We start from the raw sequence: 460,373 nt of genomic DNA on the forward strand, positions 1-460,373 counted from the left end.
CAGCAAATTCCAAAGACATGGAGCCTAGGCCAGTTGTCAGTCATGGGTATAATTTTAGATGTTTTCAGGCTCTGAAGCTTTGCATTTAAATTTAAACTTTGGAACAAAGATCTATGTCTCTGCATTGACCAAATAGAATGTATGTGAATTCCATGGTCTTGATTGTTTTAAAAGATTTTTTTCTGTTTGGGGTCTTATAATTAATTTAGGATTCCATTTTCTTAGTTTGGAAGTTATTAATCTAAACTATACTTTAGAGTGCTTCAGAACTAACAAAGTAGTGTTGTAGGCTTCTTTTTGTTTGTTTTCTGAGAGAAGGTTTTACTGTCACAGAGGCTGGAGTGCAGTAGCGCAGTCATGGCTCACTGTAACCTTGAACTCCCAGATTCAAGCGATCCTCCTGAGTAGCTGGGACTACAGGCCAGTGCCCCATGTCCAGCTTATTTCTTTTTTACTCTTAGTAGAGTTTGAGTCTCGCTCTGTTACCCAGGCTGGTCTTGAACTCCTGGCCTCAAGTGATCCACCACCTTGGCCTCCCAAAGTGCTGGGATTACAGGTGTGTGCCACTGTGACTGGCTGTAGGCTTGTTTTATGAGTCTGGGAGTAAAATACTTCTTAAAATTGTCCAGTTACAATGAGAGTTTGTTTTAATGTTTTTATGCAGTTTGGCTTAGGTGGAATAAACTTCATGGAAACATTAAACCTTTTCCATGGGTCAGACATCCATTGTACTAAGATTCATGAACCGTTTCATTTCCCATTCACAAGTTAATAAACAAGGAACTGCCCCTTTGAGGGAAATCTACAAAGGTAAGAGACTGAACTTTGGAGACGTCAGATTATGCCAGGTGAAAAGCAGATATTCTAGGCTCCTAAAATAATGTGGGAACAGGCCCAGAGCAATTTTGGACATGGTGTGTTTGGGTGTATTGGATGCTTTTCTTTTGAGAAGGAAGGTTGATGTGTTGAAGTCATGGAAAGCAAGATTGTCCAGAAAAGGAAGATGGTTGAAAGTCTTGAATTTGAGAATGGAACATTTCTATTTGTTGTGTTTGTTGATAAGAAGGCCTTAGGCAGGGAAACGTGCTGATAACACTGTTTTAGAAAGATATGTTGAATTCTGTTTGGGATGTGCTGACTAATACTTAGGTGGAGAAGTTTTGTGGATGGGAACATGACTGAGGTTAAAGACACAGGAGGAAATACAGGCCAAAAGCATTTGTGAGCACTGTGGGGAAAACAAGCGTAGGATGGAAGATCAGAGCTGAAAGGTGCACACAGGGAGAAGGGAGCTCCATGAAGTACAGAGTCATGGGCAGAGTTTGAGAGGAGGTAGTCAGTAATCTGGTCTAGAAATCGGGTAATTAGCCAACTTAGGGGGAAAATTTGAGATAAATATAAAGTACTCCTTTAGAGATTATGGCAATTGAAGTAGAAAAATAACATAATTGAAAAAAGTTAGGGTTTAAACAATTCTGCATATATTTGTATATATGTAAGAACAGATACTATGGGAAAAGAGGGGGCAGAATGATGTGAATAAAGATTTTGTTCTTCCGGGTATTATTCAAATTCTTTTAAAAGTATTCTTAGTTTTTGAGATAGGGTCGCTGTCACCCAGGCTGGAGTGCAGTGGCATGATCATAGCTTACTGCAGCCTCAAACTCCTGGGCCCAAACGATCCTTCTATTTCAGCCTCCTGAGCACCTGAGATCAAATGCTTTTTTTAACTTATATTTAAGTTGTTAACATCAATAGATGCTTCCTACATAAAACCATAAACCTGGAAATTAGGGGAAGTACCAAATCTCTCCAGAGATAATAACTAAAATTAATTGAAATTAACATTTCAATATGAGTTCTTCTGGTCTTTTTCTGTGCTTATTTCAGCATAATTAAAATTCTTTCTATTCTTTTGTGTATTCCATTTTTCATTTCAAAGTTTTTCAATACAGGAGAAATTATGCTGTATTGGTATTTCAGTGGCCTCTTAATATTTCATGGACTTGAGTTAACTGTTTTGCTATTTTTGCACATGCAGATTTTGTGTTTGTTTTTGTGGTTGCAAGGTTGGAATAGATATCCTTATGCCTAAATTTGTGCTTACATCTTAGACTAGTTTCTTCTAATACAATTCTAGAAGTCGAGTTTCTGGAACAAACTATGAACAGTTAAGGTTCTTGACACCTGCTGCCAAACTGTTTCAAAGGTTTCTCTTAAGAGGAGATTTAAAAGATGGCTTGGCCGGGCGTGGTGTTTCATGCCAGTAATCCCAGCACTTTGGGAGGCTGAGGTGGGCAGATCACTTGATGTCAGAAGTTTGAGACCAACCTGGCCAACATGGTGAAACCCTGTCTCTCCTCAAAATACAAAGGAATTAGCTGGGCATGGTGGTGTACGTCTGTAATCCCAGCTACCCAGGAGACTGAGGCATGAGAATCACTTGAACCTGGGAGGCAGAGGTTACAGTGAGCAGAGATTGCCCCACTATACTCCTGCCTGAGTGACAGAGTGAGACTCTATCCTCAAAAAAATAAAAGAAGATAAGTTAAATAAAGAAGTAAATAAATTAATGATGGTCTATTTCATACTAGTTGTGACTTTGTAAAGCTTTTAAATCTGCTTTACCCAGAGTCTAGCTTTTAAAGAAAATACAGGATATAAAATGTGGGACCCCTTGAATGGAATGTGGGGCTTTTTGTCTCTCACCGTAGGATAGATATATTCTGTTTCTTGTTCCCCATTGAGTCAGGAATAATTGAACTTTCGGCATAAGAAACTGTTGAAGAAAAGTCGGTTGAATAACCTAACATTTCTCTTCTTTTTGCAGGATATAGAAGACTTAGATCACTATGAGATGAAAGAAGAGCCTATGAGTGGGAAACAGTTGGAGGATGAAGGAACTGAAAAAGAAAATTGGGCAATATTAGAGAAAATTAAGAAGACTGAAAGGTAAGACCATTTAAATGTGGAAGCGTGTATAAATATCTGGAGCCTGGATTTTATGGTTAAGTAATTATAGTTAATACCAGGCAATTCATGAACATGACAATCTCAACTGCTCTCCCCTTCCATTCCTGCCTTAGTGGTGGATTCAGTTATATGCTTATTGTTTTTGAGACAGGGTCTTGCTCTGTCACCTGGGCTAGAGTGCAGTGGCACGATCATAGTTCACTTTAACTAGCCTTTATCTCCAAGGCTCCAGTGGTCCTCCTGCCTCAGCTTCCCAAGTGTCTCAGACTACAGGTATGTGCCACTACACCAAGCTAAATTTTTTTATTTTTAGTTGAGATGAGGTCTCACTGTGTTGACCATGCTGGTCTTGAACACCTGAGTTCAAGCACTCCTGCTACCTTACCCTGCCCAAGTGCTGGGATTACAGACATGAGCCACCATGCCCAGCCACACTCATATGCCTTGTTGCCCAAGGTTATCTTTCTCATCTATGAATAGCCACTTTTTACCCTGTTCATCTGCTCTTCACATCCTGGAACCACCTGCTGATCCCTGTATATGCCCCTTTCCAGCTTGTCTATGCTATTTTCTCTGCTGACCTTCCTTCTGTAGCATCTGTACATTCAAATTCATTCTCTCCTACAAAACACAGCTCAAATTATTTCTCCTTCATGAAGCTGACTTTGATCCATCCTGCTCTCACCAGACCAAAAGTAATGTTTCTCTTTTGACTTAACGTCTCTTTTGTGTGAAGAAGCAGGATGGGAAAGGAACACTGAGTTTGGTGACAAACACACTTTGTATGGTTTCACTTTTCTCAACTCTAAAATATGGATAGACAGTACATATCTTTTGGATAGTTGCTATGAAAAATAAATTAAAATGGTGCATATATACACATAAAATGCTTAGACAGTGTAGGGAAATATCAGATGTTTCTCTGAACACTTACTGCTTCCTGCCTTGTATTAGAGCTATTTACCAACTCCACATTATCCAAGAACCAGTTATGTTGTCTTGGTCACAGGTTCTCCAAAACAGGAAATGAATTGTTAGGCAAGTAAATGCCAAATGTTGAAATCAGATAGCTAACTCTCCCTCCTTCAATCTTCTTTATATATTAATTTAATAGGTAGTTTTTCATACAGCAAAGAAATGTAGTTACTTCCCCATATCTTGATTATTTACAAAACTAAGATTGTAGCATTTGAATTAATGTCACTGTACTTTCTGTGTCTTGTGATCAATTCCAGTTTGAGTTATCTTCAAAAGAAGTATAAATTATTGAACATTTTTGCATGACTGATACTATGCTAAATACTTTATGGATCTTTTCATTTAGTCATCATACCAACTGTGTGAAATAGGTACTCTTGATATTTTAGAGATAGGAAAAACTTCTCATATTTTATAGATATGAAATAAGTTCATGGTTACATAGCTAGGAAGTAATATTTTTATCAACTTGATTTTTTTGCCCTTCGAAGTCTAGTGCAGTCTTTAAAACCTTTAGTTTCACATGACCAAAAAGTAGTTCCATTTCTATTTAGTCTTAGAATAACATATTGATCTGTTTTCATCATTACAGGAGTCCCTGCACTGAAAAACTGAAACCAGTTGCATTTGGCGCACATGGTTCTCAGTGTCTAATGTGTGAACTAGACCATCTGTGTAATATTCTTACTTGTAGTCTTTTTAATGGAAGCCTATTTTAGTTAATAATGTCACCCTGAGTGTCTTCTAGTATTTTCAAAAATTGCTGGGGTTTGAAATAGACTCATACTGAATTCTAGGCTATCATGGAGTCCATGGTGGTATGAACATGTTGGCTAGAGGTTTTTAGGTGATAAGAAAAAGGAAATGAACCATTTGTGTCTAGTTTTATACTCTCTTGAAACTTCATAGTGCTTCATTTAATTGTACTTTTTTTTTTCACTTCTTAGATTGTTGAGTAGTGATCAATTTTTATTGTAATCTTTTTCTTTTTTCTTTTCTTTTTTTTTTTTCTTTTGAGATGGTGCCTTGCTCTGTGGCCCAGGCCAGGGTGCAGTGGCACCATCTCAGCTCACTACCACCTCCACCTTGCAGGTTCAGCTGATTATCTTGCCTCAGCTTCCTGGGCACCTGGGACTACAGGCATGTGCAACCACACCTGACTGACTTTTTTAATTTTTTAGTAGAGATGTGGTTTCATCCTGATGGCCAGGTTGATTTCAAACTCTTGGCCTCAAGTGATCCACCTGCCTCAGCCTCCCAAAGTGCTGAGATTACAGGTGTGAGCCACCGTGCCTGGCTACTGTAATCTTTTAGAGCAGGTTGAAATACCTCAAATCTTTACATTAGTTGATTCAGTTGACCCTAGTAAACAGTGGCCTTTCTGTTTCAGCCTGCAGTGTCTGGGTTAGTGCAAGCTTCAGATAGACTTATGAAAGGGCTCAGGGACATATACAGATCACAGAGTTATAAAACAGGTAAGGATCTCTAAATCCCTGCTCTTCTTACTGTTCTTTTGTTCTTTTCTGTTGTCTGATTATAAATGTCATTTCTTAAAACTGGGCAGAAATGGAAATGATTACTAGCTTTATTTTGTGAAACTCAAATGTGGAAGATACCCATACCCTATGGTTCAGGAATCTTGTGGATATATACTCCACAAGAAATGAGTACATAGGTGCCAGGAGACACAGGAATGTTCAGAGCAGCATCATTTATAATAGCCCCAAACAGAAAAGAACCCAAATGTTCATTCCAATAAACTGGATGATTGTGGTATTCATAAAATGGCTTACAGTTATGTGGGATGAGATGGACAGATCTTGAACACTATGTTGAGCAAAAGAGACCAGACCTTCAAAACTTATTTTGTACAATTTCCTCTATACAGACTTCAAAAATAGGCAAAACTAATGTTGGTTAGGGCATACATTCTTAGTGGAGGCAATATCACCTGCAGTGGAGTGAAAATCGGTCCTTAGAGTGAAAGAAAGTCTTACCTATTGTAATGGTCTGCTGCCCTCCAAGGAGCCATAGAACATAAATGAAAAGAAAACTGAGAAACACTTATTTATGGATTCATAGTTGGGCAGTAAAACTATCAAGAAAAAAGAGGGGCCGGGCGCGGTGGCTCACGCCTGTAATCCCAGCACTTTGGGAGGCCGAGGCGGGCGGATCACAAGGTCAGGAGATCGAGACCACGGTGAAACCCCGTCTCTACTAAAAATACAAAAAATTAGCCGGGCGCGGTTGTGGGCGCCTGTAGTCCCAGCTACTCGGGAGGCTGAGGCAGGAGAATGGCGTGAACCCGGGAGGCGGAGCTTGCAGTGAGCCGAGATCGCGCCACTGCACTCCAGCCTGGGAGACAGAGCGAGACTCCGTCTCAAAAAAAAAAAAAAGAAAAAAGAAAAAAAGAAAAAAGACGTGATTACACACAGGGTAGGGTAAGGAGTCCATCTAGGTGGGAGGTAGAGAGGTGTGAACTGAAAGGTACATCTGTGGGCTTCTTGGATACTGGCTGTAATATATTTCTGGACCAGGGTTGGTGGTTACATGGACAAATAATTTAGAATAACTTGTTAAGGTCTACTTTAAGCTATATTTTGTGTACTTTTCTGAACGTGTTATATTTAATAAAGTGTTTTTAAGATACTAAAAATAAAGGTTACAAAAGAATAACAAGAAAATCTAGAAAAATGTTAATGATCTAATATGGAATCTGGATAAGACGTAATGGTTTAAAATCTATGGCTATATGAAGTATTTTGATGAAAAATACTGAAATTTGTATAGCTTCTTTTTTGTGATTGGAAGTCTTACAGAAGTGGGGTAAAGGTCACAGTATGCTAGGTTAGTTATGAAATGTTCTGTAGACCCTCAAAATATGAGTAATTTAAAGTAACTTGAGGATTTTCAAACATTCAGCTGACTAATTCCATTAAATGACATAATCCACATTATGGTGATTAAAATCTAAATATCTCCAGCCCTTACTTTGATCATTTCTATGGTTGAGATAGTAATAGTTGCATTTAGGGTAAAAATATGTGTGACTACTTCAGACTTCAGAACTCTCTCCAGAAGAGTTTTGTTGCTATAGTTATTTTTTCAGTTGTATTTCCTTTACATGCTTATGTATGTGTTTTGGGAGCTAACATCCTGTTAAGAATCATTCTGTATAATCAGAATACATATTAACTGTGGTGTTGATACTACAGAATAGTTTTCTGGACATGATATCCATCTGTAAAAGCTCAGAGAAACAAAAGCGTGGGGAGGGAAAAAAGCTTAGCATTACATATGGATGTGCTGAGCTCATTTTGAGTCTCCCCACACAGTAAAGAAATATTGGTTTTATTATTTACTTAATTAATTGTATTGAGACAGGATCTTGCTCTGTTGCCCCAATGGAGTGGGTGGTACAATCACTGCTCACTGCAATCTCTGCCTCCTTTTTTTTTTTTTTTTTTTTTTTGGTAGCTCTTACTTTCAAGAATGAAAAAGGTATCCCAGCACTTTGGGAGGCCCGGGCCGGCAGATCACAAGGTCAGGAGATCGAGACCATCCTGACCAACATGGCGAAACCCCATCTCTACTAAAAAAAATACGAAATTTAGCTAGGCATGATGGCGGGCGCCTGTAGTCCCAGCGTCTCGGGAGGCTTAGGCAGGAGAATGGCATGAACCCAGGAGGTGGAGCTTGCAGAGAGCCAAGATGGCGCCACTGCACTGCAGTCTGGGAGACAGAGCTACCTGCTGGGATACACATTAACAGTAACCTTTATGTAAGGTTCTAATTTGGTCATGTTGGGCACTTAGAACATTGGTTTGTTGTTTTTTGTGAGATTCTGGAAATGTTCCAATTTTACTTTTTCTCCTTTACTCCAGACTTTTTAACACTGATCTGCTGCTGTTAAGTTATATGCTATTTTGTTAGGCCTTCTCAAGTGGGAATCAGGAATGCTGCGGTGTTCTAGAGATGTTTTGTTCCTCCCGTAGGGCTGAAGCAGTGCCTACTCGATAGAATCAATCATCATGCAAATAAATGCCACCTGAGTCAAAGGCAAAGCCAACGTGCAGCTTGGAGCAAAGAAGGTACTTTTATTAAGAATTTGACAGAAACCCTAAGACTTATTTTGTATTACTTTGTGAGCCTTCTTTCTGTCTTAATTATTTTTATTCATTTCATTTTCATTCGGTTTGTTTTCTTTCTGTCACAAACGTGATCTATAGAAAATATAGAAGTATAAGAAAATTAAACATACTGACTGATAATCACTTAATGATTTAGTATCTGATTGGTCTTTGTAATATTTAGTGTAGACAAACATGTCTACAGTTGTAAATTTATTATCCGTATGTATACCATAGTAAAAGTTGTATGTACTTTGAAGTTTTGCAAAATTGTGTTCATGTTATAGAATTAATTCCTGATGAATTTTTATGTACTAGACACTAGCCTTTTCAATTACTTATTTTTACTTTTTTTCCCCTCTGTGCCTATGCTTACCAAGTCTTTTTATTTCTTACATTTCATTAGCTCTTGTTTTTTACTTTTTATTAGCTCTACCAATCCTCTTAATAACTTAAAAAGAGAGTATTATTAATATCTGCATCATATGGATGAGGCAACTAAAGGTAGGTAACTTGTCCAAGGTCACAGGTAACAGAGCGAGGATTGGAACCAGACAGCCTGGCTGCCCTAGGCCCAACCAAGAGGAGCTGAGAGCAAGCCATGGGGCAGAAGGATGTTGGTCAGGCTGGTTTTCTATTTAGTTAACATGAAGTGCAGCCTGTAACCTGAATTCTAGGACATTACTGAGAAAGCCTTCCAAAGCCAGAGGTGTTTTGTTTTGCTTTTTGAACCATGACCATGACTTTTAGCAAAAATTTGATTTTGTTTAAAGACAACATGGTGCTCTAAGAAGCTTCCATTCACACTCTTGTGGAGGGAATGGTAGTTGAGCTAAAGAGTGAAATGCTGCAGCACACAGCCTTTAGGGCAGCTTCTGACCTATTTCTATGGTCAGGAAAGGCACCCATCTTTCCCTGCAGCCCACAGCCTCCAGTTATTCACCTTCAGAATTTCCTAGTCTGTGATCACATTCAGATGAAAGATCTGTTTTGTTTCTTCCAGGGTAGGAGGAAGAGAGTCACCACTTATACTAAGCAGTCTAGTCTTCTGTGTATAAATGAGCAAGGTTGGGGAGCCAAATTTGAGAACCTTGTGTAATGCTGAGATTCTCCAAGAGAATCCAAGAGAATGTCAGGATTATGCATGGTGGTAAAGTGGTCTCATGTTAGTTGTGCCGACAGCTCTCATCAGAAGCAGACACAGATACTTTTTGTAGGAAAGCATCTCTACCTTAAGCCTGTAGGATTCCCAAAGATTAAAAGCAGGCAAGTATGAATTCAGTCAAATCATAGCATTCAAGTAGTCTCAACCCAACATATTTGAGAATTGTTAGAAATAATTAATAATATGTTTCCCAAAGACTATAGGTTTTGGAATTATCAGATACAGAGCACAGGCTTCAAATATTAGAATTGTGAGAAAATAGTTACACATAAAACATAATTTAAAAAAAGATGGACCCATAAAATTGAGCAAGCAGTAAGACTGCCAGGAATGATGAGGAGGACCTGAAAAGAAAATGGATGAAATAGAACTTACAGAAACAAAACATATAGCTCGATATGGTGGCTCACACCTGTAATCCCAGCACTCTTTGGGAGGCTGAGGTGAGAGGATGGTATGAGACCAGAAGCTGGAGACAAGCCTGGGCAACATCGTGAGAACTCATTTCTATAAAAAATACCCCAACACCACCAAAAAAAAAAAAAAAAAAAAAAAAAAGAATAGCTGGGTGTGGAGCATGTGCCTATAGTCCTAGCTAGTCAGGAGGCTGAGGTGGGAGGATCGCTTGAGCTTATGAGGCCAAGGCTCCAGGTGCGTGCCACTGCAGTCCAGCCTGGGTGACAGAGTAAGACTCTGTCTCAAAATAAAATGAAATAAAGAAATAGAAAATGCAATTGTTGAAATAAGAAACTCAGAGGATGGATTAGACATCAGAAGAAAGAATCAATTGGTTAGACAATTATCTCCCAAAAGTAAGTCAGCATGTTGCACAGAGAGACATGAGGATAGATGATAGGGCAGAAGTTGGTGGGGTTGTGGGAGGAGGAAGTCCAGAATGAGGTCTAAAATATGTCTTAGTGGAATCCTAGGAGGAGATATTAAAATTATATTAGAAAGTGAGAGAAATAGAAGTTCTAAAGATGAGAGAAGGAAGTCCACATAAATCAGTCACAACAAATGTAAATGGCCGAAAGTTACTAGTTAGCCAGATGGAACCAAAAAAAAAAATCCAGCTGTTTTAATCCATCATATTTAAACTATGAAGATATGAGAAGATTGAAAGTTTTTATAAAGGAGAGAGAGTGATAAAGATATGCCAGTGTACATTAACCAAAAGCAAGTGATGGAGCTTCAGTATCAAACAAAAAGGGATTTTGGAACAGAAAGCATTAGTAAGAACTTGATGCTAAATGACTGTTAATTAGGAGGATGTAGCAATTTTCATATTTTAGGTACCTGTAAAAATAACCTCAAAATACAGAAGAAAAACTGAATAAACCACAGGGAGAAACTGACAAGTCTGCCATCATATTTGGAGACCTCAGCATACCCTGCTTACCATAAGTAAGTTACACAGAATGCCCATATGTAGATTTGAATAACCAGTGAAAGAACATGGTATAACAGACAAATATAGACCTTTGTACCCAATAATTAGATACTCTATTTTCTTCTCAAGCATATGTGGACTGTGGGAGAAACATTAATTATATATTAATTCATAAAGCAAGTCAGAAGATTTAACAACAACTGGTACCACCCACACCATATAATTTATAATTTAAATGTGAAGCAGTTAAAGTTAGAAGGCAATAATGAAGAGATTAACAAAAAGCTATGTGAATTTGGAAATCAAACACCCTTGTTATTCGTGGTTTAAGAAACTCAATGCAATTTCAGAATGCTTAGAATTGAACCATAGTTAAAATACAAAACTTCTATCTATTCCTCTCTCTTCCTCTCCCTCTGTCTTCCTATCTGGAACATTCAAGAAGCTAATCTTTTTCAATGACGATCACCCCAAATACTGAAAGGTAGAAAAAGGACAGATGTCATTCTCTGATCTTAGTTGAATCTATAAGTTAGTAACAAAACCAGAAAACAAATGTTGTTTGTGGAATTTTAAAATTAATGCCAACAGCCCTTAGGTCAAAATGGGACTTGAAATTAAAGCTGCCACGTATGTAGAGAATAGCAATAATGCAATCATTACTGATTAGAGACTAGAGGAGAGCTCAGAGAAATATTCATTGCCTTAAAATCCTTATGTCATTAAGAAAAGAATGAAAATGAATGAAGCCTCTAACTCATTCTTAGAAAGGACAATCAGAAAACCTGATGGAAAGCAGAATGGGGAAATTATTAAAGATATATCAGTAGAGGCTGGGTGCGGTGGCTCACGCCTGTAATCCCAGCACTTTGGGAGACTGAGGCGGACAGATCACGAGGTCAGGAGATCGAGACTATTCTGGCTAACACAGTGAAACCCCATCTCTATTAAAAATACACAAAATTAGCCAGGCGTGGTGGTGGGCACCTGTAGTCCCAGCTACTCGGGAGGCTGAGGCAGGAGAATGGCATGAACCCAGGAAGGCGGAGCTTGCAGCAAACCAAAATTGCACCACTGTACTCCAGACTGGAGACAGTGAGACTAGGTCTCAAAAACAATGACAAATTAAAAATTAACAAAAAAAGATATACAAGTAGGAATCAGTGAGTTAGAAGAATAGAAAGGGCTAAATCTCCAGTACAATAGAGAATCTGTAGAAGCATTCCTTTAAACTGGGCTTTGAGTACCTTGCTACTGATGATTGAGTATGGAAGAGGATAACATTCTTATTTTCTCCTTGTGTTTTGGGTGGTGGGCAGTAGGTTTTGAAAGTGACTCCTTCACACTCACTTGGGAGTTTCAGGGAATATGTACTTTCTATGTACAGTTTGTTTCTAAATCTTTTATTTTTGTCCTTTTTATGAAAACATGGACTGATTAGAAAACACTTTTTTTATTTGTGTTAAGAAAAGCATGTTACTGCATATTTTATATCTTAGGCTTTTAACAGCGTTATGGCAGGGCTTTACTATTTTAAAGAGCTCTTAGAAGTTCAAAAAGACTACCCTGTAAAAAATGGGAGAATTGGCGAGGTGTGGGGGCTCACACTTAAAATCCCAGCACTTTGGGAGGCTGAGTTGGGTGGATCATCTGAGGTCAGGAGTTTGAGACCAGCTTGGGCAACATGGTGAAGCCCCATCTCTACTAAAAAAATAAAATAATAGCTGGGTGTGGTGGAAGGCACCTGTAATCCCAGCTTCTAGGGAGGCTGAGGCATTCGAATTGCTTGAACCAGGGAAGTGGAGGTGGCAGTGAGCCGAGATCACACCATCCCACTCCAGCCTGGGTAACAGAGCAAGACTCCATCTCAAAGAAATAAAACCTCAATGAGCTTGTTAAGCAAACAGAAACCAACACTTACCTGCAATTAGAAGTTAACCAGAAGCTTTCAAAAACATATTACCTGACAAGGAAGTCAAGAAAAAGAGGAAAATTATGTATGTGATCCCTAATAGTAAAATATATCAAAATCAAGGTAAAATTAGAAATAGCAGCATTTTCTAAATTAAATTCAAGGCTGCCAGATTAGAAGGACAATATCAATATAATACAATCTCTTTTCCATTAATGTTTACAACTTGTCCTATACTGACCTTTAAATTTGTCCCACTGATGAAATGGAATCTGAAAATCGGGATACAGATACTGTGGGAAGAATGATAAAAATTGAACTTAACTGTAGCAACAGTCTAGTCTCTGGACCAGGCCCAAGAAAACAAAACAGAAGCATACTCAAGTAGGATTAACAATTCATTTAGCAAGGGGTGAGAAGGCCTATTGTAATTGAGTGGTTTTCAGTCTCTGGAGTACATGGAATCACGCAGAAGTTTATCCACACCCATACTTTTCAGATATTCTGATTTGTTAGGCCTGAGCCAAGGCCCAATTCTGATATTTTTGCTTGTTAATTTGCTGATATATGCAAAGACCAAAGACTAAGAATAATTCCTTGAACATAGTGACAACCTCTACCTGGAATAGGCCAAATCCTAATTATCCTGATTCCTATACCAACAGTTCCCAAACTGGTGTACTACAGAGTCTTGCGAAAGCTCCTTGAAAAAAAAAAACAAAAAACAAAAAAACACAATCATGGCCATATAAATTCATTGTTCTGAGAAGTCCTGTTGAATTTACCAAGCATTTCTCAAACTTATTTATTAATTTGTTACCTCTATTACATGTATTTATTACATTTTTAACCTAGTAACTGTTAATAACCGCAAACTTATAGAAACAATGCCCCAAGGATGTCCTGTGATGTTACTGTTATCCTGTTGGAAATGTACAGAACAGTCAAAACATGTACTCTACTTATTTATTTATTTATTTATTATTTATTTTATTTATTTTTTTTCAGATGGAGTCTTGTTCTGTCACCCAGGCTGGAATGCAGTGGCACAATCTCAGCTCATGCAACCTCCAACTCCCAGGTTCGGGTGATTCTCCTGCCTCAGCCTCCTGAGTAGCTAGGGACTATAGGTATGTGCCACCACGCCTGGCTAATTTTTTGTATTTTTAGGAGAGACAAACTTTTACATTGTAGGCTGGTCTCAAACTCTTGACCTCAAATGATCCAGCCACCTCAGTTCCCAAAGTGCTGGGATTACAGGCATGAGCCATCATGCCCAGCCTTCTAGAAGGCATTTAAAGGCACTTTCAAAGGCACAATCAACAGACTTGCCAAAAGTCAGTGGCAAGATCTGTAGACTCAGACCCGCCTTCAAATTCCAACTCCCCGAAACCCAAAGCCCATCAATTGTCCTACCAGAATAACATCAAATAGCAATTAGCACGTGGTCCTCGAATTCTCCAGATCAGCTCCGAAAAGATATATACTATTAACAGTGGAAATATTGAGAACTGAAATATTTAACAGATAACATTAATCAAAAGCATTCCCATGGGTAAATGATTATATATAAAGTATGTTTCACACCAACAAAAGTCTATAAATTTCAGACTGATCTGATGACAAATTTACTTATTTTTAAATGCATAATTATGTCAAATAAATGCCATTACAAAGACCTGAATACAGTCTCTGAGTCTAAGGTCCTCCCCATCTTCTCCTCCATTTCACATTTGATTATATACATATATGAGAGAACATCACTCATTATTTGTTTTAGGAGTATTATCAGATATTATCCAATACTTTGAATAGTATCAAAAGTAATTGATTGGAAGTCAATGGCACTATTTATACTAAAAGAGTAGGATCCTCATCAGTAGATAGAGGCATATAAGTGTAGTCATATTATGTCTATGAAGTGTCAATATCAGGAGGCAGCTCCAAAGCCAAAGTGGTGGTTGGATGGAAAGAAGAATTTTAATTGGCAAAGGAGGCAGATAGAGAGAAATAGAGATTCAATAATAACATGAAGACCATGAAAGCCTGTGGCTATAAAGAATGTTGAACCATAGAGTCCATCAGAGATAGTAAAGGGGTACTGGAAATACTCAGAGACTTGTAGAAGGGTAAAGTAAATACCTAAGGTAGTTGAGATGGATAGTCCTTGAAGTATTTGCTTTTTGACTACCTTCTATCAGGCTGTATACAACCTTGAAAGTTTCTTGAGGGCAAGAATCAAGACTTTTACAGCTTCTAGCATGCCTCTGTGTACCCAACAGGTCCTCAATAAATAATTTGTTACCCTACTTTGTCATAAAATACAAGACATACTTAGCTGTACAGCACGATGTCATTTGATCACACCCAATCTATGAGGGGAGAATGATAGCACCGAATCTGTTTAAAAACAACACTCCCCATCCCCTTTTCACCTTCACAATATTTTCATTTGGTTTCTAGTAACGTTGGTTCTATCCATATGTTTTTAGATAATAGCACCAACTGTGTCATGCCTAAGCAAAATTATACCAAGAATTGTATGGGGGAAAAGCTAATGCACTGCTTTTAGTTTTCATTAAGATTTTAGATGTTTGGAAATATAAATTCAGATATTGGACAGTGAGGGTTTCATTTTGGAGGTTGGAGATTGAACCTCCTTTGTTGGAGTAACACTGATAGACTCCTTTGGCTACTTGTGTATCAGGGTGGGGAGAATATACAAGTTTACTAAATCTTGCAAATTCTCACAGTGCTTAGTTTTGTGACTGTACAAAAACTGGCATTGTTTTTCCTAGGTCTCAGTGGAGAAATGTAAGCTGTGAGTTTAGCATCCTGTTTACTGTGTTTTGGCCAGGGTTTTGCAAGCTTTTGTGGAGACAATTATATTACTTTCCTTATCCTGTTTGTAACATATATGTACATCAATATGCTTCCTTGTGTTTTACTATGGTAAAATTCTATCTTGCATATAGAGAAATAAGTCTATTAGAGTGAATTAAAAGAAATCTTTAGTGTGAGGTGGCAGCATTGTCTAATGGATCATATGTTTAAGCCTCGTTAATACATCACATTAGAGCCCAGCGTAGTGGTGTGTGCCTGTAATTCCAGCCACTTGGGAGGCTGAGTCAGGAGGATTGCTTGAACCTGAGTTTCAGACCAGCCTGGGCTACATAATGAGACCCCATCTCAGTCAATCAACCAATCAATCATTTACACTAAAAAGACCAAGATCTTTCTGGCTCTTTTAGAATGTTTTTCCCAGACATTCTAACAAATGTCTGGGTGTCCAAAACAATGAAAAGGGTTTATGACAGAGTTACAGCAGTTGTCAGAGAAAAATCATGGACAAATTGCAAATCTATACCAGTTGTGAACTGCTATGACTGCAGTTGAAATCCGACGTTATTTTTGTAGCCTTTTTGGGTGTATCTGTGTTTAATAATGACTTGTTTGCAAATTTAGAGGGCTGTACCTATCATTTCTTAGAGACCTTGACCTTGAGGGGCTTAGAGATTAATGGAAGAGAGAACTAGAAACCAAGAATTCAATGCAAAGAGTGAGGTTCTGCAGTACAGGGTGTATACAGGGTGCAGAGAAGTGCTGTGGCACCATGTTCTGGCCTCATCTTCTACTGCTCTAGACTTCCTAAGTACCATTTCCTGAACCTACCTGTTTTTTTCCGCCATCTAGACTTCTCTCTGTAGGCACCATTCTCTCTCCTTGCAAGCCTTTTCCACACCTTATGTGTATGGTGAAGTTGTTTCTTCAAAAGCTTCTTGAAGCCTGCCTCTAGCTCATCCAAATAATTGTTTTGTCTACATCTCTGCTCTTTCTTTATAAATGATTACAGTCAATTCTTATTATTTGCAGTAGTAATATTCTATAAAGTTGCCTGGAACACTGAATTAATCAAATACTAAGCCCTTGTTTCCAAGGTAAATATGTACATATGTACATATCTCACTTAGGTTATAATCTTAATCCTAAAAACCACTCATCCTGATAGATTGAATTTTTTCTTTCCAAAGAGTAAGGGAGGTGCAGAAGTGTTAAGTGATTTACCTGAGGTCGCTCCACTAACAGGTGCCAGTGTTAAGATTCAGACCCCGTCCAACTGGCCCCAGAGCCACAGCATCTTGCACCACACTACACTACCCACTACGGTCTCTGTCCTCGAGTCATCTTTGAATGAGAGCTGAACAAGAAGACCCAGGGTCACCTTATTTGACCTTATCTTGGGACGTGTGCAAGGAGTGACACAATTTTCACTACTATGTGTATTTCCATGAATCACCTCGAAAGCTCCACAAGTATTAATTTGGGGATTACAAAGACATTTCAGCAAGTAAGCAAATTTGCAAATGTGGGATCCACAAATAATGAGGGTCAACTGTATTTGTAAGTGACTGCTAGGGTCTGTTTCATGGTAATCCCTTCCCCCAAGAGTGTGGAATGTTTCTTTAGCTTCTTTGATAGTTCATGTATTTATTAAGTACTTACTATAAACCAGACTCTGCTTTAATTTGTGGTGAACAACCTAGAGATTACGTTCTGCCCTGTGGATTTTATATTAGAGTAAGAAAAACAGATAACTAAGACTGGAGCTCAGGGGTGAGGCCCAGGTTGGAATTATAGATTCACTTGACCAAGGTGAAACCTGGTGTGCCTCCTCCTACTTCACATCCCCAGAGATACTTCTCAAACATTTCTGTTCTATTCTTGTGTATAAACTCTTCCTTTACAGCCTCTCTCCATTGAAGCATGTCAATCTATACTTGTCCTTTGTTGATTTTGAGGCCACTTGACCAGGTAACTGGCAGGATATTGAAGAAGAATCATACCGACCTGGTTCTGCTACCTAACAGCTGAGTTACTTTGGTCAAGCTCTTGGACTTCTAGGCCTGTTTCCTAATTTCAACAGTGGTGATATGATGTGTTAGGCCCTGGTGGGTTGCAAGGAAGAGGCACACACATATCACCTTGGATGATGAGGGCCCAATGTTCACTTGGATGGAAATTCATCCCAACAGTGATATTGTCTCTGGCCCTAGTACTTTCAAAACCTCACAGAATATTAATTTAGCAGTATTTAGAATAGGGTTTGAGCTCTGAGGACCTGTAGTGTGGTTATTTGTTCATATGGCTGTTTTCCATGCTAGACCATGAGTTCCATAAACGCAGGGTCTACATTTCCTTCTTTCTATCCTAAGGACTCAGTTCAGTGACTGACACATAGTAATAGAGGCACAAATGTTTCAAAAGTTGTGGAATTTTCAACTCTTACTGAAAGAATAGGAAGATATAAAGGCTTCTCAGAGAAGGTATTATTTAAGTTGGTTTTTGTTTTTTTTTTTTTTTTTTTTTTTTGAGATGAAGTCTCACTCTGTTGCCAAAGTTGGAGTGCAGTGGTGTGATCTCAGCTCACTGCAACCTCTGCTTCCCAGGTTTGAACAATTCTTCTGCCTCACTCTACTGAGTAGCTGGGATTACAGACATCTGCCACCATGACCAGCTATTTCTTGTAATTTTATTAAAGATGAGGTTTCACCATGTTGGCAAGGCTAGTCTCAAACTACTGACCTCAGGTGATCCACCCACCTTGGCCTCCCAAAGTGCTGGGATTACAGGCATGAGCCACCATGCCTGGCCTAATTAAGCTGACTCTTTAAGGATGAGTAGAAACTTTTTCCAGGTGAATAAAACCTTGAGATATTATTCCAAGCAGAGACGAGTAGGAGCAAAGACACAGGGATATAGTGATGTTGAAGTTACCAAACACTGCTAGATTAAAAAAACAAAAAGGAAACTATCAAACTCAAAAATTAGAATTAAAAATCACCTAAACTAAAAACTATGAATGGGCTTGGCCAGAGGTCACATCGCAATTGAGTTAACTATGACTGTAGACACTCAGTAATGGATGGAAGCTTTAGGGAAAAAGCATAACATTCTCAGGTTGTTGGCAGAGTATCTAGAACAATTTACAAATACAGGCATTGAATTCTGGGAATGATAACATTATAGTGATATCATTTCCTTCTCTGCGTATGAAGCATGTATGTATTGCACGTTTTTCAAGGTGCTGAAAATCAGACTCTTCTCGAGGAGCTCATGAGCAATCAAGGGAGATGGATGGGTGAGCAACTGATTATCATGTGACAAGTGAGGTAATAGAGACATGACTAAGATGCTATCTAAACAAGAAGAAAGGAATTATTCATAATATATCGAATACCGGGGAAAGATTTCTCAAATGAAGTTGACTGGGTATGATGGCTCCCACTTGTAATGTCGACACTTTGGGAGGTGGAAGTGGGAGGATCTGGGAGGATCTAGGAGTTCAAGACAAGCCTGGTCAACAGAGCAAGACTCTGCCTGTCTCTAGATAAAAAAATAAATAAATAAAAAATAAAAAAAAATTAAATGAAGTGATATTTGAGCAGTCTGGAGCACTATACAAATATAGGACAGACTGAAGGAATGTATCCAGCTTAATTTGAGTTAACATTTTTTGAAATTTTATGTTGCAAAAATAGTACATATTCACATTTTGAAACTAAAAAGAATTGATAGGCAAGGAGGGCTGTCTACAAAGCACTCCATAGATCCACCATACTGAGACAATGCTTAATGCTTTGATGGATTTATTGTATACTTTCTATGTATATGCGTGTATTATACACATACATGTGCATGGTTAAATAGAAAGATTTCTCCTTGGTGTTCTGTTTATCCATTTATTGTTTGAAGTAAATCCCCAAGGAGCACATTTGCTTTGCCCAGGGGAGTCTTTTGCTGCATACTGCTGTACATAATGAAAACTAAAAATGGGGCTAACTATTCAGCCTTGTGACCTTGTGGTGATTCAAATAGAGGCTTCATCAAAGGCAGATCCAGAAATGAACTTGGCATGTGTAGGTGGTTTTCCTTGGCATTATTGTTTGTAAGAGTATGATAGTGATGACTTCAGTGTCCACCAACAGGAAACTGGTTAAGTAAACTGTGGAACATTCTAACGATGAATACTGTGCAGTTGTAAAGAAGAATAAGAAAGACCTCTGTAGAAAAACTCACATATATTGTGTGTGTGTTTTAAAAGGAACAAGGAATGGCATCGTATGAATGGTATGCTACATTTTGTGTTGAGAGAGAAGAGTAGAATAAGAATATACATGTGCATTTGCAAAGATAAATTCTGAAATGATATATAAGAAACCAATTAAAATTGTTCGGCTGTGGAAGGAGAATAAGACTGTGAATGGGATTTTGTCACATACATTCATAGTTATATTTAAAAATTTTCTGAACGATGTATTTGTACACATGACCCTTTTAAAAATAAGTGAATGAGGAAATGAAGTAGGATTATGAGAAAGAGATAGGAACAAAGGATCTAAGGGGCTGCCCATCTTTTTAGTACCCAGTGAATATTAATACATAACAATAGCAGCAAAAATTGGAAGAGTAGCCCCAGGAGGGTAGGGAGTCAGCCTTTCCTTTGTCTTTTCCTCAATTTCATATGTTAAAAAATAACTGAGAACAAGAAAACAATTTGAAATAAAAATGTCTCCAGATCTCTTAAAAGGAAGATGGGGCAGTGTTATGTAGTGCACTTCCCAAAAATGGGCTGATCTACATCAAGAGGCAGGGATTCTGACCTACACGGGAAACATACAGGAGAAAAAAATAAGAAAAAGAAAAGAGATTTAAATACAAATACATGAAAATAGCAATTCTCCCTGATTGTATAGGAAATGATCCCTTTTGTAATTGTTTGGATGACAAGTATTAAGAAAAATCTTTAATTTGCCACTCAAAACATTCTGGTTTGTTACTTTTTATATGTTTTTATGCATATAAACCTTTTAAAAAGTAGAATCATAATACTTTTGTCACGTAGTATATTTTGGGCATATTTCTGTGGCAGTCGATATATCCTGGCATCATCATTTTTAACAGCTGGATGTATATTAAGTTAATCATTGCCACCCCAGAGGTGAATTTTCTTATATATACATTTTAATGGAGTTGACCAAACATTTTTGGACTGGATTCATAGAAGTAGAATTTCTGGAGGAAAATAATTTTTAGGGTTTTTAATCAAAATTTTCAAATTATCCTCCAGGAAAAGTGACTCAGGTTATACTCCCACTAACAAGGACAGAGCTCCAGGTACCCCCTTCCATTTGTCATCTTTTGTGCCTTTATACAGAAAATCTCACCGTTTTCATGATTTTTTTTTATTTTTAGTGCTTTTGAATCTTTCTATATGCCATTGGCCATTTTTATTCTTGTGAGAAGTGCCAGTTTCTCCATTGCCCATTATTAGTTGAAATTCATTTGTTTTTCTTTTCTTAATAATTTTAAAGATTTCTTTATAGACTAAGGATACAAACCTTTTATCTGTCATTGAGGTTACAAAAACTCTCTCCCATTAAGTAACTTGTCATTTCATTTTTTCTTCCTTTATTTCCCTTCCCTTCCCTTTCCTCTCCTTTTCTTTTCCTTCTTTCTTTCTTTCTGCATTCTTTCTTTCTCCTTCTTCCTTCCTTGCCATTCTTACTTTGGTTTTTTCTCCCTTTTTCCCTCTTTCTCTCCCTTTCTTTCTTTCTTTTTCTTTTTCTTTCCTCTGTCTTTCTCTCTTTCTTTCTCTTTTTCTTTCTTTCCCTCTCTCTCTCTTTCATCCCTTCCTTTCTTTCTCTTTCTTTGTTCCCTCCCTCCCTCCCTTCCTCCTTGCTTCGTTACTTCCTTCTTTCTTCTATCTGTCATTTCTGTCTTTCTTTCTTTCACTAGCCAAGCTCCAAAGTCACATTTCACTTAATTTTTATCCTACCAAATTTGAAAGCCTTTTAACTGAGTGATTTTAGTGTAAACAGGGAGCAGGAGAAAATGTAATTATCTAAGTTTCGCTCTGACACCCAGGCTGGAGTACAGTGCCGTAATCATAGCTACTGCAGCCTCGAACTCCTGGGCTCAAGCAATTTTCCCACCTCAGCCTGCCAAGTAGCTAGGACTACAGCTGTGTGCCACCACGGCCAGATAATTTTTAAATTTTTTTGTGGAGACGTCAATTCGCTATGCTGCCCAGGCTAATCTTGAATTCCTGACTTCAAGTAATCCTCCCACCTTGGTTTGCCAAAATGCTGGGATTACAGGCATGAACTACTGCTCCTGGTGGAGAGTTTAGTTTTGATTGGTAGTGGTGTTCTTGGTATCTTTTCATATTTGAGGCTTTGGGGCTAATGCTGAAGTATTGCACTCACCATTCGAGGTTTACAGGACTTTTGTTTCAATGTTGAACAGATGGAACTTTTTGGTTCTGCATCTTTGCAGGTATACAAAATGTGCCTACCAGGAATCTGCTTTATATTCATGGAAAGCAAGAAATAATACAATAAAACTTTGCCTGGCTAGAGGCTTTGAAAGAATGGTGTATTCTGGTTTAATTCTATTAAATTGGAAGTATGAAGGTGAAAAAAACTCAAATTTCCTGTTGAATGCAATTTGGAAATATAGCCAGTGATTCCACTCTTCTTCTCTAGTAAGGTTGGACATTCCAATCTACTTGATGTTTTATGATAGAACTGCTAGTGTGCCTGAGTCTCACATTGTGAAGATACATTTTTCAAACTTGAGGTGTAAGAGGATGTAAATGGTTTTGTATGAGATCAGGCTGGATGAGAACTGACACTTGTAAATATATATTTTAGACTAAATCTCTGATTGCCACTTGTTTTCTAATTAACTCATAAAAATAAAACACGTTGGATGGAGGGTGGGAGTAGGAAGGAGATTTATGACTTTTAATTGCATGTCATTGTTGCATAACAAGGCAAAACATACGGTATCCCTGGCTTGGACCTACAGAAGGAAACATATTTTTCTACCTGCTGTATGCCAGAGGTTCTTGAACACCTGGAGGGACTACTGCAGCACAGACTGCTGAGCCCTACTCCAGAGTTTCCGATTCACCAGGCCCAGGATGGGACCTGAGAATTTGCACTTATAAAAAGATTTCAGGTGTTGCTGGTGCTGCTAGTCTATAGACTACATTTTGAAAACCACTCTTGTCTATTAACTGTAAACTGTAGAATTCTAGAAAAAAACTTAGTTTGGTCTGGGATAAGAGGCACACAGGTTATGGAGAAAATCATGAAAGATTCAACCCTTGATCCCAGCCTAGTGTGGAATTCAGGTAACAAGCAGTACACAGTGACATAACATAATTCTCGGTTTTCATGATTGCAAATCATAGCCAAGTATCAAGTGAGAAATTCAGTTTCATTTGCAAGGCTTAGAGAGGTCAGGTGATTCTAGAATACTGGGACTTATATTTCTCTTAAACAAGTAGAGAGTTTTAAGTGCTTATTAAATTGAAAGCTTTGTGTTCTTACTTATTTTGTGTTTTATTTTATTTCTTTTGAGATGGAGTCTTACTCTGTTGCCCAGGCTGAAGCGCAGGGGCGTGAGCTTGGCTCACTGCAACCTCCGTCTCCTGGGTTCAGGTAATTCTCCTGCTTCAGCCGACCAAATAGCTGGGATTACAGGCACCCACCACCACGCCTGGCTAGTTTTTGTATTTTTGGTACAGACAGGGTTTCATCATGTTGGCCAGGTTGATCTTGAACTCCTGACCTCAAGGCGATCCACCCACCTCGGCCTCCCAAAGTGATGGCATTACAGGCGTGAACCACCACACCCGGCCCAAAAGCTTTGTGTTTTTAAATATATTAGACATGTTTATCATTTAAAAAAAAAAAACTTCGTAATGTAGGAGAATAAGAGAAACGTTCTTCCAAAAAAGAGAAATCATTGTGATTATTTTGTCTTATTGGAATGTTGGATACTATAGTCTACTTCATTAATCATCAAGCATGCTATGAATTTTCCATTTTTATAGGACCTGTATCTCAGTGAAGGTGATACTGGTAATTCTTGTACTCCATTTGAAGATGAAAAATATAGGCCAACCTCATAGACTTTGCATAGAAGCTGGATAATGAAGACAGCTCTGGAGGAACGCATAGATACACACACACGGACACACATATATATAAAGTATACACATGTATACATTTTTAAGTTTATTTTTTACAGTTTTTTTTTTTTTTTTTTTTTTTTTTTTTTTTTTTTTTTTTTTGAGACGGAGTCTCACTCTGTCCCCCTTGCTGGAGTGCAGTGGCCGGATCTCAGCTCACTGCAAGCTCCGCCTCCCGGGTTCAGGCCATTCTCCTGCCTCAGCCTCCCGAGTAGCTGGGACTACAGGCGCCCGCCACCTCGCCCGGCTAGTTTTTTTGTATTTTTTAGTAGAGACGGGGTTTCACTGTGTTAGCCAGGATGGTCTCGATCTCCTGACCTCGTGATCCACCCGTCTCGGCCTCCCAAAGTGCTGGGATTACAGGCTTGAGCCACCGCGCCCGGCCTATTTTTTACAGTTTTAAAGCTTTTAAAGCAAAAGGCAGACCCTTTCCTCTCCCAGAGTGGGCGGCCCCTCCCTTCCTTCTGAGTAGAGCGGAGAGAGCGGTTGCATGGGCAGCTTTCCTTGTGATGCCACAGGTCCCTCTGGACATGCTGCCACCTGGCCATGCTTCCTTTCCCTTTCATCTTTCTCACTGACCAATGGGCTTGGAGCATTAAGGCCACGCCCCTCTTCTGAGTTCTAGTGGGGCCCTGGTTACGCCTCCTCTGGCTCAGTTGCACAGCGGCCTGGTAGGTGACTGGAGGCATTCAGCCGTGCTCACTGGGATTTTGCTGATGTGACCCCAACCCCGCCTCCCTCCGCACCCCATGATGTCAAAAAAAACACGACAGAGAAAATTCACCACAGCCAAGAAAAAGGTAAAATGCACCAGGTCATAGCCCCCAACCCATCCACAGATCCTCTCCGACGACAAGACCATGGCCAGAGCCCATACTATTCCTCAGGCATAGCGGAATGGGACCCCCAACACCAGCGACTCTGGGTTCCCCCCACCAAATTCTTGTCAGTCAGCCCCACCCCTTCAGCAAGCAGCCGAATCCCTGCCCTTGCCGATCTTTACCCCAGGGTGACTTTGGGTTGGTGACTCCTGGGGCTCCCCGCTCCATACTCGGCCCTCACCTCCTGCTGCCCCAAGCCTGACCTTCCTGGACTCTTTGTGCTTGTGTCTCCCAGGACCTGGGTACCCCAGCCCCAGACCCCACCGTCGCCAGTCGTCCTTGGGTGACTTTTGGCTGGTGATTCCTGGGGCTCCCTACTGCGGACTCTGCCCTCCCCTCCTGCTGCCCCAAGCTCGACCTCCCTGGGATCCTTCGGCTGGTGTCTCCAAGGACCTGGGTCCGAACCCTGTGTTTCCCTCCCCCATCATGGATTGGTGACTTGGGCATCACGCTGATGTGGTCCCCTCCACTGGGAGGAATGGAATGTGGTGATGTCACAGTCCCCCTAGGAACTGTCATTACTGCTGCAAGACCAGCCTTTCATCTTACAACCCAGTCCCCTAAGTTTTCTCACCCCATTTCCGGATCCTCTGGTCACAGCACAAATTTCCAGTTGAAAGGGGAATGGGGACTATGGGACCCAGGAGCAAGAGGTTTCAGGCTGCCTTACTCCCTTCACATAGACATTGACAGTAGGAAAAGCCTGCACTTCCCCTGTGTGCTCAAAACGTTGACAGTATCTCTGGGTGGCCATGGGAGAACGGGTTTGGTTTGGTTTTCTCCCAGGCTTCTACTTTGCAGAGAGACTTTAACATTCTTTTCTGAGTTCTCCATGGTTCTGGGACCAGACCGCCCTTCAGTCAGTGGTCTCTGAAGTCAGATTTGCTCATCTTCAGTGGAGTAGATCTTGGGAAGCTGAACTAGATAGCTTGAATCTTCCTCATATCATCTCAACCTGGGGTACTTTGAGTGCCACAGGATGAATGTGGGACATCTTTCTGAAGCATCATTTTCCCTTGATTCTCTTCAGATCAAACATTAATGTCCTTAGGGATGACAGTCACGTAGGTTTCCAAGCATATACCAGACTTCTCTCTGAAATCAGGCTTGAGTTGTCCTCTTTCTGAAAAATTCCCAGATTTAACAGAAAAGCTGCCTTCTGCCCAGGCGACAGAGCGAGACTCCGTCTCAAAAAAAAAAAAAAAAAAAAAAAAAAGAAAAAGAAAAGCTGCCTTCTGCCATGAGGACACATTGACATGAAAGTGTGAGAGGTACTGGTGCACTTCTTCACACTAACAGACATGTGAGGATGTATGACTCTAAACCACACGGCATACAGTTCCTGCCTGCTTCATGTTTACTGTTCTAACTCCGCCCCTGATTTTGGTCCCTGGAAGCTGCTGATTCATGGCAAAACCCCAGAGCTTGGAGTCAGAAGACTGAGCTTAAGTTCCAGTATTAACTATTTCTTTTTTTTTCTATCCATGATATCAATTCCTCTCAGTCACTAAAGGATTGTGACAACACCTTGTACAGTTGGTGGTGGCATTAAATCAGATGGTGTATAAGAGTATTTTGTGAAAACTGTAAAGGAGGATGTGGCTGTAGGGGCTGATAGTTCTCATGAGTGTTACTGCTCTTTTTTCCCACAGTTAAAAGAATATTGGCAGAGGAAGAGCCCTGGCGTTCCAGCAGGAGCTAACAGGAAAAATAAAATCAATGGCAGTAGCCCTGACACAGCCACTTCTGGTGGTCACCGCTCACCTGTGGATGTGAGTCTTGGCTGGCCAGGCTCCTGGGGACAGGGGACCCAAGGGGCAGTAGAGGATAATTGTAAAGATTGTGGATGGACTGTTGGGTACTGGTTAAGAATTCTGGGTTTGAATCCTGCCTCTCCATCTGCTAATGATTGATTAGGGATTAATTAGGATATGATTTAGGGCAAGTTGCTTGAGGTCTTCGGGTCTCTCTTTTCACATCTGTATAATAGAGGTGGGATTTTTTTACATCTATTTGTGAAGTTTAAATGAGATTTGTTATTGTTGTTTTTATGAGAATCCTTAGTACATGGCCTGCTGTAAACACCCAGGACACCCACAAAATGGTCACTGCAGTTTGATTTTTCTCATTCCCAGTCTCAAGGGGAAGCCAGACCAATGAGAAGAGTCACTTGCCATCAGGCTGTCCCTTTAGGAGTCACTGAAAGGGCCCCAGGGTGGGATGGTGGGGTGATAAAAACCATGAGAGAAGTTGGCACAAAGGAGTTATGGGACAACTGGTCCAAGATAGGTAGAAAAGAAATGTTTGTCAGTTGATGGGGAAGAAAGGAAGTCAGAGGGCTTAGACACTGAGGGGCGACAGAACATCTCCATGTGCCCTCTCATCTCCTGTAGTCAGCAACAGGTGTCTACAGGGAGGGCCCTGTGTCATCTACTACCCTGAAAGATCTAGAGGTAAGAGGCCCTGGGCCAAGGTTCAGTGACCCTGCAGGCCAGCTCTCCAAGCTCCTCCCACAGTAGGGGCTGGTTGCCTCTCTGCCAGCTGAGACAGCCCAGACACACCCCTCCCCAGCCCCAATGATTGTTCTCTCTACTGCTCCCCGCAATCCTCCTCCAACTCCTCCTCTCTGCATGCACCTCAGAGCCAGTATCAAGAACTAGCAGGAGCCCCGGACTCAAAGCTCCACAATAATCAGTCAACCCAGTGAAAACATCCATTCACTGGGAAGAGTCCAGTGGCGTCCTCTGATTCCACGCTGCCAATCCTGTATTCGTTTCCCCTTGGGGCCCTGAGTAAAGGGGCTGGGGCCCCTGGTGCCATGGGAAAATGGGGAGCTGGGGCACCCAGGCCTCACCTGGATGGACCCCAGAGCACAGACCGTGCAGCATGGCTCTTCTGCACTGCTCTCTCTGCTGACTCTCTCTTCTCCAGACACCCCTGCTCGAGTCCTTGCCACACACGCCCTGGGGTTGTTGCCTCTCAGGGAGGCACTAGCCTGACTGTTTGTCAGGGGCCCGTATTTCTGCCCTGACTCAGTCCCTAATTCGCTTTTTGAGTCTGGACAAGCCTTCTCTCCTCCTTGGGCTCGTGTTTCTGGAGGAGGTAGAGAGTATCAGGGTCTCTGTTAGCTCTGGGAGTCCGAGATTTAAAGGCCCCTAGAATGGAAACCTCAGGGCCAAGGGCTCCTGTCTGTCCTTTTCTGTCTTCTATCTCCGCTGTGAAGAACCATACCTGGCCTGTAGGTGCTCAGTAGATGTTTGTTATATGAACGCACCTTTCTAAATCACAACCTGGCAGGACGGGGGGGCCTTCCTCAAACTCTGTCTCTAGAGGTTCAGCCCCTATCACCAGGGCCCTTTCGCCCTGTGCTTTGGGCAGGTTCGCACATTGAAGGAGGAGAAGAAGCGTGAGACACATCGGGTACAGAAGCTTGGGAGGAGCTTGTTCAAACTCAAACACCAGAGGGGTAAGATGGGGCTGGCATGACCTGGGAGCAGGACTGGCATCAGAGGACTGTGGGGGTGGCTTAGAATGCCCCAGGGAGGTGGGTGGATGGAAGGGCTTTGAGGCAGAGGGAGAGAGGTCTGTGCCAGGAGACTGCAAGCCTTGTCATCTGCTTGAGCCTTGGTGTCCCCATCAGCAAAGAGGGAGGAGTGCCCGTTTTCAGCCACCCACAGTGCTCTCCATTGAAAGTGGCTTGGAAGATTGGCTACCACCTGGGTGCGAGGAATCCTTAGCAGTGAGGTCAAGTTTGGGAAGCCTGAGAGGAGGAGCTCTGCACCAACGGGAGAATTTTTTGTTGTTGTTGTTGTTGTTGTTGTTGTTGTTGTTGAGAATCCAGAGACCCTTATTGTCTGCTTCCTTTCTCAGCTGAACCCCGGGCCTCAGATCCCCCAGCAGGGCCCTCTGAGGTGGAGCAGCTACAAGATGAGACCAAACACCTAAGGAAGGAGCTGGAAAGTCTAGGAAGACAGCTCCAGGCTGAGGTGGAAAACAATCAGATGTTGAATCTCCTGAACAGGAGACAGGAGGAGAGGATACGTGAGCAGGAGGAGAGGATACGTGAGCAGGAGGAGAGGATACGTGAGCAGGAGGAGAGGATACATGAGCAGGAGGAGAAGCTACATGAGCAGGAGGAGAGGATACGTGAGCAGGAGGAGAAAATACATGAGCAGGAGGAGAGGCTATCTGGGCAGAAGGAGAGGATACATGAGCAGGATGAGAGGATACAGGAGCAGGAGTGGCTGCCAGAGCAGGAGAGGCTGCTGGAGGAGGTGAAGAAGCTATTGGAACGGGAGAGACGGGAGGAGGAGGAGGAGAAGCTGCTAGAGCATGAGAGGCTGCTGAACCAGGTAGAGAAGCTGCTGGAAGAGGAGAGGCTGCGGGAGCAGGATGAGAGGCTGCGGGAGGAGGAGAGGCTGCCAGAGCAGGAGAGGCTGTTGGAGCAGGTGGAGAAGCTATTGGAACAGGAGAGGTGGCAGGAGGAACAGGAGAGGCTGCTAGACCATGGGAGGCTGCTGGACCAGGTGGAGGAACTGTTGGAAAAGGAGAGGTTGCGGGAGCAGGATGAGAGACTGCTGGAGCAGGTGGAGAAGCTTTTGGAACGGGAGAGGCGACAGGAGGAGCAGAAGAGGCTGCTGGAGGAGGAGCAGCTGCTGGACCAAGTGGAGGAGATGCTGGAACAGGAGAGGCTGCGGGAGCAGGATCAGAGGCTGTGGGAGCAGGAGACACTGCGGGAGCTGGAGAGGCTGCGGGAGCTGGAGAGGATGCTGGAGCTGGGGTGGGAAGCCCTCTACGAGCAGCAGGCGGAGCCACACAGCAGCTTCGAGGAGCTGGTGGGTTGCCCCACCTGGGGAGCCTGCCCTCTTCCCTAGCCCTCCAGGCCTTTGTTTCCCCACCTGTAAAATGGGGCATTGTAGCCCTCACATGAAATGGTACTTCTAAAGTCACCTGTGAGCCAGAGCCCTGCTCTGATGGCTGTGGGAGAGAGGGGATGATTTTTCTAACCTGCCTCTACCCTTCCCGGTGCTATGGGAGGCAGACACCAAGTTCTGGGGTCTCCAGCTATAGTGGGTGGCCAATGATTGCTTCTCTCTGTCCAGAACAACGAGAACAAGAGTGCACTGCAGTTGGAGCCGCAAGTAAAGGAGCTGAAGAAGCTGGGCGAGCTGAAAGACACGGTAACCTCTGACCCATCCAAGAAGGGCTGAGAGGTGGGAGGTGCCAGGCCAGAGGCAGCTGCAGCCTGGGAGCTGGTGACCCCAGCACTCTCCAGGGCAGTCCTATGACTGTTTCTTGCTTCCTGCCCTCTGAGTTTTAGAGGTGGGGAGCGCTGGGCTCCCCCCAGGTCTGGAAATCATCATCCCAGCTACAGGCATGGAGCCCTCGAGTCACAGGGGAAGAGACAGTGGTATAAGAGGTTGGCCGGGTGCGGTGGCTCAAGCCTGTAATTCCAGCACTTTGGGAGGCCGAGATGGGTGGATCACAAGGTCAGGAGTCGAGACCATCCCGGCTAACACAGTGAGACCCCGTCTCTACTAAAAAATACAAAAAACTAGCTGGGCGAGGTGGCAGGCGCCTGTACTCCCAGCTACTGGGGAAGCCGAGGCAGGAGAATGGTGTAAACCCAGGAGGCGGAGTTTTCAGTGAGCTGAGATCCGGCCACTGTACTCCAGCCTGGGCAACAGAGCGAGACTGCCTCAAAAAAAAAAAAAGAGGCTCCTTATGTCGGGTGTGGTGGCTCATGCCTGTAATCCCAGCACTTTGGGAGGCTGAGGCAAGAGAAACACTTGAGGTCAGGAGTTTGGGACCAGCCTGGCCAACATGGCAAAACCTCATCTCTACTACAATTTCAAAAAACAAAAAATAATTAGCCAGGCCTGGTGGTGCATGCCTGTAATCCCAGTTACTCAGGAGGCTGAGACATGAGAATCATTTGAGCCCAGGAGGTGGAGGTTGCAGTGAGCTGAGATCACACCACTGCACTCCAGCCTGGGACACAGAGTGACACTGTCTCAAAACAAAACCAAACGGAAAAACCAAAAAGACTCCTTAGATTCGAACTGGATTTCGGCCTCAGTTCCACTGGTTATCATTCAAGTACCTTGCATCTCTACATCTCTGTTTCCTTAACTTCAAAAGGAAGTTAGCGTTTTCCTTGCAGAGGTGCTGAGGATTAAATGAGATAACACATGGAAACAGTAGGCATGTAGTACACTTAGCAGATGGTGGTTGGCTCTCCTTGCTATTCCACCAGTCCGTGGCCTACAGTTTAAATGGCGGGGAAAAGGATGTGAGATTTGAGGCTGGGGAAGGACGCATGGGGTTCTAGGCAAGGGAGGCAGTCTCTTAGGCCTGGAGCAAGGGACCAGGGGCCTAGGGAGGCCACAGAGCCCCACAGTGCCCTTGCTACCCTATTAATGGGCCAAGAATCCGGAAGCCAGCTAGTAAATACCCTCATGCCCAGGGTCTTCCTGCAGGTGGAGCTGAAGAGCCAAGAGGCTCAGAGTCTGCAGCAGCAGGGAGACCAGTACCTGTGTCACCTGCAGCAGTATGTGGTCGTTTAGCAGCAGGTGGCCACTTATCAGCAGCTGACCTCTGAGAAGGAGGTGCTGCACAGGCAGTTACTGCTGCAGACCCAGCTCCTGGACCAGCTGCAGCAGCAGGAAGCTCAGGGCAAAGCAGTGGCTAAGATGGCCCGCCAAAAGTTGCAGGAGACCCTGGGGAGGGAGTTGCTGAGGACAGGGCCCCGAGAGGGACAACCTGGCAACCTCCGTGCCTTCTCACCCTCTTTCCTGGCCTCTTAGGAGCACCTGGAAGCTACCAGCCAGCAGAAACAGCAGCTAAAGCCCAACTGAGCCTCATGGCTCTCCCTGGGGAAGGTACGGGAGACCACGCGGAGGAAGAGGCGAGAGCCCCGGGAGGAAAGGGCGACTGTTAGCAGCATAGGATTGAGGAGTTGGAAGAGACCTTTAAGACAGCTGGTCATTATGCCGAACGGGTGTCTGCGCTAAGTTCGGTATCAATATGGTGACCTCCTGGGAGCAGGAGGCCATCAGGTTGCCTAAGGACAGGAGAACTGGCCCAGGTCAGAAAGGGAGCAGGTCAGGTCTCCCGCACCAATCGGTAGTGGGACTGTGCCTGGGCAATATAGCAAGATCTTGGTTCTTAAAAGTAAAAATAAAGAACAGCTCATTCCCCTCTGGGAATGGGCTGATTCAGGGTTACACAGTGAGGGTGGGGGCAGAGGTGGGCCCCCAGTACTTCCCTTGTTGGGTTGTCTGAGGACCCCTCTGGCCAATCCCTGGAGGAGATGGAGGAGGACATCTGGACAGTGAGGAGGAGGAGGCACCTCAGCCCATGCAGAACATCCCAGAGGACCAGGAGAGCCGGGAGGTCAGGTGAGCCTGACTTTCCCTGCCCCTACTTTGTCACCTTCCTCGGTGGTCCCTCCCAGATCCCCTTATGTTCTTGGTTTCCCTGCCTTCTGATTTCTGTGGACTTTCACTCCTTCCGGGAGCCAGTGGTCAAACATCATTTCACCTGTGACCAACAGGTGCACACTCTGAGCCCCAAGGGAAGGGGCTGCGCTCCACCTCCCTGCCCCGGTTGTTCTGTGTGTGTCCCTACAAGAATACTCACCTCTTGCCTTCAGGTGGCATTTTTCAACTTCGCTGGAGCCAATGCCCAGGAAGAGCAAATGGTATGCTGGCAGCCCCTGGTTCACCCAGTGGCTTCATCCCAGAGGACCCCAGGGACTAGGGGTGAGTCTGTGTGTGGGGAGACCCACTGAGCCCTGCAGGGGGCCATGGAGAAGGTGCAGCTGAGTAGGTCCTGGCATGGGCCAAGAACGGTGTGGGTGGGGCAAGGCAGCTGGTTCTTGAGATGTGACCCCATTATTTTGGCTCCAGAGCGACTTTATGGAGGACAAGGTGGACCTGAAGGAACCAGTGGAGTAACTGGAGCTTCGATTCATCCACCTCTCGGGACAGACCCCATAAGTGAGCGGGAAGCCAGGGTATGGCAGGGGGAGCTGCTGGGCCGTCAGAGGGGCCCCAGCCTCTGAGTGTGTCCTCCCGCAGGAAACTACATCAGCCAGGGGGCAGTGCCAAAATGCGTCACTGGGAGAGGAGGACATCATCAGGCTGGCCCAGGACCAAGAGATGCAAGTAGGGTGTGCAACATCTCTGTGGGGGTGGGAGTGGGGGTGAACTTGGGCACTGGCACCAGCATGGCAGCTAAGCACCCCTCCCTCCAGATGAACCTGCTGGAGCTGCAGGGACAGGTGTTGCGGCTTGTGGGCGACCACAATGAGGGGCACGACAAATTCCTGACCACTGCCCAGAGTCCTGGTGATCAGCCCGCTCTAGGAGCCCCAATCCCCCTGGAGCTTGGGTGTGCTGACAAGCAGGGTGGTGGGTAGAGCGCTCAGGCGGGGTGGGCGGGCAGGAGCAGGGGAGGCTCGCACTGACCTCAGATCCCCTCCTCCCTCTGTCTGAAGATCTTCGTGGCTGAGCCTCACTGACAGCGTGGAGCCTGCACCAGGAGAAGCCAGAGAAGGTTCTCCCCACGACAACCCCACTGCACAGCAGGTCGTGCAGCTGCTTCCTCTAACGCAGGACTCCCCAGGAGCACCAAGGCTTGCGCAGCAACCCCTGCATGCTATTCTTTTCGGGCTGCCAAGAACAGGGAGATAAACCATCACTTTCATCTAAGAGCTGGTCAAGAAAAAAAAAATAAAAAAACTTAAGGGGTTAATCTCCTACACAATTCATTTACTTCATTTGAATGTTAGAGCCACTCACATTTATTTGTGTTTTTCTAATTTATAGTTTAAATTTATTTGTAAAAAGTTAAAGGAGAGTGGGTCTTTCCCTCATGTTCACTGTGACATCCTTTAGCACCTTTTTTTTATTTGATAACTGTAGGTTATTAGCATGCATATCGAGTTCGCCCTTAGGTGGTGGGAGTTCAAACACGCAAAGACCCACTATTTGCACAAAACTGTTCTTGCAGGTTTGGAATAGGCTGCCATGTTTTTTTAATGTTATTGCAGCATGTATATTCATTACGGAATTCAGATAAAATTTGCCTATGTTCTGCTAGTATGCTTGATCCACTCCTAATCACAGTGAGCTCTTCATTAGCTCAATATGTGGTTTGCCCTCAAGTACGCTGTTTATTAGTTTGTAATGTGCCACTGTGAGTAGTGACATTTACAGTTGTTTAAAGCTGGAGCACTGGATAGAGCCTTTCCCCCTTTTTCTGTGCATTGGGAATGGGAGGAGTAACACTTTGGGGAGCTTTTTTTTTTTTTTTTTTTTGAGATTGAGTCTCACTCTGTTGCCCAGGCTGGAGTGCAGTGGCGCGATCTCAGCTCACTGCAAGCTCCACCTCCTGGGTTCACGCTATTCTCCTGCCTCAGCCTCCCGAGTAGCTGGGACTACAGGCACCCACCACCGCACCTGGCTAATTTTTTTGTCTTTTTTTAGTAGAGATGGGGTTTCACCGTGTTAGCCAGGATGGTCTCGATCTCCTGACCTCGTGATCCGCCCGCCTCGGCCTCCCAAAGTGCTGGGATTACAGGCGTGAGCCACCACGCCCGGCCTGGGGAGCTTTTTAAATCTCCCAAAAGAGGAAAGTGGCCTGCTCTGGCAGGTGTGTACAGGATAGAATATGTTTCACTTGTTCTGGTACCAACAATGAGTGTGGTACTATGGTAATTCCCTTAGGATTTGTATGTGCTCTGGGCTCATGAAGATATTACATCATGAGCTGGGGCAGTTGTACTCTTTTTTGATGACCTAAAAAGGGGTTATTTCTGAGGAATGAAAGACTTAAAGTCCTGTTCTTGCTTTTTTTTTCTGAACTTGCCGCTTTTGCATTCCTTGAGTTCAGTTTAAAGGCAGTTACTTTAAGTCCATTTTAAACTCTCGGGCTAGAAATCGTACCACTGTTAATTAGCCACATTATTTGGTCTAACATTTTTTCTTTACAATTCTGAAACTGGGTTTATCTAACACATTGATAAATTATTTCAAAGGTATTTTTGTAGTTCAAATCACTTCACTTTTACCCTGACACATATAAATGACTAGGAATGACCTTCAGATCGCGTTTAGCATCTGTAACCAATCTGACAATAATGTGTTCATCAGGTACCTATGGATTAAATCACATACTGGCATATTTAAGCTGAATGTCAGTCTGGAAATAAATTTACCATATTAACTGAAATACCACTGTTTGTGTAGGTATTTTTGTCATATATTTAAGAAAAAGCTAACAAGGATGGAAATCATATTACAATAACTTAAGTCTTTCTTCAAAGTGTGTGCAGTCTTTTGCAATACCTCATTCGGCCAAGTATTTGTTCTCTTTCTCATTCAGTATAAGGCAGCTTTCAATTTGCTTAGCAGGCAACATTAGAAGGTTAGAGTTCAGCAGAAACATAGAATTTTAAAATGTGAGTTCAACCGAATAAATTTGAATTTTTGTAGGAGGTAAAGAATCAAAATACTTGTATATTTAAAGATTGCAGTATATGATAATCATTTTGAAGTATTTGATTAAAACTAATAGGTTTTCCAGAAATTAAAAAAAAAAATTTTAAAACCAAAGCAGATTTCTAGAAAATATGAAAATGTAAATCAGCCCTATCCGGAATATAGTTTCTGTAAAACTTAGTCATTTTACAATAGTATAACTATTAAAAAATGTAACTGCTATTTTAATGTTTTGAAATAAAACATTTTAAAATATGAATACTGTAGCTTAAAAGAAAGAAATTGGAGAAGGAAAAGTAGAGAAAGAAATGCCAATTCCAGTCCAAAACTTTATTTGCCAGGTTTTCTTATGATGACTTTTACCAATTTATGAATTATTGTAAACAGAATCTATATGGAAATACTGAAAGACTTTTGCCTAAAGTGGCTTATTGAATACTGCTATGATGCTACTGTAATGTCATAAATTATTGTTACAAAGTGCTGTTTTTGCCTTAAGTTTTTATTTTGTGTGTCTTGAAAACTATAGTATTAAAGGTATTAAGATTGTGCAAATGCTGGGCACACTTGGCATTAAATAATGTTTTTATTTTTACAAAATTGTAGTATGACCATGCAAGTATTTAAAAAATTAAAAAAAAAAAAACCTTAATTAAAAAAAGAAAGCAGGACCCTGTCAGCAAAGCTTGGAGAAGTGGGGCCGGAGGCTCCATCCCCACCATGTCCCTATCACCCCTTCCCAGTCACTCCTTTACCATTTGAGTAGCAAGACAAGACCCCTGTCTAATGGGGAGAAACAAACAGACCCTTTGCCACCTTGGCCAGGGCTGAGTCCTTAAATTTCTGGTGATGATGATTGTGATTTAAGAGGCAGAGGCTGATGGAGTTGGTTTGTTTAGAGGAGGCCTGATGGCCTCCTTACTCTCACCAAAGCAATTTTTCCCTCAGCGAAGCTCGTGTCTTCTTACTCGGAGAGGCAGATGAGGCAGGACAGTGGGACTAACTGTAGACCAGGCGAGGGCACGGACTGCTGGGGGTGGCCCCCCTTCCCCCATGTACATATTGTTTCTGTGTAACGTTTTGTATATTCCGGGGGGTAGGGCTGCCCCTGTATTGTTCCTAGTGGAGATTGGAGCTGGCACGGGGGAGTGGGGGATGGAAGCGGGGGAAGGTTCTAATAATTATTCGCAGCTGGGGAACTTATTTGATAGCATAGGACAGAGGAAGGAGGCGGGGTTGGGTTCGTGGCTTCCTGGCGATGCGACTCCTGTTTATTTTGCTTTTTATTTGGGAATAAATGGATTTAACCATACTGCTAGCCCGGCATGTTTCTGTTTCCCTCACTGGGTCCTGGAGTTTGCGCCACTGAACGAGGAGCCCCAGAGTGTCTGAGCATGTCCAACTGGGCTGTTGGGGACCTCCCAGGCCTGTTACCTGTATGCTGCCTGATGACGCCTGGGGGATTCCACGGCACCTATGGGGTACAGTCCGGCCCTGACGGCCAACAGGCTCAGAAGCCTCATCTAGCGGTGGCTGGGAAGGCAGGATGCCAGCACCCAAGGGCACTGACTTCCATGCACATGAGGCGGCTTCCTTTCGGCCACCCTGCCTCCCTCGCCTGTCTGCACCTAGTGGCTTATTCTCTGTCCCTCCGGAGTGCCGACGCCGCTCACCCTCCCTCCAGGCTGAGTTCATGGCCCTGCCCCCTAGTGGCCAGAACCGGCTTCACAGGATGAGAGCCGCTAAGCTCCAGGGGCTTTCCAGGAAAAGTGTCCCTTGGAAAGGATGTGGCCTCTTCACTGCTCCCAATACCCTAGTAATGGCTTGGCCTTTCCCCTCCGCTCAACTCCACAGACAACACAGCCAGGAGAGGACACATTCCCTGTCATCCAGAAATGGGTTTGCTTGTCAGCCAAGGGACAGCAGGCCACATGGCAACCCTCATTCTTGGCAGGGGGTGGGAGGGATGGCAGGGCTGGTTGTCCACAGGCCAGGCATGACAGGAAGGCCCATTGGATGTGGCGCACTTTGGAGAGGTATGTCGGGGGACAGATATGGGTCTCAGTAAAGAGATCTGCTCTTTTACAATTTCTGCACCAATTTGCCATACTTGGAGATGACACAGCAGCTTATTTTTTACTTTTTCAAGAAAGGATATCATGGAAAGAAATCGAGCTGCCTTTCTATGAATAGAACTCAATTGCCTTCCAGCCGTAGGCTGCATGCTTCAAAATGTTTATCAGAAATAAGAAATGGGTTGAGCAGCACCATCCATAGCCTTACACTGAGCGTTCCCACCATGACCTCTACCATGTATGAAGTGCCTTGGTTAATTATGAAACCAGTGAAAATGAGATGAAAAGTCCTATTCCCATGCAGACCAGTTGGGTTATGCAGAGATGCAGTCGCCAGGACACAGCCCTAACCACAATGTGCCCTCTGGAAAACGTGTGTCTCTGTTCACATGGAAATGACACAAGTCTAGTTCTTGTCCAAAAGTCATGCAGCAAAACAAAAATGTCTGCAAAACTGGGAAGAACTTTTTACCATGACTTTAATTTTGAGGGTGCTCTTTAGCAGAGGCTGTTGATGAAGGAAGAATTCTATCAACCAGAACCACTGAGCAGGAATGAATCTATAACCCCCCTTTTTTTTTTTTTTTTTTTTTGAGACGGAGTCTCGCTGTGTCTCCCAGGCTGGAGTGCAGTGGCAGTGATCTCGGCTCACTGCAAGCTCCGCCTCCCGGGTTCACGCCATTCTCCCGCCTCAGCCTCCCAAGTAGCTGAGACTACAGGCGCCCGCCACCACGCCCGGCTAGTTTTTTGTATTTTTAGTAGAGACGGGGTTTCACCATGTTAGCCAGGATAGTCTCGATCTCCTGACCTCGTGATCCACCCGCCTCGGCCTCCCAAAGTGCTGGGATTACAGGCTTGAGCCACCGCGCCCGGCCTATAACCCCCTTTTTTAAGGCCAGAAAGGACCTTAAGTTCCTTCTATTTCCAGAGCAGGGAACTAAAGCCCAGAGATGACAAAAGATTTGGCCTCTTTAAAGGCTCCATCCAGCCCCTCCATGAAAAGGAAATGGGCCAACGTTGGCTTCAGTATTCTAAACTTTTGGAAAGTGGTAAAAATGAAGGACATTGAACAAAAATACTAGGGTTTATTTCCATCTTGTTCAGTGAGTGTCAACACACTACATGTTTTTCATAATGGTTAATTTTTATGATAAAAAGATATTATCATTGTATAAAATTTGGGAAATTAAAAAACCTATGAAGAAGAACATTTAAATTATCCATAACCCCACAATTTATTCATTTGCTTATTCAAGCAACAAATAAAAGTGCATGCCTTACCAAGAGCAGGGCGTGTTCCAATACTGACTATCCAGAAATGATAGCTTTGAATTGATTCCCTTCCAACCCTTTTCTCAATGCACTACTACTAATAATTTAAAAATCAAGTTATTTAGTTTTGGAATCTCCTTTTCACTTAATATATCACAAACTTTTTCCCAGGTTATCAAATAATATTCCAAGCTATGATTTTAACAGCTGCATCACATCATATCAGTTTACATTATTAAACCATTCTACTTGAGACATAAGAGATGATCAATTTTTCAACATTATAAATAATGTTGCATGTAATATTCTTTGGTCACATGCCTGATTATCTTTGGAAAACTTCCCTAGAATTCAGATTGTTAGATCAAAAGTCTTAAAGATTTTTAAGGTTCTAAATACACAATGCTCAATTGCTTTCTTGAAAGAGTGTAATAGTTTTACTTCTACCAGCTACAAGAGTGTCTTTCATTCACACAGCAAGGCCTGCCTCTCAAAGCAATGGGTTTTTAAAAAATCACTGTCACTGAGTCAAAATGGTTTTTCTTTTAATTTGTATTTTTTACTTGACACCGTAAATCAAATTTTAAAAATTCTGTTTCTTCATAAATTACCTATGCATGCTTTTTGCCATTTTCCTATGGAATTGTTAATATTTCTTTCTTTTCTTTTTTTTTTTTTTTTTTTTTTTTTTTTTTTTGAGACGGAGTCTCGCTTTGTCGCCCAGGCTGGAGTGCAGTGGCCGGATCTCAGCTCACTGCAAGCTCCGCCTCCCGGGTTCACGCCATTCTCCTTCCTCAGCCTCCCGAGTAGCTGGGACTACAGGCGCCCGCCACCTCGCCGGGCTAGTTTTTTGTATTTTTTAGTAGAGACGGGGTTTCACCATGTTAGCCAGGATGGTCTTGATCTTGTGACCTCGTGATCCGCCCGTCTCGGCCTCCCAAAGTGCTGGGATTACAGGCTTGAGCCACCGCGCCCGGCCTCTTTCTTTTCTTTTCTTTTTTTTTTTTTTTTTTTTTTTTTTTTTTGAGACGAAGTCTTGCTGTTTTGCCCAGGCTGGAATTCTATGGCACGATCTTGGCTCACCGCAACCTCTGCCTCCCGGGTTCAAGCAATTCTCCTGTCTCAGCCTCCCGAGTAGCTGGGATTACAGGCATGTGCCACCATACCTGGCTAATTTTGTATTTTTAGTAGAGACAGGGTTTCCCCATGTTGATCAGGCTGGTCTCAAACTCCTGATCTCAGGCGATCCACCAGCCTTGGCCTCCCAAAGTGCTGGGATTACAGACGCGAGACACCACGCCCAGCTGGAACTGTTAATATTTCTTCTTAGCATTCTAGTCTTGATATTTCTTAGTGAAGGATTTTTCTGACTGCATTGTGAGATCTAGCCTCCTGGCTGGGGCAGCAGGAGATGGAGTGGAGAAACAGTGGGAGTCAGAGCCAGGCTTTTTCTCTTAGTCCTTCCACAATCACCAAGGTGTGACCTGGGCCAACTCTTTGGGTATCTCTGGGCTTCAGTTCCCTTCTCTGTAAATAGAAGGGTCTTAAGGTCACTTCCAGTCCTATAAAAGGGAGTTTCAAAGCTTCTTTCACTGTCATAATTGTGATCGGCTTTGAAGGAGGTAGTGCTAATGGGTAAACATCAAATTATAAGCTTGCTTCCCCAGTTCTAACCTACTAGTACCACCTACACTGAGAAAATCACTTCAACACTCTTAGTTTCTTGATCTGTAAATGGAAAACTTGTTTTACAGATTTGTTGTAAAAGTTATGTGAAATAATAAAAATCAAAGTGTATAGATTATAATATACCACAGACAGACAGGCTGGGCATGGTGGCTCACACCTGTAATCCCAGCATTTTGGGGGGCTGAGGCAGGCAGATGACTTGAGGTCAGGAGTTCGAGACCAGCCTGGCCAATATGATGAAACCCCAGCTCTACTAAAAATACAAAAATTAGCTGGGCGTGGTGGCTTATGCCTGTAATCCCAGCTACTCCAGAGGCTGAGGTGGGAGAATCACTTGAACCCTGGAGACAGAGGTTGCAATGAGCCAAGATCACACCACTGCACCCCATCCTGGGCAACAGAGCCAAACTCCATCTCAAAACAAAACAAAACAACAATATATATATTTATATTTATATATACATAATATACTCTGTATATATTATATACACCACAGACATACACACACACTGTGAAGTTGCATTTTTAAAGAATTTAATTTTCATAATCTTAGTGCACAAAAAAGTAAAGAAAAAATTTTTTAACTTGTTGCATGTAACCTCCCTTTCAAACTAGACTCTAGCCTCCAGTGCTCCAAAAAGAATGAGACAACAGAGTGAATGTAAATAGAAACAAAAGAAGCTAAATCTTAGTGTTTGAGCTTCTAAGCATGGAGCCTCAAGTGATATGCAATTTTGTGAAGCACTTCTGTACATGATTTCTCCTTGTGTGTGCTGACTTGACAGCTTAATTCACACACATAATATGCACACACATACCTCACACACATAAACCTACCTTATATATATACCTTACATAAGTGCTTCACACCCACTATATATCTAATCCCTTTTATAGGCATTTGGCAATAAAAGCAGAAAATGTGATTCAAAAAATAGAAACCACTCTCATTTTAACTCTTTCCTTTAATTTTTGTCATTTAAAACTTATAAATTTGACAGGCTGTATTTTTAAAACAGACTATTTTTAAAACCTTTAATACTAGTCTCATATACAGTCTATTTCTATTGGTTATAGTTTGTCAGCAAATTGCATTTTCTAACCACAGATAAGTGTAGCACTGTTCTGACCACCAAGACATAGGTAGGGAACAGACACTACCTTAGGATCAAGAGGAGACAAGACATGTAAACACGTCATTAGCTAAGTGTGTCCATAAATCCAGTTCTGTCATTAAAGAGTAAATACGAGAGCAGGGAGATTTTTCTGGTGGGTGAGTGATGATTGCTTTTTTCTTCCCCACGCTATCCTGGCATTTTTCTCCCCTTCCTTGGTACTGGATTATAGAATGCAGGGGCAGGCCGGGAACAGTGGCTCACCCCTGTACTCCCAGCACTTCAGGAGGCCGAGGCTGGCGGATCACGAGGTCATGAGTTTGAGACCAGCCTGGCCAACATCACAAAACCCCGTCTCTACTAAAAATACAAACATTAGCCAGGCCTATATATCAGGCGCCTATAATCCCAGCTACTCAGGAGGCTGAGGCAGGAGAATCTCTTGAACCCAGGAGGCGGAGGCTGCAGTGAACCGAGATCGCACCATTGCACTCCAGCCTGGGCGACACAGCAAGACTCCATCTCAAAAAAAAAAAAAAAAAAGTAGGGATAGTTGTTCAGCTTATACATCATGGGTATAAATAATGGCCATTAATTTAAATGCTAGTTTAAAGTTAGCCAGAAATAGCTCTTCACAAAAGAGACCAAGTTTTTTACTCTGCAAAAAGAGAGTGGTAGCTGAGAAAATATTTCTGAAACTAAATTGACCTTACACAAAGAACACATCCAGAGTTCTAGATATATGGATATACTAGAGGAAGAAATACAGATGCAGCCAAACACCTCTCCTCAATCAAAGAGGCAGAGGGTGGACTATGATCTCTGTTCTATGGCTGTTTTCACTTTCTGTTCATTCTTACACACTCGTGATGTGTTATTGTGGTTGTGGTTTCCCAGCAAACGCTCTTATGTCTGTTACATAACCTTGCTAAGCACTTTACATATATGAACTGATTTGACTCACATAATAACCTTATGGGATAAGAACTATTAGTATCATTCCCATTTTACAGATATAGAAACCAAGGCCCCAAGAGATTCCATAACTCTCCCTGGCAAGTGGGATTGAGCTCCAGGAAGTCTGGCTTCTTGGCCTACATTCTTGACTATAAAAGTTGCACTGTCTCTTTAGCTGAAGGGTGAACGTAGGCATTTGAAGAGCCAAGGGGATATGGATAGAGTGAGAAAAGAAAGGAAAAGCTTTGAAAGTTATCCTGTTGTTTGAGAACACAAAAAGAGAAGAGAAAGAGAAGGAGAGAGCCTGGGATAGGTGTGAGAAGGCAATATAAGAAGTGCAAAGACTTGGAATCAACCCAAATGTCCATCAGTGACAGACTGGATTAAGAAAAGGTGGCACATATACACCATGGAATACTATGCAGCCATAAAAAATGATGCGTTTGTGTCCTTTGTAGGGACATGGATGCAGCTGGAAACCATCATTCTCAGCAAACTATCGCAAGAACAGAAAACCAAACACCGCATGTTCTCACTCATAGGTGGGAACTGAACAATGAGATCACTTGGACTTGGGAAGGAGAACATCATACACCAGGGCCTATCATGGGGAGGGGGGAAAGGGGAGGGATTGCATTGGGAGTTATACCTGATGTAAATGACGAGTTGATGGGTGCTGACGAGTTGATGGGTGCAGCACGCCAACATGGCACAAGTATACATATGTAACAAACCTGCACGTTATCCACATGTACCCTAGAACTTAAAGTATAATAAAATAAATAAATAAATAAGATTTAAAAAACAAACAAACAAACAAACAAAAAAAGAAGTGGAAGAACAGGAAGTGGAAGACAAAAAGCAAAGAGAAATTAACCTTGGCCCTGCTAGGCTCCTTGGCGACCAAATCTAATGGCTTAGGCTGGAGGGGCTAGAAGCAGGTGTCTCTTCTTTCAAGCAGCACATTTAACTTCACCGGTTTTCCCCAGGCGCTCTCTGCAGCAACCCCCATGAGGACCTCTTTTCACAGCAATTATGAAAGTGATGGTGGGAGGAAGTACTGCTCACTTACTGAAATTAAAAAGCCACCCAAGCAAAAGCATTAACCCAGTAGTAAGATTAAATTCCTGGCCCCAAAGGGAAATTGTCAGGAGGTGTCCTTTCCCATGTGTGAAATGGAAACACTTCCCTCTCTTAGGCAAGATAACCAACTGCTATGGGAGGTGGAAACCAGTGCAGTGTTTGGGGAAAACTTGGGTTTCTCTGATGGGTTCTGTGAAACGCTAATGTCTAACAGGGCTTGTTCAGTCTATCCGGTAACATTATTTTCCCGTGACCTTGGATCTTAACATTGGCTCTGCTCTTAAATTACTGTGGAATGGGAATGAGAGAGTAAGCTCTTGACAGCTACAGGGAAATGCCCTTCTAAAGAACTTGGTGTCAAGAGGGAAAATGAGGTGGTCCTCCAAGAGCTAAACAACAAAATCAATACATATTGTATGGAGCAGAGATGTGCAAAGTCATCATGTTGAACATAGTAATCTGATTGAGGATAATAACACAGCTAAAGGAGTAATAGTCAATTTAAGGTAGGGTTTGATTCCATGAAAGAAGAAAAAGGAGAGAGAGGTAAATGCATGTATTCCATATATAAATTGAGAGTCTGCTAAGCACTGTGCTAAGGGCATGAACAAATTCTACTCCTGCCTTTATGGGGTTCCAGAACAGGCTGACAGGGTCCATCTAAGAACATCTCAGAAGAAAAAAATGCATCTTCGTCAAAGATATCCAGTATCCTGGCCAAGAGCAGTGCCTGCCCTTTTTGTAGACACTGTTATTCTTTTTCCCATATTCCCATCTCAGGCTCGTAGATGAGGGAACTTCCCCCCATCTGACTTGCAGACCATTTTAGGGAACATGGACGGACATATACTCTCTCTCTTTCCCTCCTTTCATTCTTCTCTCCCCAGGATAAGAGTAGTGAATCTGACTCAAGACAGCATACCACCCATGTGGCCTCATATATCAGAAGGGGGCAGTTATGGAGTTGGGGCACTGCTTGTGCATGGGACACTTTTTTGCCTTCTTTGATTGGCCTGCCCAGTCTCAGGGCCCTTGCGCCCCAGCTCCTCAGCAGGCTTCCTTTTGCTTTCCTTCTGCTCCAGCTTCTCACAGTGCATCCAGGCAGGATGTCACGTTGGCCCTGCCCTCTCTCCAGTCTGCGTGAGGTATCAAAGGCCAGCACTTCGGCTCAACCCCAAGTTGAAGTCTCTAGCTCTGAGCACTGGGGTTTGGGGGACACAGCCTACTACTCTCATCTCCGGAAAGTCCCCTGGGTCTGTCTCCTTCTCATCAAGAAACTACCTAGGTAAAAGGTAAAGATTGGTAAGCCTCACTTCAAGCCATTCTTACTGGATAACATTAAACTTTTATAGTCACCTCCCATCCCCCTTTCTACATCAACATTCCCCAGGCAAACTTCTAACTGGGTTATGAGTTCGCTTGGGCTGATCAGGCTGGCTCCAGTAGTCCAGGCTGTGTCACAGTTATTGTCATCATAGGTTAATCAGGAGGCATTCTGGTTGTCCACACCTCCACTGAATGACATGACCCGTATCCGAGATACCAACTCTCAGCTCGTTGACAAATGTGTGTGTCTGAACCTGCAGAGCTAAAGAGGGTTAAAGTCACCAAGTTCATGGAATCCCATGAGCCTTGTGCTTGGACAACCCGCTTATCTTTCCCTTTAACTCCCCAAAACCAATGCCTGCTGTCCTTTGATGTGTAAAACTTCCACAAGAACAACCTTGTAAGATTTTTGGGAAGATGAAAGATAATGCAGGAGAGCCCGTAATAGGGTGCCTGACAGTCAGTAGACAATAACCATGGAAATTACTGCTGCTGCTATTTATTAATATTTTAGAGATAAGTATATATATTTATATGATATAGGTATATCTATACATATATATTTATCTATCTTAAAAGGAGTAATTATTATATTTATTGATTATAATTATTATATAAAATTATATATTATTAGTATTATTAATATATTAATAATATATAATTGTGTTTACTTATTATATTATTATATTTATTATTGTAATTATTATATTTATTATTTATTATATTATTTAATTCTAGATAATTATATTATTATGTATAATTAAATATATAAAATTATCATTATTACTCCTTTTAAGATAGATAAGATAAATATATATATTTATACATATATGTATTTACACACATATATATAAACAATATATATATGTGTGTGTGTCTTAAATTATTCTTTTTTTTTTTTTTTTTTTTTTTTTTTTTTTTTTTTGAGACACAGTCTCAATCCGCCGCCCAGGCTGGAGTGCAGTGGCGCGATCTCGGCTCACTGTAAGCTCCACCTCCTGGGTTGACGCCATTCTCCTGGCTCAGCCTCCCGAGTAGCTGGGACTACAGGCGCCCGCCACTACGCCCGGCTAATTTTTTTGTATTTTTAGTAGAGACGGGGTTTCACTGTGTTAGCCAAGATGGTCTGGATCTCCTGACCTTGTGATCCGCCCGCCTCGGCCTCCCAAAGTGCTGGGATTACAGGCATGAGCCACCGCGCCCGGCTTAAATTATTCTTAAAAGGAGTAATAAATAATTACTATCCATAAGAAGTAGGAGAAATTATTTCCCAATGTATCTAAAGACACTGAGGTAGCAGTTAGGCCACAATAGTTCTAGGGCCTGCCATTTCCTACTTTCTTATAACTCTTGCAATTACTTGGTCTGAATGGCTCTGTCTAGCCCAACTCCCTAACTGACTGTTCATCTTCCAAATTATACCCAGGTATCATCTGCTTTAAAGTGGCATGCATTCGTGATCTGACTCAATATCTAATTCTAGCCCTGTGAAGCACAGGCCCTGATTGTAAATCCTGCACGTGCAGGCATTCGTGGTCCCTGTGGATGCACAAGATCAGGGGACATTCCCAGCTACCTTTTCATTAACTCCTCACAGGCATTCATTAATGCTCTCAACAGCAGGGCCGTTAAGCCTTTCTGATAACCACAGCAAGAAGTGTACACCCAATACACACACGTGCACATGCACACACATACACACACACACATACACCTATAGGACTGAAACAAAAGCCTTACTCTTAAAATGTAGATTAATTCAAAAGTCTATTTTTTTAATACTAGCTAAGATTCACTAAGTTGATTTCAAAGCCTACTAAGGGCTCAAGCCCGGCTATTTTAAAAGACACTGTAATAAATACTCTACACGGAGATCACCAGATCTTGTGTTACGGTCTCAGCCTAGTTTTTCACCACATTTTCTTCTTGCGAGTCCTGAGAGTGCAGTATATCTATTGTGAAGCTTTGCTGTTATTTTTGTTGTTGTTTTTGATGTTGCGGCTAACAGATGATGATGAGACATGGTTTAACAATAGCTTTACATTAGGAAAAGTATTTTTATTACCCAAAACAAAGAGTTCTGAGAACCTTGGTGTCTTGAGCCTGTGCACAATATGGAGGGAAGATGATGATGATGATGATGATGGTGATGACAATTGTGCTTTTAGTGTATTAAAGAATCAATGTAAAAATACAAATACTGCCCACACACCTGGCACCAAGGAGGGACCCATGGGAGAGGAGTGATGGGACTCCTGCCCACCCAACACTCACTCTCCACAGGTCCACTGACCTATCATGTGACTGAATGGAGGGCGACCTCAGGCTTTGGGAGGCAGACCCAGGTTATGAACCTGATGACACTGTTTTCCAGCGCTGCAACCTTAGGCACATCATCTGATATCCCTGAGCTTTGGTCCTCTCATCTCTGAAATGGGCATGATACCAAATCCACAGACTCTTTGAGAGGCTTGAGTGAGGCTGCATCGTATGCACAAAGGGAAGTCCGCCAGTCCTACATGGCTGGAGCAGGAGGAAGAGAGAGCCAAGGGCAAGGTACCCCACATTTTACAACAGCCAGCTCTGTGAGAACTCTATCATGAGAACAGCAAGGGGGAAGCCTGCTTCCATGATTCAGTCACCTTCCACCCGGCCCCTCCTCCAACACCAGCTCAATCTTCGCTCACTGCAACAATCTCCGCCTCCTGGGTTCAAGCGATTCTCCTGCCTCAGCCTCCCCAGTAGTTGGGACTACAGGCATGAACCACCATGCCCAGCTAATTTTTGTACTTTTAGTAGAGACGGGGTTTCCATGTTGGCCAGGCTGGTCTCAAACTCCTGGCCTCAAGTGATCCACTCGCCTCGGCCTCCCAAAATGCTAGGACTTACAGGCGTGAGCCACTGTGCCTGGCCTGTCTTTTGAATAAAAGCTATTTTAACTGAAGTGAAATGATGTCTCATTGTCATTTTGATTTGCATTTCTGTGATAATCAGTGATGTCGAGCACCTTCTCATGTATCTGTTTGCCATTTGTATGTCTTCTTTTGAGAAGTCTCTATCAGATCTTTTGCCCATTTTTCAGTTGGATTATTAGATCTTTGCTATTGAATTGTTTGAGGTTGTTATCTATTCTGTTATTAATTCCTTGTCAGATAGGTAGTTTACAAATATTTTCTCCCATTCTATGGGGTGTCTCTTTAGTTTATTGATTGTCGCCTTTGCTGCACAGAAGCTTTTTAATTTGATATGATCCCATTTGTCCATTTTTGCTTTGGTTGCCTGTGCTTGTGGGGTATTGCTCAACAAATCTTTGCCCACTCCAAAGTCCTGGAGAGTTTCCCTAATGTTTTCTTTCAGTAGTTTCATAGATTGGAGTCTTATAATTAAGTCTATAATCCATTCTGATTTGTTGTTTGTATGTGGCGAGAGAGAAGGGTTTGGTTTCATTCTTCTGCATATGGATATCCAATTTTCCCAGCACCATTTATTGAAGAGACTGTCCTTTCCCCAGTGAGTATTCTTGGCACCTTTGTCAAAAATGAGTTCACTGTAGATGTATGGATTTATTTATGGGTTCTCTATTCTGTTCCATTGGTCTATGTGTCTGTTTTTATGCCAGTACCATGTCACTTTGGCTACTTAGCTCTCTGGTATAATTTGAAGTCAGGGAATGTGATTACTCTAGTTTTGTTCTTTTTATTTAGGATAGCTTTGGCTATGGTGGGTCTTTTGTAGTTCCATATACATTTTAGGATTTTTTTTTTTCTATTTCTGTGAAGAATGTCATCAATATTTTGATACGGATTGCACTGAGTCTGTAGATTGCTTTGGGTAGTATGGACGTTTGAACAATATTGATTCTTCCAATCCATGAACATGGAATATCTTTTCATTTGTGTCCTCTTCAATTTCTTGTATCAGTGTATAGTTTTCATTGTAGAGAACTTTGGCTTCTTTGGTTAATTTCTAAGTATTTTATTTTATTTGTAGCTATTGTAAATGGAATTGCTTTCTTGATTTCTTTTTCAGACTGTTTGCTGTTGACATATAGAAATGTCATTTGATTTTTGTATGTTGATTTTGCATCCTGCAACTTTACTGAATTGATTTGTCAGTTCTAATAGTTTTGTGTGTGTGTGTGTGTGTGTGTGTGTGTGTGTGTGTGTGTGGTCTTTAGGGTTTTCTAAAAATAAGATTATATCATCTGCAAATAAGAATAATTTGACTTCTTCCTTTCCAGTTTGGATGCCCTTTATTTATTTCCCTTGTCTGATTGGTCTAGCTAGAATTTCCTGAACTGTGTTGATTAACAGTGGTTAAAGTGGGCATCCTTGTTATGTTCTAGATCTTAGAGAAGAGGCTCTCAGTTTTCCCCCATTCAGTATGAAACTAGCTGTGGGTCTGTTGTATATGACTTTTATTATGTTGATGTATGTGCCTTCAGTTTTTAAGGGGCTTTCATCATGAAGGGATGTTGAGTTTTATCAAATGCTTTTTCAGCATTCATTGAAATTATCATGTTTTTGTTCTTCATTCTGTTGATATGATGTATCACGTTGATTGATTTGGGTATGTTGAATTATCCTTGCATCCCTGGGATAAATCCCACTTGGTCATGATGAATGATCTTTTTAATGTGTTGTCGAATTCAATTTACTAATATTTTGTTGAGGATTTTTGCATCAATATTCCTCAGTGATATTGGCCTGTAGTTTTATTTTTTGGATGTATCTTTCATTTTGGTATCAGGGTAATACTAGCCTTGTAGAATGAGTTTGGAAGTATTCCCTCTGCCACTATTTTTGGAGTAGTTTGGGTAAGGTTGGTATTAGTTCTCTTTAAATGTTTGGTAAAATTCAGCAGTGAAGCCATCAGGTCCCAGGCTTTTCTTTGCTGGGAGACTTTTTATTACAGCTTTGATCTCATTATTTGTTGTTGGTCTGTTCAGGTTTTGCATTTCATCATTGTTCAATCTTGGTAGGCTGAATGTGTTTAGGAATTCATCCATTTTTTCTAGGTTTTCCTATTTTTTGCATGTACTTGCTTATTGACTGACTGATGATCCTTTGAATTTTTGTGGTATCAATGGTCATGTTTCCTTTTTCATCTCTGATTTTGTATATTTGGGTCTTCTCTCTTTTTTTCTTAGTCTTAGGCTAAAAGTTTGTCAAATTTGCTTATCTTTTCAAAAAACCAACTTTTCATTTCATTGATTTTTTTATTGTTTTCTTCATTTCAATTTCACTTATTCCTGCTCTGATCTTTATTCTTTTTTTCTACTAATTTTGGGTTTGGATTGCTCTTGTTTTTCTATTTCTTTAAGATGCATTGCTACATTGTTTATTTGATGTTTTTCTACTTATTTTTTGTTTTTGTTTTTGTTTTAAGATGGAGTTTCACTCTTGTTGTCCAGGCTGGAATGCAATGGTGTGATCTCGGCTCACTACAAACTCTGCCTCCTGTGTTCAAGTGATTCTCCTGCCTCAGCCTCCCAAGTAACTGGGACGACAGGCATACGCCACCATGCCTGGCTAATTTTGTATTTTTAGTAGAGACAGGGTTTCTCCATGTTGGTCAGACTGGTCTCAAACTCCTGACCTCAGGTGATCTGCCCACCTCAGCCTCCCAAAGTGTTGGGATTATAGGCATGAGCCACCACACTGGGCCTGTTTTTCTACTTTTTTAAGGTAAGGGTTTATTGCCATAAATTTCCCTCTTAGTACTGTTTTTGCTGTATCCCATAGGTTTTGATATGTTGTGTTTCCATTATCATTTGTTTCAAGAAATGTTTCCATTTCCTTCTTAATTTCTTAATCAACCCACTGGTCATTCCAGAGGACATTATTTAATCTCTGTGTGTTTGTATGTTTCCAAAATTTCTCTTGTTATTAATTTCTAGTTTTATTCCATTGTGGTCAGAGAAGATGTATATTACTTCAATTTTTTAAAATGTATTAAGATTTGTTGTGTGATCTAAGATATGGTGTATCCTTGAGAATGATCCATGTGCCGAGGAAAAGAATGTGTATTCTGTAGCCATTGGATGCAACATTCTGTAAATATCTATTAGCTCCATTTGGTCAACAATACAGATTAAGTCCAACGTTTCTTTGTTGATTTTCTATCCAGAAGATCTGTCCAATGCTGAAAGTAGGCTGTTGAGGTCTCCAGTTACTATCGTATTGGGGTCTATCTCTCTCTTTAGCTGTAATAGTGTTTGCTTTATATATCTGGGTGCTCTAGTGTTGGGTGTATATCTATTTAAAATTGTTATATCCCCTTGCTGAATGACCCCTTTATCATTATATAATGATCTTCTTTGTCTCTTCTTATAGTTTTTGTCTTGAAATCTATTTAGTCTAATGTAAGTATAGCCACTCCTGCTCTTTATCAGTTTACATTGGCGTGGAGCATCTTTTTCCATCCTTTTATTCTCAGTCTATGTGGGTCTTTGTAGGTGAAGTGTTTCTTGTAGGCAACATATCATCGGGTCTTGTTTTTTTGTTTGTTTGTTTTTTCCATTCAGCTACTCTGCATAACAACCGGTTATGATTAGGGCCAATGACTCCCCCTCCACTTCCCGGCAGATAAGTCTCAGGTATTGAACAGAGAGTCCCTTTGGGCCCTGAGGATGCAGGAAGTACCTGCTCCCACCTAAGACCTCCATCATTGCTTCATCCAAACTACTTCCTAATGTCAGAATAAGAAACAAGTCTCTTCTGGGCCCACATAGGGTATGTGTCTCATTTTTGCTGGTTGTGTCATGGACTCAGGGCCACTAAATGTGATTGGGAAAAGACCATCAGGCAGTGTTGTAGAATACTGTAAGACTGGTCTAAGGAGAAGGAAAAGGCTAAAGGGGTGCTCATCTTAAGAATACCAGGCCAGGCGCAGTGGCTCATGCCTGTAATCCTAGCATTTTGGGAGGCTGAGGCGGGTGGATCACCTGAAGTCAGGTGTTTGAGACCAGCCTGAACAACATAGTGAGACCTCATCTCTAATTTAAAAAAAAAAAAAAAAAAAAAAAAAAAAAAAAAGGCCAGGCACGATGGCTCATGCCTGTAATCCCAGCACTTTGGGAGGCCGAGGTTGGCAGATCACAAGGTCAGGAGTTCAACACCAGCCTGGCCAACACAGTGAAACCCCGTCTCTACTAAAAATACAAAAAAATTGGCTGGGCACAATGGCTCACCCCTATAATCCCAGCACTTTGGGAGGCCAAGGTGGGTGGATCACAAGATCAGGAGATCGAGACCATCCTGGCTAACATGGTGAAACCTTGCCTCTACTAAAAATACAAAAAAATTAGCCAGGCATGGTGGTGGGCGCCTATAGTCCTAGCTACTTGGGAGGCTGAGGCAGGAGAATGGCATGAACCTGGGAGGCGGAGCTTGCAATGAGCCAAGATTGAGCCACTGCACTCCAGTCTGGGAGACAGAGCGAGACTGTCTCAAATAAACAAAAACAAACAAAAAATTAGCCGGGCATAGTGGTGCACACCTGTAATCCCAGTTACTTGGGAGGCTGAGGCAGGGGAATTGCTTGAACCTGGGAGGCAGAGGTTGCAGTGAACTGAGATCACGCCACTGCACTCCAGCCTGGATGACAGAGCAACACTCCATCTCAAAAAAAAAAAAAAAAAAAAAAAAAAAAAAAAAAATGCCCAGACAGAGACATTGAGGAGTAGGATCAGGGAAGTGTTGACTTAAAAGAGGGAGGAGTGAAATTCAGTCCAAGAAAATGTCAGTGAATAATTGTGAAATCAAGTATTGCATGACGCATGCCCATGTAAAAAGAAAAGCTACAGCAGGAAATTTTTTTTTTTTAGAATTTTTTTTTCATCCCCCAAGGCCAGTATTGCTTGCATTTTGTATTAATGGTTTGCATTAAGTGTGACAGAGGGAGACCCTTTAGCTTTAGGCTTTGGACCTTGTGGTCCTCCTTGGAGGACACTGGTTTTTCTCTTAGTTCTCCTGTGCTGGCCTGAACTTGTCCAGGACTGGATTCCCTAGGCCCTGTTCCAGCCCCTTCTAGCCAAGAGGAGGAAGGAGAATGGATTTACAACCTCTAGCCAGTTCCCACGCCCTATTCTGAACTGCGCTATTCAAGGATACTTGTGGGAGGACACGGGGGTGCTTCGGGCTGCAAAAATGACTCAGAGGCAGCCCCATGTGGGGCGGTCCTTGCCAAGACACAGAGACAAGAGTGGTGCTGGAGTGACTTGGGACAGAGTATGTTTTAGAGGGGACTTATCTCCGTAATCTTTAATGCCCCCAAGCTATTACAAGTAAAGACTAATTATAAAGACTGGAAGGAAAAACAAGGGAGGGAAAAAATTTAAATACATACACACGTATACATGCATATATATTTGTAGCCCCCCGGCTGTTTGGTTTATAGGAAGAAAATTATCCCTAAAATAATTAGTTGGCCATTGGAAAGAAAAAAAAATCTTGTAAACTTCAGTAAAAGCAGTGACTCTTGGCAAGCAAAAGTGGCTTTAAGATAAGTTCCCTAACCAGCTTGTCAAACCAGACTGCTGCTCCCAAACTACACCTATTACAAATATTAAAGCCACTAACTATGAGATTTACCGAACCACATGACCTGGAGATGGAAACATCCTCAGGGAATGGTCTGGTGCCAAAGACTGTTCCCTTAATGGCTTTACTGTTCCCTTAGTGGGCTTTTACTACTGTGTGTTTGATTCACTTCATATACACACAAGCAACTTGAATTTTTTTTTTTTCTCCAAGATGGAGTCTTGCTCTGTCACCCAGGCTGGAGTGCAGTGGCGCCATCTCAGCTCACTGCAACCTCAAATTCCTGGCACAAGTGATCTTCCCACCTCAGCCTCTCAAGTAGCTGGGACTACAGGTGCATGCCCTACATCCAGCTAATATTTTTATTTTTTTTGTAGAGACAAGTTCTTGCTATGTTGCCCAGGCTGGTCTTGAACTCCTGGCCTCAAGCGATCCTCCCACCTCAGCCTCCCAAAATGTTAGGATTACAGGTGTGAGCCACCACATGCCAAGCCATTTTTTTTTTTTTTTTTTTTTTTTTTTTTTTTTTTTTTTTTTTTTTTTTTTTTTGAGGCAGAGTCTCTCTCTGTGGCCCAGGCTGGAGTGCAGTGGCCGGATCTCAGCTCACTGCAAGCTCCGCCTCCCGGGTTTACGCCATTCTCCTGCTTCAGCCTCCCGAGTAGCTGGGACTACAAGCGCCCGCCACCTTGCCTGGCTAGTTTTTTGTATTTTTTAGTAGAGACGGGGTTTCACCGTGTTAGCCAGGACGGTCTCGATCTCCTAACCTCGTGATCCGCCCGTCTCGGCCTCCCAAAGTGCTGGGATTACAGGCTTGAGCCACCGTGCCCGGCCTTTTTTTTTTTTTTTTTTAGACAGAGCCTCACTCTATCACCCAGGCTGGAGTGCAGTGGCATGATCTCGGCTCACCGCAACCTCCAGCTCATGGGTTCAAGCAATCCTCATGCCTGGCTAATTTTTTGTTTTTTTTTAGTAGAGACAGGGTTTCACCATGTTGGCCAGGCTGGTCTCAAACACCTGACCTCAAGTGATCCACCCCCATCGACCTCCTAAAATGTTAGGATTACAGGCGTGAGCCACCGCGCCCAGCCCATTAATAATCTTTAAAATGCAAATGAAAGCATATATACACACACATGCGTGCACACACACACACACACACATATTTATCCTATAGTGTTGGGTATGGGCAAATTTTTTAAGTGTAATAATACACAATGGTGTTGGTAAGAAAATAATTCACTTTCACACTGTTGGTTATAGTATAAATTGGAATATATCGTATAGATGTAATCACAAAAATATGCCAATATATGTACAAGAATGTTTATTACAGCAATATTTATAACCAAAAGCAGAAAAACAACTAAATTATTTAAATGTTTGTGGACAGAGGCCTAGCTTTAAAACATATGGGACATCTATACCTTGGAATTCTATTCAGCCATTTAAAAAAAAATGAGGGCCGGGCGCGGTGGCTCAAGCCTGTAATCCCAGCACTTTGGGAGGCCGAGACGGGCGGATCACGAGGTCAGGAGATCGAGACCATCCTGGCTAACACGGTGAAAACCCGTCTCTATTAAAAAATACAAAAAAAAACTAGCCGGGCGAGGTGGCGGCGCCTGTAGTCCCAGCTACTCGGGAGGCTGAGGCAGGAGAATGGCGGGAACCCGGGAGGCGGAGCTTGCAGTGAGCTGAGATCCGGCCACTGCACTCCAGCCTGGGCGACAGAGCGAGACTCCGTCTCAAAAAAAAAAAAAAAAGAGGTTGATTTTTACATACTTTAATTAATTTATTTATTTATTGGAGACATGGTCTCACTCTGTCACCCAGGCTAGAGTCCAGTGGCACGATCTCAGCTCACTGTAACCTCCACCTCCCCAGTTCAAGCGATTCTCCTGCCTCAGCCTCCCGAGTAGCAGGGATTACAGATGCACACCACCATGCCCAGCTAATTTTTGTATTTTTAATAGAGACGGGGTTTTGCCATGTTGGCCAGGCTGGTCTTGAAATCCTGACCTCAGGTGATCCCCCTGCCTTAGCCTCCCAAAGTGCTGGGATTACAACTATGTGCCACTGCACCTGGCCATTTTTTTTTTTTTTTTAATGTATATGCTTATGGTGTAGAGGCCAAGAGGATAAGTTCTTCTTGGCCTTCTGAAGTTTCCCTGAAAAATCAACTTGGAAAAGGCAGGTTAATAGGAGAAAAAGCACACAGATTTATTTAGCAAGTATACAATTAATGAAGACTCAAAGATACAGATGGAATTGTCTATTTTTATGCTTAGGTTTAACAAAGTATGGAGAGCCATGTAAAAACATGATTGGGCCAGGCGCGGTGGCTCACACTTGTAAGCCCAATGCTTTGGGAGGCTGAAGGGGGGGGGGGTTGATCGCCTGAGGTCAGGAGTTCGAGACCAGCCTGGCCAACATGGAGAAACCCCGTCTCTACTAAAAATACAAAAAAATTAGCTGGGTGTGGTAGTGGGCACCTGTAATCCCAGCTACTCAGGAGGCTCAGGCAGGAGAATCACTTGAACCCCGAAGGCGAAGGTTGCAGTGAGCTGAGATCATGCCATTGCACTCCAGCCTGGGTGACAGAGCAAGACCCCATCTCGGAAAAAATAAAAAATAAAAAATAAGACATACAAATGGCCAACACGTTATGAAAAAATCCTTCATCTCATTACTCATAATGGAAATGCATAGCAAAACTACAATGAGATATATATCACCCCAGTTAAAATAGCTCTATCCATGACGAAACTCCATCTCTACTAAAAATACAAAAATTAGCTGGGAGTGGTGGCACATACCTGTAATTCCAGCTGTTAGGGAGACAGAGGCAGGAGAATCGCTTGAACCTGGAAGGCAGAGGTTGCAGTGAGCTGAGATTGCACCACTGCACTCCAGCCTGGGCAACAGAGCAAGACTCCGTCTCAAATATATATATATATATATATGTATGTATATTACTGGACAGAAAGGGTATGGTCTACTGCGAATAGACTGAGTGGGGAAACCCAGCCAGGCCTGTCTCTCCAGATTCTTGGCCTTTCTCTGCAGCATTCCTTCCTTCTGGATAAGGGGCAGGGGCCTCCCGGGAATGAAGGTCTTATGATCTACAGTCAAACAAGGTAAGTCAGATAATTTTTTTTTCTTGAGACTGGGTCTTGCTCTGTCACCAGGCTAGAGTACAGTGGCATGATCATGGCATACTGCAGCCTCAGCCTTCTGGGCTATAGTAATCCTCCCACCTCAGCCTCCCAAGTACTGGAACCACTAGAGTGCACTGCCACAGCAGGCTAATTTTTTGATTTCTATTTTTGTAAAGACAGGGAGTCTCCCTATATTGTCCAGGCTGGGTCTTGAACTCCCGGCTCAATCAAACCTTCGCCTCTGCCTCCCAAAGTGCTGGGATTACAAACATGAGCCACTACACCCATCCAGATAATTTCTTTCTTTTTTTTTTTTTTTTTTGAGACAGAGTCTCACTCTGTCACCCAGGCTAGAGTGCAGTGGCATGATCTCGGCTCATTGCAACCTCCACCTCCTAGATTCAAGTCATTCTCCCACCTCAGCCTCCCGAGTAGCTGGGACTATAGGCACACGCCACCATAGCTGGCTAATTTTTGTATTTTTTAGTAGAGATGGGGTTTCACCACGTTGGCCAGGCTGGTCTCGAACTCCTGACCTCATGTCGTCTGCCTGCCTCAGCCTCCCAAAGTGCTGGTATTATAGGCCTGAGCCACCGCACCCCACCCAGTTAGTTTCTTTATGGGCAGTTTGACACAGAAAGGTGGAGGAAAAATTCGAGTAGTTTTTTTGTTTTGTTTTGCTTTTTTGAGATGGAGTCTCACTCCGTCACCCAGGCTGGAGTGCAGTGGTGTGATCTCGGTTCACTGCAACCTCTGTCTCCTGGGTTCAAGCGATTCTCCTGCCTCAGCTTCCCAAGTAGCTGGGACTACGGGCATGCACCACCACACTCAGCTAATTTTTGTATTTTTAGTAAAGATGGGGCTTCTTCATGTTGGCCAGGCTGGTCTTGAACGCCTGACCTCGTGATCTGCCCTCCTTGGCCTCCCAAAGTGTTGGGAATACAGGTGTGAGCCACTACACCCGGCCTAGAGTAGTAGTTTTAAGTTTTATGGCTGACTATAGGGAAAAGGGACTCTCATTTTTATGGCTAACCTCGGGGGAGAACGGTACTGAGAGAAAGGAATGGAAGAGAAAGTCAGAGGAAAACGTTTGCTTACGAAGCTGCTGCTGAGGTTCTCATTTTAGGCTATTGTTTTCTGAACCCCAACAGTGGCCAGTTGTACCATAACAATCAGGATGCACTTAAAACTTTTTTAAAAACTAGTTCTATCCTTTAACTACTGAATTAGCCAATTACCTCCTTCTTAGAGCTACTCCTTCTCTGGGATTGCCCAGGAACCTGAGGCATATGTAATGCACAAAGGAGTCCTGTGGACATTCATACCCCTTGTAGCTGAGCCCAGGCGTCCCTAGCGCTGGTCTGTGGCTGTTTCTGCCCTTGCTCTTGACCACCACAAGGTGTCACTCTTTGCTGCTCCTGCGCGTTCCCACCAAGGCGGTAACTGCTGTCAAGAGAGTAAGAATTCCGCTGTCCCAGCACCAGGTAATCGAGTCCTTACCAGTTCCCAGGGCTTCATTCATAGTGCCCAGCCCTTTCAGGCCCCCCCAGGCCTCGCCCCACAAGCCCCCCGCCAGCCCCAGCACTATGTCAGGACTGGCTCAGAGGAAAACCCATTCCAGACAGTAACAACATTTTCTTTCTTGCCCAGGTGTTTTCCTTTTTTTTTTTTTTTTTTTTTGAGACGGAGTCTCGCTCTGTCGCCCAGGCTGGAGTGCAGTGGCGCGATCTCGGCTCACTGCAAGCTCCGCCTCCCGGGTTCACGCCATTCTCCTGCCTCAACTGTCTCCGAGTAGCTGGGACTACAGGCGCCCGCCACCACGCCCGGCTAATTTTTTGTATTTTTAGTAGAGACGGGGTTTCACTGTGGTCTCGATCTCCTGACCTCGTGATCCGCCCGCCTCGGCCTCCCAAAATGCTGGGATTACAAGCATGAGCCACCGCGCCCGGCCTTGCCCAGGTGTTTCCAACCGTTAAACCAGACTGGACTTGTTCTATTTTTACTTCTTAAAATTTCAACTCCTCTAACTATCATTCCCAAATGGGCTTGTTCTAATTCCTTCCCGGACCATGGAGCTACAAAATTCCCCCAAGAGTGACTTCCAATAGGTTTTTGGGCATCCTTGGTGTGCCCTTTCATACGTAAAGGTAGGTCAAGGGTCCCCCACCTTCCCTGACAATAGAGCCTGATTGTCTCCACTTGGGAGACCAGCTCTTTCAAACAGGTAAATTCCTTTTACTTTCCCTAGAGGAAGGGGAGCTCTGTGGGGAGTCAGCTACTCAGGGGCAGACTTTCTGGCATTCTTTGGAAAAGCAGTGAAAATAAAACTCACAAGTTACATCTTCAGCAGAGTATCTGCTACATATGAATATATTGTACACATATTTTATATGGTTGCAAACATAATAAATATAGGTCCATGTCCTCATTTTTCATGCACTGCAATGTATGTTGAGTATTTTCCATGTCATTGTAAATTCTTCATAATCATTATTTGCAGTGGTTGAATGATCTTTTTCATGATAGGGTTCTATTGTAATTTTGTAATAATTTACTTATTTTTAGACACTGATCATTTTGTTTTTTGCTGTATTGACTATTCTTATCATATATTTTTGTATGTATTTCTGATTATTTCCTTATAAGAGACCTAGTATTGAAATTACTGAGTCAAAAACATTTGCAAATCTTTTTGTTTACGCTGCAAAAAACTTCCTAGAAAGCTTGCATCATTGTGTACTATCAACAGCAAGTACCATAAGGAATGTGCACCTAACTGCACCCTAATCAAAAGTAATGAAAACAACTTTATAAATCTCTCTTATCAGTGCGCTGGTTAAAAAAAAAAAAAAAAGATGTTTTAATTTGCAATTAGGCTGGACGTGGTGGATCATGCCTGTAAATCCAGCACTTTGGGAGGCCAAGGCAGGAGGATCACCTGAGGTCAGGAGTTCGAGACCAGCCTGACCAACATGGTGAAACCCCATCTCTACTAAAAATACAAAAAAATTAGCCAGGCGTGACGGCATGTGCCTGTACTCCCACCTACTTGGGAGGCGGAGGCAGGAGAATCGCTTGAACCCGGGAGGTGGGGGCTGCAGTGAGCTGAGATCGTACCATTGCACTCCAGCCTGGGCAGCAAGAGCAAAACTACCATCTTAAAAAAAAAAAAAAATTCAATTAATTACTAGTATAAATGAACATTTTAAAATGTATATTTCTGTTTCTATAAATTGTTAGCAGTTTTTACTTATTTATTTACTTAGAGACAGGGTCTTGCTCTGTTCCTAGGCTGGAACACAGTGGCAAAATCGTAACTCACTGCAGCCTCAAACTCCTGGGCTCAAGGGGTCCTCCTGTCTTGGCGTCCCAAAGTACTGAGATTACAGGCATGAGCCATGATGCCTGGCCTTTTTACTTAGTTATTTATTTATTGGGATCTTAATTTTAAAATCCATTTGTATGACCCCTTTATTTATTGAAGATACCAATCTGTTGTCTGCTATATTGTTATAAATGTTTTCTCAATTAAGTGTATTGCTTAATTTATAGTTTTATGAATATTTTTGTCACAGGCTGAACCCCCAATTTTGGGGTTCAGTCAGCCTGGGAGGCCATATGGGTTCTTGGCTTTGCACAAGAAGGAATTCAAGAGCAAGCCAACAGAATGAAGAGAAAGCACATTTAATAAGAAAGTAAAGGACTGCTGGGCGCCGTGGCTCACACCTGTAATCCCAGCACTTTGGGAGGCCGAGGCGGGTGGATCACCTGAGGTCAGAAGTTCAAGACCAGCCTGGCCAATACGGCAAAACCCCATTTCTAGTAAAAATACACAAATTAGCCGGGCATGGTGGCACACACCTGTAGTACAACTACTTGGGAGGCTGAGGCAGGAGAATTGCCTGAACCCGGGAGGCAGAGGGTGTAGTGAGCCGAGATTGTGCCACTACACTCTAGCCTGGGTGACAAAGTGAGACTCCATCTCAAAAAAAAAAAAAGAAGAAAGTAAAGGATTTTGGGAGGCTGGGATGAGTGAATAACTTGAGCCCAGGAGTTCGACACCAGCCTGAGCAACATACGGGGACCCAGTCTCTACAAAAAATTTAAAAATTAGCCAGGCTTGGTGTTCTGCACCTGTAGTCTCAGCTACTTGGGAGGCTGGGGCAGTAGGATTGCTTGAGCCCAGGAGGTAGAGGCTGCAGTGAACTATGATCATGCCACTGCACTCCAGCCTGGGCAACAGAGCAAGACACTGTCAATAAATAAATAAATAAATAAACTGAGCAAAATCCCCTGGTGACCATCCAGCAGGCCCCAGAGACAAAAACTCCTTGTCTGAGGAATTTGGAAGTTATTAGACTTCCCTGTTATCTAAAGACACTTGGTTCCAGGCCTCTTTTCAACTTAAACTGTATACGTAACTAGGATTTCTGTACATCTCCGGAATGCATGCATGCCAAAACTGGTTGTTCAACCCTTGCTAACATTAAGACACCAAAATGTCTAAAAATGTAATCATTTATCATGCAGGTTACCCTTCAGCTCCTGCTTTAGGTTCATAAATATCCCTAAGGAAAAGACCACCTCAGTGGCTCAGTGCTCTCGCTGACGCACCCCACTGCACTTTTCTGCAATGTTCCTTCTTTCTATAATAATAAAACTTTCCTTTTTCACACCTGTACTGTTGTCAGTAAATTCTTCTTACCCATCCTCAAGTCGACTGTTACCAGAAAGGGGTCCCAGTCCAGACCCCAAGAGAGGGTTCTTCGACCTCTCCCAAGAATGAATTCAGGGTGAGTCTATAAAGCAAAAGCAAGTTTATTAAGAAAGTAAAGGAATGGGTGGGGTGCAGTGGCTCACTCCTGTAATCCCAGCACTTTGGGAGGGTGAGGCGGGCAGATCACGAGGTCAGGAATTCGAGACCAACCCGGTCAACATGGTGCAATCCTGTCTCTACTAAAAATACGAAAATTAGTTGGGTGTGGTGGTGGGCGCCTGTAATCCCAGCTGTTTGGGAGGCTGAGGCAGGAGAATCATTTGAACCCAGGAGGTGGAGGGGGCAGGGAGCCGAGATCATGCCATTGCACTCCAGCCTGGGCAACAGGACGAGACTGTCTCAAAAAAAAAAAAAAGAAAGAAAGAAATATATTCATGTACATTTCCACATTTCAGATAAAACAACGTGGAGTCCATACACTATAGTCTATTTGTGGTTTTTTCCACCTCATTGTAGCCCCTTCTCAAGGCCCTAAAACTAGTGGAGCCAGTGAGCTATTGGGGAGTTCCTGAAGGGTGAGCACTCTTTCCACTCATTTCTAAAATAATAAGTTATGAAAAAAATAATTTTTATCTGACTAACGCTAGTCCTTTTTTTTTTCTTTTCTTTTCTTTTTTCTTTTTTTTTTTTTAAAAAAAGGTCTTGCTTTGTTACCCAGGCTGGAGTGCAGTGGCATGATCACAGCCCACTGCAGCCTCGACCTCCTGGGCTCAAGCAATCCTCCCACCTCAGCCTCCCCAGTAGCTGGGACTACAGATGGGCATCACCACACCTGGCTAATTTTTTTTTTTTTTTTTTTTTTTTGTAGAAAAGGGGTTTCTTGGCTGTGTGCAGTGGCTTACGCCGTAATCCCAGCACTTTGGAAGACAAAGGGGGGTGGATCACTTGAGTTCAGGAATTCGAGACCAGGGTCACCAACATGGTGAAACCCCCATCTCTACTGAAAAGACAAAATTAGCAGGGGGTGGTGGTGCATGCCTGTAATTCCAGCTGCTTGGGAAGCTATTATTTTTAGTAATAATAATAAGTTAGTAATTTTTGTATTTTGTATTTTCACCATGTTGGTCAGGCTGGTCTTGAACTCCTGACCTCAGGTGATCCACCCACCTCGGCCTCCCAAAGCGCTGGGATTACAGGCATGAGTCACCACACCTGGCCACTGAAAACAGCTTTATTGAGGCAGCAGTGTTACAGCTCTGTAACTGCTCCTGCAGGACAGAGCTACCCAGTAGTCAGTGTGTTGAGAGTAGCAGCTAAGGGGCAGTTCCACAGTCATATTTATACCCACTTTTAATTACATGCAAATTAAGGGATGGGTTTTTCAGAAATTTCTAGGAAAAGGGTCTAACTCCCAGGTTGTTGCCATGGAAAGGGGGAGTAACTTCTGGGTGTTGCCATGGCAACGGTAAACTGACATGGCATTGGTGGACTGGTGGACACATCTTATGTAGAGGCGCTTTCCTCTCTTCCCTGTTTCAGCTAGTCTTCGGTCTGGTCTGGAGTAAAGGCCTGCCTCCTACCTCACAACTGCTGCTACTCAGGGTGTATACTAACGGCAACTTGACTCTATGCTCCCAGTTTGCAATATCTAGCTTGACCCAAATAGAACCTCTCTCTTACTATTGTTATTTTTTTAGAGAAAAGGTCTTGCTCTTGTTGCCCAAACTGGAATGCAGTGGCAGGATCTTAGCTCACCATAACCTCAAATTCCTGGGCTCAAGCAATCCCCCTGATTCAGCCTCCTGAGTAGCTGGGACTACAGGCATGAGCCACCATGCCTGGCTAATTTTTAAACTTTTTGTACAGATGGGGTCTCGCCATGTTGCCCGGGCTGTTCTCAAACTCCTGGCAAGCAATCCTCCCACCTCGGCCTCCCAGAATCCTGGATTACAGGAGTGCGCCACTATGCCCAGCCCCAAATAAATTCTGTACTTATTTTAATTTTGCTTCCTTTTAGGTTGACAGTTCCCAGTTGACTCTCAAAATGTTTATGAAATTAAGCCATTTCAGTGGGGCGTGGTGGCTCACGCCTGTAATCCCAGCACTTTGGGAGACCCAGGCGGGCAGATCACTTGAGGTCAGGAGTTTGAGACCAGACTGGCCAACATGGTAAAACCCTGTCTCTACTAAAAATACCAAAAAAAAAAAAAAAAAAAAAAAAAGTCAACCAGGCATGGTAGTGCATGCCTGTAATCCCAGCTACTCGGGAGGTTGAGGTGGGAGAATCACTTGAACCTGGGAGGTGGAGGTTGCAGTGAGCCGAGATCATGCCACTGTACTTCAGCCTGGGCAACAGAGAGAGACTTCATTTCCAAAAACAAAAAATAAAGGCTATTTATTTAGTGATGTAAAAGTTTTCATGGATATATAAGGGAATCAGGCAGTCCTCAAGGAGGAAGAAGATGAAGCAACAGAGCAGGGGAGGAAGAGGAGGGAGGAGAAGCTCCCCCCAGGCTGAGCAGCCCAGGGCACTGAGCTCTAGATGTTTGCACCCCTCCTTTGTTTTCCCCACCTCTTCCCTACTCCCCAGGCCAGTCACATGGCAAGGCCTGGACAACTGGAAGGAAAGAGAGTGAAGGATGGAACTGGGACAGCAGCTGTGATGGCCGAACAGGTCCTTCTGACTGGGCAGCATGGAGGCCACTTTTGTCAGCCTGAGAGTTGCAGAAGTAGACGGTAGGGAATCCCCTGCTTGGGGAATGGCACAGTAGGTAGATTAGAAAGTTGGAGAACGGGAACTGTAAGCCACTAGCAGGAACATGGTTGAAGAGACGACTGTAGAGTCCAGACTGAGGGAGCAGGTAGAAAAGGAACAATAAGCGAGGAAGCAGAGGAGGCTGTGGCAAGGACAAGGGGCAGCCCCAGTTATTCTAAGGGAAAAGGAGAGATGGAGTTGAGAGGCTGAAATGGAAGGAGCTCTCGCATGTGGCCAGCCTTTCGAGGTTACTGGAGCAGAGAAGGTAAAGGGACCATGCGCACCAGTGGTGGAGCTGTGATAAATAAGTATGAGGCCGGGCGCGGTGGCGCATGCCTGTAATCCCAGCACCTCGGGAGACCAAAGTAGGTGGATCACTTGAGGTCAGGAGTTCGAGACCAGCCTGGCCAACATGGTGAAACCCCATCTCTACTAAAAATACAAAAAATTAGCTGGGTGTGGTGGCAGGCGCCTGTAATCCCAACTACTCAGGAGGCTGAGGCAGGAGAATCACTTGAACCCGGGACACGGAGGCTGCAGCAAGCTGAGATCGTGCCATTGGACATGACAGCCTGGGCGACAATAGCGAAATTCTGCCCCCCCCAACAAAATAAATAAATAAATAAATAAATAAGTATGCTGAAGCCACTGAGGATGAGGGCAAGACACTGGGATAAGGGGAGCCTGGTAACCAGGTCCCAAAGCCATTCCAGAGGGCTGCGGAATGGCCCAGAGAAGAAGTTCTCAGCTAAGGCAATGACATTAATGACTAATTGATGGTTGTAATCATTTCTTCCTCTTTTTTCTTTTTTTTTTTTTTTTTTTGAAACAAGGTCTTGCTCTGTCACCCAGGCTGGAGTGCAGTGGCCCAATCTTGGCTCACTACAGCCCTGAACTCCTGGGTTCAAGCGATCCCCCTTCCTCAGCTTCCCAAAGTAGCATTACAATCAGCACCAGGAATTGAGCCCAGCTGAACTGTGCCACCATATGCGTAGCAACTACAACTGAAATCTAGATGGGAGTGCCGTGTGTGAGGCAGGTGTTGGTAGGTGACAGTGGAGAGGACATGCAGATATCCTGCGCATATGTAACTACTGTTGGAGTTTGGAGTTTGCCCCTCTTTTCTTCACCCAAGTTTAGAATTAATGGAGAGATGGACTCAGATGGAATCCATTCAGATGAATCGCTCACTCATTCAACAAAATTTATTGAGCATTATTTATATGTGCCAGGATGTACCAATGATTCAGAGAGAATAAAACAGCAAAATCCCTACTCTTGTTGAGCTTACATTCTGGTTGGAAGAGATGGACAGTAAATTAAACAATTAAATAAAGCATAGGCTGGGCGTGATGGCTCATGCCTGTAATCCTAGCACTTTGGGAGGCTGAGGCGGGAGGATCACTTGAGGTCAGGAGTTCAAAACCAGCCTGGCCAACATAGTGAAACCCCGTCTCTACTAAAAATAAAAAAATTAGCTGGGTGTGGTGGCAGGCGCCTGTAATCCCAGCTACTTGGGAGTCTGAGGCAGAATAATTGCTTGAACCCGGAAGGCGGAGGTTGCATTGAGCTGAGATTGCGCCACTAAACTCCAGCCTGGGTGACACAGCGAGGCTCCATCTCAAAAAAAAAAAAAAAAAAAAAAAAAAACGGAAAAAAAAATTAAGTAAAGCATATGGTATGTTAGAATGAAGCAGAGAAGAGGAGTGGAGAGTACCGGGGTGTGACTGTGAGCAAGATGGTCAGGAAAGGCCTTGCTGATAAGCTTATGAGGGGGAAAGACTGGAAGAAGATGATGGTTCACACCTTGCTGCTATCAGAAGGAAGAACATTTCAGGCAGGAAACTGCAAGGGCAAGGCCCCTGCCACAAGACTGGCTTGAAAGCATGATGTATGCTGATATAATAACAACAACAGCAACAACAACGACAACAAACGACTGTGTAGCCTATCTGAGAACTCTAAGCTAATCATGCTAATACTATTTTCCTTCCCAGTGACTGGTGTAAGGGGTGAACAATTCTGACACATGAGGTGATGTCACCTACCTAGGGGCTCGTGAGAATTGTTTCCACACTCTGACGAGAGGCCCACATTCTGTCTATGGACTTTTCCACAGTTGATGTGATGTCTGAAACTGTTGTAGCCATGTTGTGGCGAGAGGGGACCCAGACTGAGATGGCAGAGCCAGAAAGACAGAAGGAACTTGGGTTTTTCATGACATCAGTGAGCCACTGATAATGCCAAGGCTTCAGCTGCACGAAGACCAATTCAGTATCATGTCAACCCTGGGCAAGTTGGTGTGTATGGTTCAATGAATGTGTAGGTTGATGACAATGTGTATAAGTTCAGAAAATTATATGAGGATCCAGCTATTATACTTTTTCATTAAAACCTTATAAAAACAAAATATCATTATATGACAATCATATTGGCAAAAATAAAAAATGTCAGAGAGGGCTAGGTGCAGTGGCTCACACCTGTAATCCCAGCACTTTGGGAGTCTGTGACAGGAGGATTGCTTGAGCCCAGGATTTCAAGATCACGCTGGGCAACATGGTGAGACCTTGTCAGTATAAAAAATTTAAAAATTGGCCGGGTGTAGTGGCTCACGCCTGTAATCCCAGCACTTTGGGAGGCTGAGGCAGGTGAATCACCTGAGGCCAGGAGTTCAAGACCAGCATGGCCATTATGGTGAAATCCAGTCTCTGCTAAAAATGCAAAAACTTAGCCAGGCGTTGTGATGGTAGCCTGTAATCCCAGCTACTCGGGAGGCTGAGGCAGGAGAATCACTTGAATCCAGGAGGCAGAGGCTGTAGTGAGCCAAGATGGCAACACTGCAGTCCATCCTGGGAGACAGAGTGAGACTTTGTCTCAAAAATAAAAATAAAAAATAAAATAAAAAACTATTTAGCATGGTGGTTCACGCCTGTAGTCCCAGCTACTAGGGAGGTTGAGGTGGGAGGATCACTTAAGCACAGGAGTTCAAAGCTGCAGTGAATTATGACCATACCACTGCCCTCCAGCCTGGGCAACAGAGAGAGACACTGCCTCTTTAAAAAAAAAAAAAAGTTAGCTCTTAGTACACAACAGCTACCCATTCCCCACCCTACAGAAGGCAGCTGTGCACCAGTTCCTGGATCAGCATGTAAACAGCTTGCATGAGCCAGGGTATGCAAAAAAAACATGCCTGATGTCCAAATATTGAGGATCTGTGCTCAGATCCCTGATTGCTGCTTTTCATCAGAGAGGTGCAGAGAAAGAGAGAGGTGGCCATTGTTTTCTGGACATCTCCCGTTGCTGCAAGCCCCTTCCACTCTGACTAACGTAATTCCCAGGACATTTAAAAGGCCAGTGCCCTTTTTCTTCCTCTTTCATTTTTCTCTTTTTTCCCTTTTGAGGGCCACACATTAAAGACCAGGACATTAAAAAGGCACTACATATATGGGGGATATTAGAAGGTGAGTGTTCATGTTCAGGGAAAGGCTCAGGCTCAGAAAAGCCCTGAAAACATAAGATTACTTGTCAGGATTATCATTCTTGGTACAGAGACAGCCTACAATAATTTTTTAAAATAGAAAAAAACAATAACAACAACAACAAAAAACCCCAGCAAATCCTAGTGGAAGGAGAGAATCTGATTTCCAGAGTCATCCCATTATTAGATTCAAATGTCCAGTTTTCATGAAAAACTCACAAGATATACAAAGAAACAGGAAATGACTCATTCAAAAATAATAATGTCACCAGAAACCATCCTGTAAAAGACCCGATGGCAGATCTACTAAAGACTTCAAAACAACTGTCTTAAAGATGCTCAAAGAATTAAAGGAAGATATGCAGAAAGTCAAGAAAATTATGTATAGCCAGGTACAGTGGCATATGCCTATAGTCCCAGCTACTCTGAAGGCTGAAGCAGGAGGACCACTTGAGCCCAAGAGTTCAAGGATATGATGCACTATGATAGTATCTGTGAATAAGTGCTGCAATCCAGCATGGGCAACATAGCAAGACTCTTGTCTCAAGAAAAAAAGAAAGGGAGAAGAGAAGAGAAGAGAAAAGAAGAGAAGAGAAGAGGAAAGGAGAGCAGAGGAGAGAAGAGGAGAGGAGAGGGAAGAGGGTAGAGAAAAAAGAAAAGAGAAAACAAAACAATGTATGAACAATATATCTATTGTTCAATTTATTCAACAATAAATTTCTATTTATGATAGAAATATCAATAAAGGCATAGAAAACCTAGAAAGAAACCAGAAAGAACTTCTGGAGCTGAAAAGTACAATAACTGAAATGAAAAATTTACTAGAGGGATTCAAAAGTAGATTTGAACAGGCAGAAGAAAGAATTGTTGAATATAAAGATAGGACAATAGAAATTATCAAATCTGAGGGACAGAAAGAACAAAGATTGAAGAAAAGTGAACAGCTCAGGAAATGCTGTGGGATGCCATCAAGCAGACCAGTATAGTCATTGTGGAAGTTCCAGAGGAAGAGAAAGAGGCAGAGAGAACATTTGAAGAAATAATGGTTGAAAACCTGCTAAATTTGATGAAAGACATGAATATAAATATCTAAGAAGCTCAACAAACTCCAACTAGGATGAATTTAAGGAGACTCACACCAAGACACATTATAAATAAACTTTTGAAGGCCAAAGACAGACAGAGAATCTTGAAAACAGCAAAAAAGAGTGATTTATCACATACTAGGAACCCTCAAAAGGATTATCAGCAGATTTCTTATCAGAAATTTTGGAGACCAGAAGGCAGTGAATTGATATACAGTCATGCATCACTTAATGACAAGAGTATATCTGAGAAATGCACTGTGATTTCATCCTTGTGCAGACATCATAGAGTGCACTTACACAAGCCTAGATGGTGTAGCCTACTATATATCTAGGTATATGGCATAGCCTATTACTACTAGGCTACAAATATGTATGGCGTGTGTGTGTGTGTGTGTGTGTGTGTGTGTGTGTGTGTGTGTGTGTGTGTGTGTGTGTGTTTAGACAGAGTCTTGCTCTGTCACCCAGGCTGGAGTGCAGTGGCGCGATCTCAGCTCACTGCAACCTCCAACTCCCGGGTTCAAGTGATTCTTCTGCCTCAGCCTCCCAAGTAGCTGGGATTACAGGCACACACCACCATCCCTGCCTAATTTTTGTATTTTTAGTAGAGACAGGATTTCACCATGTTGGCCAGGATGGTCTCGATCTCCTGACCTTTTGATCCGCCTGCCTCAGGCTCCCAAAGTGTTGGGATTAGAGGTGTGAGCCACTGCGCGCTGACCAGCATGTTTGTTTTTTGGGGTTTTTTTTTTTTTTTGGAGACGGAGTTGCACTCTGTCGCCCAGGAGGGAGTGCCGGGGCGTGATTTCGGCTCACTGCAACCTCTGCCTCCCTGATTCAAGCAATTCTCCTGCCTCAGCCTCCCGAGTAGCTGGGACTACAGGCGCATGCTGCCATGCCTGGCTAATTTTTTGTATTTTAGTAAAGAGGGGGTTTCACCATGTTGCCCAGGCAGGTCTTGAAATCTTGAGCTCAGGCAATCCTCCCACCTTGGCCTCCCAAACTGCTAGGATTACAGGCATGAGCCACTGTGCCCAGCCTGTTTTGTTTTGTTTTGTTTTGTTTTGTTTTTTAGATGGGGTTTAGCTATTGTCTCCCAGTCTGGAGTGCAATGACGCAATCTCGGCGCACTGCAACCTCTGCCTCCCAGGTTTTTGCGATTCTCCTGCCTCAGCCTTTCAAGTAGCTAGGATTACAGGTGACCGCCACCATGCCCAGCTAATTTTTATATTTTTAGTACAGACAGTGTTTTGCCATGGTGGCCAGGCTGGTCTCAAACTTCTGACCTCAGGTGATCCACCCCCCTCTGCCTCCCAAACTGCTGGGATTACAGGCATGAGCCACCGCGCCCAGCATAGCATGTTACTGTACTGAATACCATAGGCAATTATAACACAATGGTAGGTATTTGTATATCTAAATATACGAAAAGTACAGTAAGAATTCAGTATTATAATCTTATGGGACCACCGTCATATATGTGGTTCATTGTTGACTGAAACATTGTTATGTGGCACATGACTGCATATGCTGTTTATGGGAAGCTGTCTTTAGATCCAAAGACACAAACAGATTGAGAGTGAAAGGTTAAGGCCGGGCGTAGTGGCTGACACCGGTAATCCCCGCACTTTGGGAGGCCGAGGTGGGTGAATCACCTGAGGTCAGGAGTTTGAGACCAGCCTGGCAAACATGGTGAAACCCCGTCTCTACTAAAATTAGCTGGGCATGGTGGTGCACACCTGTAATTCCAGCTACTTGGGAGGCTGGGGCGGGAGGATTGCTTGAACCTCAGAGACGGAGGTTGCAGTGAGCTGAGATCGTGCCACTGAAGCCTGGGCAACAGAGTGAGACTCTGTCTCAAAAAAAAAAAAAAAAAAAAAGAGAGAGAGTGAAAGGGTAGATGAATTCCATTCAAATAGTAACCAAAAGAGAGTATGTGTGGCTATACTAATATCAGACAAAATAGACTTTAAATCAAAACAGTTTACAAAACACAAAGAACATTACGTATTACAAAAACATTCCAAGCAACAAGATATAACAATTATAAATATTGTGCACCTAAGTTCAGACTACCAAAAATATGAAGCAAAAAACTAACAGAATTAAACAATTGTACTATTCTCCAATAATAGTTGGAGACTTTAATATTTCCCTCTCAGTGATGGTTAGAACAACCTCCCTAAACTCCTAAAGTTAGACTTTAATACCTCCCCCTCAGTGATGGTTAGACAGAAGATATGTAAGGAAACAGAAGATTCTAAAACCACAATGAACCAACTGGATCTAAGAGACATATACAGAACAGTCTACGCAATAACAATAGCATATACATTCTTCTCAAGTGTACATGGGATGCTTTCCAGGATAGGCCATATGTCAGGCTACAAATTAAGTCTCAATCAATATTATTTTATTTTATTTTTTGAGACGGGTGAAACCTGAGAACATTATAAGTTAAATAAGCCAGTCAGACAAAGACAAATACTGTATGAGTCAGCTTATATGAGGTACTTAGAGTAGTTAAAATCTTACAGGCCAGGCACAGTGGCTCACACCTGTAATCCCAGCACTTTGGGAGGCTGAGGTGGGAGGATCGCTTGAGCCAAGGAGTTTGATGCTAGCCTGAGCAACGTAGTGAGACCCTCTCTCTAAAAAATAAAATAAAATAAAATAAAATAAAATAAAATAAAATAAAATAGGCATGGTGGCACACGCCTGTAATCTCAGTTATTCCAGAAACTGAGGTGGGAGGATTAACTTTGAACCTGGGAGGTCGAGGCTGCAGTGAGCTATGATCACACCATTGTATTCCAGTCTGAGGAACAGGGCGAGACCCTGTTTCAAAAGAATAAAAAATTAAAAAATTATAGAGACAGAAAATATGATGATAATTGCCAGGGGCTGGGGACAGGGGAAAGTGGGGAGTTATTGCTTAATGTATGGTATAGAGTTTCAGTTTCACTAGATGAAAAGAGTTCTGCAGATGTGTGGTGGCGATGGTTGTGGAACATTATGAATGTACTTAATGTCACTGAACTGTACACTTCAAAACAGTTAAGGTGGTAAATTTTATGTTATGTGTATTTTGCCAAAATTTTATAAAAAATTAAAAATAAAAATAAAATAATGGGAGGCTGAGGTGCGAGGATTACTGGAGCCCAGAAGTTTGTGAGTAGCCTGGGCAACACATCGAGACCTCATCTCTATGAAAAGTTAACGATTAGCTGGGTGTGGTGGCACACACCTGTAGTCCTTCCTACTTAGGAGGCTGAGATGGAAGGGTCGCTTGAGCCCAGGAGTTAATGACCAGTCTGGGCAATACAGCAAGACCCGGTCTCAAAAGGAAATAAAATATAATAAGTAAAATATATTGGTAATATCCAGTTTGATAAAGATGCAGAAAAAGAGGCACTTTCATAAACTGTTAGTAGAAGCATAAATTGAAGGAGCCTTTGAGAATGTGATTTAGCAATACCTATCAATACTTTAAATGAGTACGTTCTTTGAATTAACTTTGTACTTTTGGGTATCTATTCTGAGAAATATTTGCATAGGTGTGTATAGAGACATGCACACATTGGCTGTAATGTAAAAAGGTTGGAATCAACAATGAGTGGTTACACTGATTATGGTAGAGTCATATTATTTAATTGTAAGTACAGTTGATGCTCATTATCTGAGGGAGTTGTTCTCTAATATCGCACTACAAACACTGAATCCACGAATATGGAACCATTGCTCCTAGAGGAAATACAGGGTTGGTTCCTGTAAGCCTCTGGTCACAATATTTACATTCATCAATCATGTGTGCTTCTGTTTGAAATACATTATTCAGTATATTTTTCTTACAAATGATTGATTGCGTAGTCCTTCAAAGATTTAAAGCCTGGGATTTGGAGACTATTTGCATTATATAGGCTAATTTGCCAATGTCCTTGTAAAACAAGCCAGTCTCATCAGAGTTGAAAAACTGCTTTCCTATCTAACCCTTACCCTTTTTCCATATTACACTTAGCTTGTATAGCTTTATTTTATTTATTTATTTATTTATGAGACAGGGTCTCACTCTGTCACCCAGGCTAGAGTGCAGTGGCATGATCTCAGCTCATTGCAACCTCTACCTCTCAGGTTCAAGCAATTCTCCCACCTCAGCCTCCTGAGTAGCTGGGACTACAGGCACGTACTGCCACATCCAGTTAATTTTTGTATTTTTTTGGTAGAGGTGGCTGGTCTTGAACTCCTGACTTCAAGTAGTGATCTGCTTGCTTAGGCCTCCCAGAGTGTTGGCATTACAGGTGTAAGCCACCATGCCTGGCCTTGTATAACTTGTTTTCTTTTTTTGAGACAGGGTCTCTCTGTTGCCCAGGCTGGAGCGCAGTGACTCAATCACAGCTCACAGTAGTGTCGACCTCCCGGGCTCAAACGGTCCTCCCACCTCAGCCTCCCGAGTAGCTGGGACTACAGGTTCAAGAAACCATGCCCAGCTAATTTTTTATTTGTAGAGACAGGGTCTCCCTATGTTGTCCAGGCTGGTCTATGAACTCCTGGACTCAAGCAATCCGCCCACCTCGGCCTCCCAAAGTGCTAAGATTACAGGTGTCAGCCACCATGCCCGGCCTTTAGCTTGTATTTTTAAAATTCTTCTGCAGCCTCCCTACTGTAGAACTTGCCTATAAAAGTAACATTTTTAAGGTTATAACACATTTTGAAACATTTGAGGCAGCAATACTAGCTAAGCCAATTTAACATTTTCCTGACCCAATGTGACTGTAAATTTCTTTGGCTTTTCAGCCTCACAACAGCTGTTAAATACCCCCCTTTTTTTTTTCGGTCATCATCTCCTGAATCCACAAATTTGGCCGCTTTCGTATCTTTTCCACAGCTTCACCATGCACTACACACATTACTCTATGTAGCACTTTCTGGAGCAGCCTCATGTACAGGTTGGCCAATTTCCTCTTCGTTTTTTTAGGTATGCTGTGTCGTTGATTCATTGAGGGACTCACAGCACTATGACTCATGTCTGAACGAAGCTTATCTAACTATGTCTGTCAGGCACATCCCATCACAGGCTTCTTGATCATATAAACACTGGATAACATTTCAGCACTGCACTACACTTCAGCTTTTTTGCATTTAAAAAGCAAAATCAGCCAGGCACGGTGGCTCACGCCTCTAATTCCAGCACTTTGGGAGGCTGAGGTGGGCGGATAATTTGAGGTCAGGAGTTCAAGACCAGCCTGGCCAACATGGTGAAGCCCATCTCTACTAAAAATACAAAAATTAGCTGGGCGTGGTGTCATACATCTAGTCCCAGCTACTAGGGAGGCTGAGGCAGGAGAGTCACTTGAACCCAGGAGATGGAGGTTGCAGTGAGCCAAGATCTCACCACTGTACTCCAGCCTAGGTGACAGAGCAAGATTCCGTCTCAAAAAAAAAAAAAAAAAAAAAAAAAAAAAAAAAAACAAAATCAACAGCAAAAAGCATAAAAATTCAAAAAACAGTGGCACCAAACGGACCACAGGAAGAACACTTGTATGACAGCTGAAACAAGAAGATAGTGTCGCCCTGTTCAGCCTCATTTAGGAATGTGTGCGTCAAGCAACTCAGATTTATCACTGCTTTGCGCAAGTCTACAAATAATCCCCAAAGCTATATGAATATTGATTTTTGGGTTACAAATAAATGCAATGAGTAGGCAAATTCACACATATGGAATCCACAAATAATGAGGACAGACCATACCTATTAAAAATAATACAATAGGCCTGGCACGGTGGCTCAAGCCTGTAATTCTAGCACTTTGGGAGGCCGAGGCAGGTGGATCACTTGAGGTCAGGAGTTCGAGAACAGCCTTGCCAACATGGTGAAATCTCATCTCTAGTGAAAATACAAAATTAGCCAGGCATGGTGGTGTGTGCCTGTAATCCCAGCTACTTGGGAGGCTGAGGCAGGAGAATTGCTTGAACCTGGGAGGCAGAGGTTGCAGGAAGCTGAGATCACACCATTGCACTCCAGCCTGGGCAAAAAGAGCAAAACTTCATCTCAAAAAAAAAAAAAAAAAAAAAGAATACAGTAGATCGGTATGTATTTGCATGGAAGGATGCCTGTGATATGTTTTCAATCAAAAAAAGAAGCTAGGCCGGGCGCTGTGGCTCAAGCCTGTAATCCCAGCACTTTGGGAGGCCGAGACGGGCAGATCACGAGGTCAGGAGATCGAGACCATCCTGGCTAACACGGTGAAACCCCGTCTCTACTAAAAAATACAAAAAACTAGCCGGGCGAGGTGGCGGGCGCCTGTAGTCCCAGCTTCTCGGGAGGCTGAGGCAGGAGAATGGCGTGAACCTGGGAGGCGGAGCTTGAAGTGAGCTGAGATCCGGCCACTGCACTCCAGCCTGGGCAACAGAGCGAGACTCCGTCTCAAAAAAAAAAAAAAAGAAGCTGAGGCTGGGAGCGGTGGCTCACATCTATAATCCCAGCACTTTGGGAGGCTAAGGTGGGCAGATCGCTTGAGGCCAGCAGTTCAAGACCAATTTGGGCAACACCTGGTTGCCCAAAACCCTATCTCTACAAAAAATACAAAAATTAGCCAGGTGTGGTGGCCTATACCTGTAGTCTCAGAGACTCATGAGGCTGAAGTGGGAGGATCACTTGATCCCAGGAGGCGGAGGGGTCTCAGTGAGCCAAGATCATGCCACTGCACTTTAGCCTGGGTGACAGAGCAAGAACCTGTCTCAAAAAAATAAATAAATAAAATAAAAGAAGCTGGTCATGATGGCATGTGCCTGTGGTATCAGCTACTCGAGAGGCTATGGGAGGATTGCTTGAGCCCAGGAGTTTGAGACCAGCATGGGCAACATAAAGAGAACTTGTCTCTACAAAGAAAGAGAGAAAGAAAGTCACAGAACAACACGTACAAAGGTGTTTTTTTTTAAAAAAAAAAAAAAAAAAAGCAAACACTTGTAAAAGTCAGGCAGGCAACATAAAATGGTAAGGCAGTCCAGTGTAAGACACCTGGGAATGGTGGGGGCTGGAGAGGAGGAGATCTCGCTCTTCTACCAAGGGCAGCCCACTACTCAGTGTCAGTCAATTATTCCCAGGCAGCAGGGCAAGCCCAGTGATGCCTTATTTTTCAGGTTTTCGAGACTCCCGTGAAATATCCCAATTTTAAAAGCTGGCTACTAATTCAGAATACAAGAAGAAAATACTGCCAGGCATGGTGGCTCACGCCTGTAATCCCAAGCACTTTGGGAGGCTGAGGCGGACAGATCACCTGAGGTCGGGAGTTTGAGACCGGCCTGACCAACATGGAGAAACCCTGTCTCTACTAAAAATACAAAATTAGTCGAGTGTGGTGGCACGTGCCTATAATTCCAGCTACTCAGGAGGCTGAGGCAGGAGAATCACTTGAACCCGGGAGGCAGAGGTTGCAGAGAGCGCCATTGCACTCCAGCCTGGGCAACAAGAGTGAAACTCCGTCTCAAAAAAAAAAAAAAAAAAGAAAATACTATACGAGTCAAACAAAACCCATTATGGAGCCAGGCTTGGTGGCTGCTATAGCTGGGACTATATACTATGTATGATGGTTGAGGCGAGGGCTCAGGAGTTGGAGGCGGCAGTGAGCTGTGATTGTACCACTGCACTCCGGCCTGGGTGACAGAGTGAATCCTCATCTCGAAAAATAAAATAAGAATAAATAAAAATCCAAAACCCATTATGGGCTACATTTGGACTACATGCTGGCAGACTGGGGCCTGCAGTGTGTGGTAGAATTTATGAGAAAAATATACACATGAATAGAAAGGTACAGAAAATGATCTATACCCCATTAGACCAGTAATAATGCGTACCTTGGGGTAGAGAAGAACGAGGTCACTGAAGGTATGGAATAGGTCTTTATCTTTTCTGTATTGTTTGTGACCTTGAATGTGAAAATGTAGTTACCTATTACCTATGTACTTTCTTTCTTTAACTTTTTTTTTTTGAGATGGAGTCTCGCTCTGTTGCCCAAGCTGGAGTACAGTGGCACAGTCTCGACTCACCGCAACCTCTGCCTCCCAGGTTCAAGTGATTCTCCTGCCTCAGCCTCCCGAGTAGCTGGAATTACAGGAGCCTGCCACGACACCCAGCTAATTTTTTTATTTTTATTTTTAGTAGAGCTGGGGTTTCACCATGTTGGCCACGCTGGTCTTGAACTCCTGACCTCAGGTGATCCACCTGCCTCAGCCTCCCAAAGTATGGGGATTACAGGCGTGAGCCATCGCGCCCGGCCTACCTATGTACTTTAAAAAGAAGAAAAGTGCCCCCTGAATTAGAATACCAAACATTATTAGTCCTGTGGCCCTCTAGGTTGGGCAATGTTAGAATTCTCTGCTTTGGATTGCAAGCCTTCAAAAACAAAGCTTATATTTCAAACTTGCTTTTTTAAAAAAGTCATAGTAATGTTTTCCTTATTTGGGGAATGCTGATTTTCAAAGAATGAAAACTCACTCAGAATAGCACCAGAACAAAAGAGGGATTTGGTGGGAAGGCATAGGGTGGTTTTGTAGCATCCAGGGCATGAATTGAAACCAGGCGCACAAGGAACAAGAACCCCAAGGCTGGAAGCCACGTGGCCCCAGAGCCAGTCTTCTTGTCTTCTCCTGTCAGCTTTCTGCTGTTTGTTTCTGCTGTTTATTCTTCTGCTTGTTTGCCCACTAGCTAGTTCGTTACACATGGCCCTATGGCACCGTCAATCACAGGGTTGCCATGACTTCACAAGTCCTGCACACTTGGGTAGGAGTCTCCAAAGTCCCACGTCCATATTCCTGGGACAGAGAATCTGACTGTGGCCACTGAGTTTATGACCTAGATCAAATGTCCTCTCCCATCCAACCACTGGACAAGAGGAAAGTGGGATCCTATGGTTGGTGCAAACTGGCCCCAGGGACCTTCTCCGGCAGGAAAGGGCATTTCTGAGAGATGGAGGATGCAGCCTGGAGACGGGCCTCAAAAGGAATCCACAGATGCAGCTATTGTACAAGTTCCATGTTTATAGGCACTTGTGAATGCTGAATTGGATAGAACACATTTGTTCATAAGGGAGGTAGCAGAGCAAAGTGGCCGAGATCTGGGACTTCAGTAGGATGACTAACCATCCCAGTTTGCCTAGGACTGAAATAGGTTGTAAAATTGAAAGGACACAGCTTTTCATGTAAAATTGAAAGGACGCAGGCTTTCAATTTTAAAATTGGGACAGTTTTTAAAGATTTCCCAGCATGTGAGACTTTCATTGCCAAAACCAGGAAAGTCTCATGCAAACCACGATGAGTTGGTCCCCTTAGATTTTGGAGCTGGATCTAGTTATGAATCCTGGCTCAGCCGCTGCAGCTGTGTGACCCTGAGCAAGTCACTTTGCCTCTTATACCTCAGTTTTCTCCTTGCAAAATGAGAATAATAATAGTTCCCACAGTAAGATAAGCACCTATGAGTACTCAGTAGAATTAGGCAATTAGGTAATGTCGACGAAAAGAGTCAAACTCTATAACATATTTGAAGAAACTTATTCTGAGCCAAATATAAGTGACCATGGCCCATGACATAGCCCTCAGGAGGTCCTGAGAACATGTACCCAAGGTGGTCAAGGTGCAGCTTGGTTTTATACATTTTAGGGAGACGTGAGACTTCAATCAAATACATTTAAGAAATACATTGGTTTGGTTCATTCAGAAAGATGGGACAACTAGAAGCGGGGCATGGGTTCCAGGTTATAGGTGGGTTTAAAAATTCTCTGGTTGACAATTGGTTGAGTTTATCTAAAGATCTGGGATCAATAGAAAGGAAAAGCCTGGATTTCCTTTCTGGAAACCAGAAAGGATTGCAGAGACCAAAGTTCTTATTTTCAGGGGAAGCCTTCAGAGAGAATACATTATAAAATGTTTCTTATCAGACTTAATGCCTGTGTTGATGTAAATGACAGCAAGGTATAATGAGGCATGTCCGAACCCCACTTCCCTTCATGGCTGAACCAGTTTCTCAGGTTAATTTTTTTTTTTTTTTTTTTTTTTGAGATGAAGTCTTGCTCTGTCGCCCAGGCTGCAGTGCAGTGGTGTGATCTCAGCTCACTGCAGCCTCCGCCTCCCAGGTTCAAGCGACTGTCCTGCCTCAGCCTCCCAAGTGGCTGGGACTACAGGCACCCACCATAATGCCTGGCTAATTTTTTGTATTTTTAGTAGACATGGGGTTTCACCATGTTGGCCAAGCTGGTCTCGAACTCCTGGCCTCGGGTGATCCACTGTGTTGGGCTCCCAAAGTGCTGGGATTTCAGGCAGGAGCCAACTTGCCCAGCCTCAGGTTAAATTTTAAAAGGGCCCTGCCCAAGAAAGTACATGGTTGGTGGGGGCCTTAGAATTTTATTTTTGGTTTACAGTAATAATATATATGGTTAAAAAAATGTCTACAATCAATAATAATTTAATTGTACATTTAAAAATAACTAAAAGAGGGCTGGGTGCAGTGACTCACGCCTGTAATCCCTGCACTTTGGGAGGCCAAGGCAGGAGTATCACTTGAGCCCAGGAGTTTGAGACCAGCCTGGGCAACATAGTGACAGCCTGTCTCAGTTTTGGAAAATAATAATAAATAACTGAAAGAGTATATAATTGGATTGTCTGTAACACAGCGGCTTTTGAGGGGATGGATAACCAATCTTCCATGATGTGATTATTACGCATTGCATGCCTGTATCAAAACATCTCAGGTACCCCATAAATATATAAACCTACTATGAACCCACAAAAATTAAAAATAAAAGTAAAATTTCAGGCCAGGCACGGTGGCTCACGCCTGTGATCCTAGCACTTTGGAAGGCTGAGGTGGGTGGATCGCCTGAGGTCAGGAGTTTGAGACTAGCCTGACCAACATGGCGAAACCCCGGCTCTATAAAATTACAAAAATTAGCTGGCCGTGGTGGCGCACGCCTGTAATCCCAGCTAACTCAGGAGGCTGAGGAAGGAGAATTGCTTGAATCTGGGAGGTGGAGGTTGCAGTGAGCCGAGATTGCGCCACTGCACTCCAGTCTGCGTGACAGGAATGAGACTCCATCTCAAAAAATAAAATAAAATAAAATAAAATAAAATTTCAAAATTGAAAGCAAAACAAACAGTGAAAAGTAAGACTCACTCCCACCTCTGTCGCTCAGGCCACAGGTCCCCAGTTCTCTTCTCCAGAGTAACCACTTAGCAGTTTCTTATGTATCCTTCCAGATAGTCTGTGAATTATAGAAAGGTATATACAGATCTTTTTTTTCTTTCTTTCTTTTTTTTTTTTTTTTTTATATGGAATTTTGCTCTCATTGCCCAGGCTAAAGTGCAATGGCACAATCTTGGCTCACTGCAACCTCCACCTCCCAGGTTCAAGTGATTCTCCTGCCTCAGCCTCCCAAATAGCTGGGATTACAGGCACCCAACACCACACCTGGCTAATTTTTTGTATTTTTAGTAGAAACGGCTTCATCATGTTGGCCAGGCTGGTCTCGAACTCCTGACCTCAGGCGATCTACCCACCTTGGCCTCCCAACATGCTGGGATTACAGGCGTGAGCCCCAACACTCAGCCCAGATCCTTTTCTTAATTTTTTTTTTCTTTTGAGATGGAGTTTCACTCTTTTGCCCAGGCTGGAGTGAAGTGGCGCAATCTCAGCTTGCTGCAACCTTCAACTCACCAGTTCAAGCAATTCTCCTGCCTAAACCTCTCGAGTAGCTGGGATTATAGGCGCCCACCACCATGCCCAGCTAATTATTGTATTTTTAGTAGAGACGGGGTTTCAACATGTTAGCCAGGCTGGTCTCAAACTCCTGACCTCAGGTGATCCGCCTGCCTCAGCTTCCCAAAGTGCTAGGATTATAGGTGTGAGCCACCACACCTGGCCCCAGATCCTTTTCTTATACAAATATTAGTAGACCACACATTCTGTTCTGTTGAAAGTTTTTTTCATGTAATACTACATCTTGGAAGCATTCCATATCAGAATGTTTAGGTCTATCTTTATTATTATTATTATCATTATTATAATTATTATTGAGACAGAGTCTTGCTCTGTCACCCAGGCTAGAGTGCGGTGGTGTGATCTCGGCTCATTGCAATCTCCGCCTCCCAGGTTCAAGTGATTCTCCTGCCTCAACCTCCTGAGTAGCTGGGATTACAGGAAACCACCACAACACCCAGCTAATTTTTTATGTTTTTAGTAGAGATGGAGTTTCACCATGTGGGCCAGGCTGGTCTTGAACTCCTGGCCTAAAGTGATCTGCCCACCTCAGCCTTCCTAGGTGCTGGGATTACAGGCATGAGCCACCGCACCCAGCCAACCTCATTATTTTTAATGGCTACATACTGTTTCATGGCCTTGGAATCATAATTCATTTAGACTTTCTCCTATTGATTGAGATTTGGGTTGTTTTCATTTATTATTATTATTATTTTTAGAGATGGAGCCTCACTATGTTACTCAGGCTGGAGTGCAGTGGCTATGCCCAGGTGACATAATAGTGTACTGTAGCCTTGAACTCCTGGGCTCAAGGGACTCTTCAATCTCAGCCTTCTGAATAGCTGGGGCTACAGGTATGTGCCACCATGCCTGGCTGTTCTACTCTTTTGTTACTACAAACATTATGACAAACAACGTAATATTGTCTTGTATACACAACTTTGTTTGCATTCATAAGTATCTCTAGGATAAATTCTTAGAAGTGGAAATGCTCGGTCAAAGGAGCTATTATTACCATTCATTGTTATTATTATAATTAATCTCTAAGAAGTCAGATGTTGGATCTACTCCTTCCTTCTAAAGGCAAATAGTAGCTGTTATATCTAAGCATAAAGAGATCTTCTATATTTACTGCCTTTTGTGAGTAAAAAAATTTTTTTTTTTTTTTTTTTTTTTTTTTTTTGAGACTGAGTCTGGCTCTGTCGCCCAGGCTGGAGTGCAGTGGCCGGATCTCAGCTCACTGCAAGCTCCGCCTCCCGGGTTTACGCCATTCTCCTGCCTCAGCCTCCGGAGTAGGTGGGACCACAGGCGCCCGCCACCTCGCCCGGCTAGTTTTTTGTATTTTTTAGTAGAGACGGGGTTTCACCGTGTTAGCCAGGATGGTCTCGATCTCCTGACCTTGTGATCCGCCCGTCTCAGCCTCCCAAAGTGCTGGGATTACAGGCTTGAGCCACCGCGCCCGGCAAGTAAAAAATTTTTAAGTCCTGATACTGACATCTTGGAAAATTCCAGAATGCTTCTGCTATCTCTCCTATGTTTTCACACCCATTCTCTTTTCCCTATTTACATTGGTACATGACCACATTCCCACAAAATGTGTCGGTTGAGTTGGTGTCTTAGCCTGGGTTCCTTAGAAAACAGAGCCTGAGGCAAAGCTTTACGAGAGTGTAGAATCCCAGGAAGGCATGAGTAAAGGGAAAAGGGGAACAAGTCAAACAACGAGGACGAGTCAACATAACAGCGTGCATGATGGTCCTGACCACAACTTAGGCAACACAATTGCCTCCTCACTCTTAGAAGAAGCAATTGAGCTTGCATAGGGGAAATAAGTCTCTGAGAAGCCAGAGTAAGCCACTGCATCTCTGCACAGTCTGTGGAGTCACAGGAAGAGGCCCGGGTGGGGAGGGGGTAAGGAAGGGAATACATTTATCTACAGGCTGCCATCTCCTATTGGTCAAAGTTTGCCCCTCAGGGTGTCAACTCCTTTTAGCTTATGAGCTGAGCCGCCTGACTCCTCCAGCAGCCATGGAGAAAGCCAGAACCCAAGACAGCAGTGTCAGCCTCTATGGCCAAGCATCAACCTGGAGGGTAAGCCACTGCACATCCATGAGGTTTGAGATGGTCCACAGGGTCTCTCATATCAATAGCAACAGGAAACCCACATGGCAAGAGGATAGGAGCAGAGATGCTGGTACAAGGCCAGGTGCTACTGTATCATGCCCTCATGTGACATGAGGAACCTGGAGTAGCCACCAAAGAGCAAGTCGTTGCTAGAGTTCTGGCCAGCAAGGCAAGCGCAGGATTTGTAATGGCATGTAAAGTGAATCTGGTACAGGGCCAGGCTTGGTGGCTCATGCCCATAATCCCAGCACTTTGAGAAGCCGAGGCAGAAGGATCACTTGAGCCCAGGAGTTCGAGACCAGTCTGGACAACATAGAGAGACCTCCGTCTTTATAAAAAAGATTTTTTAAATTAGCTGGGTGTGGTGGTGCACATCTGTAGCCCCAGCCACTCTAGGGGCTGAGGTGGGAGGATCATTTGAGCCCCAAACATTGAGGCTGCAGTGAGCCATAATCATGCCTTTGCACTTCAGCCTGGGTGACAGGGCAAGACTCTGTCTCAAAAAAAAAAAAAAACAGAAAACAACAAAAAAACCAGTCTGGTACAGGTGGGAACACTGGCACATTGCACTCATTCTGAGATGGACATTTTATTACCGTTTTTTTTCTTTGAGTTGGAGTCTTGCTCTGTCGCGGAGCCTAGAATACAGTCGCATGATCTCGTCTCACTGCAACCTCCGCCTCCCTGGTTCAAGTGATTCTCCCACCTCAGCCTCCCGAGTAGCTGGGATTACAGGTGCCCGACACTATGCCCGGCTAATTTTTGTATTTTTAGTAGAGACAGGGTTTCACCATGTTAGCCAAGCTGGTTTCGAACTCCTGACCTCAGGTGATCCACCCATCTCGGCCTCCCAAAGTGCTGGGATCACAGGCGTGAGCCACCGCACCCAGCCATGTTATTACCTTTTAACATCATCGAAATCAGGATTTATCTCACAATTGACAGAATGTCAGAGTTTAATTGGCAGTTTCGTTCCCTTTCTTAGTGGTATATAAGTGGCCTTCTAGATGAAATAAGGTAATGTATTTAGACTGATGTGTACCAACAAACATGTCTCTTGATATCCTTGGCCCAGAAATGTTCTCACAAAAGAGGCGCTGCCCATCTCCTATGAGAAAGACCCACAATGGGGAAGAGCAATTGGCAAATTCGTAAGCCAGGGATGTTGCATTCCCATTGTCTATAACAAGCATTCATTACAATTACCATTAATATGACCAATTGTTGCTTATAGGTAGCGGTGTTGAAATGTTTGCTAATGTCAAGCCCAGGCGGTGAAACAAAAGTTCATTCATGTGTTCATGATGAGTAATGGCTTTGGTTAAGTCAGAACTCAATGCTAAAAATCGATACCTCATTAGCCTTGATAAAGGAAGTGTAATGGGGTGTTTCAGCAGAGCCCAGGCTGGGAATCAGTTTGGTTGTATTTCGATCTGATGGGTCATGATGCTTTTGTGGATTTGTTTGCATGAATCATTATGTTCATAAATATGGTTAAGTTAAAGAAGCAAGTTACTAAATAATATCAACACTATGAGTTCATTATTGCTTGTTTGAAAAAAAAAAAGTGTGTATATGTATCAGTGTGTTTAACCAGTGTGTCCAGGTTCATGTCTACATTGATATCTTAAATCACTGTGCTCTAAAATGTAGACTTTGGTGTCTAAATCTTCACTACTCAAAAGCGTTGTCCTTGAACCAGCAGTATCCCAAGCAACACCTGGGAAGTTGCTAGAAATGCACAATCTCAAGCCCCATCCTAGACTGGCTGAATCAGAATATGTATTTAAAATGCAAGCTCCCACATTAACTGATGAATGGATAAACAAAAATGATACATTCAGTTGGGTGCAGTGGCTCATGCCTGTGGTCCCAGCTACTCCAGAGACTGAGGCAGGAGGATCACCTGAGCCCAGGAGTTTGAGACCAGTCTGGGCAACATGGTGAGGCCTCACCTCTACTAAAAAAATACAAAAATTAGCCAGGTGTGGTGGTACGTGCCTCTGTAGTCCCAGCTACTTGGGAGATTGAGGTGGGAGGATCACTTGAGCCCTGGAGGTTGAAACTGTACACGCTACAATATGGAGAAACCTTGAAACATTACACTAAGTGAAACAAACCAGACACAAAAGGCCACCTGTGTGATTTCATTAGTGTAAAATGTCCAGAATAGGCAAAACCATAGAGACAGAAAGTAGAGTAGTGTTTGCCAAGGGCTGGGAGAAGGGGTAATTGGGAAGCACTGCCAATGGGTACAGAGTTTCCTTTTGGGGTGATGGAAATGTTGTGGAATTAGATGCTGGTGATGATTGCGCAACATTAGGAATAAATTTAAAAACACTGGGCCGGGTGCGGTGACTTACGCTTGTAATCCCAGCACTTTGGGAGGCCAAGGCAGGTGGATCACTTGAGGTCACAAGTTTGAGACCAGCCTGGCCAACATGGTGAAACTCTGTTTCTATCAAAAATACAAAAATTAGCCAGGCATCGTGGCACCTGCCTGTAATCCCAGCTACTCCGGAGGCTGAGACAGAAGAATTGCTTGAACCCAGGAGGCAGATGTTGCAGTGAACTGAGATCATGCCATTGCACTCCAGCCTGGGTGATGGAGTGACACTCCATCTCAAACAAACAGACAAACAAACAAACAGAAAAAACAAAAAATAACATACTGAACTGTACACTTCAAAAATTTGAATTTTATCTTGTGAATTTTTTTTCTCAAAAAAATTAAAAAACAAAACCAACTTAGCATATTGCCTGGAAACTTTTAAAAATAGCATATTGCTTTCTTTTGTTCCCACAAAGGAGGAAAAGAAAATGCTGTGAAAGTCATCATATTCCAAAAAATTGCCATATGATATTTAATGTTCCCTGAGTACTCAAAAATACTGCGGATTTATTTTGGATCATCTATGTAAGTGTAACGTACAAGGTTCCTTGAAAATATAATGCTGCTGCTACCGTCATGAAAAGTAAAAATGATCAAATTAATAAAAGGTGTTTAAAAGTTTTTTTTTTTTTAAATGCAAGCTCCCCAGGTGTTTGAGATGCAATTTGAGAAACACCATCTCCTTAACTACATGGCCTCAGTGTTCTTTCTCACCGTCATTCAGAAAATCCTTCCCTTTTCATTTGGGAATCTCCACAGGTGGCACATTTCGCATATGAAGCATATCCCCTGCCCTAGTCTGCAGCCTCCTCCACCTCCCCGCTGCCTGCACTGCAGCAGTCCTGCTTAGCAGCGTAGCGCTACCATGGGGAGCCACCGTCGGCAACTGATTAAGGACATGGCATTGCCTGGAACCAAGGTCTCACTCCTCTGTTCTCAGTTGCTGTCATGGGCTGGCAGAAGAAACCAGCTGACATCAGACTGTTCACCAGTGTCCTCTCTGCCTCCCTAGGCACCTCTGTACCAAAAATCTCCCCTCTCTTTAAACATAAAAGTGTTTACATTACAGGTTCATGCCTGTAATTCCTGTGATATGGGAGGCCGAGGCAGGAGGATCGCTTGAGCTCGGGAGTTGAAGGTTGCAACGAGCCGTGATCAATATAAAAATTTTTAAAAAGAGAAAAAAAACACCAGATGTCAACACACATAGAGGATTCAAATGGAGTAGGGAAAGAAAGGAAGGAATCTCTCCCTCTCCCCAGAGATGTCTGAACTCTAGCTTCTGCTCAGAGACAATTTTCTATTGCACAGACTTGAAAGATATGTAACAATTTTTTTTTTTTCTTGAGATGGAGTCTCACTCTGTCCCCGGGGCTGGAGTGCAGTGGCAAGGTCTCGGCTCACTGCAAACCTCCATCTCCCAGGTTCAAGCAATTCTCTTGCCTCAGACTCCTGAGTAGCTGGGATCACAGGTGCATGCCACTACACTAGGCTAATTTTTGTATTTTTATTTATTTATTTATTTATTTATTTTCTTGAGACAGAGTCTCACTCTGTCTCCCAGGCTGGAGTGCAGTAGTGTGATCTCGGCCACTGCAACCTCCGCCTCCCGGGTTCAAGTGATTCTCTAGCCTCAGCCTTCTGAGTAGCTGGGATTACAGGCACCCACCACCACACCTGGCTAAGTTTTTTGTATTTTTAGTGGAGATGGGGTTTCACCATGTTGGCCAGGCTGGAGGTTTTGTATTTTTAGTAGAGACAGGGTTTCACCATGTCGGCCAGGCTGGTCTCGAACTCCTCAACTCGTGATTGCCCTGCCTCGGCCTCCCAAAATTCTGGGATTACAAGCATGAGCCACCACACCTGTCCTAATTTTTGTATTTTAGTTGAGACGGGGTTTTACCATGTTGGTCAGGCTGGTCTCAAACTTCCGATCTCAAATGATCCGACTGCCTCGGCCTCCCAAAGTGCTGGGATTACAGGCATGAGGCATAGCGCCTTCAACAAGCATCTTTAAATAGAGAATTTCTGTCTTGCAAAAATTAGTGTACGAAGGTCACAAAGCCTTCCTCATACGGTTCACAGCACACAGAACAGTCTTTTTATAAAGGATGTGGGGTTGCAGAGACAGGAAACGAAGTTGGTTCCCAGATCTTGGCAGGCATAGATGGGGAGGCCCTCCAGAAATCTACTCAGGCCTCCCTCCTGCAAATGTGGGCATGCTGACCCCTGTTATCTGTAAAGAGGGAGCTCTTAAGATAACTGTCCATTATCAGACCAATTGGTGATAATCCCTGCCTGAGCCTTTTAAATCACTTAGACCTAGACATTAAATACTTTGTTTTGAATTTCTACCAAGAAGTTGAATTGGTTAATTATCCTGGAAGTGGTTCAGCTTAAAAGGGTTTGAGATAATTTTGCTATTTTGTTATTATTAGCAAGGATGAAAACCTCTCATTTTGTTTCTAATTTTATTCACTTTTGTGTGAATTATCTGGACTCTTTACAATGAATAATTTTAAATGGGTAATTCTAAAAACTGGTATTAAAAATTAATGTGTTCTTTAAGGTAGATTTAAAATACAGATGAGCAAAATGTATTCCTGTACTATATTTATGTACATGTATGTGTATATGTGTATACATATGCATGGATTCTTTTTTCAAACAGAAATGATGATGCATTAGTGGGAAATGTTTGAATTGCAAGTGCCTGGACTTTACCACTCAAACTATCTTAGGCAAGAAGGGAATATTTATTGACTCATAAAACAAACTTAAGGAAAATTCAGAGTTATTTCTGGCTTCAGTGACCCAGGACTCAAAATGCTCTTAAAAGTTTTCTAGCTTCTGCCCTCTGCTTCCCTCTCTCTGCCTTCGTCTCATTCTCTCGGAATGCGGTTCAGCTGGCAGGAAATACGGCTGCCATGGCCTACAGACTCACATCTTCCCATCTTTACTTCCAGAAAGGAACAGGTCCTTTTCCTTTGGTTCCAGCTTACAAAGTCCCAGGAAAGGTCCCTGATAGACTCAGCATGAGTCATCTGTGCTCTTCTTGACAAATCATTTTGGGCCAGATAGCACAGTTCTGCCGTCAGCTTGGTTTGGGTTGAGTGTTCACCTCCAAACCAGACCCTGTGATAGAGAGGAAGGATCAGGTAAGCAGATGGCAGCTCCCATCTGAACTATGCATGGGGTGCTGTTCTGTAAAGAAAAATCCGGTGCTATTTCCCCTAGAAAGATAGTGTGCTGGTAGACAAGTGACAGATATTCACCAGATGCGAATGGAATCATATTTCACATGTGTTTTGCCACACACTTTTTTACATCTTTCATTTGTCTATGTTCTATGACATAATTTCAGTGATAATAACATTTAATGACAGAGCAATATTCTATTCTGGAATACAGCCATGATGACTGGAAGCGACCATGAGGACAAGAGCCACCCACCAAGGTTGACAGAGCAGGAAGACAGAGAACACCCAGGTCCTTGACAGCATCCTGGAGTTGCTTTACTAGACATGTATTACTAATCTCTAGATTTTTTTTTTTTTTTTTTTTTTTTTTTTGAGACAGAGTCTCTCTCTGTCATCCAGGCTGAAGTGCAGTGGCGTAATCTCGGCTCACTGCAACCTCTAACTCCCAGGTTCAAGCGATTCTCGTGCCTCAGCCTCCTGAGTAGCTGGGATTACAGGCATGCGCCACCATGGCCAGCTAACTTTTTTGTATTTTTAGTAGAGACAGGGTTTTGCCATGTTGGCCAGGCTGGTCTCAATCTCCTGGCCTCAAGTGACCCACAACTTTGGCCTCCCAGATTGCTGGGATTACAGGTGCGAGCCACTGCAACCAGCCTTTCTTGACTTCTTGATACGTGAGAAAAATCCCTGATTTGGATAAACCACAGTAGTCAAGTTTCTCTTGCATATGGACAAGTGCAGTTCCCAATAAATACACTTCTTGACAGCCTTGCATGATTAAAGGTAGGCCAGGGAAATTAACATCAATGGGAAAGGTAGGGAAGGGTAATGATAGGAACCCCGGAGAGGTTGAAGGGAAGCGGAAATAAAGGACCTTGTAGCCTACTCCTTTTTTGAAGTGTTGAAGGAAACTGGCCCATAGAGCATCCTGGAGCCAACATTCGGTGGTTGCAACAGAGTAGAACTGGCATTCATAGCTGAATTGAGTAGCAAGAAGGTAAGAGGTAGTACCCAAGACTTTGATCCTATGTAGCATGAAGGGTTGCAGAAGTCTCTAAGGCTCCTAGTTTGAGTAATGGGATCATCTCCCCCATTCCCCATACATAGAGATCTTTACTGTAAGTTTCCTTAAAGAGCTGTCATAGGAGCATGACAGAGTACATCAAGGACAATGTCCTAAAGTCCTCTGTAGTCCCTGTGGTAGTCAGCCTCCAAGGTGGCCCACTATGATGGTTAATTTTAGGTGTCGGTTGGGTGTGGTGGTTCAAGCCTGTAATGCCAGCACTTCGGGGAACTGAGGCAGGAGGCTCACTTGAGCCCAGGAGTTCAAGACCAGCCTCAGCAACATAGCAAGACCTCCTCTCTACAAAAAATTTTAAAATTTGCCAGGTGCAGTAGCACATGCCTGTAGTCCTAGCTGCTTGGGAGGCTGAGGTGGGAGGATCACTTGAACTTGGGAGTTTGAGGCTGCAGTGAACTATTATCACACCACTGCATGGAAGCCTGGGTAACAGAGTGAGACCCTGTCTCTAAAAAAAAGTTTTAGGTGTCAACTTGACTAGATTAAGGAATACCCAGATAGCTGAGAAAGCATTATTTATAGTTATGTCTGTAAGTGTGTTTGGCATTTAAATCAGTAGACTGATAAGGAAGATCTGCCCTCACCCAGGGTAGATGGTACCATCCAGTCAGCTTAGAGCCCAGATAGTGCAAAAGGACAGATGAAAGGCGAATTTTCTCTCTCTTTCTTCTGAGCTGGGACACCCTTCTCTTGATCTCAGACATTAGAACTCCAGGTTCTTCAGCTTTCAGACTTCAGGACTTGCACCAGCAGCCCCTCAAGTTCTTGGGCCTTTGAACTTAAACGGACTCACACTACTGGCTTCCCTGGTTCTCTATATCTATATATCCTATTGGTTCTGTCTCTCTGGAGAACCCTGACTAATATACCCACTATGATCCTTGCCTCTAAGTATTCACACCTTTGTGTAGTCCCCTCCCACACTGTACCAGGGTTGGTCTGTGTGACCAAAAGAGTATGGCAGAAATGATGGTCTATCACTTCCAAGGTTAGATTGCAGCTTCTGCTTCTTTCTATCTTAATCACTCACCCTGGGGAAGCCAGCTGACACATTGGGAGGAGAAGCTACAGGTGAGGAAACAGTCACATGAGGGAGATTGGGAGCAAGCAGATCGTCTGGCCCCAGTCAAGCCTTCAGATGACTGTAGTCCCAGCCAGTGTCTAGACTGCAACCGTGTGAGATACCTTCAGAGATACTCACCTAGGCTGTTCCAGATTCCTAATCAACAGAAATAAAATAATTTTTTTTTGAGACAGAGTTTCACTCTGTCTTCCAGGCTAGAGTGCAGTGGTGCCATCCTGGCTTACTGCAGCCTCAGTCTCCCCAGGCTCAAGTGATCCTCTTACCTCAGTCTCCCAGGTAGCCAAGACTACAGGTACGCATCACCAAGCCTGGCTGATTTTTTGATTTTTAGTAGAGACGAGGCCTTGCCATGTTGCCCGGGCTGGTCTTGAACTCCTGGGCTCAAGCAATCCTCCTGCCTCAGCTTCCCAAATTGCTGGGATTATAGGCATAATCCACTGCACCTGGCACATGTTTTGTTTTGTTTTTTAAGGTAAGCAATTATTTTATTTCCTTGGCCTGATGGCATTGACTTCATTACACAAGAACTTGCAGCTGACAGAACTGACACACAGATTTCCCCCAAGAGGAAGAACCCTTTTCATTTGCAGAGATGAATTGAAATGTCATGTCTGAGTGCAATTCCTGCTCCCCACTCCCACCCCAAAAACCCTAAAAGTGATAACAAATCAATAAATCAGTAAAATTCCCATGATTTACTAAAAGTCATCCCTGCAAACCTTTCTAACTAGCAGCTGCAGTGGATAACCAAGAAGGGAAGCAGTTGGCCATCACATAGTATTTCTGTGTGAGACTGAAGGGACAGTGGCATGGGAGCAAGAATCCTGAATGAGTGAGAGGTGTAGATAATCTACCTTACTTCATACCTGCCCCTTCCCTACATAAGACATCTCTGTCCTGATACATGGAAAATACTAGAGAAGATGCTAGGAGTGGTTTTATTCCGCAATTGGAAATGCCTGAAGCTTATTAAATTCCAAGGTAGGGGTGATAGAAGGAGCACCAGAGAGAAAGAACAGTTTAGACAGAGATGCTCAACACTCTGTCAATTCCAGTTTAATGCCATTTAATAACAAAACTGTCTTCTTAATCATAACCACCCTCATGCCTAACCCCTATTTTCCAAAAATAAGAGATCCCTGTCTAAATTTCTGGGTTGATGTCTACTGCCTCCCCTGGGGTGGCACTGTGATGTTTGTGAGATTGTAACTGGGATAGGAGAAAAGTAGTGTGGGACAGGGAAGATCAGGGGCCACGATGCATCGATTACAGTGGGTCTCTTTTCGTTCCCAGGTATGGTCCACTACCACAAGTCCCCTTTCCCTACCTGTCTTGTGCAACTGTCAAAAATAGAATATGTGCCTAAAGAGAAGGGAGTACACGGAGTTGCTGCTGGACTGCCATCATCTCTGACCCCAACTTGTCCACCTCCTGACCCTTCTATGAAATTGCACAAAAATTAAATCTCAGGAATGCCGTAAAATTACATCATCCCCATTCCTCTATCAAAGCCAATGCAACAGCTCCGTCCTGATAAGCTTTCTCCCTGAGCTGAGGAAGCAGCAAAAAATATCAATTGAGCATGTGAAAATGTGATGACGGTGTGTGCGGTGTAGTTTCTAGATGTCTTCACCTTCTGTCTCCTCGCGGTGGGAGCCGCCCTCTCTTTCCCCAAGTCGCGCATACACCCCTCCCCTACCCCCAAGTCCAGATGCTTCCATCTGCTGGGCTTCCAACCATTCATTTCCCATAGACACTCTCATTACTGTAGGCCACATACAGAAAATCATCTTCCTCATGACTGTCCTCATACAGTTGGCCCACGGTAGCACTAGTGGGAGGGATTGTGTTGTTGACAAAGAAGAATAAGGCGTCCTCAGGTCTCAGGTGGATTCTCTTCCGGATTAAGAAGTAGAACTGGCCATTGGTAAGGTCGGAGGGCACTAGGTACTTCCTCTTGTCCAGATCAGGCACCCTGGCTTTTGGAGCCTTCTCTACAATCACAGGGACCCTGTCCGGATATTTCTTCCGGATATTTTCTGCTTCCCTTTTCCGCTACTCAAAGGGATGGTCCTCCTTGTACTGGAACTTCATGATGAATCACATGGCTTCCGAGATTCCCGCGCAGGGCCTGCCTTCTTCGCCGCTGACCGCAGGCCGCGTCCCGCTCCCTCCGCTGACGTGTGCTCAGAATAGGGGCAGAAATATCAACAGCGGTGGTCCGAGTGTGCGGGCGGGCGGAATGTGGGGTGGGAGGGGGACCTCAGGTGCTCCTGCCTGGTGGTAGAGGAAAGCCAGGTGGAGAAATACTGGCGGCTTTTCCGAACAGCTGGGAGCACAAAACCAAATATTTGGTTTTTCAACCAATAAATTTGGGGGTAATTTGTTACACAGCAACAGATGATAGACTCTCTCTTTAAAAAAAATCAGTTCTGGCCGGGTGCGATGGCTCACGCCTGTAACCGCAGCACTTTGGGAGGCCGAGGCAGGCGGATCACCTGAGGTCAGGAGTTCGAGACCAGCTTTGCCAACATGGTGAAAACCGGTCTCTACTAAAGATATAAAAAATTAGCCGGCGTGGTGGTGCACGCCTGTAATCCTAGCTACTTGGGAGGCTGAGGCAGGAGAATTGCTTGAACCCAGGAGGCGGAGGTTGCAGTGAGCTGCAGTCGCGCCACTGTACTCCAGCCTGGGCAACAGGGCAAGACTCAGTCTCAAAAAATAAAATAAAATAAATAAAACAAAATAAATTCAGTTCTATTAACTGCTGAAGTCTTTCTCTGTTTTCATGCTCCTTGAAGTCCTTTCACAGTTTTTCCTCGCTCCTCTATGCCTCCTCTCGGCCACGCCCTTTAGCACCCAACCCCCAACAGGTCATGATCCTCTCTTCAGGTGGCCATTGCGGGTACACGATTGGTTTCCTGCACTGACTGCTCTTGTCATAAGACCAAACTTCCTTTCCATCACTCCCCACACACCTGATCATTGTGAACAAACCGCTGAGAGAACAAGGTAAGGCAGAAGGAACAGAAGCTGGAGAGAGTGACAGGGATAGCCACCAGCCAGATTCTGTGACTCTTCATTCATCTCCCCACTCCAGTCCCAGATTGAAGAGTAATCTTCATGATCTCCCTGATGGCAAAATGCTAGAAAGACTTACCGAGGGGCCTGAAGATGCCTTCAGTTCTCCAGGTCCTGAACTCTGTTCCAGTTACAGAAGGCCTGGCAATCCCTAGGTTTCCTGGGCATTCCTTTGTTACTGAGCTCCTCTGGGATTTCCATTTTCCTCATTTTCATCTGACTAAATCTAACTACATCTAACTACCTCTGCTAACCAGATATTTGTTCACAGTCGACAGAGTTTCTGAAAATGCAATGTAGTTATCTTGCAGATGACTACAATTGTAGCAAAATAACTAAGATGCAACTGGCTATATGAAAAAAAAAAAAGACAAAATATTACTTAGGATTTTGATACCTTTTATGGTTTATCTCCCCTTTTGGCCTGTAAACTTCATGAAGGTAATGGTTATGTATGATTCCCGAGTAACCACAGTTCCCAGAACGATCTTGAGTATAGAATGTTCCCAATAAATATCCACTGGAAAATGCACCCTATTTTTGTTGAAGGAATGGTGGAATTAGCATCAAAGGGATCTTCAACATTAACTCTATGGCTAGCAATTCTAAGCGTTTTATAGTACATCACAAAATGTTCTTTCTTTTTCTAAATTGCACTGAATCAACAAACGGAATAGACAGGCACATTTTCTTCACTTTAAGGAAAGACATTATTTTTTAGCTAGGGGCCGACCCAAAGTGACCACTGGCTTTCACATGAGACCCAGGAGCCTCCCCAGTTTGAAGCCCAATATCACATTTCCCAGAATACTTGATGCCCTCGCCCGCCTCCTCTGGCTATCAACCAGACGGAAAGGGGATGCGCCTGGGAGTTTGATGCCAAGGGAAGGATACGGAATGTCTGTTTTCTCCTAAGGGCGTCTGCTGGGCCTTTCTTATGTCCAGTTTGAGTTGGTCTGGGACCCGGCCTCCGCAAACACTCTGCAGGCTCCGGCCGCCGGGTGTGAGGTGGAAGACTGGGCAGAAGAGAGGCTGCAAAGGCCAGAGGGCTGAGCTGCTCTGCGCTGGGGAGGGGCGAGGTTCCAGAGCGCGGGAGACCTCACGTTGGGCACCAGGCTGCTCCGCGGTAGGTGGGTGAGGCCAGGAGATTCACATCAGCAGATGCCACACTGAGGGTACGGCATTTAGATCCCTAGGCTCCAAACAGGCGGTTCCTGGGGGCCGGTAGCTGGGGAATTGGGTTTAGCACTTTTCAACGCTTGGAACTGGATATCCAAGGCTCCGAGTCCTTTGAGGTCTTGCTCGGGACTACGTTTCCCAGAAGGCTAGGCGGTAATTGATAGCTCTGTCAGCCTATGGACAGAGAAACATTCTAGCCATGGAAACTAAAAAGCCAATAGCAAGAGGACAGGGGCGGTACTTTCCGGCTGCGAGCTGTCGAAGCCTGAGTCCCACCTGTGTCCCCACAGCCCTGTCACGAATCCCGGTCGGGTTCTGGGAGGGACCGCCTCGGGGTTGCGGGCCGGGTGCGGCTCGGCGGTGGAGGACTCACTTCCTGCTCCATCCCCAGCTGGGCCCTGGGGCGGTGAGTGATCCAAGGAGGGAGACTGCGGCGGCAGCGGCGCGCTGCTGAGAGGCGTGGAGGGGGCTCGCCCGCCACCCAGACGTTTTCTCAGAGGGGTTCCCACGCTGGCCTTTGGGAGCCCCCGGGTCTTGCTGGGGTGTGGGAGAGGTAGCTGTGGTCTCTATACCGTCGTCGAGATAAGTCATTCTCTTAATCAGTTTTCTTGCTTCTCGATGGTGGTCCCCGGGTTGCAGCTGATCTGCCACCCTCTGACCGCCGCACCCTGGTTAGGGCCCCAGCACCGAGAAGAAGAACGGGGTTCAGCCCCACGCGTGCAGTCATGTTCCTATTAATAAACCCGGTGAACGCACTGGAGATTCTCACAATGGCACTTAGTCACAGCCCCTCAGAGCTGTAGGGCCTTTGAGGTCATCTGCGCATGGGGAAAGGGACGGGCTGGGAAACAGGGTTTCTATAACCGTGGCTAAGAAGTCTCCAGCAAGGGGGCCCTGCAGCTGTGTTTTGTAATGAATGTAGAAATAAAAATTATACTAAAAGCTCTTTTTTTTTTTTTTTTCCTTTTTCTTCTTCTACTTTTTTTTTTTTTTTTTTTTTTTTTTTTTTTTTTTAGAGGGGATTTCGCTCTTGTTGCCCAGGCTGGAATGCAACGGTGCTATCTCCGTTCACTGTAGTCTCTGCCTCCCGGGTTCAAGCGATTCTCCTGCCGCAGCCTCCCGAGTAGTTGGGATTACAGGTGTGCGCCACCACACCCGGCTAATTTTGTATTCTTAGTAGAGACAGGGTTTCACCATGTTGGCCAGGTTGATCTCGAACTCCTGACCCCAGGTGATCTGCCCATCTCGTTCTCCCAAAGTGCTGGGATTACAGTCATGAGCCACAGCGCCCGACCAATACTGAAAACTGTTATTACCATTTTTACTTTCTAATTACATTATTGTTGTTTGTTAAAGTTTTAAACCAGAGCAATGGTTTTTAGATCCTTAAAAGCTCAATACTTTATAAATGACCAATAATAATGTCTGTAAATACATAAATATTTCCCCCAAAAGTGTGTCTGTGTGTGTGTGTGTGTGTGTGTGTGTGTGTGTGTGTGTCTGTGTCTGTATCTGTGTTCCAGTAGTAAATAGGTGCTTTGTAGTGGGACAAAAGATGTGAAAGAGTAAAACTTCTTCACCCTAGTCTGGTCCTTCCTCCCGTGAAATGCAATATTCTTTGTAGTGGGTGGTCATGCTGGCTGAAATTTTTTTTTTTTTTTTTTTTTTTTTTAAGGGAGAGACAGGGGCTCACTCTGTTGCTAGGCTGGAGTGCATGGAGTGCAGTGGCGCCATCATAGCTCACTGCAGCCTTGAACTCCTGGGCTGAAGTGATCCTCCCACCTCAGCCTCCTGAGTAGCTGGGAGCACAAGTGCATGCCACCATGCCTGGCTGATTTTTAAAAGTTCTTTGTAGAGAAAAGGGTCTCAATATGTTGCTGAGGCTGGTGTATTGGAAAGTTTTTAAGGGAAAAAACATTATCTTAATTTCTTTGTGACTCCTATGCCTGGCAACATATTGATTGTTGAATAAATTACTGATCCATCCAGTAGTTGACTCTGACTATCCTCCAAAAAGTAATGTTTTTCATGATATTGCTGTCAATTTATTAATATATTAATGATTGGTTTCAGCCTCTAAGAGTTGTGTTTTGTGCTTATCCCCATTGACTTTCACTTATTTTTACAACCTATCCATGTCTTTTTTTAAAAAAAAAAACATGTCTTTTTCAGTCTTATTTCTGACTCCATTAAGATCTTGAAATAGAGTGGTATCCAACACAGTTCTCTTTGGGGTTCTGCATAATCTGTCCCTTGAGGTTGACCCCAAATCTGCAAGCCAAGAAGTCAGCTGTTCTCATAACTAATATGAGTATAGTTAAGTCCACAATTTCCTTGGTTGCTGAGGAAAATGAAGTTGGGGAGAATCAAAAGCTTTCCAGAAATCAAATTGTACCTACCAACTCTCTCCTTTGTTTACCTTGTTCATCGTGGACAATTTTTTCCTCAAAAAGTTAATGTATCTAAAAGACTGGGTTCTGTCCATGTGTTTGGGAGGCCTAGGCCTCTCTTAGTAATGGGAAAGTTGGCCAGGAGAAGATGTATGTAAAAACAGACTAAGAAAAGCAACCCTCTGTGGTTGACAGAATTTACCTCAGGACCATTCTGATCAGGTGTGGGGGGTTGTTTGTGTACACTGATGGCCATTTTTTGGCTTTCAGACAATGGTGAGAATACCTAGGGAGCTACTGATGCATATCGAGGTCTCTTGCTTTAGGAACTGATGACCCTTGATAATGTGGCTGAGGACTTCAGGGAAGAGTGGGTTACCTGGACACTGCTTAGAGAATCCTCTTCAGGAATGCCACCCAGCACAGTTAGAAGAATGGGCTATCAAAGGGTAAGAATGCTACTCTCCTTTATTTTATTTATTTATCTTGTTTTTTTGAGATGGGGTCTCGCTCTGTCATCCAGGCTGGAGTGCAGTGGCGTGATCTCGATTCACTGCAACCCTTGCCTCCTGGGCTCAAGCAATTCTCCCACCTCAACCTCCTGAGTAGCTGGGATCACAGGCATGTGCCACCATGCCCAGCTAGTTTTTGGTGTTTTTAGTAGAGACAGGATTTTGCTATGTTGGCCAGGCTGGTCTCAAACTCCTGAGCTCAAGCAATCCACTGCTTCCACCTTCCAAAGTGCTGGGATTATGGGTGCCACCATGCCTGGCCACTACTCTCCTTTAATTTGAGACTTAGATAAAGGGCCCAGGTCTGAGTAGTCTCTGGTGTGTTGGTGTCTTAGAGCTCCAGACCTCTGTAAGATTAATTGTTGCCTCCTTGGCAGAAAAAGAATTACGTCTTTATGCATTTTATGGTTTGTAAATATCTTTGCTATTTATTGTCTTTTTAATATCTCATCATAACTTTTTGATATATGTATTACTGTCCCCCTTTTCCAGCCTGGGTTGAACTCTCACCTCTGCCACTTAACTTTTGAGACTTCTGAGGTCTTTGTGGAAAAGGAGGTAATTTTTTCTGTCACTTAAAAACAGGCTGGGTGCAGTGGCTCACGCCTGTAATCCCAGCACTTTGATAGGCCGAGGTGGGTGGATCACAAGGTCAGGAGTTCAAGACCAGCCTGGCCAACATGATGAAACCCCATCTCTACTAAAAATATAAAAATCAGCTGCGTGTGGTAGCAGGCGCCTGTAATCCCAGTTACTCTGGAGACTGAGCAGGAGAATCGCTTGAACCTGGGAGGCGGAGGTTGCAGTCAGCCGAGACCGTACCATTGCACTCCAGCCTAGGCAATAGAGCAAGACTCTGTCTCAAACAAACAAACAAACAAAATACCTCCAATTGCTCTTTCCCAAATATCCTGGCTACCCTTCCTTCTGCTTTACTTTTTTTTTTTTTGTGGCAGAGTCTCACTCTGTCACCCAGGCTGTAGTGTTGTGGTGCGATCTCGGCTCACTGCAACCTCTGCCTCCTGGGTTCAAGCAATTCCTGGATAATTTTTTTGTATTTTTAGTAGAGATGGGTTATCTCCATGTGGGCCAGGTTGGTCTCAAACTCCTGACCTCAAGCGATCCGCTCACTTCGGCCTCCCAAAGTGCTGGGATTACAGAAGACAGCCACCGCACTCTAATTTTTGTATTTTTAGTAGAGTTGAGGTTTCACCATGTTGGCCAGGCAGGTCTTGAACTCCTGACCTCAAGTGATCCACTGGCCTTGGCCTCCCAAAGTGCTGGGATTAGAGGCGTGAGCCACTGCACCTGGCCTACTTCATCTATTATACAAGTAATGTATACTCATTAAAGCAAAAGACAATCAAAATGTAAACAAACGTCATCCCTAATCCCACCACTGAAGAGTTACTATCCTACCAGCATTTTTCTAAGCATGTATATGATTTTAAAACAAGCACAAAAGGATAATATTTGGATTATACTGTACATTCAGCTGCACATTCTTTCTTCCATGTTGTATCATGAATATATTTTGACAACAATAAATATCTTTCTTTACATCACTTAAAATAACCACCTAGTATTTTGTTTTATGGAATACAATATTATTTTGTTGTTGAAGTCAAACATTAGATTGAACCATATATCTGACCTTTTTTTAACCTATAAAAATAGCAATTGCCTGAGCTACTTGGGAGGCTGAGGCAGGAGGATCCCTTGAGCACAGGAGTTCCAGGCTGCAGTGAGCTATATAATTATTCCTTTGTTGTGGGACATTTAGGTCATTTCTAAATTTTCACCAGGTTGTGATAAACCTCTTTTAACTCATTTTTTAAAAGTGTTTTTTTATTGAAGTATAATTTTATCATTTCCTTAGAATTCTCAGAACTAGAATTGGTAGGTCAAAGAACAGATACATTTCTAAAGTATTTAATACTTTGCAAAATGCCTTCCAAGAAGATCGAATCAATTGATTTATTCCCACAAACATTATATGAAAGTATCCATTTCTTTATATTCTACCTTTCACAGTGGGTATAATAATTTAAATAGTCTGGGGCTGGGTGTGGTGGTTCATGCCTATAATCCCAGCATTTTGGGAGGTTGAGGCAGGAGGACCACTTGAGCTCTGAAGCTCAAGACCAGCCTGGGCAACATAATGAGACCCTGTCTCTACAAAAAGTTACATTAGCCAGGTGTAGGGGCTTGTGCCTGTGGTCCCAACTACTTGGGAGGCTGAGGTGAGAGAATCGCTTGAGCCAAGAGCTCGAGGATGCAGTGAACTGTGATTGTACCAGTGCTCTCCAGCCTGGGTGACAAAGCAAGAGCCTGTCTCAAAAACGAACATGCACACAAAACACAAAAAAAGAGTCTGGGAAAAATAGCAATGATAGTTAACATTTATTGAGTCTTTTTTTTTGGAGATAGAGTCTGTGTCGCCCAGGCTGGAATGCCGTGGTGCAATCTCAGCTCACTGCAACCTCCGCCTCCCAGGCTCAAGCAATTCCCATGCCTCAGCCTCCCAAGTAGATGAGATTACAGGTGTGCACCACCACATGTGGCTAATTTTTGTATTTTTAGTAGAGACAGGGTTTCTCCGTGTTGGCCAGGCTGGTCTTGAACTCCTAGCCTCAAGTGATCCATCTGCCTTGGCCTCCCAAAGTGCTGAGATTATAGGTGTGAGCTACTGCACCTGGCCAATGGATCTTATTGTTATCCTTTTTTTTTTTGAGATAGAGTCTCACTCTATAGCCCAGGCTGGAGTGCAGTGGTGTGACCTCAGTTCACCACAACCTCTGCCTCCCAGGTTCAAGCGATTCTCCTGCCTCAGCCTCCCAAGTAACTGGGACTACAGGCCTGTGCCATCATGCCCGGCTATTTTTAGTAGAGACGGGGTTTCACTATGTTGGCCAGGCTGGTCTCAAACTCCTGACCTCATGATCCGCCTGCCTCGGCCTCCCAAAGTTCTGGGATTACAGGCGTGAGTCACCGTGCCCGGCCTCTTATCCCTATTTTATTGATGAAGACATCAAGACACAGAGTTTAAGTAACTTTCTTAAGGCCACACAGCTTGTAAGAGGCAGGATTATGACTCAAACCCAGGCAGTGTGAATGCTGAGTTTGTACTCATTATCTCTACACTATATTGCCTCAGTGTATCATTGTTATAATGGAATTTCTTTGATTATAGTGAGGTTAAACATTTTTCATATATTTATAGGCTACTTAACAAGTGTTTATCTTTTTCTTGTGGCTTTTTTGACTGCTGCCGTTCTGGGAAAATTTTAAAGCCCAACATTATAGTTAACTTCCTTTATTCTTTCTAAGGGTGAGGTCATGGCAGCTTTGTTTCTGATCAAACCCTCTCCATATTTAACTTTAGCCTTGTGCCTTCAGAAATGGTTATTGTATTTACTTATTCAGAGTTTCTGTCAACTGAGTCTGGTTTTTTTTTGTTTTGTTTTGTTTTTGTTTTGTTTTGCTTTGTTTATATGGGAGGAAAAGAGCTTTTTTTTCTTAGTATTTTGGGGAAATCACCCTGTTTTATCACTGTACCATGGCTGTACTTTTAATGAGACCAAATACATGTTAGAGTTTCCCTGGTGTTCTCTCATATCTAGGCAGGGAGTAGGGCTTGGATTTTGGTCAGGCCTTGTGTGATTGACTCAGACTCACATCCTATGTTTACATTCCTGTGTAGAATTTCCAGGCCTAGTGTAATCTCCCAGTTGGAGCAGAAAGAAGAGCCATGGGTCCTACCACTCCAAAACTTTGAAGCGAGAAAGATCCTGAGGGAAAGCCACGCAGGTGAGATGTGAGTGCTCCCCAGTGGAAGGAAATCTAGCATTTCAGCCTTGTTTAGATGAAGAATTTGGAATGCCGCCCTAGAATTTTGTTCCTACTAGCAGACATTTAAATTTGACTTAATGGTCAGTAGTTGACTAAATAAAGTCTACATTTTGACTAAGCATTTCACTTTTGTCTAACCTATGTTTTTTCTGAGATGGAGTCTCCCTCTGTCTCCCAGCCTGGAGTGCAGTGACACAATCTCTGCTCACAGCAACCTCCGCCTCCCGGGTTCAAGTGATTCTCCTGCCTCAGCCTCCCGAGTAGCTGGGACTATAGGCATCCACCACCATGCCAAGCTAATTTTTGTATTTTTAGTAGAGATGGAGTTTCACCACGTTGGCCAGGCTGGTCTCGAACTCCTAACCTCAAGTGCTCTGCATGCCTCAGCCTCCCAAAGTGCTGGGATTACAGGCGTGAGCCACCACGCCTGGCCTAAACCTTTAATATCTTCTAAAGAAACTGCCCAATATTGACAATATGTGGTCTTCACTTGAAGGATATCAAGATTCATCTGGCCATCTTAAAATTTAAAAAGTTTAGGAATTCATATGTTCTGACAGCTCAATGAACCTCAATAAACTTTTCACAAAGTGAAAAGCAGAACGGTTGAATTAAGTGCAATCTGCTACAGAAACAGGGATTTTAATCTTTTTCACTGTTTTCTGATATTCCTTCCTGGTAACTGATAACTTTATTCTCTGTTACTTACATTAATTTTTCAGACTTTGAGCATCAGGTGGCAAAGCTCAATCAGGACATTTCTGAAACAGCAGAACAATGTGGAACATCTTCAGAAAGAACCAATAAAGATCTTTCTCATACTCTTAGTTGGGGAGGAAACTGGGAGCGAGGCCTAGAATTAGAAGGGCAACATGGAACCCTTCCAGGAGAGGACCAGCTGGAGCCCTTTTCACAGGAGAGGGATTTAAACAAGCTCCTGGATGGATATGTAGGAGAGAAGCCTATGTGTGCAGAATGCGGGAAAAGCTTTAACCAGAGTTCCTATCTCATAAGACACCTAAGAACCCACACTGGCGAGAGGCCCTATACGTGCATTGAGTGTGGGAAAGGCTTCAAACAGAGCTCAGACCTTGTCACCCATCGCAGAACACACACAGGAGAGAAGCCCTACCAATGCAAGGGGTGTGAGAAAAAATTCAGCGACAGCTCAACACTCATCAAACATCAGAGAACCCACACAGGGGAGAGACCCTATGAGTGCCCAGAGTGTGGGAAGACTTTTGGGCGGAAGCCACACCTCATAATGCACCAAAGAACCCACACAGGCGAGAAGCCCTACACGTGCCTGGAATGTCACAAAAGCTTCAGTCGAAGCTCAAATTTCATCACTCACCAGAGGACCCACACAGGGGTGAAGCCTTACAGGTGTAATGACTGTGGGGAGAGTTTTAGCCAGAGCTCGGATTTGATTAAGCACCAACGAACCCACACAGGAGAACGGCCCTTCAAATGCCCAGAGTGTGGGAAGGGCTTCAGAGATAGTTCTCATTTTGTAGCTCACATGAGTACTCATTCAGGAGAAAGACCTTTCAGTTGTCCTGACTGCCACAAAAGCTTCAGTCAGAGCTCACATTTAGTCACGCACCAAAGAACACACACAGGTGAGAGACCTTTTAAGTGTGAAAACTGTGGGAAAGGATTCACTGACAGCTCCGCCCTCATTAAGCACCAACGAATCCACACAGGAGAAAGACCGTACAAATGTGGGGAGTGTGGGAAGAGCTTCAATCAGAGCTCCCACTTTATTACCCATCAGAGAATCCACTTAGGAGACAGGCCCTATCGATGTCCTGAGTGTGGCAAGACCTTCAATCAGCGTTCTCATTTCCTCACACACCAGAGAACGCATACAGGAGAAAAACCTTTCCACTGTAGTAAATGTAACAAGAGCTTCCGTCAGAAAGCGCATCTTTTATGCCATCAAAACACCCATTTGGTTTAGGAAATAGTCTTTAGTGTTCTGCTGCTCCCTTGTGAATTTTCATTGCTACTGTCTTCAAGCACCCCAAATAGAGAAAACCTGGGCATCAGTGGCTCAATTTAGGCCCTGATCTATCCTCCCTCTTTCTTGTCTATGTTATAACAGAGAGGATAAACTTAAAGGGACCAAATAACGGTCTGAATACAAAAGGCATTCCTTCAGTGTGTGACTGACTCTTAGGGAAATGTGAGTTTAATAGTTGATGCTGGCCAGCCGTGGTGGCTCACGCTTGTAATCCCAGCACTTTTGGGAGGCCAAGGCGGGTGGATCACTTGAGGTCAGGAGTTTGAGACCAGCCTGGCTAACACGGTGAAACCCCGTCTCTACTAAAAATACAAAAACTTAGCCAGGCGTGGTGGCGGGTGCCTGTAGTCCCAGCTACTCAGGAGGCTGAGGCAGGAGAATGGCGTGAACCCAGGAGGTGGAGCTTGCAACGAGCCAAGATTGAGCCACTGCACTCCAGCCTGGGCGACAGAGTGAGACTCCGTCAAAAAAAAAAAAAAAAAAAAAAAAAATATTAGCTGGGCGTGGTGGCACGCACCCGTAGTCCCAGCTACTCAGGAGGGAAAGGCAGAAGAATCATTTGAACCCGGAAGGTGCAGGTTGCAGTGAGCTGAGATCACGCCACTGCACTCCAGCCTGGGCAACAGAGTGAGACTCCATCTCCAAAAAAAAAAAAGTTGATGCCTAGTTACTAAATGAGAAATGAGAAAAATGTGGCCTAGAGATCATACATTAACCACCTAGTACAGTGCCTGGCACAACATAGATGCTCAATAACTAAATGGTCACATCATTATTAATGATTAATATTTGAGGTCTTATATAAAGCCTTTAATGTACTACCTGGCCCTTAAAAGACACTCAATACAAGATTGGTGACTTTTATCAGTCTTATTACTCAATTAGAAATTTATTAGTGTAATCCCCCCACCCCAAGCTCAGAACTTGAAAGAAATTAGATTATAACTGGAAGGTTTGGCATTGGAATACACAAATTGAATAAAATGGAAATGCACTCCCAGTTCAGTGCTGTGCAGGCATTAGTCACCAGATGTCTCACTGCCATGACAAGGCTGAATTATCATAGAGGATGTTTGCGGTCTTGTGACTTGGAGACTGAAAGAATTTCAGAAGCTCTTTGAAATGGCAGTGTATGAGGTACTTCTACAGGAGGTTTGCTGTCATCTGACACACAGAAAATATCCTACAATGAACAAGCCAGAGGGACCTGGTAGAGGACTGTAAAATTGTGGAAGCAAAATTGCTGAGAATGTCAAATGATATTGCAGGGGTCCTCCGTGGCATTTAGCTGAAGACTAACAACTCTTGTTTTCTAATTTGCTGAGTCATTGGCCATTTAGTTTTAGGTTAATATAATTCTCTGATCCTTTTAGGGCCATCCAGGTTATGCACTAGTACATTCCTACATTCAACTGAAATCAATTGAGGGAAGGCAGTGTGTTGGAAAGAACACTGACTTCATTGAGAAGGTAAAGTATTTGAGTCCTGGCCCTGATGCTTAATTTGGCCAGACTTTCATCTTCTCTCAGCCTCAAGTTTTACCTACCTCACAAGGTTGTTGTGAAGATCTAAAAATACACACACACACACACACACACACGCACGCTCTTTGTTGGTTAACTATAAATGTAATATCTCTAATGTTATAGTTCTGTTGCTAATGTCTTTTTTCCAAGAAAATTTTGGCTAATATTTCTTTAAGTATTCCCTTTTCTCTCATACTGGGGGACTTAAAAAAAAAAACTGTTGAAAATTAGGGTGTAAAAATGCTAAATGACATGACTCATCATGGGCCACATAGTTAACGGAAGGGCCAGATTTGGCTGCAAGTCACTAGATTTCCAGCTTGCAGTCCTCCTCTGCAACAACAGACCAGCTCTGGGATTTGCTACAGTGCCTGTGAGACACTACAGGACCAGAGGACCCATATTACATCCAGTAAGCCAGTCTGAATTTGGAAATGATGGAGGGGTGTAGTTCTAGGGAGCTTTGCAAGATCCTGTGCTGGGGTCCTTCATCCTGGTGGAATGGAAGTGGAGGAGTAAGCGCAGGTGCAAGGGGTTAAGGAGGGAGCTGGGTAGTTACCACTTTTTAGAGAACAAAGTGACGGATTAAAGGTTTTTTCTGGCCGGGCGCGGTGGCTCAAGCCTGTAATCCCAGCACTTTGGGAGGCCGAGACGGGCGGATCACGAGGTCAGGAGATGGAGACCATCCTGGCTAACACGGTGAAACTCCGTCTCTACTAAAAAATACAAAAAACTAGCCGGGCGAAGTGGCGGGCGCCTGTGGTCCCAGCTACTCGGGAGGCTGAGGCAGGAGAATGGCGTGAACCCGGGAGGCGGAGCTTGCAGTGAGCTGAGATCCGGCCACCGCACTCCAGCCTGGGCGACAGAGCCAGACTCAGTCTCAAAAAAAAAAGGTTTTTTCTTTCATTCTCTTCCATTACATGGAATGCCATCTGAGTGCTGTGGCTCATGAAGGATAGAACTCAGCTGATAACCTTACCTCCGTTTTTGAAAACATCATTAGATAATTGACCAGAAAGTTTTTTTTAGTTAATCCAGTGCAGTGGTTCTCAAACTGTGAGCCCAGACTAGTAGCATCAGCATTATCTGGAAACTTTTCAGAAATGCAGATTCAGGCTTGGCGCAGTGGCTCACGCCTGTAATCCCAGCACTCTGGGAGGCTGAGGCGGGAGGACCACCTGAGGTCAGGAGTTTGAGACCAGCCTGGCCAACTTGGCAAAACCCCACCTATACTAAAAATACAAAAATTATCCAGGTGTGGTGGCATGTGCCTGTAATCCCGCCTACTCAGGAGACTGAGGCAGGAGAATTGCTTGAACCCAGGAAATGGAGGCTGCAGTGAGCTGAGATCACACCTAGTCTCGAACTCCTGACCTCAGGTGCTCCACCCGCCTCAGCCTCCCAAAGTGCTGGGATTACAGGCGTGAGCCACTGTGCCTGGCCACCTATTATTTTGTTTGTTTTTCATGTTATTCAGTTATTGTAAGATGTAAGCTCTGTTTTTTTTGTTTGTTTGTTTTTTTTTTGTTTTTTTTGAGACGAAGTCTTGCTCTGTTGCTCAGGCTGGAGTGCAATGGCGTGATCTTCGCTCACTGCACCCTCTGCCTCCTAGGTTCAAGCAATTCTCCTGCCTCAGCCTCCCGAGTAGCTGGGATCACAGATGCATGCCACCACGCCTGGCTAATTTTATATGTTAAGTAGAGACAGGGTTTCACCATGTTGGCCAGGTGGGTCTTGAACTCCTGACCTCAGGAGATCCACCTGCCTTGGCCTCCCAAAGTACTGGGATTACAGGCAAGAGCCACCACACCTGGCCACCTATCACTTTGATTTTCATGTTGTACAGCTATGGTAAAATGGAGCTCTCGAAGGGCAATGTGAGATTTGCTTTGTGGCCCTGCCAATCCCCTCTCTCCTCCCTGTCTTCCTGCCCATCCTCCCCCAGCCATGAGCAGGGAATATTTCAGTACTATTGCTGAGAGTGAAGGTAACCCTTTCTATAGTTTTCTTTTCTTTCTACCTCATGACTAGATGATTTGCTGCTTTAACATGCTCCACATATCCGTTCTTTCTCACTCCAAAATTGAGGTCATCACCAAGCCCCATTAATTTTACCTCCCAGATTCCTCTCAAACGTATCTGTCAAACCTGTCCGTCTTCACTGCCACTCTTCAGTCCCAAATGACCAATCTCTTACATGAATTCCTGCAGCAGCCTCCAAACTGATCTTCCTGATACTATTTTTGCTCTGAAAAAACTGGTTTCACTCACAGAAACCAGAGTGAACTTTTAAAATCCTAAATCGAATCACATCACTTCTCAGCAGCTTTCCATTGCTTTTAGAATGAAGACCCAAATCCTTACCCAGGCCTAAGAGGCCCTTGTGGTTTTGTCCTCTCCCCCTCCAGCCTCTTGTGATGTCCCCTTCCCTCTCCCTTGCCTCATCTCAGCACTCTTGAGTTCTCTGCTCCTTGGTCATGCCAAGGTTGTGCGCTCTTTAGACCCTTGGTACTAATTGTTCCCTCTGCCCAGAATGTTCCTCGCCCAGACCTTTTCATTGCCTCCTATTTGTCAACCAGGGTTCAGCCTAAACCAATCTCCTTAGGAAGACTTTCCCTAACTATCCGATCTAAATTAGTCACCCTCCATCACATTATCCTCTTTTTTCATCAAAGTCCTTATACCTGTCTGATAATTTCTTATTGATTTGTTTTTGGTAAACTCCGCAAAAGGTGGGAGTCATTTCTCTTGTTTCCATTCTTTCCATGGCACTTAGAACAGTGCCTGGCACATGGTAGGTGCTCAATATGTGTTTACTGGATGAATTAATGAGTGCATGCTTATGGGCAAGGATCTCATTGTGCTGGAAAAGTAGCAGAGTGAGACAAAACTGGCCAGGTGAGCGAGCGAAGGTCACACCAAGAAGGTTCTTAGCTGCCAAACTAAAGAGTTTGGATCTTACTCTCTGGAGAAAAGGGCGTAGCTGGTGGTTTTATAGGAGAGGAGAGGAGAGACGTGATCAGCACTTCAGAAGGTCAATTTGGCTGCTATGTGTAGGTCATATTATGGAGAAAAAAACTAAAGGCTTTGAGACAATCCATGATGTAAAGTAAGTCTCCAGCGAGTAGTTGTTATCACCAAGCACCAGGGCAGGCACCACAACAAAAAGACAAGATCTCTAACCCTTCTTTTACCTCGAAATAATGCCTCCTAGACCTTATCATTGCAGTCCTTCTCTTCCCCTTTTGTCAAACTTCCACTCACATGTAGATATTCTCAGGGTTATCATGCCTAGGCCCTTTTAATAGGGCCACTTACCCTAGCATGCTTCTACAACTGGAACCTCAAAGGTCTTTTAGGGCTGAGTGTGGTGGCTCACACCTGTAATGCCAACACTTTGGGAGGCTGAAGCCAGAGGATTGCTTGAGCCCAGAAGTTCAAGACCAGCCTAGGCACCATAGCCAGACCCTGTCTCCACAAAAAATAGTTTCAACAAATTAGACAGGCATGGTGATGTGCGCCTGTCATCCCAAGTACTTGGGAGGCTGAGGTGGGAGGATTGAGGATTGCCTGAGCCCAGGAGTTCAAGGCTGCGGTGAGCTGTGATCGTACCACTGTACTCCAGATTACATGACAGAGCTAAAACTTGTCTCTTAAAAAAAAATAAAAGAACTCTTTACTGTTTGATGCCATTTACATATGTTTTTTTTATTATTTTTTAGAGATGGGGTCTTGCTCTTTTGCTGAGGCTGGAGTGCAGTGGTGTGATCATGACTCACTGAAGCCTCAACCTCCCAGGCTCAAGCAATCCTCCTGTCTCAGCCTCCTGAGTAGCAGCTAGGACTACAGGCACATGCCACCAAGCCCGGCCTTTTAAAATTTTTGGTAGAGGCCAGGTGTGGTGGCTCATGCTTGTAATCCCAGCACTTTGGGAGGCCAAGGCAAGTGGATCACCTGAGGTCAGGACCAGCCTGGCCAATATGGTGAAATGCTGTCTCTAGTAAAAGTACAAAAATTAGCCAGGCGTGGTGGTGGGCACCTGTAATCCCAGCTACTCAGGAGGCTGAGGCAGGAGAATCACTTGAACCTGGGAGGCGGAGGTTGCAGTGAGTCGAGATCGTGCCATTGCACTCCAACCTGGGTGACAAGAGCGAAACTCCATCTCCAACAATAATAATGATAATAATTTTGATAGAGACAGGGTCCCCCTTTGTTGCCCAGGCTGCTCTTGAACTCCTGACCTCAAGCAACTGTCCCACCTTGGCCTCCCAAAGTGCTGGGATTACAGGTGTGAGCTACTGCACCAGGCCCATATGCCTTTTTAAAAAAATTATCTTTTCCATTGGTGATTATGAGGTTGTGAGATGATTCGCCTACATTTCTGGATGCTCCTCTTCAAGTACCTTCCCTGGCTCCTCTGGTTTTTGTTTTGTTTTGTTTTGTTTTTGAGACAAAGTCTTGCTTTGTTGCCCAGGCTGGAGTGCAGTGGCACGATCTCGGCTCACCAGTTCACTGCAACCTCCACCTCCCAGGTTCAAGGGATTGTGGTGCCTCAGCCTCTGGAGTAGCTGGGACCACAGGCCCAGCTAATTTTTGTACTTTTGGTAGAGACAGGGGTTACACTAGGCTGGTCTTGAACTCCTGCCTCAGGTGATCTGCCTGCCTCGGCCTCCCAAAGTGCTGGGATTCTAGGAGTGAGCCACCGCGCCCGGCCTGGCTCTTCTTCTACTCAGATATGCCTGACGTGTCAACACTCTGGTTGAGGTCTTCTTTCTTCTTTCTTTTTTGTTCTGCACATTAAGCTTATGACTTCAACCATCATTTCTCAGAGCATGGGTCTGGCTCAGCCTCTCTCCCGAATTTCAGACCTACAAGTCTAGCTACTTGGTGGAGACCTCCCCCAGATGACCTGCTGCTTCCTAAACCCAGACTCTCCAAATTACAGTCAGTATCTCCCCTAGAAGCATTCCCCCAGGCATTTCTCTTTCTGACTTCAATTCCCCATTCTCCTACATTGCCTTGCCAGAAGCCTCCTGGTCAGCTTGGGTTTCTTTTCGTCCTTTTATTTCTATATTTTGCTGGTGCCTAGTCACGTAGTTGCTGCCTCTACACTTTCTCTTCTTTAAAAAAAAATTATAAAAGCATCACATGGTTGCTGAAAACATTTCCAAAAAATACAGAAGTGCTCAAAGCGAAAAAATGGAAATGTCTTGTCCCTTCCTCATTCCCTCCCCCAACCTCACTCCCCATATTCAGCTCTGTAATAGTCTGGCATGCCACGTCTTATTTCCAGCTCCTCTTTTCCATCCCCACTGCCATCATCTGAACTAAATGGATTGTTTTCCATCTGGTCTCCTTGACTTTTCCTTTCAGTGCAGCTCAACAGACATTAATCAAGTGCCTTCCACACACCAAAAGTCCTACCCGAGATCCTAGAGGTTCAAAGACAAGTAAGATGGTTAGAGATCCACATTCCAGAGCTGTTTAACTTTGGGCAAGTTACTTAATCTCTCTGACCCTTACTTCCTTATCTGTAAAATGATGCTAATCCCAGAATCTTCTTCATGGGGTTGGACGAGGATTAATGAGATGATCCATGAAAAACTCTTTGTACTAACTACCTGGTATATTGTATCTGCTCCATAAATGTCAGTGACAACAATGATAATAATGATAATCTTTGGAGGATTTTATAGTTTAATGGAGAGACTTAAAGCATAAGAATTATATAAGTGAAAAATATGAGAAAATATTTTTTGGAAAAGGAAAACAAACAGTTCTACTAAAATTAAAAATAAAAGGCTGATGTAGAGAGTTGGGAAACTGGGAGGTAAGAGCTCAGATTTTGTCCTCTAAGACAGTAATTCCTGAAGTGTGAGCAAAAGTCACCCTGCATCAGTCTTACTTGGGGTGATTGCTCAAAATGAGGATTTAGTGGCTACACTTCTGAGCAAGTTGGTAATTTACATATCGAATGCTATCCATCAAGGAAAACCGGCAGACTATAGTTACATGCATCAACACAGACAAGCTTCAAACAATATTGAGTGTAAAAAGCAAGACATAGAAATATATGTTTAAGGCCGGGCGCGGTGGCTCAAGCCTGTAATCCCAGCACTTTGGGAGGCCGAGACGGGTGGATCACGAGGTCAGGAGATCGAGACCATCCTGGCTAACACAGTGAAACCCCGTCTCTACTAAAAAATACGAAAAGCTAGCCGGGCGAGGTGGCGGGCGCCTGTAGTCCCAGCTACTCGGGAGGCTGAGGCAGGAGAATGGCGTAAACCCGGGAGGCGGAGCTTGCAGTGAGCTGAGATCCGGCCACTGTACTCCAGCCTGGGTGACAGAGCGAGACTCCGTCTCAAAAAAAAGAAAAGAAATATATGTTTAGTAAGAGTAAAAATACAGTAAAGGTAAAAAAGAGGCAAAACTAAACAATATATTGCTTAAGCAATAAGGATACACAAACTAATGAAAATCAAAGAATTTACTAATACAAACTTCAGAATAGTAATTATTTGGAATGGGAGAGAAAGGTACAAAGTTTCTATTTCTTTTTTGTTTGTTTGTTTTGATTTGTTTTGAGACCAAGTCTCATTCTGTCACCAAGGCTAGAGTGCAGTGGCACGATCTCAGATCACTGCAACCTCTGCCTCCTGGGTTCAAGTGATTCTTCTGTCTCAGCCTCCCAAATAGCTGGGATTACAAGCATGCACCACCACACCCAGCTAATTTTTGTAATTTTAGTAGAGACGGAGTTTCACCATGTTGGCCAGGCTGGTCTCAAACTCCTGGTCTCAAGTAATCTGCCCACCACTGCCATCGGTTTCTATTTCTTAAGTTGGGTGCTGAGTACACAGGTTTTCTTTGTGAAATAATTATTTAAATTGTTAATATGCATTACTTATATGCTTTTCATTTACAATGTATTTCACAAGAAAAATAAAAGAAAGCAAATAAGAAAACAGAACACTTCTCCCGAGATTGACCTTTTTCATTCAAATCTTATTGAGTTATACTGAGGGGGAAAAAGAGTAATCTGAGTGCCTGGACCCTGAACAGACACTAGATCAGTTCCTTCATTCCCAGTCAAACACATGCACACACACACATTTTCTTATATTTCCTTCAGCAAACGCCCCTCCAACAAACTCCAAAACACCCTCTGCTCCTTTCTGTGTATAAATTAGAGCAAACAAATGTCCAAAAGAGTATAGGCCATCTTTCTATAAACAGTCAATCTTGGACCTGGTGTCTGAATCGGGGATGCCCTACTGCATTAAAAATGCTCATGTGAATGTTTTGTTGCTCCCCAGAAAAAAACTTCCCACATTTTAGATTTTCACAGGATGAGAACAATTTTACACCTTCCTTACTTGCTGCGGAATTTTTTTTTTTTTTTTTTTTTTTTTTTTTGAGACAGGTCTTGCTCTGTCACCCAGGCTGGAGTGCGGTGGCACGATCTCGGCTCACTGCAACCTCTGCCTCCTGAGTTCAAGCGATTCTCCTGCCTCAGCCTCTTGAGTAGCTGGGATTACAGGTGTGCACCACCATGCCCAGCTAATTTTTTGTATTTTTAGTAGAGACAGGGTTTCACCATGATGGCCAAGCTGGTTTCAAACTCCTGACCTCAAGTGATCTGCCCACTTCGGCCTCCCAGAAGGCTGGGATTACAGGTGTAAGCCACCACACCTGGCCACTGCGGAATCATTTTTAAAGCTATTGTATCAATTTACAGTGTTCCCAACAGTAAATGGCTACTAGTCTCATCACACCCTCATCTTTAAAAAAGTTTTGCTAATTTAATATACATTATTCTTACATATTGTTTTAATTTGCATTTCTTTGATTACCAGTGAGGTTGAACATTTTTTTCTATGTTAGAATCTTTCTTGTATTTCTTCTGTTGTTGTCATTAGTGTAAATCAGAGCAGGATTGGGAATATAAAAGAATGAACGTGGCCGGGCGCGGTGGCTCAAGCCTGTAATCCCAGCACTTTGGGAGGCCCAGACGGGCGGATCACGAGGTCAGGAGTTCGAGACCATCCTGGCTAACACGGTGAAACCCCGTCTTTACTAAAAAATACAAAAAACTAGCCAGGCGAGGTGGCGGGCGCCTGTAGTCCCGACTACTCGGTAGGCTGAGGCAGGAGAATGGCGTAAAAACCCGGGAGGCGGAGCTTGCAGTGAGCTGAGATCCAGCCACTGCACTCCAGCCTGGGCGACACAGCGAGACTCCGTCTCAAAAAAAAAAAAAAAAAAAAAAAAGCATGAACGTTTGATTTTGAGAAAATCTTTGTTTTCCTGTTGTCTTCCTTCCCTCTCTCTGCTTTATTATCTTTTATTTCATGTTCATTTATAGAAATATCAGAAAATACAATTAAGCAAACAGTAAATTCCACTTCCCAGAGATAACCACTACCGTTTGTTGTATATCCTTTTAAGCTTTTTCTCTGCCAAAAAATATTCACAGATATATCGCTTAGTCTTTCTGAGCCTGTTTCCTCATGTGTCGAATGGAATACTTGTTCTTCAAGTTGATAATTAACTGGTGGGAGCACATGAAAGTATTTTATAAAGTGCACAAATGCAAGTTGCTGCTCTTCTGACAAAGAAAAAATGTCTTTTATTCTGCCAAGCAGAATGATGACACTTTGTTTCCTGAACACAGCCTGCCCTCTCCAGTACAATTTCTTCTCTCTAGAATAGCTTCTTGCTTCACTTCCTCCTGCTGAACTACTATCTACTATCTACTCTTTTAAAAAAGTCAATATTAAAATATACAACAATTAGTGTAAAGAACAACCATGTGCCCACTGTACAACTTAGGGAAAGAGTTTGGCATTTCTCACTCCTATGCTTTTATATATATTTGCTTTTTTCCCTGTCTTTCTCTATACATACATATATATTTAGTAAGAGCAAAAATACAGTAAAGATCAGGGCGGGTGTGGTGGCTCACACCTGTAATCCCAGCACTTTGGGAGGCCGAGGCGGGCGGATCACGAGGTCAGGAGTTTGAGACCAGCCTGGCCAACATGGTGAAATCCTGTCTCTAATAAAAATACAAAAATTAGCCGGGTGTGGTGGCTCACACCTGTAGTCCCAGCTACTCAGGAAGCTGAAGCAGAAGAATCCCTTGAACCTGGGAGTGGAGGTTGTAGTGAGCCAAGATTGTGCCACTGCACTCCAGCCTGGGTGACAGAGTAAGACTCCGTCTTGGAAAAAAAAAAAATACAGTAAAGGTAAAAAACAGACAAAACTAAATATGTTGCTTAAGCAATAAGGATACTCATACAAACTAATGAAAATCAAAGGATTTACTAATATGAACTTCAGTATAGTAGTTAATTGGAAACATGTATAATATATATAATATACATGTATTATATGTATACGTATGTATGTGTATATATATAGAAAAAGCAAATATATGTATACATACATATATATCTATATATGTAAAAATTTTATTTATAAAATGTTTTTGAGTATGAAACGATATCTCATTGTAGTGTTAATATGCATCTCAGCTGGGCATAGTAGGTCACACATGTAATCCCAGCATTTTGGGAGGCTGAGGCAGGAGGATTTCTTGAGCTCAGGAGTTCAAGACCAGCCTGGATAGCATAGTGAGATCCCATCTCTAAAAAAAAAAATGAAAAATTATCTGGCCATGGTGGCTGGTGTCTGTAGTTCCGGCTACTCAGGAGGCTGAGGTGGGAGGATTGCCTGAGCACTGGAGGTGAAGGCTGCAGTGAGCTATGATCATGCCGCTGCACTCCAGTCTGGATGACAGAGGCAGATCCTGTTTCAAATAAATAAATCAAATTAAATTAAAGTAAAAAGTGTCTCCCTGATTAGTGGGGAAGTTACCCAACTTTTTTTTTTTTTTTTTTAAAGGGAGTCCCACTCTGTCTCCCAGGCTGGAGTGTAGTGGCACGATCTCCTCTCACCGCAACTTCCACCTCCCAGATTCAAGCAATTCTCCTGCCTCAGCCTCCTGAGTAACTAGGATTACAGGCGTGCGCCACCATACCTGGCTAATTTCTTGTATTTAGTCGAGACGGGGTTTCGCCATGTTGGGCAGGCTGGTCTCAAACTCCTGACCTCAGGCGATCCCCCTGCTTGGGCCTCCCAAAGTGCTGGGATTACAGGCGTGTGCCACCGCGCCCAGCAGTTATACAACTTTTACAAGTTTATTGTTGTTCATGTTGCCTCTTCAGGGAATTTTGTTTATAAAGTACCTATTCTTCAAGGCCCATTAAAACACCTCCCTCTCCATAAAGTATTTCCAGATCTCCTCCATCAAGCAGATAGGATTTCCTTTGGACTTCTGTAATCCTTTCTTTCCACATCTTGGGTTTCACTCACTTCTTATTTCATCTTGCATTACAGTCACTTGTGTACTTGTCTAAAGGGCAGTGACTGTTTAACTCAACTTTATACCCTTGTTCATACTAGTACAAAAGTAAACATTTTTTTTTTTTTTTTTTTTTTTTTTTTTTTTTTTTTTTTTTTTTTTTTGAGACGGAGTCTCGCTCTGTCGCCCAGGCTGGAGTGCAGTGGCGCTATCTCGGCTCACTGCAAGCTCCGCCTCCCGGGTTTACGCCATTCTCCTGCCTCAGCCTCCCGAGTAGCTGGGACTACAGGCGCCCGCCACCTCGCCCGGCTAATTTTTTTGTATTTTTAGTAGAGACGGGGTTTCATTGTGTTAGCCAGGATGGTCTCGATCTCCTGACCTCGTGATCCGCCCGTCTCGGCCTCCCAAAGTGCTGGGATTACAGGCTTGAGCCACCGCGCCCGGCCTAAAAGTAAACATTTCATAAATCTTTGTTGAATCAAATCATACTCCTCCCCTGCTTATAAAATCTTAAATCATTTCCTATTGTCTACAGAAGAGAGTGGAATGTCCTTTAATGTAGAATTTAAGACCCTTCCACAGGCTGTAGCATCAACCTTCCTTTCTTGCTCTTCTCCTGGGAGGACCTTGCTTTCTGCCCCAGATACTAGATCATTCATCCACAATAAGATCCCAGTCCACTAATGTTTGACTTTTCTCTCTGCAGCTGGAATGGTAGGTTGGTCCCACCCATTTTAGTTGCCTATAAAATTCTTTTTTTTTTTTTTTTTTGAGATGGAGTCTTGCTCTGTTGCCCAGGCTGGAGTGCAGTGGCATGATCTTGGCTCACTGCAACCTCCGCTTCCCGGGTTCAAGCGATTCTCCTGCCTCAGCCTCCCGAGTAGCTGGGATTACAGGCACCTGCCACCATGCCTGGCTAATTTTTGTATTTTTAGTAGAGATGGGGTTTCACCATGTTGACCAGGCTGGTCTTGAACTCCTGACCTCAGATGATCCGCCTGCCTCCGCCTCCCAAAGTGCCGGGATTACAGGCGTGAGCCACCGCGCCCTGTCTGAGCCACCGCGCCTGGTCTAATTTTTGTATTTTTAGTAGAGACGGGGTTTCACCATGTTGGCCAGGCTGGTTTTGAACTCCTGACCTCGTGATCCACCCGCCTCGGCCTCCCAAAGTGCTGGGATTACAGGCATGAGCCACCACGTCCAGCCCAAATTCTTTAAGAGAAAAATCTCTTGGGATCCTGAAGCCAGAAGCTTGATTTTATTACTGAGTCTGCCCTGAATCTGTCAGTTATGTACTAAGAATACATAAATTTCTTGATCCAGGTGACTTGGGCTTAACTGAAGGAAACTTGAAGCATCTAAATGTTAGCACTTCAGCCTGAGTCTAGGCACCAGCATAGCATGTCCTCCCTCTCCAGAGTCAGAGGCACGTTACAAACAGAATATATGGACACACATCAAACCCCACATTGTATCTCTCTAATTTATTCAATTTAATTCAGTAAACACTCATTACCTATTATATCCAGGCCTAGTTGAGGGTGCTTGGGATACAGGTATAAACATGACAGTTCTCTTGAGGAGCACACAGAGTGGTTGTGGGAAACAGACATACAGACACGTAGTTTCTTTCTTTCTTTTTTCCTTTTTTTTTTTTTTGAGACAGAGTCTAACTCTGTCCTTCAGGCTGGAATGCAGTGAGGTGATCTCACCTCACCACAACCTCTACCTCCCGGGTTCAAGCAATTCTCCTGCCTCTGCTTCCCCAGTAGCTGGGATTACAGTCATGCGCCACCACACCCAGCTCAGTTTTGTATTTTTAGTAGAGACGGGTTTTTGCCATGTTGGCCAGACTGGTCTCAAATTCCTCACCTCAGGTGATCCTCCTGCTTCGGCCTCCCAAAGTGCTGGGATTACAGGTGTGAGCCACTGCGTCCAGCCCAGACACATAGTTTCGATACAAGAAGTATATGTCAGCCAGGGAAGGGCTATCTTGAGAGTCAAGGAAGGCTCCCTGGAGGAGGTATCACTTATGCCAGTTGGTCCATGAATGAGAAAAATGCATACAAGCCATGATACTGAAATAAAGCTTTGTTTAATTAACCTTGACATGTAAATTCAGTCACAGAAGACATTCTGATACATGGGGGCATTGCCAGTGATTCCACAAAACTGAATAATGTGATTGATACTTGTGACTGAGAGAGCTTGTTTCTGTACTGTAAGGAAGGTGGCAGAACCTGGCCTCTTTAAAAAAAAAAATCAAACTGGACATGTGTCAATGAACTCACTGGAGTCTTAGGGAGGAACATTGCTGCATAGCTGTATGTCTCTCACGTTTTTTCCTGTGTTAGTCTTTTTTTTTTTTAATTTTAATTTTTTTTATTTTTTCAGACAGCGTATCACTCTGTTGCCCAGGCTGGAGTGCAGTGGGGTGATCTTGGCTCACTGTAAGCTCCGCCTCCCGGGTTCAAGCAATTCTCCTGCTTCAGCTTCCCAAATAGCTGGGACTACAGGTGCATCTCACCATGCCCAGCTAATTTTTGTATTTTTAGTAGAGACAGAGTTTCACCATCTTGGCTAGGCTGGTCTGGACCTCCTGACCTGAGGGGATCCACCTGCCTCAGCCTCTCAAAGTGCTGAGATTACAGGAGTAAGCCACCTTGCCTAGTCCTTTTTTTTTTTTTTTTTTTTTTGAGACAAGGTCTTGCTCTGTCTCCCAGGTTGGAACACAGTGGTGCAATCATAGCTCCCAGGAGTCTCGACCTCCCCAGCTCAAGTGGTCCTCCCACCTCAGCCTCCCCAGTAGCTGGGGCCACAGGCATCCACCACTATGCCCAGCTAATTGTTTTATTTTTTGTAGAGATGGGGTCTCATCATGTTGCACAGGCTGGTATCCAACTCCTGAGCTCAAGCAATCTTCCTGCCATGGCTTCCCAAAGTGCTAGGATTACAGGTGTGAGCCAGTGTGCCCATGTGTTAGTCTTTACATAACTGAATAGTGACTGAAGTCTTGCAGTTTCTACCTTGCCCTGCTCTGGCATTATAAGTTGTAGTAGAAGCCAGGCTCGGTGGCTCATGCCTGTAATCCCAGCACTTTGGGAGGCTGAGGCGGGTGGATCAGAAGGTCAGGAGATCGAGACCATTCTGACTAACACGGTGAAACTAAAAATACAAACAATTAGCAAGGCGTGGTGGCGGGTGCCTGTAGTCCTAGCTATTTGGGAGGCTGAGGCAGGAGAATGGTGTCAACCCGGGAGGCAGAGCTTGCACTGAGCAGAGATTGTGCCACTGCACTTCAGGAGTCTAGCTAAAGGATTGTAAACGCACCAATCAGCACTCTGTAAAAACGCACCAATTAGTACTCTGTGTCTAGCTAAAGTATTGTAAACGCACCAATCGGCACTCTGTAAAATGGACCAATCAGTGGGATGTGGGTGGAGCCAAATAAGGGAATAAAAGCTAGCTACCCCAGCCAGCAGTGGCAACCCGCTCGGGTTCCCTTCCACACTGTAGAAGCTTTGTTCTTTCATTCTTCACAATAAATCTTGCTGCTACTCACTCTTTGGGTCCACATTACCTTTATGAGCTGTAATACTCACCACGAGGGTCTGCAGCTCCATTCCTCAAGTCAGCAAGACCACGAACCCACCAGGAGGAGCAAACAACTCCGGACATGTCACGTTTACGAGCTGCAACGCTCACTGAGAAGGTCTGTGGTTCACTCCTGAAGTCAATGAGACCACGAACCCACTGGAAGGAGTAAACTTTGGACACATCTGAACATCTGAAGAAACAAACTCCAGACACACCATCTTTAAGAACTGTAACACTCACTGCGAAGGTCCATGGTTTCATTCTTGAAGTCAGCGAGACCAAGAACCCACCAAAAGGAATAAATTCTGGACACAGTATTTACAGCCCAATGTCCACCCATTCCCCATGTAGCAACCCATGGTACCTGAGGAAAAAGGTCACAGCCTCTGCCAACGGTGGGCATCTTTCCAAAGAGGTTCCACTTGGACTTTTTGAAACATCATGTGGCTGTTAGTGAAGCCTGGGGTGAAGTTTGAGAAGCCTGGGCTGTTTGAGAAGCCTGGGGTGAAGTTAACTAGACAAGAATCAGGGCATGATTGCACATGCACACACCTCTGCAATTTTTCTAGCTTGGTTTACACTGTTACTGCAACTTATGCCCTTTCTCACCTTTCCATTGGTCTTCCCTGCAAAGTCTTCCTTTTTTTGAGATGAAGTCTCGCTCTGTTGCCCAGACTAGAGTGCAGTGGCACGATCTTGGCTCACTGCAAACTCCACCTCCTGGGTGCACGTCATTCTCCCGCCTCAGCCTCCCAAGTAGCTGGGACTACAGGCACCTGCCACCAGGCCTGGCTAATTTTTGTATGTTTAATAGAGACGGGGTTTCATCGTGTTAACCAGGATGGTCTCCATCTCCTGACCTCATGATCTGCCCACCTCAGCCTCTCAAAGTGCTGGGATTACAGGCATGAGCCACCATGCCCGACCCGTCAACTGTTCTGTTATCTGTGCTCCTAGATTTCTGTCTTGATGTCTGAAAGCTTCTTGAGAGTGCTTTGTCGAGTCTATATCCATCACATTCCTTGGTGGATGTGGCCTCACAAATCTTTCAACTCAGCCCTCTAGGTCCTTATGTGCATTGGTGGAGAATAGCGTTCACATATGTGGGCTTTGGGTCCAATGCAGTTTGAATTCTGAGTATGTCACTAACTAGTTGTGTAATCTTTGGAACATTAATAACCTTTCTGATCTCAGTTTTCTCATCCTTAACTTGAAAATTCTAGTAGTTCCTACCTCATAGGATTGTTGTGAAGGCCAAATGAGATCAAATACTTACAACTGGACCTAAAGGGCACTGGTTACGAGTTAGCTGTTGTTACTAGTAACCCATTGTCATCCCTGTCGATGTTGCAGGAGTTTGCCATGGGTAACCCTGCCATGCAGGCTTGTCTCGGGTTCTAACCCTGTGATGGGGTCTGGTGTTCCATGCCTCATTTACCACTCTTTCCCCATACTTTGGTCTGACTCTCCAATGAGCTCATGATTCTTATGAGCTATTTCTGTCTCTTGGTGAGTCCTTAGATTTGTCCTTTGTCTTAGGCCTTGAAGACTGCAGTAGAACCTTGTGGCCTATTCTAACCCCAGCCCGGAAACCAATGCCCCAACTCCATTCTGAGCTGACTTCCTGGCTTCCTCCCACAACTTCCGGGTCTCTGTTTTTATATATTGTCCCTAGACTAGGACACGGGTGTTCACACATGTTCGTTGAAAGGTTTTCCGAGGCAATTAGGCATATTTAAGAGATGAATGAACACCTTCTTATTGATATGCTGTCCATAAACTAGGACACAGTGTTGAATGATGATTTGACAGAGATTTTAGAATCAGAGAGATAGAGGCTTGATCCTAACTCTGAAATCTTATAGCTTAAGCAAAATACCTAACCTCTTCGTGCTTGTTTTCTCATTTGTAAAACGAGGATAATTATATTTCCTCATGGGGTTATTGTGAAGATTAAATGAGACAATATAAATAAAGCACCTAGCATTTTCTGGAACATGATAAGCAGTTGGTAAATAGCTGCAACTACCAACAGGTAGTTCAAAACTTTTCCTCCATCTGAAACACCAAGAGTTGAAGAAATGGCTGAAGTCGGAATACCTGGCAAGAACTGTGCTTAAACACAAGATCTGGAATATCTGAATACCTTTAGGACAAAGTGAAATAGGTTTCTCTCAAACGAGCTGGTTAAGGAGTTAAGCGATGATAGGTAATACTTCAAGTTTCACAAGGATGAAAACTGGTACTTTACAGACAGCCACTTCATGGTATTCTGAAGTTTACTGGCCCTTTGTTCTATCTCTAGAACAAGGTGTTCTATCTCTTTTCCCAAGGTATTCAACATATAGAGAGACAAAGAAGATCAGTAATTACATAGACCAAATGGAGTATCTGATTTATTATGGGCTACATCTGCTCAAAAGACTCATGAACTATATGGAGTTAGTCTTATCAGAGAGAAGCAGGATGCCCAGCTAGCTCATAGTCCTTTTTATACAAAATTTCACCATTAGCATATTTGGCAACATTATTTATAAGCCACCCCAACCCCCTCCCCATACACTCAAGTTTCCTTAAGTGTATGTAATAGTTTTCTATTGAAGTACAGGCAAGCTTGACTGGGTTCTTTGCTCAGAGTCTTACAAGGTCAAGATTAAAATATTCACTAGATTAAGGACTTATCTTGAGGCTGTGAGGAGAATCTGCTTCCAAGCTCATTTAGGCTATAGGTAGAATCAAGTTCCTTGCAGTTGTAGTTCTGAGGTCCCTGTTTCCTTGCTGACTATCAGTCAGGGGCCACTCTTAACTTTTCAAGGCTGCTCTCAAGTCCTTTCCATGTGGACCCCTCCATATTCAATACCAGGAATGACCCATTGAACCATTCCATGCTTTGAGTCTCTGACTTCTTTTGTCAGCTAAGGGAATCTCTCTGCTTATAGATGGCTCATGTGATGACCAGGATAATCTCCCCATCTTAAGATCAACTGTTTAGTAGCCTTAATTGCATCTGCAAAATCCCTTCAAAATAGTGCCTAGATTAGTGTTTGATTGAATAGCCAAGCATTGGGAATCTTGGACAGTCATCTCAGAATTCTGCCTACACAGCATACTCACAATCTCCTGAAAAGCTATCCTGTGAGGCCTGACAGTTATAGTACAAGCCTCGGATAAACACTCCCATTTCAAAATGGAGAAATCAGCCAACAAGAAAGGGGCTACAGGCCCTATGCAAGTTCGAAAGCTGGAAGGGCAGTCATTAAATCTTAGAGCTCTGAAATAATCTTTGACTCCATGTTCCATATGCTGGGCACACTGTTGCAATGGGTGGGCTCCCAAGGCATAGGGCAGCTCTACCCCTGTGGCTATGCATGATTCACCCATGATTGCTCTCATGGGCTCGAGTTGAGTGCCTGTGGCTTTGCCAGGCACAGAGTGCAAGCTGCTGTTGGATCTACCATTCTTGGATCTACAGGACGGTGGCCCTCTTCTCACAGCTCCACTAGGCAGTGTGCCCATTGGGAACTCTGTGTGGGGAATGTGTATTAATCTGTTCTCACACTGCTAATAAATACATACCCAAGACTGGGTAATTTATAAAGGAAAGGGGTTTAATTGGCTCACAGTTCCACCCTGGGGTGGGGCTCACAACCATGGCAGAAGAAAAATGAGGGGCAAAGTCACATCTTACATGGCAGCAGACAAGAGAGCTTGTGCAGGGCAACTCCCATTTATAAAACCATCAGATCTCATGAGACTTATTCACTACCACTAGAATAGTATGAGGGAAACCACTCCCATGATTTAATTATCTCCACCTGGTCCCACTCTTGACACGTGAAGATTGTTACAAGTCAAGGTGAGATTTGTGTGGGGACACAGCCAATCCATATCAGTGTGCCAACCTTACAATTCCCCTTGGCACTGACCTAGTAGAGGTTCTCTGTGAGGGTTCCACCCCTACAGCACTCTTTTGCCTGGACACCCAGACTTGTCCATACACCCTCTGAAATCTAGGTGGAGGGTGGCAAGCCTAAAGTCTTGTGCTCTGTACACCTGCAGGCTTAACACCACATGGAAGCCACCAAGGCTTTTGGCTTGTACCATCTGGAACTGCAGCCCAATCTGTACCTGGACCCCTTTGAGCTGTGGCTAGAGGTGGAGCAGCAGCTCCACCTCTGGATGTGGGAAGCAGTGTCCCAAGGCTGTGCAGGGCACCAAGGCCCTGGGCTTGGTCCAGGAAACCATTCTTCCCTCCTAGGCCTCTGGGCTTGTGATGGGAGGGGCTGCCATAAAGGTCTCTAAAATGCCTTTGAGGTCTTTTTCCCATTGTCTTGGCTATTAGTTCTTGGGTCCTTTTCAGTCAAGCAAATTTGTCTAGCAAGTGGTGACTCCAAAGCCTGCTTGAATTCCTCTCCTGAAAAAGCTTTTTCTTTCTTTGCCACATAGCCAGGTTGCAAATTTTTCAAACTTTTATGCTGTGCTTCCTGTTTAAATATAAATTCCAACTTTAAGTCATTTATTTGCTCCCACATTTAAGTTAGGCTGTCAGAAGCAGCCATGACACATCTTGAACGCTTTGCTGCTTAGAAATTTCTTCTGCTGGTCAGGCATGGTGGCTCATGCCTGTAATCCCAGCACTTTGGGAGGCTGAGGTGGGCAGATCACCTGATGTCAGGAGTTCGAGACCAGCCTGGTCAACGTGGTGAAACCTCATCTCTACTAAAAATACAAAAATTAGCTGTGCATGGTGGCGGGTGTCTGTAATCCCAGCTACTCAGGAGGCTGAGGCATGAGAATTGCTTGAACCCGGGAGGCGGAGGTTGCAGTGAGCTGAGATGTGCCACTGCACTCCAGCCTGGGTGATAGAGCGAGACTCAGTGTCAAAAGATATATATATATATCTTCTGTCAGACACCTTAGATCATCACTCTTTAGTTAAAAGTTCCACAGATCCCTAGGGCATGGACAGAACACAGCCAGGCTCTTTGCTAAGACATAACAAATATGACCTTTATTTTAGTTCTCAATAAGTTTCTCACCTCCATCTGAGACCTTGTCAGCCTGGCCTTCATTGTCCATATCACTATCAGCATTTTGGTTGAAACCATGTAACCAGTCTCTAAGGAGTTCCAAACTTTCCCTCATCTTTCTGTCTTCTTCTGAGCCCTCCAAACTCTTCCAACCTATACTTGTTACCCAGTTCCAAAGTCAGTTCCACATTTTCAGATATCTTTATAGCAGTACCCTACTCCTTGGTACCAATTTTCTGTGTTAGTCCATTTTTGCATTGCTAGAAAGAAATACCTGAGACTGGGTAATTTCTTTTCTTTTTTTCTGAGACAGAGTCTTATTCTCTTACCCAGGCTGGAGTGCAGTGGTGCAGTCTTGGCTCATTTCAACCTCTACCTCCTGAGTTCAAGTGATCCTCCTGCCTCAGCCTCCTGAGTAGCTGGGATTATAGGCACACACCATCACACCTTGCTATTTTTTTTTTTTTTTTTTTTTTTTTTTTTTTAGTAGTGATGGGGTTTCATTGTGTTGATCAGGCTGATCTTGAACTCCTGACCTCAAGTGATCCACCCACCTCCACCTCCCAAAATGCTGGGATTATAGGTGTGAGCCACTGTGCCTGGCTGAGACTGGGTAATTTATAAGAAAAGAAATTTAATTGACTCATGGTGTTGGGGACTGTACAGGAAGCATAGTGGCATCTGCTTCTGAGGAGGCCTCAGGAAGCTTCCAATCATGGTGGAAGGTGAATGGGGAGGAGACACATCACATGGTGAAATTAAGAGCAAGAGAGAGAGAGAGAGAGAGTGCCACACACTTTTAAATGACCACTTTTAAATGACCAGATCTCATGAGAACTCACTCACTAGCACAAGAACAAAACCACCCCCATGATCAAATCATCTCCCACCAGGCCCCATCTCCAACACTGGGGATTATAGTTCAACATGAGATTTGGATGGGGACAAATATCCAAACTATATCAACAATTATGTTACTTCTCCACCTACTTTTCTCCTGGTAGCTGGCTAGTTTCTTTTAATACTGATTGTAAGACCTGTCCTGATTTCAGAGGCATTTAAATATAAAAAAAACTTGGGACATATGTCTTGAAAATGTTGTATTTACTAGACAGCAAGACTTATTGCTGAAGACACCTGGTTTCTAAAGTACTACTGGGAAATATAACAAATGAGGAAGTGATTAATTTTGCCTGGGGAGTAGGTGACATTTGAATTGGGTCTGGGAAGTTCAGTAGGAGTTTCCCAGGCAGATAATAGGCTAAAAGGTATTCCAAGCAAGGGAAACTTCTATTATGGTGCTTATCTCAAGATATCTTGTTAATACTGCTTGACTTCTGCTGGCTTATAAATTGTTTGTGGTCATGAACCAATTTTGACTCCCCAAATGACCATTTACCTCATTATTTTGTCATTTATTCATTTCATATTTAATAGTTTTATTCATATTTATATTTGCTGACAAAATAGTATTTCCAGCAGCTCATTTTAAATACAAACAAGCAAGCAAATCCCACACAAATCCAGTGTAATAGCACTGCCTGGAGAAGCAACTGTTAATATATTGGTGTCTATACTTCAAGGCTTTGTCTGTTCATATGCACATATCCATCAATGTATCTATCTATCTATCTATATTTAAAACAAAATGGTATCATATTTATTAATCATAATTTGATATTTTCACTTAACCACAATATTAAAATATCGTACTGCCAGCCTGTACATTTTTTGCCCACCCAGCCTCCCACTGAAGGAAATAATGCCCAGCTCATAGTTCTCTATGCTTAATTGTCTGTATCTCCTGATCACAGTTGACTGAAGTAAAGGATCAGCATCTAATCTAAGGGCAGCCTGCCTGTGGGTGGTCAGAGATGTACCCACAGGGTGGAAAGCTGAGCTGGGTCAATCATATGCCACTCTGTGGGTTATGGAGTTAGGCAATTGAGATGATCCTCAATGGAGCTGATGATGTAAGGATACCATGACCTTCAGTCAAAGCCATGGCAAGGCAAGCAGAAAAAAGACTTGTGAGGGAACAGAAAAAATTAAATGGAGGAAGCTGGTTATCAAAGAGTGGAGAGTAGAGCCATTCTGTGGAAAAGCAGAGATGCTCAGAGGAATGAAACCATGCCTTTAAGCTTTCATTAGTCCTGGTTTTTTTGTTTAGTGTAATTTTGTTTTTGGTGCAGTTCCAGTCCATACAGGCCTTTATAATAAAGGCCCCCCTTCCAGTCTTTTTTCCTCTAGAAGTAAAACTGTGCATGTCTGTTTCCTGTAGCCAGTCAAGCCTGACCAGACCACAGATCATCACTGTTCATGGCTATATGGCATTCTATTGTGTATAGCTGCCATTACTGATTTAAACACCTACTGATGGAGATTTGAGTAATTTCCAAGGAGCATCTTCATGGATAATTTTTGCGCATTTAATAAAAACACAATATCCTTATGATATATTCTAAGAAGTGAATTTTTTTTTGGTTGAAGAATAGATGCATAATGTGAAACTGGTCTTTAGAAAGACTATATTAATTTATTGCCTACTAGCATTGCATAAGAGTGGTTGCTTTTTTACCCCTTTGCCAATAATATCAATTAAAAAGACAAACCAGAATGTTGCTACATATGATAGGCAAGAATTGATATGTGGTATGTTATTTATTTATTTTGGTGATGGGGTCTCACTCTGTCTACCTGGGCTGGAGCACAGTGGCGGGATCACAGCTCACTGCAGCCTCAACTCCCAGGCTCAAGCAATCCTCCCACATCAGCCTTTTAGGTAGCATGCCACCACGCCAGGCTAATTTTTTGTATTTTCTGTAAGACGGGGTTTTTCATGTTGCTCAGGCTGGTCTTGAACTGCTGGCCTCAAGCAATCCTCTCGCCTCTGCCTCCCAAGGTGCTGGGGGATTATAGGTGTGAGCCGTCATGCCTGGCCAGCATGTTATTATCTTAACGTCTATTTCTCTGAATCTTGAGTTTTTTCACCAGGAATGTGGGCTTTGTCATTAGACAGGCCTGGGTTTGAGTTCCAGCTCTGCCTCTTGCTGTGCGGCTTCAGGTAAATAACCTAGGTCTCCATTTTTCCAAGTGTAAAATGGACATAACGGGATTATTACAAGGATCAGCTGAGAAAATAAATATGCAACACTTGGTATAGTAAGGTATCAGTGCAGTTGGTAACTGTCTTAACATTTCTGTGGCTTTCACCTCAGACAAACTTTATAATTAAGTAAAGAAACCTTTATGGAATAAACAATCGGATTAATATGTTGGAATTAAGAAGAAATATTTCCGCTGGGCATGGTGGCTTACGCCTATAATCCCAGCATATTGGGAGGCCGAGGTGGGTGGATCACCTGAGGTCAAGAGTTCGAGACCAGCCTGGCCAACATGGTGAAACCTCACCACTAGTAAAAATACAAATATTAGCTGGATGTGGTGGTGTGTGCCTGTAACCCCTGCTACTCAGGAGGCTGAGGCAGGATAATCACTTGAACTTGGGAGGCTGAGGTTGCAGTGAGCCGAGATCGCGCCACTGTACTCTGGCTTGGGCGAGAGAGTGTGGCTCTGTCTCAAAAAAAAAAAAAAAAAAAAGAAAGAAAAAGAAATATTTCACATTTTACGTATTCTCAATGTTTAAGAAAATTTGGCCTATTTGAGTGATAGCTTTTTTTTTTTTTTTTTTTTTGAGACGGAGTCTCGCTCTGTCGCCCAGGCTGGAGTGCAGTGGCACAATCTTGGCTCACTGCAAGCTCTGCCTCCTGGGTTCATGCCATTCTCCTGCCTCAGCCTCCCGAGTAGCTGGGACTACAGGCGCCTGCCACCACGCCCGGCTAATTTTTTTGTGTTTTTAGTAGAGGTGGGGTTTCACCGTGTTAGCCAAGATGGTCTCAATCTCCTGATCTCATGATCTGCCCACCTCGGCCTCCCAAAGTGCTGGGATTACAGGCGTGAGCTACCGCGCCCGGCGAGTGATAGCTTTTTTGTAAATCATTTTAAATGTGTAATTGAGTTAGTTTTAGACTTAGGTTTTTGAGTTGAAAGCTTACTAAGTTTACATATGGAATCAGGCCATCTAAGAGAATGTTAGCTTCGTTATGCTTGTATGTTTATTTATAGGAATTACAAGTTTTGAAAAAGTTTATAAACAATTGAATGAATTAGAAAGAAAATCTAGGCCGGGCGTGGTGATTCACACCTGTAATCCCAGCACTTTGGGAGGCAGAGGTGGGTGGATCACCTGAGGTCAGGAGTTCAAGACCAGCCTGGGCAACATGGTGAAATCCTGTCTCTACTAAAAATACAAAAATTAGCTGGGTGCAGTGGCGTGTGCCTGTAATCCCAGCTACTCAGGAGGCTAAGGCAGGAGAATCGCTTGAGCCCAGGAGGCAGAGGTTGCAGTAAGCCGAGATTGTGCCATTACACTCCAGCCTGGGGGACAGAGTGAGACTCCCTCTCAAAAAAAAAAAAAAAAAAAAAAAGTTTTGAGAAATTTTTAAACAATTGAATGAACTAAGAAGAAAATCTAGGCCAGACACGGTGGCTCACGCCTGTAATTTTAGCACGTTGGGAGGCTGAGGCCAGCGGATCACAAAGTCAGAAGTTTGAGAACCCAGCCTGGCCAACATAGTGAAACCCCATCTCTAATAAAAATACAAAACAAAACAAAACAAAAAATTAGCCAGGCGTGGTGGCGGGTGCCTGTAATTCCAGCTACTTGGGAGGCTGAGGGAGGAGAATCACTTGAACCCGGGAGGCGGAGGTTGTAGTGAGCCAAGACTGCGCCATTGCACACCAGCCTGGGTGACAAGAGTGAAACTCCATCTCAAAAGAGAGAGAGAGAAAAAAAGAAAGTCTGATAGAAAGTCTAATATAGACAATAGAATAGGCACAATTCATTCTTTATTTTTAAATTTAATTATTATTATTATTATTTTTTATTTTTGAGATGGCGTCTCACTCTATTGCCCAGGCTGGAGTGCAGTGGTGCAATCTCGGCTCACTGAAAACTCTGCCTCCCGGGTTCACGCCATTCTCCTGCCTCAGCATCTGGAGTAGCTGGGACTACAGGTGCCTGCCACCATACCCAGCTAATTTTTTTTTTTTTTTTTTTTGTATTTTTAATAGAGATGGGGTTTCACCGTGCTAGCCTGGATGGTCTCGATCTCCTGACCTCGTGATCCGCCCGCCTCCGCCTCCCAAAGTGCTGGGATTACAGGCGTGAGCCACTGCACCCGGCAATTATTATTTTTTAAAAGACAGTCTTTCTCCATCAACCAGGCTGGAGTACAGGAGCACGATCTCGGCTCACTGCAACCTCTGCCTCCCGGGTTCAAGTGATTCTCCTGCCTTAGCCTCCCGACTGGCTGGGACTACAGGCGTGTGTCACCATGCTCAGCTAATTTTTTTGTATTTTTAGTAGAGACAGGATTTCACCATGTTGGCCAGGCTGGTCTCGAGCTCCTGACCTAAGGTGATCCACCCGCCTTGGCCTCCCAAAGTGCTGGGATTACAGGTGTGAGCCACTGTGCCTGCCCTAGCAGGCATAATTTTAAATATTTGAAGATGTTGAATTAACTGAGTGAGACTTAAAAAAAAAATTCGGGAAATTTCAGAATGCTCCGTGTCCTCGCCGCCATTGCGGCTGCCTTTCTTAAGAATGCCTGGTGCTGGTTCTGTTCCTCACCATCGGGGGCCTAGCTATAAATCTGACCCCATTCTGCCCCTATACCATGTACTCCACCAGGATCAACCGGGCCACGCCCCACAACAACCTAGTGCTCCTCCGAGATGATGGGAACATACTGGATATTCCCAGCCACCCCCAAGGCCCAAGCTTGGAGTGGCTCAAGAAACTGCAAGCACTTCCATTGACATGGAGAAGACCATGTCCCCTATGGCCCCCAATAAAAATGTGACCCCCCCAAATAAATAAATCATTCAGTTTCTGAAAAGTGTTTGGTAAAATGTGCTGGACTTATAAGTAGAACAATATAATTTGTAAAGTGAACTTAAAAGCTTAAGAATGGAATAACTTTTTACTTTGTAGATTTAATAAATCAAACACTTGTCCATTTTTCTACAGCGGTGTTTTGTTCTTACAGGTTTTCAAGTATCTTTAATAGTTTGGAGGAAGAGTGAATACATTGAAAATAGCTGGAGCAAAACATCTGGAGTCAGGCTATGATTTGGCATGCTAAATCATGCTGAACTTGGCCCATTGAAGGGAGTAATAAAAAAAAATTAAAAAGAGAAACACAATTGCATTTGCACTCTAGAGAGAACACCGTGGTAACTGTGAGGATCTGGTTGGCAGAAGGGAGACTACAGCGTAATCACAACGGAGATGGAGACAAAAGTAGACACCTCAGAAATAAACACAGATTGGATGTAGGGCGTGAGGAAAGGAGCCTAGGGTATTCCCAGTGGGAATTGAGTACTTCTATGAATGGAGAATATAGCAGGAGCAGGGTCAGTATTTGACACGTGGGATTTGAAGTGTCTGCGCTATACACAGGTGAAAGTGTTCATTAGCTGAAAATACCAAGGGACTTCCAGATGATCTGGTCTGGTGATACATATTGAGGGGTCCTCAGCAGTTATAGGCGAGTGTAGAAAAGGTTACTGAGTGGGCAAAGAATAAACGGAAGAGGGCCGGGCGCGGTGGCTCACACCTCTAATCCCAGCACTTTGGGAGGCCGAGGCGGGTGGACTACCTGAGGTCAGGAGTTCAAGACCAGCCTGACCAACATGGTGAAACCCCCGTCTCTACTAAAAATATTTAAAAAGTAGCTGGGCGTGGTGACGGGGGCCTGTAATCCCAGCTACTTGGGAAGCTGAGGCAGGGAAGCTACTTGGGAAGCTTGAACCCGGGAGGCAGAGGTTGCAGTGAACTGAGATCACGCCACTGCACTCCAGCCTGAGCGACAGAGCAAGACTCCGTCTCAAATAAATAAATAAATAAGAAAAAGAAAAAAGAAAAAACAGAAGAGGGCTGCGCTCATAATACCGTTGAATACCAATATCTGAAGGGCAAGCCACAAGGTGCAGGGGGCAGAGGCATCCCTGGTAAGGGAAAAGAGTTCTTTAGAAAAGAACTTGCAAAGAACAATGTCAAGGGATCTAAAGGTAGGGAGTTTGGACAGAGTTCCGCTTTAGCATCTGCATCTCAAATACCTGGGTAATCTGGTGACTGCTGCCGAATCTAAGAGGACTGAGGCCAGGTTGCCAAACTGCGGAGAGTGGGGTTGGAGGGCTTTTATGGCAGTTTGGAGCCTGCTTGTGTCCGACAAGATACCCTGGGCCACCTTCTCCGAGTATTGGTGCAGAGGTTAGCTGGGCCGGCAAGAGAAGGGAGATGACCCACTACTTTGATTTCAGGCAGCAGACACCCGCAGTTTTTCGGTTAGAGTTGCGGATAGGGCGGTGGCCCTGGGGGCGGGGCTATGAACCTGGGCGGGCATTCCCGGCAGGGCAAGCTCAGCGTGAGCCCGATTGGAGGATGGGCTCTACCTTCTTCCTTCCGCCTACGGAGACGGTAGCGGGATGCAGAGCGGGGCCGGGCTGAGGGGGCGGAGTTGGGGGCGGGGTATGGTGACGCTAGCCCCGCCTCTTTCCGGCCGCTCTGGGCGGTGCGGCAGGGCGGTGTCGCTCGGGCGGTCCCGCTGGGCCTGGGCCTGCGGGGTGGGGTTGACGGCATGGGCGGGGCCTCGGGGACCCGGGCAAGCCCGCGCACTTGGCAGGAGCTGCAGCTGCCGCTGTCCGCGCCTCCAAGGTTTCACGGCTTCTTCAGCGGAGACCCGGGCTCGGCCGCCATGTCCGCCGCAGACGAGGTTGACGGGCTAGGCGTGGCGCGGCCGCACTATGGCTGTGAGTGCGGGGCTCTGCGGCGCGGGGCTTCGGGGCCGAGCTAACTGCAGACGAGGCGCGATTTCCTTGGGGGCTCGGCCGGGCGGGTGGGGCAGGGCGGCTGCCGGCAGCTCGGACCCGGAAGAGCCGCCCGGGTGGGTCGGCGGGCGGGGAGGCCCCTGGTGCTCGCCCCCTCGGGGTCCGAGGCGGCGGAGAGGACCTCCGAGGCCTCCCGCCCTAGCTGGGGCCGCGGTAGGGGGGAGCCCCACCCAGCCCCTCCCGTCGCCCAAGCTCGACCGAGATTGGGGAAGACGGCCTAGGGTGAGGTGGCAGGAGGACCGCGCAGGGCGTGTCCCGGGGACTGGGGTCTGGGTACGCGGGCTCTGCCCGTTTCGTGGAAAGGCGCTGCCCTAGTATTGCCTGCGGGGTAGACCAGGGTCCAGACCTGTCCGGCCCCAGGCTAGGTAAGAGGTGCCGTCCTGGGCAAGTCACTTCAGTTTTCTCGGGCTTAGTTCCCTCCTCAAGATTTCAAAAGTAAAATAGTAAAAAAAAAAAAAAAAAAAAAAAAAGAAACAAAATCCTAAGACTTCCTCATTTTCTGTTGTCGGCCCTGGACGTCATTGAACTGCAGGCAGGATTGGCTAAAGGAGGACCCTTTGAGATTATGAGGTTTTCGATTTTATTTTATATTCTGGGAATAATGTTCTTTTTTAAAGGATCAACATTTCACGCATCAACAGTTATTTGTGAGGTATTGTGCCACATTTATGAAATTAAAGATGAGTAAGATCAGGCCCTACCTCCAAAGAACGTTTTAATCAGAGAGTCGGACAGGTGTGCATGCTAATAATTATAAGGTGCAATAACGATGAAAGATGCTGAACTTACTAGCCATACAGAGTAATGTAGGTAAGGAGAAGGGGCTTGGGGAAGACAGTATGAGCACGGAAGGTGACTTTTTTTTTTTTTTTTGAGACAGAGTCTTTCTCTGTCGCCCAGCCTGGAGTGCAGTGGTGCAGTTTCAGCTCACTGCAAACTCCACCTCCCAGGTGCAAGCGATTCTCCTGCCTCAGTCTCCCGAGTAGCTAGGACTACAGGCGTCGGCCACCACACTGGCTAATTTTTGTATTTTTAGTAGAGACAGGGTTTCACCGTGTTGGGCAGACTGGTCTCAAACTCCTGATCTCAAATGATCTCCCCGCCTCGGCCTCCCAAAGTGTGAGCCACTGCACCTGGCCTGAAGGTGACATTTGAACAGAATCTTGAAGAATGCTGTGTAGAAAGTTTGACAGGTGGCCAGGCATAGTGGCTCCTGCGTGTAATCCCAGCACTTTGGTAGTCCGAGGTGAGAGGATCGTTTGAGGCCTGGAGTTTGAGACCAGCCTGGGCAGCATAATGAGACTCCATCTCTTAAAAAAAAAAAAAAAAAAAAAAAAAAAAAAAATTAGCCAGGCGTGGTGTCCCACGCCTGTGGTCCCAGCTGCTTGGGGCTGAGGTAGGAGGATCATTTGAGCCCAGAAAGTTGAGGCTGCAATAAGCCATGAATGTGCCACTGTACTCCAGCCTGAGTGACAGAACAAGACCCTGTCTCAAAAGAAAAACAGTTTGATAGGGCATGTGGAACAAGAGACAGGATTTGAGGGAAGGACATGAACAAAGGTATTGAAGAGTAGAGGGACACTGTGTTGGGAACTGAGTGGTGTGGACTGCACAGTGGTGGGAGGAAGGGCAGAGGAGAGTTTCCAAAAATAGTTGGGACCAGACTGGGAAAGGCCTTGAATGCCTTCCCAAGGAGTTAGGAATTTATTCCATACCTGGTGCCCATGAAGGAAGCAGATTGCTTCAAGGTTAAGCTCAGGCTTTGGAGACAGACTCTCCGGGTTTGGATTCAGGCCCTGCCACTTATTTGCCGTGGGCCTGGGCTCACCCAGCCTCAATTTCTTCATCTGTAAAATAAGACTGATAATCACAGGATTGTTGTGGGGTTTCAATGAGAGAATGCATGTAAAATGCTTAGTACAGTTGCTGTCACTTATTTCTCAATAACTGCTGGCTTTGGTCATTAATAAAAGAGGGAAACAACATTATCAGATCTGTATTTAGAAGGCATTCTGGCAGATAGGGACAGATTTCGGCCAAAATCTCAAGACAGTATTTTTCAAGATTACACTAAAACTTAGTACATATTTATACTATCATCCATGTTTAAAAAGGTCAAGATGAGTATAGTTGAAACCACATAGTTCTTGTTTTAGGAAAGTCATTGTAGTACATCTGGCTAGCTACACACTCATTAGTTACCCTGACTTTCTAGGTGAGTAGCAGGAAATTGATACTGTGGCAATCTTTTATCACTCAGGAACCCTACAGATCCTGGTGTTTACATTCTTTCTTTTATGTTTTAGCTGTCCTGGATAATGAAAGACTTACTGCAGAGGAGATGGATGAAAGGAGACGTCAGAATGTGGCTTATGAGTACCTTTGTCATTTGGAAGAAGCAAAGAGGTAAAGATTGGCTGGCTAGAGAGAAGATTAAGAGAAGGGAACTGATAATAGTGTGAATACAAATAAAGATTTCTTTGAGGCTGAGCACAGTGGTCCATGCCTGTAATTCCAACACATTGGGAGGCCAAGGTGGAGGGGAATCACTTGAACCCAGCTGTTTGAGACCAGATTGGGCAACATAGTGAGACCCTGTCTCTATAAAAAAAATTTAAAAAGTTAGCCGGGCATGGTGGTGCGCGCCTGTAGTCCTAGCTACTTGGGAGCCTGAGGAGGGAGGATCACTTGAGTCTGGGAGGTCGAGGCAGCAGTGAGCTGTGTTCTCATCACTGTGCTCTAGCCTGCCTGGGTGACAAAACTGTTTTGGGGGCAGGGGAAAAAAGAAAAGATTTATTTGAGTATATTATAGATGTAACTGGGAAGCTGGTGGTTGAGGGAATAAGTATAGGTAGGGTATTTATGGCAATAAGTAGCCTTGAGGACAGTTTATCATGAATTACTGTGATGAGCATTTAAGTGTACTGAAAAATTTTCCAGGTTTGTATTGTTCAGTTTTATGCTTATTGTACATGTTTTGGGCATTACCAACTGTCGGGTGGAAATAGCATTTTTAGGGTTTGAAGTTTTTGGCTTTAATGTTTCACTTATTCTTCATGAATTTTGATTTATATATGAATTGAGTCTCCTTCTATGACCTGTGGAGTGGGTGCTTGGTTTGGGAGGCTTAGCAGTGTAGTACTGTTGGTGTAGGTCCATCTGTTTGGCAATATTCAGAGGCAGCATCCTCTGCATTCTTTGTGAAGTGAATTTGTAAGGCTGTTCTTTTTCTTTTTCAGATGCCCTACAACCTTGTGGTCTTAATTTTAGAGTGTCAGTTTGGTATTATTGATTCATTTCTTTTGTTCTGGTGCTTGTGTTCTTTTGCAGAGTCCCAGGGTAGATGTAATTATAGATCATGTATTCTATAAGTGACCTTTGGTGAAGGCAAGTGAGGGATAATGAAATATTTGTAATTAACATTTAATAAAAGGGGTGTTTGAAATGGTGCTAATAAATGTGCACGTGTGTGTGTGTGTGTGTATGTGTGTGTTTTAATTCTGAAAATCTTAAAATGCTACAGGAAATTCCAGAGAACAATACAGCAAACATCTTTGTATCCCAGAACTAACAAATGTTAACACTTGAGATATTTCCCTTTCCTCTAAAACCAAACAAAACAAAACCAACATCGCTGCATTTAAAGTCTCTTTTGTGCCCCTCTGGTCCCGTTCTTCCTTCTCCTGGGGCAAACACTAACCTGTATTTTGCATGCCCTCTTGTATCTAGGCTTCCTTTCTGAGCTTAAAACTTCCAGGAAACTGGAGCTTGGGTTTCAGTGATGACTTAGGAGGATAACACTTGTCTTTCTAAATAATAGAAGATGACATAGCAAGACATGCTGTATCACTAGAAAAGGGCACATTTTCTCATGAAGTTTATAAGAAAACAAAAATTGTAAGTTCTCTGCCATTTAAATTGTGGATTTCTAGGTTTGGAAGGTCAAAGAATTTGAAAGCTGCAGCCGTTCTAAGAGACCATCTTGTGCTCTGTGGAGCTTTGGTGATTCCACTGAGGTGACCTGGGGGTGAGAGGGAAGAGCCTCAACACACCTTCCAAAGTAGCTCTGCTTTTGTTTTACTGTTGAATTTCCTGAAAAAATTCACTTTTTACAGAGGGTGTTTTAGCTAACACCTCCCCTTCCCCAAACACTACCACTAATCTAGTTCAACTGCTAATCTCGTTCAACCATCTCATTTAATGAGGAAACTGAAGCCTGAGTTTTTTGGTCTACTTGTAGTTTTCTTGATTGAAGAATAGTTTCCATCTTTTTTTTTTTTTTTTTTTTTTTTTTTTGTAGAGTCTCGCTCTGTTGCCCAGGCTGGAGTGCAGTGGCGTGATCTTGGCTCACTGCAACCTCTACCTCCCGGGTTCAAGCAATTCTCCTGCCTCAGCCTCCTAAGTAGCTGGAATTACAGGCACCTGCCACTACGCCTGGCTAATTTTTGTATTTTTAGTAGAAACGGGGTTTCACCATAATGGCCAGGCTGTTCTCAAACACCTGACCTCAGGTGATCTGCCTGCGTCAGCCTCCCAAAGTGCTGGGGGTTACAAACGTGAGCCACTGTGCCTGGCCTCATCATTTTTTTAACTGTGGTGGTTAACCAGATGTGTGCATTAGAATCACCTGGGTAACTTAAAAAAAAAAAAAAAATACAGCTATCTGGGCCTTACCATAGAAATTGTGGTTCAGTAGATCTGGGTGGGAGGTCCAGACACATACATAGTAGTCCCTCGGTATCTGTGGGGGTTTGGTTCCAGGACACCTGCAGATACCAGAATCCACAGTTGCTCAAAGTTCCTTATATAAAATGGCATAGTATTTGCATATAACCTTAGCATATTACATATTATATACTTTAAAACATCTGTAGATTACTATCATACCTGATCCAATGTAAATGCTACATAAATAGTTGTTACACTGTATTGTTTTATTTGTATCTTTATTTTTTTCTGACTATTTTTGATCCATAGTTTGTTGAGTCCATGGATGCAGAACCCACGGATAAGGAGGGCCGACTGTATTTTAAATGCCTCTAGTGATTCCGATGGTCCTTCCTTGCCCCCCACTCCTCCCCCTGTTGAGAAACAAGATTTAAAACAATTTTAGAACTTTGCCTTATGCTGGGATATCATGGCCTGAGTAAAATGTTACACTTCATCATATTTTCTTCATCAGGTGCTGCATTAGCAAGACATTTTATTTTCAGCTACTCTAGAGTGTCTTTTTTCCTGTCAGATGTTTTTTTCCAGTATAGTAGCCCATTTCCTTTAAAGACCACCCAGGGGCATGATCCCCTGGGGTGTTTTTTAGTTGAGTGCTTTTGCATACTTAAAAAGTAACTATCACGGTCGGTGTCTTATGCCTGTAATCCCAGCACTTTGGGAAGCTGAGGCAGGCGGATCACCTGGAGGTCAGGAGTTGGAGACCAGCCTGAGCAACATGGAGAATCCCCGTCTCTACTAAAAATACAAAATTAGCCAGGCGTGGTGGCAGCTGCCTGTAATCCCAGCTACTCGGGAGGCTGAGGCAGGAGAATTGCTTGAACCCGGGAGGTGGAGGTTGTGGTAAGCCGAGATAGTGCCACTGCACTCCAGCCTAGGCATCAAGAGTGAAACTGTCTAAAAAAAAAAAAAAAAAAAAAAAAAAAAAAAAAAAAAGGCAGTGGAGCCATTGTGATGATCTTTGGGTTTTTTTTTTTTTTTTTTTTTAAGGGAGGGCATAATAGTGGCATATTACCCTAGCACACCCTGCCCATTGGCCTGGCATCATGGAAAGGTGCCTGGTCTATTTTATGGAGGCAATCATAAAACTGGGTGTGGTGATTTTTGTTGTTGTTTAAGGCTTTGTTTTTAAAAAATCAATGTTGGAAGCACCTATTTAGATTGTATAACTAGAGAGGGCAAAGGAAAGAAGCCTGGGAATGTTATGGTGAGAGAAGAGGACTAGAATCCCTGTCAGCCACCTATGTGGCTGTTGCCACCCCTAAAACGTGTTGGGAGTGCACCAAGGACAAATGGCATGCTCTTTGTTATTAGCTAGCTATTAATCTCTTCCAGTTCTTTCTCCTACCTTGGTGAGCCGGGCTGTATCTTGTGTGTTCCTAGGGCCCCTCTTTCCCCTCTAGCACTAGGCCCAGTTTGCCTTTTTGGTTTGGTTCCATCCTGTTTCCTTCATAACCTCCACCCCTCCCAAGTTGGAGGAGCCCCAAGATCTGGGATTTACGGTAACTCCAAGGCCAGGAATAAAGATCATAGAGATCGGAGAGAGAAAAGGTTCCCCTCCTCAGTTCTATTTATAATACCTCTACTCCTCCTACTAAAAGCTCCACCTTTTAGTACAGTGGCCCCATTGTGTATCCTGGGGCTCTCCATTTTCTCCTCTGCCTGTAACAGAGCTCTTTCTTGGGAAAAGAGAGGAGTGTGTAGAGAGTGAATATGACTGTGTAGAGGCAGTGAGTATAAGTAAGAGAGTATAAGTGTAGAGAGACGAGAGTTTTCTGTCGGTGTGGGTTTGTGTTTCCCTGAAAGGTTAAGTGGGAAAATTTAGGGGTAATTCCTATAAATGATCACTGGGAGTGGTTGAGAAATAGAAAATGTAGAGATTTCTGTTTTTCTTCATTGTTTGGAGAGCAGCTTCAATATTGAAATTAAGCCGCTGTTCTAATGAAATATCACCTAATGATTCAAGGCTTTTTGCTAAGGGCTACACAATGGATCAAGGATTTTATGAGTCGCTTATACATCTTAAATTACTATTTATGCTTAAATCGAAGCTTATTTTTATCCTTTTGTCTGTTCTTATTGAGTTTTACATTTGTTTTGGCTAAGGAGCAGTTGTGTAGGAGTGATGAATACCATTTCATTCAGTTGAAGGAAATAACATTTAAATGTGTGAGGTATGTTCAGTGCTCAGGTCTTGGACAGGAGGAAGTAATAGATCAGAATAAGGTTCAGGTGAAAAGAACCAAGAAGAGAACATGTCAGGCAGGACAGAACAGGGAAGTCTGCACGTGAGAAGAAAGTATGATTAGTACTGGAAATGGAAGAAAATTCAGCTAGGTTAAAGGTCACAGGAAGAAAGTTAATTCCAGCATTCTGAGTTTCAGACAATTCCTGGTGTGCGCTTTCAAGTCTGTCATGGGCCACCTTTCTGCTGCTGAGTGCCCGTACCCCAACTCAAGGAGTAGGGCAACCCCTCTTGTAGAAGGGAAAGTAGGAATGCTGGCTGGTTGGAGATTGTCAGCAACTCCACGGTGGTAAGTTGAGCTTAGCACTAAATAGAAGCGTGTCACTTTTTGTAATTTAGAGGAATTGGAAAGGTGTCTTGGAAAGAAATTAGTTCTTGGGAACAAAGTCTTTTTTGTGCATATGTCTTTACTGTTGGCATAGAGCATTTTCTGGGATGGGCTCTTCAGATCTCTTCTCCGTGTAAGTGATATCAGAATTCCATGAACACTGGGATATGTCCAGGCTGGCACCCTGTGATCATGCAAATAGAGGTTAAGACATTTAAGAAGCAAGAAAACAAAATGGTTAGGCAAGGTGACTAGGAAGAATATCATGCCCAGCACTTCTAGAATTCTCAAAATGAGGAACTTCACTTAAATGTTGAGGGAAATCATTTTTAGGATGGTTACCCAAGCTCTCTTTGTACAGATGAGAAGTCTAGTTATCTCATGAGACCCAGTGTGACTAAGGGACCATAGCATGTAGCTGTGTAATGACATGGTGGCACTAGGAGCTGATCTATTCATTTATTTATAATTATAAATAAATTATTTCCCCTTCCAAGGGGAAGTATGGGGTGAGATTTATTCTTAACTCTTAAAATGGTGACATAGACCATTTTAAGAAGAAACCTCCATTCTTTTTTCTGATTTTAATTTAGTGCAACAGCCTTGGACAGGCTCCACCATAAGAAGTGGGTTGCATTTAAAAGTGTGTTTGTTAAAAGTGGTTGAAGCTGAGTGCTTTTCTACATCGTAACAATGTTGCAAATGGGGCATATTCATTTCTAATGTCGCTGCTGAAAGCTTTTTACCCTACCACGTAGCTGAAAATGTAGCAAAAAAAATTTTTTTTTTTTTTTTTCCCGGAGATGGAGTCTGGCTCTGTGGCCTAGGCTGGAGTACAGTGGTGCGATCTGGGCTCACGGCAACTTCCGCCTCCCAGGTTCAAATGATTCACCTTCCTCACCTCCTGAGTAGCTGGGATTACAGGTGCCCGTCGCCGCGCCTGGCTAATTTTTGTGTTTTTGGTAGAGAGGGAGTTTGACCATGTTGGCCAGGCTGGTCTCGAACTCCTGACCTCAAGTGATCCACCCACCTCGGCCTCCCAAAGTGCTGGGATTGTAGGCGTGAGACACCGCACCCAGCTTAGCAAAATTTAAAATTAAGAAATGTAAAGAGTCAACTAGTTAGTACCCATTATTATTACTAAGAAAAGTCATGTGATTCTATATTCTCATAGTACAAATAATTAAGTAAAATAGAAATTCAAAAAGTCTGAATAAAATGTCTTTGAAAATCTTGAATGTTGAGATATCTTACCACAGTGAAAAGAATCAGACTTTCTGTTTTGGCAGGTGTGAGTTCTGATTCTGGTTTTGCAAGTTGCTTAACCTCGCGGAGTGAGCCCAAATTTGTCCTTTGCAGAATGGGAACACTATGCATCTTACACAGTTACTGTGATGGTTAATTGCTTGGCACAGTGAAATACAGTAGGCACTCAATACACTTTTTTTTTTTTTCCCGAGATGGAGCCTTGCTCTGTCTCCCAGGTTGGAGCGCAGTGGCCCGATCTCAGCTCACTGCAAGCTCCGCCTCCCGGGTTCATGCCATTTTCCTGCCTCAGCCTCACAAGTGGCTGAGAGCATAGGCGCCCCCCACGATGCCCACCTAATTTTTTTCTTTTTTTTTTTTTTTTTTGAGACAGAGTCTCGCTGTCTCCCAGGCTGGAGTGCAATGGTGGGATCCCAGCTCACTGCAAGCTCCGCCTCCCAGGTTCACACCATTCTCCAGCCTCAGCCTCCCGAGTAGCTGGGACTACAGGCGCCCACCACCACACCCGTCTAATTTTTTGTTATTTTTTAGTAGAGACGGGATTTCACCGTGTTAGCCAGGATGGCCTTGATCTCCTGACCTTGTGATCCGCCCACCTTGGCCTCCCAAAGTGCTGGGATTACAGGCCTGAGCCACCGCACCCGGCCTGCACTCAACAAACTTTTATCCAAGCACCTGGATAAAGGATATCCTGAATTTTTTCCTTTCTTTCTTTCTTTTTTTTTTGAGACGGAGTCTCACTCTTGTCGCCCAGGCTGGAGTGCAGTGGCGCTACCTCGGCTCACTGTAACCTACACCTCCTGGGTTCAAGTGATTCTCCTGCCTCATCCTCCCAAGTAGCTGAGATTACAGGTGCCTGCCACCACACCCAGCTAATTTTTTATATTTTTAGTAGAGACCGGGGGTTTCACCATGTTGGCCAGGCTGGTCTCAGTCTCCTGACCTTGTGATCCACCCACCTCAGCCTCCCAAAGTTCTGGGATTACAGGCATGAGCCACTGTGCCCGGCCTCTTGAATTTTCACATTAAATCTGTAAAAGGAAAAGCAGATTTAACGTGAAGATGACAGGAATTTTCTTGCCACTTTCAAGGTCCTAAGGTTGGTAACCCTAGTTTTTTCACTTCAGACCTTAGCTTTTGCCTGAAGGAAAACACCAGAAACAGAGGATACTTCTAGGGATTGGAATGGGGTTAGAGGGTGTGAGTCTTCCTTTTTACTTAATACTGTACTATATATTTAAAATGCTTTTTACAGTGATAATTTTATAATGAAGGAAAAGAAGGGATTAAGAGGAGAAACTGTGTATATAATTTTTAGATCTAATCACAAATTCAGATTTTTAAGTTACTACGCAGATGTTCCTTGATTTATGAAGGGATTATATCCCAATAAACCCATTGAAAATTGAAAACATTGTAAGTCAGAATGCGTTTAATACACCTAACCTACTGAATATCATAGCCCAGCCCACCTTAATTGTGCTGAGAATACTGATGTTAGCTTACAGTTGGGCAAAATTATATAGCACAAAGCCTATATTACAATAAAGTATTGAGTATCTTGGCTGGGCGTGATGGCTCACACCTGTAATCTCAGCACTTTGGGAGGCTAAGGCAGACGGATCACTTGATTCCAGGAGTTCGAGACTAGCCTGGCCAACATGGTGAAACCCCATCTGTACTAAAAATACAAAAAACATTAGCTGGGTATGGTGGCATGTGCTTGTAATCCCAGCTACTCTGGAAGCTGAGGCACAAGAATCACTGGAACTGGGAGGTGGAGGTTGCAGTGAACTGAGATCACGCCACTGTACTGCAGCCTGGGTGATAGAACCAGACATTATCTCAAAAAAAAAAAAGGTGAATATAGGAAATTTTCCTTGAAAGAACAAAGATACTCCTACCTCAGCTTCTCGGGTACCTGGGACTATAGACCCACTCCATCTCACCTAACTAATTAAAAAAATATATTTTTTTGTAGAGATGGTGATTCTCTGTGTTGCCAGGCTGGTCTCCATCTCCTGGGGCTCAAGCTGTCTTTCTGCTAAAGTGCTGGGATACAGGCGTGAGCAGCCACACCCGGCCTGTATTGTCTTGATTTACTCTTTTCAGTGGCCATCTAATGTTCATAATTTATTTAGGTTTATTCCTGTTTAAAGTTCTATTGCTTTGATTGCTGGAGAGGTTAAACATTTTCTTATATATTTGTTTATCAGTATTATTTTCTTATGCAAATTTTCTATTTTTGTTATGTGCTTGGCTTCTAGGATCATGATGTTAACTTTTGTGAGCTCTTTTATAACATGGACATTGACTTTCTCTCGTATTTGCTACAAACATTTTCCCTTGATGTTTCATTGTATTTGTTTTCTTCATTGTAGTTTTAAATTTTTTTGAGTCTAAATGTCAGTCTTTTGATTTGTGATTTATTCTATCAACTCGAAGTCTAGCTAGTTTAATTTCTCTAAAACCTTGCAAAATTTTCAGTTTAATAATCTGTTGGCTTCATTTTTATATATTTGTAGAGATGGGGTCTTGTTATGTTGATTGTAAGGGGAACTTATCTCGAACTTCTGGCCTTAAGTGATCCTCCTGCCTCAGCCACCCAAAGTGGTGGAATTACAGGCCTCTAATATAGTTTAAAAACCAGCTGTTTATTATTAGCAATTGATGTCTATTTTGTCAAATATTATATATATATTTCTAGTTCTGGACTTTTACATTCTATTATGGTGAACCATATTTCATTTTTCTGAGAAAAATATATGTGACTTTGTTTACTTATACCTCTTATTATTGAGAAACAACATCTGAAGCTAGCTTAATTTTAACTCTGACAAGTAACTTGACTTTTTTTTTCTTTTCCTTTTTTTGTGACTTGAAATTTGTAGAATTGTTGTTCCTTGAGGTATAAACATTTCCCCAGTTAACATGTTAGGGTTGATACTGGCTTAACAATTTTGCCTGTAATGTGGAGACTCTTCTTGGTTTATAATGTCTCTTGTTTGTTTATTTTAGCTCTAGGAAATTGTCCGTTATGCCTGTATTGATTAATTCTGATCATTAGTTAGATCTATGTAGTCTATGACTCTTCTTCATTTTGTTTATGTTAAATAAGCATTCTAGGTATGTGTCTCACATACATCTTTTGTTGCACTGACTTGATTTTCTACAGTCTTGATATTTTTTCCTTGGTTCTGTTAACCACAGTTGCTTTGTCCTATTGTAGTTTTTATTTTTAATTAAGTCCTTTTCTGTCTCCATTCTTGTTAATAACTTAAATGATCTCTTTTTAGTTCATGAAGAATAGTGTGGCACAAAAGATCCTTTCAAGGTGAAAAAAAAGAAGCGGGTAGCCAAGAGAGTTGGGTTACATAGTTTACCACTTTCCCTTATAATCAATAGGTGTTGAAATAGATGTGACTATGAAAAACCAGTGTTAATTGGGCAGCTGAGCGAATGGATTGTCCACCAGTCAAGGCTGGGGAAAAAATCTGGCTGGGCTAAGTGTGGCCCATTAGTTTGACCTCATTTGGCATGTATTTCTTCTAGTCTTAAGGTCAGAGCAACTGTTTTTATATATTTTAATATCCCTAATGACAAAACAGTAAAAATACATTTGAGGACCCAAGTTGGCATGTTCTGGGAATTTCATTTTCCAGCTTAGTGTGGTGACCTGCCTCTGATTGCTGTACAATTCCTTCTGCTTCACAGTGTCACATCTGGGAATACCAGTTGGTAGTGGAACCTGTTTTGAACATTTTTAAGCCTTGTGGTATCTGATGGACACTTGGTTGTTTCTAGCTGGTGCTAAATAAACCCCTTTACAAGTATTTGTGTAAGAAAGTGCTGGTAGGCAAAGTGAGAACATCCGGAAGTGATTCATATTACTGTGGTTGTTTGCTTAATTCAGGACTTGGTTGCCTAGAGACCGTATCTTTGAGCTAGCTGAGTGAAGCGCCAGTGGAACGTGGAGGGCCTGTGGCCTACCGGATCAAATCAGGGCTCTGCTCCTTCATTTTTTTTTCTAGAAGTCTCTTAGTAATCTGATTGATCTCTGTGGTTTGACAGTGTGTGAATTAAAAAAATCTTAAACATATAAATGTTTAAGAAAGATCTGGTTAATGGTTTATTTTGAAGAGTAAGAGTTTACTTGCTTAAGTTTGAATGTTGGGTGAAAATTTTTTTTAAAATAGTTGTATGTTGGGAAGTATTAGTTATTTCAATACGGCATTTTATTCTAGAAACCTCCGTACTTTACCTTTTTTTTTTTTTTTTTTTTTTTTGAGACTGAGTCTGGCTCTGTCGCCCAGGCTGGAGTGCAGTGGCCGGATCTCAGCTCACTGCAAGCTCCGCCTCCCGGGTTTACGCCATTCTCCTGCCTCAGCCTCCCGAGTAGCTGGGACCACAGGTGCCCGCCACTTCGCCCGGCTAGTTTTTTGTATTTTTTAGTAGAGATGGGGTTTCACCGTGTTAGCCAGGATGGTCTCGATCTCCTGACCTCGTGATCCGCCCGTCTCGGCCTCCCAAAGTGCTGGGATTACAGGCTTGAGCCACCGCGCCCGGCCAGTACTTTACCTTTAAGGCAGCTAAAGGAAAGCCAAAATAATCCCGCAAAACAAAAAACCAAAAACCTGCAATTTGCGAGACAATCATAATCTAAAATATTTTCTGTCTGTCCCAAAGTCAGCGTATTCCCCTTGCCTCTCCCCCTCTTCCTCATTGTCATGATCAGTACCGTTTATTGCATACTTTCTACGTGCAAGGCACTGTGCTAAGCACATTACATGCTTTATCTAATTAGCTATTCTTGAAGCCCTGTGAGGTGCTTATTATCTACATTTAACAGATAAGAAAGCAAAGCTCAGAGAGGTTAACTCATTCATCTAGTAAGTGGTTGATCCAGATTTTAGGTTTGGCAAGGACTCTGAAGTCCTTTCTCTTAACTGCCATATTAGTCTGCTGCTGCTGTACTTCTGCTTCTAAAAATAATGACAACAGTAGTAACTGCTGTTAATTAAGCGGAATGATGATGGAGTTTACATATAACATTATTGTGAGATAGGCGTTATTTTTATTTTAAAGAGGGAAAAAAATAGAGTTGATAACACTTTTCCCAAGGTCATATATTGGAATTCAAGCCCAGGTTTGTGACACCAAAGCTGGTGCTCTTAACTTCTGCAGGCGCTGAAGTAGCAACATTGAAGTCCAACCTCTTTAATTGGTGCCCAGAGACATTAAGTAACTTGTGTAGTTTTCAAGTCAGTAAGGGAACTCTATCAGTTTCCTGCCACTTATTTTGGAGTCTCTTCCACCAGCCACCTGAGGGAAAGTCTCCAGTTGTCTTACATATTTTTGTGTCTAACTAGCTTGTTGGACCCTTCCTAATTGCTTCTCTTCTTCATAACTTGGTATCTGCTTTGGATTTAGCTTAGAAAGGTGTTCCTTCCTGCCACTTTCTTGTTTGTTAAAGAGTTACTTCATACAGACAGGAGTGGCAAATTGGATTGGAAATTGCCTTGGATCATTTGGTAAGAACTGTATTTTGGGGTTGTGGGAGGAGGAAAGTCCTGTCTAAAAGCCTCTATTACTTCTTTACTCAGAATACCTTCCTGTTGACTCATTGGAAATCATAACAGAAAGCAGAAGGAACATTGGAGAGGCAGCTGCCAGCCCAGGGCTTGGCTTCTGTTGGGGCAGCTGTTTGGGGGTTGAGACACACTGGGCTCTAAGATCTGTGAGGTTTCTGTAGCAGAAGGAAATTGTATTACTCTGATAGGTATTTATTCATCAAGTGAAGAAGTGTCAGACTGTTGCTTGGGATCATTGATAAACAACATAAGAAATTAAAAATATTTTCTTGAATAGAATTAACTAGTGATCCTAAAAACAGAATGAACTGAGGAATACAACAGGGAATGGGGCAAAATTAGAAAAGGAAAAGTTGAAAAGAAGAGGAAAAAAAACTTAGGATCATTAAAAATAGGAAAATGATAACATTTAAATAGAAAAAGTCTCACAGATATGCAGTGTGCCTTAATCAGCAGGTCATTTTACTATAAATAACATATCTCAGATGACCTTTAAAACAGCTAAAAGTAAACAAAGTTTGTCTTTTACTTAAATGACTATTATAACAAAATGTTTTTTGGAGCTGGGCACTGTGGCTCACACCAGTAATCCCAACACTTATGGAGGCCGAGGAGGGAGGGTAGCATCAGGCCAGGAGTTCATGACCAGCCTAGGCAACATATTCAGACCCTGTGTCTACAAAATATAAGAAATTTAAAAAAGTCAAGTGTGGTGGCACACACCTGTAGTTCCAACTACTCCGGAGGCTGAAGTGGGAGGATCACTTGAGCCTAACTAAGAGTTCCAGGCTGCAGCAAGCTATGATCACACCGCTGCACAAAAATGTGTTTCTTCCCTGAAGACATACTATGTCATTAGTTTGGGCAATGCCTTTTCATAATTGATAGTTTGAAAAGGTAGTGTTTGACAATGGCTTGACTTTTGGGTTTTCCTTAATTTGAGAATCCCCATAGAAATGTTTTTTTAGATAGATTTGGTCTTAATTTAAAAGTTGTAAATTTAAAACATTTTGTTCTTAGAAACAGGTAATACACAGACATGATACATAATTCAGAGACTATGCAAGTATATAACACTGAAAAAAGTCTATATTCTTAGTCTTCTTTCTCTAGCTATTCAGTTATTTTCCGCACATGGAACTGCTATCATGATTGTGTCTCTTTCCAGAGATATTCTGTGCATATAAATACACATCACTTTGATTTATTTAGAAGTGGTAGCACACTGTACATTTTGCTTTGCATCTTTTTGTTGTTGTTTTTTGAGATGGAGTCTTGCTCTGTTGCCCAGGCTGGAGTGCAGTGGTATAATCTTGGCTCACTACAACCTCCACCTTCCAGGTTCAAGCAATTCTCCCACCTCAGCTTCCCAAGTAGCTGGGACTACAGTCATCTGCCATCACGCCTGGCTAATTTTTGTATTTTTAGTAGAGAGAGATTTCACCATGTTGGCCAGGCTGGTCTTGAACTCCTGACCTCAGGTTATCTGCCCACCTTGGCCTCCCTAAGTGTTGGGATTACAGGCATGAGCCACTGTTTTGCTTTGCATCTTAAGATTCATTTCACATGAGTGAATGTGGAATGAAGTGCCTCTTTTTTTCCCTCACAGTTCCTTAGTTATCAGTTTTGGAGTTAACCTGTTAATGGACATTTTCTCTCCAGCTTTTGCTGTTATAAAAAGTGCTGTGGTTAGTCACTTTGTAGGTATGCCATTGTGCATGTATGAGTATTCTTGCCGGACAAATTTCTAAAAGTGTAATTTCTGGGTCAAAGGGAATATGCATATTTAGTTCTCATAAATATTGTCAATTTGCTCTCCTAAGAGGTTGTACCAGTTTACACATCTGCCTGTCAATAATGTACATATAAGAAGGCTATTTCCCCTTTAATTTTACCAATCCAGAGTATTACAGATTTTTTACATTTGCCAGGTTCATAGGTGAAAATGGTATTTCATTGTAGCTACATTTTTGGATTATCTAATTATGAGTGAAGATGAGCATCTTTACATGTGTTTAAAAGCCATTTGTATGTTCTTTTCTGTGAACTGTTTCGGCAGCATCCTTTGCTCATTTTTCTATTGGATTATTGTTCTTTTTCTTATTGGTAAGAGCTCTTTATATATTGAGGAAATTGGCTCATTGTACACTATGAATGTTATAAATATTTATTCCACTTTGTCCTTTAATTTTTTTTTTTTTTTTTGAGAAAGTCTCATTCTGTTGCCCAGGCTGGAGTGCAGTGGTGTGATATCGGCCAGATTCAAGCGATTCTTGTGCCTCATCCTCCCGAGGAACTGGGATTATAGGCTCTTACCACCACACTGGGCTAATTTTTGTATTTTTTAGTAGAGACAGGGTTTTGCCATGTTCACCAGGCTGGTCTTGAACTCCTTATCTCGGGTGATCCGCCTGGCTTGACCTCCCAAAGTGCTGAGATTACAGGCATGAGCCACCTCACCCGGCCATTGTCCTTTAAATTTTGACTTTGTATTTCAAATAAAGTTTTAAAATGTTATTGAACTTACTAATATTTTACTTTTAGCTTTTGAATTTTTTGCATGATTTTTAAAGAGTCCTTATCTATCCTGAGATTATATAAAAATATTCTCCCATGTTTTCCTCTAGTATGTTTAGGATGTAAAGTGTTTTAATATTTAACTCTTTTATCCATTTGGAATTTATTTTGGTGTGAAGAGTGAGATAGAGATCCTGCTTTTTTGAGTTTTGGATTGTATCTTACATTTCGAATCTTAGCAGTGTCTTAGGAAATGTGCTCTGGAGGGTGTCTTGTGCTCTAGTTTATGAACTGATATCTTAATTTTTTTCAGAACAAGGCAACTTCAACTGTTGAGCTTTTTGAAACATATGGCTTAACTATCCTTTTAGGGAATTTGGTTAGGATTTTCCAGAGTGCTTTCAAGCAAGTTATATTGTAATGCTAAACAGATTAATTGTGTGTAGTAAAGTTGACATTGAGAAAACAGGTTTTGGATTAACAGCTTTGACATACAGACTGTGAAGAGATGACTAGACTTGCCAAACTAACAATTTATTCTTTGTGTTAAAGAAGAGTGCAAATTTGGAGTTTGAAAAACTGTGTGGCTGACTTTCTAGATCGGTATTTTTTGAGGTATATTGTGCTGTGATGTTAAAGAAAGGGTTTAGTGGTGAAATAAGTTTCAGAAATACTGAGTTAAAACCAAGCCAAATATTATTTAAGTGGCAAATTACTTGGGATCTTTATCATAGACTTGTAAATTCTGTCTCCAAGGCCGAGGATAGTGTATGCAGTATTCTTCAAACCTACTTTATCAGTAGTGTTCCAGGTTTTTGTTTTTGTTTTTTTTTTTGGTTTGCGAACACTTTTTCTATCAGAGTTATGGATTTAAGGGACTATTTTTTCTTTCTTTTACTTTATTTTTTATTTGTGAACTCTAAGACTGTCTTAAAGAGAGACTATTTCAAATAAGAATTTGGGAGATGTTCATTGTCAATTCTCAGCTATTTTGTGTTTTATGATAGTTTGTTTACATTCTCCATTGAGTTATCCAGTTCTTGGCTTATAGAGCTTAAATTAAAGCCATAATTGTACTAATTGGATAGGTATAATTGCTTAGTGATCTTTAAAGCATTGCAAAGATGGGAGTGTGATTTTTAAAAATGGGGGTTGCAAATGTAGTAATTATTAAAAAGGAAAAGATAAATATCACAAATTCTGGTCTAGTAAACTAGTTTCTGGCAAAACATTGGACCAGAAAAATTCCAGAGCCACGTTGTCAGATGGATAACTTATGAACACTTAGCGAGAAAAGTGATGCTTGGGAGCCAACATGAGCTCCCTAAGAAAAGCCCTGTCACATTAACATCATTTCCTTTTGGACAGGGTCACCAGATTGGTGAATCAGAGAAAAACACATACCTGGCAATTTTTTGTATTTTTAGTAGAGACAGGATTTCACCGTGTTAGCCAGGATAGTCTCGATCTTCTGACCTGGTGATCCGCCCGCCTCGGCCTCCCAAAGTGTTGGGATTACAGACATGAGCCACCGCGCCCGGCCGGGGTTTGTTTTTGGGTGGTGAAAGTGTTCTGGAATTAGATAGTGATGATGGTTGCACAACATTGTGAATATTCTAAAAGCAACTGAATTATATATTTAAAATGAGTTTATGTTACGAATCGTATCTCAGCAAAAAGAGCTGCAGATTTTTAGTTCAGAGAAAGCACTTTTAGGGCATGTTATTTGTAAACATTTTGATTGGGACTTACTAGGGCGTCAGTGACGTGTCAGTGAAATTTGGGTTTTACTTGTTTCTGGAGAGATGGTTAATATATTGTAAGACACATTTTGCTTTCAATATACCGTGAATCTAATAATGAAATTCATTAGTAGTAAGTGTGATATCCTACATTGGAGTTCAAAAAGTGTACAGGATAAGGGAGAGAAGTAGCGTTAGTGGGAATAGCATAAGTGGGAAACGAAAACAAAATGAAAGAAACCTGAGAAGTTCATTAACTCATTAGTAGATATATGGTATATGCAGCCAAGGAAAAGACGGTTCCACTGTCCTCTGGACTAATCAGAGGCTTCCTGAAATTGGTATTTAGTTCTGGAGGCCATACTTTAAGATGGATCTTATAGTGTAGAGCAAGGATGTTAGATTTGTGGTAGGTTATTTCACACCCACAGCAAGCACTGCTGATAGATCAGAATCCTTTTCAACATAGAAGCTGAAGAACCCCTCCCAATCAGTGGGTGTTGGTCGTCCATTAGTTGAGACTTGGTTATTGCTCTGGGATGAGAGGATGTTTGATGAGCATGACCAGGATGATAAAGGGTCTACTAATTATGATGTATGAAGAATAATTGAGAATACTGAGGCTATATAACATGGAAACAAGATTTAGAAGGAATATAAAATCAGAATCTCAGAAGCTCAACCTTTCATCCAGTTTAGGAATTCAGTCAACTGTCATATTAACATTTTACTACTTCACTAAAAAATTCCTGGGAGATGGGAGAGAGGTTCATTTTGTCATATGTGGTGCCAGGGGAACAGAACTGGACAATGGAAATCTGCTTAATAGGAGGATAATTTCTTATATAACAATAAAGAAATTTCCAAACAGTGTCTGAGCTGCTTTGGGAAAACCCATTTGCAGATTTTCAGTCTTAGACTGTGTAACAGTTTAATGGAAGATTGTTATGTTCTAACCTAAGTATTTTCTCAAGTTATTTAAAAACAGTTTTTATTTTCATTATTTTCATTTCCTGTGTTATTAAAAACCATTTTTATTTTGAATGACTTGATTCTATTCCATTGCTCATTTTTTTCTAACATGGCTAAGAAGTTGGGAAAATTCCTCCAATAAAATAATTACTTTAAAGCAAGTAAGACACATTTTTAGCTCCTCCATTGTTCAGGACACTCTGGGAGCACTGAAGAAGATGCGAAAGTATAAAACAGCCCTGCCTTTAGGAGGTTACGGATCAATTGAACAGACAGGGCATAAACATTTGAAAAGTTACCCAACATCAGAGAATGAGAGGTCTCAGTATCACAAGGCAATATGTAATTGCTGAGGAAATGATGCACATAGTTAATGTGTGAGAGTTTAGATGAGGGAAAGATTATTTTATGGCTGGGTTTTGCAAGATAAGCTGGCATTGTATGGTCAGGCTTTTCCCTTTCATGGGAAAACATAACACTATGTATATTTGTCTTGTTCTCTGTGCTCCTTTAGAGTTGAAGCTCTTTCCACTTCCTGGCACCCAATGGCACCTGTCACTGCAGTGCTTTTCACAAAGTAGGTGCTTGGGGATATTAAGTTGAATGAGTACAGAGTTGTGTGGGATGTGGGGGTTGTGGTAGGAAAAAGAATTTCAGTGTTATGGTGATAAGAGCTTGGGGTAATTTTCTGTTTTTGTTTTGTTTTTCTTTTATTATTTGGTTATAATTGAGACCAGGAGTAATATGGTCCCTAAGCAAGAGAGAAAGAACAGTGTGTGTCTTTCAGTAGAGTCTTTCTAATTTATTCAAAGATAAATTAGAAAAGGATTCCACCCTTATGTACATAAATAACTATTAGGCGATAAAGAGATATAAAGTGCCATAAGAAAATTTAGAAGAAGTTTGGAACGAGAAGAGATTATTTCTGATGGTAGGTCATGAAAGGTTTGTGGAGGAGAGGTGACTTTTGAAGGTAACATTTGAATTGGCAGAGATGGGTGGGGCTGATCACCTAAAAGTTATACTAAACCTTTTATTCTTTGTTGGCATCCCTGTCTCTACCTTCCTGCATCATGGCTTGATGACATCTGTTTTCTCTCAAAACTTCTTCACGTTTTGGCCCTAACAAATTTACCCCATCTCATTTAACATGGTCTCTTAAAAAATTAATTATTTTTTAGAGAAAGGATCTTGCTCTCTTGCCCAGTTTGGAATGCAGTGGCGCAATCATAGCTCATGGCAGCCTGGAACTCTTGGGCTCCAGCCATCCCCAGACCTCAACCTTGTGAGTAGCTGGGACTGCAGGTGCATGCCACCACGTTGGCTTAACATGCCATCTTGACCTCCTTCCCTGTAGCAGTGGGAAAAACATATTTTTTCTCCTAACACTTAACCTTCTATCTGTGATCTAGATCTAGATCCTGTCCTACCTTCTTGTCTTCTAGGGTTCTTACTCCAATATGATTTTCCCAACTATAACTTGCACTTTTTTCCTGCTGGTTCTTTCTCTTTAGCACATGAACATCCTCACCCGTTCAAGATACACTTCCTTAATCCTAGACACTCTGATTGTTGTCCCCTCTTTGTTCTTTCAAGGAAAATTTCCTATAATCACCTTTTTTTTTTTTTTTTTTTTTTTTTTTTGAGATAAGGTCTGGCTCTGTCACTCAGGCTGGAGTGCAGTGAGTGGCACAATCTTGCCTCATTGTATTTTTAGTAGAGATGGGGTCTTACCATGTTGGCCAGGCTGATCTCAAACTCGTGACCTCAAATGATTCACCCGCCTTGGCCTCCCAAAGTGCTGGGATTACAGACGTGAGCCACTGTGCCAGGCCTTAAATTTTACATTTTTTGTAGAAACGGGTTTCACCAGGTTGCCCAGCCTGGCCTGGACCTCATGAGCTCAAGTTATCCCTTCACCTTGGTTTACCAAAGTTCTGGGATTACAAGTGTAAGCTACTGTGCCCTGCCCCTATATTCACTTCCTTATCTTAACTCATTTGGATGTAATTCCTGTGCCTTCCTTTTCCCCATTGAAATTTCTCTTGCTCATACCACCAATGACCTAATTGCTGTGTCCCATGGCAATTTTTCTAGTACTCAATCTCTGCAGCATATGTCACTCTTGCCTGTCCACTTCATGGAGTTTTCTTCCTTTTAATTGGGTATCTTTTTTATACTTTCTGAATTTCGAACTGTGTATTGAAGTATTGACCTGTGTAAAAAATATATTGCCTATCTAAGAAAATCAGTTAGTGTTCCTCTGGGAAACTCACTTGGTCATCCTTCCTTACCCCAGGTCTAAGTTAGATGTTCCTCTCTCATGTATCTTTATTGTAACTTTTCTCTTCCCTAATACATTGTTAGCCTTAGAAGGCAAGTACTCCCTCCCCTCCCCTCCCCTCCCCTCCCTTCCCCTTCCCTCCCCTCCCCTCCCCTCCCCTCCCCTCCCCTCCCTTCCCCTCCCCTCCCCGTCCCTTCCCCTCCCCGTCCCTTCCCTCCCTTCCCCTTCTTCTCACAGGTTTCACTCTGTTACCCAGGCTGGAATGCAGTGGTGTGATCTCCGCTCGCTGCAGCCTGAACGCCCCCAGGCTCAGATGATCCTCCTTGCCTCAGCCTCCCAAAGTGCTGGGATTATAGGTGTGAGCCACCTCACCTGGCAGTACTATGTTCTTAATGTGTATCATAGTTAACCCCCATTATTATTTTTCTTTTTTTTTTTTTTTTTTTGAGACGGAGTCTCGCTCTGTCACCCAGGCTGGAGTACAGTGGCCGGATCTCAGCTCACTGCAAGCTCTGTCTCCCAGGTTTATGCCATTCTCCTGCCTCAGCCTCCTGAGTAGCTGGGACTACAGGCGCCCGCCACCTTGCCCGGCTAGTTTTTTTGTATTTTTAGTAGAGACAGGGTTTCACCATGTTAGCCAGGATGGTCTCGATCTCCTGACCTCGTGATCCGCCCGTCTCGGCCTCCCAAAGTGCTGGGATTACAGGCTTGAGCCACCACGCCCGGCCCCCCATTATTATTTTCTTACTAAATAATAGATGTGAAAATTAAATTTTTGACATAATATGGCTCTAGCGGAGGATTGCTTTTACAAAGAAATAGGTATCTGTCTTATACTTTGTAGAGGACTCTTACCTGTTTTTTTCTTAAGAGCTGCTCACAGGTTAGTAATGATTAGGCTGTAGCTTCTGAGACTTAGCTATCTTCTAGATTTAACTCAGTTTTGGAATTTCATTTCATTTCAAGATTAAAAAGTTTTTCATGCTCTATGATAAGTGGTAAACTAGGGATGGATGGATAGATAGACAGCTGACCATGGTAATGTTTCACCAGACTCTAGATCTGAAGACTTGATCAAGGAGTAGGTAGTTAATCTATTAGCCCAGACTTAAACAAACAAACAAAAAACCTTATTGGAGTTTAATACACATCCCACAAAATCCACCTGTTTTTAATGTACAATTCAATAATATTTAGTAAATTTACTGAGTTGTGCAACCCCTCACTATGATCTAGTTTCCATTGCTCCAATAAGACCAGGGACCCTATTGAAATAAAACAATTCGACATGTTATTTTGACAAGTCGACTTGACCTCCTCTGTCTGATTATGCTAAGAATGAAGTGATTTGCTCAGGGGTCTGTATTAGATATAAATATACACAGAAGTTAAATATGTAACTTGAAGCAAAAACATTTCCCTGTTTTTCACTTATTCCTATAGCTTTTCAGATTGGCCTAATTTATACTCAAGTTTCCTTTGAAACAAATACTACCAAGATTTCTTATTTTCCTTTATGGTTTGGAAAACAAGCCTTTTTTGTTTCTTGGCTGGATTACTGCAACACTTTCTCTAGTGTCTCCTCACTTCTCTCTAGCCCCTTCTCCTAATCTACAACTGCTCAGAATGGTCTTTTGAATTAAATCTTATTAATTCCTGTGTAAATCCTTCCAAGGGTCTGCACATTCTCTGCCCTTGGCCTGATGTATTCTCCCTTATCAGCACACACCGCAAGTCTTTCAAGACTTATAAAATCAATACCATTTTCTCTGGGAAGTCATCCTGATTCCCTTCTCTCTGCGTATGGTGAAGAATGCTTTATGGAATACTCTGCATTCCTTTCTCTCAATACTTTGATTTACCATTACCATATGGAAATTTCTAGGCTGTTTCCAGTGCCTAGGTGGTGCTCAGAAGTGTTAGTGGTTTAGTAGAATCCTAATTGTAGAAAAAGCCAAATTTGGGAGGTTTTTAACATAGAGTAACCCTGGCATTTGGTGATGTTTGCTGTGCAAGATGGGTGTGGTACCAGAGGAGCTGTTCCTGGAGGAACTGAATCTCAATGGCTTGAAGTAGTCAGTTCCTGCATTGGTATGTTCCCCTTCTGTATTGCACAGAGCTGGGAAACCACTGAAGTCATGTGCTCTGCAGAACTTGTTCAACTGGTTTCCTCTCCACAGACCCGTAATTCAGATTTCCACCCATATTCTTTTCTACATATGCTTTTAGTCTGGGCTTGTTTTAAGGTTTACCACAGTAGAGTTCTCAGTATAGTTATTTCTTTGTCTTGCTGAGTGTAGAGTGGGTAGGGCCAAGTATATACTCCCTTTGAAAAATGTTATCAGTAAGACAAGTTAGGTATTACATAAATCATGAAGTGTCAGACTCCATTAGTAGGCTTATTTCTGTGGATCTAACTGTTTCACCCCCCACACTCATGTATACATACACATATACATAGCTATCATTATTTAGAGCCTACTACTAGTTGCTGGGTGAGGTATCAGAGCCCTGGCATTGGAAAGCAGTCAACTTGCAGGTTGATAGGAAGAATTTACTGATAACAGTATAGGTTTGAAAAAGGAAAGTTTTATTAGAAAAAAGGAACTCTGCAAAAGAATGCCTCAGCAAGAGAGAACTGAGCTCAGGGTGGATTTTTCCTTAGGGTATTTATGGAACTTAAAGCAGGAGCTTAAGGGTAATTTGGACCATATTAGCCACATTAGGTCATGATAAATGATTACATTTTTAGACGTAATGTCAGCAAGGGTTGCACAGTGAGTTTCGGCATGGCATTCCAGAGATGTATAGAAATTCTAGTTACTTACACATTTTAAGTTGAAAGAGGGCTAGAACCAGGTGTTGATTTTAGATAATAGGGAAGTCTGATTACTTCTAAATTCCTCAGATAAGAAGTTTTGCCTCTGGATGGTCTCCTTAGTGGACTCCAGGTGATCTTTGCTCTCCTCACTAGTATTTGGTATGTATCATTTCATTTAATCCTCACAACAACCTTATGAAGTTTGGTGTGTTGCTAATCCTGCTTTATATATGGAAAACGGAAGCTCAGAGAAGTTGGCTGGATAACATGTCATTCTTGGTTGTTCTTATTTCCTTCCCTCTTTTCTCAGGGAAGAAGTGGGGTATATTCCTTTCTGTAGCTGGCTGCCGCCTCTGCTCTTCAGAACCTTACTTTCTTTTGTTCTTATTCCTATATCTTTAGCCCCTCCTTCACGTGTTCTTTTCTTGCAGACTATAAATATATGCTTTTTCCACAATCATTTAAAAAAAAAAAGACACTTTCCCAGGACATGTCACCATCTCAGACTAACTCCTTCTCCATTCCCCCTAGTTTTTCCTCTTCCCTTCTTATACTTCTAGAAAAAGAAGTTGGCTGGGTGCAGTGACTCATGCCTGTAATCCCAGTACTTTGGGAGGTGGAGAAGGGGGCGGGGAGGGAGTTGGGGATTGGAAGGCAAGAATCTCTTGAGTTCAGGAGTTCCATACCAGCCTGGACAACATAATGAAACCTTGTCTCCGCTATTAAAAACAAAAATTAAAAATTAGAAAAAGAAGCCTACATCTGCTATCTCTCCTTCCTACCTTTAGTTACTTTTCTAGTTCTTTTAATTGGTCTCCTGTGTCACCACTCCACTGAGACTTCCCTTATGGGAGCCAAAGATGACCTTCTTGCTTGTGTGCCACATCCTTTTCTCTTCACCACCTGCCTCTTTGCAGCATTGAAAGCTGGTAACCTCTAATAGTTTGCTGATTTTTTCCTTCCTTGATTGCCATTGTGTGATTCTCTCCTGGTTCTGAACTTGATCACAGACACTGTCTTTGTCTCTTTCACCTCTTAAATGTTGGTGTTCCCTGAGACACAGTGCTTCAGCTTTTAAATTTTTCTCCACAACCTCTTTCTCTGTGAGATTATCTACTCTTGTGGTGCCATTTTCCAGATTTAGGTCTTTAACAACAGGTCTCCCTCCAGAGACCTGTGTTTTCAACTGCCTGCAGGATGCCACTCTCTGGATGTCCCTTTGACATTTCAAGCTGAACATGTTTCAACCATGAATTGCTCATCCTCTCTGACTTTTGTGGGTGTCCCCAGTCTTGTTTAATGGCATCATCTTTTATGCAGTCATCCATGCCACAAGTCACCAAATCATCTTTTAAAAATAAGAAAAAACCTTCTCTTTTTTCCTTTTATAGAAATGTTTGTCAGTTTGCTATAGATGGTATATGGTGCCAGATTTTCTCCTAGAATTGTGTGTCAGAATGTGGGGTTTCCCCACACACTGGACAACAATAAGTTATTTTTAAAAATCTTTGCCAGTCTGATAACTGAAGATGGTGATATTGTTACTTTAATTTGCATTTCTTGGGTTAGTAGTAAGATTGAGAGATTTTCATATAAATTACTGGCCATATGTATATTTTATGAATTTTTTTATTTGTGTTTCTAGCATATTTTTCTAGGGAAATGTTTGTCATTTTATTTCAAGTGTTTAAAATGTATATACATATAAAGATTATATAATATTGTTAGCTCTTTGTTATATGTGGTGATTTTTTTGCTCCAGTAACCTTTCCTGTTAAAGTTTTATTTAGTTCTTTAAAAATGGCCTTACAGAAGTTTAAATACTAGCCAATTTATCTTTTCCTTTCTGATTTCTGCTTCTGTAGTCTTGTTTGTAAACTTCTTTCTCATTTCAAGAGTATATAACTATGTTTTCTTTTTAAAAAAAATTCTCTAATCCATTTGGTGTTTAATGTTAGTTATGAACCGTGAGGTCTGGCTCTAACTTTGCTTGCCCACCCTCCATGCCCTCTGCCTTTTCAGTCATCTATGAAATTTCACATTTCTTACTGCCCTTCTAATCCCCATCCCTCATCTAACAGATTGTCAAATGGGGTCAATTCTACCTTTGTAATTGTTAATCATTCTGTTTCCACCATTGTCCCAGTTAAAGACTGTATTACCACTCACCTGGATTACTGAAATGGTTGCCTAATATTTCTCTCTGGATTCTGTCATCTATGCTGTTGTCCAAGTTCTCCTTCTAAGTCTACTTGAAAACCTCCCATGGCTCCCATTCCTGCAGCTTAAATTACTAATCCAGATACTTTTCCACCTACTTCTCTACCACAGTGACTTACCATTTCCTGAGTGTGCTATTTGTTTTCAGCCTTTTTTTTTTGTCCTTTGTTTATGCCGTTCCTTTATGTTACGTGTCTCATTTTCCCATTTTTCACAACTCTAAATACAATTTATTTGAGCAAAGCCTAGTTCAAATGTCATCTCCTATTGTAGCTAGCTGTTTAAGCATAACTCTTACCAGTAATTCCCTTGAAGGTAGGGACTGGTATTCAGCACAACGTTCTACCACGGATAAGTGCTGCACAGAGTAGTCAGTTCGAAATGTTTCCTGAATGAATATATGAGTGTCAGAGTAGACACCTTTTTTTGTTTTTGTTTTTTGAGGAATTGACTTAAAATACTTATAAAACAAAACTTTAAAAAAGAGAATAAATATGAAAGGATATAAGAATTACTATGTAGGCTGAGCACAGTGGCTCATGCTTATAACCCTTGCACTTTGGGAGGCTGAGGTGGAAGGATCCCTTGAGCCCAGGAGTTCGAGACCAGCCTGAACAACATAGGAAGTTGCTGTCTCTACAAATAATTTTAAAAATTAGCCTAGTGTGATGGTACACACCTGTGGTCCCAGCTACTTGGGAGGCTGAGGTGGGAGGATCACTGAGCCCAGGAAGTTGAGGCCACAGTGAGCCGTGATTGGGCCACTGGACTCCAGACTGAGTGGCAGAGCAAGACGCTGTCTCAAAAAAAATATAAAAAGACTATGTTATTAAAGATAGCCTTTTGTATAAGCATTCATTTTTGTACTAATTGTATCAGCTTCACCAGTGTGTAATACTAGGCCTCTCCCTCAGCGCTTGATAGAAGTAAGGGTTGTTAATGAGGTTATATATTGTGGTGTGAGATACTTCAGGAAGCCCAATTTCAGAACTTGAGCATTTGTAAGGGAATGTTCAGTAGGTGGTAGCTGTTATTATTGTTGAAGGAGGAAGTACCCTGTAGCAATTAAGAGTATCAGCTTCAATGCTAGGTTGGTGGCTCACACCTGTAATCCCAGCACTTTGGGAGGGTAAGGCAGGCGGATGGCTTGAGCCCAGGAGTTTGGACCACCCTGGGTAACATGGTGAAACCCTATCTCTACAAAAAATTGCAAAAATTAGCCGGGTGTTATGGCATGTGCTTGTGACGCCAGCTTCTTGAGAGGCTAGGTAGGAGGATCCAGAGGATTGCTTGAAATCTGAAGTCAAGGCTGCAGTGAGCCATGATCACACCACTGCACAGACCCTGTCTCAAAAAAGAACAAAAAAAACAGAGTATGGGCTTCAGAATCACACCAACTTGGGTTCAAGTGAGAACTTACTTGCCAGACAATCTTGAAATATACTTTTTGGAACCCACAGTTTATCTGTAAAATAATTACAGTAATACTTCAGAGGTTGTTAAAAAGATTGAGATAATCTTATAAAGTATTTGGCTTCATGTCTGCCACATGGTGTGAAGATTATTTTTAAAGTGTCATTTATATTGAAAATGAGTCATTTTATGTTACTTCTTTCCTGTTTAGTAATTGTGTTTCAGATCTGACATCACCTTTTAAAAAATTTTGCATTTGAGTGAGATTTGCTAATGCAGTTCTGGGGTTAAACTTGAAGAGAAAATATTGAATATTTATATTTAATATCCCATGTGAGAGGAGAGATTAAGAACCCTGCTGTCTGCTTGTTACACCTCTCATGAAAAATATAAAAAATATAAGACTGTTGTTGCTGAACTCTACTTGTGGTTTTGGTCGAGTTCTGATCACATGTACACCTGCTGATGTCATACCACTTGGTATGATATTCTCCAAACTTTGTCTAAAAAGCTGCTTATTTGTTAAAACATTTGTACTTGTTTGCTATTGAAGAAAATTTAAACAACCCCACATTGTTGCCAAAGTGATTTTCTGAAACAGATCTGATCAGGCCACCCTTAAGTGTCCCCCAAGACTAGGATGCAGTAAAGGTTTCTAAGCGTGACAAATAAGGCCTTGTATGATCCAGCCTGCTGACTTTGTCATCGTCTCCTCCAGTTGTCCCCTTGCCTTTACCTTCCAGTAGTGCTGGTGCTGAGCTACTCTGTGACACATGTTGTTTTCTTGTGCCTCCCTGCCTTTGTACATGGTGTTTCTACTATTTGGAGGCCTTCTCTGCCTTGGCTATTTGGTAAACTCCTGTTCATTCTTTAAAGCCCATTAGTATTTGTGGATGATGTGATGTGAAGCTGGAAGAGAATATTTTGGGTGGTGGAATTAGGAACCAAGAGATTCTGACACTAGGGACAGTTGGCTTACTCTTATCATGAAGATATGTCATGGATATGAGTGCAAATAATGATTTAAATATGGAATTGTAGAGATAAAGTTTAGCAGCTCTATATTTGGGGAAAAAACGAGTCTCTGTTGATTGAACAAGCATAATAAAATAATTTAATCTGAGGCTTTGTGGTTATGGAGTGTCAGAATGAAGAAGATGATAGTCCTGTTCCATTTCAGGCTGGTCATACCATACCTGGAACACAGAATTCAGTTGGTGAACGTTCAGAGATGCGCAAAAGACGTGACGGGGCAGAGATGATGTCTAATACTGCTAATATAATACCTGGTAACGTTTTGAGTACTTACTCTGTGCCAGGCACTGTTCTTAGTATCTTATATGTACTATCATCTCTTTAATCCTCATAAACATTCTGTGGGTAGGTGCTATTATTATTCTGTTTTTATGACTAGTGCTTGAAGGAGCTGGAATCATTTTACTTATGGAATTGTCAGCATGTGACTCATCATGAGGGGATAGGAGGAAAGGCACAAATATTTTTTTCAATACCCAGCCAAGCACTGTGCTAGCTCTATATTTCACTTGCAATCTTATTTAATCCTCAGTGACAAACTTTGGAAGATACTATTAGCCTTTTTTAACAAATGAAAGAACTGGTTAAGTGGCTTGCTGTCTTTCTTGGTAAGTGCCAGAGACAGGACATAGAACCAGATCTTTCCAAGTCCATGGCCAGTGCTACTCACATTATGCTTTTATTTTAACATTCTCTTGCTCCAGGAGGCAGCTTAGGGTGCCAGTAGAGAATTGATGCTGGCTTAACAAAAACTTTCTGACTACTGGAATCCAGAAATGAACCAGGTTACCTTGAATGTTCAATTCTCGGTCAGTATTCAGGTTCAGCCTGCTTCCTGATTTGGCTGAGATGTTTTGGGAACATTAAGGTATCAAATTGGGGATGGAGTAGAACATGTGAGGGGAGTGGAGGAATTGAGATGGCCTAAAAGATCTTTAATGAGCCTTCCAGCCTTGAGATTCTATGGTTATTGCTAGGACAGGGTTAAACATGAGAATTGGTAAAAAGTTGTGTTGGCCAGTAATTTTCTTTTGTGCATAGATTGATAGATTTTGAGACAAGAGTTTCAGTCTGTCGCCCAGACTGGGAATGCAGTGGTATGATCACTGCTCACTGCATCCTCAAACTCAAAGGCTCAGGCAACCCTCTCACCTCAGCCATAGTTTTATTTTTAAATGTATTTATAGGCCAGGCGTGTCTCACGCCTATAATCCCAGCACTTGGGTGGATCACTTGAGGTCAGGAGCTCAAGGCCAGCCTGGCTAACATGGTGAAACCCCGTCTCTACTAAGAATACAAAAACTAGTTGGGCGTGCTTATGGGCACCTGTAATCCCGGCTACCCTGGAGACAGGAGAATTGCTTGAACCCGGGAGGCGGAGGTTGCAGTGAGCTGAGATCATGCCATTGCACGCTAGCTTGGGCAACAAAGTGAGACTCCATCTCAAAAAATAAAAAAATTTTTAAAAAGTCTTCATAAAGCTAAATTATAAAAGAGCTAGAGGCTGGGCGTGGTGGCTCATGCCTGTAATCCCAGCACTTTGGGAGGCCGAGGCGGGTGGATCACCTGAGGTCAGGAGTTCAGGACCAACCTGGGCAACATGGTGAAACCCCGTCTCTACTAAAAATATAAAAATTAGCCAAATGTGGTGGCACAGGCCTGTAATCCCAGCCTTGGGAGGCTGAGGCAGGAGAATTGCTTGAACCTGGGAGATGGAGGTTGCAGTGAGCTGAGATCATACCCCTGCACTTCAGCCTGGGTGACAGAGCCAGACTCCATTGAAAAAAAAAAAAACAAAAAAAGAAAACCTGGAGATATGGTTTAGCAGCTCTATATTTGGGATAAAAAGGAGTTTCTGTTGATTGAAAAAGTGTAATTAAATAATTTAAGCAGAGGCTTTGTGGTTAGGGAGTGTCATAATGAAGAAGGTGATAGTCCTGTTTCATTTCAGGCTGGTCAGACCATACTTGGAACACAGTATTCAGTAGGAGAATGAATTCTGCCAGGTTGGTTGGTTTGTTTTTTTAAGACAGAGACTTGCTCTGCTGTTGCCCAGGCTGGAGTGCAGTGATGCGATCTCAGCTCATGCCTCAGCTTTCCAAGTGGTAGCTGGGTTTACAGGCATACTCCACCATACCTGGCTAATTTTTGTATTTTTTGTAGAGATGGGGTTTCACCATGTTGGCCAGGTTGTTCTCCAACTCCTGACCTCAAGTGATCCACCTGTGTTGGCCTCCCAAAGTGCTGGGATTACAGGTGAGAACCACTGCACCCTACCAAACTTAACCAGTTCTAAATGTTTAAGTTTAATAAGAAAAGTTTTGTGTCTAAGTTGAGAATCAGTGGTGGATTTAGTTAAACTAAAATACCTTTAATTATTAAGTAGGCAGAATGTGGAGATAAACCAGTCTTTTTCCTTCATGGTAGTTCTGAGATTTTTCCCTATTTGGACAGCCTGTGAGCTCAGCCCCTTTTGGTTTTTCAGGTGGTGTAGTGAGAGCAACAGTGATATTGCGAGGAGGATTATAAATCTAGCAGTTAGTCTTGTTATTCCGTCTTTGCCGCTAGCTATTGGATGGCCTTGGATCAGCCTCATTCTTATTTGTAAATGGGGGGAAGTGCAAATACATTATTAGCCTCTGAGCAGGCTTATGGGCAGTTAGATTCTTTTTCAATGTTTATATTTTTAATTTTGGAGTTGTACTTCTAAGGACCTTTCCTGAGGAATTAATTCTAAATAAAGAAGAACACTGTGCACAAAGATATTCCTTGCACTTTATTTAATGGTTAAAAACATTTAGAAATGACATAAATGTCTAACATAGGTGACTGATTAAGGACTTGGTTAAATTTTTATGTAAACTTAAAGTCTTCAGAAACTAAATATATGGAAAATATTCATAAAATTTTCAGAAATGTTTAATTGTCTCATATATATCTATATATATAATTTTTGAGACAGAGTTTTGTTCTGTTGCCCAGGTTGGAGTATGGTGGCACGATCATAACTCACTGCAGCCTTGACTTCCTGGGCTCAAACAGTCCTCCTGCCTCAGCCTCTCAGGTAGCTGGGACTACAGTACAGGCATGTGCCACCACGCCTGGCTGATTTTTAAATTTTTTGTAGAGACAGGGTCTGGCTGTGTTGCCAGGCTGGTCCTGAACTCTTGGGCTCAAGCAGTCCTCCTGCCTTGGCCTCCCAAAGTGCTGGGATTACAGGCGTGAGCTACTGTGCCTGGCCATTTTTAGATATATATTACATTGAAAACAAAGGGATTTTCCCTAGAAGTGCATTTGCTTCCTGGCTCTCACATTTTCTGATTCTGTGATTTAGTGGAAGAAGGGGAAATCTCATGTGAGCTGTAGAGAAAGACTGAAAGAAGTATTTGTTGTGTCGTCTTGGAATTTGAGTAGAATCTAAACTTCTGCTAACATTAAAAATTATAGTAACATGGCACTTTACTGTTCAAAGTAGTTTGGTCCTAATTTGTTCGTTTGTTTGTGACAGGATTTCACTTTGTCACCCCAGCTAGAGTGCAGTGCCACCATCTCAACTCACTGCAGCTTCTACCTCCCAGGTTAAAGTGATCCTCCTGTCTTAGCCTCCCAAGTATCTGAGACTATAGGTGCACACCACCACGCTGGCTAATTTTTGTGTTTTTAGTAGAGATGGGGTTTCGCCATGTTGTCCAGGTTGGTCTTGAACTCCTGACCTCAAGTGATCGGCCTGCCTTGGCCTCCCAAATTGCTGGGATTACAGGTGTGAGCCACCGCGTCCTACCTAGTCCTGATTTATTTTATAAACAAACCAGGTGATACTCCATTGTGAAATAGCTCAGATTGGCGGGCAAGCCACACGTGTGGTGACTTGGAGGGCAGCTTCAGGTTTGAGCAGTTGTTTAGAAACACTGTATTTTGCCTCCCTATTTATTCTAGCTTATTCTTTCTACTTAATCGCTTTCACCAAATCACAGTTGGCCTTTCTTCTCTGACCTGACTGCTGTGTTACACGAAGAGTATTCTACCCAGCTATAGGAAACATCTAAGTCAGGACTGTTTTATAGCAGTTGGACTAGGGAAAGGAAATATAAAGAATGGTGGGAGATGTTACCATGGGCTCTCCTTTTATTTTTATTTTAGTCTAGAAATCTCAGAAAAGAGGAAAACCTAAATACCTCTGGTAACTGGCTCTGATTCAAGGCAAAAGTATCTACTGTGCTCTTTATCCATAGTTTCCCTGTGTGTTTACTTCATTTTAAAAAGAAAAATAACTTTTTTTTTTTTTTTTTGGTACTGTTACGTGCTTGAGGGCCATTTTTGGCTTAGGCTGAGGTTGTTAAGTTTTCCCTGTTAATGAGAACCCAAGTTAGATTGTCCCCTGAGAGCTGGAGTTGCCAGTAGTTGTTTGCCAGAATGATTTTATCAGCATCTTTTTTAGCGGTAAAAAGATGAGATGAGTCCCTGAACTACACTATTTTCCATACCGACAACTGCCATTCTTTTCCACATTGCCCTTTGAGTCTTTAGTCTCAGTAGAGGTATAGTTTAGATTTTTGTAGCCATTTCAAATTGGTATCTAATTTAATTATTATGACAACTCTTGTGGAAAACTCATTTGTTTCGTTTTTCCCCTTTCTGACAATTTAAGTTCTACTATTTGAAAGAAAGAAAAGACAGCAGAGAAGCTTATCAAGTATAGGAAACAACCAGAAAATTATCTGGCCCATTCATATACCCATCAGGTTTCATAAGTTAGAGAGTACGCTGGCTGATTTAAAGGTAGAGTAGATTTAAAAGCAAGATTGAGCTGGGAATGGTGGCTTACACCTGTAATCCCAGCACTTTGGGAGGCCGAGGCGGGTGGATCACCTGAGGTCAGGAGTTCAAGACCAGCCTGACCAATATGGTGAAACCCCATCTCTACTAAAAATACCAAAAAATTAGCCGGGTATGGTGGCACAGGCCTGTAATCCCAGCTACTCGGGAGTCTGAGGCAGGAGAATTGCTTGAACCCGGGAGGCAAAGGTTGCAGTGAGCTGAGATTGTGCCATTGCACTCCAGCCTGGGCAACAGAGCGAGACTCCATCTAAAAAAAAAAAAATTGAGTGGAATAATTTTAAATTAGGAGTTTTAAATCTGGGGTTCCTAGAGTCAATGAAGTCTCTGAAATTATATGTAAAATTTAAGTATATGTATATTTTTCTGTGGGAAGGATCCATAGCTTTCCTTAGATATTCGCAGGATTCTGTGGCTCAGTGGTTGAAAACTGTTGCCATGGTCTGGGTCCAGTGGCTCACGCCTGTAATCCAGCACTTTGGGAGGCTAAGATGGGCAGATCACTTGAGGTCAGGAGTTTGAGCGAATATGACAAAACCCCGTCTACTAAAAATACAAAAATTAGCTGGGCATAGTGGTGCACGCCTGGAGTCCCAGCTACTCAGGAGGCTGAGGCAGGAGAATTGCTTGAACCCGGGAGGTGGAGGTTGCAGTGAGCTGAGATCACACCACTGCACTCCAGCCTGGGCAATAGAGTGAGACTTTGTCTCAAAAGAAAAAAGAAGAAAAGAAAACCATTGCCATAAATGATTTTTAGTTACCTATGTTTCTGTTGGTAGAAAATACATGTAACTAAACTTTGTTTTATCTTAGGCTTTCCTGAAATTTCCTAAGAGGTATTTGAAGGGGAAAATACAGTTTTCTTTTTTTCTTTGTTTTATTCTTTTTCTTTTTGGAAAATAGTTTTCTTTTCCTATCCTTTTCGCAACCTCCTCCCTGACTCCAGAAATCTAAGAATTCATTATTTACTGCTTCTATAGGAGTTTCTTTTAATATTTTAGCTGAAATAATTGATTCTGTTTTGATAACCCCCAAACATCGTTAAAACTTGGACCTAGAAATTCACTGTGGATTCTGAGTTCTGAAACTAGAAGAGAATGTCAGCAACAAATGTAAGCTTCTGAACAGTTGAAATGGTGGCTTCAGTTACAAATGGCTTTTCTTAAGATTTGTTAAAGAGCAACCTAAGGACTGAGGGAAAGGGTCTGAAGTTTCATGGAGCAGTCAGGATCTGGGGAGCCCAGCTAGCTGTGTTGCTGCAGCAAAGGAAAGCAGGGTAGAGAAGAAAGTGGCATTCATGCTCAGGAATTTTCCTAAGTTCCCCGCTTCTGAGATCTGACTGGGCCAAGCAGGGTAAGGATGTGTGTGGAACTGATTGTAAAAGAGTGCTATTATGTTCAATTTAAGCTTCTCCAGGGAGAATGGAAATTAAGCTTAAAATCTCTAAGGAAAAGTTCTGACCTTCCCTTTCTTTTTTTGCATCCTCTCTCCTTTTGTGCAGGTGGATGGAAGCATGCCTAGGGGAAGATCTGCCTCCCACCACAGAACTGGAGGAGGGGCTTAGGAATGGGGTCTACCTTGCCAAACTGGGAAACTTCTTCTCTCCCAAAGTAGTGTCCCTGAAAAAAATCTATGATCGAGAACAGACCAGATACAAGGTGAGTCCTTCCTTGTTTAGTGCTTAGATTTCTGTCAACTTGGGAAAGTTAGCATGTTTTATTTTGTGTAAGAGTTATTGAGAAGTATGTGTAAGGTATGTTTGTTTCAACAAAATATAGCCTTTAAAATGCCTGGCAGAATGGAGAAATTTGTTCAAAGACAATATGTACTAGGAAAATAGTATTACATCTCTTTTAGAATTTATCTGGAAAACCCGCCTTCCCCCACCCCGTCCCCCCACAAAAAATATATATACTAGGAAAATAACTTTAGCTGTCTATGTTTCTGGTAGAATTCTTATGATGTTATATATCTAGAAATTTTCCTAGTTGTAGATGAATGTTTTAATTCTTTAGAAGGTAGAAGAAGTAACTAGGAGAATTACTACTTTAAATCTAGTTTTGGGGCCGGGCGCGGTGGCTCACGCCTGTAATCCCAGCACTTTGGGAGGCCGAGGCAGGCGGATCACAATGTCAGGAGTTTGAGACCAGCCTGACCAACATGGCGAAACCCCGTCTCTACTAAAAATACAAAAAGTAGCCGGGCGTGGTGGTGCATGCCTGTAATCTCAGCTACTCAGGAGGCTGAGGCAGGACAATCATTTGAACCCGGGAAGCGGAGGTTGCAGTGAGCCAAGATCATGCCACTGCACTCCAGCCTGGACAACAAAGCAAGACTCCGTCTAAAAAAAAAAAAAACCTAGTTTTAGGCTGGGCACGCCGATTCTCACCTGTAATCTCAGTACTTAGAAGGCCAGGGTGGTAGGATCTCTGAAGACCAGGAGTTTGAGACTACCCTGGGCAATATAATGAGACCCTGTCTTACAAAAAAAATAAAATAAAATTAGCCAGACATGGTGGCACATGCTGTAGTCCTGTCTACTTGGGAGACTGAGGCAAGAGGATTGCTTGAGCCTAGGAGGTTGAGGCTGTAGGGAGTTAATATTGTGCTACTGTACTCCCACCTGTCTCCTTAAAAAAAAAAAAAGGAAATGAATTTTAAGCACTGAGATGTGTTGGCAAATTGAATGCAAAAGTAACTTCATGAAAAAACATCACCCTGTGATACTGGAGTTCAAAGTACAATGGGAAAGTGATTCAATTTCAGAAAATTGAGATAAGTGAGAGGGTTTGATTCCTGTGTCTCAAGGTGCTATAAAAAAGACGACTGCTTAATTAAGTTGGGATGTTGGGCCGGGCCCAGTGGTTCATGCCTGTAATCCTAGCACTTTGGGAGGCTGGGGCAGGCTGAACACTTGAGGTCAGGAGTTCAAGATAAACCCGGCCAACTTGGTGAAACCCTGTCTCTACTAAAAATATAAAAATTAGCCGGGCTTGGTGGCGCACATCTGCAATCCCAGCCACTCAGGAGGCTGAGGCAGGAGAATCACTTGAACTCAGGAGGCGGAGGTTATGGTGAGCTGAGATCATGCCACTGTACTCCAGCCTGGGCAACAGAGCAAGACTCTGTCTCCCCTACTGCCCCCCCCAAAAAAATGGGGATGTTGACAAGGACCAAATTTTATTGTCTAAAGCCTCTGTAGGGAGCTTACCTGTGGACTCTTATTTGAAAAAGGATGACTATGAAAGATAGTGGAGAATTGCATTACCAAGACCAAATGTAAGGGTGGGCAGCTGTAATAATTGGGCCCAAACTCAGAATGAGTAAGGCTGCAATGTCAAAGAGATTTTTTATGTTTTATGTTTAAATTCAAGGGAAAACAAGGGAAAGTATAGGTACTCAGCCAAAATTAACATCATAAACAGAAACTTTTCTTCGTCAAAAAGACTTATATGTTCAGTGGGTTTTTTTGTTGTTGGTTGATTGGTTTTTGTTTTGATACAGGGTCTTGCTGTGTCACCCAGGCTAGAGTGCAGTAATGCCATCATGGCTCACTGCAGCCTTGACCTCCCTTGGGCTCAAGCAATCCTCCCACCTCAGCCTCCCTAGTAGTTGAGACTATGGGAGCATGCTACTACACCAGGCTAATTTACACAAATTTTAGTGTAGAGATGGGGGTCTCACTATGTTACCCAGGCTGGTCTCCAACTCCTGGGCTTAAATTATCCTCCCACCTTGGCCTCTCAAAGTGCTAAGATTACAAGTATGAGCGAGCCACTGTGCCCAGCCCTATGCTCAGTTTTGAATACACAGTTATTCTGAAGACAACTCTGGAGCTATTCTATAGGCAGAATGGGAAGATAGTGTAAAAGGAGAGTGGAGACTTTGCAGATAGTGTAAAAGGAGAGTGGAGACTTTGCAGCAACAATTTAAGAAAAATGGCTGGGTGCAGTGGCTTGTGCCTGTAATCCCAGCACTTTGGGAGGCTGAGGTGGGAGCCCTCACTTGAGTCTATCAGTTCGAGATCAGCCTGGGCAACAAAGTGAGACCTCTGCTCTACAAAAAATAGAAAAAAAATTAGATGGACATGGTGACATGCACCTGTAGTTCCAGCTACTCAGGAGGCAAAGGTGAGAAGATCACTTGAGCCCAGGAGGTAAGGCTGCAGTGAGCCGATTGTGCCAGTGAGCCGATTGTGCCACCGCACTGCAGACTGGGCAACAGGGTGGAGCCCTGTTTCAAAAAAAAGCAGACATTGAAGGCTAGAGGGGATATCTATATATAGAGAGAGAATGAAAGCCCTGATTGATATTTTTTGAGATGGAGTCTCATTCTGTTGCTGAGGCTGGAGTGCAGTGGCGCCATCTTGGCTCTCACTGCAACCTCTGCCTCCCAGGCTCAAGCGATTCTCCTGCCTCAGCCTCCCAAGTAGCTGGGATTACAGGCATGCGCCACCACACCCAGCTAATTTTTGTATTTTTAGTAGAGATGGGGTTTCACCATGTTGGCCAGGCTGATCTCAAACTCCTGACCTGAGGTGATCCGTCCACCTTGGCCTCCCAAAGTGCTGGAATTACAGGAATGAGCCACTGTCCCAGCGTGGTATTTTTATACAGCATTTTGTGAATATCTTCTATGTGTTCAGATACCATACTAATGTAATTGGTTTATGTGCATTATCTCACTTAGTCTTTATACATACAAAGCAGCTGTTGTAGATGGTAAAACTCTGTCCCTAAAGGATGAAGTGGCTAAGCCAGTAATTGAATCCAAGATAATTTAACTCCAAAGACCACATGTTCTGTTGAGCACGCTATACACAGGAAGGCTCTCCAGGTGGTTCCTAAGTGAGAGGAACTGAGATGTGGAATTGGCTTTTTGGTATTGGAATGTGAGCATAATGACCTCAAAATTAAAGAGAATTTGTCAAATCTCATGAGGAAACTTTTGCGAAGAGAGTTTTTATTTAATATTTGCTTCAATACAGCCAACAGAACCTAATTTTTTTTTTTCTTCTAGGCGACTGGTCTCCACTTTAGACACACTGATAATGTGATTCAGTGGTTGAATGCCATGGATGAGATTGGATTGCCTAAGGTAACTTACCTGAGATAATAGTTTAGGCTTTGTTCCAGCTGTTTTGGCATAACCCCCAAACAACCTGTTCTCATTCTACCTGTAAAATTATTCTCAGAATCTTTGGTGTTTTTTTAAATACTGAAAGATGTCTTTCTTTTTGACTTAGGAAATAGTTTTGTTCTTTTTCTTTTGTAATCCTCATACCTGTTTCACCTTACCCTAGAGAAATTCCCTGTGATGACATCTACTTTTACTACATCAAATTGTAGACATACATTTTACTATTTTTCCTTGGATAGAATTCACATGCTGTGAGATTCACCGTTTTAAAGAATACCAAATCAGTGGTTTTTATTTATTCACAAAGTTGTTAGCATTAAAATTTGACCTTTGGAAATATAAGGAAATGTTTTAGAAATCTGTAGGGAGTATGAAGGGTCGTTTTATATTTTAGATTGTAGAGGTGATGACGTTACTTCTGTGTCTGTTTTTGGTCATGGCTGCAGTTTTGATTGGAGTGTACATCTTCTGGGTGTTTTGCTCAGGAGTTTATTTAGTGTTGCTTTCAGTGAAATTGTCATCCCACTCCTGCCTGAATCTGTAATTGCCACACTGTATTGTCACTCTTAGAGACATGAATGGATTGATTGATTTCGTTCTTTCTTTTGTTCTCTGTTTTTTTTCTTTCTATTTATATCCTTTGACCTAAGAATTCTGCTTCTTGGAAGTTATCCCAAATAAATAATCAGAAAGCACCAAAAACATGTATATATAAGGATTTTTTAGCATTGACTATGATAGAAAAAATTGATAGCAAAGTCCATGTTTCTTCACAAGGGGTATTAATTGTGTTACAGCCAAATACTAGTGCCATTAAAAAGGATATCAACCCAAATAAAGGGCCTTTGATGTATTAAGTGGGGAAAAACAGTTGAAGGTTATAAGAGTTTGTGTTCTAGCTAAGATCAGATCACTATTTTTGTCTGAAAATAAAGTGAGTGTTCTTGGGAAAAATTTGTAAGGAGATAAAACAGTTTTCATTTCTGTGTGATGGGATTAAGGGTGGTTTTTATTTTCCTTATACTTTCCTGTAGAGTTCAAATTTTTGTAACCAAAGGAAAATTTATTTTTAAAAAGTGAGATGTAGAGTATCAGAAGGTGGCTAAAACCATTTTATATTTTGTATTTTGTGCAATATATAAATATTGTATACACATATGTATATTGTATAAATATATATTACATATACAATATATTGTTATGATATACAATTATATATTATATATAGTATATTTTAATAATGTATATTAATATATATTATTACAATATATAATTATATGTTGTATATATATAGTATATGGATATATATATAAAATATACTACAGATATGTATTGTTGCATACATACCTGTCGAATTGAGTTAAATCAGAGCCGAGTCTTTGCAGAAGACTAGCTTTTTTCCAGAGAAAGTGCTGAAGTTCTCTTCCTTGCCACTGGTAGGTTTGAGAATTAGGCCCCACAAGTGTTAGGAAATGCAGTACGTCAAGTTCTTATATTTATGTGGCCTGTCTGTGCACCTGTAACTTCCTTTCCCTGTTTTTTTTTTTTAAAATATAGTATAAAATACTGTACTATATATAGTGTAAAATATTAAACTGTGCACCTGTTTTTTATATAGTATATTGCCAGTGGGCAATGACAATTTAACCTCATTTGAATAGTACTAAGAGCTTTGTTAATATTTTCTATTGCTAGTAGTATTGTTACTATGAGATGCTTTTTTAATGATGTAATTTTATTACCTTTTTTGGATTACTAACAGTAGTATATTGTCCTGGACTACAATTGGAACAAATATAGAATGTATTAAAGGCTTTCAGGGACAACTTTATAATCATGGCTGTAAACCTTGAATTGTCCACTCTACATTTAGGCCCAGAAGACTTCTGAGTAATAAGAACTAATGATAACCTAAAAATGTATTGTTGTCCTTAATATAATGTATAATACGTAATTGACAGTACATATATGGTGTTTATCGGGATGTCTTTTCTAATCTCTTTATGTGGTACATGCTGGCCTGTTATAGAAACTTAATGCAGTAATTTTTTGGTTCTTATCCTTTTTGACTCTTCATTATAATTGGTACTGTTGGCTGCCTTTTCCCTGAGATATTTCTTAGTTTGATTTTTAAAATTGTTTTTAATCTGCTCAACTCGTCCTGTTTTCTTTAATTATTCTACCTTCCGTGTTCTAGTGATGGACATTCTTTAAGATGCAATCCTTGTTAGATACATTTTCCCATTTTCATGGTTTCCTTTATTCTCAAGACTTGCTGACATAAGATAAACATAGTATCTTCAGTTGGCTGCTGGATATTTCTCCTTGGATAGCTTCCTGTCACCTAGAATTTTTCATATCTAAAACTAAATCTACCTTTCCCCCAACTGAACTTCCCTTCCTCTATAATAAATGGTACCATGTCATCATTTTCCCAGTCATCCAGTCTCAAAACCTTGGAGATACTTTGAACTTCTAAATGTGGTCATTCCCGCTACTCCGTTTATTTGAAATACCTCTTTTATCCATCCACTGTTAACAACAGCCTCCCAGCCTACCTCCCCAGCTCGTCTCCCATTATTCAACATACGCTATGTCCTGTCTCCAGTCAGATCTCCCCAGGGCTCTATTTTTATCCTTAGCTCCAAAGCTAGGCTGCCACTTTATGTCCTGCTTATCAAGTTCAGACTTGTCTGACTTTAAGTTGCTCATAATCATCTGATTTTATCCTACCTAATCCAACCTTATTTTTCTGTTATTTTCTAGAATGTATTCTGTAGATTTTAAAAAACAATAGGGTATATTGCCTTACTGTCTCACATCATAATTATTTCTGCTTTATTTATTCTGGCTATTTCTCTTGTTTGGAAGGCCTTTTGCTCTCTATCATGATTCACTCATTTCTTTAGTTTATGATTTCACAGTCTTAATATAGGCCTTTATTGCTTATCCAAATTCTTCTCACCTCATTATTCAGTCTTTTGCTTATCCAAACCACTGTCACCCCTTATTTCCCTAAATTACAGATTGAATTGTACGGTGCCACACGACTGTGACAATAGGTCTTGAAATTCAAGGCTATTCCCAGTCTAAATCTATTCTGTTCTTATCCTACGTCATTCACTAACTTTAGAGCTCCATGACGCTGGCTTTGGGCTTGATATCAAAGATATGGCAGTGAATAAATAACATAGATCTAGCCCTGCCTTCATGTGGCTTATAGTCTGTTGGAGTAGCCAAACAGATAAACACAAATGATTGATCTTGGTAAGTGCTACCATGGAAAAGTACTTGTCTTCCAAATTCCCTTATACATGCTCTATTCTAGCTACTTCATCTGTGTAGCTTCCCATTTCTCCCAAGCATTAAACGCATTTTAATATTTTATAGTTTTTTCAATGTCTAAGTGTAGCAGGTTGCACAAACTAAAGCACTTAGTAAATGTTCATTGTTGAGTTGTTTCTCCATCTAGGCATGGTAGATAGTAACTAGGAGCATTGTGGTTCTGAAAGCCTCATACTCAGATCAGTCCAGTGATTTAAACTGGACTAGAACTTGGTCTTCATATGCCTGTGTCTGGGTCTGAAATAAGTAAATCACCTTCTCACACCTAATGAAATTCAGTGGGTTGACCAAATAAAGATTTTCCAAGTAGTACTTTTTCTTCTGTATTACAGCATTTCATTCCTTGCAGTTCTGATGATGAAATGTCTATTCACCCTAATGAAATTATTTACTGAATGCCACTGATGTTTTCTAACCGTCCATTGTTTGATTTGTATTATTGATGATTGGTGAATGTCAGATGAACACAGTGAATGGATACCTTACTCTATTTCTTTTATTTCTCCCTAGATTTTTTACCCAGAAACTACGGATATCTATGATCGAAAGAACATGCCAAGATGTATCTACTGTATCCATGCACTCAGGTAATCAAATTTTCTTGGCAAAATAAGGAAATTATGAATAACATCTGAATTGAGTGTGTAGTTTTTTATGCTTGAGGTAAGAATGAAAAAGTTTTTTCATTAGTTTCAAAAGTTCCAAATAGGATAAAATACTGTTATCCGAACAAAATGGTGAGAAACAGCTGTGTTTTTCTACGGAGTACCGAGAAAGGATTTATTTATTTAATAGCAGATAATTTTGTTCTAAAAACATGGTATCTTCCATAATTGATCTAGTGTTTCTGTGAACTATGCCTTCACTTGGAGTGCAGTCTCTTATTTAATTATCTAGGTCCTTGCCATCGTTAAGCCATTTGTTCATTCATTCAATAATTTTTACAAGCCAGGTGCGGTGGCTCACGCCTATAATCCCAACACTTTGGGAGTCTGAGGCGGGTGGATCGCCTGAGGTCAGGAGTTCGAGACCAGCCTGGACAACATAGCAGAACCCCGTGTCTACTAAAAATACAAAAAATTAGCTGGGCATTGGTGGTGGGTGCCTATAATCCCAGCTACTCGGGAGGCTGAGGCAGGAGAATTGCTTGAACCCGGGAGGCAGAGGTTGCAGTGAGCCAAGATTGCACCATTGCACTCCAGCCTGGGCAACAAGAGCGAAACTCCATCTCCAATAATAATAATAATAATAATAATACTTTTTATACCAACACAAACATGATAGTAGGAAATGATACAAAATATATTTTTTTCCCATAATGTCATGGTAAATTTGGAATGTGGCTTAATTTTGAGGTCCCCAGAATCCTAAATTAAATTGGAAGGAAAAGATACAAGTCTGGAAGGATAGTGGGATGGTTAGTAGTAGATGCTTATACAGGTTAAATACAGAACAGGTTCCTTATCTGAAATGCTTGGGACCAGAAGTGTTTTGGATTTTGAAGTATTTGCATTATACTTACCAGTTGAGCATGCCAAATCTGAAATGCAGAATGCTCCAATTATAGCATTTCCTTTGAGGGTCATGTTGGTGCTCAAAAATTTTTAGGTTTTGGAGCATTTTGGATTTTGGATTTTTAGATTTGGTATACTCAACCTGTGGTACAGTAGTATAGTATTTTAGCAGATTTACTTGGTGGCCACAGGACTAAAGGAGATGGTGGCAGAGCAAGTGGGACATGAGTCAGATTTTTGCTTGGGCTGCACTTACATAGCATCATCTATGTGTGCTTGCTAAGTGTTAATTACATTGGAGTAGGTATATAATACTGATCTATAAGAAGACTGTTGTCTCGTTTCTTGATCAAACATGTACTAGATCTGTGGTATCATTGGAATCAGTGTGAAACATACAAAAGAATGAATATAGCTGAGAACTAGTGGATCTCGTGTTGAGAATGTAGCAATTTCAAATACGTGTCTGAGGCTGGGTAGGTACAGTGGCTCACACCTGTAATCCCAGTGCTTTGGGAGACCAAAGCGAGAGGTTTGCTTGAAGCCAGGGGTTAAAGACCAACCTGAGCAACGTAGCAAGACCCCATTTCTACAAGAAACAAAACATTAGCTGGGCATGGTGGCATACGCTTGCAGTCCTAGCTACCCTGGAGGCTGAGGTGGGAGGATCACGTAAGCCCAGGAGTTTGAGGCTGCAGTGAGCTATGATTGTGCTACTGCACTCCAGGCTGGGCGACAGAGCAAGACTCTGTCTCTAAAAAACAAAACAAAACATTACCAAATATGTGTGTCTGAGTCCAGATCACATTAATTCTGAGTATTGTGTTTGACTTAGTGTTGCATGAGATTTGTCTATGTTGATAATCTTGTGAAGGCTGTACCTGCGATGGATATCTGAACATGGAAGCAGAATTCCTCTCTGCTAGTTGTGTAGCCACTACTCTTGCAGTGTAACCTGGGTTCCAGGCCCTCAAATTCTGTGTAGTAGAAGCTAAAGAATTAACTATGCCTTCCTAGTGGTAGAGTCAGAAAGAGAAAGAAAGGAAGTCTGCTATTGTTTTCCATTTCTCTTGAATATGCAGTCTGTGCTTAGAAAGTATATATAGAGTGGTGTGTTTTGTGATTTATGGTTTTTTTTTTTTTTTAATGGTGTTTTTCCTGAAGGGTGGATTGGCAACATTTGATAATATGTAGGAAGTATTTATAGTTGCTGAGAGTTTCTTCTTTTACCACAAAACACAACCATGTTCAAAGCAGGTTCCTCACCTCACTGTATTGGATAAGGCTCCATCTTCTTTGGATCAACAGTGACAGAAAAGTACTAACTGTCTGTCTCCTCCCTGCTTGCCGTTTTTTTTTTCCCCCTCTGAAGTCTTGATTGGCATTATTCCAGAGATAGTCACTGTGCTTTAATCATACTATATTACTTTTGTAGATAACATTCCACTCTTAGATAAGACCCCAGTTTTCCATTCTCAAAATACTTGTATACTTCCTGTTTCCCCGTTTTGTTATTCTAATAACTGATTTTGGGGTTAAACAGGTCCATAATCTCTTATCCTAAATTAAAACCCTAAATTATCTGAAAATTGATTTTAAGTTTGGTGTAAGCTCATTTGTCTCCTTAGTATGATTATGTTTGTGTGTTTCTCTGCAGAAAGTAATGTATTGGATTGAGGATGCTGCCCCAGGGCTTGCTGGGGATACTTTATAATACCATATACACTGTAAATAGAAATACACTTTCTAATATCTGAGAAATTCAACATTCAAATATATCTGGCTCCAAGAATTTGGGTAAGGGACTGTGGGCCTATAGTAGATTCTGTTTCCTAATCACCTGCTGTGTTCCAGGGTCTTTATTAATCATCTTTGAGATTGACATAGTGACTTCTAGGTTACTCACCATTCACAGAAAAGATAGTTAGAATCCAGATAGGTTAACACAGCTTCCTTCTGCCCATTGCTACAAAGTTCAGCTTAAGTAGAAAATAAGAAAAATAAATTTTTTTTTTTTTTTTTTTTTTTTTTGAGACAGAGTCTCGCTCTGTCACCCAGGCTGGAGTGCAGTAGCCGGATCTCAGCTCACTGCAAGCTCCACCTTCCGGGTTTATGCCATTCTCCTGCCTCAGCCTCCCGAGTAGCTGGGACTACAGGTGCCCGGCACCTCGCCTGGTTAGTTTTTTGTATTTTTTTTTTTTTTTGAGACGGAGTCTCGCTCTGTCGCCCGGGCTGGAGTGCAGTGGCTGGATGTCAGCTCACTGCAAGCTCCGCCTCCGGGGTTTACGCCATTCTCCTGCCTCAGCCTCCCAAGTAACTGGGATTACAGGCGCCCGCCATCTCGCCTGGCTAGTTTTTTGTATTTTTTAGTAGAGACGGGGTTTCACTGTGTTCGCCAGGATGGTCTCGATCTCCTGACCTTGTGATCCACCCGTCTCGGCCTCCCAAAGTGCTGGGATTACAGGCTTGAGCCACCGCGCCCGGCCTTTTGTATTTTTTTTAAGTAGAGATGGGGTTTCACCGTGTTAGCCAGGATGGTCTCGATCTCCTGACCTCGTGATCCACCCGTCTCGGCCTCCCAAAGTGCTGGGATTACAGGCTTGAGCCACCGCGCCCGGCCAAAAAATAAATCTTAAGCGCAGTTACAGGCTGACCCATTATAGGTGCCTAACAGTGTATTTGTGGAAGTAGGCATGGGAGAGCAGGAACAAAGATGGGAAAGTGCTGTTCACCATTAGGGTTTATAAGTTTCAGTGTGAAGCTAAGTACTTTTGATTGTGGGTAAGAGGACTTAACTGGCCATTTTGAATCCATTCATAGCTCCAGTATCGCCATAAAATACTTGTAATAATTAAAGAGAGTTAAAAGAAAGATGGTGCCCATGTCTGCTTTTTATGTCAGCCAGTGATATGGTTGTAGCACCTTTAATTTACCATTGAAAGACATTAAAAGCTAATTTAGTGTTCTTGGTACTGTGAAAGCAACTGTATTAGTCCGTTCTCGTACTGCCATAAAGAAATACCTGAGACTGGGTAATTCATAAAGAAAAGAGTTTAATTGGCTTAAGGTTCCACAGCTTCTACAGGAAGCATGGCTGGAGAGACCTTAGGAAACTTACAATCATGGCAGAAGACAAAGAGGAAACAGTCACATCTCACATTGCAGGAACAAGAGGAGGAGAGAGGTGGGGAGGTGCTTACATACTTTTAAACAACCAAATCTAGCGATAACTCACTCACTGTTAGGAGAACAGCAGCAAGGGGGAAATCTGCCCCCATTGATCCAGTCACCTCTCACCAGGCCCCCACCTGGGGATTACAATTTGACATGAGATTTGGACAGGGGCACAGACCCAAACCATATCTGCAACATTCTTGAACTTTCTTAAAATTTCTTGTTCCCTATTTCCAAGTAGGAATAAATGAGAAAGAAATTCTTGGAGAAAAATATTCTCGCAATTAAGAATGCAGGTGTGATGTATTAGTGAGAAAAATATATAAGGGAACATATTACATGTATAGAAAGTTATTAGTTATTTTACTTTGGAATTTCTTTTTTAAAGAGGCAGGGTCTTACTCTTTTGCTTAGGCTGGAACACAGAGGTGTGATCTTGACTCATTGTAACAACCTCCAAGGTGAAAGCTATCCTCCTGCCTTAGCCTCCCAAATAGCTAGGACTACAGGCATGCACCACCATACCTGGCAAATTAAAAAAATTTTTTTTGTAGAGACAAGGTCTTGCTATGTTGCTCAAGCTGTTTTGAATTCCTGACCTCAAGCGATCCTCCTGCCTCTCCTTCTCAAAGTACTGGAATTACAGGCGTGAGCCGCTACACCCAGTCTGGAGAATTTTTTGAATACATTTAAAATCTTCTGAGAGAGGAGCTTTATATATCCATCTTGAGTGTTTTACCTGAAAGAAAAGCATTTAATCATATACATACGTCTTATACTTGCACTTCTCTGAGAAAATGATTAGCTTCTGTGGATGCATAAAGTCTAGTGTGTTTTGAGAATACTTGATTTTTTTTGTTTTTCTGTTATACATTTGGGTTTATTATATACAATTTAAATTTTGATCAGTTCTGTGATTGCAGTGTACATGATGCATGTTTGTATTTAGATGATACTGAGTTTATAGATTATTTACAAAAACTTGTATACCACTTCAAGTTTCTATGATTTATTTTTTATATATTTCTTATTTCCCTGCTTACTTTAAACTGTCGATTTCTTGCTTTTGTCAGTATCTGTGAAGTACCCTTCTGATCTCTTCTAATTTGTTGGTTCCAGTCAGCTAGGGCTTTAGAATCCACTTAACACAGGCTTATGGACATTGATTTATCTGTCCATTCATCTGTCAAATATTGATTAACATTTATTAATATATGCTAGGCTCTGGGTAGACATTAGTGAATGAGCCCTGTATTGTCCCTGCTTGCGTGAAGCTTAGAGTCTAAGTGATTTTTTTTTAAGTTTAAAAAGTAAAAATAATTTTTACCAACCTGATACTTAAAAAGTAAAAATATATGAAATACTATTTATCTAAAACTGTTAAATTACCTGGATTAAACTTTTCCATCAGTAATATGAATTCAGTTTAAGTAAGATTTGCCATCTGAATCATTTTTATGAAGCTTTTCTAAGATGTCTTATTATTTAAAACTTACTGATTACAGGAAAGCAAACAAATGAAGAGACACTTCACTATTAATTACATTAACATTAATGTTAACATCTTTTTTTCTTTTTTGAGACCGAGTCTCGCACTGTTGCCCAGGCTGGAGTACAGTGGTGCAGTCTTGGCTCACTGCAGCCTTTGCCTCCCAGGTTCAAGCGATTCTCCTGCCTCAGCCTCCTGAATAGCTGGAATTATAGGCACATGCCACCACGCCTGGCTAATTTTTGTATTTTTGGTAGAGACGGAGTTTTGCCATGTTGGCCAGGCTGGTCTCAAGCTCCCGACCTCAGGTGATCTGCCCACCTCAGCCTCCCAAAGTGCTGGGATTACAGGCATGAGCCATTGTGCCTGGCCATTAACATCTAATTGTACATTGACTTTGTGCCAGAACCGGGACTTGAATTTGTGCCTACTGATTTCTCCCAGTCCAGTGCTCTTTGCATTGTGTTATGTGACTTTTTAGGACAATGCTGTCATTTAAACTAAAATAAAACACTCTGAGGTAAATAGAGTATTGTAACTACAAAGGAGACTGTTGTAGGTACTGGGAGTCTCAGTGTTTAGAATGCTTCTATTTTATTCTTCATGCTGATTTTCCCCTTTTAAGGGTGGCAGCTAGGCACTGCTGGGAGGCCTAACCTTTTGCATATTGTATCTTCTAGTTTGTACCTGTTCAAGCTAGGCCTGGCTCCTCAAATTCAAGACCTATATGGAAAGGTTGACTTCACAGGTAAGGAGTTACAGACTTGGCAGGAAATGGCTTGAATTACGTGGAAATAGCCTGGAGAGCCAGCAGTACCAATTTTAAAGACCTAAGGCTTTAAAAATACTCTGGCAGTGGAGGTGAAAGAAATATTAATAACTTGCTTCTCTAATGTGGGGTAAAGAACACTAAACTTGGAATTTCAAGCTCTGTTCTCTCACTTATAATGTGAACATGATTAGTGAGTCTCAGTTTTCTTGTATATAAATTGGGGATAACATTAACATATATAAAACATATAATAATGTTAACACATAACATTAAATGTTTGGGTATGTTGAAAAAAGCTTTATAACTATCTTTGCCTTTCCATTCCAGTAAGCATCTGTTGTGGGCAAAGCAAGAGGGAGAGTGGGGAGTGAGATGACACAAAGATGCCAATTTAGTAATTTTAAAGTTTAAGCTTATTTGGATGGGTGTTTCTATGTGTATTTGCTATAGCCAGATGCTTGAAGAGATGAGGGATTAGGGAGAAAAAGAGCAGTGGTAATATTGTTTAAGGGTAAGATAGATTCAAGTCTTTCAAAGTGGTGATTGTTTTGTAGGCTTGAAAGTTTAAAACTTGGTAAGAAATTTTTTGTCCATGATATTTTTTCCTTCCAGGGAAGTTATTCACCAGACCTGGGGAAAGGGCCAGACCTTACATGTTTTCTTTATCATTTGGCTTTCTGCCTTAGAAATGAAATTGTTGAATAGCAGCTAATGATTTGGATTGTAAAGACTGAGATAACTGACTTAGTTTGTGATTCACTTATTGTTGAGCTCAAATTAAAACTGTTCCATTTATAAGTTCATTGTAGGAAATGCCACAAGTAGCAATTCTGAACAACTATTTCCTGTAGGACCGGCTCACTTTATAGTTATGTTTGATGCCCTTGATAATAATAATGTTTGACTGCATTTTATATGCCAGTTACTGTGTTAAGTGCTTTCCATACATTTTATCTTTATATCTTTATAACACCCTAAAAGGTAAATGCCATTTAATCCCATTGCATAGTTGAGGAATATGTTTCCTTCTCTTGGTTATGGAAAGGTGCCTAGCTTGATTGACTGAGTATTAATTCCCTCCTGTAGAAGAAGAAATCAACAACATGAAGACTGAGTTGGAGAAGTATGGCATCCAAATGCCTGCATTTAGCAAGATTGGGGGCATCCTGGCTAATGAACTGTCAGTGGATGAAGCCGCATGTAAGAAGAGAGAAATCTCATGGGTTCAACTGAGATTGTTGCCACCATTTCCAATAATTAATTCTATAGTGATGATCTAGGACATTGTGAATCTTGCTAGCAAGTTTAAGTCCATAGATGTAGTTGTAAACACAGTCTTCCATGCCGTTGTTATTTGGAAATACATGATTAATTCTGATTAAAGTGAAAGCATTTAGAAAGGAAGTCCTGACTGGACACAGTGGCTCACGCCTGTAATCCTAGCAGCTGGGAGGCCAAGGCGGGTGGATCACCTGAGGTCAGGAGTTCAAGACCAGCCTGGCCATGGTGAAACCCCATCTCTACTAAAAAGACAAAAATTAGCCAGGCGTGGTGGCGCGTGCCTGTAATCCCAGCTGCTTGGGAGGCTGAGGCAAGAGAATCACTTGAACCCAAGAGGCGGAGGTTGCAGTAAGCCGAGATGGCACCATTGCACTCCAGACTGGGCAACAAGAGAGCAAAACTCTGTCTCAAAAAAAACAAAAAAAGAAAGGAAGTCCTACATTTCCGTGGCTCATTGAGTTTCTTATTGTTTTATGGTGTTTACTCGGTAATTAAGGCAAATACCTCCAGAGCAAGTGCTCCTTGCAAGGCTCTCTTATGAGTATTTCTCTGTGAGATTCCAAATTCATCATCCCAAACATGGATCACAGATGCAGCTGTGGCTTTGTATACCGTAAGGAAGAGGGTAGGCTCATAGGGCCCAGGGAGCCAGTCTTTGAACTCCAGTTGTTATTTCTCTGTGAAAAGGAGCCTCTGTCTCTAATGGGGGGGTGCAGTGTTGCTTTCTATTGTGATATACATCCTTTAATCTATATAATCTCAGTGTTTTTGTTTTTGTTTTTTTAGTACATGCTGCTGTTATTGCTATTAATGAAGCTATTGACCATAGAATTCCAGCCGACACATTTGCAGCTTTGAAAAATCCCAATGCCATGCTTGTAAATCTTGAAGAGCCCTTGGCATCCACTTACCAGGATGTACTTTACCAGGCTAAGCAGGACAAAATGACAAATGCTAAAAACAGGGTAAAAATGCAACATCTATTCTTTCTAATTAATTTGTTATTCCATCATTTGATATGGCTCCAGTTTAAACATCAATTTTATTGAGATGCAATTTACACACAGCAAAATTCACCGAATTTTAAATGTACAGTTTGAGTTTTGACAAATATATGTGATCATTTAACCATCACCCCAGAAAGTTCCTTAGTGTACTTTCGCAGTCAGTTTCTACCTCACCCACACCCCTGAGCCCAGGCAACTACCAGTCTGTTTTCTATTGCTGCCATTTACCTTTTTTAAAAATGGAATGATGCAGTGTCTAATCTTTTGGTGTGAGACTCCATATTGACCTCTACTTCTTGAATTTTATGTAAATAAAATTCTGGAGTGTAGCCATTAAAATTAGTAGTGCCCTTTGGAAAGATTATCTCTAAATATTAACATAGTCTTTCCTCTTTCCCAGATTCTTTGGGGTAAAATGTTTGTGTACAATTGTTAGGGGTATGTAGAAGTTCGTTAAATGATTCTGACTTGGAAAAACTGAATCTAGGAATCCCATTTAAGACTTCACACAGGCTGGTCATGGTGGCTAATGCCTGTACTCCCAGCACTTTGGGACTCCAAGGTAGGCGGAACACCTGAAGTCAGGAGTTTGAGACCAGCCTGGCCAATATGGCAAAATCCCATCTGTACTGAAAGTCCAAAAATTGGCCCAGCGTTGTGGTGGGCTCCTGTAATCCCAGCTACTTGGGAGGCTGAGTCAGGAGAATCGCTTGAACCTGGGAGGTGGAGGCTGCAGTAAGCCAAGATCACACCAGCTGGGAAACAGAGCGTGACTCTGTCTCGAAAAAAAAAAAAAAGAAGCTTCACACAAATTTATCCACCCCTTGTTAAAATTAGTGGTTGATGACAAAACGAAAACAACCCTGCTCTCAGAACATTCTTTGTATCTCTTATCGTAGAGCAGGGATTTCAGTTTCCCAGTTAGGTGCCAAACTAGCCTGCAGGCAAGTAGCTGCTGCCATGCCCCTGCGTATGTCACCAGTGAGACTCCAGGATCGTGGATCTGTATGTGCCCATTCTGCTCAGATCTGAGGCAAGGATGTGCTGCCTCTAATCCCAGCACTTTGGGAGGCCAAGGCAGGCCGATCACTTGAGGTTAGGAATTCGAGACCAGCCTGGCTAATGTGGTGAAACCCCTTCTTTACTAAAAATACCAAAAAAATTAGCTGGGCCTGATGGTGCATGCCTGTAGTCTCAGCTACTTGGGAGGCTGAAGCAAGAGAATCACATGAATCCAGGAGGTGGAGTTTGTAGTGAGCCAAGATCGTGCCATTGCACTCCAGCCTAGGTGACAGAGCGAGACTCTGTCTCAAAAAAAAAAAGTCTCACTCTGTCGCCCAGACTGGAATGCAGTGGTGCAGTCATAACTCACTGCAGCCTTAAACTTCTGGGCAGAGCAATCTTCCTGTCACAGCCTCCTGAGTAGCTGGGACTACAGGCGTGTGCCACCACATTGGGCTAATTAAAAAAAAAAATTTGTAGAGATGGGGTCTCGCTATGTTGCCCAGGCTGATCTCAAACTCTTGGCCTCAAGCCATCTTCCCGCCTTGGCCTTCCAAAGCACTGGGATTACAGGCATGAGTTACTGTGCCTGCTTTGTTCTTTATAAAGGATCTTAAGCTACACCCATATTCTTAGTAGTGTGCAGGAGGAGAACAGGTGTATTTATGTGGTCCTCTTAGACACCTTAGGCTAACTTAATTATGTTTTTTACTCATCCTCAGACAGAAAACTCAGAGAGAGAAAGAGATGTTTATGAGGAGCTGCTCACGCAAGCTGAAATTCAAGGCAATGTAAACAAAGTCAATAGTAAGTATGTTCCTGAGTCAGGCACTTAAAGGGATATTATAATATAATGTGAATGTTGATCTATTCTGGGACTTACAACATGGTTTAATTTACTTACTTTAGACATTAGTGGATTTGTTTAGCAGCAATTGCTTATTAACAATCTTTTGTGTTTCTATTCCTCCGTTTTAAATCTTCAGTCAGCCCCTTGTTCCTACACTGACAGTAGCGTCATAGTAGTCTTTTTGGCTATAGTTTCACTCTTTCACCCTATTACATGCTTTTAAAAATTATTTTCCTGGCCAGGCGCAGTGGCTGATTAATCCCAGCACTTTGGGAGGCCAAGGTGGGTGGATCACCTGAGGTCAGGAGTTTGAGACCAGCCTAGCCAATATGGTGAAACCCCATCTCTACCGAAAATACAAAAATTAGCCGGGCATGGTGGCGTGCGCCTGTAGTCCCAGCTACTCGGGAGGCTGAGGCAGGAGAATCGTTTGAACCCGGGAGGCACAGGTTGCAGTGAGCTGAGATGATGTCACTGTACTCCAGACTGGACAACACTGAGACTCTGTCTCAAAAAAAAAAATTATTTTTTTATTTTTTTTAAGTAACATTATAGTTTTGTTTTTCCTTTAAAGAATAATGCAAACTGTCTAGATATTAAACAACCACAAAAATTAGACTCCATCACTTAGAAATAATCATCACTTAGAAATAATCATTACTGGCATTTTTTTGTATGTTCTTCAAAATGCGTCTGCATGTGTGTGTGTGTATGTGTGTGTGTGTGTGTATATATATATATATTAAAAATTTTCTTTTTTCTTTAAGAGACAGAGTTACACTCTGTTTCTTAGGCTGCAGTTGCGATTATGGTTTACTGCAGCCTCAAACTCCTGGGCCCAAGCCATCCTTCTGCTTCACATTCCCTAGTAACTAGGACTACAGTCATGCGCCGCCACACCCAGCTGCTTTTTACAATTTTTTTGAAGAGACAGAGTCTCGCTCTGTTGCCCAGGTTGGTCTCAAAATCCTGATCTCAAGTGATCCTGCCACCTTGGCCTCCCAAAGTGCTGGGATTACAGGCATGAGCTGCCTTGCCCAGCCTCCAAAACATATTTAAACAAAATTGAGATTATACTTTTAATATTGACTTTTATATGTGTGTTACTTTGGGGAAATTAATTTATTGAAATTATCATTTTGTCGCTACTCTGCTAAAGAACTCACCATGACTTCTTCATACTTGCCAGACAAAATGCAGATGCCTAGCCTAGTGAAGTTCTTTATGCAATATTTCATGCGTACAGCTCTCAGTAGAAGCTCATTTGCCTAATTACCTCCCATACTCATTCTGTACATTTTATGACTTAAAGAGAATCAGGGCCGGGCAATTCCGGCATTTTGGAAGGCCAAGGCAGGTGGATTGCCTGAGCTTAGGAGTTTGAGACCATCCTGGGCAATGTGGCAAAACCCCGTCTTTAAAAAAAATACAAAAACTAGCTGGATATGGTGACACACGCCTGTAGTCCCAGCTACTTGGGGGCTGAAGCAGGAGGATTGCTTGAGCCCAGGAGGTTGAGGCTGCAGTGAGCTGTGTTCGCACCACTGCATTGTAGGCTGGGCAACAGAGTGAGACCCTGTCTCAAAAAATTAATTAATTAAATTTTCTTAAAAAAAGAATCTGGCTGTGAAGTGGTACTGACCTGGTATTTGATCTCTTGTTCCTCTGTTAAAAGCTGTGTAACATTGGGCACCTGCAGTAGAGTTGTTATGCAGATAATATGAGATAGTGTATGTAAATGGCCAGCTATTTAGTAAGTACTCAGTGAACATTAGTATTATCACTTTGTTAGTCATGTAATCTCTCTACTGTAATGCCCTCATGCCTCATCTCTTCCTAATCCAAATTGTACCCATCATTCAAGATCCAGTTCAATTTTCACTTCGGTGCCTATCACAGTTCAATATGCTTGGCTTTCAAATCTCCTGTGTCATACACAGGCTCATCCCTATAAATTTGTACTTAATTATGTATTGTCTTGTATTGCTTGTTCTTCTGACGTCTTTGTAAACTCCTTAAAGTAGAGATTATATATTCTACTTCTTTGGAAGTGCTCCTAATTCCTATCATAGGTTTAGACTCACTAAAAAAACTAAAAGGTTTGATTTCAACCAGCTAGGCCAGGCTTAATCTTGTTTTGCTCAAGATACTCATAATAATAATAATAGTAATTGTTCATTTGGAGGACCAAATTTCTCATTTGAACTAATAAGTAGAGAAGATTTTACCAATTCCATAGGATTGGAGTTCTAAGTCCTGACCAGCATTCTTGTTTTTTGGGTTATTTTTTATTTTTTGTTTTTTGAAACAGAATCCAGGCTGGAGTGCAGTGGCGCAATCTCGGCTCACTGCAATCTCTGCCTCCCAGGTTCAAGAGATTCTCCTGCCTCAGCCTCCCAAGTAGATGGACCGGCATTGTTTGTATTCTGCTGCCTTTGGGTTCATTTAGGATAATGACCTTCCGAGCAGAATAATCCATTCAAATGTGGATGGTATCTTGTGCTGAATCTGTATTAATTCTTAAGTCAGCAAATATAAACTGGAGTGTCCTTATGGTTGGTTCTCTGTGAGAAGAAAGTCCAGCATGTTTCCTGTTGCATAGAGTACATAAAATATTTTTTGTTTTACTAAGGGATTTTTCTCTACCTTACTGTTTGGTATTTTATAACCTTTGTAATTTTACCTTGCTAATTATGTAAGAATCAGTGGTGAGCACATGTAAGGAAATAACAATATGTATATGTTCTTAAAATGTCCTATTCATATTATTATTATGTAGTCAGAGGAGCAAAATAATAAAAATTCCCTCAAATACCTTTCAGTATAGTCAGGAGGATAGACATGCAAATGAGTACTTTTAGGGCAGCTTGATTAGAGCAAGGTGCCAAGAGTGCATGCAGTGTAGTCATAGAATAAAGAAGGGAATGATGATTTCTGTCTAGAAGTTTGAGTAGGTTTTCAGCGTACATGGATCTTCACAGGGATCCTTAGGATAGATAAGAGGGTGAGGATAAGGCAGAATTCCCTATGAAAGGACAGTCTTTTCCTAATTGTAGAGAAAGTCTGAGGCAAAGGAAAGTTAGATGGCAGGAGGGTATAGGGACTTCAGGTTCCAGGAATTAATGTAATTATAGATGAGATTCTTTGCCTAGGGCATTCGAAACAGCAATGACGCCATTGATGCTGCCCCGGGAAAAAGCTACAGGCCAAACAGTTAAAAATTAGAAAAAGTTTTTATTTTTTGTTAAGTAGAATATGGAAAATTAGAGTTATATAACTAAAGTTCAGTGAGAGGAAGTATTTAAGTAATGTTCCATACTTTATTATCTTTGCAATAGAAATGTTTATAGATATTCATTTAATATTTACATATTTGAGTAGTATGTATACACTTCTAGAAAAAGCAAAATTTACTAGGTGCTTTTGTAGAGAGATACTGTAAGATTCTATGCTATATACCTAGAGAAAGTCTAGTTTGTTATCTACATTGATTATATTTTCTGTCTCTAGCTATTATGAAAGCTCCATGAGGATAAGGATATTTGGTTTTTTCACTATTATGTTTGCAGCATATAGCAGATCCTCAGTAAATATCATTGAAGGAATGGATAATTAGTTGGCTAATAGCCACGTAGACCTGCAGACATGACTTGAGAAGCCACCACCTTGGTTTGGTGCTCAGTTGAATGACGGGTATAAATACTAGGAAGAAATAAACAGTATCTTAGGAGCCTACAGTGAGACCTCACATCCATACCAATGTTTTAACCTTTTCTTCCCCTCCCCCCCCCTTTTTTTTTAGTAGTTCTAGTCTCCTCATTGCCCCTACTTCCCATTTTCTAGTTTGAGACTTTATTTTCCCTTGGGCTGTTTTGATTTTCTTTGTAACAGCTTATTAATTTTATTTTGTTTTTTACTAATGAAAACATTTGCAATTGATAAGTACTACTATTCCCCAGATATTTTTATTTTTGGTATTTTATTGATTTCTTTTTGCTACTTGGATAAAATCAGATGTTTATCTGTGAGTGGTGGTAGGGACAGGCATTTTCTCTTCAAAGAATAAGGAAATGGAAAGTAATAAACTAATTATGATTCCTTAGTGGCTGTCGTTTCTGAAATCAGAAATTACCTTATTCTGTCTTTCAGGCTAAGAAGACCTTTTTGGTTTTGTTTTGTTTTTTGTTTGTTTTTTTACAGTATATGAAGTGCTTCTATGTATATGATTTTATTTAATCTTAAACCTATTCCTATGAGGGAAGTTATCTTCATTATCATTTTCAGATGAAGGAGCATCTGGGTTTTCATTGTCATGTATTGTATTATAGAGCTTGTGTGACCTCAGGTTCTATGATTAGAAGAGAGAATGTAGAGAGGGGGAAGATGGCCCCTTTCACTCTGCACAGGTTGGATCACCCTTGATATCTGGGCACTGATTGTTGTGGGTGGAGTGTGTGCAGGAAGTATCAGGGTAATGAGAGGATTCAAACTGATGGTATGTAAGACATAGTTAAAGAAAATAAGGCTGCTCGTAAGGCATTTGCTGTCATGGGGGGGCAGTGGAATGTATTCAGTGTGAACTTTAGGGTTGAAGCTTTAAAAATATTTTTGAAACAAAATTGTCCAACGGTATAGTAAATGGCCATGGGAGATACTTTCTCCTGTTTGGCGGTCTGTAAGTATAATCTGGACAACTACTTGGCATTTTAAGGGAATTTAAGCATCATGTTGGTCTGGATTGTTGGCTCCATATTGGTGCTGAGCTGTCTACATTTGGAAGTTTTTAAGTGGGCTGGGAGTGTGGCCCAGGAATCTGTATGAAATCCGACGAACAGCTTGTTGGGAACCCCAGGACTTGATGACTCTAAGGTTCTTTTCCAATCCGAAGATCTTATGCTTCTGAGAACCACAGAGTAAAGGCTCTCTGAGTTATATTTCCGTATCTGGAACTGAGATTGGTTTTGGGGAAGGAAAACTATTCTAGGCTGTTCTGTTCACATAGTCCTTTCATAAGCTTTTGCCTTTTTTCCTCAGCATTTTCTGCATTAGCAAACATCGACCTGGCTTTAGAACAAGGAGATGCACTGGCCTTGTTCAAGGCTCTACAGTCACCAGCCCTGGGTCTTCGAGGACTGCAGCAACAGAATAGTGACTGGTACTTGAAGCAGCTCCTGAGTGATAAACAGCAGAAGAGACAGGTAAACAGTCTGGATTGAAGCTGCAAGAGTTTGTATATATCCATTTGAATCTCATGCTGTCATTTAAAGATATATATGCTGCCTTTTTTTTTCCCACAATACAACTTTTTCCTCTGCATATAAGTTAGTTTAAAAAAATCCTCAGGTAAAATACACATTGTCTTCAACTCACTTTTGCTTTTAGAGCTATGAATCCTCTTTTAAAATAGACAGTATCCACCCATCCCCAGTCTAACCACTCCTTCACTTCAGCTGTCTCTCTCTCTCCAACTAAAAGACATTGGGGAAAACCTGAATATTTTTGCATTCTTACATCAGAATTTGCACTTTAAAAAAAACTGCACCCCATTAGTTTGCTCTAGTCAACACTGGAAAGGTACTTACTGTGCAGTCAGGGTAGATGGTGTGGTATTGTATTTTGTGGGGGTTTTTTTTTTTAGAACAAACATGAGGGACTTTCTTTTTTGTCTAAATAAGGGCAAGTATACATTTTACCAATACCCAGCGTACATTGGTCAAAGTAAGTAGCATTAACGTGCTTAAGATTCTACGAACACTTTTCCCTTAGAATGTTTTGAGGCTTGGCCGGGCGCGGTGGCTCAAGCCTGTAATCCCAGCACTTTGGGAGGCCGAGACGGGCGGATCACGAGGTCAGGAGATCGAGACCATCCTGGCTAACACGGTGAAACCCCGTCTCTACTAAAAAATACAGAAAACTAGCTGGGCGCGGTGGCGGGCGCCTGTAGTCCCAACTACTCGGGAGGCTGAGGCAGGAGAATGGCGTGAACCCGGGAGGCGGAGCTTGCAGTGAGCTGAGATCTGGCCACTGCACTCCAGCCTGGGGGACAGAGCGAGACTCCGTCTCAAAAAAAAAAAAAAAAAAAAAAGAATGTTTTGAGGCTTTTCATGTAATATGTTTAAGAATGTACTGGTATCTGTAAAGTCACTCTACCCCAGCTTTGGCAAAGGCATTTGGCTCTAGCTGGGGCGGCCACCTTGGCTACGTGTAGCCTGAGCTGTCACTTATGACTATGGCTCTCTGTCCCTAGTGACTGCTTTTGAGAGATGAGAACCTTAAGACCTGGAGTCATAGGAATGAATAATCTTTACATAATTTTCTTTGCTTTTATCAGAGTGGTCAGACTGACCCCCTGCAGAAGGAGGAGCTGCAGTCTGGAGTGGATGCTGCAAACAGTGCTGCCCAGCAATATCAGAGAAGTAAGAGTCCATTGAAACAGTATGGGAGGAAAGTTGTGGCTTTGTGTTACTAAAGGGTCTGAGGTTAGCTTCTGTCACTCTCATCCCCCACCTGAGCCTACCAGCCGTAACCAACTGCCAGGTACTTTTGGTGGCAGGAGGGTTCCTCCAGTTTGTTGTTGTTGTTGTGGTTTTAATTGCTATGTAATAGTTGTACATATTTTGAGGGTACATGTGTTTTGTTTTGTTTTTTAAACCAACCAAGAAGCACTGACGTATGATATTTTGATACATGCATACAATGTGTAATGATCAAATCAGGGTAATTGGAATATCTGTCACCAATACATTTATCTTTTGTTGATGTTGGAAACATTCCAATTCTTCTGTCTATTTTGAACTATACATTATTGTTAACTGTTGTCATCCTACTGTGCTATCTAACACTAGACCTACTCCTTGTATCTAATGGTAATTTTGTACCCATTAGCCAACCTCTCTATCTCCTCCTCCCCACTACCCTTCCCAGCTTCTGGGAACCACCAGTCAACTCTACCTCCATGAGATCCACTTTTTTAGCTCCCATATATGAGTGAGATCAGGAGGTATTTGCCTTTCTGTGTCTGGCTTATTTCACTTAACATAATGACCTTCAGTTTTTATGGCTGAATAATATTCCATCATGTGTATATACTTTTTTTTTTTTTTTTTTTTTTTTTTTTTACCATTTATTCATTGATGGACACTTAGGTTGATTTCATATTTTGGCTATTGTGAATACAGCTGCAATAAACATGGGAGTGCTGATTTCCTTTCTTTTGGCCATATACCTAGCAGTGGGATTGCTGAATCATATGTAGTTTTATTTTAATTTTTTGAGGACTCTCCGTACTGTTTTCCATGGTGGCTATAGTAATTTACATTCCCATCAACAGTGTATGAGCCCTTTCTCTGCAGCCTTGCCAGCATTTGTTATATTTTGTCTTTGATAAAAGCCATTTTAATTGGAGTGAGAAGGTGTCTCATTGTGGTTTTGATGTGTATTTCCCTGATGATTAATGATGTTGAGCATTTTTTCATATACCTTTTGGCCATTTGTGTGTCTTCTTTTGATAAAAGTCTATTCAGCTTATTTGGCCATGTAAAAATTGGATTATTTGTGGGTTTTGTTTTTGTTTTTGTTTGCTGCTGTTTGAATTTCTTATGTGTTCTGGTTATTGTTGTCTTTTCAGATGGATCATTTGCAAATATTTTCTCCCGTTCTGTATGTTGTCTCTTCACTTTGTTGTTGGTTTCCTTTGCTTTGCAGAAGCTTTTTAGCTTGACATAGTCCCATTTGTCTATTTTTGCTTTCATTCCTTATGCTTTTAAGGTCTTAGCTAAAAGGCTTTGCTCAGACCAGTGTCCTGAAGCATTTCCCCAATGTTTTCTTCCAGTTGTTTCATAGTTTCAGGTCTTAGATTTAAGTCTTTAATCTATTTTGATTTATTTTTGTATATGATGAGAGATAGGGATCTAGCTTTATTCTTCTACATATGGTTATCCAGTTTTCTCAACACCATTTATTGAAGAGACTGTCTGTCTCAGCTCATTTTATGTTGCTATAAAGGAATACTTGAGGCAGGGTAATTTATTAGCTCACAGCTCTGCAGGCTGTACAAGAAGCAAGGCACCAGTATCTGCTCGGCTTCTGGTGAGGGCTTTTGTGTTGCATCAAAACATGAAGGAGAAGATCAAAGGGCAAATGGACTCATGTGAGGAGGGACCGATCCCCTGGGGTAGTGAGTAGGGGTCCTGGCTTTATAACAGCCCATTCTCATGAGAACGAATCCATTCTCCCCAAGAACCAATCCAATCTTGCAAGAGCTCACTACCACGAGAATGGCACGAAGCCATTGATGAGACATTTGCTCCCATGACCCACACAGCTCCCACTAGGCACTGCCTCCCACCACCACACTGGGGATCAAGTTTCTTCTTCTTTTCTTTTTTTTCATACCCTCAGGGTGATGTCAGGGATCAAATTTCAACATGAGATTTGGTAGGGACAAACAAACCGAATCCAAACCATAGCACTGTCTTTTCCCTAATGTGTGTTCTTGGTGCCTTTGTCAAAAAATGTTCTCCTCATGACTGTAAATGTGTGACTTTATTTCTGAGTTCTCTCTAGTGTTCCATTGGTCTGTGTGCCTTTTTGTTGTTGTTGTTGAGACTCTGTTGCCAGGCTGGAGTGCGGTGGCGCGATTTCAGCTCACTGCAACCTCCGACTCCCTGGTTCAAGCGATTCTCCTGCCTCAGCCTCCCGAGGAGCTGGGATTACAGTCACGTGCCACCATACCCACCTAATTTTTATATTTTTAGTAGAGATGGGGTTTCACCATGTTGACCAGGATGGTCTCGATCTCCTGACCTCGTGATCCACCTGCCTTGGCCTCCCAAAGTGCCGGGATTACAGGCATGAGCCACCACACCTGGCCAAGTTACTCCAGTTTTGGAAGTAGAACTGGAGTCAATGTAGGCTCACTTTGGCTCTCACACACTTCATGGTTTGTTAGGGAAATATCTGGAGAAGGTGAGACTTAAGGGTTTGCTAAGATTTGGATGGTGAAAGAGGAGAGAAAACATTCCTAGTGCAGGACAATGAGGGAAAAAGGAGGCGGGAGCCAAAGTACAGTTGTTGAAAGACGTCTTTAAGGAATGGTGGTTAGAATACAAATTTTGTAAATGTTTTGGGCTGAGTTGTGTAAGATCAAAGGGTGGAAACATTGTAGAAAGCTTTGACGGTAGCTTAAGAAGCCAGGCAGTAAGTGGGAGAAGGAAGAGATGGTTTAGGTGGGAAGTAGTGGTAGATATAGGATGAATTGAATAGGAAGAAAATAGGGATGAGGAGAACAGGTAGGAGGCTGCTTTTTGAAGAAAACATCTTTATTGAGATATGGTTCACATAACGTACAGTTCGCCCTTCTTCCTACAGAGGAGCCTGCTTTTTTAAGATGCAAGTTCCACTTCAAACTTGATGGCTGATAGCCACAGAATGTAATTTTTTTCCGTGAAGTTTGGCACCTTCTTCCCCTGAGGGCTCTCTAAGCCCACTGCATTTCTGACTCCTGTTTTCTACACAGGATTGGCAGCGGTAGCAGTGATTAATGCTGCAATCCAGAAGGGTGTTGCTGAGAAGACTGTTTTGGAACTGATGAATCCCGAAGCCCAGCTGCCCCAGGTGTATCCATTTGCCGCCGATCTCTATCAGAAGGAGCTGGCTACCCTGCAGCGACAGAGTCCTGAAGTGAGTTCACTAAACCTGTCCTGTTTGTGAGCAAAGTTGGGTGGAAGTGAATGTAATACCCACTTCTTGTGGTTAGGTAGAACTTTTTTTGCATAAACTTGGTTTTCTTTTGGTTTTGTTAAACTTATAACTCCCTGGGTCTTGGAGAATGTCTTTCCTCACTGTTTTCCCTTCTGTCCCTTTCTGTACAGCATAATCTCACCCACCCAGAGCTCTCTGTTGCAGTGGAAATGTTGTCATCGGTGGCCCTGATCAACAGGGCATTGGAATCAGGAGATGTGAATACAGTGTGGAAGCAGTTGAGCAGTTCAGTTACGGGCCTTACCAATATTGAGGAAGAAAACTGTCAGAGGTGGGTGTCCAGAGTGAAGTGAGTGAATCCATTACGTAGCTGTTAACTCTGTCTTTTGTATGTCAGTGCTCCGATTTTCTTTGCAGGCATTATTACTTTATCATGGTCATACTTTTGTTTGGTTCTACTTTGATTCATTTAATTCTTTGTTATGCTGAAAAATATGACATTCCGTTCCTAAATATGTAAGTAGGCTTATTGAAATATGTTACATAGTCAAAATAACACTATCTCTGACAAAGTTAAATAATACTTTTAAATATCATCTAACCCTAGCTAGTTCATTTTCATTCTTCTTCAGTTGTTCTCAAACTGTCCTTTATAACTGTTTTGTTGAAAACAGGATCCAGCCTAGGAACATGTATTATATCTGGCTGTTGTGTCCGTTGGGTATCTTTTAATCTAGAATTGTCTCTTTCTTCATGACACTGACTTGTTAAAAGGATGGGACCAATTGCCATGTAAGACATCCTATTTTATGGATAGTTCTAGTTGCTTTCTCATACCTGCCTTATTCCTGTAAATTAGAAATTAAATCTATATGTTTGTCATGATTCAGTTCAACATTTTTGGTGATGTGTATTTCATATTGCCTCATATCAATAGGCATATAAAACCCACGTTTTCCACCATTAGAGATACTAAGATTGATCCCTGGATTAGGGAGACCACTTACATTTCCATTGCATATTTATGTTTTTCCCTCATCACTAGAACATCATCTCTTTTGCACCGTCAAAATACCCAGTTTTCCCTTAACCTTTCCTGTGATTTTTTTTTAACCTAATTGATAATCTTTCCTAAATCAGTACCTTCAGTAAAAGTTGCCGATGATGATTTGTTGCTCTGTCATTCCTTCTGCATTTATTAGCTCATGTCTAGCCTTTTTTTCTTGTCTGTGGAGGAATTGCTTGAACTGCTGCCTTTGATTCTAGAGTTAGTCTTAATGTGGAATTTAGAATATGTGACAGGATATTGAGAATAAGTGATTTCTACTGCATTTTTGCACTTTGTTTAAAGCAACTATGCGGTTCCAAAACTGGCCTTGAGAATATATCAAATGGTTAGGATACCCTAGCAATCTTTGTTCCTTGAATATTTAAAAATGCTATGCTTAATGATCTTTTTACTTGGGGGTCTGGGGCAGGTATCTCGATGAGTTGATGAAACTGAAGGCTCAGGCACATGCAGAGAATAATGAATTCATTACCTGGAATGATATCCAAGCTTGTGTGGACCATGTGAACCTGGTGGTGCAAGAGGAACATGAGAGTGAGTTATCTTCCTGTCCTCCCCAAATAATGTCACTAGTAATGATGATGTGATTCCATGAAGTGGTTCAAAATACTATTCCTAGAAGGATTTTTGGGTGAGAGATTAAAAATATCTATATAACACAAAAAGCTAGAGTTGGATGTTGTTTTGAGAACACCAGGCAATTGCTATAATTAGGTATATGTCCAATAAGAACTAAATTTTGGGGGAGGTGAATTGAACATGATCTGTTATTTTTAAATGCTGTTATAACAAGTAGTTCTGACACTACATGGAATCGGGTGAAATTGCATAGGTTGTAGGCATGTTCCTCCACAAGACTCCTCTCACTTCAGACACCAGCTGAAAGCTGCAGAGTTCCCAGGCCACTGTACTTCTGAACAACTGGCTGCAAATTTGGAGGAGCTGTCTATCCCCTTAGTTTAATAATTTGCTAGAATGACACAGAACTCAAGAAAATGCTAGACTTATGATTACAATTTTATTATAAAATATATAAATCAGGATCAGCTGAAAGAAGAGAATCATCAGGCAATATCTGTGAGAGTCCCCAATATGAAGCCTCTGTGTTCTCAGGATGTGTCACTCTCCTGGCACATTGATATGTATCACCAACTAGGGAAACTCACCTGAACTTTGGGTGTCCAGAGTTTTTATTTGGGCTTCATTACATGTGCGTGATTGATAGTATTGGCTTTGCGATTAAACTCAATTTTCATTTGGCCTCTGCTCCCTGGAGATTGGGAGGCCAGGCTGGTATCACATGACTCTAAACCTCAAAGTCAATGGCTAGCCTCCATCCTTAAACTCTCAAGAGGCCAACCAGGAGTCATTGGTTGGCCTAAATTCAGGTGTGGGCAGAGGGGCCCACTATGAATAACAGAAACATACCTATCACTCAGGATATCCGAAGGTTCTTAGAGGCTCCTCCAGAGACAAAGACCAGCCAGACTTTTTATTATACAGCAGAGTCCTTACAAAAGCAGTGCGGCTGCCTAAGATACCTGGGGAATGAACATTTCTAATTTTAATTTGTATTTCCTGTGAGAAATATTCAACTGACTTAGTGGGAAGAGCCTTGCCTTGCATTAGGGAGCCCTGGGCTTGGATCTTTCTTCTGCCATTTGTTTGCTGTGTAATGTTGGAGAAGAGATTGCTAAGCCTTATTATTTCTTCTATAAAAGTGTTAAATTAGGTGACTTTTTAAGGACACTTGAACCTTTTTAAGACTCTGTGAATCCTTTGTGACTCAAGAATGTTTTTGATTACACATTCTGTGTACCTGAAAGCTATACAGTAAGGCCAGTTTCATAAAAATCCTCATCACTTAAGTTAGAGCAGTTAAAAATGAAACAAAATGACTTGAGCGTTCAATAGGAATATGAATACAAGCAAGTTTAGATGAAACAAACACTAATATTTAAAAAATTAAAACAGTGCTGCTTAATGGATGGTAAGTTGCAATTTGAATCATGGTTACTCTTAGGTGGATTTATGATTAGTTATGATTAGTTAGTATGTTTCATGATTGATTTGTTTATATACTTCCTTAATTTGAAAAAAAAACTTTATCTCTTTATATTTAGGGATTTTAGCCATTGGTTTAATTAATGAAGCCCTGGATGAAGGTGATGCCCAAAAGACTCTGCAGGCCCTACAGATTCCTGCAGCTAAACTTGAGGGAGTCCTTGCAGAAGTGGCCCAGCATTACCAAGACACACTGATTAGAGCGAAGAGAGAGAAAGCCCAGGTGAGTGGCATCGGAATTGTTCTTTCTGTTCAGAGCACCTCAGCCCTCCTAGAACAAAGATAGAGGTAGGAATATCTTCCTTGATTCATTCCGTGAATGCTTTCTGGGCACCCTTAGAATGAAAGCACTGGAGGGACACAAAAATGTGAGAGACATAAACTCCACCTTCCAGGAGCTCATGCTGTTTTACACATTTGGGTTTTTGTTCTTTTGTTTGTTGTTGACAGTCTTTTGTGTCTCTTTCAGTAAATTCTTTATTGAAATATAAGATCCAGGGCTGGGCGCGGTATCTCATGCCTTATAATCCCACAGCACTGTGAGAGGCCAAGGTGGGCAGATCACTTGAGGCCAGGAGTTCAAGACCAGCCTGGCCAACATGGTGAAACCTCATCTCTACTAAAAAAAAAAAAATGCAAAAATTAGCTGGGCATAGTGGTGCATGCCTGTAATTCCAGTTGCTTGGTAGGCTGACGCACAGGAATTACTTGAGCCTGAGAGGTAGAGGTTGCAGTGAGCCAAGATTTTGCCACTGCACTCCAGTCTGGGGGACAGAGTAAGACTCTGTCTCAAAAAAAAAAAAAAAATATATATATATATATATATATATATATGAGATCCAGAAAAATGAACAAGATAGATGGGTATGCAATTGCATAAATTTTCAAAAGGAGGCACACCTGTGTATTTGGCATTCAGATTGTAGAACCCATTACCAGCTCCACAGAGACCTTCCTCATATCCCCTTCCACCCTTAGCCACCCTCCATTTGATGGTAACCACTATTCTGATTTCTATTAGTAACACCACAATTCATTTCTGTCCACTTTTGAGCTGATTTAAGTGGGCTCTTTGTGTCTGGCTTCTGTTACCCTACATAATGTTCGTGACATGCATCCATGTGGTTGCATGGAGCCATCCTTTGTTCATTCTCATTGTTGTGTACTATTTCATTGTGTGATTATAAATTATTAGTGAAGTTTCTTGTTGTTGTTTTGTTTGTTTTTTTCAGACAGTTGTAAATAGGGCTTCTTTTTTTTTTTTTTTTTGAGATAGAGTCTTGCCGTGTCACCCAGGCTAGAGTACAGTGGCGCAATCTCAGCTCACTGCAACTTCTGCCTCCCAGGTTCACATGATTCTCCTGCCTCAGCCTCCCAGTACCTAGGATTACAGGCAAGAGCCACCATGCCCACCTAAATTTTCGTGTGTGTGTGTATTTTTAGTAGAGATGGATTTTCACCATGTTGGCCAGTTTGGTCTCGAACTCCTGACCTCAAGTGATCTGCCTGCCTCAGTCTCTCAAAATGTTGGGAATTACAGACGTGAGCCACCGCCCATGGCCTGTAAATACTGCTTCTATGAATATTTTAATTTTGGTTTATATATATATGTATATATACACACACATATATATGCATTTCTGTTAGGTATACATTTTGGAGAGGAGTTATGGCCATAGGGAATACATATATGAAGCTTTAATAATGTCATGAAGTTTTTTTTATGACGACTTAATTGAAACATAATTCACGTATCAGACAATTCAGTGTAAGTGGACTTTTAGTCTAATGTTGATAGAATTGTGCAGTCATCACCACAGTCAATTTTTGAACATTTTATCACCCCAAGAGAAACTCTGTACCCATTAGTAGTCACTCATTTTCCCTTAATCTGCCCCAGTGTCTATGGGTTTGTCTATTCTGAACATTTCATATAAATGGTATTACACAATGAATAGTCCTTTGTGATTGGCTTCTTTTAGCTTAGTTTATCCAAGTTGTAGCAGCAGCACTTCATTTCTTTTTGTTGCTGAATAGTATTCCATTGTATGGCTGTACCACATTTTATTTACTCATGAGTTGATGACATATGGATTATTTCCACTTTACCACATTTATCCATTCATGAGTTGATGACATATGAATTATTTGTGCTTTATCTATTCGTGATTTGATAGACAGCATGAGTGACAGCTATACAAGGTATATCTTCAATCTACTTCCCTTTTTAGATATGGAAGCCGACCTAGCTTATTCTCCAAAACCCCACTCCTCTGACAGTCAGATATAAGGCTCCTTTTGGAATTTCCTAGCAGCAAAAACAAACATTGCTACCACTGGCATACATAGAATCATTGCAGCCTGACACATTAGAGATTCTTAATCAGTAGAATTAGACTTTAAGCTTAGGAATCTGTATTTTAAAAATGACTTTTTCATTGTTCTGATGACCAGCCAAGTTTCGGAAACACTAATCCAATAAAATGATCAAAGACAGAGACTTCCATTTCTAGCTTCCCTAGAGCCAACTGCTTCTTACCCGTGTAAGTAAAATCAGTTGATCTCAATTTCCTGGCTATGAAATAGCAGTTGTGATTCAACCCTCTCCACAGCATCAAGTGACATTCTGCATAATAATGTCTCTTAAATGAAACCTGGTGGTATCTATCAGATACTACATTTACATGATTAGGACATGGTAATGTCAACTACTGCCATGGCAATGTAATCAAAGGAGATCGGTCAACATCATAATATTACCAACATACAAAATTACCCACTCCTCTACCCTTCACCCAAACTTACAGAGCCCACATGAATGTCATGTGCAAAAAGCTCCAGTACACTAAAACCTTGGTCTGTTTTTATACCTCTGGCTACTCAGAATTAAAAATTTCTTTTAGCACTTCCACTTGCTGCCTCACTTCAAGAATCTTCTGAAGGCTATGGTTCTATCCAGTTGTTGTTACTTAGTAAGCACTGAAAAGGAGATCAATCACAGTTAGAAAATAGATGTTAATTATGCTTTAATCAACAATTATTTGAGGGCCTACTACATACAAGGCAACTTCCTAGATAGCAGCAGCGTAAAAAGAGGCATAAACCTTGTCAGTGTCCTCAGCAAACTAGGTAGCAGGTAATACAAACATTTTAAAAGATGAGTTTGTATTACAATTACTTTGAACAACTTTATCTTCATAGTAGCATTATTCCTGATAGCCACAGTGGATAAAAAACACTATGTTTATCAAGTCACAAATAGATAAAGTGTAAATAATTGAAAAGGCTGTGTATGTGTTTTGTTTGGGTCATCGGAGATAAACTTTTTGAGGATGTGACTATAGAGTTTGAAGCATTTCCTTTGCTGTGGAATAACTTTTCAGACTTCATCAAAGGCGGAGGAAGTCAGGGGAGTTAAAGGAAAAATTGCTTAACATTGCCAGGCCCATCTGGATGAACTACACATTGGGTGGAATTGTTTTTTGTTTGTTTGTTTTTGGTTTGGGTTTTTTTTTTTTTTTTTTTTGGTTTTTTTGTTTGTTTGTTTTTGGCATCACCTGAGCATCTGAGTCTCCATCAGCCATTTGGGAGTGCTTTTAAAAATGCTTATCACTGAGTTACAAATTTAACAAGCAAAAGATCTTAATTTAAATTTGGTCTGTAGTTTTATTTTCTTCTGGTATCTTTGTGTTTGGTTTTGGTATCAGGGTAATACTGGCCTCATGACTTGAAGTTTTCCTTTTATATTTTGAAAGAGTTTGTAAAGGATTAACTAGTTCTTTAAACATTTGGTACAAGTCACCAGTGAAGCCACATGGTCGGGAATTTTTTGTGTGGGGGATATTTTTTGTTTTGTTTTGAGCTGCAATACTATACGGGAAAGGGGTCCTGATCCAGACCCCAAGAGATGGTTCTTGGATCTCACACAAGAAAGAATTCAAGGAGAGTCCATAAAGTGGAAGCAAGTTTATTAAGAAAGTGAAGGAATAAAAGAATGGCTACTTCATAGACAGAGCAACCCTGAGGGCCGCAGGTTGTCCATTTTATATTAATTGACGATATGCTAAACAAGAGCTTTATTAGATCTTTTCTGAGCCTGTGCACAGCCCACACATGCACTGTGGCCTCCTAGATCCCATCCAGGAATATGTCAAGCTGTCAGAGTTCTCCACGAACATCTCATTCTCCAACTCTTCCTTATAAGGTTTTTAGTTAGTCTCTTGTTTGCCTAAACTGTTATCCTTAATGTTTTTGACAATTGCTTCTGGAGAAAAGGCTGTTTGCACTGGATGAGCTCTTGGTCAGGTCAAATAAAGACAGCCTTGCGAGTGTGACCTCTGAACAGGTCAGCTAATGACAGTTCTCTGGGAATGAGGCTTTGAGGGGGTGATAGGAGGGGCAGATTGGAATTAGGGGAGTTTAAAGCACCACAGAACTCACTGTTCTGAGTTTCAGCTGTTTTTCTTGAATACACTCTCCAGTTTCTGCAGGCCTTTGGTTAATTTCTGTCGTATTGAAAAAACTGCCGGGTGCAGTGCTCATGCTTGTAATCTCAGCACGTTGGGATGCCAAGGCGGATGGATGGCTTGAGCCCAGGAATTTGAGACCAGGCTGGGCAAGATGGTGAAACCCCGTCTTTACAAAAAATAAAAATATTAGCTGGACGTGGTGGTGTGCGCCTGTGGTCCCAGGCACTTGGGAGGCTGAGATGGAAGGATCACTTGGGCCTGAGGGGCTGAGGTTGCAGTGAGCCAAGATTGCACCACTGCACTCCAGCCTGAGTGACAAAGCAAGACCCTGTCTTAAAAAAAAAGGCTGGGTGCAGTGCCTCATGCCTGTAATCCCAGCACTTTGGGAGTCCCAGGCTGGCAGATCACCTGAGGTCAGGAGTTCGAGACCAGCCTGGCCAACATGGTGAAACCCCATCTCCACTAAAAATACAAAAAATTAGCTGGGTATGGCAGCGGGCACCTGTAATCCCAGCTACTCAGGAGGCTGAGGCAGGAGAATCACTTGAACCCAGGAGGCGGAGGTTGCAGTGAGCGCCGCTGCACTCCAACCTGGGTGACAAGAGCAAAACTGCATCTCAAGAAAAAAAAGAAAAAAACTGATGCTGGTGATTGTTTGCCAGTGTGCCAGTGTTTTTTGTTTGTTTGTTTTTCATGGTGGAGAGGATTTTCAGAAATCTTTACCATTTTCACTCATGTCTTGTCTCTATTTAAATTAAGCATTTGTGGGACTCTTGATAAAAGTGGATTACTAATCATGAGTAGTAAAGTCTGAATGCAAGACATGGATATCAGGGCTCCTCTGGATCTCATTTTATAATTAAGAATATGAATGACTTGGGCCATATGTGGTGGCTTACACCTATAATCCCAGCACTTTGGGAGGCCAAGGCAGGCGGATGACTTGAGGTCAGGAGTTTGAGACCAGCCTGGCTGACATGGCGAAACCCCATCTCTACTAAAAATACAAAAATGTTCCAGGTGTGGTGGCACACCCCGTAGTCCCAGCTACTCAAGAGGCTGAGGCAGGAGGATTTTTTGAACTCAGGAATAGGAGGTTGCAGTAAGCTGAGAGATCTCACCACTGCACTCCAGCCTGGGTGACAGCAAGGCTCCACCTCAAAAAAAAAAAACAAAAAAAAACAAATAAAAGAAGAAAGAATAAGAATGAGTTAAATCGTCCGGGCACAGTGGCTTATGCCTGTAATCTTTGTACTTTGGGAGGCCAAGGTGGGTGGATCATGAGGTCAGGAGATGGAGACCATCCTGGCTAACAGGGTGAAACCCCGTCTCTACTAAAAATACAAAAAAAAAAAAAAAAAATTAGCCCGGCATGGTGGCAGGCGCCTGTAGTCCCAGCTACTCGGGAGGCTGAGGCAAGAGAATGGCGTGAACCCAGGAAGCGGAGCTTGCAGTGAACCGAGATCGGGTCACTGCACTCCAGCCTGGGCGACAGAGCGAGACACTGTCTCAAAAACAGGAATGACTTAAATCTCTCTCTGACCTCTTTGTGTGTATATGCACTTGTGCACACATGCTTATATGCATGTAGCTAGTAATCAGCTGGTTCACACCGGCACAGCTGTACCAGTTGTTAGGACATTGAAATACTTCTATTTTGTTTGGTACATTGTTACTGTCCCAACCCTCCCAATATGTGTGCCATCACTCCCCAACTCTAATTGAAATCCCACTATACGGCAACTAAACCAGCAGTGGCCATAAGGACTCTGCTCCATCCTAATTGGTCAGTGCTTATGCTGTATAGTTGATAAATATGTTGTACAGATTTGTGTATGTGTGTTTATGTGTGTATGTGGTATATATGTGGTTATGTATTTATATATGTAATATTGTGTCTATCATCACACATGCAAACCATGCCACATAGTAAAGGCTTTTTAAAAAGTTTTGAGTGGTGAGAGGTGCCCTTTAGAGGGATGTGTAAGTGTGTGCTTTCCATATACATATGTACATAACATAGTCATTCTTTTGTCTCTTCTCTCTTTCCCTGTGTTTTGTGTCTTCTTCACCTCTTCTACCTCCAATCATTGCCCTCTCTTTTTAAATTCTGACTTCTGGTCCTTATCTCTTTACCTCTTCTGAAATGCAATGAGTGTTTCTAAGTGTCAGAGTTGTTAGAGAGCTGTACTTTAATATATCTTATATAGCATTTTTACAGCAAATCTGTTTTCTGTCCATAATATCCAACCTGGGTTTTAACACTCTGCTCAGTGATTTGAGTTAATCTTAGGTGATCTCTTTAAAATAAATTTTACCAGAAGGATTTAGGTTTTGTCATTTTATTCAGTCTAATTGGAGCAGAAAGAACCTGGGATGAGGTAGTGTATGCTCTCTCTTTCCTTTTTCATTCTGGTGAGGGGCTTTTCTCTATTATGTTTCCCTGAAACACCTGAGACACCCATCCATTCACTTTTTCTTGCCTTTCATACTATTGCTCTACTGCTTATTTCTTAAGGAGTATGTATGAAAGGTTTTACTTTAATCTGCATGGGGCAAGGAAGAAAGAATTCTGAATGCTCAGAAAGGCTCTGCCTTTCTCTCTGAATGCAAGGGAGGTTGTGCTAAGTCTCACAACTTTGCTTACAGCAGATTCTGCTCAGATATCTGTTGTATGATTATCCCAGAAGTGAACCAAAAATGACTTGATTCTGTGGAAATGCTTCTGTTTTTATGATGCACGGAGTTTTATACTGCTTCTCTTGGAGACCGGACCATCAGCCCTCTTGCTTATGACTTGTCAATTTAAGTTGTTACAAGCCTGCAGCTGACTCATTGTATTGTCTCACATTGGAAATATTGCCTAGTATTTCCAGTAGTTATTCTTAGGACTCTAGGGGATTGTGTGTTGTCAGTTTCTATTTTCGGTAATAGGAAGCGGCTAGTGGTAGGAAGGTACTAGGTTCTGCAGCTTTTAAGTGATTTATTTGTTCTTGCGTTCTGTTTATCTGTTTACTCTTTTCCTATCCCAACACTGTGAGCTTCTTAAAATTGGGACAGTGCCTCTTAGAATTGTAAGGCCAGAACCTACCACAATTAGGTTAAATGATCTTTCTAAAAGACTCCATTTAGGAGAAATCACTGCTTTCAATTTCAGATGCTTTCCCTTGCCCTTATTCTGTCACCTGCACTCTTTATAAATTGTAGGAATTGTGGCTGCCTCACTATATGGAATGAAATGTTGTGTCTTTCTCTGATAAAACAGGAGGAAAGCCAAGCCTTCCCTAAGGTTTTGTGACTTCAGCTGTTGGGCAGTCAAACATTTCACTTTGCGTCACAGCTCAGACCCTCATTTGGACACAGTTATGGTGATTTATTGAGTTCTTTATTCTGCCTCATTCGTGCCTTGGCAAATTATATTCACATCAGGCAATCTAAATGAATTTTTGAGCTGCTGTTTATACCAATTGCTGTTAGCTCAAGCCTCATGAGTATGTTAATTTTGTTGGGTCTGCCCAGATCACCACAAACATGACTCCCACAACCTGGCCACTTTAAAACCTGAAGTGTCTTGTCTTTTCTAGAGAAGAGTGCCCCAGTATTCTGCTGAATTGATGCTTTCTGTAAAGACCTTACAGGCATCTTAACAAAGGACCCCCACTCTTTGAAATCGTTGAAGCTTGCAAAACCTCAATGTGACCACGGAAATCTAACGGGGTTATCAGCAGTGGTTTCTAATTCTGACTCTCACACTGCGAGTAGGTAGAAGTAGAATCCTGTTGTGCTAACTCTCAGTAACGGTAGTGACTACCTGGGGCTAATCCTTAAACTACTTCCCCAAATTGGAATATGGCAGCCACATTCTTGAAAATTGGAAGATACGACTGGGCGACGTGGTTCACGCCTGTAATCCCAGCACTTTGGGAGGCCGAGACGGGCGGATCACAAGGTCAGGAGATTGAGACCATCCTGGCTAACACGGTGAAACCCTGTCTCTACTAAAAAAAAATACAAAAAATTAGCCGGGTGTGGTGGCGGGTGCATGTAGTCCCAGCTATTCGGGAGTCTGAGACAGGAGAAGGGTGTGAACCTGGGAGGCGGAGCTTGAGTGAGCAGAAATTGCGCCACCACACTCCAGCCTGGGCCACAGAGCGAGACTCCATCTCAAAAAAAAAAAAAAAAAAAAATGGAAAATACTAGAGGAAGATATTTCTACTAATCTATTTCTGTTTAAAATGCCGTTCAGAGCAAATGCTCACCAACAAGCTCTTTTAAAAAAGAAAATTGTCTTAACGAATTTAGAAAGAGGAACGTAAGTCACCTCCACTACATCATACATCTTCTCTGTCTGCAATAGTCAACTCAGACTATGCTGTGAGGCTGTACTAAGGAAAGTAATCACAACATTCGTTATGTTTCTCTGTGAAAATTTGCTTTTAAGTTCCCAGCAACTGATTTAACATTCAAGTTTTAGGATATCAGCTGGTAAGAAATGTAGACTGCCTGTAGTGACTCCTGGCTTTAAATGTGATACTTCAAAGGTTCTGGTTAAAGTAAGACTTGGCAGTCTTAAAAACATTAGTAGTCATAGAGAACATTAACTTCCTCTGAATATTGTTGGCAAAGGAGGCTTTCAAATAAGTACTGCATATTTATATATATACCCTGGCCCTTGTCACCCTGTTAAAGTCTCTGGACCCCTTCCCAATCTATCTGGGCCTCTTGCCCCTTCTAGCTGAACTACTCCTCCTGAATCACTTAAATTCATCTTTATATAATCTTCACCTACATGTGAGCCATTTCCCTTATGACCTTTACCAGTTTGTTCATTTTGGGAGACAGGGTCTTACTATGTTGCCCAGGCCGGAGTGCAGTGGTAAGAACACGGCTCACTGCAGCCTAACCTCCTGGGCTCAAGCAATCCTTCTGCCTCAGCCTCCCTAGTAGCTGGGACTATAGGCATGCACCACCATGCCTGGCTAATTTTTTTAGAGAGAGATGGGGTCTCATTATGTTGCCCAGGCTGGTCTCGAACTCCTGGGCTCAAGCATTCCTCCTGCCTCAGCCCCCCAAAGTGTTGGATTACAAGTGTGAGTCACTGCACCCAATCTTTTACCAGTTTTTTGATGCCTACTTCTTCCATTTGACTAACCCACGTGTCTCATATTTTTTAAGCCTGTTCTTCCATATTGAATTGTGTCTGGGAAACCCCCCTCATCACATGTATGTTACAGGTACCCCAATTTCATGACTTTAATATTTTGGTTTCAATGATATGTAGGAAATCCAGGATGAGTCAGCCGTGTTATGGTTGGATGAAATTCAAGGTGGAATCTGGCAGTCCAACAAAGACACCCAAGAAGCACAGAAGTGTATGTATCACCTGTTTTATTTCTGTTTTGGTGGAGGCTGGGGATGACAAGGTGCTCCATACAGCTTGACCAAGATAGGTATGGGGGAACAATTTGCCAGTAGATATAGTTAAGTGAACCAGTATGTGAGTTTAGACACTCTCTAAACTATTCTAGTAACAATTCTTTCCCGGAATAGTTGCTTTAGGAATCTTTGCCATTAATGAGGCAGTAGAAAGTGGTGATGTTGGCAAAACACTGAGTGCCCTTCGTTCCTCTGATGTTGGCTTATATGGAGTCATCCCTGAATGTGGTGAAACTTACCAGAGTGACCTTGCTGAAGCCAAGAAGAAAAAACTGGCAGTAGGTGAGTTCTGGGGTAATACATATGTGCCCTGAAGCTAACCCTTGAGTATACGAGGGGACAGATGTAGAGGAAAGGGATAAGCTATAGGGAAAGATCTTTTAGCATAGATGTACGGTACTTATTTTAAAGGAGATAAAAATCTCTGTTTTTGAAAATATCCTTTTCCCCCCCTTTGTGGACAGCTGTGTTAACAAGGCCAATTTTCTGAGAATGTGGGAAAGATTAAAATATTTAACTGCTTATCTTTCACAGAGTAGCAGTGGTTCTGATTAAGCCTATAGGCAATTAAAAGTAGTTTGAGTATAAAAACCAGGAAAAACTTAAGATTTTTTATCACATTTTATGGACTTTTAAAAATTGAAAAACTGGGCCGGGTGCAGTGGCTCACGCCTGTAATCCCAGCACTTTGGGAGGCCAAGGCGAGTGAATTGCCTGAGGTCAGGAGTTCAAGACCAGCTTGGCCAACATGGTAAAACCCTGTCTCTACTAAAAATACAAAAATTAGCTGGGCGTGGTGGCGTGCGCCTGTATTCCCAGCTATCCAGGAGGCTGAGGCAGGAAAATCACCTAAACCCAGGAGGCAGAGGCTGCATTGAGTCAAGAGCGTGCCACTGCACTCCAGCCTGGGCGACAGAGCAAGACTGTGTCTCAAAAAATAAATAAATAAATTGAAAAATTGGAGAGGCTCAATGGTTGCAAATTTTTTAAGACAGACAGGCCTTAAACATAGGCTTTGGAATAAACAAAGTTAATCATGGTTAATTCCATAATTGCACATCATAGGTATTTTCTTCTTACAGACATAAATGAGCTAAGTTAGTCATTACAAAGCCATAATTTAATGGGGGCTTAGGATCCCGCCTTTACTCTCACAGATCCAAGGAGCAGCTTTTGGAGTGGTCTTCATTTAGACTGTGAGAACTGACTGTAATAATCCTGCAGTTCGGGATGTGTACAGCTGGGGAGTGTGGCTCTGGGTGTCTTCTATCTTTCCTTTATTTTCTGCCAGGAGATAATAACAGCAAGTGGGTGAAGCACTGGGTAAAAGGTGGATATTATTATTACCACAATCTGGAGACCCAGGAAGGAGGATGGGACGAACCCCCAAATTTTGTGCAAAATTCTATGCAGCTTTCTCGGGAGGAGATCCAGGTAAGTCACCTTTCTTCACATAAGAAGAAGCTGAGAGAAAGTGTTTTCAAGCTATGATATTACTAAGAGGAAAAGGGCGTGTGGTCAGAAACCCTAGACTAAAACTGAGGTTATGTAATGAGCTGTTTTGGGCTAATTTTTTTGTAGTAGTTGGGGTAGTGACTAAGGCCTGAATTTGTAAAACATCTGAATTATAGAATTAAGTGATATGAACCATGTGCTAAGAAAAGTTAGATGATCTATAAAAGAAAAATGGAAGGTTGCTGACTCCATTAAATGCAACTTCTTTAATCTTTCCCAGTTTGTATTTTCAGTCTCTTTTCTGACTGTTCCACGAATTATATTAGCTACAACCTGCACTTTCAAATAAAGGTAGCGTTTTCATAGAGCTTTTAAAGTACTTTTTCATCTTCTGTGTCTTTGTGTCTTTGCTTATGCTGTCCAACAGTTTTTTTTGTTGTTGTTGTTGTTGTTTTTTTTTTTTGAGACAGAGTCTTACTGTGTCACCTAGGCTAGAGTGCAGTGGTGCAGTCTCGGCTCACCGCAACCTCCACCTCCCTAGGTTCAAGCGATTCTCCTGCCTCAGCCTCCCGAGTAGCTGGGATTACAGACGTGTACCACACCTGGCTAATTTTGTAATTTTAGTAGAGACGAGGTTTTGCCCTGTTGGCCAGGCTGGTCCCGAACTCCTGGCCTCAAGTGATCCACCCACTTCAGCCTCCCAAAGTACTGGGATTACAGGTGTGAGTCAGCGCACCCAGCCCATTCAACAGTTATTTGTCAGATACCTCAAATGTAGCAGGTACTCTTCTAAGGAATGGGGATATAGTCATGAACCAAAGTCTCTGCTGTCGTGAGATGTCTCTCTCCTGCCATCCATATCTGTCAAAATTCTATCCTTCCCTTTGTACTGATTCTTGATACAAAAAAAGAAAAAAATTCAGGCTGGGCATGGTGGCTCACACCTGTAATCCCAGCACTTTGAGAGGCCAAGGCAAAAAGACTGCTTGAGCCCAGGAGTTCAAGCCAGCCTGGGCAACATGGTGAAACCTCATCTCTACAAAAAATACAAAAATTAGCTGGGTGGGCGTAGTGGTGTGTGTCTGGGATTCTAACTACTTGGGAGGATGAGGTGGAAGGATCAGTTGAACCCAGGAGGTCAAGGCTATAATGAGCCACGATCCCAGCACTGCATTCCTGCCTGGGCAACAGAGCAAGACCCTGTCTCAGAAAAATAAAATTTAATTTAAAAATTCAGTCCTCCTTAAAAATTCAGTCCTCCAAACACACCCATCTCAAGTCACCTCCTCTAAGAATCTTTTTAAAATTTCCTTTCCTTACCCCCTTCATCTTCCTTTGAAGCTCCCAAAGAACTTTGTATTCATTCAGAATTTAATGTACTTGGATTCGAATTTTAGTCACATTTGTGCTTGTCTATGCCCCCTAGTAGTTTTTAAGGTGAGCTGCTAAGTTTGCAGTACTTTCTCTAAGTGGGAGTTACATTGTCGTTGATAGACTGTTGAGGACTTTTAAGGCTTAACTTGGTGCTGCACTCCTGTCAATTAAACCAGAGTTGTTTAATGAATGTTAAAGGGGAAGAATATATACTGAGGGAAGATGTTCAGTAAGCTCCTGTAGGTCATGATTAGACACATTACTAATAGACATTCAAGATTCCTAGAGAAAAAGGACAATAAAATATTTTCAAAAGGTCATTGACTTCCCTTTGTCAATATTTCCCAAATCCTGTGTGGAACAAGTCAAAAATACACCTGTGGAAAAAGTGAAATAGTTCCTTTATTCAGGAGTTACCATCAGATGATTTCTACCTTGTGGTTAAAGTTCTCTTTATATGGTGGGTTACAGTGTCTTACCTTTCCAGTGTTTCATTTTCATTGCTAATGATTTCACAGGTGATGAAATTTGAATTCACTGAACTCTGTTCTGGGCATTAAGAAGATAGAAATAGGTATCAGAGAGTCTCTACCTCCCAGTATTTCACAGTGTTGTGAAAACAGCAGACACAAAACCGAGTACTGTAATGTAAGGCAGAGAGAAGTGGTGCTCTAATAACAGCACAATAAGGGAAGTCTTAAGGGAAATTTTAATTTTGTCCTGGAGTAACATAGCATAGATAATATTTTAGCAGCTGAGAAAAAAAGAAAAGGCTGTTCTAGACAGAAAGGGAAAGTTAAGGATGAGCTTGCTGAAATTATAAAAAGAAAGTAGGAAAGAAAATAGAAAAGGAAAAAGCACAGAGTACTGAAAGGATATGGACCCCTGAGGGAGAGATGAATGGTGTATTACCTGGCACATGGTAGGTGTGGCAGGACAAGAGGCCCAGATTGAAGCTTGAGGGCCTAATATGCTGTGCTAGGGAATTCAGGGTACAACTTCTAGCAGAGTGATTTTTAACTCTTGTTAGGTCAGGGACACCTTTGAGAATCTTATTAACCTCCACAGAAACACTCATGTTTGAATAGTGTTTTGCATATATGGACCTAAGAATTTAAACGGGAAGGGATGCTACCTCATTTTCAGCATGTGACCTGACCTTTTACCTCCCCTGCCAACAATAGTGGCCTTCACATATAGATTCTCCCACTCTGTACTCCCCACTCTCTGTACTTTCAGCTTACTTGGATTTTCACTGATTCCTTCTTCATTTTCTCTCCAGAGGAAACAGCTATCCTTTCTAAAGCTCATTATTTATCTTACTGCTTGATTTCATCCTCTCCCAGTTCCTTGCAGACCTTATACTTTTCATGCTCTTCCTCCAGTGTTTGTCAGGATTTAATGTCTGTCTGAATCACCTGGGATCTTGTTAAAATGAAGGCTCTGATTCTAGTGTGAGTTCTGAGAAAATCTACATTTCTGACAAGCTGCCAGGTGATGTTGATGCTGCTGGCCCAAGGACTGTATTTTAAGTAGCAGCCTACATACGTAGGCATCTTTATTTCCCACATCTTTGAAAAAATAATAATACAAACATTTTTTAAAGCCCATGGAATTTCCCTGAACTGGGCTCACCTACATTCATACTCTTGCTAAGGGCCTTGATCTGGCCTCACCTACATTCATACTCTTGCTAAGGGCCTTGAAAGTTAGTCTACTCGTCACTAATTCACTGTCTGTTAGCATCCACTTCTTAGCTCACAGCAGTGTGGTTTCCTGTCCAGCTTTTACTTAGTAAAACTCTTATTTTAGAATTCATCAATAACCTTTTAATTGGCAAATTCAGTTCTGAGCACTCATCGTATATGACTTGTCAAAAGTCTCTTCCTCAAACCCTTAATTCCTTTGGCTTCTCCCATACAATTCTCTTCTGATTTTCCTACTTCTGAATGTTCCTTCTTAATCTCTCTTGCTACCTTCCTTTCTCTACCTCTGCTTGAATTATATGAAGATTCCATTGGCCCTCTTCTCTTCGTCTACGCATTCTTTCTGAGTGATCTCTTTCAAGCCTGTGGCTCCAGCCCTTAATCCTGTGCTTGTGACTCCTAAATCTGTACTTCCAGACATTAGCACTTTTCCCCACCACCAGGTTTTTGCCCTTCCTTTTGCAGTCCAGAAGTCCAGCAGACACCTCAAACACAGTTAAATAGGAAAAAACCAGAGGCTGCAATAGTGTGTAAGGTTGTATTTTTATCTCACGTGAAATGATTCTGCAGTTCAGCAGTCCAGGGAAAATGTGGCTCCATGGTGTCATCTGTCCCAGGATCCTCCATCTTTGTGCTCTGTCATGTGGCTTCCATTCTCGAGGTCACCTTGTTACCTATAGTGACTGCTTGGAGCTTTGACCATCAAGTTAGCAGTCCAAGCAGGAAGTAGGAAGAAGGGGAAGGAAAGCGAAAAAGGTGTGCTGCCAGCTGTCTCTCTCAAGGAGCTTTCTCAAAGGTCTTGCCGTACTACTGCTGTTCACAGCGCATGACCTCTCTCTACCTCATGGAGTTTTTTGTTTTTTGTTTTTTGTTTTTGGAGACGGAGTTTCGCTCTTGCTGCCCAGGCTGGAGTGCAATGGCGTGATCTCGGCTCACCACAACCTCCGCCTCCCGAGTTCAAGCAATTCTGTGTCACCCTCCTGAGTAGCTGGGATTACAGGCATGCACCACCATGCCCGGCTAATTTTTGTATTTTTAGTAGAGACGGGGTTTCTCCATGTTGGCCAGGCTGGTCTCCAACTCCTGACCTCAGGTGATCCACCCACCTCAGCCTCCCAAAGTACTGGGATTATAGGCGTGAGCCACCGCGCCTGACCACTCGTGGAGTCTTTTAAGTGCGTACAGTGTTGCCCAGAAAAAAAGAAAAAAAAAAAAAAATCAAGGCTCTGTTACCAAGGAGAAAGGAGAAGGTGGATATTGGATAGGTAACCAGATGTTCCTAACCACTCTCACTCCTGCTGTCCTTGTTGAAGCCCAGGCCATCTCTCACTTGGATCGCAATAGCAGCATTGTAATTCACCCCCTTGGTTGAAGTCTCACCTCACTCTAATCTGTCAGCTACTTTCCTAACAGTATTGTTTTTCTAAAAATAATCTCCACCCTGGACAATATAATGAGGACTCATCTCTTCAAAAAATGTTTTTTAAAAAATTAAAATTAGCCAAGTGTGCTGGTACGCTTGTAGCCCCAGCTACTCAGGAGGTGAGCTGGGAGGATTGCTTGAACCCAGGAATTTGAGGCTGCAGCAAGCTGAGATTGCACCACTGCACTCCAGCCTAGGTGACAGAACGAAACCTTGTCTCTAAAATAAATAATAAACATCTGATTGTTTTATTCCTTTGCTTGACAGAGTTTTCTGGTTCTCCAGTATCTTTAGTAACAATCCAAACCCTCTAGGCTACTTTTCAAGACCATTTGCAATCTGCCTGGGGAAGCAATTTTCAGTCCTCACCTCTGGTCTCTCCTGCATTGTAACATTCTAGGGGTCCCTTGATATTTGGCACACAGCCCTGTTCGGTGCCTGTCACTCTTTTCTTGTCTGCAGTGACCCCAGATCAGCCAGCACAGTGCCCAGCCTAGTCAGTGTTGGATAGATGGATAAGTGAGATGACATATGAAGCAAAAGAAGATTAAGTTTTTGTTTATGATGTTTTCTAGGTGGGAGGAGGTGTGTGAGAACAACCTGGTTCTGAAAAACAGACTTGAGGGCTTTGTTCATGTCGCGTAGCTAATGATACAGTATAGACTTAGGAAGCAGGAGTGTTAGCTTGTGTGCTGTGGATGATACTTTGAGAAAACCTGCATCCATTCTTGCCTGTAAATGTCTTTGAATGTAACCACTGCTTTTTCAGAGTTCTATCTCTGGGGTGACTGCTGCATATAACCGAGAACAGCTGTGGCTGGCTAACGAAGGCCTGATCACCAGGCTGCAGGCTCGCTGCCGTGGATACTTAGTTCGACAGGAATTCCGATCCAGGATGAATTTCCTGAAGAAACAAATCCCTGCCATCACCTGCATTCAGGTATTTCAGAACCTATCACACAGACAGCAAGCGGGCATCTAGAGCAGGGGTAATAAACGGTCAGCTGTCACCATTGACTGTCTGAGTGTGATTTTTGAGTTCTGGACTCTTAGTCTTCTCTTTTCTTTGACAGGTACCTCCTCTTTACTACCATATAACCATAGTGTGCCTACAGGTGTTTAATGGTGGCACAGTGGCAGTTCTTGGGTACCTCTTCCTCTCTTCTTCTAAGACTATACCTTTCTGTAAGATTTGAACCCTGAGGAAAACAACTGTGGTTTTGCTTCAATGATAAGGCGGAACAATGTCCTAGAAAGAATTCTGAGTTAGGAATGATGGTTGCACTGCTACCAGACAGTGGTGAATCTCCAAGTTTGTGTCCCCATCTGTAAAAGGGGAATACCCCATTGTATCTTATCTTCCTCACTTGATTTGTTGGAAGAAGCCAGTAAATGAATCTGTATGGCTGCACTATAAAAGGTGTGCAGGGCTGTGCTGACGTTGGGGAAGTAGAATGTAGCCATCGTGTTCTTCCAGTGGAGGGATGGCCCATGCCCTTGTTCCCCTGTCACTGTTGGAAGTGGTCCTTCCTAAAACTTCATCATGAAATTGTACTTGGATCATATATCAAGATGAAAGGTTTTTTTTTTTTTTAACTTCCACTGATGCTTGGGAAGTAATATGTCCTCTGTAACATTTGATTGTTTCAGTCGCAGTGGAGAGGGTACAAGCAGAAGAAGGCATATCAAGATCGGTTAGCTTACCTGCGTTCCCACAAAGACGAAGTTGTAAAGGTATGGTAGCCTGAGCAGGGTTTCTCCGTGAGGGGTGCAGGTATAACACATGTTGAGATGAAGGACTCTTCTAATTTTCAGGATCCCTTTTCCATAGATTCAGTCCCTGGCAAGGATGCACCAGGCTAGAAAGCGCTATCGAGATCGCCTGCAGTACTTCCGGGACCATGTAAGCACCCTTGGATCATACAGGCCATTAGGAGCTGCTTTGCCATATTTTTGGTAGACAGATGAACAGAGGAATTTCTTCTTCTTCTTTTTTGTTCCTTAGATAAATGACATTATCAAAATCCAGGCTTTTATTCGGGCAAACAAAGCTCGGGATGACTACAAGACTCTCAGTGAGTAACTGGCTCCGCGTGAAGAGTTGAGGCAGTGGCTTGGAGCCACCAAGTTCAGGGTATTCTCCACAGACCTCTTTTACTGTCCTGAAGGCAAGGCTTGGGGGAGAGGGTGTGACCTGTGACATAAGTCCCTTTGCTAACATGTGGCTAGGTATCTGGTTGGCTTGTTGCATTAACCTTTATCATAACATAGCAATAGCCTGACACAGAAGACTGCATCTGATAGTTGTCTTGGCACATCTCAAAATTAAATGTGTGTGAATAGAACTACTTTTTCAAGACAGTGCTATTTCCTGAGACATAGTACTTTTTCTGGTAACTCCATTCTTTGTCTGATGCATACTTTCTGTCAGTCAATGCTGAGGATCCTCCTATGATTGTGGTCCGAAAATTTGTCCACCTGCTGGACCAAAGTGACCAGGATTTTCAGGAGGAGCTTGACCTTATGAAGATGCGGGAAGAGGTTATCACCCTCATTCGTTCTAACCAGCAGCTGGAGAATGACCTCAATCTCATGGATATCAAAATTGGACTGCTAGTGAAAAATAAGATTACATTGCAGGTATGGCCCAGTGCCAGCGGGGTCTTGGAACACTTCATCCTGCTTTGTAACCCTTGCATTTCCCTTTCTGACTGGTGGGGAGGGTGGAGGCTGACCACCTTCTCAGTTACTGCCATAAGCCTTTTTTTTTTTTTTTTTTTTTTTTTTGACCAAATCTCACTCTGTTGCCCAGGTTGTACTGTGATGTGGTCTCAGCTTACTGCAACCTCTGCCTCCCAGGTTCAAGCGATTCTCCTCCCTCAGCCTCCTAAGTAGCTGGGATTATAGGCATGTGACACTACACCTGGCTAATGTTTTTTGTTTTTTGCTTTTTGGCTTTTTTTTTTTTTTTTTTTTTTTTGAGACTGAGTTTCCCTCTTGTCGCTCAGGGTGGAGTGCAATGGTGTGATCTCGGCTCACTGCAACCTCTGCCTTACAGGTTCAGTGATTCTCCTGCCTCAGCCTCCCAAGTAACTGGGATTACAGGCACATACCACTACACCCTGCTAATTTTTGTATTTTTAGTGAAGGCAGCGTTTCGCCATGTTGGCCAGGCTGGTCTTGAAGTCCTGACCTCGGGTGATCCACCTGCCTCAGCTTCCCAAAGTGCTGGAATTACAGGTGTGAGCCACGGCACCCAGCTTTTTTGCATTTTTAGTAGAGACGAGGGTTTCACCATGTTGGCCAGGCTGGTCTCGAACTCCTGGCCTCAAGTGATTGATCCACCCACCTTGGCCTCCCAAAGTGCTGTGATTACAGGCTGAGCTGCTGTGCCCGGCCATCATAACCTTTTTAAAAAGTTGTATAAGACAGATCAGGCATGATGGCTTACACCTATAATCCCAGCACTTTGGGAGGCCGAGGAGGGCGGATCACTTGAAGCCAGGAGTTTGAGACCAGCCAGGCCAACATGGTAAAACCCTGTCTCTACTAAAAATATAAAAAATTAGCTGGACATGGTAGTACATGCCTGTAATTTCAGCTACTCAGGAGGCTGAGGTGGAAGAATCACTTGAACCTGGGAGGCAGAGGTTGCAGTGAGCCAAGATTGCACCACTGCACTCCAGACTGGGTGACAGAGTGAAACTCTGTCTCAAAAAAAAAAAAAAATTATTTAAGACATAAAGCAATTTAATAGACAAAATTTAGATAGAGAAAAGAAGATAAATGTCTTCCCCTAATTTCACCTACCCCAGTCATTTTGTATCTTACGTTCTTACTTCATATTAAAGGATAAGACTCTTTCGCTATGATAAGTAGTCAAAATTTTTTTTTTTTGAAACAGAGTTTCCCTCTGTACCCCAGGCTGGAGTGCAGTGGCATGATCATGAGTCACTGCAACCTCGACCTCCTAGGCTCAAGTGATTCTCCCACTTCAGCCTCTCAAGTAGCTAGGACAACAGGTGCACACCACCACGCCTGGCAAATTATATTTTTATAAGAGGTAGGGTCTCTTTGTGTTGTCCAGGCTGGTCTCAAAACTCCTGGGCTCAAGTGATCCTCCTGCTTCAGCCTCCCAAAGTGCTGGGATTACAGGTGTGAGCCACTGCACCCAGCCGTATTATTTTTAACAGTAGCATAATAGATTTTTAGAAAATAATACTATAATTTACCTCTTTTTCCCCTAGTATTTGACATTTAGGTTGTTTTCCAAGCATTTATTATAAATAACATTGCAATTATTGTTTCAGTATATATGTAGCTATTATTTTTATAATAGATTGCTAGAAGTTGGTTTCCCAATTCAGTGGACATTCTTGTGGCTCAGGTTCTTTGTTGGAACATAGGAATGGATTTGATTGGTATACTGAAAACAGGATAAAGTGTAGTGATTTTAAAATATTCGGTGGGAATCTGCCAGTGCAGTAGACCTTCATGTGAGTTTGCACGTGCTACAAAACCTTTCCTCAATGCCCAGAGGTTCATCTTTGAAGGCTTTCTGATCTATGTATTGATTTTTGTTTACAGGATGTGGTTTCCCACAGTAAAAAACTTACCAAAAAAAATAAGGAACAGTTGTCTGATATGATGATGATAAATAAACAGAAGGGAGGTCTCAAGGCTTTGAGCAAGGAGAAGAGAGAGAAGTTGGAAGCTTACCAGCACCTGTTTTATTTATTGCAAGTAAGTGGCTCCTGGAATCAGTGTTATAAAAATTTAGTGAATTTGTTTTTCCACAAGAAAGCCTTACCCATTGATCTCTCTGGAAATACTTTTGAATTCCACTGAGGGGTGAGTGACGGGCACTGTAATATGTTAATTTATTAATTTTTTTCTCATATATATTCTAGTCCTTCAATTTTAAATAATTGAATATACCTTGCCAGCCTTTATATTACCTACAGATGACTTATCCCTTGGTTTTATTTCAGACCAATCCCACCTATCTGGCCAAGCTAATTTTTCAGATGCCCCAGAACAAGTCCACCAAGTTCATGGACTCTGTAATCTTCACACTCTACAACTACGCATCCAACCAGCGAGAAGAGTACCTGCTCCTGCGGCTCTTTAAGACAGCGCTTCAAGAGGAAATCAAGTATGAACAGATTTCTTAAGGGCATAGGCCCCTTCCCACTAACACAGGGGCTCCCAGTTTGAGATTCATGCCTTCCTGATCTTTTCTTGATCTCGATTAATTTATGAAAAATACTCTAAAGAAGCATCTAATTTTTAAATAACTGATATAAAATCTTGCTGCTTCTAGGGAAGGGATAAGTTAATTTTAGGAACATTCTGTATTAAGGTATAATTTCAAAAAGTGATCTGAACAGGAAGATTTCACATTTTTATCTAGTAGCGAACTTAATCATGACCATGATTGAGTGTACAGCTGCAGGAATGTTCTGTGAGTGCCGGGGAGTGTTTCAAGAGAAACCGTTTCAGGGAGATAGATCTTTAAGCAGGACGGATCTTTTAAGTTGATGGATTCTGTGACAAGTTTAAATTTTTATCTGATGTTTTATAGGTCGAAGGTAGATCAGATTCAAGAGATTGTCACAGGAAATCCTACGGTTATTAAAATGGTTGTAAGTTTCAACCGTGGTGCGCGTGGCCAGAATGCCCTGAGACAGATCTTGGCCCCAGTCGTGAAGGAAATTATGGATGACAAATCTCTCAACATCAAAACTGACCCTGTGGATATTTACAAATCTTGGGTTAATCAGATGGAGTCTCAGACAGGAGAGGCAAGGTATGTTAACCATAATAACACTTTTCTTTCATGTTGTTATTTTCTTTCCTGCTTTTTTCCCCTCTCTTTATTTATAAACTAATATTAGTTCAAATAATTTTTCTTTTCTTTCTTTCTTTTTTTTTTTGAGACAGAGTTTCACTCTTGTCGCCCAGGCTGGAGTGCAGTGGCACAATCTCGGCTCACTGCAGCCTCCACCTCCTGGGTCTAAGCAATTCTCATGCCCCAGCCTCCCGAGTAACTGGGATTACAGTCACGTGCTACCACCCCTGTCTACTTTTTGTATTTTTAGTAGAGAAAGGGTTTCGCCATGTTGGCCAGACTGGTCTCGAACTTCTGATCTCAAGCAATCTATCTGCCTCGGCCTCCCAAAGTGCTGGGATTACAGCCGTGAGCCACCACACCCAGCCTGAAATAGTTTTTCTTTAGAAAACTCTGCTGTATAAGTTGTTGACCTGGTAATAAACTCACTTATTTAGCAAATATTTATTGAGTACTTACTGTGTGCCAGGCATTGTGTTAGAGATGTGTACAGTAATGCAATAATGAGTGAAACAGACATGCTCCCTGCCCTCTCTTCATAGTTCATTGGGTGGAAGAGACACCAACCAGATACATAAAAATAAAAGCATAATTAAACATTGAGGAAAGTTTTATGAAGTAGGGTTCTGTAATGGAGACTTTATAAGAGGGAACTAACATAAGGTGGTTAGGGAAAGCCTATCCCAGAAGATAAAATTTCATTTAGCTGAGGTCCAAAGGCTAAGATGAACCCAGCCTTACTAAGAGCTAGGTGCAGTGTTCATGTCTAAACACTCTAAGGTGGAGGGTGTAGGACTTAAAAGGACCTGGCATAACTAGGGATGTGGTTGAATGAGAAGGTTCATATAGATTGGGTGAGATCACTGTGTTTCAATAAAGGAAAAAGAAAATGGTGTGGGGTGAGCTGCCCTGAAATATCAAGAGTTGGGCTAATTAAATTAACATATTACAGGAGATAACTGAGCTAGGGCCATAGCATAACCACCAACATTAATTGATCTAAAGCAAAAGTGTGCCAATCAAATATGGGTAATGCTGGGGAAAGGGAGTTCAGAATGCCAAAATGTTTCTGGTTTTATTCATCTTGGGTGAGGACCCAGAGGGGTGGGAAATGGAGGTGTGAGCAGCGTGGTCTGTTGTGGTTTCTTCTTGTTGTTGTGGAGTAGGGTTAGATCATGCATGAAGCTCTCTGGGCACAGGCGGAGTAGCAGCTCTCCACACCATTGTTATTCAAAGTGTGGTTTGCACACCAGTAATGGAAAATCAGCTGTGCACACTATTTAGTTCAACTGATACTTTTTTTTCATAGCAAGATTTTCTTAATGACGGAAGCAATGTATTGATTTATATTCTGACTCATTCTCTTTATCTTGTCTTTGATCAGTTTGTAGACTGGCACTGGTCCACACTTTGAATAACACCATTCTACATCATTCTACTTTCCATTTACCTGGTTGCCAGGCAAACAGGGAGGTGTACCCTGGGTGGAGAACAGAACATTCTGCTGACTCCTTGAAAGGGCTTATCTTGCCAGGCGTGGTGGCTCACGCCTGTAATCCCAACACTTTGGGAGGCTGAGGCAGGAGGATTGCTTGAGCTCAGGAGTTTGAGACCAGCCTGGGCAACATAGGAATACCTTGTCCCTACTTAAAAAAAAAAAAAATTAGCTGGGCATGGTTGTGCACACCTGTAGTTCGACCTATTCCAAAGGCTGAGGCAGGAGGATCGGTTGAGCATGGGAGGTTGAGGCTGCAGTGTGCCTTGATGGCACCACTGCACTCCATCCTAGGTTCACAAAAAAAGAAAGGGCTTATCCTTATTAGGAATCATTTGGCATCTGATTGGTTCTCAGTACCATGTAGGTCTGTTATCAGGACTCAGATCATTGCAAAGGTCTTTTTAACTTTTTTGCCTGCATACCTGAGGCCTGCACATCCAGGAATGTGGTCAGCCAAGTGCAATACTTGTCTGGGAAGTTTTGCCTGCAACCCAGGGCATTCCTTACCGATAGCCCCATATACACCGGCTCAGGGCTTCTCAGTTATTTCCTCTGACAGTCCATGAGTCAGTCATTTTTAGATCCAAAGCCTGCTGAACATTTCAGGATTGGTTTTCTTGTGGGTACCTATGGGAAACTGGTCTTATTTTGCCTTTCATAAAATGGAAATTGAGCCAGTCATGGTGGCATGCACTGGTAGTCCCAGTTGCTCAGGAGGCCAAGACAGGAGGATTGCTTGAGCCCAGGAGTTTGAGTGCTGCCTGGGCGACACAGACCCCATATCTTAAAAAAAAAAGGAAATTGATTTGAACTCTTTTTAAGATACCAGTGACTATGAGGTGTGGTGATGTGGTGGGGATCTGTCCTGCAGGTAAGCGTCACAGGTCCCTTAGCTTTCTTCTTTTACTTCAGCCACAATACATGTAGCAAACTGGAATCTTGTCACCTCTTGGGAATGTTCTTTCCTAAAAATCTCAGAAAGTTAATATCCTGTTCTATCACCAATGTTTTTTAGCGTATTGATTCCCTTGCTGGTTACTACTTTTGAAAATCATATAAATAATATATATAATCTTTATTGTAAGTTCCATGTATTTATTTATTTCTCATAGAATGTTTCTGTTGATTTTTGCAGAATTCTTGTATTCATAGCCTACCTATTTTAAATTAGCCATGCTGTGACAAATGAAGAAGGGTATTCCTATCTACTTGTATTTTTCTTTTGTTGTTGTTGAGACAGAGTCTCGCTTTGTTGCTCAGGCTGGAGTGCAATGGTGTGATCTTGGCTCACCACAACCTCTGCCTCCCGGGTTCAAGTGATTCTCCTGCCTCAGCCTCCTGAGTAGCTGGGATTACAGGCATGCATGCGCCTCCATGCCCGGCTAATTTTTATATTTATAGTAGAGATGGAGTTTCTCCATGTTGGCCAGACTGGTCTCAAACTCCTGACCTCAGGTGATCTACCCACCTCCGCCTCCCAAAGTGTTGGGATCACAGGCATGAGCCACCACACCTGGCCTCTGCTTGTATTTTCTAAGGCTGCCATAACACATCACCTCAAATTTGGTGGCTTAAAACAACCAAAATTCATTGTCTCACAATTGTGGAGGCCAGAAATCTGAAACCATTATCATGAAGTCGAGGTGCTGGAAGAGCCATACTCCCTGCAGAGGCTCTAGTGGAAACTGTTTCTTGACTCTTACAGCTTGTGGTGACTGTTGACATCCCTCAACTTGTGGCTGTGTGGTTCCAGCCTCTGCCTTTGTGGTCGCATTGCCTTCTCTTCCCCTTCTGTGTGTACCAAAGCTCTCTCTGCCTCTTTTTTTTTTTTTTTTTTTTTTTTTTTTTTTTTTTTTTTTTGAGACAAGGTCTTGCTCAAGCAATCCTCCCACCTCAACCTTCCTAGTAGCTGGGAATGCTAGTGTGTGCTGCTGTTCCTGGCGTAGCGCTCCTATCTTTGAAGACCTCCCTCTGGTTTCTAGCAAAGTCCAGATTTGTCAGTATCATATACAGGGTCTGCCATGGCCTGCTCCCTGTCTGCTTTTCCACTCTCATTTCTCCTGTCTCCCTTTCCTTCCTAGAAGACTCTTCCTCTCCCGTTTTCTTGAGTTCAAGCATCCCTTCCTTTTGGAAGCCTGCCTTCCTTTTTCCATTCTGAGTTGAAGCCCTTTCCCTATGGTCCTGTAGCACTTTTGGTGAACTGATTTACAGCAGAATAGGTTTATAATCATTTGTTTGTGTGTCACTCCCACCAGACTGTAAAAGACTCAAGAGAAGGTATCATGTCGTGTATAACTTTTATTCCCAAATGCCTATTATTGTGCCTGGCACACAATTCAGGCACCTGATTCACAGTTAAAAACCTGAGTTCAGATTCTAGCCTTATCACTTACCAGCCCTGTGAGCATGAGCTTAAGCTATCTAATATTTCTGGGTCTTTCAGTTTATGAAAGATAGGACACTTGCTTCAGGCTGTTCCTGGCTGTTAGTCTAACATAGTTGGGTATAATTTCTCTCTTCCCAGCAAACTGCCCTATGATGTGACCCCTGAGCAGGCGCTAGCTCATGAAGAAGTGAAGACACGGCTAGACAGCTCCATCAGGAACATGCGGGCTGTGACAGACAAGTTTCTCTCAGCCATTGTCAGCTCTGTGGACAAAATCCCGTGAGTGCCATCAGTTGTCATGACCCCCAGTAGAGCCCAGCAGTAAGTGCCTTTCTGCTCCTTGGCCCTTCTCACTAAGTTTTGTCCATCCCACAGTTATGGGATGCGCTTCATTGCCAAAGTGCTGAAGGACTCGTTGCATGAGAAGTTCCCTGATGCTGGTGAGGATGAGCTGCTGAAGGTAAGAATCTCATAGCCGGCAGACTCCTGCCCTTTGAGGACAAAGCTATAAAAGCAGGACTGACCGTAGATCATTACTAACTGCCTAAGTGTAGGTTCTGGCAGTAGCTTGCCATTGATTGTGAGCTTTTGAAAACAATTGTAATTGGTAAATGATACCTCTCTTAGGATGAAACACTTCCTATAGTTTGGCGCACAAACATCAAACAAGTAGAAAGATGGATTTTTCCTGTTTTCAGATGAGTTTCTTTGAGTCCTGTCTTTTCGCTGTAGTATTGTTCCCTCTGCTGGTGACCTGGCAAATAGTAGCAAGCACAGTTATTTCTGCTAAGGCTGTTGCTGATAACTCTTTCTTACTCAGCTGTGCTCTTCTCTTTTCTTTTTTTTTAATCTGAATGCTTTTTTCTTCTCTCTCCTAGTTCTGTGCTTTCCTACAGTGAGGCCTCGATTCTAGACTTTCTGTTCAGGTGAATTAATTTTATTTCTTCTGAATGAAACTCTAGGGGAAATGCTGTGACTGTCCCTGAATTCTTCTGTGGAACAGATGTGTGTTAAGTGAATTTAATTTCAGAGGCATGAACTTGGCCTTTGAAGTCTGCAGCATGAGAATGTTGGGAGGTGGGGTTACTCTATGCTGATTGGGTCATGTTAAGGAATTTAGCTATGTTTGTTAGCTTTTTATAAGGAAAACCCATCTACATGAAAGTACAAAGTGCACGTGGGTGACACCAGCCTTATTTGCTACCATGATATGTGAACAAAAGATGTCCTGAAATACTTAATAACAGACTTTAAGTGTATCATTTTTACCTTCTGAATCTGCTCTTTCATTAACTACTGGCAGTAGTTTTCAGTTCTGTTCTCATTGTTTTCCTGTATTGAACAAAGGGATATTTCATTTAGTTCCAGGCCATGAGAAAGAGTGTGTATATGTGCATGCGTGCATGTGTGTATGTATTTTTTATTTATTTTTTACTCATAGGACTGCATTTTCTGCTTTTCTTTGCTAGCAAAGTCATTTGTGGCTTACTTGGTGGTATGTCTTTTAATACCCATCTTTCTGTTTCATCTGTTCCAGATTATTGGTAACTTGCTTTATTATCGATACATGAATCCAGCCATTGTTGCTCCTGATGCCTTTGACATCATTGACCTGTCGGCAGGAGGCCAGCTTACCACAGACCAACGCCGAAATCTGGGCTCCATTGCAAAAATGCTTCAGCATGCTGCTTCTAATAAGATGTTTCTGGGAGATAATGCCCACTTAAGCATCATTAATGAATATCTTTCCCAGTCCTACCAGAAATTCAGGTAAGGGGAAAGGCACAAGTGCTTAAGAGAGTCTGTGGATGTATTTTTATCATTGAGGGAAAAGATAAGATTAAAAACCACCCCTCACTTTCCCTGACTGCCATATTGTAGAAGACATGTTTGATGTGCCCGGGACTCCAGAAGATGATCGATGTACTATTTTTTTTTTTTTTTTTTTTTTTTTTTTTTTTTTTTTTTTTTTTTTTTTTTTTTTTTTTTTGAGACGGAGTCTCACGCTGTTGCCCAGGCTGGAGTGCAGTGGCGCGATCTCGGCTCACTGCAAGCTCCGCCTCCTCGGTTCACGCCATTCTCCTGCCTCAGCCTCCTGAGTAGCTGGGACTACAGGCGCCCGCCACCGCGCCCGGCTAATTTTTTTTTTTTTTGTATTTTTAGTAGAGACGGGGTTTCACTGTGGTCTCGATCTCCTGACCTTGTGATCCGCCCGCCTCGGCCTCCCAAAGTGCTGGGATTACAGGCTTGAGCCACCGCGCCCGGCCTTTTTTTTTTTTTTTTTTTTGAGACGGAGTCTCGCTCTGTTGCCCGGGCTGGAGTGCAGTGGCCGGATCTCAGCTCACTGCAAGCTCCGCCTCCCGGGTTCACGCCATTCTCCTGCCTCAGCCTCCCAGGTAGCTGGGACTACAGGCGCCCGCCACCTCGCCCGGCTAGTTTTTTGTATTTTTCAGTAGAGACGGGGTTTCACGGTGTTCGCCAGGATGGTCTCGATCTCCTGACCTCGTGATCCGCCCGTCTCGGCCTCCCAAAGTGCTGGGATTACAGGCTTGAGCCACCGCGCCCGGCCGAGAATTTTCATATGAAATACATAGTAGTTAACACTTATGAAATAGATAGTAGTTAACATAAAAATAATGATGATTATGCATTTAGTACGTTACCTTGTAATCAGAGAAGAATTGGAGAATGCTTTTAATTTTTGTAAATTAACATCTAGTTTTGAATGCTTCAGAGCACTGTCTTAGAGATAGAATTGGTTCTCCTAATGGTGCCTGAGAACAGTTTTAAATCATGGTGCAATGGTTCTTAAGGATAAAACTAAAACTACAAACTAGGTGGAGAAAGAAGTTATTAGAGCCAGTATCCCAAGGTTGTCAAGCACAGCAAACACACAGCACTTTCTCTTGAAGTAACTATATTGACTGGCTTCTGTTTGCACTCATTGTGTGAGAGGTTTGTGAAATGTCCTCTTGCCAACTTCTCATGCATATGTCCCTTTTTGGGGGGCTGCTTCCTGTGCTTATTTCAGACGGTTTTTCCAAACTGCTTGTGATGTCCCAGAGCTTCAGGATAAATTTAATGTGGATGAGTACTCTGATTTAGTAACCCTCACCAAACCAGTAATCTACATTTCCATTGGTGAAATCATCAACACCCACACTGTAAGTATTTTTCTTTAATTACTTAATTTCATTGTCTTTAATTATTATCCCTGGCTGCTGGTTATCATCTCTGGTAGCCAGGTGTCTCACCTTCCTGTGATCTAACTGACGTGCATCTCCTTGATGTCTCTTTTTTTTGCTTGTTATTCTTTTTTATTTATTTATTTAGAAATGGAGTCTCACTCTGTCGCCCAGGCTGGAGTGCAGTGGTGTAATCTCGGCTCACTGCAAGCTCCACCTCCTGGGTTCACGCCATTCTCCTGCCTCAGCCTCCTGAGTAGCTGGGACTACAGGCGCCCGCCACCACGCCTGGCTAATTTTTTGTATTTTTAATAGAGACGGGCTTTCACTGTGTTAGCCAGCATGGTGTCGATATCCTGACCTCATGATCCACCCACCTCGGCCTGCCAAAGTGCTGGGATTACAGGCTTGAGCCACCACGCCCGGCCTTTTGCTTCTTACTCTTAACAATATCTACTGCTAGGTTTCTAAAATGTCTTCCCAGGCCATCTCCATCAGAATCCTATGGGCTAGTAGTTAAAAATGAAGTTTCCTGGAGACCGCCCAGGCCTACTGAATCAGAATCCCACTGAATTGATCTAGTACTTTGATAAAATAGTGCTTTTACTTTTCTTTCTTTTTACCCCAGCCCTCTGTGTTATTTTTCTAACATGATCTAGAATACTAGCTTCTTTCTCTGTGTAGCCTTGGAGTGGATTTTTCCCTTGGAAGCTGGAGTTCCATGTTTCTTCAGATTTTTCAAATCATTTTTTCCCCTCTGGGGACATGGACATGTAAAACAGGAACAAGGACATGTGTGAAAATGTAAATGAAAGTTCAAGTTACTGTCATTTCTGAGGGCATCACTGGGGATAATGGCACCTTGAAGGCTTTGTTGAGTACTCCTACAATAATTATAACATTGATTTGGTATACTTTTCTCTGAATTACATCATGTCATGCACTGGAAACATTAAGTAAAAGTCTGCATGTGACTTATTTGAACTGGTAGTAGGGTACATTGATGACTTTGGGTATTGAACTTTGAGTTTCAATGTTTTGTGTTTTTTGTTTGTTTTGTGTTTTTTTTTTTTTTTTTTTTTGAGATGGAATCTTGCTCTGTCATTCAGGCTGGAGTGCAGTGGCGCAATCTCGGCTCACTGCAACCTCCGCCTACCAAGTTCAAGCAATTCGCCTGCCTCAGCCTCCCTAGTAGCTGGGATTACAGGTGTGCACCACCATGCCCAGCTAATTTTTGTATTTTTAGTAGAGACAGGGTGTCATCATGTTGTCCAGGCTGGTCTTGAACTCCTGACCTCAGGTGATCCACCCACCTTGGCTTCTCAAAATGCTGAATTTACAGACATGAGCCACCACGCCCAGCCACAGTGTTCTTTCTTACACAGGGAACATTTGAGTCCTTTATGGCCATGAGATTAAGAGAGTACCAGTATTTCCTCTTCTTACATCATAACAAGTCATTCAACAGAGCCCAGTGTGGTGCTTTATATATCATATTGTTTATTTGGGTTGATTTGCTTGTTGTTTCTTTGAATATAGGAACTTTGTTGGAATCTCTTTGTGCAGATTATTGTTAGGCGTTCTAGGGAGGGATGGGCTGGAGAGTTGAATGTATAAATGGAGTTGATCATTGGTGTTTGCAGCTCCTGTTGGATCACCAGGATGCCATTGCTCCGGAGCACAATGATCCAATCCACGAGCTGCTGGACGACCTCGGCGAGGTGCCCACCATCGAGTCCCTGATAGGTAAAGTTCTAACTTTTTTTTTTTTTTTTTGAGATGGAGTCTCACTCTGTCACCCAGGCTGGAGTGCAGTGGCCAGATCTCAGCTCACTGCAAGTTCCGTCTCCCGGGTTTACACCATTCTCCTGCCTCAGCCTCCCGAGTAGCTGGGACTACAGGCGCCCGCCACCACGCCCGGCTAGTTTTTTTGGTATTTTTTTTAGTAGAGACGGGGTTTCACTGTGTTAGGCAGGATGGTCTCGATCTCCTGACCTCGTGATCCGCCCGTCTCGGCCTCCCAAAGTGCTGGAATTACAGGCTTGAGCCACCGTGCCCGGCCTTAAAGTTCTGACTTTTGCCTGGAAGGTCAAAGGGGAACATGACAGAAAAGTGTAATTGTCACCTCCTCTGTTTTTTGCACTATACCAAACTCTGGATATACATTGAGAAATAAAATAGATGTGATCCTGATAGTTTCGTAAGAGACAAAACAAAAACAACAATAACAAAAAAAGCCCAGATGTGATCACTATCTATAAGGAACTGGAGACAGAGGAAGAGATCATTTTAAATGCAGATACATACTGCCAGCGTGTGTTTAAAAAAAAAAAAAAAAAAAAATTGCAGATACACAAATAATTACATAACTATAAATTAAAAGTCCTCTAAAGGAAATAATTTTTTTTGTTTGTTTGTTATGAGACAGGGTCTCCCTCTGTTGCCCAGGCTGCAGTACAGTGGTGCAGTCATAGCTCACTGCAGCCTCAAATTCCTAGGCTCAAATGATCCTCCTTTTTGTTTTTGTTTTTGTTTTTGTTTTTTTGAGACGGAGTCTCGCTCTGTAGCCCAGGCTGGAGTGCAGTGGCCAGATCTCAGCTCACTGCAAGCTCCGCCTCCTGGGTCCACGCCATTCTCCTGCCTCAGCCTCCCGAGTAGCTGGGACTACAGGCGCCCGCCAACTCGCCTGGCTAGTTTTTTTTTTATTTTTTAGTAGAGACAGGGTTTCACCATGTTAGCCAGGATGGTCTCGATCTCCTGACCTCGTGATCCACCCATCTCAGCCTCCCAAAGTGCTGGGATTACAGGCTTGAGCCACCGCGCCCGGCCCCTGTTTTTTGTTTTAATAGAGATGGGGTCTCACTATGTTGCCCAGGCTGGTCTCGAACTCCTGGCCTCAAGCCATCCTCCTCCTTTAGCCTTTCAAAGTGCTGGGATTGCAGGCCTGAGCCACTGCACCCAGCCAGAAAGAATGCTTTGAGAGAGAATTGTGAAATTGTAATGTTGAAATAATTTCTTAAACATTTATGAAGTTATTATGGATCCTTTGCCTTTATCATTTGGCATAATATCTTATTTCTCAGTAAAAGTTGTTCTCGTCACACTGTACATGTTAGGTGATTCAAGTATTATCTTAGACTTGCATCATCTTTTTAATTTGTATTATTTCCCCCCAATATCTCCCCTTTATTACGCTGACTCTTTCCACCCTCCCAAAACTTCAGGGGAAAGCTCTGGCAATTTAAATGACCCAAATAAGGAGGCACTGGCTAAGACAGAAGTGTCTCTCACCCTGACCAACAAGTTCGATGTGCCTGGAGATGAGAATGCAGAAATGGATGCTCGAACCATCTTACTGAAGTGAGTATCAAAAGTAGGAAGAATGAAATGAATGTAATCCAAAGGTTTCTTGACCTTTGGAGAGGAACCTGCTGGGTCATACCTGAAATGACCATCCTGACCTCTCATACTTTTCATAATCCCAGTCACCAATCACCTCGCATACTGTACTTGGCACAGGATTTTTCTGCCTTATTTTGCTAATATGCTACAATGAAATGTAAATCTTGGAAATCCTAACCCTTGTACCTACTTATGGTATCGTTGGGTAAATAAGCCTAGTGCCTTGAGTACTGTGTGCTGGCAGCTGCTGCTTGGGACTTCTGTGAGGTACTGTTTGTGCTGCTGCTGCTGCTTCGGTCCACTTGAGAGGAACTAGAACACTGGTAATATTTAAATGCTTCCCGCATCTTTTTTCAGTACAAAACGTTTAATTGTGGATGTCATACGGTTCCAGCCAGGAGAGACCTTGACTGAAATCCTAGAAACACCAGCCACCAGTGAACAGGTAAAATTTAGGGTCTAACATACTCCTTTGTTTGGTAGATAAGCTCTCCCGATAGGCGCATGTCAGAGAAAGGAGGAGAGACACAAATAAGAGTTGGTAACCTAGGGGTGAGCATGAATGTAACTGGGGGGCAGTGGTAGTTACAGCTCATCTGAGAAAGTTTTTGGTTCCATTGTGTCCATCCAGTATATCCGTCCCTTGGTATCCACAGGGGTTACTTTCCAGCACCCATTCCCCCCACCCCCAGCCAATACCAAAATCCATAGATGTTCAAGTCCCTTATATAAATTGGTGCAGTATTTGGCTGGGCGCGGTGGCTCACGCTTGTAATCCCAGCACTTTGGGAGGCCACGGCGGGCGGATCACAAGGTCAGGAGATCGAGACCATCCTGGCTAACACGTGAAACCCCATCTAAAAATACAAAAAATTAGCCGGGCGTGGTGGCAGATGCCTGTAGTCCCCCCTACTCAGGAGGCTGAGGCAGGAGAATGGCATGAACCCGGGAGGCGGGGCTTGCAGTGAGCCGAGATCATGCCACTGCACTGCAGCCTAGGCGACAGAGTGAGACTCCATCTCAAAAATACTAATAATAATAATAAATAAATAAATAAATAAATAAATAAAATGGTATAGTATTTGCATATACTTACACACATTCTCCCATATACTTTAAATCCTCTCTAGACTACTTATACCTACTACAGTATAAATGCTATGTAAATAGTTGTTACTGTATTTTTAAAATTTGTACTTTTTTTATTGTTGTATTTTTTTTTCAAATAGTTTCAGGGTTGGTTGAAACCATTAATGTGTAGGGTATTGAATATTACATATTTGGAATTCTGTTATGTGCCATGGTAGATAGAAGAAAAGTACAGAATGTGGCTCCTAAACTCAGTGAACTCGTGATCTTGTTGGGGAATTGTGACATGTATTCCTGAAACAGTGATGAAACCATTCAAAATTAACTATGATACTGACTAAAAAATAATAGAAGTTTCAGGAAAGAGGCCAGTGAAGCAATGCATTAGGAAGGCTTCCTAAAACAAGTGGAACTGGAGCCAGACGTATAAAGGTGGATAGGATTTGGGTGTGCATGTAAGACAAGAGAGGGCATTCGATGCAGGAGAGTGATGTGAACAAAAGTACAAAGGAGGGAAGAGCATGATGCGACCAGACTTCATGTCTAGAATGGAGCTGTGGGTGGAGGCGAGTAGTGAGAAATAAAACATGAGACCAAATTATTTAGAACTCACAAACTAGATGGGAATTTGGCACTGCAGAGATAAGAAATAAAGAGCCTCTGTAAGGTTCAAGACCATTTAATGTTAATTAATTCAGCAATGCTATGAGAGCAGATGGTGGTTAAGTCATCTAGGTGTGTGATAAGGTCCAGTGGGGTGGGCAGATGGGGGTTGGGACCTGGCATTATGTAGGGTTGGATGAGTCATGTCATATCTAAGACCTTTGTTTGTTTCTTTTTTTTTTTGAGACAGAGTCTTGCTCTGTTGCCCAGGCTGGAGTGCAGTGGCTGGATCTCGGCTCACTGCAAGCTCCGCCTCCCGGGTTCACGCCATTCTCCTGCCTCAGCCTCCCGAGTAGCTGGGACTACAGGCGCCCGCCACCTCGCCCGGCTAGTTTTTTGTACTTTTTAGTAGAGACGGGGTTTCACTGTGTTAGCCAGGATGGTCTCGATCTCCTGACCTCGTGATCCGCCCGTCTCGGCCTCCCAAAGTGCTGGGATTACAGGCTTGAGCCACCGCGCCCGGCCTGTTTCTTTTTTTTTAATTTGAGACAGAGTCTCACTCTCACCCAGGCTGGCCTGCAGTGGCGTGATCTTGGCTCACTGCAACCTCCACCTCCTGGGTTCAAGTGATTCTCCTGCCTCAGCCTCCCGCGTAGCCGGACTACAGGTGTGCACCACCACGCCTGGCTGATTTTTATTTTTGGTAGAGACAAGGTTTCACCATGTTGGCCAGGCTGATCTCAAAAACTCTTGACCTCAGGTGACCCACCCCCTTGGCCTCTCAAAGTGCTGGGATTACAGGTATGAACCACTGTGCCTGGCCAGAAACCTCTGTTTCTCATTTGTCAAATAAGGAAAGTAGGTCAGGCCATTCATTTCCAAATTTTAAGCATGGTAATCTGTTTCATTAAGTGACAACTTACCTAGAAGCCCAGTATATAAAGCAGGTACTCTGCTACTCTGCTAGCCAGGAATAGGGCATCTGAAATCCAGCCCTATAGGACTCTGTGGTGCCTCTGGCAAACTCTTAAGGCTGCAGAGAGAACTATTTGGAAACCATTGTTTTAAATGAAGTCTCAGCTCTCAGTTGCTATGACTGATTACCGATTAGATATGTGTGAAAGGCAAGTAAGGATGTATAAACCAATACTTGAAACATGTTGAACCTAGAAGGAAATTTGAAATAAGGAAGGAGGAGCCCGTCTTTATTGAGAACCTAGTATGTGTTTGGTGCTCTCACCTCTGTTCTTTCATTTAATCCTTGCAACATTCCCATGAGTCGAGTCTTTTCATCCTTATTTTACAGATGAGGAAACTAAAACCCTTACAGGTTAACTGGCCAAGATCATCAGCTTGTAGTGACAGAACCAGACGCAGATCCAGTTCTGTCTGCTTCCAGAGCTTATGCTCTTAACATTATGTGATGCAGAGTAGTCTTGACTTTAGAAGATAGGGGACTATTGGGAAAGGGAATTGCTCCAGTTAGGGGGAATTACAAGCTTGAAGTATAATCCATCCCGAATGTAAACATCCCAGTGCAGACAGTTGAGAATATGGCACCAGAGCCATGGTCACAAAGATTTGGGATCTGTCAACACAGAGGCAGTCGTTGAAGTACTGAGAGGAAACAGAGAGAAATGGAAGTACAAAACAATGCATCGAGCAAGAACACAGTGCAGAGAAGATGAGCAAGGTGACAGAAAAGGATTGGATTTTGGACAGGGTATGGTAATTGGTGATGAGAGCAGTAAAGAAGAAAGTGCTGGAAGAATGAAACAGCAAGTATAGATCATATGTTAGACAGGGACAGACAATGGATGGTGACTGAAGGATGGCAGTATCAAGGGAAGGTGTTTCCCTGTTACTATTGGGGTGTCTGCAGCATGTTTGAAAGCAGAGGCAGTGCTCGAGCATGATTCCGCCAAATGGAAAGTGACAAAGTGACAAAAAGAATTAGCAAAGATTTACTAAGCGTTGCTCTTGTTGTGTTAGTATAGTTATAACATTTATACAGCTATGTTTTTAATAAAATTAAATGGCTTCCATGTCTCAAAATGTGATAGAGAAAAATGACTTTGTAGCCGGTATAGTCCCGTCTCGGTGATTGTACCTGGAGTCCACCAAAGAAGCCCTAAGCAGTTGTGTGCCTTTTTTTTTTTTTTTTTTTTTTTTTTTTTTTTGAGACAGAGTCTCGCTCTGTCACCCAGACTGGAGTGCAGTGGCACGATCTCAGCTCACTGCAAGCTCCACCTCCTGGGTTCACGCCATTCTTCCGCCTCAGCCTCCCCCAGTAGCTGGGACTGCAGGCGCCCGCTGTGACGCCTGGCTAATTTTGGTTTTGTATTTTTAGTAGAGACGGGGTTTCACCATGTTAGTCAGGATGGTCTTGAACTCCTGACCTCGTGATCCGCCCACTTCGGCCTCCCAAAGTGCTGGGATTACAGGCTTGAGCCACCGCACCTGGCCCAGTTGTGTGATTTTGTAGATATCATCTCTTCTAGGTGGAAAGAAGTGCCTCTGCTTCATGCAGTTTCTCATCTGTTACTTGGCAGGAGTCAGAGTTTGTTTCCTTCTGTTTCGAGGTTGGAGTTTAAGATCTGTATAAGTTCAGGTGCGGATGTGCTATATAAATTCAAGTTTAGGATTAGTGTGGTGAACTTGCTGAGAACTTCTTTTTCCCATCTGTAGGAAGCAGAGCATCAGAGAGCCATGCAGAGACGTGCCATCCGTGATGCCAAAACCCCTGACAAGATGAAAAAGTCAAAATCTGTAAAGGAAGACAGCAACCTCACTCTTCAAGAGAAGAAAGAGAAGATCCAGACAGGTTTAAAGAAGCTAACAGAGCTTGGAACCGTTGACCCAAAGAACAAATACCAGGAACTGATCAACGACATTGCCAGGGTACTGCATTTGGGGGACAGAGGGGAACTGGCCTTGTTCAAAGCTGAGAGGCTCGAGAGACCGTAACTGTCCAGATAACAGCATAGCTTCAGTTCATGGGCAAATTAGTGCCCTCCTCTCTGAGAAACCATATCTGACTCTCCAGCATGAGGGCCTTGCCCAACCTGAGGTGGCTTATTCCATGGCCTAAATTACTAGGGAGAGGACCTTAACTAGAGCCTCCTATGACCTTAAAGAATTTGTCTTCAGCCTTAAAGAATTCTTCCAGATCTTTTTCATGATTACTGTGAAATATAAATTCACATCAAGCTGATGAAATCCTTGATTTGTATGAATCATCTCAAGCGAGGGGCTTTGGTGAGGACTAAGAGCTTAGGTGTTCTCTGCTGTTGCACTAAGGTAATATTATGCACACCTGGGAACTGGTAGCTGATGTATTATAATTCTCTTTTTCTCCCTTTCCCAACAAAATAAATTTAAGAGGTCCAAACCAGCTTTGCAAGTAAATTCTAAAAATGTGTAAGTCTAAATGTAACGCATTTCCCTGCTAGAAGATACAAATGGGGGAAGAAAATTTGAGATCTGAATTTCTCTATTAATTTGTGAAAACAAATCTCAGCACTTTCGGAGACCAAGGCAGGAGGATCACTTGAGACCCCATCTCTACAAAAGAAAGTTTTTTAATTAGCCAGATATGATGGCATATGCCTATAAGTCCCGGCTACTCTGGAGGCTGAAGTGGGAGGATCACTTGAGCCTGGGAAGCTGAGGCTACCATGAGCCATGATCTCAACCACTGCACACTCCAGCCTGGGCAACAGAGCAAGATTCTGTCTCAAAAAAATAAAGTATGGAGTCATATTTAAGGCAGAGTTAAGCATTGCTGGGTTCTAGTGTGAAATGATAATCACTCAAGAAGTGCCTGATACCTGTCATTATTTTTCTAACTCTAATAATTATGTCTCAGGATATTCGGAATCAGCGGAGGTACCGACAGAGGAGAAAGGCTGAACTAGTGAAACTGCAACAGACATACGCTGCTCTGAATTCTAAGGCCACCTTTTATGGGGAGCAGGTGGATTACTATAAAAGCTATATCAAAACCTGCCTGGATAACTTAGCCAGCAAGGGCAAGTGAGTATTTTTTCTGTTTTAAAAATTGATGTCAGGGAAAAGAATTAGAGTGAGGAAAAAGCAGAGGCAACTGAAATGACGCTGGAAATTTTTGCTTAAAATACACTGGATCTATTTATCGCATTAGTCTTTTATTTTACCTCTAATCATTTGTATAATTGCCTGTTCCATTTGTTAGTGTATGATATAAATAGTGGGTGGGGGATTTCATGGATGCTTATCGCTAAGTAATGCTTTTGCAAAATACCTTCTTGGGGCCCGTCAAGGTGGCTCACACCTATAATCCCAGCACTTTGGGAGGCTGAGGTGGATGTGTCACTTGAGGTCAGGAGTTCAAGACCAACCTGGTCAACATGGTGAAACCCCATCTCTACTAAAAATACACAAATTAGGTGGGCATGGTGGCATACGCCTATAGTCCCAGCTACTTGGGAAGCTGAGGCAGGAGAATTACCTGAACCTGGGAGACGGAGGTTGCAGTGAGCCAAGATTGCACCACTACACTCCAGCCTGGGCTACAGAGCCAGACTCTGTCTCAAAAAAAAAAAAAAAATCTTCTTGGTGCTAGAAATTAAAATCATGAAAGGAGATCATCTAGTGGTCCCAAAATCACTTATTATGCAAATTTGAATCCCCTTGCTTCTCTGTATTCTTCCTGAGGACAAGATCACAGGCTCTGATTTTCTTCCTGGGTACTGAGGAAAGTCTGATCCAGCTTTCTTGGCACTGGCCGCCAGCTATCAGCATGCCCATTTTACAGGGAGGGAACTGAAAACCCAGAGACGTGGGTGATAAGAGCAGGTTTTACTTGTAGGGTAGTTTATTATTTATTCCTAACTTTTTATTTTAAGAGTTTTCAAATCTTAGAAAGATGGAATGAATAGAACAGTAAGCACCCATATGCCCTTCACCTAGATTCACCCATTTCTAACATTTTGCCATATCTGCTTCCCGTTTCTCTGGCTTGTGCACTTACTCTGTTTTTCTCTTTCTCCCTGGAAGACTCCCTGGGATCAGGCAGGGCTGATGGGAAGGGATGAAAAATAGGCCCACCTAACCCGGCTTGCGGAGCTGACTCCTGTGAGCTTTTGACGTGTTTCCATTGTTCTTTGTGTACTTCCTGACACAAGATGTTTCATGTTCAACCTGTAGTTTCCCCTCCCCAGACCCAGAATGAACTGTTTTTCCAAGAATCCCTGGTTTCTTTGAATGAAGAATGGTATTTAGAAACCAAGATCTAGAACTGAGTGTGTTCACTGCCAGATTTGTCATGGCCTCCAGGCCTTCTAAGCAGGCAGACCTGGATTCTCATTTTTTTAATGCTGCGTATTATTCCATTATACAGATAGATATAACAATTTACTTAAGCAGTTCTCCATTGATAAACATTTGTTTCCAGTTGTTTGTTATTATTTTTTAAATTCTGCAGCAAATAATCTCTTGTACATATGTCTTTTGCAGATGTGGGCATGTTTCTGAAGTTACCACTTTTTGCCTTGATTATCCTAATAGCCTCCTAACCTGTTTCTTTTTCCTTATTCTCGTTCATCTGTAATTGCTGTGCTGGCTTAAATGCTTTTAAAAAGTATTTATTTGATATTATTTTTATTTTTTCCCTACACAGCTGAGGGGCTTAGAGTAACTCCTTCGCTGCAGGGATTCAGTACCATTCCCTCAGGCTGGCATATGAAGCTCTCATAGTTACTTGTTAGGAACTGAAGTTCCCAGAAGGACATGGGAGGATTAAGACACTGTTAAATTCATGGGAGTGTTCTCAAATATAATTTAGACTAAAAATAGAAGCAATTTAGTAATCTTTCCCCTGTTTTGCAGAGATATTGCTTAGGCTAATTCTAACATTTGTTTGCCATTTTAGAGTTGGTATGTTACTTATGCTTATGTCTGGAAGTTTGGTGTCTGACCTTGTTTCCTTCAGTTACCAATGATGAAGATTCAGAATAGATGGTTACTTGTAGAAAGTGACATGATGTGATTTTTACAGAGTCTCCAAAAAGCCTAGGGAAATGAAAGGAAAGAAAAGCAAAAAGATTTCTCTGAAATATACAGCAGCAAGACTACATGAAAAAGGAGTTCTTCTGGAAATTGAGGACCTGCAAGTGAATCAGTGAGTCTTTGCTTTTTGTTTTATAAGTTGATTTTTATTTCTACATTTATCACATCTTTGCCTTTTTGTCTTTATTTCTCTTTTCTGGATGGTTACTTTTAATATTTTTTACGTATTTATATATTTTTATGTGTAGAATTAGGCCTCATACTCAGAGTTAATTTGTCATAAAAGAGTTTTTCTTTTCCTTGTTTGTAGAACCTTTGTCTCAGGTCATGTTCACTTCTTTGGGTCTGATCTTAATTTTTCATCATTAAAGCAGGAAGCCACTCCTTGGATTTCTTCTGTTTCTGAACCAAGAATAAATTAAGAGTAACAATAAGAGGAGTTTGCTTTATTCCACTTACAGCTAGGAACCAGGCACTTAACCTTCATTTTCTTTTCTGGGAAGTATCAGCTTGCTTTGCACGTGGTTCATGGACCTGACATGTCATCCTCCCATAGATCCTGGGCCCAGCCTCATTAGCAAGCATTTATTAAGCGTCTGCTCAGTCAGCCCTGTGACCTCAGGCTACTGATCTTTCCCTTCTTGTGTCTGGGGAAAAAAAAAAACTTTTAAAAAAAGAACTTTTACAGTTTTCTGATTCTAAAATAATATGTATTCATTATTAAACTTTGAAGATACAGTAAAGCATAAAAAAGAAAACACCTGTAATTTCACAAGCCAGAGATAACCAGGGAAATCATTTTAATGTTTTTTTTTTCTATTCACATAAAGATTATCCACAACTCACCCACTTATTTATCTAACTACTTTATATATATATATTTTTGTTCTTCTTCTTCTCCCCCCCCCCTTTTTTTTTTTTTGACGGAGTCTCTCTGTCACCCAAGCTGGAGTATGGTGGCGCGATCTCAGCTCACTGCAACCTTGGCCTCCAGGGTTCAAGCAATTCTCCCACCTCAGCCTCCCAGTTAGGTGGGACTACAGGCATGCATCACCACACCCAGCTAAGTTTTTGTATTTTCAGTAGAGATGGGGTTTCACCGTGTTAGCCAGGATGGTCTTGATCTCCTAACCTCGTGATCCTCCCATTTCGGCCTCCCAAAGTGCTGGAATTACAGGCCTTTTTTTTGGAGGGGGAACAGTCTCTCTGTGTAGCCTAGGCTGGAGTGCAGTGGCATAATCTCGGCTCACTGCAACCTCCAGCTCACTGTAACCTCCGCCTCCCAGGTTCAAGTGATTCTCCTGCCTCAGTCTCCCAAGTAGCTTGGATTACAGGTGCCTGCCACCACATCCAAATAATTTTTGTATTTTTAGTAGAGACAGGGTTTCACCATGTTGGCCAGGCTGGTCTCAAACTCCTGATCTTAAGCTGATCTGCCCTCCTCAGCTTCCCAAAATGCTGGGAGGATTATAGGGATGAGCCATTGCACCCAGCCTAAAATAACTACTTAATATTTTTTAACACAAACTGGGACAATACTCTTTATGGTCATGTATCCAACTTTTTTCTTATAACATTATGCTGTGAGCATTTTTTATATTCATTGAAAGCATCCTTTTTAATGGGTACATAATTTTTAAATTTTTTTCTAGAGAAAGAGTCTTGCTGTGTCACCTAGGCAGGAGTGCACTGGCATGATCACAGCTCACTGCAGCCCTAACCTCCTGGGCTTAAGAGATCTTCCCACCTTAGCCTCCCATGTAGCGGGGACCATAGGCATGTGCCACCATATCCAACTAATTATATTTTGTAGAGACAGGGTTTCACTTTGTTGCCCAGGCTGGTCTTGAACTCCTGGGCTCAAGCAGTCCTCCTGCCTTGGCCTCCCAAAGTGCTGAGATTACAGGCATGAGTCAATATTGCCCTTCTTTTTGTCATTATTTTCCACTACTGTTCAAGTGCCTACCTCTATTTGCCTTTCTTTCTTCTTTTTAATTTGCTTCTATGGGTTTAGAAACTAAATAGCCAACTAAATCTGATAAAATTATTTATCACTTAAGATAAATATCTTTAAGGAATAACCCGTGAGGCATTCCAGTTGAATAAAATGCATGTATGTTTCAGTGCATGGGTTTTTGTGACTTCTCCTTTAACTCTCAGTGACCTTTTTGCATCTTTCATGGTTCTCAGCCCTGTTTGTAATAGGTAAGGTAGCTCCATAGTTGAGTTCTGGAAATCTGGGGTGCTATACTTTGATCACCTAGAGGATGCCTTAATCCCTTTTTTTTTTTTTTTTTTTTTTTTTGGAGACAGAGTCTTGCTCTGTCACCAGGCTGCAGTGGCACTATCTCAGCTTACTGCAACCTCTGGCTCCCGGGTTCAATCAATTCTCCTGCCTCATCCTCCTGAGTAGCTGGGACTACAGTTGCATGCCACCACACCCAGCTAATTTTTGTATTTTTAGTAGAGACGGGATTTTACTATGTTGGCCAGGATGGTCTCGATCTCTTGACCTTGTGATCCACCCGCCTCGGTCTCCCAAAGTGCTGGGATTACAGATGTGAGGCATCGTGCCTGGCTGCATAACCCCTTTTCCTTTTGGCTTCCTAAAATTTCCTGGCAGGTAACATGTTGTGAATGAGTGATAACTTAAATATTTTTAATAATAACAATTTATCTTTGGTAATACTGAGTGTGCTTATGTACACAGCACGTACTCTTTCTAGAAAAACCTCCTCCCTTGGAGCTTTTTTTTACTGACCCCCTTTTGTTTATTTACTTCTCCCAGTCCTCAAACATGCATGTATTCAAACACACATACCATCTCCTTCCACCCCAGTTTCCTGTTTTCTCCTTTTATCATTAGGTTTCATTTTTGGCCATGTGGAAGTGAAGAGAATTACTATGATGTCATCCCTTCACAGGCCACTTGTGGCACTCCTCAGTGGTTCTTCTTTTATAGAATGCAAGTACTGCAGGCAGAGAGAGGTTGCCATTCCTCTCTCCAAGTCCCAGAGCAGATGGTACTTAGGCATGGCAATCCGTGCTGCTTCAGGTGCAGAAGTACTTTTGACCTGTATTTTCTACCCCTTTTCACCCTTGAAGACTTGGTTCATCTCCTTTCCCCATTTCACAGAATATTTTTATATAAGAACATAAAAACCATACCCTTACGATGTTATCTTTCAACAGGTTTAAAAATGTTATCTTTGAAATCAGTCCAACAGAAGAAGTTGGAGACTTTGAAGTGAAAGCCAAATTCATGGGAGTTCAAATGGAGACTTTTATGTTACATTATCAGGTGGGTATGCACCAGCAGGAACCAAAAGCTTTCTGGATGAGATTCTTGTCCAAGTAGGAGAACTAGATAAAGAGGAGACTCATCTGAGGAAAGCTGTCTACATTCAGCAGTGAGCTGGGCTCCACACTGTGGGGAAAGAAGCTGAGTGTTGCAGCACGTCTGGTTTGGTGTGTACACTCTGGAGAGCTTTTGCAGATGTAAATCTTCAGAAAACATTTATCTGAAGCTTCCACTTAGTGCTGCCACTAAATTGAGCTGATACCTTGGACTTGAACAAAATGCATAAGTACACATGCTGACATTGCAAAATTGTAAGTCCACTCAGTAGCTTGAAATTTTTTTCTCATTTTGATTTGATGTAGGTACTTAAAGGTTAGATGCACTTCTGACAAGGTGTGTGTAAAGTTTATGTTTGTAAACCACATCCTATCTTAAATCCAAAAAGAACTCGGGAGTAATTCATTTTTACAGCATAAAGATCCCTAAGTTTTATTTTGAAATATCTGATTTTTACACGTTAAAAAATAGCAGGGGCATTGAGAGGATTCCTAGGTGACGTCCAGACTCCTTTAGCTTTGTGTGTGTGGCACCGGTTAGTCTGCTCCTGTCTCCTTTCTTGCACTGCTTCACACAGCCATGCCCTGCCAGCCTGGGCAGGTGCCTTCCTGTGAATGTGCATTTGGACTTCTGCTCATGCTGCCCTCCCTCCCCTCCCCTGCCTTCCAACCCCACCCCTTTTGTTCCTCCATCATTTGTCAAGTACTTCCATGTGTGTACCTCCCCCAGCCAAGCCATAATAGGTGGTTTCCCCTTCGCTTCTGTAGCCTTTGCAGACATCCTCTGTTTACAGTAGGTGTTGACTTACTTCCCCTCTCCCCGCTAAAGCCATAAACTCCTTAAGGACAGGTAGCATTTCTTAGTCATCTTCGTTTCCTTGTCAGTGACCAGTAGACCATTAAAACATGTTAGCTAAACAAATGTGAAATGATTTTGTGATGCACACAGCTAACTGAAATACTTCCACCAAAAAAAAAAGGAACCTCATTCCCTTAGTTCACCAAATTGTTATTGTTTTAATTTTAAAATTTTTTTATTTTATTTACGTGGAGTTATCAGAACATATTTTTATTTTTAAATTTCTTAACCAAATTGTGTTAGGCCAACCAGTCTGCCTATGGTAATTTATTAATTTATGTACAAATTCATTAAATGTGGGGTGACTGCCAGGTGTGGGGTATTATGTTAGGCACAGGTGCCAGCAGCCTTCATGGAGCTGCTAGGATTTTTCCAGCAGATGATTGAACTTGTGGGGTCCTTTTTTTTTTTTTTTTTTTTTTTTTTTTTGCGGTTGGGTTGGGGAGCGGCGGAGTCTCACCCTGTCGCCCAGACTGGAGTGTAGTGGTGTGATCTCCACTCACTACAACCTCCACCTCCTGGGTTCAACTGATTGTCCTGCCTCAACCTCCGCTGGGATTACAGGTGCGCACCATCACGCCCGGCTAATTTTTTTTTTTTTTTTTTTTTTTTGAGACAGAGTTTCGCTCTTATTGCCCAAGCTGGAGTGCAATGGCGCAATCTCGGCTCACTGCAACCTCGGCTCACTGCAACCTCCACCTCCCGGGTTCAAGTGACTCTCCTGCCTCAGCCTACTGAATAGCTGGGAATACAGGCGTGCGCCACCACGCCGGATGCCCAGCTAATTTTTGTATTTTTAGTCGAAACAGGGTTTCACCATGTTGGCCAGGCTGGTCTCTAACTCCCCACTTCATGATCCACCTGCCTCAGCCTCCCAAAGTGCTGGGATTACAGGCGTGAGCCACCGCACCCGGCCTTGTGGGGTCCTTTCAAGCCTTTTGACCCTTGCTTTCTCATCACCATTTTTCTAAAGTTTAGAAGTGAGAATGCTCAGATTTCTTAAACTTGTTCAGGACAATGGCGAAAGTAACAGGAAAAGCAAGAGCATTGCAGTCAGATCTGGATTTACCACGTCCATCTCTGTCCTGTGGTGCAAGTCATTTAACATCTCTGAGCCTCGATAGCTCATCTTTAAAGTTAGGATGATCGCATCTCATAAAAATTTTTGTGAAGACTTTTAAAAGATGCTATATAATGTGCTTACACAATACCAAGCACATGGCAGACACCTAATAAAACATCAAGTTCTCTCTTTTCTCCTTGCCTTCAGGATAAAAAGTTTTCTCATGTTACCGGGCACGGTGGCTCACGCCTGTAATCCCAGCACTTTGGGAGGCTGAGGTGGGCTGATAATGAGGTCAGGAGATCGAGACCATCCTGGTTAACACGGTGAAACCCCGTCTCTACTAAAAATACAAAAAATTAGCCGGGCGTGTGGTGGGCGCCTGTAATCCCAGCCGCTCGGGAGGCTGAGGCGGGAGAATGGCATGGACCCAGGAGGCGGAGCTTGCAGTGAGCTGAGATTGCCCCACTGCACTCCAGCCTGGGTGGCAGAGCGACACTCCGTCTCAAAAAAAAAAAAAGTGAGTGTTCTTATGTGGAATAGAAATTAAGAATCTAGGGCCGGGCGCGGTGGCTCAAGCCTGTAATCCCAGCACTTTGGGAGGCCGAGACGGGCGGATCACGAGGTCAGGAGATCGAGACCATCCTGGCTAACACGGTGAAACCCCGTCTCTACTAAAAAATACAAAAAAAAAAAAACTAGCCGGGCGTGGTGGCGGGCACCTGTAGTCCCAGCTACTCGGGAGGCTGAGGCCAGAGAATGGCGTAAACCTGGGAGGCGGAGCTTGCAGTGAGCTGAGATCCGGCCACTGCACTCCAGCCCGGGCTACAGAGCGAGACTCCATCTCAAAAAAAAAAAAGAAATTAAGAATCTAGCAGATAGTATTGAGGTGACATTACCAGCCTTGTCTCATTTCCCATGCTTAGTATATTTTATCGTAGGTTTAATCTTCACCTTTTCCAGATTTATTAAAACTAGTGACCCATAACATGGATGAAATGCGAAAATGTCATTGTGACTTCTGAAATAAAAAGCTTAGGTGTGTGTGGCAACTGAACATGTTTCTTTTTCTTTCCATGTATGATGAATTTTGATATGAACAACATGACTTCCTAACTCCAAATCAACCAGAAGAGCCCCTTGGCCAGTGCGCCCTATTGCTCCAGCTCTCAGGCTGGTTGTGCAGTGGGTATCCTAGCTAGGAACTTTTCTTTCACCCCAGTTCACATCTGGCACACAAGGCAGGCCTCAGTCCATCTGGAGCCCTCCCTACCTTGTGTCCTTTTTCCTTGTTCCACAGACTTGATTAACTGTCAAAATGTTTTGTTTTGTTAATAGGACCTGCTGCAGCTACAATATGAAGGAGTTGCAGTCATGAAATTATTTGATAGAGCTAAAGTAAATGTCAACCTCCTGATCTTCCTTCTCAACAAAAAGTTCTACGGGAAGTAATTGATCATTTGCTGCCAGCCCAGAAAGATAAAGGAAAGAAGCACCTCATAGCTCCTTTCTAGGTCCTTCTTGACTCATTGGAAGCAAAGACCTAGCCCACAACAGCGCCTCAGTCTGATACACTCCCGATGCCACATTTTTAACTCCTCTCGCTCTGATGGGACATTTTGTTACCCTTTTTTCATAGTGAAATTGTGTTTCAGGCTTAGTCTGACCTTTCTGGATTCTTCATTTTCTTCCATTACTTAGGAAAGAGTGGAAACTCCACTAAAATTGCTCTGTTGCTACAGTCTTAGAGGTTGCATTACTTTATTGTAAGCTTTGGTGTTTGTTTTAATTACCAATAGGGATGGTAGGATTCAAATTTTTGTCATTTAGAAGTGGAAGCCATTAGCACCAATGACATACATACAGGATGCACAACTAAAATGTCATGTTATTAACAGTTATTAGGTTGTCATTTAAAAGTAAAGTTCCTTTATATTTCTGTCCCATCAGGAAGATTGAAGGATATGGGGAATCATTTGTTTTCTTCCATTGTGTTTTTCTTTATGGACAGGAGCTAATGGAAGTGATGGTTGTATGTTCAAAGGAAGCATTTCTAGAAAAAAGGAGATACTGTTTTTAAATTTCATCATCAAACTTGGGCAGTTCTGTTTGTGTAACTCCCGGACTAGTGGATGGGAGAGTCCCATTGATAAAATTCAGCTACTTAGATAAATTTGGAATGGGTTGAGACACCTGCCTGTTTGTGTTGGTGCACAGAGATTGACTTGATTCAAAGAGACAATTCACTCCATCCCTATGGCAGAGGAATGGGTTAGCCCTAGTGTAGAATGTCATTGTTTTTAAAACTGTTTTATATCTTAAGAGTGCCTTATTAAAGTATAGATGTATGTCTTAAAATGTGGGTGATAGGAATTTTAAAGATTTATATAATGCATCAAAAGCCTCAGAATGAGAAAAGGTTTTTTTTAAATTGGTTTATCTGTATATCTGAACTCTTGAAACTTATAGCTAAAACACTAGGATTTATCTGCAGTGTTGCAGAGATAATTCTGCCTTAAATTGTCTAAAACAAAAACAAAACCAGCCAACCTATGTTACACGTGAGATTAAAACCAATTTTTCTCCCATTTTTTCTCCTTTTTTCTTTTGCTGCCCACATTGTGCCTTTATTTTATGAGCCCCAGTTTTCTGGGCTTAGTTTTTTAAAAAACTCAAGTCTAAACATTGAATTTAGGAAGCTTTTGTTCTTAGATAAAAAGTCATATACTTAAAAAAAAAAAAAAACCTTTTTCCAGGAAAATATATTGAAATCATGCTGCTGAGCCTCTATTTTCTTTGATGTTTTGGTTCGGTATTCTTTTATAAATTTTTAGCATTTAAAATTCAGTGATGTACATTAAGCCAATAAACTGCTTTAATGAATAACAAACTATGTGGTGTGTCCCTATTATAAATGCATTTGGAGAAGTATTTTTATGGGACTCTACTCAGGTCCATGGTTACAGCCCACAGGGAGGCGTGGAGTGCCTGGAAGGATTCGCCACTACCCAGACCTTGTTTTTTGTTGTATTTTGGAAGACAGGTTTTTTAAATAAACATTTTCCTCAGATTAAAAGATAATGCTGTTAACAACTAGCATTGCCTCAAAAACTGGGGCCAGCCAAAGTGTGTCAGCCCTATTTCCTTAAAAGAGGCTATCAATCCCAAAGGCCACATCGAAGACAGGCAATCATGAGCAGAGTTTAGAGCTCCTTTAATAAAATGCGTCAGTTACTTGTAAGGATTATAGTTCCCTCAACATGACTGCTAATGCAGAATAGTGTAAAATGCACTTCAAGAATGTTGATGGTGATGATGATACAGAACTGTGGCTTTAGTAGCATCGAAGATGCCCCAACAAACTCATGGTGTTGAAACCACGCAGTTCTCATTACTGTTATTTATTAGCTGTAGCATTCTCTGTCTCCTCCCTCTCCTCCTTTGACCTTCTCCTCAACCAGCCATCATGACATTTACCATGAATTTACTTCCTCCCAAGAGTTTGGACTGCCCATCAGATTGTTGCTGCACACAGTTGCCTTTGTATCTCTGTATGAAATAAAAGGTCATTTGTTCATGTTTGTGTTTTTCTCAGTTTCATTGTTAACAGTTTGCTAAACACCTTGACTAGAGTGAGATGTAATAGTTAAAACCACAACAGCAAACAACCCCTTTTAAAGGAGAAAACAAGTCCACCATCAAATCACTGAATGTCTCAGTGATTTTTAATATGTGAATTTGTGACTTTAGCCTTTTTAATGAATATGCTTAAGTTATCTTCACCATAAAAAGAAGGGGGTTGTGGGAAGCAAACATTACATGTCACTTAACTCTGATTGACAAATGGTAGAAAGTTTAAAATTGCAACAGCATTTAACCTTTGTTGACCTGAGCACATAGAGTGTGCCCCTTACGGGATTTCTATGTTACATGCAAGTCACCAGAAAAGACTAGGGGATGTTGAGTGTGGAAAAAGTAAACCACAGCAGTAATAAAAGAAAAGGGGCCGGCGTGGTGGCTCACGCCTGTAATCTCAGCACTTTGGGAGGCCGAGGCGGGCAGATCACCTGAGGTCAGGAGTTTTAGGACCAGCCTGGCCAACGTGACGAAACCCCTACTAAAAATACAAAAATTAGCTGGGTGTGGTGGCGTGTGCCTGTAATCCCAGCTACTCAGGAGGCTGAGGTAAGAGAATTGCTGGAAGCTGGAGGTGGAGGTTGCAGTGAGCCAAGATCACAGCACTGCTCTCCAGCCTGGGAGACAGAGCGAGACTCCATCTCAAAAAAATAAATAAAAAGGCTTCCTTGTTAGAGGGCCACCTTATTTAAACATATACACATGCACATAAGCATCCTATTGTGTTGGTAAACTGTGGCCAGACTATATTGGAAAATTAATGACAGGTTGAAAAAAGGGGAGAAACGGAATAATTCTAAAATAGGGAAAATGAAAAATTGGAGGTAATGATTTGTGCGAGTGGCTGGAGATGACCCCATGCACCTCTGAGGAAGAGTGAGGGGAAGAGCATGGCTCTCCTGGTGGGACTCTGGAAGGTACCCTTCTGAGCCCCACATTTCTCATTCTGAAATGGAAAGGATGCTGTCTAGTAGCTTTGTTATTGAAACCTGAAATATTTTAATAACATGCTCTATATTGTACTGCAAAGAAATCAAGGGAGTTAGAAAAGTGCTTATCAGGACCGGGTGTGGTGGCTCACGCCTGTAATCCCAGCACTTTGGGAGGCCAAGGCGGGTGGATCAGAAGGTCAGGAGATCGATCGAGACCATCCTGGCCAACACGGTGAAAACCCGTCTCTACTAAAAATACAAAAAACATTAGCTGGGCGTGGTGGCGCATGCCTGTAGTCCCAGCTACTCAGGAGACTGAGGCAGAATTGTTTGAACTTGGGAGGCGGAGGCTGCAGTGAGCCGAGATCGCGCCACTGCACTCCAGCCTGGGCGACAGAACGATACTGTCTCAAAAAAAAAAAAAAAAAAAAAAAAAAGTGCTTATCGGCCGGGCGCGGTGCCTCACGCCTGTAAATCCCAGCACTTTGGGAGGCCGAGACGGGCGGATCACGAGGTCAGGAGATGGAGACCATCCTGGCCAACATGGTGAAACCCCATCTCTACTAAAAATACAAAAAATAAGCTGGGCGTAGTGGCGAATGCCTGCAGTCCCAGCTACTCGGGAGGCTGAGGCAAGAAGAATGGCGTGAACCCGGGAGGTGGCGCTTGCAGTGAGCCGAGATCGCGCCTGTAATCCCAGCACTTTGGGAGGCCAAGGCGGGTGGATCGCTCGAGATCAGAAGTTGGAGACAAGCCTGGCCAACATGTTGAAACCCTGTTTCTACCAAAGATACAAAAATTAACCCGGCGTGGTGGCACGCACCTGTAGTCCCAACTACTTAGGAGACTGAGGCAGAAGGATTGCTTGAGCCTGGGAGGTTGAGATTGCGGCAAGCCATGATTGCACCACTGCACTCCATCCTGCTTAACAGCAACACCCTGTCTCACAAAAGAAAAAAAAAAAAGAAAAAGAAAAAGAAAGAAAGAAAGGAAAAAGGAAAAAAAAAATCAAAGTACGAAAGTAAGATGGAACGTGGAGCAATGGCGGAGTGAATGCCATGGAGTCCCAGCTGCTGCTGGTGGTGCCACTGCACCAACAGGGAGGGAGCCGGGGTCGTCACAGCCCTGCTGCTCATTCTTTTGCCTGTGTATCCCTGAAAATAAGTTGGGAAAACGTATACATCCCTTCACACATTTTAAGTTTGACAAATGCATTTTTAATGTTTAAATCATAGAGTACCTGCTAGCATGTGAATTTCAAGATAAAAATTACGTCATAAAAATATCTAATGGAACCCACCTTCATTCATTTTTAAAGATACATGAACAAAGCTCTTAGTTGGAAATTTATTTTTTATTTTATTTATTTATTTATTTTTGAGACAGAAGTCTTGCTCTGTCGCCCAGGCTGGAGGGCAGTGGCGTGATCTCGGCTCACTATAACCTCCGCCTCCCGGGTTCAAGTGATTCTCCTGCCTCAGTCTCCTGAGTAGCTGGGACTACAGGCGGCTGCCACCATGCCCGGCTAATTTTTTATGTTTTTAGTAGAGACGGAATTTCGCCATGTTAGCCAGGCTGGTCTCGAATTCCTGACCTCAAGTGATCTGCCCACCTCAGCCTCCCAAAATGCTGGGATTACAGGTGTGAGCCACTAGGCCTGGCCCTGGAAATTTAAACTCTTCACAAATTTAACGGTTTTTGGTTTTTTTTTTCTACTCTGCTTCCTTCAGAATTTCATCCTAGTGAAATATTTTAAAGGATATCTTATCTTTGTTATCTGTAACAAAAATAAAAATTTGTTTTCTGTGACCATAAGCCTATTAACCCAATCCAGAAAAACGTCTTGCATAGTTACAGTTTTAGTGCATATTTGATTGCAGTAATTTTTTTTTTTTTTTGAGTTGGAGTCTTGCTCTGTTGCCCAGGCTGGAGTACAATGGTGCAATCTCGGCTTACCACAACCTCCGCCTGCCAGGTTCAAACAATTGTCCTGCCTCAGCCACCCGAGTATCTGGGATTACAGGAGCCCTTCACCATGCCCGGCTAATTTTTGTATTTTTAGTAGAGACGAGGTTTCACCATATTGGCCAGGCTGGTCTCAAACTCCTGACCTCGTGATCCGCCCACCTCAGCCTCCCAAAGTGCTGGGATTACAGGCGTGAGCCACTGCACCCGGCCCAGTAATGTAATATTTCATCTTGACAATTCTAAAAGATATTCAAAATGCATTTCTTTTTTTTTGTTATTTTGTCATAAGTGTCTAATGAAATGCATTTATTGATAAGACAAATGAAGGTCTTTTAAAATGAAGGTTTAAAAACATTGTAGATAAATATTCTTGCTAGAATGAGATGGGGCTCATGACCAATTCTATTTCTATTTTTCATTTTTATAACTGTAAGCTCCAAGAAACATCGAGGTGTTTTGTTATAGCAATGTCACCCATTTCTTAGGACTCCTTAGTTACTAATCCAAAAAAAAATTCAGGCCGGGCGCGGTGGCTCAAGCCTATAATCCCAGCACTTTGGGAGGCCGAGACGGGCGGATCACGAGGTCAGGAGATCGAGACCATCCTGGCTAACACGGTGAAACCCCGTCTCTACTAAAAATTACAAAAAACTAGCCGGGCGAGGTGGCAGGCGCCTGTAGTCCCAGCTACTCGGGAGGCTGAGGCAGGAGAATGACGTAAGCCCGGGAGGCGGAGCTTGCAGTGAGCTGAGATCCGGCCACTGCACCCCAGCCTGGGCGGCAGAGTGAGACTCCGTCTCAAAAAAAAAAAAAAAAAAAAAAAAAATTCAATGATTTATAATAAGTTATAACATGAATAGGTTCTCCAACTTTGTTGAAAGCAAAAATTAAAAAAAAAATAATTACCTAATTTGGAGAATTTATTATGCATGCAAACATTAGGTTATTCACTTTCTCAGGACTTGGGAAGTAGACCAGGGGCTTTACCAAGACTTTTAAAGAAACTCAATTATAACTTTTTTTTTTTTTTTTTTTTTTTTTTTTTTGAGATGGAGTCTCGCTCTGTCGCCAGGCTGGAGTGCAGTGGCGCAATCTCGGCTCACTGTAATCTCTGCCTCCTGGGTTCAAGCAGTTCTCCTGCCTCAGCCTCCAGAGTTGCTGGGATTACAGATGCATGCCACCACACCCAGCTAATTTTTGTATTTTTAGTAGAGATGGTGTTTCACCATGTTGGCCAGGATAGTCTCGATCTCCTGACCGCGTGATCTGCCCGCCTTGGCCTCCCAAAGTGCTGGGATTACAGGCGTGAGCCACCGTGCCCGGCCTATACTTATAACTCTTTAACTTAAAGACAGCTTATTTAATCCAATCTGTTAATATGCTTGGGAAAACAGAAATATTTTAATACTCCTTTGGTACTATAATTTTTAAACTTTTATTGCAGGGAACTTTCAACATATACGTGGGGAATAATGTAATGAGCACCCATGTGTCCACTATCCAGCCCAACAATTATCAACACACAGTTAAGCTTATTTCACCCCTACCTCTGCCCAAACCCTCTTGGGTTATTTTGACAAAACCCAGGTATAGTATCATTTCAACCATAAATACTTCAGTATGTGTCTCTAACACAGTTTTTTTTTTAATCACAGAAGATATTTGGCTGTTTGGAAATGTTTTTAATTGGCCTGACGAAAGAGGTGCTACTGGCATCTAGTGGGTAGAGGCAAGGGATACCACCTGACATCTTTCAGTGCAACAGGACAGCCCACCACAACCAAGAATGATCCAGCCTCAAATATTAATAATGCCTGGGGTGAGACGCTGCTCTTACAGATAAGGACTTTAAAAAAATCCCCATCCCATCATCATACCTAACAAATTATTTTAAAATATCAAACAGTCATTGTTTAAATTTCCCTATTCATCTTATCATTGTTCAGTTCGTATCTTCGAATCAGGTGCCAGACAAGATCCACGCATTACATTTAGTTGATAGGTCTCTTAAATACTTTTTCTTTTCTTTTCTGTCTTTTGAGACGGAATCTCACTCACTCTGTTGCCCAGGCTGGAGGGCAGTGGCTCGATCTTGGCTCACTGTAACCTCGGCCTCCCAGGTTCAAGTGATTCTCCTGCCTCAGCCTCCCAAGTAGCTGGGATTACAGGTGACTGCCACCACACCCAGCTAATTTTTTGTTATTTTTAGTATGGACGGGGTTTTGCCATATTGGCCAAGCTGTTCTCAAATTCCTGACCTCAAATGATCCACCTGCCTCGGCCTCCTAAAGTGCTGTATTTTTACAGGTGTGAGCAGCCGTGCCTGGCCATATATAATTTTTTCAATGCTCAAATTGTCCCTTCTTTGACCAGTAAAAGTTCCTTCACGGTGACTGTTGAGTACTTTTGACGTGACCCTAGTAATCTTTGCTAGTTTCCTTGATTTCTAGCATAAGACGTTCCAGACTCATCTTGTGACAGTTCTCAACCCCAGACCTGGAGTCCACCATTTCTCTGTGGAGCCCTGGTAGCTGTTAGCTGGTAATGGTATTTCAAGGCTGACGTCTAGGTGGATGCTAGGGGTGTCCCTCACCATTAGGTTGGTCATTGTGTCTTTTTGTTTTGTTTTGTTTTATTGAGACAGGGTATCGTTCTGTCACCCAGGCTGGAGTTCAGTGGCGTGATCTTGGCTCACTGCTACTTCCACCTCCTGGGTTCCAGCAATTCTTCTGCCTCAGACTCCTTAGTAGCTGGGATACAGGCATGTGCCACCATGCCCAGCTAATTTTTGTATTTTTTAGTAGAGATGGAGTTTCACTAAGTTGGCCAGGCTGATCTCAAATTCCTGACCTCAAGTGATCTGCCTGCCTCAGCCTCCCAAAGTTTTGGGATTACGGGCATGAGCCACCGCACCCAGCCTTTTTTCTTTTTCCTTGCAATATATTTGATGCTAATCCTGTAGAATCACATTCTGGGTTTCTCATGTCATCCTGTGGATCAGACTCAGTTTCAATCTTGTGGCAAGAATACTTCGGTTTTCTTATCACATCATGTCAGGGGCTTATGTTTTTACGATGTAAAGGCTGATCATTGGATTCAGATGCTGCCATCTTGACCCGTTCATTATAGTTTCCCATCAGCTTTCACCACGCATCACATGGATTCAGCAGCCACTGCTAATGGCTGCCTACATTTATTTATTTATTTATTTTACTTTTTTTTTTTTTGCGACGAAGTCTTGCTCTGTCACCAGGCTGGAGTGCAGTGGCGTGAGCTCAGCTAAGAGGCGGGTTCAAGTGATCCTCCTGCCTCAGCCTCCTAAGTAGCTGGGACTTAAGGCGCGTGCCACTATGCCCAGATAATTTTTTGTATTTTTATTAAAAACGGGGTTTCACCACGTTGGCCAGGATGGTCTCAATCTCTTGACCTCGTGATCCACCCGCGTTGGCCTCCCGAAGTGCTGGGATTACAAGCGTGAGCCACTGCACCAGGCCTATTTTTTTTACTATTTTTTCACTTTTTTAGAGATGAAGTCTCACTATGTTGCCCAGGCTGGTCTCAGACTCCTGTGCTCAAGTGATTCTCCTGCCTTGGCCTCCCAAAGTCTTAGGATTACAGGCATGAGCCACCATGCCCAGCCTCTTATTTCATTAGGGGTTGCAAAATGGTGATATTCTATTAATATCATTCCTTCTTTATTTAACAGAATTCTCCTTAAAAAAAACTTCCTCTCATCAACGATTTTGTTGCCTTGTGGGACACTCATTCAGGAACAGATGATGAGTGCTTGATTCTCTCCCTTTGTCTACCAGTTTTCAGAATGAGCTGCTTCCCTAGTGGGCTCTAAATGACCAGGGAGCCTTTGTTTTTCAAAAATCATTATGAACCCCTGGCTTTTAAATATATTCCATGTCTTTCAATCCACTGTATGTATATAGATATACGTGTGTGTGTGTGTGTGTGTGTGTGTGTGTGTTTTCTTTTCTCAAGATGAAGTCTCACTCTGTCTCCCAGGCTGGAGTGCAATGGCACGATCTCAGCTCACTGCAACCTCCACCTCCCAAGTTCAGGTGATTCTCCTGCCTCAGCCACCCGAGTAGCTGGGTTACAGGCATGTGCCACCACGCCCAGCTAATTTTGTATTTTTAGTAGAGATGGGGTTTCACCATGTTGGCCAGGCTGGTCGCAAACTCCTGACCTCAGATGATCCACCCACCTCGGCCTCCCAAATTGCTGGGATTATAGGCATGAGTCACTGCACCTGGCCTCTAGCTTTTTCCTTTTTTTAAAATTTTTATTTATTTATTTATTTGTTTATTTACTTATTTATTTATTTATTTTGAGACAGAGTTTCACTCTTGTTGCCCAGAGCTGGAGTGAAATGGCATGATCTTGGCTCACAGCAACCTCCACCTCCCGGGTTCAAGTGATTCTCCTGCCTCAGCCTCCTGAGTAGCTGGGATTACAGGCGTGCACCACCATGCCCGGCTAATTTTTTTTTTTTTTTTAGTAGAGATGGGGGTTTCTCTACGTTGGCCAGGGTGGTCTCAAACTCCCGACCTCAGGTGATCCGCCCACCTCAGCCTCCCAAAGTGCTGGGATTACAGGCGTGAGCCACCGCGTCCAGCCTAAGCTTTTTCAATGGAAAAATTTTTAAAAGAGGAAAACACTTCGTGAGTTTATGACAAAACAATTTTTAATATAAAATACTTTTACCTAATATATGTGAGCTCAGTGAAAGGAAAAAGTGCCTTGAGTAGTAGTAGCATTTGCCAATTCTGTGGTATAAATATTTCCCCAAAGCTGATTTCAAGCTGCCAACTTGCTGTTGTTGGTCACAGAAAGTAGAGTTGAGAAGAGACGCTTGCAATCAGCTCCCAGGAGCTAGTATCAATTTTTTTTTTTTTTTTTTTTTGAGATGGAGTTTTGCTGTTGTCACCCAGGCTGGAGCACAGTGGCGCGATCTCAGTTCACCGCAACCTCTGCCTCCTGGGTTCAAGGGATTCCCCTGCCTCAGACTCCCAAGTAGCTGGAATTACAGGTCACCGCCACCACACCAAGCTAATTATTGTATTTCTAGTAGAGACTGGTTTTCACCATGTTGGCCAGGCTGGTCTCGAACTCCTGACCTCAGGTGATCCAACCAGCCTCAGCCTCTCAAAGTGCTGAGATTACAGGCATGAACCACTGCGCCTGGCCGAGTACCAAATTTTATTCCAAGGATGAGGGGCAGGGGGGCAATCGATGGATTTGAAGAAGAGCGAGAAGAGGTCAGAGATGTGCAGGATGGATGAGGGCAGGGAGGCTAGGTGCAGGGTTGTGCTGGATATCTCCTTTTTGTCCCTCGAGATCCATTCTCCACCTCTCACCCTCCCCTGTGCCCTGGGAAGCTGGCCACATGGACTGCATCACTGTCTCTCTCCGGCTTCTGGGTGGGTTTGGCCAACAGGAAGCACTACCAGGAGACCAAAGGTCTGGAAGAAAGCAATTCTGCCAGGTCACTAGGAATTGGCTGCCTCTCTCTACAAAGGCCAGAGCTCCCATCAGGCAGCTCCCTTCAAACAATCACCTCTCCCCACTGCAGTAAGCAATTCCCCGCCCAACTCCCTTCAGGCCTAGAAAGCTAATGATTCCTGCTGTAACTAGCCTCAGGGGGTCCTGCCATATCCCTAAACTCCACCCTTTCTCTTTATTAACTTCTCTTCAAATTACTCAATTGGATTATGCCACCTGTATTCTGCTGGGTCCCTGACTGATACACAAGTGGACCAATTAAGGCCTCAATTAGTGAGGGATTTGGTGGCCTGAATTAGACAGTGGTTGTTAGGATGGAAGAGGTGGTGGGAGAATTCTAGAGGTATTTAGGAAGTCAAATGGATTCACTGAACATTGTGGGAAGGAACAGTACGGCATGGGGCTGGCAAGTACTCCTGAAGAAGTGCTCTGTGATCAAGGAAGTTTGGGAAATGCTGTATTCTGTCATATTTGGAAGTCACAACACATATGTAAAAGCTCTTAGGGCTGGGTATGGTGGCTTACGCCTGTAATTCCAGCACATTGGGAGGCTGAGGGAGGTGGATCACCTGAGGTCAGGAATTTGAGACCAGCTTGACCAACATGGTGAGACCTTGTCTCTACTAAAAATACAAAAAATTAGCTGGGCATTGTAGCACGCGCCTGTAATCTAAGCTACTCGGGAGGCTGAGGTAGGAGAATCTCTTGAACTCGGGAGGCAGATGTTGCAGTGAGCCACGATCATGCCATTGCACTCCAGCCTGGGCGACAGAGTGAGACTCCGTCAAAATAAAGAAAGCTCTCAGAAGTTATAGTCAAGAAACTTGTTTAGCTTTGTGTAGTGTAGCTTTCCCCAAATGTATCTGACCACACAATCCTCTCCCTCTTATCCTTTAGGAAGCTCCTATTAGCCATCAATGAAACTCATGTTCCATGGAACACATTCTTCAAAATCCTGGAGAAAAGAGGAAGCTAGAACAGAACCCGACTTTAAGCTTTCAACAAATGATAAATATTACCTAGGAAACAGAAAAGTAAAAAGGTGCATTTGTATGTCACATTTGTCAAAGAATTTTGGACTCCATTCTACATTTCTATTTTGGTAAGTTTGTTTAAGACTTTTGTTCTTAAATTGCAGATATTTGTTCTGTGTAAATTTTGCCCCCACTTGTCTAGAAAATAATTTTGATGTGATATATAAGAATGTGCACTTGATAAACTTACGATAGTTGCTCATAGTCACTGGCCTTTGTTTTTGGAGAAAAATATTCCCAATTCCTATAGGGATGGAGGTACAAAGACCTGTATGGTGGGAGCTGAAAAGGTACATGACAGAAAAAATAATGTGACGAGAATTAAAGTTGACCTCCTCCTGTTTAATGCTAACTCCGAGGCCAGGCATGGTGGCTCACACCTGTAATCCCAGCACTTTGGGACGTCAAGGCAAGTGGATCACCTGAGGTCAGGAGTTCGAGACCAGCCTGGCCAACATAGTGAAACCCCGTCTGTACTAAAAATACAAAAAATTAGCTGGGTGTGGCAGTGCATGCCTGTAGTTCCAACTACTCTGGAGGCTAAGGCAGGAGAATCACTTGAACCTGGGAGGGAGAGGTTGCAGTGAGCCGAGACCACGCCACTGCACTCCAGCCTGGGTGACAGCTAGACTCTGCCTCAAAAAAAAAAAAAAAAGCTAACTCAGAGCTAGCTCCCAGAAAAAAGGAGAACCAGTGCCCAAACACCCTTCTCCACTAAAAGAAACCAGGGCTCCATGGAGAAATGGCTGATTCTGGGGCCAAGCAGACAAAGTACAAGATGAGCCTAAAATATTGGGTGCTTAGAAAGGAAGAAATACTAAAAAAAAAAAAAAAAAAAAAAAAAAAAAAGAATAGAAACATGGTAAAAGGACGCAGATGGCAAATCTGGGATAATTTTTTTTTTTTTTTTGAGACAGAGTCTCACTCTGTTGCCCAGGCTAGAGTGCAGTGGCACAATCTCTGCTCACTGCAAGCTCCGCCACCTCCCAGGTTCACACCATTCTCCTGCCTCAGCCTCAGGTTCACACCATTCTCCTGCCTCAGCCTCCCGAGAAGCTGGGACTACAGGCGCCTGCCACCACACCTAGCTAATTTTTTTTTTTTTTTTTTTTTTTTTTTTGGTATTTTTAGTAGAGACGGGGTTTCACTGTGTTTGCCAGGATGGTCTTGATCTCCTGACCTCATGATCCACCTGCCTCAGCCTCCCAAAGTGCTGGGATTACAGGCGTGAGCCACTGCGTCCGGCCAAATCTGGGATAATTTTAAGTACTAAAATAATAACAGAAATTGCAGGGGTCTGTCCCACAGACCCAACAACAGATGAATAAAGTACACTGACACAGATATTCTGCTTTGCCAGTCCAGCTGAGAATCCAGGCCACTTACAGTCTCCAAGAAGAGTGCTAAAAGAGTAGCAGCTGTGGCCTCGACCAGCCAGCGAGACTCACATTTGTTCAGTAAAGATTAATTGACAAAGGCTGGAGTCAACACGACTAGAGGGTAATTGACATTGCCGACCTCCTAAGTAGAAAACAATTAAGCACCCACAGTAGATCAAAGATTAGTCTTAGGACCATATGAGTAAACAAGCTAGTTAGATAAACTCCCCCACATTCCTTTGTATCTACTTTTATCTATTTAAAGGTAAAGGGACTAGGCTGCCTTCAGCCAGATCTATTACTGAAATTATGCAAACTCTCAGGCCTTCCAAGAGGGTTTGTGGCTATTATAACTAAAATTTTTCCCACCAGCCTGACGGAACCCCAACAAGTAATGAATTATAACCCATTAAAATTAGAATTCATGAGTCCATTCTGATATAAACAAGTAAATGGGACAGGGGCAATAATTATCAATGGATACTAAAACTAGTGGGTACAAGCTTGTGGAATAACAGGATTTTTATTTTATTTTATTTTATTTTATTTTATTTTATTTTACTTATTTTTGAGGCAGGATCTAGCTCTGTCACCCAGGCTGGAGTACAGTGGTGTGATCTCACCTCACTATAACCTCCACCTCCCAGGCTCAAGCAATCCTCCCACCTCAGCCTCTTGAGTAGTTGGGACCACAGGCACACGCCACCATGGCTGGCTAATTTTTGTATTTTTTGTAGAGACAGGGTTTTCCATCTTGCCCAACCTGGTCTTGAACTGCTGAGCTCAAACAATCTTCCTGTTTCAGCCCGAATAATGGCATGTTTATATCATCTCAGATTATCCCCCTTCAAGACACTTCTTGATTACAAAAAGAAATAATAGAAATTTTACAGTGGTCTTGTGCGGTGGCTCACACCTGTAATCCTAGCACTTTGAGAGGCCGAGGCAAGTGGATCACAAGGTCAGGAGTTCAAGACCAGCCTGGCCAAGATGGTGAAACCCTGTCTCTACTAAAAATGCAAAAATATTAGCCAGGCATGGTGGCACGCGCCTGTACTCCCAGCTACTCGAGAGGCTGAGGTAGGGGAATTGCTTGAACCTGGGAGGCAGAGGTTGCAGTGAGCCGAGATCATGCTACTGTACTCTAGCCTGGGCAACAGACCAATACTGTGTCTCAAAAAAAAAAAAAAAAGGAATTCTATATTGGAGAAACCTGGCAGACATCACCTTAACCAAATGATCCAAGTTTAATATCAGTAATGGGACACCTTGACATCGTGTCCCTCCCGATATGGATAAACTGAGAAGAACACAGTGTTTCTCCTGTGTGATTCCTGCCAAAAGTGCATAATCTGAAAATAATCATGAACAAACCTAAGACAAAGCCGAATTAAGGAATATTCTACAAAATAACTGACCTGTCACTTCAGAAATTTTCGGTCATGAAAGACAAATAGACTGAACAACTGTTCCAGATTAAAGTATCCTAAAGAGACATGATACCTGAATATAATGAGTTGTCCTAGAGTGTCGTTTGCCATAAAGAATATTATTGGGGTTGGGCACAGTGGCTCACACCTGTAATTCCAGCACTTTGGGAGGCCGAGGCCAGTGGATCACTTGAGGTTAGGAGTTTGAGACCAGCCTGGCCAACATGGTGAAACCCTGTCTCTACTAAAAATACAAAAATTAGTTGGGCGTGGTGGCAGGCACCTGTAATCCCAGCTACTCGGGAGGCTGAGGCAGGGGAATTGTTTGAACCCAGGAGGCAAAGGTTGCAGTAAGCTGAGATCATGCCACTGGACTTCAACCTGGGTAACAGAGGGAGACTCCGTCTCAAAAAAAAAAAAAAAAAAAAAAGAATATTTTTGGGAATTGGGACAGTGAGTCATAATTTTAATAATATCTGTAAATTAGATAATAGTATTATACAATGTTAATAATTTCCTGACTTTGATAATTATGCTGTGATTATGTAAGAGAATATTCTTGTTTTTATGAAATAAAGTATTTAGGAGTAAAGGAGCATCGTATCAACTTACTCTTAAATGGTTTAGAAAAAAATGATAAAACTAGTACAGTAAAATGTTAACATTTGGAGGACCTAGGTAAAGAGTATATAGGAATTATTTGTGTTATTGCAACTTTTCTGTAAGTCTGAAATTACATAAAAATAAAAAGTTTGGTTTTTGTTTTTTTTTTTTTTTTTGAGACGGAGTCTCGCTCTGTCATCCAGGCTGGAGTGCAGTGGCATAATCTCGGCTCACTGCAACCTCTGCCTGCTGGGTTCAAGTGATTCTCCTGCCTCAGCCTCCTGAGTAGCTGGGATTACAGGCACACACCACCAAGCCCAGCTAATTTTTGTACTTTTAGTAGAGACGGAGTTTCATCATGTTGGCCTGGCTAGTGTCGAACTCCTGACCTCAAGTGATCTGCCTGCCTCGGCCTCCCAAAGAGCTGGGATTACAAGCATGAGCCACTGCGCCCAAACGAAAGTTTTTAAAAAGAAATGAAGATCTTTACCTAACCATATCTGGAATAGTTTTGGCTGCAAGAAAGGCAAAAACCATTGGGCATGGTCGTGCCCACCAATTACTTGGGAGGCTGAGGCAGGACAATTGCCTGAGCACAGGAGTTCAAGGCTGTGGTGCACTATGATCGTACCTGTGAATAGCCACTGCTCTCCAGCCTTGATCGTGCCTGTGAATACCCACTGCTCTCCAGCCTGGGCTACATAGTGAGATCTATCAGAAAGAAAGAGAAAGGGAGAAAGGGAGGGGGTTGGGAGAGAGAGAGAAAGAGAAGGAAGGAAGGAAAGAAGAAAAGGAAAACTCAGCAGTTTAAACAAACAGGGTTATCTTTATTTTACATAATAAGTTTACAGGAAAACAGTTACAAGTTGATTTAGCTACTCAGCATGCGAACACTGATTGAGCTTGTTTTCTATCATTCTGAATATTGAATGTTTTTATGCTCTCTCTTTTCATGGTTGCAAGGTGGCTCCATTGCTCCAGGCATCATATTTGTATTCAAGATACAAAGGAGAAAGGGGCTAGTGGCAGCTGGATATGTTCCTCTTATCTGAAAACCAAAGTTTCCTAGAAGCTTTCCAATGGGCTTTCCCCTAAGTCTCAATAACTATGCTGGTCACACCGCCTACTCTGTCTGTGAGGTGAGGCTGAGAAGTGGCATCTGCCTTTATGGTCTGCAACAGATTATAGGGAGTATTTGCCATATCAAGAAGTTGATTATTTTCCATTTCAAAAGTATTAGTTATCTAACCCAGTCTGTGATTCCATTCTTTCCTTTTTTTTTTTTGAGACAGAGTGTCACTCTGTTGCCCAGGGTGGAATGCAGTGGCGCGATCAACTTCTGCTTCCAGGGTTCAAACAATTCTCATGCCTCAGCCTCCCAAGTAGCTCAGATTATAGGCACCTACCACCGCGCCTGGCTGATTTTTGTGTTTTTAGTAGAGATGGGGTTTCACCATGTTGGCCAGGCTGGTCTCAAACTCCTGACCTCAGTTGATCCACCCCTCTCAGCTTGGATTACAGGTGTGAGCCACTGCACCCATCCTTTATGATTCTTTTTTTTTTTTTTTTTTTTTGAGATGGAGTCTCGCTCTTGTTGCCCAGGTTGGAGTGCAATGGCGTGATCTGGGCTCACCACAACTCCCGCCTCCCAGGTTCAAGCGATTCTCCTTCCTCAGCCTCTGGAGTAGCTAGGATTACAGGCATGCACCACGACAGCAGCTAATTTGTTTTTATTTATTTTTAGTAGAGACGGGGTTTCTCCGTGTTGGTCAGGCTGGTCTCAAACTCTCAACCTCAGTTGATCCACCCCCCTCGGCCTCCCAAAGTGTTGAGATTATAGGCATGAGCCATGAAGCCAGACTGAGTTCATTCTTAATAGAAGTATTTCCTAATGTTTGACCCATAGACCACCTATATCAGAATCATTTGTTTATAAAGGCACAATCCTGTGCCCTAGATCAGTAAATCATGGTCTTTGGGTTTGGTAACTAGGAATACAAAATTTAAACAAACACCTGTATTCCAACAAGGTCATAGACAAAGGAAAATGGAAACACCTAGAAATGCGGATCGAACATAATGCTGGTTCTAACACAATAAAAATGCACAGTTGAGGCCGAGCGCGGTGGCTCATGCCTGTAATCCCAGCACTTTGGGAGGCCGAGGCAGGTGGATCACCTGAGGTCAGGAGTTCGAGACCAGCCTGGCCAACATGGTGAAACCCTGTCTTTACTAAAATACAAAACCTAGCTGGGCATGGTGGTGGGCACCTGTAATCCCAGCTACTTGGGAGACTGAGGCAGGAGAATCACTTGAACCTGGGAAGCAGAGGTTGCATTGAGCTGAGATCATGCCACTGCACTCCAACCCGGGTGACAAAAGTGAAACTCTGTCTCAAAAGAAAAAAAAAAACTGCATAGTTGAGTTCACAAGGAAACCCTCCAGTGACTGAAAATCAAATGGTAAATACATGGTTATCTATCCAACAATCCGGGAACTTTGGGTTTTTGCTTGTTTGCTCGTTTTAAATGGACTAAAATCCATACGTTGCCCAGATTTCCCTAGTTTTTATGTTTTTCCCTTCTAGGATCCCACTCAGGATACATTACATTTAGTCATCATGTCATCTTAGGCCCCTCTTTGCTGTGACAGTTGGAGTTCAGTTTTTGACACCCACTTGGTAAAAGGAGACGATGGACTTGCATGAGTCAGGGAGTTAGACCTAGAACCCAAGCCGGGACCCTCAAAAGGTTATACTCTCAAGGAAAATGTGTGTTTGGGGAGGCAATCCTCTATAGGCCTTGAGAATTCCTGGGCATTCTTGCTAGTTATCCACAAATGCAAAGCTCTGATCATGCTTTACTGGGCCATTTATCAGAGTTGTATTTGCAGTGAGCAACTCTGGGTAATGAGGTAATGTCTTCTTCTGGGACAAAAAGTAGGTTGTTCCTCTCCCATAACAGAACAGAACCCATTGTATGTGTAGGCATCCATCTGTATCTTTTCTGTGGGACTTAGTGGGCAAGGGGAACTGACACAAAAATGATCCTCATGCTACTTTGTAGTGAGTAATAAAGTATTTGTCTCTGACCCAGGAATATCATGCCTCCTGCAATCATCCATGAAAATAGGAACAGGCTGTAGGCTGTGTGGTGGCTCACACCTATAATCCCAGCACTTTGGGAGGCTGAGGGGGGCTGATTGCTTGAGCCCAGGAGTTCAAGACCAGCCTGGGTGACATGTGAAACCCCATCTCTACAAAAAATACAAAAATTAGCCGGGAATGGTGGTATGTGCCTCTAGTCCCAGCTACTTGGGAGGCTGAGGTGGGAGGATCAATCATGCCTCGGAGGTTGAGGCTGCAATGAGCCATCATTGAGCCACTGCACTCCAGCCTAGGCAATACAGCAAGAGACACAGCTATCTCAAAAAAAAAAAAAAAAAAGTAACAGGTAATGGATTAGTTTGTAAGTAGAGTAAAATTCCAGATCCGAAAAGGTAAAATCTATCCACTGGCAAAGTTAACAAGGGAGCTTGACTGTCTCTGGCTGGGCTGTGGGAGGGAAAAAAATAAAAAACCCCTTGAGATACCAAAAACCTGCTGGGTCTGGTGGCTCACACCCGTAATCTCAACACTTTGGGAAGCTGAGGTGGGAGGATTGCTTGAGCCCAGGAGTTCAAGACCAACCTGGGCAGCATGGCAAGATTCTGTCTCTACAAAAATAAAAATAAACGAGTTGGGAGTGGTGGTATATGTCTGTGCTCCCAGCTACTTGGGAGGCTGAGGCGGGAGGATTGCTTGATCCCAGGAGGTTGAGGCTGCAGTGAGCCACATTCACACCACTGCATTCCAGCCTGGGTGACAGAGAGACTCCACCTTTAAAAAAACGGGTTTTTAGGTATGAATTTATAGGATCCATGTAATAAAATTCCTTTGTCTAGTAATTGATATCCTGTGACTCATGAAACAGAAACAAAACTATACTTGAGTCATATTCCTACTACCCAGGATTCTCACAAGAAAAAAAAAATTAAGCCCCCTTAAAGATAGAAGCATAGTTAAAAACATTAGAAAACAATCCACCAGACGCAAGAGTCAGCAGATACAACAAATAGGTTTAGAGCTCCCAAATCCTGAGATAATAGAACTAGATGCTGAGAGAAAATTTTAAAAATTAGTATAACTAAAGTCATAAAAGAAAGAATTAAAAATAAGAACAGAGCAGCATTCTAAATAAAAAGGAGGCCAATTTGAAAAGGAATTAAATAGAATTTTCAGATGGGAAAATAATCTGTGAAGAAGAAAAAATGGTTAAATGTGAACCTGAACACGGTTCACTGCAACCTTGAACTCCTGGGCTCAATAATCCTCCATCCTCAGCCTCCAAGCAGCTGGCATTATAGACATGCACCACCACACTCAGCTAATTATTTTTATTTTTTATTTTGTAGAAATGGGGTCTTGCTAGGTCCAGGCTGGTTTCAAACTCCTGTCCTCAAGTGATCCTCCTGCCTCAGCCTCCCAAAGTGGTGAGATTATAGGCTTGAGCCACTGCACCCGGCCTGCCTTGACTTTTAACTTCTGTCCAGGTAGGGGCTTTCCAGGGGCAGGCCTAGCCATGGCCCGCCACACAAGGATCAATGGTAATCAACAAAGCAGAACATAGCAAGCTGACACCAAAGTGCCTGAGAGCCAAAGTGAAGGGGAAAAGCCAATAAGAAGCAAGCTGAACTTCAGGAGGACCAGAGGCACCAAAAGGGGAGCGACAGGGCTGAAAGCACAAAGATTGATGGAAACTGTGCAAGGAAGAGTTAAATGCCCAGATCCACTCCCCAACTGCTCAAAGCTAGATGACTACTTCTCCTCTCCCTAACTGTACACAAGATGTGAACTCTGGGGCAATTTAGCCAGAAAGATTCTGCACAGGGCAAAAGCTGGGATGGAGGTACCACTGAAAACAGGGGAATTAAGAGAAAGTCTACACATCAAACACTGAGACCTGCAGCTTCTCTTTTCTCTCTTCCCATTTAGCTCCTGGAACACAAGCAGCCAGGCTTACATACCTGGACAGAAGAATGGATAATTCTTCGGGCAGAAGAAAATTGACCTGTCCAAGAGAAAAATAAACAGAAAAACCCACATATAAACAAAAGAAAACCCAGATCAAACCCTAGAGATACCAATATTTTGGGGACATACGGTACAAATAGGGCCGGGCACGGTGGCTCACGCCTGTAATCCCAGCACTTTGTGAGGCCGAGGCAGGTGGATCACGAGGTCAGGAGTTCAAGACCAGCCTGGCCAACATGGTGAAAAACCGTCTCTATTAAAAATACAAAAATTAGTTGGGCATGGTGGCACACGCCAGTGGTTCCAGCTGCTCGAGAGGCTGAGGCAGGAGAATTGCTTGAACCTGGGAGGTGGAGGTTGTGGTAAGCCAAGATCACACCACTGTACTCCATCCTGGTTGTAATGGAGCGAGACTCCACCTCAAAAACAAAAAAACAAACAAAAAAGCAAATAATTTAGAAATGTATAAAATGGAAGATAAAAGTTGCCCGGGAGTCCCCGCATTCCCAAAGGCAACTATTGTTAGCCACATCTTGATATGTTTATAACAATTTTTCTATTTAAGTATAATAGGTCCTAGTTAAGTTCCTATAACAAAGGCTAAAATAACTGGGCTTTAAACAAAATTGATGTTTATCTCTCAGTCATGTAACAGTCCAGAGGCAGCCCAGAGCTAATAATGTCGTTCCCCAGTGCTGGGGACCCAGACTCCTTTGCTACCATTGTGCTGGCATTCTCAACACATAGTTTTCATTTCATGGTCTAAGATGGCTGCTCTGTCTCTCAGTCTTTAGAGATGGGGTCTTGCTCTGTCACCCAGGCTAGAATACAGTGGCACAATCGTAGCTCACTGCAGCCTCAAACTCCTAGGCTCAAACCATCGTCTTTGCACAAACAGCAAAGCAATGCATTCAAAGATCTAAATGAAAAGCATTTCCAGGGAAATTCTCTTCTTAGCCAAACTAACAATCAAATAGGAGGGTAAAATAAAACTGTCTTCACCAAAACCAGCCTCCTGCGTAGCTGGGACGACAGGTGTGTGCCACCACCCCTGGCTAATTTTTATTTTGTAGAGATGGGGTCTCTCTTTGTTGCCCAGGCTTGTCCCGAACTCCTGGGCTCAAGTGATCCTCCTGCCTCAGACTCCCAAAGTACTGGGATTACATGCATGAGCCACTGTGCCCAGCTGCTGCTCCCAATCCTGTCACAATATCCACATGGCAGTCAGTGAGAAGACAGAAGAGAAAAAAGAAGACCATTTTTCTTTCGTATGAGGACAGAATCCCAGAGTTGTCCATATTACTTCTGCTCAGACCCCATTGGGCAGAACATAGTCGCACGACCATAGCTATTTGCAAGGGAGGATGGGAAATGTAGTCTTCAGCTGGCTTTAGCTGGGCCTAGATGTGCTCAGCTAAAGCTCAGGATTTTTTTTTTTTTTTTTTTTTTTTTTTTTTGAGACGGAGTCTCGCTCTGTCGCCCAGGCTGGAGTGCAGTGGCGCGATCTCGGCTCACTGCAAGCTCCGCCTCCCGGGTTCACGCCATTCTCCTGCCTCAGCCTCCCGAGTAGCTGGGACTACAGGCGCCCACAACCGCACCCGGCTAATTTTTTGTATTTTTAGTAGAGACGGGGTTGCACCGTGGTCTCGATCTCCTGACCTTGTGATCCGCCCGCCTCGGCCTCCCAAAGTGCTGGGATTACAGGCGTGAGCCACCGCGCCCGGCAGGATTTCTTTTAAAAAAGGAAGAAGGGGACCGGGCGCAGTAGCTCACGCCTGTTATCCCAGGACTTTGGGAGGCTGGGCGGGTGGATCACGAGGTCAGGAGATGGAGACCATCCTGGCTAACACGGTGAAACCCCGTCTCTACTAAAAAAATACAAAAAATGAGCCTGGCGTGGTCGTGCGCGCCTGTAGTCCAGCTACTCGGAGAGACTGAGGCAGGAGAATGGCGTGAACCCGGGAGGTGGAGCTTGCAGTTAGCCGAGATCGCGCCACTGCACTCCAGCCTGGGCGACAGAGCGAGACTCCGTCTCAGAAAAAAAAAAAAAAAAAAAAAAAAAAAAGGAGGAAGGGACAGGGTGCGGTGGCTCACACCTGTAATCCCAGCACTTCGGGAGGCTGAAGCCAGTGCATCACCTGAGGTCAGGGGTTCGAGACCAGCCTGGTCAACATGGTGAAACCCCATCTTTACTAAAAATACCAAAAATTAGCTGGATGTGGTGGTACACGCCTGTAATCCCAGCTACCAGGGAGGCTGAGGAAGAAGAATAGCTTGCATTGAGGAGGCAGAGGTTGCAGTGAGCCAAGATCGTGCCACTGCACTCCAGCCTGGGTGACAGAGCAAGAATCTGCATCAAAAAAAAAAAAAAGGGGGAGAATGAATATTGGGAGACAATCAGTGATCTTTGCTACAAAAACAGACACACAGACACACACACACACACACACACACACACACACACACAAACACACACACATATTTGAGATGGAGTCCCGCTCTGTCACCCAGGCTGGAGTGCAGTGGAACAATCATGACTCACTGCAACCTCCTCCTCCAGGATTCAAGTGATTCTCCTGCCTCAGCTTCCCGAGTAGCTGGGACTACAGCCGCGCGCCACCAGGCCCAGCTAATTTTTGTATTTTTGATAGAGACAGGGTTTCGTCACGTTGGCCAGGCTGGTCTTGAACTCCTAACCTCAAGTGATCCACCCACCTTGGCCTCCCAAAGTGCTGGGATTACAGGCATGAGCCACTGCACCTCGCCAGATACACATATATATTTTAAAATCTTTTATTTCCAGAAACAAGGAATCTATACATATTTAGTGTCTCTGACTAGTGGAGAGTCAAAGATCACCAAAGGTTTGAGGAAAGCCTGCAGAGGAAGATCAAAATGAACAAACAAACAAAAATGAATTCAGACAAAACAGAAGCTGACAATGTAAAAAGTAGAACAAAATGTAAAAACAGAAGTAACCTAAAATTAATATCACATCTATGAAATGAGTACAGAATGCTATTCAAAAAAGAAATTTAAGGGAACCACAGAGGGTTCTTATTAATCCTTTTTTTGGTTTGTTTTTTTTTGAGACAGGGTCTTGCTTTGTCACCCAGGCTAGGGTGCAGTGACAGAATTATGGCTCACTGCAGCTTCAACCTCCCAGACTCAAGGGATCCTCCCACCTCAGACTCCTAAGTAGCTGTGACTACAGGCACATATCACCATGCCAGACTAACTTTTTTTTTTTTTTCTGTAGAGACGAAGTCTTGCTATGTTGCTCAGCCTTAATCTTTTCCATTAAAAGATAATGGTAGAGGCTGGGCAAGGTGGCTTGCTCCTGTAATCCCAGCACTTTGGGAGGCCGAGGTGGGAGTATCACTCGAGGTCATGAGTTTGAGATCAGCCTGGCCAGCATGGTGAAACTCTGTCTCTACTAAAAATACAAAAAAATTAGCTGGGTGTGGTAATAGGCACCTGTAATCCCAGTTACTCTGGAGGCTGAGGCAGGAGAATTGCTTGAACCTGGGAGGCAGAGGGTGCAGTGAGCTGAGATGGCACCATTGCACTACAGCCTGGGCGACAAGAGTGAAACTCCATCTCAAAAAAAAAAAAAAAAAAAAAAAGATAATGGTACAAACAAAAGTTCAACAGAAGGATTGGAAAATAAAGCTGAGAAAATTTATCAGGAAATAGGAAAATAACAAAAGACAAAGAAAGAGAAAATAGGAGACAAAAGATAAGAAAATTAGAAGAGCAATCTAGGAGGCCCATTAACTAACAAAAGTTCCAGAAAGAGGCCGGGTAATCCCAGCACTTTCAGAGCCCGAAGAGGTGAAATGCTTGAGTGCAGGAGTTCGAGACCAGCCAGGGCAACATGGTAAAACCCTGTCTCTACTAAAAATACAAAAAAAGTTAGCCAGGCATGGTGGTGCGTGCTTGTAAACCCAGGTACTCAGGAGGCTGAGGCAGGAGAACCTCTTGATCCCCGGAGGCAGAGGTTGCAGTGAGCTGAGATTGCGCCACTGCGCTCCAGCCTGGGTGACAGAGCAAGACTCCATCTCAAAAACAAAAGAACAACAACAACAGCAGCAGCAACAAACAGGTCACCTACAAAGGAAAAGGAAACCGAATATGAGTGGCCTTCTCGGTAACAACACTGAAAGTGAGAAAACAGTGAACCAATGCATTCAAAGATCTAAATGAAAAGCATTTCCAGAGAAGCCCTACTCTTAGCCAAGCTAATAATCAAATAGGAAGCTAAAATAAAACCATCTTCACACATAATCTCAGATATTTTATGTTTCACGTACCCTTTTTCTCTCCAGGAAACTACTGGAGAAGGTACTCCACCAAAATGAAGGTGTACACATGTCAAGACGACTACCTGGGATTCGGGAAGCAGAGGTGAGAACACAGGAGGCAGAGGGAAGCTTGGGGTGATGGTGAGGGGCGCTGCACCACAGCGGTGCTGTAGGCTGGGGAACAGCCCAGGACGCAGCCAGAAGGCACAGTGCTCCGAAAAAGAAGCTTCCCCCAAAACCAATCATTCATAGATTCAGTCATATGTTTCACAGCTCTGTCGGAGTTTGGGAAAGGATGTATAATGGCTTGAGAGAAATCTAAGCAAATCAACAACAGAGGCAATTTTTAACTCCAAAAAGAAATTTGTACCAAAATAGAACTATGCTACACTATGTGAACACTTAATATTGCCAAGCACAGTGTAATCCCAGCACTTTGGGAGGCCGAGGTGGGAGGATCCCTTGAGCCCAGGGTTTCGAGACCAGCCTGGGCAACATAGTAAGGCTTCATCACTACAAAAAAATGAACAAACTTAGCCAGGTGGGGTGGCGCACGCCTGTAGTCCTAGCTACTTAGGAGCCTGAGGTGGGAGGATTGCTTGAGCCCAGAAGGTCAAGACTTCAGTGAGCCAAGATCATGCCACTGCACTACAGCCTGGGTGACAGAGTGAGACCCTGTCTCAAAATAATAACAATAATAATTTAGAAACCACTTAATATTGATTTACCAAGAATAATCACATAACTACATTGAAAGAATAAGGTCAGGGAAAATTATATTTTTGGGGGGGCATAAAATGGCCAAATCATCATTTTCTGTGATAGAAAATGAACAGTTACTATCTAAAATTTTAAAATATTATAAAACAGCAGGATTAACTTCATTTAAAGTAGGACTTGAGGGCCACGTGTGGTGGCTCATTGCCTGTAATCCCAGCACTTTGGGAGGCTGAGGCGGGGGGATCACTTGAGCCCAGGAATTCAAGACTAGCCTGAGCAACATAGGAAGACCTCGTCTCTACTAAAATTTTCTAAAAACCAGCCAGGGATGGTGCCACGTACCTGTAGTCCCAGTTACTGAGGGGGCGCTGAGGTGAGAGTCTCTGAGGCTGCAGTGAGCCCTGATCTTTCCACTGCACTCCAGCCTGGCTAACAGAGCAAGCGACCCTGTCTCAAAAAAAAAAAAAAAAAAAAAAAAAAAAAAAAAAAAAAAAAGGACTTGAGAAATATTTTTACAATTATAAGCCTATAAATTTCACTTTTAAAATAATTCACATTTTTTTATTAGAAAATTATCCCAACTTCTCAGGAAACTGAGGCAGGAGGATGGCTTGAGCCCACAAGTTCAGGTCCAGCCTGGGCAACACAGTGAGACCCTGTCTCTAAAAAAAAAAAAAAAATTAATTTAATATGATTAAGTTAATCAAATAAGAACAGAAATAGAATGAATATACTCCAAATCAGATTGCAGAAACATTGAACCAGAGTGCAGCTACGAAGGGTGTCTGTGCTGGTGAATTGGTGGACAGATAATGGTAGATTTAGTTTAATACTCATCTCATCCCAATATCTTTCTTTCTTTCTTTTTTTTGTGAGATGGAGTCTCCCTCTGTCACCCAGGCTGGAGTGCAGGGGCGCGATCTTGGTTCACTGCAAGCTCCGCCTCCCGGTTCAAGCCATTCTCCTGGCTTAGCCTCCCAAGTAGCTGGGACTACTGGCGCCTGCCACCATGACCAGCTTATTTTTATTATTATTATTACTTTTTTTTGTATTTTTAGTAGAGATGGGGTTTCACCGTGTTAGCCAGGATGGTCTTGATCGCCTGACCTCATGATCCACCCGCCTCAGCCTCCTCAAGTGCTGGGATTACAGGCATTAGCCACCGTGCCCGGCCCATCTCAGTATCTTTCTACAGTCCTCCCTACATTGCAGAAGCTGAAAGGTCGAACCTACATTTCCTAGATGACCTTGTGGCAGGGATCTTGGACACAGTTTTGGTTTTTCCAATCATTTCCTCTCATGAGATCTATAAGGTGGAGGTGAAGTGAAGTCTGCATATACTATTTATGCTGGGGAGTGATGTGGTGGAGATGTTTGATTTTTTTTTTTTTTTTTTTTTTTTTTTTTTTTTGAGACGGAGTCTTGCTTTGTCGCCCAGGCTGGAGTACAGTGGGGTGATCTTGGCTGGCTGCAATCTCCGCCTCCCGGGTTCAAGCAATTCTCCTGTCTCAGCCTCCCAAGTAGCTGGGACTATAGGTGCCTGTCACCATGCCTGGCTAATTTTTGTATTTTTAGTAGAGACGGGGTTTCACCTTGTTGGTCAGGCTGGTCTCAAACTCCTGACCTCAGGTAATCCACCTGCCTCAGCCTCCCAAAGTGTTGGGATTACAGGCGTGAGACACTGAGCCCAGCTTTTTTTTTGAGACAGAGTCCCCTCTGTGGCCCACGCTGGAGTGCAGTGGTGTGATCTTGGCTGACTGCAACCTCCCCCTCCCGGGTTTAAGCAATTCTCCTGCCTCAGCCTCCTGAGTAGCTGGGATTACAGGCATCTGCCACCACACCTGGCTAATTTTTGTATTTTTAGTAGAGACAGTGTTTCACCATATTGGTCAGGGTGGTCTCGAACTCCTGACCTCAGGCTATCTGCCCGCCTTGGCCTCCCAAAATGCTGGGATTACAGGTGTGAGCCACCGCACCTGGCTGATGCTTGATATTTCTGCAGTGGCTTCTCATCATGATGATACTCGTATGGTTCAAGAGCTGGTAAGTGTAGAGACGGCTTTCCAACTTAGTAGATGGCTTCCTGATTTCAAAAGAGGCAGTGTCTCCTTTGGTGGCTCGTTTTGCAGCATAGCTCTCAAAGTCATTCCTCAAAGTTCAACCTGGAGTTGGTTGCTTCAGCCCTCCAAACAAGTCTGGAAGTCATTTTATACCCTGTAATATATTCTTTTGTACTTAAACCATCTAGAAGGTTCTGTTCTCTGAAACTGGACCCAAATAATGTAACAGAAAAGCAGAATGTAAAGAAAAAAGCTGGGCGCGGTGGCTCACGCCTGTAATCCCAGCACTTTGGGAGGCCGAGACAGGTGGATCACCTGCGATCAACAGTTTGAGACCAGCCTGACCAACATGGTGAAACCCCGTCTCTACTAAAAATACAAAAAATTAGCCTGCGTGGTGGCGTGTGCCTGTAATCCCAGCTACTCAGGGGGCTGAGGCAGGAGAATCGCTTGAACCCAGGAGGCAGAGGTTGCAGTGAGCTGAGATCGCACCACTGCACTGAAGCCTGGGCGACAGAGCTAGACTTTGTCTAAAAAAAAAAATTAGCTGGGCATGGTAGCGCGAGTCTGTAATCCTAGTTACCCAGGAGGCTGAGGCACAAGAATCACTTGAACCCAAGAGGCAGAGGTTGCAGTGAGCTGAGATTGTGCCACTGCACTCCAGCCTGGGTAACAGAGCAAGACTCCGTCTCAAAAACAAACGAACAAACAAATAAACAAACAAAAAAAGCATGGTAAATAACACAAAATACAACAGAAAAATCCAGTTATAATAAAAATCACTAAATTCTAGCTAACAGAGATATATTTTCAGAATACATTTTCTAAAAAGTCCAACTATATGCTATGTCTGAGAGACAGGTGAAAAACATAATGGAATATTATCATATAAATGAACTGACACAAATATATCTCAAAAACATAATGGTGAATGCAAAAAGATGCAGAATGATTATTCAGTATGACGTCATTATTTCTAAAGTTTAAAAACGAAATTAGGTATTCCATATAGCACTGCTGGATCCCTACATCATATGTAATAAAAGTATAAAAACACAAACTGGAATGATATGTACCAACTTGAGCACAGTGACTATCTGTGGGGCGGAAGAGGAAATGAGTGAGGGGTCGTCGTTATGTCTAGTTTTGTATGTCTTTAATAAATCCCAAGTACATGCAGCAAAATGTATTGATGTCTGTTTAATCTTGACAGTGGGGGGCATGGGTGGTATTAATATTATTTTCCGTTCTCTTCTGTAGGCCTCTAATATTTCCCACTTTACAAAACACTGACACACGCTCAGGGCTCTCTGGGACGTCTTTGTGCACATCAACATTCGTGCTGAGAGTAGCTTCTGGACTCTAAAGAGGAAACTCTCCGAGCACCGTGGCCCACGCCTGTTATCCCAGCACTTTGGGAGGCCGAGGTGGTCAGATCGCTTGAGCCCAGGAGTTCGAGACCAGCCTGGGCAAAATAGCGTGACCCCATCGCTACAAAAACATTTAAAAACTAGCCGGGCGTCCTTACGCCCGCCTGTGGTCCCAGCTATTCGGGAGGCTGAGGTGGGAGGATCGCTTGAGCCCGGGAGGTCAAGGCCTTGGTGAACCACTGCACTCCAGCCCGGGAGACAGAGAAAGACATCCCTCCACTCCCCTAAAAGAAGGGGAAACTCGCTGAGGCTGAGCGCTGATTTTCCAAGGTGGGGCTGGCACCTGCTGAAGGTGCCACAAGAGTGGAGAGACCATAGGGAGACTTGGAAAGAACCTGGAAAGGTGGCTGGGGCTATGGAGCCAAGCCTGTAGCAGGGCTGGATGGTGTCTGTAGTTTTTGCAGAACAGGAGGCAGTTTGTAAAGCCGACATACAGCTTTGGTTGACTGGAGCGGGGAGGGGTGGATGTGAGAGGTCAGGAAACCAGCGGCTGGAGGCCGGGGGCCTGGAGCGGCAGGGCTGGCGGGCAGATGTTAGGCCCCAGGCAAAATGGGCGCACCCCCTGCGGGGACCCGAGGTGACCTGCTTGAGGTCCGGTCGCCCAGGTTCCACCTGGAGAAGAAAATCTTCGTAATTTGGCGGGGGGAGGGGGGATGCGGGCACAGGCTGTGTTCTCCACGTCGCGTAGACTCACAGGCCATCCCTGGGTCGGAGAGTCTCCGTGGAGTGGCACCCCAGCGTCCCCCATACGCCGGGGCCGCTTTGTCGGGCTGACCGAGGTCCCTCCGGGTGGCCGCCTGCAGCGGCTCCCGAGCCAGGCCGGGAAGCGGGGAGCAGCCCTCAGCCCGAGAGCGCGGGGCCGGGGAGGGCGGGAGGCCGGGCGGGCCCCGCCGAGGGCGGGGCGGGGCCGGGCGCACGGGGGCGGACCTCGGCGCGCTCCCGGCCGCTCGCTGGGTCCGCGGCCGCGGCGGCTCCTCTGCCGGGTCGCGCCGGACGACTGGCTTCGGGCGGCGGCCCCGGCGGCCTGCGGACGGACGGGTGGGCGGAGGAGCAGGCCCCGCGGCCGCCGTCTCCCGCTTCTGCCCGCACAGGGCCAGCGCCATGGCCGCCTCGCCGGGCTCGGGCAGCGCCAACCCGCGGAAGTTCAGTGAGAAGATCGCGCTGCACACGCAGCGACAGGCCGAGGAGACGCGGGCCTTCGAGCAGCTCATGACCGACCTCACCCTGTCGCGGGTGAGGGCCCAGGCCGGCGCGGGCGGGGGCGGCCACGGCCGCGGGCGGGACTCGCGCGGCGGGTGAGAGGTCGCGGGGCCGAGGCGATGGCGGGGCCGGGCGGGGGCCGCGCCCGGGAACCGGCGGCTGGGAGGGGGACCGGAGTGGCCGCGGCCTCGGTGCTTCCTCGCCTGGCGACACCCGTTAACCGTTCGCGATCCCCGGCGGAGGTGGGAGGGTCTCCGGGCCCCGTGTACGGGGAGATGGGCAGGGGTGAAGCCCGTGGAGGCGGGCGGCCGTGCGAGGGCGGCCTGAGGGGGAGGAGGACGGAGAGCCCCGAGAGGAAATCACAAACAGCTCGGAGGCCGGCCGGGTGGCGCGGCGCGGCTTCTGGTCGCTCCGAACATCCCCCACCATCGAGCCCTGCTGTTCTGCCGGCGTGGAAGGCCGCGGGCACCCCAGGGTCCCACGCGCCCGTCGGGGGAGCTCTGTGCACAAGTCCATCCAGGGCCCGGCCCTGGGGTGGCTCGGGGTGTGGGTACCACGACGGGATTCCATGTCGAGTGTGAGTCTCTGCTCCTTTTACTCCTTGGAGGTGCTTTATCGGGCCCAGTTTACTTTGTTCGGCCCCGGATACTTAGTGAGAACTGACAAGCGTCGCTGGTGACTGGGGAGGGACCTGGAGGAATGAGTAAGGCACGAGCCGGGACAAACACCTGGCGAGGTTAGGTAACCGCTGAGTGAGGCAGTGGAGGATGGAGAGCCAACCGGAGTGTCCGCGCAGGATTGCAGAGAAGGGGGGTCAGCAGGAGTGGGGCTGGCCTTGAGGATCCTGAATGCTGACCTTGGAGGACCATCAGGAGGATGGGGGAGGATCTGCAGATACTGGGGGAGCGAGGTGGGGGAGACAGCTTGAAAGAGAGCTGAGAGCAGAGTTGCAAACCAGCTGAGTTGCAGACACATTATTTTTTGGCCAGCGCAGTGTTTGGGAAAAATTGAATCTGTTGCCAGAATTTTTAACTTGGAAGACTTCCACACAAAATCCAAATTTCCTTATTATTTATTTATTATTATTTATATATATTAAAAATTGGGAGACCTGTTAACACTAGTCCTGAATTCCTGCGTGACAGCTACGGACAGGCTGGAGCTGGGTGATGATGAAAGGGAGCTCAGCTCCCTTTCAAATGGAGCAAGAACTCTAGTTTGCCACCGTCCACACCACTTTCTGTCACAGTCCCTCAAGGGGAAGCTAGGTGACAGTTGCCATTTATACTCATGATGGTGTTTTCTTTAAGTGAAGTTAAGGAAAAAGTGAAATATTTCCTGTACTTACATTTCTGTTCACATTGAGAAAAAAATATATATAGAGAGAGAAAGAAGCTGAAGCTTTCAAGAAAATGTTTTCTTATACCCTGTCAGCTTCACTCATTTATTACCTGCCTGGCATCCACTGGCATTTACTTCTGTGACCTTGGTTAGACTCAGAGATGAACTCAATAAGCTCAGAGCACATTAAAAAGAATGGGTGGGTGAAAGCTGAGGATTAGTGTTGGGGCCTGTGTTGTTTAGATACATACTGTACATTGTTTATATACAAATACATGCACTGTATATGTCTGTATACCTATGGTGGATCCAATCTTTCACCCAATTCATGAATCTCCTTTAAAATATCCCTGACAGTAAGGTCATGAATAATGTACAGACTCTCTGTTAAAGGCAAAATTTTTTCACAGATCCTCACTGTTTACATTACTTTCAAGTAAAAAAAAAAAAAGTGTTTACTTACTTTCAAGAGAACCTGCTATAGCTCAGGGTCTCTTGAATTTAGCAAGCCTAATCAACTGTGGCCCATATGATAATTCAGTCACCACTTTATTCTAATTACTACAAAATTATGGTGTCATTTTGCCTTTCACCTGGTACAGGGAATCATTTACATATTAATTTTGCCCGTGTTTTCTTCTTGGCCAGTTACAAGTAAAGTAACACTGCTTGACTCCACCGTGCTCATAAACACATCTGTAAATGATAACACTGAATTTGGCTACTAATGTTTGCTTATTTAAAAATCTTAAGGGTTATTTTCATAAAGAAATCACAAAATTAGAACACTTCTCATGGAGAACTCTTAGATTCCCAGCATGTCTATGAAGGATGTGTCTCTAAGCATCCAAAGATCCCAGTTGGAGGAGTATCCACCTGGTTCATAATTGGTAACTGGATGGCAGATATACTGACTTTCTAGCCCATTACTAGCCCATGATAGACATGCTAATTGATAGGGCAGACATTACTGATCCATCTAGATGCTCTTTCCCCTCTGAGCCTGTGTTGGGATTCAAGTCCTTCTCTACATAATCAAAGCAATCCTTCAGAGTTGGCATTAAATCCTATTCACCTAGCAGGTAGGATAGACTAGATTGTGGAGGATTTTCTCTAGCTTTAGAAGTCCAGCATTATCAGGAAGCAGTGGGAAAATTTTGAGAAGGGAGTACTAGGAGGAGTTGACTGGTGGTACCTGGAATGGTAAAGAGAGGGAAGAAAGTGGGGTTGGGCATGGTGGTTCACGCCTGTAATCCCAGCACTTTGGGAGGCTGAGGCGGGCAGATCACAAGGTCAAGAGATTGAGACCATCCTGGCCAACATGGCGAAACCCCATCTCTACTAAAAGTACAAAAATTAGCCTGGCATGGTGGCACGAGCCTGTAGTTCCAGCTACTTGGGAGGCTGAGGCAGGAGAATTGCTTGAACCCAGGAGGTGGAGGTTGCGGTGAGCCAGGATCATGCCACTGTACTCCAGCCTGGGCGACAGAGTGAGACTTCATCTCAAAAAAAAAGAGAGAGGGGAGGGAAGAAAGTGAAGAAAGTGGTTGCAGGTATGCCTGGGAAGAGACTGTTCTGTTGTATATTTATTAATGTATTCATTTGTCAGTATTTGAGTGCCTACTTTGTTGTTAATGGGGTGTGTGTTTGTGAGGGAGAAGGGTGAAAACATGGGGCTGTCCTTTAAAGATCTTACTAATTTGTCCCACAAATTTACTTACTGAGTGAGTCCTTAGTGTGTGCCAGGGGTTAGGATGGACACTGGGTATATAGTAATGAGCAAGCAAAACACAATGTCCTAATGGATTTTAGGATTTAATGAGGAAGACATTCATTTAGTAAGTAAGGACACATTTTGGTGAATATCCCCAAAGCAGAAGTAGCTGGAGCTCTGGACATGTATGGTAGGGAGTTGTCACCTCTTCCAGTGGCCTAAAGGCTCAGTGGGAGTGGGGAAGGCATTTGAGGGTTTGTATGTTGAGGGAGGGAATATGTTGCAGGTACAGAGAACCGGGATTCAGTAAAAGGGGATGAGGAGGGTGATGTGAGATGAGGCTGGAGGCATTCACAGGGATCAGGTTGTAGAGACAGGATTTGGAACTTGATGTTAAGGACAATGGAAAGTCACTGAAAGGGTTGAACCATGGGAGATTTGCATTTTTAAAAGATTCCTCTAGCTCCAGCATGGTGGGTAGAAGAGAGGAGGATTTTAGCAGGAGATGTGATAGTGGCATTTATTAAGATGGTGGCAGTTGGGAGGCAGAGCGGTGAGCAGATTGATACTTAGGAGGTGGAAAGGACTGGATTCCGTGAATGGGTGAGGAAGGTGAGAAAGAGGGAGGGCTCGAACCATTTCAGGGTGTTGTTCATTAAGCAGACACCGGCAGGAGCAAGTTTGTGCGGAAATGCTGAGTTTGAGGTGCCTGTGAGGCACGTAAGTAGAGATGATCTAGCGGGCAGCTGTTTAGATGGTTTTGCAGCTCGAGAAGAAAGGCTGGGCTACTGAGAAAAATGTGGGAGTTGTTGGTACATAGCCACAGAAGTAGATTTGGCTGCCTAGGAAGAATTGATGGAACAGATATTGTAAACTGGTGGCTTAAGTTCTGTATTTGGCCTTCTAACATGTTTTTGGTTTTGACCCAAAATGTGGTTAGTTGGTTGGTTGGTTGGTTTTAATTAGGGCTAACAATGAATATTGGGATTTTATAGTAAAATCTGGACTTTGGTTTTTTTTGAAAAATGCGATAATCTAACAATACTCACCCGAGATTTCTGGATGGCAGTAGTTGCCTGGAGCTGAATGTTGGCTGCCCCATTAGAAAGGCCATGGATGTGGTCTTCAGTTTGCCACAGTCCCCACCACCCTCTAAGGTATTCTTTGTAGTGATCCCAGACTGCTTCACTTAGATTCCCTGCTTGGCAGCTGTAGGCATTTGAGTTTGTGACCCTTGTCAGAAAGTGAACTGTGAGGCTGGGCGCGGTGGCTCACGCCTGTAATCCCAGCACTTTGGGAGGCCGAGGCGGGTGGATCACCTGAGGTGTCGGGAGTTTGAGACCAGACTGACCAACATGGAGAAACCTAAACTAAAACTACAAAAAATTAGCCGGGCATGGTGGCGGGTGCCTGTAATCCCAGCTACTCAGGAGGCTGAGGCAGGAGAATCGCTTGAGCCTGGGAGGCAGAGGTTGCAGTGAGCTGAAATCGTGCCATGGCACTCCAACCTGGGCAACAAGAGTGAAACTCCATCTCAAAAAAAAAAAAAAAGAAAGTGAACCATGAAGAGGGCCTAGGAGAAGCCCAAGGAACTAAGGAACTACACCATTTGAAAGGGAAGTGGAGGAGCTGGCAAAGAAGGCTTGAAGAGCAACCAGAGGGGCAGGAGAAAGCCAGGAGTACTCTTGTGAAGAGGAGGGAATGCCGACCAACTGAGCCTAGTGCTGCTGACTTGGTCTGATACAAATGATGTGTCCTTTGGTCTAGTCATGTGGAGGTCATCGGAGGAGGTCATCAGTTACCTTGGTGAGAGCTGCTGCATTCTCAGGGTGCTGGGTGAAAGGCTAACTGTGAGATGTTGAGGACGGGGGTGAGGAATGGAGATAGGGTTGGAAACTTATTGCAGAAGTTTGGCTGTGAAGAGCAACTTGTGTTGAGGAACCACAGGACTAACTCAGCATATCAACCTGGAGTGTTGATTTGACTTGTATATTTGTGAAGACTCATTATTTTCATGTGAAAATAAACCAATGATAAGACAATAGATATGTCATAGATTAGCGAGGTCTCAGAATGGAGGAGAGAGAGAAGATGGAAATATTAGATTTCGGCTAAATATTGAGGACTTTCCTTCTGCTAGGCACTGTAATCCCTTTCACATGTTGTTATCTCACATAGTCCTCAAAATGAGCCTATGGTGTGTCTATCTGGAATTTTCCTCATTTTGTGGATGAGTAAACTGAGGCTTAGAGAGGTATGGTTGCTGAGCTGGTAAGTGGTAGAGCCAGGGTTTGAATCTGGCTATCACAGTGAATGTCTATATACTCAGCTACTTTAATTTCCCCCATAAGGATCTTCAGCTGCTTTTACTCCCTGCTATAAGGTATCAGCATCATTTATTGAAAAGACTTTTCTTTGCCCATTGAATTACTGTGGCAATTTTGTTGCAATCAGTTGGCCATATAAGTGTTGGTTTATTTTTAGACTCTCTTCTGTTCCAGCAATTTGTATATCTCTCTTTTTGACAATAGCACACTGTATATTATAGCTTTATAGTATGGCTTAAAACCTAGTAATTTAAGTCCTCTAACTTACCTCTTTTTGAAAATTGCTCTGGCTAGGCGCCGTGGCTCACGCCTGTAATCCCAGCACTTTGGGAGGCTGAGGCGAGCAGATCGCTTGAGCCCAGGAGTTCTAGACCAGCCTTGGTAACATGGTGAAATCCGTCTCTAAAAAAAAAGAAAAAAATACAAAAATTAGCTGGGCGTGGTGGCGCGCGCTTGTATTTGGGAGGTGGAGGTTGCAGTGAGCTGTGATTGTGACACTGCACTCCAGCCTGGGCAACAGAGACCCTATCTCAAAAAAAAAAAAAAATTGCTCTGACTATTCTAGGTCATTTGCACATCCATACATTTTAGAATTATCTTGTCAATCTCTCTAAAAGGACCTGCTGGGATTTTGGATTGTAATCGTGTTGACTATTGTGAGACTTTTCTCAAAAAGCAATTAATGAGGCCTGGATCTCATTTCCTGTAGGCATTAAAGAAATTTCCACTAAGATGTATGACTGTAGGCCACAGGTTGCTAACTCAGTCAGTGAGGCAGGTAAGGAAAATGAATGGAGGAGCCAGGAATGAGATGATCATGGCAGCTGATCCTGGGCCATCGTGGAGGAATAATAGGGTACAGTGAGGACTTGACAAATGCCGTCTAAGGGGGTGGCCTCTTCTCAGCTTCATTCAGCAATGCCTTGCAAGAACATGGGTTCATGTTGTCTGACCTTTCAATCATGAGAAGTTGGAAATCCAGATTTTTAAGCAGTGTCCTGATTTTTTCAATTGAAATTTAATACACTGAATGGGTCAACATCTGGTGGGTAAACAGAACACTCTCTAGGCGAAATGTGGCCCATGGGCTGCCAGTCTGTGACCTCGGCCTTAGGCTAATCATTCTTTGGTTCACATGTTCATCATCTGTAAACATGAAGGTGTTGAAGACAGTCTCAAAGTTCTTTTTCTAGCTCAATGAGTCTAAATTTCAAAAAAGGAAAATGTCAAAATAACTCAGAGTTTGAAGAGGTAACTGAGATCAGCAATAATGATAATATCTTAGGAAGTTGTCCAGAGCTTTACATTTGACATACTACTGTTGTGTCTGTGTCATTTAATCCTCACTTTATCTTGTGCAGGAGGCATCAGAGTTGTTTGTCCAACCACACGGGAGTTCCAGGTGACAATGTCACATCATCCGATAACAGGTCCAGTGCTTTTTGTTTTTTTACAGAGTCTTGCTCTGTCACCCAGGCTGGAGTGCAGCGGCAAGATCTCGGCTCACTGCAAGCTCCGCCTTCCCAGTTCACGCCATTCTCCTGCCTCAGCCTCCCAAGTAGTTGGGACTACAGGCGCCCACCACCACGCCTGGCTAATTTTTTTGTACTTTTAGTAGAGGCGGGGTTTCACCATGTTAGCCAGGATGGTCTCCATCTCCATCTCCTGACCTCGTGATCTGCCCGCCTCGGCCTCCCAAAGTGCTAGGATTACAGGTGTGAGCCACTGTATCCGGTGTTTTTTTTTTTTTTTTTTTTTTGAGAGAGTCTCACTGTGTCACCCAGGCTGTAGTACAATGGTGTGATCTTGGCTCACTGCAACCTCTGCTTCCTGGGTTCAAGCAATTCTCTTGCCTCATCCTCCCAAGTAGCTAGGATTGCAGGCATGCACCACCACACCCAGCTAATTTTTAGTAGAGACGGGGTTTCACGGTGTTGGCCAGGCTGGCAGTGCTCTTTTGTAACAGTCTTTGAAGGCTCTGGAAATAGGTGCTTTGGGAGGGAGAGCAGTTATGGGGGACTGTGAGATGGCCTTCAGCTCAGTTAAAGGCAGGTCCCTATCTAGATTTGTAACTTGGGTTGGTTGAAGTGTCAAGGCTTTTGGGTAAGAGTTGAAGCCTTTGTGAGAACTCTGAAGGCAGGAACTTTCGCATACATTCATCTTAGTAAGCCAGTGCCTGGCATACTACCTGACACACAGTTAAGTTTTTGTATCAGTAACTCAGTGGATAAATTGATCCTTCAAAAAAGAAATCAAAGGCTTTAAATCAAGGTGGCTGATAATTTTGTCCAGAGAATTTCAAGAATAGTCAGATGCTTTTGGTAAGTACTTTTAGAATGTTAAGATTGAAAGCTGAGAGACTTTATTCCTATAACTCCACTCCTAGATGGAAAAAACTCACCATGTCGTCGTCCTCCTGTTTGACCCTGAGATTTGGGTTTTGATTAATAGGTTATAACTGTCTCCCTGTTTAGTACATTTGAGAAATCAAATACAGCAGGTATAAGGGAAGTTAAAGCCACTAAAGGATTTCGTATGCCTTTAAAATTTCCAAATGGGTATAAGTCTTTATCTTTTAAGGATACATATTAAAATATGGAGTGATACGATGTCTGAGATTTCTTTCACTGAGGCACTGTGGGTAGTGGAGAGGGTAAAGATAAAAGATGATTGGCTTTATAAGTTGGTAATTTTTAAGCTAGAAGATGGATAGATGGGGTTTCATTATACCTGTCTTTATTTCACATATGCTATTTGAAATCTTTCATAATAAATGTAAAAAGGAAACAATCGCAGAGCTTTATAGGTTCAACAATACTTTTGGTCAACCAAACTTCACCTTTTTTTTTTTTTTTTTTGAGTTCGTAATTAGTATCATTGAGGGAAAGATGGGACAAAGGAAAAGAGCATGGTGGAAAAGAGCATGGTGGAAATGGGCATATGGGCTTTGAGACTGACAGCTGTGGCTCAGCCTCCTGCTGGCCACGTGGCAAGTCACTGAACTAAGTCTGGGTCTCCAGGTCTGTCACAGCAGGAGAGTACAGTCTCATTTGCATGGTTGTGGGGAGGATTAGGGATGAAGTGGGCCAAGTGTCCGAGAACAGCACCTGGCCCATCCTAGGGGCTTAGATCTGGTAGTGTTTTATTATTGTTAGAGACAGAGAGTAATGAAGGGTAAAAATCTGCCCCAGGGCTCTCATCTATAACCCTTTTCTTCTGTATATGAATTATAGTGCCAACGGTTATGTAACCATGGAGTTAATTTATTATTTTAGAAACAGAACTCTTAAAGACCAGATCAGACCACTTTGAGATTTACAAGAACTGTAACCAGTTTATTGCTTTTTGAAAAATGAAGTAAGGAAGAACTTCCAGAAGAAAGGCATATTAAAATGGTGGGATGCCATTTTATACCTATTGAACTGACCTCCTTCCTTACCCCAATTAATGATAATATCCAACGTCAATGAGTTTTTTTTTTTTTTTTTTTTTTTGGTGAAACTTTTCTCATATGTATATTAGTAAACTGTTTGGGAAAGCATTTTGGCAGTATATGTTGAGAGCCACCAAAAGGCCCATATCCAGAGATTTAGTAATCACCCTTTGAAAGGTGTTCTAAGGAAATAATTAAGAAGAACTGTTATATACCCATTAAAAATTATTCTGTAATAGCATAGAAAAGGCTTATGATGAGCATGCTAGGTTGTATCTATCTTATGATCACAGCTATGCAGTTCTTACCAGAAATGTAAATGGAGGCTGGAAAAGAGCATGAAGAAGGGAAAACAGTTAATGTGTTAGGGTTGTGGTTAGTAGCTTAGTTTTTCTTTCAGAAATTCTTTTATTGTTGTTAAAGATTATGCCAGTGTGTCCAAGCATACACACTCAAAGACCTTGCAAGAGGACGTTACTATCATGGTATGTGGGACCTTTGGGACATGGGTAAGGTGTTTCTGAAAATAGAGTAATCAAAACCCAGAAAGCACCGGAAACCTTGAGGGTGTGATCACTTAAGTAGAGAAGAAATTGAAACCAAGACTTTCATTCTTGAACCGTTCCCCTACAAAATACTATACTTTGATGCTTCTTTAGATCTTTGCTGTTACCTCTCAATGTTCTTGAAATCACTTTGTTTCCAGGTTCAATTTCAGAAGCTTCAGCAACTGCGCCTTACACAGTACCATGGAGGATCCTTACCAAATGTGAGCCAGCTGCGGAGCAGTGCGTCAGAGTTTCAGGTACTTCCAGATATGTATTTTCTTGAAGCTGAATGGAGTGTAAAAAATAGACAAAGATGAGATCTTGAAGGATAAGCTGGGCCTAGGTACAGTTCAGTCTTCATTTCGAAAGTCCGTTAATACTCTCATAGTTTCTTTTTTTTTTTTTGAGACGGAGTCTCGCTCTGTCGCCCAGGCTGGAGTGCAGTGGCCGGATCTCAGCTCACTGCAAGCTCCACCTCCCGGGTTCACGCCATTCTCCTGCCTCAGCCTCCCGAGTAGCTGGGACTACAGGCGCCCGCCACTTCCCTGGCTAGTTTTTTTGTATTTTTTTTTAGTAGAGACAGGGTTTCACCGTGTTAGCCAGGATGGTCTCGATCTCCTGACCTCGTGATCCACCCATCTCGGCCTCCCAAAGTGCTGGGATTATAGGGTTGAGCCACCGCGCCCGGCCACTCTCTCGTAGTTTCTACAGCATATGATAGTGTTATTTCACAAATGGCTGAAGGCGGCACTGGCCAGTAGAATTATAACACAAGCATATGTAATTTAAAATGTTCTAGTAGCTACATTAAAGAAGAAACGTGGGATTAATTTTAATATCTATATTTTTCAAAATGCAGCTTTCTCATATATAATTTTAATATTACTTAAATAAATGTTTGGCTGGGCATGGTGGCTCACACCTGTAATCCTAGCACTTTGGAGACCAAGGCCAGTGGATCACCTGAGGTCAGGAGTTCAAGACCTGCCTGGTCACCATGGTGAAACCCCATCTCTACTAAAAATACAAAAATTATCTAGGTGTGGTGGCGCACAGCTGCAGTCCCAGCTACTTGGGAAGCTGAGGCATGAGAATCGCTTGAACCCAGGAGGCGGAGGGTGCAGTGAGCAGAGATCACACCACTGTACTCCAGCCTGGGCGACAGAGCAAGACTCTGTCTCAAAGAAAAAAAATAAAAATAAAAAATTTAATCCAGTATATCCAAAATATGATCATTTTAACATGCAATCAGCATAAAAAAATTGAGAAATCTCACATACCTTTGTGTGTACTAAGTCAAAATCTGTTGCGTATTTTATACTTAAAGCATACTTTAATTTGTACCAGCTGCATTTCGCTAGTTTCATGTGGCTAGTGGCCACCACATGGGTCAGTGCAGGTGTAAGGCACAGATAAGTAGTCTGTATTGAGTTTAGATTACTGCAGTGTCCTAATGTGCTTTCATCATTCATATAAGTGGAAAGCCTTGTTCAAAACAATGTGGAATTGGTGTTTCAGACAATAGTATATGGCACTGTTGTTAAGACGTGAATTAGACCTGCTTAGATATCCTAGTCTCTGAAACATTAGGAGCCTGTCATTCTAATTATGCAATTTAAGATTTGGTGTTAAAGTTGAGATACAAACTTTAAGATGAAGCATTACTTGATTATTTGGATGCCTGACCATTTTAAAAGCACTGTCTTATTTCTTTGTGATAGAAACTGGGTTCACTTTTTTGATGATGTCAAATGAAGCCAAATGTATTATTTAAGTTGGGGACTTCAATTTGAAAGTGCTAATAGGAACTCCAAATATAGTTGTGATTAGAAAAAGTATAACATGAACATATTTGTACCCTGTTACACTGGAATCTTGTCTTCAGTATGATGACAATGGACTCTTTACCATATTACTGCCTGTATTAGAGGTCTATCTTCATATATCAAACTACCTTATATATTAACCCACTGTGTTATTTAGTATCCAAATAACATAGGTCTCTGCCTTATGCTGGATTTCATACTTCAGGAAATACAGCATTGTGCGAGTTTGCTGTGTCTGAGATCCCAATTTTGTGCTACTTTATTGTCAACTTTAGAGGAATATAGAATTTACTATAATGTTCCCCTTCCGTTGCATTGGGGAATGGGATAAAATGATAATCCTTGGCCTTCCCAGGATTCTTTTCTTTTTTTGTGTGAGATGGAGTCTCACTCTGTTGCCCAGGCAGGAGTGCAGTAGCGTGATCTCAGCTCACTGTAACCTCCATTACCTGGGTTCAAGCAATTCTTCTGCCTCAGCCTTCTGAGTAGCTAGGATTACAGGTGTGCACCACCATGCCCAACTAATTTTTATATTTTTAGTAGAGATGAGGTTTCACCATGTTGGTCAGTTTGGTCTTGAACTCCTGACCTCAAGTAATCCGCACACCTTGGCCTTCCAAAGTGCTGGGATTACAGGCATGAGCCACTGCGCCCAGCCCCCAGGATTCTTTTCATACTGTTTTTGTTTTGTTTGTTTTTTTTTTCTTTGCAACAATCACAAACTTACAGAATACTTGGAAGTATAGTCCACTTAACTTTTTTTCTTTTTTTTTTTTGAGTCTCGTTCTTTCACCTAGGCTGGAGTGCCATAGCGCGATGTCAGCTCACTGCAACCTCTAGCTCCTGAGTTCAAGCGATTCTCCTGCCTCAGCCTCCCAAGTAGCTGGGATCATAGGCGCACATCACCACGCCTGGCTAATTTTTGTATTTTTAGTAGAGACAATGTCTCACCATGTTGGCCAGGCTGGTCTCGAACTCCTGACCTCAGGTGATCCGCCCACCTCGTCCTCCCAAAGTGCTGGGATTACAGGCATGAACTACTGTGCCCTGCTGACATAACTTTTTTTTCACTTGGGAATAAGTTGCTGACTTGATGCCCCATCACCCCCTAATATTTCACTGTGTTTTTCCTACAAGGAAAGACATTGATCTATATAACCAAAATACAGCCATCAAAATAAGAAAATTAACAGTGATCCGTTATTACAATCTAATCTTTAGACCTCATTTACTAAATGTCCCACTGCTGTCCTCTATAGCAAAGGGATTCAGTTCAGAATCACATGCCCGTTATTGTCTGCAGTCTTCTTCAGTCTGGAACAGCTTTTCAGCCCTTTATTTTTGACATTAATTCAAGTACTCATAACTTTTGTGATCCCGTCACATTTGAAGATTACGGGCCAGTTTTTTTGTAGATATAACCCCTCAGTTGGGGTCTGCCTAACGTATCTTTGTGATTTGATTCAGACTATGCATCTTTGGCAGGAATAACACAGAAGTGATGCTGTTATGGTATCACATTAGGCACCTGATTTTGATGCGTCCTATTAATGATGATGTTCTCTTTTATTAATTAAGGTGGTGTCCACCAGGCATGGTGACTCACGCCTGTAATCCCAGCATTTTGGGAGGCTGAGGCAGGCAGATCGCTTGAGCCCAGGAGTTTGAGACCAGCCTGGGCAACATGGCGAGACCCTGTCCCTACCAAAAAAAAAAAAAAAAAAAAAAAAAAAAAAAAAGGCTAGATGTGGTAGTGCACGCCTCTGGTCCCAGCTACTTGGTAAGCTGAAGTGGGAGGATTGATTGCTTGAGGCTGCAGAGCAGAGATTTCAGTGAGCTCAGATGGTGCCACAGCACTCCAGCTTGGGTGACAGAGTCAGACCCTGTCTCAAAAAAAAAAAAGGTGGCGTGTCTGTCAGGCTTCCCCATTCTAAAGTTACTCTTTTCCCTTTTGTAAAGAATAAATATTTTGTGAGGAGATAGTTTATCCTGATCTTCATTAAACTTTGAATCTATACATTAATTTTTTATCTCTCGGTATATGGTTTTATGATTTTCTGTGTTCAATCTCTTATAATCTATTATTTTTATTCATTTTTTGAAGCAATGAAAGCACAGATTTATTGAACGAAAGTACACTATACAGAGTTGGAGTGGGCTTGAGGAAGCTAATCTGTTATTTTTATTTTGATCTTCACATTCTCCCCAATTAGGCTGGTGGGAGCCCTCTTCCAAACTGAGAAAAATTCTTGAAAAACTGAGGAGAGTCCCAGAGCACAGATTTTTTTTTAAGTAAATTTTTTGAGGTATAATTTACATACAATATAATTTATACCTTTTTTAGGTATACATTTCTATGCCATATTACCACCACAATGAAGATGTAGAATAGTTCCATTACCCCAAAAGTTTCCCTTGTGTCTCTTTGTAAGTATTCTCCATCCCCCACCTTCAGCCTCTGGAAACTACCATCTGTAGTTTTGACTCTTCCAGTGTCCTATTAGTGGAATCAAATGTCCATAGTCTTGAGTTTTTCTCTCACTTAGCATATTGCATTTGAGATTCATCTGAGTTGTTGTGTGTATTAGTTTCCTAGGGCTGCTGTAACAAAGTACTTGGTGCCTTAAAACAACAGAAATTTATTTTCTTGTGTTCTGAGTCCAGAAGTTAGAAATCATGGTGTCAGCAGCACCATGAACGCTCTGGGGAAGAATCCCTCCTTGTCTCTTCCTAGCTTCCGTGAACTGCGGCAGTTCTTAGCTTGTAGCTGCATCACTTGCTCATACTCTCTGCCTCTGTCATCACACGACTTTCTTCATTGTTTGTCTGTGTCTCTGTGTCTAAATCTTCCTCTTTTCTCTTATAAAGAACTAGTCATTGGATTTAGGGCCTACCCTAATCCAATATGATCTCACCTTTGCTTGATTACATCCGCAAAGATTCTGTTTGCAAATAAAATCATATTCACAGGTTCTGGGGGATAGGACTTGAACATATCTTTTTTGGTGGCCATGATTTAACCCACTACATTGCATTGATCAGTAGTTTATTTCTTTTTATTGCTGAGTAGAATTCCCTTCTATGGATGTAGATAATTTATCCATTCATCAGTTAGTTGATGGACATTTGGGTTGTTTCCACTTTTGGCAATTATGAATAAATATTCTATAAACATTCACATACAGTTTTTGTGTAAGTACCTAGTAGTGGAATTGCTAGATCATATAGTAAGTGTATATTAACTTTAGCTTTATAAGAAATCGCCAAGCTGTTCTCCAAAGTGGCTCTACTGTTTCACATTCTTACCAGCAGGGCATGAGAGTTCCAGTGACCCTGTATCTGCTCTAGCACTTGGTATTTCAGAGTTTCAAAAAAATGGTGGTTAAAAAACATAATATAAAATTTACTGTCTTAACCATTTTTTAAAAGTAGTTTCTTGGTATCTTCTAAAACCATTTTTAAATGTATAGTTCAGTGGTATTATGTACATTCATATTGTGCAGCCAATCTCCAGAATTTTTTCATCTGACAAAACTGAAATCCTATGCCCATTCAACAGGAATTCTCCATGTTCCCTTCCCACCAGCCTTTGGCAACCACTCTTCTTTCTGTCTGTATGAGTTTGACTATTCTAAGTGTCTCATATGAGGGAGATCATATACTATTTGTCTTGTTTGTGACTGGCTTGTGCTTAGTATAATGTCTTCAGGGTTCACCCATGTTATAGTCTGTGACATGATTTCCTTCCTTTTAAAGGCTGAGTAACATTTCATTGTACGTGGATGCCACATTTTGTTCCGTTCATCCACTAATGGACACTTGGGTTGCCTCCACTTCTTAGCTATTGTGAATAATGCTGCTATGAACATGGGTGTGCAAATATCTCTTCAAGGCTCTGCTTTCAGTTCTTTTGAGTATATACGCAGAAGTAGGATTGCTGGATCATATGATAATTCTGGTTTTAATTTTTTTTTTTTTTTTTGAGACTGAATCTCGCTCTGTTGTCCAGGCTGGAGTGCAGTGGTGTGATCTCAGCTCACTGCAACCTCTGCCTCCTGGGTTCAAGCAATTCTACTGCCTGAGCCTCCTGAGTAGCTAGGATTACAGGCATGCCCCACTACGCCTGGCTAATTTTTTTTTTTTTTTTTTTTACAGAAAGGTTTCATTTTCTCCACATCCTCACCAATACTTACTTTCTGTTTTTGTTTGTGTGTTTTTTTGATAGTAGCCATCCTAGTGTGTGTGAAGTGGTAGTATTTCAAAGTGAAAAATTTTAGGCTGCTCTGCCTGTGGAGTAGAGTAGCCATTCTTTTATTTCTTTACTTTCCTAATAAACGTGCTCTCACTTTACTCTAAAATTTTTTTTAAAAAAAATTTAGTAATTCTAGCACCTGTGTAGTGGTATCTCATTGTGGTGTTTTTGTTTGTTTGTTTTTGAGACAGAGTCTCACTCTGTCACCCAGGCTAGAGTGCAGGGGCACAATCTCGGCTCACTGCAACCTCCGCCCCGGTTCAAGTGATTCTCCTGCCTCAGCCTCCCAAATAGCTGGGATCACAGGCATGCACCACCACACTCGGCTAATTTTTTGTATTTTTAGTAAAGACGGAGTTTCACCATGTTGGCCAGGCTGGTCTTGAACTTCTGATCTCAGGTAATCTACCTGCCTCGGCCTCCCAAAGTGCTGGGATTGTAGGCATGAGCCACCCAGCCAGGTCTCACTGTAGTTTTAATTGCATTTTCCTAATGATTACTAATGATGTTGAAATTTTGTGTATGCTTATTTGCGATCCTTATATCTTCTTTGATGAAGCGTTCAAATCTTGTGTCTAGTTTTCATTTTTATTTTTTATTTTTTTGAGATGGAGTCTCGCTCTGTTGTCCAGGCTGGAGTGCAGTGGCATGATCTTGGCTCACTGCAAGCTCCGCCTCCTGGGTTCATGCCATTCTCCTGCCTCAGCCTCCTGAGTAGCTGGGACTACAGGCACCCGCCACCATGCCCGGCTAATTTTTTTTTGTATTTTTAGTAGAGACGGGGTTTCACTGTGTTAGCCAGGATGGTCTCGATCTCCTGACCTTGTGATCTGCCCGCCTCGGCCTCCCAAAGTGCTGGGATTACAGGCATGAGCTACCACGCCCGGCCTTGTCTAGTTTTTAAATTGAGTTGTTAATTTTCTTAATGAGTTATGAGAGTTGTTTATATATTCTGGATACCAGTTCTTTATCAGGTATGTATTTTGCAAATATTTTCCCCCAGTCTGTGGCTTGTTTTTTCATTTTCTCAATAGTCTTGAAGACTAGAAGTTTTAAATTTTGAAGTCTAGTTTATCAATTGTGTTATTTCATGATTTGTGCTTTTGTTTTATCTATCAGTAAGAGTTCTTTGCCTAACTCAAGTTCCCAAAGGTTTTTTTCCTGTGTATTTCTCTATTAGTTTTATAGCTCTGTGTTTTACACTTAAGTATAATTATGAGTTAATTTTTTTGTGTGGTATAGGGTGTGGGTTTGAGGCTCACTCATTTTGCTTGGGGATATTAAATTGTTCTAGCACCATTTGATGAAGACTTTCTTTTCTCTATTGAAATGCCTTGGTGCCTTTGTTGAAAATCAATTGACCATATACATGTGGGTCTATTTCTGGACTCTTATCTTCTGTGTCATTGGTTTCATTGTCTATCATTTTGCTAATACTACACTGTCTTGATTATTGTACCTTTATAGCAAGGCTTGGAATTAGGTAATGAGCGTCCTCTTTGTTCTTTTTTGAAGCTGTTTTGCTTATTTTAGTTCCTTTGCTTATCCATAATGTTTTAGAATCAGCTTGTTAATATCTACAAAAACACCTGCTAGGATTTTTTTTTTTTTTTTTTTGAGACAGGGTCTCGCTCTGTTGCCCAGGCTGGAGTGCAGTGGCGCGATCTCCACTCACTGCAAGCTCTGCCCCCCGGGTTCATGCCATTCTCCTGCCTCAGCCTCTCAAGTAGCTGGGACTATAGGCGCCTGCCACCACGTCCGGCTAATTTTTTTGTATTTTTGGTAGAGATGGGGTTTCACAGTGTTAGCCAGGATGGTCTTGATCTCCTGACCCTGTAATCCACCCGCCTCGGCTTCCCAAAGTGCTGGGATTACAGGCGTGAGCCACTGCGCCTGGCCAACACCTGCTAGGATTTTAAACAGGATTGCATTGAGTCTATAGGTAGGTTGGGGATAACTGACCTCTTTATAATACGGAGTCTTCCATGAATGTGGTACAGAAACACAGATTTTTATTGACGTTCAGTTGCTTATAATCACTTTTTTATATACAATCCTCCTTTTATTTTTATTATATTTATGTATTTTTGATTGACAAAATTGTATATATGTATGGTATACAATATGATGTTTTGATAAATGTATACATTGTGGAATGGCTAATCAGACAAACATATGCATCCTCTCACATCATTATCATTTCTTTTGTGGTGAGAATCTGCTCTTTTAGCAATTTGAAAATATATGACACATTGTTGTTAACTTTAGCAATCATGATGTACTATAGATATGTTGAACTTGTTCTTCCTGTCTACTCCTTTTATGTTTGTAAATCACCTTGGAGTTTACAAAATGCTTTCATATCTGTTATTTTACTTCATCCTCTTACTCCAACATTGGTTGGTAAGTGTAGTACTATTTTAATATGGTAAAGACCAATTTTCTATCCTAATGGAGGATCTCAAAGTGCATTCTTTTTTTCTAACCCAATGAGCCCTTATGCTAAGCACATAGACTTATCAGATGAGTAAACAAAAGCCAGCTTTTCAGCCTGCCTTCTGATAATCTTTAGCGAGGGGCAGATCATCAGTCAAGGGATGGCCAGGGTTACAGCCCTCATGTCTCTAGGCAGGGCCTGGCACACATACAGTGAGGGCAGAAAGGAGGAAGTGGGCATTATCTTCTCTGAGAGCGAGGGCTAGAGCTGTCTCTTCTGCTCAGTGAAGGGGTAGCATGTTCCATCCTGTGTAACAGCTAGGGCACATGTTGACTGAGTGGCTTGTCAGGCAGCTGTAGAGAAAGGGACAAAGGGCTTCTCTCTGTGTAGGGCTTTGTAGGTATAGTTGTAGCTTTTCACATCCCTTTTTTTTTTATATTTGAGACAAGGTCTCAAAACAGTCGCCCAACTGGAGTGCAGTGGTGTGATCTTGGCTCACTGCAACCTCCACCTCCTGGACTCAAGGGGTCCTCCTGTCTCAGCCCCCCAGGTAGCTGAGAGTACAGGCGCAAGCCACCACACCTGGCCAGTTTTTGTATTTTTGTAGAGATAGAGTTTCACTGTGTTGCCCAAGCTAGTCTCGAACTCCTGAGCTCAAGCGATCCATCCACTGTGGCCTCCCAAAGTGCTAGGATTACAGGTGTGAGCCACCACTCCCAGCCTCATATCCTTTGTATAACCTACCCTAGTCCTTTCAAATCATATCACTAAAAACTAATTGTACTTTTTACATCTCTATTAACTACACTTTAACAAAATTGTATCATGTCATTTATAACTGAGGGCTTTTAAATTCTAATTTAGGGAACAATCTGATGGTCAAGGGAAGAAGCCCTTGTAGCAAGGCAGTTTGCAAAGGTCTGGAAGGCCAGGTCCAGCAAGGTGGGTTTCCTGGGGCCCACTACCAATATGAGTAGTATAATGAGGCCCAGAGTTTGCATAGCAAGTAAGAAAGAGAACCAGGACTTAAAAATCAAGTCTTTGACTTCCAGTTCTGTTTCCATGGTTTTCCTTTACTGCATTTCCTTTCAAATTTTCATAAGGTTCTTTAAAGAAAAAAAAAGATTGGCAAAAAGATACATCAGTTAAACAAAAGAAAACCTAGGTAGCAGTATTAATCTCAAAATATCTCTGCTAACCACAACTGACATTTATTGAGTATGTGCTATGTACCAGACACTGTGTTAAGCTCTCTATGTAGATGTTAATTGTCATAGCATTATATGACTTTCATGTGATGAAACAACATAGCAACAAATTGCAAAAAGGAAGAACTCCAATAAATGAGGAGAATTCGACAATAGCACAATTGTAGATTTTTAACTCACTATGACTGAGCCAATATTCAAAATGAAGATAATAAAGAGTGATACCATTAACAAATCCGAATTACTGTATACCAAAATTTATTCTCTAGAGTTAATTCTCTAAAAAGGTAAGATATCTTTCTAGATATTTCTAGACTCATTTTAAAAGCAATACTTCTTTTTCTGATTATAAATGTAACACTTGCTTATTACAGAAGGCTGGTTACATCTTTGTTCACCATTTGGCCTTTTCTTTAAAAGTTTTGCAGTGACTATAAATATTTTTTAACAAAATCAGCCTCATATGCATGTATAGTTTTGTATTTTCCTTCTTTCTGTTTGGGAACATTTTCCCATATGTGTTCAATGGTTTTCAGAAACATTATTTCTAGTGACTACATGCTCTTCTGTCACATGGATATGCCACAGTTTAACTGCTCCCTTGTTGTTTGGGTTGTTTTCACTCTTTGTTCATGGGGTGTGTGTGTGTGTGTATGTGTGTGTTTATAGTGTAAATTGATCACATATTAGGCCAAATAAATTCTCAGTAAATTAAAAAAGGAGAAATCGAATCTGAACATAATTAATAAAATTGTAATTAATAATTAAATTTAAATTTAAAAATTCAGGTATTTGAAAAAAATTTTAAAGCCTTTTTAATAACTATTAGATACACTATCAGGCAGGCCGGGTACCATGGCTCACACCTGTAATCCTAGCACTTTGGGAGGCTGAGGCAGGCAGATTGCTTGAGTCCAGGAGTTGGAGAAAGATAATGAAGGGCTAGAAGAATGCCTTCACTTTGAAAATCCAAGGAATGCCTTGGATCCCTCCTGAGGAAAATATGTAAATGTGTATACATGCTCTTATTCACTTATTTTATTTATTTATTTATTTATTTATTTATTTATTTATTTATTTATTTTTGAGACAGGTCTTGCTCTGTCACCCAGGCTGGAGTGCAGAAGCGTGATCTCAGCTCACTGCAACTTCCGCCTCCCAGATTCAAGCGATTCTGCTGCCTCAGCCTCCTGAGTAGCTGAGACTACAGGCGCCTGCCACCATGCCTGGCTCATTTTTTGTATTTTTAATAGAGACAGGGTTTCACCATGTTGGTCATGCCAGTCTTGAACTCCTGACCTCAGGTGATTTGCCCGCTGTGGCCTCCCAAAGTGCTGGGATTACAGGTGTGAGCCACAACACAAGGCCTTGTTCACTTCTTTTAAAAAAGTTTTTTTTAGGGAAAATTTCACACAGTCATTTTTGCTTAGATTTTGATCCTGTGTCCAGAACTCTTGGCCTAGGGTGACTTACATTTGTAAGTTTGTATTAAATATTTAAAAATCGGCTGGGTGCAGTGGCTCACACCTGTAATCCCAGCACGTTGGGAGGCCGAGGTGGGCAGATCACCTGAGGTCAGGAGTTCGAGACCAGCCTGACCAACATGGAGAAACCCTGTCTCTACTAAAAATACAAAATTAGCCGGGCATGGTGGTGCATGCCTGTAATCCCACCTATTTGGGAGGCTGAGGCAGGAGAATCGCTTGAACCCAGGAGGTGGAGGTTTGCAGTGTGCCAAGATCGCGCCATCGCACTCCAGCCTGGGCAACAAGAATGAAACTCCGTCTAAAAAAAAAAAAAAAAAAAATTACATTTCCTTTATTTTCCTTTACCTGTTTTTTTTTTTTTTATTTGTTTTGTTTTGTTTTTGAGTCTATAAAATGTATCTAATGGAAAATTGTGGAAAATGTTTTAGTAACTTAGCACAAGGTTAAACAGGCAAATGGCACTGTCATGGAGTTATTTGAAATATCTTTGCTGTTGCTATTGTCCCCTTTAATCCTCAAGCAGCCTTTTAGCAGCCTTTGAAATCTCATTTGTCCTCATGCACATAATCCAGTTCTGTGTCATATATGCATGTCAGATCTCAAGACCTGCTTTTCTTTTTTTATTATTTCAAGGTAATATAAAGTAGCATATTGGTACCACCATGCATAATCCAGAACCCCTTTGCTTTCCATGGAAGCCAACCTCTCAGGGCTCCTGCTACCCTTACTGAGGGTGCAAGCCTGGGAAAGGGGAGCAGAAACAGGTTTGGAGGGAAGGATGAGCTCTGCCTGTCCTATTGCCCAGGGAGCACTCCTAATAATGCCAAGGAGCTCAATTCTAAGCAGGTGAGAAGCTTAATGGAATGAAACAAGAGAGACTGATTCTTATTAAATATTTTCAGATTGTGTAGGGCAGAACGATGAGATAAACAAAGCATCCATCCGCCCTCTACTTCCTTTTTCTGAAAGGAAGAGGTGAGGTTTCTTCATGCCATCTGAACAGTGTTGGATTTACGTGATTAGACTCCCCCCGACTGAGTTTCCTTAGGTAAATCACAGAATTCTCTGAATCTCATCTGTAAGCGATGATAATGACAGTTACTTGATAGAGTTGTTCATAAGGATCTAATGAATGCAGAATAAATGCATATCTCTGGAAACTGAAGTACTAAGCAAAAGTCAGTAGTATAGTAATACAAATAGTGCTTAGGAACAATTGTGAAGTAGGAAGCTTGTCTTTATCACTTCCTACCTCTTTTTTTCTGTGCTCTTCTTACTGTCTCCCCCTCACCTCTGCTGTCCAATATGTTAGTCACTAGTCATTTGTGGCTATTTCCATTTAAATTAATTAAGATTAAATGCAGTTAAAAATTCAGTTTCTTGGTTGCATAAGCCACATTTCAAGTGCTCAGGAGCCACATGTGGCGGGTGGCCACCGAACTGGACAGCACTGCCCTCTATTTTGAGAAGTGGGAGAGTTCTTGGAGGAGGTAGGCATTTTCATGCTGTGTTCTAGGTCCCAGTTTCAGCACCAAATTAAATCCTCACCTTCCCCTAAGAGTCCAGGGCTCTGTGGTAATCTTCCCTTCCCTGCTTGTCTTTATCAACCAATCAGATTTCTATGCCTTGGCTGAAGTGTTTATTTGAGTGGTAAGCAAAGCACCCTGATTAAGTTCATATCAAAAACTTTGAACCTCCACTTAACTGCTCTGAGTTCATGCATTTCAAAAAAGGATACCCACAAAATCAGATCTCTGTTTGGTAGAAGTTCTCACTGTAAAATGTGGCAGTTCCTTCGAAAGGCTGTGTGGTAGGCGCACCCTTACATTACATTACATTACATTACACACACACACACACACACACACGCACACATGTCTTCTAAATGAACAGACTGACCCTGTGAGGGTGTCGGGTGTCATGTTCTCCTGCTCCCTCCCTACTCCAAGAGTGGTGTTAACTACTTTTCTTTTTCACTCTTCATTAATTGATTAATAAATAATTGATTTGGCAAATGTTTCCCAAGCACCTGCTGTGGCAGCAGGTCTGTATTAGGCTCAGGACACATAGAAGCGAAGAAGTTGGCCCTTCCACAGAAGTCGGCAGCCCAGTTAGTCCTCGTTTAATACTGTCAATTATGTGTCCAGCACTGTGGCCTGAGCAGCCTGCATCTGGCCACTGCCCCTCAGTGAAGAAGGCTGCTCTGCTTTAAGCCACAAATGACCTTGGAATCTCAGAGACTGTTCCAAAATGGTTCTGTCTTGAGTCACAGATCAGAGAGTCTCCACAGAGATCTCAAAGTAGTTTCTTGTGTCATCTAATGGTCTTCAGAAATTCTGTCTCTGTTTCTGTGGTCAGCTCCCAGTTGCTCATTGTTCCTGATCACCTCTCATCTAGTTCTTTTGTCTCCTGGAGTATGGGCAGTGACTTGTGGAAACTCTGCTTCCTTTCCTACTCCCCAGGATGAGCTGTGATGTGATAAAGATGAGCTCGGGCAGCAGGCAAACCTGGGTTTGAGTCCTGGTTCTGCCACTCTTTTGATCTATGATTTGGGCATTTCCTCAACCATCTCAGCCTAGTTTTTATATGTGAATGAGGATTATAATAATTATCCATAGGATAAACTGAGCTAAGAGGAGGCATGAGGCTTTGACCAAGGGGTTTTGGAGCTGGAGTGTGTTAAGGGAACTGGGGTGTAAAGAAAACTGATTCCTTTCCAAGCATCTAACTAAATTCTGATCATGTATAGTCATTCTTCATAGTTTGTGGCATAGTTATTCGCTCAGAACTTTAAAATGAGAGGGAATTTTGTTCCCAAGGATATAATGTTATATTTTCTTCCCTTAGCCAGCCCTACTCTTGGTACAGCATGCTCTCTGCCAGCCGTGAGAGTCTGCTTTTATCCAAATACTATTAGATATAATGAGGCAGGGCAGTGACCTTGGGCTTCTGCATGAGATTAAGAAGACCACATTTATAAATTATTTTAGCATGAATTATTTCTGGGAAAGATTTTAACTGATTATTAATATCATCTATTTTATGTTGTTTCTTATTTTCTTTTTCAGAGATTGACATTTTTCTGACCTTGTCTGAATTCTTTTTAAGAGTTTGTACCTCCTAAACTACATGCACTTTGCAACTCTGATTTTTGTACTGTGTCTATGTGTGATGTGCTCACTGGTTTGCCTTTGATTTTGACTTCCAGCAGCATGTCCTTCTATTCTGCCTAAGGAGAAGCACAGAGAGTTAGGGGGTTACTTAATAGTTTTGGAATGTGCATCTGTCCCGAAATAGGAGCTGTGACCAAGAATACGGTTGTTGTATTTTTAATCCATATTTGAATCATTTTTCCCTTCCTTTTTATCTAGCCATACATTTTGGATAGAAGTCTTATAGAATGAGAGAGAAAAGTATAGACAACTCATGAATCTCTAATAATCTGGGATAAAGCCTTTGTTTGAAATTATAGAAGGGGTGGGGAAACGTTGGTCCCACACACTGAATTAGGAACATCTGTACCCATGAGAACTTGAGCAAGAGAACTGGAATATTGCCATTTTCATTCTGCCTCCCACGTGCTCTCAATTGTTCATGCAGCGGAGGGGCAGAGATAGCATGGATACTTGAGATCTTTAAAACACTCTTCCAGGTAGTGTTTTAAAAGACTGAATCAGATTCTATTAATTGAAAATTTTCATGCCAGAGAAGTTGGAAGAGATGGGAATGTTTCCTGAGAAGTCTATCCATGGGATGAAGCCAGTGATCTACTTGAAAAGAAATACCACAAGTACTAAAGTGACAGCATATACTTTGCCTTAAAATATGGCAAAAGCTTTAGGGCAGTACAGAGGCTGCATAGTGTGATGGGCAAAAGGGTCACACTCTGAATCCAAATGTGGCCTCTACCACTTTCTCGCTGTGTGACCTTGGGCAAATCACTTAGCATCTCTGCCTCATTTTTCTCACCTGTAAAATGGGCATAGTTATAATGCCAATGTCAGAGTTTTGTTGAGAAGAATAAATGAGTTGTTGCATATAATGCCCTTAGAACAGCGGTTGGCACAAGGCATCAGAGGTGTTTCCTCTTTTTTTTTTTTTTGAGACAGACTCTCGCTTTGTCACCCAGGCTGGAGTGCAGTGACGTGATCTTGGCTCACTGCAACCTCCGTCTCCTGGGCTCAAGCAATTCTCTTGCCTCAGCCTCCTGAGTAGCTGGGATGTGCCACCATGCCCAGCTAATTTTTGTATTTTTAGTAGAGACGGGGTTTCACGATGTTGGCCAGGCTGATCTCGAACTCCTGACCTCAGGTAATCTGCCCACCTCAGCCTCCCAAAGTGCTGGGATTACAGGCGTGAGCCACCACGCCCAGCCAAGGTGTTTCCTCTTATTTTAATTGTTCCTACTGCTCCTGCTTCCACTGCTGCAATTCCCTCTGCCATCACTGACACCTCTACTGCCACAACTACAGCACAGGCTTGGGCATTAGCCTGGGTTTGAGTTCTAGCACTGCTACTTACCTATATAAGTCCAAGTCCCATTTCTATATTTGTAAACTGGGAGTGTTAATAGTACCTACCTCACAGGACCTGGTGAGGATGAAATCGGATAATATGTGTGAAGCGCCTGGTACAATAAATGCTTTGTTGTTACTGCAGCGGCTCTCAACCAGGGATCCTCCCACACCAGAGTGTTGTACTCCACTATGAGTCAGGTTACAAGTTATGTTTCTTACTAATAAAGTACCAATGGTTGGGAATTATTTTTAAAAATAATTAGGGTTAAATCAAGGGTATCCCCACCCTGACAGTATTGCTGTTCACTTCTATTGTGAGAAGTGGGATAGTGCCTGGAGGAGACAGCCCTGCCCTTGTAGGATTGGCCATACTCTGGCTGTATCTACAGCTGTTGGTTTGTTTGTTTTTTTTTTGAGACGGAGTCGTGCTCTGTCACCCAGGCTGGAGTGCAGTGGCCAGATCTCGGCTCACTGCAAGCTCCGCCTCCCGGGTTCACGCCATTCTCCTGCCTCAGCCTCCCGAGTAGCTGGGACTACAGGCGCCCGCCACCACGTCTGGCTAGTTTTTTTTTTTTTTTTTTTTTTTTTTTTTAGTAGAGACGGGGTTTCACCGTGTTAGCCAGGATGGTCTCGATCTCCTGACCTTGTGATCCGCCCGTCTCGGCCTCCCAAAGTGCTGGGATTACAGGCTTGAGCCACCGCGCCCGGCCTACAGCTGTTGGGATATGGGGGTGGGGGATGCACATGTGAAAGGTGAGTGCTTTGTGTGGGGGCAGAAAACAAACTTGAGCGTTGCTGGCCTTGGGGTGCTGTTATTTCTGCTGCAGAAGGTACCACTTGTGCTCTTCAATGTGGCAGCCCCCGTTTTTAGTTGATTGCCCAGACCAAAGTGTCATTATCCCCCAAAGCCCAACTGTTCTTATCTTGCCTAAACATATATAGATGCCAGGAAACACTTGTTCTGACTATTGAAATCACTTTTTATTATATTAAGCAGCTACTGTAACTTGCCTGAATTTATTCATTAGTAAGTATTTATCGAGTGCCTTTATGAGTAAGATATTATTGGGTTTGTGAAGAAAATTCAGACAGTATCAGTTTAAGAAGCTTATAATCGATTATGATAGACGAGGTGGATATGCAATAATTATAGCACAAAGATGTTAACTCTAGTGTTCTTTTTCTTTTTCTTTTATTTTTTATTTTCGAAACAGAGTCTCACTCTGTCACCCAGGCTATAGTGCAGTGGCATGATCGTGGCTAACTGCAACCTCCACCTCCCAGGTTCAAGTGATTCTCCTGCCTCAGCCTCCTGAGTAGCTAGGATTATAGGCACATACCACCACGCCCAGTCAATTTTTGTATTTTTAGTAGAGACGGGGTGTCACCGTGTTGATCAGCCTGGTCCCAAACTCCTGACCTCAAGTGATCAGCCCGTCTCGGCCTCCCAAAGTGCTGGGATTTCAGGTGTGAGCCACCATGCCTGGCCTCTTTTTCTTTTTTAGCTTCCATTTTTAAACCTTTACATTCAGGAAAATACATTGCATTTGTTTATAGCTTGGTCCTTAATTCTTTGTTTTTCATTATAAAAATAATATATGCTCACTGTGTAAAATTTGGAAAATATGTAAACATTAAAAAGGAACAGAAAAAAATGAGCCGTATTTCATCAACTAGAGATTACCATTTTAATGTTAAGTTTATTTTTCATGTATCTTTATACAGGTGATATCACTCTTCATATTTATATTATTTTTTTCTTTTTGAACCATTATGTAATAATTATTTCCCTATGTCATTAAAATACTTTATAAGTATAATTTTAATAGCTAAATAATATTTCACCATATATGACTTACAATTTACGAGCATTTCGCCAACGTTGGACATTTTAGTTGATTCTGATTTTTGTTTATGAATAATATGATAATAAACACTTTTATGTATGAGTCATCCATATTTCTGATCATAGATTTCTACAAGTAGAATTCTGAAATCAAAGGGTAGAAATATCGCCAAGGTTGTTAATACATGTGGTTTCATTACTTTTTGGCAATGATACATACCTTAGCAAAACTTCTGACACTGATGGATTTGGATATTTATTACCTTAAGGACAGGAAATCCTTAGCTTTTTCAGATCTGACATTCCAAGTGTGTGTTGACTATTCAAGAATGACTCCAAAGTTCATGACATAAAGTAGTTTGCATATTTACTGAAGCACAAAATTTAATCACACAGGCCTAGAGGCTGGTGAGTGACCAGGGCTGCCTAGCAAATGTTTCCTTGGGGCTTCATGGATATCTGTGTAATACCTCTCATATATTGACTTAAAAACCTAATTTGTTTGAAAATGGACAACTTTTGTGAAAATCAAAAGGGCCATTAATTTATGGTATACAATTATGCACAGAAAATCTACAGCCGTCAGAGAAATATGACTCAAGAAAATACCGAGAGTTGATATAGATACTTTCATATTAAAATAGAAGGTTTACAACCGTCTACTACTTTTCAGTGACTACTTTCTAATTGCTTAATAGTATGTGTTGACCTGTCATTTCTAGAAAATAAATCTAATTTCATTTTTAGTGCCAACCACTGGAATTATTCTCTTTATAATAAATCACCGCATGGTTTTATATATATACACATATATATATCTTTATAATAAAATATGAAAAATAAATATATCAATCAAATTATCAGACCGAGCTTCTACAGATTTTTGCCTTTACTTGCTTTAATTTTAAAAGTTCTCTTTGGCAGGAATGTCTTATAACTCCAGCTAGGGAAGAAAATGTGTAGAAAACAATTTAATCAGTGTCTGGGAGTCTGCGAACAAACTTAGCAAATTTAGCTTAGAACAATTACAAGTTTAGCTTAGCATCTTTCCTTAACCTTGTACTTCTAAGTAGGACTGCCTACCCAGCCAGCTCTCCCTCACAGTCTAGGAGCAGATTCTCTCTCCCCCACGTTTTGAGCTATTCCCCTTGAGGTTGCTTTCTCTCCCTTTGCTAACAGGGAGGTGATGGTAGCTGCATTTTTCTCCCATCTGGTCCCCAGAATGTTTCTTGCTTTTGTTTTACAGTCTTGTGACAAACTAGCACGCCCCCTTCCTATCTCAGGGCCTGGATCCCCCACCCCCCAACCAAAGTCTCAGACACATACAAATGGTGCCCCATTTTTGAGGGGCTCATACATCTGCACATCTGGACCTTCCACATAGTGATTTGTTAAAGGCATAGAATCAGCCAGTAATATGCCAAGATTACCCTGGTAATATGGTGGAGTACAGATGGAGCTGGGTCTGTCTGGTTTCTGGCCCCTGTAACCTTTTTCCCTGGGTCTCCTGGGGCCTCTTGAACCTGACTAGTCAGCCTCTCACCCGTCTCTAGGACCCAGCCTGAACTGAGGCAGAAGGACTGAGGCTGCCTCACACTGTGTAATTTGGCCTCAAGTCACCATTGCTGGCCTTGTGCCTCAGTTCTGATAACTGGACTCTTGTCTGGCTCCTGCATGCCAGAATCCCATGGTAACCTGCCTCGTTTCCCTGTGCCTTGTTTTTATCAGCCTGCCTCCCAGGGATTGAAATCCTGCCCTGAAACACAGTGACCAATGCACTTTCCTGATGTCAACCACCCCACTTGCCTTTCTGATTGGATTCCAGAGTACCTTAAATTTCTCGTTTTTCTGCAGTGCCTGTAGTCAGGAAACCTCTGTTCTGGACACTTTTCTCTGTAAAGAACTGCAACTTAGTTCTTCCAGTTACTTAGGCCAAAACCTTGGAGTCACCCATAACTCCTTGCATTGTCTCACACCCCACAGCTAAGCCTTCAGCAAATTCTTGGTTCTGTTTTAAAAATATATCTAGAATCTGACTACCCTGGTCAAACCCACTATCATTTTGTCCCTGGATTCTTGCAAGACCTTCTGACTGGGCTTCTGGCAGAGGAGTCCTGTCTTCTTTCAGTATATTCCCAACACTGCCACCTGAGTGATCCTTTTAAAATATGAGCCAGATTATCTCACTCCCCACAGTCCTCCAGTGGCTTCCCTTTTCTCTCAGGGTAAAGGCAAAGTGCAAAGTACAGACAGTCCCCATAGGGCCCCCATCATCTCTGCTGTTAGCTGCTTACCACACATCTCTCCAAACCCTCCTCACTCACACTGGCCTTTTTCTCTGTTCCTTAAACCTTCCCTAGGATTTCTCTGCCAGGAATGCTTTTTTTTCCAGATATGTGAATGACTTACTTCCTCACTTCTCTCAGCTCCTCATTCAAATATCACCTCGCCTCTCTAAAATCTCAACTCCCTCCACTGTCTTTCCTGCTTGATTTTTCTCCTCAGCATTTATCACGATCCAATATACTATGTATATATACATATACACATTTATTTATTTATTTATTTATTTGAGACTGAGTCTTGCTCTGTCGCCCAGGCTGGAGTGCAGTGGCATGATCTTGGCTCATTGCAACCTCTACCTCCTGGGTTCAAGCAATTCTTCTGCCTCAGCCTCCCAAGTAGCTGGGACTACAGATGTGCGCTGCCATGTCTGGCTAGTTTTTGTATTTTTAGTAGAGACAGGATTTCACCATGTTGGCTAGGATGGTGTCGATCTCCTGGCCTCAAGTGATCCGCCCGCCTTGGCCTCCCAAAGTGCTGGGATTGCAGACATGAGCCACCGTGTCTGTCCTACTATTTTTTATTTATTAATCTCTTTTATATTCTGTCTCCTCCAAGCCCCCTGAAGGCAAGAGTGCTTTGGTTCACTGCTGTATTTCCAAAGTCTAGAGCAGTACCTGGCCAGGGTATGAGTTCCATAAATATTTCTTGAATGAATGAATCAGATAGTTGAGTATTAGCACTATTCTGAGAATTTTGTATGTATTATCTCATTGAATTCTCACAGTAACCTTATGTGATGGTACTTTTATGACTCCCATTTTACAGATGAGAAAACTGAGTTTTAAGAGGTTAAGTGACTTGCCCAAAAGGACCTGAGTCACCACACAAATATTCAACTAGAGCAGCAAGTTAGAATAAACACAGACTTTATTATTATCCAGATTTATGTTCAAGTGGCAGCTCTGTCAATTACTGGTTGAATTAAAACCTCTCTAAACTTTAATATTCTTAGTTATAAAATAATTATTCTACCTCCCAGGTTATTGGAAGAATTACACGAGATCATGGGTGGATTATTTTCGTATGTGTTTTCCTGATTGCTGGAAAAGTTGAAAGTTTTTCTTTTTTTGCTGCTGTTGTTTGTTTGTTTGTTGAGGCAAGGTCTCACTCTGTCACTCAGGCTGGCATGCAATAGTGTGATCTTGGCTCACTACAATATCTGCTTCCCGGGCTCAAGTGATCCTCCCACCTCAGTCCCCCAAGTAGCTGGCACCACTGGCGCATGCCACCACACTTGGCTAATTTTTGTTACCTGGCTCATTTTTGTGTTTTTGGTAGAGATGGGGTTTTGCCTTGATGGCCAGGTTGGTCTCGCACTCCTGGGCCCAAGTGATCTGCCCGCCTTGGTCTCCCAAAGTGTTGGGATAACAGGAGTGATCCACCACGCCTGGCCTCTTTCATGTATTTACTAGCCATTCTGGTTTCCTCTTCTGTGAATTTCCTGTTCATAACCTTTTCTCAGTTTTTTTAAATTATTAAATTGTAGGAGTTCTTTGAATGTTAGAGATACATGTTGTCTTATATGTTATAAATAGCTTTCCTCATACTATCATTTGTTGTTTGATGATGTTTTTGGAACCTTCTTTTGTTCATCTAGTTAGCGGTCCAGGGTTGGTGGCTGATCAAATACTTGAGAATAGGGATTTATTCATTCAGCTAGTATTTGTTAAAGGCTGGAACTTTGTGGGATGTCCATTCAGTCAGGACAGCTCTAAATCCTGACTTCCAGTTTACGTCACTGGTGATGGCTCTCATCCTTGGTTCTACCAGATTCTTGAAAGAGAATGTGTTTTCTCAGAGCCAAGTAGACCCAAACATTTCCCAGACTTTGGCCACATAATCAGAAATTTCAAAAGAGTCCTGGAATTTGTGGGCTTAACTCCAAGTTATCAGGCATATGTTGTCTTCCCTGTGGGCAGAGTTTGCTTTTAGCTTACTCCACCCTCCTCAGCTACGCAGCATGATCGGGGCAGATGATGAATACTTCAGCTATCCCCTGTGGGGTCAACTCCAGAGGCAGCCTCAGAAACTAGACAGATAATTCATATGGTCAAAACCTGGCAGGCTCTTCTGAAATCGTGTGACTTCCTATCAGGCCACCAGCTCTGCGGATCCTCAAAGGTCTGGCTGTCAGAACAATAGGGAATGAGTGCAGTGCCCAGATGCTGTCTGCTGGAGCTGCAGGTCCTGTTTGAATCTGAACAATAAAAGTCCCGAAATGAATTACCAGGGCTCCTGATTGCACCCTGCAGGTTCAGGTTTAGTTTGTGGAGATGCCTCACACAAGAACTGTCTTGTAAGCCACTTGGGGGGTTCAGAAAAATTGGTCAACAAAATTTAATACCATATAAGCCCTTTTCTTGATAAAGCAATTTAATAAGTCTCTAGCATAAGTCTCTATGACCTGCCATCCAATATGTCAAAATAAACTAAATTTTCATGTTGATAGTCACAAGTGCAGTCCCTAGAGTGGGGATCTGCTGACCAGTTCCACTACTAACTAGCACTGGATCATAGACAAGATCCTTAGTCTCCCTGTGTCTCAGCTCACTCATCTGCAAGATGTGGGTACTAATAGTACCTAAGATAAAGCTGTTGGGAGGATTAAGTTAGGTAACGCATGTAAATCCTTAGAATAATGCCCAGCACGGTTGTCGTTCAATACATATTGCAAAGTTCCTGGTATAAACTCCCCGTTGAAGCCTTCTAATCTGACTTCAATAGATTGTTGATACCATTTCCCTCTTTCTTTGCAGGTATCCTACCTAGGCCTAGAGAACTAAGCTTTTGCTCTTTATTATATGAAGCTTCTTAAATACCATACAGGCTAGTTGCAATCTACTAATTCTTCATAGACTAGATAAAAATACTTTGCTGAAGTCTTAATCGGCCTGTCCTGAAGTCATCCAGGCTGTGTGTTAGTGCCCTGACTCAGTGCAGCTTTCAAGAGAGGCAGAAAGAATACCCACAGAGAAGGCACACATGGGCGGTGGCAGTGTAGGACCAGGAAAGAAGCTATGTCTCTGTATTCCCTCGAATTTTGAATCTGTGTTAAATTCAATCATATTAGTATGAAGCAATTATCTTACCTCTCTCTTTAATCCAGCCTCTGACTCATAAAAGAGAGGGAGAAGAGGCACTACATTTAAAGTAGTGATTATCTGTAACTAGAATTTTAAGTCCCTCCATGTTTTGGCTATAGAACCAGCCAAAGTTTTGTTCCAGTTCCCTACAAAATTTCACAATAGTCAGGAGTTAGAATTGGACCCTATGTTATGAAACAGCTAGTTTTTATACTTTAAACTTAAAATGAAGCTTTAGTTGTTTATTATTACTGTGGATATTTTCCAAGAGACAGAATAACATCTGTGGAAGATTCTACACAGGTCTTGATGCCAGACATTGTAATTATTTCCCTGCTCAAAGGCAATAGTCTGTGCCTCAAGGAACTCCCTGGCTATAAGCAGTTGGCTGCGTCGACAACAGATAGCTAATAGTCGTAGCTCTTTTCTGTCTCTACCGCCAGCCTCTTGGGGATGTGACTTGAGAAAGCTCTCCCCTCCCCATTTTCTCCTGTAACCTCTTTGAAGGAAGTCACCAGAGTAACCACTTTCTTTTATGCTAGTTTTCTTGAGTGCAAGGGAAAACACTTCCCCACAGACATACGACAGAAGTTTAAGAGTGGTGAGGAAAAGAACACAAACAGTTACTGAGTACCTGAGCTATGCTTTGTGTACCTGGTATCATTGAGTTCCCACATCAACCTTCTGAGATAGGCATTATCATCCCCATTTTACTGATGCTTAAACAATAACATGCTCAAGGTCACACAAATGGCAAGTGACAGTCAGGACTCAAACCCAGGTTTATCTTTCTCAGGCCTTTGCTCTTATTTTGCAAATTAAGCAAGTATAGACACACAAAACCAATTTGTTTTTACCTAGGAAACGCGTTTATGCTTTCTTTTTCTCAGTCTGGATAGATACCTTTTTCTAGTCCCTTGGAACCATCATATGCCCAGTTTAGTACCACTTTTGTTTGGTTTCTCATCTTATAATATATTCTGCTTATTTACTCCCCCGGCCACCTAAGAAATCTTTTTACTAGTTTGATACTGCTTTTAGTCCACACCAAACTTTCCTTCCCTTGTCTACCTAGGAAGTCTCTCCTTGGGTGAGTCTTAACTCCCCTGAACTGAGAGTCTCACCCTGGAACTTGGTTAAGAAAGGCCAGAGCTGAGAGGCAACAACCTGTATGGAAGAGGGGGGTCAGTTAACATTGGAGGGGGCAAGCCAGACCAGCCGTAAGCAGGAGCCAGAAGGTCAGAAAGCCAGTGAGAATGGGGTGGGCCAACAGGAGCAGACCAGGCCATACAGGCCGTGACTCCCCCTCGCAGTGGCTGCTGGGCACTGGCCAGGCCTGTACTTGTCTCTCTCAGTATCTCTCACTCTGCCATCTTATCATTCATGAAATTGCTCAAGAGACGCTTTCTACCAGTCTGTGCCTGCTCAGTCTCTTAAGAGGTTTTGAGGGTTCATTTAGAATTAATTAATTTAGAACTAGCATTTAAAAGTTAAACGGACTGGGCATGATGGCTCATTCTTGTAATCCGAGCACTTTGGGAGACCGAGGCGGGCGGATCACTTGAGGCCAGGAGTTTGAGATCAGCCTGGCAAACATGGAGAAACCCCGTCTCTACTAAAAATACAAAAATTAGCCAGATGTGGTGGCGCATGCCTGTAATCCCAGCTACTCGGAGGCTGAGGCAGGAGAGTCACTTGAACCGAGGAGGCGGAGGTTGCAGTGAGTAGAGATCACTCCACTGTACTCTAGCCTGGGCAACAGAGTGAGACTCTGTATCAGATAAATAAATAAATAAATAAGTTTTAAAACATTTTATAAGTTAAAATATAACTCAAATGAAGCAGAGAGAAGAATATTAAAGGGGAAATATTTCATGAGGAGCAAAGCATAGCCTTGACCTAGCTTCTGCTAAGAATGGATGACTCTCACTTGGCACAGACATCTTTCCATATTGCACTACTTGCCCTGGCAGATGAATCAGAACTGTTAGAACCACAATGGACTCTACAGCACTTTTCATGCAACACTCCTCCCCCTTTAAGGTTAGACAACTGAAAGCAAGAAAAAATAGGTAATAAGCTCAACATTACTCAGCTAGTAAGTGGCTGGTACTGGAATCAAGTTCTGCTTACTTAGTCTGAAGGTTTTCATCCACTTCATACCATTTGATCAACATATTTGCCCTTTGTTTCTGAATGAAACAGAAAAAATAATTTCCTTCTTTCCTTCTTTCTTCCCTCCTTCCTTCCTTTTTTTCAAACAAAATTACCGCCACTTATATTAATGTTACTGCCACTTCTTTTTTTTTTTGAGACTCGCTCTGTCGCCCAGGCTGGAGTGCAGTGGCGCGATCTCGGCTCACTGCAAGCTCCGCCTCCCGGGTTCACGCCATTCTCCTGCCTCAGCCTCCCGAGTAGCTGGGACTACAGGCGCCCACAACCGCGCCCGGCTAATTTTTTGTATTTTTAGTAGAGACGGGGTTTCACCGTGGTCTCGATCTCCTGACCTTGTGATCCGCCCGCCTCGGCCTCCCAAAGTGCTGGGATTACAGGCGTGAGCCACCGCGCCCGGCAATGTTACTACCACTTCTATCATGACCACTGCCGGCGAAAATGTACTGAACTTGTGCTGTGCTTTAGGCATTATGGCTAAGGCTTTGCGTACATCATTTACTCTTTCTAGTAACCCCAGAGTAGGTACTATTACTGTTTCTATTTACAGGGAAGACAGTGGAGGCCAGGAAGGATTAAACAATTTCCCCGCATCACACAGCCAAAAATGGTAAAGCCAGATTTGAAGTCCAGGCTCTTTGATTCTGGAGTTCATGCTAGTAACTACCAGCTCTTCATCTGGCAGTGTGTTGTTCTTTTGTTGAATTACTAAAACAGAACTATTTTCTCTGAATGCAGAAGTTGAAACCTGTTGAGGAAATTCAACCAGAGTATTTCTTGAAGAAAAAAGAAACCATTTCCTGATTTCTTTATTTGTTAACCCTATGACATCATTAGGGTTGGTAGTAGCTGCTCCTTTGCCTTCACACACAAGAATAAAGTGTGCAAATCGTTCCTTAGGAACTACTGAAGTTGTTCGGAGGACCAGAAGCCAGACCCTCCTCTGTTATTTTCTCTGCTCTACGTCTGGCTCTTTTAGCTTGTGGAACTCGTCATGTCCGTCATCCAGTAAAGCCTGCAAAGGCCCCAAGACTAGACCCTGCTGTTACTACTGATGTTCTTTTCTTGCTTCTTATCTGCTTTTACTACCAACTGTGTCTTGCCCATGGTCAAACCACTATCTCTAAAACTCCAACTTCCAAGCTACCTCTGACCCTTCAAATTTGCCATGGGTAGAAAAAATCAGGAAAATAGGAAACCAAACCAGCAAAGAAACATTTGGGAATGTATTTGTTGTTGCTGTAAGCAATAACACATAGATTAAAACAATAATGGCCGGGCGCAGTGGCTCAAACCTGTAATCCCAGCACTTTGGGAGGCCGAGACGGGCCGATCACGAGGTCAGGAAATCAAGACCATCCTGGCTAACACGGTGAAACCCCGTCTCTACTAAAAAATACAAAAAACTAGCCAGGCGAGGTGGCGGGCGCCTGTAGTCCCAGCTACTCAGGAGGCTGAGGCAGGAGAATGGCGTAAACCCGGGAGGCGGAGCTTGCAGTGAGCTGAGATCCGGCCACTGCACTCCAGCCTGGGGACAGAGCGAGACTCCGTCTCAAAACAAAAAACAATAATAAGATACCATAGTCTGGAATGGATAGAGTATGGACTCAAGAGTAAGGCAGCTTGGGTTCAAAGCCTGTCTCTACCCGTTACAAGCTTTGCATTCAACAATTTAAACTTTCTTTTTCTTCTTCTTCTTTTTTTTGGGGGGGGATGGACTTTCGCTCTTTTTGCCCTGGCTGGAGTGCAATGGTGCGATCTCGGCTCACCGCAACCTCTGCCTCCCAGGTTCAAGCGATTCTTCTGCCACAGCCTCTCGAGTAGCTGGGATTACAGGCATGCTCCACCACCCCGGCTAATTTTGTATTTTTAGTAGAGACGGGATTTCTCCATGTTGGTCAGGCTTCAACTCCCAACCTCAGGGGATCCACCCACCTCGGCCTCCCAAAGTGCTGGGATTACAGGTGTGAGCCACTGTGTCCGGCCAATTTAAGCTTTCTAAGCCTCAGTTTCTTAATCTGTAAGGTGGGAATAATAATAGTAGCACTTCACAGTGTTGTGAGGATTAAATGAGATGATGTATATGAAGCATCTGACACTGTACCTAGAACAGTATAAATGCCAGTAAAGGCTAATTATCAAAGTCATAACTTAGCCTTTTTACCCATTAAATTAGGAAAAGTTTTTGAGTGATATTGAGTGTTGGTGAGCGGGTAGTGCAGTTTGTTCTTGTATACAGGCACACCTTGTTTTATGGTGGTTTGCTTTTTCTGCTTTACAGATACTGTGTTTTTTACAGGTTGAAGGTTTGTGGTAAACCTCCGTGGAGCAAGTCTGTTGGTGCCATTTTTCCAATGGCACATGCTCACTTCATGTCTCTTATGTTGCACTTCAGTAAATCTTGCAATATTTCAGACTTTTTCATTATTATATCTGTTATGGTGATCTGTGATCAGTGATCTTTGGTGTTACTGTTGTAATTGTTTCGGGGTCCCCTGAACATTACCCACATAAGATGGTGGACTTAATCAAGAGAAATGTTGTGTGTCTTCTGACTGCTCCATTGATCAGCCATTCCCGTTTCTCTCCCCCTCCTTGGGCCTCCCTCTTCCCTGAGTTAACAATATTGAAATTAGGCCTCTAAGTGTTCAAGTGAAAGGAAGAGTCACATGTCTTTCACTTTAAATAAAAAGCTACAAATGATTGAGCTTAGTGAGGAAAGCATGTAGAAAGCCAAGGCAGGACAAATTCTTGAAGGAAATTAAGTGCTATTCTGATGAACTAAAAAATGATAAGAAAGTGAAACAGCCTTATTGTTCATAAGGAGAAAGTTTAAGTGGTCTGGATAGGTCAAACCAGCCACTACATTCCCTTAAGCCAAAGCCTAATCCAGAGCAAAGCCTAACTCTCTTCGGTTCTATGAAGACTGAGAGAGCTGAGGAAACTACAAAAGAAAAGTTTGAAGCTAGCAGAGGTTGGGTCATGAGGTTTAAGGAAAGAAGCCATCTCAGCCAGGCGCAGTGGCTCACGCCTGTAATCCCAGCATTTTGGGAGGCTGAAGTGGGTGGATCACTTGAGGTCAGGAGTTTGAGACCATCCTGGCCAATACTGTGAAACCCTATCTCTACTAAAAATACAAAAATTAGCTGGGTGTGCTGGCATGTGCCTGTAGTCCTAGCTACTTGGAAAGCAGAGGCAGGAGAATCGCTTGAACCCGAGAGGCGGAGGTTGCAGTGAGCCGAGATCACACCGATGCACTCCAGCCTGGGTGATAGACCAAGACTCTCTCTATTGAAAAAAAAAAAAAAAAAGGAGGAAGAAGAAGCCATCTCCATAACATAAAAGTACAAGATGAAGCAACAATTGCTGCTTTAGAAGCTGTAGCAAGTTATCCAGAAGATCTAGCTGAGGTCATTGCTGAATATGGCTGCACTCAACCACAGATTTTCTTTCCTTCTTTTTTTTTTTTTTTTTTTTTTTATTGAGACGGAGTCTTGCTCTGTCGCCCAGGCTGGAATGCAATGGCACAATCTCGGCTCACTGCAACCTCCATCTCCCAGGTTCAAGCAATTCTCCTACTTCAGCCTCCCCAGTAGCTGGGATTACAGGCTCCCGCCACCACACCTGGCTAGTTTTTGTATTTTTAGTAGGGATGGGGTTTCACTATGTTGGTCAAGCTGGTCTTGAACTCCTGACCTCAGGTGACTCACGCTTTTTGGCCTCCTGAAGTGCTGGGATTGCAGGTGTAAGCCACTGTGCCCAGCCCGCATTTTCAACATAGATGAAACAGTCTTCTTTTGGAAGCAGATGCCATCTAGGACTTTAATGCCTGGCTTCAAAGCTTCAAAGGACACATGGATTCTGTTGTTAGAGACTAATGCAGCTGGTGACTTTAAGTGGTTTCAAAATCAATGCTTATTACCATTCCTAAAATCCTAGGGCCCTTAAGAATTATGTTAAATATACTCTGCCTGTGCAGTATAAGTGGAATAACAAAGCTAGGATGACAGTACATCTGTTTGCTGCATGGTTTACTGTACATTTTAAGCCCACTGTTGAGACCTACTGCTCAGAAGAAAAAAATTCCTTTCAAAATATTGCTCCTCAATTCAGTGCTTTTTCTTGGTTGATAAAAAACAAACAACTAAAATATTACTCCTGGCTGGGTATGGCGGCTCACGTCTATAATCCCAGCACTTTGGGAAGCTAAGGCAGGTGGATCACCTGAGGTCAGGAGTTCAAGTATAGCCTGGCCAACATGGTGAAACACTATCTGTACTAAAAATACAAAACATTAGCCGGGCATGGTGGTATATGCCTGGAGTCCAGCTACTCAGGAAGCTGAGGCAGGAGAATTGCTTGAACCCGGGAGGCGGAGGTTGCAGTGAGCCAAAATCGTGCCATTGCACTCCAGCCTGGGTGACAAGAGTGAAACTCCATCTCAATAAGTAAATAAATAAATAAATACATACATACGTAAAAATAAAATATTACTCCTCATTGATGGTGCACCTAATCATCTAAGAGCTCTGATGGAAAAGTACAATATTAATGTTTTTATGCCTTCTAACACAACATCCATTCTGCATGGATCAAGAAGTAATTTCAACTTTCAAGTCTTATTATTTAAGAAATACATTTCATAAGGCTATATATAGCTGTTATAGATAGTGATTCCACTGATGGATCATGGCACAAAGTATATTGAAAACCTTCTGGAAAAGATTCACTCTTTTAGATGCCATTAAGAACATTTATGGTTCATAGGAAGAGGTCACAAGCTTATCAACATTAACAACAGTTTAAATGAAGTTGATTGCAACCCTGTTGGATGACTTCGAGGGGTTCAAGACTTCAGTGGAAGAAGTAACTGCAGATGTGATTGAAATAGCCAGAGATGTGGAATTAGAAGTGGAGCCTGAAGATGTGACTGAATTGCTGCAATCTCATAAAACTTGAATGGATGAGGAATTGCTTCTTGTGGATGAGCAAAGAAAGGTGGTTTCTAGAGATGGAGTCTACTCCTGGTGAAGATGTTGTGACCATTGTTAAAATGACAAAGGATTTTAAAATACCACATAAATTTATTAAATTAGAAGTAGAGTTCGAGAGCATTGACTCCTTTTTTTTTTTTTTTTTTGAGACAGTCTCACTCTGTCACCCAGACTGGAATGCAGTGGTGCAATCTCAGCCTACTGCAACCTCTGCCTCATGGGTTCAAGCAATTCTCCTGCCTCAGCCTCCTGAGTGGCTGGGATTACAGGCACATGCTACCATGTCTGGCTAGTTTTTGTGTTTTTAGTAGAGATGGGGTTTCATCATATTGGCCAGGCTGGTCTTGAACTCCTGGCCTCAAGTGTTCCACCTGCCTTGGCCTCTTAAAGTGCTGGGATTACAGACCTATTGACTCCAATTTTGAAACAAGTTCTACTGTGGGTGAAATATTATCCAACAGCATCACATGATACAGAGAAATCTTTTGTGAAAGGAAGAGTCAGTTGATGCAGCCAACTTCATTGTCATGTTTTAAGAAATTTCCACAGCCACCCCAGCCTTCAGCAACCACCACGCTGATCAATCAGCGGCCTTCAACATCAAGGCAAGACCCTCTACTAGGGAAAAGATTACAACTCACTGAAGGCTCGAATGATCCTTAGCATTTTTTAGCAATAAAGTATTTTTAAATTAAAGTGTGTATGTTTTTCATACATAATGCTATTGCACGCTTAATAGACTACAGTATGGTGTAAACAAGTGTAATGAAACTTTTTTTTTTTTTTTTAAAGAGACAGAGTCTCACCCAGTCACCCAGGCGAGAGTGCAGTGGTGCAGTCATAGCTCACTGTAGCCTTGAACTCCTGGGCTCAAGCAGTCTTCCCATTCCAGCCTCCTGAGCTCCTGCGTAGCTGGAACTACAGGCACATGCCACCATGCCCAGCTAATTATTTTCATTAAAAATTTTTTTTTGTAGAGATGGAGTTTTTCTTTTTTGCCAAGGCTGGTCTCAAACTCCTGACTTTAAGCCATCTTCCTGCCTTGGCCTCCTAAAGTGCTAGGATTATAGGCATGAGCCACCATACATGGCCTGTAAACAAAACCTTTTTTTTTCCTTGAGACGGAATTTTGCTCTTGTTGCCCAGGCTGAAGTGCAATGGCGCGATCTTGACTCACTGCAGCCTCCACTTCCCTTGTTCAAACAATTCTCCAGCCACAGCCTCCCAAGCAGCTGAGATCACAGGCATGTGCCACCACACCCGGCTAATTTTGTATTTTTAGTAGAGACAGTATTTCACCATGTTGGCCAGGCTGGTCTCAAACTCCTGACCTCAGGTGATCCACCTGCCTTAGCCTCCCAAACTGCTGGGATTACAGGTGTGAGCCACCGCACCTGGCCAAACATAACTTTTATATGCACTGAGAAACCAAAAAATTAATGTGACTTACTTTATTGTGATATTCACTTTATTGCAGTGGTCTGGAACTGAACCTGCAAAATCTCCAAAGTATACCTGTATGTTGTTACAGACATTGTAAATTGGTATATGTCTTTTTTGCTTTTTGTTTTAGAAACAAGATCTTGCTCTGTCACCTAGGCTGGAATGCATAGGTATGATCATAGCTCACTGCAACCTCAAATTTCAGGATTCAAGCAATCCTCCCACCTTAGCCTCTGAAGTAGCTGGGACTGTAGGTTCACCCCACCATGCCTGGCTAATTTTTTATTTTTTGTAGAGACAGAGTCTCACTATATCGCCCAGGCTGACATCTTTTTGAAAACAGTTTTGGAATATATAAAAAGGATGTTAAGATAGTAATATTATTTGATGGATTCTACTTTGGGGACACTATCCTAAGAAAGTAATTTAATATCTGAAGAGAAAACCTGAAGCCTGATAATGTTGTAATATTATTTATTGTAGTGAGTAATTGATTTCAGTAAAATATGATCTATCGGCTCAGGGCAGTTTGAAATTGCGAATGTAAAGACTTCAGCTACATGGAAAAATACTTATATTACTATGTTGAACAAAATGCTTGAATACAGTTATATGGACTGATGGTTATAGGAGTATATGAAGTTTTCACACAGTTGCTAGGACATAATTTGTTTGTCTTTAGTGTCTTTTTGACATTGTCAAAAAACCTCTGACACTACTTTTTTAAAAATGTGGCTTAAAAAATTGTCAAGTAATGAGCAAAACAGAGAATCTACTTCTGTGCTTTAATCTCATTGCCACTTGCCAGCCTCTGATTTCAGGTGGGTATGAGGGATGGAGGGACAATGAGGGATGAGGCAGGGCTTGGAGATGGTCTAAGGAGTCGCTTGTATCTCATGTGGGTTTCTTCTCTCAAATTCTTGAGCTTCTCTTTATAGGCCCTCAGTAGAAAAGTAGGGAGGGTTATGTGGGCGTCAGTATGAGCCCTTACTCGTGACTCCACCACTGTTAGGGACATCCTCAGTGAAATCCCTGACAATTTCTTCAGTAATACATATGTTATATAACATTCCTTTATAATGATTATTTTGAGGAAAGAATAGTAATTCTTTAGATGCTAACCCAGCAGGCTATAAACAAATCATGGTTCTTTAAAAAGTATAATAGTAATGCATCCTCATAAGAGTTCAAGCCAGTAATTAATGAAATACAAAGCCAAAGTCCCTAGAAATGAGAGATGGTTTGTGACGAGAGAGGATCTGGGGTGTCTGTGGTCTGTTACACACATTACTTGATGATAAGAACAGTGATCTTTACTTTGGCTTACAAAAGCCTCATGCTTCAACAGAGTGCAGGAAAATGTTCCCTGACCAAAACGACTGTGTCTGAAGGGCCCAGCTTGGGAATACAGCTGTGAAAAAACATACACAAGGAACAAAAACATTGGATGAAAATAGTGGTTGTATTTGGAAGGTAGAATTATAATCCTCCCCTTTTCTATGTTCCTAAGTTGTCCATAATGTGGTTATATTTTTTTAATAATAAAAGTCCAATTTAACAAATATTTATTGGAGACTGTGTGTGTCAGACACTATGCTTGATGCTGGAGATACAATGACCCAGACAGGCACAGTCACTGCTTGGCGGAACTTCAGTCCAGTGGGAGAGGCAGATGATTTTACAAGTCATTGTGACACCATGTGACAAACCCACAATAGAGGAGTTCAGAGAGTGGCTGGATTGCGTCTGAGTGGTGCCTAACCCAAACGGGTTGGGAGGAGGTCCCAGGAAAGGCTTCCTGGAGGAAGAGGTGACTAAGCTGGGACCTGAGGGCTATGTAACTGAAGATTGGAGTGAGGAGTGTTCTAAGCAAAAGAAGCTGCATTTGGCAAAGCTTGGAGGAATTGAAAGTTTGGTGACACTGGAGCATAGATTGAGTATGAGAAGGGAGTGGTAAGAAATGAGGCTGGAGCATGAAGTAGAAACCAGATCACAAAGGACTTTGCTTTCTTATTAAGGAATTTGGATTTTGTCCTAAGGCGGTGTAAAGCTATTGGAAGGATATTCATTTATTTGCTTGCCTGCTTGCTTACTTATTCTTCCAAATTTGTTGTAGAAACTCAAATAATACGGAAGCATGAAACATGAAAAGTAAAAGTCTCCCCTTCTCTACTTCACACCCTCCCCCAGTTCTAATCCCCATGGTACCTATTGCTAAGTGTTTCATTTACACCCTTCCTGCAGTTTTCTGGGAAGGATATGCAAGCGTGTGTGTGTATATACATATTTTCTTTCTACACAAATGGAATCATGCTATACCGAATAACTCCCATCTTAAAAGCAAAACTTGGCCGGGTGCAGTGGCTCACACCTGTAATCCCAGCACTTTGGGAGGCCGAGGCAGGTGGATTACCTGAGGTCAGGAGTTCAAGACCAGCCTGGCCAACATGGTGAAACCCTGTCTCTACTAAAAATACAAAAATTAGCTGGGCATGGTGGTGTGTGCCTGTAATCCCAGCTGCTTGGGAGGCTGAGGCAGGAGAATTGCTTGAGTCCGGGAGGTGGAGGTTGCAGTGAGCTGAGATTGCGCCATTGTGCTCCAGCCTGGGTGACAGAGCGAGACTCCTTCTCGGAAAAAAAAAACAAACAAAAAAACTTGATACATCTTAGCTATCTTTCTATGTCAGTACATAAAGATATATATTCTTTCTAATGACAGCAGCATAGCCATTTATGTAGCTATCCTATCATTTATATAACCAGTTTCTTATTGAGAGACAATTAGATTATGTCTAGTTTTTCACTATTACAGAGGAAAACTGCAGGGAACATTCTTGTTATGATATTGTGTTGGATATTTACATAAGGGTATTTGTGATATATGTTCCTAGAAGTAAAATAGCTGGGTAAGAAGGGTTGTACATTTAAAATTAAGGTAGATATTACCATATTATTCCCTATTAAGGAAATACCAATTTCTACTCCCACCAACATGTGAGTGTCTGTTCTTTCATATACTCTTCCCCGTTGGATATATCCTTTTTTTAATTTCTATTTTTTGAGATGGAGTCTCACTCTGTCACCCAGGCTGAAGTGCAGTGGTACAGTCTTGGCTTATTGCAGCTTCCATCTCCTGGGTTCAAGCAGTTCTCCTGCCTCAGCCTCCTGAGTAGCTGAGATTACAGGTGTGTGCCACCACGCCCAGCTAATTTTTGTATTTTTAGTAGAGACAGGTTTTCACCATGTTGGCCAAGCTGGTCTTGAACTCCTGACCTCAAGTGATCTGCCTACCCTGGCCTGCCAAAGTGCTGGGATTACAGGCGTGAGCCACAACGCCTGGCTGATATATCCATTAAAAAAAAAAAAATGTGGTTAAAAAACACATAACTTAAAAATTACCATCTTGATTTATTTTTAAGTTTACTGTTTATTAGTGTTAAGTATATTCACATTGTTGTGTAAAACAGATCTCGGCCGGGCGCCGTGGCTCACGCCTATGTAATCCCAGCACTTTGGGAGGCTGAGGCGGGCGGATCACGCGGACAGGAGATGGAGACCACAGTGAAACCCCGTCCCTACTAAAAATACAAAAAAATAGCGGGGCGCGGTGGCCGGCGCCTGTAGTCCCAGCTGCTCGCGAGGCTGAGGTAGGAGAATGGCGTGAACCCGGGAGGCGGAGCTTGCAGTGAGCCGAGATCCGGCCACTGCACTCCAGCCTGGGCGACACAGCAAGACTCTGTCTCAAAAAAAAAAAAAAAAAAAAAAAACAGATCTCCAGAACTTTTTCATCTTGCAAAGCAGAAACTCTGTACCTATTAAACAACTCCCTTTGCCCCCTCCCAGGAGCTCCTGAATCACCATTCTACTTTCTGTTTCTATGAATTTAACTATTCTAGGTGTCTCATATAAGTTAAATTACACACTGTTTGCCTTTTTGTGACCAGCTTATTTCACTTAGCATAATGGTTAGAAACAAGTCACAGGTCTTGCCTATACTCAAGGGCAGGGATTCCAGAAAGGCATGAACACCAGGAGGTGGACATCATTGTGGGATACCTTGGAGTCTGTCTACCACAGTATTCCTTGTATATTCCAAATATTTTCTCCATCTAATAGCTTTTGGGAGTTTTATGCTCTAATTTTTATGAGTTAAATGTGTTGGTCTTTCTGTGGCTGCTGTGTTACAGTTTCTAGTATGTTTAGAGTGGCCTTACGCCAAGATTTCTTAAACATTCACCCGTTTTTCATCCATATTTTATTCTAATGCTATTATTGCTTTGGAATTTATTTTGATGTGAGATTTGAGAGAGGGGTCCCATTTCTTTTTTTTCCTCTGTAGCTAACCTATTGTCTCAATTCTTGAATAATTTCTTTTTTACATAGCTCGTTCTGTTTTTTCTGTTTTTTTTTTCCATTGATATGGCTGCCTATTCCTCTGTCCATTTCCACATCAGTATATTATTGTAATTTTATAATATGTTCTTTGATTTTACTTTTAGTTATATGTTTTTAGGCAGATACATATGAACATACATTCATGTAGTCTAAGATTAAAGATAAGCAAAAGAGTGCAGTGAACAGTATCCTCTCCATCTCTGTCCTAGCCACCCAGTTCACTCCCCACAGGTGCAATCACTGTTGTCACATTTGTTTATTCCTTCAGGAATATTTTGTGTAGGTATCAGCAAATGTGAATATATAGTCCACCTCATGCCACACTTTTCTCTGAAGGTAGTTAACCATACACATGTCTGTATCTTGCTTGAATGAATTTAAGTGAATAAAGTTAAGTGAATAACTTAATACATCTTGGAGATCTTCCCATGTCAGTTCACAAAGTACACCTTTATATTTTTTAAAAATTAGTACACAGTATTCTTTTATATGAATTTATCATAATTTATTCAACTAGTTCCCTATTGATGAACATTTAAGTAATTCACAGATTTTTTTTCAAAATATAAACTATCGGCTGGGCACGGTGGCTCACACCTGTAATCCTAGCACTTTGGGAGGCTGAGGTTGGTGGATCACGAGGTCAAGAGATCAAGACCATCCTGGTCAACATGGTGAAACCCTGTCTCTACTAAAAATACAAAAAATTAGCTGCGCGTGGTGACACGTGCCTGTAGTCCCAGCTACTCAAGAGGCTGAGGCAGGAGGATCTCTTGAACCTGAGAGGCAGAAGTTGCAGTGAGCCGAGATCGCTCCACTGCACTCCAGCCTGATGACCGAGTGAGACTCCATCTCAAAAAAAATAAATAAATAAACAACAACAAAAAACTATGCTGGAATGAACAACATTATGCACATACAGTTTCATACATATACAGGTATAGCTGCAAGAAAAATGACTAGAAGTGAAATTGCTGGGGCACAAGCATATGCATGTGTAGTTTCAGTAGATATTGTCAGTTCACCCTCCCTAGAAGTTGTACATCCCTCCCTGCTGTATATGAAAGTGCCTGTTTGCCCACATCCTCCCCAACTCAGTGTTTTGTCAAACTTTTTGATCTTTGTTAGTCTTATAGATGAAAAATTATGTTTCTGTTTAGTTTTAATTTGTGCATTTTTCTGATGAGGAAAGTGTGTTTTTTCCTGTTTATGAACCATTTGTATTATCTTTACCGTGAACAATCTGCTCATATCTTTTGCCTTTGATTCTTTTGTGTGGTTGATCTTTTTCTTACTGATTTTTAGGAGGGTTTATATATTAGAAAAACTAGCCATTTTTCTGTGATATGAGATGTAAATATTTTCTAAGTTTGCCACTTGTCATTTGACTTTCTTTATAATGAGATTTTTTTTTTCTAACAGACATGGCAATTTTTTGATGTGTCAAAAGTTAATGTTGGCCGGTCGCAGTGGCTCAAACGCCTATAATAATCCCAGCACTTTGGGAGGCTGAGGTGGGTGGATGACCTGAGGTCAGCGGTTCGAGACCAGCCTGGCCAACTGAGTGAAACCCCATCTCTACTAAAAATACAAAAATTAGCCAGACGTTGTGGCAGGTGCCTGCAATTCCAGCTTCTCAAGAGGCTGAGGCAGGAAAATCGCTTGAACCCGGGAGGCGGAGGTTGCAGTAAGCCAAGATTGCGCCATTGCACTTCAGTCTGGGCTACAAGGATGAAACTCCATCTCAAAAAAAAAAAAAAAAAAAAAAAAAAGTTAATGCCTTTTTGGTTGCGCCCAGGTTTTTTGTTATAGTTAGAAAGTTATCTTCTTTTGTTTTTGCTAACACTTTATACTTTTATTTTTAAATACAAAATCTTTGATCCATCATGAGCTTATGCCAGTGTAAGGTATGCAGTGTGAATCTGGCTTAATTTTTTTCCACTTTGCTAGCTAATTGTCTCAACACTGTTTATTGAATAATCATCTTTTCTCTAATGGTTTAAATGCTACCTCCTTCATAAACTAAATTCTCATATGCTTCATTGTATTTTGAGGCTTCCTATTCTCTTTCATTAATCTATGTGTCTATTCATACACCAGAATCACACTATTTTAATTAATGATTATAGCTTCATATTATATTTTAGAAACCTGCTAAGATTAATTCATTTTCATGCTGCTTTTCAGTGATTTTTCTAGGCTATTCTTGCATGTTTATTTTTCCAGATGAACTGTATTTATTTATTTATTCATTTATTCATTTTACACCAGTGTTACTTGCCAACCAAATGAACTTTAAAATTGGCTTCTTAGGGTCTTTTTTAAAAATCCCTTTTATTAATGGGTTTTATGCAGGTGAGTGATATGCTCAGATTTGTGTTTTAGGAAGATTATTCTGACTGCAGTGTAGAACTAGGTTGGAGGAAACAAGATTAGAGACAAAAAGACCAGTGACAAGATTGTTGCAGTAATCCAGGGGAGAATGGATAGATGAGGAATTGAGGATAGTATTGGGTTCGAGAGGTGTTTAGAAAGTCAAAATGGCCAGGTGCAGTGGCCTGCATCTGTAGTCCCAGCTACTCAGGAGGCTGAGGTTGGAGGATCCACTTGAGCCCAGGAAACTGAGGCCAGCCTAGGCAACACAGTGAGACTTCATCTCTAAAATATAAATAAATAATACAATACAATACATAAAAATAAATAGATGGTCAAAATGACCAGACTTGGTGATGACTGAGATGTGCAGGGATGAGGAGGAAGCACTCAAGGATGACCCCAAACTTTCTGGGTTAGGCCGTTGAGTGGTGCCATTCCCAGCTATTTGAAACACATAGGGGCTGGTTTAGGAGGAAGATGGCAAATTTACTTCTAAATATATTGAGTCTGAAGTGTCTGCAGGTAGTCCTAGGAGAGTGTGGTCCAGTGGGCTGTTGAATCTACAAGTTTGAAGCTCTGGAGAGAGATCGGGGCTAGAGAGATGGAGTTATATGACAGAGCCCTGAGGAACCCCAGCACTAAAGGATCGTCAGGAAGTTCAGGAGTGTGCAAAGAAGACTGGAAAGAAACAGAGAGGAAGGAGAAAATGGGACAGCATGGAGCCCCAGGAACCAGGAGAAGAATGTTTTCAGTAGAGCAAACTGTCAGTAATGTCCAGTGCTTCCAAGAGGTCAGGAGCTGAAAATGCCCATTTGGATTTAGTAGCAAGCAAAGTCTGTGGTTATCTTGGGAAGTTTGGGTGGAACAGAGGCGTGGGGGCTGAGGTCTGTGGGAGTTGAGGAAGTGGAACTGAGGCAACTCCTTCATCACAAAGCTTGACTGTGAAGAGGAGAGACACAGGGGCAGGTAGGAGGAATAGGATGATGCATCAAGTTAACAACTTATGTGTCTCCTCCCTCCCCAGCTTTACCTGGGAGAGGCTGGGCCATGTGTTTCGTTTTGTTTTGTTTTGTTTTGTTTTGAGATAGAATATTGCCCTCTTGCTCAGGCTGCAGTGCAGTGGCTCACACTGGCTCTCCTCTTCCCAGCTGTGGCACTTCCCAGTGACAGTTAATCTTGCCACTTTTAGTCTCCCCATTATCATTATAAGTGCTGGGATTACAGAGGGGAGCCACCAGGCCCAACCTTTGGCCCATGTTTAAATGCAGATGGAAAGAGCTAATAGAGGAGAGGAGGAAGCAGTTTGTGATTCTGTTCTTTGAGGACCAAGTAATACTGAGAAGGATATAAGGGGTTGGAGAAATTGGCCAAATCGGTCTGGAAAAGAGTAAGTCAATTATAGTGTTGGTATATGTTCCCTGACAGTTTTGACTTTTAATTTTGTTGAGTTGTCTAATATTTTTGCTTGGCTATTTTGAGAAGGAGGCTCTAAGAAACTGGAATCAGGTTTAGAAATTTAGTTGAAGATTAAGTTTAAAAAGTAAGGTACAGACAGTGTTTTAGTATGTTATCATTTGTGTAAAAAGAGAGGAGATATCTGCACTCCCGTTTATTGCAGCACTATTTACAATATGGAATCAACCTAACTGTTCATCAGCAGATGAATGGATAAAGAAAACAAGTTATGTATACACAGTGGAATATCATCCAGCCATAAAAAAGAATGAAATCCTATCATTTACAGCAACATGGGTGGAACTGGAGGCCATTTATGTTAAGTGAAATAAGAGAAAGACAAATATCGCATGTTCTCACTCATATGTCGGAGCTAAAGAAGTAGATCTCACAATGACACACAGATAGATTGGTGGCTACCAGAGGGCAGGAAAGGGAGAGGCGGATGAAGGAGAAAAAGGGATATAAATATATTTATTTATTTATTTTTAAATTTTTGAGATGGAGTCTCACTCTGCTGCCCAGGCTGGAGTGCAGTGGCACTGTCTGAGCTCACTGCAACCTCCATCTCCTGGATTCAAGCAGCTCTCCTGTCTCAGCCTCCCGAGCAGGCATGCGCCACTACTCCCAGCTAATTTTTTATATTTTTAGTAGAGATGAGGTTTCACTATGTTGGTCAAGCTGGTCTGGAACTCCTGACCTCAGGTAATCCACCTGCCTTGGCCTCCCAAAGTGCTGGAATTACAGGCATGAGCCACCGCGCCCTGCCGAATGTATTTATTACCACTGAACTGTACACTTAAAAATGGTAAAGATGGGCTGGGCACGGTGGCTTACCCCTGTAATCCCAGCGCTAGAGGTGGGCAGATCATCTGAGGTTAGGAGTTCGAGACCAGCCTGGCCAACATGGCAAAACCCCGTCTCTACTAAAAATACAAAAATTAGCAAGGCCTGGTGGTGTATGCCTGTAATACCAGCTACTAACTACTCAGGAGGCTGAGACAGGAGAATTGCTTGAACCTGGGAGACGAAAGGTATAGTAAGCTGAGATCGTGCCATTGCACTCTAGCCTGGGCGACAGAGCGAGACTCCATCTCAAAAAGAAAAAAAAAAGGTAAAGATGGCAAATTATAAATGCATATATATAGTTATTATACATATATGTATAATAAAGAGCAGAAGTAGTGTGTATTATTTGCGGTACATGCATAATCACTATTTCAAAGGACTCACAAGAAGCAAAAAATCTGGTTATCCATTGCGAGGTGGGAACTGGGTCGAAGGGGAACAAGAATTGAGGATGCCTTGTCACTCTCCAGTTATATTGTGTATTTGTTGAGAATGCCAATATATTACTTACTTAAATAATGTGATGTAAGCTGGTTAGTTATCTTTAAAAGTGATGATTACAACAGGGCCTGAATTTTCTTATTTACTAATGATTCTAAGTGCCTGTAATCTGTCTGTTCTGTGTCTAAGAAGCTAAATCTTGCTGTGTGCCTGTGAGGTGTGGATCTTTGCCTGTACAGTTGGCCCTCCGTTATCTGAGGGTTTTGCATATGTGGATTCAACCACTTACAGATCAAAAATATTAGAAAAAAAATTGCATCCTTACTAAACATGTTTTTTCTTTGTCATTATCCCCTAAACAATACAGTATGACAATTATTTACATTGCATTTGCTTTGTATTAGGTATTATAAATAATTTAGAGGTGATTTATAGTATATGGAAGGATGTTTGTAGGTTACATACAAATACTATGCCCTTTTATATCAGGGATTTGAGTATGCATAGATTTTGGTGTCTGTAGGGGGCTCTGAAACCAATACCCCTGCTGTACTGAGGGACAGCTGTGCTCCACTCTTCCCCACTGGGGACCGATAGCCTTGGGGAAGTGGACAGTCCTGGTTCTTGGGTCAAGGAAGAGGACCATGGCCTGGAACATCCTGGCCCTGTCCACTATAGCTTGACCGAGTAGGCTCTAAAGCTGGCTTATAAGGAAGGAAAGAGGAAATGAGGTAGTAATTATTGTGTCATAGGCAAAAGCCTCACACTGGCTCTTGCCTTCCCCTGGGAAAAAATTCTTTAGCATTTCTCTGTACGTTTCATTGTGATTTTAGAGCAAGTGTCTGAATGATTACAAGGATTAAATGTATTTCCTTTTTTTTTTTTTTTTTTTTTTTTTTGAGACAGAGCCTTGTTCTGTCGCCCATGCTGGAGTACAATGGCACAGTCTCGGCTCACTGCAACCTCCGCCTCCTTGGTTTAAGCAACTCTCCTGCCTCAGCCTCCCCAGTAGCTAGGACTACAGGCGTGTGCCACCACATCCAGCTAATTTTTGTATTTTCAGTAGAGACAGGGTTTCACCATGTTTGCCAGGCTGCTCTCAAACTCCTGACCTCAGGTGATCCACCCGCCTCAGCCTCTTTCCAAAGTGCTGTGATTACAGGTGTGAGCCACTGCACTCGGCCTGCTAGGTTTTTCTGTTTGTTTGACAAAAGGAATGCCAGACCAACTCAATCTCCAAACAAGCACCCAGATCCAGTTATGGCTTTAACTCAAATTAAATGGAGAGTCTGGTTTCAGGGACCAGTTCTTCCATTTTTGGTAGCTTGGTTTGTCATGGAGACTAAAGTTCTTACCATGATGATTTTTTTTTTTTTTAAATTTTATTTTTGTGTTTTTCTGCTGTTTAAACCATGATGAATTTTTAGCAACCTCTCATCTGGGCAGATTCTCCCAAGAGATAGTGATTGCTTAGGAACACTTTACAGCTCAGCCTAAGGGAGAACATACCAGAAGCATGGCTGGATGAGAAAGGAGTGGCCTGCCTGGGAAAGTACTCCGTTCCCATCTTCAGAGGGGTCTGGTGGCGGCTAGATGGCCTTTGGTGAGGATGCTGTCTGGTTGCATTGGCTGGCCCGGAAGGTCATTCCAAATTCTGTGGCTTATGAGTCCAGACAGAACAGGACAAGGACACTGTGTGTGTCTTTTCATGAGCCAGTGGCCAGATGACGAAAAGTACCCTATGCTCTTTTAAATCAAAAACAGGATGTAAGTTTTTTAAAAAACTCAATATGCTTTATTTAGAATTACCATGTGCTATATCTAACTAAATATTCCAGAGCATTTTATTCTTTCCAGACATGTTTTCTCTTATACTTTCCTAGCTCCTTTGTGACATCGTACACTTACTTTGTCCTTTTAAAGTTATCAATAGTGTGAAAAAAAGTTGTTTTGTTTTGTTTGCTGGTTAGATGGTAGAAAACATGGCCTTCATCTCTTTTTTTGGCATGTATGTAGAAGTTACTGAGTTAAAACTGAAAAGGCACCTTTAATTTATGACAGTATCATAATTGTAATTAAAAAATTAAACTTGTTGTTTGGAAATGTAAAATCTACCCCAAAGTAGAATAAAGAACCCCCTTAGACTCATCACCAGATTCAATATTTTTCAACATTTTGCCATTCTTGTTTCATCTGTCTCCTCCCCTTTGTTTTTTCTCTTTTAATTCCAAATTACAGATCTCTTCTAAACTCAGTGAAGTGTCCTACCAAGTTGAATCACAGTGGTGGATCTGGTGTGATTCAGAATGCAGTGGGGGTGAAAGGAGGGAGTAGGCAGGCTGGCAGGTGTCTGTCTTTTACATATGTTTCCTACGGCAGGAAGACGTTGGTGGTGGGATGAACAGGCACTTTGACTTATTTCCTACTTGCCCTGAAGTGCCTACCTGACCCTTCTGGCCTCCAAGGGTGCCTTTGGCCAGTTCCCTCACCAGCCACTAGGCTGGACTCCTGTCACTGCTCACGTCTTAGTTGATCAAAAGCCAGTTCTTCCCTTCTGCAGTTCCTTTCTATCACCGTAAGAAGCAAATCAGTTTCCTCTGGAGGAGATAAATGGGCAAACCTGATTTACCCAGAACATATTTCTCTAGTCATTGTCCTCTTAGCATTAAAGTTAAAAGGAGAACTACACTCAACAGAAGGCCTCCCTCACCACCAAAGATATCACACCAGGTAGGGAGGCAGGGATGGGAACAGGCAGTTTAAAACTTCTACTTCTGTGGAGGCTTGGGTGGCGCTCCCTGGAAAGACAGTAAAATGCCTTTAGAGGCTTGGGTTTGCATTCACCCTGCCATGCCATCCCTGAGAACTTGAAGCTGAAATTCTTCATTTTATCGTGGAAATTTGTAACTGTGCAGAAAAGTAGAAGGAGAAGAATAAGAAGCTCCCCTATAGCCCTCACCAGTTTTTAATAATTATTAACATTTTGCATTTAAACTTTTTGATTATGCAGCCTAGTAGTGAAAAGAGTTTTATATCCCCAATTTGGGTATGTTCTTTGTTTTTTAAATTATGTACATATAACACTGTATTGTATATATTGTTATTATATATATTGTTAATATTAAGTACACAAAAAAATAGAAAACTAAGTGGAAACAGAACTTCTAATGTTTTCCCCATACCCTGTGCTCATCCTGTAAATTCCCTGGGGGTACACATTCCTCTTTGGAGCCAAATCATTTAGAAACATTATGTAATTCAGCAAACATGTGTTGGAGCCCACTGTGTGGCTGCCACTGTGCAAATGCTGGAGGGAAGATGCTGGGGGAGGAATCCGAGGTCTCACTGCTTACAGCCTACTCCATCACCGTCAGGGAATAAACGTCACCCACCTTCTCCAGGTGAGAAGCCCTGCCTGAGACATAGACCTTATTCTCCACCTTTTCTTGAGCAGGATCCCCCAGCATGAACTCTGGGAGTGTTTCATGCATTGTTGTTATTTCTTCTTCTTCTTTTTTTTAAGAGATGGGGTCTCTCTGTGTTGCCCAGGCTGGTCTTGTACTCTTGAGCTCAAGTGATCCTCCTACCTCGGCCTCCCAAAGTGCTGGGATTACAGGTGTGAGCCACCACCATGCCCAGCCGTTATTTCTTGTTTTGAGATACTGTTTTGCCTGGCCCTCTGTGATCATTTTGATTGGTCTGTTATTGACTTTACCTGCTAAAAACAAAACAGAACAACCCCAAAACAGTTTTATCTCTATCATTTTCTGGAGTCACCTTTTAACTTAGTCTATCTGTTAACTTTACTTCCCTTTTATCTTTCATTTAAAAATACAGACTGGGAAGGGGCAACACAAGGGCCACAGACATGGTGATAGGCCAGGGCCTAAATCAGAAGGTTGGGTGCTGGCGCCTTCGCTGGTCTGCTCTGCTCTTCATCTCTTCTTTTCATTCCTCACAGCAAGGCTTATTTAGTCCTTTGGAGAAGATTGGATCCCCAAATCAGCTGGTCAAAAAAGGCATAGCCTCCAGGTTAAAAACAAACAAAAAAGCCATCTAGGTGGTTCAAGGGCTCTGAGGGTCTAATCACTTATGCGAGAATGGACTAGACTAGCCCCGGAGATAGTGTGATGCTTGGCAGGCTGCTGGGGGAAAAGCCTTCCAAAACCCAGAACAGCTAGGAGCCTCACAGGAGTTTCGTGACCCGAAGCCCCTGCCTGCTGGCATACCTAGGCCCTGCACAGGGCAAAGGAAGAGTGTCGGAGGCTGCTGTCAGAGAGGCTGGCTGGGTGCTGGCAGGTCTGATGCTGGAGGTTTGTAATACATTTTGAACTTCTCTTTAAGTTTCTCTTTTCTTTTTTTTTTTTTTTTTTTGAGACGGAGTCTCGCTCTGTCGCCCAGGCTGGAATGCAGTGGCCGGATCTCAGCTCACTGCAAGCTCCGCCTCACTGGTTTACGCCATTCTCCTGCCTCAGCCTCCCGAGTAGCTGGGACTACAGGTGCCCGCCACGTCGCCCGGCTAGTTTTTTGTATTTTTTAGTAGAGACGGGGTTTCACCGTGTTAGCCAGGATGGTCTCGATTTCCTGACCTCGTGATCGGCCCGTCTCGGCCTCCCAAAGTGCTGGGATTACAGGCTTGAGCCACCACGCCCGGCCCCTCTTTTCTTTTTTTTGAATGATGTTATAATAGGGTATTTAACCAAGTATGACATCCTTTTTTATTCGGCTTAGTTTATAAGGTAGACTTAAATGATCCATTTAACCCCAAGGCAGTGTGAATTAATAGCAGCCCCTTTGTTGTAGGCAGGCCTTCACGACTCCCCCACTTGTCATGAGAATCAAAGGAGGTGCTGGCAGTGCCTAGAATGATCTCCAGCTGGGTTCCCAAGAGAGGCACAGTTGTTCCTTTGTTACTTAGACTTGTCCTTTTTAAACAGGGAGGCTATAACATCTTCCATTAGCTTTAGCCTGCATATAAATAAAGAGCCCTGCAAGCTTCAGGAACCTGCCTTACTTCCTAAACTTGTTAAATCTCCACTCTTCCCCAAAGGATTTTTTTTTTTTAAGATGGAGTTTCGTTCCTGTTGCCCAGACTGGAGTGCAATGGTGCAATCTCAGCTCACTGCAACCTCCGTCTCCTGGATTCAAACAATTCTCCTGCTTTAGCCTCCCCAGTAGCTGGGATTACAGGCATGTACCACCATGCTTGGCTAATTTTGTATTTTTAGTAGACACGGGGTTTCACTGTATTGGTCAGGCTGGTCTTCAACTCCTGACCTTAGGTGATCCGCCCACCTCAGCCTCCAAAATGCTGGGATTACAGGCGTGAGCCACCGCGCCCGGCCCCCAGCGGAATTTTTTAAAAAGAGTGTGGTCTCATTATGTTGCCCAGCCTGGACACCAACAGAAATTTATTTAGTACTGGTGGCCAATCTCCCGCGGATTTGTCAAGAACTGAAGACATGAACTAAAGAAGAACCAAGCAGCATCAAGGGCAAGCTGGCGGCCGGTAGAGCTAAATGATGAGTTTAAGGATGCCATCAGAACCAAGCATTAACTACCCTATCTGGTGTCTCTATACCAGCTACATTTCCAACTAGTCTCCTCTCCTACCCAAGCTCTGTCGGAAACACATACAAACCCAAGTATACAGAGGAATTAAGAAGGGTTGGGGTAGCATTTCAATTCTATCAGAGGAAGCATTGTCGTCAATGAATAGCTTTGTGACTTTTAGCTAACCATTTACATAATATTAAGTTAGTTACTTACTCCAAATGAGACTACTGGAGCCAATGTCAATTTGTAGGTGTGCCGTTTATATTGCTTCGTAGTCAGGTATCTTAGCAAGACTGTTATCTTGTAATTGAATCTTAAATCTTCAGTAGATTTAGGAGAACGTAGTACAATTTATCTGGAGAATTTCTTTTTCATTTTTCTTTTTTTAAGCAACAAGGTCTCACTGTGTCCCCCAGGCTGGAGTGCAGTGGTATGATGATAGCTCACTGCAGCCTCCACCTCCTGTGCTCAAGGTATCTTCCCGCCTCAGCCTCCCAAGTAGCTGGGACTACAGGTGTGTGCCACTGTGCCTAGCTAGTTTTTAAATTCTTAGCAGACACAAGGTCTGGCTATGCTGCCCAGGCTGGTCTCGAACTCCTGGGCTCAAGCAGGCCTCCCACTATGACTTCCCAAAGTACTGGGATTACAGGCAGGAGCCATGGCACCCAGTCTGGAAAATTTCTTAATAGTTTTTTTTTTTTTTTTTAACTTCTGTATATATCAGTACAAATCTGTCTAAAATCTCAAAAAGAATTGATTTTATGTAGGCTATATAGCAAAGGAGGCAAAGCGGTGAGGTGAAGAGAATACTGAGTGAGGCTCGGGATCCTGAGTTTAAGTTTTTAGGCTACTACAAACTAGCTCTGTGATCTTGAGAAAAATCACTTCAGCTCTTTGGATCTTGGTTTCCCATCTGTAGACAGAAAGAACAGAATTCTACTCCCTCTTGCTTTTACTTGTGTAGCTCTCTCTGCTAAGCCAGCAACTCCAGTTCCCTTCCTTTGCCTATCCCCACCTTATTTTCACCTGCTGCAAGCTGGAAAACGAGGTGCCTCAGTTTGTTAGACTTGGGTGGGGTATAATGGAGAACCGGTGGGGTTCCTTTCTAACTGCTGTCCTCTGGGGTTCTTACCCATTTTTGTTATTTAGAGGCTTTCTTTGCTTTCTGGCTCGCCGCTGAGATGGTTGAAGTTGCCACATAAATGACCCCTGGCTCAAGCATAAAATAATTGTGACCTCACATTCCAGTGCAGTCCTCTGTAATATTGAAGCTTCATGCCAGTATACATTCCCAGTGTTGACAGTGGTATTCCAGGAAAATACATATTGCTCTTGCAGGAGTTTTATCACTTTTTTTCTTGATCACGAGTCATCATGAGGCCTGTCATTGAAGCTACCAAGAGTTATCCTATGTAGAATTGCTTCTGTTTGAGAATATCGATTAGGCACCCCTTTGTAAAGATGCTGAGGTTGTGGTATTCTGGATCAATACTTTCTCAAAGTATTAACCATTTATATGCTTACTCCTGCTTTTCTGCATGTTTTTAATATATTTTTTAAAACTTGGTAGAACTTTTTGTTTTTTTTTGAGATGGAGTCTCGCTTTGTCGCCCAGGCTGGAATGCAGTGGCGCAATCTCAGCTCACTGCAACCTCTGCCTCCCAGGTTCAAGCAATTCTCCTGCCTTAGCCTCCCCAGTAGCTGGGACTATGGATACCCACTACCATGCCCAGCTAGTTTTTGTGTTTTTAGTAGAGATGGGGTTTCACCATGTTGGCCAGACTGGTCTCAAACTCCTGACTTCATGATCCACCCACCTTGGCCTCCCAAAGTGCTGGGATTATAGGCGTGAGCCACTGTGCCTGGCCCTGTAGAACTTCTTACATGGAAGGATGTATTTGGTCATACCATTAGCATTTAGAAACCCATATTTCACTTCAAGGTATTTGGAAATTACATTTCTCCTGTTTTTAATAACTTTGTATAAAAATACAACTATAAGCTAGAATTATTTTTCTACTTAGCTGCGGAAGAAAAAAGTATGTCTTGATTGTTCACACATAAAGAATATACTGTACCATATATAATTTTACTAATGATAATCTTCCTAGTTGATAATAAACAACAACTCTCCAATTCTTGGACTTCAGCTCATTTCCTAACACAACATGGGCTTATGTAGGAATCTGCTTATGGTTTACCAGTCAAGTAGGATCTGGAGTTTCTAATTAACCACAAACATAGTGATATGCCAACAGTATGGTACATCTACCCAAATAGTTAATGCAAACGTAGGTCACATTGATAGATCAATAGTGTCTAAATTAGAGGAAGTAATTTCCCCCCAGGTGACGAAACCTAGTTGCAACTTTTCAGTCATTCATCCCAGGCTGCAGCTTTCAGATGCTATGGGATAGGTAGGTGTGCACCTACATGTAACTGAGATCTCATGTAACTGAGCTCCAGGTCCCTTGGGGAAGTACTCCAGGAGTATGGTACTGTCTGCCATTAGCTCTAAACTTCTACCTGGAAATCCACAACTCTGCTTCTTTTGGAAGATTCACGTGTGCTGTTTGATTACAGAAAGAGTTCTGCCATTAGTATTAGCCATGTCACTCCCCTCCCCAGTCTATCTAGCACTGGATTCCAGACACTGATGTGGAGAAGCATTTATATATGGAGGCACAGAAGCCCTCTCTTCCTCATTTGATGTCTAGGTCCCATGTTCTGAAACAGGAGAGTGCTTTTCAGAGCCTGAGCCTAAGGCCCTCCTTAAAATACGTCAATTCCCGTTTATAGGTTCATTTCTTTCTTGCTTGCTTTCTGTATTTATTTATTTAGAGACAGGGTCTCCCCTCTGTCACCCAGTCTGGAGTGTAGTGGCAGGATCTCTGCCTCCCGGGCTCAAGTGATCCTCCTGCCTCAGCCTCCCAAGTAGCTGGGACTACAAGCGTGAACCACCACACCTGACAAATTTTTGTATTTTTTGTAAAGACGGGGTTTTGCCATGTTGCCCAGACTGGTCTCGAACTTATGAGCTCAAGTGATCCACCCACATCAACCTCCCAAAGTGCTGGGATTACAGGCCTGAGCCACTGTGCCTGGCTCCCATTCGCAGCTTCTTTTGACTTACACCTCCCTTGTTCTTCAAGAAAATGAGGTCAGGCGCAGTGACTCACTCACGCCTGTAATCCCAGCACTTTGGGAAGCCAAGGTGGGTGGATCACTTGAGGCCAGGAGATCGAGACCAGCCTGGGCAACATGGCAAAACCACCTCTACTAAAAATAAAAAAAATAAAAAAATTAGCCAGGCGTGATGGCACATGCCTGTACTCCCAGCTACTCAAGAGGCTGAGGCAGGAGAGTTGCTCGAACTTGGGAGGCAGAGGTTACGGTGAGCTGAGATCACGCTACTACACTACAGCCTGGGGACAGAGTGTGACTCTGTCTCAAAAAAAAAAAAAAAAGGTAAGAAAAATGGAATTTTCTGTTTCATTCAGTCTCTCTCTGCCATCACTACCATATTAGCCAGCTTTGCTTTTGGAACAATCTAAAAACTCAGACTCTCAACAAACATTTATTTTTCACTCATGTTACTTGCCAGTGGTGCCGGAATACCTTCTATGGCTCTCCTCTGTGTATCTTCTCTGTCATAACTGAGACTGAAGGAGCATCCCCTACTTAAGACGTGGTAGTCTCATGGCAGAAGGAAGAATATGAGTTTCTGTTCTAACAATATGAACATCACATTTGCTCATAAGCCATTGGCCAAAGCAAGTCACGTGGGCCAGTCAACTTTTTTTTAGCCATTCATCCCAGGCTGCAGCTGGGTGACATCTGAGGTGATTTGCAATGGCAACAGATGGTGCCTGAGCTGTAGGACCCTTGGGGAGCACTGTGGGAGGCTCAGAATGCTGGGGCAGTCCCTAATAGTGATGCTGCTACTCCTGACCATGAAAGGACTCTGCAGGTCAGCCCCACCTTTGACAAGATGCTTCCCAGTGTTCCACCATGCAGACACTCATCCTCCTTTCCAATGTCCGGGTATCCCTGGGACAAGCAGCTCTTACGTATGTAACATCATTTTGTCTTCTCAACAAGCCCGTGGAAGTTATTATCATTTCCACTTTTTTGATAAGGAAGATGAAGTAACTTGGTAATAAGTGGAACATCCTGAACTGGAACTGTTTCTTTGACTCTGAAACATATGTATTTTTGGGGTGGTGTTGTTGTTGTTATTTTTATTTTTATTTTTGTTTTCTGAGACAGAGTCTCACTCTGTCACCCGGGCTGGAGTGTAGTGGCGTGATCTCAGCTCACTGCAACCTCTGCTTCCTGGGTTCAAGCAATTCTCCTGCCTCAGCTTCCTGAGTAGCTGGATTACAGGCATGCGCCACCATGCCCAGCTAATTTTTGTATTTTTAGTAGAGATGGGATTTCACCATGTTGGCCAGGCTGGTCTTGAACTCCTGACCTTGTGATCCACCCACCTCAGCCTCCCAAAGTGGTGGGATTACAGGCATGAGCCACGGCGCCCAGCCTGTTGTTATTTTTAAGAGACAGAGTCTTGTTCTGCCACCCAGGCTGGAGTACAGTGGCACAATCATAGCTCACTGTAGCCTGAAATTCCTGGGGTCAAGGGATCCTGAGCCTCAGCCTCAGCCTCCTGAGTAGCTAGCACTACAGGTGCATGCCACCACACCAGCTAATTTAACAAAAATTTTTGTAGAGACAGGGTCTCACTGTGTTGTCCAGGCTGGACTCTAACTCCTCGCCTCAAGTGACCCTCCCCCTTGGCCTCCTGCAGTTCTAGGATTATAGACATGAGCCACTACAACCAGCCCAAATGATACATTCTTTGACTGGCAACGTGAAATGTTTAAAATACTGGCCAGGTGCAATTGCTCATGCCTGTAATCCCAGTACTTTGGGAGGCCGAGGCGGGCGGATCACTTGAGGTCAGGAGTTCAAGACCAGTGTGGCCAACATGGTGAAACCCCGTCTCTACTAAAAATACAAAAATTGGCCGGGCGTGGTGGCGGGCACCTTTAATCCCAGCTACTCAGGAAGCTAAGGCAGGAGAATCGCTTGAACCCAGGAGGTGGAGGTTGCAGCGAGCCAAGATTGCACCACCACACTCCATCCTGGGCAACGGAGACTCTCAAAAAATTAAAAAATGGCCGGGCATGGTGGCTCACGCCTGTAATCCCAGCGGTTTGGGAGGCCGAGGTGGGCGGATCACAAGGTCAGGAGATTGAGACCATCCTGGCTAACATGGTGAAACCACATCTCTACTAAAAATACAAAAAAAATTTAGCCGGGCTTGGTGGCGGGCACCTGTAGTCCCAGCTACTTGGGAGACTGAGGCAGGAGAATGGTGTGAACCCTGGAGGCAGAGCTTGCAGTGAGCCAAGATCACGCCACTGCACTTCAGCCTGGGGGACAGAGCGAGACTCTATCTCGAGAAAAAAATAAAAAAATAAAAATAAAAATAAAATAAATAGGCTGGGTACAATGGCTCACGCCTGTAATCCCAGTACATTGGGAGGCCGAGGTGGGCGGATTGGCTTAGGTCAGGAGTTCGAGACCAGCCTGGCCAACATGGTGAATCCCCGTCTCTACTAAAAATACAAATAAATTAGCTGGGAGTGGTTGCATGTGCCTATAATCCCAGCTACTGGGGAGGCTGAGGCAGGGGAATTGCTTGAACCAGGGAGGTGAGGCTGCAATGAGCTGAGATCACGCCACTACAGTCCAGCGTGGGCGACACAGCAAGACTCTGTCTCAAAAAAATAATAAAATAAAAAAAGAAAATACTGTATGTACTCTGCAGATATAACCATGTGAGAACTTACCTGGATAAAACTTGAAAAGGAGTAGAAAAAGTGAAGCACTCGGCCTTTTGAGTGGCACATAGTATTTCTTTGCCACCCAGGCTGGAGTGCAGTGGCATGATCTTGGCTCACTGCAACCTCTGCCTCCTGGGTTCAAGTGATTCTAGTGCCACCATACCTGGCTAATTTTCGTATTTTTAGTAGAGGCGGGGTTTTGTCGTGTTGCCCAGGCTGGTCTAAAACTCCGGATCTCAGATGATCCACTTCCCTCGGCCTCCCAAAGTGCTGGGATTACAAGTGTGAGCCACTGCACCCAGCCCAGACTTCATCCTTAAACCTCCTTCAGTTTCCAGCTTCCCTGACTGAACAGCTACTCTAATTCATTTGATGAGAAAGGCAGGTCTTTGAGAAGTAATTGAGAAGGTTAAGCCAAATATAGTTTGGAGTTAGATCAAATACTGCAGGGGCAGAGAGTTGAGATTGGGCCACAGTGAGGAAGAGAAGAAAATATCAAATATAAGCAGAGATTAACACCCCACAACTGAATACCAGCAGTAATACAGGATTTGGGCCAGCAGCGGGGTTAATGCAAAAGAGGCAGCTGGTAAATCGAAAATATAAGCTTTTGTTTTGTTTTGCTTTTTGTTTTGTTTTAGAGACAAGGTCTTGCTGTGTTGCCCAGGCTGGAGTGCAGTGGTGTGATCGTAGTTCACTGCAGCCTTGAACACCTGGGTTCAAGTGATCCTCCCGCCTTAGCCTGCCCGGTAGCAAGGACTACAGGTGGCCACCACCAAGCCCCACTAATTTTTTTATGTTTGTTTTTGTTTTTGTTTTTGTAGAAGTGAGGGCTTGCATTGTTACCCAGGCTGGTCTTGAACTCCTGGCCTCAAGTGGTCCTCCCACCTCATGCTCCCAAAGTGCTGGGTTGGACTGCAGGCATGCACCACCATGCCTAGCTAATTTGTTTGTGTGTAGAGCTAATTTTTGTATTTTTTGTAGAGACAGGGTCTCACTATGTTTCCCAGGCTGGTCTCAAACTCCTGGCCTCAAGCAGTTCTCCCACCTCCGCCTCCCAAAGTGTTGGGACTCTAGACGAGCCACCTCACCCAGCCAGAAAATATAAACTTAATAGGAAGTCTAAAAGACATTTCAGGAACTCTGATTTTGGGAACGCCTTCTAAAGACCCTTCTCCCCACCCTATGAACTGGCCTCCAGAAGCCCAGTTTGGCAGTAATTGTGCAGTAGCTCAGGCCTATAATCCCAACACTTTGGGAGGCCAACTGGGGTAGATAACTTGAGGTCAGGAGTTCGAGACCAGTCTGACCAACATGGCGAGACCCTGTCTCTACGAAAAAATAAAAAATTTAGCCAGGCATGTTGGCATGTGCCATAGTCCCAGCTACTCAGGAGGCTGAGCCTGGGAAGTGGAGGTTGCAGTGAGCCAAGATTGTGCCACTGCACTCCAGCCTGGGCAGCAGAGTGAGACACTGTCTCAAAAAAAAGAAATCCTGTGTCCTCATTGCATCTTGCCAAGAAGCACCTGATATCAGTTTGTCTCATTATTTTTCAGGTATTTCAATATATTATTCTCTAGAATAGAGTATTCCATTGTCTGAAATCAAATCTAGCTTCCCTATATCATAGTGGCTATTTTTCTTCCAGCCCAGAAGTTGTTCCTTGGTAAGATAACTTTATTTTGTGAGTTTATAGATTTGGATTATAAAAATAGATCGGAACTGTTAGACTAAATTGGCCCAGACATTTTATGAGTCCACTTGGGAGAAATAGGAGTAATTCTCAAATCCAAAATGAGAAAATCCATGTTTAACAAAGAAAAATTAATTTGTAGCTGAAGGAAGTCCCCTATAAAAACATATTGTGTCACAGGATTCCCTTCACAGTGAGCTACCAATTTTATATGTGACTCAATTGACCTAAAAGAAAACTCTGTTTTAAATGATTAGTATGTGAGGTGATGGATATGTTAATTAACTTGATTTCATCATTTTGCTGTGTATACATATATCAAAATGTCATGTTGTACAGTGTAAATATATACAATTTTTCTGTCAGTAACACCTTAATGCTGGAGGCGATGGGAGAAGAAAATCTGTTTTCTTTATTTCACAAGCACATCTATTGCGTAATGTATACACATTGCCCCATTATGTGAGATTTATTGGCCTAGCCTAGGATTTGGCTTTTGACAACCAAAAAGTTTGCCCTTTGTGATGCCAGTCTCAAAAATGTTAAGAACGTACCCCAAGCATCTCTTTAAAAAGGATTTTGGATTTATTGACCATAAATTTATCTTGAATCTGTTTCTTTCATTTGTACCATTTAGGGACTGATGATTTGTATTTTTTCCACTTGTATTTACATCGCATTCCTTTTTCCCTCTTTAACTCAGGGGTTACACACTCTGAATGTCTAAAATGATGAGTCAGTGAAATGGTTTGTGTGTAAGGATTCATAATAAGAGAGTGGGTATCCCATCTACAGGGAGCAGCCACGCTCAACTTCAGCCTGAGATGAGTGTGGTTCAGTGTGGCCACGATATTTTGATTTATGGCTGGGCGTGGTGGCTCACGCCTGTAATCCCAGCACTTTGGGAGGCTGAGGCGGGCTGATCACCTGAGGTCAGGAGTTCAAGACCAGCCTGACCAACATGGTGAAACCCCGTCTCTACTAAAAATACAAAAATTAGCTGGGCATGGAGGCACACATCTGTAATCCCAGCTACTTGGGAGGCTGAGGCAGGAGAATCGCTTGAACCTGGGTGGCGGAGTTTTCAGTGAGCCAAGATTGCACCATTGCACTCCAGCCTAGACAACAGAGCAAGACTCCATCTCAAAAAAAAAAAAAAAAAAAAAAATTCTGATTTTTCCCTAGAATCCTCAAGTCTGAATTTTCAAACATCGTGAATTCAATCAAAAATTTTAAAAGACACCGTGCAGAACAAATAGGTGCCTCATGGCTTGCCAGTTTCTTTAATATACCTCTTTTACATTTCAGAGTGTCCTTTCTAGTTTTCTGGGATTTAGTATATGAATTCACCATCTTCTGATTCTCCTCCCCCAATTGCATGACAGCTTTTATTCTTCTTTCAGCTTTTCTCTTAACACACTACAGACTATTTTTCATTATTTTTAGGTTATTATAAAGAAACGGTTCCATATACTACTTTATTTACCTTGACCCAAGGCCCACTAATGTATAATAAGTAAAACTGTAAAATCGGTCCTTTCATCTGCTGTGGTTATCAGTTGTTCTTGAGGGTGAGTGACAATTTCATGGTTGGAGGCCAACTCTTCTTCCCTTCTCTCTGCAGCCGTCATTTCACCAAGCTGATAATGTTCGGGGAACCCGCCATCACGGGCTGGTGGAGAGGCCATCCAGGAACCGCTTCCACCCCCTGCACCGAAGGTCTGGGGACAAGCCAGGGCGGCAAATATCCTTTTTTACTCTTCAAAGGGAGTGTGCGTTCTGAAATGTTTGAAAAGTGTTCAGGATTTATCTTCCCTGCAATTCTCCTTTGGCCTCAAAATCTTCATTTATCTGATGAAAGGAGGCAATACAAATAAATGAGTTGGAAACGAGAAACATCTCTGCAGTCAGCATTTGGAAACATCATTGTAGGTGTTTATGATAGCATCAATAAAGTTCAGTTTAACGAAATAACAACAAAAACAACCTGTAATTCAGTCCCATTGCAGGGTGTTCTGAGCATTTTCTCCAGAAACTGGCCAAGTTAAAGTTAAACCTGACTTTGAATCAGGTTAGAGAGACTTAGTTTATCTAGCAAAAATGGACATACAGATATGTGATTTATTTGTATTTCTTTTGATCTGCTGACCTGCTTTTGGAACTTACAGATGAAATTTCATATGATTTTCTATTTGTGATGTTTCAAACTCAGTAAGTGATAACTAAAATAAACCCAGAATATAGGAAAATCTCATGCAGTGATGTAGAGTCACACCAAACTCTATGCTGTTAAGTAGAAATAAAGGAAAGGAAATGGTGAATTCACCGGACAGTTTCATTTAATCAGTGCTGTTTATGGGGCGGCAGTGGTGGGTGCTGCTGTGCGACCAGCATTTTGCCGAAGGCTTTGGGGAACAGAACTGAGCTGGATTTTTTGGGAGAGGACACAGAAGTGTGCTAGGAGGGACTGTGCTCTCACTTCATTCTTCTCAGTACTCGGTCGCAGGGGTGGAGGAAGGAGAAGAAAGGCGGGGTGGGTCTCGCTGCGGAGAGCTGAATTCCTGGCAGTGATGGTAGAGCTGGCTTCACAAGCCTAGAAACCAGGAAGTGGGGGCAGGGCACTCATGTTTACTGAGCACCTACCCATGCCAGGCACTGTGATGGGCAATTTATGTGTCATTTAGTCCTCAAAAACTCACTGAGTCGTTTATTTTTTCAACCCTCATTTTCTGATGAGGAAACTTGAGTGTGTGGTGAAGTAACTTGCTCAGGATTCAGACCAGGCCCAGGTGATGGCCCAGCCTGTGCTCTACCCTCCCCATGCCACCTGCGTCCACTCGCAGTGAGGAGGACCTTGTACAAGGGAGCCAGGAGTTGTGGGGGCACCCTAGGGAAACCCCAACTTTTCTTGCCTTCAAGCTTCTTGCAGTTTTTAATCTATTTGGAGGCAAGGATAATGACCCCAGGGAATGTTTGTCTCTCCCCTTTTTCCCACCCCTAGGGACACACCACATTTGGTCCACAGAAGGACCGACTTCTGATTTTGTATATTATGTGGCTGTTATCAAGGAAAGTAAAGATGATAAATGATCTTGAGAATCTATTCTGGAATGTGTGATAACTTTGACATTGAATGAAAAAGGCAAAAGGAAACGGAGGCAATTCATCAGCAAATTTGCACATGTCAGGATGGAGTAGTACCTCAAACCATTGTCCAAATTGCCAAGAATGTTCAGGCAAAAGATTTTGAGTGTTTCTTTGCTTGATTTAACAATGTATAGTTTTTTGGCCGGTCACGGTGGCTCATGCCTGTAATCCCAACACTTTGGGAGGCCGAGGCAGGCAGATCATGAGGTCAGGAGATTGAGACCATCCTGGCTAACGTGGTGAAACCCTGTCTCTACTAAAATTACAAAAAAATTAGCCAGGCGTGGTGGCGGGTGCCTATAGTCCCAGGCTGAGGCGGGAGAATGGCGTGAACCTGGGAGGTGGAGTTTGCAGTGAGCTGAGATCGCACCACTGCACTCCAGCCTGGGCAACAGAGCGAGACTCCATCTCAAAAAAAAAAAGTGTATATTTTTTCAGTTCTCAGTTCCCTCTTTCTCCTGTCAGTGCTCTCATTTCTATATATTAGTTTAAACATTATGCTATATATGTATGTGTGTATGTATGTGTGGCTATCTCAGATACTTTTGAAGTACAGTCTAAATGTATAAGCATACATAAAGCTTTACTAACCAAAATAGAGGCGGGTATTGAAGAAAAAAGAGTAGAATGTTTATTCACTTACAAAAATTATTTGTTAAGTATGTGCTAGTGGTCAGACACCGTTTTAGACATTTTAGTTCACTGTAACATTAAACAGCATGGCCCCTGACCTCAAGTTGCCCAGAGTTCAGTGGGAGAGGCTACTCAGCAAACAAGCAGCCACGGCAGGTATGGCGTCTGCAGGGAGGCAGCTCAGGGGCTGTGGGAGCACGCCAGAGGTGCAGCTTGAACCAGTCTGAGGAAACAAAGAAGGCGTCCTGGGGGAAAATCTGAGGCTTGAAGGTTAAGAAGTAAGAGGATAAAGTGTTCATTCAGCAGATATTTACCGAGCCCCTTCTCTGTGCCAGGCGCTGTTCTAAGCATGGGGACCCAGTGATGAATAAGGAAGACATAGTTCCTGCTTTCTTGAGTTTACAGTCCTGTGGGAGATGACAGCAAACAGGCAATAATAAAGGAAAATGGCTTTAGATGGTAATGATTGAGATTTAAGAGAGTAAAGCAGTTGGGAGGTATGTTCCAGGCAGAGGGAAGAGAATGTAGTGCAAAGTCCCAGAAAGGGAGATGACTTCTTGTGTTCAGGGGACCCTATCTCTTATGATAGGGTATAATCTGGCACTGTATGGATCAACTTGAGAGCATAAGCAAAGCTAGTCAACTACTAAAGGAAGGGGAAGCAAAAACCAAGTTAATATGCAGAGAAATTAAAGTTGTTAGACAGTGTGAGTCAGATTCACTGATCACGAACCATGTCTTTGTGGTCTCCTAAGCCCTTATATTGGGGTCCTGGGACTGGACATCTCTTGATGCAAAGAAAGTTCTTTAGCCCAGTCTCTTGAGGAATCAAGGGTCCGTGAAATGGGATGATTTTATTTTGGTGTTAATCTATTCCAGAGAACTTAGAGGAGGAGGGCTGTGATTCCATCTTTGCTTTCGTGGCCTTCATTCTGTTAGTTGTGAAATAATTTGCCTAAAATTGTGGCCTTGCACATTTGTCTATGACTTTTTAAATGAAGTTTCATCATTTGAAAGTATAAAACACTGGCTTGAACCTTTGTTAGAACAAAAGGAAAAAATCAGAATTCTCTTATTACAGCTGTTTCTCAGCTTGGGTGTTATTTAAGACACACTGGCTTAGACATGTGTTCTAAGGGTTCACTCCTATGATAGGGTGATGTCAAATAAAATGAACATGTTTAACAAATATTCTGGCTTCCTCTCAGAGTGGGCAGCCACAGCACCCAGAGCTCTGGCACAGGAGATTCCTTCTGGAGTGGGCTTTGCTCTTGGCATGGGCGGCCACACAAGACCAAGGCACAGCTGCAGCTGGGCCCTGGCCTAGCCCCACACAGGCAGAGGAGAGGCACTGCCAGGGCTTGCTCCTGGCTGGGGGCCTGGGCTTGGGCACTTGGAATAGAAGCCCTTCTCCTCTTCTGCAGCTGCGCAGTCTGTAGCAGCCCTTCTTACTCCCACTCCTCAAGGTTGGCGGATGTACTGTGTCCCAAACACCATCGCTGAACTTCTGAACTATTAACATAAATTTATAGCAAATAAAATATTTTCTCAGACTTGTGGGTAACACACTGAGAAAGAAGGAGACATGCTGAAGAAACAGAAAATGCCTTCCTCTAAAGGAAGTCAAGAGTTCACTAGCATGGGAGGGTCATGAAGAGATGCCTAAGACCTACCAGAGTTAGGATTGATTCTCCTCTCTGGGCTGGGCCTTGCTTGGATTCTTTTCATCATAATGAGAGGAAAATGTTAGGACATTGGTTTGTAGGACACTGTTTCTTTGAAATGCATGGCCTATTTCATTTGAGAAACACCATGCTCTGTATCTCCTCTTGGAGCCTGACCATATATATTAGGGCTCTGAAAAGTCCTGCAGTTAAGAAACTTCTCATCTTTAACCCAGGATTTCCAAAACTTAAGTGATCACAAAATCCAGCTTTTACTTAACACCCATCTTATCTTGAAGGACAAGGAAACATTAGTTTTTAGAATTTTAAGGGGTAAATATTCTGACTTCACGATACCACATGCAACCTATTTGCCTCTCATGTGCTGAGGGAAACAGGATGTTCTTATAAATGCAAGGACTAAAAAAGATGCCACTCATATCCTCCTTTACAGTTTCACTTTAAGATGCCTTCTAGTGGGACACAGTTGGAGGTAAAGGGACAAAAGGAAGTAGAATGACAAGAAACACATGGCTGAGAAATCAGGAGGGAGCCAAATTATGGCCAGTTTTCTGTATTCAGTCGGAGCCTGAAACTTGTCGTGGTGGGTGGGTTCTATTAACCAGACTCTGAGTCCACTTACCCCGCCAGCTGCATGGAAGGCCGCAGGCCTGCCTCACAAACCGTGTCCCTGGCAGAACACAGAGTTCCAGAGCAGGAGAGAAATGATTGGCTTCCAGGCTGCCCCGAGCCCTGCCCAGGTACCCTGACCGCAAAGGGACGGGAAGCCAAGAGAAGGGAACCCTGCGCCTGCTCACCCAGCCGCAGGTCAAGCAGCACAAAGAAAGGGACAGGGGCGGGTCTTGTTTTCAGCTTCTGTGACTCAGTAACCCCACCCACTGGTAAACAGGCCAACTGATGTCCTCTCTTATCAGCAGACGAAGAGCTGCTCCCCTTCCTTTGGGGAAGAGTAAGAACTGTTGCATCTAATACTCCGCAGGTTGAGAGGAACCTCAACCTCAATCCCTGTGTTGATGGATTGAAGCAGTAATTCAAGGAGGAAGATTTTCCTGCACAGAACTGCAGAGGCTTGGGGAGAGAGAGAGCAGACTGGGATGACTCTGAGATCCTAACCTGAGTGTCTTGGTGGAAGGTGGCCTTACTAAATAAGGTGGACTATAAGAAGAGGAACAGATTAAGGGGACAGTGATTAGTTGGATTTTTGGTAGAATTTGAGCTGTCTTTTGGCAGAGAAGTTGAGTAGGCAGTTGGAAATATGCACTTGGAGTTCACAAATTAACTATTGGGAACTGGAGGTATGGATTTATGAGTTACTGGACTGTGGGTGACAGTGGGGCCGAGAGAAGGATGGGATTGGCCAAAGCGAGCATGGAGGACGGGGGCTCTCCACCAGGAAGACAGGCACTGGCCCTGAAGCTCTTAGGAAGCGCCTCCTAAAGCCCCTGTGCCCGGAGGCTCCTGCCACCCCCTCCACCTGCTCCCACTCTACCTGGTGCCCAGTGATCCTGAGAGCATCCTGTGCCTCTCAGAGCAATGCCAGCAGGTGTGGCCTGAGGCTGTGAGGCCACAGGACCCCAGGGAACATCAGGACGGAAGGCAAAGGGGCAGAGAGGAGTGCACAGAAGGATAAGAAAAGATCCATGTGAGTGTGGGTTTTTTTTTTTTTAACTTGAATTTTTGTTTCCATCCATTGCAGCCACCTCTTCTTTGTTTATCTTTTTCATTATCCCTCCTCCCTGCCTTCCTTTTTTAAGTGGAAATCTTCTTGAGCCAAAGGCTTCACTAAGCTTAACTAAGGAAGCAACGGAGGAGGTGCTGATGTGGTTGTTAAAAGCCTGGTGGCCTGTGCTGCCCTTCCACTGGCACTCTGGCACCTGGCGGGGATGCCAGAAATGCTTCTTGAGTAAATGGCAAATTCAAGTTTATAAATAAGAGTGTTTCCTCTGTCTCAAGGTTGTGACTTAGGGCATGTCAGTGTTGTGGAGTAATTTAAAGCCACCTGAATGAAGTTTTCTGAAATTTTCCAGAGAACAAATAAACTTTTTCTAGATTTTCCTTGCATTAACTGTAAGTGTGTAACATGAGTGGTTCTCTTGGGTTTTCAAATATTCACTAAATTAGATGAGATAGTAAAAATTAAGAGAGCTCAGAGGTCACATCTTTTAGCTTTTGATGCCTCAACCTAATTATATTAAAAATTTCCAGGAATTTACTATATTTTCACATTGTTAATATCAGGAAGGTTACAATGCTAGCTCATACCTCAACATTGAAATCACCAACATTTGATCATTACGTGACTATTACACCACTGCATTCTAATTTGTATTATCAGTACTATGAAATCAGAGGTATTGAGTTTAAAGATGGCAGTGTACTGAGAAAAATGGGAAACTTCTGCTTCCTGAAATTAAGTGTTTCTGAACAGAGATTCATCAAATCTGCAGAAAAGAGAAAGGCAGATAACCATAGGTTCTGAGGCTCAGTGTTTCCTCCCTAATGGCGTGGCCAGCAGAAATACTGACAGGTTTTGTATCTCACGGGCCTTCCTATTTATCACCTTTTCCTCTCCTGCCTCCTACTGTGGTCTTGCCTCATCTGTACTTCATGTACGTTAAGCCTAATAGTGAATGTTGAAGAAATGTCTCTCTGGAAATTATCTGTTTTATTTTATCGACTTAAAGTCAAATTAAGACATAAGATAATGAGACTTGTCAAAGAAAACTAATACGTAGAAGATAAAACTTGCAATCCTAATGCTTCTCCTGGCAAAGAAGACATTTCCCACCAAATCACTAAGAACTCATGAGAGCCTCCGTTTTCCTAATTCCAGATTCTGTATTTATTTGAGCTGCCCAGCCCAGGCCTGCAGGATAGGGCCCCACTCCTTCAAGGCTCCTGTTTCCTCCTGAGCCCGAGCCAATGATACCTTCTCTTATAGCCTCCATCCTTCTTCCCAGAACACTCCAGGTACTATTTTCTATTTTCTGGGGGCATTTGGCGTAGTTCACTGTTTCCTGAGAGGCAGCATAGCTTAGCGGAGAGCTCTCAGGCTTTGGTGTCAGTGAGTTGTGGGTTTGACCCCTGATCCACCAGGCCTGCTATCTGATCTTGGATTTCTCAGCTCTTCTAGAACTGAGCCTCAGTTTCTTCAGCTGTAAAATGGGGGAAATAGCTGCCTCTCAGGATTAAGATTAAATAAAGTGTGAACTCAGCACAGGCCTGGCACACAGTAGGTGCTTAGATATCTGTTTTCACATTTCTGTCTTATTGTGTAGCTTGTATCTTCTTTATTATTTCCACCTTAAGAAATAAAGGTTTGGGATGAAAAGTATTACTGGTAACTGCAGAATGTATATTTCATCCAATCAGTGATCCAGGAGACAAAAGGAATGGGCTTGGTTTGGGTGAGTGTTAAGGAGGCAACGTTCCACATAGGAGGAGAGAAAGGGGAAATGGCATTAGCAAAGGCAGAGGGGCAGGAAAATACAGGCTGTGTTTGTGAAACTCAGACAGCTGAAGGGAAGACAAGAGCAGAAGAGGCCATTGTCCCCAAATTGTGGAGCACCACAATTACTAAGCCAGTAAGTTTTGATTTTGCCTTTTAGGCTGAACAAAATCATTGAAGATTTCTTGCCAAAATAATATGATTAACAGTGTCTTCAGAAGGCTATTGTGTGCTAACAGTTAACTAAACGAACGAAAACAACACCTCTCTGCTCGGTGTGTAGTGCAGCGTCCCATTTGTGTCTCCATGCGTCCGGAATATGCTCCAAGCCATGCTAGACCCAGTGAACAACACAACATTGATAAGACAGTGCCCCCAATAACACTGGAAAGTTTATGTTTCTTCACACATCTAATGCGCCTCTTTTTTGGTTATAAATACCAGGAACTCACCTTAACTGAAAAACAGAAAATGTATTGGCATATGTCACTGGAAGCCCAAGGGCTAGATCCAAGGAGTCATATAATACCATTGAGACCTACCTCTGAGGTACCACTTCTGAGATGACTTCAGGCATAACAGATAGGCTTTCTCCAAGGGGAGACCCCCAGGTTCAGAAGGCCCTTGGGCTCACCAGCCCTATTGGGGCACTCCTTTTTTTCCACTCAAAAGCACTCTCCTTGGTTCTGTTTGCATCATGAACCTATCCCTGAGCCAAACACTGTTTCCAGGGGGTAAAGTACCTAGACTAGAATCCTGGGCCTGGGTTCCTCATGTGTGGCACAGAGGGAATGGCAACGTTACCAGGTTTGGAGCGAGAGTGGAGACAGTTCCTGCAAACAAAAGGTGCCAGGCAGGCAAAACATAATAAACACCCCACAAAAAATCATGCAAAGAAACCACTGGTTAGAAGACAGCAGAATAGGCTGTCCTTGAGGAGGGGTGATAAGAGAAAGCATGAAGGAAGAGCTGTCAGGTACAGGGATAAAGAGCCAAAAACTCAGTTGTTTTAACTGTCCGTGAGTCCACCTTGCTAATTCTGCTTCAACTTTCCATTAATTTGTAGTTTTCCTTTATTAAAAATTCTACTTTGATGGTAGTGCTTTTGGAGCCAATTATTCCTCACAGCCTCTGGATGAGAGTTGGCCAAGGTAAGCAAGCCATACTTTAAAAGATATGATGGGCATGTGTTACTTTTAGATAATTTCACTTTATCCACTTTGAATGTTGTTTGGAAATTGCTAATATAAAGCATAGAATCCTGTTTTCTCTTATAACATTTAATTTCAGTGGGAGGATCACTTGAGACCAGGAGTTTTGAGGCTCTAGTGTGCGATGATGGGGCCTGTGAATAGCTACTGCACTCCAGCCTGGGCAGCATAGCAAGATGCCATCTCTTAAAAACAAAAACAAAAACAAAAAACCCCTTATTGACTGGGCACGGTGGCTCACGCCTGTAATCCCCGTACTTTGGGATGCTGAGGCGGGCAGATCATGAGGTCAGGAGATTGAGACCATCCTGGCCAACATGATGAAACACCGTCTCTACTAAAAATACAAAAATTAGCTGGGCGTGAGGATGTGTGCCTGTAATCCCAGCTACTTGGGAGGCTGAAGCAGGAGAATTGCTTGAACCAGAGAGTCGGAGTTGCAGTGAGCCGAGATCACGCCACAGCACTCCAGCCTGGTAACAGAGTGAGACTCCATCTCAAAAAACAAAAACAGAAACAAACATCTAAGCATTTCCAACGGTAGGCTTATACGAAAGTCTAAAATGAAAAGTTATTTAAAGAAATCTAGATCTTCATATTTAAAACCAAATAGAAACACATTTGGAATATGTTTACCAGCAGAATATGGCATTCTTATGTTTGAGACTTAGAAAAATAAGCATTTTTTCTCAGAATGTCTTAGTAAGCTGCTGAAAAGGACAAAAGACTCTTAAAATGGTAATTTGCACAGTGTATTTGATTTAAGGTCTCTTTGAGTATTTTTGTACCCAATACAGAGGGTAACAGAAAATAGAATTAACTGAGAAAAAGCCCCTGCAGCATCTGTTGTGTGCCTGGTATCATTTTCAGATCACCAAGTCAGATTTAGGAGGCATTTAAAATGTGTGTATCAAAAATATTTAACTCTCCGGATTGAAGTCTACTCTCCATCCATTCTCTGGGCAAATACTGACTGAGCACTTACTGTGTATAATGTAGTCTGGGTCTGGGGAAGGAAATAAAGATGGGTAAAAGTGCGTCCCCACCTCAGGTAGGTTGTCCGCCACCCTCAAGAATCGTGGGATCCAGGGTTGTAGAATAAATACAATATTTTATTCCATCAGTAAAAGGCATCTCCAAACTGATATTTTTCTTTTATGTATCCAAGAAATGTCTTCTGCTTTTCAGAGCACCAGGATTGGCTAGACTTAATATTTTCATACCCTGGGCAACTGTAACAATTCTCTTCCTCTTCATGTCCGTTGGTAGGGGAATAAAAAATTTTTGCATCCAAGATTGCCAAGGCTCCCCCTACATGTATACTGAACTCCTCATCTGCCCAGCTAGCTAATCCTGTTCTTTATGGGTTTGTAGTAGTTTTTATACTGGAAATCAAAGATCACAGGATTGGGAGGATCATTGAGTCTTACCTCATTTTAACAATGATGAGCAAAATGAGCGAGGTGTGCGGTATTTTTAAGTGACTTGCAGAGCAAGGTGAGTAGAAGAGCCAGTTCTCAAATGCAAGTGCTGAGGCCCTCCTTTGCTGTCGTGGATTGACTTCTTTTCCTTTTATGTTGTTCTGGTTTTTAAAGGCAGCAGCCTCCTTGGAAAGACGAAAAGCATCCTGGGTTCAGGCTGACATCTGCACTTAACAGGTACATGGGTTGTTTCCTGGTAGGAGTAGATTTTAAAGCAGCTTAACCATCCTGATATTTTTTACATAGCAGCCAGTTGCCAGAGTGTGTTTATGTAAGCTGTGTTGATACATATTCAAAACAAAACCCACCATTTTTTGAGTGTCTACAGGGGGCAGTATAGAGCACACGAGGTCTGGAATGAGACTACCAGGGTTTGCGTCTTACTCTATGACCTTGAGCAGATTTTTAAACTTCCGATTGCCTCAGTTTACTCATTTGAAAAATGGAGATAATGGTACCTAGATCATGGGTTGGTTGTGAGGGTTGAACAAGATAAGACCTGGGAAGCACACGTGCTGAATAAACATCAGCTATTATCATGATCACTTTGGGCCAGACTCTAGGAGTAAGAGTTCCACCTCAGTCATTTTTTTCAATCCTGACAACACCCTACAAGAATGAGTATTATTTTCCATTCTAAAAGGTTAAGTGACTTGTTTAAGGGCTTTAGCTAATAGGTAAAGGACTAGGATTGAGAAAAAAAAAAAAAAAAAAAAGCAACTGAGCACAGTGGCTCGCACCTGTAGTCCCAACACTTTGGGAGGCTGAGGCCAGAGGATCACGTGAGCCCAGCAGTTTGAGGCCAGCCTGGGCAAGATGGTGAGACCCTGTCTCTATGAAAAAAAAAAAAAAGGGGGCATGGTGGCACGTGCCTGTGGTTCCAGCTACTCAGAAGGCTGAGGTGGGGAGAATCACCTGATCCCAAGGAGGCTGAGGCTGCAGTGAGCCCTGTTTGCACCATTGCACTCCAGCCTGGGCAACAGAGACGCTGTCTCAAAATAAAAAAGAAACCTGATGAATGGTGCAAAATTTTAAATATTTTTTTATTTTATTTTATTATTATTTTTTTGAGACAGTCTCGCTGTCTCAAAACAGAAGTGTTGTAAAAGGCCTGTGGTGCCCATCCTCAGCTTCACTCATTATCAGCATTCTGCCAGTCTCTCCAAACCTACCTCCCATCCCAATCACATGATTGGCTAGATATAGTATCGTACCTGGAAATATCTCCAGCAGTGTAAGGCCAACGAGAACCTTTTTAAAAAAACATAACCACAATGCCACTATTACACTTAACAAAATTAAAAATAACTCCTTAATATAATTTAATGCCCGGTCTGTATTTAGATTTTCCCACTTGACTCTGCATTTGTTTGATATTCTCTCAAGTCTCTGAATCTAGGCTGGAATCTGAACCCAGGTCCCTCTGATCTCAGCAGCCATGCTCCTTCTGTTGCACTATGGGTTCTGCCCTTGTCTGCCTCTTCCCTCCTCTGAAGCCACGTGGCTTCATAGCCACCTGAGGCTGTCATTGGACTGAATCACAAAGAAGCACTGTAGGCTAATGAAGTTGCTTACCGGTTCTTTTTATGGCCAACAGTTTGACCTTATGATGAGATAAATAAATAATCATCTCTTGCAACCAAAGCTGTGTAGACATTGAAGCTATCTGGGAGAATTTCAGAAATTTGCTATACATTAGTGGCTCCAACATTTTCTCTTAGGACCACTTTACAGTCTTAAAAAACACGGAGGCCTGGTGCAGTGGCTCATGCCTGTAATTCCAGCACTTTGGGAGGCCAAGGCGGGCGAATCACCTGAGGTCAGGAGTTCAAGACCAGCCTGGTCAACATGGTGAAACCCTGTTTCTACTAAAAATACAGAAATTAGCCAGGTGTGGTAGCGGGTGCCTGTAATCCCAGCTATTTGAGAGGCTGAGGCAGGAGAATCGCTTGAACCCGGGAGGCGGAGGTTGCAGTGAGCACCACTGCACTGCAGCCTGGGCCACCAGAGCGAAATTTCATCTCAAAAGTAATACTAATAAAATAAAATAGGCTGGGCGCAGTGGCTCATGCCTGTAATCGCAGCACTTTGATAGGCTGAGGCAGGTGGATCACCTGAGGTCGGGAGTTCGAGACCAGCCTGGCCAACACGGTGAAACCCTGTCTCTACTAAAAATAGAAAAGTTAGCTGGGCATGGTGATGCATGGCTATAATCCCAGCTACTCGGGAGGCTGAGGGAGAAGAATTTCTTGGACGCGGGAGGTGGAGGTTGCAGTGAGCTGAGATCGCGCCATTGCACTCCAGCCTGGGCAACAAAGCGGGACTGTCTCCAAAAAAATAACAATACAATAAAATAAATAAAATAGAATAAAATAAACCCTCAAAGAGTATTTGTTTACGTGAGAATATCTATTGATATTAGAAATTAAATTGAGAGATTTTTTTAAAGATACTAGTGAATTAAAAAATAAATTAATAGCCCATTATACATTAACGTAAATTATATCTTTTTGAAAAGAAACACAAAAAAAGTTTTGAAAATAGTGGCAATGTTCACCTTTTACAAATCGCTCCAAGGCAGCTGGGTTGTCTGCTCCCGTGCTTAGCGGTGGGGGCATCACACCTCACATGGCTGCTGGGGAAGCCCGCCGTGCTTGGGAGAGGCAAGAGTGAAAAACAGAGGACACTTTACTGTCATTTTGAGAGTAGGCTTGACCTCACCTGCTTCCTGGAAGGGTTTTGCAAACCCCTGCTCTAAGTGACCCTTTACTTAGGAACAGCTGCTCTCAGGTGGAGAAAACCTAGTACAGCCACAGGCTAAACTGGCCACAGTCGGCTTCTGAGCTGGGAAGAATAGGGGCTGTTAGACGGAAGCCGTGCATCCGAGGCCCGCCTTGTCGAACTTGATCGCCATGCTGTCAGCTTCAGTATATGAGGCGGAATGAGTCTAAATTAAAATATTCTGGAGTGTGGGTGATCCTCAGAGGCTGTTATTGATATAAAGAACTTCAGGTAGGTCCTAACTCCTTATCTGATGGATGATTACAAATCAGTTATTCTTGCCTTCTTTCCTGTTGGTAATATTCAACAAAGACTATTGCATTTTCACTAAGTAAAATGGATTTTCAGCCAGACTCTCTCCTCCCCCTCCTTAGGACCAATTCTGATTCTGCTCTTCACACGAGTGCTCTGAGCACCAAGCCCCAGGACCCCTATGGAGGAGGGGGCCAGTCGGCCTGGCCTGCCCCATACATGGGTAAGACACACAGGCCACTGCTGACAGCAGCTGTGCTTGCTCATTCTGTCCTAGGGCCCGAGGGAAAGAGAAGCTGAAGTGGTGTTTGCACTTCCCGGTTCAGTGGTCTTAGAGAGGCGGCTCGTGGCAGGGAAGCGTGTGTGTCCATGATGCAGTCAGGATGGATGGAGCTCCCGGTATCCCCTGCCTCTGCCCTGCTCCCTCCACAGCACGCTTTCCCTGTTGGCGTCTCTTGGCCCTCTTCTGGGCACCCGTCATCTTCCAATAACTTCCTAACTGGTCTCCTGATTTCCAGTCTCACATCCCTTCAATCCAGTTTTATGTTAGGTTCCCCAAGAGTCCTCTTTCCCCACCCAGGATCTGAACAAACTGAGAAATAAAACCAGAAGTGACAGACAGAGCTAGATATCACCTTTATTACTAATAAGACCAGGTTGGAGGAAGTGACTGTCTCTGTAGGTCAGTGGGCCTGTTGAGACTGAACCCCAGCCTGAGGCTGACTCCCCTTGAGTGCCCGGCAGCCCTGGCCAGTGTGGTCCCCTGGGAGGAGGGGTCAGGCAAGCCTAGGGGAGGGAAGGGTGGAGCAGAGGCCTGCTGCCTGAGGGAAGGCATGCCCTTGAGAAGGGGAAGAGGAGACCAGACTGGAACTGTGCATCACCTGCTCAGTTGCCCCCAGTGTGAGTAAGGGGGTGGAGAGAGGCCAGGAGTAACCCAGAGTGAGGAAGAGGCCCACTCATGCCATCTCACAGCTCTGCTTCCAGAGTGAACCCAAACCTGATCATCTTGCTCTCCCGCTTAAAATCCTCAATGCCACCCCTCACCTTCAGGAGAAAGAGCCCAGATCTTCTTTGGAATGACATGAGCCCCAAGGCCTGGCCCCTGTCTGCCTCTCTCCCTTTTCTCTCTGCTCCCCCGCTGCACACCCAAGGTAGCCATGCAAACCACTTTGGGTTCTACTGGTGTGTCTTCCTGTTCTGTCTCTTCCTCTTTCACTCACTCCTGGCCTTCCTGGCCAACCTCAGCTCGTGTGTGTACTCATGTCTGTGGAGCCGTCCTGACCTTCCTCCCTCTCAGCTCAGAGTTACCGTGTCCTTCTAACATCCCAGACTGCTCTCTTAGCACCTGTAATACTTGGCTGCTTTTTTATGTGAACATGCATCTCTTTCTCTGTTCAGTGTAGATGTCTTGAAGGCAGCATCTCAATGGTCTTGTTCTCTCCAGCCCCTAGCACAGTGCCCAGCACAGAGGAGCCCGTACTGATGGAGAAGTGTGAAGAATCACACACTGGCTCACATGTGCACAGCATTTGCCAAAATACCCTCTCGATGCTGGTACCTGACCTGTACATGAAGTGAGGCTGGTCATTCAGACACATTTCAAGTCTACCTTTCTGGGGTTTATAATCTAGAAAGAACAATGGTCTTGAATTATCCATTCCATATGCAAACTGACTCTTGCCCAGAAATTTTCAGGGCCCTGTATTTGTTCTTGAAACAGGAATAAATACATCTTTAGCCAAGAAACCAGCTTTTCTGGTTTTCTTTGCTTTTTGGAGAGTTTAAAGCCTAAATGGCCTGTGTTCCTTCTAGGAGAACATTCATGATCTTATTTCTTTGTATATAGCAGCGACAGGATTGAATAATAATTGTTGATATATTTGTTCTATTGGTGCAATTTGGAGAAGACTACATTTGCTAAAATGATTGTTTGCTTGTAAACTATGAGAGCTTTCAGAATTGGTTAGGGACATCTACCCATGCTTCCATACATGGGAATATGAAAGTTGGCAGTGATGTTGAAATTGATGTTGGAACTGGATATGGGTCCACTGCTCACTGCTTAGAGGAGCAGGGTGTGTGGGAAGAGGGATTAGTTTAGTTTCAGGATAGGTAGAGATGGGAGTATGTAAACAAAGCCTAAAAAAAGCAGAAGCTGTAATCAGTGGGGGCGCCTGTGAGCACAGCAGGATCCTAATCTCCATGGACTCGGAGCCAGCTAGACAGACAGATTTTTACCCTGGAGCCCCTGCATTTCTGCCTCTGCCATTCCTTTCATTTACATTGCCCTCTGCAAAGTTTAAACTTCTCTAGAAAGGGCCAAAGGCCTGGAGAAACAAGGGAATCACAGGTAATTCAAGTGAGGATTTTTTGATGCTTGCATGCCAAGAAAAAGAAAGTAACTAAAGAAAGCAATTACCTGGGTTGAAGTATTCATGCTGAGCGATGTAGCCTCTGAAAGAAGAGATGAGAAGTGTCAGAAAGGGTAAGTGAGGATGGAATAAGAAAAGCAAAGGAATGTAAACATTGGTCCAGGTAGACGGAGCAATGAGAAAAACAGGAAGAAAGAAAGAAATCCTGGAGCAGGGTTCCTGCGTTGACTTGAGAATCGTGATGGTCTCTCCTTTTCAAATCAGCAGTTAGAAATTGTTGGGCTACAATATTTGAAAACCATGGAGGGTGGGCTGGCCTCCAGCTCAGATGTCTGAACTGTGTGCCTGCTCCTGCAGTTGCCTTGCAAGTATAGCAGAACTCAGAAACACATCCTAATATGGATGTGTTTACATGGGAAAGCCAGTGTTTAAAATATTATTCAAGTCTCCAAGGATGGAAATTATTTCTGGAGAATTATATTTGTTGGTGGGAGCTATTTTAAATAGTTTCATGTATTTTCCTCCTGTATTTCATTAAAGTTTTTCATTTTCTTTCCTTTTGGATTTTAAAAATACCAACTAGCTTTGCAAAAAGGTATTTCTTATAGGACCAACCAAATAAAGATTTAAAAAGTGATGGGAAAATATAATTGAAGCCCAGAACTGGGTTCTATGTTAGAAGCAATAATAACTTTTCTTTCCCTGGGAATCTCTCCTGAGCAGAATGATGTAGCCACACTTTTTTGTTATTGTTGTTGTTGCTGTTGCTGTGAGCCGATGATGAGAGCATCTGCTCATAGCTTAACTACATGAGCAGTAAGCTATGATACATTCATGAGTGGAGATTTGTGTCACAAGAAAACAAAGCCTGATACATGTTGAGTAATTTTCATAATGGCTATTGAGTTGCATGACAATTAGGCATAAATGATAAGCAGTTGGTATAAATGACAGAAATAAATTTTTATGGAGCCAAACAAGATTTTTATAATTTATCTCTTTTTGTTTAATTATTCAGAATCTATAAAGAGGGAATGTTGGCCATTTCCCTGGCAGCATGTACAGCTTAATGACCATTGCACACATACATGCAGATAGGGAAGCACAGGACTCTCTGGGACACATGCCCTGTCCCATAGCCTAGAACTGTCCCCTGACACCCCTCCTATCATCGGGCTTGTGGAGGAGGGGTTGGGGTGGTCCTCTTCCTTTTAGGGAGCAGTCTAGAGCTAAGGGGAGAAGAGTGTGTAATAGTTGTCTTCTCTGCATCCAGGGCTTTGGATGCTGAATATTGCCATCTTTGGGGACCACAGTACTCAACTCCTTAGGGTGGAGGGGGCTTGGCATGCCTCGGACTCAGTGACCTTTCACCTACCAATAAACTTTGACCTGCAGAGTTAAGGAGAAGGTTTACAATGCAAATAACCTTGAAAGATGTAAGCCTGTTAATTGCTTAATTGGATTGGACAGGAATACAGTGGCAGGTACAAGCATCCCAGATCTGAAGAGGGGCAAAAAGAGTTTCACCCGGGGACAGGAGGGCCCAGAGCAGGGAGGCTGAAACACCAGAGGCCTCCTTTAGGACACTGGTTAAGGGGTCTTCCCCTTGCCTTCCCTTCTACTTAGCAAATCAGGGCTGTGTGAGGAATTATTTTAGATTTGCCAGGCATGGGAGCACACAGAAGGAACATGGTCTCGGTTCCCTTAGTTAGAAGAGACCAGCCCTTGCTGACTCTGAGGCTGTGAGGTTTCCTGGAACACAGATGCAGCCTTGGTCATCGCTGTCCCATCCCTGTGGGACTGATAAAATGAGTGTTCTGTTTCCAGATAGCCAGTCACAACTCATTCCTTTTTCTTTTTAACCCTTTATTTGTAGTGCCATCTTATGGGTTTTTAATTTAGTAGTAAAAATCCAGGCTTGGATATTTTGATGATATGTTAGCTTGGTGCCAGAGTATCAGTCATTGCCACCACCACCCTTCTGAAGGTCACTGCAGCCCAAACCCTGAGAGTTGCATCTAATTACTGCCATTCCCATGCCCCCACGCCCATTCAGTAGCCGAGTCCTGTTCATTTTATCCCCGCAGCATGTCTCAAATCTGCCTCTGGTTTTCTGTCCTCACTGCCAGCATCCTACTTGGTTCCTGTTTGCCTTGGACTATTGCATTGGTTTTCTCCTCAGCCTCCAAGCCTTAATAAGGCTTTCTCCTTTCAATCCACCTCTTACTCTGCTGCAAGAGCAGTCTCTGAAGCTTAGCTCTGATTATGTCACTTCTCTAACCGAAACCTTCCGTCCCCCACATCCTGCCAAATGACCAGCAGCCTCCTCCAGTCCAGCCCATCTCCCAGTCCTCCCACCATGTGCTGCAGCCACATTCTTCCATCTTCCTTCTCCTTCTTTTCCTTCCCCAACCACCCCCCACTCATCCTCCTCCGCTGCTGCCACCGCCGCTGCCGCCGCCTCCTTCTCCTCGCACTGAGCATCCCCTTCAGCTTCGCTTCCAGTTGTCTAAATCTTCCAGGTACTACAGCAAATTGGTTAGGGACATGAATGTTCTGAAGACACACAGGCCAGAGTTCTAGTCCCAGAACTTACTAGCAGTGTGATCTTGGGGATGATAATAGCGCCTACCTCACAGAGTTGCTGTGGGGATCACATGAGATCACCTGTATAAAGTGCCTGGCACATAGTAAGTGAGCCGTCGGGTTGGTTGTTGGTTATCCTCTTCTTCATCATTATCCTTCAATGAATGATGCCTCAGGTACCACCTCCTCCATGAAGCCTTCCTTCTGTTCCAGTCTGACGAGAGCATGCACTAATGGGGCTGTCACATGGGGTGTCTGCCAGCCACTCAGGCAGTTTCACATAGTAACCCTCAGTTGAGTCCTCCTGTTTCAGGGACTGGTCAGCCTTAGTAATTAAACCTCAAGTGATTGGTGTCTTGATGATGAAGAGATGCTTCAACACGCCATACCAGATTGCTATGTAAAAACTAGTTTTAAATTTTTAACAGGATAGTTACTTTTTAGTGATCAGAATGAAGTTCCCTGCCCTTTCTTGATATGAGGGTCTCAGGAAAGCCAGAATAGAAATCCGAAGCTCCTGTCCTTTTGACGGTGCTGGTTGTAGAGCCACAGCTTTTCTCTCTCCACAGCTCAGTGTTCGCCTGTTCCCACTGCCTGTCTTTAGATGGGTTAAATGGCTGATTAAGAAAGAATGGGCCAAAGGGCTGGGCACGGTGGCTCACACCTGTAATCCTAGCACTTTGGGAGGCTGAGGCGGGTGGATCAAGAGGACAGGAGATCGAGACCATCCTGACCAACACTGTGAAACCCCATCTCTACTAAAAAAAAAATACAAAAAATTAGATGGGCGTGGTGGTGGGAGCCTATAGTCCCAGCTACTCAGGAGGCTGAGGCAGGAGAATGGCGTGAACCCGGGAGGCGGAGCTTGCAGTGAGCCAAGATCGTGCCACTGCACTCAAGCCTGGGCCACAGAGCTAGACTCTATCTCAGAAAAAAAAAAAAAAGAATGGGCCAAGGACCTTCTGCAATAGTCTCCTGAGACGATGATTAAAAATGTAGGCCAGGCACGGTAGCTTACACTTGTAATCCCAGCACTTTGGGAGGCTGACGCTGGCAGATTACCTGAGGTCAGGAGGTTGAGACCAGCCTGGCTATCACGGTGAAACCCCATCTCTACCAAAAAATACAAAAATTAGCCGGGCCTGCTGGTGCGTGCCTGTAATCCCAGCTACTGGGGAGGCCGAGGCAGGAGAATTGCTTGAACCCTGGAGGTGGAGGTTGCAGTGAGCCAAGATCATGCCACTGCACTCCAGCCTGGGTGACAAAGTGAGACTCTGTCTCAGGAAAAATAAAAAAAATTTTAAAATGTAGATTCCTTGGCTGATTCTCACACCTTCTGAATCAAAATCTTTGAGGGTTGGCCCAATCTGCATTTTAGCAGGCTTACCCAAGGGCTCTTTACGTGCTCTAAAATAAAGTTTTCAATCACTTACTTACATTCTGGTTCTGTGGGCCTGAAAGAAATTCTGTGTTTGTGTGTCTGCTTAATTCATCGGCCTCTTTGTACTCCTGGGGACTCTTCGTGTTGCCCCCGCCCCTGGGCTCTGTTAAAATTTTGTATCTTCTACCTGTGTTACAGAATGTGCTACTGTGTTACCATGATCTGTCTTCTCACCTACACTGTATCACCCAGCCCCACCTAGCACTTAATGTAGAAACTTATTAAATATGGGTTGAGTGAATGATTATTAGACATTTCATTTAAATTGTATAGACTAATCAGGTTAACCTGTAGGTTAACCTTAGCCAAAAACTTATCTAAAATGTAAGTAAGCTATACTTAAATGCTTAGAACTTAATAATATATCCTGATTCTATACTGAAAACTTATTTGGTATATTTGATTGCTCTTAGGGGAATGCTAAGATATTACATTCTTGGCACGGTTCTTTAGTTTTAGCTTATAGCAATAGGAAATACTATACTTTGTCATCTGCAGTATAATTTATGGATTAAAAATACTTCATTCAGCCAGAGCTTATTCCAAGTCAAAGTTTCAAAACTTTGTGAATAGCTATCTCATGTACCCTTTAAATTAACTTAGACTCCAGATAAATTTTATTCTTAAAATAACTTCACTGTGTGAGAAATATATATAATAGCATACAGCATGGAACTTCGGATTTGTTCCTGTAGACACCCATGGTAAGTATCAAACAGTGATGCAGGCTTTTTGAGTTACCTGCTCTTACCCCCATGATAAAGCATTTGGAAGAGAATTTCCATCTATACTTCTTTACTTGGTGGTTTGAATAGAGATTCTCAGGTTTTGTAAAAATTGTTCTTTCAGGACAGAGACAGTAAGAAAATTTAAGACACAATTTTAAAGGAAAAAAAAAGGAAACAAATTTAGTTTCAAATTAGCTATGCCTATTTTTAGAATAAATGATAAAGCACCTTAAATGAAAATCAGTGTATCAAAAGTGCCTTAGAATTTTCAAAATTCTATTTCAAATTATAAAGTTACTAATTCATAAATTCATGAAAATGAAAGTACCACATAAAAGCATTTTCTTTTTTTCTTTTTCCTTTCCCAATAGGTTTCTGTGATGGTGAGAATAATGGACATGGGGAAGGTATGAACTTACTTTACCTACCTATATTGGAGTGGGATGCTGAGTAGTGGATATAACCTTTCAATAGCTTTACTAATAAATATTCATGTTTTCAGGACTCCCCAGATGCTGACAACTGCTGATTGGCTTACTTTTCAGAGAGCCTTTAGAAAATTAAGGCTAGCCATGTTCAAGGCCAGGAGAAAGGAAATGTGTGGTTGCATTACAAAGGTTCCTTTTTATCTAGGTCCCCACAGTCATAAGGTTGAGCAAGGAAGCAAAAGTTGTAATCACATGAAAATATGAATGAATTGGCCTGGCACGGTGGCTCATGCCTGTAATCCTAGCAGTTTGGGAGGCTGAGGCAGGTGGATCACTTGAGGTCAGGAGTTTGAGACCAGCCTGGCCAACATGGTGAAACCCTGTGTCTACTAAAAATACAAAAATTAGCCAGGCGTGGTGGCACGTGCCTGTGGTCCCAGATACCCATGAGACTGAGGCAGGAGAATCGCTTGAACCTGGGAGGTGGAGCTTGCAGTGAGTCGAGATCGCGCCACTGTACTCCATCCTGGCGACCAAGTGAGACTCTGTCTCAAAAAAAAGAATGAGTTGATCACTTAAACAATTAGTTATTCCAGTAGTCTCTGCCCATTTAGAAAGTCTTCGTTGACAGATATAAATAAACAATGCCAGGAAAATGCATATTGGTTGTGAAATGAAAATGCAAACCTTACACAAGATGCTGAGTTTCGTAAAGCCAAATAAAATAGTGTTGGAGATCTATGGAAATGACACTCAAAGCCATTGACAAATGAGGGTCCGACACAGTTCATTTATTCACTTAGTACCAGGCATTGTTTTCTTTTCTCTAAATCTTTATAATCTGGAATTTAATTTTTACAATCTAAAAATAAACAACTAAATTAGGTTTATATGTCACAGAGGTGAGACTCATGGGGGGCCTGATAAATGAGGAGCATCTTGCAAGAGGCACAGCTGTCTGTCATCATCCTGCATGCTCCTTTTCTGGGCAAGCTCTTTTAGGCCATGAATAAAATCACAAAAACTTAAAACATCAATAAACATCTAATCCATTAGAACAGAAATTAGTAAATGGCTTCAAGGTTGATTGCATTCCTTCAATGCTTCGAAGAATTCCTGACAAATCTTGGATATGAAAAGGGACTAAAAGCAATGAACTCTAAGTAAACAGTCCCCATTAAGGCACTGGAGTCTGCCCCAACCGTGTTCTTACAACCAACCTCTTTGGAGAAGTAGCCTTGAGCTGTGTGATGCCACCTCACTCAGTCCTTCAAACTTTTCCCAGCATCTGACAGTACCTTTCAGGGCAATTTTTTTTTTTTTTTTTTTTTTTTTTTTTTTGGAGACGGAGTCTCGCTCTGTCACCAGGCTGGAGTGCAGTGGCGTTACCTCGGCTCACTGCAACCTCCGCCTCCTGGGTTCAAGCGATTCTCTTGCCTCAGCCTCCCGAGTAGCTGGGACTACAGATGCCCGCCACCACGCCCGGCTCATTTTTTGTGTGTGTTTTTAGTAGAGAAGGAGTTTCACCGCTTTGGCCAGGCTGGTCTCGAACTCCTGACCTCAGATGATCTGCCCACTTCCGCTTCCCAAAGTGCTGAGATTGCAGGCATGAGCTACCACACCCAGCCTTTCTGGGCAAATTTTATTCTTGACCTCTCATTGTATTGGTTTATGAAGGCCCTCAAAGCCCATTTTCCTTGTTTCCTAGTTTGCTGAGAGCCACCTATAGCGTCAGCATTTACCAGACACTGTTTTAAGCACCCACCAGTAGAGAAGAAAACCAAGGCTCTGCCCTCATGGAACTTACATTTCTGAAGCAGTTTATATTAATGATTAAGTCAGATAACATTTGAAGAAAATCAACAAGGGTGTTGACAAAATATGCTCTTCAAAAGAGAGTGATGTGAATATCGGGATTAAGAGAGACATCTGGGGACATTGACCAAGCCTGGCCTGGTGTAGCAGAAATGACTGCTGTCCTGGTGGTATTGGGCAGGTTGCCTGAAGGGCATTGTATCCTCCCCTTACCATGCTGTCGAATAAGTTAGACTCCTACCTATACTTAAGTCATTTTAGAAGTCACAATTGCATTTATATCCTCAGTTTTATTAAATACAAGATAAACTTATTTTAGAGTTTTTGTTTCAAACTCTTTTCTCAATATTTACTAGGAAAGTTTGGGCCCTGTTTCGTGTGACTTCTTTCTGGGGTCCATTATTCTTGGGTACTCGGCCATCTTTTGTGGGGCTGAGACAGGATAGTCATGACAGTCACACTGGCGCTTCTGTGGCCACTGGAAGTCAACAGCATTCCTGGTTCTGAGTAGTCACCGATGTCCCTCACTTGGAATCCCCTTCCTGACATCAGATCACTTAACTCCTGAAGGCTGGTCCTTATTTTCTGGTCTCTTTCTGAGAACAAAAAGTATTTACTTGTTCTGTGACCCAGCATTCTTGTTTTACCTGGCACGACTGAGAGAGTTAAAGCGGAAAGCCCTGGAAGGGTCCCTTTATACAGGTTGTTTCATAGCATTAAAGAGCCAACAGCGGTCCAGCAGCTGCCCAGCCTCAGATCCTCTGGGTTGTTGGTTCCTCTTTGTCCCCCACTTCCATCCCACAACCAAGGAGCTTCACTGCCACCATGTCTTCCAGCTAATACTCCTCTTCTCCATACTTTCGCCATTTCATCTTTGTTGCAGGCTCTCTCCTCCTCCCTCTTCTTCCGTTCTCTCCTTTGCCAAGCCTGCAGAGCCCTTCCTGCCCTGGCCTCAATCGTCTACATTTTACTTCCTACCATCCCCTTGACTCAGCCTACACTCCAGTTGAAAAGAGTTACTCTACTCTTACCTTCCCCTCTCTTGGAATTCCCTTCTCCTGTGTCTCTAAAGGGCTCCCCCCAGTGCCCATCTCCAAAACCCTCCTGGCCTCTTCCCTGTCTGCAGTTCACCTCTCAGGAGCATCGTACCCTCAGCTCTCTCGGGCTTCCACTCGTTTCTTCCTTCAGTGATGGTTATTTATGAGTTGCCCTTATCCACTGACTAGATTACAAATTCGTGAAAGGTTGAATCCATGTCTTACTCATTTCTGCAGTTCCCACGGTAGTGCCCAAAGTGCCTTCCCTAGTAGACAGTCCATGAATAAGTCGTTTTTGTGTGTTAAATAAGTCAAACATTTTGTTTGTTAAATCAGTTTTTACAAAGATAATTTGTTCAGCCAAAGGTAGGTAGGATGGATGCTTTCTTTTTTTGTTGTTGTTTATGTTTTTTTGAGACAGGGTCTTGTTCTGTTGCCCAGCCTGGAGTGCAGTGGCACAGTCATGGTTTAGTGCAGCCTCAGCCTCTCAGGCTCAAGCAGACCTCCCACCTCAGCCTCCTGAGTAGCTGGGACTACAGGTGTGAGCCGCCACACCCAGCTAATTTTTAAATTTTTTGTAGAGACAGGGTCTCACTATGTTCCCCAGGCTTGTCTCAAATTCCTGGGCTCAAGCGATCCTCCTGCCTTGGCACCATAAAGTGCCAGGATTATAGGCGTGAGCTACCATGCCTGGCCCGGATTCCTGCCTTCTCATGCAATGACTCTGCTGCTTTTTTTTTTTTTTTTTTTTTTTCCTTTAGTAGCATCTTTCCCTGGCCCATTGAAAGAAGAGAATCTGTTAAATGTTCCGAAGCCACTGCCAAAACAACTGTGGGAGACCAAGGAGGTGGGTGAACAGTACTCAGCTATGTTTGTTGTCACTGAATGTTTATACTTTGAAGTCATCGAAAAATCTTGCAGAGGTGAAAACAAGAGGAACTAGGGGAAAAGGAGATTTGTCTGAGGACAGAGATAAGAATATACAAGGGAATGACATTTCAAGTAAAAATTATCACACTGGTGTCAATGAATTAGTACATTGATCTCTTGGCTTCCTAATTTTCATATGAATTGACTTATTTAAAAAAAAAAAAAACCTGCTAAGTCCCCCGTATCTTATTTGTTTTGCGAAAAGGTCTGAAACCTCGTTGTAAGTCATAGGCAGATTTTTCTGTTTTTTAGCCAGCACTTTATACCAGTCTCCAGCTTCTGTCCAGAATTACTGGTATACCAGATAGCCCTTTTTAAATCAAGGGCATTTGACCTGAGTCCTCCAAGTCAGTTGACAAGTCATCTGTTTTACTATGATTTCCATGCCTTTGAGCATTTGTATCTAAAATTGTGCTAGCTGACCTCCACCTCGGCTCTCTGTACACCTAACCCACTCTGGAAGAAAGGGAGGTCCCATGGTTCTTACCTTGGCCTTTCTTCCCAGAGGGAAGCTGTGTTGACTTTGAAAGAAAACAGTTAATCTGTTCCAGCCCTTAAGGATACTCTATTGCAATTGCTTGTATTGCCTGTGTACTTAACTATCCCCACCTATTTAGGATCCCTTTGGCCCAGTTCCATTTTCTTCTGCCAAGTCTACCAGAGTCACCATTAGCATTACAGTTGTCTTAAAAGGTTTTTTGTAAAAGCAAGATGTATTTGATGTTTAATCATTTGGGAAGTAAAAAAGAGATATGACTTAAAATTCACATATTTAAACACAGGAGAAGCAACCACACTGTGTCTTTTCCTGTGAGAGGCACACGTGGTTGTGGAGGCTTTTATCAGGGACAACTACATCTTCTCCACCAAAGAGGGCAGTGGTATGCCCTCCTTCCTGAGTACCAGGGACTGGTCTCTGGAAAGAGATGTTCATCTCCCTTGGTTCTTGTGGATTTGTAGTACTCATTCCTGTCCATCTGGAGCTTATATTCTAGTTGAAATATTTTATTTTCTTCTGACATTCATTTCTTTTTTCACCCTGTTTTGTTCTTTTATGTATTTCATTTCATCTCAAGCCAATTGGAAAAGAAATGTTTATTTAAAAGCTCTACGTCGGCCAGTCGCAGTGGCTGACGCCTGTAATCCCAGCACTTTGGGAGGCTGAGGCGGGTGGATCAACTGAGGTTGGGAGTTTGAGACCAGCCTGACCAACACGGAGAAACCCCATCTCTACTAAAAATAAATAAAACAAATTAGCTGCTGTCGTGGTGCATGCCTGTAATCCTAGCTACTCCAGAGGCTGAGGAAGGAGAATCGCTTGAACCTGGGAGGCGGGGGTTGTGGTGAGCCCAGATCACGCCATTGCACTCCAACCTGGGCAACAAGAGTGAGACTCTATCTCAAAAAAAAAAAAAAAAAAAAAAAAAAAAAGAATCATAAAGGATGGGTGCAGTGGCTCACACCTGTAATCCAAGCCGAGAGGGGTGGATCAACTGAGGTCGGGAGTTTGAGACCAGCCTGGCCAACATGGTGAAACCCCATCTCTACTAAAAATACAAAAATCAGCCAGGTGCGGTGGTAGGTGCCTATAATCTGAGCTACTTGGGAGGCTGAGGCATGAGAATTGTTTGAACCCTGGAAGCAGAAGTTGATCGCGCCACTGCATTCCACCCTGGGCAACAGAGTGACACTCTGTCTCAAAAAAAAAAAAGGAAAGACTGGAATCACAGACTGGGTTAAATAACTAATATGGCCTGTACTTTTGAAATTGAAAATAATCAACTTCTTGATATGGCAAATACTCCCTATAATCTGTTGCAGACCATAAAGGCAGACACCACTTCTCAGCCTCACCTCACAGACAGGGTAGGCGGTGTGACCAGCATAGTTATTGAGACTTAGGGGAAAGCCCATTGGAAAGCTTCTTCCAGGAAACTTTTGGTTTTCAGATAAGAGGAACATATCCAGCTGCCACTAGCCCCTTTCTCCTTTGTATCTTGAATGCAAATATGATGCCTGTAGTCCCAGCTACTCGGAAGGCTGAGGCAGGAGAATCGCTTGGACCCAGGAAGCAGAGGTTGCAGTTAGCTAAGATCACACCACTGCACTCCAGCCTAGACAACAAGCAAAACTCCATAAAAAGCTCTATGTGTAAAACATTGGTTTTTAAATATTAATCCAGAAGGTAAATTGATAAGGCATCAAATTAAGAAAATATATTAATATTATGCCTCCCTTAGGCCTGGAAGTTTGAGTTTAAAAAAGTCTTGCCAAAACCTAAAAGGCTGCTCTGTGAGGACGCTGCTGACACGCGAACTCTCACTTGCGCCCAATAGAGCCTCAAGATCCTTACGAAGACACTTTTCAAAAACTTGAATTTGGCTTTACAGTAAGTAAACCCAGCTTTCGTTGTCTCTTCTCAGATTCAATCCCTGTCAGGACGCCCTCGATCCTGTGATGTTGGAGGTGGCAAGTAAGTAGTATTCTTTCTGTTCGTGTTTCAGGGACTATCTTGAAGGTTTTTCCCAAAAGGCAAGTCCCACTGCTTTGTTACAGAACTCTCAGAAACGTAACTTGCTATGTATAAATTGAAAGTCAACTGCATTTTCATAAAAACAGCCACTCTCTTTTGATACTCATATTTCATCTGTTTAAAGTAATTAAATTACATAACTATAATAACAAAAAAACTGACATAAGTATGTTTGAGAATCACACAACTGACTCTTGGTAAATACACAACTCTCCGGGTAGAAGCAGCGTCAGAAGCAGAAATGTGCGGGAATCGAGAGGAGCCTACCAGCCCCGAGCTGTGGCAGGCTGTGGGCATCGGTGGCATCTTGGCCAGAGGAAAAGGGAAGCAGCAGTTCACCTGGCAGCTGGGTGGCACAGAAGTTAATTAAGAGAGTTTCTTTGAGTGTACTTAATGTCACTGAACTGTACACATAGAAATGGTTAAAATGGTAAATTTTATGGTATATTTTACCACAATTTAAAAACATAAATGGAAGATGAATATATTTTCCATATGCAATACAAAAAAGTTTCTATGAAGCAATTTGTTAGTGGATTTAATAGTATGCAACTTCACTCCCTAAAAGGTTTGAGACAACTTACAAAAATATATATAGTACAAGCAAATGAAAAAGGAAGTTCATGAGGAAGTTAAGTCTAAAAGAGAACGAGGAGATGAAAGAGATAATGAGGCCCTTGCCTTAACAGAAACTGCCTTGGGAGGGCTGGCTGGTGTGCTCCGTGGGATGGTACAGACAGCTGCTGGGGAGTTGCACAGAGAGGACCCCTTGGAACTCGATGGGCTGTGTCCTGAGACAGCCCCAAGAAGGCTTCCTGGGGATGTTTATCATAGCGTCCGTGAGAGCAGTCCCACCACTTGGAACCGAAGCCATTTCAAAACCAGCAAGGCTGCAGGGCCAAAATAATGTGGTTTGGAAATGGGATTCTTGCATGATTTGACTTAGTACATACAATCACCAGTGGGTCAGTGGGTGAACTAAATCCACTTCAAGCAATCATTGAATATGATTTCCCCCAACAGAGCTTCCTGTGAGTATTTCACAGCAGCGCATTCAACGCACTCCCTACTGAGTACCTGGAGCTCAGACATTCTTTTTGGCAGGTTAAACATAAACTCAGGTAATCTGCTGAGCTGCGCCACGGGTTGATGTTCGCTTCAGAAAGTGGGAAAGCCTGCCAGGACACATGCCCAACAAAAGACGGGCTGCCGAGGGGCGCAGGACACTCCCATGGAAGGGGCAAGATTTTCCTCAAGGGAGTCTCCCTCAACCTAGTCCGGTTCAGGGGCTTCCTGGTAAAATGGAAATTTGAAAAAAATATATATATATATTTTCCTCAAGAATCAATTTTGGCTTAACCATCAGATAACCTTCAGGCTCTGAAAGCCTACATTATAGAATTGGGCTGTAGTACTTTAGCCCTCAAGAGGTTGTTTTTTTGTTTTTTTAATTTTGTTTGTTTGTATTTATTTATTTATTTGAGATGGAGTATTGCTCTGTCACTCAGGCTGGAGTGCAGTGGCACGTTCTTGACTCACTGCAACCTCCGCCTCTCAGGTTCAAGTGATTCTCCTACCTCAGCCTCCCAAGTAACTGTAATTACAGACGTGCACCACCATACCCAGCTAATATTTTTATTTATAGTAGAGACAGGGTTTCATCATATTGGCCAGGCTGGTCTTGAACTCGTGACCTCAGGTGATCCACCCACCTCAGCCTCCCAAAGTGCTAGGATTACAGGCATGAGCCACCACGCCCAGCCTGTTTTGTTTTTACAGATAGGGTCTTGCTATGTTGGCCAGGTCGGTCTTGAACTCCTGGCCTCAAGTGATCCTCTCAAAGGATCACTTACCTTGGCCTCCCAAAGCACTGGGATTACAGGTGAGCCACCATGCCTGGCCAACTCGGAGAGTTTTAAAGCAGGTGTTTTTTAGGTAGAGAAAGTTGCTTTCTTGCTCTTATGTTACAGATAGAATTCCATTCAGTGACTCCTAGTCATGCAGATGTTTATTGACCCCCTAATTCTTGGCACTGGGTAAAACGATGAAGAAAACAGATCAAGTTCCTGCTTTTGAGGAGCTAATAATCTAGTAGAGCAAGATGGGCAGAAACAAATAAGCAAAGCATGGCGAAAGTCGGGTGTGGATAAATGCACTGAAGGAGACAACCGTGGCAGGTGGACAGGCAGCCACCGGCGGTCATTGAGGAAACCTTTCTGATAGTGTGAGGCGACGCGGAGAGGGCTGCAGGCAGCAGGAACAGTAAATGCAAAGACCCCAAGGCAGGAGTGGGCCTGGAGCTCAAGGAGGCTTGTATTGCTTGGATCTGCGCAGAGAAGATGGGAGTCGTTAGAGGGTCTTGAACCCCGGGGGCGCTTTACTTTCCTTAGGTCAGTGGTGACTCCGTTAGGTAGTAACTATATTTGGAAAGGAACCCACCTGTATTTCTCCCAGCTGCAGAGGAACTGTGTGAACATTACTAATGACCTGGTTCACAGTGGTCACATTTTTTCCATCCTTGCTCTGTGCCGTTGGACGCTTCTCCCTGCCGCACCCCTGCTCTCTCTGCCTTCACTCCCACCTGATCACCCTTGGATCTTTCTTCTCAGTCAGAAAGCCCATCTGCTCTCACGTTGAGGGCTCTGAGGTCTCAATTTTATTTTTCTAGTCCTTGACCTTTAACCCTATAAACAGTTCCATACTTCCAGCCATCTAAGAGACAAAATTCAGGCCGGACGCGGTGGCTCATGCCTGTAATCCCAGCACTTTGGGAGACTGAGGCAGGCCGATCACTTGAGGTCAGGAGTTCGAGACCAGCCTGGCCAACATGGCAAAACCCTGTCTCTACTAAAAATACAAAAATTTGCTGGGTATGGTAGTGCACGCCTGTAATCCCAGCTACTCTGGAGGTTGAGGCAGGAGAATTGTTTGAACCTGGGAGGCAGAGGTTGCAGTGAGCCAAGATCGCACCACTGCACTCTAGCCTAGGCGACACAGCAAGACTCTGTCTCAAAAAAACACAAAATAAAAAGACAAAATTTATATTCAGTTTTTCTACAACCAAAACGATCCTTCTTCCTCACCATCTGGTTGGACACCTCTCCTGCTGCCTCATTTCTTTCCAAGACTCCACAGTTTGCCCAGTCATACTTTTACCAAGAAAAGTGAGGCGAGGCTGGCAGGAGTGCGTGCTCATCTCTCTTCTGCCACTGATTCCCCTGACACCACCCTCCTCTAGTCCTAGGGACACAGGGGTCCCTCTTAATCAGGCTGGCCACTTTACCACTCCCTGGTCCTCCTCCTACTGGATTTGCGGAGGCTTTTCTCTGCTAATTAACTTTCCCTCATTTCCAGAATTCTCAGTCATGCTTTTTGAAAGCATATGTACTCTCAAGTGTTCCTTACTGCTTACCCCTCCTCGACCCACCATGCCCTGGCTTCCACATCTGCTGTTCAATGGAACCTTGAGAATGTCAGTTGCCTCCTGTACATAAATGAGAAATATCCCTGCTGCATCCCTGCATGTCTTCCTAGTCAGCAAAAGCTCAAAGCCAAAACTGAATTCATGATCTCATCCATACCCCTGCCCTCATTCCCAATCTGCTCACATCTTCAGTGTCCCCTGTCTCAGTGGGGGGGCTCCACCAATCCCCAGGCCAAAGGCCCCAGAGTTGTTCTTGAGTTCTACTTCCCTGTAGAGTCCACCTGCCTCTCTGTCCCTGTGCTCGTGGCCTCCTGCTGGACCGTTCAGCAGTGTCACAGTGTGCCTGTCCACCTCCAGGTCTGCTCCTTGCACCTCAGGACCCCTTCCCCAAGTCTGTTAGCTATGCTGTCCTAAGAAAAGCTGATACCTCTCTCCCCGACACTGCCCACCCCGCTTCCAGCCTTCCACTGGCATCGTGTCATCCTCTCATCAATCCCAGCCTCGGGTGCTCTCTGCCTGCTTTTCCAGTTCCATCTCCACCACTAACCAGCCCTCCTAAACTCAACCCTCCCGTGGTCTGAATCCTCACAGCTCTGAGGGCACACCGTGTGGTCTCACACCTCCCTGCTTTTGCCCATGCTGTGAACTTGCCTGAAATCTTTTTCCTGACTAGATCACCTGAATTCTTTAGCCTTTAAACTCAGCTCAGATGTCCTCCAAGGAAGCCTCCTCAGGTCGGCTGGGCTTCCCTCCATATGGCCTCCCTCCAGGCGCTATCACTGCACTACTGAATTGTATTATGTTGCCAGTTATGTTCCTTATGGCTCAGTCTCTTGAAGCCCAGATGCCAGTGACTGGCCCCTGGGAGGTGCTCTGCTGATGCGTGCAGGAGGGAATGAAGTGTCCTCAGTGGGATTCATAATTTCCCTCTGCTCCTGGCTGGTGGCACCTTCTCCCGCATTCTCCTCCGCTTCACCCTCACTGCTCTTTTCCTAGGTCACCCCTGGACCACTGCAGGTGGTCCTTCTAATTGGTTCTCCCTGCCTTTCTTTCCGCTCCCTGAGGCCATCCTCCACACTGGAACCACAGTGACATTTCTGAAATGCCATTCTCCAACTTACCCTGGCCTCTCTTTCCACAGTCCCTGATCCAGACTCCTGAGAACAGCACATCTTCTCCCTCCTGCCTCTCCCTCCCCATCTGCTGCCCTCCCTCCCCACACTCTGCCCTGACACTTGACACCTGGCCATGCCCAGCTACTCGCAGTTCCATGCACACACTGTGTCAGGGCCATGGCAAACCCGTCCCCTCTACAGCCCATCCTGACATGGACAACTCCTGCTTTTGTGCTCCCGGTGCCACTTGTACCCACTGGTTACACGCATCTCTTCTCAAACCCAGCACAGCGCGATTCCTGCCACGTTGCAGTTACTTGCTTTCCCAGGCTGTCTCTCCTGCCCATCTGTGAACTGCAAGAACAAAGTCCTTTCAGACCTGGCTAGCAGGCCCCTCCCTGGGCCCCGCACTTGAGAGCGCTTCATTCCCAAAGGGAACATACCACCATTGTACACCCGCTAGGCCTAGGGGGTGGCTAGAAAGTCAGCGAGGTGTGGACAGAGCTTGGCCGCATAGGCTGGGATAGCCATGTGCCTGCACCGCAGTGCGGAACAGGACTGGGGGAAGAGAAGGGGGCGTGGACTGAGGGCCAGGCTGCCTCTCCCTGTGCATTCTGGCACAGAACTCCAAGAAGTCTGAGATTTCTACATGTAAATCTGGCCTTGCAGGCTATTATGAGGTATAATTTGTCAGGATAGACACAGAACAAAGTTCATGTAAGGGTTTGTTCATTTGATTTATAAGTTTTAAAAATCGAAACACATGGTATGCAGGCCTCCTTTTATACTCTTGCTCCAGGCCTGTACATTTCAGGAGCAGGCCTGACCCCGGACATACTCGCCTGCTTGTTCATCATGGTGCCACCAGCACGCGGCCCACTGCCTGGCACACAGTGCCCAGCCCACAGATTGTGATGAATGAGTGGCAACATCTCTTTGTCACCTTATAGTTTATGAAGACTGTAATTTAAAAAATATATCTTGGAAGGTATATTGGAAGGTAGCTAGTTACTCAGAGATACTTTTTCTGGTAGCAAAGATAATTTAGAAATCTAGCAAAAAGGCCGGGCGCGGTGGCTCACGCCTGTAATCCCAGCACTTTGGGAGGCCGAGGCGGGCGGATCACAAGGTCAGGAGATCGAGACCACGGTGAAACCCCGTCTCTACTAAAAATACAAAAAATTAGCCGGGCGCGGTTGTGGGCGCCTGTAGTCCCAGCTACTCGGGAGGCTGAGGCAGGAGAATGGCGTGAACCCGGGAGGCGGAGCTTGCAGTGAGCCGAGATCGCGCCACTGCACTCCAGCCTGGGCGACAGAGCGAGACTCCGTCTCAAAAAAAAAAAAAAAAAAAAAAAAAAGAAAGAAATCTAGCAAAAAGAACTACATAAAGAGAGCAGTGCCTCACATTTTGTAGAGTGGTTTATAATTTTCAGAATACTTCTGCATCATAATCTAATCTGGTCTTGACTATTCTAGACCCTAATCTAGTATTCCTGTAATGTGGGCACTGGTAGTCGGTGAGGAAGTGTGTTTCGGAGAGGTTAAGCTGAGCACCCGTGTTCTCAGAATGCGAGAAGCCACACCAGGACCTCCGTCTTTCGTAGCCGATGCTCTTATTTGACAAGGAAAAGGTTTTGGCCGTGTTTGGTTTCCCAACAGCCAAATACATTGTAGAAAGTCATTCTTAATCTTTCTTTTTTCAGTGCTTTTCCACATAATGGTCAAAACCTAGGCCTTTCACCCTTTTTGGGGACCCTGAATACTGGAGGGTCATTGCCAGATCTAACCAACCTCCACTACTCCACGCCCCTGCCAGCCTCCCTGAACACCACCGACCACCTCTTTGGGAGTATGAGTGTGGGGAATAGTGTGAACAACATCCCAGCTGCTGTGACCCACCTGGGTATAAGAAGCTCCTCTGGTGAGTATCTCCTGCTTAGCAGTGACCTGGTGGCTTCATCATAGGTGGTCCCCACCCATGTGGCGTGTTCAGTGAATCACTGAATGAGAATGACTGCATCTCAGTTAGAGACGATAATGTACCTTGTTGTATCTCCTGACCCTGCGGACATTTTTCTTGGACGTTTCTGTTTCTCCTGGGTTCGTGAGTTTGAGGCAGCTCTGCTGAACCTCATTCCCTATCATCCTCACTCGCTCCTCTATCCAGGGACTTGGGGAATAAGACATGGGAGCCAAGAAATAAGCATCCACTCTGTGTTGGCTGAACAGTGTTAGTGGCTCTCATCAACATATGACAGTTTATAATTTAGAGGCCATCTCTCTGGATTCCTCCCATTTTCCATTAGATTTCTAAAGGCAATATTTTGCATTTTAGAAAATTTACAGCGGATATGATGAAAATATTTCTACTTAATATCTGTGTATTAAGTGGAAATCACTCACAGTTCCAGTTAAAGATGCAGCATTAGCTATATAAAGATACTACCCAGAATGAGACTTGGGTGTTACTCTATGGGTTTGCTTGTCCATATTGAAATTATGACTACATTTGTTTGAAGCCTGGGTCTCACTCTGTCACCCAGGCTAGAGTGCAATGACACGATCTCAGCTCGCTGCAACCTCCGCTTCCCAGGTTCAAGCAATTCTCCTGCCTCAGCCTCCAGAGTAGCTGGGATTACAGGCATGTGCCACGATGCCCAGCTAATTGTTTTTGTATTGTTAGTAGAGACAGGGTTTCACCATGTTGACCAGGCTCACCTCCACCCACCTCGGCCTCCCAAAGTGCTGGGATTACAGGCATGACAGTTTCTGTATTTTCTGTGAACTCCTTAAAATGCTTGGTACACACAGATTTCAAAGATGTTTAAGAGATGCTTGAGCTTTCTTTCTGAATGAATTTTTAAAAGCTAAGTTCACAGCTGTAGCTCTAATTATTATCTGAGCCAGCTGGACCACTGACCTCTTTGTGGACTGGTGAGTGGTAGATTTATGTAGCGCTTTATCATAGATATGTTCCTACCTTTAAAAATATAGCAAGTGAAGTCATCTACATGAATTCTAAAAATACGATTTTTTTTTTTTTTTTTTGAGACGTAGTCTCGCTCTGTCTCCCAGGCTAGAGTGCAGTGGCATGATCTTGGCTCACTGTAACCTCCGCCTCCCAGATTCAAGCAATTCTCCTGCCTCAGCCTCCCTAGTAGCTGGGACTACAGACGCATGCCGCCATGCCCAGTTAATTTTTTGTATTTTTAGTAGAGATGGGGTGTCGAACTCCTGACCTCAAGTGATCCACCTGCCTTGGCCTACAGGCGTGAGCCACCACCAACATACTCTTGTCAATTTCTAGGGCAGGTGATAATCCTCTTACTCCCAGTGGTGCAGTGCAGCCCCTGGCCGTAACACTCCTACCCAGAATTGTGTTGTGGAGCATTTCGTTTGGAAGGGATGCTCAGTGATGGTCTCCAGGTGAAAGGAGTGTTTGCTGCCCTTCACTCTGAGATTCATCCATGCAAATCAGAATTCACCACCCAAATGAGAGTGGTCCCCTTCAGGTGGGTCACCTGGAAGTTTCTCTAATGATTGCAGTGATGCTGCCATGGTGCAACACAATCTTAGGTTTGAAGAATTGATTTCAGAGAACACCTTTATTTTTGTTTTTTGGCTTTTTTGGGTCATTTTAGTATCCTTAATAGTAGCAAGTTTTTCATCGACTGAGTCTTGGTTTTGATATTTACACATTTGCTTCATAGGAGAAACTCTCAAAACCTTTATGCCCAGATTCAGAGTGTGGGCAATTCATGTTCTGGGTGAATCTTCGATGTAGGAAGATATCTGGGGTTCCAGAAGTGAAGCAGCATCAGCACATAGCTCCGCTGGGCCTCAGGGAAGCTGGCGTTTTTTAATGCAGCCTTTGACACTTTGCTTTTAGCTGAAGATCTTATGTTTAGTCACTGGTTGTCTTCTCAAAAAAGCATTATTTCCAGAACATGTCAGAACCAATGTCAGGTTTCTGTATTTTTTTATTATTATTATTTTTTCTTTTTGAGATGGAGTCTTGCTCTGTCACCCAGGCTGGAGTGCAGTGGTGCGATCTCGACACATGGCAAGCTCCGCCTCCTGGGTTCACGCCATTCTCCTGCCTCAGCCTCCCCAGTAGCTGGGACTACAGGTGCCTGCCACCACGCCTGGCTAATTTTTTTTGTATTTTTTTTTAGTAGAGACGGGGTTTCACTGTGTTAGCCAGGATGGTCTCGATCTCCTGACCTCGTGATCCGCCCGCCTCGGCCTCCCAAAGTGCTGGGATTACAGGCATGACAGTTTCTGTATTTTCTGTGAACTCCTTAAAATGCTTGGTACACACAGATTTCAAAGATGTTTAAGAGATGCTTGAGCTTTCTTTCTGAATGAATTTTTAAAAGCTAAGTTCACAGCTGTAGCTCTAATTATTATCTGAGCCAGCTGGACCACTGACCTCTTTGTGGACTGATGAGTGGTGGATTTATATAGCGCTTTGTCATAGATATGTTCCTACCTTTAAAAATATAGCAAGTGAAGTCATCTACATGAATTCTAAAAATACGATAATTTTTTTTTTTTTGAAATGGAGTCTTGCTCTGTCTCCCAGGCTACAGTGCAGTGGTGTGATCTTGGCTCACTGCAACCTCCGCCTCCCAGATTCAAGTGATTCTCCTGCCTCAGCCTCCCTAGTAGCTGGGTCTACAGGCGCATGCAGCCACGTCCAGTTAATTTTTTGTATTTTTAGTAGAGCCGGGGTTTCACCGTGTTAGCCAGGATGGTCTCCATCTCCTGACCTCGTGATCCACCCGCCTCGGCCTCCCAAAATGCTGGGATTACAGGTGTGAGCCACTGCGCCCGGCCTAGCCGGGCCTAGCCTGTAATCCCACCATTTTGGGAGGCCGAGGCGGGTGGATCACGAGGTCAGGAGATCGAGACCATCCTGGCCAACACGGTGAAACCCCATCTCTACTAAAAGATACAAAAAAATTAGCCAGGCGTGGTGGCGGGCGCCTGTAGTCCCAGCTACTGGGGAGGCTGGGGCAGGAGAATGGCGTGAACCCGGGAGACAGAGCTTGCAGTGAGCCAAGATCGCGCCACTGCACTCCAGCCTGGGAGACAGAGCGAGACTCCGTCTCAAAAAATAATAACAATAATTATAATAATGATAATAATAATAATTTTGCCAGCTCAAAGTGCTGATTTTTGTCATTTCTTCCTTTCCATAACTCATCAAACACTTAAATTTTTTGTCAACACAAAACAACACATAGTTCTGCTCACCCCAACTGCTGGTACAAGATGGGCTGAAGGTTAAAACATAGGTATTGCCAGTTGAGATACACAAAGCAGCAGCAGCCGAATAACTGATTCACTGAGCAAAGCTGCTCCATGCCAGGCCCTGTGCCAGGTGCTGAGGAACCAGCAGGGCATAGGACAGGATCCCCAGCTTCACAGAGCTCGTGCCCTAGCAGCCTACGCTGCAAAAATCTCTCTCCCAAACTTCCTTACTCATGATAAAATTCACCCCGTCCCCCAAATAAAGCATCAGCAAAAACTTCCTTTTTGAGTTGGAATAGACTGTGATGAACAATTTCCTGGGAAACAGAAAATCAAAGAGGGACCCTGGGGTGGGAGATACCGGGAAGTGTCCCCTCCTATGACTCCCTAGTGTGCTGAGGGTACTTAAAGACCACCGAGACAGCTCCTCAAGGACCAGGACTCGCCGTGAAAGGATGCTCTCCAAAGGTAGCAGGGGATGCAGGCAGAGACCTTCAGGGGCTCTAAACAGAGTTTGTTGTACAGACCTAGGGTCCTTTCCCTGGGTCTGGGCCAAGCACCTGGAGCATTTGCCTCTGCTACCCCCCAGTTTACCTAGTTTTGTGCACCTAGGAGTTGTTGAGACGATCTCCCCCCTCATGGGAAAACATTGTTCTCATCTTGGTGGCCCCGTCTCTGTTAGTGCAGGGGCGTCTTTTCCTTGCCATTGGTGCATCGGATGCTGTCCCTGTAGGAGAGCTGTCCAGGAGCTCCTTTACCTACAGAATCATTGTCACATGTGACAGTAGACAGTTTTCTTTCATTTTTGGAAAACAAAAGATTTGGTCTGAAATTATAAGTAACTTGTGAATTTGTTGTCTTCCAGGTCTCCAGAGTTCTCGGAGTAACCCCTCCATCCAAGCCACGCTCAATAAGACTGTGCTTTCCTCTTCCCTAAATAACCACCCGCAGACATCTGTTCCCAATGCATCTGCTCTTCACCCTTCACTCCGTCTATTTTCCCTTAGCAACCCATCTCTTTCCACCACAAACCTGAGTGGCCCATCTCGGCGTCGGCAGCCTCCCGTCAGTCCTCTCACGCTTTCTCCTGGCCCCGAAGCACATCAAGGTTTCAGCAGACAGCTGTCTTCAACCAGCCCACTGGCCCCATATCCTACCTCCCAGGTAAACACACACAGACAGACCAACCACTACAGTGAAACAGACTGCAAGATATAGGAAGTGCATTCCTCCTCTTTACTATTTTGGGTTACACCCATTATTACAGCAAGTACCCACGAGGCCTCAAGTGCAATCTGTTCACTCTTATATGTGAAATCAGAGCAGAGCAGAAGTGTCAATAATGCAGAATGAATTCATGATTTTCTTTTCTTTTTTTGAGAAAGGGTCTCTGTTGCCCACGCTGGAGTGCAGTGGCACAATCACGGCTCACTGCAGCCTCACCTCCCGGGCTCAAGCGATCTTCTCACCTTAGTCTTCAGAGTAGCTGGGACCACAGGCGTGCATCACCATACCTGACTAATTTTTTGATTTTTTTTTTGTAGAGACAAGATCTGGATATGTTGCCCAAGCTGGTCTCAAATGCCTAGGCTCAAGCCGTCCTCCCAGTGTGGCCTCCCAAACTGCTGGGATTACAGGCATGAGCCATGGCACCCAGCCTAATTAATGATTTTCTATTAGAGTAATAGCAGATTTGCTGTGTTCATTACTCTTTAAGCAAATGTTGACCAATCTACAGTCACTAACTCACAAACTTGGAGTTGAGAGGAACAGTAGGATAAAGAGAATGCCATCCAGATAAATCTAAGGTAACTAAGGGAAACCAGGTTAGGATTTCAAAGTTGGCATGGAAAAATCAGTCATTGACTCTGTAAGTACATTAAGCCATAGGGGAAAGCCAAAGAAAACATTTAATACCTTCCTGAAGCTTTGATAGCGAATTAGACCTCCTCCCTAATTGTCTACAGATTTGAGAAACAATACTTTTATTGTTCATTAAATACTAAGTATATTGAGGATTATATCTCTTATAAGGACGAAAAGAAGTCTGTTGAGAAAGAGGCACATTTAAAAGTCACACACCCATACAAAAAAATGGAAAAATTAGCTGGGTGAGGTGGCACGCGCCTGTAGTCCCAGCTACTCCAGAGTGGAGGTGGGAGGATCGCTTTGAGCCCAGGAGGTCGAGGCTGCATTGAGCCAAGATAGCCTCACTGCACTGTAGCCTGGCAACAGAGTGAGACCCTGTCTCAAAAGAAAAGAAAAGAAAAGCCCATTATAGAAACACAGGGGTTGAAATGTCCTATAAATTCTACACTCGGAGGTGGTTCTCCTTACCGTAATCATCGAGGAATGTATTTTTAACCTTTGGTCATATCCTCTATCTGTTACAGCATCATTCCTCGCCATAAATTAATAATGATTTAGAAGGAAGAGTTGACAGAACACAACAGAGAGTTAGAGGATCTTGTTATTAGTCACTTTTTACCAATTACTAGCTGTGGCATCTTGATTGTATGAGTAATCTCTTTTGGGCAAGGGTGAAAGGACATTTCATAATTTTTGTTTTTAAGTTTCACTGTGTCACCCAAGCTGGAGCACAGTTGCACGATCATGGCTCCCTGCAGCCTTGAATTCCTGGGCCCAAGCGATCCTCCTGCCTCAGCTGGGATTCTTCAAGTAACTGTGACTACAGGCCCATGTCACCACACCCAGCTAATTAAAAAAATTTTTTTGTAGAAACAGGGTCTCCCTGGGCTGGGTGTGTGCCTCACACCTGTAATCCTAGCACTGTGGGAGTCCAAGGCAGGCAGATCACTTGAGAGCAGGAGTTTGAGACCAGCCTGGTCAACATGATGAAAGCCCATCTCTACTAAAAATACAAAAATTACTGGGCATGGTGGCTCACGCCTGTAATCCCACCTACTCGGGATGCTGAGACATGAGAATTGCTTGCACCCTGGAGACGGAAGTTTGCAGTGAGCCAGGATTGCACCACTGCACTCCAGCCTGGGTGACAGAGTTACTCTGTCTCAGTTAAAATTAGAAAAGAAAGAAACAGAGTCTCCCTATGTTTTCCAGGCTGGTCTTAAACTCCTGGGCTCAAGTGATCCTCCCACCTCAGCCTCCCAAAGAGCTGGAATTAGCCAGTGTGCCTTGTGTCAGGCATGAGCCACTGTGCCCTGCCATAATTTTTATTTTTATTTTTTTTAGAGACAGCGTTTCACTCTCAGCCAGGCTCGAGTGCAGTGGCACGATCACAGCTCACTGTAGCCTTGAACTCCCTGAGCTCAGGTGATCCTCCCACCTTAACCTCCCAGGTACCTAGGACTACAGGTGTACACCATCATACCCAACTAATTTTTGTATTTTTTTTTTTTTTTTGTAGAGATGGAGTTTCACCATATTGCCCAGGCTAGTCCATAATTATTGTTTTCATGGTTCTTATGTTATTGAATTGCCTTTAATTTTATTTTGCAAGATTCTTTTATAAGATCTAAAAGCATTCTTGCTTTTTAGCTACGTTTTAAGGGGACTGGCCAGAGTGTCCCCTTTCAGATGTGTTTTTAATTTGTTTAATATTTAGATTTTTTTTTTTTAATGAATGTTGCTGGACACAGTGGTTCTGACTGTAATCCCAGCTACTCAGGAGGCAGAGACTGGAGAATTGCTTGAGGCCCAGAGTTCAAGACCAGCCTTGGCAACATAGTGACACCCTATCTCTTAAAAAAAGGAAATTTTGAAAAGTGAATGTTACTCATGCATGTAGTTTAAAACGTCAAATAGTTCTAAAGGACTTGTTACAGAAAAACAGTGGTCTTTCCCCGTCGTTAGGCATATTTCTCATTGTCTAGAGATGGCTACCGTCAACCATGTTAGTTAATCTCTTTGGTATAACCATGTTGTTATTATTATTATTATTATTATTATTTTTGAGACAGAGTCTTGCTCTGTCACCCAGACTGGGGTGCAGTGGTGCGATCTCAGCTCACTGAAACCTCCACCTCCCAGGTTCAAGCGATTCTCCTGCCTCAGCTTCCCAAGTAGCTGGGACTACAGGTGTGTGCCACCACGCCTGGCTAATTTTTGTATTTTTAGTAGAGGTGTATTTTTCACCATGTTAGCCAGACTGGTTTCGAACTCCTGACCTCAGGCAGTCTACCTGCCTCGGCCTCCCAAAATGCTGAGATTACAGGCATGAGCCACCTTACCCGGCCTAACCATGTTGTTTTATGCATTTTTTGTTCTACATTTTTGGTGTTAGGAATTATCTAATGACATCCTACCAATGAAGGTTAGAATTTAGTTCTCTTTCTACTCTCCCACAAACCCCACCACACACATATGTGCACACATGAGCGCACACACACACACACACACAATTTCCTACCCACCCTCCTCATTTATTATAATTTTGGTTAGAGCAATACTCAATATTTAGTGTTGTTATAGTTACAATGTAGTTAGAGTTGACATATAGTATACCATGAAATAAGAAAATGAGAATTTTTTCCTCCTGGGAGTTAATAAATGTCTGACTTTTTTGTGAGCCTGGTTATCTGCATGTATTTCTGTGTATTACTAATTCAGTCCCCAACTCTCGGAGTTGGGCAGATCTCAGTACATTCAAAAATAAATTCTCTAGTAGCTCTATAGGAAAGAGTGCCTGTGACTTTGTATGACTTTATTATGTCTTTATTTGATCTACCATTTAATTATTATTTGGCTGAATATAGAATTCTAAATTTGAAATAATTTTCCCTTGGAATCGATTGCCTTTTCATTTCTAAGTTGCTATTGAGAAATCCAGTGCCATTCTGACTCTTAACACTTTGCATGGAATCCCCCGCTCCGCCCCAGGCTCGTAAGATCTTTTTGTCACCAATGTTCTGAAACTTCAAGATAACGTGGCTTGGCGTGAGTCTGCATATTTGGTAGGTTCCTTCAGTCTGGAAACTCACAGCCTTCATTTCTGGGAAATGTTAAAGAACATTGAAATAAAGTTTCTTCAGTGATTTCTTCCCTTCAGTTTTCTCTGTTCTCTCTCTGGAACTCTATGAATGTTGACTATCCTGGACTTTCCCTCTAATATCCTTATTTTCTCTCTCTCCTCTTTTCCTTCTCTGTAGTTGCTTCCTTGTTTGTTTTGCTTTGCTTTCTGAAAGAGTATCTCAGCTTTATCTTCCAACCCTTCTGTTGAGTTTTTCATTTCTGCTCTCAATTTTTAAATTGCTATGAGTTCTTTTTTGTTCTCTCAGTGTTCCTTTTTAATAGCATCATACATATTCCACAGATGCAATATCATATTTTTCTCTCTAAGGTTTTTAGTGGTCATTTTTTTCTAATTTATCTTTATTTTTTTTTTTTTTTTTTTTGAGACGGAGTCTTGCTGTCACCCAGGCTGGAGTGCAGTGGCCGGATCTCAGCTCACTGCAAGCTCCTCCTCTCGGGTTCACGCCATTCTCCTGCCTCAGCCTCCCGAGTAGCTGGGACTACAGGCACCCGCCACTTCGCCCAGCTAGTTTTTTGTATTTTTTAGTAGAGACGGGGTTTCACCGTGTTAGCCAGGATGGTCTCGATCTCCTGACCTCGTGATCCGCCCGTCCCGGCCTCCCAAAGTGCTGGGATTACAGGCTTGAGCCACCGCGCCCGGCCCTTATCTTTATTTTTATAATAAAATTTTTTAATTGCATGAAAAGTAGAGAACATAATACAATAAATCCTCCTATACCCATCATCTAGCCTCAACAATTAACTTTTTTTTTTTTTTTTTGAGATGGAGTCTTGCTCTGTTGCCCAGGCTAGAGTATAGTGGTGTGATCTTTGCTCACTGTAACCTCCACCATCCAGGTTCAAACCATTCTCCTGGCCTCAGCCTCCCAAATAACTGGGACTACAGGTCCACGCCACCATACCTGGCTAATTTTTGTAGAGACGGGGTTTCACCACGTTGGCCAGGCTGGTCTCGAACTCCTGACCTCAGGTTATCCACTCGCCTCAGCCTCCCAAAGTCTGAGATTACAGGCGTGAGCCACCATGCCAGCTTTGTTATCTTGTTTCATCCATACCCTGCTTTTAAAAATTGCAAATATTTCAATATGTATCTCTAATAGATAAGGATTTTCTTAGTAGCCTAAATATTGTCATGCTGATTTTGTTTTTTCACAACTACTTCTTCCTGCACACATCTTTCCAAGATTGTGTGTGTCTGCTTTGGCTTCTGACTTTCATGGCAGATAGTTTCCTCGGGGCCTGGTGATCTTTGGTGCTCTGCTCACGTTTAAGAACAGGACACTGAGGGGCTCTCTCCTTGCAGCGCTACGCTAGAGCAGAGTACGAGTCTGAGGCGAAGGGAGTCATGGCGGGACAAGCGTTTAGAAAGTTTCTTCCACTCTTTGACCAAGTATTGGTTGGAAGGAGTGCTGCTGAAACTGTAACCAAAGGAGGCATTATGCTTCCAGAAAAATCGCAAGGAAAAGTATTGCAAGCAACAATTGTCGCTGTTGGATCGGGTTATCTAAAGGAAAGGGTGGAGAGATTCAGCCAGTTAGCATGAAAGTTGGAGATAAAGTTCTTCTCCTAGAATATGGAGGCACCAAAATAGTTCTAGATGACAAGGATTATTTCCTATTCAGAGACGGTGACATTCTTGGAAAGTACATAGACTGAAATAAGTCACTATTGAAATGGCATCAATGTGAAGCTGCCCATTCCACTGAAGTTCTGAAATCTTTCATCATGTAAATAATTTCCATATTTCTCTTTTATAATAAACTAGTGATAACTAATGACATCCAGTGTCTCCAAAATTGTTTCCTTGTACTAATATAAACATTTCCAAATAAAAATATGTAAATGAGAAAAAAAAAGAAAGAAAACAGGACACTGAGAAGCTGGCTGGCAGCTCTGTGTATGTGGGCAGCCCTGCTGAGTGTGGTCTTCATTGTAGAATGGTCTAGCTTGGTCATTTCCTTGAGAAATTTCTGGTGTCATAAGTTTTATGATCTCTGGCCAGGCACGGTGGTTCACACCTGTAATCTCAGCACTTTGGGAGGCCAAGACGGGAGGATCACCTGAGGTTAGGAGTTCTAGACCAGCCTGGCCAACATGGTGAAACCCCGTCTCTACTAAAAATACAAAAATTAGCCGGGCGTGTTAGCATGCTCCTGTAATTTCAGCTACTCGGGAGACTGAGGCAGGAGAATTGCTTGAACCCAGGAGGTGGAGGTTGCAGTAAGCCAAGATCATGCCACTGCACTCCAGCTTGGGTGACCGAGCAAGACTCTGTCTCCCAAAAAAAAAAAAAAAAAAGAGATTTTCTCTCTCAGTCCTTGTCAGGTTCCCTAAAGGACACTCTTCCAACGTCCCACCTCGGCATATCTGGATTCCAGCATCCTGAGAGCCAGGTTGGGAAAGAAAGGTGGAGATCTTAAGATTTGATCATGAAATTGCTTCTAAACCCTGTGTTTTCAGTAAAGTGCCTCACCTTCTAATATCCAGAGTCCCTTAGTTTTATTCTCTCAGGAGTGGAGCCTTCCAGTCTCGTGGCAGGCGGCAGGGTGGTGGGGGCCAGTGTGCAGAAGCACACTCAAGGCAAGGGCTCTGCAGGTCCGACTGCCCCTTACACAAACTTTGACCAGAACCTCCTGGTTTTAGCTTCAGCCCCTGCTCCCTGCTGTCCCCAATCCCAGAGCCCTGTGGGGATTTAGTGCTGTAAATGAGATTGCCTCCTGGTTTTTCCTCACTGCCAGCTTAGCATTGGGTTTTCTCAGTTCTGCTAAGCCAGTTACCATTTGGCCATCTGCTTCTCATTTGCTAGCTTTTGTTGCCATTTTCTTCTCTCCCGTTATCTTTGTCCTCATGTTGTTTGTTATCATTTAGTGTTCTGTGTTATTGTTTAGTGTTATTTATTAATGCTTATTGCTGGTTAATGTTGTTGTAGTGTCTTAACAGGGTTTGGGGAGATGGCAGAGCTAAGGGCCTTTTTCAATCTTCCACTTTTAACCAGAAGACATGGCTATAAAAAAAACAAAACAAAACATGATTTTCACAGAGAAAACTGAAAGGAAATTGGTTAAATTGACTGTTTTCTTGTTTAGTTCTTTTAAGACAATAGAACTTGTCATTGAATGGAACATGCTTTGTAGGGAAGTAAAATTTGAGATATACTTTAAAGGAAGAACATTGCACAGGACACCGCGGTGAGGAAAATCTCAGGCTTCCTCTCACTCTGACATTTCCTAATCCTAAAGGACTTAACACTAGAAACGCAGAAGCTTGTTAGTGGCTTTGTGTGTTTGTTTTGCAGATGGTGTCCTCAGACCGAAGCCAACTTTCCTTCCTGCCCACAGAAGCTCAAGCCCAGGTGTCCCCGCCACCCCCTTACCCTGCGCCCCAGGAGCTCACCCAGCCCCTCCTGCAGCAGCCCCGCACCCCTGAGGCCCCTGCCCAGCAGCCCCAGGCAGCCTCCTCACTGCCACAGTCGGACTTTCAGCTTCTCCCAGCCCAGGTGAGTCCTGGCAGCAGCGTTGGTGCGGAGGGAATGCTTGTTTTGCTCTGAGTTCCAAGCTAAATGGTCACCTCCTTACTCTCTGAAGGGCTCATCTTTGACCAACTTCTTCCCAGATGTGGGTTTTGACCAGCAGTCCATGAGGCCAGGCCCTGCCTTTCCTCAACAGGTGGGTGGATCACCCCTGCCTTCCCCTCCCTTGGTGCGTAAACTGTACCATTTAGGTTGTTCACTGTGTAGAACTCAGAACCAAGCAGACCAGACATGCCACTTCCCTGGTTCTGGATGTGTTCTGTGGCTAGAAGAGCCTTTCATCTTCTTTGGCCCTAAAACGCTGGCTTTGGCTGTGTTATTTAGTATCAGGCTTCAGCAGAGGAACTATTGGAATAATTGGCAGATTTTTGATGACACTCTCGTTGTAGAACTGTAAAATCATGAACACTGGAAGGGACACAGCACCCGCCTCCTCAGTGCCCTCATGTTGAAACTGAGGCATAGGGAGGGCGGCACCTGCTCCCTCCGCAGGGTCAGAAGGTGGCGCCACATTTTGCCTGCACCCAGGCTGGTGCACCTAGCACAGCGTGCAGCCTCCTGGGGAGAGCTCAGTCCTGGGCAGTGAGGGGAGCTCCTTCTGTAAGGTATTTTCAACTGGGCCACTTGCTTTTACAGTTTAGTTTCTCCCTAACTTGACTATTTTTAATATTCCTAGATTTTATGGTATTCAATAGTATTCAATAAGTATGGACTGGACCCTCCGATGGATTAAGGAGTGGAAGAAGGGTTGAACAGTTTCCAGAACTTTTTTTTTTTTTTTTTTTTTTTTATCGCCCAGGCTGGAGTGCAGTGGCATGATCTCGGCTTACTGCAACCTCCACCTCCTGGGTTCAAGCGATTCTCATGTCTCAGACTCCTGAGTAATTGGGGTTACAGGCGTGCACCCCTATGCCCAGCTAATTTTTGTATTTTTAGTAGAGATAGGTTTCACTATGTTGACCAGGCTGGTCTTGAACTCCTGACCTCAAGTGATCCACCCGCCTTGGCCTCCCAAAGTGCTGGGATTACAGGTGTGAGCCACTGTGCCCGGCCAAGAACTTAATAATAATCAAATAAATTAAGATAGCTGTTTCCTAAGTAGGCCACAGATGAAGCTTTGTGGCAAGAACCAATCCTCCTTGCCTCCCTGTTTTCTAAAGAGCCATTTTAGTCTAGATGGGAATCAGTGTCTCCCTGAAAAATGACGGAAACTTCTTCTTTTGAGACATTTTTTTAAATGGCTTAGAAAATTAATTTCAGGAAAGGAACCTAAAATTGGCCACAGTTATAACCAGTCCTCATAGAGGCTTTCTCATAGGGAGAAGCTTGCCTGAGTTTCCTCCTTCTGAGTGCAAAAAGGAAAGGCTCCCACTTTCTCAGTTTTCTAGAAACCAGGGAATAGGTCAGGCGCAGTGGCTCACGCCCATAATCCCAGCACTTTGGGAGGCCGAGGCAGGTGGCTTGCTTAAACTCAGGAGTTTGAGACCAGCCTGGGTAAAATACAGCAAGACCCTGTCTCTACAAAAAATACAAAAATTAGCCAGGCATGGTGGCGTGTGGTCCCAGCTATTTGGGAGGCTGAGGTGGATGGATCGCTTGAGCCTGGGAGGTGGAGGTTTCAGTGAGCCGAGATGGCACCACTGCACTCCAGCCTGGGCAACAGAGACCCTATCTTTAAAGAAAAAAGAGGAAGAAAGAAACCAAGGAAGAAAAGAGTCCATACTTTCTTGGTTATAGACAGAGCCTTTGAAGGGTTCCCATAGAAGGCAGTTTACAAAGGCCTTGGTGAGGCTGAGGAGACATGTCTGAGGGGCCACAGAAACCATGACCACTGGTATCTCTTGGGATGGTGTAGTGGGCTGGGGAAAAGTCACCGCACTGTGGGCCTCAGGGGCCCCTCCTCCACCCCAGCATCTGCCTGCCTGACAAGAATATCGTACATACATCACCACAAGAGCAAAGCACTTTGGGATCCTGGAAAGAAGGGAGTATGTATTAGTTTGCAAATCAAGTTTTGCTCTGGGAGCACATTGCAATACTCGCTTCCTCCTTGGAAGCAGAGGTGTGGCCTTCCTCACGTGACCTTCGATGCTTCCAGGTGCCTCTAGTGCAACAAGGTTCCCGAGAACTGCAGGACTCTTTTCATTTGAGACCAAGCCCATATTCCAACTGCGGGAGTTTCCCAAACACCATCCTGACAGGTGAGTGAGCCACCCCTCAGCTTCTTTACTGCTTTTATTTTGTCGTGTGTTTAGGTACCTTCATAAGATAGTTTAAACAACATAATATTATATAAAGCAAAAAGCGAACGTTGCCTGGGTCAACTTGACTCTTTGAGATGCAGGTGTCCAGCCTCAGAGACCGTGACGCAGGGCGGTGGGCCTGGTAGTCAAAGCCTTTTCTGAAAGATTTCGTCTGGCCGGGCGCAGTGGCTCACACCTGTAATCCCAGCACTTTGGGAGGCCGAGGCGGGCGGATCGTGAGGTCAGGAGATCAACACCATCCTGGCTAACACAGTGAAACCCCGTTTCTACTAAAAAATACAAAAAAAAAATTAGCCGGGTGTGGTGGCGGGCACCTGTAGTCCCAGCTACTCGGGAGGCTGAGGCAGGAGAATGGCGTGAGCCCGGGAGGTGGAGCTTGCAGTGAGCTGAGATAGTGCCACTGTACTCCAGCCTGGGTGACAGAGCTAGACTCTGTTTCAAAAAAAAAGAAAGATTTCATCTTAGGTGACTGATGACTGTTCAAAAGGAAAAAAAACCTGCAAAAATTGGGAGTTGTGCAACTGACTGACAAGAATGTAGACTCCAGGGCAAGAACTGTGGGCCTAGGGGTGGTCAGGACATGTGGGATGGCAGTTTAGGGGACCATCATCAGCTGGGTTTGCTTAGTAGCCTGGAGCCTTCATGCCTCCTAAGCGTACTGTTTTCCTCTCTGGCCACCCCTTTCAGAAGACTCCAGCACCAGCCTGTTCAAAGACCTCAACAGTGCGCTGGCAGGCCTGCCGGAGGTCAGCCTGAACGTGGACACTCCATTTCCACTGGAAGAGGAGCTGCAGATTGAACCCCTGAGCCTGGACGGACTCAACATGTTAAGTGACTCCAGCATGGGCCTGCTGGACCCCTCTGTTGAAGAGACGTTTCGAGCTGACAGACTGTGAACAGAAGGCAGTGAAACAGAAGAATGTTTTTCTGCAACAGCCAAAATAGAATGGAATAGAATGGAGCCAGCTGACTGCCGGCTTTCGTTATCTTGACATAGAAGGAACCAATGCCACGGCTCCAGGCTTTCAGATGAGGTCCCATCTCAGACACTGTGGCTTCCTCCAGATCACACAGCTATGTACTGCCTCTCTAGCCTGTGGCCAAAGTTGTGTTGCAGCAGGCAGGCTGCTTGGAGCTTCCCATGAACTGGAAAGCTCATCTCCATTGCATCTTTTTCTTGGCCTTCCAGTCCATCGATGTGTAAGAGTAGGAAATATCGTGTCACTGGAGGCCTCCATGGCATTGTGTAGTGCTCAGAACCACTGATCTCCGGCTGCACCGAAGGCGGGTCCAGAGTGGGAGGCTCAGCCTGGAGCGGTGGCCCCGGAGAGGGCACCTCGATGCCTGCTCTGACCTGACCCGGAGGGCGAGGCCCTCCAGCAGGGGACATTCCCAGGCTGAACGGACCCCACAGCTCTCTCCCATGCCTGATTTACGACATGAAGAAGTTTTTGCCACAAGTCTGAGAGCAGGCTTGAGTTAGGCAGACTGAAGGCTAATTTTCCTTTTCTCCCAGTTGGTTTCTGCTGCTTCAGAAAAGTATACCTTTTCCTTATGGGCCAGAGGAAGAGGAAGACCATTTTATCAGTCACTGAAAAGAGTCCCCTGGCACTGATGAGCCTGAAGAGAACTATGCTCCTTGGGGGGTGGGGAAGGAAGACAGGGACTGCAGCTATCTCACACTCAGTGGCCTCCAGACAAACTCCAGACAAGCACAGACCTCCCCACTAAGAGCAGCTAGAGGAGCTGGGGCTCTGTGGGCTGGGAGTTTAATGTCACCCCCCCAAGACCGTAAGCTCCTTGAGGGCAGGGACAGTGCCTTATTCATTGTTGAACCCATAGCACCTAACACGTGCGTGGCAGCACACTCGTGTGCTGGCGTGAGTGCTGCAGAACAGCGTGTGCAGTGCATGATGAATGACTGCATCCGCCATGCTGTAAGGCAGGCTCATCTGTAGCTATCCCCCTTCCCTGCCAAATCTTCTCAGAGCTTTAGCTTTTCTAGCACTCGTGCCTATGGTGAAGCATGCACTTTAATATGCTTTTAACACTAGGTGACCAAATCACAGTGAAGCCGGGCACTGCATTCTCCTTGGGCTGTGCTCCATGCAGGTGGGTGGGAGCTGTCTTCTGAGTACATCCGAAGGGCTGAGCAGGTGAGGGCCCTGAGGGACCCTGTCTGGGCCCCACCCAGGAAGATCTTCCCTCTCAGATCTATGTTTGGCTCTAAATTGCTTCAAGTAGAGATTCATTCTTTGAGGTTGAAAAAATAGTTTATAGTAAAACGAAGGCCTAATTCATGGAACCATCATTAGTCATTAATACCCTCTCATAAAATAGATGGACCAGATTTCAACCACCACCTGCCTCCTCTAACTTAGGTGAAGCCAGTAGGTTTGAAGGGGGCAGGGCACTGCAGGGGAGGGATCTAGGCTGTGAGAGGACAGGGTAGAGAGGAGGAGAACCCTGAAGGAGAGACGAAAGATGCCAGGATTTTTGCTTGGACAGCCATTGCCCTTCCAGGAGACCCTGGAGTGTATTGAGGGTCGCTGGACTGCTCCACCCAGAGGAGCAAGGCTGTACAATGAGGGTCTGAATCTGGCACACCTGTCCCTTATGTAAAAGGAGTCATCGTCACAAGACCCTGAGCTGGCTAGCTTCTCCAGACCTCATTCCATTTCTATCTTCTGACCTTGCCTCTAATCTTTAAAATAACCCTCATGGGGTGCCCCTCCACCTTCCTTTGGAATCTGTTTCACATTTGCCCCAAATCTTTGCTGTGGAATTGGGAAATCAAACCAGAGTTCTCCTCGCCTCATTTCCAGCTCAGGAAGGGCCTGCTGGCCTGCCCTTGCCAGCCCTGTTCCCAGTTATACTTTCAGATCCCTTTGTGCTCAAGACCTCAGAGGGGAGACTTTCTGTTAAAGAGCCTTTAGTCGCAATGCTACCCAGCTCCCCAGTGTGCCAAAAAAAGCCAGCTCCTGTGTCAAAGGGCTCCCAAACCTGATCTCACTCCCAACAGGGGATGGTGCTGATATTATAAGAGTTGTGTTTTTATAAAACAGTTCTCAGCATAGTCCACTTTTCACATAGTGCCTTACCCGTGGGTATCATCATATCAGGGTCCCAGTTCAGTTTGTCTGCACAGCAGCCACCCTGCCTGGCAACAGGAGACCCCAAGACCTACACAGTGAACCCCAGTGCCCCACAGGGGTTCTCCAGATGACTTGTGAAAACAGGCCTCCAAGGGAAGGGATTTATTTGGGGGCATATACTAGGGGCAATATGGTTTAGCACTGAATTCAATTTGTCTTTAGGTCTATGAGTGCAGTCTTTCCTTGTGAAAGGTTTTGGGCATTGTACAACCCACTCTGCCTAGAAGGTGTGGAGGACTCACCACGGGCAGGGTCGCCCTGGCCCGCAGCACGTGAGCCTGCACTCACTGTGGCCTTTGTAACAAAACCAGTTGTGGTCCTCAGCATTTGAAGCAGCTGCATACTTCAGAGTAAACTATTTTTCAATATTTAGTTTTGTCACAAGAAATCGATCATTGTACTACTCTCACTTATAGCAGTTAAACAGCATAGAACTAAAAACCTGTCTGCATTTCCATTTTTTCTTTCTGTATGGTTGTGGGTTTTAGGACATAGAGTGTTAGAAGGGTTTCTTGATCATGTCATGAATTCTCCTTTGTCCTGTTTCTCCTGTTTCATTTCTTCTCCGCCTGCTGTATATTACCTGAGCTGGTGTCGTATCTTCAAGTCCATATGCGTATTTGCAGACCTTTCCATTCCCACTCTTGTTGGCTCTTCTGATTTATGCACAGATGGTTCCCAGCATGTGTCCAGTGCTTCGTGGATGGGACCATCCCAGCAACTAATCAGACTTCCTGCCAGTGTCCTGACCCCCAGGGCACCCTGTTCAACCATATTTAAAGATTGGAATTTGTATAAAGTTGCTTCCAAGTTTTATAATGCATCATTTTACATCTTTCGTAATTAAAAGCAGCACAATGAGGTTGTCTCTGCATTTGGTGGTGTTTTTCTTCACTTGGGTGAGGGGTTGATGGGGAGCCTTGCTCTCACCGCCTCCTGCACAGCTCAGCCTGCAGCTGGGATTTGGGGCCCGGGCAAGGCAGGCCCTGCACCAGCCGTGGGTCAGGCCTTCTTGTTATACATGGAGGGGCACTCAGTTCCCTTAGCTGGAGGCAGCTCAGTCTCCTGCCCCCGCAGCCAGCACCCCTCCACACGTCTGCCCACCGCCCTTCCTCCACCAGATGCTCCGTCCTGGGTTGGCCTCTAGCCCTGTCCCTTCCCCAGACCCCCATCCCTGCAGGGTTCAACGCGAACAGCCACATCCAGCGCTTGTCATAAAGGTGGCTGTCTCCTGAAATCGTACTTGGAAATCCTGTCTCTGATTGTAACTTCCTGAGACCCCATTTCCACTCTGGTCCGCACACACGCTGTTCTTTGACCCCACTGAGAATTCTTCCCTGTCCCCTCTTCTCAGCCTGCCCATCCTCTCCTAGCTTTCCTTGCTTCTGCCCGGGCCCACCTGGCTCGTGGCCTACGTGACACCCACAGGCCCCTTCTCCTGCCACCACACCACTCTTCCTCCTCAAGACCTGCCACCACATCACTCAGGCTGAGCTTTCTGTTGCTGGGAGCCTTGTGGGAAGAACCAGCACTTCCAGGCTGTGCTGAGCCAGCCCTCTCCTGCCGCATGGGGCACCCACGCCCTTCTCTCCTCAAGACTCATCAGACCACATGAGGGCTTCTTGCCTCCTATCCAGGCCACCTGGGCCAGCTCCCTCCATGTCTCACCTGCTCCCCATTCTGTCCCATAACCCATCACGCCTTCCCCAGCGTCCCTCTGCCTTACGAGGTCCCATTTCCACATCAATCTGACCTTCCCCAAGGACTTGCTGATGTTCTGGGGCCTTCTACTTAGCCCTCTCTGATGGCGCCTCCCCATCAGCCTGTGAAGATGCCCAGTCTCCTTCCTCAGAACAGAAACACCCCTTTCCCCACCAGCTAACACTCATGCCACAGCCCTGTGTCCTGCCTCTCCTGGAGGAGCGCTCCTGCTCAGCTCCCTTCTGCCTGCAGCCCCAGGGAGCCCTCCAGGATTCCCTACTCTCCTGCCTCTGTCCAAGGCCCTCTGATGTCAGCTACATCCCTGAAGCCCTTCGGCCACTCCCTCCCTCCAAAATCCTCTCTGGCTCCAGTAAGGCTTTTCTCCATATTCTACCACCCAGACTATGCCTGTCTCTTATCACCCTCCCCCTCCACTATCCTCTGCTTTCCATCAACTGTCCCAAACCACCTTCTCCAGCCCTCCAAGCCTCCTCCACACTTCCCCTCCTACACACCCCTTCTCCTCACCCCTCCTCCTCCTCACCCCTCCTCCTCCTCCATACCCCTTCTCCTCTACACCCCTCCTCTTCCTCCACACCCTTCCTCCTCCACACCACACCTCCTCCTCCTCACCCCTCCTCCTCCTCCATACCCCTCCTCCTCACCTCTCCTCCACACCCCTCCTCCTCTTCCTTACCGCTCCTCCACACCCCTCCTCCTCTTCCTCACCCCCCTCCTCCTCCTCCACACTTCCCCTCCTACACACCCCTCCTCCTCACCCCTCCTCCTCCTCACCCCTCCTCTTCCTCCACACCCCTTCTCCTCCACACCCCTTCTCCTCCACACCCCTTCTCCTCCACACCCCTCCTGCTCTATAACCCTCCTCTCCACACCCCTCCTGCTCCACACCCCTCCTCCTCTATACCCCTCCTCCTCCACACCGCTCCTCCATGCCCCTCCTTCTCACCCCCCTCCTCCACACCCCTCTTCCTCCTCACCCCCTCCTCCTCACCCCTTGTCTTCCTCCAAACCCTTCCTCCTCCTCCTGTCTCCTTCTCCACACCCCTCCTGTTCCACATCCCTCCCCTTCCACACCCCTCCCCCTCCTCCAAACCCCTCCTCCTCCTCCACACCACTCCTCCACCTCCTCCAGCTCCTCCTCCTCTGCCATCTTTTCAAACACAGGATAGTGGAATCTTGAAAAGTACTGAATTTGTGTACTTGTTTCAAAATACTAAATCTTAGATCTGGGAGGAATGATTTTAGATCTTACTTTGGGCCAGGCACAGTGGCTCACGACAGTAATCCCAGCACTTTGGGAGGCTGAAGCTGGAGGATCACTTGAGGTCAGGAGTTCGAGACCAGCTTGGACAACATGGTGAAACCCCGTCTCTACCAAAAATACAAACATTAGCCGGGCGGGCGTCTGTAATCCCAGCTACTAGGGAGGCTGAGGCAGGAGAATTCCTTGAACCCAGGAGACAGAGGTTGCAGTGAGCAGAGATCACACCACTGTACTCCAACCTGGGTGACAGAGTGAGACTGTCTCAAAAAAATTAAAAATTAAAATTAAAAAGAGATCTTTTTGGTCCATTTTGCCTAATAAGTGCTGTATAGCTGGCAGGTATGGAAATTGGGGTTTACAATAGATCAGCTATATGCTGCTATGGCCTGATGTGGACACTAGGTGGAGCTGCCACTGGAAGAGTGGCTCTTAGGACCCAGAATAGGCCAGAGAGAGCCCTGGACCCCCTCAACTTTAGCCTTTGAGCTGGGCTGGCAGTGGTGTTGGCTAGAATTGAATTCTATGATATGGAGTAATAAGTATCCTTAGTGACCACCCGGACTACCAGACACTGCACCGTCAGAAGCGTTCAAACGAGAGTGACTCCATCTTGAACAGGGGCTGTGGGTAAAATGAGGCTGAGACCTGCTGGGCTGCATTCCCAGGAGGTTAGGCATTCAAAGTTACAGGAGGAGACAGGAGGTCAGCACAAGATAAAGATCACAAAGATCATGCTGATAAAACAGGATGCAATAAAGAAACTGCCAGAACCCGCCAAAACCAAGATGATGACGCAAGTGACCTCTGGTTGTCCTCACTGCTCATTATTCGCTAATTATAATACATTTGCTGCTAAAAGACACTCCCACCAGCGCATGACAGTTCACAAGTGCCATGGCAACGTCCGGAAGTTACCCTATATGGTCTAAAAGGAAGAGGAACCCTCAGTTCCAGGAAATTCCCACCCCATTCCCGGAAAACTCATAAATAATCCACTCCTTATTTACCGTATGATCAAGAAATAACCGTAAGTCTACTGAGTCGAGCAGCCCATGCTGCTGGGGTAGCCCCTTTTCTATTCATTTACTTTCTTGATAAACTTGCTAATAAACTTAATAATAAAAAATTAATAAAAAATAATTCCTTTCTTAATAAACTTATCAGCTTGCTTTTGAGTTCCTTCCTGCATGAAGCCAGGAATCTATGTGGCCTCCCAGGCTGAACCCTGTGACAGCACCACGCACATCCCTTACATCAACCTGAAAATGAGGCAGGGCACAGGTGACTCCTTTTTTTTTTTTTTCTGAGACAGAGTCTCGCTGTGTCACCCAGGCTAGAGTACAGTGGTGCAATCTTGGCTCACTGCAACCTCCGCCTCCCGGGTTCAAGCGATTCTCCCGCTTCAGCCTCCCGAGTAGCTGGGATTACAGGCATGTGCCACCACACCTGGCTGATTTTTGTATTTTTCGTAGAGATGGGATTTCACCATGTTGGCCAGGCTGGTCTCGAACTCTTGACAGGTGATCCACCTGCCTAGGTCTCCCAAAGTGCTGGGATTACAGGTGTGAACCACTGCCCCCAGCCAAGGATGACTTCTTGAGTTTACAGATGAGGAAACAGGCCCATAGAGGCTCTGTCACCCAACTAAACAGTGGAGGAACAAAGCCCGGACCCAACAGGCCTGACATCAAGGCCTCCTGACCCCACTGGCCCAGAACCCAGAGCTCCAAAGTGCATCCTTCAGGGTCTGCTCACAAATTTCCCTCCCCGTGCACCCCTGGCTCCCGAACACGCCAATCACCAGGGTGCGGAAATGAACCGCAGTGGTGGGCTCTCAGAAGCCCCTGGGAACGGTCCCCATGGATCCCAGTGAGACTGAAGGAAAGGAACACATGTTTTTTTCTCTCTCTCTCTTTTCCAGAATGTATTTTAATTTTTTAAAAAAGCTTTGCTTTGATAAAAATAGTGCATGCTCATTATAAGAAATTCAAGTAACACCGAAGAGTACAAAAAACAAAAATTTCAAGTGGTCCGGAAATCCAGCACCCCCAGAAATAATCATGGCTGACACCCAGAGAACATGGATGGAGACATCTCTCTACGCACATAGTCAGAGAAAAGGATTTTTTTTTTAACCAAAATGGGCTCATACAATACCTACTCTTTTTAGAAAAAGTGCCATACTTAAATTTAACAGAACAAAAGGCAACTTAAATGTAGCTAAAGAAACCACCAAGCTGCAAATAATGATGCTGCTGCTTCTGGTGCTAAATTATTTCTCTAAAGGAAAGAAAAATATTAAGCAGCTGAATTCATTCTTTCGACATGTTTCAACTATAGATGGCATCTCTTGACAACCTACGATTTAGGATAAGGAAATGAGCTCACCACCACTTCCTAGCTCCTTCCCCCTCCCAAATTTTTTGAGTTCACATTTTTACATTGTCAAGGTTTATACTACTTACATCCTGTCCTGTAACCATCGTTCCCACCATTGTTTGGCCTGTTCTGTGTGTATGGATTCCCTGTTCCACCACCTGTCCTTCTAGAATGGATTTTTCCATTCTTGGGTTATTTTCCTTCACCTTGTGGCTACCTTGACTTTGTCATCAAGGAGTCTTTTCAAGGTCTGAGTTGGTCACATTCACAGGGATGTCACTGCTGGACTGCAAGGTTGGAGACCTGAACTCTGAAATGGGAGTGAGTGGGCTATACAATTGACTGACTCAGGCCCGATGGAATTTACAGGAAGGAGACAAAGCACCGTACCCTCCATTATGACGACTCGCTAAAAACCACTGTGTCTTGAACTTGTATCTGATGGCACAGAGTTGAAGTTTTAGAATTCGGAAATAAAATGACTGGGGTGGGGTCCCAGGTACTGGGTTCAAAGAAAGGACATGCCAGGCTTTGGACCTCAATGCCCCCTCCCCATCAACCCTTTGACAGCTGTGCTCTATCCCACCTTGGAGGCCAAAGCAACTCCCTCCTGGATGTTAATGCGCCACGTTAACTTCCGATTATCCCCACTTCCAGGACTACCTCTAAGATTTGTACTTTTATCTACTGTTAAGAGCACACACTTACTGTAAATATGTTACCAAAAACACTGTAAATCTGTATCATAAACATTGTAAATATGTTATCATAAACCTATGGTACTATTTATAGTACACTATAAATAGGTTATAACCCTATGATATATACTCCCTGGGTCTTGGGGGGTGGGGGGCAACAGTACAGGGATCCACTGTCTCCTGGCTGCCCGAGACATGGCTTTTGTTTGTCAGTCCCTATTAAATGTTCCTAAGCAACTGGATTTGTCAGCCTCTGTGTTCACCCTCTCAACTCCCTCGGCCTTTGGGAGTAGGTTTGCATACACCTGCTCACCGTGCAACACCCATCTTCACTTAGAAAAATCTAACTTCTCCTTACAGGCCTAGGTCAAGTGACCCCTCCTCTGTGAAGCCTTCTGTGAGGTTTGGATTCTTATTTGCAAATATTTACCTCCCTCCCCTCCCACTGCAGGACCTCTAGGCTCCACCCCACCCATTTTTAAAAAGATTTCCTGTCCCATCTAGTGTCCCCATCTACTTGACCCCCAAACCCAGACAACAGGCACCCACAGACCTAATGGCAGGCCTTGACAGCTGCCCCCAAGCCCTTTGCCCTTGGGCTCTGCTATATGACTGACTTTGGCCAATGAGATGTTGGAATGTGACCAAACAGTAAAGCCTTGACATGGGGTCAGGAGGCCTTGGAGTCAGGCCCACTGGGTTCAGGCCCTTGCACCTTGACATGGGCTTGGTGACACGGCTCACCCTCTTGTGATTCTGCCATTGCCACTGGCACAGCTACTCCCTGGGTAGCCTATTGGTCCCAGAAGAATGGGAGACAGAACAGACCTTAACCAAACCCATGTCCGGGAGGCATCTAGCCAGGTCCTGCTGAAATCGGCAGGGCTGCCCCAGAATCTACAGACACATGAGCCAAAAATAAATGCTTAGAGTAGTAAGCCATTGAATTATGGCCATTTGTTACACAGCATATACGTGACAACAGTTGACTGATACACCTTCTCTGTTCATTTCCCTTTATGCTTGAGTTGCACTTTATTTCCACAGCTTCACTTTTTTAACTGTAGAGCTGATTTTGTGGTAGAGTGTTTGCCTCCCCACTGGTCTATGAGAAACTCGACATAAGGACTGCTTCTGATTCGATTCTGACTCCCCAGCATCCAATTAAATGGCAGCCAATGTCATTCTTTTTTTTTTTTTTGAGACAGGGTCTTGCTCTGCTGCCCAGGCTAGAATGCAGTGGCATGATCTTGGCTCACTGCAACTGCCACTTCCCAAGTAACTGGAATTACCAGCACGTACCCCCACACCCAGCTAATTTTTGTATTTTTAGTAGAGTCAGGGTTTCGCCCTGTTGGTCAGGCTGGTTTTGACTTCCTGGCCTCAAGCAATCTGCCCGCCTTGGCCTCCTAAAGTGATTACAGGTGTGAGCCACCACACCCAGCCAATGTCATTCTTTTCATCCTTTCCATCTGCACCTTTCCAGGACAGCCCAGTCTGGGTGGAGAGGCAAGTCTCTGCTACCAGGACTCACCTGCAAGTTTGGACAAGAAAGTTCAAAAGCCCTGAGCTTTGGGTGCCCATGACTGTCCATATGGCTCATTTGCAGTGACTCCTGCACTCCTGTTTCTCCCCCATTCAAGCTTCAGATTCCTAGGAGAGAACACTGACCCAGCCAGCATGACATTGGGACCGGGTTACACTGGCCTGGCTTTTGGGAGGAGAGGGGCCCGGGCAGCCTCAGTTTGCATGCCTTCGTTTGCAGCCGGTAAGACAGTCCCTGGGAGGTTGCAGAGCTTGTTAGAGGGAAGCAGCGCCTATGTAGAAGACAGCTGAAGAGGATCCCGTACTTGAAACAAGCCAGGCTTTGAGCAGGTGATAGGAATCATATCAGGTTAGTCCTGGGGCTCCTGGGCTACAAAACTGGCATCCTGAGAAGATTAAGGATGGGTGCTGGTGCCCTGGCCAGACCCATCAGAGAGGAGGGCGGAGGCCTGGGCAGGAACCCTCTGTGTTCAGAAAACTGTTCAATGCGCCTTTCAAAGTATGGGCTTTGTCCTTCTCAACAAACCTTCTTGTTTTATTTATCATGTCTAGCAATAAAGGACCCATTTTATAGAAAGAATAGTGAGGAAAATGATAGTTAACATTTAGGAACTGTATCCAAGGGGCAAGCACGCCCCATGAGATGGGCACCACCATTCCCATTTTATAGATAAGGAAACTGAGGCACAGAGAGGCCACTGCCTTGCCCCATCTTAACAGCTAGGAAGGGTGGAGATCACATTTGAACCCAGGTCTCTGTAACTCCAGGGCCCATGCACTTGACTCCTAAGCAGCACTGCCTCTAGGCCTCATTCCTATGCACACGTCCCTGTGTCCCTGCTGATTGCCTGTTGCCCTGGCACGATTATTAATGGTGCCTCCTTTCATCCTCAAAAGGGTCCTGGTTTGAGGTGGGTTTTTTTCGTTTGTTTGTTTTTTGTTTTTGTTTTTGTTTTTGTTTTCTCGAGACAGGGTCTCGCTCTGCACCCTGGTCACTGCACCCAGGTCACTGCACCCAGGCTGGAGTGCGGTGGAGCGATCTTAGTGCACTGCAATCTCTGCCTCCTGGGCTCAAGTGGTCTTCAAAAGGGTCTTGGTTTGGCTGACAAATTTTAAGGCCAGGTAGAGCCTACATTATCATAGCAAGATGTTGGTGGACAGAGTTTTGGGAAACCCAGCTGACAGCTGCCCCTCACTGTCCCCGAATTCTGGCATCCAGGGCTGACTCTCCTGGGCAGTTCCGTGTTGTGTTAATGAGATGGCCCTTGTTGCCCCTGGGTACCTGGGTACTTCACAAAGCAGCCTTCCAAGATTTCCAGTACTCCAGGGCTCTTTGTTTATATTTGGACAAAGAGCTCCTTTTACTCCCTGACACCAACCCCTACTTGTACTTGCGAGGCTCTTCTCCCTGTTGTCATGTATTAGCTTGGCCGGGAAAGTGGCCACTGTTCTCCCTGATGTTCCCAGGTGAAAGCTCCTGGGCTCCCATCCGGGCTCCTGGGCTCCCATCCGGGCTCCTGGCCTCCCATCTGGGATCCTGGCCTTCCATCCAGGCTCCTGGCCTCAAATCCGAGCTCCTGGCCTCGCATCTGGGATCCTGGCCTTCCATCCAGGCTCCTGGCCTCAAATCCGAGCTCCTGGCCTCGCATCTGGGCTCCTGGCCTCCCATCAGGGCTCCTGGCCTTGAATCTGGGCTCCTGGACTCCCATCTGGGATCCTGGCCTGAAATCCAGGCTCCTGGCCTCCCATCCAGGTTCCTGGTGCTGGCTCTGCCTTCTCCTTTGGAGTGGGTGGTAGCAGTGGGGGCTGGTGAAATGTGTCACTTCCTGCTCCTGGTTCTTCCTGCAGATAAATGTCTCTGGCCTAGCTCTGAGGAACTTCCTATGTGACACTTTCATGCATCCGTAGCCACTGCAGACAATACTCTCTCATCACTTCCCACTCAGGCTCCTGAAAGCCAGCATGGCCCGCAGCAAGGCGTGGAAAGCGCTGACTCTGCAGAACGCTGAGAAGGGGTGCACACCTCAGCATTCAGACCAGCCTGGGGCACTGGCTACTGCAGAAACAGTGAAGACATGTCTGCACTGAAGGAATTCTTCAAATCTTTGACATGCCAGCCCATTTCCAAGAGGTCAGCATAGTAGGCAGCACTTCTCAAACTGTCCCCTGAATCTTTTCTGTCTGGAACATCTCGTGGGGCTGATGTTCTGTGGGGCACACCGGAAAGGCATGGAGACAGGCAGGGGAGGATGAAGCCAGGATGTGGGAGCGATTTAAAGGCTTTGAAAGGATCCATGGACAGCCACAGTGGCTCACCCCTGTAATCCCAACACTTTGGGAGGCCAAGGCGGGCAGATCTCTTCAGGTCAGGAGTTCAAGACCAGCCTGGCCAACATGGTGAAACCCCATCTCTACTTAAATACAAAAAGTAACCGACATGGTGGCAGGCGCCTGTAATCCCAGCTACTCAGGAGGCTGAGGAAGGAGAATCACCTGAACCTGGTAGGTGGAAGTTGCAGCGAGCCGAGATCACACCACTGCACTCCAGCCTGGGCAGTGAAGCAAGAGTCTGCCTCCAAAAAAAAAAAAAAAAAGGCGAGGAGGGGAAATGGGGAAAGGAAGGGACCAAAGCCGAGAGACAGCCCCAGAACAGGATAAGAGGGCATCACAGAGCTTCCAGCACCGAGGATGACCAAGTGGGTCCAGGCTCAGGGAAGTCTGAGAGATGCCTTTGACCAATCCATGAATGATGTTATTACAGCCACTGACTATTCACATTACTATAAATAAGTGAGTGGCCAAGAAATCACACCTGAGGAGATGCAAATGCTACCCAGACAGGGCTGTTACCTGTAACGAGCGTCCCTTGGCGTTCGCTCACTTCCTTGCAGTAGCTGCTATGGGGTATCCAGTCCACTGCGTGCTGCTGACCAGCAGACTCTGGGCAGGAAGTGGATTCTTTTTTCAATTCAAAAAGATCCGCCTAGTCTTGTTTGCATGAATGAGAGTGTGGCTCACAAACGTGAGCTTGTTAAAAAGTCAGATGCCTGGTACAATGATCATTATTTGCAGATGACATGATTCTAGACCTGAAAGTTTGGAGAAAACCAAATTTTAAACCACAAGAAACAAGAAGAGAAATTGGTATATGACTTAGAATTTAACACTGGGAGGCCAAGCATAATCCCAGCACTTTGGGAGGCTGAGGTGGACGGATTGCTTGAGTCCAGGAGCTGGAAACCTGTACAATATAGCAAGGCCCTATGTCTACAAAAAATTAAAACATCAGCCAGGCGTGGTGGCATATGCCTGTGGTCCCAGCTACTCTGGAGGCTGAGGCAGGGGGATCACTTGAGCCTGGGAGGTCGAGGCTGCAGTGAGCCAAGATAGTGCCACTGCACTCCAGCCTGGGTGACAGAGCCAGACCCTGTCTCAAAAAGAAAAAAAAAAAAGATTTTAACACTGGAGATACGGCAGCCAGAGCACTTGTTCCAGCTTCCCTGTCCCCACCCAAGTTTCTAAACATGACTGAAACAATATGTATTTTAAAATCTGCAATAGGAATAGAAACTACAAAGGGATGTCCTCATTATCAGAAGTTGTAAGGACCGAATTGAATGTGAAAACTCTAGCCATAAGATGTGTTCAGAAGAGAACACCTGAAGGCCGGGCGCGGTGGCTCATGCCTGTAATCCCAGCACTCTGGGAGGCCGAGGCGGGCAGATCACCTGAGGTTGCGAGTTCGAGACCAGCCTGACCAACACTGAGAAACCCCGTCTCTACTAAAAATACAAAAAATTAGCTAGGCGTGGTGGCGCATGCCTGTAATCCCAGCTACTCAGGAGGCTGAGGCAGGAGAATTGCTTGAACCCGGGAGGGTGCCATTGCACTCCAGCCTGGGCAACAAGAGTGAGACTCCGTCTCGGGGAAAAAAAAAAAAAAGAGAGAACACCTGTGAAGGGAAGGAAGAAGGAAAGGAAGGGAAGGGCCCACTTAGGGACTTAGGGATGTGCTGAGTCCAGGGGAGGAGGCAGCTGTAGGTGACTGGTGGGTGTGGCAAGGATTTGCTCTGCCCCTACTGCCAGGAGGTGGCAGAGGGACCCTCCAGATGAGGACATGGGGCTCATTTCCTTCATAAACAGCCCTTTATCAATGAGATAAAGCCCAACAGCCCAACAGAGAAAACAGGGGCAAGGAGAGGAGACTGTGGTTCACAGAGAAATCCAAGTAACTAATATCATGAAAAGATTTTGGATCTCACTCATAATTAATGCTAATTAAAACAACAACAACGCTGAACAATACACATTCACCACTGGCAAAACTTTTTAAAGATTACTAATGCTCAGGGCTGGTGAGCGTGTTGGGGAAATAGGGTTCTTCCAGCTGATGGGATGTAAATTGGAACAACCTTTCTTGAGGACAATTTGGCATCAGCTGTCAAACAGAATTACTGTTATTATTTTAAGACAAGGTCTTGCTTTGTCCCCCAGGCTGGAGTCCAGTGGCTCTATCTCTGCTCACTGCAACCTCTGCCTCCTGGGCTCAAGCGATTCTCCCACCTCAGCCTCCTGCGTAGCTGGAACCACAGGCGCGCACCACCACGCCTGGCTAATTTTGCAGTTTTTGTAGAGAGAGGGTTTCACCATGTTGCCCAGGCTGGTCTCAAACTCTTGACCTCAAGTGATCCACTTGCCTCAGCCTCCCAAAGTGTCGGGATTACAGGTGTGAGCCACTGCACCCAGCCTCAAACAGAATTACTAAGATCCTAGAAGAAAATATAATAAAATATTTCTATATTCTTGGAGAAGGGAAAAACCTAAGCAAGACACAAAACCCAGAAGCCCTAAAGGAAAAAAATGAACAGATTTGACCTCATAAAAATGTAAAACTTCTGTAAGGCTACACAGACTATAACAAAGATAAAAGACAAATAATAGACAATATGTGCAACATGCAAAATAGCACTAAAATGCAAACAGCCCCTTCGTATCAAAGGATAAAACTTCATATTCCAATATATAAATGGTCAATGGATAAGAGCAGGCAACTTGCAAGAGAAGAAATTCAGATAGCCTGGAGTTGAGAAACGACCTTGATGCTCCCTGGGGATTGGATAAATGCAAATTTTAAAACAGACAATATCTAGAGTTGGCAAAAGGAAAGCAGTGCTCCCGTCAGCTGTGAGCACTATATTGCTGTACGATCTTTTGAAGGGCCATTTGGAAGAACCCATCAACATTGCAAATGTGCAGATAAACTTCTAGGAATCTATCCTTTGGAAATACCAGCTCAACCCTACATGGATATGAACAAGTACAATAGGCCCCCCGCTTATCCTCAGGGGATACATTGCAAGACCTCCAGGGGATGCCTGAAACAGCTAATAGTACTGAGCGCTATATAGATTATGTTTGTTCCTATACATGCATACCTATGATAAAGTTGAATTTATAAATTAGGCACAGTAAGAGATTAACAATAATAACTAATAATAAAATAGAACAATTATAACAGTATACTGTGATAAAACTTATGTGAATGCGGTCTCCCTCTCTCTCTCTCAAAACGCCTTATTGTACTGCACTCACCTATTTTTAGATGGTGGTTGACCGCAGGTAACTGAAACCGCAGAAAGCAAAACTGCGATGTGGAGGGACTGCTTGCATCCTCCTTTCAGACCTGTTTGTGAGAGAGTTTTAACTGGAGGGCATCTAAATAATCAGAGAGTGGGAAGAGAAAGGTGTACTCACTTTTTATAGTTTTGTGTTGTTTGTGAATGTTTTCTATTTCATATGTTTTGTAATTCAGGCCAAAGGAGATAATGACAAACAGGAAAAAATGCTATGTGTCTGACTTTCAGGAATTTATTAGAGGGAATGGAAATCCTACCACCTCCTATTGCTAAATCTCATTAAAATGCCCTTGAAATCAACCCAAACCAACTTTCAGGCACAGCCAGAACAACAGAGGCAGAGCAGAGCTCAGGATCCTGAATCCACACCCCCTAGTCACTCCGGGTGGGAAGAGAGGAAGGGGGCTCGCTTCCCACCATCCCCATCCCACCTGCCTGGAGAGGCTGATGTGGGGCGAGGTTTCACTATCAGTCCACAGAGGGGACTTCATGTACACAACTCATTAACATTTATTGAGCACCTATGATGTGCTAGGCACTGTTCTAGGTCCTGAGGATATGGTGATGAACAAGATCCCTGCTCTCACAGCTTACCCAGTGGGTGCCCTAAGCAGGCAATAAACAAATACGTGAGCAAGATGACAAGACAATAGCAGAAAACACTAAAGTTTTGGAGCAAAGCCATGAACTCTGTTTTGGTTTTTTTTGTTTGTTTGTTTGTTTTTTGAGACAGAGTCTTGCTCTGTCATCCAGGCTGGAGTGCAGTGGTGCAATCTCGGCTCACCACAACCTCTGCCTCCCGGATTCAAGCAATTCTCCTGCCTCAGCCTCCTGAGTGACTGGGATTATAGGCACATGCGACCACGCGACCACGCCCAGCTAATTTTTCTATTTTTAGTAGAGATGGGGTTTCACCATATTGGTCAGGCTGGTCTCGAACTCCTGACCTTGTGATCTGCCAGCCTCAGCCTGCCAAAGTGCTGGAATTAACGGCGGAAGGCTGGCTGATGACATTAAGCAGCTAAAGGCGTGGACTGTCGAAGCCAAATAGCATCAGCTCTCTTTGGCTTCCCCAGCCCGTGGAACAGTCTTCCTATTTTGAGAATTTCCTACCTTATGAACTCACACCTGCTTATGATGGAAGCCAAAAACTTTCCCCATCTCTCTTGAAGATTGGGCACAGCATACCACTTAAGACACCAGCCGTCGGCTGCTCCTGCATGAGGCTAAGTGACACTGAGAAGCAGGTACCTGGAGTTCTTTCTGTCAGGATGACAGCAGATCCCAGAGGCGGCAGCAGAGAGAACCAGTCCAGGTAAATGACCTCCGAGCCTGGTTCTCTGATTTCCCTAAGATTTTATCAGGCACCTCCTATCCTTTAATAGGTTCCTCTGTAGCTTAAAACCAGCTAAAGAGCAGTCTGTTGCTTGTAATTAAGGACTCCTACTTGTACACAAAGGGAGAAAGGCAATAATCAAACAAATTACTTTCAGATAGACATCAGTGCTAGGAGGAGGTCAGCACAAGGTGATGTAAGAGAGAGTGACAGGTGGGGTGAGGGCTACACTTGATAAGGGGGTCAGTGAAGCCTCTCTGAGGAGGTGACATTGAGCTGAGACCCAAACAATGAGAAGGAACTAGCCATAGAAAGATCTGGGCAAGGAGACTTCTAGACGGGGGAGCAGAAAATGTAAAGGATGAGCTTCAGATGTTGACGGATGTAGGGAGGGTTGATGTGTTTGGAGTTTAGTGCAGGTGAATAAAGAGGAACATAATGAGATTGGAAAGTAGGTAGGAGTCAGTTCATGCCAGGCCTTGCAGATCATGGTAAGACATTTGGATTTTATTCTGAGGTTACTGGGAAGCCATTAGAGAGTTTTAAATGGGACATAACATAGTACGTGGGGTAGCTAGCCTTCAAAACATCCTCCAGTGATTCTTGCGTCCTGGTATTTACACCCTCGTGTAGCCCCTCTCACATTGACTAGGGCTGACCCGATAGGATGCTGCAAATGTGATGGTATATAACTTTCAAGGAAGGTCATAAAAGACATTGTGACTCTGCCTTGGGCTCCCGAATGTCTGCCTCTGGGGAAGCCAGCCGCCATGTTGTGAAGATACTCAAGCAGCCCTATGGTGAGGCACTGAGGCTTTCTGCCAACAGCCTTGTGAATGAGACATCTTGAAAGAGGATCCTCCAGCCCCAGCCAAACTTTCAAATGGTTCCAACTCTGACATCCTGACAACTTCATGAGAGGCCCTGAGCCAGAACCACCCAAACCCCTGACCCATAAGTGTATAACGTAACAAATGTTTGTTGTTTCATGCCACTAAGTTTTGGGGCAATTTGCTACCTCTAGCCATTGTTCCCAGCTGGTGTGTAGTCTGACTGGCAGGTACCCATGCTTTATTAGTGGTTTGACATTTTGACTATCAGCCCTGAGTAGGAGGAATGACATAGAGAGGAGATAGAGTTGTGAATGAGAGGAGGCCAAATCGTGGAGTCAGAGCGAAAAGGAGCACCCTGGGGAGGGCTGAGTCACTTGTGCTGTCTGGAGGGAGGCGGAGCAAAGATCTGCAGCCCAGCTGACTGCGGTCTCAGCTTTTCCAGCCTCCAGGCTTTCTCCGGGGTTCCTAAGTCTATATGTCCTCACTGGAAATGCCCCATGACTTGGGGTGACATGGGTGAGTTTTATTCCTCCTTCTTCCCAGAGCCATGCCAGACCTGATGCTGGAGGGCTGGGCTCTTGTCCTAGTTCCCCGTCCTGGGCAGGGCCCAGGGCACCGGCCAGTGGGGGAAACTGCCTTCTCCACCTCCTACGTGCACTGATGGTCACACCTCGCCCCACATCAGACTCTCCAGCCAGGTAGGGTGGGAACCACAGGAAGCGAGCCCCCTTCTTCTCTTCCCACCCAGAGTGACTAGGGGGTGTGGATTCAGGATCCTGAGCTCTGCTCTGCCTCTGTTGTTCTGGCTGTGCCTGAGAGTTGGTTTGGGTTGATTTCAAGGGCATTTTAATGAGATTTAGCAATAGGAGGTGGTAGAATTTCCACTCCCTCTAATAAATTCCCAAAAGTCAGACACATAGCATTTTTTTTTCCTTTTTGTCATTATCCTTTTTGGCTTTAATTACAAAACATATGAAATAGAAAACATTCACAAACAACACAAAACTATAAAAAGTGAGTACCCCTTTCTCTTCCCACTCTCTGATTATTTAGATGCCCTCCAGTTAAAACTCTCTCACAAACAGGTCTGAAAGGAGGATGCAAGCAGTCCCTCCACATCACAGTTTTGCTTTCTGCGGTTTCAGTTACCTGCGGTCAACCACCATCTAAAAATAGGTGAGTGCAGTACAATAAGGCATTTTGAGACAGAGAGAGAGGGAGAGAGAGAGAGAGAAACCACATTCACATAAGTTTTATCACAGTATACTGTTATAATTGTTCTATTTTGTTATTAGTTATTATTATTATTTTTGAGATGGAGTCTCGCTCTGTCGCCCAGGCTGAAGTGCAGTGGTGCGATCTCGGCTCACTGCAACCTCCACCTCCTGGGTTCAAGCAATTCTCCTGCCTCAGTCTCCCAAGTAGCTGGGATCACAGGTGCCCACCACTGTGCTCGGCTAATTTTTGTATTTTTAGTAGAGACAGGATTTCACCATGTTGGCCAGGCTGGTCTGAAACTCCTGACCTCAGGTGATCTGTCTGTCTCAGCCTCTCAAAGTGCTGGAGTTACAGGCGTGAGTCACTGCGCCCAGCCTTAGTTATTATTGTTATTCTCCTACTACACTAACTCCATGGCCTGAACAGTCCACCCCTTTGGCTGCTTGACATCGTCATCCGCCGTCTTCCATCCTTGCACTCACAAACAACAGAACCCAACAGCAAGTGGAGAGATGTTTTTCAAAAAGGAAATAGTTGTGAAAAGAGTTCATGGCTTTGCTCCAAAACTTTAGGGCTTTCTGGCGTTCTCTTTTCGTCTTGCTCATATATTTATTCATTGCCTGCCTAGGGTACCTGCTGGGTAAGCTATGAGAGTGAGGATCTTGTTCATCACCATATCCTCAGGACCTAGAACAGTGCCTGGCACATCATAGGTGCTCAACAAATGTTAAATTAATGAGTTGTGCCATGAAGTTCCTTTCTATGTTTAATGGAGCTGACCTGTGTAGCCAATAGGGTATTGCAAAAATGACAGTGCATTTCATGAAGCCTCAGTTTCCATGGCTAAGTGCCTCATCCTTTGGTTATTCCCAATTTCAGATTCCAGAGAAGGGGAATATGATTGGCTCATCTCATCTGTCTGTACCAAGCCATGCCATAGATTACCAAGTGGCCTATAAACTGGAAGCTTCAGGGAGATGTGTCTGCCTACCTTAGTCAGTTAGAAGTCCCATGGCCTCTCAAGACACTGTGGTTGACAAGTCTAGTATGATAGGATCACATCTTATCGGAGGAGTGATTCTAAAATCTCTATGTAAGACTTTATCCCATACAGTCAGAGTTACTCATGAAAATCCCTCAAATTACCCATACATTTATTTGTTTACTTATTTATTTTTATTTTTATTGTTTTTGAGATAGAGTTTCACCCTGTTGCCCAGGCTAGAGTGATCTCGCAATCACTGCAACCTCTGTCTCCCGAGTAGTTGGGATTACAGGCATGCACCACCATACCTAGCTTATTTATTTATTTATTGTGTTTTTAGTAGAGATGGGGATTCTCCATGTTGGCCAGGCTGGTCTTGAACTCCTGACATCAGATGATCTGCCCACGTCGGCCTCCCAAAGTGCTGGGATTACAGGTGTGAGCCACCACGCCTGGCCAAAAAACACACATCTTTAGACATGAGAGTCACAGTCCACATAATGAGATGCTCACAGTATAAGAGGCACTTGGGAGACCCACTGAGAGAATAACAGGCTCCCATCACATCTATCTCTGCTCATTCTGGGCACACACTCTGACTAGAATGATAGGTAGACTCGCTGGCACTATTTAAATTGTCCTCTCCCCTCCCCTCCCCTCCTTTCCTCCTTCCTTCCTTTCTTCTCTTTTATTTACACATACATGCTACAAGGGTTTAAACATCCACTTGCTCTTGTTGGATTTACACATGAATTGCATGGAGGTCTGAATATAAGAGGAAGAAAATTAATCTGATCCCAGTGAGAAAGCCCTGAGCACAGACGTAAAAGAAGAAAGCAGCAAAATTGTATTGATAATCCTATTTCCTGAAATAGATCTCTCATATGAAATGTAAGGAGATTTTAGAAAACAGCTATTACCTATTCTGAGGGAAATTAGACAAGGACAGTGCAGGGGGAACTGGGTGCTTCATCATATTAGATTGTCCCTGGAAGCTGAAATGAATAGGCTTACAGAGAACTGGATTATTAAGCAGAGGATAAACAAGAGAAACCTATGTGGCAAGTGAGGGATATTAATGGAGAGATGAAAAGAAAACAAGGGAAAATGGCAGGCATTTAGGATAAAGTGTGAAGATACAGTATGAGGGGAAAACACTTTAAGTTTCTGGATAAAATAAATCATTTTATTTATGGTGGAAGGAAATCAATAATCAAAAACTTGTTCTCTCTCACACACCACACACACACATACATACACACACCCACACACACACACCCCATTGTAAAATCCTTAAGGACAAAGAGCGTGTCTATTTTCTTCACTGCTCTCTCCTCAGAACTTAAAACAGTGCCAACCTAGCATATAGTAAGCACTCAATAAATATTTGTCGAATAAATGAATGCAAGTCTTTAAAATGAAATGAGATGGGTCATCTTGTACCAATTAAAACGAGACTACCGACCCTAAGCTATCTCTTGGGGAAACTCTTAAACTTGGTACAAAAATAAAGACTTATGGCCTGGTGCAGTAGCTCATGCCTGTTAATCCCAGCACTTTGGGAGGCTGAGGCAGGTGGATCACCTGAGGTCAGGAGTTTGAGACCAGCCTGGCCAACATGGTGAAACCCCGTCTCTACTAAAAATACAAAAATTAGCTGGACGTGGTGGTGCATGCCTGTAATCCCAGCTACTAGGGAGGCTGAGGCATGAGAATTGCTTGAACCTGGGAGTGGGAGGTTGCAGGGAGCCAAGATGGCACCACTGCACTCCAGCCTGGGCAACAAGAGCGAAACTCTGTCTCAAAAAATAAATAAATAAAGACTTCTCCCAAATTTCATGCAGAAAAAATTCAAACTTAGATGATTTCCGAAAATCTTAATAATCAGGACAACCTTGAACTTCACATGCAACAGTCAATGCCTGAGACAATGGAGTGAAAGCCACCAGATCCTTAAGGGAAAAGTGTTCTCCAGGACTCTTGAAGCCAGCCCTGATGTTGGCCACTGGAAAAGACAATCAAGGAAAATTTCTGACCTTTGGTGAAACACAAAGTCTAAAGGACCCCTGTGCTGTGTGTGATGTGATTTTGAGAGAAACAAATAAACAAAAAGGCCAGGTGTGGTGGCTCACGCCTGTATTCCCAGCACTTTGGGAGGCCCAGACAGGAGGATCCTTGAGCTCACGAGTTCGAGACCATCCTGGGCAATATGGCAAAACTCTGTCTCTCCAAAAAAAAAAAAAAAGAAAGAAAGAAAGAAAGAAAACAGCCGGGTGTGGCGGCACGTGTCTGTGGTCCCAGCTACCCTGGAGGCCGAGGCGAGGGGATCGCTTGAGCCTGAGAGGTGGAGGCTTCAGCAAACCAAGATCACGCCACAGGGCCACAAAGCAAGATTGTCTTAAAAAAAAAAAAAAAACAACTAAAGGAACACCCCTGACCCGGTGCCAGTGGCCCTTAGGTCCTGATGGGGGAGTCGGTCAGTCAATGCATGGGTGAGCAAATGAGTGAAGCAACGCCAGCACAGCGCTGGCCCGGATCTAAATTGGCTTGAAGGCGGGGTCGCTGGGGAGGTGGCAGCCCAGCCCCGAGCTGGACTTGGCAGACTCCTCGGCCTGGCCAGCGCCTGAGGACCCTAGGATCACAGCGTGGGGCCGGGGTGGGACAGGGCCGGGCAGCTCCCCCTGCAGAGCTGGGTCAGGCCCTTGTTGTTGCCGGGGCAGGCCCGGCAGCGGAGCAGGCGCGAGGGCGAGCAGAAAGAGCAAGACCCCCGGAGCCCGGCACAGCGCTCCTCACCACCGGGAAGGGCGGCTGCGCCCGACCGGGCTCCTGCATCCCCCAACCCCGGAGCGTGCAGCCGCCCCAAACTCCCAGCGGCCTCCGGCTTCCAGGTGAGCAGCACCGGAAGGGATCGGCGTCGCGTCCTCCCCGCCGCTGGGGCCTCCTCAACCCCGTCCCCGCCACTTCACGCCCTCCGCGTGGAAGGACGGGGGTCCAGGGACCTCTGCAAACGGCTGATACCCCGAAGCCCGGCTCCTCCGCCACGCTCTCCCTCCCCGGCGCTTCGGCCGCGCGGCCGCTTCCCGCACCGAGGACGCCCTGGGCTCCAGCGTTCAGCCTGCGTTTCTGGACACCCGCGATGCGCAGGAGGTTGGACAGGACCGCCCCAAACCTGCGTCGTGGGGCTTCGCCCCCCTGAGATCACCCAGGCAGCCTGTGCGCGGCCCCACTACATCGCCTGAGGCGACACCGCCTGAGCGCGTTCAGAAAGTAGGCAGTGCTTTTATTTTTATTTTTATTTTTATTTTGAGACAGGGTCTCCCTTTGTCGCCCAGGCTGAAGTGCAGTGGCGCGACCTCGGCTCACCACAGCCTGGAACTTCCAGGCTCAAGCCATCCTTCCGAGTAGGTGGGACTACAAGCTGACCCACTACGCCCGGCTAATTTCTAAAGTTTTTGTAAAGATGAGGTCTCACTACGTCGCTCAGGCTGGTCTTGAGCTCCTGAGCTCGAGCGATCCTCCCGCCTTGGCCTCCCAAAGTGATGAGATTACAGGCGTTAGCCACTGTGTGCGGCTGGTAGTACTTTTTGTACCTTGGGGACAAAAATAAAAACCCAGTCACTTAGGCCGGGCGCGGTGGCTCAAGCCTGTAATCCCAGCACTTTGGGAGGCCAAGGCGGGCGGATCACGAGGTCAGGAGATCGAGACCATCCTGGCTGACACGGTGAAACCCCGTCTCTACTAAAAAATACAAAAAAAAAAAAAAAAACTAGCCGGGCGAGGTGGCAGGCGCCTGTAGTCCCAGCTACTGGGGAGGCTGAGGCAGGAGAATTGCGTGAACCCGGGAGGCGGAGCCTGCAGCGAGCTGAGATCCGGCCACTGCACTCCAGCCTGGGCGGCAGAGCGAGACTCCGTCTCAAAAAAAAAAAAAAAAAACCCAGTCACTTAAGTGGCAGTCCTATAGCAGCAATGACTTAATAACTGGAGATAGAAAAAGAAAAAAAGAAAAAAATACTGGTGTCTGAACAAAGAGACATACTTAGAAAATTGTATTATATTGACTGACATGCCTAATTCCCATCCCTTGTGGGGCGTGGGGGGAGGAGCACTGACTTCCCACCTCCGAAACCCCCCAAAATGATAAAAAATAAATGAGCAGAACAGACCCAAAACAGCAGCCCTAGCTCCCATCATTCCCAAGCAGTTTGCTGACTGACTCACCCAGCATTTCGTGGATGCAAAGAAGAGCCCTTCCATCAGGTGAAGAAGAAAAGGGAGTCTGGGCACTGTGGCTCAGGCCTGTCATCCCAGCGCTTTGGGAGGCCGAGGTGGACGGATCACTTGAGGTCAGGAGTTCAGGACCAGACTGGCCAACATGGTGAAACCCCATCTTTACTAAAAACACAAAAAAATTAGCCGGGCATGGTGGCACCTGAGGCAGAAGAATTGCTTGAACCTGGGAGGCGGAGGTTGCAGTGAGCCGAGATCGTGCCACTGCACTCCAGCTTGGGTGACAGAGTGAGACCCTGTTCAAAAAAAAAGAGAAGAGGAAGAAGAAGAAAGGGGGGGGTGTTTAGGGGGGTTTATCTGAGGGTGGCCAGGCAGCTTCTGGAATCTGCACTGAGGAGCAGCCAGGCCTGCGGGCAGGGACGTCCAGGGGGAGCCAAAGCAGCCCTAGCCTTGCCTTCCTCTCTGTCTGCGCCGCTGTTGCTCGGTGGCATCTTTTTTCGACTCACTGTGTCCCTGTTTCTGTTTTTCCGTCTTGCCATCACTTGAATCCTCTGTTTGACTCTGTCTCCAACTGTCCCTGCCTCAGGACAGAAATCTCTTCTCCCTGTTTCCCCAGCTCACCTACTTTTCCCCTCTCCCCACTGTGCAGAGCTGCTCCCTCATCTCTGCTGAAACACGTGGGTCTTTCCATGATCCGAACAAGGCTGGTGATTACACTAACTGACCCTGTCTCTGGATGTCCCCATCCAGATCCCCAGGGCAGACAACCCATCTGGGGCACTTCCACAGAGGGACAGCTGCTCCCTCTGTCCTGTGGTTGTGTGAGCACGTGGGGTTGGAATGGGGACACAGTCCACTCTTGGGAGTGGCAATGGGTGTGAGAGTTCTCAGATAAAGGGCAAAACCTGGGGACATACCTCAAAAAAAGGCTTCTATTTAGGGCAGTGAAACTACTCTGTACGGATGCATGTCATTGTACATTTGTCCAAACCCACAGGATGTGCAACAGCAGAGTGAACCCTAATGTATGCTGTCGACTCTGGACAATGATGATGTGTAGGTTCATGGATTGTAACAAATGGACTGCTCTGAGGGGATGTTAATCATGGGGGAGGCTGGCAGGGAGTACACCGGAACTCTCTGTACCTTCCTTTTTGCTGTGAACGTAAACCTGGTCTAAAAAAAATTAAGTCTTAAAAAAAAACCTTAGCTGGGTGCAGTGACTCATGCCTGTAATCCCAGCACTTTGGGAGGTTGAAGTGGGCGGGTCGCTTGAGCCCAGGAGTTCAAGATCAGCCTGGGCAAACAAAGTGAGACCCCCATCTAATTAAAAAATTAGCCAGGCATGGTGGCACATACCATAGTCCCAGCTACTCGAGAGGCTGAGGTGGGAGGACCACCTGAGTCCAGAAGGTCAAGGCTGCAGTGGACTATGATCACATCACTGGCACTCCAGCCTGGGTGACAGGGAAGACCTTGTCTAAAAAAAAAAAAAAAAAAAAAAATTCAAGGACCAGGAGCGGTGGCTCGTACCTGTAATCCCAGCACTTTGGAAGGCTGAGGTGGATGGATTGCCTGAGTTCAGGAGTTTGAGACCAACTTGACCAACACAGTGAAACCCCGTCTCTACTAAAAATATAAAAATTAGCCGAGCATGGTGGCACGTGCCCTGTAATCCCAGCTACTTGGGTGGCTGAGGCCGGAGAATCACTTAAACCCAGGAGGCGGAAGTTGAAGTGAGCCGAGATCACGCCATTGCACTCCAGCCCTGGGCAACAAGAGCGAAACTCCATCTCAAAACAAAACAAAAGATTAAATTTTCCTTAAAACTAAAAAGAAAATAAAAGGCTTCTATGTTAAGGAAACCTCACAAAAAGAGGTGATCCTGGAAATCCTGCAGAAAAACCTGAATGTAACTCTCCTAATGCCTTGTGCTCCCTTTTGCAGATTTTACAAATATATAAAAATATATGTACATTCCTAAGGCTTAAAGATAAATTTCACATGTGACTGTGAAATGAGATCGTAAAAAGATGTTTCTGTTCTATATGATTCAGTGTGAAAGGCTTTCTAAATGCAGTATGTTGCATTAGTATCTTCATACAGCCTCTTCCCGACATCAAAGTTCTATGCGTATATATCATGCATTAACATTACTGAAAATCTACGTAAAAACTTGGCCCAGGAAGAACCTAATTCAAATATGCAGTTTCCTTGATTTAATATGGCCAAGATTTTGCCAAAAAAATTCTACATGTTTTCAGAGACAGCTCTGGGAACAGAGCTTTTTCTGTCGCTCTTTCTCAAGACACTCCCTTTGAATCTCAGTGAAGGACCAGGAAGGTGCATCACCAGCCAAGAGAGACCATCTCTGAAAGACACAGCTGCTTAGATGTGGGTCCAGTGATAATTGGTAGATTTCTTCTTCTAGATTCTTTTTTTTTTTTTTTTTTTTGAGACATGTTCTGGCTCTGTCTCCCAAGCTGGAATGCAGTGGCATGATCTTGGCTCATTGCAACCTCTGCCTCCTGGGCTCAACTGATCCTTTCACCTCAGCCTCCCAAGTAGCTGGGACTACAGGTGCACACCACGAAACCCAGCTAATTTTTTTGTTGTTGTTAACTTCTTTGTAGGGACGTGGTTTCACCATATTGCCCAGTCTTTCTGAATGTTGAATAAACCTCAAAAGAGAAATGGCAGCATTTGCTTCTATGTAGAAACTAAATGTGGCAAAATTCTCCCATCCTGAATCACAAATTAATTGTTCAAATGGCTATTTCTCATCCAAGGTGTTAGGCAGTTCTCTCATTTCCAGGGATTTTAATGAAACCATGGTTTGCCTAGTTTGTGTTTTGGTTTTTTTTGTTGTTGTTTGTTTGTTTGTTTGTTTTCTAAGAGACATGGTCCTGCTCTGTTGTGTGGACTGGAGTGCAGGGCACAATCATGGCTTACTGCAGTCTTGAACTCCTGGGTTCAAGCAATCCTCCTGCCTCAGCCTCTTGAGTAGATGGGACTATAGGCACGTGCCACTGTGCCTGGCTAACTTTTTAACTTTTTTGTAGAGATGGGGGTCTCACTATGTTGCCCAGGCTGGTCTTGAACTCTTGGCCTCACGAGATCCTCTGGGCTTGGCCTCCCAAAGTGCTGGGATTACAGGCATGAGCCACCAGACCTGGCCTGTGTCTAGTTTCAAATTGTGCTCTGAGAGTCCCAGGGATGGGCTGGAGCTGCCCTCCTACCCCACACATAGCAGCTCTGATTTGATCTGTTTTAGTTATTTTCCTAATGTAGTTGTTGTTTGATTAGTTATACATTAAACATCAGTTATATAGCAACAGCCCCCTAATCCAGCCCTGTAGTTGTCAAACTCTTGGGTTTTTAAAAATATTTGCATTTGTAATTCTAAACAATAAAGCTTATATGTGTATTGATTTTTTCAATTTGAACCACCATCTACTGACTTCAGACTTCCTACTCTGAAAAATGGAGACTAAGCTCTCTGATCACACCTCGCTACACCTATACACAAACACACCATTTCCCCCTGCTGATTTTCCCCAGAGAGTTACATCACAATGTTAAAAGAAATCAAAAAAGTGTTTGTTTGTTTGTTTGTTTGTTTATTGAGACAGAGTCTTGCTCTGTCACCCAGGATTGAGTGCCATGGCACGATCTCAGCTCACTGCAACCTCCGCCTCCAACCTCCGCCTCCCAGATTGAAGCAATTCTTTTGCCTCACCCTCCCAAGTAGCTGGGATTACAGGTGTCGGTCACCGCACCCGGCTAACTTTTTGTATTTTCAATACAGACGGGGTTTCACCATCTTGGCCAGGATGGTCTGGAACTCCTGACTTCGTGATCCACCCGCCTCAGCCTCCCAAAGTGCTAGGATTACAGGCGTGAGTCACTGCGCCCAGCCCTCAGAAGTGTTTATATCATGATGACTGTAGAAGGTACTATTCACCCTGCCCATGATAGGAAGAATGCCTAACTCCAAGTGTGGGATCAGGCGCAGATTTCCAGAAGTTAACAGATAAAGTGAGACTTGAAGAACACGTCTAGGGTAGCAAGGAGACAGGGGAGCTTGGGTGGAAGGGCATTTGGGGAAGTGGAGGCATGAGGGAAACTGAGAGATGCTCAGTGGGAGGGGCTGGAGGGGTGGGGAGCAGGGGGAGACGCCGAGGAGTTCAGTGCAGAGCAGTGTCAGATCAAATTTGCATTGAGGAACATGCCTGTGTGGTGCCTGATGAACACGGACACAGGGGTGACTGGGGGTACAGCTGGGCCTACCCCAGCTGAGCCCCATGTGTGAGCTGCCAGCGAGTTCGGGGTAGTCCTGTGGCAAGAAGTGTCACTTGCCAGAAGTCAGAGGCCACCCAGGGACCTGGTTGGATGGGGATGCCAACCATGAGAGTAAAGAGAACAGCCCAGGCTGGGCGCGGTGGCTCACATCTGTAATCCCAGCACTTTGGAAGGCTGAAGCAGGCGGATCACCTGAGGTTGGGAGTTCGAGACCAGTCTGACCAAAATGAAGTATTTAGTCTCTACTAAAAATACAAAATTAGCCCGGTGTGGTGGCGCATGCCTGTAATCCGAGCTACTCGGGAGGCTGAGACAGGAGAATCACTTGAACCTGGGAGGTGGAGGTTGCGGTGAGCTGAGATCATCCCATCACACTCCAGCTCTGGGCAACAAGAGCGAAACTCTGTCTTTAAAAAAAAAAAAAAAAAAAAAAAATAGGACAGCCCAGTGCCCAGTTTAGAAGGGAGAAAGATGAGTTCTCATCTGGGCACGTCGAGTTTCAGATGCCTGTGGGAGCTGTGGAGCTGAAGCTGGGGAGAAAAAGGCAGGGAACAAGGTGGAGAAATATATTTTTTTAAATTAGTAGTTGGCTGTAAAATTTCTGTTAAAAAATTGGCTTTGTGTGGGAAAAAAATCATGCTGAGAGCTTGCTTTGGAAGGTGAAACACCCACTTCTGGAGGGCCAGGTCATCAGCAGAGCTCAAGATTCAGAGGAGGGAAGATGCTTCAGACAATAGGGAGGACTTCGGAGCTGCGGCAGCAAAATGAAAGGTAAAGTGGGAGAGGAGCTGAGGTGGAGGCAAGAAGCAAGATGGCAGAGGCTGCGCCAGTCCTGATAAGACCCCTGCCCAAACAGCCCCCAAGACCTCTGACAAAGTCTAATGACCCGCAGTGGGGTGTGATTAAATATTGTGGGGGAACCAAAGACAAAGTTGAGTTTTCCTTCAGAACCTGCAGTAGACAGAGAGGCAGCGCACAAGGAAGCCAGATCCCAAGAGGAGACGAGGCCAGAGTCCCTGGGAATCACAGCAAAACCCCAGGGAGGCCTTGGAGTTCTGAGATTGAGATCTATGGCTCACCTGGATTTCCAGTGGCTTGGGAGCCCCTAATTAAAATGTCCAAGATGACAGGGTGAATGAAGTCCCAGATTGGGGTGGAGGGAGAAGGGTAGAGGGGCTACCCCCGCTAAGGCCTGGGTGTGAGCTGCCTGGGGAGTGTGGATCACAGATGTCAGGCAAAGGGAGATTTCAAGGAAGAAGAGGCCCCAGACGCCAGGTGGTGCTGGGAAGCCAAGAATGATGGGGACTGAGGGGAGTCCACTGGGTCTAGTGACAAGGAAGATGGCAGATGTCAGACTGCAGATAGGGGAAGAGTGAACAGGTGCCGTGGACTGAATATGTTTGTCCCTCCCTCAATTCATCTGTTGAAATCCTAACCCCCAAGGTGATGGTATTAGGACGTGAGCCTTTAGGAAGTGATTAGGTCATGAGCTAAGAGCCCTCAGTAATGAGATTAGTACCCCATGAAAGTACCCCAGAGAGTCCACTCTGTCTCTCTCTGCTCCCCATCACATGAGGATACAAGGAAAATTTGGCCATCTGCAACCCAGAAGACATCCCTTGCCAGAACGCAACCATGCTGGCACCGTGATCTCATTCCAGCCTCCGGAATGTGAGAAAGTGCATTTCTGTTGTTTATAAGCCTATGGGAGTCTAAAGCAACCTGAATGGACTAAAATAGGTGACGAGAAAGTAAAGCACAGAGTGCATATGAAACTTTCTAGACACTTGAATGTGACACTGTCCTGGGAGCCCTTTGATTATATTCTCCTCCAAAAGCCCAAAGACCCTGTAATACCATCACACAGTTATTTTGTTTTGCATATTTTTTCTGGAGAAAAGGATACAACAAATTATGACTGTATATGATTCAAAGCCCCACCAAAATCTGTATGCCCCTTTCTCACAATGACACATTTTACATCTTTGTTACAAAATTAATATGGCTTCTTTTTCTGAAAGTTCCTGGGAGAACTCTTGTCCCCAAATTGTGCCAATTACTGAACAGAGAGGGTTCTGCCTTAAATGAGGAAATGGAATTTTGATTGGAACATGTCATTGCTAATTATCGCTGCTTCCAAAAGAAGATGTAAACGGGTTCAGGTTCCTTGCTTTTGTTTCATTTGTTTGTTTGTTGAGACAGGGTCTCAGACAGACTGGAGTGCAGTGGCACGATCATGGCTTAACTCACTGCAGCCTTGAACTCCCAGGCTCAGGTGATCCTCCCACCTCAGCCTCCTGAGTAGTTGGGACTACAAGTGCGCGCCATCACACCTGGCTACTTTTTATATTTTTTTGTAGAGATGGGATTTTGCCATGTTCCCCAGGCTGGTCTTGAACTCTTGGGCTCAATTGATCTTCCCACCTTGGCTTCCCAAAGTGCTGGGATTACAGGCTTGAGCCACCTCATCAAACCTGACCCCCTCCCTTTGAAACAGACTGGGTGTGGATACTCTGTGTCAGTTCCGCAAGAGGATGGAGAATCCAGTTCTCCCTGGATATATTTTTGTAAAAAAGGAGAGGACTAAAGCCAGTGTGGAAATAACCAGAGCTGTATGATGTTGTTGTAGAGAGAAAACGGAAAGTAGAATGAACCCTTGGGACTGGTATCTAGGTTTCTTGGTGTCTTGACATTTCCACCTCATTTCTTATTTTAAAGAAACTGAAAAGTGGTGGACATGCAGAAGGGAGTGCCTCCTGGCTTACGTCGAAGGAGAGCGGAGAGACAGGTGGCAGGAGGGGGAGATGGAGTCCAGTGAGCCCTTTCCTTCCTTCCTTCCTTCCCCCTCCCTCCCTCACTCACTCTCTCTTTCTTCAAACAGAGTCTCGCTCTGCCGCCCAAGCTGGAGTGCAGTAGTGTGATCTTGGCTTGCAACCTCCACCTCCCAGGTCCAAGCGATTCTCCTGCCTTAGCCTCCATAGTAACTGGGACTACAGGCATGTGCCACTACATCTGACTAATTTTTGTATTTTTAGTAGAGACGGGGTTTCACCACATTGGCCAGGCTGGTGTCAAACTCCTGACCTCAAGAGATCCGCCCACCTCGGCCTCCCAAAGTGCTGGGATTACAGGTGTGAGCCACCGCACCTGGCCCCAGGGAACACCTTTCATGGAAAAGAGTTGAGCATGTTTAAATGCTGACACACTGCAGGGAGAGTCTGGAGACAGTGGGAGAGACCTGTTTTTGCAGTTCTAGGCCAATAGGAGGGGTGGGATTGAGAGCCCAGGAGCAGGGACTGGCCTTCCAGAGAAAATGGTGAGCATTCAGGCAAGGTATCTGGTGAGGGTTGAGAGGGAGAGAGCAGGAAGTCGAAGGAACTCTCATCTGATGGATTCTCTTTGTTCTGTGCAATAGGAAGAGAGGGGTTAGTGACGGCAGAGGGATGGGAGGGATGCTGAGCTGAGAGAAGGTTTAGAAAAGCTGGTATGGGGAAGGAGGAAAGAGCTGGCCAGGGAGGTAGAGAAGGCTGGCAGGAAGCGTCGTAGGGACTGTGAGTGTTCCCCCAGTATTCATCTTCTCTTCTTCCATAGTGATGGAATATCACTGGTCACCCAAGGACCAAGGGACAAGGGTTGGGTTTTTTATTTTGTTTGTTTATGTTCTTTTTTCCCAGCCCAAACATGTTTATCATGAACTCCTTTTTCAGATCAATGAGAAGCCTCAACATATTTCTTTTTTTCTTCTTCTTCTTTCTTCTCACTCTATCTCCCAGGCTGTAATGCCTGGCACGATCATGGCTCACTACAGCCTTGACCTCTGGGATCAAGCAATTCTGTCACCTCAGCCTCCCAAAGTGCTGGGATTACAGGCATGAGTCACTGTGCCTGACCCCCAACACACTTCTTGACAGAGTCTATGTATCTGCAACCTGAGAATACACACAAAATGCCCAAGTGTTATTCTCTGCACCAAGGCTGCATTTCCCAGGACTCTGACCCCAATTGCAAAAAGAGTCCAGCAGCAGTGAAGGGTCCAGTCTAAGGCATCACTATTCATCCCATGGCTTCCTTGGAAGGAGAGGGGGGCTCTGCACCACAGCATGGTGTGAATTTTACCCAGCACTATGTTTTTAATATTCATGTATACTGACTTTTCTTTTTATTAATTAAAAAAGTGGGCCGGGCACGGTGGCTCACACCTGTAATCCCAGCACTTTGGGAGGCTGAGGCAGGCGGATCACCTGAAGTCGGGAGTTTAAGACCAGTCTGACCAACATGGAGAAACCCTGTCTCTACCAAAAATACAAAATTAGCTCGGCGTAGTGGTGCATGCCTGTAATCCTAACTACTCAGGAGGCTGAGGAAGGAGAATTGCTTGAACCTGGGAGGTGGAGGTGCCCAGAGATCGTGCCATTGCACTCCAGCCTGGGCAAACAAGAGTGAAACTGTCTCAAAAGGAAAAAAAAGTGATTATTAAATATAACATACAAAAAGGCATAAAGAATAATGCAAAACACCCATGTCCCTATCATCTAGTTTAAAGAATACTAAGAGCATTTATCTCTGACCGCATCCCTTCCCCCTGCCCTTAAGTACCTGCTCCCTTCAGTCTGGGGTCTTTCCTTCCCACGCCTCCCACCATGGCGGCCCAGAGAGGAGGGCCTTCTGTGGTGCAGTGCATTGCAGGTGGGTGAACAGGATGCACTGCAACATTGCAGTAACAAATAGAGAAATCATGAAAGCAACAAAAGGGAGAAGAGAACTGTACTTTAGAGATAGAAATACAAGCAATTGCAGAGACCGAGACCAAAAGCTTAGGTCATTAATGTTAGCTTAGACACAGTGACAAGTCCGATGAGTGGCTATCCTAGGACACAGAAACCTGTCAGTGAACAAACCACAGGATAATGAAAAAGTAAGGGGCCTGGACTAGGACTGAACCCTCCAAGCTGTTCCCAGCCAAGGTTTCACCAATATTCAGGTGAGGAGGGACTGCTATTTAAAATGGGAGTAAATGTGGCTACACTGGTGCGTTGTTATCAGAGGTTTGGTATTAGCTGGCTGGTGAGCTGCAGAAGTCTATTTCACAGTGTGGGTTAGTTTTTCCTAACAAGTCAACGCTCATACGCGTCTACCCACCAGGCTCACATTTGAATCAAGAAAATAAAATGAAAGCCCTATTGGATTGTTGGACATCTTGAAGTACTTCCTTAGGGACAGATGGGTGAGAGGCTGTTGGTTGACATTTAACTGTAGTTTCAAATTTATCAAACATCTCCTTGCAATATGTCCAAGTTAGCCTGGAAATGAACTGGACTTCATGGCCAGAGGAGCTGCCTGCCTTCCAAGCTGTGCTGCTAGCACTCTCCTCCCACCCTGTGCTGGGCACAGTTTACTGGCTGATTGTGGGCCTGGAGTTTTCTTTGTGACAAGGTTGTTGTTGTTTTCTTTTTTGAGACAGAGTCTCCCTCTGTTGCCCAGGCTGGAGTGCAGTGGTGTAATCTCAGCTCACTGTAACCTCTGCCTCCTGGATTCAAGCAATGCTCCTGCCTCAGCCTCCCAAGTAACTGGGACTACAGGCACACGCCACCATGCTTAGCTAATTTTTTTTGTATTTTTAGCAGAGACAGGGTTTCACCATGTTGGCCAGACTGGTCTTGAACTCCTGACCTCATGTGATCCACCCCCTTGGCCTCCCAAAGTGCTGGGATTACAGGTGTAAGCCACCACGCCCAGCCTGTGACAAAGTTTTTAACTATAAATTCAATTTCTTTAATTAATATTAGGCTATTCAAATGACCTATTTCTTCATGAGTAAGCTTTTAAGTTTTTCAAGGAATTTATCCATTTCATCTAAGTTACTGAATCTGTTGGCATAAAGTTGTTTATAATGTTCCCTTGTTATCCTTTCAATATCTATAGAATCTGTAGTGATGTCTCCTCTCTCATTTCTGGTATCAGCAATTTGTGTTTTGTCTTTTTTTCATAATCAGTCAGGCTAGAAGTTTATCAATTTTATTGATATTTTCAAAGAACCAGCTTTCAGATTCATAGACTTTTTCTATTGTTCTTGTGTTTTCCATTTCATTAATTTCCCCCTTTGATCTTTATTATTTCCTTTTATTTGCCCACTTTGGATTGAATTTGCTCTTCTTTTTCTAGTTTCTTTAAATTTTTTTTTTTTTTTTTTTTTTTTTTTTGAGACTGAGTTTTTGCTCTTGTTGCCCAGGCTAGAGTGCAATGGCGTGATCTCAGCTCACCGCAACCTCTGCCTCCCAGGTTCAAGTGATTCTCCTGCCTCAGCCTCCAGAGTAGCTGGGATTATAGGCATGCGCCACCACGTCTGGCTAATTTTGTATGTTTAGTAGAGACGGGATTTCTCCATGTTGGCCAGGCTGGTCTCAAACTCCTGACCTCAGGTGATCCACCTGCTTCAGCCTCCCAAAGTGCTGGGATTACAGGCGTGAGCCACTGCACCCAGCCCCTACATTTATTTTTTTACACCTTTTAGGTCAGAGCAGAAGAACTTGAACATTTTCTAGTTTCTTGAGGTAGAAGCTGAGGTCATTGATTTGAGTTATTTCTCCTTTTCTAATATAACCATTTAGTGCTATGAGACCACAAGGTCTCGGTGACATTCCTGACCACTGGATGAAGTCTCAGCTGAGGCCAACCTGAATCCAAACCACTGGTTTTCAACACTCGCCTCACATTAGAACTACCTGGCAAGCTTCTAAAAGTAGCCATGCTTTGGCCCCACCTCAGGCCAATTAAATGAAAATCCCTGGGAATAAACCTCATTATTAGGAGTCATGAAAGCTCACCAGGTAATTCTGTTGAGCAGCCAGGATTGGGAATCACCACTCTAGGCCACTGTTTTTCAAACTGTCTGTAATAACAGCAGTTTTCTGTTTCATTTTCAATTTTATTGTTATTTTATTGACTGATACTTTGGTAACACTCAATACAGATGAACCATATGACTTCATCCACTGGAGGTATCCCTTATAAAAAGTGGCTCTTCTATGCCTCTTAAACCCAGGTGTTCTCATTATCCTGTAGCATCATCAAAAAGGTAGGAAAAAAAGGTCATGCATGTGGATCTTGTAGTCATGTAGATATCTCATTGTTGACCAGTAACAAACAGTTCGTAGGCCGGGCGCGGTGGCTCAAGCCTGTAATCCCAGCACTTTGGGAGGCCGAGACGGGCGGAACACGAGTTCGGGAGATCGAGACCATCCTGGCTAACATGGTGAAACCCCGTCTCTACTAAAAAAATACAAAAAACTAGCTGGGCGAGGTGGCGGGCGCCTGTAGTCCCAGCTACTCGGGAGGCTGAGGCAGGAGAATGGCGTAAACCCGGGAGGCGGAGCTTGCAGTGAGCTGAGATCCGGCCACTGCACTCCAGCCTGGGCGGCAGAGCAAGACTCCGTCTCAAAAAAAAAAAAAAAAAAAAAAAACAAACAAACAAACAAACAAACAGTTCGTAAACCACTCTAGTCCAAGGACCGCACTGCAGCACTGTCAAACTTTCTTCACTATGAGTCAATAACTTCTTTTTATTGTTTAATTTTCAGTTATGAGGCAGATTCCAATTGAAGCACTCTATCATAGACATATTCATCTATGCTGCAGTCATCAGATGACATGTTGCTCTCTCTTTCTGTCTTTCACTTTCCCACAGGAGAGATGCAGCCATCCCAGAGTATGTGCTCAGTCATGGTTTATTTGATGGTGACTGTGTGATCACTGTGTACCCTCATTCTGCCTCCCTTTCCAGAGCAGCATGAACACAGGTGATACAAACTTCCCTTTCCCCCATTATTAACACTAAAGGAAATGAGAACATCTGGGTTTAAGAGGCAATGGAAGCACCTTTTAAAAAATTTTTTTTCATAAAGGAAACCTCTAGAAGCCACATGATTTGGAGGTACCTTTTTTTTTTTTTTTTTTTTTTTTTTTTGAGATGGAGTTTTGGTCTTGTCGCCCAGGCTGGAGTGCAGTGGCGCAATCTCAGCTCACTACAACCTCCACCTCCCAGGTTCAAGTGATTCTCCTGCCTGAGCCTCCTGAGTAGCTGGGATTACAGGCATCCACCACCACACCTGGCTAATTTTTTGTATTTTTAGTAGAGATGGGGTTTCACCGTGTTGGCCAGACTGGTCTCAAACTCCTGACCTCAGGTAATCCACCCGACTCGACCTCCCAAAGTGCTGGGATTACAAACATGAGCCACCACGCCCGGCCAAGGAACATTTTCATCTTTTGATCACAAGCTCCTCTTTCAACTTACAAATACGAATTTTAACATATTTGCATTGTTCTTTTTGTTGCTCAAATCATCCTGTATTTGGCCGGAGAGAGCCTTTTCACATGAACTCCTGTGTCCTTTTAATCAGACTCCATAGTGCTGATGCCTTCCTCGTTCAGCTGCCCCAACCTCGGACTGGCCATTTGGCAGGAGCCCTGGTTTCTTTTAGTAGAGAATGACATACAGAGACCATGATCTAGGCAAGATATATACTTTTTTTTCTTTTGAGACAGGATCTCACTGCCTTGTTGGCTGGAGTGCATGGCAGTCACGGCTTACTGCAGCCTTGAGCTCCCGGGCTCAAGGGATCCGCTAGCTTCAGTCACCTGAGCAGCTGGGACCACAGGCACATACCACCATACCTGACTCTATCTATCTATCTATCTATCTATCTATCTATCTATCTATATTTGTTTTTGTTTGTTTGTTTGTTTTTGTAAAGACAGGGTATTTTTTTTTGAGATAGAGTCTCGCTCTGTTGCCCAGGCTGGAGTGCAGTGGCATGATCTCGGCTTACTGCAACCTCCGCCTCCCAGGTTCAAGTGATTCTCCTGCCTCAGCCTCCTGAGTAGCTGGGACTACAGGCACGTGCCACTATGCCCAGCTAATTTTTGTATTTTTAGTAGAGACAGAGTTTCACCATATTGGCCAGGCTGGTCTCGAACTCCTGACCTTGTGATCTGCCCGCCTTGGCCTCCCAAAGTGCTGGGATTCCAGACGTGGGCCACTGTGCCCGGCCAAGACAAGGTCTTTTATTTTTCATTTTCTCAGCCTGAATATGTTTGTAGAAAAGGTCTTGCTATGTTGCCCAGGTTCTACTCCTTTTAAACACAAAAATTACATAATTTTTCAGACAATCTGAGAGGCCTTTGCATTAAGTCCGCTAATGCCCTGACAACTACCACATCACTTGGGATTTGGAGTCCCTTTGGGTTAGGGTTTCTCAACCTTGGCACTATTGACATGTGAACTGGATCATTTTGTTCTGTGGAGGCTGTTCTGACACTGCAGGTAGATGCCAGTAGCACCTCCCTAGTTGTGGCAACCAAAATGCCTCCAGACATTGCCCAATACCCCTGGGGATGCCAAAATCATCCCCTGTTAAGAATCACTGGATGTCCTCTGGGATTCTGTGGAAAACTTCCTGGAACAAACCAGAGAAAATCTGACTCCTGATGTCACATCCACGCCAGCTTCCTGCCTCTGCTTCCCCATTTGTCCAGTTGGGATCATGACTACAAGATAAAACAGCATATGGTGGGAGGCAATGGGACCTGCAAGGAGTCATCGTGGTGCTCATGAGGAGCAGACATAAGGTCACAAGTAGCACTGCCCTGGAGCCGCATGGCACTGTGCTGGCTTTGCCAAGATGGCAGGGCATCCCACTGAACTGACTCAAGTCCCCAAGATTGCTCCAACTCTTGTATTCCCCCCAGGCCTCTTTTTAATGTTAGCGTTGTTTAAGATCTTTCATTGTACCGTCAGAAAGAGAAAGTCTCATTTAATTCATACCAGATGCTGAGTGAGTCGTCATGAATCAATACAACATTATCCAAAAACCACCAAAATGAATCATAAGGATAAACAGGATTTTTTTTTCTCCCCACAAAACAGTGACTAAAATAGTGCCTTGCCTTTTTAGAAAAAAAAGAAAAAAAAATTCTGAGGTTAGGAAGAGGCCTAGGGCCCTGCTCGTGTAATCCACATGTCCGTGAGCACGGAATGGTTCAACTGCAGGTCCTAGGGAGACAGTGTATGAGGCCTGCAGCTGAGCCAGGCAGACACGGGCTAGAGAAGGTGTCCCAAAGTCAGGATTCAAGACTGGGGGTCTAGCAGCCTCCTGAAACTTATGCAATCCTCTGTTTCCATCCCAGTCTCAAAGTTGTCTGAGACTCAGAGGTTTTGTCACCCTCATCATGGATGCAGAGGCCCTTGGGAACTGTGGAGGGTCTTCTGGGAGCTGAGCATCCCAGAATTCTTCTGCTGCTGATAAGGCCGAGGCAACCCATCAGCCTCGTGAGCACTTGTTTCTCAGTCTTGCCTCTACTGTGATCCTGAGAATGGCACTCAGTATGTAGGGTAGTCAGAAATGGTGTTTGTCCTCTCTGGGGCAGCGGGGAGGCTGGAGAGGGAAGGCTCTGGGCCCACCTAGGCACTCAGACTCTGACCTTTGAATGGAGGAAGCAAAAACCAAGAAGAGGCTGGGGCTGACACATCCTTACAGTGTGGCCAGATAAGACTATTTAAAAATCAATTTTTTATTTAAAAAAATAAAAAATAAAAAAATTTAAAAACTTGATCACATTTTTCTGGAGGGGAATCTAACAATATTTACCATGAGCTTTAAGTTAATAGTGTAATATAAAATTAGCTGGGCATGTTGGCCGGCACCTGTAATCCCAGCTACTCAGGAGTCTGAGGCAGGAGAATCGCTTGAACCCGGGAGATGGAGGCTGCAGTGAGCTGTGATTATGCTACTGTACTCCAGCCTGGGCGATAGGGCAAGACTCCATCTCAAAAAAAAAGAAAAAAGAAAAAAAAGTTAATAGTATAATATTATGAACTACTGATACATGAAACAGATGAATCCCAAAAACATGATGCTGAGGGAAGAATACATACACCAGGCAGGTGGCTCATGCCTGTTATCCCAGCACTTTGGGAGGCCAGGGTGGGAGGATCACTTGGGCCCAGGAGTTCTAGACCGGTCTGGGCAACACAGCAAGATGCCCCATCTCAATTTTTTAAAATAAAAAATAAAAATAAAATAAACCCAAAGCCCAGTGGACTGACAGGCAGACAACACACATACACATACCCCTGTAGATTTCTAGGTGTGAGTCGGACACCCCGTGTCTCTCTGGTTCCAGTGACCCCCCTCGGTTGATCTGAGGAAAGCAGGAGGCACCCTCCCCTCCCCCATGGGTGTGGCTGGGGGTGGGCTCCACAGTACAAACCTCTGCTAAAGAAATCTGCTTTCGCTGGGCGCAGCGGCTCACACTTGTAATCTCCGCACTTTGGGAGGCCGAGGCGGATGCATTACCTGAGGTCAGAAGTTTGAGACCAGCCTGATCAACATGGTGAAATCCTGTGTCTACTAAAAATACAAAATTAGCCAGGCGTGGTGGCACATGCCTGTAATCCCAGCTACTCGGGAGGCTGAGGCAGGAGAATCACTTGAATCCAGGAGGTAGAGGTTGCAGTGAGCTAAGATCACGCCACTGCACTCCAGCCTGGGCGACAAGAGCAAAACTCTGTCTCAAATATAAAATAATAATAAAAATAATACAAAATTTAAAAAATAAAAAATAAAGAAATCTGCTTCCTTGTCTCTGACTCCTCTCTCTTGGCCTGTCCAACTGCTTTATAAGCTGGATGTGGGTGATCAATACAGTGACTCAGAACTACCAGCTCTCAGACATTTCCCTCCCAGCCCTGCATAGGTGGTCTAGCATCCCACGCTGAGATCGGGAGGGGCTGCCCCGCCTGTCTGGGGCCTCAGCCAAGCCTGAGGCAGAAGGAGCCTGCTAACTACCATCTAGGTGCTCAATCGAGGCCCCTCTTTTCCTCCCCTCAGTATTCTTTCCCATTCCTATTTACTCAACCTCTCCCTCCTAACTAGAACCTGCCCACTGACATTTAGACATATTTAAATCTCTCCTGAAATTTAAAAAACAAACAAACAAACAAACAAAAAAACCTGCTTCGACCCCAAATCTCCTTGCAGCTACCTCCTAATTCTCTCCTCCCTTTCAAAGCCAAACTTGTGAAAAAGCTGTCTGCATCCACAATCTCCCTTTCCTCACCTCCCACGCATTCCAGTCTGGCTTCCCCCCTCATCAGTCCCCAGAAGCATCTCTTCCTAAGATGGTCAGCGATGCTCAGAGTGCCAGGCTGAGCCTGGAGAGCAGTAAGCTGGCCTGGCCTGGGCAGGACCCTGCCCATGGGAGCAGCAGTAGGGGATGCAGTGGTTGGTGTTACCCAGGGTTGTCAATGGCAACTGCAGACGATAAACTAGAACTTCTGTGCAGTTCCAGAAAGAACATCTGGCCTTGAGTCCTTAGACTATGCCAACACCTACTTACCTTCATTGATTCATTCATTCATACATTCAATAACTCTTTACTGAGCACACTTGGGCCAGACCCTGAGGTAGGCACCTGTTATAAACTTGGTCTCTACCCTCATGGAGCTAACTGCCTGGGCATTGGTCAGAGTCATGAAAATACACAAAGATGATCGAGATGTTTGATGGAGAAGTACAGAGTGTATTACTGTGGGATCAGATCTGGCCTGAAAGGTCAAGAAGAGATTTTCAGGCTGGAATCTGGCCAATGAGTAGGAATTAGCTAGTCCAGGAGGAATGGGAAAAAATAGATGATAGGAGACTGGGGGAAAGGTCTCTTGGGGACAAAGAGGCCAGTGATTCCAGAATTGAAAAGGACCAGCAGGAAGCAAGTACGGAGGGGTGGAGAGAGCTGGATAGAAATTAGATTTTTCTCTTTTTTTTTTTTTTTTTGAGATGGAGTCATGCTCTGTCACCCTGGCTGAAATGCAGTGGCGCAATCTACACTCACTGCAACCTCCATCTCCGGGGTTCAAGCAATCGTCCCACCTCAGCCTCCTGAGTATCTGGGACTACAGGTGTGCACCACTACGCCCGACTAATTTTTTTGTACTTTTAGTAGAAACAAGGTCTTACCATGTTGGCCAGGCTGGTCTCGAACTCCCAACCTCAGGTGATCCACCTGCCTCAGCCTCCCAAAGTGTTGGGATTACAGGCGTGATCCCAACTGCACTCAGCTGAAGTTAGGTTTTTCTCTCTGCCCCTCAGCCTTTGTGCCAAGCCTTTCTCCTGCCTCATTCTGAAGGACTTTAGCACCCTCCACTCCCTTGATGTGGTCGACCCTTTTATTTCCCTTTCTCCCAGGACTCTGTCATGCCCGAGCTCTTGCATGTCCCTCCTCTGACCTGAATGTGAATGTTCCACAGGAGCTCTACCCAGGCCTTACTCCCCTTCCCAACTCTTTTTCTTGACATTGTCTCCCACATTTGTGGACTGTCACTTCTAACAGATCTCCAGTCCCAGAACTCTCAAGATCCAGGTTCAGAGATCTCCTTGCCCAGTGATCATCTTCACACAGATACCCTGCTCATTATCTTAAACACAGCAGATTGTAGAGTTAGAAAACGTTAAGTCTCACTTTTGCTGAGAAAATGTAGAAAGTAACATAAAGCAGCCAGGTGTAGTGGCACGCACCTGTAGTTCCAGCCACTTGGGAGTCTGAGGCAGGAGGATCACTTGAGCCCAGGAGTTTTGAGGCTGCATGGAGCTATGGTCACACCCTGCACTCCAGGCTGGGAGACAGAGTAAGATTCTGTCTCTTAAAAAAAAAAAAAAAAAAAAAAAAAAAAAAAAATTAAAAATAACATAAAGCCTTTTTGTCCCCCAAAACTTGAATAAAAATAAATCAACTAAGACACAGAATCTTCAACAGAGCCTGAGCCTTCCACCTGAACCTACACATTTGATGCAGATGGTGGGCTGTGAATAGCCTTTAGCCTTTCTTTATGCCGATAAGGAAACCGAAGTTAAATGAGCCTTGATTAGTTGATTAATCAAGTTGAAACAAAGTCCCAGTAAAGCTAAATTTAACTGTAGCCTACCCTAGATTCCAAATTGCATGCTTCCTCTTTTATAGTTTTTGCCAACTCAGTGTAATTCGATTGTTGAGTCTGAGTAATGGGTATATGAAGAGTTCATTACACTTCTCTTTTGTGCACACTGAAATTTTTCATAATAAAAATCTAAAAGAAACAATGTCTGTCTCTTTTTTTCTTTTCTTTTCACCTGACTTGACTACTTGGTTAGTGCTTGTCTACAATGTAACTCTTAAACTTACTGCTATGAGAGAATTGCCTGGACTCATGAAACATGCTTTTTGGAGGAAATTAGGTGATATGAGACATATAACTATACCCTGAAGTTGCAAATGACATCATTAGTGAATTAGTTTTCTTTTTGCTTTTCTTTGTTCTTCTAACCATATGTGTATGTAAATGTGTGTGTGTGTATACCCTGAGAATTTCTGCGCAGGGAGGAAGTGCTTCAATCTGCTTGTCTCTGAGCAGCCGTTGGCTTTTAGAATAAAGAAATGACTCTGCCTTGTTTCTGATTCAGATGCAACATGAGGCTTGCTTTCATCCATGAGGTCTAAATTTAAATGCCTGTCTTCTCCCCCTATAAAACTTAATCCTCTTTCCCCATAACATTGTAGAAAAAAAAAAAAAAACTTGGCTATATGTGCTGTTTAGGTTAGATCTGTAAGAGGAGCTTAAGTGATTACAAGAAACACTGAGAGAATGAAAACTAGTTTGGAAACCTGACGTAGCTCAGAAAACTCCATATGACAAAGATACCACACAGCTTACGTAGGCATCCAGGTCAGAAGGGCAGGTGCATGGAAGCCTAATTTGTACAGGCCATTGTCATGTTCCATCTAAGGACGGACTCAGCCCTCCCATTCCTTCAACCATAACTTTTATTCCTTTCCACACCTCTCCCACTGCTGTCTTCATTTCAGCAGAAAAAGACAATCTCTCTTGACCAAAATACGAGGCCTACAATAGTATCATTTTGCACATTTCACCCACCTTGTTTAAATTTTTATTTTGATATACAGTCATCCCTGGATATCCGTAGTGGATCGGTTCCAGGACCTCCCTCAGATACCAAAATCCATGGATGCTCAAGTCCCTGATATAAAATGGAGTAGTATTTGCATATAACCTATGCACATTTTCTCATATACAGAACGTTAAATCATCTCTACATTACTTATAATATCTAATAAAGTGTAAATGTTATGTAAATAGTTGTTATACTGTATTGTTTAGGGAACAATGACAAGAAAAAAAAGTCTGCACATGTTCACTACAGACACAATAAAAAAATTTCTTTTGATTCAAGGTTGGTTGAGTCCACAGATGCAGAACCCATGGATATCGAGGGCTCATTGTTAAATTCAAACATAGAGAAATCCCATCAGCACAGTATAAGAAACCATCATATAGCCTTTACTCTGGCCCCACTTTTTTTCTCTCCTTCTGTCTTTCTTTCTAAGTGCTGGAATTTATCAATTTTATTAATATTTTCAAAGAATGAAATTTTGTGAGCTTTTTGAAACAGGGTCATCTCCCACCTCAGCCTCCTGAGTAGCTGGGACTACAGGCATGAACCACCATGCCCAGCTAATTTTTGTATTTTTTATAGAGACAGTTTCACCACGTTGCCCAGGCTGGTCTTGGACTCTTGATCTCAAGCAATCTGCCTGCCTCAGCCTACCGAAGTGCTGGGATTACAGGCATGAGCCATCATGCCTGGCCTAACATATCTTTAAATTTCCTTTGTGATTTATTCTTTGACCTGTGAGTTACTTAGTAGTATGTTGTTTAATTTCCAATTACTGGGGGATTTTCTAGATTTGTTTTTGTTATTCTATCAAATATAATTCCATTGTGGGCAGAGAACATAATCTATAAGATGTCAGCCTCTTAGTATTTATTGACCTTATAGTCCAGCATATGGTCTATCATGGGGAATTTTTTATGTGTCCTTGAGAACAAATGTATTCTGTAGTTATCTGGCAAAGTGTTTTCTAAATGTCAGTTAGGCAAGGTGGGTTAATTGTGTCATTCAAGTCTTACACATATTAGTGATTTTTGTTTTCTTGGTCAATCAGTGACTGACAGAGAGATATTAAAATCTCTAATCATAACTGTGGATTTGTCTAGTTATTGCTTTAGTTCTGTTAGCTTTTCCTTCATGTATTTTGAAGCCCCATTACTGTTATGGACTGAATTGTGTCCTCCCCCAAAATCTGTATGTGTAAGTCTTAACTCTGAGTACCTCAGAACATGACTGTAATTGGAACTAGGGTCTTTACAGAGATAATTAAGTTAAAATGAGGTCATTAGGGTAGGCCCTAATCCAATATGACTGGTGTCCTTGTAAGAAGAGGAAATTTTGACACAGACACAGAAAGAGGGAAGATAATATGTAGACAAAGGGAGAAGATGGCCCTCAGAAGGAATCAACCCTGTCAACACCATTGTCTTGGATGTTTAACCTCCAGAACTGTGAGAAAATAAATTTTGATTGTTGACACCATCAGTCTGTGGTGGCTTTCTATGGCAGCCCTAGCAAACTAATAGTTACTAAGTGTACACATTTAGGATTGTTAAATATTCTTGATGAATTGATTCTTTTATGAAGTTTTTCTTCTTGTATCTACTAGTACTCCTTATCTTGATGCCTACTTTGTTCAATATGAATATAACCATATCAGCTTTCTTATTTGTTCTTATTCTTGTTTATATTTCATCTTCTTACCTGTATTAAATATATATTTCTCCATCCTTTTACTTTCACTTTTTTGTCTCTATATATTCAAAGTGTGTCTCTTAAGACAGCATAGCCAGGTGTGGTGGCTCATGCCTATAATCCCAGCACTTTGGGAGGCCAAGATAGGCAGATCGCTTGAGTCCAGGAGTTTGAGACCAGTCTGGGTGACATGGTAAAACCCCACCTCTACAAAAAAATACAAAAATTAGCCAGACATGGTGGTGCATGCCTGTCACCCCAGCTACTCGGGAAGCTGAGGCAGGAGGATCACTTGAGCCCAGGAAGCAGAGGTTGCAGTGAGCTGTGATCATGCCACTGCATTCCAGCCTGGGCCACAGAATGTGCCCTTGTCTAAAAAAAAAAAAAAATTCTCTGAAGCCAAAACAAAACAAAATAAAATCCAGCATAGATTTGGGTCATTTTTTACACAATTTGATAATATTTGCCTTTTTATTGAAGTGTTTAGTCCATTTATATTTAATATAATGATTGCTATGATTGTGTTTAAATCTACCGTATTGCTATTTGTTTTCTATTTGTGCCACCTGTTTTTCATTCTGTTCTCCTTGCCTGCCTTCAATTAATCAAATATTTTTATTAGTCCATTTTATTTCTTCTATTGGTTTCTAGCTCTACCTCTTTATATAATATTTTCAGTTTAACTCCAGGTGATTACAGTATGCTTTTTTTTTTTAATTTATTTTTATTTTTTATTTTTTTTGAGACAGAGTCTCACTCATTCACCAGGCTAGAGTGCAGTGGCGCGATCTTGGCTCACTGCAACCTCCGTGTCCTGGGTTCAAGTGATTCTCCTGCCTCAGCCTCCCAAGTAGCTGGGACTACAGGCATATGCCACCACGTCCAGCTAATTTTTATATTTTTAGTAGAGGCGGGGTTTCACCATGTTGGCCAGGATGGTCTCAATCTCTTGACCTTGAGATCCGCCCGCCTCAGCCTCCCAAAGTGTTGGGATTACAAGCATAAGCTAATTTATTACATTTTGCCTAGAATTAATTTATACCAATTTCCATAAAATGTATAACCTAAAGAGAGAATAATTTCATTTACCCTACCTGTCCTTCTGCTACTATTGTCATATATTTTACTTTTACATGTTTTATTTTTATTTTTAAGAGACAGTCTCACTTTATTGCCCAGGCTGGTGTGCAATGGTACAATCATGGCTCATTGCAGCCTCAACTTCCCAGGCTCAGGTGATTCTCCCACCTCAGCCTCCTGGGTAGCTGAGACTGCAGGCGCACACCACCAAGCCAGTCTAATTTTTTTTTTATTTTTTGTAGAGAGGGAGTCTAACCACATTGCCCAGAGTGGTCTCAAATTCCTAGACTTAAGTGATTCTTCTGCCCCAATCTCCCAAAGTGCTGGTATTACAGGTGTGAGCCAGCCTGGCCTTACATGTTTTAAATCTTATAATACATTATTTTTGGTTTTGTTTGTTTTTTAAAGAAGTTGTTTTTTAAAGAAATTATTTTTAAAATTCAAAAAATATAGGCTTTTATATTAGCCCATATAATATGTTCTTCATTCCTTTCTGTAGAATGTACCAAAATTTATTTATCCATTCACCTACTGAAGGACATCTTGGTTGCTTCCAAGTTTTGGCAGTTATGAATAAAACTGCTATAAATATCTGTGCAGGGTTTTATGTGGACATAAGTTTTCAGCTCCTTTGGGTAAATACCAAGGAGTGTCGTCACTGGATATCTTTGCCTTTCAGCCTGATGAACAATCTTTAGCACTTATTGTAGTGCAGGTCTGATGAAAATGAATTATCTCAGCTTTTGCTCATCTGAAATTGTCTATATTTCATGTTATGGCTTCCAGTAACTGTGAGTCCCATGTAAGCATAGCTGACAACAAAAGATACACAAGTTCTTGGCATGTTGCTGTGTCAAAGAATAGCATTGCTTTCTTAGTCTGGTGAGATGTTGAATGAGAAAATTATAGTTATAGCCAAGTGAGTGCCCAAGACTTCAGGAGGCAGTGAGTTTTTACAAACACGTTTGGATTGGTGAAGTATCTTTGTTTGGGGATTGCCAATTCCCTTCAACTGAAGAGGAAGCTAAAACAGAGATTCAAGGCCGGGCACTCAAGCTTGTAATCCCAGCACTTTGGGAGGCCGAGGTGGGCGGATTGCTTGAGGTCAGGAGTTCAAGACCAGCCTGGCCAACATGGCGAACCCTGTCTCTACTAAAAATAAGAAAATTAGCGGGGTGTGGTGGCAGACGCCTGTAATTCCAGCTACTAGGGAGGTTGAGGCAGGAGAATCACTTGAACCCAGGAGGCAGGGGTTGCAGTGAGCCGAGATCCCACCACTACGTTGTCCAGCCTGGGTGATAGCACAAGACTCTTAAGAAACAAACAAACAAACAAACAAACAAACAAACAAACAGAGATCCAGGACCATTCCATAGCAAGAAGAACAGAATCACAACCAACAGCCCCTGGTGGCTGCTCCTCATGAAGCACAGATGATTGCAGTGGTTGTTTCCCTAGCAGCTCCTGTTTTTGTGTCAAGGGCAAAGCTCTAAGTAGCATTGCTCTGTCTCTTCACTCCCCTCCCTGCCTACATTACAGAAGTCTTTTTGCAGTTGTGGATTCAAGGCCAAAGGCCCCTATTAACAATGTTTCAATGAAGTTTTTTTTCGGTGAACTTTGATGTGTATCCCAATTTTAGGCTGCACATGGCAGCATGGTTTATCAGGGATGGTTGGTTTCTTAGGTTGGGTTCCCGAAAACAAATTTTGAGACAGTAGCAATGTGCAAATGATTTATTAAGGAAGTGCTCCCAGAAGAAACAATTAAAGGAATGTAGAAAAGAAGTAAAGGAAGAGAAAGACGCCAAGCAAGGCTTTGATGCTGGCCATGTCCCAGCCTCAGCCTGATGCAGAGGTGAGTTCTGAAGGGGAAATTACACTTTACAGTTTGTTCCACTGTAATGCGGGAGCTGGGCTTTCACATCAGTGAAAGTGCAGGTTTTCCTGCACCAGGCAGTGGTTATGAACACAGGGAGGAAGGACACATAAACTCTCAAGCCATTCTCACTCCCTTTGTGTGCTGGCGTGGAAAGCAACCCCAGCAGACCAGGTGTGATGCTCTCAGGTACAAGCCACTGGAAACAAAGGTCACAGAAGGTGGAGGATAACAGGACAGAAATGGTAAAAGGGATCCAGGGGGACATAGGTGAGGCACCAACAGCATCTGCCACAGTAGGACATGTGAAAAGAAGACCTTGACATGCTTTTTATAGAATGCTTTGTACTAATTTAGGAGGATATCATTTAATATATTATTGCTTTTAAGTGGGTTCCCCTGGGAGTATAGAGGGATGTATCATGGGCCAACCCATTAATATTTCAAGATGAGAATGTCTCTTTGATAACTGTGCGTCTTATACTTGCAAGAACTCTGGAACTATCTAGGCCATTTGAATCAGGTTTCTGCACACATCTTGACCAATTTAGTTTCTGAAATTCTATTTTGTCATTTTACACCCCCCCACCTGCTGATTCTATAGTGAAAGTCAGTAGTCAAAGTCTTGTTGCATCTGAAAGTCTTCACAGACTTCCTTTCCCATTTGACCTATAAAGTGTTTGTCTCACTGTATTAAAGGACAAGGATATTTCTCTCTCCTTTTTTTTTTTTTTGAGATGAAGTCTCGCTCTTGTTCCCCAGGCTGGAGTGCAACGGCGTGATCTCGGCTCACTGCAACCTCCACCTCCCGGGTTCAAGTGATTCTCCTGCCTCAGCTCCCCGAGTAGCTGGGATTATAGGTGCCTGCTACCACACCCAGCTAATTTTTGTATTTTTAGTAGAGATGGGGTTTTACCACGTTGGCCGGGCTGGGCTAGAACTCCTGACCTCAGGTGATCCACATGCCTTGGCCTACCCAAAGTGCTGGGATTACAGGCGTGAGCCATCGTGCCCAGACTCTTTTTTTTTTTTTTCTTCTTCTTTTTCTTTTTAAGAGATAGACTCTTGCCTTGTTGCCCAGGCTGGAGTGAGTGGCGTGATCCTGACTCATTGTAACCTCAACCTCCCGGGCTCAAGTTATCCTCCCACCTCAGTCTCCTGAGTAGCTGGTATTACAGGTGCACACCACCACACCCGGCTAATTTTAAAATTTTTTTTTCTTTTTTTTTTTTTTTGAGACGGAGCCTCGCTCTGTCGCCCAGGCTGGAGTGCAGTGGCCGGATCTCGGCTCACTGCAAGCTCTGCCTCCCGGGTTTATGCCATTCTCCTGCCTCAGCCTCCCCAGTAGCTGGGACTACAGGCGCCCGCCACCTCACCCGGCTAGTTTTTTGTATTTTTTAGTAGAGACGGGGTTTCACCGTGTTAGCCAGGATGGTCTCGATCTCCTGACCTCGTGATCCACCCATCTCGGCCTCCCAAAGTGCTGGGATTACAGGCTTGAGCCACTGTGCCCGGCCTAATTTTTTAATTTTTTAGTAGAGGCGCAGTCTCGCTACGTTGCCAATGCTAGTCTCGAACTGCTGAGCTCGTTATCTGCCTGCCTCAGCCTCCCAAAGTGCTAGAATTACAGGTGTGAGCCACCACGCCTGGTAGATATTTCAAATTTGAGTAGGAAAACTTTTAACAACTCTTTGATGATGATAGTATAGTATATTTTGTATATGGTGATATTTCTACACTTCTCTAAACATATATTTCTATTTATGTGATCAGTATTTTTTCATCTGGATGAAATTAACAGAATAATACTGTTGTGAATCATGCCTTTCCATTATCTGCCAAATAATGGCAGACACAGGCCAGGTGCAGTGGCTCATACCTATAATCCCAACACTTTGGGAGGCTGAGGCAGAAGGATTGCTTGAGTTCAAGATTTCAAGACCAGCCAGGGCAACATAGTGAGACCCCCATCTCTACAAAAAAAAAAAAAAAGAAAAGAAAAAGGCAGACATGATAGTACTGTGGGCAACAATGGAACACACTGGAACACATCCGTAGCATCTAATGACTTTTTTTTTTTTTTTTTTTTTTGAGACGGAGTCTCACTCTGTTGCCCAGGCTGGAGTGCAGTGGCCGAATCTCAGCTCACTGCAAGCTCCGCCTCCCGGGTTCACGCCATTTTCCTGCCTCAGCCTCCTGAGTAGCTGGGACTACAGGCGCCCGCCACCTCGCCCAGCTAGTTTTTTGTATTTTTTTTAGTAGAGACAGGGTTTCACCAGGTTAGCCAGGATGGTCTCGATCTCATGACCTCGTGATCCGCCCATCTCGGCCTCCCAAAGTGCTGGGATTACAGGCTTGAGCCACCGCGCCCGGTGCATCTAATGACTTTTATCAAAAGTCCTTCATTCATCATACCCCCTCTATTTCGTATGAGCCATTCCAGGAATCATGTGAACAAGAAGAAGATTCTTGGGTGCCATCAAGTGGCCATTTGGGGAAAACCAAAGGTGATCTGGGTGTAAGACCATCACCCTCTACATAATTTCCTCCCTGAATCTGGGGCCTGGTTTTGGAGCAGAGAAATGTTAAAAAAAAAAAAAAAAAAAAAGTTGTCAGAGGAACCTAGTTGGAGGTTGAGGATGAAACCAAAGCCATGGCCTGAGAAGCAAGAAAATGGCTGAAGTAGCCAAAGATTATTTTTTTAAAGACTTTATTTTATTTTATTTTATTAGTTTTTTTGAGACAGAGTCTCACTCTGTTGCCCAGGCTGGAGTGCAGCGGTATGATGTCAGCTCACTGCAAGTTCCGCCTCCTGGGTTCAAGCGATTCTCCTGCCTCAGCCTCCCAAGTACCTGGGATTACAGGCGTGTGCCACCGCACCCAGCTGATTTTTGTATTTTTAGTAGAGACAGGGTTTCATCATGTTGGCCAGGCTGATCTCGAAATCCTGACCTCAGGTGATCCGCCTGCCTAGGCTTCCCAAAGTGCTGAGATTACAGGTGTGAGCCACTGCGCCCGGCCAGATTTTATTTTTTTGAGAGCAGTTTTAGGTTCATAGCAAAATTAAGAGGAAGGCACTGAGATATCTCATATGTGCGTGCCCCCCCACATGCACAATCTCCCCCATTATCAACCAGAGTGCTACATTTATTACAACTGATGAACCTACATTGACACACCATCACTTAAAGTGTATAGTTTATATTAAGGTTCATTCTTGGTGTTGTACAATCTATGGACAATGGAGAAATATATAGGACATGTGTCCACCATTATAGTATCATACAGAGTATTTTCACTGCCCTAAAACAACTCCGTTCTCTGCCTATTCATCCCTTCCTGCCCTCAGCCCCTGGCAACCACTGATCTTTTTACCATCTCCACAGTTTTGTTTTTTCCAGAATGCCATAGAGTTGGAATAATACAGAGTATATAGCCTTTTCAGACTGGCTTCTTTCACTTAATATTACGGAATTAAGTTTTCTCCATATCTCTTTACGGCTTGGTAGCTCATTTCTTTTTAGTGCTAGGTAATATTCCATTGTCTGAATGTATCACGATTTATCCATTCACCTACTGAAGGACATTTTGGTTACTTCCAAGTTTTGGCAGTTATGCATAAAGCTGCTATAAATACCTGTGCAGGGTTTTGTGTGGACGTAAGTTTTCAACTCCTTTGGGTAAATACCAAAGAGTGCCGACATTGGATCATATGGCAAGAGTAGGTTTGGTTTTGTAATAAACTACCATACTGTCTTCCAAAGTGGCTGTGCCATTCTCCATTCCCATCAGCAATGAGAGTTCCTGTTGCTCCACATGCTTGCCAGCATTTGATGTTGTAAGTGTTCTGGATTTTGGCCATTCTAATAGGTATGCAATGACATCTTATTGTTGTTTTATTTTGCATTTCCCTCATGAAAGGGAAATGTGGAACATCTTTTCATATGCTTATTTGCCATCTGTTTATCTGCTTTGTTAAGGTGTCTGTTAAGGTCTTTGGCATATTTTTGGGTTTGCTTTTGTATTTTGAGACAGGGTCTTGCTCTATTGCCTGGACTGGAGTGCAGTGGCACAATCATGGCTCACTGCAACCTCTGCCTCCTGGGCTCAAGCTATCCTCCCATTTCAGCCTAGCAAGTAGCTGAGACCACAGGCATGCACCACCACACCCAGCTAATTTATATTTTTTGCAGACACAAGGTCTCACTATATTGCCCAGGCTGGTATTGAATTTCTGGATTGAGGCAATCCTACTGCCTCAGCCTCCCAAAGTGTTAGGATTACAGGTGTGAGCCACCACGCCAGGCCTTTGGCTCATTTTTTAATCAGGTTGTTTGTTTTCTTATTGTCAAGTTTTGAGAATTCTTTGTATATTTTGGATAATGATCCATTATCAGATATATCTTTTGCAAACATTTTATTCTAGTCTATGTCTTGTCTTTTTGTTCTCTTAAGAGTGTCTTTTGTAGAGCAGAAAATTTTAGTTTTAATAAAGTCCAGCTTATTAATTCTGTCATGGATCATGCCTCTGGTGTTACATCTCAATAGTCATCATCAGCTAACTGCAACCTCCACCTCCCAGGTTCAAGCAATTCTCCTGCTTCAGCTGCCTGAGTAGCTGGGATTACAGGCATGCACCACCATGCCTGGCTAATTTTTGTATTTTCAGTAGAGACGGGGTTTCATCATGTTGCCCAGACTGGTCTCTAACTCCTGACCTCAGGTTATCTGCCCACCTCCAAAAGTACTGGGATTACAGGCATAAGCCACTATGCCCGGCTGGATCATCTCATAACACTTCTTCAGAAGATACTTGCAAGGCATGTAAAAATTATTAATCTAAAAACATTTGGTAATTTATTTCTCCTCATTGTTTTTCCATAAATGTGAACAACCCAAAGGTTATAGATGGGCCAGGAGCAGTGGTTCACGCCTGTAATCCCAGCACTTTGGAAGGCCAAAGCAGGCAGATTACTTGAGGTCAGGAGTTTGAGACCAGCCTGGCCAACATTGCGAAACCCCGTTGCTACTAAAAATACAAAAATTAGCCAGGTGTCATGGCGCACGCCTGTAATCCCAGCTACTCAGGAGGCTGAGGCAGGAGAATTGCTTCAACTTGGGAGGCAGAGGTTGCAGGGAGCCAAGATTGCACCACTGCACTCCAGCCTGGGTGACAGAGTGAGACTCTGTCTCAAAAAAATAAAAATAAAAAACAAAAGTTATAGGTGGAATCAAAAAATATTGATAGATTTATTAGAAGAGTAGATGTTTTGATAAAAACAATCACCTATCAGAACGTCAGACAAAAATAAAAATGGGCACATTATAACACTTCATGCTCTGAAACCAATGAACAAACTCACCTACATGAAAGATGATAGTAAAATGTCTTTAAAGACAGTAAGGGTTCATTCAGGTGAGCAGTAATTGCATCAGTTGCAAACCCAAGTATCAGTCAGGGTCCTGGTGGAAAAGAGTTGGCAAACTCATAAGAGGATTTTTTTTTTCTTTTTCTGGGACGGAGTCTCACTCTGCTGCCCAGGCTGGAGTGCAGTGGCGCGATCTCGGCTCACTGCAACCTCTGCCTCTCGGGTTCACACAATTCTCCTGCCTCAGCCTCCCAAGTAGCCGGGACTACAGATGCCCACCACCATGCCTGGCTAATTTTTTGTATTTTTAGTAGAGACACGGTTTCACCATGTTAGCCAGGACGGTCTTGATCTCCTGACCTCATGATCCGCCTGCCTCGAACTCTCAAAGTGCTGGGATTACAGGTGTGAGCCACTGCGCCCAGCCAAAAGAGAATATTTAAGAGATGCTAATGAAGAGATTACTTAGTAAAGTATAGGTAGGGTTCAGGGAACCACAAAGAATGAAACTAGCAACAGAAGGAAACCACCACCACACTTTTTAATTGAGAGGACAAAAGGAAGGAGAGGGTCTTGAAATCTGATACATAGCTATAGCACAAAAGCCACCTGACAGGAGTTATGGCCTTGGGCAAAGGATGCAGCCATCAGTGAACCAGGGCCTGGCTCTGTACTCCCACCCTTTGATCTGCTGATACATGTCACAGGCCAAACCCAGCCTCCTGATTGACAGAGAAATAGGTCTGAAGGGCCAATCAAAAAAAGATCTAGTACATCCAACTTCAATAAGGCTTTAAAAAGTTAGGGCATTTTGGCTGGGCATGGTGGCTCATGACTGTCATCCCAGAGCTTTGGGAGGCTGAGGTGGGAGGACGGTTTGAGACCTGGAGTTTGAGGCTGCAGTAAGCTATGATGGCACTACTGCACTCCAGGCTGGGTGACAGAGCGCAACTCCATCTCAAAAAAAAAAAAAAAAAAAAAAAAAAAGCCTAGCATGGTGGCTCTCAAGTCTGTAATCCCAACACTTTAAAGAGGCCAAGGAAGGAGGATCATTTGAGTCTAGCATTTTGAGACCTGCCTGGGCAACATGGTGAAACTCCATCTCTACAAAAATTACAAAACTTAAAAAGAAAAAAAAAAAAAAAATCAAAAACTAGCCAGGCAACACATACCTGTGGTTCTAGCTACTCTAGAAGCTGATGGGCGAGGATCATATGAGCCTGGGGAGGTTGAGGCTGCAGTGAGCACAGACTGCACCACTGCACTCCAGCCTGGGCCACAGAGTGAGACAATGTCTCAAAACAAAACAAAACAAACAAACAAACAAAGTCGGGCTCTCCCTTGAGCCCAGGGGTTGAGGCTGGAGCAAGCCATGATGTGGCCACTGCACTCCAGCTTGGGCAACAGGGTGAGACACTGTCTCTGAAAAAAAAAAAAAAAAAAAAAAAAAAACTTAGGTAATTTTATTATTTCATTAAGAAGTAGGGCAGCTCAGCCACATGGTTGGTGGATTTGTTGATGTTGTGGAGGGCCCACAGTCTGTCTGTCTTTCTCTTCATTCCGTCCTGATCACAAGAAGGCTGCTGCAGCTCCAGATGCCACATTCAGCCTCAGCAAGAATTAGCAAAAGAGAATGAGTCTTCCCGGGGGTCTCTTTTAAAGAATGAGGAAACTTCTTGGAAGCCTCCCCATGAGATCGCTCTGTCTCATGGGCCAGAACTCCTTCACATGTCCACACTGGGCCAATCTTCATCCAGGGAAAAGGTGCCTAACTAATCAAGATTTGCCCTTGAGCTGGTAATGGTGTTGGTTGGCGGAGGGGAGCATAGATGTGCCTACAAAAAACAAGATTCGGTTGGGCGCAGTGGCTCACGCCTGTAATCCCAGCATTTTGGGAGGCTGAGGCGGGCAGATCACCTGAGGTCAGGAGTTCGAGACCAGCCTGGCCAACATGGTGAAACTTCGTCTTTACTAAAAATACAAAATAAATAAATAAATTAAATTAAATTAAATTAAATAGCTAGGTGTGGTGGCAGGCACCTGTAATTCTAGCTACTTGAGAGGCTGAGGCAGGAGAATCACTTGAACCCAGGAGGTGGAGGTTGCAGTGAGCTGAGATCATACCATTGCACTCCAGCTTGGGTGACAGAGTGAGACGCCATCTCAAAAAATAAATAAATAAATAAAAATAAAAATTTTAAAAAACAAGATTCTGCTAACAGAAAAGAGGGAAGAAAGGCTTTCTGAAGGCAAGGGTGTATGAAAAAGACTGCAAGACAATTGTGAGGTTTTTAGTAGACTAGAGGTAGAATAAAGATGTTGGAGGCTGGGCACAGAAGCCCATGTCTGTAGTCCCAACACTTTGGGAGGCTGAGGTGGTAGGACTGATTGAGGCCAGGAGTTCAGAGACCAGCCTGGGAAACATAGACTCCATCCCTACAAAAAAATACAAGCAGGCGGCTGGGTGCAGTGGCTCACGCCTGTAATCCCAGCGCTTTGGGAGGCCGAGGCGGGTGGATCACGAGGTCAGGAGATCAAGACCATCCCAGCTAACATGGTGAAATCCCATCTCTACTAAAAATACAAAAAATTAGCTGGGCGTGGTGGCGGGCGCCTGTAGTTCCAGTTACTTGGGAGGCTGAGGCAGGAAAATGGCGTGAACCCGGGAGGCGGAGCTTGCAGTGAGCCGCGATCACGCCACTGCACTCCAGCCTGGGTGACAGAGCGAAACTCTGTCTCAAAAAAAAAAAAAAAAAAAAATACAAGCAGGCATGATGGCTCACACCTGTAATCCCAGCTCTTTTGGAGGTGTGTGAATCATCTGAGGTCAGGAGCTCAAGACTAGCCTGGCCAGCATGGAGAAACCCTGTCTCTACTAAAAATACAAAAATTAGCTGGGCGTGGTGGCATGCACTTGTAATCCCACCTACTAGGGAGGCTGAGGCAGCAGAATTGCTTGAACCCAGGAGGCAGAGGTTGCAGTGAGCCAAAATCACACCACTGTACTCTAGCCTGGGTGACAGAGTGAGACTCTGTCTCAAAAATAAATAAAGAAATTAATTAATCTCTTTTGAGGGTAGGGTATGGTGGCTCATGCCTGTGATCCCAGCATTTTGGGAGGTGTGAAGATTGCTTGGGCCCAGGAGTTCAGGACCAGCCTGGGCAACAAAATGAGACTATGTCTCTATTAAAAAATAATTAAAAATTAGCTGGGCATGGTGATGCATGTCTGTAGTCCCAGCTACTCAGGAGGCTGAGGTGGGAGGATGGCTTGAGCCCTGCAGGTCGAGGCTGTAGTGAGCTATGATGGCATCACTGTACTCCAGTATAGGTAAAAGAGCGAGGCCCTGCCAAAGGGAAGAAAAAAAGAAGAAGAAGAAGAAGAAATCTCTTTGAGGCCCTTTAATGAGGGGGAGGCCAACAGAAGGCTGCTAACATATTGGATAAGAACACAATTTCCAGGCAACGTTCTGTTATTTAAATCACTCTTAAGAATTAGGAAGTACAGGAGCTCTGGGCTGAAATTGCAGATTAAACATGCTCATTTAGATCCATTTCCCCAAAAACCTACTATAGTAAAGCGACTGTATATATAGTAAAAACTACAGTAAGTCTACAAGAATGAGAACAGAAGAGATGACAGCAGGTCAGGCCAGGTGGCTCACACCTATAATCCCTGCACTTTGGAAGGCCAAAACAGGTGGATCACTTGAGCCCAGGAGTTCAAGACCAGCCTGGCCAACATGGTGAAACCTTGTCTCTACTAAAAATACAAAAAAAAAAAAAGTAGCCAGGCGTGGTGGGACACACTTGTAATCCCAGCTACTTGGGAGGCTGAGACAGAAAAATTGCTTGAACCTGTGAGGCAGAGGCTGCAATGATCCGAGATTGCACCACTGCACTCCAGCCTGGGCCACAGAGGGAGACTGTCTCAACAAAAACAAAACAAAACAAACAAAACAAAAAAAGATTAGCCAAGCTTGGTGGCACATGCCTGTGGTCCCAGCTACTCGGGAGGCTGAGATTGGAGGGATCACTTGAGCCTGGGAGACAGAGGTTGCCGTGAGTCAAGATGGCGCCACTGTATGCCAGCCTGGCCGGCAGAACAAAACCCTGTCTCAAAAAAGAAAAAAAAAAGAGAGAGAGAGAGGACACAGAGAGAGACAACAGCAGCAAGTTTTTGGAACCCAGAAAGCAGAAGAGTGGTAACTGTCTTAGCTGACCTAAGAAGGAACCATTCTTGGGCCAGTAGTGGGCAGGGTTCTCCAGAGAAACAATAGGAGGCAATAAGGGGTGTATGTGTGCGTGTGCGTGTGTGTGTGCGCGCGCATATGTAGGAGAGACAGAAAGAAAGAGACAAAGAGAGTGAGAGAGAAAAGGAATCGGCTTGCATGATTATAGGCTGGTAAATCCAAAATCTATAGTGTGGATGAAGAGGTATTTTACAGCCTCTGGCTTGTAGCAAGACGGTCCTCACCAGAAGGCAAACTGCCTAGCACCATGACCTCGGACCTTCCAGCCCCCAGAACTGTGAGAAATGTTTCTGTTGTTTAACCAGCCTGTGTATGGTATTTTATCATAGAAGGCTGAGCAGACCAAGACAGAGAGCAATTGACTTCACTCAAGTCTACTGATTTCAATGCAAATTTTTTTTATTTTGTTTTTGTAGAGACAGGGTCTTGCAGTGTTGCCCAGGTTGGTCTCAAACCCCGGGCCTCAAGTAATCCTCCCACCTTGGCCTCCCAAAATACTGAGATTACAGGCATGAACCACCAGACCCCACCTAAATGCTAATTTCATCCAAAAACACCCTCACAGAAACACCCAGAATAATGTTTGTCCAAATTTCTGGGCACTTTGCCCAGTCAATTTGACATATATTAACCATCACAGTATCCTAAAAAGGCACAGAAACTGACAGAACCAGGCATCTCTGGAACTGGGAGTGAAAGGACGTCCAAAATAATGAGAACTGGGTGAAAGCAGTTTGAGATGCAGCTAGAACTTGAGATCCCCTCACTCACTCCATACTTATTAGCAACTACCCCTCCCTTGTCTCCAAGAAGAGGCATTAGTACCTACAGATGGTAAAATAGAAGGTCTTTGGACTAAGGAAACCAGTCATAGTTGAGGATATGAGTACTGCACCAAAAATAAGGGCTTAAGTGACTACTGCTATTGAATGTTAGATGCTGAGTCCAGCTCTATTCTCCCACTGGGCTCCCTGAGGTGGCAGCCACAGCATTACCAGGAGATTGGAACATTCAAAGAGGCTTCTCTGGGTAATCCAAGCGGCCTGAAACACCTAAATAAAGTGATCCTGGAGGTATCAACATAGGGCCTCCCCAGAGCACATGATAGTGACAAGCAAAACCGTAAGCCCTACCTAACTTCCCATTGGCCTTTAGTCCCTCTCCTATAATGATAAGACAAGCAAATATATCCACATATTTGATATTGTTCCATGGATCTCTGAGGCTTGGTGTATTTTTCTTCAGTTCTTTTTCTCTCTGTTTTTCAGACTGGATCATTTTTCTTGATCTGTCTTTAAGTTGCCTATCTTTGTCTTCTGCCTTCTCTATAGAAAGTCAAGTCCTTCTTAAATAATTTTTGTTTCAGTTATTATACTTTTCAGTTCTAGAATTTCTAGACGGTACTTTTCTATAATTGACATTTATCTGCTTGGTAGTTTTTTTCTTTTCTTTTTTTATTTTTTGAGATGGAATCTCCTGCTCTTTTTTTTTTTTTTTTTTTTTTTTTTTTTTTTTTTGAGAAAGAGTCTTGCTCTGTCACCTGTGCTGGAGTGCAGTGGCTCAATACCTGCTCACTGCAACCTCCACCTTCAAGGTTCAAGAGACACTCCTGCCTCAGCCTCAGTAGCCGGGATTATAGGCATGTGCCACCATGCCCGGCTAATTTTTGCATTTTTAGTAGAGACGGGGTTTCCATGTTGGCCAGGCTGGTCTCAAACTCCTGACCTCAAGTGATCTGCCCGCCTTGGCCTCCCAAGTGCTGGGATTACAGGCGTGAGCCACCAACTTGTCTCCTTGGTTTTCTATTCATTCACTCATTAAGATCTTTCCTGGCTGAGTGTGGTGGCTCATGCCTGTAATTCCAACACTTTGGGAGGCCGATGTGGGTGGACTGCTGGAGTCCAGGAGTTTGAGACCAGCCTGGGCAACAAGGTGAAACCTGTCTCTGCAAAAAAAAAAAAAAAAAAAAAAAAAATCCAAAAATTAGCTAGGCATGGTGGTGTGCACCTGTAGTCCCAGCTACTTGGGAGGCTGAGGTGGGAGGATCACTTGAGCCCTGGAGGTTGAGGCTGCAGTGAGCCAAGATCATGCCACCTGCACTCCAGTCTGGGTGTCAGAGTTAGAACCTGCCTCAAAAGAAAAGACCTTTCCTGCCGGGTGTGGGGGCGCATGCCTGTAGTCTCAGCTACTTGGAAGGCTGAAGCAAGAGGATCTCTTGACCCCACGAGTTCAAGTTCAGCCTAGGCAATGTAGTGAGAACCTGTCTCTTAAAAAAAGAAAAAAAGACCATATTTTCCTTTTTTTTTTTTTTTTTAGAGACGGAATTTCACTCTTGTTGCCCAAGTTGGAGTACAATGGCATGATTTCGGCTCACTGTAACCTCCGCCTCCTGGGTTCAAGTGATACTCCTGCCTCAGCCTCCCGAGTAGCTGGGATTACAGGCACACACCACCACACCTGGCTAATTTTTTGTTTTCTTAGTAGAGACAGGGTTTCACCATGTTGGTCAGGCTGGTCTCAAACTCCTGACCTCAGGTGATCCACCCACCTTGGCCTCCCAAAGTGCTGGGATTAGAGGCTTGAGCCACTGCACCTGGCCTAATTATTTTAACATAGTTTTTTCTTTAATTCTTTAAACATATTTTCCTTTAGAATTTTGAACATATAATAATTTCCTTAAAGTCTTTGCTAAGTCCAACATCTGGACCATCTTGAGGTCAGCTTCTATTGATTGTTGTTTTTACTATGGGTCATATTTTTCTGTTTCCTTGCACGTTTAAGAATTTTAGATTGTGTAAAGGACACTGGATGATACATTGTAGAGGCTCTGGATTCTGTTATCAGACTGACTGTTTTGCTCTCAACTGGGTAGCAGCCTCTCTCTGGTAACCCTCAGGTAGTCTTCCCCTACACATGTACATCCCAGTTTTCAGCCAAGAACTCATGAGAAAGCCGTGGCGTGGATCTCTGCCTCCCACATAAGCAGCTCCATTCTCTCCATGACTTACGGACTGCAGCGGTTTCGGCAGCCCTTCACTCTGATCTCTTCTCAACACAGCAGGGCATCCCAACTCTGCCAGAATTCCAGCTTGCTATGCTGCAATTGGAAAGCTGTCCCCAGCAGAGAGACAGAGAAATTGTGGGAAACATCTCATCAGTGATCTCAGGGATTACTGTCATGCACTGCCTGTTGTCTATTGTTTGAAAATGGTTGCTTATAGCTTTTGGGCAGTTTCATGGTTGTTTAAGGCACAAAAGCTAATCTGATAATAAAAATCTCATTATAGGCTGGGCCTAATGGCTCCCATCTGTAATCCCAACACTTTGGGAGGCTGAGGCAGGAGGACTCCTTGAGACCAGGAGCTCAGGACCAGCCTATACAACATGGTGAAAGCTCGTCTCTACAAAAAATACAAAAATTAGCTGGGAGTGGTGGCACATGCCTGTGGTCCCAGCTACTTGGGAGGTTGAAGTGGAAGGATCACTTGAGCCCAGGAGGTCAAGGCTGCAGTGAGCTGAGATTGCGCCACTGCACTCCAGCCTGGGCAACAGAGTGAGATGCTGTCTTAAAAAGAAAAAAAAAATTATATTATAGTTGGAACCCTTACCTAATATGTTTTTCTTTTCTTTCTTTCTTTTTTTTTTTTTTTTCCTTTTTGAGACAAGGTCTTGCTCTGTGGCCCAGGCTAGAGTGCAGTGGCATGATCTCAGCTCACCACAGCCTTGACCTCCTGGGCTCAAGCAATCCTCCCACCTCAGCCTCCTGAGTAGCTGGGACTAACAGGTACACACCACCATGCCTGGCTAATTTTTGATTTTTTGTAGAGACAGGGTCTCCCTATGTTTCCCTGGCTGGTCTTGAACTCCTGGGCTCAAGTGATCTGCCTGCCTCAGGCTCCCAAAGTGCCAAGATTACAGCCATGAGCCACAGCGCTGGCCTTGTTTTTATTTTCTTCTTGTATCCTCCCTTCCCTGCTTCTTTAGCCATTTAAGCAATCTATGTGTCTATTGGCTCAGATGAGAGATGAAATGGTAACAAAAGTGGAAAACACTCCACAGCAATAGTTTCTGAAAGAAACTAAACCTATTCTTAATGATAGGTAATAATAGGTAAAGTTTTTTTTTTTTTTTTTTTTTTGAGACGGAGTCTCGCTCTGTCACCCAGGCTGGAGTGCGGTGGCCGGATCTCTGCTCACTGCAAGCTCCGCCTCCCGGGTTTACGCCATTCTCCTGGCTCAGCCTCCCGAGTAGCTGGGACTACAGGCGCCCGCCACCTCGCCCGGCTAGTTTTTTGTACTTTTTAGTAGAGACGGGTTTTCACCGTGTTAGCCAGGATGGTCTCGATCTCCTGACCTCGTGATCCGCCCGTCTCGGCCTCCCAAAGTGCTGGGATTACAGGCTTGAGCCACGGCGCCCGGCCGGTAAAGTTTTTTAGGGAGACCAGATTAAAAGCCCCTTAAGGCCGGGCGCGGTGGCTCAAGCCTGTAATCCCAGCACTTTGGGAGGCCGAGACGGGCGGATCATGAGGTCAGGAGATCGAGACCATCCTGGCTAACACGGTGAAACCCCGTCTCTACTAAAAAATACAAAAAACTAGCCAGGTGAGGTGGCGGGCGCCTGTAGTTCCAGCTACTCAGGAGGCTGAGGCAGGAGAATGGCGTAAACCCAGGAGGCGGAGCTTGCAGTGAGCTGAGATCTGGCCACTGCACCCCAGCCTGGGCAACAGAGCCCGACTCCGTCTCAAAAAAAACAAAACAAAACAAAACAAAAACCCCTTAAGGAGGGGGAGAGAGAAGTGAGGCACTGATATGACAGCAGTGACAAGGTGGCTCCAAGAAAGAAAGGCCTGAGGCCCTGATTCCTGGGCTGCATGCCAAGGAACAACATGACCCCAGAGATGGCACTGCATATAGGGTGTTTTGGTTGGCAGCGCCGCAGGCACTCTAAGATGTCCATGCCCTTGTTTGACACTGAAGCAACAGAAAGATTCCCATGGACCCCAGGCTGTAAATAGAAGTGGAGAGAGGATGCCCCAGACTTGAAGAAGGCATAGGCACAAGAACAGGTCACTTCTGTGTGACGTACAAAGAAAGATGATTATAAGGAACAATTGCCCTCCAACTCACACCTTGGCACAAGGTAAGACCCTAGAACCCACGCACCATCCAGCAGGAAGGAAAGAAAACTCCAAATTTTGGGCTGGGCATGGTGGCTTACGCCAGTCATCCCAACCCTTTGGGAGGCTGAGGCGGGAAGGACAGCTTCAGGCCAAGAATTTGAGACCTGCCTGGGCAACACAGTGAGACCTCCGTCTCTACAAAACAAACAAACAAACAAATCTCACATATCTAAGATTTTTTTTTTTTTTTTTTGAGACGGAGTCTCGCTTTGTCACCCAGGCTGGAGTGCAGTGGCCGGATCTCAGCTCACTGCAAGCTCCGCCTCCCGGGTTCACGCCATTCTCCTGCCTCAGCCTCCCGAGTAGCTGGGACTACAGGCGCCTGCCACCTCGCCCGGCTAAGTTTTTGTATTTTTTAGTAGAGACGGGGTTTCACTGTGTTAGCCAGGATGGTCTCGATCTCCTGACCTCGTGATCCGCCCGTCTCGGCCTCCCAAAGTGCTGGGATTACAGGCTTGAGCCACCGCGCCCGGCCCACATATCTAAGATTAATTTGCTGTTATCTAGTAGACTGGGAACTCAAAACACAAGTGAAGTTGTTATGTTAAAATAGTTTGTTGCACACCTGATTTGGCAGACTGAGATTACGTCATTATAATAATAAAGGTCACCATTTACAAGGACTTTACTGAGAGAGTTACATCCATTGTCTCAATTAATCTCATCTCATTTAATGGGAGTCTATTCCCTCACACTCCCTGTGATGATTCCTGTGACATGGTAGATATGCATGCCTGAAGAAAAATTAATAATTTTTCATAGCTGGGTGCAGTGGCTCACATCTATAAACCCAGCACTTTGGGAGGCCAAGGCAGGAGGATTGCTTGAGGCCAGGAGTTCAAGACCAGCCCTGGCAACATAAAGAGAACTTGTCTCTGCAAAAACAATTTTTTTTTTTTTTTGAGACAGAGTCTCACTGTCTCCCAGGCTGGAGTGCAGTGGCATGATCTCAGCTCACTGCAAGCTCTGCCTCCCAGGTTCACGCCATTCTCCTGCCTCAGCTTCCCGAGTAGCTGGGACTACAAGCGCCCACCGCTGCGCCTGGCTAATTTTTTGAAGTTTTTAGTAGAGACAGGGTTTCACCTTGTTAGCCAGGATGGTCTCGATCTCCTGACCTCGTGATCCGCCCACCTCGGCCTCCCAAAGTGCTGGGATTACAGGCGTGAGCCACCGCACCCGGCCAACATTTTTTTTTAATTAGCTGGACATGGTGGCCTGTGCTTCTATTCCCAGCTAAACAAGAGGCTGAGGCAGGAGGATCACTTCAGCCTAGGAGTTCAAGACTACTGTGAGCCATGATTGTACCACTGCACTCCAGCATGGGTGACAGAATGAGACCCTGTCTCCAAAAGTAGTAATAGCAATAATAATGTATATTTACTCTGTACCAGGCATTATACCAAGGGCCTTATGTCACTTAATCTTCATACTAAACTTATGAGACATGTATTACTATTTCTATTTTACAAATGTAGAAACCAAAATTCAGAATTGTAAAGTAAGTGTGGTATTTAGATTCAAATCTGGTAGATGCTTTATTTTATGTTACTTGCAATCTGTGAAGAAAAAACTAGATCCAGGATTCTAACAGGAATTTATATAATATGATTACAAAATGAGTTTATTTATAATTTAAATAAACAAATTCCCTTTTATTTTCTACAACAAACATGCTAAGATTATGTGAATAATCTTGGCTAAATATTGTATTCTAGGGAGACATTAAATAAGAACTTTGTAGTTAACATTGTTCTTTCTATTTTATCTTTCTGTCCTTATAGATTTTCTTTCTTTTTTTTTGAGATGGAGTGTCGCTCTGTCACCTAGGCTGGAGTGCAGTGGCATGATCTCCGTTCACTGCAAACTCCACCTCCTGGGTTCAAGCGATTCTTCTGCCTCAGCCTCCTGAGTAGCTGGGAATACAGGTGTGTGCCACCACACCTAATTTTTGTATTTTTATTAGAGATGGGGTTTCACTATGTTGGCTAGGCTGGTCTTGAACTCCTGACCTCAAGTGATCCACCCGCCTCAGCCTCCCAAAGTGCTGGGATTACAGGTGTGAGCCATTGCACCCTGCCGACTAATACTTTTTTATTGTATGCCAAATATTGTGTATAAAAGAACCTTAAAGGTCGAAGTTAATAATATTTTCCTCTGAATGGTTGACTCTATTTTCTGTTAGCCAATGTAGCTCAAAAGTATGATAATTCTATCCAATCAGAAATCGAGCTGATTTCGGGAGAGTTGTGGCTTTACTTAGATGCCGTCCACCTCTGTTTTTAATTACCTTGAGAGTGAGACCCGTCATGTATTTGTTGCAGGCCTCTCCCTTCAGAGGGACTCCGTATTCCAAACAATAAGAGACTGCAGGAGACCTTACTCTGCCTTTCCAGTCTAGGTCCCGAGCTTAGCAGCCCTTGGCGTCCAGTCTACCCCAGTATTCCGCAAATATCCCATGGGGAAAAAAGCCTCTTATCTGGGCACCTTTAGACTCTAGTCTGTAACAATAGCCTGAGAGGCCATCAAAAGTTCACAGCAAACCACACTCAATCTTTGGCTTTGACAAACGCACCCAGGGAAAAAAATGACCAACAATCCCAGTTCACTTAGCAATGGGCCCTTCTTTCTCTGATCCCACTGCTCTCTGATGTTCTTATGTCTTTAAAAAGGGGATTTGGGCCAGGTGCAGTGGCTCACACCTGTAATCCCAGCACTTTGGGAGGCCAAGGCAGTTTGAGACTAGCCTGGCCAACATGGTGAAACCCTGTCTCTACTAAAAACATAAAATTTAGCTGGGCATGGTGGCACACATCTATAGTCCCAGCTAGTCGGGAGGCTGAGGTGGGAGAGTTACTTGAACTCAGGAGGCAGAGGTTGCAGTGAGCTGAGATGGCGCCACTGCACTCCAGCCTAGGTGACAGAGTGAGACTGTCTATAAATATATACATATATATATGTGTGATTTGTATAATTTATCCTTTTTTTGTATGTGTGCATTTTTGTTTTTCTGGTTGTTGTAGCAGGAGTGACAACCTACTGATACCTACTACATCCTACTTGGAAGCAGAAGTTCCTTGTGAATAACAACGTATATTCTCAGAAGAGCATGGTTCTTACCACTGAATATCTCAGACTGCTTCTAACATATTCTTAGAAAACATAACAAAAGGCAGACTATGTATAACTTTAAGTTTAATTAAGATCTTTCTCCACCTACCTGGTCTCTTAACAGTGTTCTTTGTTTACTTTGCTCCTGAGTGGTTAGGAGTGTAAATATCTTACTAGCACAGTACATTGAAAATTCAATGTATTTGCTATAATAGGATTTGTTCTTCATAAGGGCTTTATAAAATAAACCTCAAGTTTTTTGTATTTTTAGAAGTCTGGGCTGGGCACAGTGGCTCACGCTTGTAATCCCAGCACTTTGGGAGGCTGAGGCAGGAGGACTGCTTGAGGCCAGGAGTTCAAGACTAACCTGGACAACAGCAAGACTCTGTCTCTACAAAAAATAAAAATAAAATATCTGTATTTCATATTATGAATAGGTAACATTCTCACATGTTCAAACGTCAAAAAATATGAAAGGGTATACAGTGAAGTATTTCTTTTCTTTTTTTTTTTTGAGACAGAGTCTTGCTGTCGCCCAGGCTGGAGTGCAATGGTGCCATCTTGGCTCACTGCAATCTCTGCCTCCTGGTTCAAGCAACTCTCCCACCTCAGCCTCCTGACTAGCTGGGACTAGAGGTGCATGCCACCATGCCCAGCTAAGTTTTGTATTTTTAGTAGAGACGGGGTTTTGTCATGTTGGCCAGACTGGTCTCGAACTCCTGGCCTCAAGTGATCTGCCTGCCTCGGCCTCCCAAAATGTTGGGATTACAGGCGTAAGCCATCATGCCCGGCCACAGTAAAGTATTTCTACGACTCATTCCTCCATCTACCCAGTTCCCACTCCCAACAGGTATTCATGATTATTAGCTTCTTATTTATTAGAAAAGTTTAAATGAATATGCTAGCTGACACATTATCTGAATCATTTTCCCTCTTGTTTTGTACATAAACATATCATTCTATGGCTACTGTTTTGCAGTTTGCCTTTTTTTTTAAGTATAAACAGGAATTAATTGGCTTATATGACTGCAAAGTCTAGGACGTGGCTGCCAGCACAGCAGGATCCAGGGCCTCAGACAATTAATTCTACCAAAACCCAACTTATCTCCTTATCTTGCCTGCACTCTCCTCTCCGGTGGCTTCATCCTCAGGCAGGCTCCCCTCCCAGTCCCACATCCAGGATGACATCTTAACAGTTTGGGAACTCCAACAGAAAGGGTACACCTATTACCACATTCCTGGTAAATTCTAGCCAAAGTCCTGGGGAGGGCTCTCATCAGCCCAGCTGGAGTCATCAGGCCAAGCCAGTAGGATACACTGATTGGCCAGGCTGAAGTCGCATGGCCACCCCTAGCGTTCCAGGCTTGAGAAGTCAGTCCCACATTGGCATGGGTTTCCTGGCTGAATTGAGAAAGGTGGCTCTCCAAAGCCGTGTCAGGGTGCTGTAAGTAGATGATTTTCTCCAGGCAAAGATTACAGATGTCTACTGCAAAGGTAGTGTTTTTGATGTCTTTTTTTTTTTTTTCTTTTGGCTCTTTCATGCCTGGAAGCTGCTATTATGCCAAACGCATTTGTGGCTCAGGCCATACAGGACCAAATGAACAGCGAAAGTTGTTTACATCTTTCTTATGATCTTGCTTTTGTGGGCACCCAAAAAATTGTATTACAAACCCTCTAACTGGTCCCAAGTCCATACCTCTAACTACCCCCTTTATCTAACACAAAGCCAATACTTCCCCTGACCTAAATTAACCCAAGGCTAGGTACTAGAGAACCCCTAGAGATACTGCTAATCTCCAAAACCTCCCAGAATTATTCAAACCAGCCAGTCCCCAACTTTCCCTGCACTGCCTTGCCTTTCCTGCTGAAATGCTAATAAAGGTTCTGGTTTAAGCTTTCCCTTCATTCCTTTCTGCCTCCTGACCAAACCTGGTGCTTCTTCTCCATGTGGCCCTGCATGGCGTGGCGTGCCCCTCCTCTCAGGAAATGTGGTAAATCATTCCTTCAAAGACACTAGTCTCTCTGTCATAATTCAGTTGCCTCTATAAATTAAAATCCCACAGGTACAACTGAGACAGGGCTGCTGCGACTGAGTTTTCAGTCCTGGAAAACCACACTTTCTTTTGTCTGTCTCTGCAAGGCTTTGGCAGTCTCTCCTCTCCACCCCCTTATTAATGCTGGCCTCTGTTCCACACGTACCTCTCTACCTGAGCAGGTGCAAATTGTCACTGATGGGGGAAACATGACGCAAACTCAGATGCCTCCAGGGACACGTTAGAAGCCACGCTTGTTTCAGCCTATTGTTGGCTCAAGGGAATGTGGGCCCTGTGATGATGCTAGATCTTACTTTCTTTTCTTTCCTTCCTTCCTCTCTTCTTCCCTCTCTTCTTCCTTCCCTCTCTCCTTCCTTCTCTCCTTCCCTCCCTCCTTCCTTCCTTCTCTCCTTCCCTCCCACCCTCCCACCCTTTCTTCTTTCATCTTTTTTAAGAAAAACTGAAAATCTATTTCTGTTTTGACTGGGGCTTTCATGTGTGTGTAAAATATGTTGTGTTTTTTTTCACAGCAACTGCTTGTGTGTGTGGTAAAATATGTATGAAATAAACTGCCATTTTAACCTTTTTATGTGTAGAACTCAATGGTATTAATTACATTCAAAATGCTGTACAGCCATTGCTACTATTTCTAACTTTTTCATCCCCCCAAATGGGAACTATGAACCCAGTAAGCAATAACTTCTCATTCTTCCCTCCCTCCTACTGTCAGTTCCTGAAACCTCTAATCTACTTTACTCTATGAATTTGCCTATTCAAAATATTTCATATAAATGGAGTCAGATAGTATTTGTTCTTTTGTGTCTGGCATATTTGACTCAGAATGTTGAAGCATGTGTCAGAGCTTCACTCCTTTTCATGGCCGAATGATATTCCACTGTATGGATATACTACTATTTTTTTTTTTTGAGACGGAGCCTCTCTCTGTCGCCCAGGCTGGAGTGCAGTGGCACAATCTTGGCTCACTACAACCTCCACCTGCCAGGTTCAAGCAATTCTCCTGCCTCAACCTCTCGAGTAGCTGGGGTTACAGGGGCATGCCACCAAGTCCGGCTAATTTTTTTGTATTATGTTGGCCAGGCTGGTCTTGAACTCCTGACTTCAACTGATCCACCCACCTCAGCCTCCCCAAATGCTGGGATTACAGCTGTAAGCCACCACACCCAGCATATTAGATATACCACATTTTGTTTGTTCATTCATCTGTTAATGAACATGTGGGTGAAATATGTCAATTTTTACTTGTTGCAAAAACAAAACACATTATTATTATTTTTTTTTTTCGAGACAGAGTCTCACTCTGTTACCCACGCTGGAGTGCAGTGGCGCGATCTTGGCTCACTACAAACTCCGCCTCCCAGGTTCACACCATTCTCTGGCCTCAGCCTCCCGAGTAGCTGGGACTACAGGTGCACGCCGCCACGCCCGGCTAATTTTTTGTATTTTTAGCAGAGACGGGGTTTCACCGTGTTAGCCAGGATGGTCTTGATCTCCTGACCTTGTGATCCGCCTGCCTTGGCCTCCCAAAGTGCTAGGATTACCGGCGTGAGCCACCGTGCCTGGCCAAAACACATCATTGTTAAATAACTCCTCAGGCTACCCTTCTCTATGGGAAAACGCAGAGTAAATCAAGCAGATTTTTAATAGCAAAATGGCCAAGGAAGAAGCAGGATAGAGACAACGCAAAGATACAGACAATCTACCAAATGAATAAAGCCACTAATGTTATTTAGGCTCAAACAGTATCCCCCAAAGTGAGAGGTTGGATACTCACAACTCAATAAAGGGTGACACTCAGCTAATATTGTTGCTGTCTCACATGGCCTTAATTATCTTACTGTTTTTGTCTTCACTGTTCTTCAATTTTGTGCCCTTCTCTAGTGCCAGCCATTGTGGTAGGCCCTGAAGAACACCCTCATGGAGAGCATATTCTGTAGAGGAAGACAGGCACACTAATAGTGTCAATACAACCAATACAAATGCTGACTCATGTTTTGGGAAAACCCAGGAGGGACACACAGGCAGATTTGGAGGATTAGGTAAGGCTTTCCAACTTCCCAACTTCTCCAACGACTTGCAGAAAAGTTGTCCTGAGACCTGAGATGAATGAGAGGTATGATTTGGAGGCAAAGGCCAGGAAACTGGAAAGACTATAAAACACCTTGAGGAAATGTCAGGAAAATGGGGATTAGGGACAGATGACACATGAGAGGAAGCAGGGACTCAATTGGAGTTTGGTCTTCACCTTGAAGGCAAATGGGAGCTGCTGGAAGGATTGTGTGTGTGTGTGTGTGTGTCTTTTTTTTTTTTTGAGATAGATTATTTTTGTCACCCAGGTTGGAGTGCAGTGGTGTGATCTCAGCTCATTGCAACCTTTACCTCCTATCTGGAAGGATTCTGTGGATGTTAGCGTAGGGTGATGAAAGGCTTGTGCACTCATATTAATCTTAAATACATACCTTGGCCAGGCAAGGTGGCTCACAGCTATAATTCCAGCACTTTTGGAGGCTGAGGCTGGCAGATCACTTAAGGCCAGGAGTTCGAGACCAGCCTGGGCAACATGGCAAAACCCCATTTCTACTAAAAATACAAAAATTAGCCAAGCGTGGTGGCATGTGTCTGAGGTCCCAGCTACTCAGGAGGCTGAGGTGGGTGAATTGCTTGAGCCTGGGAGGTGGAGGTTGAACTGAGTGAAGATGGCACCACTGCACTCTGGTCTGGGAAACAGAGCCAGACCCTGTCTCAAAAAATAAAATTTTAAAAAATTGAAAAAATACATATCTCAATGATTATATGTATATAATGATTTTATATATAAATGATTTATATATTACTTTAAATATACTAAATGTCTATATAAGATAGATATGTAATTTCCAGCACTCCATAAGATTTCCTTGTGGAGCTTCCTAGTCTACCTCTGCCTCCAGAAGTAACCTGGTATGCACTATATACTCTTTTTATCTGCCTCTTTTTGTGCTCAGCATAGTGTCTGAGCTTCACCTATATTGTATGTACCAGTAGTTTGTTCTCCTATTACTTTGTAATACAGAAAAAAACTGAGAAAAGCTTTGAAATGGTCTAAAAAAGATTACTGGGGCCAGGAATAGTGGCTCAAGCCTGTAATCCCAGCACTTTGGGAGGCCAAGGCGGGCAGATCACCTGAGGTCGGAAGTTCATGACCAGCCTGGCCAACATGGTGAAACCCCATCTCTACTAAAAATACAAGAAATTAGCCAGGCGTGGTGGCACGTACCTGTAGGCCCAGCTGCTCAGGAAGCTGGAGCAGGAGAATCGCTTGAACCCGGGAAGTGGAGGTTGCTGTGAGCTGAAATCACGCCACTGTACTCCAGCCTGGGTGACAGAGCAAGACTCTATCTAAAAACAAACAACAAAGAAATGATTACTGGGTGTCATTGAAAAACAAGGTGCCCAGCTGTCCAGCTTACCTTTCTAGGATGTCTGATTCTATGAGGACTCTAAACCTTTCACTGTCTTTGAGCTACAGAACAACTTGGAGGTTTTACAAACTATAGACACTTCTTGTCTATAGAAATGCAAATTGTTTTCAGTAGAATGCAATTGATTACTGAGTTGTGGATTTGATCAGTTCTGCCAGTTTTTGTATATATTTGTAGCTATTTCATTATTCCTCATTTGACTGTGTGTGAGGTACTTTGAATTTTCCATTGAAGCAGTTGTAATCTTTCTGGATCTCTCATTCATTAATGAGTTAGATAAAATGTCTAACATTTATTTTATATCTGTATGATTATATTTGATATTAAAATTACTCTTCAACAGTAGTATACAGTTATATGAATAAGCCGCAATGTATCTATTCATCTATTGGTGGACATCTGAGTTCTTTACCTTTGGCTATTATGAATAAAGCTGCTATAAGTCTTTTGGTGAACAAATGCATTCATTTTTGGGGGTAAATATCTAGAAATGGGATTTCTGGGGTATAGGTTAGGAGGAATTTAATTTTGGTAGAGACTGATGTTTCCAAAGTGGTTGTACCATTTTACACTTCCATCAACACTGTATGAGAGTCCCATTTCTGCATCTTTGCAACTAAGGAAATTGTCAGTTTTTTCATTTCAGTTATTCTATGGAGTGTTTAATAGCATCATATTTTGGTTTCAATTTACAATAGAAGATTTTCAGGAGGGTGGTAACTTGAACAGATTTTTACATTTTAGAAAAGTCTTTCTGCGTATTACGTGGAGAATGATTATTTGTATACCAAATTTCACAGCAGCATTATTCACAATAGCCAAAAGGTGGGAATAACCAAGCATCCATTTATATGGATGAATGGATAAACAAAATGTAGTATACATGTATAATGGAATATTATTCAGCCTCAAGAAGGAAGAAATTCTGATACATGCTACGACATAGATGCTCTTTGAAGACATAATGCTAAGTGAAATAACCCAATCAAAAAAGAGCAATTATTGTATGATTCAATTTATATGCGGTACCTAGCATTTACAGATAGAAAGTGCAATATTG

The 460,373-nt window shown here is 43.5% G+C and overlaps 4 protein-coding genes, 3 long non-coding RNA genes and 3 pseudogenes across 12 annotated transcripts; 8 read left to right on the plus strand and 2 right to left on the minus strand.

The window, feature by feature from the left end:
- Positions 1 to 339: 339 nt before the first annotated feature.
- LOC126959092 (uncharacterized) lies at positions 340 to 21,141 on the plus strand. Of its 3 annotated transcripts, XR_007727467.1 has the most exons (5): positions 340 to 2,952; positions 5,342 to 5,426; positions 7,429 to 7,494; positions 7,947 to 8,042; positions 13,557 to 21,141. It is a non-coding gene; the product is annotated as an uncharacterized LOC126959092 (long non-coding RNA). The 3 variants fall into 3 exon arrangements; XR_007727465.1 differs by lacking the exon at positions 7,429 to 7,494; XR_007727466.1 differs by lacking the exons at positions 5,342 to 5,426; positions 7,429 to 7,494 and having other exon boundaries at positions 1,897 to 2,952.
- A 3,252-nt stretch (positions 21,142 to 24,393) lies between these two features.
- On the plus strand, positions 24,394 to 25,553 carry LOC126959237 (proline-rich protein HaeIII subfamily 1-like; annotated as a pseudogene).
- A 573-nt stretch (positions 25,554 to 26,126) lies between these two features.
- Positions 26,127 to 34,708, plus strand: LOC126959081 (golgin subfamily A member 6-like protein 4). The gene is given in 13 exon segments (XM_050798048.1): positions 26,127 to 26,242; positions 26,864 to 26,923; positions 27,849 to 27,936; positions 28,341 to 29,305; positions 29,573 to 29,650; positions 31,277 to 31,313; positions 31,316 to 31,351; positions 31,780 to 31,870; positions 32,125 to 32,233; positions 32,381 to 32,470; positions 32,552 to 32,638; positions 32,728 to 32,884; positions 32,947 to 34,708. Coding segments are annotated over 7 exon segments (1,233 nt in total). The 5' UTR covers positions 26,127 to 26,242; positions 26,864 to 26,923; positions 27,849 to 27,936; positions 28,341 to 28,471; the 3' UTR covers positions 32,429 to 32,470; positions 32,552 to 32,638; positions 32,728 to 32,884; positions 32,947 to 34,708.
- A 2,220-nt stretch (positions 34,709 to 36,928) lies between these two features.
- IQGAP1 (IQ motif containing GTPase activating protein 1) lies at positions 36,929 to 246,544 on the plus strand. Its single transcript, XM_050798029.1, has 39 exons — positions 36,929 to 36,932; positions 131,026 to 131,279; positions 133,664 to 133,763; positions 166,857 to 167,013; positions 170,375 to 170,452; positions 174,350 to 174,426; positions 180,697 to 180,764; positions 181,875 to 181,988; positions 182,856 to 183,034; positions 184,801 to 184,885; positions 189,963 to 190,126; positions 191,260 to 191,344; positions 194,446 to 194,609; positions 194,801 to 194,961; positions 196,109 to 196,233; positions 197,823 to 197,986; positions 207,514 to 207,604; positions 207,783 to 207,950; positions 208,960 to 209,102; positions 214,396 to 214,566; positions 215,277 to 215,360; positions 215,458 to 215,529; positions 215,632 to 215,701; positions 216,058 to 216,266; positions 218,214 to 218,369; positions 218,618 to 218,781; positions 219,211 to 219,435; positions 223,500 to 223,640; positions 223,737 to 223,821; positions 224,899 to 225,131; positions 226,393 to 226,525; positions 228,190 to 228,292; positions 229,771 to 229,906; positions 230,306 to 230,393; positions 234,329 to 234,541; positions 235,509 to 235,675; positions 237,678 to 237,800; positions 240,881 to 240,989; positions 244,306 to 246,544. Exons 2-39 carry the CDS (start codon positions 131,108 to 131,110, stop codon positions 244,417 to 244,419), a joined length of 5,091 nt encoding a protein of 1,696 aa, XP_050653986.1. The 5' UTR covers positions 36,929 to 36,932; positions 131,026 to 131,107; the 3' UTR covers positions 244,420 to 246,544.
- Positions 91,555 to 91,942, minus strand: LOC126959090 (gamma-aminobutyric acid receptor-associated protein-like 3; annotated as a pseudogene).
- On the plus strand, positions 94,353 to 103,025 carry ZNF774 (zinc finger protein 774). The gene is made up of 4 exons (XM_050798042.1): positions 94,353 to 94,514; positions 96,825 to 96,947; positions 100,714 to 100,820; positions 101,585 to 103,025. The coding sequence occupies exons 2-4, from the start codon at positions 96,844 to 96,846 to the stop codon at positions 102,823 to 102,825; spliced, it is 1,452 nt and encodes a 483-aa protein (XP_050653999.1). The 5' UTR covers positions 94,353 to 94,514; positions 96,825 to 96,843; the 3' UTR covers positions 102,826 to 103,025.
- A 27,462-nt stretch (positions 246,545 to 274,006) lies between the features above and the next one.
- On the plus strand, positions 274,007 to 390,973 carry CRTC3 (CREB regulated transcription coactivator 3). 3 transcript variants are annotated; one of them, XM_050798038.1, is made up of 15 exons: positions 274,007 to 274,281; positions 283,770 to 283,868; positions 339,461 to 339,580; positions 347,839 to 347,900; positions 349,556 to 349,618; positions 352,597 to 352,697; positions 359,973 to 360,008; positions 363,643 to 363,728; positions 366,235 to 366,284; positions 372,586 to 372,803; positions 377,004 to 377,302; positions 384,447 to 384,647; positions 384,736 to 384,816; positions 386,779 to 386,881; positions 387,632 to 390,973. In XM_050798038.1, exons 1-15 carry the CDS (start codon positions 274,150 to 274,152, stop codon positions 387,838 to 387,840), a joined length of 1,860 nt encoding a protein of 619 aa, XP_050653995.1. In that variant the 5' UTR covers positions 274,007 to 274,149; the 3' UTR covers positions 387,841 to 390,973. The 3 variants fall into 3 exon arrangements, with proteins under 3 accessions (XP_050653995.1, XP_050653997.1, XP_050653998.1); XM_050798040.1 differs by having other exon boundaries at positions 274,105 to 274,281; positions 387,635 to 390,973; XM_050798041.1 differs by having other exon boundaries at positions 274,105 to 274,281; positions 363,646 to 363,728.
- LOC126959098 (uncharacterized) lies at positions 341,592 to 344,123 on the minus strand. The gene is made up of 2 exons (XR_007727476.1): positions 343,924 to 344,123; positions 341,592 to 342,023 (listed from the first exon to the last, which is right to left on the minus strand). It is a non-coding gene; the product is annotated as an uncharacterized LOC126959098 (long non-coding RNA).
- Positions 381,801 to 384,186, plus strand: LOC126959091 (10 kDa heat shock protein, mitochondrial-like; annotated as a pseudogene). The gene has a single exon (XR_007727464.1). The product of XR_007727464.1 is annotated as a 10 kDa heat shock protein, mitochondrial-like (transcript).
- Positions 390,974 to 405,275: 14,302 nt separating the features above from the next.
- LOC126959100 (uncharacterized) lies at positions 405,276 to 408,121 on the plus strand. The gene is made up of 3 exons (XR_007727478.1): positions 405,276 to 405,478; positions 406,597 to 406,687; positions 407,609 to 408,121. It is a non-coding gene; the product is annotated as an uncharacterized LOC126959100 (long non-coding RNA).
- The last annotated feature ends 52,252 nt before the right edge of the window (positions 408,122 to 460,373 follow it).

Source organism: Macaca thibetana, chromosome 7 (assembly GCF_024542745.1).
Source record: "Macaca thibetana thibetana isolate TM-01 chromosome 7, ASM2454274v1, whole genome shotgun sequence".
Lineage (NCBI taxonomy): Eukaryota > Metazoa > Chordata > Mammalia > Primates > Cercopithecidae > Macaca > Macaca thibetana.

Coding starts and splice junctions, on each gene's coding strand:
- ZNF774 (XM_050798042.1), top strand. CDS start 96,844: ATGTGGCTGAGGACTTCAGGGAAGAGTGGGTTACCTGGACACTGCTTA. Junction 96,948..100,713: donor GAAGAATGGGCTATCAAAGG/GTAAGAATGCTA, acceptor ATTCCTGTGTAG/AATTTCCAGGCCTAGTGTAA. Junction 100,821..101,584: donor CCTGAGGGAAAGCCACGCAG/GTGAGATGTGAG, acceptor TTAATTTTTCAG/ACTTTGAGCATCAGGTGGCA.
- IQGAP1 (XM_050798029.1), top strand. CDS start 131,108: ATGGGCGGGGCCTCGGGGACCCGGGCAAGCCCGCGCACTTGGCAGGAG. Junction 197,987..207,513: donor CGAAGAGAGAGAAAGCCCAG/GTGAGTGGCATC, acceptor AATGATATGTAG/GAAATCCAGGATGAGTCAGC. Junction 223,641..223,736: donor AGCTCTGTGGACAAAATCCC/GTGAGTGCCATC, acceptor TCCATCCCACAG/TTATGGGATGCGCTTCATTG.
- CRTC3 (XM_050798038.1), top strand. CDS start 274,150: ATGGCCGCCTCGCCGGGCTCGGGCAGCGCCAACCCGCGGAAGTTCAGT. Junction 349,619..352,596: donor CTGACATCTGCACTTAACAG/GTACATGGGTTG, acceptor CCCCCTCCTTAG/GACCAATTCTGATTCTGCTC. Junction 384,817..386,778: donor GCCCTGCCTTTCCTCAACAG/GTGGGTGGATCA, acceptor CGATGCTTCCAG/GTGCCTCTAGTGCAACAAGG.